At 45.2% G+C, this 472,754-nt stretch overlaps 1 protein-coding gene across 2 annotated transcripts; it reads right to left on the reverse strand.

Annotated features, from left to right (window-relative positions):
* Positions 1-79,530: 79,530 nt before the first annotated feature.
* AXDND1 (axonemal dynein light chain domain containing 1) lies at positions 79,531-421,574 on the reverse strand. Of its 2 annotated transcripts, none has more exons than XM_069232100.1 (26): positions 421,260-421,348; positions 385,816-385,998; positions 358,962-359,152; positions 343,071-343,171; positions 341,254-341,350; positions 331,193-331,278; positions 328,542-328,598; positions 319,849-319,957; positions 307,248-307,369; positions 306,091-306,231; positions 296,345-296,449; positions 271,879-271,999; positions 269,899-270,000; positions 257,983-258,149; positions 234,385-234,460; positions 220,207-220,441; positions 206,899-207,115; positions 202,037-202,130; positions 188,886-189,100; positions 177,942-178,038; positions 177,396-177,497; positions 151,446-151,529; positions 127,407-127,586; positions 111,444-111,535; positions 109,011-109,156; positions 79,531-82,472 (listed from the first exon to the last, which is right to left on the reverse strand). In XM_069232100.1, the coding sequence occupies exons 2-26, from the start codon at positions 385,916-385,918 to the stop codon at positions 82,363-82,365; spliced, it is 3,150 nt and encodes a 1,049-aa protein (XP_069088201.1). In that variant the 5' UTR covers positions 385,919-385,998; positions 421,260-421,348; the 3' UTR covers positions 79,531-82,362. The 2 variants fall into 2 exon arrangements, with proteins under 2 accessions (XP_069088201.1, XP_069088202.1); XM_069232101.1 differs by having other exon boundaries at positions 82,287-82,472; positions 358,974-359,152; positions 421,260-421,574.
* Between the last annotated feature and the right edge of the window lie 51,180 nt (positions 421,575-472,754).

Raw genomic sequence — 472,754 nt, forward strand, 5'->3', positions numbered from 1 at the left:
CCATGAGCAAAGTGACACCAATTCCATTATTTCAAAATAATCCCTGTCCTGCCCGTAACAGTGGCCGCATTAAGATGCTCCCTAGTAGTATCATTTTGGTGAGAGCTCGAGCAATGGGCGTGTATTTTATTGAAAACAAAGGCATATGAATGTTCATACTGATGCAACTTGAGGGAGCATATTTGTACCACAAAAGCCACACTGATTCGATATCACCAATAGAATAAAGGAATGGTATTAATAATAATATGGTTGTATAAGGGAATTACAGTGACTATAAACTTAATAATGGAAAGATGAGGTTCCTTTTCAAGAAACAGTCATGAATAGGTGCAAGAGGAGTGGCAGTTAGATCAACTCGTTTTCCAGTGGTTTTTCGGAACACAAATTAGGAGCCCAAGCCAACTTCAGAAATGAACTAAGTGACCCCTGGAAATGAAATATGCATGTTTTATTTTGATGGTAAGGCAATGAATTTATAGGCGCTAAATTATAGAGTTAAATTATGATTAAAATTAGATTTGAAGTGATCTCCACAAATTCTATTCTTTTAATTACTAGATCTTGGCAGAGGGAAATTTGTGGTCTACAAAACAAACTGATTAAGGAAGATTAAGCGTCCTTGTTATATGAATTGGGGTAGATATTGAAATAAGAAAAGGGGGAAAAAAAGCCCTTTGGTCGGCATGGGAAGATTCCTGTCTGTTACTTTCCAATCGGAAAGGTAAACCATGGTAAAATATGGATACTTACTGGTGGGAGTAACAGTTGTGGGACTATCCCAATAAATGAAAATTCTTTATTTAAATAAGCATTATTTCCCTTCTCCCTCCAGAGTAACTACACAGTGTTGACGTTTGTGAATAATAAATAGAGAAGAGCTACTCAAGGCACTTTCTTTGAAAATAAAAGACCGGATATCGCAGTCCTCTATCTCACCCTGCATAGTGTGAAAGGGTCTTCTGCGAGAATAAAAGGCAAGCTTGGCAATGGGAGCAGCATAACTCTGCTGAGAATTGTATGGTGCCCCTGTGATCAGGTGTCTGATTACTTGCAGTGCGGAATTTTGCACTCTTGCGGGCAACTTGAGGTTGACTTTATTATGTACACATAGGTACAGAAGTATGGTTGTGATGGAACGGTGTAAAATGCTGCCCCTAAAAAAAACAAATCGTAATGATGTGATATGATTGGAGGGTGGTAATTCCCAAGCAATTTGCAACAAATGAGGGGCGATCTGGGAGTGTGATTTATGTATCACTGAGATATTGTTTGCACTCAGACTTTTATATTATTAGAAATGTACAGTGGAGTAATTATTACTCTTTTATGCAGGTTTTTCATTTTTCTTGCTGTGAATTTCTGTGGAAGATTGTGCATTTTTCATTTTTTGTCCTGAAAGTGGTAACACTTCCCAAGATCCATAGAAACTCTTTGACCTATCTTATTCATGCAGGATCCGCTAAATATTGTAATATGGTAGATGATTATTTCACAGAAACACAACATATTACTCTTTAGGATTATAGCAGGCCAGCAGCCCTGGAATAGATTTATGTGAAACGTCTTGTGTTTTCTCCCTTTCTAAATGTATTTGTGTTTTTGAACAAGATTTGTATTTTTTTAAATAACTTTTGCATTGCATTGCTAGGAGGGTGTAGTCTCATGAATAATTGATATTCTGGATTGTGAAGTCTCCTTTATAACATTATATTATTTCAATGTGGGAATATCACTGTGCAACGATGGATAAGAGCATCTTGTTATAACGGATCGTAGTATGCTACTTTTTATATGATTAAAGCTCTGTGCAAACTTTATGTGGCTGTGGTACTGATTCATGATTGCAAATATTTGGGTCACAAGAGAAAAGCGTTGTCTCTTGAGCTAAAGATCTATATATGTTTAATTGTTTTTTCCAAGGAGAGAAATGTAGAAAGATGTAGATATAGAAGATATAGAGATATAAGAAGTATAACAATATAAGAAATATAAGGGTATTGCATACAAGATCATGTACATGTGTTGCACAAGACGCTGCATAACCGGCTAACTTGTTAATCCAAATATAAGATTGGACCTGGTCAACATGGGTAATTTGAAATTGGGGGTGCCAATATATGTTCCAATGTTTGACATAGAGGGACAGCTGTAAAGCTTATGTCACTAAACTTTACTTTTAAGCATTGTCTTAAAACTTGAATTACTGTCCTGTACCTAATGTCCAGAAGTCACTCCATGGTCTGAGAGATGCATAGCTTCAAAAGGTTATCCTCTAAGCGCTAAGGGAAGTAACTAGGGGTTGATGGTTGTATTTACCATTTAGACTAGCGTTAGAAAAGATTCTCATTTAGAAAATAGTTAAAGTGTTTTAAAATGTTGATGGTGAATGTGTGTGTGTGTTTGCGTGTGAAAGTAATGTGGCCACAGAGTAAGTTGATGTGTAATGTTGTTGCATAACGTTGCATAATGTTATTGTAATGTGTAAAGTTGATAATATGATTGACAAGAAAGGGTGGAGTAATATTTGACCAGACACACAAAAGTTAAACTGTGGAAATGTTAAAAATACAAGAAATTAAAGAGACACCTTTAGAGCACATGCAAAAAACCTTTCCAATCGATCAGAGAAAATTACAAAAATATTACCAGGAGTTGTTTAAAATCACTCACAAATATAAGCATCCCTAGCCAAAAGAAGGGCTAAAATATTGGAGCAAATTGTTATGCATCTTGGAAGTAAATATACAGGAGCCAAACTGCAGAAGCGAAAAGCCACCTTAGCCTTATGGCAAATCTTTGGTAAGAAATCTAAGAACTCCTCAAAGGTTGATACCCCTAATACCCAATCTGCTCTCCCAACCCCATATGATCCTATGCGTACTTCTCTCAAGGTACATGGCATTTATCCACTGATGCAGCTACAGGATGCCACAGTGAGATTTGAGAATCCTGAAGTTGAGACCCCTTCATAATCCCTAAAAGTAATTCCTAATGTTCCCCCACAGATGTCCAACCAAAGCACACGAGCACTCCCAGACAGCAAGTCAGGGTGCTTGACTCTCAGTTTTCAGAACAACTAGAAGCGCAGTTTACACTGAATTTAGATTCATCCTTTTCTCAGGAGGATAAAGATGAGGACCAAGGTCCAGGAGATAGTGATGACCAGTCCCATGTTTCATCAGCAACATCGCATGTGGTGCAGCGAAGAGACACAACAGGAAAGGTAGTTAGGGGGCGAAAGTCTACTTCGCAGCAAAGACATGTAGATGATGTTAGATGGAGTGACTATGTGGACAGGGCTGATAGCATGATATGATAGCCAATATCCCAAGAAAAAAATAGGACTGCAGATAATCTACCACCTAGGCCGAAGGAGAAGGGGAACGTAATATTTTCACCAGAAAGAGTTCATGAATGGCTATCACAAAGCAAGGGTAGGAGAGATGCAAGAGAAAGGAGAGACGGATATTGTGACAACCTTTCAGGACAGATTCAGGAAAGTTTTGGGAAAATGGCAAATAGAATAGAGTCCATACATAGACGTATAGATAACATGAGTGAAATATTTTAACCCCCAAAGCCAAGGCACTCCAATCATGAAATTACCCCTCAAGAAAGACCCCTTATCAATTTGGATCACACAATGAGGTGCAATGGGATTGCCTAATCGTACTAACACTAGAGAAAGAGATCAGGATATGTTCTCTAGAGTTAGAGAACCACAAGCTACACAGCTTGAATGGTTGCAGTTTCAAAAAACACATGGCCAGCCAGACCCCAACATGGGATCTTGTGAGGCTATGGAAGGATTGATACTTGGTTCTTTGATCCACACAATATGGTGAGTGCTGATGATTGCATTCTTTACTCAAGGGACCTGGGGCGTCCCATTATGTCCCTTGGTCAGGAGAATCTCAAGAAAATGTTACTGCCACTTACAGAGGGAACAGGGAAATGGATTAGAGTTTTTGAAAAGCAAACTTTAGGCATCACCTTGGCAGTAGGAGAAATATGAGTCTGCTTAGCTCTGTCATAGGAGATGAAACAAACGCTGTTTTTCAAAAACCTGGAGTGAGAAATGCTACCCTCTTTGGACTGGATATATTGGATCCCCCTTTAACTTGGTTAGGACAGAAGTTTGGGATCAGCTGAGAAAAATGTATCCTGACAGGCAAGACATTGGATCCCTCAAGGCTCAATCAATTCAGCCAAGTGAGAACCCCACTCAGTTTCTTAGTAAAATGAAGGGAAAATGGACCCAAGAACTAGGTCAGGGTTGGGAAGTATAGGAGGAAATACAGTGTTATTTTACAATATAGTAAAGAAAAAGTTACACTCTGATGTGCAGGATAATCTTGATAACATACTGGCATTAAACGCCTAGTCCTGGACAGCGAAACAGTCACATATAATCTATATTTGTAAGAAAAAGCAGGAGAAAGAAAGAAGCAAACAGAAGGTGACTGAGAAAGCAGCAGCCCAGTTAGTGCAGCAAAAGTTGGAAAAGAAAGAAGCAGTGGAAGGAGCTGTGGTAGCAGCCACCAGCCAGATGACTGCAGTGTCTGTGGGATCGGTCCTAGTGACCACTCAACAACAGTACCCAAAGCGACAGGATAATGTAATGGGACAGGAAAGTAGTAGAGGAGGACAAGGAGGAATGTGAAGAGGTAGGATAGGTCCCTAAAGGATGGCTCAAGTATGTCATTATTGTCAGATAAGTGGACATTTTATTAGAGACTAGAACTATGGGATGGGATGAGTGAAATGGAAGGACAAGAATCTACAATCAGCCAGGAAACACAGAAGTAGAGCCACAGTCAAACCTGCAAATAATATATGTACATCAGATGGCACCACACAATGTGCAGTAATTGGCATTGCCTCAGGTGCAACAGGTGATGCCACAGCAAAATTACCCAGCACCCCCAATAGTGGCTCCACTTCAAGTTGGACAGGGAAGTGAAATTATGAGAGGAGGAAATTCCTTCCATGTGAATTTTGTGGGAGGATGTACACAATGAGGGTGAGTATATCTATGAGTCCAGTATTGTCAGAAACGCACAGGTCAGATGAGGAACCCACTGTGATGGCAGCTATCAATAATAAGTATGTATTCCTCATAGATATGGGATCAACCTGATCTTGTATAAGGGAGAGGGATAACTTTCAATTTCTAATAGATCAATGGACACACGAGGATTCTCTGGAGCAGTAAGGATTATGATAGATGATAGAGTGTGGGTCAGACACTAAAACAATGTACACAAAATGCATATCACCACAGTAAGTCTTCATGACAAACAGAATATTGCTCTGCTGAAAACACCAGGATCAGATTTCCCATCCCAAGAGAATACTACCATCCACAGTGGTATCACTATTAGACATCAACATAATAGAGACATCAGCACAGGTATCAGAACCCCTTAAGGGCTGAATAGGAACTTTTGAAAAGATCTCTGTGGTATCTTCAAGTCTGGTATCATTGTTTTGATTTTGATAAAGTAACTGTAAACATTGACTGAGCTAGGCAAATGTGTCAACTGTCAGTGAGGGATCAATCACAGCAGATCCCAGGATTAATTATCCATCTTTATAGCAATGAGATTGCCACCCTCTCCAATGGCACTGACCCCAGCATAGCACCAATACCAGCATTATCTAATAATGCATTAATGGGTGAAATCCTTGAACACCCAGGTATTGACTGTACACTACCTTTAGGTCTCTGGACAATATACATCAACATACCTGCATCCCCTCAGGATTGGGGGCTAGAAGAATTAATACCTCAAAGCACATAGATAGAGGAAGAATTATTGGATAGTATAAGTAGGGATATAGACAACAATTTTGAGGGTGATTTTGAGCAGAACTGTGATGCGCCTAGGAGAGTGGAGTTCTTAAAACTGACAACTAAATGTAATTTTGATACCACTAGAGTAAAGGACATTGTTGCGAATTCTACAAAACCTTTTGCAGTTGTCTGACCAATGGTGAGGTATCCCCCAGAGGAGCCAGTGGATTAGTAATAGTGAGGAAGGATAAATATGTGTTCATTGATCCACCCACCCATTTGCCACCCAGACCTGGAACAGTGACCATCCTGACCACTAAGAAATTGTAGAAAGGACATTAAAGGGAACATTGTTCACTATAACAGTATTGATATGGCTACTTTTCAATAATTGTGTATGGTGACCTCTTGTTGAAAGGGTGGATATAATTGGATTTAAGGCACTCAAGAACAATTTATTGGGGTCCCAAATTTCTCCTATTGACAAAAGTATTTCTGACTCTTACCTGCAAGGACACACATGGGCTACTATGGTGGACATCAGATCATGTAACCAGCTTTCACTCGGGGTCTATATATATATATATATACATATATATATATATATATATATATATATATATATATATATATATATATATATATATATATATATATATATATATATCTTTGCAAATTTCTCTAATATATATATATATATATATTGTTTGTGTCCGACTTCCTGCTGGGTAAGCGCTAAGACAACACACCTTTGAGTTTCATGAACAAAGAGGTGAACATTTTTAGTAATTTTAGAAATTTGTATATATATATATATATATATATATATATATATATATATATATATATATCTTTGCAAATTTCTCTAATGCCTTAGAATCAAGTATTAAAAATGCCTTTGGAAATGAAGCACAACAGGCGCATACAGTACAGCCCTTTTTTTTGAGCTAATGGTTGCTAAATTATTTCCTAAATATGTGTTTTGGAGAAAGGTACCTAACAATGACCTGACCAGGAGGTCCACCCCATGACAATTAGCCAACAAGTGTATATTTGTAGCTATGTCCTTAAAAGGTCCCAAGTTCGACTAACCTTCTTTGTGAACAATGACTGCTCCTACAAGCAGTCAAAATCAACAGCAAGAAACCCTGATTCCACCTTATCAATGTCCGTCTGAATTCACCTCATGCCAAACATCATAGACAATGTAAATAGATCAAGAGGGGTAAAAAGATTGTCATCATACAAATACTCCCCTCAATGTCTGCCTTTGGACAATTTTTGGGAAAAACAGTATGTTATGTATTTTTGGTGCTGTGTTCTCTTTTTTGTTTTCCCTTAATGCTATCTTTTCTATTCTTGCTATTCTATAACAGTGTGTCTTTTAGTTCTAACATCATACACCTGTGAAGAGAACTTTCTATTCATGTCAATGTATCTTATAATATTCATACCAGATTATTAGATAATATATGGTATCAACAGATGTCAGACATAGCCTTAGAGAGTACCAAAGAATCTTTTTTCATTTGCTCTCTAATTCCTCATGCCACAGGATTAGACAGGCTAACTGAAAAAGTACCCCCAAGTGCAGCTTTGAGTCTTGTGAATCTCTACTTGTGTTGGATTGAGGCCCAAATACAATTAACACAGGTAAGGGTAGCACGTTTTTAGTACCACAAAATATTACTCCTCACCAGATGTTTTATATATCCTTACAGATAGACGGGATATTAAGGATGAGACAATACGATTGAGGAAGACAGGCCGTCCTACTACAGCAGAATGGGTTCAGATGGTCTTACAATTATTATTTTGTATAATTAAAAGCCCGCCATCTGGCCGGATTGTGTTCGTAGGCCTGTATTTAGAGTCACTGGACCAGTTTTTGCGCATGAGCAATAGCATTCTGATATTGAATTTTTCCTGTAGGGTCATGTCTTTATGAAATGGCACTGATGTTAGGATGCAGTAAGGAAGTGTGCACATATCTGTAAGCTACTGTAAGCGCAGTTACAATTAAACTGAGTAGGCCACTGTTCAGACGTCACCTTGCACGCTGCCGTTTTGGTAATTCCAGGAATTAACATCTCAGTTTTACATGAGCACACCATGAGCTGTCCAACAACTTTGTTACATCATCATCGAAGGAAAAGAACTGCAGAGTTTTGTGGTACCAATACTTGGAATGACATTCCCCAGGAGTATTGGTTGTTAAATGATGCACAGTTGTCTTTTGGAAGCATTCTAAAGTTTGTTCAGGCTAAAGCAACTACTCGATTCAAAAAAGTGGTGAGGTCCCACTGTGTAGATGCAGTTATTTTTTCTCAGGATCAGAATGTCTAGGGACATGTGGTGTTCATCAGCAAAGCTATAGTCAAATCCAATGTTGCTCCAATTTCAATTTTATTTTTGAAAGGCATTCAATTCGCAGTAGAAACGCAGACACTCAAGGGTAAATGAGTTAGGCCAACCAACACGTGTTTCGCCCCACAGGCGCGTAGGCCAGGGCTTTCTCAAGGCATTTTAAGTAGTTAGATGTTCAGGTAGCCAAAAAGCAGTCAATAATATGAGTAATAATACAGCAGTTTAGCCCGTTTATGTTTCAAAAGCGGTCGATAATATGAGTAATAATACAGCAGTTTAGCCTAAATATATGCATGTAACATCTTGTGACTGATATAATTAGGTTGAGCATAAGTAAACAATCAAAGAAAAAAGCCTTTTCGGCTGAGTTATGTCTAATATTATTAAAGATATATATAAAGAGTCATGATATATGTTGTAATAGAGAGTACAACACCATGAAGATTGCAATCTAGACTCAGGAGAAAAATGAAAGAAGGAAGAAAGGGGGAAAAAGAAAGAAAGAGGCAAAAGAATCAGAGTTTAAAAAGTTGTCAAAGATAAATAGAAAAAAGATAAGTACCAAAAGTTTTGCCCGGAGGAGACGAGAATAATGAGAAGCCACCCGTTTAAAATCCGCAGTAAATTCCAGAACTAAGGAAATACTGTTTACGTCAGAAAGGTAAACATCTGTTGGGTCGTTAAGTGAAAAGTACCACCCGTTTTCTCATAATGAAAGACCCTTGCGGCAGAGACTCACCCGTTTATGTTTCTAATACCGCATATTTATGTCCGGCGCCTGGAAAGTATCTCGAAAAACGGCAGCGCGACGATTTCAGCTCGTGTCTTTATACGCGACCGGTATGATGTATTGAATTGTCCTACCTCGATATAGACTATCGGGTGTGGACAAAAAAAGGGACTACAATTATACCGCCACTCGTGTAGTCGGCAGCGCCATCTTGGTAGTAACCAAGGGCGGCGCCATCTTTGCACAGGCAATAGATGTGTATTATGTCAAAAGAAAAAGACAGGGAAAGTTGAATTGCTATAGCCTAATGAGTCTGTTTGATTAATTATTGATCTAATTTTGTGACTAAAAAGATTAGAGAATAAAGAGAAGAAGAGAGAGAAGAAAATGAATACTAGTAAAATAAAATTAATGTTGATACTGTGAATTATGGTATTGCCCTAACACCCTAAGGAAGGTGAGACATGAGAGATAAGAACAGAATAGATATGGTAACCATGTAAGAAGTCAAATGTACGTCAACAGAAATAAAGAAAAAACATTACACAAATTTTTAAGCAAACTTGGTGCATTGTTACAAGGCACTCCAGATGACAATGTTACTGGGTATCTCAGTTTTACAATAACCAATAGTGCCACTCAAAGTTTTTATTAAGTCCATAATTAACTGTATCGTATTGGATTATTGGATTATAAGTCTGCTTTCCTCCTTGCGCAGGCGTAATGGAGTGTTACCACCTCTGGGGGTTGATCTGATTCGTCGAAGCCCACAGAATGTAAAATTGCGTTCATGGAAATGAAATTCGGTGAAATGTTCAACAAGTGGTGCTTTCATGTCCAGTTTTTGAATATTGCGGTAATGTTCTTATTCTATTCTTATTATATAGAGAACATTCGAGCTTTCACAGTTTATGAAGTCATTGATATGGAAACATTGGTCATTGATAGTAATTGTTGTGGTTTTTGAGAGACCCCACTTACAGATTGAACATTTGCTGCATGTGTAAAAGCCCTTTGGTTTTGGAGGTAAAAAATATGTTGGAGACTGATTTTGGAAGAATGATGAACAGAATTGTGAAATTCAGTAATAAACCGAATAGCAGGCTTCGTATTGACTGTATGGGATTTGTTGAGTAACTTGTTGCGGTCCATGTCACGTAGTTTGTCCTTAGTAGCGTTAAGTTATTGGCGATTGTACCCCCTGGCAGTTAGTCTCTCAGTCATTTGGGTGGAGATGTTGTCATAATCTGTTTTGGTAGTGCAATTCAATCTGGCTCTTTTGTATTCACCCTGAGGAATATTCCGGATGGTGCTTGAGGGGTGACAGCTGGTAGCATGGAGAATTTAATTTGCTGCTGTTGTTTTCCAAAATAATTTTGTCTGTAGCTTATCATCTTTTATAAAGATCAGAAGGTCCAGGTATTCTACTGATGAGTTAGAGATTTGATAAGTAATGTCAATGCCCCATTTGTTGGGCACTAATGACTGTAAGAATTGATTAAGAAGACCCTTTTGACCTTGCCAAATTAACAAGATGTCATCAATGTAACAACCCCAAAAAATTATATGTTGAGAAAAATGTTCAGTTAGATCATTCCATAGCCAGTGGTTTTCTACTGCTCCCATCAGAATGCAGGCATATGGTGGTGCAAATTTTGCCCCCATCGCAGTCCCTTGAAGTTGTAAATAGAACTTGCCGTCACATAGAAAATAATTATTTTCTAGACAAAATTGCAAAATTTCCATAATCATCAAATTACGTTCCAGATACTTTACTAATTTGGTAGAGAGGCATCTTCTAACAGCTTTTAGGCCGTCACTATGTTTTATAGAAGTATAGAGGCTGACAACGTCAATGGTAACCAGAAAGTAGTCAGATTGCCAATCGATGTTTTGTAACTTTTGTAAGATATCTTTGGTATCTCTAACAAAAGAGGTTAAATTTGTCATAAAAGGCTGCAGTTCCTTATCGATTAGGGTGCCCAATTGTGAACAGATAGAGTTGATGCCTGATATTATTGGTCGACCTTTGGGTGGGTGACCTTTTTTGTGTATTTTTGGTAAAAGATATAGGGTAGGGATAGTGGGAAATTGTAAGTATAAGGCACTTTTTTCTTTACTAGAAAGAATATGGAGAGACTACCACTGCTCCAAAAGATCAGATAGCCTATGTTGAATTTCAGCTGTTGGGTTGTGTGAGAGAGGTTTGTAGCATTTCTTATCCTGAAGATGCCGATAGGCTTCCTGCAGATAGTCATGGGTGTTAAGGACAACTATATTTCCACCCTTGTCAGCCTCTTTAATGATGATTTGATTATTTTTACTCAGTAATTTGAGGGCTTGTGCTTGGTTTTTGGTAATCTTGGGACTACTCGATAACTGCAGATAACTCAATAGGTGTTGCTGAAGTGCATCTATACAACAAAGGATGGACTTAATACTATAAAGGAAGAGTTGTTGGGGAAGCGCGTCAAGAGGTGTGTCCAGGGGCAGGAGCCCTTTAAACTCTAGCAGCGCTCCCGCCGTCGCGGGAAGCGCGTCAAGAGGTGTGTCCAGGGGCAGGAGCCCTTCAAATTTCAACAGCGCTCCCGCCGTCGCGGGAAGCGCGTCAAGAGGTGTGTCCAGGGGCAGGAGCCCTTTAAACTCTAGCAGCGCTCCCGCCGTCGCGGGAAGCGCGTCAAGAGGTGTGTCCAGGGGCAGGAGCCCTTCAAATTTCAACAGCGCTCCCGCCGTCGCGGGAAGCGCGTCAAGAGGTGTGTCCAGGGGCAGGAGCCCTTTAAACTCTAGCAGCGCTCCCGCCGTCGCGGGAAGCGCGTCAAGAGGTGTGTCCAGGGGCAGGAGCCCTTTAAACTCTAGCAGCGCTCCCGCCGTCGCGGGAAGCGCGTCAAGAGGTGTGTCCAGGGGCAGGAGCCCTTCAAATTTCAACAGCGCTCCCGCCGTCGCGGGAAGCGCGTCAAGAGGTGTGTCCAGGGGCAGGAGCCCTTTAAACTCTAGCAGCGCTCCCGCCGTCGCGGGACGCGCGCGGGCGGCGCCCGGGCGAAGGGCGGGCCCGTCCCTGCCCGTCATTGCCAGGAAGAGGCAGGGCAGGGCCACCCCCCTAACTTTCACATCAAAACACTCGGCTTAGGTAGCTCATAAGTAGCTGGCCGCCTGAAGGTACTGTGCCAAAAAGGTCCTTTTTATAGAGGGTCTTAGGACGGAAGCCACCCTCTCCCAGCAAAGTGCTTTTCTTATTATTACCTGCTAGATTTGAAGTGGGTCCGGGCCGGGTCGCTGTCTCTCTACTGTATTACAAGAAATTTACTTGTAATTCTGAGTGTTAAACCTTTACTTAAATACCTGTCATATTCATTGTCAGTATTTATCATTTAGGCTTACCCCCACTAGACCTACTTCTACTCTTGTCCATAAATACATATTTGTCCTCGGGTTTCATTAGAGCCGAAGTATCATATAGGTGGCTCAAAGCATGGGAAAACGTAAGGCATCAGAACCCCCAAGGGGAAAAGAGAAATCTACAAAAAAACTCAGGAATGCGGGCGAGAATTGCACCATAGACGAAATTGATGATCTTATTGAGGAGGTAGAGTCATTATTATGTAGTAGGGCCACTGTCCGGGAGGGACCTGATAAAAAGATTACCTCTTACTACACAAAGAAAGTTGAACTAAAGGAAGATATAGTGATAGACACTATTAGTCACCTAGAGGGGGAGGAATCACCCGATATTAGGTCTGGTAGCCCTAAGGATGCTACAACTCGATCCAGACATCCATGCTCCATAGATAGTACTAGGAAGAAGGGCCACATACAGGAGTGTGAAGTTGTTTGTTCTAATAAATATGCAGTCTTGGCAGAACTTGATAGTAATAAAGAACAGAATACACAAGAGGGAGAATTGCTGAACGAGTTATACCCAACTATTCCAATTGTACAGGTACTTAGAGAGAGGATCTCTCCATGCAACTTAGAACCAGTGAATCCCCCAAAACATAAAACAAGAACTATAGCAGACCTCTATGACCTACTCTCTGGATTAATACAGGAAGTTAAGGACCTGAAACTTGAAGTAAAAACCCTATCAGATATTGTGGAAAAGGGGGGGGGTAGGGGTACCCACAAAGCTCAGTGCGAAAAGGAGACCCCTCCTATATCACTTCAGCCACAAGGTAGACCCACACGTTCCCATAATTTGACTACTAACCCCAACCCTACCCCAGCTATAGCCAAGATTTTTCAGCAACCGCAGGGATATACGAGAGGGGTAAACGGGGAAAATACTGGCCCACGCAATTACCCTAGAAGTAATGCTAGTGATCTATGCCAAAAAATAGGGAATCCACGTAGAGAATCCTGTTTGGTAAAAGGGCCCCAAAAGGGGAATGTGGAGCTTACCCAGATCACCCATCCCCAAGCATCTCATGACCGTAACTATTATACTACATGGAATCGGTATTCTGTGGGGGATAGGTTTCCTATTAGGACCAATGTTGTATATCTATTAAATGTCCCAAAATTGGCCATAGATAGTAGTGAAGACGAAGATTCCTTAAAGAATAAGCTTACACATTGGATTAGGACCAAAAGACACTGTCTATCCATAATTCATTCAGATATTAAGAGGGCAGAAAGAATCTCAGGGGGGATGGGGCAACATGATGTTATTGCATTAACACTTAAGGATGGAAGCTTATCCAGAGGCCTGATCGACATGGAACAGAGAACCGCCGCCCCCACGATCAATGCCATGAGGTTCAGTTCGGAACCTTACATTACCAAACCCCTAATCCCGAGGCCTAAGTATAATGACATGGAGGGACTGCAAAATAGAAACTCCGATTCCAATCTTGAAAGAGTAGATTGACTACTCCAGATTGATCAGGCACAAGTGGGACTAATTGGGGACCCAATAGTAGGTGAGCCCCTCATAGGGTTTGATCCTCATGTAACAGGGGCAGGGAATATAGTGGAGTCTCTGCCCCGTAGGAAAGATTCGACAGCATATTTGAGCCCTACTTCTAATGCTATCACCCCAATCGGGAGGGGTCCTATCACTATGATCTCCTGGAATGTAGCAGGCTTAAAAAATAAGCTTACAGACCCGGAATGGCAGGACTATATTGATCAATATCATGTTTGTCTCTTTCAAGAAACTTGGCTTAAAGACCCACCGTATAAGCTAGGATATAAAACCTACTTTATTAGTGCAATTTCAGCTGCCAGAGGGAGACCGTCGGGGGGACTGGTTGTCTGGGTGAAAATCTCACTAAATGTTGAGATACGTATGCAAGACACAGAGTCAGATGACATTTTATGGTTGGTAATGGGGGGAAAAAATAAGATAATATCCCACTTATTCAATGTATATATAAGACCTAGAAGGACAAACTTGGAGTCGCCTGAAATAACTTTATTAGACGATCTGCTTAAAATGATCCCAGGAGGAGAGACAATTATGATAGGGGGTGACCTTAACTGTAATTATGAACCCATAACTGGATTTGAACATCTAGCAGAAGAAGAGGATAGAGCCAGAGCAATTCCTTATTTAACAATAGAAAAAACTGTCCCAGGCACAGTGGCTGCATTGCAACTTATGGGCCTTACATTAAAACATGGACTGAGGGCATGTAATGGTAGAGTGGGTGAAGGAGGCCTTAATTTGGATACCTTCCAGAGAGGCAACTCTACCTCGAAAATAGATTATATTTTACATAGTATAAGTACATGGGGAAGATTAGTGACTTTGAAAATAGATAAAAGAAGGGAAAGTGACCACTTTCCGTTAATAATTGAACTTAGCGCCCACCTCCTAGATTTGGATTTGGAATATGCAGAACATAATAAGGTGGAGTTACAACCCTCCCTCAGTAACAACAAACGGGATATAAAATGGCCTGCAATAATAGGCAATCTGGAGACTATGACAAATATTTACCATACATATTCTAATCTCCTAGAGCCTTATGTTGAAAATGAACTTACTGATATCCCCATCACGGCCATCCACCAATCAATGAGTATTGCACTAGGACCCTTCCTGACCAAACAGCCACGGTACAAGCCCAAAAAGGAGAAGGTGCAGATCACCCCAAGCAGCCCATGGTACACTATTAAATGTAGGGAGAGGAAAAAAGAGCTGATAGAGGCTCTAAAGCAAAAGAACCAATTGGCCATACAACAGGCAAGGGCCAGCTACAAGAAAACACTGGCAACTGCCCAAAGCAACTGGGAGGATCAAAAATGGCAAGATCTCCTGGAAGCAGCAAAAACCAGTGACGCTAGGAACTTCTGGAAAATAGTTACCCATGGTAGTAAAGAGGGGATAATTTCTACTGATCATCATATAGATCCCAATACATGGGTTAACCATTTTACACACCTTTATTCTGACCCCCCCAGCCTTGATTTCTATCCCTCAAGACATATAACACTAGCTACTCAGGGCATCTTACCCGAGTTACAATTTAGCCTGGAGGAGACGGTGAACGCCATTGAAGCAATCAAGCTGGGGAAAGCCCCCGGTTTGGACAAAATCCCGGGGGACCTGTTCAAACATAGTTTAGAAATTTGGGCACCCTATCTAAATCTTTTAAGTAACGCTATAGCAAGGGGAGGTCTTGTCCCCGAGACATGGAAAGGGGCAGAAATAATCCCAGTCTTCAAAAAAGGTTCCAGGGATGAACCAGGGAATTATAGACCAATTAGCCTCTTAGATGTCACGCAAAAAGTATATGCTAGACAGCTGCTGAATAGGATTAACAGCTGGATAGATGGAAACAGCATACTGACCATATACCAAGCCGGCTTTAGACACCAGACGAGCACAGTCGATCAGGCCTTTAGGCTATCGACGATAATGTGGAAATATACTAGAGTAACGAAAGGCCATCTCTATATCGCATTTGTGGATCTGCGCGCAGCCTTTGATCTACTGCCAAGGGACTCCTTATGGGCTGCGTTAGGGAAACAGGGTATGCCAGGGAACCTCTTGAGCCAGCTAGAGAGACTACATGAGAATACATTTGCAAAGGTTTGGTGGGGGCCAAAGGGAGAGTTGACAGACCCAATACCTATTAAGAGGGGGGTGAGACAGGGTTGTGTTCTTGCCCCAACCCTCTTCTCATTATACATTAATGATCTGGTTCATTTTCTGAAACAAAGCAACCATGACTCACCAAGATTGAACGGTGATCCTGTCCCCGCCCTCCTCTTTGCAGATGATACTATCCTATTATCTCAAACTCCCATGGGCTTGCAAACTCTATTAGATAAATTTAGCGATTACTGCAGCCTGAAGGGATTAGAAATTAACACAAACAAGACCAAATACCTGACTGTTAACCCTCATAAAGCACTCAAGAGAAACATTCGGATTAGAGGGCAGGCATTGGAACAAGTAACAAATTTCAATTATCTAGGGATACTCCTTGATGCCAAATTGTCATGGACACCGCATGTTAATAAAGCTGCTATTTCCTTAGCGCATAGTTCCATGGCAATTAGCAAAAATTACAAATGCTCAAGGTCTAGTATTGTTTCACCAGTATTTGAGATTTATAGGTGCAAAGCACAGGTTGCTGCTCTATATGGTGCTGAACTCTGGGGATTCATAAATCTAACCCCATTGGTTACCCTGGAAAATAATTTTATGAGGGGGGTACTCGGTCTCCCTCCATCTACTCCACTGATTCCTTTAACCTATGATATTAACATGAAACAAATAGGTAAATTGGCAGCCTTGAGGCCCTTGCTTTACTGGTGTAGACTTTGGTCTACCCCTGAATTAATCCATTATAGGCAAGCGCTAATTGAGATTATAGACTTGGACAAGGCAATTTCCCTCCCGTGGCTCCATTATATAAGACAATGCTTTTACACTCTTGGCCTAAAATTTTACTGGGAAGAACCATACGCACTAACAAAACAATCTAAGATTCAACTAAAACAAGTATTTTGGGACTTTACCCTAAACAGCCCTCTCTACAGCAAGGATCTAGGTAGACTCACTTTAAGTTTCCTGGATATGAAACCATTACCGTATGCTGAGGAATGGATAGATACTATCCAACCTAGGCGAGCAAAAGTTTTATTTATGAAGCTTCGATATGGGACTCTCCAGGTTAAGGCTTTTACTTCTAAATGGGGCCCCTTCAATGGGAGAACACAAGAGGTGATTTGTGGGCTGTGCAATATGGAGACTCCTGAAACGACGGACCATGTCCTTTTAAACTGCAATGCCTATGATAAACCAAGGAGGAAATGGCTTCGACCTATCTGCAGGAACGTTGGAATCAGGAACTATAATGAAGCAGCAAGATTCTTGAGATCTAGTACGATACCATATGTTGTTTTTGGTTTAAGCCGGTTCTTACTAGCAATTTCATTTATTAGAGACAAGGCGGGCCTAAGGTTCTAGGATTCAGTTATTCAGTTATTTATTCACTTTATTTAAATAGTCCTCCCCTACCAAAGCAAAATAAGTGCCTGATGGCACTGGAGGCAAATTCTAAGGGTTTTATAAAAATGTAATACTGTAATTGATTCGTATTTATAGCTTTTAAGATTAATATTCCCTTTTATCCAGACAGTCGGTTTTTAGTAGCTAAATGATTGTTAATTGCTAATGGAATAATGTGTCTTTTGTAATACTTGATTGTTTGCCTTTTATGGCTTTCAGCCGAATATAGGCATGTATGGGAAAAGAAATCGTTGGGCATTAGGGATTCCCACTCAGCTCTTAAAAACTAGTAAAACAAGACCACATGCGATGGTGGAAGGCACATTGCCAAGATTCTTAGAGGCACTTTGGTATGCTAAGGACAAATGTCCTACAAAAGTAGCACGAAATTCTATTCTTACAATGGTCATTATTTGTGCTTACTTATAGTCCTAGAGACCAAGTGAACTTTCTTGCCAGTATACAGCCATAGCTATTAACAGTCAGATATCAATCCCATTTGCTCTGTGCACACATATTCTATTTATGACCACTCTATAATATTCTTGGTGATTTGTAAAGTGATGTGTACTGTGTATTTTTATAATGTTTTAATCGATCAATTACTTATTCTTTTTCTTTTATCTAACTGTACTGTATGACCCAGGGGGAGTCCTGGATTTTATTTTTTCTTATAATCTTATGATGGGTCTGGTTTTACTGTTTTTACCAAACTGCTTTTGTTTTCTTTTAGAAATGTATGAATTGTGTTGGCATGCTTTTATGGTATTGTTTTACCGAAATAAAGCTGAATTGAAATTGATAAAGGAAGAGTTGTGTGCTATAAGGATGATGATAATGTAACAAAGCTATGTACATGACCTTATGACAGCCATGGAAGGAAGGGTATGTGCCAAAATTGGAACTGCCTGCTGTATTTATGTCCCAGCAAACAATGCGGACAATGGAACTTTGTCAGAGGCTGTACAGACTTTACGCAGTTTACAAAAGAAGATGAAAAATGAAGGGTGGCTGTTATTGCTGCCGTCCTGGATGTCAGGATTGTTGGGACCGTTGCTGCCAACTATTTTGGCAATAATAACATTTTATTGTGTCATATGATTAATCCTAGCATTTTGTAGAAGGACAGATACAAAGGCAGGAGGGATTTTTACAGTTAGGATACCAACACAAGTAGTAGATTCTAAGGACACTATGGCCCTCATTACAACCCTGGCGGTTGGTGGTAAAGCGGCGGTAAAATCGCCAACAGGCCGGCGGTAAAAAAAATTGAATTATGACCATGGCAGAAACCGGCAACATATACAGCCACTTTAACACTCCGACCGCCACGGCGGTACAAACAAACAGCATGGCGGTCACCGCCAACAGACAGGCAGAAGACAATGTACCGCCCCCACTATTATGACAGGCCAATCCGCCACCTTTTCCGGGGTGGATTCAACGCGAACAAAAACACAGCGGAAACAGGACTCGGAAGGGAAAATACTCACCTCTACACAACCCACGAGGAACCAGGACGCCATGGAGCCTGAACTCCTCCCTGCAATAGTCTTCCTGCTCCTCTACCAGGAGCACAAACGACGGCGGCAACGACCATGGTGAGTACTGCACCTACAACACAGGGGAGGGGGGAGGGAAAAGAGAGTGACACACACATGCAACACGCAACACCCCCACCCCCACACTCACCCACAACAACATACACACAAATACATGCTGCAACATTACATTTACACCCCTCAAGCCCCTGTGGAAGAACGCAATGACAAAAGGAAATGATTGTAACCATTGTAATCAAGAATAATCCATTAGTCAAAGATTTATATACACTATAAACAATTATGTACATCAAGAATTCAAGTCCAGGTACTGCACCTATATAGTCCGTGGACCACTGGGCCCAAAATGCATGGGCGAGGCCCACACATGATACCCGATCGAAACGGAGAGAACACTGCAGGGGCGTCAGATCGAAATAAAACAGGCATCTCAGGGGGAAGGGAAGGGGGGCACCTCAGTGCAGTGCACGACGCCAGCTCCACGAGGGGGCTCCATTCCCATTGATGTATCCTGGGGAGTGCAAAGCCACAGTCTCTCAAGTCTCTCCAGTGGGTGGTTTGCCCACTGCTGCATCCTGGGGAGTGCAAAGCCACAGTCTCTCAAGACCCTCCAGTGGGTGATTTGCCCACTGCTGCATCCTGGGGAGTGCAAAGCCACAGTCTCCCAAGTCTCTCCAGTGGGTGGTTTGCCCACTGCTTTATCCTGGGAATGCAAAGCCACAGTCTCTCGTCTCACAAGTGGGTGGGTTACCAACTGCTTTATCCTGAGGAGTGCAAAGCCACAGTCTCTCAAGTCTCTCCAGTGGGTGGTTTGCCCACTGCTTTATCCTGGGGAGTGCAAAGCCACAGTCTCTCAAGTCTCTCCAGTGGGTGGTTTGCCCACTGCTTTAACCTGGGGAGTGCAAAGCCACAGTCTCTCAAGTCTCTCCAGTGGGTGGTTTGTCCACTGCTTTATCCTGGGGAGTGCAAAGCCACAGTCTCCCAAGTGGATAACAGTCTCCACTGGTTCTGGAGGGGGCTTTGTGCCCAGAGTGCTTCATCCTGCCAAGGACAGAGGTAGTGGATGTCTTTCTCCACTGGTTCTGGAGGGGTCTTTGTGCCCAGAGTGCTTCATCCTGCCAAGGACAGAGGTAGTGAATGTCATTCTCCACTGGTTCTGCAGGGGGCTTTGTGCCCAGAGTGCTTCATCCTGCCAAGGACTGAGGTAGTGGATGTGACATTCCACTGACGGTGGTGCAACATGCAAGCTGCCCAGGCCCCTGGAACTGACCACCAGCCTCGTAAGAATGATCACTGGGGATGGCAGCCATGTCTGCGGTGGTGCCACTGGCTCAGGATGTCACGGGCCGCTGGCGATGCTGGCAGCGGGGTCAGTAGCGGCGGTGCTTGCGGCGGTCATTGTGGCGGCGGTGCTGGTGGCGGCCTCACTGACTGCGGTGCAGGCGGCTGGCTCACTGACTGCCGTGCTGGTGGCTGGCTCACTGACCGCGGTGCTGGCGGCGGTGTCAGTAGCGGCGGTGTGTCAGTAGCGGCGGTGCTGGTAGCAGGCTCACTGACTGCGGTGCTGCTGAAGGGCACAGTGTCTGTGGTGCTGGTGAACGGCTCAGTATCTGGGGTGCTGGACGCGGTGTCCGTGGCAGCGGTGCTGGTGGCAGTGCCGGTGGCGGTCTTGTCCGCTGTGCAGGTTGGCGGCAACATTGACTTGCCTTTCATTTTCAGGCCCTTCCCCACCTTGGATGGTGGCGCAGCTGTCTTGCCACTTCCAACAATTGTCTTGCCTGAACCCTTGGTCGCAGGTGTTTTGGCCTCCTCGTACCGGGATGTGGGCAACTTTTTCTGTTTTGGAGGTGGGGGAATGTCCTTGGCCTCGCTCCTTGGGACACTCGCCCTCCGTCCCACTGGTGACTTCAGACTCCGTTGTCTCGCCCTCCAGGGCCATGTGGGATGCAGCCCACTCCTACTCGGCTGGCACAGCTTCTCCGCCTGATGATGCTAATGCACACAAGAAAAGGGAGACCACAAAAAGGGGGGGTAGAAAGAAGAAAAGACATGTTCAGTGCATGCAATACCGCTACCGTTGGCGGACACTACAGACACAGCAGCCCTCTGCACTACGCCATGCACTTAGAGTTCCCTCATTAAGCACAGGGACATGGGGTACATGGCCTATGCCCGATTGCTGCACATATGGAAGTCCCAGGAGTCTGACTAGGTGTAGATGGCTCTTACCACTGGTAGGGTTGGGGTGCCTCTTAGCCTGCCACACAAAGGGTCCTTGCCGACAAAGCTCACCCTAGCCTAGGGGAACTCACTGCCCACCTCCCCCACCCAGACACCTCCAATGCACGCAGAGTCAGATCGATGTGATGGTACTCACCCCCTTGTGGTTGCTGTGATGCCCTCAAGCGCCCATCCAACTCCGGATACGCCACCGCTAGGATCCGGAACATCAGGGGGATCATGGTGCGAGGGGCACCCCTCCCACGTTGGGAGGCCTTCCCCAGCTGAGCCTCCGCTGTCTTCTTGCTCCAGCGGCGAATGTCCTCCCATCTTTTATGGCAGTGGGTGCTCCGTCGGTGGTGGACCCCCAGGGTCCGGACGTCCTTGGCGATGGCACTCCAAATATCCTTCTTCTGGTGAGCGCTGACCTACAGGAATAGTACAGGGGAAAAGGAAAAACTTTAATCGTCCGGACCGTCACAGTCATTGTCCCACGTTCCCACCCTCGCCCTGACGCACATACACTCACCGTCCAATCATGCAGACCTCATCCCTCCCGTATCTTACGTCGACAGAAATAAAGAAAAAACATTACACAAATTTTAAAGCAAACTTGGTGCATTGTTACAAGGCACTCCAGATGACAATGTTACTGGGTATCTCAGTTTTACAATAACCAATAGTGCCACTCATAGTTTTTATGAGCCACAGTCTCTCAAGTCTCTCCAGTGGGTGGTTTGCCCACTTCTTTAACCTGGGGAGTGCAAAGCCACAGTCTCTCAAGTCTCTCCAGTGGGTGGTTTGTCCACTGCTTTATCCTGGGGAGTGCAAAGCCACAGTCTCTCAAGTGGATAACAGTCTCCACTGGTTCTGGAGGGGGCTTGGTGCCCAGAGTGCTTCATCCTGCCAAGGACAGAGGTAGTGGATGTCTTTCTCCACTGGTTCTGGAGGGGTCTTTGTGCCCGGAGTGCTTCATCCTGCCAAGGACAGAGGTAGTGAATGTCATTCTCCACTGGTTCTGCAGGGGGCTTTGTGCCCAGAGTGCTTCATCCTGCCAAGGACTGAGGTAGTGGATGTGACACTCCACTGACGGTGGTGCAACATGCAAGCTGCCCAAGCCCCTGGAACTGACCACCGGCTTCGTAAGAATGATCACTGGGGATGGCAGCCATGTCTGCGGTGGTGCCACTGGCTCAGGATGTCGCGGGCCGCTGGAGGTGCTGGCAGCGGGGTCAGTAGCGGCGGTGCTTGCGGCGGTCATCGTGGCGGCGGAGCTGGTGGCGGCCTCACTGACTGCTGTGCAGGCGGCTGGCTCACTGACTGCCGTGCTGGTGGCTGGCTCACTGACCGCGGTGCTGGCGGCGGTGTCAGTACCGGCGGTGTGTCAGTAGCGGCGGTGCTGGTAGCGGGCTCACTGACTGCGGTGCTGCTGTAGGGCACAGTGTCTGCGGTACTGGTGAAGGGCTCAGTATCTGGGGTGCTGGACGCGGTGTCCGTGGCGGCAGTGCTGGTGGCAGTGCCGGTAGCGGTCTTGTCCGCTGTGCAGGTTGACGGCAACTTTGACTTGCCTTTCATTTTCTGGCCCTTCCCCACCTTGGATGGTGGCGCAGCTGTCTTGCCACTTCCAACAATTGTCTTGCCTGAACCCTTGGTCGCAGGTGTTTTGGCCTCCTCGTACCGGGATGTGGGCAACTTTTTCTGTTTTGGAGGTGGGGGAATGTCCTTGGCCTCGCTCCTTGGGACACTCGCCCTCCGTCCCACTGGTGACTTCAGACTCCGTTGTCTCGACCTCCAGGGCCATGTGGGATGCAGCCACCCTCCTGCTCCGTTGGCACAGCTTCTCCGCCTGATGATGCTAATGCACACAAGAACAGGGAGACCACAAAAAGGGGGGGGTAGAAAGAAGAAAGACATGTTCAGTGCATGCAATACTGCTACCATTGGCGGACACTACAGACACAGCAGCCCTCTGCACTACGCCATGCACTTAGAGTTCCCTCATTAATCACAGGGACATGGGGTACATGGCCTATGCCCGATTGCTGCACATATGGAAGTCCCAGAAGCCTGACTAGGTGTAGATGGCTCTTACCACTGGTGGGGTTGGGGTGCCTCTTAGCCTGCCTCACAAAGGGTCCTTGCCTACAAAGCTCGCCCTAGCCTAGGGGAACTCACTGCCCACCTCCCCCACCCAGACACCTCCAATGCACGCAGAGTCAGATCGATGTGACGGTACTCACCCCCTTGTGGTTGCTGTGATGCCCTCAAGCGCCCATCCAACTCCGGATACGCCACCGCCAGGATCCGGAACATCAGGGGGGTCATGGTGCGAGGGGCACCCCTCCCACGTTGGGAGGCCATCCCCAGCTGGGCCTCCGCTGTCTTCTTGCTCCAGCGGCGAATGTCCTCCCATCTTTTATGGCAGTGGGTGCTCCGTCTGTGGTGGACCCCCAGGGTCCAGACGTCCTTGGCGATGGCACGCCAAATATCCTTCTTCTGGTGGGCGCTGACCTACAGGAATAGTACAGGGGAAAAGGAAAAACTTTAACCGTCTGGACCGTCACAGTCATTGTCCCACGTTCCCACCCTTGCCCTGACGCACATACACTCACCGTCCAATCATGCAGGCCTCATCCCCTCGTATCTTACATCCACACCACTCCAAACAGGCATTGCACATACAGCATGCTCACAGTGTATTCACCTGTTTGTCTGGAGGACCGTAGAGTAGCGTGTACTGGGGAGGACCACATCTACTAGTTTATCCATTTACTCCGATGTGAAGGCAGGGGCCCTTTCCCCAGACACATGAGCCATTGTCGCTTCCAGACTGAGGTTACAGCAGCACTTGCAGTGTAGGTCCTCTCCTGTCGAAGATCAGGTATCAAGTGAGTGAACAAACAGAAATTGGCAGTCACGTCCGAGGCGGTGTGTCTCGTCACCGCCAGCGTACATCGTCATTGGCTCCTGGGACCCATAGGGCCCAATGTCAACCAATGCAGGATTGCGCTGCGGTCTTCGACCGCCTACCGCGACGGTGTACAACGCCAGCGCAGTTACCTCATATCCCCTTGTCCCATATCACAGGTCAGGCAGCCGCCATTTCAGGGGGCCACATGGCATTACTTTTAAATGTGTCACACATATCTAGGCCTTGCATACACACAAAGGCAGGCACATAGCGGATTGACAAATGTGTGCAATAAAATTGTTTTTTTACTACCTCAGTGTTGGCTGACTCTGTGCTTACTGTTCTCATCCATAGGGCACGTCCGCTGGGGCAGGTGAGGAGATGGCAGCATCCTCCGGTGTACAGACCGCTGTTGGACCTGTCGACAATGGAAGAGAGACATGTAATAGTCACCTACAGATTTGATTGTGCCATAATGCGGGAACTGTGTGCCCAATTGGTGCCAGACCTGATGTCAGCTATCCGCCATCCCAAAGGAATCCCCCCTCTAGTGCAGGTCCTGTCAGTACTCCATTTCCTGGCAAGTGGGTCTTTTCAAACAACAATGGCCATAGCATCAGGGATGTCCCAGCCTATGTTCTCAAACGTGTTGTCCAGATTGGTGTCTGCCCTGCTTAAACACATGCGCAGCTACATCGTGTTCCCAAAGGTGGAGGATTTGCCTACAGTGAAAGGTGACTTCTATGCCCTGGGACATATCCCCAACATCATAGGTGCCATTGATGGGACACATGTGGCCTTGGTCCCCCCCTGCAGGAGTGAACAGGTGTACAGAAACCGGAAGAGCTACCATTCAAGGAATGTGCAGATGGTGTGTTTGGCCGACCGGTACATCTCCCATGTGAACGCCACGTTTCCTGGCTCAGTGCATGACGCTTACATTCTGAGGAATAGCAGCATCCCTTATGTGATGGGGCAAGTCCAGAGTCACCGTGTGTGGCTAATAGGTGAGGACAAGGACCCTATACCCTGTGAATAGTTTTCTGGGTCTGGGGTTGTCCCTAAGGGTTATTGTGTGTCTAACAGTTGTCCCTCGACATTTGCAGGTGACTCTGGTTACCCAAACCTGTCATGGCTACTGACTCCAATGAGAAATACCAGGACAAGGGCAGAGGAACGCTACAACGAGGCACATGGGCGAACTAGGAGAGTGATAGAAAGGACCTTCGGCCTCCTGAAGGCCAGGTTCCGGTGCCTCCATATGACAGGTGGTTCTCTGTACTACTCACCAAAGAAGGTGTGCCAGATCATCGTGGCCTACTGTATGCTGCACAACTTGGCTTTGCGACAACAGGTGCCTTTTCTGCAGGAGGATGGCCCAGAAGGAGGTCTTGTGGCAGCTGTGTAGCCTGTGGACAGTGAAGAAGAGGATATCGACAACAGAAACAACGTGATCCAGCAATACTTCCAGTGAGACACAGGTAAGAAGACATCACTGCCTCCTACATCTGATAAAATTGTTAGATGTATCACATGTCTGTCACTTTCACCCAGTGTATGGACCCTGACCTGTCACTTTGCCTTTCCATTTCACAGATGTGGGTCCCACTGTGTGACCTCTGCTATGTTACCACATGGACTAGAGCTGTGTGACATAGGTATGTTGACAATACAATGGACATTGCTATTTTCCTCAGTTATTGCAACGAAACATTTGTGAAAGCACAGACTGACTCCAAATTGTTATGTGATTCAAGGGTGTTTATTTAAGTGCAAAATAGTGGAGGGGGTTGTAAAATGGTCAGGGCTGATGGCGGAGGAATGTCCATGACAGAGTCCAGTTATTTGTCTCACAGGTGCATTGTCCAAACGGACATAGGAAGTGGAGCTAGGGCAGTTTAAGGATGGACAGGGTGACAAAGTGGGACATTCAGGGTGGTCTCATTTCTTGGCGGGGGGTCTTGGCATTGTTCTCTGTCTTTGTCCTGGATCTCAGGGACCGTTTGCAGGGTGGTTCTCCATCTGCAGGGGGTGGGGTGCTGGTGTCGTGGTCCTGTGGAGGTGCCTCCTGTCCTCTAGCGCCGGCGGAGATGGTGGGCAGTTCATCGTCCAGGCTAGTGTCAGGGGCCCCTTGTTGTGCCACAGTGTCCCTCCTGGTGTTCACAAGGTCCTTCAGCACCCCTACAATGGTGACCAGGGTGGTGTTGATGGACTTGAGTTCCTTCCTCCCTGAACCCCAAATACTGTTCCTCCTGCAGCCGCTGGGTCTCCTGAAACTTGGCCAGTACCGTTGCCATTGTCTCCTGGGAATGATGGTATGCTCCCATGATGTTGGAGAGGGCCTCGTGGAGAGTGGGTTCCCTGGGCCTGTCCTCCCCCTGTCGCACAGCAGACCTTCCAGTTCCCTGGTTTTCCTGTGCCTCTGTCCCCTGAACCGTGTGCCCACTGCCACTGCCCCCAGGTCCCTGCTGTTCTTGGGTTGGTGGGTTTGCCTGGGTTCCCTGTAGTGGTGGACACACTGCTGCTTGACGTGTCCTGGGGACAGAGGTATGGGCCCGCTGGGTGGGTGCTGTGCCGGTGTTTCTTGAGGAGGGAGGCTCTGTGGTGGCTTGTGACTGTGTCAGGGGAACCGACTGTCCCGAGGTCCCAGAGGGGCCGGGCTGGTCATCTAGATCCAGTTGGACAGAGCAGCTGTCATCACTGTGGGCCTCTTCTGTGGGGGGGTGGACATGTCTGGAACCTCCTATCCGGTGACGTTGGGTAGGGGTCCTGCAGGGGTGTAAAGGCATGATTATTGCATCTGTGTGTGCCATTGTGTGTAATGGGTGGGTGACCCTGTACCCCAGTGCTTACATTCTTGTCTAGGACCTTGTGTGATAATTGTTTTGGGGTCTGTGTGGGTATCTGTAGTGGAAATGCTTTGGTGATGGGTGTCCATGCCTTGTTGTTGCATGCAGGGCCTGGTGTTGGGATGGGTGGTTTGTGATAGTGGGACATATGTGAGGTGTTGGAGTGATGGGGTGAGGGTGAGGGTGGGGGTATGTGATAGCATGCAGGTAGGGTGGGGGATATGGTAGTTAAGATTTGACTTACCAGAGTCCATTCCTCCAGCTACTCCAGCAAGGCCCTCAGGATGCAGTAAAGCCAAGACCTGCTCCTCCCATGTTGTTAGTTGTGGGGGAGGAGGTGGGGGTCCGCCACCAATCCTCGGATCTGCAGTCTGGTGTCTTGAGACCAGGGAACGCACCTTCCCCCGTAGGTCGTTCCACCTCTTCCTGATGTCATCCCGTGTTCTTGGATGCTGTCCCACTGCGTTGACCCTGTCCACGATTCTGCGCCATAGCTCCATCTTCCTAGCTATGGAGGTGTGCTGCACCTGTGATCCAAATAGCTGTGGCGCTACCCGGATCATTTCCTCCACCATGACCCTGAGCTCCTCCTCAGAAAGCCTGGGGTGTCTTTGCGGTGCCATGGGGTGGTGTGGGTGATGTGTGAGGTGGTGTGTGTTGTGATGTGTGAGGGGATGTGTTTGTGTGTGTTGTGTGAGGTGCGTGGAAGTTGTGTGAGTGATGGTGTTGAGTGCCTGTGGATGCTAGTTTGTAGATGGTGCTGTCTCTCTCTGGCCTTCTGTCGCAATTTTGGTCGTCAGGGTTTGTGGGTGATGTGGGTGTGTATTTTATATTGTATTGGGGGGGTGGGAGTGGTGTGTGTATGTGTATCAGGTGTGTGGATTTGGAATTGTCCAATGTGGTTGTGTTTTGTAAGTGTGTGTGTATTTTGAGCGTGGTGGTGTGTACCGCCAATGAAATACTGCGGTTGAAAGACTGCTGCGTGGATTTGTGGGTCGTGATAGTGTGGGTGTATTCCTGTAGGCGTGACGGTGGAGGTTTTGTTATCGCCAGTTTATCACTGACCTTTGGTGTGGCGGACTTATGTGGGTGTCTGGATTTTGGCGGATTCCGAGCTGTGAGTCGTAATAGCTGTAGCGGAATTCTGCAGCCGCAGCGGTGTGTTGGCGGTCTTCTGCACGGCGGTGAGTGGCATTTACAGCCAATGTTGTAATGAGGGCCTATATACCCTTTAGTGCCTAGTGTGGACCAAGGTTTAGGTCTGGTAGTTGAAATATCAACTAGTGGGGGGAATGTTATGGGAAATTTGAAATATTAAAATATGGCACAACAGTAGACAAAAGTAGAGAGTGTCACACAGCTAAAAATAGTGAAAGAACAGTGAAGGCCACAACCTGTGTTAAAAAAAGAGAAAGGTGAAGTGTTCACTAGGAAGTAGAATGCATGATTTACAAGAGTATAGTTAAAGGAAAACCCATGTGTGGCAAGCTTGAAAGAATTTATGGCCCTAGCACATAGGCACATATTCTGTTATCCTATTTAAACAAGAATGTGATTGAAGGTGATTGAAGAATAGGAGCAGGAAATTGAATTAGACAAACAATACAGAAAATATGGTAAAAAGGTTTTGGGAGCAGCATGACAAAGCACATTTACAAATACATAAGTATTCATGCATAAAGAATTGTTAATTAGTTAAGCATTGTTAGACCTGCAATAAGGGATGTATATTATCTTAGGTTACATTTTAGGGTCATAGGGTCACAGATGGCATGATGTTTTTCCACAACTAATGTATGAAGTGATTCATTGTTTGACGTTTTGTAATAAAGTATTGTCTGACTCTATAAAAAAAGCTGCCTGTGAAGCAGCAATTGAGACCGGCTGTTAACTGTTGTGGACTTGCCACTCTCCATGTCACAACAGTAAAGAGCTGTTTTTACGCTGCCAAGAGGAGTTTGTTTTTCTTTTCATTTTTTTAAGTTACCCTACAACAACATTGTTATCAGCCAAGGGACTGTCATCCAGTCCAACACTGCAACCTATTCTGGCCTCATCTCAGCCATAGTTATCTGTGTCTCATTTGCCTCCTCGGAAGACCTACCAGCACTACAACCAGTATCTCCAGCATCAAGAGACATAAAAGAAGTAGAAGACTTATTGGACAATATCAAGATTCAGACCAAGGAAAGGAGGAAGGCAAGGTTTCAGATGAACATGTGAATGATCACTAGTATGAGGAAAACTATAAGGAATCCACCCAGGAAGGAGACAAGACCACCCCCAACTAGAATCTCCACCAGACGACATTGCCTAGTTCCATGCATTTGCATCTGTTGAACATCAGTGTTTCTGTACGACTTTAAAGAATAACCTCAAAAGATGACAAAATCCATCCCTATTCTGGATTCTGTCTGCAAAGAAGCATTAAAACTTATAACTACATCTACCACAGTTCAAGCAGGGGTGCCAAGTCTGGAGGAAAAAATACAGGACATCTGACTCAGCTACAGCATGCTTAACCAGTCATCCTAAACCAAGTTATAGTAGCAGCAAAGCAAAGGCATTCCAAAAATTCTGTCACATAAATAACCTCTCCCCCTGACAGGAATGGCACACCTATTGACAAATTGGGTCATAGGGTCTGCTACATGGCACCAACATCCATTGAAGTATGAATGCTTTGTTTATTCTTGGCTGTTGTAACCAGCAGATGTGGTATGACATTTCAACTTTGATAGGCTCAATTCCACAAGATAGGAAGAATAGAGCTGCTGTAAATGAAGAAGCTAACATTTCAACTTTCAACATTGATGCAGCATTGGATGTCTCCAGTGCAGGATTTCAGCAGCTAGCAGATACTGCAGTCTTCAGGAAGCCGGTGTGTCACTTTTTGTGACACATTGGTGGTGCATGGTCAGGCCCATAGCTACAGGCTATACAAAGCCACTTTGCGTGGCTTTTCATTGCCTTGTAGATATAGTGTAAGGAGCATTGCAGTGGGTGTTCCCACACAATATCCATGGATATTTATGCATTCCCAGATTTACAAGAATCTGTTAAGCTGGGAATGTGTCAAACCTCTCTAAGGCAGGCACAATGAGGAGAAATATCTTTATTGTTTCCTTTGTTGTTTCCTCTTTTTATGTGTGCTGCACCTTGCAGCACACATAGAGAGAGGAAATGCATCCCAGGATTGTTTTTGTGCAGGAAGGAGCCCCTTCCTACACCAAAACAATCTCCCTTACAATGTAGACACCCTTGCATCATTGTGCAAGAGTGCTTATGTTGTTGCTAGGTAGCAATTTGTGTGCCCGCGCAGGGAGAAAGGACAGAAATGCACTGTATCTTGCAAATACGGTGCATTTCTGGCCTTTCCCTGTGACACAGGGTAGAGCAGTAAGATGACTTGCTGAGCTGCCCTGCGCAACAGGGCTTGTAAATATGCCTCATAGTATCTACCAGATAAGGCGTTACTGAAGGTAAGTAACTTGTTCATCTGATAGAGACCTCTAGCTATAGATTCCTTACTTTAGAATAGATACCCAAGCAATACCATCCCCGGTGGTGGGTCTGCAGACCATATTCAAACAAGGAAGTCCTGCTGGACCGAATGGGGAAAGGGCCCATACCTATGGACCTGACTTTCCAGGCAGTAGTGGGTTGCAGCACCTCTGTCAAGACATTAGTCTTGATTGCCACAGAGGGCACCTGAAGGTCAAGGACCTCAGCGCCCTCCGTACCACCACCCAATGACGCTCACTCCCCCTTATCCATGATAAGGGGAGAAAGCATACAAGTATCTGGAGAAGTATCCAGTCCATTGGCTTCACCCAGTTCCTCAAACCAGTCCATGTTAGGGTTTTCATAGGGTTGGTATTCCTCAGGGTCCAGTGATCCCTCCCATTCCTCCCCCAGTCCTAGTCCACTGGAATAGAGCTCAGGCTCCAGCCTGGAAGACATGGTTCCAGAAGGCACCAAGAACAGACTCGAGTGTCACACCCCCGTTTTCGTGTCAAGGGGATCTGAATGGGGGAGGTGCTGCCAGTGGGCGCCGGTGGCATTGGCCTAACGCCGATCCAAGCAAAAATCCTCAGGGCCCAACTGGAGCTGGGACCAGAGCTCCTGGCAAGGAACCAGAAGGGGGCCCAGCTGACCCCTTGGAGCCCAAATTGGGGAGGTGTGGAGTGGCCCACGACTTGAAGTGTGACGATGATCTCAGACTCCATGACCGCTCTGGGGACCTTCTTCTGGAACAGGACTTCGCACATTGTGGCATTGCATGCCGAGCCACCAGGAGCTTCAAGGATCACTCCCTCAAGGTCTTTGGGTTCATGGCACAGCAGTCGGAGCACAACCTGGGTTTGTGGTCGCGCTTGAGGCACCAAAGGCAAACAAGATGCAGGTCCATCACCGACACTAGTTGAAGACAGGCACCACAGGGCTTGAAGCTATCCTTCTTGGATGACATCCCTGCCACACCAGGAGGAAAACCACAAGACGTCGCTAACAGGTCAAACAAAAAATTAACTGACGGGGTAGCTCTTCTCCAGATCTGAACTGGCTGAAACGAAAATAAAAGAACTGATGTCAGCCTCTTGGTTGTGCCTATGTAGGTGCCACGGACGTCACTGCTGGCATGGACAATGCCAGTGATACATGTGGAACTGAACAACACCGCCTACTCGCGTGCATGGGTACTGCTCATGAAAAATCTTCCAGATCCAGTCTGACTCCTGGGGAAATTCTGTGGTAATTAATCTGTTGCCAGAAGTCTCTATCCGATAGCTCCTTCAGAAAAGCATACCCACATATCCACAATGGCTTGTATTAACGTCTTTCACTGATTAAATACTATGAAATCCTCCATCTATCCTATGGCTAGAATTCAGTTCCTGGGAGCAATTCTGGATAGGTATCTTGGCAAAGCAGAAAAATACAAATAAAATGGTTGCTTTTGCACTCACGCTGTGCGACTTACGGTTTCTCTAGTATCCTTAACACGGATTAAGGTGTCAAGTATGGGTCAGCCTGGCCTGATATTAAAATCATCTAGGGTGTGTAATCTAATGGGACCTCGCGCATATATGGGATATTTTCATATGGTGAACTACTGTTTCACGAGACACATTTCATGGTATATTGGCTGTACAAAATAAGAACGCTCTGAAGTTCACAGTGGTAAACGAAACGTGTTGGCTGTGTTGTTTTGCTGTTACACTTGGATCTATATGTCTACTGTACAAGCAGAATAAAGAAGATACGGAACATTCTACATTTGGATTTGGATTCTCTCACATTATTATTTACTATATGTATTTTTCTGTATGTGGCCCCAGGTCGCACTCTTGGGCAGCGGGTGCTTATAATTAGTGTACAATGCTTCTTTGGAAATAACTTACTGTGGGACAAAGGGGAGGTGCTGTTCATTGGGCTCGCTACTCATTGTGTATTTTTGTGACATATCTTGGCAAAGTATTTGGATCTGTGGATTACGTGGCATTGCTCCAGGTGTTAGCAACACTCAATTGTTGCAGAGCCCCAGTCCAGATAAGGACGTAGAAATGGCTACTGAGCCTAATGTCATCTTGCAGAGGGCGTATTCCCTTCTCTAGGAATGGGACTTGTTCAGCAAGAACTACATGAGCAGTGGCAGCAGCTAATGGGGTCAGGTGATAGGATGACACAGTGACAGTCTTCAGACATCTAAAAAAACTCTGCCATGGAGGATGTATCTGGACAACCTCATTACAGGCTTTCAGTAAAGAAGATGATTATGACAAGGATGCTTCAATGGATGGTCAAGTAGCCAACATCATGATCCCTTCTTGCACCCTTTGTACAGTGGGTCTGGCACACAAGGCTCATGTTGTAATTCCCGTGGGGCACTTCATGGCATCCTGTGGCACTAGGATAAACACCCCTTGGCACTCCCCTTCCTGGAGCACATGAACCCATTAGAACATTCTGGTACCATTGTTTAATTAGTTTTTCGTTTTGCACAGTTGTGAGGAATAGAAACTTGTTTCCTGTTTATTGGTTCCAACTGCCATGACCTATTGACTCCACCTGCTAATGTTAATTGATTCCACCTGCTACTATTTATTGGTCCAACTGCCATGACTCATTGATTCCACCTGCTAACGTTAATTGATGGCATCTGCTTTCATTAAAGGTCAAAACCATTAGGATGACAGGTGTTCTCTCCCAGGGCCCATTGGTACCTTTCTGTCTCCTGTGTGAGCCAGATGCCTTTTAGGTGTCAGCTACACCCATAGAGTATTTAAACTGCACCTGAAACTCGAGTCAGTGCTTCACATTGTTCTTGTCCTGAGCAAGCAATTTCCCTGCACTCATCTCCTGAGTAGACCAGATTCCTCCAGTGCTCTAGACGTCCTCAACCCAAGCCTCCCTTCAGCTTCTGTGATCCTGGAGCCATCAACGCCTCTGTCGTCTTCACTTCCAGTGTGGCAATTACTTTTCCTCTTTGGCTCCCTGAGCTATAGCACAAAGCCTTCTTCCAGACTCCAGTTTTACGTAGGAGAGACAGGTTAGGTTCTTGATCACAGGTTAGTACACACTAATCCTTATAGTAGGCCTAGGACTATCTATAAGACTAAGGCCCATATTTATACTTTTATAGTGCCGCATTTGCGTAAAAATACAATTATATTTTGTAAGTTTGTGCTGCTTTTGCGTCAAAAAATGACACAAATGCGGCACTTAAAAAGTATAGATATAGGCCTAAGTTCTGAATAAAAAAACGTGCTTTCCAGAAATCGGATACTACCTTAGTTTCAATAGTGCTCTGAACTCCTTTACAGAGTAGGTGCTCTGGACTTGAATTATATCAAAACTGAAATCTGCCCACGAGTAATTCTTGACAAACGTTTTTAATAAAAACTAGAGTACTTATTAGACCGCACTCTATTAGTATACAAACTTGTACAGAGAACTGAATGTAAAATGATTCTTGGGAGTGCCAGAAACTCCAGACTTAAATCTTGATTTGTACCTGCTCTCATGCAGGTAAAAGCCTGTAAGTGTACAATAATGTGAATACCTACATAATCTTTGTATGCTGAGACTGGTGGTAAACTATTCTTCTAGTTATTTCCAGTGCACTACATACACACCAACACAAAACATCCATGGAGTGCAGTACTTCTTACGCAGTGTCCCAAGGCAGAAGAGCAGGACCAGTGCTGCAAGCCTATCTTTTCTTATTTTGTTCCAACCCCCCCTTCTGCTCAAGGGCATTATATGATTAAAGGGTTCAGGGTTCTTTCATCGTGGGCTGCCCTCCATGGGGATAAGAGGTCCAGCCTTGTCTCCACGGTCGGAACCACCTGAGTGCATGACAGCCCACTTTGCGTGGCTTTTAGTGGCTCCAAAAATATGGAGTAATGCAACACAGCACAAATCGATGTGTTGCATTACTCTGCGCAAGGTAGGCATTCCATGCGCATTGAGTGGGTGTTCCCACACAACCTCCATGGTTTTTGACGCATTTCCAGATTTACCAAACCTAATAATCCTGCTTATCTGCTAAAAAAGATACGCCTCCCCAGGAGGATCCTCTTCCTAGGTGCTACAGTCTGTAGCACACATAGATAGAGGACTATGCCTCTAGGGATTGTTTTTGTGCAGGAAGGTGTCTTTTCCTGCACAAAAACAATCCTGACTATAGTGAAGGCCCCCTTTCATCATGGTGCAAGGGTGCCCGCATTGGAGCTAGGTAGCCAGGAAGCCCATTGTGTATCAGTGCAGGAGGAAAGGACAGGAATGTGTTGTATACCTTAAATATGTCCCATTCCTGCCCTTCCCCAGCGACACAGTGCAGCACAGCAATGTGAATTGTTGCGCTGTACTGCACCACTTTCCCATAAATATGAGCCTAGGTCTTGATCTCTTTTGGAGGAGTCACACATACTAGAGGGCTCAGACACCTCAAACAAGGTGGACATCTCTGTGAAGCAACAACCAGAGGTCCAGAACAGTTAGGTGGACCCTATCATCCATGTCCTGTTGGATTGCCATGAGTGGAAGCTCCATCAAGATCAGCTTCATCATGTCTTCGGTAGGTGGGGCCATCTGAATCTGGATCTTTTTGCCACAGTGAAGAACAAGAAATTCCCCAGTGTGGGTGCAGAAATTCTGGTACACCAGCCTCATGACTGTCCAAATGGCCACCAATTCAACCGAAGAACTATCCCAGATTGTCTGCATGAAATAGGCCTTTAAGACACCTGCTTACACCTTGCAATCACAAAGACGCATAAGACTTTCTTGAGGTTTGTAGAGCATGTTTATTCTTAGTACAACTCATTCTGAAGGCAGGCAAGGCCTTTTTCCAATTACATGGCAGTGGTCATCACACATTTCAGTAGGAAGAGGATATTCAACTATGTGTTCTTGGGTGACTGGCTCATTAAGGCATCAGCTTTTCAAGAGTCTGCCCTCCTTAAGACTTTCAAAGACCCACTAGAGGTAATATCATACTGCCATTATCTATGCTTGGGATGGACTATAAGATCCTAAGCAAAATCATTGCGGTGATGCTCCTTGAACATCTTCCACACCTGGTTCACCCAGACCAGAATGGCTTCATCCCCAGCAGGTCCACCACACTTAACATCCATAGGCTTTACAGGGTGATAGAGCTGGCCCCTATTTGCTGGCCTCGTGTGGCCTTCATAGTATTAGACCTGGAGAAGACCTTTGATACAGTGGACTGGGAATACATGTTTGCAACACTGACATCGGTAGACATAACTGGCCACCTCCACAGACTCATCAGACTCTTTTACACAGAGCCCATTGCCTGTTTAAAAACCGGACAATTCCTTTCCTCTCCATTTCCAATGAGTAGAGGGATGAGAAAGGGCTGCCCCTTGTCTCCACTCCTTTCCTTAGCGATGGAACCACTGGCACAGTGGCTTCACCAACAGGATCCAACATGGGGCATACCTTTAAGAAGTGAGACACATAGGGGGTCATTACGACCCTGGCGGAACAAGTCCGCCAGGGCCGTGGGACGCGGTGGCACCGCCGACAGGCCGGCGGTGCCCCGCGGGGCATTCTGACCGCGGCGGCTCAGCCGCGGTCAGAGAAGGGAAACCGGCGGTCTCCCGCCGGTTTCCCGCTGCCCCAAAGGAATCCTCCAAGCCGGCGCAGCATGCTGCGCCGGCATGGGGATTCCGACTCCCCCTCCCGCCATCCAGTTCCTGGCGGTTCTCCCGCCGGGAACCGGATGGCGGGAGGGGGAGTCGCGGGGCCCCTGGGGGCCCCTGCCGTGCCCATGCCTATGGCATGGGCACGGCAGGGGCCCCCGTAAGAGGGCCCCTAAAAGTATTTCAGTGTCTGCAAAGCAGACACTGAAATACGCGACGGGTGCAACTGCACCCGTCGCACCTTCCCACTCCGCCGGCTCTATTACGAGCCGGCGTCATCGTGGGAAGGGAGTTTTCCCCTGGGCTGGCGGGCGGTCTTGTGAAGACCGCCCGCCAGCCCAGGGGAAAACTCGGAATACCCTCCGCGGTCTTACGACCGCGGAGCGGTATTTCGGAGGGGGGAAGCCTGGCGGGCGGCCTCCGCCGCCCGCCAGGCTCGGAATGAGGGCCATATTGTCTCCCTGTATGCCGATTATATTTTGATATATGTTTGTTATATCCAAGAGAACTTATTGAAGAACAAAGACATCCTAATCATGTTCCAAGCTGCCTCCGGCCTGGGAGTGAACTGGGCCAATCAATCAATCAAACATTTATAAAGTGCAGCAAATCATTCATGAGGGTCTCTAGGCGCAGGAGGTGCTGGCTGCTGTGTGGTGATTCGTTCATTCAAACATCCGGGTCCTGAGTCCTTTCCTGAATTGGTGGACCGATGGGGTGGCCCGGAGGTGCAGGGGTAGGTTGTTCCAAATCTTAGCCACTAGGTGCGAGAAGGAGCATCCCCTGCTGTTGATTTATCCGAGGGGTGTCAGTGTGGAAGAGGAAAGCAGATCGCAGGTATCTGGTCGGTTGATGGAAGGTCAGGCATTAGTTGATGTATGCTGGTCCTTCATTGTGCAGGGTTTTGTATGTGGGTCAGAATCTTAAACAGGCATCTCTTCTGGATTAGGAGCCAGTTTAGTTTCCTGAGGTGGGGTGTGATGTGGGTCCTTCTGGAGAGGTCGAGGATGAGTCTTGCTACTGAGTTTTGTACTGTCTGTAGTCTTTTCAGGAGGCGTGCAGTGATTCCTAAGTAGAGTGTGTTTCCGTAGTCCAGGCTGCTTGTGACGAGGGCCTAAGTGACAGTCCTTCTGTTGTTGACTGGGAGCCACCTGAAGATCTTGCAGAGCATATGTAGGGTGTGGAAGCAGGCAGATGAGACTGCATTACACTAGTTCTCCATGGATAGCCTGCTCTCCAGGATGATGCTGAGGTTGTGGGTGTGATCCGAGTTCCGCAGGCCACCATGCTTCATTCCATGGTGTTGTGTTGTTGCCAAAGATGAGGATTTCTGTCTTGTCCATGTTGAGTCAGCGACGTCCATCATACGTCTGTGGAAGTTCCCTCTGCTGGTGGATGGATCTTCTGACAGCAAGAGGATGAGCTCGGTGTCGTCAGCGTAGGAGATGATGATCTAATGGTGTTGGCCAGGGGTGTCATGTAGCTGTTGAAGGTGGGGCTGAGGGATGATCCTTGGGGGATGCCGCAGATGACCTTCTTGGGCACCAAGGTGAATAGTGGGAGACAGATTCTCTGAGTTCTTCTGGTGAGGTATGATGTGATCCATTTTGGGGGCATCTCCCTGGGTTCCGATGTGGTGGAGTCTGTTGATCAGGATGTGATGGGAGTTGGCGTCAAAGGGGGCTGACAGGTCCAGGAGGATAACAGCTGTCATTTTGCTGCAGTCCAGAAGGGTCCTGATTTTTTGTAAACAAAGTTTATTGCAATTTCGATCAACCAGTGAGCAGGTAAACATAGTATAAGAGAACATACAGTAATCTACACAGACTCTGAGGGCTATAGCTTTTTCAATCTATACATCTCTGCACTAACAGCAATCTAATGTTGCAACATCTACCCTACCCCCATCCCACCACCTCCCCAACAGTGCCCCTCCCCCCAGTGATGATGCTGGTAGCATATCTGGACAGGTGTATTGTATGTAGGTGTGTTATGAAGGAGTCAACCCTCGCTCACTATGTGAGAGTGTTTCCCCCGTCTAATCCAACCATAGGATCCTGCCCCGGGGTCATCTGTAATGGCACCAATGGATTGGGTCTATAGGTAACTTCACAAAACATCTAATCATCATTCAATCAGGGGTCTGGACCCAATCGACATTCCTCCTTAAAGGAGTCTAATATCGCATCCCAACCTTGCGCCGCCTCCAGGGGCCGCCAACCCCTTCTGGCCTCACCATGCAGAACCGCACTCTCGCACCCAGCCCACCTAGTTAATTCTCTGGTCCATTGGGACAGTCTCGGTCCAACTGGATTCTTCCAGGACATCGCTATTTCCCTCTTGGCCAGCACGTAGGCCAAGTCCCGGAACCTGTTGGTTATTTTGTACTTAGCCGTGCGTGGAAACCAGCCAAGCAGACATTGACCTATTGTGCAGAGGACCTCCCTTCCTATCGCTCCAGCCACCAGACGGCACACCTCCGTCCAATACACCTCTGCCGTAGGGCAGCTCCAGAACATATGCCTAAATTCCGCTTTCTCTAGCCCGCACCTCGGGCAATGTACTCCTTCCACTCCAATATACCTGTTGATTCGTTCAGGGGTGAGGTATGCCCTATGTAGTACATAAAAATTAATCAGCTTAAATCTGGCATTGCGAGTCATTTTGGGGAAGCCCCCCAGAATACGCTCCCAGTCCACTTCGGATATAGTTGTGCCTAGGTCTACTTCCCAGGACGATTTGAGCTGAGTCAAAGGTATGGTCCTATCGGCCTGAACCCTGCTGTAGAGATTAGAAACTGCCTTAAAGGTGCTAGACGAAGTCGCCAAATAAGTACAGGTTGTTTGTGCAGTGAGCTCTCCTGTCCGTCTCAGCCAATGTTTCCTGATACTAGCCACTACTGAGCCATATAGTAAGAAGTGCCCTCCCTGTAGACCGAATTGTGTCAGAAGGACTTCAAACGGCATCAGCGTTCCCTCCTTAAATAGTGCTCCTACCGTCTGTATCCCGGCCTCCACCCAGGACTGGAGTCCACCCCAGTCACCTCGGTGGGGCAAAGCTCTTAGGGACAAGAGGGGTAGGTCAGGGGAGTAAGAAGCCTTTTCTTTAAGTTTACGCAAAAAGCTCCTCCAACAGTGCGCAAGGACTTTAAATTCAAGGGAATCATGTTTCCCAGTACTCGGACACCCCAACAATAGTTTGTATAATCTAGTCTCTGGGGGAGTAAATGCCTTTACCCCCAACCCTGTCGCTGCTCTGTTGGCTATCCATTGCGCCAACCACTGGAGCTGCGCTGCCAAGTAGTAAGCCTCAAAGTCTGGAACTGCTAGGCCTCCGTCTGGGGATCGCCTCTGAAGTTTGGCCAGAGCCACTCGCTTCCGTCCACCCCCCCCAGATAAAGGCTATGACCATGGATTCCAGTTCTGCAAATATGGCCTTAGGAATCCATATTGGCAGGACTGTGAAGTGATACAGGAGGCGAGGCAACACCACCATTTTAAGGATGGCTACCCTCCCCGCTACAGATAGAGGTAAGGTTTGCCAGAAAGCCATGTTGGAATGGAGGGAACGCATTGAGCCTCCAATATTGCTGTCTATTATATCCTGTGGGTCATGGAAAATCCTGACCCCCAAGTATGAGAGGCATCTTGGAACCCACTGGACATTTCCCAACTCCAATGGTGGGGTTACATTAGCGTTCAAAGAAAACAGGCCGGTCTTGCCCCAATTCACCCGAAGTCCAGAAAGCTCGCCAAATTGCGAAAGCATCTTTTGGGTTCGGGGAAGGTCTCTGTGTACATCGTCTAAGAAGATCAACAGGTCATCCGCATATAACGCTATCTGATGTTTCTTGCCCCCGCCACTATGCCGGGACCCCCACCACCACAGCGGGCTGCGGCTGCCAGTGGCTCCATAGCCAGTGCAAACAGTAGCGGTGATAGAGGACACCCCTGTCTGGTACCCCGCTCAACGGCATAAGGTCTGGATATAGTCCGTCCTGTCCGTACCCTAGCAGTGGGCTCGGTATACAACAATCTGACCCAGGCAATGTATTCAGGTCCGAAACGAAGGTAGGACATCACTGTGTAAAGGAAAGCCCACTCCAAGCTATCAAAGGCCTTTTCTATATCGACTGCGAGCACTCCAGGGGCTGGGCTAGTCGAATTCTGATCGTTCATGACTGCTATAAATCTGCGTATGTTATCCGCTGTGTTGCGCCCCGGGATGAACCCTGCCTGGTCAGTATGTATTAGTGTTGTCATGTGGGGGAGCAGCCTAGAGGCCAGTACCTTGCTGAGGATCTTGTAATCCAGGTTCAGCATGGATAAAGGTCTGTATGCCCCGGCTTCCGCAGGATTTTTCCCAGGTTTAAGCAAGGGCACTATTACCGCCTCCCTCGCTGTTGCTGGCAAAATTCCTCGGTCTCTGGCGGATTGAAATAGAATCTCGAGCCTAGGAGCTAACAAATCTATATGCATGGCATAGAATTCAATAGGGAGACCATCTGTCCCCGGAGTCTTTCCCCTTGATAGTTCACTAATGGCCCTCCGAATCTCTGGTTGCGTAATGGCGCCCTCAAATTGTGACGCAGTGTCCGGTGTTAGTGCCTGTAACTGCAGTCTTGATACATAACTATCAATGGAGTTACCGTCAGGACAAAGAGTGCTTTTATATAATCGTTCGTAAAAGGTCATGAGGTGAGAGTTAATTTGCACCTGCCCGTGAAGGGGATTCCCCCCCTCCGATATCATTTCCAGGATAGGTGATGTCTTATGCGCTTGCGATACTACCCATGCTAACATCCGACCCGCTTTGTCTCTCTCCCCGTGTGCTCGTGTGATATAGTTTTGGTAGTCGAAGCAACGAAGGCGATCTACACAGTCAGCGACCGTTGCTCTAAGCTCTAGGATAGTAGGTTGAAGGAGCGGATTTTCAGGTCTTTTTTTCACCACCTCTCGCAGCTCACTCTCCGCTTGTTCAGTGTCCCTGAGTAGAGTCCTTCGGACCCCCACCGCTCCCGCAATACAGCGCCCACGCATTACCACTTTAAAAGCGTCCCATTCAATCAAGGGGTTATTGGTCGAAGCCTTGTTATCTACAAAGTAGTGGGTAATATGTTGTCTCAGCTCCTCCCGAAAGGGTGCGTCTTCTAGGGACTCAGTCTTCAGCCGCCAGGTGGGGATGCGGGAAGGGGGTGAACCCCAGTGTAACTCTAATAATAGAGGGTTATGATCAGAGATTGTGCGGGTCAGGTATTCAACATTATGCACCTGAGGGAAAATGTCTGGGGAGCAGAAAAACACATCTAAGCGGACATGGAGCTCGTGCCAGGGAGAGAAGTAGGAATAGTCTCTGGTCTCAGGGTGTAGCCGTCTCCAGACATCCACCAGCCCCCAGCTCGCCTGCCAGGAGGAGAATAGCCTTGCTACTCTCAACAGAGGGGAATCATGTAACGGAGGGTGGGAGCGATCCCTGGAGGGATCGGCCACACAATTAAAGTCGCCCCCCATCACTAGAGGGAACTGCAAATAGGTGGCCAGGAGGCCCGATAAGCGTGTAAAGAACTCACCCTGGTCCCAGTTCGGGGCATAGACATTGATCAACGCTAAATCCCTTCCCTCCAGTCGACCCCGGATTGCTACAAAACGTCCCTCAGGGTCTATGAGCTTGTCCAATAACTGGAATGGAACCCCGGCTTTGATCCATATCAAGGCACCCCTGGCGAATGCGGAATAAGAGGTATAGTATGCCTTGCCCCTCCACCGTTTCTGCAGTGCTTGCCCTTCAGCCTGAGTTAAATGTGTTTCTTGGAGCAACGCAATCTGAATCCCTCTCCGCTGTAAATGTGAGAATACCGTATATCTCTTGGACATTGTGTGCATGCCCCGTACATTCCAAGAGAGAAATTTATAAGTGCCTAATGTCGCCATAACTGTATTTCAGTCCCCATCTGTGACATGCCCCAAGCAAGGCTAGCAGATACCACGAAGATCCCTACTCTCACATTATACAACACCAGCAGCCCAATGTTAAACATCCACCACTCATCACTCCCCCTAAACAAGCCCCAACAATTAACATCCCAACTCCCCTTCCCCAGGACAAAAGTTTGAACGTCTCTCATCCAAACTTCGAGAAATGTCAACTAGTTTATCGAAAGTGGGGGAACTCCTAGATCACAAAAGGAGTGGGCCATCGCCCGATCCCCACTACCGGATTGCAAAATATAGTAGTACTTGTGGACCCATATCTCATCCATCTGGTGGGTACGACTGCCATAGTGACAGCTAGTGTGCCCCCCTCATCAGCTACTACGGTGTCTGCCAGAGGAGTCTCTCATTACCAGGGCAACTGGCGCAAGTGTAGATCGATGGGAGGACTCTCATATGATACAGTCAGAGGTGCCCGGTGTTATGGCCGGGCCCGATCCGTCGGACACGCAGGAGGTCTCGGATTCATGGTCCGAATCAGATGGTTCATCGTCTGCAGCGGTCTGTACTTGGGATCCCCGATCAGAGCCGCTCAATGAAGCTGCTGCCTCCATGGCTTTTCGTCTCTCAGTTTGCATCTCCACAGGGGAAGGACTATTTACTATACGGGTCGTGTTGCTTTTAGCCCCTCTCCTCCGTTCATGTTCAGGGTTCTGTGTCGGAGGACCATTCCCCTCATGTGTCAGCAAATCAAGCCATTGCCATACCTCCTCCGCCGTAGTGAAAAACTGTGTACTGTCTTTGGCCACTACCCTAAGCTTCGCCGGGAACAGCATGCCATAATGTAGACCTAATTGGCGCAGTTTCTGTTTTGCATCCCTGAAGGAGGTTCGTTGTTTCTGTACTTCCCGGGAGAAGTCTGGGAAGATACGTACCGTGTGATTGTCCATTGTGCGATCTCCTTTGGTCCTGCTCTGATGCAACAGGTAATCCCTATCTCGGTAATGAAGAAGTCTGGCTATTATAGGTCGCAGGGGGGCTCCCGGGGGGGGGGGTGGAGGACGCGTCGGAACTCTATGTGCCCTCTCAATCGCAAAAAAGGAAGAAAGTCCATCGTTCGCTAAGTCCTCTCGGAGCCACTGCTCGAGGAACTCCGCCAGGCCAGTTTGTGGAACACTTTCAGGCATACCGATCACTCGTATGTTATTGCGTCGTGATCTATTTTCCGCATCTTCGGCCCTTAATTCCAGGGCCCTGATCCGGTTCTCCAGCTGCTTTGTAGACTTAGTGGCATCCTTCACCTCCGGAAGAAGCTCTTTAAGTTGCTTGTCGGTGGTGGACACTTTTTCGGCCAGGCGACGGTGATCATCTCGCAGTACTGTGAGATCCGAGGCCAAAGCGCCGATTTTCCCCTCCAGTGCTACACGGGAAGCCGTTATAGCTTGTAGGACATCTTGAAGTGTGGGGTCATCGCGTCCCTCTCTTGAAACGTCATTCCTGGGGTCAGGCGGGTCTGCTTGTGCCTCGGCTGAGTACCCACTTTTTTGTTCCATGTCCCTCCGGCGACCGACTTTATCCATTTTCTGGGGCATGGCTCCAACTCCGTCTGGTCGGTGGCCTCTGGACATCAACTTTCCCACCTCAGCGCTGTATGCTTCACTGCCAGAGAGATCGCCGAACTGTTATTAGAGAACTGCTGTTTCCGGTGTTCGGTACTCGTGTAAGAGGCTTATCGCCTTCCAGTGCCAGCCGCACTCCGCACTCTGGGCCGCCAAGAACCCCTGGGGACACCACACGTCAGGTAGCCAGGACTCCCTCTCTCCTCTCAGTCAGGGTGTGGACCTGTCGAGCCAAGTAGCCTCGCCGTTCGTGGAGGGCGCCCTCAAGCATTCATGTCTCTCATCCAGTGTCTGGGGGCCCCCTGCACTCTCCTGTAGGTAGCACTGCGCATCTAGAGGGACCCCTGTAAAGGGGGGCCGTATGCACCGCGCCTCAGTGCAGGCCAGGTTCGCCCTATCAAGCCACCGACTTCGTCCCCCTCGTTCCAGCTCACCTCAGGAAGTCCATGGAGTCAAGCCTCCCCAGGAGTACCCCCCGGCGCTGCCGTGCAGACTGCGATCAGTCGTCCTCAGAGGGGAGCTGCCAACGGAGCTCCGGGGGAACCCCGGAATTATCGCCACTAACCGTGAACCATTGGATCCTTCCCTCGGGTGCTGGCCGCCATGTTGTGTGTTCTCCGTAGACCTCAGCCGGGCGCTGTCGCAGTGCTGGGCCCCACTGTTCACCGGCGTGGGTCCCCAGAGGGAACCGCCAGGTCCCCTTGTAATTCTTGTCTCACAAAGGGGTGAGCTGGATAGGATCAGGGAGTTGCTGTAGTGGGTCGTCTGCCGCCGGGAGCGCCGGAGAGATCGCGGCCGCCATCTTTTTTTTTCTTCGCGCCACTCCGTCGCCCGCAAATTCGGCCCCGAAACTCTCTTTCCTTCGGGATCGGGCCCCTCAAAATGAACCTAGGGACCCCTTCGCACTCTCAGCCAGTCAATGGGGCGGGTAGGGGGTCCACTGCATTTCAGGCTGGACCGGAGTGGGGATCACTAGCAGGAGCGTCACGGAGAGGCTTCCTCTGCCATCGGTGTCAGGCCACGCCCCCCCCAGAAGGGTCCTGATGTCATCTGTGGCTGTGATCAGGGCTGTCTCTGTGCTGTGGTTGGCTCTGTTTTGGGAGTGGTACTGGAGGTTGTTGTGTTCCAATCATTTGGTGAGTTGCTGGTTGATAGTTTTCTGGAGAACCTTTGCTGGAAAGGGGAGCAGAGAGATGGGCCACAAGATCTTCGGTTCTGCTGGATGGGGGGATGTTTTTTTCAGGTCGGGCCTCACTTTAGTGTGATTCCAGTCCTCAGGGAAGGAGGCCGAGGTTATGGAGGTGTTCAGGACTTTTCTGAGCTTGTTGCCAATTGTCTTGCTACCGAGGTTGAAAACATGGTGGGGACAGGGGTTAGTGGGTGCTCCTGAGTGCATGGAGTTCATGATGGAGATTGTGGCTTGAGTGGTGAGAAAGTCCCAGTGGGTGAGCAGGTATTCAGTGTTTGTGTTCGTGGGTGTGAGCAGGTTGATACTGTCTGTGGCAGGAAGTTGGGGTTTAAGCTTTTCTTAGATGACTGAGATCTTGTTGTGGAAGAAGTCCACCAGGGTGTTGCACAGTTCTTGGGAGGGCGTAATGTCATTCTTGGCCACAGCAGGACTGGAGAACTCTTTCATGATGGCAAAGAGTTCCTTGCTGTGGTTTGTGCTGGCTTCACTGCGGTCTACTAGGTCATTCTTCGTTGTTTCTTTCAGCAAATGGTGGTGCTGTCTTGAAGACGGTTTGGTCTTCAGACATTTTTCTGATGCGCCACTTCCTATTAGTTGCTGGCAGTTGCACTTGGTAGTTTCAGCTCCTCGGTGAACCAGCTGGCCCTTTTTGAAGGTCCTTTGAATTTGGTTAGCTTGTCAGGGGGGAAGTTGTTGGCACACTCTGTAATACACTGAGAGAAGTTTTTTACTACCTGTTCTTGTTTGCATGTTGGGTCTTAGAGGTGGAAGCTGAGAGTGTTGTTCCACTGGACTTCTGATATCTTTTTCCAGTCTTTGCGCGTGGAACTTGAGGGCACAGTACTGGAGTTGGTAGGTCCTGAGATGGTGAAGTGGACGCGGTAGTGGTGGGTCCAGGCGAGCTGTGTGACGTGATTGTACTTGACTCTGTCCCTGGAGGTGAAAATGGGGTCAGACTTGTGTCTTGTGATGTGAGTAGGGTCAGTGACAAGTTGCTTGAGGCCAATGTTGTGTTGGAATTGCTGGGGTCATCAAGGTTAAAGTTAAGGTCCCCAAGAAAGTTGTAGTGCTTGGAATCAGGGTGATGAGGTCAGGAAGAGTGTTGCAGAACCTGGGGAGTGTCCTGGTAGTCTATACGTGAGGATGCTTCTGATGGTGCTTTTTCTGTCTATGTGGAGTTGGAATTTGAGATGTTCCATTATTGGGTTGTGCAGCAGATGGGGTCTTTGTAGGTGATGGCAATTCCACCTCCCTGTTTGTTGGTTCGATCCCAGTGTGTTATCTTGCAGCCTTCAGGAATGGTGACGGCGATGTCTGGTGTGGAGGGGGGTTCAGCCAGGTCTCTGTGAGGAAGATTACATCCAGGGTGAGGGATGAGATTGTGTCCTAAATCTCTGTGGCATGTATGCTGAATGATCGTGTTGGTCATGGTCGACGTGGCGGATGCAGTGGAGTTTGCGGTGTCTCTGGTGTTGTTGGTTGCTTCGGTGCTGCAGGAGAAGCTGTAGTGCTGGCAGGAGAAAGGTCCTCTGGTTGTGATTAGGGATGTGCGGCAGCAGTGGTTGTCGATGTGTCTGGGAGCCAGGGTTCAGAGGTCGGTAGCGGTGTAGCTGCATGGGGTGGAAGAGCCAGGGTTCCTGGTGCTGGGCGCAGTCCAGGCACAGACGGGTGCAGACAGGCTTGCCTTTGGCATGCTGGGAGGTGCAAGGGGCTGGCAGGAATGTGGGAGGGCAGGGAGCAGGAAAACAGCAGGATCGGGCAGCAACAGAAAGATGAATGCAACAATTACAATGGGAAAGACAACAGAAAACAACAGATTCAAAAGACAGTGCAGGAAATATGAGGTACAATACAGGAAGAGAACATAATCACCCAAACAGCAGGTTCGAACAAGAGGGCTCGAGGACTGTGGCAGAGTCACAGTGCAGTGAGCTATGACAACAGCAGAGGAGCACGCTTGACGCTAGAGCTCATGGGCTACTCACAGGAGCCGCGCAACAGCCTCCATAAGTAGTCCTGGGAGGGCCACATCATGTCTGCTCCTGATTCACCCGGATTGCCCGCTACAGTGCACGTAGGTAGACTTGCATCCCCTCCTCTGAATGCCCCACTTCTTACGGTATTTAGGTATCGACATTTACCAACCCACACAGGACCTCATAGATGGCAACCTCACTAGGGCCATTGCATCCTTTCACCCTCAAATAGTGTTCTTGAGCATGCACCCACTCACTATACAAGAGAGGGTATCCCTATCCAAAATGCTGATGCTCCCACATCTACTCTACTTCTTCCATAATCTTGAAGTACATTCCGCACCCTGCACACTATGTTAGGGAGTTTTATGTAGAATAAAGGCAGGCGCAGAGTTGCTTTGCATTAACTACAGCTATCATTCCACAAAAGAGGCCCCCAATTGCAATGGCCAACTCGCTGGCTAGCAAGGTGACAACTGGATGAGTTGGGTCAGCCCACCACTGACTCCCCATGTCACATGGTGCGCAAGGCCCTATTACCATTTGCGAAGATCCCCTGAGATGCCCACAATTTGTCACGGGTAGCACACACCAGCCTTCGCAGGTGCTTGCATCTGCTGCCACCCATCCCACAATATTTCTCCAAGCAGCCACTGGTTCACGTACTTCACACTATTGGGGACGGTCGCCGACTCCTCACCCGGCTCACGTAGCCCTAGCCTATCCCGCACAGGACCCCTTACTGCCAACCGTGGGAGTTGGGAGAGAGACATATGTTGTGAGCTGACACAGATGGAATGGGCTAGGATCCTTTTATGTCCATGTAGGCTCTCCAGTAAAGCTAAGTTTAAAAAACATCCAAAACAACTTATACATATAGCCTACCTCACTCTAGCGAGCTTACACAGGTTTTTTTTGATATGCGTCAAGTTGCCCCAGTGTTGCCCTAGGTGCCAGGCACCAGATGCCGATAGGGCCCATATGTTCTAGGGGTGCCTTGCAGCAGCAGCTTTGTGGCGGGAGGTCACAGATGCATTGTCGGAGATCCCAGGCGCATAGGCCTATACATCAGGGAGAGCGTAGGCCAGGGCCTGTTTAAACGCAAGAAAACAGGGGACACAACAAACCGCTTTATAGAAATGGTGCTACTTATGACCTGCAGGTACATAGACAAGCACTGGAAGGTGAGTATATTAGCTGGATTAAAGTACTGGTGTGCAGCGACCCTTAACCCCTTGAGGGCTACGGACGTAATGGTAACGTCCTTGGCTGCGCCTCTCGGGCGCCACGGACATAACCATTACATCCGAATACCGGCCCTCGGGGGGAGCGCTAGGGCTGCCCCCCCAGGTCAGGGCTGGAAGGTGAATCGCTTTCCCTCCCATCCCCAACCCCCCCGACCGCCCCAGTGACGTCTGATGACGTCAGCACTCTAGAGCGTGCTGACCTCATCAGAGGTCACCTCCCATCGCGCTGGAAGAATGCTTTCACCGCGATTGCGGAAGAGAAATGCTCTGCATTTCTCTTCCGCTCGGGAGGAGGGGGCCAGCAGAGGCATGAAAGGAAAGGAAAGGCCTTTCCTTTTATGTCTCTGCAACCATTTCTGCTGCCCGATCGCAGAAATGCCCACTAGACACCAGGGAATTTTTTTTCTTCTTTGAAATGGACATGAGGGGAACGGCCCCTTGGGCAAGGGCCGCTCCCCAGGGGGGCAAATAATTTTTAGGCCATTTCTGCCCCACTGGGGGCAGAAAACCACTAGACACCAGGGATCATTTTTTTTTATCATTTATGTGTGGGGAGCGACCCCTTAGGCAAGGGTAGCTCCCTGGGGGGCCAAATTGTTTTTAGGCCATTTCTGCCCCCCGGGGGCAGAAACCACTAGACACCAGCGAGGTTTTTTGTTTATTATCCTTACGCATAAGGGGAGTGGCCCCTTGGGCAAGGGCCAGGGCCACTCCCCGGGTGGGCAAAATATTTTTAGCCCATTTATGCCCCCCTTGGGGGCAGATCAGCCCTATTTTTGTTAGGCCAATCTGCCCCAAAGGGGGGCAGAAACCACTAGACACCAGGGATTGGTGTGTGTGTATGTGTGTGTTTTGTTTGGGGGGGCTGCCCCTAGGCCAAGGGTCACTCCCCATGAGGGCACATTACTGTTGGCCACATCTGATCGGCTATTTTTGGAAGGCCCATCTGCCCTCAAGGGGGGCAGAAAGCCCACCAGAGACCAGAGAAGATTTTTTTTCAAAATAAGAGGGTGGGGCTATGGCCATACCCCCACCCCAAATAAATGGGTCCAAAGTTGTTCTGCCCACCAGTGGGCAGATGGGGCAATTACCCCCGATCCACACCCCGGGGGGTAGAAAGTCTACTAGATGGCATGGAATTAAAAAAAAAAAAAAAAATAGTGGGGTGGTGGCTACCAGCGAGTACGGGCCTGGTTATGCCCCTGTTATGCCATTAATTGTGTTTGACCACTGACTTTGTGTTTCCCCACAGCGCATATTAGTTGTTCAATGTTCACCAGTAGCACATTACATGTTGTATTCAGTTTAGCTGCCTATTGGCTTTAACATGGCATTAGACATTACACTGTGTATTTAGGTTAACTGCCTATCGGCTTTATCGCGGCGTTAGACATTGCAGTTGAGACATTGCAGATGAGCTGCGTTTTTCCACATGGTAGACCAAGCTGTGTTTTTGGTATTGTGTTCACACCAAACCCTAGTGTGATAAGAGAGCATATGTTTTGTGTTTTCATCTCTACGCAGCCTTGGGAAGAAGCGAGGATTAGGAGATCTGGCCAATCTCCAATGGCTTGTTTTCTTCCCAACTCTGCTTGTTTTGATTATTAGAGGAAAAGGCCTGTTAGCAGGCTTTTTGATTATAAAACGGTGTCCCTGGGCAGCAGCAAGGGGGAATTTTCCAAGACTTCAGTCAGGAGTGGACGTCAGCTGTCTGACCTCCCGTTTGGGTGGAAAATCTCTTTCTCGCAGTTGAACAGGAGTCATCAACTTGCAGACATAAGAAAGATGAAGAGGAGTGATAGGCCCTATGGTGATTAATTTTGACTTTTATTCTTTGCTTTGAAGTTATGCTATAATATAATCACATGTATTTGCTGTGTACATTGCAATTGAGAAGTACTTTGATATATTTTCCTTTCATTGCTGTGACTACTTTTAAACGTGTGCTTCCAACCTACTAATCTCGTCTCTAGAGGTATCGATGGTCTGCCATGTGGCTATACAAGAAGATCCTTACAACGCTTCGAAACAGATGGCTTCTCTGGTGCTGGCGTTTAAAGAACCTCTTGTTCCTTTTCATCAGCATATTCCTAGTCAGGCACTATTGATATACGCTTCTACTAAAATAGGATGCGCAAATGGAGTACTTTAAAAGGACATGGTCTAAGAAGAAAAGGCTGTGCTGCATAATCCTCCTCTAGTTAGGAGCACTTCATTTGGCTTTGAAGTCATTACACTTATCCTTCAAATCAATCTCTTTGCTAGGGCAAACCCGCAACAGTATAATATTTAAACAAGCATGGAGGGCCACAGACCAGAGCTTTGTTTCTCAAATCTTCAAATCACTATTGTTCATTTTCTGAGAATGCTAACAGCAGAGCACACTCACTGCAGTTATTCAAGAAAGTGGAGTTTAAGGGCCAAAGTACTACGGCCCTGATATATAAAAAGTTAGCACCGCTTTTACGTCATTTTTTCACGCAAAAGCGGCGCAAACTTACAAAATTTAGGCCCATATTTATACTCGGTTTGCGCTGAATTAACGTTTTTTTTTTTTTTTTCGCGAATTCAGCGCAAACCTAACTCGATATTTATATTTTGGCGCTAGACACGTCTAGCGCCAAAGTTATGGAGTTTAAGGTCATTTTCTGGACTTGCGTCAATGAGATGCAAGGTAGGCATTCCTGTCCAGAAAAGGAGGATATGGCCTTTGCGCCATATTTATCCCCCCGTGCTAAAATCCAGCACGGGGATGGGGGCCTTAAATAATGGCACTAAGCTTGCTTAGTGCCATTATTGAACGCCTGGGTATGGGCAGGCGTTAAGGGACCTGTAGGCATACTTCCATGGTCAGAGACCATGGAAAGTGCCCACAGCTGCCCTTCCCTGGCCCAAGGGACACCCCCACCCACCCTCACCCACACTAGAGGGACACCACAGGATGGGGGGCCCATCCCAGGTAAGTCCCAGTAAGTATATATATTTTTTTCTATTACGCCGCTCGGGGGCCCTGACTTGGGGCCCCCTGCATGGCGCTGGCCCCAATGGCAATGCCCAGGGGACATTTGTCCCCTGGGCATGGCCATTGTGGTGGTGGGCATGGCTCCTGTCTTTACTAAGACAGAAGCCATGTCCATGGGAGTTGTGTGCCAGAAAATGGTGCTACACTGTGTAGCCCCATAATTCGGCGAACAAGTCCCGGTTTCCCCTACGCCTCCCCCGTCCTGTTAGCGTCCTTTCCAAGGACACTAACAGGGCATTAGTGCTGGCTAACTCCATTACATAATTATGGCACCCAGCCAGCGTCTTGGAATGGCACTAGCCCGCGCTATACTTTTTAAAAAAAAGTATAAATCTGACCCATAATTATATTTTGTGAGTTTGTGCCGCTTTTGCGTAACAAAAATGACGCAAAGGCGGCGCTAACTTTTCATAAATCAGGCCCCACATGAGATCTTTTGCGAGTTGAGGCTCATTCAAATAGCCCTGTGTGCAAAGACAGAGAATACAAATTGCTAAGATTATGCTTCCATGTTTTACTTACCAGAGATGAAAGGAAAAGCTGTCTGGTCAAGACGTTTGTATATGCTCTTCCACCCATGCTAATAATTCTAGAAATTGCCATCAAAGTAATGTACTCTGTTAAGAAAGATACGCTTCAAAGAAAATATGATTTATCTTTCTTTATTACATCCACCCAACAGCACAGTCTGCTTCCAGCTTCTCCTCAAGCCAACTGAGAACCACAGTCCCAGGCCATTTCAAGGTTCTGAATGAAGTCAGCAAAGCTCCAGGATAAATCACAGATCCGTACACAACAAGCTTAGGTAAATCCAAGAATATAACATACTCCAAGGCCCGAATGATTTTGATAGCCATGAACTGGCCAAGCCAACGGTAGTTCACTGATTTCTCTGATCACCTTTGCCTTTAAGAGAAAACACAGAAGAGACTGCCGTAGGGCAGATCTTCTCTTCAAGTTTGGGACAAAATTTTGAACTTCACCTTTCTATCATTGAACTTGCAGACTCGCCCCTAAACTCATAGGGTACAGGCTCCTCAATCTTCCCCAAGGGGCAGTCTAACAGCAGCTAAGTGTCCACGAACAGATTATTCTACACCTGTAAGTGGAAGAGGATCTGTAGTTGATGTATTTAGAGAGGCTGTTCTTCCTCACCTTTTCCACTTAGCAAGGCCAGGGCTAAATGATTTTTTGGTTAAGGTAAACCTTGCAGGTATTTCTGCATATAGAAAAGGTCATTCACAAACCTCTTTTTTTCTCTAAGTGATCATGCGCAGTAGTTTACTAGAGGTTATTAGGAAGATCTTTGCACTAGTTGGAAGCCCTTCTCCTTCACAGGAGCTTCACATTGTCTTCTGAAAGCTCATGTATCCAATGTCTAAACTAATAAATAAGGAACAAGGGCCTAATTTAGGAGGCCCTAGCGGCACACTGCGCCACTGCAGTGTCATTTTTTTTAATACTCCGGTAGTGCAATGTGCCAGCCCATATTTACAAGGCCACGCAAAAGGCCTTGTGTGTCTTTTTAAGGCCTTGTAAATATGGACCCCTTTCACACGTAACACTGTGTGAAACGGGGTTCCATGGGTATTGCTGTGGGTGTTCCCATGCAAAACCCATGGAACCTGAAGAAATCTGATGCATTCTCAGATTTACAAATCTGGGAATGTGTCAGATTCCTACACCACCTCAGGGGTGGCATAAGAATGACGCAACAGGGAGAAATAACTTAATTTCTCCCCATTCTTTCCTCTTTCTATGTGTGCTGCAGGATGCAGCACACATAGAAATACGAAAACTCCACTTGCGATTTTTTTTATACATGAAGGTGTCCCTCCTGCACAAAAACAATCAACCCCACAACGCAGACACCCTTGCACATTGTTGGCACTAGGCAGCATTTTTGTGCATCAGCGAAAGGGAAGAGGACAGAAATGCTCTGGGGCATATTTATTCTCCGTTTGCGCCGAATTTGCGTTGTTTTTTTCGACGCAAATTCGGCGCAAAACTAACGCCATATTTATACTTTGGCGTTAGACGCGTCTAGCGCCAAAGTATGAGGAATGAGCGTCATTTTTTTGCGTGAACGCCTTCCTTGCGTTAATTATATGCAAGGTAGGCGTTTCCGTCTAAAAAAATGACTGCGACGCAAATGCGTCGTATTTATACTCCCGGGCAAAAATCACGCCCAGGAGTGGGCGGGGCAAAAAACCCCGCATTTGCGCCTCTTTTTAACGCCTGGGTCAGGGCAGGCGTTAAGGGACCTGTGGGCTCAAAATGAGCCCACAGCTGCCCTCCCATGCCCCCAGGGCCCCCCCCTGCCACCCTTGCCCACCCCAGGAGGACACCCAAGGATGGAAGGACCCATCCCATGGAAGTAAAGGTAAGTTCAGGTAAGTATATATATATTTTTTTGTATTTATTTTTTTGGCATAGGGGGGCCTGATTTGTGCCCCCCTACATGCCACAATGCCCAATGACCATGCCCAGGGGACATAAGTCCCCTGGGCATGGCCATTGGGCAAGGGGGCATGACTCCTGTCTTTACTAAGACAGGAGTCATGTAAATGGCGTCTGGGCGTCGTTAAAAATGGTGCAAATCGGGTGGAGGCGATTTTTTTGCCTCTACCTGACTTGCCCCATTTTAAGACGCCCTAACGCCATTTTCCCCAACGCCGGCGCTGCCTGGTGTACGTGTTTTTTTTCCACGCACACCAGGCGGCGCCGGTCTGATAGCGCCGGCTAACGCCATTCAATAAATACGGCGCCCGCATGGCGCTTCAGAATGGCGTTAGCCGGCGCTAATTTTTTTGACGCAAAACTGCGATAGCGCAGTTTTGCGTCAAAAAGTATAAATATGGCCCTCTGTATCTTGTAGATATGGTGCATTTCTGCCCTTTCCTGGTGGCACAGGGTTGCGCAGTAAGGCACTTGCTGTGCCGCCCTAGGCCATGAGCCTCAGAAATGAGGGCCCAAGTTACTTACCTTTGGCATCACTCATTCAGGTGGATAGTCTATATAACCGCAGATCAATCGCCTTTAGAATATCCCCAGACACCAGATTGTATCAGGAAGATTTGAAACGCATCGTTCCCACACGCCGGTAGCTGGTGCCAAACAGCTCTGCGTTGACCTTGTACCACCTAAGACAATGGAGGTGCATATAATCGTCAACTATCTGAGTTGATATCAGTTTCTTTCTTGACTATGTCCACACTCTTGGGCATGGAGCCCAGCAATAAACAGAGGTGTGGGTCTCTAATCTAGGAACTTTTTCAATGAAAAAGAGACCATTCCTCAGAACTGGGAGGAGGGGGGCAGTCAACCAGGAAGAGCGAACACCCAAAGTAAGTATCTTGTTTTTCTGGTGAATACTTCTAATGACAGATTCCTCACCTTTAGAATATATCTCAAATTACTACCCCCCAAAGTTGTAGGCCTGTGGAATGGCTCCAATTAAAAAGTCTGGCATAAATGACTGGTGTGAGAAATTTGGTTGTTGGTTGACTGGGGTGTGAGCCCTGGTCAATCAACAGCCCCAATCCCTTGCAGGGTGAACCACAAAAGGCACTAATTTAACCTCTGCATAACCCTTAGTAGCTTGGGCCAAAAAGCAGTCAGACTAAACTTGGAGGCAATGAGATGCAGTACACAAACAGCAACACAGTGACAACATAACTCAATAACAATCTCAAACACATTTAGAAACATAGAATACATTTTAATACATTAATTGACACCAAAACCATGAAAGTCCAATTAGTAGAACCAGAGTTATGGATTTTTAAATTTTGAGGCTAAAAATAGCAAGTCCTCATTATTTTAAAATGGCCACCTGTTTTGCTTTACTGCTAACTGAGCCAAAATACACACACTGAGAGGAGTCGAAGAGATTCTCTGGAATGCACCTCTAAATCTAAAGACTATGGGGCATATTTATACTCCGTTTGCGCCGAATTTGCGTCGTTTTTTTCGACGCAAATTCGGCGCAAAACTAACGCCATATTTATACTTTGGCGTTAGACGCGTCTAGCGCCAAAGTATGAGGAAAGAGCGTAATTGTTTTGCGTGAACGCCTTCCTTGCGTTAATGAGATGCAAGGTAGGCGTTCCCGTCTAAAAAAATGACTGCGACACAAATGCGTTGTATTTATACTCCCGGGCAAAAATCACGCCCGGGAGTGGGCGGGGCAAAAAACCCTGCATTTGCGCCGGATTTTAGCGCCTGGGTCAGGGCAGCCGTTAAGGGACCTGTGGGCTCAAAATGAGCCCACAGCTGCCCTCCCATGCCCCCAGGGACCCCCCCTGCCACCCTTGCCCACCCCAGGAGGACACCCAAGGATGGAGGGACCCATCCCAGGGACATTCAGGTAAGTTCAGGTAAGTATAATTTTTTATTTTTTTTATATTTTTTTTTGGCATAGAGGGGCCTGATTTGTGCCCCCCTACATGCCTCAATGCCCAATGACCATGCCCAGGGGACATAAGTCCCCTGGGCATGGCCATTGGGCAAGGGGGCATGACTCCTGTCTTTACTAAGACAGGAGTCATGTAAATGGCGTCTGGGCGTCGTTAAAAATGGCGCAAATCGGGTGGAGGCGATTTTTTGGCGTCAATCTGACTTGCACCATTTTAAGACGCCCTAACGCCATTTTCCCCAACGCCGGCACTGCCTGGTGTACGTGGTTTTTTTCCACGCACACCAGGCAGCGCCGGTCTGCTAGCGCCGGCTAACGCCATTCAATAAATACGGCACCCGCATGGCGCTTCAGAATGGCGTTAGCCGGCGCAAAACTTTTTGACGCTAAACTGCGTTAGCGCAGTTTAGCGTCAAAAAGTATAAATATGGCCCTATATTTATTATATCTTTTTGCAAGGCTCGTGAAGTAAGGCCTTTATAACCATAGGTCTACTTTTAAAAAGTGCAACACTTAAGTAAGATCATGTACAAAGAATCTTCAATCTATAAACAGAAAATATATACATGCAAAAATACAAACACCTACATTGATATATAGACATATATACATACACAATGCAAAGCAAATAATTAATAAAAATGCATCACCGTAGGGCCTGTCTGGTGCTTCAGCTTTCTCCTGCCAGCAAGTTGTTGAACCTGGTTCGAACACAACAAGAAAGAGAGATCTCTACCCTCACGGGAAATATATCAGGCATTTGGGCCCATATTTATACTTTTTGAGGCTAAACTGCGCTAACGCAGTTTAGCGTCAAAAAGTTTTGCGCCGTCTAACGCCATTCTGAAGCGCCATGCGGGCGCCGTATTTATGGAATGGCGTTAGACGGCGCAATCAGACCGGCGCTGCCTGGTTTGCGTGGGAAAAAACCACGTAGACCAGACAGCGCCGGCGTAGGGGGAAAATGGCGCATGGGCGTCTTAAAATGGGGCAAGTCAGGTTACGTCGAAAAAATCGTCTTAACCCGACTTGCGCCATTTTTTAACGACGCCCATCCCCCATCAACATGACTCCTATCATTGTAAAGATAGGAGTCATGCCCCCTTGCCCAATGGCCATGCCCAGGGGACTTCTGTCCCCTGGGCATGGTCATTGGGCATAGTGGCATGTAGGGGGGCACAAATAAGGCCCCCCTATGCCACCATAAAAAAATATAAAAAATAAAAAATTATACTTACCTGAACTTACCTGAATGTCCCTGGGGTGGGTCCCTCCATCCTTGGGGGTCCTCCTGGGGTGGGCAAGGGTGGCAGGGGGGGTCCCTGGGGGCATGGGAGGGCACCTGTGGGCTCATTTTGAGCCCACAGGCCCCTTAACGCCTGCCCTGAGCAGGCGTTAAAAAGTGGCGCAAATGCGCCGTTTTTAGCCACGCCAACTCCCGGGCGTCTCTTTTGCCCGGGAGTATAAATCCCACGTAAAGGCCTGGGAGTCATTTTTTAGACGGGAACGCCTCCCTTGCATATCATTAACGCAAGGAAGGGGTTCACGCTAAAAAATGACGCACATTCCGGGAACTTTGGCGCTATTCGCCTCTAACGCCATAGTATAAATATGGCGTTAGTTGGCGTTAGTTTTGCGTCGAAATTGCGTCAAAAAAAACGACGCAATTTCGGCGCAAACGGAGTATAAATATGGCCCTTGATGTCTAAATCCTGATTGCGGTCTTTGAATCTCCCACTGTCGACCTGGGTCTCTTGTATACCCTAAATCAACCAAGGAAAGAGCTTTCTGGAAAAAACCCTCCCGCTCTGTAAGAAGTATTAAAAAATGTTTGCTATTTTAGGTGAGGGTTGAAAGAAACACATTGGAACTTGGCCAATATCCCAAGGTGTCTCTGCCAAGCCAAAGCCGTTCCCTGCTGTACCATAAACATCATTCTAGTATATCCTTATATTGCTGACTGACTACTCCACGTTATGTCCTAGCCCTTCAGCGAGAAAAAAACACACAGAATAGAATACACATTGCATAACATGTTTGGTACGGAAAATGACTTGCACCTTTAACGTGGCGGTGAAGCTAAGGCTAAGCTGAATACAAAATGGAGTCTGTAACTGGTGACCACTAATGTGACGATGGACAGCTAATCCAAGTGCAAAGTGGTGCGGCACGAAGACTGTGGTCAAAACACAAATATCAATCCACCACCTGGACACCTTTAGCACTACAACCAAGGGTCCAGGAGTAGATGGAGACCTCTTGGGGGTTCAAAACTCACAAAACTCACTCAGGCTGGGTCCAGGTGTGAGTTCAAGATGGTGGGGGCCTGTTATGTCCTCGTGGCTCTGAACAGGGGGGCAGCAAAACTAGCCCTTGAGTCACTTCTGGAAGTCCTGGGTGCAGGTTAAGTTGCAGGACTCCACAGCAGGGCTGGCCTCTGAAGATTCAAGGCTTGCTCCATGCAGCAAATCAGTCCTTCCAGGTAGAGCAGCAGTCTGGCATAGTGCACAGCAGGTCACAGCAGCAGACAGTCCACTAAGAGTCCTTACACATGTCCAGTAGTGAACTGAGGAGAAGGTCCAAGAGCCCTATTTTTATACCCCGGTGCCCTGCTCCTAGACGTTGGAAGAAGTTTTCAAAAGGGTTCTCTGAAGTTCCAGGAGCTTCCTTCCTCTCCTGCCCTGGCTCCTAGCTTGCTGCACTGACAATACAGGGTTGTGAAGCCTATTATGTGGTGGCAGAGGAGCTGCAAGTGGGGCTGTGCTTAGCTCCACCCCCCATCATCAGTTAATGGCCAATTCAGGCTCTGCTAATCCCACTATTGTGTGACTGCCTGGGGTGAATTCACAAAGTGTCATCTGTCAGTTACACCGAGTAATGTGAAAAAGGCCGGCTTCAGGCACAGGGGGCTAAGGGAAGGAAAATACCAGCTTTCTAAAAGTGGCATTTTAAAACTCTCTATGATAAATCTAACTTTACCATTAAAGAGGGTTTATCATTACAAGTACATAGACACTAAACATGACACATCTACCACCTCTGGTTTAGTAATTACAGCTTAATATATATAATAAGGATTCCCCAATGTTATCCTATGAAAGGGGTTGGCCTCACAGTAGTGAAAAAACGAATTTGGGAGTTTTTCACTAGGACATGTAAATCTGAGAAGCACATATCCTATCTTTTAATCTTTTAAAAACAGCAACCTACCCTATGGGCTAACTAGGGACTACATAGGGTGTGACATATATGTAATAAAAGGGGAGTTTAAGGCTTGGCAAACAGTTTTAAATGCCAAGTGGACATGGAAGTGGGACACTGCCTTCAGGCTACAATGACAGGCCTGGGATATGTTATAAAGTGCTCCTTAAGTGGTTGGCAATATAAGTGCTGCAGTTCCATTTGTAGCATTTAATTTACAGGCCCTGGATATATGATATACCACTCTATAAGGGACTTACATGTGAATTAAATGAGCCACTCAGGTATATGCCAATCAAACCATGTTTAGGGGAATGAGGACAAGCACTTTAGCACTGGTTGGCAGTGGTAAAGTACACAAAGTTCTAAGGCCAACAAGCGAAAATCCAGCAAATGTAGGAGGAGGAAGGCAAAACGTTTGCAGGGACCCTGTAGAGAGGGCCGGTTCCAACAACCGGGCAAAACGCCCTTCCTGATGTATCTCGCTATCAGGCAGTAGAGCTTTGTGAACATGTGCAGTGAAGCCTACTTTACAGACTGACAGATTTCAAGAATAGGCACTCCTTGTGGCAATACAGTGTTAACAGTCTTGGCACTTGTACATGGGGCCTTGGGGAGGATGCCTCTTGGCCAGTGTGCAGCAGATCCTAAAGCAGAGTACTATACACTTTGATAAAAATCCTTTTCTGCACTGTCTTGCCTTTTGTTTGCCTGAGAGAACTCCAAAAAAAGCTGATCATCTTTGGTGCAGTCAAAGTAAAAGTTCAAAGCTCTCTTAGGGTCCAGCCAATGGAGTTGCTTTCTCTTTCGAGGGCTGAGGCAGAGAAAAAAAGCTTTGGGAGAGTAATGAATTGCCAACGTGAAAAGCAATCATGAACCTCAGCAGAAAGGCTGCCCTGGTCCTCAACACCGCTTTACCTGGGAAAAAGGTGGTGTAAGACAGCTGCAACGAGAGAGCCCGGAGTTCACTCACATGACAAGCTGAAGGTATTGTGACCAGGAATACAGTCTTCAGATTTAGGAGGCATAGTGGACAGCTGCACACTGGTTTGCAGAGAGTGCATATGAAGAAAGTGAGGATCAAACTGAGAACCCAGAGTAGCATCACAAAAGGGTTTCAAGGAAATGCATAAAATCTTTTAGAAATCGAAATCTTTTCACAACAGGCGATTTGATCAAGGATGGATGGACCGGTAAATGTCAGAAGGGCTGACAACCTTTAAAAGTGCCCTCTGCAAGTCCTTGCAAAACAAACAAGATGTCTAACAATTTGGCCTATAACAGGTTTGTATTGGCAGGTGAGGTGCCACACCATGCTATAAACTTGTCCCAGCACAAACAGACCTTGTAGAGGGAAGTATGGCAGCAAAGATGACATCCATATTTTCAGGAAGGCAGACTGAATGCAGTCAACTACTGCCGCTCAATGACCATGCATAGTGGTGCAGATTGCACAGCCTTTGGGGCATGGCCCTGCCCTGGTGCTGCGACAGGAGACCTACCCAAAGCAGTAGCCTGATCAAAGGACAGATCATCATGCCCAGAAGATCTGGATACCACTCTCTTCTGGCCCTTTCTGAAGCCACTGTGATGGCTTCAGTCCAGTTGTTTCTGATCTTCTTCAGACCTTTGCACAGCAGAGGCAGTGGTGGAAAGATGCACTGGAGCCTCATGCTCCACTTTGTCTAAAATGTGTCTCAGAGATAGCCTTCCTGAAATTACCAGCATACAAACGTTTTGACACTGCACGACCTCAGCAGTAGTGAAAAGACTTTCCCAGTGTACTCCCCATAGCTGGAAGATGCCTTGCGCTACCATGGAATGTAATCACATTTCGTGATTAGGCAGGTGCCAGTGGCTGAGTTCACGACCAGAGAAATGCCCTGATGCTCCACCCAGCCCCAGAAATGAAGTAACTCTTGGCACCGTACCCAGGACCCCACCTCACCCTGCTTGTTGCAGTTCCTCATGGTGGTGTTGTTTGTGAGAACCTGGATCAGCTTTCCTTTGAGGTAGGAAGGCTTTCATCCCCAGGCGAATTACCCACAAGTCAAACAGGCTGATATGGAGACAGATCTCCACCGGAGCCCAGAGTCCTCTTATCTCCACCACTCCCAGATGACCTACCTTCCCAGCAATGACGCATTGGTCACCACCATCAGTTCTGATTTGGGGCAGGGAGAGGAGTTTGCCCATTGGTTCAGTTGTGGCCCAGCAGCCTTCACTGCCGGTCTTTTTCATTCTCCTGCAAACCTTGATAGAATCTGACAGGTTGCAGTTCTGCTGTGCCCAGTGAGACTGTAGGTTCCACTGCAGAGTCCGTATATGCCACCTGGAATAATCAGTGAGCAGGATGCAGAAGGCCAAGAAGCCTCAGAGCCACTCTCACTAAGACCCAGGCTGAAGAATCAGGGTCATAGCCCAAATGCCCAGTGCTCTTTTTGATGGAGAGAAGGTCTGAAACTTCAACATTTCCAGGATGGTTGAAATGAAAGGGAGCCTTTGCCAAGGAGTCAGGTGTGATATTGAGCCACAACAGTGTCAGGAGGCTTGCCATTGTCAAATGGACAGTGTGAATGTTTGGTGCTGGATTAGAAGTCTGCTCTAAGTTGGAGCGGGATCTGGGATGGTTTCAGGAGGCACAGATGGAGTCAAGTGTGAACCTGCTGGCGGTAACCTTACTGAAAGCCTCCAGGGATCCGTGGGGTTGAAAAGTGTTCCACAGGGAGCCAGAAAAGTGCCAGGGATTTGAAACATGGACACTCTAAACGCCTCAAGCTGATGTGATCTCAACATCCTTACAACTTCTCTGACAGAGTTGAAGAACTTGTATGAATCCCGCTTGACATTCCTGTGCATCTGCTTTGACTTGCTGGAAGACTTGGACCGGGGCAAGGACTCTACTTGCAGGAGTCGTGCTCAAAACCCAAACACGAGAAGCACACCTCATGGGTGTCTGCCACAGATATTTGTTTGCAACAATGACTACAATGTTTAAACCCTGTAGTTTTAGGGGGGAACATAGTTCATGTGCTCACTGGAAAAAAAGCAACATTTTGAGAAAGAACCTTGTTGGAAGTGATCCCCGGATCCAGGCACAAAGTAGTGGAGAGGAGCTGATATCAAAGTGCAGGGTGGTGCTCATATGCAGCCCCATCATCACTTATAAGGTGGACTGAAGTCAAAACAAAGCCACACATACCACCTACTGGCAAAAAGGAGCAATGCAATGCTATTTAGAATATTCTCAGGTGCAAGAATGGATCCTGAAGATTTAAAGGTGAGGAATCTGCAGTTAGAAGTTTCCATCAGAATCATCTTTACAGCAATGACTTGGAAAGTTGCACTGCTCACAGCTATCACCTGAGCTCACAATATTAGTGAGATTGAAGCTCTTTGCTGCCATAGTACACAGTGTTACATAACAACATGGTGGTTATGTGGACTCATCCAAGTTTTCTACTCATGGTAGTGTTAGATTCCTTTGTAAACCAGACCATTTCATTATCAACCTACTTTCAGAACTCATCTTCTCCAGGAGAAACATCTCTGCACACCCTTGACGTTAAGAGGGTTTCCAAGTTTTATTTTCATAACACTAAAGACCTCAGGCAGTCAGAATGCCTATTGTCAATTGCGAGCATTTTTACAACGAAGCGCCCATTTCTAGTTGAATCACCTCTTTTGTTATCAGCGGGTGCACAAAACTCTTCAGAGGAGCCTAAAGTCCACTTTCTTAGAAGAAGAGTGAATACAATGGCCTTACTAAGAAATGTCCCACTTATTGAAATATGTACATCGGCCACTTGTAAATCTATCAACACGTTCAAAACAGTATTGTCTGAAATCATATTCCAGGGGTGATGCCAAAGTGGACCAGGCTTCATTAAGGATTATTTTTGTATAAGCTACGTTTTCCTTTGTTCTTTCCTATGTGTGTATAATGTATTTGCTTGCTATACTATTCAGTTCCAACAACTAATAATGAAGATCCCATGGAGAAGGAAATCTAACCTACCTGTAATCCTAGCTCTACAGCAATAGGTATTTTATACACTTACATGCTTGGATCTTTCCTTATCAGATAAGTGGGAATCTTTTGGTAACCTTCAAATAGCAATGTTCCTCAAACAAAGCCTGAAAGCACAAATCAATTATTCATGCTCCACATCTGAGGGTGCGGAAAGAGGCAAGCAAGAAACTGACATCAGCGCGCAGGGGTGACGCTTATATGCAGCTCACTTCTAGGTGGTACAGATTCAATTCGCAGCTGCATGGTGCCACATGGTGACATGCAGCTGCATTGTGGGGAAAACATTCCAGATCCAATCCGGCATCTGCAGAGTATTTAAAGGTGAGGAATCTCTAGTTAGAGTATCCAACAGAAAAAGCATTACTGTTCACAAGTAACTTATTATTTACTAACTTACACGTATCCCGAGATTTCCAAACCATATTAGCCCACACTACAGCTCATTGACTGATAAAACATACTTATCTAAAAGGAGTTTTGCTCTTAGTGTCAAATAAAAGGGCAATGCTCAGTGTCATCAGACCTATTGCAAAATCTGCCCTATTTATTACACCTGATGCAAAAGGGTTTTTGTCACTGCTCCGTTGCTTTCATCGAGCAGCCATCACGCGATTTCCCAGAACATCGAACCATTTCTATTCCCTAAGATATGCATTAAATTATAAATTGTTTAAGGAGTCTCTTCAGAGCTCTCCTTCCAGTTATACCAACATCATCTGCATGGAAACTCGGGGGGCGTGGCCTGACGCCGATGGCAGAGGAAGCCTCTCCGTGAGGCTCCTGCCAGCGATTCCCACTCCGGTCCAGCCTGAAAGGCAGTGGACCCCCAAACCGCTCCATTGCCCGGCTGAATATGCGCAGGGGTCCCGAGGCTCATTTTGAGGGGTCCGGTCCCGGAGTGAAGAGAGTTTCGGGGCCGAATTGGCGGCCGACGGAGTGCCGCGGAAAAAAAAAGATGGCGGCCGCGATCTGAACGGCGTCCCCGGTGGCAGAAGAGCCACTAAAGCAATTCCCTGCTCCTTTCCCGCTCACCCCTCTGGGAGACAGGAAGTACAAGGGGTCCTGGTGGTTCCCTCTGGGGTCCCACGCCGACGAACAGTGGGGCCCAGCGCGGCGTCTGTGCTCGGATAAGGACCGCGGAGCACACACAACATGGCGACCGACACCCGAGGGAAGGACCGAGGGGATCAAGGTGAGAGGCGATAATTCCGGGGTTCCCCCAGAGCTCCTTTGGCAGCTCCCCTCTGAGGACGTCTGATCGCAGTCTACACGACAGCGCCGGGGGGTACTTCTGGGAGGCTTGACCCCATGGACCGCCTCAGGTGAGCTGGAACGAGGAGGGCGAAGTCGGCGACTTGATGGGGCGAACCTGGCCTGCACTGGGACACGGTGCATGCGGCCCCCCTCTACGGGGGTCCCCCTAGATGCGCAGTGCTACATACAGGAGAGTGCAGGGGGCCCCCAGACACTGGATGGGAGTCATGCATGCTTGAAGGCACCCTCCACGAACGGCAAGGCTTTTTGGCTCGACGGGTCCACACCCTGACTGGGAGGAGAGAGAGTGTCCTATCTACCTGGCGTGTGGAGTACTTCAGGGGTTCTTAGCGGCCTAGAGTGCGGAGTGCGGCTGGCACTGGAAGGCGATAATCCTCTTACACGTGTACCGAGCGCCAGAAACAGCAAGTCTCTAATAAAAAGTTTGGCGATCCCTCTGGCAGTGCAGTGTACAGCGCGGTGGTGGGAGAGTAGGGGTCCAGAGCCCACCGATCAGACGGAGTTGGAGCCATACCCCAGAAAATGGGTAAAGTCGGTCGCCGGAGGGACATAGAACAAAAAGGTGGGTCCCCAGCTGAGGCACAGGCAGTCCCGCCTGAACCCAGGAATGACGCTTCAGGAGAGGGCCGTGACGACCCCACACTTCAAGATGTCCTACAAGCTATAACGGCTTCCCGTGTAGCACTGGAGGGGAAAATCAACGCTTTGGCCACAGATCTCACAGTACTGCGAGATGATCACCGCCGCCTAGCCGAAAAGGTGTCCACCACCGACAGACAACTTAAAGAGCTCCTTCCAGAGGTCAAAGATGCCACTAAGTCTACACAGCAGCTGGAGACCAGGATCAAGGCCCTGGAATTAAGGGCCGAAGACGCAGAAAATAGATCGCGTCGCAATAACATACGGGTGATAGGTATGCTTGAAAGTGTTCCACAAACTGGCCTGGCGGAGTTCCTCGAGCGGTGGCTCCGAGAGGACTTAGCGGGCGACGGACTTTCTCCTTTTTTTGCGATCGAGAGGGCACATAGAGTTCCGTCGCGTCCTCCCCCTCCGGGAGCCCCCCCGCGACCTATAATAGCCAGGCTTCTTCATTACCGGGATAGGGATTACCTGTTGCATCAAAGCAGGGCCAAAGGGGACCGCACAATGGACAATCACACGGTTCGTATCTTCCCAGACTTCTCCCGGGAAGTACAGAAACAACGGGCCACCTTCAGGGCTGCAAAACAGAAACTGCGTCAATTGGGTCTACAATATGGCATGCTGTTCCCGGCGAAGCTTAGGGTAGTGACCAAAGACAGTACACAGTTTTTCACTACGGCGGAGGAGGTATGGCAATGGATTGATCTGCTTCCACATGAGGGGAATGGTCCTCCGGCACAGGGCCCTGAGCATGGACGGAGGAGAGGGGCTAAACGCAACACGGCCCGTATAGTAAATAGTCCCTCACCTGTGGAGATGCAAACTGAGAGACGAAAAGCCATGGAGGCAGCAGCTTCATTGAGCGGCTCTGATCGCGGATCCCAAGTACAGACTGCTGCGGACTGTGAACCATCTGATTCGGACCATGAATCCGAGACTTCCCAAGTATCCGACAGATCGGGCCCGGCCATAACACCGGGCACTTCTGACTGTATCATATGAAAGTCTTCCCATCGAACTACACTTGAGCCAGTTGTCCTGGTAATGAGAGCCTCCCCTGGCAGGCACCATGGTGGCCGGTGAGGAGGGCGTACTAGCTGTCACTATGGCGGTCGTACCCACCAGATGGATGAGACCGGGGTCCACAAGTACTACTATATCTTGCAATCCGGTAGTGGGGATTAGGGCGATGGCTCACTCCTTTTGTGATCTAGGAGTTACCCCACTTTCGATAATCTAGTTGACATTTCGCGAAGTTTGGATGAGAGTAGTTCAAACTTTTGTCCCGGGGAAGGGGAGTTGGGATGTTAATTGTTGGGGATTGTTTAGGGGGAGTGATGAGTGGTGGATGTTTAACACTGGTCTGCTAATGTTATATAATGTGAGAGTAGGGATCTTCGTGGTATATGCTAGCCCTGCATGGGGTAAGTCACAGATGGGGATTGAAACACAGTTATGGCGTCGTTAGGCACTTATAAATTTCTCTCATGGAATGTACGGGGCATGCACACAATGTCTAAGAGATATAAGGTATTCTCACATTTACAGCGGAGGGGGATTCAGATTGCGTTGCTCCAAGAAACACATTTAACCCAGGCTGAAGGGCTAGCACTACAGAAAAGGTGGAGGGGCCAGGCATACTATACCTCTTATTCCGCATTCGCCAGGGGTGCCTTGATATGGATCAGAGCCGGGGTTCCATTCCAGTTATTAGACACGCTCATAGACCCAGAGGGACGTTTTGTAGCAATCCGGGGTCGATTGGAGGGAAGAGATCTAGCGTTGATCAATGTCTATGCCCCGAACTGGGGCCAGGGTGAGTTCTTTACACGCTTATCGGGCCTCCTAGCCACCTATTTGCAGTTCCCCCTAGTGATGGGGGGCGACTTTAATTGTGTGGCCGATCCCTCCAGGGATCGCTCCCACCCTCCGTTACATGATTCCCCTCTGATGAGAGTAGCAGGGCTATTCTCCTCCTGGCAGGCGAGTTGGGGGCTGGTGGATATCTGGAGACGAGTACACCCAGAGACCAGAGACTATTCCTTCTTCTCCCCCCGGCATGAGCTCCATGTCCGCTTGGATGTGTTTTTCTGCTCCCCAGACATTTTCCCTCAGGTGCATAATGTTGAATACCTGACCCGCACAATCTCTGATCATAACCCTCTATTACTAGAGTCACGCTGGGGTTCGCCCCCCTCTCGCATCCCCACCTGGCGGCTGAAGACTGAGTCCCTAGAAGACGCACCCTTTCGGGAGGAGCTAAGACAACATATTACCCACTACTTTGTAGATAACGAGGCTTCGACCAATAACCCCTTGATTGAATGGGACGCTTTTAAAGTGGTGGTGCGTGGGCGCTGTATTGCGGGAGCGGTAGGGGTCCGAAGGACTCTACTTAGGGACAATGAACAAGCGGAGAGTGAGCTGCGAGAGATGGAGAAAAAAAGGCCTGAAAGTCCGCTCCTTCAACCTACTATCTTAGAGCTTAGAGCAACGGTCGCTGACTGTGTGGAGCGTCTTCGATGCTTTGACTACCAAAACTATATTACACGAGCACACGGGGAGAGAGACAAAGCGGGTCGGATGTTAGCTTGGGTAATATCGCAAACGCATAAAACATCCCCTATCCTGGAAATGATATCGGAGAGTGGAAATCCCCTTCACGGGCAGGAGCAAATTAACTCTCACCTCATGTCCTTTTACGAACGATTATATAAAAGCACTCTTCGTCCTGTCGGTAACTCCACCGATAGTTATGTATCTAATCTGCAGTTGCAGACACTACCACCAGATGTTGCGACACAACTTGAGGGAGCCATTACACAACCAGAGATTCGGAGGGCCATTAGAGAACTATCGAGGGGAAAGACTCCGGGGACAGATGGTCTCCCTATCGAATTCTATGCCACGTATATAGATTTGTTAGCTCCTAGGCTTGAGATTCTATATCAATCCGCCAGAGACCGAGGAATTTTACCGGCAACAGCGAGGGAGGCGGTAATAGTGCCCTTGCTTAAACCTGGGAAAAATCCTGCGGAAGCTGGGGCATACAGACCTTTATCCATGCTGAACCTGGATTACAAGATCCTCAGCAAGGTTCTGGCCTCTAGGCTTCTCCCCCACATGGCAACACTAATACATACTGACCAGGCAGGGTTCATCCTGGGGCGCAACACAGCGGATAACATACGCAGATTTATAGCGGTCATGAACGATCGAAAATCGTCTAGCCCAGCCCCTGGAGTGCTCGCAGTCGATATAGAAAAGGCCTTTGATAGCTTGGAGTGGGCCTTCCTTTATACAGTGATGTCCCGCCTTCGTTTCGGACCTGAATACATTGCCTGGGTCAGATTGTTGTATACTGAGCCCACTGCTAGGGTACGGACAGGACGGATAATATCCAGACCTTATGTCGTTGAGCGGGGTACCAGACAGGGGTGTCCCCTATCGCCGCTGCTATTTGCACTGGCTATGGAGCCATTAGCGGCCGCAGCGCGCGGTGGTGGGGGGGGTCCCGGCATAGTGGCAGGGGGCAAGAGACATCAAATAGCGTTGTATGCGGATGATCTATTGATCTTCTTAGACGATGTACACAGAGACCTTTCCCGGACCCAGCAGTTACTTTCGCAGTTTGGTGAGCTTTCTGGTCTTCGGGTGAATTGGGGCAAGACCGGCCTGTTTCCGTTGAACGCTACTGTAGCCCCACCATTAGAGTTGGGAAATGTCCAGTGGGTTCCAAGATGCCTCTCATACTTGGGGGTCAAGATTTTCCATGACCCAAAGGATATAATAGACAGCAATATTGGAGGCTCATTGCGTTCCCTCCGTTCCAACATGGCTTTCTGGCAAACCTTACTTCTATCTGTAGCGGGGAGGGTAGCCATCCTTAAAATGGTGGTGTTGCCTCGCCTTCTGTATCACTTCACGGTCCTGCCGGTATGGATTCCTAAGGCCATATTTGCAGAACTAGAATCCATGGTCATAGCCTTTATCTGGGGGGGTGGACGGAAGCGAGTGGCTCTGGCCAAACTTCAGAGGCGGTCCACAGACGGAGGCCTAGCAGTCCCGGACTTTGAGGCTTACTACTTGGCAGCGCAATTCCAATGGTTGGCGCAATGGATAGCCAACAGAGCAGCAACAGGGTTGGGGGTAAAGGCATTTACTCCCCCAGAGACTAGATTATACGAACTGTTGTTGGGGTGTCCGGGTACTGGGCCGCATGATTCCCTTGAATTTAAAGTCCTTGCGCGCTGTTGGAGGAGCTTTTTGCGTAAACTTTAAGTAAAGGCCCCTTACTCCCCTGACCTACCCCTCTTGTCCCTAAGAGCTTTGCCCCATCGGGGTGACTGGGGAGGACTCCAGTCCTGGGTGGAGTCCGGGATACAGACGGTAGGAGCACTATTTAAGGAGGGGGCACTGATGCCGTTTGAAGTCCTTCGGACACAATTCGGTCTACAGGGAGGACACTTCTTATTGTATGGCTCAGTAGTGGCTAGTATCAGGAAACACTGGCTGACACGGACAGGAGAGCTCACTACACAAACAACCTGTACATATTTGGCGACTTCTTCTGGCACCTTTAAGGCAGTTTCTAATCTCTACAGCAGGGTTCAAGCGGATAGGAACATACCTTTGACTCAACTCAAATCGTCATGGGAAGTAGACCTGGGCACAACTATATCCGATGTGGACTGGGAGCGTATTCTGGGGGGCTTCCCCAAAATGACTCGCAATGCCAGATTTAAGCTGATTAATTTTTATGTACTTCATAGGGCATATCTCACCCCTGAGCGGATCAGCAGGTACTTTGAAGAGGAAGGAGTAAATTGCCCGAGGTGCGGACTAGAGAAGGCAGAATTTAGGCATATGTTCTGGAGCTGCCCTACGGCGGAGGTGTATTGGGCGGAGGTGAGCCGTCTGGTGGCTGGAGCGATAGGAAGAGAAGTCCCTTGCACAATAGGGCATTGTCTGCTTGGCTGGTTTCCACGCACGGCTAAGTACAAAATAACCAACAGGTTCCGGGACTTGGCCTATGTACTGGCCAAGAGGGAAATAGCGATGTCCTGGAAGAATCCAGTTGGGCCGAGACTGTCCCTATGGACCAGAGAATTAACTAGGTGGGCTGGGTGCGAGAGCGCTGTTTTACATAGCGAGGCCAGAAGGGGTTGGCGGCCCCTGGAGGTGGCGCAAGGTTGGGACGCGATATTAGACTCCTTTAAGGAGGAATGCCGATTAGGTCCAGTCCCCTGATTGAATGATGTTTGGATGTTTTGAGAAGTTACCAATAGTCCCAATCCATTGGTGCCAGTACAGATGACCCCGGGGCAGGATCCTACGGTTGGACTAGACGGGGTAAACACTCTCACACTGTGAGCGGAGGGTTGACTCCTTCATAGCACACCTACATACAATACAACTGTCCAGATAAGCTACCAGTACCATCACTGGGGGGTGGGGCACTGTTGGGGAGGTTGAGGGTAGTTGTTGCAACATCAGATTGCTGTTAGTGCAGAGATGTGTAGATTGAAAAAGCTCTTGATCTCAGAGTCTATGTAGGTCACTGTATATTTTCTTATACTATGTTTACCTAATCATTGGTTGATCGAAATTGCAATAAACTTTGTTTACAAAAAAAAAAAAAAATCATCTGCATGGAAACTCACGACAGTACTGACAACAGTTGATAAAGAGTCCATTTAAGATAATCCACACGGTTGAGATAAAGGGGCATATTTATTCTCTGTTTGCGCCGAATGTGCGTCAAAACTTTTGACGCACATTTGGCGCAAACCTAACACCATATTTATACTCTGACGCCCGATCCCGCGAACATCAAAATCCCTCCATAAGCATCATTTTCTGGATGCGGGAAACCGCCTTGCATTAATGACATGCAAGGTAGGCGTTCCCGTCCAAAAAATGACTTTAAGGCCTGTGCGCCTTATTTATAAGCCCGCATAATTTTGATGCACAGGAGGGGGCGGGCCTTAAAAACCGGTGCACAGCCTGATGTGCGACATTTTTTAATGCCTGGGTGAGGGCAGGTGTTAAGGGACCTATGGGCTCACTTCCATGGTCTCTGACCATGGAAGCAGTCCAGAGGTGCCCTTCCCTACCCCCATGGACACCCCCTGCCACCCTTGCCCACCCCTGGAGGACACCCATGGATGGGGGGACCCATCCCAGGTAAGTACAGGTAAGTATCATTTTTTTAAAGTGGCATAGGAGGTCCTAACTTGGGCCCCCCTACATGCCACTGTGCCCAATGACCATGCCCAGGCGACTTAAGTCCCCTGGGCATGGCCATTGGGCGAGGGGGCATGACTCCTGTCTTTGCTAAGATGGGGCTTGTGCGTTAAAAAATGGCGCAAGTCCGGTTTGAGCCATGATTTTTTACTCTAACCTGACTTGCACCATTTTTTGACGCACAACCCCCATCTTTCCCTATGCCGGCTAACGTCAATCCTTAAATAAGGCGCCCGCCTGGCGCGTAGGAATGGCGTTAGCCGGCGGTACATTTTTTTACGCAAACCAGTGGCGGCGACACACAACAAATTGCAAACCATAACAATGAGTATTTCTGTGATATCCCATTTCACTATATAATTACATATTAGAGAAGCCCAATGTCCACCCAGTTCCCAGAATGCAGAATATGGTAAGTAATGTCCACTGTTCTATTTAAAAGTGTACTTCACGGGGACAAAACTGATTCCTGGGCGTCTATAGTCAGCAGATAATCCTGCAGTGGCTGACAAATCTCTTTTGCTCTGGAGGTGGGTGGTTACAAAGTTACAAATAGCTCGCTCTTAGTATCACAATACATTAGACTTTTAATCCATGCTGCTATCATAGGAAGATGCTTGCTTCCTCAGTGTATAGCTATTTCTTATTCGGCTAGGAGTAATGCAATTGCAACGTATAGATGCAGTGCTTTGGGTACGTCTCGGACATAACCAATAGGGCTAACAGTGGAGTGGGTTTGAGCACAATGTGTGTCATCAGGGCCAGTTTATCGAACACCAGCCTCCAATATGGCACAACTGTGCTGCTTGTCGATGACATATGGTCACTGTTCGACATTTCGGGCATTGAGCTCGTTAAGTAGGGTTTATGTGAGCCTGAGTTGTGGGCGTGACATATGCTCTGCACAGGAATTTATAGTGTATAAGCTTATGGCGGCGCTTAAAGAAGATGAGACACCAGTGCACAGCAGGCACACGAAACCTTATCAGTCAAGGGGTGTCCCAGGTCAGTCTCTTTTTCACCTCGAAATCTAGTCTCGAGTAAATAGGAGGTCTAGACAGGTGTGATACAGTTTGGAGATCAGCCTATCTCCTCCACTGTAGGTGATTACCAGTGGCAGGTATGTGAACTCATCTGGGGCCAATGGGTGTGACAGGATCTGAGCCCTGGGCATTCTCTGGAGGCAGCAGGGTATAAAATGGTCTATGTGGGTGCCTTCTGAAATCCGTCATCTTCTGTGCGGGAAAACACACGCTTCAGGGAAGTAGAGCAATGGTGTGTAGAGCAAGTTTTGTCAGGGTGCATTGGACCTGTTTTTCCTGGGTGATGGGGAGCCAGGGGTTACTCGCTAGTGGAATTGCAGGGGAGTATAATGTCCATCCACCCAGCATCTCGGCCAACTGTTTCTAGGCCCAGCTGATTGTGGGGAGTGGTTGTATGTCCTTTGGGTCTAACGGTCGGCCGCTGGCACTAAAGCTTTCAGTGGAGTCGGACTGCCAAGTCCTTTTCAGGTTTGGAGTAGGGGATACGTACATCGGTATAACACCAATGTGAGACTGTGCGACCAGGTACTACAAATGGAGGTTGGGAAATCCAAAACCCCAAGTTCGTATGGATGTACCAGGATATTCCACCTTATTCGATGCTGTCTGCCTGGCCATATAAGTTATAGCTGTATGCCATGCAAGGTCACGAAGAACGTACTGGTGAGTGGGATGGGGATGTTTACAAAGAGGTACAAAAACTTGGGGGAGTACTATCATTTTTACATTAGCAATCCATCCCGCTATAGGTAATGGGAGGCGGATCCAGCGCTCCACCTGGGTAGTCAGCTGCTCTATTGCTGTGCCATAAATTAAACATATTACCTGTTGTCTGTCCCGGTGAATATGAATGCCTAAATATCGGACTGAGCCGTCATACCAAGTCAAGCGGAAGTCAGAGCGATCCTGGGTGTTGGCATCCATGAGTGGAAATAGCTAAGATTTGGTCCAGTTGATGTGGAGGCCAGACAGCACCCCGTATCTAATGATCCTGCAGAGTGTCGGGTGCACAATTTCAACAGGGTGTCGTTCGAAGAGTAAGATGTCATCTGCATATAGCGAAATCAGAAGCACGCCTGGCTTGAATTGCAGGGGCCTGTGGAGATGTTTTTCTTGCAAGCAACGTGCTAGTGCGTCCACAATTATTAACAAGCATTTGCAAGGCAATGGGTCTCGCAGTTGCTTGAGTTACAGCATTTGGTGTTGTAAATTCATAACTGGACTTTTCTTGTCATATAAATTGGTCTTTTCCTGCCATATAATTCTAGTAGCCCTGCATATAATTTAAGAACTTCTATTAACCTTCTTCTTCTATCTGCAGCCAAAAATGAAAATGTTGCCATTTAGCATCCTCATTTAAATCTGCTACCTTAATTCCAATAGAATACTATTTTCACCGCCCCACCATCAGAGTTGCTGGCTGGCTAACACAATTCCCAAAACAAGACAGCCACAGAGGAGAAATAAAATAAAAGGGTCACCCAAACATATCAAGAGTGTTCAAACACATAAGAATTCGAACATGTGTAAATGTACATTGCATGAGATGACGTAAACATTTAATAACACAGATTTTGCACATGCTAACTTTTTCCCACATGTAAAATATTAACCCCTGTGGGTGAATATTTTTTCCTACCTCCGCCACAAATATATTTTCTGCACTGGAACGTCACTTTCCACCCTTGGAAGCAGCTTTACACAACGCTGCCTTAATATTCTGTGCGATTAACTTAGATTTATGGACGCAAATTAAACTTTTATGAATTTTGAATTTGCGTGGAGTTAGAAGGCAAAAAACAATGCACCATGTTTACAAAGTGGCGCAATGCATGCATTGCACCACTTTGTAACCCTTTGCACTACATTATGCCTGCGCCAGATAATAATGTATGCAAAGGGGGCATCCCCCTGTTGGGGGTGGGGCAAAAAATGGCGCAAAGAAATCCGACAGATTTCTTTATGTAATTTTTTCTGGCACTTTTAACGCCTGCTCAGAGCAGGCATTAAAAGGAGGCTTCCATTGGTTTCAAGGGGCCTCTGGGTGCTTTGCAGGATTAGCGTCTACATTTTTGATGCTAAACCTTTAAAGCACGGGACTAGCATAAAAAAGTTCTGACCCTAGTCCCCTAACTACCGCCATGGTGTGCAGTATTTCAAATATGGCGCACACATGGTGGTGTTGGGGCGGTGCTAAGGGGTGCAAGAAAAGTGGCGGAGCACTGTGTGCAGTGCCACTTTTTTCAAATATGCTCCATAGGGCAGTGCTTAATTTGTAAATAAAAAGGTGCCGGTGCCCAAAGCCCTCCCCTTAAGCATGCTGCTGCTGCAATGAAATGTAAGAACACGTAATTCAGAGACAGCGTAATCCTGAAGCCATCTCGGCCCTCTTCAATCCATTTACAGGCACTCCCTGCCACTTCAGCTCACTCTGGCAAATTTCTGCTTTTTCCCCATTGTGACGCTTTTTTGTTTTTCTCTTCCTCCGTCTTTCCCATATGTGTCTTTTTCTCGCAGTAAATACTTGAGGCAGAAAAATAAGTGCGGCCCTAAAAAAAAAGTGCCAGTGCACCGCACCGGAAACAAGAAGCACAAATGAAGCACTGCCATAGGGGCATACTTAAGAGCCCCTACTGCCATTCTAATGCCACATTAGTGTCATTTTTTTACACTAACGTTGTGTTAAAAGGCCAAAAACGCTGCACCATATTTACAAAGAGGCGTAAGGCATGCATTGCGCCACTTTGTAACCCTTTCCGCTACATTATGCCTCACCAAGCATAATGAATGCAAAAGGGGCATCCTCCTGTTAGGGGGCCAAAAAATTACACAAAGAAATCTGTCAGATTTCTTTGCGTCATTTGTTCCCCGGCACTTTTAATGCCTGCTCAGAGCAGGCACTAAAAGGAGGCTTCCATTGGTTACAATGGGTCTCTGGGTGCTTTGCAAGATTAGCGTCAACATTTTTTATGCTAATCCTGCAAAGGGCTGGACTATCGTAAAAAATTCTGACGCTAGTCCCCTAACTACTGCCACTGTGCGCTGTATGTTAAATATGACGCACACATGGTGGTGTTAGGGGGGGCTCTAGGGGGCGCAAGAAAAGTGGCGCTGCAGCGCCACTTTTCTTAAATATGCCCCACAGTTCTGTTTTTTGCAGCAGGCATATTAACCCTCTATGCTACTTTATGTTGAGTCAAAGCTGCCACTAGGCAAAACTCCCATTTCTCTCTCTCTAGCAGGAACTTTAATCACAAGAGGTATCTTGACATTTTAATTATTTCTTGATGGCTATACGCAAAAGGAACTTTACAGCAGGTGCTTTTAAATCGCAAGTTTCAGAAGTTAATGCTAAACACAGCGCCCCCCTGAGGTCAGCGCCCCGTGCGGTCGCACCGCTCGCACCGCCCAAAAGCCAGCCCAGGTCGAGTTACCAGTAGTTTGGCCTGGATGCTATTGTCAAAATTCAGGAGTGACAGCGGTAGATAAGATTCGCATTGTTGGGGATCTTTACCCGGTCTCAGAAGCAGTGTAGTCACTGCTTCCCGTAGTGTGGATGGAAGCACATCTCTATCCAGGGCCTCTGAATACATAGCAAGGAGGTGTGGTGCTAATATATGCTTGTAGGCCTTGTATAGCATTGAGGCCAGGTGCCTTAGAGGGGTCCATTGAATCCATTGCCAATATGATGAGGAAAAAGGGTCACTTATGAACTGTTGGTGTGCAGCAGTGACCCAGACCAATGCCGCTTTAAGAAGTTAAGTTGCTCTCTCAATGGGATCATTCAGTGTTGTGGAGCAGAGATGAGTGTAATAGTTCCATAACTCGGTCTATACGCCCACGGTATCCGTTCCTCAAGGGCCGTCTAATTGTTGTAATTCTGATATATAGGATGTTTCCCTGGGTGGCCGCAGCAGCCTTGCCAGTTTGCTGTCTCTCTCCCTCAGGTAGAGACCTCTCGCACTGCTAAATCTTGGAACTCGGCTAGTAAAGTAGCTCGGCGGTGACAGTCTGAGTGAGTTAGCGGGCTGCTGTGCTATCTAAGTCCGTAAGAGTCACCTCGATGCGGGATAAATTCCCGAGCATACATCACACAGTACTCCAGAGTGCTTAGCCATACATATGTCTCTGGTGTAAGCCTTAAAACCTTCCCATAGTATTGCCTGAGATTGTACAGAAACTTTGGTAAGTTCAAAATATTCGACAATGGTAGCACGGAGTTCTGTGTGAAATGGCTGATCATGGAGTGTCATGGAGGGAAATCGCCACTGGCATTCAAGACCCCCGCAACCAGGATGCATAAAGACATTACCACTGGAGCGTGGTTGGAGAGTGTCCATGGGCGGTGTGCGATACAGTGAAGCCACGGCGTGAGCATGACCGATATCAGCCAGTAGTCAATTCGTGTCCATGTGTTGTGAGTGAAATGCATAGGCAGGTGCGGTAGTGTGTAGCAAATGTCAGGAGTCTTTGCGTAGGTATGTGTCACAGATATCTTGCAGTTCATGCAGTGAGCGCGGTTTCCCCACAGGTTCTGCGCTGTGGTGTCTAACAAAGGGTGCAGCAGTATATTAAAACCTTTCCCCACTATAATGTGGTCTGCATCCATGTGGCCGATTTGGGCCTGTAGCGCTTGAAAGAATTCCAGGTCACCGATGTTAGGGGTGATTAAGTTAACCAACAGTACAGAGTGCCCTGCTAAATGACCTGCTACCAATACATATCTGCCTCCCTCAAAAAATCGGTAAGGCTGGCACAAGGCTGAAAGGTCACATTTTTATGAATCAATATGCATACTCCCTGTTAGTGGAGCGGAGCTCCTACACCCCCACCCGTCAGCTACGCTCCACTAACCTCGCCCTCGCCGTCGTTCCCCGCATCCGAAGAAAGACCTCTGGCGGCAGATCCTTCTCATACCTCGCCACCAAAACTTGGCACACCCTCCCCACCAACCTACGACAGACCCAAGACCTACTCACCTTCAGAAGACTCCTCAAGACCTGGCTCTTCAATCAGTAACAGTACCCCCCCCAGCACCTTGAAACCCTCATGGGTACGTAGAGCGCTTTATAAATCCAGTGATTGATTGATTGATTGATTGTGAGTAAAAACTGTAGCTGGAGAAGATGCAGTCTGTGCCCCAGGCGTTTACAAACCTGTGGGAGGGCCTGGGGGAGAGATGGGTCTTTTATAAGGAGGCAATATTGATGCTAAGCCGATGCAAATATTGCTCTGCTTGTTTGCCCTTACAAGGGTTTGTTCTGGCCTCGGATATTCTAGGACATGAGGGTAGTATTTGCGAATGGGTGCATAACATTAAGCGTAAACATGATCTGAAATCGTAAATGGACTGAGGTGCATCTTGTATGGGATATAAGTGCTGTGGTGTATTAATGCAAACAAACAATAATGATCAAACGAACAACCCAATGAAGAGTAGCCCTCCTCCCCCAACCCACAACTGGCGGACTCATGCCAAGTGAATCCCAATAAAACTCAAAAATAAAACATTTCCCCCAATTCAAATGTGGTATAGAACCTCGGGGAAGTGGCAACGCCATGGCGGGTGGCCTTGCTGGTGGAGATAATCTGCACATCGATAGGATTACAGACGGGTTAATGCAGTCATACTGATGGAAGCATCTCTGGTGCAACTGCAACGGACATGTAAGGTAATGGGGAACCTAATCAGTCTTGCAATTAGTTTGCCCAACATCACAGGCACATGTTGGAGCTTCAACAATAACGAAGTTGCTTACACAAGTTTGGGAGCATCCAGAAATTTCCAGTACAGCTAAGAGAGTAGTACAGTCTTGTTTGATCTGCTTACAATACAATCCTGGAAAAGGGACACGTACTCCTGCAGGAGGGTTTGCTACACCAACTGCACCTTTTGAAGTTCTACAAATGGATTATATTCAGCTTGAACGCTGCAACAATTTAAAGTATGTCTTGGTGGTGGTTTGTGCCTTCAGTAAATGGATAGAGGCGTACCCCACAAAGGATAATACTGCCATTACCACAGCGAAGGTGCTTTTGAAAGAATTTTTCCCTAGGTTTGGTGTTTGCAGACTTTTATGGAGTGATAACGGACCTCATTTTGTTGGGGAAGTTATTAAGTATGTCCTGAAAGGATTAGGGATCAAACAGAAGTTCCATGCAGTTTTCCACCCACAATCAGCAGGGTTGGTGGAAAGGTATAATACTACATTGAAGCTGAAATTAGCGAAGATACAGGCTTCCACATCCTTAACTTGGTCGGATGCATTACCATTGGCATTATTGTCTATTAGGTCAGTGCCACACTCCCGACTTGGCCTTAGCCCCTATGAAGTAGTGTTTGGGAGACCAATGAATATTTGGGGAGTTCCTAAACCAAAATCTGTATATGATGTACCTTGTGTCCTGATGAATGATTATTTGGCACAGTTAACCGACAATTTGGTTTCTATTCATCAACAGGTTCGAGAAGCACTTCCTGACAGATCTATAGGTGAAGGCCATGAACTCCGACCTGGTGACCAGGTGATGATTAAGTCTTTTGAAAGATGAAGCAGCTTGGAACCAAGGTGGCGAGGCCCAGAACAGGTGCTCCTTGCGACAAGGACAGCAGTTCGAGTGACAAACCGAAAGAATTGGGTCCATAGTACTCACTGCAAGAGAGTGCTACCTACCTTGGTGGAACCTGCTGTGCTGACCGATCATCGAGAGATCTTGACTACGGAGAAAGGCCGTGCTATATCACCTGACGAATCTGCAGAGGACTTCCCGGACCATACGACTTCTGGAGTGTCACGATATAATTTGAGACCAAGGGAAGAATCTGAAAATTGTTTTGAAAAGACTGGTTGAGCTACCGCCCTGGGTTAGTGAAACGGAGAGCCAATGTGGCAAGGGGGGTGGATCAGCCGTGCATTAGAGTAGTGACACCCGTCTTGGCCCGTGGTGAAGAAATCAGCGGCTGCCCAGGGATAAGAGCTCCAACGATTGTTTTTAATTCATTTCTGAAAGGGTTGATTATCACTGTTGCTAAAATGAATAACAAATTGATCATTAGTATTATGGGGTTTGTTGTTGTTTTGGTGGTTACAGCAACAATCACCTGGTTTATTGAAAAGAAGTCTCCTGCTCGTGAGTTCTTTGTTGCCACTACTCCAGTACCAGAGGATCACTATTACTTTACGCTTCCCTATCAGGAGCAGAAGCACCGTCAATCGTACTTCAATAATACTTTCATTCAGATGTTGCATCATACTCATAATGCTACAAATACTACTAACTGTTGGGTATGTGGAATGATACCTGCGCATCAAAAGAAAGGAGGAACACCTTTCATTCCTCTTCCTTTTTCACACAATGGTTCTTGTCAAGCCTGGTACATGCTTTTGTTTGCATCTAGAAAACGTACGGAGGGCGGACTTCTTTTTCGCCTTAATAAAGTGTGCTACCAAGACAAAGATGGGTATCCCCAAGCTAAAGGAACTAAATGGGAATCGGAAGAGTATCAACCGGACAATGTTTCAATGTTTCTGACAAGAAAGAACTATTTGTGATTTCTATTACAAAAACTAAAGCAGATTTATGTATACGAAGCATTGGACGAATTCCAGTAGGGATAAGCGATTGTACCTTGATTTTAATTATTGAGGGTGTAAATAATAGTAGTTTCACAGCCTCACATAATACATATTTTGTTTGTGGTAACCATGGATATTACCAATTACCTGTTGGGTGGTCAGGTGTGTGTTATGTATCTTTTCTATTGCCCCCTGTGTTTTTGGCTCCTGCATCATATCACCGAGATTTAAAACTGTTCAATGACATCATTAACAATAGATATAAAAGGGAAATAAGTACAAATGAGGTAGACCAAACGGATACTAGCCTGCAACAATATGTTGATTTCAATTTAGGATTGTTCCCCTTTGTAGGTGTTGCATTAAACAGTAGGAAAGTGAGACAATTGACTAGGGTTGTGGAAGCTGTTACCAATCAGGCAGCTCTGGCACTTGGGAATATTACTGAGGAGCTCCAAGTTGCGAGGATTGTAGCGCTCCAAAATCGTATGGTACTAGATGTGATATTAGCTGATCGAGGTGGTGCATGTCGAATCATCGGTAGTAGTTGTTGTGTTTTTATCCCAGATCACTCACCTTCAGTATATGATGCAATATCTAAATTGCATAAAATTGCTGCAGAAATCCATACAGAGACTGGTACTTGGACTTTTTCTGGATGGTTTTGGGCTCTTGTTTCCGCCTGGGGCTGGAAACTACTGACTATCCTGTGTGTAATAATTGCAATATTTTTTACATGTTGTATCTGTATTCAATGTGGTCCAATGTTCTGCTCTATGTGTATTACTGCTTGTATGCCTACCAAAATAAATATTACAGAAATGAAGGCACAACATATGTTAGATAAGGAAATAGCTGAAATGATGAGCATAAATATACAGGATGAATATTTAGATTATCCCAGAAAGACGAATGTCTTCAGCTAATGCTGAAAGGGTCGTCTGTTGTAATTTAGCAGTGATTAGATTAAGCATTAGCAGAAGACATCTTGTCTTTAGTAACTATTATGAACATTTTGCGGAATCCATTTTGTATTCATGGTAGCCATTTTCTCTGCTACATGCTGCCATGTGCTCACCATGTGCTCTGTCCTACCTTTCTGTTAACTGCTCTTGAAATCTGCCTAGTGACAAGTTATATTTAGCATCTCTTACTTTCGCACATGCTCAGTAAGGTCTGCAGCTGTTAGTCCTTGGAAACTGTTAGCTCCTCCTACCTGTCGACTGTGCATTTTCCACATGACCTTACATGTATACAAGTCTTGTTTCCATAATTGTACCATCTCCTTTTAGCCCCTGCGTGGGTATAAAAGGACCATGCTCTCTCAGTTCAGTGTGCTACTTCAGACATTACCCTAGGGTGCTGTTTGAACTGTAGTACCACCTCATGAGGTTAATAAACTTTTGTCTTTTATTCCAGTTTCTGTGCCAACTTCTTCCTACATGGTCTGAGGACTTTGTGCAGAGAAAGGTGAACCCCTCGCACTAGTAGGCCTTGCTGAGGCTTACTTCAACACTAAGGCTATAGTGATAAAGGTTCACTTCTGGGATTTTGACGTTGCAGTTTACAACCACAGCTTCTATCTGGCAAACTATTTCGTGAGTGAGGAGGCATGGTGGCTGCAAGGGAAAGGAGTCTCAGGTTTGATGATGCAGTTATAGTAAAGTGCTAGGGGCAGTCATGTGAATTGGTACATTTGAAAGAGACATCTTGGGTTCACTCATCTCGTAACCTCAGAAAAGGAAAGTGAAAACAGTGGTACATGAAGTTACACATAGAATATACAGTCACCTAGAATATACAGTTCATGGGGGCAAACATACGCACAAGTATCTCATTTCTTTCCCTTTGGTTCTCTATGAATATTGCCTGTTGGGCACTGGTGATGACACATGACAGATAATACCCACTGGTTCACCCTGGTGCCACTCCACTTTCTCTGTGTTTTCAGCATTTAGGGCCACTTGATGGCAAATAATCTAATTCTTTGTAACTAGTCATCCAACATTCCAACGACATACCCATTGCTACTACACACAAATTAATGTTAATTCCACCAGCACTGCTAGCCTTTAACCTTCTAAAATAAATTGTATTATTTGCTGCTGAGCAGCCTCTTGGGCATAGGTGCGTAATGTAGGATGGAAGGACCAGGTCCATGTGAGATTTTCCGGGTATCCAGTGATAACAGTAATGAGTTTCATTTAGATTAATTGTATAAAATGTATTGTAATTGGATAGCCTGAGATTAATTTTTGTCAATGGATTCCAGCTTCTCCTGCCCTGTCCTTCATTTGAGAGGCTGGGGAGCAACACCATCTATCATATTATATTTTGGATTTGTCTCCTTAATGTTGGTTTTTTGAAGGAGTGGGAGACAATAGACAGTCTGAGGTTTAGAGTAGAGCAGTGGGTGCATGGCAAAGGAGCCAGTGTCTAGCATATTTTCCTTTCCAATAGTATTGGGTGAAAAGAGCCCAACATATACTAGGACTGTCGCTGACATTCATTTGGAAATGCGAGTGGATGGGAGAGCAGACTGTCCAGTGTACCATGCGAGGAAAGGGAAAAGAAACTAAGGGCAGGGATGGACCAGAGAGAATTCAGAAATGGTGAGAGAAGAAGTTTGAGGGTCAGGGCTAAGATGGAACTGTGGCTCATCTATGGAATAGGAGAGCGTGAATGGCTGGAGTAAGAGGCACTGGAAAAGACGGCAGAATGAGGAACATAGGAAGATGAAGGTAGCCCACATAAAATCCTGTAACAGCTCATAAACGTACTCATGCTATTCCATGTTCCACCAAACAGAGGACATATTTGGAAAAACTACAGAAATTACACACAGCTTCCTTGTGTAATCATTTTCATGTATTCAATGTTTGCTTTTGCCGCCTGACTTTATTCGCTTTCTCTGCCGAGGCGGCGACAGAAGCTGGTTACTGACATCTTCTCCTCTATCCGAATCCTCTATGAAGGGCTTTTCTGAAGAAAAAAAAAAGAAGCGTTATCTTTCGAGTCACCATAACAAATTCTCAGTGATCAAAATAACCCCACAAAATGTTATTTCAATGATGAGCTAGTGCTCTGTGACTCACACTTGTTATGTTAAGTTATGTTATGTGTATATGTACAGTATGTAGCTCGCCCGGTAGGGTATCCCGGCACTTATGGGCGAAGCAAGGGTTAGGGCTACAAGAAGTGCCAGATATTGATATTTTGGGGCATATTTAAGAAAAGTGGTACTGCACACAGTGCAGCGCCACTTTTCTTGCGCCACTTAGCACCCCCTAAGGCTACCATGTGTGCGTCATATTTAAAATACGGCGCACCATGGTGGTAATTAGGGGACTAGCATGAGAATATTTTATGCAAGTCCGGCACTTTGCAGGATTAGTGTAAAATATTCTGATGCTAATCTTGCAAAGCACCCAGAGGCCCATTGTAACCCATGGAAGCTTCCTTTTAACACCTGCTCTGACCAGGCGTTAAAAGTACCGAAACAAATGATGCAAAGAAACCTCTTAGATTTCTTTGCAACATTTTTTTGCCCCCCCCCAACTAATGGAGGGAACGCCTCCTTTCCATACACTATGCCTGGTGCAGGCATAATGTAGCGCAAAGGGTTACAAAGTGGCGCAATGCATGCATTGTGCCACTTTGTAAATATGGTTCAGTGTTTTTGGCCTTCTAAAGCCACATTAGCGTAAAAAAATGACGCTAATGAGGAGAAAGAATGGCACCAGGGGCTCTTAAATATGCCCCTCAGTTTCTTGTAGCATTCAAGAACTGAGAAGAGGGCTCTGACATGGAGGCAGGTCGCTCCAGCCTTTAGGAGCAAGGTAGGACAAGGCACGATTGCCGGATTTGGGTCTGCATATGCCAGGAATGCGTGCGAGGAGTGAGCGGAGGTGTCTGGTAAGTTTGTGGAAGCTTATGCGGTTGTTGAGGTACATTGGGCCAATGTTCTGTGAGGCTTTGTATGTGTGTGTGAGGAGTTTCAAGAGTGCCTGCTTGTAGTTTGGGAGCCAATGGGGCTCTTTGAGGTGCAGGGTGGGAACTTGAGGATAAGGCTGGACACTGAGGTTTATATGATATGGTGTCTTTTGGTCAGTTAAGCATTGATTTAAGCAGAGTTCTCCATGTAAATCTCCATGCATTGAATGCAGGTCAGGCCCCCTTTAGCTTCTAGCTGTGAATAAACGATCCTTGAAGAGGCACAAATATCTCCTCTAACACTCAAGGACAATTGGGACACCTCACCCAGAAAAATGAACAATAGATCTCTCAAAACACAAGAGAAAAATACATCTTCACAAGCCTAATCACAAGTGCTATTACAGAGAGAGATGAAGAGCAAAGTCCAGGAATAGGCAGGGCAGTTGCTGAATTTATTTACCGGGCAACGAGCTTTGATCAGAATGCTTTAGAAGCACCTATTTAATTTAGACATTTTCAAGTAGAGTAATGTTTCTATCAGTGTTTTCCCATTTGCAATAGATGTTTTATTTTCCTTGCTGTTTGTATTATGCCAGATGACAGTGCACACTGAAGTTCCTCCACTGCTTCTTCCCATCCCGTATAACAAATAACATACATGTCAGGGAAATTTTAAACACACTCTTGTAAATCATACATCTTTTGTAAGTGCAAGAGTCTCCCACACATGGCGTCCTGGTGGATCATTTGCCACAGCAGGGCATCTGTTGAGGCAGCTCTAGTAGGGGACGGCCTGATTTTGTCCACAGTACTACCGTGATTTCCTCCTAGTCTCCTTCTGTTTGTTTAGGGCTATCTTACATTCATGGTGTGTCCTCAGGCACAGTCTGTCACTTCCTATACATATTTACCATCTTATATCCACAGATGTGTTATCTGTTACCTTGCTGTCAATCGTCCTGTGCCTCCAGTAGCGAACAATCCATGGATCAACATGCCATTGCGATACTCCCAGGTGATCCTTTGTGTCTCTGGCTTAAGTCACCTGGGCCCATATTTATACTTTTTTAGTGCCGCATTTGTGTCACTTTTTGACGCAAAAACGGCACACACTTACAAAATACAATTGTATTTTGCAAGTTTGCGATGCTTTTGCGTAAAAAAATTACGCAAATGCGGCGCTAAAAAGTATAAATATGGGCCCTGGTGTCTAAGTGTCTGATTAATCATCTCCTCTAGGTGAGTCACTGTTTGCACTCAAAGGACCTGGATGTTGTGTTCTAGTTCCAGTCCCAGACCCGCTCTGGTGTTGTGAAGAACAGGGAATTTTGCCACTCACCACTCTTGATTTTGCCAGGAAAAATTGTGTATTTTTGTCTCCCTTTCTCTCAAGTTTCTTTTCACTGCATCAAAGATTTTTGTTTGTTTTAGTACTCGCTTCTTGTAATCTAGGAATTATGTTATCGTACCATGCTCATATTTCAGTGAGCCCTTGTGCCTTGTAGCTTGAAGAACAGCATTCCGGTCTTTGAAATATCAACAATTTGCACATTACACCCCTTGGTGGTGCTCCCAGTGGTTGCGGTGGGCCGGCCCTCAAAGCGCCTTCTAAATCGAGCATAACGTTGACTGACTTCTTGGCTTAATTTTAGCTTTATACAGTCTTCCCTGAACAATTCCATGTTATGATGATTGACTCTCTCCTCTAGGACCACAGATGTTGCTCCTTCTGTTTCATCCTTCTGCTTCTTCTACAATTCCATCCAGTCTTTTCATCATTGCTTGCAATTTCTTTACCACTTTATAAAAATGTGTGATGTCAGTGGAGTTTTTCCAGCATGGCAATTCCACATTTGCCACCTTTCTCAGTGACCCTCAGGCGTTTGGTTCTGACCAAGTTGAAGTCTAGCGTCACCACATCAACTCTTGCTTCTAAACAACTTCTCAGGCCCTTTATTCCTATCAGTATTTAAGATAGTGTAGTTTCTTGTTGTTCCTTCCTGGTTCCACATACTGACACTGCCTCATTTGTTCTGGTGTTTGCTGATTCTGGTCTTGTCAGAGGCACTTTAATATAGCTATTATATTGGATTGAGTACCTTCCCTATTTTGTTATTTGCCATTCAGTGACCAGGTAAGTGGGCACAATTTGTCCACACCTTTAGCCTTTCCAGTTATCCTGGCATGTGCTTTTGTTAAGTTTCCCTTGTGCCCCAATGATGCTTCTTCTTGCTTGGGTGACTGAGGGTTAATCCCTCAATTGCCTCTCTCTTTGCTCCTTTGTATTTGAGATATTTGCTTGGTTGACAACTATAGTGTGTCTAATGGGCACAGCCTCCCAATTTTGCATACTGAGTGCAATATGTGTCTATATGTGTATCTTCTTCAATGTGATCATTGTTGGTGATTTACAGTTTCACACTGCAAAGATACAACAGTTTGTTTCAGGATTTTCACAGTGTTTAAGTATTACATTTCTAGCCAGTGGTATCTCAAAATGTGGCCTATTTTTGAATATGCCAAGCAGTGTTTAACACACCATTTCCGTATGACCACTGATTGTGTTCTCTTTCTGCCCTGCTTGTCTAATTGCAGCAAGTGTCATTGCCACTGGTCAATGCATCAACATCATTCAGTTCAACAGTCTTCATCTGAGGGCATTCCAGAAAGTCCACAGTGCTCTATGCTCACGCTGGGCATTGGGCGGATCCATTTTCGCCACTGGAGCCAGTCACCAACTCACATCACTGTCCCATGGTCGCCACTTAATTCCTCGTTCCTCTCACAGGGAGGCATGGCTGGATCTCCCATTCACTGTAGGCCAAGGTCTTGCACCTCTGGCACTTTGCTGAAGGCTCCCTATCTTGCAATCACTGAGACCTTTTGTCTTTGCCAGCGATGGCTCCACCATTCTTCTGTCACTGTTAGGATGTCGTTCAGCTGCTAATGGCAATCCCATCACTCTCTGTCTTAATTATATGAGTTTTGCGGTGCTCAAGTCAGATGCAGGTTAATACAGGCAGTTGCTCATTACACCTTTAGACCTTTGCAGACACTGCTCCCCAAAACTCAACATATCAAAAGTTAGCTGCATATGCTAAGAGTCTGTGAAATTCCATGCAGGTCCATGAAACTATACCAGTTATTAGCAGATCTAAGATTTAGTGAGTGCCCTTTCCTTAACTTTTCCTATCACAAGCTTAACTTGTTAACAACCTGCCAAATTTAATTGATGTAATAGTACCTAGTTATTAGCAAATTACAACTTTTCAGTCCTCTAACTTTGTCCCCCGTGTTGATCAATATCCTAAAAACAGGACACAGAAATCTAAACATGTTATATGTTTTGACTCTGCCCCTTAACTGTTCCACCTCTTGACTGATCTGTATGGATTTGAAAATACCAAGAATAAGCTGAATATGTCAATTTGGCGATAAGGTTATAAACATCAGACCTTTTGAAAATTCAGGATTTTAACATTCTGAAGCCTGCCCAACAAACAAGCTACTTACCTTTGGTAACACTTATCTGGTAGAGACTGTCTAGGCGCAGACTCCTTACCTTAGAATATCCCCAGGCATCAGACTGGATATGGAAGATTTTCAGGTAGTAGCCCTACACGCCGGTAGGTGGCGTCATTCGTCACCGACGGAAGTGACATGAATTGTACCAGTACAGATGTCACGTTTGCATGCTTATGTCAGTTTGTTTCGCAACTTTCCACACCAGGAGCGAGGAGCCGCGTTGAGCACTGGCCACTGGTGTGACAATTTGGGACCTTAAGAGGGTGTTCCTTACTAAGGAAATGGCTCGTAGAGTGGAGAGAATGGCAGGATCGCTAAGGAATCTGAAGCTAGATAGAGGTGCATATTTATCAAGGTTTTGCGTCACCCTTGCACCACGTAAGGGAGTGCAAAGACAATGCAAAATCTAAGTGAGATTTGTCAAGCCACGCAAAGCCATCTTGCGAGGCCCTGCATGGCTTGATATTTCTAGATGTACTATTAATGGTAGATTTGGGAATGCGTCAAAGTGCTACGCCTCTCCAGGTTAGGTGTAAAGAGGAGAAATATCTTAATTTCTCCTTGCTTTTTCCTCTTTTAACGTGTTGAACACGTAGAACACGTAGAAAGAGGAAAATGTCTTGAAGGATTCTTTTTGTGCAGGAAGGTTCCCTTGTGCAGGTAACCTTACTCCACAAAAACAATCCTGCCTGCAATACAGAAACCCTTGCAACATGATACTCGGGTGCCTGTGTTGGCGTTAGGCAGACAAAAGTAAACCAGTGCTAGGAAAGGAGAGGAATGCACTATATAATGTTTAATATGGCGCATCCCTGCCCTTTCTCTTTCACGTAGTATAGCACTGCAAGGTGGCTTGCTCTCTTGAACTGCGTGAAAGATTGATAAATATGCCCCAGAATTTCTACCAGATAAGGCGTTCCGAAGCTAAGTAACTTGTTCATCTGACATAGACACCTAGCCCGCAGATTCCTTACTTTAGAATAGACACCCAAGCAATACCTCACAGGAGGTGGGACTGTGAAATTAATTATTTGAGAAAGTCCTTCAGGACTAAACAGGAGAAATGCCTATCACGACAGAACAGAATGTCCAGGCAGTAATGCTTGGTGAACGTATGCAGTGAGGCCCACGTTGCTGCCTGTCAGATGTCCAGGCCCGGGACGCCACACCCTAATGTAGTGGTCACAGCCTTGGCTCTGGTGGAGTGAGTCCGCAAGCGTAGAGGGGCTATTTCTTGGCCAATGCATAGCAGATCTTAATGAACCGGACAATCCATTGTGAGATGGTTCTCCTGTGTACAGCTTTACCTTTTGTGTGCCCACATAGCCTACAAAGACTTGGTCGCCCACCCAGAACGCTCCTGTGCTGTCAAGGTTGAATGACAATGCTCTTTTTGGGTCCAGGAGGTGGAGTCTCTCCTATTCTTTGGAGGGATGAGGTGTTGCAAAGAAAATAGGCAGGGTGATGTTTTTGCTTATATGGAATGGGGCCATGAGTTTAGGATGGAATGAGGCAAAAGTTTGAAGAACCAGCTTGCCTGAGTAAAAAGTGGGATAAGGAGGGTGTGTTGAGAGCAATTGCAGTGTGCTGACTTTCCTGGCCGATGTTATGGCCACTAAAAAGGCAGTTTTCATAGTTAAGAGCTTGAGAGGACAATTCAGAGGATTGAATGTTGCACCCAATACAGGGAGTGCAGAATTATTAGGCAAATGAGTATTTTGACCACATCATCCTCTTTATGCATGTTGTCTTACTCCAAGCTGTATAGGCTCGAAAGCCTACTACCAATTAAGCATATTAGGTGATGTGCATCTCTGTAATGAGAAGGGGTGTGGTCTAATGACATCAACACCCTATATCAGGTGTGCATAATTATTAGGCAACTTCCTTTCCTTTGACAAAATGGGTCAAAAGAAGGACTTGACAGGCTCAGAAAAGTCAAAAATAGTGAGATATCTTGCAGAGGGATGCAGCACTCTTAAAATTGCAAAGCTTCTGAAGCGTGATCATCGAACAATCAAGCGTTTCATTCAAAATAGTCAACAGGGTCGCAAGAAGCGTGTGGAAAAACCAAGGCGCAAAATAACTGCCCATGAACTGAGAAAAGTCAAGCGTGCAGCTGCCACGATGCCACTTGCCACCAGTTTGGCCATATTTCAGAGCTGCAACATCACTGGAGTGCCCAAAAGCACAAGGTGTGCAATACTCAGAGACATGGCCAAGGTAAGAAAGGCTGAAAGACGACCACCACTGAACAAGACACACAAGCTGAAACGTCAAGACTGGGTCAAGAAATATCTCAAGACTGATTTTTCTAAGGTTTTATGGACTGATGAAATGAGAGTGAGTCTTGATGGGCCAGATGGATGGGCCCGTGGCTGGATTGGTAAAGGGCAGAGAGCTCCAGTCCGACTCAGACGCCAGCAAGGTGGAGGTGGAGTACTGGTTTGGGCTGGTATCATCAAAGATGAGCTTGTGGGGCCTTTTCGGGTTGAGGATGGAGTCAAGCTCAACTCCCAGTCCTACTGCCAGTTCCTGGAAGACACCTTCTTTAAGCAGTGGTACAGGAAGAAGTCTGCATCCTTCAAGAAAAACATGATTTTCATGCAGGGCAATGCTCCATCACACGCGTCCAAGTACTCCACAGCGTGGCTGGCAAGAAAGGGTATAAAAGAAGGAAATCTAATGACATGGCCTCCTTGTTCACCTGATCTGAACCCCATTGAGAACCTGTGGTCCATCATCAAATGTGAGATTTACAAGGAGGGAAAACAGTACACCTCTCTGAACAGTGTCTGGGAGGCTGTGGTTGCTGCTGCACGCATTGTTGATGGTGAACAGATCAAAACACTGACAGAATCCACGGATGGCAGGCTTTTGAGTGTCCTTGCAAAGAAAGGTGGCTATATTGGTCACTGATTTGTTTTTGTTTTGTTTTTGAATGTCAGAAATGTATATTTGTGAATGTTGAGATGTTATATTGGTTTCACTGGTAATAATAAATAATTGAAATGGGTATATATTTTTTTTTTGTTAAGTTGCCTAATAATTATGCACAGTAATAGTCACCTGCACACACAGATATCCCCCTAACATAGCTAAAACTAAAAACAAACTAAAAACTACTTCCAAAAATATTCAGCTTTGATATTAATGAGTTTTTTGGGTTCATTGAGAACATGGTTGTTGTTCAATAATAAAATTAATCCTCAAAAATACAACTTGCCTAATAATTCTGCACTCCCTGTAGAAAGGTAAGGATCGGGTTGAGTCCCACTGAAGCACGATGATGGTATAGGTGGATAAGGATGTTGCAGGCCAATAAGGAGCTAAGGAGCTTAGGACCAGATGTAGGAAACAGTTTGCACGTCGCTAACAGCGATTTACGCTGTTTGCGACATGCAAACTGCACAATACAATGCACAAAACCCGTTTTGCGATTCGGTAACCTTGTTACCAAATCGCAAAACGGGTTTGCGAGTCGCAATTAGGAAGGGGACTCCCCTTCCTAGTTGCGAGTCACAGTGCAATGCTAGATTGCTTTTTGACCACGAATGCGGTCGCAAACCAATCACAGTTTGCACCCATTTGAAATGGGTGGTAACCCATTCTCAAAAGGAAGGGGTCCCCTTTGTGAATGGAGCTGCAAACATTTTTTCAGAGCAGGCAGTGGTCCTATGGACCACTGCCTGCTCTGAAAAAATTAAACAAAAACGTTTAATTTTTCGTTTTTGTAATGCATCTCATTTTCCTTTAAGGAAAACGGGCTACATTACAAAAAAAAAACTGCTTTATTAAAAAGCAGTCACAGACATGGTGGTCTGCTTACCCACTGGTAAGGGGGTCGCAAATTGCGACCCACCTCATGAATACTAATGAGGTGGGCCATTGCGACCCCCTTGTGAGTCGCAGATGGTGTCAGGGACACCATCCTACATTCCAATTTACGACTCGCAAATTACGAGTCGCTCCGACTCGCAATTTGCAATTCACAAAATGGAATCTTCCTACATCTGGCCCTTAGGCCCATATTTATACTTTTCGACGCAAACCTGCGTTAACTCAGGTTTGTGTAAAAAAGTATAGCGCCATTCCAGGATGCCAGCCGGCCGCCTTATTTAAGGAATGGCGCAAGCCAGCGCTAAGGCCTGGTTAGCGTCAAAATACATGAAGCTAACCAGGCAGGAGAGGCATAGGGAAAACTGGAGGTTGTGCGGGAAAGAATGGTGCTAGTCAAGTTAGAGTAAAAAAAATGAGTCTAACCCGACTAGCGTCATTTTTTTGATGCACAACCCCCATGGACATGACTCCTGTCTTAGTAAAGACAAGAGTCATGCCCCCAGCCCAATTGGGCACAGTGCCATGTAGGGGGGCCCAAATTAGGCCCCCCATATGGCACTTTGAATAAATATTTTAAAAACTGACCTGGACTTACCTGGGATGGGTCCCCCCATCTTTAGGTGTCCTCCAGGAGTGGGTGCGGGTGGGTGGGGGTGTCCCTGTGGGCAGGGAATGGCACCTGTGGGCTGTTTCCATGGTCTCTGACCATGGAAAAAGGCCCACAGGTCCCCTAACGCCTAGGCGTTAAATAATGGTGCTTAGGAGGCTTAGCACCATTATTTAAGGCTCTCCTCCTCCTGTGCATGATTTTTGCACGGGAGGATAAATAAGGCGCGAGGGCCTTTGAGTCATTTTTTTGCCCAGGAACGCCTACCTTGCATCTCATTGATGCAAGGTAGTTTTCTGCAGGCAACAAATGACTTTAACTCCAATATTTTGGAGCTAGACATGCTTAGCGCCAAAATATAAATATGGAGTTAAGTTTATGCCGGATTTGTGTAAAAAAAAAAATACGCACATCCGGCGCAGGGTATAAATATGGCCCTTAGCATCAATAGGTGAATTAAAGAGAGAAGGTTGGTACAGCAACTGCAAGAATGCCGAAATGGCAAAAAGGTAACCCTTAACTGTTCTCAAAGCTAAGCCCTGATGTGCTAAAGACAACGTGAACAAGAGGACTTGTCAACTGTCATAGCTTGATCTCCATGCATGAAGGTGGAGGGTGGGCATGTCCGGGTGCAGAACCTTCCCCTGCTGCTGTGACAGAAGATCCTATCGAAGAGGCAGCCTGAATGGAGGACCGATGGTCATGCACAACAGCTCGGGATACCAAACATTCTGTGCCCAATCTGGAGCCACAAGAATAATTTGGGCCTGGTCATTCCTGAGCCTCCTGAGAACTCTGGGCAAGAGTGATATTGGTGAAAAGGAATACAGGAGGCTGGAGCTCCACATGAGATGAAAAACGAGCAGGAGTCACCTTGGAAATTCCAGCATGCAAAATTGCTGACATTGCGCATTCTCTCTGGTGGCGAAAAGATCTACTCATGACTCTCCTCACTGCTGAAAGAGACCTTGCACCACCTCCGGATGGAAATGCCATTTGTGATCTGCGAGGCATCTGAGCGTGAGTCTGTCTGCTCTGGTGTTCAGAGAGCCCACTAGGTGTTGAACCACCAGAGAAATGCCCTGACATTCCAGCCACAACTTCACCCCAACTTGTTTGTTGCAATACCACATGGCGGTGGGATTATGAGTGAACAATTGCACCAGTCTTCCCTTGATCTAAGGAAGAAAGGCTTTCAGCACCAAGCGAATCAGTCGGAGCTCCAATAGGTTGATGTGAGCCTGGATTCCACTGGAGACTAGAGCCCTCTGATCGCCACCTCTCCCTGGTTGCCAACCTAGCCCAGGAGTGATGCATCTGTTACTACAGTCAGCTCCAGTTGGGGAAGGGAGGGGGTCTGCCACTGACCCAATCATGGTTAGTTAGCCACCTCTGCAGATCTTTTTCAGTTTCCTCTGAGATGTGAACCATGTTAGAGAGATTCCCCTGATGATGTGCCCACTAGGACTTCAGGTCCCACTACAGAGCCCGCCTATGCCATCGGGCATGACCAACCAGCAATTTGCATGAGGCCATGAGGCCCAACAGCCTCAGATTCAGTCTCACCAAAATCCAGGATGGAGGCTGAAACATCGGAATCATAGCCTGAATATCCTGGACTGGCCACTCAGGAGGATAGTCCCAAAACTGCACTGTGTCCAGAACGGCTCCAATGAAATGGAGCTTCTGAGAAGGAGTCAGGTGCGACCTTCATCATGTTGATAGTGAACCACAGCGAATACAGGAGGTTTGCCATAGTTTAAATGTCGGAGACAAGTGCCTTGGGATAGCCTGCCTTCTTCAGCCAAACGTCAAGGCAGGGGAAGACTGGAATCCTCAACATTCTCAGATGAGCTGCAACCACCACCATCACTTTCGTGAACACCTGAGGGGTGCTGGTAACATCAAAAGGGAGCACAGCAAACAAAGTGCTTTTGACCCACCGTGAACCCCAGGTAACATCTGTGGGCAAGCAGGGCAGGTGTGTGGAAATTTGCGTCCTGCAAATTCTACGCCACCATCAAGTCTCCCGGGTCAGGTGCAGACAAAGCTTAGGCAAACCTGAGCATTTTTAACTTATCTTTTTTTAAGAAGAGGTTTAGAAGGAGCAGGTCCAGGATAAGACGAAGTCCTTCATCCTTCTTTGGCACCAAAAAGTTGCGGGAATAGCAGCCATAACCAACTTCTGATGCAGGCACCATCTCTATGGCTCCTTTCGCCACGAGGACCTGCACTTCTTGAAGGAGTAAGGAGAGCTGGTCCTCTGTCAGCCAATCATAAGTGAGTGGCATGGGTGAGGGGGGGGTGTCTCAAAGGGGAGGGAGTTGCCCCTTTAAACTATCTGGAGTACCAAACGATCTGATGTTAGTGACCGTCAGTGGGGGAGGTGATGGTGTATCCTGCGGCCGCAGGACAGATTAAAGAGGTTTGGAGGCAGCAGCTGCAGGGGAGTAGGTGGTGGACTGACCAGATTGCTGGCCACCTGCCCCATGTGGTCTCTGTGACCTTTGCAAAAAAAAGGCTGAGAAACTTGCTGACTGTGGTGGCTGGGAGAGTATGAGTGCGGCTGAAGACCTCTTCTGTGGCCACGAAAGGGGTGGAAGGTGGCTAGGGACTGACGATGGGCCATCGACAAGCCCAAGGACCTGGTTGTAGCCCTGCTATCCTTTAAGCGCTCGAGCGCTGAATCTGCCTTGTCTCCAAAGAGGCAAGAGCCATCAAAGGGCATGTCCATGAGGGAAGTCTTGACAGCCCCTGAAAAGACAGATGCTCTCAGCCAGGCCTAGTGTTGTAAGGCCACCAGATGACGAAATTGCGCTGCCCAATGAGTCAGTCATGTCAAGCCCACATCGGATGTTGAACTTAGCTGGATCTCTCCCATCGGCAACAGCCTGAGAGAGTATAGACCGGGCCTCTTCTGGGATTATAGGCAGCTCTTGCGCAACTGAATCCCATAGTGTATAGGAATAATGGCCCAGTAGGCATGCAGTGTTCACATACTACAGTGCTAGCCTGGTGGAAGAGAACTTTCTCTAACAAAAGGTGTCCAGCCTCTTGGATCCCCTTTCTGGTGGAATGGTAGGGAACGCGACAGAGTGGATGTGAGATGAGGAGGCTTGGACTACCAAGCTCTCTTCAATGGGTTGCTCGGTAAGGAAACTGGCATTCCCAAGAGTGTGGCGATGGTGGCGGGCAATCTTCCTATTTACAGGACCCCCGAGCATGGATTGGACCAGGCTTCAAGTAGAACATCCATGAGAGCTTCTTTGAATGGGAGAAAGGGTTGGGTGGGGCTGACTCCCGGCAGAAGCACCTCCATCAATGCGTTAGTCTTTATTGTCACTGGGGGTAGGTTAAGGTCCAGGACCTCAGCCGCCCTACGTAGCATCATTACAAACAAGCCTCCCCATTCCTAGCCCCAGTAGGAGGGGAAACCAGGCCAGTGTCAGGTAAAGTACCTAACCCACTGACCTCCCCCAGTTCCCCATACCAGTTGTCCTCCTCAACTGGGGCTTCTACATAAAGGTCCACAGACCCCTCCCAAATGTCTCCCTCATCAGGCCTATCCATCAAATAAGGCACTGGCTCTGCCCTGGGAAGAATGTCCTTGATTGGCCTGGACACGGTGTCTAAATGTCACCAATCTGGCTCCGTGTTAGTGTTGTGAATAACAATGAAGACGGCGCCGCCTTGGGGCGTCACAGGTGTTGGCACAGGAGCGGGCGACAACCAAGGTCTTGGGCTCGCCCTGCTTCCAACAAGGGATCTTTGGAGCTCAACTGGTGCTGAAGGCGAACCCATCAGTGTGGGCTCAGTAAGGTCCCCTCCCATGCACGTGGGGCTCAAAGGCTCTCCAGAGGGACCGGGATGCTCAAAGATGAGGCATATTGCCTCATAAAATTCTTTGTTTTGGGCAGGGGTTACTTTGGTTCTGGAAAAGTCGGGGAAGCGAGGGGCGGACCCAGGATCAGGAAGTGCCAACACTTCCTCATCTCGTTGGATGTCTCGACAAACACGGAGAAGTCAAAGAGTACTTGGACTTCTGCGACTTCTTGTGCTTGTCGGACTTACCCAACTTCCTCTATGACTTTGTGCGATGAGGAACGTCGAGAGGGGCTCGGTGAACAGTCCTGGGACCACCCACACAAACAAGACCTTGAGCATCACAGAGTCGACTGACATCAGGCAGCTAGGAACTTGAGGGACCGCTCCCTTAGCATCTTGGGGCACATGGCGTGGTAGTCCTCACACACCATGTAGTTGTGTCCCGGCTGCTGGCACCACAAACAGGCTAAATGAGAGCCTATCACCGACATCTGCCTATGACAGGCTACACGTGATTCGAAAGCAGACAGTTTCATTTGTGACATCCTCACACTCATAAAAGGTCAACAAAAAGTTGAGAAAGCCTGTCAATAAGTGACTGAGGGGTAGCTTAATCCGAATCAGCGTTTTCTGGTGTAGAAAGGAAATAACTGACATACTTGCGCTGAGGTGGCAGCTATATAAGTATTGAGCACGTCAGTTCTGGAGCAGATGATGCCAATGATGCAATGCCGAACAATGTCACCTATCAGCTTGAAAATCTTCTGGATCCTAGACGATGGCTGGGGATATTCTAAAATAAGGAATCTGTAGCTAGAAGTCTCTATAAGATACCTTTTTCAAAACAAATACCTCAAAATGTACTTAATATATTTATACCAAACTTCAAAAATCATGCTTTTTGAGTGGAGTTCTACTTTCATGCCCAGACTGCTGCATAAACAACCACTGAGAGAATTTTGACCAGAGTGCAACATTTCAAACGGGTGCAAAAATGGAAAACACTTTTTAAACATATTTTCTACTTTTTTACTCTAGGGAGATTTGCACAAAACATAGACTGCCAAAACTTAGCTAGATGTGTTAGGCAAATACCACATTTCATTTATACTCCTCTAACAGCGCAATGTAACCAACCTGAAATGCACTTTTAATGGAAAATGCAACTGAATCTTAACTAGAGTTGCTAAAGCTTATGTTAATATATGCAGCCTGTCACCAAGCAGGTACTAGCTCAATATGATCAAATTCTTATGTTTTTTTATGTACTGTGGTGTTTCTGTGAGGTAACACCAAGACTGATTTGGATGTAGTTGTTTCCCTTCTGTGAAGACACACACACATGCTCAAAGGCAATGAAGGGATAAGTTACTTACCTGTAACTGTAGTTTTCCAGTATTGGAAGCTTTCATAGATTCACATGCTTGAATAATTCCCCGTCATCGAGATGGGAGTCCCGGTAGAATATATAACTTAGGCTGAAAATGTACATATACACTACATGGTCTAGGCCTCAAAAGAATAACCTATCATAGTTGTTTTGTAAAATAGACCCAAACTCAAATTTGAACCAATCAGATTGCCTCACCCCTTAGAACCTCCTGTGAGGAGCTGCCTTCCCTTAGATTTTCAGAGCATAAATGCTGTAATAATAAAGAACACTGAGAAACGAGAGAAAGTGAGCTTCCCCGGGGAGGTGGGTGGGCCGCATGTGAATCTATGAAAGCTTCCAATACTGGAGAACTACAGTTACAGGTAAGTAACTTATTTCTTACTCCAGTAATGGAACTTTCATAGATTCACATGCTTGAATAAGAGTAGCAAGCAGTAACCAACAATTTTTTTGTACTGACAAACACTGTTCATCTCACCATAAGATATCGTTCGCATTAGACAGGCAAATGCAAAGCAACAGAAGTTAACCTTCTGAAACATAAATGAATATGCATGAGAGGTATGTTAATACTGAACAGAAAATGTGATATTATATCAGAAGCGGATGGTGGGAAAACAAACAGCTCACCTTCTCAGAACAAATGTCTAAGGACTGCTTGACCCACTGCTGCATCTCAGAGCGCCTCAGCACCCAGACAGTAATGCTTCGTGAAGGGGTGTGTCGTTCTCCACGTGGCTGGTCGACAGATGTCCAGCAGTGACACCCCAGAGAAGAGCGCACAGGATGTAGAGAATGCCCTGGTAGAATGCAGGGGTCGACCAGCCCTTTGATGGCAAAAAGCTATTACGCTTGAGATCCATCTAGAAATAGTCTGTTTAGTAACAGGATGCCCTCTTCTGGGCGCACTAAATGCCACAAATAGTTGATTTGATTTCCGGATCGAGGATGTTCGCTGCAGATAGAATTTAAGGCATTGTTTGACGTCAAAGGAATGCAGCGATCTTTCTGCCCCAGTCTGAGGCCGTGGAAAGAAATTCCTTAGCACTACTGGCTCATTAATATGGAAGTCTGACGGCACTTTGGGGCTAAACTTAGGGTTTGTCCGCATGATGACCTTATTGTCCGCAAACCTCATGAAGGGTTCCTGGATGGTAAATGCTAGGATCGCGCTTACTCTACAAGCAGATGTTAAAGCCAAAAGGAGCGCTACCTTCCAGGTGACATACTTAATGTCTGACTTATGAATGGGCTCGAATGGTTCGTTCGTTAGTTGACCGAGGACTGTATTTAGCTGCCAAGCTGGAGGCGGTAATTTGACTGGAGGAAAATATCGGAACATCCCTTTCATGAATTGCTTGCTAAGCCATTGAGACCAGAGGGATGGTCCTTTAGAAAGTCATCTATATCTGGAGATAGCAGCTAGGTGAACTTTAACCGCTTCTGTGCCCTGAACGAGGTGGTCTCGTCCTCGGCACCGGTTGCCCGGTGCTGAGGGCGAGACCACCTCGTCCGGCTATGGGCCCCCGGGGGGACCGCTCCCCCCGATGGCCAAGCACCCCCATCTCCTGGGCAAAGATGGAAGGGGAATCGCTTCCCCTTTCACACCCCCCGAATGACCTCCCAGTGGCATCTGATGACGTCAGTGCGCTTTCGCGCGCTGATCTCATCAGAGGCCTTCCCCCGGTGCTCGAAGCTCAGCTTCCAGCGCCGATCGAAGGAGAAATGCAAAAGGAGGGGGCGGAGAGGCATGAAAGGAGAGGAAAGGCCTTTCCTCTCCGTTCATGTCTCTGAGCATTTGTGCTGCGATGCGATCGGGCAGCAGAAATGCTACTAGACACCAGGGATTTTTTTTTTGTTATTTCCAATAAGGGGGAGCGGCCCCTTAGGCAAGGACCGCTCTTCTGGGGGCAATTTATTTCTTGGCTATTTCTGCCCCCGGGGGGTCAGAAATCCACTAGACACCAGGGAAAATTTTATTTACTCCATTTTTGTTTTTTTTATGTTTGGGGAGGGACCCCTTGGGCAAGGGTCGCTCCCGGGGGGAGGGGGGGGCAAATTATTATTAGGCCATTTCTGCTCCCCCGGATCTGCCCCGGGGTTGCAGAAACCACTAGATACCATGTTTTTATTTTTTTTGTACTTGCGCATAAGGGGAGTGGCCCCTTGGGCAGGGGCCACTCCCAAGGGGGGCAAATGACTTTTATTAGGCTGATCTGCCCCCAGAGGGGCAGAAATCCACTAGACACCAAGGAAAATTGTATTTTTTGTTTTTTTATTTTTTTTATGCTTGGTGAGCGGCCCCTTGGGCAAGGGTCGCTCCGGGGGTGGGGGGGAGGTCTACTAGATGCCAGGGGATAAAAACAATAAAAGAAAATAGTGAGGTGGTGGCTACCAACCAGTGTGGGCCTGGGTATGCCCCCAACCGAACTGAAGGGGCTAACAATCATTCAGCTCTCCCCGCACACTAAAACATCTTATCCCATGGCAAGCAAGAGGACATTTGATTATTTTTGGTTTTAGTTTTACATTTGGGCCATGAGAGCTTGGTAACTCTCAAAATCGTCCCACTTGTAATGGTGAGGGCTGCACTTTTTTTTTACTTTGGGAAGCTGCCATGTAGAAAAATCCACAAGACCTAGACACATCTGAAAACTAAACATCTAGTTGATTCCAGGGTGGTGGGCTTCACATGCACCCCGCACCATTTCCTTACCCACAGTGTCCTGCAAACCTGCAACTTTGCTGGAAAGCACACATTTTGCCACATTTTTGTGATGGAACCTTCCGGAATTTGCAGGAATCCACAAAATTCCTATCACACAGCATTGTCTCATCTATACCGATAAAATATCTGCTGCATTTGTCAGCCTAAAAATGTTTTTTTTCAAACTGCCCTTTTGGACCCACTTTGGTTCCCCCTCAATTTCAACGTGTTTTTGGCTCTTCCCTGTCACAAACACTTGGCCCACCCACAAGTGAGGAACCATTTTTATCGGGAGACTTGGGGGAACACTGGGTGGAAGGAAATTTGTGGCTCCTCTCAGATTCCAGAACTTTCTGTCACTGAAATGTGAGGAAAAAGTGTTTTTTTAGCCACATTTTGAGCTTTGCAAAGGATTCTGGGTAACAGCCTGGTGGGAGCCCCACAAGTCACCCCATCTTGGATTCCCCTGAGTCTCTAGTTTTCAAAAATGCACAGTTTGGTAGGTTTCCCTAGGTGGCGGCTGAGCTAGAGGCCAAAACATTCACAGGTAGGCACTTTGCAAAAACACCTCTGTGTTCTTTGAGAAAATGTGATGTGTCCACTTTGTGTTTTCGAGCATTTCCTGTCGTGGTCACTAGGCCGACCTACACAAGTGAGGTACAATTTTTATCGGGAGACTTGGGGGAACGCTGGGTGGAAGGAAATTTGTGGCTCTTCTCAGATTCCAGAACTTTCTGTCACTGAAATGTGAGGAAAAAGTGTTTTATTTAGCCACATTTTGAGGTTTGCAAAGGATTCTGGGTAACAGAACCTGGTGAGAGCCCCACAAGTCAACCCGTCTTGGATTTCCCTAGGTCTCTAGTTTTCAAAAATGTACAGGTTTGGTAGGTTTCCGTAGGTGGCGGCTGAGCTAGAGGCCAAAATCCACAGGTAGGCACTTTGCAAAAAACACCTCTGTTTTCTTTGAAAAAATTTGATGGGTCCACTTTGTGTTTTGGAGCATTTCCTGTTGCGGGCACTAGGCCCACCCACACAAGTGAGGTACCATTTTTATCGGGAGATTTGGGGGAACATAGAATACCAAAACAAGTGTTATTGCCCCTTGTCTTTCTCTACAGTTTTTCCTTCCAAATATTAGACAGTGTGTAAAAAAGACGTCTATTTGAGAAATGCCCTGTAATTCACAAGCTAGTATGGGCACCCCAGAATTCAGAGATGTGCAAATAACCACTGCTCCTCAACACCTTATCTTGTGCCCATTTTGGAAATACAAAGGTTTTCTTGATACCTATTTTTGACTCTTTATATTTCAGCAAATAAATTGCTGTATAACCGGTATAGAAGAAAAACCCACTGCAAGGTGCAGCTCATTTATTGGCTCTGGGTACCTAGGGTTCTTGATGAACCTACAAGCCCTATATATCCCCGCAACCAGAAGGGTCCAGCAGACATAATGCTATATTGCTTTCAAAAATCTGACATTGCAGGAAAAAGTTACAGAGTAAAATGTAGAGAAAAATTGCTGTTTTTTTCACCTCAATTTCTATATTTTTTTATTTCAGTTGTTATTTTCTGTAGGAAACTCTTGTAGGATCTACACAAATTACCCATTGCTGAATTCAGAACTGTGTCTACTTTCCAGAAATGTTTAGGTTTCTGGGATCCAGCATTGGTTTCACACCCATTTCTGTCACTGACTGGAAGGAGGCTAAAATCACAAGAAATCGTAAAAATGGGGTATGTCCCAGTAAAATGCCAAAATTGTGTTGAAAAATTGGGTTTTCTGATTCAAGTGTGCCTGTTCCTGAAAGCTGGGAAGCTGGTGATTTTAGCACTGCAACCCCTTTGTTGATGCCAATTTCAGGGGAAAAAACACAAGCCTTCTTCTGCAGCCCTTTTTTTCATTTAAAAAAAAAAGAAAAAGAAAATTTCACTATATTTTGGCTAATTTCTTGGTCTCCCTCAGGGGAACCCACAAAGTCTGGGTACCTCTACAATCCCTAGGATGTTGGGAAAAAAGGACGAAAATTTGGCGTGGGTAGCTTATGTGGACAAAAAGTTATGAGGGCCTAAGCACGCCCTGCCCCAAATAGCCCAAAAAAGGCCCGGCACCTTAGGGGGAAAAGGCCTGGCAGCAAAGGGGTTAATGGATGCATGCGCGAGACCAGAGCGCTCCCGATGAAGAAGATACAGTAACACCTGCTGCGGATGAATGCCATTGGGGCACACCATAAACAAAACCGTTTCCATTTTAATTTGTACGTTTTAAGAGTGCTATCAGCACGTGCTTTAGCTAAAATGGTTTGGCAGTCAACAGGAATATTCAAATGGCCGAACTCATTGAACTCAGAAGCCATGCACATAATCTGAGAGACTTGGGATCCGGATGCCGCAGTTGGCCATGGCTGATGATTAGTAGCTCCGGTATAGGTGCTAACCTGATGGGAGGACACGGGGACAGCAACAGAAGTTCTGTGTACCACGGTTGACGTGGCCAGGCTGGAGCAATTAGGATTATATGGCGGGTTCCAATTTGATCTTCCTGATTACCCGCGGAAGAAGAGGTATCGGAGGAAAAGTGGAAGCATAAATCCCTGACCATGCTATCGAAAGGGCATTTCCCCATGACCCTGGTTGGTGATGCCAGCTTGCATAAAACTGGCATTTTGCATTCTGGGATGTCGCAAAGAGGTCCAGGTTTGGTTTTCCCCACCTGAGAAATATTGCGTCCAGCGTCCTCCGATTTAGCTCCCACTAGTGGGAAGATGTGCTGAGCCTGCTTAGTGAGTCTGCTGTGGTCATTCGGACAAGCACCGATGAGCCTTGGATTCTTGGCAGAAAAGCCTGCACTGCCAGGTACACAGCTCTGAGCACGAGCAGGTTGATGTGAAGAGTAGGATGAAAGGGGGGCCACCTGCCGCTCACTTGAAGATCCTGAAGGTCAACGGAGGGACCTGAGCTAAGAATCCTAAACCCTTGGAGATGTTTGTCGGTGTTGACCACCAATCGAGGGAGTCGATGATCCTTGCTGTTATCTGTATGATGTCCTCGAAGGAACCTTGCGTCTGTTTCCACTGTTTGTCGAGCTCTTCTTGAAGAGGGTACATCCAAAGGCGATAGTGGAGAACTAGATTGATACAGGAGGACATTATCCCCAGTAAAGATTTGAACTTTCGAACTGAAAGAAACGTTCTTTTTTTAATTGTATCTGCTAGGGTGATGAGTTTGAGTTGTCGTTCCTCCACTGGGAATGCCTTTACTTGAGTCGTGCCCAGTAAAGCTCCCAGGAAAACTATTCTTCTGATAGGCTGAAGATGGGACTTGTCTCTGTTGAGAGTGAGACCTAGTTGATGGAATCGGCGTAACGTGGTCTTGAGCGAGTGTCATAGAGTGAACATGTCTGGAGCCTTCAGTAACCAGTCATCCAGATATGGGAATATCTGGTGTTTGAAACGCCTCAGATATGCTGCAACAGGGGCTAAGCATTTTGTGAAAATCCGGGGAGTGGATTTGAGTTCGAAGGGTAGCACTTTGAATTGAAAGTGCCGGCCGGCTACCATGAATCTTAAGAATTTTCTGTGCTTGGGGTGAATGGGTATGTGGAAGTAGGCATCCTGCAGATCTAGGGAAGCCATGAAATTCCCTCTGTTGAGGAGTCGCAAAACATCATTCAATATCACCATGCGGAGGGCTTGCTTCTTTAGATATTTCTTGAGCTGCCTCAGATCCAGGATGGGTCTCCACAAATGAGACTTCTTCATGGCGAGGAAGAAGCAAGAATAAAAACCGCCTCCTTTTTGAGAAGAAGGGACTACCTCTATCGCCCCTTTTGATAACATGACATATATTTCCAGAAGGAGAAGATGCAGATGTTGTTGACGTTCCCGGGAAGGCAGAGTCTCGGGGGCATGCCAGTGAACTCTAGCAGATGACCATAAGTTATTATGTCCAGAACCCACTTGTCGTTTGTGATCTAATGCCAACGTTGCATGTTGTGTCAAAGAAGGAGAGGTAGCCGGCCCCTGGAGGCTGTCATTGCCTGCGGGAGGTGTCCTTATATTGTCTCCCCGACTTCCCTCTAGGAGGAGGTCTGTTGTATGCCGCTGCCGGAGGTTGTCTCTGGTGGTATTGGGGTCTGGAAGATTGGTATTGGTGCTAGGAGGAGGTTGGGTACCTAAAAGATTGGTTGCCACCTCGAAAGGAAGAGTGTCCTCTACCTCGGCTCCTCGAATGGGTGTGCGCTTATACTGCAGTGATCCTAAAGACCTGGCAGTATCCGTATCTGTTTTGATTGCTTGAAGAGCATCGTCCACATATTTACCAAACAAGTCTTGTCCATCGTAAGGGAGGTCAAGGATCTTGGTTTGGATATCTGGTCTAAAATTTGTGGCCTTGAGCTACTCTTGGCGCATTAGGACAGCTGAACCAGCCAGTAGCCGAAACCCCATAGCGGCAATGTCCAAAGCACTGTCAATAACCTCTGTAGACGTGCGTTGACCCTCCATGAGGATCTTTCTTGCTTCCGACCTGCTGGAGTCTGGAAGTCCGTCGACCGAGTGCAAAATGTCCGACCATAGCTGCCTGTCATATCTGCCCTGGAGCGCCAGGTAGTTTGTGGCACGGACCACAATGGCAGACATAAAAAAAATATTTTACCAATGTTGTTGAGGCGCCTACCATCCTTGTCTGGAGGTGCAGATAGAGAGGCTGAAGGGTTTCTGGAGCGTCGCTGGGCAGCCTGAGAAACCAATGAATCTGGTTTTGGATGACCCACCAGGCAAGCAGGGGTGTCCTCTGTAGCTTTATATTTCTTGTCCAGCTTTGGCAATACTGCTGGCACCATCGCTGGGTTCCGCATAATTTTAATCCCTGTTTCCATACATGATCTTTTATAGGGATTGCTCTGACTAATTTCCTATGCGGCTCCTTAAAGTCATATAAAATGCAATCCTGCTGTGTGGATGGCATTTGGAGCTCAAAATGCGCAGCTGCTTTTTCTAACTGATTGTGAAAAGAGCCAATACCCTCTGGAGGGGATTCAACTGCGATTGGCTCCGGTGAAGGGGGTGCTGGAAGTACATAGTCAAACCATTCATCCTGGTCTGAAAGAACTTCTTCTTCAGCCGCTTTGTCCGTAGAGGCTTGGACCTGGGGACTCTGTGGAGCTTGAGGAGGAATTTGTGGCGCAGCAGGAAGAACTGGCAAAGGTACTGGAGTACATGGTGCATTCACTACTGGTGTAGGATCTTTTGCCGACTGAGGATGGAAGCGCTCCCTATAATCTGCCAGCATGGCCTGTAGGTCGGAAATAAGACCAGAAGGCAAGCACACCATTCCTTGTTTTTGTGGTGGGACTGGATCATAATAATGCTGATCATAGTAGGAGTCATCACCAGAGTACTCCTGACATTTAACATGCAACTGGGAAGGACTCCTAGCTACTCCAAACAATGCGTCCTGATCTGATTCCTCATCATCGTCACCATCTAAAAACCTAGATGGCAAAAACCTTGACACCTTGCTTGGTGAAGTGACAGACGGTGCCAAATGAGTCTTGGAAAGTCTCTTGAGAGGGGTATGCTCCGCAGAGTGATACATGGCAATGTTGATGGTCTTTGCTGCTTTGTTTTCATAGTCGATGAGAAGAAACCTGTTGTCGTCGACGGGGGTGTCGACAATATCGTCGTCACTGGAAACATCGTTGATGGTGTGGTCGACGACAATAGTACCGTTGACAGGAGCGTCGTCGAAGGAGGCACCGTCGGTAGTGTCGTCGATGGAGGTGTCGTCGACGAGGGCATTGTAGAAGGAGGCACCGTCAATGGGAGCGTCATCCTGAGATCGATTGTCGACGGGAGTGTTGTCGACGAGAGTAGCATTGACGAAATAGGGCATCCCGTCACAAGGATCTTGCACCGGTGCCGTTGACACTGAAAGAGTAACTACGACCGGCGTCAGTGAAGAAATAGCCGTCGACAAGAGTACCGTCGACGATGGCGCAGTCGACGGTGCTGAACTTGGCTTTTTAATCTTGTGGAGAACCTTAGGAGGTAGAGTAGCCAGTTCAGAAGCAGTCTTTTTTAATGATTTTCTGAGGGTTTCTGTGCCTGCTTTCTTCCTCTGTGGAGAGCTACGACTTTTAGCAGATGTTCCTGTTGGTTTTTGTGCCATTTTCTTAGCTGGCTCTTGAATATCCAAGCCCTCCTGCTTTCTCTTCACAGGTGTTTCAGGAGCAGAAATAGAGGAGGAGGCACTGTCCTCATCAGAGGCTGAGTGTCCAGTCTTACCTCTCTGAAGCCACAACAGCAGGGGAACCTCTCTGTCTTTCAAAGTCTTTGTAGAGAATTTTCTACATCAGTGTTTCCCAACCTTTTGACACCCGAGGACCCCCACTGAATCACTACTGGAAGCCAGGGACCCCCAAGAAATTTGTACGATTTAAATTTCAAACATTAAAATAGTAATTCACAAAAAATACACAAACAAGTACACACCAAACAAATACTCAAATTAGTAAACATATCCTTATTTTATATTGGAAAAAATTGCAAAAATTTTAAAACTTTTATGGGAAGGTTGGTGCTTCATCTTGGCGACTAACTTTTCAATGTTTGGTTTTATTTAGGAAAACTGAATCCTCAAGTCACATTCTGCATTTCCCAAGCGATTTTTGTTTTTATTTTTTAGATACATAACTTTTTTATTTAATGTGTGGTGGGCAAAGGATGTAAAACCATAAAGGCCTCTCATCTCTCCATAGCCTCTCTGTCACATGTATTTAATTTGATTTATAGCACCTCTCATACAAGTGTAGGGTGTCAAAACACTTTACTGGGGACTACAAGGTGTAGGATTCACCTCATCCATACTGTTAGTCATTTTCTAAGAGCGCTTGGTCTGGAGAAACACAAACTCAGGATTCAGAACATACCACAATGGCTAGCCTTGACTTCAATAATAGCGTTCTCTTATGCAAGCAAACCTTTTTTTAGCAGTAATGAAAGAATTGGAAAAAATATAATTTTCTAATTTGTTCCATGTGGTTCTTTGTTGGCAGTTCATAACTCACTGTGTGAGATTATGATTGTGACTTATGAACTGCACAATAACAAAAGAATCTCTGTGACAAAAGAGGTACCACTGTGCTATGCACATAAAATGTGGTTCTTTGCATGATACATGTTCTTTGCATCTGGCATATTAACCATCTGCACTACATCCAATGAGTCAAATCTGCCACTAGACAAACTCCCATCTCTCCAGCAGGTACATTAATCACCAGAGTTATCTTGACACTTTTATTTTTGTCCCAAAGTTTACACTGAACATTGCAGTGCTTATAAAGCTGCTGCACAAATGAATAAACAGATAAAAAAGCAGGCCCAGCTGGAGAAATGCCTTAATGCCGGTCCAGGCCTGCGGGCCCCCCGGGAGTGTGTCACGGACCCCTGGGGGTCCGCGGACCACAGGTTGGGAAACTCTGTTCTACATATTTTGCAGTCCTTTGTTTTGTGGCTGGGATATAGACAGAAAATACATTAATCATGTGGATCATCCACATATAGGGGGTCATTCTGACCCCGGCGGTCATGGCCAACAAGCTGGCGGTGCCCCGCAGGGCATTCTGACCGCGGCGGTTCAGCCGCGGTCAGAAAGGGAAAACCGGCGGTCTCCCGCCGGTTTTCCGCTGCCCTGTAGAATCCTCCATGGCGGCGCAGCTCGCTGCGCCGCCATGGGGATTCTGACACCCCATACCGCGTATCGGGTGTCGTGGGGCCCCTGGGGGCCCCTGCAGTGCCCATGCCACTGCACCCGTCGCACCTTCCCACTCCGCCGGCTCAATTCTGAGCCGGCGTCCTAGTGGGAAGGCTGTTTTGCACTGGGCTGGCGGGCGGCCTTTTGGCGGTCGCCCGCCAGCCCAGTGCAAAACCCAAAATACCCTCAGCGGTCTTTCGACCGCGGAGCGGTATTTTGGAGGGGGGAACTCTGGCGGGCGGCCTCCGCCGCCCACCAGGGTGAGAATCACCCCCATAATCTTTTCTTCAAGCAAGAGGCACAGGATCTAAAAAGGCCTTTCCTTGGTGTCTCTGACATGGCAGCCAGTTTGAAGCACCAGAAAAAAAAGAAATGTCCTAGAACTGAAGTAGTAGATCTTCTGAGAGAAAATATTGAGCAGAGCTCAAAGAAGACTCCTCAGCACAACGTGCAGTAGAAAATCTGAGGAAAGGCAGCTCCTCACAGGAGGTTCTAAGGGGTGAGGCAATCTGATTGGTTCAAATTTGAGTTTGGGTCTATTTTACAAACAACTATGATAGGTTATTCTATTGAGGCCTAAACCATGTATTGTATATGTACATTTTCAGGCCTAACTTATATATTCCACCAGGGACTCCCATCTGAACGACGGGGAAGTATTCAAGCATGTGAATCTATGAAAGTTCCAATACTGTAGTAACTCAAATGATACAGATAGGAATTCTTTATAACATGGCAGCATTGGCTCAGGTCTTTCCATCCATCATCTTTATCCTGCTTTTTAAGGGGGAACTTTACTCCGTTATCATATCACAGACCAAGGCCCAAGTATTTATACTTTTTTTGCACCGCACTTGCAGCATTTTTTGAAGCAAAAGTGGCACAAACTTACAAAATGAAGGCCCATATTTATACTTTTTGGTGCTAAACTGCGCTAACGCAGTTCAGCGTCAAAAAGTTTACAGCAGGCTAGCGCCATACCAAGACACTGGCCGGGCGTCATATTTATGGTATGACGCTATCCGACGGTAAGGCCCAGATAGCATCATAGAAAAAGACGCTAGCCGGGTGGGGGAGGCGTAGGCAGAACAGGGGGTTTAGCGTCAGAGGGTGACGTTAGTATGGTCAGAGGCAACAAAAAATGCCTCTGCCCAGACTAGCGTCATTTTCTGATGTTAGAACCCCATGGACATGACTCCTGTCTCAGTCCCCTGGGCATGGCCATTGGGCCCAGTGCCATGTAGGGGGGCCCAAGTTAGGCGCAATGGCACTTTGAAAAAAACAAATACTTACCCATACCTACCTGTACCTACCTGAGATGGGGTCCCCCCCATCCTTAGGTATCTTCCTGGTGTTGGTGGGGGTGGGTGAGGGTGTCCCTGGGGCCAGGGACGGGCACCTGTGGGCTCTTTCCATGGTCTCTGATCATGGAAAAAGGCCCACAGGTCCCCTAATTCCTGCCCTGACCCAGGCGTTAAATAATGGCACTAAGCAAGCTTAGCTCCATTATTTAAGACCCCATCCTCCCCTGCTAGATTTTAGCACAGGGGCTAAATATGGCGCTAAGGCCATATCGTCGTTTTCTGCACGGGAACACTTACCTTGCATCTCATGGACGCAAGATAGGTTTCCACATCCAGAAAATGACGTGAACTCCATAACTTTGGCGCTAGACACATCTAGCGCCAAAGTCTAAATATGGAGTTAGGTTTGCGCTGAATTAGCGTAAAAAAACAACTTACGCTAATTCAGCGCAAACCGAGTATACATATGGTCCTACAAGTTTGCACTGCTTTTGCAGCAAAAAATGATGCAAATGGGGTGCAAAAAATTGTATAAATATGGGCCTAAGTGTACTGTAGATATGTTAGGGTCCGTGGGGCTTGATGTGCCCTACTGACCTAAAAGCAACGATTAAAGTGAAGAGCTCACCTTCTGATGTCACTTTGGGGACCACAGTTTTGCTCTCCGCCGGTGTTTGTCTCTCCAGTTCCTGGATTCTCTCTAGAGCATTTCTCAGTTTCTCGTCCAGACTTTCTGCAGTTTCCTCAGCTTTCTGAGCGCGTAATTCTGTCTGTCTGTGAATAAGAAAAGCCAAAGTAAGAACAGAGGCATTAATGAATAAAAACAATTATTTGGCACTTCGGCAGCAAATGGTAATCCTGGGGTCTACACATGCTGCTGTTTAGAAGAGTGCAATACCAGAGGCAATATGAGAAGCAGTGGGAAGCACTGGCACTGCAGTGTACTGTTTCATGGCTGTGCGGAGGGCAATGCGTTCACATTCTTACACCCACCCTACCTTTATGCAGTGGAGGATGTGAACATCTTGTCCTCCCACTAAATAGAGGGCATCACCCTGGCGCTCGCTCACTAGTGAAATCTGCCCGGTGCTCCCTTTTTAAGCTGCCCTTGCAGGTCGAAGTGTTTTTTTTCTCTTTTCCTTTTTTTATTGGTGAGCGGCAAAGCGCTCTGTCCCATGCTGTAATCTCTCTTTGGGCTTCTAACCACGTCCCATGTCACATCAGTCACTTTCACTAGTTCGTGGGCTTGCCTTTTAAAATCCGCTTGCTTTCATTTGTGAAAGGCATACATACGTCATGCCTTTTCCGGTGTTTAGCCCACCGACACAGCACTGGTAAACTACTGAAACCATTCGAGGCTTGATGTTTTCAGCATGGTTTCCGGACTACTTACTTTTTTATTTTCCACGCAGCGCGTTCGTGCTGGGGTTTACATAGCGCAATCGCGCTCGGTATTTCCGTTTTCAATTTCAACACGATTGCGCTGCATTTTACATAGCGCGATCGTGCTGTGTTTTTTTTCTTGCAATTTGTGTGGCAAGGAAAGTCCGCTTAGGAACTTACAACGCTAATAGTTCTAACTTGAGCAAATGCGAGACCTGTTGCATTGCAAATGCTTGTTTAGTTTTAGTGATGTGCTGTGCGCAATATGCCCTCATCTCAAATAAACTGAAACTGAACACAGCCAGAGCCAAAAGGCTTCAGTGTGATCAGTGCTTGGGGGTCATATCTAATGACCGTAGAGGTACCATCCGAAGTTTTGCACTTTTCCCCACTTTTCGAAAAAACATCAAGATTTTGCTTCATTTTGGCCATATTCTCAGTTCTCTTTTGGTGAAACAACAAATCTTAAGGACCCATGGAATGCAGAGGAATAAAAGAAAGAAATGCAGCGTAGATATCTAGGGGCATATTTACAAGAAAGTGGTGCATCGGTCCCGGTGCACCCCTTTTCTTGTGTCGCCCCGTCCCACCAAACGACACCATGGTTGTGCCATAGTTACAATACCGCGCACCATGGCCATCTTTAGGGTAATAGCATCACAATTCTTGACACTGTTGTGGCTCTTTGCTGCGCTAGCATCCAACATTGGGAAGCTAGTACAGCAAAGCACAGGGAGGCCCACTGATTAAAATGGGTGCTTCATTTTAATGCCTGCTCTGAGCAAGCTTTAAAAAATACGGGAAAAATGGCACCACAAAATGTAGTAAGTTTCACTGCGTTCTTTTTTTGGGCCTTCCTGTGTGGGGATGACCACCTTGCATACATTATGCCTGGCGCAGGTATAATGTAGAGCAAGGGTTTACAAAGTGGCACAATGCAAGCATTGAACCACTTTGTAAATATGGTGCGGAAGAAAGGTCACCTTAACACCGCCTTAGCGTCACAAAAAATACACTAGGGTGGTGCAAGATGGTGCTGGGTTCTTGTAGGTATGCCCCCTACTGTGGAAAAAGTTATGAATGCCTAACAGTGAACTGCCCCAATAATTAAAAAAGGGTGCAGCAAATAGGGATGGGGGGGGGGGGCTCAGCACTGAATGGATTATGCGGGGAAGACCACATTGTACACAGACAAAACTGTGATCAATGTGAGAGGAGCCAGTGGCTGAAGTGGGATCGCCCACTGCCCTATGCTGTTGCTGGTGGAAACAAAGAGTAAATGACAACTGAACAGCCAATGACTGGAAAGGGCTGAAAAAAGCCTCTATATTTATGTATAACACATCATATTTTTTTACTAACAATAGTCTCAAGCTATTTCGGAGGCACAGACCTAAAAATAAACTTAGGGTGTTGTTGCTGGTTGGTGGAAGCAGAGTTACTGCATGGGTACTAGCTGCAGCATCGATAAATGAGGCACCTCCATTCAGGGATTCTTTTTTTTCTTACCTTGTCCTTCAGGTCACCAAGAAATGGGTGTCATAAACTTCTGAGATCCTTCATGGAGATAGTGAATGAAGATGATTCGGGTTATCTATTTTTCTAACAATATTCTGATCAACAGAACTTCATATGTACCCAGCTTAAATGTGCAGGACACCAGAGAACGAATACTCACAAGAGTTGTTCATGCAGTTGCTCCAGAGTTGCCAGGGCTTCAAAAGCCAGCTGAGATTTTGGTGTCTGAGGCATGGCAGCGGTCATCAGTCCCTAGAGATAGAAAGGATAGGGGTAGCAGGTTGATGGGAAGAAGTAGGCATTACAGGGAGAGACACAAACATGAATAAGAGCTGTAAAGATAATCAAGGTAGTGAAAGAGAAATTAGGTTTTGCGGCACACCAGACCACACCCACAAATGTTTGGTTGGGCTGTGCCATATATGCCAAAACAAAATGGGGGTCATTCTAACCCTGGCGGTCCAAGACCGCCAGGGCTAAAATGACGGGGGCACCGCCGGTTTTCCGCTGCCCATTTGAATCCCCCATGGCGGCGCAGCTCGCTGCGCCGCCATGGGGGATTCTGACAGCCCATACCGCCATCCTGTTCCTGGCGGTTCGCCCGCCAGGAACAGGATGGCGGTATGGGTTGTCGTGGGGCCCCTGGTGGCCCCTGCAGTGCCCATGCCAGTGGCATGGGCACTGCAGGGGCCCCCATAAGAGGGCCCCACAAAGAATTTCACTGTCTGCATTGCAGACAGTGAAATTCGCGACGGGTGCCACTGCACCCGTCGCACCTTCCCACTCCGCCGGCTCCATTCGGAGCCGGCGTCCTCGTGGGAAGGTCGTTTTACACTGGGCTGACGGGCGGCCTTTTGGCGGTCGCCCGCCAGCCCAGTGTAAAACCCAGAATACCCGCAGCGGTCTAATGACCGCGGTGCGGTATTCTGGAGGGGGGAACTCTGGCGGGCGGCCTCCGCCGCCCGCCAGGGTGAGAATCACCCCCAATGTTCTGATCCAAGATCACTGATCCTTTTGTGAAATCCACTGTGACATATGAATGCTTCACGTCAGCATGATAAAAAAAATGCAATAAATGAAAACAGACTTAAGAAGAATTTTTGATTGCCCTTATTCTTTCATTACACTTCGCTGGTATTATATAACAACATTTTCTGTGTTTCTTTTAAAAATCCAACATAATATCTCAAACCGAAGGCCTGGCCATATCTTATACTAATTACATCCTGTGCATCTGCAAAGAGCATGTTCACCCCATGGTATTAACAGATGTTTGTTGTCAAGTTCAATGTCACACATGTTATTAATCTTAGAAGAATGAAAGGCTGCGTGAACTCAGCTAGATTCAGCAGGAGATCAAACACAGATTAGATAGTGAGCACTACAACCAGCCATGACTTGGAATCCTCCCCTCAGTCTCTGCAAGGACGGGGATTATCCACTTCCATTTTTTGTTTAAATCTGTTTTATTTTATAAAAAAAAATAATTAATAGTACATTTTATATAATTACTTTACAACAGCGGGTACGAGATGACGATGTAGGTTAGTCCGGTTAGCGTTCGGTTTGTGATAAGTTTGTCAGTTGGTAACTGTAAACAAGTGCACTGAAATGATCCTCTATAGAATGACACACCTCCTATGCAAGCAGTATCTAGAATAAAACTGAACTTGTATAACATTACATATTAACCATGAAAACAAAGAGATGCTGAGCAAGCTGCCATGTGATGTTGATACAGTTGGGGGATGCCGGTGTACGCAGAGTAATGGCTGGTGGTAACTGGCATGGGGTGGCATCAGTGCCCAGATCAGTGTGCTTAGCAGAGAAGGTTATCATGGCTCGCACTCCGTGTGATAGTTAGTCCTGCGTTGGCGCAGTGGAATGTGGTGGAGCATGTCAAGGGGTGTTTGGCCTAGTAACCTTGGTGAAATCCTAGGACGCTATCGGGTATTTTCAGAGCCCTAATATTTCTTCCCTGTGTAGTGCTACGCTTTCCGCCCAGGCCCATGTAAGTAAAGATGCGTGCCAGGCATTCAGCGCTGGGGGTTCTTGTGATTTCCGATGCCTCGTTATAAGGCGTTTGGCTACTATGAAACCCAGGTCCAAGGTATAAAGTCTGTTCATATTTAAACAGGAGGGGCATTCATGTGGCTATGCTACAGGAAACACACCTTACGGCTAGTGAAGGAGCTGCACTTCACAGACGTGGAGAGGACAGGCATATTATACCACTTTCTCTGCCTATGAGGTCCCCTTTCAACACATGGGGCATGTCATTGACCATAAAGGTAGATATGTAGTAGTGATGGGCCAATTGGAAATGCATGATATAGCCTTAATGAACATTTATGCACCTAACACAGAGCAGGGTTAATTCCTGGCGAATGTATCTAGGCTCTGTATCTACTACAGACCGCAGTGTTAGGGGGAGATTTTAATTGCATAGCAGACCCCCAACTAGACCACTCTCATCTACCACTTCGTGACTCACCGGTAATACGGGCAGCATGACCGTTTACAGCACAGCAAACACAATGGGGGCTTATAGATACAAGACTATCCCTTTTTTTCGAGCCTCCATGACTTGCACATGCCGCTAGATACATTTCTTAGCATTCCTGACACACACAGTTTAATACACAACATAGAATACCTGTCTCCCACGATTTCAGATCATAACCCTATACTACTCCACTTATAATGGTGGTGTATTAAAGCATGCATTCCTACATGGAAACTGAAACTTGAATTCCTTGAGGACCCACGATGTCTAGAGGTGGTGTGAACAAACATAGAACACTTTATCAGAGAACGACGGTACGGCTAGCAACCCACTGGTAGAATGGGACGCATTTAAGGCAGTGATCTGGTGGGAGATGCCTTGCTGAATCAGTGCAGTCACAGCAGCTGAGGAGACAATGAGACAGAAGAAAAACAGAGACTGGTACGCCCAGACCTGAAAAATAGATTACTGAAGACCAAGGACGCAGTAGCCGGTCACCTGGAAAAACTCCGCTGTTTTGTTTATAAAAGATACATGACTTGGGCTCATGCGGAGCGGGACAAGATTGGATCCTTATTAGCCTGGCTAGGAGACCCAACAAAGAGGGGCTCTATTACAGTGGAAATACAAACTGAGGGGAGAAAAAGACTCTATAGGCAGGATGATATAAACAGCCATTTCATGAATTCTTCAGTGCAGTTCTATAACAGCACTATATGCCATGATGTAGGAGCAGTTTGGACATTTTTGACACTGCTACGCCTTACAACTCTTACATGAGAAGAAGTGGAGACTCTGGGGGTGAAATTTCCGTTCAGGAAATATGTGGCGCAATTAAGGGGTTAGTGCGCGGAAAAACACCAGGGACAGATGGGTTCTCAGTCGAGTTCCATGCAGCATACGTGGATGCCCTGGCTCCTAAGCTTGTCAGTCTATATAAGGCGGTGAAAGAAGAGGGAATATTACCGCCTATGACAATGGAAACATTGGTGATGTCGTTGTTAAAACCTGGGAAACCAGCAAACGACTTCTGGGCTTATATACCCCTATCAAGGCTTAATTTAGATAGATACCCAGCAAGATACTGGCCACACGGCTTCTCCCGCTTATGCCCTGCTAGTCTACTCTTATCAAGCTGGGTTTATACCAGGTTGACATACTGCAATTTATATCTGCAGATTGCTTGAAGGGAAACATTGGTAGTGCCGTTGTTAAAACCTGGGAAACCAGCAAACGACTGTGGGGCTCATAGCCCCTATCAAGGCTTAATGTAGATAGATACTCAGAAAGATATTGGCCACATGGGCTCTCCCGCTTATGCCCCGCTGGTCTACTCTGATCAAGCTGGGTTTATACCAGGTCGAAATACCGCAATCAATATCGCAGATTGCTTGAAGTCCTAGATGACACCTCCTGAGATACAAATGGAGCAGCTATATTAGCAGTGGATATAGAGAAGGCATTAAATAGCTTAGAATGTAAGTTTCTATATGCCGTTATGCCTAAACTGGGAATAGGGAGGACTACATAGCTTGGGTCAAGCTAGTAAATACCACCTTCACAGCTAGGGTATGAACAGGCCAAGCAATATTGGGAAGTTACGCGGTGGAGAGAGGGACGTGGCAGGGTTGTTCTTTGTCGCCATTAATTTTTGCACTGGCCATGGAACCACTGGCAATTTTGGCCAGAGAAGGACACAGATACCGGGAAATACGAATAGGTGACCTGTTATCTTCGCATCACCTTATATGCTGATGATCTAGTGATATTTCTAAGCAATATGCATCACAACGTGGAGGGAGCCAAGACCATGTTAGCAGATGTTGGTACCCTGTCGGACCTCCAAGTAAGCTGTAAGACGTCTTGCCTCTTCCCGTTAAGGGCTCGCCAGAACACACAGACCTAGGTCCTCAATTATGGGAGCTGAGTTACCTATCATACCTGGGAACTAAAATCTACCATGACAGGCAGGACATACTGCATGGGAATGTGGGACAGGTGGGAGCTGAGTTACCTATCATACCTGGGAACTAAAATCTACCATGACAGGCAGGACATACTGCATGGGAATGTGGGACAGGTGATCCGTGCCACTAGATTGCCATGACTTTCTGGCAAACGATCCCCATGTGGGTGGCAGGGAGGTTTGCCATTCTTAAAATGATAGTCCTTCTATGCTTACTGCAGGTTTTCATGGTGCTTCTCATATGGCTGCCCCAGCTCATCTTTAAGGAACTAGATACCCTTATAATGACATTCCTTTGGCGGACGGGTCAGTCAACAGATGGAGGGCTAGCAGCGTCAGAGTTTGATTCTTATTATCTAGCTGCAAAGCTCCAGTGGTACGGTCAGTGGCTAGCAAGTTGGCAAGTCCATAACAGGTCAATACAACTTTTCAGCCCCTCACTGACAAGATTAATGGAAGTGCTGATGGGAGTGGGACAGATGCTGGAGGGCGACACACCTGAACTTGGAGTTATCCACAACTGCTGGGCAAGGAGCCTGCAGAAAACGAAGACTCACATCCTGTATTTTCCAGAGTTTCCCCCTGGCATGGTGGCAACTGGGAGGGGATAGCTATGTGGATAGCAGCAAGGGCGACAAGGATGGGAGACCAATTTAGGTCATTCAGTTTGAGGACATTTCGAGCTGAGTTTGGTCTGCCACACAGATGTTTCCTGTCCATGGAGCCATTACAGCAGCTTTATGTAAACATTGGAAGTCAGGCCTTGTTGAACCAAAGACACATGCCACTGGACAATAATTAGCCATGTCATCGGGTACATTTAAGGCAATCACGTGCCTTTGCAGGACGATAAGTAGGGACATGACCCAACCTTTGTCAATGTATAGTATAGTATAGTACAATATGGTATGGCATGGCCTGCCATTGTATAGTAAAGTATAGTTTGACATGGTTTGGTATGTCCTGTAGTGCATATACCTTTATAGTATTGTATAGTGTGTTATGATAAGGTATGGTTATAATATCATATGGTATGGCATGTGATCTGTAATATGGAATCAGCTGTCATTGTATTGTGTGGTATGGAGTAGTCTGTCAGTGTATGTTACGGTATCTGCCCCCATCACTGTATAATTTACAATGTATAGCTATAATATGATATAATATAATATAATATAATTGTACAATGGATTGTATGGTATGCTATGGCATGGTATGGCCTGTCACTGTATGGTAAGGCGTGGCTTGTCCTTGTATAGTATGGTATGGTATAGTATGGAATGTCATTGTATGGTATGGTCTGACATTGTAAAATGTGGTGATAGCAAGGCCTGACATTGTATAATGTGGTGTAGTAGGGTATTGCCTGCCATTGTATCGTATGGTATAGCCTGTAGTTGTAAAGAATTATATGGTACAGTATTGCCAATCATCATACAGTGTAGTATAGCATGACATGGCCTGCCATTGTATTGTAAGGTATGGTATGGTTTGTCATTGTATGGTTAGGTATGTTATGGTATAGCATGCTATGGTAAAGTTTGAAATGCCATTGTATGGTATGGAATGACAGTGTATAATATGTGGTGGTAGTGCATGGCCTGCCATGGTATGGAATGGTATAGCCTGCCATTGCAGAGAATGGTATGATACAGTATAGCCAGTGATTGTGCAATGTAGAATAGCATGATATGGCCTGCACTGTATTGTATGGGATGGCCTGTCATCGTATGGCATAGTATGGCCCGTCATTGTATAATATGGGACGGTACAGCCTGTCATGGTATAGTATGGTATGGCCTGTTATTGTATAGTATGGTACAGTATGATATGTATATTAAAGTATGGTATGACAAGTCATTGTATAGGATGGTATGGCAAGGCTTGACATTGTATAGTATGGTATGGTATAATCTGTCATTGTATAACATGGTGTGGTATGGTATGGAAGTGATTGTATAGTATGGTATCACTTGTCATTGTATTGTATGGTATGGTGTGCCCTGTCATTGTGTAGTATAGTAAGGAATAGTGGGACATTGGATGGTATGATATGATATGGCCTGTCATTGTATAATATGGTATGGTATGGCATGGGATGTCATTATATAGTATAGTATGGCATTGCCTGTCAGTGTATAGTATGGTGTAGTATGGTATGGTCTGACATTATATATTATATGGTATGGCCTTTCACAGTATAGTATAATATGATATGGTATAGTCTTTCATTGCATACTATGGTTTGGCCTGCCATTGTATAGTATGGTATGGACTGTCATTGTATAGTATGGTCTGGTATGGTATGACAGGTCATTGTATAGTACGGTATGGCATGTTTTATGGTATGGTATGCTATGGAATTGGTATTGCTTGTCACTGTGTAGTATGGTATGGCCTGTCATGGAAAAGTTTGGCATGATCTGTCATTGTATCATATGGTATGTATGTCCTGTCATTGTATAATGCAGTGCAGTACGGTATGGTCTGTCATTCTATAGTATTGTGTTGTATGGTATGACCTGTTATTGTATAGTACAGTATGGTGTAGTAAGAACTTTCATTGTACAGTAAAATATAGAATGATATATCAACACACCTGCAAAGGGGTGAGAGGAAAATCTCTTGTCCTACCTCCCAAAATATCAACCCCTTTCACAAAAGGGACAAGAAAAATATAAGAAAAACCCAACCCTACTTAAATGGACTGCTACTAGATTATGAACACAGCATAGTTGTTTGAAAACTGCCCTCACCCACTATTTGTGGCATGCTTCATCATTGGACATCTGCTAACACATTCATATGTGCACCCAGGTTGGATTGGAGCAGTAGGGGCGGGGAACATAAAACAATACACAACAAACCAAAAACAAATGTGGATCTAGGCACACAGATATACATTAAAACTGTCTCATGGGTGCCCACTCCTCTTGTTTATTAGGAGACCCCAAGGATAGGGTTAAAAATAGATTTTTTGGTGATGATATTTAGGGCACAATTACCCGTTCACCCCAGCCTCTGTTCTCCAGTCAACATGTTTCGGCCATTTCCATTGCCCATAAGGGTCAGTCGGCCTTCATCAGGACCTTTCGATCCCCTGTTCCTTTTTATCCCCTACCTGTCATTAGTCAGGACTTCTACCAGTATGCATATCCGGGCACACTTGACCCTTGTTCGTATACACACTCTGGATTATCTACAACGAAAAGGGTAGAGAAACAAACATGACACACATACAGTAATTTTTCATGGATGTGAATTCCTCAGATCCATTTCCTCTTTCTCACATCAGTCATACATATTTAAAGGGCAATGCGTACATTGGCTCCCCCATGACTCAGGGTTGTCTCCTTCACACGTTAAAAAATATATTGTTGTGAGACATCCCATCACCCGGCAGTGATTCCACCCAAGCCGTAAATCTCATCATCATATCTTGCACTTACCGAGATTTCATTAAATTGCTTTTAAACTGGAGCCCAATGGGAGCACCTCCCTGTAGTCAAACACTAGGTAAAACAAATAGTATGTTCAGATACGGAGCTCTCAGTGTAGCAGAATATGTTAAAATAGCGTTCTTTCACAGTCTGTAATCACGTGTTCTCACTCCTTTTATCAGGAGTTCTATAGTCATCGCATGGTCAAATGCGTGAGTTTTATTAAGTTCGGCGGTGCTCTTAATCATCCCCCCTTTCCTCTCTCCCATTGAAACGCTCAACCAGTTTACTCCTCACCTCATCAAGGGACCAGTGCCTCATCTCATACCATCTTCGTCTCCGTGTAGGACACCGAGCAGAGCCCTACCTTCAGCTGATATTTTTATCCTGTTCGGGATCGCGTCAGTCCGTTTACGTGATCGGTGTCGTACATCCTGATTTCCTCATCCTTCACACAATGTCCACCTTTGGCTGCCATTTTGGATGTCTATTCCCAAACCGTATTTTGTTGAGCGGACATATTTGGTATATGCTTTAAACTCTACATATGTAGCAGGGAAATAAACCAACTGCAAACCTCGCAAGTAATAAAATGTAATTCTCAAATTAACTACTTCACTTTGCTTCCCCAGGTCACCTATTTTAACGATACTAATTAGTGTGTGTCTAAACTGCAGATAGTAAGTTGTTTGCAAACCTATGAAGTTTTATACTTTATTAGATGCTAAATAACTTCTCTATTTCACAACTCTAAGTCAACTACTAATTAGCGTACCCCTAACCAGAGTGCCACTTGGGTGGAGGCAAAACTGGGTGGGATCGAATCACAGGAGGGCGAGGGGATAGATAATATCAATCAGTGAACAACCTCTCAGTTTTATTACATACTCTAGGGCACATATAGCTATATATATATATATATATATATATATATATATATATATACATATATATATATATAATTATATATATATATATATATATATATATATATATATATATATATATATATATATATATATAGTTGGCTCTCCATTCTCCAAACTCCTACTCATATCATAATAGGCCTTTCATTGACAATTCAGTTGATGTCAAGGTATATCATCATTTAGGCCCTGTACAAGGCTACAAATTCGATAAATCCACTGTTGTTCACGTCCGAAATAGAAATTATTTTATGTCTGTCACATATCAGTCACTGTCCAGATCAAATCATCTGCTTGATGGCCCATTTCAACAAAATGTGTCCTCATTCTTGTTGTTGTCCTTTTACATTTGATAATACTCCTGTGTTCCATGACTTGAACTTTCACTTTTCGAGTAGTCATGTATAGTATGATATAACCTGTCTGATTTGGCATGTCATTGCATAGTACTTTATGGCACAGTATGGTATGGCATATCACTGTGTTGTATGGTCATTGTAGTTTTGAATGGTGTGGCCTGTCGTATAGTATGGTACGGCCCAGTATGGCCTGTCATTGTTTAGTATAATATGGAATAGTTTGTCCTTTTACTGTGTGGTATGGCCTGTCATTGTATAGTACAGGATAGTATGATACAGCCTTCCATTTTATGGGATGGTAAGGTATAGTATGGTTTGGTATGGCCTGTATTGTATATTAGTTTATGGTACAATATAGTACGTTATGATATAGTATGGGATGTGATGTACAGTGGTATGGTATGATATGGCCTGTCACTGTATAACATAGTATGGTATGGCTTGTCCCTATACAGTATGATATGGCCTGTCATTTTATAGTATTGTATGATCTATCATTGCATGGTATGGTATGGCTTACCGTTGGACAGTATGGTATGGAATCGTATGACCTGTCATTGTTTAGGTTGGTATGGCCTGTCATTGTATAATTTGGTATGGTCTGTCATTGTATAGTGTGCTACGCCTTGACATTGGATGGTATGGCATTGCCTGGCATTTTATGGTACTGTATGGCCTATCATCGTATAGTATGGCATGGTATAGCCTGTCATTGTACGGTTTGGTATAGCTTGACATTGGATGGTACGGTATGGCCTATCATTGTATGGTATTGGGACATATGGGCTGCATTGAATAGTATGGTATGACCTGTCACTGTACAGTGTGGTATGGCCAGTCATTGTACACTATGGTATGGTATGGTTTGGTATGGTATTGTATGACTTGGCATTGCATACTATGGGTTGGAATGACTTGTCATTGTACAGTATAATATTGTGTGGTATGACCTGTCCATTATAGTATGGATTGTTTTGTTGTATAGCATTTTAGGTATGGTATGTCAAGTCACTGTATAATATGGTTTGATATTGTATGGTATGGCCTGCCTTTTTGTAGTATGGTATGGTTTCTCATTGTATAGTATGGTATGGCCTGCCATTATATAGTATGATATGGTATGGTATGGCCTATCATTGCATAGTAAGGTATTGCCTATCATTTTATGGTGTGGCATGGCTTGTCATTGTACAGTATGGTATGCTATAGTATAGCCTGTCATTGTTTAGTTTGGTATGGTCTGTCGTATGTTGCATTATGGTATTGTATAGTATTTATGGTACTGTCATGTTATGGCATGTGATGTATAGTATGATATTGTCTTTCATTGGATTGTATGGTACGGTATGGTATAGTCTATCATTTTATAGTATGGTATGGCCTGTCACTGTACAGTATGGTATACTATGTACAGTATGGTATACTATGGTATGGTATGGCCTGTCATTGTGTAGTACAGTATGAAATGGTAAGACCTATTATTGTACAGTATAGTATGTTATGATTTGGCCTGTCAATGTTCAGTATTGTATAGTATGGGCTAATGATGTACGGTATGGCCATTGAACAGCATGGTGCAGTACTGTATGGTATGGCCTGTCACTGTATAGTATGGTACGGTATGGTATGGTATGGCCTGTCATCGTATAATATAGTATGATATGGTATGTCCTAACATTTTATAGTATGGTAAAGTATGGTACGTTTGGTATGGCATGTATTGTATATTTTGATATGGTATTGTATAGTATGTTATAGTATGGTATTGCATGTAATATATACTATGGTATGGCCTCTAATTGTATAGTAATGCATGGCATGGCCTACCACTATATAGTATGATATGGTATGGTATGGCCTGTCATTTCATAGTATGGCATGGCCTGTCTTTGTATGGTATGGTGTGGCTTGTCAATGTACACTATGGTCTGTTATAGTAAGGTCTGTCATTGTGTAGGTCGGTATGACCTGTCACTGTATAGTATGTACTGTATGAACTGTCATGGTATAGTATGGTATGGTATGGTATGGTATGCTCTGCCACTGCGTAGTGTAGTATAGTATGAAATGGTATGGCATATTATGGCCTACCGTTGTATGGTATGGTGTGATGTGGTATGGTATGATTTGGCTTTTCATTGTGTGGTCTGATATGGTAGGGCCCAGCACTGTATTTGTGTGCTATGGCAAGGCCTGTCATCATACAGACAGTAGTCTATAGTTTGTCATTGTAGAATATAGAGTAGTATAAAATGGACTGTCGTACTGAATGGCATGTTGTGGCCTATTATTGTATGGTGGTATGGTATGGCCTCTCCTCTCCTTGAACAGTATGGTATGGCTTGACATTGGATGTTATGGTACGGTATGGCTTGTCAAATACTATGGTGTGGCATGTCATTGTATATTTTAGTGTGGTATGTGTGGCCAGTCACTGTAAAGTTTGGTATGGCCTGTCATTGTATCATGTGGCCTATTGTCTGTTATTGAATGCTATGTTATGGTATGGTATGGTATGGTTTGTCCTTTCAGTATATAGTATGGTACGGTGTGATATGATATGGCCTATTATTGTATAGTATGGTATAGTACGGCCTGTCATCATATGGTATGGTATTACTTGTCATTATATTGTATGGTATGATCTGGTATGTATTTTGTATTATGGCCTGTCATTGTAGTGTGTATCATCACCTGTCATTGTATACTACGGCATGGTACGGCCTGTCGTCTGGTGTGGTATGTCCCTTCAATACATAGTATGGTACAGGATGATATGGTATGGCCTGCTATTGTATAATAAGGTATGGTATGTCCTGTCATTGTATAGTATGGTATGGCCTGCCATTGTATAGTATACCATGGCCTCTTGTATAGTATGATATTGTATGGTCTGCCATTGTGTTGTTTGGTATTGCCTGTCACTTTATAGTATGGTCTGACCTGCCACTGTTTAGGACGGTATAGCATGTCATTGCATGATATGGTATGGCCTGGCATTGTACTGAATGATATGGTATGGTATAGTCTGCCATTGTAAAGTATGATGTACTACAACACAGTATTGTATGGCCTGCCATTGCATAGTATGGTGTGACTGTATGGTATGGTATGGTCTGTCATAGTAGGGTATGTCACTGCATAGAAAAGTATGGTATGGCCTGTCATTCTATGGCATGGTATGGCCTGTCATTGCATGGTATATTGTGGATTGGTATGGTATGGCATGTCATTGTGTGGCACGGTGTGGTCTGTCACTGTATTGTATGGTATGGTTTGTCATCAGAAGGGTATTGTATGGTATGGCATGGGATGGCCTGTCTTATGATATGGCCTGGTCTGTCGTAGCATATAGTATGGTGTGGTATGTCCTGCCATTGTATACTATGGTATGGTATTGCCTGCCACTGTATAGCATAATATGGGACGGTATGGCCTGTATACAAATACTATGGGGTGGTATGGCCTGTATACAAATACTATAGGGGGGTATGGTATGACCTTTCATTGTATAATATGGTATGGTCTGTCATTGTATAGTATAGTCTGGTATGACCTTTCATTGTAAAGTACTTTATGGTATGGAAAGACCTGTCATTGTACAGCAGAATACAGTAGGTTAGCCAGTTATTTTATAGTATGATTTGGCCTGTCATTGTGTAATACTTTATGGTACAGTATGGTATTGCCTATTACTGTATGGTATGGTAATTGTAAAGTATGGTAAAGTACTGTATGGTATGACCTGTGATTGTATAATATCCTGTATAGTATGGTATGGTTTAGCCTGTCATTTTATAGAATGGTATGGCTTGCCTGTCATTGTACAGTATGGTATGTTCTGTCATTGTACAATATGGTTTGGTAGTATAGCCTGTCATTGTATATTATGATATGACTTGACATTGTATAGTATAATATAGTATAGTGTGACCTGTCATTATATATTGTGGTATGGCTTGCCTGTCATTGTATGGTATGGTATGGCCTGTCATTGTATATTGTGGTATGGTAGTATAGCCTGTCATTGTATCGTATGGTATGGCTTGACATAGAAAGGTATGGTATAGCTTGTCATTGTATAGTATGGTGTAGTATAGAATGGCCTATCGTATAGCATGGTATGGTATGGCATGGGATGTCATTGTATAGTATGGCAGGGCTTGGCACAAGGTTTGGCACTGCCTGTCATTGCAAAGTATAGTATAATAAGTTGTGGCCTGCCGTTGTATAGTATTGTTTGGTCTGTCATTGTATAGGATTTTATGGCATGTTGTGTTGTGTAATATGGTATAGTATTGTATGGTATGGCCTGTCATTGTATAGCAGAGCATGGTATGGCCTGTCATTGTATTGTATGGCATGATGAGGCCTATCATTGTATAGTACAGTAAGGTATGGTGGTATGATATAGCCTGACATTGCATGGTATGGTATGGCATGCAATTTTATAGTATGGCCTGCTGTATGGTATGACCTATCATTGCATAGTATTGTACTGTACAGCCTGCCGTTATTTAGTATGGTAAGGTATGGCCTGTCATAGTATGATATGGCAAGGACTGCTATGGCCTATCATTGTATAGTATGGTAAAGTATAGTATGAACTGTCATTATGTACTATGGTGTGGTATGACCTGTCATTGTATAGCATGGTATGGTCTGTCATTGTATAATATGGTTTGGTACGGTATGACCTGTCATTGTCTAGTATGTCATGGTATGACCTGTCACTGTATAGAATAGTAAGGTATGGTGGTATGGTATGGCCTGTCATTGTGCAGTATGGTATGGTATAGTATGGCCTGTCATTATATGGTATGGTATAGTATGGCGTGGAACGTGTTATAATTCTATAGTATGATTTTGCCTGTCAATATATAGTATTTTATGGCACAGTATTGTCTATTACTTTATGATATGATATAGCCTTTCATTGTATAGCATGGTATGGCCTGTCACGTGGCATGGTATGGTATGGTATGGTATGGTATGGAGTGTCATTGTATAATATGGTATAGTACTGTTTGGTGTGGCATGTCTTTGTATAGTGTGATACGGTCCCCGGGGCCCTAAGAAGCTCAGAGAAGGGGACTGTACGCCTTACTCCCCCTTTGTTTTATATGGTGAGCCACATGGGATGGGGTCCTGGGACTGAAATAGGGTTGGGGAGGGGGCACCACACACGCCACACTCAATCATTTTATTTACTGACCCTCAGGCCCTGGCCCATCCTGGGTAATAATAGTTTAAAAAAAATACAATGAAGGCTGCCATTTTGTTTTTTTCCTGCGATCCAGCAGGCAAATTCTTTTTAACATTTTCGCTCCCCCACAAGGGTTAGGGTGGCAAGGTATCTCTACCAAGCCCGCTTATATAAATATGCTATCAAATTAATTTAGATTTTGGCTTTAACGGTCCTGCTGTCGACTTTTCAACTGTAAACCCGCCTGCTGCTGCAACTGTCCGCCCCCATATTTAGATGTTGGCAGTCCCATAGACAAAAGACCTAATTCGAACCGCTGTCTCCGCCAAGAAACATTGGTCGTGTCAATGACTGGAAAGGGAAAAGGGGATGCCAGCATGACCTGCTGAGCAGATATAGATGTCTTACCAAGGAAAAAGTGCCGGTCCTACCGACACTTCTTAGTTGGCGGTTTAGGGGGGGGGAAGGGGTGAAAACTCACTTTTTTACCACTTCCCTCATCTTTGAATGACCACAACTGGACAACACCTGTCGATTTCAGCCTCGGGGACTCCATCCTCTATGGCCCGGCTGACTGTGACAAAAGGGTAGGGGGCCATGCAGCCACCCCCTTCTTGGGCTGATTTTGGCCCCAAGGACCACATCCCCTGGGGCTTGGCCGATATACATAATAGGGGGAGGGGTCGTATGCTAACCCCACTCCTCCCGGCCGATTCCGGACTGTGTGACAATCCAAATATTTACAGTGGCTTTGGCCTTGGGTCTGTCCTTTGCTTACCATTGGTTGGCTTTCCTGTCAATTATATTTATTAGCATCTTGGGCAATGGTTTTTATTCCTCTGCTTGTTATCCCTTTGCCTAGACCATAGCTTCTTCACTTTACTTTTGATTGGATGACATGAATCCTTACACTGCTTACATTCAGAATTTTTTATTTTTTTTATTTCAGCACTCCAAGTGAGTGCATGTATATTTTTCCTCTGTCACTTCTGTGCTGCTTCTCCCCTCAAATCTCCATCCCCTGCTTTCCATGTTGTTCTCCTCCCCCCCACCACCTAGCTCATCTGTTGCTTCCCACATCCCTCCCAGTTTGTTTCCTAATTTTTTAAGATTCCCATAGCTCATCTCTTGCTGTCCAGCTCCTCGCTGCTCCCCAAAGCCCCCAGGTCCTCCTGTACTGGCATTCATCTCTCTTCCCCTCCATCACCTCCAGTGCTCCTCTGCCCCTCACGATAGCAATTTGTTTTAAAATGATTTTTGTTTTTGTAAGGCTCAGCTGCTCTAATTTGCTACTGGGTCTCTCCATTTTCTTTATTTTACTGCACCAAGATTGGTGTCTGCCATCTTGCAGAACAGCACGGCACAAAGCACTGAAAGTCAAAAGGTTGGGTAACCTCATTAGGAAGCTAGACATACTGATTTCACCAATGCTTGTTTATTGAATTTTGAATTCTAGCTTTTCTCTCAGAATGACCTACTGAAACACTGTTGTGTCTGCTTGGTAGTTGGGGTCTAAGCTCAGTATCCCAAAATATGTGCTGGTTCCCTTTGGGGGTGTATGTATATTGTCACTTTTATGTTGCAGGTCAAGGCTATGGGGTACATATAAAGAAGCTTTACAAACTCGCTGGGAAAAAAGGACTAGTAGGATTCTCAGGGTAATCATCTTGCACCGTTCAAAAGCACATATGTCACAAACCAGCTTGTCACAAAAGCTTACCTCAATGGAGACCAGCACTTCCTCTCCCTCTAAGGACTTTTTCTTGATGTTGGCATCGTGACCAATAATGTTCATAGTATCTGTAGTCTCTGGTTGGTCTCTAAAGGGATCTTGGGGCAATGGATCATGAAAGGTTTGTAGAAAAGAAGAAACTGGTTTGGCTTTTCCCTCTGTGCTAACCTGACGGAGGAGAGAAAAAAGCACAAGGAGTAACTAATCACAGAATGCCAGTACAAGCTAGAGCCCAGTAACAGAGCCTAAATACAACCCAGACAGCAGGCACAGGATCCCAGCAGATGTCACAGACTTAGTAAAGAAAAATCAAGGTAACATTGACTGATGCACCTTTTCATTATCAATACTGTACACAAACAAAAACATGAATAATACTCCATTGGTCAAATAGGGTGTGAATTTATTTTGACAAAATGGCTATACTCTCTATAAATAAATGATTACCCTTCCAATCCAAAGGCATCAAACCTAACAACCATGCTCTCTGGTAATCCCTAAAGTCTTAAGCAAACTATCAGGAGCATCACCATGTCATGCTGTTCCTAAAATCATTGAGAGCTGACAAGAAAACTGTCCCCTTTAACACAAAGAAAGATGCTATCCACAACAAAGTTCTACCTCCTTCTAAGCATTCATGTTTTTAATTTTTATTTTTGCCACCCCACGTTTCATCGGCAAACAATCCCATAAATGTGCAAACACATCAAACAACATTTCTATGCTACTGAGCCACCATCACTTTCCAAGTGGATTCACTTCCAGTAAAGTTTGTTTCTGCTCTTTTACCATTATCTAGCCCACTTCCTATACAGAAAACATATTCTAGCTCACATTCTTAAATAAGTAGTCTGATATTTCTTTGCATGGCCCCCTTCTAATTCTCAATCAATTGTGTATTTTATATAGGGTTTAGAGGCAACGGAATACTGATCCTGAATGCAGAGAAATCTCCCATCCATCCTATGACAAGACTGCAGTTCCTGGGGCTATCTTACATACTCAACTGGAAAAGGCATTTCCTTCAGAAGAACAAGTTAAAAACTTCAGGCCATGGCAAAGGCATTTTTCTCCAATAAAATAGCACCCATCAGGACATACAAATCCTTCTTAGGTCTCATGTAATCTTGCATTGGCCTGATTCCTATCTGCAGTCTCTGAATGAGGCATATTCAGCAGGAGTGAGATCACCACTGGGAGTAGGTGATGGGCTCATGGAGCGGCACAGTTAAAGTCATCATATAGGTCAGGCAAGCCCTGACGTGATGGAGGTAATTTGAGTAATGTCTTATGACTATCTAGATCATGCCTAAGTTCTATGCATTGGAAAACTGGCTTTTATGAAGAGCAAAACCAGTGAAAAGGATTTGATATGGTCAGTTGCCAAAACATCCCCAAGCTTAGAAATGCTGATGAAGTCCCATACTGGAACCCAGGTAACCTAGCAATCTGCTTAAGAAGTGTACCACACCACGAAGGGGCTCTGCGGTGACCCTGCCATGCCATCTAATATGTTTAACTGATGCCTTCCAACTCTCAAGTGGAACCCTTGTAACCTTGTGTAATGTTTGTGGGATTTATGTGCCATTTATGGAAGTGTATAGGTTGTGTGACCCTAGCAACTGAAGCCCCAGGTCTACAGCTGCTTTCAAAACTACATCTAAATAGCCAGTCATTCAGCAAGCTTGGACATCTAGTAGAAAAACTGAAGGTTTGAGGCTCGCCGCCCACCGTTGAGCATGGAGTGTGTGTATTTAGCTAATCTAACCTGCGGAGGGCATCCTGCCCATAGGAATCATGAGAGTGCATGCTGCAATGAAGGGAAGACTTGTAGGACTGGATAAGGATAGTTTTGTGTCATTTAAAGAATTATGGGGTAGGATCATCATTTTATGAATGGCGAATCAGCCTATAATATTAAGAGGGAGTCTAGCCCATTTTCCCATATTTTGCAGCACCGCACTTTGCAGTGGGACAATATTAATGTTCCACCTGAGAGCCAGGTCAGAGAAGATGCCCAAATATTTAAGGTGGGGAGGGGTTAGCTTTAATGTCAAAATGTGGATGTTTTGGGGGGGATTACCCACTAGGGGCATGTATGCTGATTTGCCACAATTATCCTGAAGGCCTGAGCAACCTGTAGATCTGAATTATATAAAATATTCTTGGGACAGAAAATGTGTGTCACTGCAAAAGAGGAGATGTTGTCAGTATAAAAGGCAATTCTATCCTCGAGACCTCTGTCCAACGAAACCCCGAGAGCTCAGCATCACATCTGATCCACTCTGCGAGTGGCTCAATAGCTAATTTGAACAAGAGTGGAGAGAGAGGGCAACCCTATACAGTAGTGTGATGTGACGTATCCGGAAAGGGGCAGGGAAGGCCTCATTAACACAAACTGGGACCCAAGGGGTAGAATGTAGAGCCTTCACAAACCCAAGAAGACGTTGGCCAAACCGAGCAATTCATCTCCACTGAGAACAAAAAATACCGACACTCTGCCAGCAGGTTCAATCTGCCAGGGTCTGAGGTCAATCCTTTTCAAAGACATGACAACGCTTCCTTCTTTACTTATGCATTTTGTCAAATTACTCTCATACCCAATGTGCTGAAAAAGGCAAAGCTTACAGTTCCTTGATTCGGATTGCTTTGGCATGGCCTCACCAGTTTTAGTGCCGCCACCAACTGAGGCTGTCCAAATACTCACAAATCAAGTCTGAAATTCTCAAGCACATCCTCAAGGTACTGTTATTGACCACCTGGTTCCTGACCACTTAGAATATGTCCATCTGAATATCCCTTCAGATTCCAGATACATGTTATTGCAGGCATGTGTGTCATCCACAATTAAGACCTATAATGATGAATGGAAAATATTCTGCCCACGGTGCAAAGATAAAGGTATTAACCCAATCTTCATACCGCCCCAACAGGTGTTGCCATACTTGCTAGAGCTAGCCATGAGTGGTCTCAAGTATTCACTTGGCCACAATTTCCAGATTCAAGAGGATGGAAGACTGTTCCTCATTTTTATTCTCAAGGAGAATTGTAAAACAGTTCATTAAAGGACTCTTCACGACCTTTCCTTCAGTGAGGCGTCCTCCATGAAAGCTAAATTCTTTGATGAGCCAATTAAAGTTGTCTCCTTATGAACCCATCAATAGAGTGCACCTGAGAATTCCATTTGCAAAATATCACACTATTACTCACTCTCATCTTAGCAAGGAGAGTCAAAGAATTAAAGCTGTTCACCATAAAGGTGCCTTATCTTCACTTCGTCAAAAGCAAGGTGATTTTACAGACCAAGCCAAGGTTCCCACCAAAAGTCCTTACAGACTTTTACTTAAAAGAACCTTCCTTAATCCATCACTTGTGTGGAAATATCCTCACTGGATTTTCGGCATGTGGATTAGGTTCTACTTTCACAAAACAGAAGACTTACGTTTTTCAATTATTTCTATCACTCAGCTTTCAAGGAAGTGAATGCTGGTTGTCCAACAAGACTGCATGTTGGCTGTATTCCTGCATAGCCTTCTGTAACAACAAAGGAAACATCTGCTCCAAGGTAGTGTGAAGGTGTACTCCACCAGAAACATGGCAACAACAGCTATGCTGTAAGCTGGAGTGCCTTTATTGGACATCTGCCATGCAGCCACATGGAAAGGCAGCCATACTTTCTCCAGACGTCACACGCTGGATATGAATGCAGCAGTCGGACAAGCAGTTATATGCAACCATGTAATGCTTACTATTCTGATTCAAGAATGCTGGAGAATTCAGTTACTTACCAATAACTCTCCAGTGTTGGTATCTTTCATATATTCACATGAGACCCTTCCTCCAGTCAGAGGCTCCAGCTATGATATGTAGTCTTCACACTTGTACAACAAAATCTGAACTATTTCGGTCTTTGGGGAAGTAGGAGAGCTCAGCACTTCCACCTAATTTCTTGAAAATTGGGTTGTTTCAAATAAGGAGAATGCTACTAAACAAACGTTTTTGAGGCCTATGGCTATCGGGAATTCCCAACCAGAAAACAGGGAAATATTCAATCATGTGAGTATATGAAAGATACCAGTGCTGGCCAACCAAAGTTACAGGTAAATCACACATTGTTGCAATTTGGCCTATAACAGTGTGGAGTCAATCTGCCAGCACAGCTATTGTAATGAATGGGACTATTATCATACAAAGACATTTTATGGAAAAGTCCCAATGAGGAAGAAACGTAACATTACAATCCATAGGGGAGGTTACAGACCTTGAAAACTCTTTCACCAGTCATTTAAAGTCTTTACATTGTTAAAGCCCAGACTAAAAAGAAATATGCTACTAACCCATAAGTCAGATTCTCCAGAATTGGTATTTTTATGGATTCACATGTTTGAATTTATTCCCCGTCGTAAGACTGGGAACTCCTGGTAACAATGCGCTGTACTCATACACTCAATAACTATCAAACTAGATTCAAACATTTCTTTTCTACCCACATCATTATACATGATCCAAATTGAAGCCAATAAGAACCCACACCACCCATCTGCTTCCCTGCCTAAGGCCTCCAACTGTCACATTTCTATAACATATATTCTACAACCAATAATAAAAATTATGACATTAGGCTTCATAACGAGAGGAGGAAGATTGGTTGCTTAACCTGTTCTGTGCACAGGACGTAATGGTTACGTCCTGAGGCACAGTGCTGCTGTGCCCAGGACGTAACCATTACGTCCTGGTCACAGAGCCCAGAGGGAGCGCTAGCGCTCCCTCTGTGGGGTTCCCCCCCACCCCCCCAAGTCATGGATGGAAGGGGAAGCCCTTCCCCTTCCACCCCTGCCCCCCCAACCCCCCGTGACGTCAGCGCACGAGCGTGCGCGCGCTGATTAGTCACAGGGTCTCCCCCATCGCGCTGGAAGCTCTGCTTCCAGCGAGATTGAAAGAGAAATGCAAAGCATTTCTCTTTCAATTCCATGGGGGGGTCCCGGAGGGGCTTCAAAGGGAAGGAAATGTATTTCCTTCCCTTTGAAGTCTCTCCCAGGGTTTCAAAAGCCGGATTGCTTGCAATCCGGCTTTTGAAACCCCACTAGACACCAGGGATTTTTTTTTTTTTACTGAAACTGACAAAAGGGAGCGACCCCTTGGGCAAGGGTCGCTCCCAGGGGGAGCATTTTTCTGGGAAGGCCTTTTCTGCCCCCAGGGGGGCAGACACCTCTAGGCACCAGGGATCATTTTTTTTTTTTTTTTAGGTGGGGAGCGTCCCCTTGGGCAAGGGTCGCTCCCCTAGGGGGCAAATATTATTTAGGCCATTTCTGCCCCCCGTGGGGGCAGATTGGCCTCTTTTGATGAGGCCAATCTGCCCCCAAGGGCGGCAGAAACCATTAGACACCAGGGAGTTTTTTTTGCGTGAATTTCACGCAAGGGGAGCGACCCCTTGGGCAAGGGTCGCTCCCAGGGGGGGCATTTTTTTGGGAAGGCCTTTTCTGCCCCCCCTGGGGGCAGAAACCTCTATGCACCAGGGATAATTTTTTTTTTTGTTTTTTTGTTATGTTTTCTTTTTTTTTTTAGGTGGGGAGCGACCCCTTAGGCAAGGGTCGCTCCCCTAGGGGGCAAATTATATTTCGGGCATTTCTGCCCACCTTGGGGGCAGAGTGGCCTATTTTGATGAGGGGGGCAGAAACCATTAGACACCAGGGAGTTGTTGTTTTTTGCGTGAATTTCACGCAAGGGGAGCGACCCCTTAGGCAAGGGTCGCTCCCTGGGGGGGGGGGGGGGGATTATTTTAGGCCATTTCTGCCCCCCTGGGGGGAGATCAGCCTATTTTGATTAGGCTGATCTGCCCCCAAGGGGGGCAGAAACCACTAGGCACCAGGGATTTTTTTGTTTTTTTTTGTTTTACAGATGGGGAGCGACCCCTTGGACAAGGGTCGCTCCCCTGGAGGGGCAAATTATATTTAGGCCATTCCTGCCCGCTTTGGGGGCAGATCGGCCGATTTTAGGTCAATCTGCCCCCAAGGGGGGCAGAAACCACTAGGCACCAGGGATCTTTTTTTTGCGCCGTCACGCAAGGGGAGCGACCTTGTAGGCAAGGGTCGCTCCCCGAGGGGGGTGGGGGGGCAAATTTATTTTAGGCCATTTCTGCCCCCCCTGGGGGCAGAACAGCCTATTGGTATTAGGCCGATCTGCCCCCAGGGGGGGCAGAAACCTCTAGGCGCCAGGGCAAATAGTTTTTTTGTCTTTTTTTTGTTTTTTTAGAGATGGGGAGCGACCCATTAGGCAAGGGTCGCTCCCCTGGGGGGCAAATTGTATTTAGACCATTTCTGCCTCCCTTGGGGGCAGATTGGCCGATTGTAGGTCAATCTGCCCCCAAGGGGGGCAGAAACCACTAGGCACCAGGGATCTTTTTTTTTGCGCCGTCACGCAAGGGGAGCGACCTTGTAGGCAACGGTTGCTCCCCGGAGGGGGGGGCAAATTTATTTTAGGCCATTTCTGCCCCCCCTGGGGGCAGATCGGCCTATTGCTATTAGGCCGATCTGCCCCCAGGGGGGGCAGAAACCTCTAGGCGCCAGGGCAAATAGTTTTCTGTGTTTTTTTTTTTGTTTGTTTGTTTTTTTAGAGATGGGGAGCGACCCATTAGGCAAGGGTCGCTCCCCTGGGGGACAAATTGTATTTAGACCATTTCTGCCCCCCTTGGGGGCAGATTGGCCGATTGTAGGTCAATCTGCCCCCAAGGGGGGCAGAAACCACTAGGCGCCAAGGATCTTTTTTTTGCGCTGTCACGCAAGGGGAGCGACCTTGTAGGCAAGGGTCGCTCCCCGAGGGGGGTGGGGGGACAAATTTATTTTAGGCCATTTCTGCCCCCCCTGGGGGCAGAACAGCCTTTTGGTATTAGGCCGATCTGCCCCCAGGGGGGGCAGAAACCTCTAGGCGCCAGGGCAAATAGTTTTTTTGTCTTTTTTTTGTTTTTTTAGAGATGGGGAGCGACCCATTAGGCAAGGGTCGCTCCCCTGGGGGGCAAATTGTTTTTAGACCATTTCTGCCTCCCTTAGGGGCAGATTGGCCGATTGTAGGTCAATCTGCCCCCAAGGGGGGCAGAAACCACTAGGCACCAGGGATCTTTTTTTTGCGCCGTCACGCAAGGGGAGCGACCTTGTAGGCAACGGTTGCTCCCCGGAGGGGGGGGCAAATTTGTTTTAGGCCATTTCTGCCCCCCCTATTGCTATTAGGCCGATCTGCCCCCAGGGGGGGCAGAAACCTCTAGGCGCCAGGGCAAATAGTTTTTCTGTGTTTTTTTTTTTGTTTGTTTGTTTTTTTAAAGATGGGGAGCGACCCATTAGGCAAGGGTCGCTCCCCTGGGGGACAAATTGTATTTAGACCATTTCTGCCCCCCTTGGGGGTAGATTGGCCGATTGTAGGTCAATCTGCCCCCAAGGGGGGCAGAAACCACTAGGCGCCAAGGATCTTTTTTTTGCGCTGTCACGCAAGGGGAGCGACCTTGTAGGCAAGGGTCGCTCCCGGGGGGGCAGGGGGTTGGGGACAAATTTATTTTAGGCCATTTCTGCCCCCCCTGGGGCCGGCTGAGCTAGAGGCCAAAATCCACAGGTAGGCACTGTTTTCTATGAAAAAATTTGATGTGTCCACGTTGTGTTTTGGGCCATTTCCTGTCGCGGGCGCTAGGCCTACCCACACAAGTGAGGTATCATTTTTATCGGGAGACTTGGGGGAACGCTGGGTGGAAAGAAAATTTGTGGCTCCTCTCAGATTCCAGAACTTTCTGTCACCGAAATGTGAGGAAAATGTGTTTTTTTAGCCAAATGTAGAGGTTGGCAAAGGATTCTGGGTAACAGAACCTGGTCAGAGCCCCACAAGTCACCCCATCTTGGATTCCCCAAGGTCTCTAGTTTTCAAAAATGCACAGGTTTGGTAGGTTTTCCTAGGTGCCGGCTGAGCTAGAGGCCAAAATCTACAGGTAGGCACTTTGCAAAAAACAGCTCTGTTTTCTGTGATGTGTCCACGTTGTGTTTTGGGGCATATCCTGTCGCGGGCGCTAGGCCTACCCACACAAGTGAGGTACAATTTTTATCGGGAGACTTGGGGGAACGCTGGGTGGAAGGAAATTTGTGGCTCCTCTCAGATTCCAGAACTTTCTGTCACCGAAATGTGAGGAAAATGTGTTTTTTTAGCCAAATTTTGAGGTTTGCAAAGGATTCTGGGTAACAGAACCTGGTCAGAGCCCCACAAGTCACCCCATCTTGGATTCCCCTAGGTCTCTAGTTTAAGAAAATGCACAGGTTTGGTAGGTTTCCCTAGGTGCCGGCTGAGCTAGAGGCCAAAATCTACAGGTAGGCACTTTGCAAAAAACAGCTCTGTTTTCTTTCAAAAAATGGGATGTGTCCATGTTGTGCTCTGGGGCGCCTCCTGTCGCGGCCGTTAGGCCTACCCACACAAGTGAGGTATCATTTTTATCGGGAGACTTGGGGGAACGCTGGGTGGAAGGAAATTTGTGGCTCCTCTCAGATTCCAGAACTTTCTGTCACCGAAATGTGAGGAAAATGTTTTCTTAGCCAAATTTTGAGGTTTGCAAAGGATTCTGGGTAACAGAACCTGGTCAGAGCCCCACAAGTCACCCCATCTTGGATTCCCCTAGGTCTCTAGTTTTCAAAAATGCACAGGTTTGGTAGGTTTCCCTAGGTGCCGGCTGAGCTAGAGGCCAAAATCTACAGGTAGGCACGTTGCAAAAAACAGCTCTGTTTTCTTTCAAAAAATGGGATGTGTCCACGTTGTGTTTTGGGCCATTTGGTGTCGCGGGTGCTAGGCCTACCCACACAAGTGAGGTATCATTTTTATCGGGAGACTTGGGGGAACGCTGGTTGGAAGGAAATTTGTGGCTCCTCTCAGATTCCAGAACTTTCTGTCACCGAAATGTGAGGACAATGTGTTTTTTTAGCCAAATTTTGAGGTTTGCAAAGGATTCTGGGTAACAGAACCTGGTCAGAGCCCCACAAGTCACCCCATCTTCGATTCCCCTAGGTCTCTAGTTTTAAAAAATGCACAGGTTTGGTAGGTTTCCCTAGGTGCCGGCTGAGCTAGAGGCCAAAATCTACAGGTAGACACTTTGCAAAAAACAGCTCTGATTTCTGTCAAAAAATGGGATGTGTCCACGTTGTGTTTTGGGGTGTCTCCTGTCGCGGCCGCTAGGCCTACCCACACAAGTGAGGTATCATTTTTATCGGGAGACTTGGGGGAACGCTGAGTGGAAGGAAATTTGTGGCTCCTCTCAGATTCCAGAACTTTCTGTCACCGAAATGTGAGGAAAATTTGTTTTTTTAGCCAAATTTTGAGGTTTGCAAAGGATTCTGGGTAACAGAACCTGGTCAGAGCCCCACAAGTCACCCCATCTTGGATTCCCCTAGGTCTCTAGTTTTAAAAAATGCACAGGTTTGGTAGGTTTCCCAAGGTGGCGGCTGAGCTAGAGCCCAAAATCCACAGGTAGGCACTTTGCAAAAAACACCTCTGTTTTCTTTGAGAAAATGGGATGTGTCCACTTTGTGTTTTGGGGCATTTCCTGTCGCAGGCACTAGGCCTACCCACACAAGTGAGGTACCATTTTTATCGGGTACTTGGGGGAACGCTGGGTGGAAGGAAATTTGTGGCTCCTCTCAGATTACAGAACTTTCTGTCACCGAAATGTGAGGAAAATGTGTTTTTTTAGCCAAATTTTGAGGTTTGCAAAGGATTCTGGGTAACAGAACCTGGTCAGAGCCCCACAAGTCACCCCATCTTCGATTCCCCTAGGTCTCTAGTTTTAAAAAATGCACAGGTTTGGTAGGTTTCCCTAGGTGCCGGCTGAGCTAGAGGCCAAAATCTACAGGTAGACACTTTGCAAAAAACAGCTCTGATTTCTGTCAAAAAATGGGATGTGTCCACGTTGTGTTTTGGGGTGTCTCCTGTCGCGGCCGCTAGGCCTACCCACACAAGTGAGGTATCATTTTTATCGGGAGACTTTGGGGAACGCTGAGTGGAAGGAAATTTGTGGCTCCTCTCAGATTCCAGAACTTTCTGTCACCGAAATGTGAGGAAAATTTGTTTTTTTAGCCAAATTTTGAGGTTTGCAAAGGATTCTGGGTAACAGAACCTGGTCAGAGCCCCACAAGTCACCCCATCTTGGATTCCCCTAGGTCTCTAGTTTTAAAAAATGCACAGGTTTGGTAGGTTTCCCAAGGTGGCGGCTGAGCTAGAGCCCAAAATCCACAGGTAGGCACTTTGCAAAAAACACCTCTGTTTTCTTTGAGAAAATGGGATGTGTCCACTTTGTGTTTTGGGGCATTTCCTGTCGCAGGCACTAGGCCTACCCACACAAGTGAGGTACCATTTTTATCGGGTACTTGGGGGAACGCTGGGTGGAAGGAAATTTGTGGCTCCTCTCAGATTACAGAACTTTCTGTCACCGAAATGTGAGGAAAATGTGTTTTTTTAGCCAAATTTTGAGGTTTGCAAAGGATTCTGGGTAACAGAACCTGGTCAGAGCCCCACAAGTCACCCCATCTTCGATTCCCCTAGGTCTCTAGTTTTAAAAAATCCACAGGTTTGGTAGGTTTCCCTAGGTGCCGGCTGAGCTAGAGGCCAAAATCTACAGGTAGACACTTTGCAAAAAACAGCTCTGATTTCTGTCAAAAAATGGGATGTGTCCACGTTGTGTTTTGGGGTGTCTCCTGTCGCGGCCGCTAGGCCTACCCACACAAGTGAGGTATCATTTTTATCGGGAGACTTTGGGGAACGCTGAGTGGAAGGAAATTTGTGGCTCCTCTCAGATTCCAGAACTTTCTGTCACCGAAATGTGAGGAAAATTTGTTTTTTTAGCCAAATTTTGAGGTTTGCAAAGGATTCTGGGTAACAGAACCTGGTCAGAGCCCCACAAGTCACCCCATCTTGGATTCCCCTAGGTCTCTAGTTTTAAAAAATGCACAGGTTTGGTAGGTTTCCCAAGGTGGCGGCTGAGCTAGAGCCCAAAATCCACAGGTAGGCACTTTGCAAAAAACACCTCTGTTTTCTTTGAGAAAATGGGATGTGTCCACTTTGTGTTTTGGGGCATTTCCTGTCGCAGGCACTAGGCCTACCCACACAAGTGAGGTACCATTTTTATCGGGTACTTGGGGGAACGCTGGGTGGAAGGAAATTTGTGGCTCCTCTCAGATTACAGAACTTTCTGTCACCGAAATGTGAGGAAAATGTGTTTTTTTAGCCAAATTTTGAGGTTTGCAAAGGATTCTGGGTAACAGAACCTGGTCAGAGCCCCACAAGTCACCCCATCTTGGATTCCCCTAGGTCTCTAGTTTTCAAAAATGCACAGGTTTGGTAGGTTTCCCTAGGTGCCGGCTGAGCTAGAGGCCAAAATCTACAGGTAGGCACTTTGCAAAAAACAGCTCTGATTTCTGTCAAAAAATGGGATGTGTCCACGTTGTGTTTTGGGGTGTTTCCTGTCGCGGCCGCTAGGCCTACCCACACAAGTGAGGTATCATTTTTATCGGGAGACTTGGGGGAACGCTGGGTGGAAGGAAATTTGTGGCTCCTCTCAGATTCCAGAACTTTCTGTCACCGAAATGTGAGGAAAATTTGTTTTTTTAGCCAAATTTTGAGGTTTGCAAAGGATTCTGGGTAACAGAACCTGGTCAGAGCCTCACAAGTCACCCCATCTTGGATTCCCCTAGGTCTCTAGTTTTAAAAAATGCACAGGTTTGGTAGGTTTCCCTAGGTGCCGGCTGAGCTAGAGGCCAAAATCTACAGGTAGGCACTTTGCAAAAAACAGCTCTGTTTTCTGTGATGTGTCCACGTTGTGTTTTGGGGCATATCCTGTCGCGGGCGCTAGGTCTACCCACACAAGTGAGGTATCATTTTTATCGGGAGACTTGGGGGAACATGGAATAGCAAAACAAGTGTTATTGCCCCTTTTCTTTCTCTACATGTTTCCCTTCCAAATGTAAGACAGTGTGTAAAAAAGACGTCTATTTGAGAAATGCCCTGTAATTCACATGCTAGTATGGGCACCCCGGAATTCAGAGATGTGCAAATAACCACTGCTTCTCAACACCTTATCTTGTGCCCATTTTGGAAATACAAAGGTTTTCTTGATAGCTATTTTTTACTCTTTATATTTCAGCAAATGAATTGCTGTATACCCGGTATAGAATGAAAACCCACTGCAGGGTGCAGGTCATTTATTGGCTCTGGGTACCTAGAGTTCTTGATGAACCTACAAGCCCTACATATCCCCGCAACCAGAAGAGTCCAGCAGACGTAACAGTATATTGCTTTCGAAAATCTGACATTGCAGGAAAAAGTTACAGAGTAAAACGTAGAGAAAAATTGATGTTTTTTTCACCTCAATTTCAATATTTTTCTTTTTCAGTTGTTATTTTCTATAGGAAACCCTTGTAGGATCTACACAAATTACCCCTTGCTGAATTCAGAATTTTGTTTACTTTCAGAAATGTTGCGGTTTCTGGGATCCAGCGTTGGTTTCATGCCCATTTCTGTCACTGACTGGAAGGAGGCTGAAAGCACAAAAAATCGTAAAAATGGGGTATGTCCCAGTAAAATGCCAAAATTGTGTTGAAAAATTGGGTTTTCTGATTCAAGTCTGCCTATTCCTGAAAGCTGGGAAGCTGGTGATTTTAGCACCGCAAATCCTTTGTTGATGCCCTTTTCAGGGAAAAAACCACAAGCCTTCTTCTGCAGCCCCTTTTTCCCATTTTTTTTTAAAAAAACGAAATTTTCACTGTAGTTTGGGTAATTTCTTGGCCTCCTTCTGGGGAACCCACAAAGTCTGGGTACCTCTAGAATCCCTAGGATGTTGGAAAAAAGGACGCAAATTTGGCTTGGCTAGCGTATGTGGACAAAATGTTATGAGGGCGTAAGCGCGAACTGCCCCAAATAGCCAAAAAAAGGCTCGGCACAGGAGGGGGAAAAGGCCTGGCAGCGAAGGGGTTAAGAATCTATGGAAGATACCAATGCTAGAACCTGAGGTATAGGTACGTAACCTTTTTCTTTCTCCAGAATCGCATGCTTGAATGTATATCATTAAAGAAATACCATATATTAAATCAAAAGAGAATAGTGAGAATGAGGCTTACCTAAGGTCTCTGAGCACAGCTTAACCTACCTCAGCCTCTTTGTTGGTCTGCACATCAATACAAAAATGCTTTGCAAAAGCATATGTTGTCCTCCATATTACTGTCTATCAAGACCTTTCCTGCACACGATGCAGTTGTGGTTGCCATTGCTCCTGTCGAATGCACTCTCAGTCACCATGATAACAGTTTTTTAATTGATACATGTGCTGTTGTAATACATGCCACAATCCACCTTGCATCAGTCTATTTAGTGACTATTTGCCTTTATTTTCTGAACCAAAGGGTACAAAGAGTTGATCTGTTCTACTAAAGACTCTTGTTGTAAATAAAGAAATAATCATCACTTTATGCCTAAATAATGTGGAGTTCTCTCTGCATTTGTAGTAGGATTTGCAAAAAAAAAGCCATAAATGTGATTTTCCGCTTCAAATGAAATGTCGTTGGTACCTTTGGAATGAATCTTGGATTAGCTACCAGAGTCTCTTCCTATTCATAATATCTCAGGTATGGTTCCATACAGCATAAAGCTTGCAGCTCACCAACTCTGTGAGGTGAGATATTGCCAATAAAAATGCAGTTTTCCACATCAAGGCCCGTATTTATACTTTTTGACGCTAAACTGCGCTAACGCAGTTTAGCGTCAAAAAGTTTAGCGCCGGCTAACGCCATTCTGAAGCGCCATGCGGGCGCCGTATTTATTGAATGGCGTTAGCCGGCGCTAGCAGACCGGCGCTGCCTGGTGTGCGTGGAAAAAAACCACGTACACCAGGCGGCGCCGGCGTTGGGGAAAATGGCGCTAGGGCATCTTAAAATGGGGCAAGTCAGGTTGAGGCAAAAAAATCGCCTCCACCCGATTTGCGCCATTTTTAACGACGCCCAGACGCCATTTACATGACTCCTGTCTTAGTAAAGACAGGAGTCATGCCCCCTTGCCCAATGGCCATGCCCAGGGGACTTATGTCCCCTGGGCATGGTCATTGGGCATTGTGGCATGTAGGGGGGCACAAATCAGGCCCCCCTATGCCAAAAAAAATATATATATATTTTTTTTTTATACTTACCTGAACTTACCTGAATGTCCCTGGGATGGGTCCCTCCATCCTTGGGTGTCCTCCTGGGGTGGGCAAGGGTGGCAGGGGTGGTCCCTGGGGGCATGGGAGGGCAGCTGCGGGCTCATTTTGAGCCCACAGGTCCCTTAATGCCTGACCCAGGCGTTAAAAAGAGGCGCAAATGCGGGGTTTTTTGCCCCGCCCACTCCCGGGCGTGATTTTTGCCCGGGAGTATAAATACGACGCATTTGCGTCGCAGTCATTTTTTTAGACGGGAACGCCTACCTTGCATCTCATTAACGCAAGGAAGGCGTTCACGCAAAAAATGACGCTCATTCCTCATACTTTGGCGCTAGATGCGTCTAACGCCAAAGTATAAATAAGGCGTTAGTTTTGCGCCGAATTTGCGTCGAAAAAAACGACGCAAATTCGGCGCAAACGGAGTATAAATATGCCCCCAAATGTTTAGCAGATACCTTATGAATAGACTCAAAAGGTGCCTTAATTAACGCCATCAACATAGTGTTTAGCTCCCATTCTGGTGCCAACTTCTGTGCAGGTGGAAATTTTCTTAATAAACCCTTCATATATTCTTTATTTACTCTTTGCAAATACATAGGGGGTTATTCCAACTTTGGAGGAAGTGGTAATCCGTCCCAAAAGTGACGGTAAAGTGACGGATATACCACCAGCCGTATTACGAGTCCATTATATCCTATGGAACTCGTAATACGGCTGGTGGTAAATCCGTCACATTTGGGACGGATTACCACCTCCTCCAAAGTTGGAATAACCCCCATAGTCTTTTGATTTGAAGATCTTAAGAATGTTGAAATTGTGGCCAAGTGTACCGTCACCAACGTAAAAGGCAATATTGATTCCAGAGGATGCAATACATAGGGCAAAAATTCATGTAGCACCATCTTTAGTGGGTCTAATTTCTTTGATTGTGTCCACATGGCAAATTGCCTGCATTTTAGATTATGTTTTGATTTTTCAAGATGCCCTAGCTTCTTTTAGTTCTTCTCTACAGTGCTCAATAACATTGAGATGACCAAATTCTATGTCCGGATGAGCCATGCTGTTAGGTGAAGGATCTTGGGTTGTGGTGGAGAATTGGTGCCTTGCTCTTCCAGAGTAAATTGATATCCAGCAAGAACTGCAGAGGTTTGTCTATGCTCAACTCCCATAGATCAGCATACATATGTTGACATGGCCACACATGTGCCACCAAAATCACCCTGCAACTATCTTTTGTCATCTTGCATATCACTCACAAGATAATGACAGTGGTGAGAATGCATTCACAAACCTCCCTGTCCAGTCTAGTCTAGAGGCATTCCCTCAAGTGCCCGAGCAAAATCTGCTTACAAACCTCTTGCACCTGCAATCTGTAGTACACATGTCCTGCTCTGGTTTTCCCTACCTTTGAAATATCAACTTCAACTGATTGTCATCAATTTTCCACTTGTGGGTGTCTGTATAATGCCTACCCAAACAAATTGCTAAATGGTTGTGCATTCCTGGAATATGCTCTGCCAAGAGAAAAAAATTGTTGCAAACTGCACATTTTCGCATACTCTGAGCTTCCTTCCAAAGCTGCATTGATTTTGTCCCACCTTGCTTCTGAATATAATAGATTGTTGTTGTATTATCAGTCATCACCATGACATGTCGATTGCTCACTATGAGAAAAAAGCTTTTACCGCACTTAACTCTAATAGATTATGTGTCAATTTTCTTCCTCTTTTGTGCACATCATTCATGTGAATCTTGTCCAAATGTGCGCTCCATCCTGCTACAGAAGCATCTGTTGTCAGCCAGAGATACATGAGTTCCTTCTGGTTGCAACCCCGGAACCTAGAAGATGTTCTCTTCCATTATCAACCATCTCAAAGCTTTATTCATGACTGGTGTAATTTGGACAACATTGTCCCATCCTCCATGCATTTGCTGCCATGGTTCAACCAAATGCTCCTGAATCAGCCTCAACAGTAGGTGACAATGTGGTATCAATTGAATGCAGGAGGACATTATTCCCATCATTGCTTTGAGCATTCTCACTGATCCATTTTGGCTTTTTGACTAGACATCTGTTTCTTTTGCTTGCTGCTTCTTTCCAGCGAAGGGTACACCACTCATCCTTGTCATTATCCCTCCACAGAAACACTAGTGCCTAGATTTACCAAGCCTTTGCATCACCATTACGTTGCACAAGGCGATGCAGGGCAATGCAAAGGCTTATTTGGAATTTACAAAGTCATGCAATGCCCGATTTGCATGGCCTTGTGTGGCTTTATAAAGAAATGTAACACAACTGAGCTGCTTGCACTGTGTTATGTCACATTTCAACTACTGAGGAGGTCCATGGGTGGAGCATGGGCGTTCCCATGCAATAACCCATGGATTTTGGCACATCCCCAGCTTTACTAAAGCTACTAAGCGTAGGAATGCATCAAAATGCTATGTCTTCCCCCGTGTGGCGTAATGAGGGGAAGGAGCTTTATTTCTCCTTGTTATTTTCTCTTTCTATGTGTGCTGCATTCTGTGGCACACATAGAAAAAGGAAATGCCTCTAAGGATTGTTTTTATGCTGGAAGGTGGAACGGTGTCTGCATTGGCTGTAGGTAGCACACAGTGCACCAGCGCAACGAGAGAGCAGAAATGCTCCATATCTTTGTAAATATGGAGCATTTCTGCTCTCTACTTTTCACAAAATGCAGCACTGCAACTTTGCTTGCTGCCCTGCATTGCATGAAAGATGAATAATATGCCCCTAGAGCCCTGCTTGGCTGCAAATTTGATTTCTTCTTGTTGATGGCTAACGCTAGCCTCAGAAGTACTTTCATCATGAAATAGGTCATACTCTGCTTTCTGATAGTTGTCCACTTTCATGAGCCATTTTTTTTAGGTATGGGTACAGCATACCTTGTCTTTTTAGGTATGCTGCTATCGGGGCCATATGCTTTGTGAAGACATGAGGAGCTGACCTGAGGCCAAATGGAAGGGCTTTGAACTGGTAATTCTGTTCATCTACCAGTACTTTCTGTGTTTTTGGGGGTACGCATCCTGAAATATACTCATGACAAGAAATCTCTCTTCATTAACAGCAGAATCTCTTGAAATATTACTATCCAGAAAACCTGTTTTCCTATGAACTTGTTAAACACTCAGCTTCGATATTTGCCGCCAATCTCCTGATTTCTTTAATGTGAGAAAGAACTTTGAGTATAAGCCCATGTTCCTCTGCTCTAACATCACTCGCCCCATATCCTCCATCTTCATTAGCTTTAATATGTCTTGTTTTAATTCTTGCAAATGTTTGTGTCTTTGTGGAACTGGTTGTAGGGACAGTGGTTCCTACAGAAGTTTTAATGTATGACATTATTCCACAATATCTAGGATCCATCTCTCCACTGTTATTTGCTGTCATCCTTCTAAAACACATTGCCTGAAGTTTAGAGGGCTGTCTGCATCTCCGTCGCCTGTTCTGTCTATAACTCTGACTTCCCTGTTGTCTCCGCTGCCTCTTCTCACCATATGCTCTATTAAACCTATAGGGTCAAAATAAATCCTTGTTGATTCTGACCTTGTCTTTGATATTCCCTTCTGAAACCTTGTATTGTTTTCTAATTTGAAGCATCCTTAATGATTGGGCAGCCTCCATGCGTGCTTTTATTGCTTGTAGTGCTTCATCTACCTTCTTTCCAAATACATTAATGCCATCAAATGGCATGCCCATCATATAAGATAGCACAGCCAGTCACACCTCCCCATTGCTATGGAATTCCCAATTTGTCCAAATGCACAGAAAGATACATTTATTGGCACATCCTTCAATGAAAATTAAGCTTGCCCACTGTCTGTTAATATTGCTCTTGCTTTCTTCCTATCTTCTTCAGGCAGGTTCTCTGTGAATTGTGATATGTCTGTCAAACCTTGCAACAACTGCGGGTGAATTTGCCAATTTAATAGCATCAGTATCCAATACATTACATTTCTTTCCCATCGAGTCCCAGTTCCTGCCATCTTTATCAGTAGGTTTGGCAGTTAAATATTTACAGGGTGGACCCAGTAACCCTCAGAATCTGGGTCTAATAAATATAAAATTTCACACTAATTCTGTTGGGAAGACGTATTACCACCAAAAAAAGACTTATAAAACCAACGTTTTGATAAGGGGTCAAAGATTCCCCCCTAAAGAGGTTATGTAGTGACAACACACTGTGACACTGATGAAAACTGTCATTTGATTGTTACTTGACTAAACTGGGAGTTGAAAATTTGCCCTATTTGATAAACTTTGTAAATAATTGTTCACCAGCTATTGACGTTATATATGTTGTACAGCTGTCTTTTGCTGTGACCTCACTTTCATTAGCACTGAACCAATCTCACCTTGTGGAACATCCTTAAATATAATGTTGTTGTCTTAGTATTCTTAAATATATCGTTTTGTCTTTGGCTGAGTAGTGTGTTGGTATAAGCCACTATATAACCTGTTTAAGGGGGATTCTTTACCCCTTATCAATAAGTTGGGTTCTGAATCCTTTTTGGTGTTAATACGCTTTCCCAACCGAATCATTCAGAAACTTTATAGTCTTTATCAGTAAGAGCTGCACAAGGAGCCGAAGGCTTTCTAGATCTGTTCTGTACAGCTGCTGATATTATGTAATTTGTCCTTACTTGACTCAAGAAGCAGCCTGCCGCAGTTTTTATTGCATTGTATTTCTTTTTGATCCTTGCCAAATTCACAGAAGCTGTGGCTGGTTTATGCATTATAGTTAAACCTTCTTCCCATAAATGACCCGACACAGGGATGAAACATGAATTCACTGAGGCTTCTCTTTGAAAGAAGCATAGCATAGCAAATTAAAAAAGCTCCTGTTCCACCTTGAAACACAAGAAACATCAGTTAGACTGCAGAAAAGGTGCATGAAAATAGGCATCCTGCAGGTCCAAAGACACCATCCAGTCACCTAGTGCCAGTGCAGATAGAACTGGGCCAACATGAGCATTTCAAATTTGTTTTTTTGAAGGAAGGCATTCAGAGGGTGAGGTCTAAAATAGGACGAAGACCTCCATCTTTCTTTGGAACAAGGTTGTGGCAGAAGTAACAGCCAGTTCCTCGTTCTTGGGCCCAAAAGCTCTCTTTGCTCTTTTGGCTAAAAGAGCTTTCACTTCTTGGAGCAAGATGCGCAGGAGCACCCCTGAAAGATAATCTGATGTGGGTGGAAGAAGCAGCTGGTCATAAAGAAATGGCATCTCATAGCCTCATTGGATAATTTGAAGGATCTACCTGTTGGATGTTATATTTCCCCCTGTGGAGGAAATGATTAAATCTGCTTCCCTCAGGGTGGTTTTGTGTTAGTAAGGGCAAACTAAAGTGGCTTGATGGCTGATTGTGCAGAGGTGGTGGACAGGGAACTTTACTGACCTGGTGACCTAGATGATATCTACTTGACCCCAGTCCCAAAAGGACCGGGGTGCCTGTTGCGGAGGTGGTGAGGCTTAGAGTTTCCAGTATGCCAACCCTCTGGAGCAACCTGAAAAGGGGCAAAATTGTTGAGTGTATTCACAAGGGTTTGAAAGGATTAAGGAACATCATATGTCTTGGCTTTCCTTGAAGCATTCCAATGCTAAAGGAGCCTTCTCAACAAACTGGCATAATCCGTCAATTGGTATATACATTTTAGAGGCCTGCAAGTCACCAGAGAAGCCTATGGAGCTCTTCCACGTTCGATATCAAACCACGTGCTGACCGGGCTGACTGCTGACTGTTCTGCCCAGACAGTCGGTAGTGTCCAGTTCAGAATGGAATGATATATTTGACCACATCCTGATCATCCTGATTAGGTGGAACCAGGTTGGTCCAAAATTCCTCAGGCAAGATCTTGCCAACCATGTCCCATAAAACATGCCATCTCTCCAGCAAAAAGCTGGCACTACCTGACTGGAGAGCTAGGCTTGCTGGGGAAAACATTTGTTTCCTGAATGCTGTGAATCTTTTGGACTATGTCTGTGGGAGTCATACGGAATGAATTGGGGTTCACCCTGCCCAAGTAGGCACTCTTTTTGGTGTAGGGTGCTGTGTCAAGATGTCAGGGTCACCTGGCGCCAGTCTGTGGCACCTGGCTAATTGCCTGTTCACCAGCTGACAAAAACAAGGCGTGGAACAGGTGCCCATTAGAGTGTCAGTCAGGGCTTTATTGAATGGCTGTAAAGAGGAGATGTGTCCTGGTTGAAAAACTTCTGTTAATACATTAGTTTTGACTTCCATAGTTGGCAACTGTCAATCTGATACCACCACTGCTCGTCCCATCACCACAGCAAAGGAGGCACACTCTTCTGTTGACAGTTCAAGGAGAGATCACAACCCTATGTCCAAGGAAGTGTCCAACCGGCTGGCCTCCTACAAGTTCATATACAAACTGTCTTCATCATAGTGTGTGGGAACATAATCCCCATCAACTCCACTGTACTCTGCCAAGGCTGACTGACTCTGAGAAGTCAGAAATTAAATGTTGTTGGATTCCTGAGGTGCAACTGAGGAAGAAGCTTGGTTCTGTCGGAGTCAAATCTGGCTGGGAACGAGTGTATCTGTACATCGTTGGGACACAACCTCATTCAGGGCTGATTATGAACTCGGCTCAGAGTCAGGTAAGACTGTGGGGACAGTGTCTTCTTCCAGCGCAAGCGTCATGTGTACCAGAGTTGATGTCAACAGGGCCTTTGTGGATTTTGGTTCCAGACTGGAAGTCAGCTACAGTGTTGGTGCAGAACCCAAGGTGGGTTCAGGAGGCACAAACAGTGCAGAGGGCAGACCATCTGGCGTTAAACTGACTAGAGGCCTCTGTGGTTGCTTGGTCCCTGAAGGTGTGCCAGAAAGAGACAGAAAAGTGCCAAAAATTTGCAACATGTCTAATTTAAAGTCCTCAAAAAGTTGCACTGTCGCCAATGGCCATGAAAGGTTGGGGTGCATCAGGATCAATTGCAGAAACTGCTCCTCAGAGGAGAACCAGGAGGAAGACCGAGAGACACTCTGAAGTCTTCGCAACTTCTCAGGCTGAGAGTGGCAGGACTTAAGACAATCCTGCTTGGCATTCTTGTATGTCCACTTTGGCTTTTACTTACCAGAAGACTAGAACCGCAGTGAGCACCTTCCTGGAGCAGAGCAATGCAAGGAAGCGATTTGCGCTGCCTTGCATTACTCCAGATTCATTACGCCATGCAGGGCCACGAAAGGTGGCCTTGCGTGGCTTGATAAATCTCACTTAGGTTTTGCGTCGCCATTGTGCCCCCTTGCGTAGTGAAGGACAACTCAAAAACTTAATAAATCTGGCCTTAACTGTCTTGCCACCTTCTACCTCCCTTAGCCATAGGAGCTGTGCAAGGCATCGATGGGTTCCTTGATCTACATGTTTCTGGCACTGAAACCACTGCATCTGTGTTAATTTGGTTTAAGAGAAACAAAAAAGCTGCATCATTAACTTTTATATTTCTTATATATTCTTGAGAAATTTACAGCAGCCCTGATAGAATTTTGCACCATGAGTAGGACCTCTTCCCTAACATGATCCAAAATGGAAATTAATCTTGCACTCCTGTTGCGATTTTTCTTTAAAGTCAAACAGGAGACAAGACTTCTAAACTAAAGATATGGGGAGACCGAAGCACTCTGAGTCCTTCTCTATTAATGAGTGGAATCTCCCTCTATCATCCGTCTGAAAGGTAATTTTTTGGTGCCAGCTCTGAACTGGCATGATCTGGAACTATCAATTGATTCCATTTAGAGTTATCACTAAGTGAATAAGTATGGTCCTGTTTAGATGCAATGTCATCATTGTCAGTAAAAGGTGGTGATCCTCCTCCACTTGATGATCATCAATATCATCATTGGAATAGTCGCCATCATTTCCTGCATCGCTATGAACTTCTTAGGAGAAAGGTGAGTTTGTAGGGGGTGGTCCTTGTGCAGCAAGTAAATCGTCACACGCTTGTATGGGTTGTGAGTCCAGTGGTACTGGAAGAAAGGCTGGTGGTTGTGGATTGGAAACTGCTTTAGACTGGGTTGTACTGTAAGCGGTTGCCTTTTGATATACACATTGAATCATGTTATGTAACTAATTTTATGTATAAATAGGGAACTTTTACATGAGTTACGAAAGTGGCACTGAGCGTTGAGACAAGTTAGGTGACTGAAAGCTTATGCTCCCTAGGTGAAGAAAACAGCTTTATTATTTTCTTCCTCAGAATCCACATATTGGATATTTAATTATTTAGGAGGAGTCACTCTTTTTCCCTCTTCCAGTTATTTTTCATCACTGAAGAATGCTTCTAAACGTCCAGACCTGAATCTGCATGCCTCTTATGATTCTCCTGTCCTGAAGAGGCATATTGTACGAGTTGTCTTGGTAGTTGCAGAGGAACTGGTGACACTATCAATGTCTGAAGTGGCAAAATGGCAGTGGTGAAGTGGCCGAGTTAGACAACACTTGTGACACTAAAGGTTGACTTGCAGGCTCCACAGCTGATTGTGTAGCTATACTTGAATTTGTGTTTTCAAAGTTTCTGCTGTTGCAATAGATGATCCATCCATCATCAAATGAAGCTCAGACAATGTGAGGTGATGAAGTAATGTCCTTGTCATCAATGGGGTCCTTTTAGATAGCATAAAAACAGGCATCAGTGTCATCCTCAAGTACTTGGATGATGGTGAAGTCAAGACCACCGATGGCCTTATCGTTAAGGAAGCTACCTGCATCATTGACGGTAATTCGGTTGGCATATGACCCATCACTGGAGTGACTGACAAAGATGCCTGTTTCCTAGATGGTTTCCAAATTGTCATTGGGTATCCTAAACAAACTGTGTTCTGATTCTCAGGTACCTTTAGACTTGTTTACTTCCTCCTCGGACAGGATTGTCCTTTCTGATTTTTGTTCATGTTTTTAGGCACATCACTCTTTTTGCTTAGAAGCAAGAGGACAGCGGCTGACCAAGTGCCTGACCCATAGCGGCAGGATCATAGGGTCAGATAGCCTACTTGAAAGTCTTGTAACCGAACGTCTCTGATGAAGATTTGGTATGCTTACCTTGGTGTTCTGAAGATGTAGCCTCCAATATCTCTTCTAAAATAGTAAACGTCTGTCTTCAGCCATGATCTTTCAAAAGTTTGGCTGAAAAGGTCTTACAAATATCAAAGTCCTGAAGTTTGTGATTGGGAGGTAGGCAATATCAATATTTTGTCTGTGGCTTATCAGTATAAATCATCTTTTTCCCACAGGCCTTGCATGATTTATACAGAGATTTCTTCTGTACAGTTTCAGCCATGCTGAAACCAAGAGGTGCTCTTGAGAAAAATTATTTAGGAAAGAACTCCACAGAATGTGCAGTAGAAAATCTGACAGTTGGAAGCCTCTTTTAGGGGAAGAGTAGAGGGTGTTGGCCTAGGATTGGCTGGGGTTTGGATAATTTCTAACAATGTGAATAGGATGTAAACGTTTAGCGTTAAGTTCAATGTCATTGAGTGTAAATGTACACTGCTGTGTTAACATTGTTACCATGAATTCCCAGTCTGACAACAGGAAATAATTCAAGCCTATGAATCTATGATATATCCAATCCTTGAGAATCCTCTCAGCAGCCTCAATTATATGAAAGAGATCCACCAATTGCAAGCCATTTGTGATGTCACCCTACAGCAGAGCACAATTCTAATAGCATACTACGAATGATGCCTTTCAGCAGAATAATCTCTTTTCCAAACCCTATGAAGCTACAATCACTTCAGAACAGGGTGCCCTTTGTACATATGACAGCTTTCATGCAGGAGTGAAACGTTCACTTGCCTCCATAGGTGGAACTCCAGAAGGCTCAGTATCTTTAAATCTGTGACTTGCTGGTTGTTTGGGTTTGGATTTAACAGAGAGTTCCTGAAAAAGTAGAGATCAAAGAAGAGCAATCACTATGCATGTAAAGTCTATAGATTAATAGTAGTCTCCTATATAGATTATTAGTAGTCTCCTCTTACATTGTTATTATCTGGGCTACATTTCTTCTGATCAAAAGACTCTTTTCTTTCCTGAACATTCAAATACCATCTCCTTTGGATAGAATCGCCTTTCCCTTTCCTAAAAATTAAGCTACAGCTTACGTGAGACTCTGTCCCTCTAAGCTTGTCTAGCATGAAATATAACTCTAAGCTTGTCTAGCTCGAAGTCCAAATAACCATCCATCATATCAATAAACCACATAGAGTAAACGAAATGCTGCAGAGCAGCACCACTGAGCAATGGCCACAATGGTCGTCTGAATCTTGAAAAGGGCACCAAAACATTATTCCCTTTTCTGTTTCCTGGCGGCAGATGACAGAAGCCATGTCCTGATTCCGGGACTCTAGATGAAGCCACTGGTTGTGCCGAAGGAGACGATGACCATAGTAGAATGTTATGAGGCCCGTTGCTTTCATCCAATTTGGAACAGCTCAGCAACATATCTATTTTAAGTAAACTAGGTTTATTTTGGTTACATCATTTAGCATTTGCTTATCAAGGTTATGATGATCATCATTGTAAGTGATACTTGACCCCCCCCCCCCCCCAAAAAAAAAAACTAAGCACAAGGGTCTAAAGTTTTTGTAGGAGCATACAACTAGCACTGCTGAATGCAGGGTTACTGAATACAAAGGTTGCCTAGTTTTGATTCCATCTCACGCTGTTTTCATCCATTACTCTACACTTCTTGTCTGTTTTAATCACTTTTTCAGGTTCTGTATCATCTCTGCTATCACCCCACTAGTGTGTTCCTTTATCTCTCTTCATCCTTCCTGTTCTTCTTTCCTTTCTCTCTCTCTCTCTTCCTCTCCCTCTCTCTCTCTCTTAATCTGGGTCAAAATCTGATGATGAAAAATAAGCCCCAGTCTCTCATCTGCAACCACCAGTACAAATCAAGCATTCAGTGTATCAATAAACTTGTCCTGGAAATGCCATCCTGCTCCTGACCCTTAAACAAAAAGCAGCAATTACATTGCAACTCTAGCATAGTGTGAACATTCTGTTCTTACTCATATACATAAACCACCTGACACTATATCCGTGTACCCAAACTCAACGTGACTCATATTGGAGCATTCTCAGGTAGAAGTACAGTGATGAGGCGGAAATATGGGTAAGTAATAAGCTCCTGCTATTACAGCTGTAGAGGGAGAAAGTTCCACAGTTTGAGTGCACAGAATGAGACGTCACACATATGGTAGTGATTTTGTTAATATGTGAGTGAGATTGCTTTCAGGCCCTTATTACACGATGGAAGGAGAATTGGATGGAGCAGTATCTCTGGGTGTGATGCCGCTCTACCCAATTGTAAGAGGAAATGTATTTCAAGACCCTGATTTCCTGGGTGCGCAAACAAGGATTCCATTTTACCAGCTGGAAAATCTAGCAAGTAAAATTGCTTTTGGTTTGGGCTAAAGTAGAGCTTGGCCCCATTTGCTGGCCCCTTGTATGTCACCCTTCTAGGGCACAGGTCATACTTCCCGCTCTCAGGCCACGTCCTCTCCCTCCCTCTCCAATCACCCCAACTGTCGCCCTATGCACCGTCCCCATTCACATTTACCACTTGGTCAGAGCGAGGGGTAAATGTGAGCATTAATCTCCCAGTAATTGTGAATTTCATGTGAATTTTGCCCAGAAAAAAAAATCTGCATGACTCCTAATGAGGGCATTGAAAGATGAAAAGACACTTGAGCTTGTGAATACAGCCATTTTTTACAAATGTTTTTACTGTTTTCAGAACATATAGGCCATATCATTCCAACATTAGTTCAGTTGACCATGTTACTTACCTTTGTTAACACTCTTTCTCGTTGACTCTACCTAACTGCAGATTCCTCACTTTTTAAATATTCCCCAGGTGTCAGACTGGATCTGGAAACCTTTCCAGCAGTACCTCTGCGTGCCGGTAGATGGCACCATGCATCTCCGCACTGACACCGTTCTCTCCTGAAATAATGTGTGCAGCTTAGGCGCCACTCCCGTACGCTAACGTCAGTTGCTTTCGAGTCTGCCCACAATCCCAGATGAAGAGGGAATAGCAAAATGGTTGTGACCAGTGTGCCGATTCCTAGATACGGAATCTCAATAATGGATAGAGTCAAATAACAAAATGGGGAGGATCGGGGAGGAATATGAGGTCACAGAAAGAGCATTACCAAAGGTAAGCAAATTGTTCTTCTGATAGAAACTTCTAACCATAGATTGTTCCCCGTTTGAACAGGTACCAAGGTAGTATCTATTTCGAGGTCGGTCTCTGAATGGACTCAACCAGGGAGTTCTGTAGGGCCACGCGGGCAAAACGCCCTTCTTGTCTTTCCTTCCTGTCCAGATAAATAGTGCTTATCAAACATATGCAGGGTCGCCCACAGAGGTGCCTGGCAGATGTCCAGGATAGGAACTCTGCATGCCTATGTAGTGGTAGCAGTTTTAGCTCTGGGATAATGATCTCACAGTCCTTCTAGAGCCTGTTTGACTAATGAATAGCAGATACAGTGGGGGGTGGTCCTTTTCGTCATGGCCTTGCCTTTTTTCAGTGAGCCCCACGAAGAAGTGATCATCCACTTTTTATTCTCTGGTACGATCAATGTAAAAGCTCAGTGCTCTTTTGTAGTCCAATAGGTAGAGTCTCTCCACCCCTTTAGAGGGGTGAGACGGAGGAAAGAATGCCAGTGAAGTGATATGTTGACTGATGTTGAACGGCGTCATAATAATCGGCAAGAAGGATGCTCTCCTCCTGCAGAACTAGACTCTGCAAAGAAGGTGGAGTATGGTGGGTTGACACAAAGAGGTTGAAGCTTCATCACTCGCCATGCCAGTGTTATGGTGACAAGGAACACTGTCTTGAGGGTGAGAATCTACAAAGGACATCTGTGAAGCAGCTCAAAGGGAGTGCACATCAAATATGTGAGGACCAAGTTAAGATCCCACTGTGTCATGACAAAGGAAGTGGGAGGAAATAGATGTTTTAGGTCTTTCAAAAAATTTATCACAACAGGAGATTTAAATAAAGAGGGCTGGTTCGGGAAACATAAAAAGGCCAAAAGAGCTGAAAGGTACCTTTTAATTGTGCCCAGAGCAAAGCCATTGCTGGGTGGGAGACAAAACAAACAATAAAATATCAGATAACTTTATGTGGAGGGGGACTATGCTGTGTGCCTCACCAAGCCACACATTGCCCCCACGACAGGTGTATACTGTCTTTGTTGAGGGGCAGCAGCTGCGTAGATGACAAAAATCATCCCTGGAGGAGGGTTGAAGGTATTGAGCTGTCACCATTCGATCTCCAAGCATGTAGGTGGACATTGCAAAGGCGCAGGTGCACAACCCTACCCCCTTGTAACGAAAAGAAGATCCTCCCGAAGGGGCAACCTGAACGAAGGACAGGCGATTTGGATATCATACTCTCCATGGCCAAACTGGGGCTACTAGGGTGACTTGGGCTTGGTCGTGGCTATCTTCTTCAGAACTCAAGCAAGGCAGAATAGGTATTGGCAGGAAGACAGTACTGACCCTAGGTGAAATGCATCACCTAGTGAGAGACGCCTTAGAAACTCCAACGAGCAGAACGGGTGACATTACACATTTTCGATGGTGACAAATAGATTGAGCCAAACTTCTCCCTGTCAACAAAAGAGACCTTGTGCCCCTTATGGGGTGTAACTGCCGCCCGTCATTCACTAGGTGCAGACAGCTGAGCTCATCCATTCAGGCATTCAAAGACACTATCAGGTGATTCACCACTAGGAAAATTCACTGATGGTCGACCTATTACTAAAGGAGCAGTGTCTAGGGTCTATAACACCACTCCATCCTGTTTGTTGCAATAATACGTGGCAGTGATGTTGTCCGTAAACACCTTAACCAGCTGCCCCTTGATGGATGGAAGAAAGGCTTTAAATGTCAAGCAAATTGTCTTCAGCGCCAGATAGTGAAAATAGAGCTGGGATTCCGCTAGAGACCAGAAGCTACTTATCACCACCTCTTGCATGCCAGGTGGCTGCCCATACCAAGAAGTGACACATCAGTCACCACTATCAACTCTGGTTGGGGTAGGGGAAGGTGCCACTCACCCAATTGTGGTCCTCTAGCCACTGCTGCGGTTCTTTTGCAGGCTCTGCCAAAATCTGAATGTATCAGACAGGTTCCCTTGATGTTGGGCTCACAAAGACTTCAGATCCCTTTGCAGAGTCTGTATAATGACACCTGGAGTGCTTGACCTGCAGTATGCAGAAGGCCATCAATCCTAGCAGCCTTGGATTCCACCTCACTGACATCCAGGACAGAGGCTCAGAGATCGTGATCATAGCCTGAATGCCCTGGCCGCTCCTTTTCAGGGGCATAGCGCAAAACCAAACTGTGTCCAGAATGGCTCTGATGAAGGGGAGTGTCTGAGAAGTCATGTGCATCTACGGCATTTTGACAGAAAGTCCACGGATGACTGGAGGTTTGACCTAGCCTGTAGGTAGTTCATGACTGCCTGTGGTGAGCCTGCATTCAACAGCCATTTGTCGAGGTGGGGGAAAGACTGGGACCCTTAACCACTAATGGTGTGCTGCTACACCACCACCATTTCATGAACACCCAAGGGGCAGTGATGAGACCAAAGGGGAGCACAGTGAACTGCTAATGTTCCTGTCCCACCAGGAACCATAGGTAGCGTTGATGCCTGCAAGGTAGTGTATGGAAATATGCGTCCTTAAGATCCAATGCCTCCATCCAGTCTCCATGGTCATGGACAAACAAGACCTGGGCTAGGGTGAGATTTTGAATTTGTCCTTCCAGAGGAAGGCGTTGAGAGAGTGTAGGTGTAGAATAAGACGAAGGCCTCCGTCCTCCTTTGGCACCAGAACGTAGTGAGAATAACAACCATGACCCACTTCTGGCACAACCTGTTCCCATAGGTCTCCAGTGTCTTGGACTCCATATCGGGGAGAGTAGTGAGGAAAGTATTTTAATTTTCAGGTTGGTCTGACTGGTGGAAGCCTGCACCACCAAGCTCTCATGAGATGGGTACTGAGACAAAAAGACGAGCTCACAGTGGCAGGTTGTTGGTGCCTCACAATCTGACGACTGATCAGGGGGCCAGAGCAAAGTATGGCCAGAAGCCTATCAGTGAGTGCCTTGTTAAAAAGTAGTAGAGGCTCAGTAGTTGTTTGCCCCAGCAGGAGTACTTCGGTGAGGACATTGTTTTGACTTCTAAAGTGGTGACGCGCCAACAGAGACCTGCTGAGGGGTGGGAGCCAAAGGCCCCTTTAAATTTGGGACGCACACCCGCTTCCGTGGGACGCGCCAACAAAGACCTATTGAGGGGCGGGAGCCAAAGGCCCCTTTAAATTTGGGACGCACGCCCGCTTCGTGGGACGCGCCTGGGCAAAGCCCGGGCCAAGGGCAGGCCCGTCCTGCGCCCGTCATCGCCAGGAAGAGGCTGGGCCACCCCCTTAACATTTACTCTACGATTGTGTTGTTGCGACACTAATCTATCTGTCGGTAGAAGGTACCCTTTTTAATAATTCAATTCTACTAAGTGCGCTCCAATTTGTATAGTTAGTTTATGTTCAATTCTGGTTGACAAAGGTTCGTGGAAATCTTTTCCTTGTCTGGGGCAGTTGGGGACGGGTATAAGCCCCCCAAGAACTGGTTCTGTGCTCTGGTCACACAGGAAAAGCGTGGCGCTTTGACTGTGGTAGCTGGGGGTGGCCCAAGCCCCTATAAATTAGACATTTTGCTTGTTCATTTAAAAGTGTTGACTTTGCTCTCCATTTCAGCCAGGATGGGGAAAAGGAAAGCTAGCAGCAACCTTGCAGGGCAGGGCGGGGGGCGAAGAAAGTCCCTCGCCACGCTGCTGAAAATTGTACTCTATTCCAAATTGACGACTTAATTGAAGAAGTTGAGAGTATGCTTGCGACTAAACTGTCTAAACACCCCAAAGGAAGACCTGATGCTGTGACCAAAGATATAAAATCCTTCTTTACTCCTGTGACTCCTGTGAACAATAAGCCTTTGTTTGTACCATCCCGGGGGTCCCAACCAGATCACATCATCCCAGCCACTTTGAGTAATTACATAGAGAACTCGAATCTGAATGTTGCTAACCAGCAGGACAGTGTACCTTCTTATACAAGCTGTTCTATTCGTTTTTTACCCTTGGCTTCACTGGCAACCCCCAGCCCCGAGAAAGATGTTTCAAGGAATGCCGAGGAGTCAATAATACATCTAGCTACCCAGACAGATCAGCCTATAGAGGCACAGTGAGTACAAATAAGATCCGAAATAACAAGCTTAAAAGAGTACCTCATTTCCTTTAGTCACATGGTCCACATGAAGCTTGATGGCTTAACAGCTGCGATCGGGGATATTAAGAAATCTTCGCTTAACCGCAAACTTAACTCTTCCCTCACACAAGCACAGCAAATTGACATATCCATGAAGGGAACGCATAGGGGAAAGGATGCAGGAGCGACCTCACTACCCTGTCTACAGAAAGTGGGTGTAGCTCCTGTAGTGGCTAATTCACAAAACCACGACATTAAATTGCCTAGAGGGACTAAATAAGAGAAGCACAGTGTTAAGTCCTTAGACAATGTCAATAAAGCCACCCAGCCAAGTTCCCTGCCTAGCAAGTCGCCGCACGGTCAGTGTGACATCTATATGACAAATATACCTAAGTTGAGTCATGGTTCAAGGGAACTAGAGGCTTCACTGAAGAATAAAGTAATTCACTGGATAAGGGGCGTGAAAAAATGTAGGTCCGTTATACGGGACGATTTAATAACCGCCCAGAGATTCACAAGTGATACCTCAGAAACGGACCTCGTAGGGTTACAGCTGAGCAGTCAGAGTTTAGAAAAGGGCCTCTTAGCTCTTGAACTAAGATCAAGACCTGACACTTTTTCTCAAGTATCTCTTGTCCAGTCGATCCCCCTTCCAATGGCTAACTGGTTCTTCAGTGATAGACCTAATTTAAGATCTTCTCCCAAATCATGTTTTACACAAGACGGGGACTTATGAGTAGTCCAACTTCAACCTTAGATTGACGTAAAGCCCCATCAGTAGAGGTAGGGAAGGATGACACTTTTGCTACAAAGCCCTTAGAATTATGCGATCCAGATACCCTACCACTGGGCACTGTGGGACTAGAGTCAGGAGCACGCTACAGCATCCATGCAGAAGGGAGGTACAGCGGAACTACTCCCCACAAAAAGCGAATAGTGAGTTTGTCCAATACTGGGGTCAGCAATTAATCTTCAATTAATCTTTTATCATGGAACGTGGCGGGTGTGTCATCTAAGATAACTAACCCAGAGTGGTGTAGTTTTATGGATCAACAACACATTATCTTTTTACAGGAGACATGGGCCCCCTCCTTAATTCACCGAGCAGGATACTGGTCCAGGCAGCACTTCCATCTCCATCTGGCAGAGCATCGGGGGGCTTATTAATTTGGCTTAAACATGATCTGTTCACCAAGGCAAAGGAGTTGCCCTCCCCTCGAGGGATATATTAGCAGTGGAGGTCGTGTTCAGCGGCCCAAGGGGGCCAGTTCGCATAGTTCTCATAAATATATATATTAGGCCTGGCCCGCAAAAGTCCCAGACCGTCCAGGTAAAAATGCTAATAGACTTTTTGAACTACTCGTCTGGGGGGCAGGGCTTAGTTGTCGCAGGAGATTTTAATATGCAGTTGAACTGTGAGGTTGACTTTCTGCAAAAAATAATTCAGTTTACCCACTCATGGGACAGATCAGGTCCGGTTCAAGTTGTAATAGAACCATCAGGAGGAGCAATAGATCTAGTGGAGGACCTGACAAAAGCAATGGGACATAGAATAGTCAATGGGAACACGAAATCACATCCCCTGTGTCGTTTACGTATAGGAAAGGCTCATACAAGAGCCGCCTAGACTACGTTTTAGTTGACGATTTCCTTTGGAATTCTCTCACTGACATGGCAGTTCTTCTACGGGATGACAGCGATCACTTAGCTCTCTGTACATCTTTTACAATTTCCCCATTTAAATGTAGTTTACTTTCCAAGTGGGTGATGGGTAGCGCACTAGCTGCGACAAATGATTATAAACATGTAAGGAGGGAAATGGTGGCCGATGATGTGCACTTCCAGGCCTCAATATATAAAGTGGTGAAAACAACGCTTTACCCTATGAAGCATATCGACTTGGTACCGGTTGACTTAATCAATTTACATAACATTATGGTCAACCAGCTAAGGCCCCTCTTTCAGGTAACCAGGAGGCGGGTAGAAACTAGGGCCGGACCTTTGGAGTGGTATACTAGCTCTTGTCGATTGGCTAAATCACAGCTTTTGGAAGCACTGAAGGCAGGGATTTCCGGTGCGATAAGAGCCTCCAGGTCTGCATATAAAGCAGAACTGAAACACGCAAAAAGAGAGTGGGAATCCAATCAATGGAAGGTTCTGGTAGATGCTTTACAAACAAAAGACTCAAAATTGTTCTGGAAGTTGGTGGCAGACAAAGGTCACTCTGACAACATGGAGACATACCCAGTAATTCAACCAGCACTTTGGGTATCATATTTTGGAGCTGTATATAGTGTGGCTCAAAGTAGTAGTCTTACTGTCCTGTCACCCCTCGAGGGGCCCTTCCATCCCCCTTTTTCTGGGCCAGCTATTGCACCTAAATTCGATCTGGCTCCATTCTCCTTAAAAGAAACAATGTTGGCACACCAAACGCTACGCAAAGGGAAGGCCCCAGGATTAGATGGTATCCCAGGTGATTTGTATCTGTCCCGACCTAGAACCTGCTCCCTATATTTAAACACACTCAGTAATGAGATTCTGAGAGGCGGTGGGCTTCCTTCCACATGGCAAAGAGCTATTATAGTTCCCATTTTTAAAAAGGGCGCAAGGGAACTTCCTTCCAACTACAGGCCAATAAGTTTAATTGATATCAGCCACAAAGCTTTTTGCAAGCAAATTTTGGCTAGACTGCAGGTGTGGATTGAGGACTCATTTATCCTCTCTGGCCTCCAGGCAGGTTTTAGGAAGGGCGTGAGTACTATCGACCAGGCATTCAGGTTCAACCTTCTTTGTTGGAATCACTTGACATTAAACAAGGGCCACCTGTACGTGGCCTTCATTGACCTAAAAGCTGCGTTTGATATGGTCCCAAGGGATTTACTGTGGAACGCCCTTGAGTCCTATAAGTTAGACAGCGAGATGTTGAAATTGATTAGGTATTTCCATGAGGGCACTTACGCCCAGGTACGCTGGTCCCAAGGTGGAGATTTTACAGAAACTATACCAACAGACAGGGGTGTGTTCTGGCCCCCACGCTGTTCAATCTCTATATCAATGATGTGGTTGACCAGCTGATGTACTGCAATCATGACGCCCCAAAGTTAGCAGGAACTTCTGTCCCTATTTTAATGTTCGCAGGTGATACCTTACTGATTTCACGAACTCCAATGGGCCTCCAAAACAAACTCAGTGCCTTTTTTAAATTTTGTGTAAAGAAGGGCCTAGAGATACATTTTTCTAAGACTAAATTTATGGCTTTTAATCCTCATAAGTCTTTTAGGGGGAAAATGACTCTAGCAGGCCAACCGATAGAAGAGTTAAGCAATTTGACTATTTGGGGATTAGGATATCTGATGACCAACGGTGGTAGGCACAGATTGAGAAGAGTGTGTCCACTCTACGACAAAGGTCGACTGTGATATTTCACCTGCTATCACAGTATATAAGGCAGCGGCTGTGGCTGCTTCAATCTATGGCGCAGAATTATGGGGGCACTGCAATTCCAGCTGCTTGACGAAGGTGGAAAATCGCATTATGCGTAATTTTCTGCACTTACTGACAAGTACCCCACTTACACCACCAAAGACTGGACCTAACCCTAAATGAGATTCACAATGAGACTGCCTTAAGACCACTTATGTACAGGGTCCGCCTTTGGACATCCGAATACTTGTCCCCCTATCAAACAGCAGTTGCTGAACTCTTAGCGGACCGCAGTGTGGTAAAAATTCCCTGGTTTAAATACATCAGAGATATGTGTCAACTCATTAAAATGGATGAGGTGTGGAAAGACCCCCATAGTTTGACGAAGGAAGTAAAGGCACGGATAAAGCGGTGTTACTGGGAGTTCATTCTGACACAACTTTGGTCCAAAAAGGACCATGGTATTAGGACGGTGCAGTTTTTGGTCCACAAGTGCAGTCCCAAGTTTGAGGCTTTTATGGACAATATTAACCCCCCCATGCCAAATCGCTATTTATTAAATTCAGACTAGGGGTATTGCCTCTTAACACATTTACTGTAAGATGGTGCAAGGAGGTTCAAAAATCGAGATTCTGCCACTTCTGTCTTGAGCAATCTGAGACATTGGCCCATTTTATGTTTTTTTGTCCTAGATATTTGGCGCCCAGGAAGAAATGTATAATCCCCTTATGTAGATCAATGGGGATAAGGACATATTATGTATCCTTGCGAATTCTTGCTAGTGACACAAGAGACAAGGTGGTCTTTGCCGTTGCTAAGTACCTACAAAATGCTTGGGCTATAAGAATCAGAGAATACACCGTTGACCGATTGGATTAGCTATAATTACCCTAGGCCGCAGTTGTCTATCATGGTGCATGAAACTACGAAGGCTTGGTTGTTAAAGAAAAAGGAAATTTGGCCTTAGTTTTGCATTGTTGCTATAACTATGTGTATCAGCAGCTCATTTTTTTGCACAATCTATTGTAGGAAGAAATAGACTATTTTATGGAATTAATTTTAGTCAGGTTTCCAGGTTTATAAAACAAGATAGTTGTCCCGTATTGTTTTAACTAATGAGTTTTTAAATTTTAATTCAGCATAACTATTTGTTTCTCTTTTTTAATGTCCTTGTGGAATCTGTGTTTTTTTTCATCTATAATCTTATTGTATGGTATTGTCTGTTATTTATTGGATACTTTTATGGCTTTCAGCCGAAATAAAGTTATTTATTGGTATTGGACTTCTAAATTGGAGAGCTGCAGGTCAAGAACTTTGCCTCCCCTCCACATGACCAATGGGAAGGAAGCACTTTCTTCAGTGGCAGGGCATAGGGGTAAGAGAAGGCCTGACGCAAGAGAGATACCAAGACCACTGGCATCCTTGAGTTCATCATACCAGTTTTCTTTGTGGTAGGGTATGGTAGGTTAGAGTTGGTCAATTTCATCTCCTGCAACATAATCATTATCAGAATCCGTCCCAAACAAGAAATGCAATGTATGGGTTCTGCCTTGTGGAGGTGGGGTGTTAAGAGGGTCAGGCAATGGATCAATGGTAGCTGAGCATGACTTCGGTTGAAGTTGTAGTTGGAGCAGTGCTGAGTCAGAAAGCACCTCCGGTGTTGATGGTGTCAGCATTGTTGGTGCTCCAAGAACCAGTGTGGGTAGTAAAGCCAGAGGTGGAGTCATTAGAGGAGTCGGGAGAAGCCCAGTAGTGGATTTGGAGGGTCCAACTGGCGCAAAGGGCAAACCCAGTTGCAGTATTCCATATGGAAGCGCTCTCGGCTCACTGGCGGTCCACAGGCACACCTGAAAAAGCCAGAAGGGATCTGAGGAGTCAGAGCAGGGCCTTGCAGAATTCCTGAATCTGCCTTGTTGTTGCAAACGGCCCTGGAAACTGAGGTTGTGCTGGAACAAGTTAAAGGATTCGCTCAGACGTCCACTAACTTTGAGAGCTAGATCAAGAGGCATAGTGATGCCCTTGCTCCTTCGCAGGAATACAGGAGTGGTGGTAAGTGGCTGAGACTTGCTTGGATTTTTTTGTTTTTTTCTTACCCAATGAGTTGGAACACGACAACAATCATTCTTGGAATTGACTCCTGCAACTTCTAAACTGGGAATGGGACCAAAACTGACCTTTGAACATAAAGTCTTCCAGTGCTTGGGGTCCTGTGTGGTCTTTGAGTTCATTGACAGGCAGTCCCTGCAGGCCTCAGAGTCATGACTCAACCCCAGACATCACTGGCAAACATGATGCAAATCTGTCGCAAACATTTGCTTATGACAGTCCCAACAATGCTTACAATCTGTTATTTTGGACAGAGCAATTTTCCTTGCACACTGTAAATTTTGAGCTTAAAAAGGGACTTAAAGAGACAAGATGTCGCTCTGGATCCAGGTATGGTGGTACAGAAAGAAATGAACCGACATTTGCACGTGGGAATGGTGCATTTATTGGGTCCACACATGATTTTCAGAGCAGAACAGTGTAAGTGCAAAGCCGCAAGGCACCACATACTGCAGCGCAGAGGTACTGCAAAAACATTTTAGGATCTAGTCTGAAGCCTGAGGAATATTCAAAAGGTGAGGTATCTGCACTTTAAAGTCTCTATCAGAAATAACAGGCATGCATTACTTGACCAATGTTGGCACAATCATTGCACAATACATCTCTAAAGAACACAAAGAATTTAAACTCTAGCACACTTCAGCCACCCACACCAATGCCCCCAGCACTTCTCTCCATTAATGCTTACCATCACAATACCTCACATGACATGCAAGCTTATGGTGTTTACCGTGAAAGTAAATGTTACACCCTCCTGTTTATCCACAAATATGTGATCAAACCATCAGGTATCACAGAAGCTGGACAGAAGCAATTATGATCGCCAACTATACCCCATAACTCGTAGTCAACAGATTGTACATACATACAACTCCTTTCAATTTAGGGGCATAATTACAAGCCCCGTGGCGCAGTGCAGCACAGTGACCTTGCTGCGCGGCCCTACGCCACATGGAAAAGGCAGAAATGCACCGTTATCTACAAGATAGAGTGCATTTCTGCCCTTTCCACTTGTGCTGGCAAACAAATTCCTGCCTAGCGCCAACACAGGCACCCTTGCACAATGGTGCAAGGGTGTCTGAGTTGTCAGCAGGACTGTTTTTGTGCAAGAAGGGGTACCTTCCTGCACAAAAACAATCCTGGGAGGCCTTTTCCACTTTCTATTTGTGCTGCAGAATGCAGCACACATAGAAAGAGGGAAAAACAAGGAGAAATGAAGATATTTCTACTCGTGCCTGCCCTGGGAGGTGTACAGTTTTGAGGCATTCCCAGGTTTACAGATTCTTGTAAATCTGGGAATGTGTCAAAACCCATGGGTATTGCGTGGGAAAACAAAAATAGAGCTCCTTTAAGTAAAGTAAGAAGATGACACCTTACTTGCTGAAGAAATCCTCTTTTCTGAAGAAAGAATAGTAGAAATAAACTTCTCTGGAGATTTGATTGAGCAGAGCTCAATGGAGACTCCCTGGCACGACGTGCGGTAGAAAATCTGAGGGAAGGGAGCTCCTCTAACGAGGGTTCTAGAGGGAGGGGAAGCCTGATTGGCTGGGCCTTGCTTTGGTCCTTTTTGCTCATAGAGATAAGGATAGGATAGTAAAGTGAAAGCCTTTGGGCCTTTTTTCATTGCAGTAGCTTATATGTATAGCTGTTTTGATGTACCGGGGGCTCCCATCTCGATGACGGGGAAGGATTCAAGCATGTGAATCTATGAAAGACTCCAATACTGGAGAACTACAGTTACAGTTAACTACCTTATTTTCATATGCACCTTATTTTTTTATCTCATCATAAAAAAAGGTTGGCCCATGTCAAACCACCACTATTAACGATCATTAGTCTCCTCAGACAGAGTGACCAGGGCTCACAGTGGCCTGCCACCTGGAGGGTGATTGAGCAATCTAATCATTTCTGCCCACATCATGAGGTTTATATTAATTTAACATTCTGCCGATTTTGCTTCATTACCAGTTCCTCCGTTGTGGTCCATTCCAACACGCCCTGTGTCCATTTATCAACTTTTGGCAGCAGACCACAAAGCTAGTGCATAGCTATTCTCCTCTTTGCAAGTAATTGAAATTTTCTAGCCATCTTCACGTTTTTCTTTTTGGGTAAAAGACTCAGAAGGCAGTCTCGAATCGTAGGTTGCACTACTCATCTGTACTATGTGCAAGCTTAGGCAGTACCTCTGACCAGAAATTCTCCACCTCCCAGCATTTCCAGGTAAGGAGCGCAAAGTTAGTGACTTCTTCCGGACAGCGCGGACAACAGGAAGAGCACCCCAAGTAGATCCTACTTGCTGTGCGGGGTCAAATGGAGAGATCAGGAATGCATCTTATTTGGGGGCGTGGTCAAAATGGCAGCTGCGGCGGTCGCTTGAAATCAGGCTCCACTTCGGGCCCATATAAATATTCTGTTTGCGCGTCCGCGGCACCAGCCACATGACAAAAACGGTGGCGCTAGTGCTCTGGAGGTGCCTGGAGTGGTTGGTGCCGTGCAGGGCGTGCGGTGTTGGTGCCGCCGAGGTGGGCGAAGCCTTCCCCGGGGCCAGGGCCTTAAGATTGAAAGACGCGGGCGTGGCAGGATGGTGAGGCGAGCCGCGCTGGAGATGGGCTGCGTGTGGGAGCGACGCTGGAGGAGGACCGGCGCTGAAGAGGCGTAGCGAAGTGGGGTTGCGGCTCTCCGTGTGCTTTTTCGCCTCTCGGGCGCTGCAGTACATGCGCGGCTAAAGACGTAGGACGCATGCGCCAGGGTGTGCGCCTTGCGAGCACGGGGATCACTGAGTGCACTGATGCTTTGATCGCGGAGCCGGCTCCCCTCCCCCCGTTTGCCCCCAGACCCTTGCCCTACAGTATTGGTGTGTTGGCTGGACACAGGAGTTTATCTTTCAGGCATTTTGCGCCCAGGAAGTAAAGGGCGATACCAAACGAAGGATCAGGGACCTGCGAACAAAGACTGCACGTGGCTGGGGCGGATTAGAGGCAGTAGAGACAACTACAGAGGAGGTACAGTCGCTGGAAAGCCCAGGGGCGTTGTGCAAAGTGAAGCAAATGCTACCGGTTATCTGAAAGGGGGACCTGAACGCTACAAAAAGTGTGAATAAAAAGCGTAATACACGATACTAACGACACACTAAACAGGCCTGCGCCTGATTGTTGCCTGCTCGAGTGGTTGCAGCTCCTGGACCAGGTGATGGCACTGGTTTCCCAGGGTGTTCATGTTAACCTGAAGCTACTTACATTATTACCAAGAGGATATTATTTTATCTGCCAGAGATGAGTCGAGTGGTCCCCTTGATGGGGTGGTGGAGAGGCAGTTCACCTTGCAGGAGAGACAGTTTGTGCGGATAGAATGATGGGGAAATCTAAGACACCCAAGCCCTAGGAGCAATCTAGCCCAATGGCTCTTCCCGAGGCACCACTTGAGGTGCTGAGTTTGCGCTCTTTAGTAAGTACGTTGCAGTCCCACTCGGGTCAATTCGAGAAGATCCTGCAAGCGATCATGGACACTAAACTGTTTCTTGAAAACAAAATAGACACGGTTTCCCAGGACCTTAATTTACTCAGAGTGGATCACCGCAGCCTGGTGGAGAGGGTTGAGGTGACGGAGACCCCTGTAGGTGTTATGAATCCCATGGTGTCTGAAAACCAGAGGCAAATTCAACGATTGGATCTGGAAGTGAAAGCCCTCCAGAGACGCGCGGAGGACGCTGAAGGTAGATCTTGTCAAAATAATGTTCGTTTTTGGGGGTTTCCCAGCGAGTGGAGGAATTGTTCCTGGAGCAAAGGCTAATTAAAGAGGTGCTGAATGGCACACTGCCAAAGTTTTTCTCTGTGGAAAGGGCACACAGAATTCCGGGTAAATAGCCAGCCCGGGACTGCCACCCCACTCGCTAATTGTGCGTTTTTTCAACTACAGAGATTGCGATGCGATATTGCAATATTTACGAAACAAAGGCTCGATACAACATGAGGGGGCTTCCATCATGACCTATCCAGACTTCATGGCAGAGGTGCAGCGCCAGCGCTACTCCTACATGAAGATAAAACAGCGTCTCCGTGAACATAATATCAAATATGCCCTGATGTTCCCTGCTAAGCTCCGGGTAATCATGGAGGACCGCACTCATGTTTTCACCACGCCAGCTGATGCCTGGACGTGGATGCATGCCAAAGGTATTGCCCAACCATTGGAGGAAGATGGGGAACATGGAGAATGGCTGACCTCGCCGGCTCGCAGGAGACCCAGGAGAAGATCAAAAGCGCAACCCACAAAAACACAAGCAGCTGCAGAAAGGGCAAAGGTGCTGAGAGATGCGTCGTTGCACACTCATAATTCTTTCCCTATGCTCTGGTCTGCCTCACGTGACCACACGGACTTGGACTCTGGTGGATCTGACTCGACCATCACGGACGTGTTGAAGGGACCGGTGATTACACCCAGGACTGCAGATGAGTTATGATACCTGAATAGTCGCCTCCCTACCTGGTGGTGATTTACTATGGGATTCTGACTATCTTTGTGGTGTGATGCTATGGGCTCGGGGTCATTTGGCAAAGAGACTTGTGGATGGGAACGCCATGGATCGGTTGGCCGTTGGATGGAGTCCCTGGTACTGCAATGGCTTTGGCTACATGTACTGGTGAGGGTCCCTTTTTGTTCCATGGAGTCAGAGAGTCCTCATGGCAGTGTGGCTGTGGCTACTGGAAGCGCTACTATGAACATCTTTTATCGGGCACTAGGGGCCCTAAAAGGGGCTTCCACAGACAGCTACCATGCTCCCCCGGATGATATCCAAATGGACAAAGTTTTTTGGTAATCGATGTATGTTTTATTTTTTGTTCTTATTGGTGGTGCTCAGAGAGGCGTATATACGTCACAATTTTTGGGTGTTGTGGGGGGGGGGTAGTGGGTTATGTTCAAAATGTTCAACTGGATCACAATACATTTTCTTACAATGGCTAGACGGATGCTTTCTCCAAGGCTGTAGCTGCATATCCTCATTGGGGGTTAGTCCCAGATACGTAGCGCTAGAAGGGCAGCTCGATTGTAGACCATTCACTATAGTGGGGGTCTATGCCCCCAATAGCTTGTTAATTGAATTCCTTCAAATGCTGACCCCTGCACTGTTAACTGACCCCGCTATGCCTGCCATTTGGGGCGGGGACTTTAATTGTGTCCCAGATGTACTGATGGACCGTCGGCATTGCCCTTGCAGGGTGCAGCGAGCAGACGCAATTCTAATTTATTGGCAGCCTGGGCTGACGACATTGGGGTGTATGACATGTGGCGCACTGGTCACCCGACACATAGGGAGTATTCATTCTACTCCTCACTACACAAAATACACACTAGAATAGATTTGCTGTGGGGAACTTCGGTTGTATGCTCCTTGATTAAAGACTCGGGGTACCTGGCTAGGACATTGTCTGATCACTCCCCACTTCTGCTGACTTTAAAGTGGGGCAGAAAGCGTTCCACAATGCCCACCTGGCATCTACAGAGGGAGGCGTTGCTGGATCATCCCTTTAGAGAGGAATCAAACACCTTTATTAAGCAATATTGGGACTTAAACACTGGGTCCACGGAATCGAGGGCTATAGAATGGGACGCACACAAAGTCATGGTGAGGGGACATTGTCTTTCGGCCTCCTGGGGGGGTGCGTTGATCGCTGCACATTGAGGTTGTCACCTTGGAAAAAGATATGCGGGCCTTGGAGGTGGCAGTTGCACAAAATAAGGTGTCATTCGAATCCCTTCATGCTAAACAAGAGTTGTATGAGAAGGTGGATCAACGCCTTCGTCGTCATGATTATAACTACCACCTCATGCGATTATAGGTGGAGGGTGACTGCTCGGGGAGATTGCTGGCTTGGCGGCTGCGGGAGGACCAGCAACACACCCCGATTGGGACTATACGTCTAAATGACGCAACTCTGGCCACCTCGCAGGAAGCAATTAATAATGCTTTCAAGGAATACTATATGGGTATGTACGTGGGCAGGGGACCTGCGACAATCGGCAATTAGAGGCCTTCCTTGCGGAGCACCTTTTCCGCAGTTATCAGCAATGGATATGGCAGCACTGGATGAACCCCTCAAAATAGAGGAAATTGGTGTAGCCATAGCACAAATAGCCCGCAATAAGACCCTGGGGGTGGATGGCTTGCCGAGTACTATGCCACCTATGCGCAGCACTTGTCGCAGCACTTGTTAGCAGTGTTCAAGGAAGCGTGGACCACGCTGCCTGCAGTGATGTCCCTGTTGGATGCATATGGAGAGATTTTGGGGTTGAGGGTTAACTGGTCTAAATCTTGTTTGTTCCCTTTGGTTGACCTGGCTGCCAGGGTGAGAGATACATCTCCTGTGTGAAGGCTAAAGTGGTGCTATGACACATTTAAATACCTGGGAGTGCATATATACACCATAAACCTGAGGACCTAAGGGACAGTAATTTGGGATGCACGCTTTGTTCTATGAAGGGCTTGCTTCGGTTCTGGTGTTCGCTCCCTCTGTCTCCCCTGGGCAGGGTGGCAGTAGCAAATATGCTGGCGCTCCCACAATTACTTTATTATTTTGCTGCATTGCCCATAGCTGTGCCCAGGAGCTTTTTCCGTGAGCTGAATAGATTACTGTTGGGACTTATATGGGGGAGCAACAGACCAAGAGTGGCGCTTGCCACTCTGCAGCGGACGCTGCGGGAGGGGAGTCTGGGCGCCCCGAACTTCGAACATTACTATGCTGCAGCACAGCTACAATGGCCTCTATACTGGATACACAGGCCTGAGTCGTCGGAGGCAGTGTGGGTACGTACGCAGCTGCAGGGTGTTCCTATCTACACGTGGCTAACGGATCGCACAGTGAAACCTAACACTGGTAACTCTTTGCTGATAGCAGCCCATGCCTGTTGGAGACGATATGTACAGAAGGGAGGAACTGGTTCCCCATACTCACCCCTCATCCCTCTGGGCCAGATACCGGGAGGTGCACAATTGCTTAAGGCTCACTCTCTAGCCCCATGGGCGGAAGCAGGGATAGAGACAGTGAGCGATTGCTTTGATGATGGTGTTTTGATGTTGTTTGAGGCTATTAGGGGGCCTTACCTCGGTGGGATCGGGACAATTTATGTTGTTTTATTCCATATGTCATTTGACTAAAAAAGCATGGGCGGAGGGAGATCAGGAGCCTATAACTTCTCCCACACTACACTTTTTGCTCTCAGATAATGGCCTCTCAAAAGTGATTACAAATTTGTATAAAGCCCTAAATGAAGTGGATGGCAATAGACGTGAGGTTGCGAGGCAGAGATGGAATGCAGTTCTTCGGGTGCCCTTGACCCCCGAGACTTGGTTGGTGGCCCTTCCGCAGGTACAGAATACAGAGTATCACAAAACCCCAGGTTCCGATATACCTAGTTTAAATTTGTGCACCAGACATACCTATCCTCATCCTGTATTCAACTTATGTACCATACATCTAACCCGGCATGCCCCTGATGTGGGTCTCCAGCAGCTCACTTCTATCATATGGCGTGGGAGTGTAGGCCCCTTCAGAAAGTTTGGTATGATATAGTGACAGATATCACTGACATTACGGAACATGTGTTCCCATTTGAACCAAAATCTTGTATCTTGGGGATACGAACTAAAGTTAAGCAGCATGCCTATATTCATAGGTTTGCCGACTTGGCATACATCCTGTATAAGCGATTGATTGCCATGAACTGGAAGGTGCCCAGGGCACTGGAGCTCCACAAGTGGCGTGCTATGACACTGCGTTGGGCACGGACGAAGTCGCGAGTGTTACGAGCTTTGCGAGATAAGGGACAGGCGCACACAGGGTATGACACTTGGGAAACACTTGTTAAAAATTATGAGCGCCTGACGTGAATTAAGGAAATATGGTAGCCACACCCGTAAGGTATTAAGCTTGGAGTTTTCATGTAAGTCGGGAGGACACCGGGAGGCTGGGAGGTGCTTTTGTTCACGAGAATGTCAACAAAAGATTGATTTTACCCAATTGTTCGAACCTCCGTTTGTGACCAGCAGTGAATTGGATCAGATGTACTGGACTTCATGCTTGTAATGTGATGTAAAACCAAACCATTGGGTGTGATGTGAAACAGAATAGATGGATACAAAGCATGCAAGCAGTCAGAGGTGACACATGACACATGATATTGTCATGTACCATGCAGCTATTTCGTGAGCATATCGCTTGTTGTCCTTTGATAGATCTGTATTATGAATCAGCAAACAGCTGCTATGTTGACCTTTGGAGTACGGTATGCATTGATCCAGTTTTCGATATCTGAATTTGTCACTGACTATATGTGTTGGAAATAATAAAATAGATATATAAAAAAAAGGAATTCATCTTATTTACTAACATATGGCACATTCCTTGTCTCTATCTGCATCGGCATACTCTCAACCTTCGTCCCATATTTAGCTTATAATTCTCGTCATGTGAACTGCGTATCCCCAAATATCTAAAGTGTAATTTGACCCAATCATCACCCACCACCACCAGCTGTTGAACCCTCAGACCCTTAAATCTTCCCAGCAAACATAATTTTGATTTCAAGCAATGGATGCACAGTCCTGATACCTTCCCAGATTCTTCCAAGGGGTGTAAAATGTTTGGGACCAAGTCAACTGTTGAACACAGGTTGTAGCATTGTACATGTATATGGACATCACTTGAGTGGTCCCTCCCACCTGCTAACCCAGGTTTGCCAGCAAATTAGTGGCTCCAATAACAAGGCACTCAATAAGGTGAAGAGGGGGGACCACTGCAGTTTCAACCACTCCAGTGCAAACCAAATTGAGACCACTCAAACCTTGCACACCCTCGCAAAAGGGTCTGTGTATAACGACTTAACTCATCTGATTTAATTGTGCCCACCTCCCGACTGAGCCAGCACCCCTCATATATACTCCCAGGTTACGGCGTCAAAGGCTTGCTCAATCTAAAGTAGGGCCAAAGCTAACCTACCTCCCAGCTGAGGTGTATGTTTGACTTGGTACATCCTAGCTAGATTATAAATCGTGTTACTTATCAGGATCAACTCAAACTGATCCTCGTACACCAGCCCAGGAATAACCTCAACCAGCCTGGTCACTAATGCTTTGCTAAGCACATTCCCATCAATATTTAAAAGCATTAAGAACAATTTACTTACCTGCGGTAATACCTTTTCCAGTACAGACTCTATGTAACTGCATCCTCAAATCCATTGGGCCCGGAGGCTCTCCTGTGGTACTCGGTGGGGTACCAATACCAAGAATGGAGATTGGGGTCTCTTTCAGGCACTGGAATTCGTCCACCGTGACTGCCTGCTCAGTGGGAAAGAGGTCGTGTGGCAGGGGTATATAGGCACGCTCCACGGAGACATGGAGGCCTAGAGGAACCTGGGGTGTCACTTGTCTCCAAGTAGGGTGTGTGGCAGGGCATCGGTTAACTGTGCGGGGATTTCTTCTTTTGTAGGAATGTTCAGACCTACTTGAACTCCTGGACCTCGGGGAACAGCAGCTTTGAGATCAGTCCCGTGAGTGAGAACATATCCATGTCTTATAGGAGTGAGGGCTTTTCCATGCCTTCAACCAACACAGCATCCTTAACTTCTTGGAGCTCTGAGACGGCAAGCTCGCCTTTATGGTCCCAAAATGCTTTCAGGTCCATCAAGGAACAGTACAAACACAACTTTGTGTCATGATTGCCTTGACATAAATATCAAACAATTTATCCACTAAGCGCCCTGCATTGGCCTGGTAATCTATTACGGACAATCCATCCGCCCTGAGGGTTTGCCATGGGCATAGCATGTCTGGCTGCTACAATTTCTTCTTTTATAGGTGCAGAATTGAGCATGTCCTGCTGCTCAGTATACTGATGCAGAGAGAGAGAGAGAGAGAGTGGCGACAAATGAGCACCTATCCACTGCAAATCATTTTTCAGGGGCTGGCTGTATATCTGTCTGAGATGTGCAACAAATGTGTCATTTATACCCATCTGTTACAAAACCTCAGATACAGCCTTGTTCTGTCCAATATTTCTGAACAATGCCATGTGTGTTTATATGTATCAGGGTGAGATTATGATGAAGTTTTCTAGCGACCCTTGTCATTCTCTGGGGATTAGGATGATGCACTATATTGTTTTTGCACTCATCTGAATTTTAGCAGCAGGCATTTTGCATCCTTGTCTAAACAAATGTGTCAGTGAGTCCAATATATGATCTATTTAGTCATTAAGTTTTGCTCCTATTTTAGCTCGAGGTACATTTCCCTGCTTGCTGGGACACAAAATAAGACACACTCAAATACAAAAGCTAACATTTTCACCTTTTAGAGACCCCTGAGTTAAATTGATTCTCCAAAAAATCACATCTTATATGCTGGTTGTACTCAGGAACTCCACAGGTACTGGAGAGTAACACGAAAAATAGTTTTCCTATGGTTATCTGCAAATCCACAAATAGAGAGCTGAACTTTAGGGAAGGTAATTGCCAAATCAAGACAATCTCTACATTATACTAGGATCGCTAATCAAACCATTCTGCAATGGAGGCAATCATTCTATGACCAAGTAGACTTCCACTGTTTGATGTGTCAAACCCTTACACAGAAAAAACAGCTTTTGTCTCTTGTGAACTCCACCAATGTCTCAGGAGGGCAGTTGAATCTTCACAACCTCACTTGTCCATCAGGCTAAAAGTCTCACTAGTGCATGAAAAGCATACTTATGACCCAAAAAAGGCTGCTCGCCAAACTCCAGTGGTCAGGTTACCGCCTATGCGGCAGCCCTCCTGCAGCCCCTATTATGAGTTTCCCACTGGGTCAGCGGGCGGCTGGCCCAGCAGGAAACGCACAAGATTGACGGCGGCTCATAATAGAGCCGGTGGCAATGCTATTGTGCGTCGGGTGCACCAGCGCCCGTCACGCAAATCACTGTCTGCCAAGCAGACAGTGATTGGCACGCTGGGGCTGGCCAGTGGGGCCCCCGGCACCCCATCTCTGCTAGCCCTTACATGGAGGTGAAATCACCATGTAAACACCGTGGAGAAAGGGGTCGTAATCCCTATGGCAGCGCTGCTTGCAGTGCAGCCCTTGCAGATTGGGATCGCCGGCACCGCCAGGCTGTCGGGCAGGAAAAAGTGGCGGTGCCAGCGGTCTGACCGAGTAGGTAACACCATGGTCGTAACGTTGCAGTTGGACCACCTCTTTGGCGGTCGTCCGTCATGAGGCTGGCAGCCTGAAGACCGTCAGGCTCATGATGAGGGCCATAGTCTGGGAAGGGCAGCACAATACCTTATTCTTCCCTTTGCAAATTGGCAACTGTCTCTTTAATGCAAACTTTTCTTTTCTCATTCGTGGAAACTCAGTGACCGCCTCCAGAGATTTGCATCTCATCTCCTCTCCACTATTATCTGAGAGGTGAGTGGTAGTCTTTATTGGGGAATGCACCCTCCTCTCTACTTAATGAATATTAACTCTCTCAGCATAGAAACACAATCTCTTATCCCTCCCATTGAAAAGTGACCTTTTTCCTCACCAGAGCAGTTATTTACTCTTTCCTATTATTCTGTTTCTTTAGAATAGTTCAATATAGTTTGCCTTTGCTAATGAGACCACAATGTTGCCCGCTGTTTCTTCAGAGTGGCATGTTTTCCATTCTTCACATCTCTTGAGACCAGTGCTAGGATTTCTATGGAAGATAAGCTCCCTACTGCCTCATTGTAATTCAGACCACTTATCTTGGACTACGGCACCTATTCCCCATCATTTACCTTTGAGTGATACACATTATACCCAGGGTGACTAGTTCTCTACTATCTCCTCTCCTTGGTTATTGGGCCCCACTTTCTATGGGTTAACAGTATCTCCTTGTAATTCTCTGTTGGAATACAATTGTAACCTGTTTATGACATTGCCTGATTGCTCCTCTGTTCCACTAAAAGTATTGGTAAAAAGGTTTATAACATTTCTAAATGTTTACTGCTCATTGTCATGCACTTTGTGTTTGGTCTTGGGCTGCAACATTTGGGCTCTGACTGAAGAGCAAGTTGGAACAGCACAACTACTTTGAGAACCTCAACAATGGGGGCTCAACAGGTCCTTTGAAAGAGCTGTGAAAGAGGAACTGAGAGTGTTGGGGAAGTGGAAATGTTCTCAAGAGAGGGCCTGCATTCAACCTCCTGCTCCCCACCACCTTCTCTGCCTTCCTTCCTTCTCATGCAGCTGTTTTCAGCTTTCAGTCAAAGCACTCAAGCAGTGCTGCAATGACAGGCTCTGAGAAAGTGCTCTGTCTGCCTGCTCTGGAAGGCCTTCATTGACGCAGCAACAGCATTGACGCAGCAACAGTGGGTAAAGAGTTTTGTCTTAAACTGTTGCAACATCATAGCAGTGAGTTATCAGAATTAGAATCTGGTGTAAACAGTTGAGGCTTCCTATGTAAGCCATGCATACTGTAAGTAATTGAAGATCGGAAACAGTGAATTATGAGGATGTTGTTCACTGGGGGGTTCAGAGTGACATTAAATAGACAACAAGAGTGAAGCAAGAGTTGTTTATGTCACTTAGAAACCTGAGGTGAAAAATATCCCTATAATTCACTTTTTACCCATACACAGCTTTATTTGATATATGCCCGCCCCAAATCATATAACCCTGCTTTCAACTCAACAGCTATGCAGGGGCAGTAATGGGGGAGGCATACATAACATGGCCTTCCCTCCCTGTCCCAGAATAAAAAAACATACCTGACCTCCTGCCACCCACTCCTACCCACTCTCTGTGCCTTGCCTTCCCTCTCCTTCAGAAGCTGTGCTCCCTGCATTCCAGCACTGCTCTGACAGGCTCTCGCAGAGCCCCCGCGGAGCAGCCTGGAATTGCCTTCTGACATAGCACGAGCTATGAAATCTATAGCTCACCGTTGCTACTCCTCAGCAGTGGGTTATCACATTTAGAATGTGATATTCATGCTAGTAGCACAAAAACAATAATTTGCTAAAGCATGTTCCTTTCCAATGTCATGCCTCCAATCAACCTGGCTTTAAAAACATTGATGGGGCTGTCAGCATTACACTAAACAGAGCCATTCTAGTTAGAACTTCCTTTCATCCTTCTTTGTTGTCATGTATTCTCTATTGTGCTAAAATGAAACAGAGTCCATGGTAGTGCTGACAGAACACATGCATTTGTTATGTACGGCTTTCACGGAGAGCCTCTATCATGTATTTTAGTCTCTGAAACTCATAACCCATTGCTATGACATAGCAGCAGTTGATAAGAAAACTGGTTACCCACTCTTGTGATGTCATAAAGGACTTCCAGGCCAGGCTGAAGGGCTGTCTGAGAGCCTGTTGGGGCAGCCCTGCTTGTCTTTGACTGAAAGTAGAAAGCACAGCTGCAGGAAGGGGAAGGAAGGCATGGAACTTGCTGGAAGTTGCTCAAGGATGGCAGGTAAGGTCTACGTTTTTTATCTTTGGGACAGGGATACATAACAGAAGCCAGATTATGTATGGCTTCCCCATTACTACTCTACCACTACATAGCAGTTGAAAGCAGGGGCAGATGGTCTTGGGGCTATACATAACATAAAATCATACATGGGTAAAAAGTGAATTACGGGGATGTTTTTCATATCGGGGTTGTGAGTGTCATCATAGGCAGCTCAAACTTCACTCTCATTGTCTAACTGATGTCACTCAGAACCACTTAGTGAAAAACATCTGCGTAATTCACTGTGTCTTTTAAGCCAAGGTCACAAGTCTATGAAAAGCATTAGGTGGAAATAATCATTAGTCATGCTGGATAATAATCTTCACTAGCTGCCAGTCAAGAAAGTCTCTTTGAATCACCTTTGGTACAGCAATTTACAGGTACTGGTGTCTGTCCATCCCACCCTCTTCCCATGGCACTCTGAGAGTTAGGTGGTTATGGTACCTCAATGCTCTCCTGGTGTTCAGTAGCCATCAAGGACACTGGTAGGCCTGTAAGTTCAGACAGAAGCAATTGACAGGTTTCAATCCACTCATTGCACTCCATCTGGTGATAAAAACAAAGTGACAGATAAAGAAATATGAGGCCAAATCTTAGACACTTCAGTGCCGTCATCTCAGGACCCTATGTTCATAGATCCTTGCAAGCTAGTCAGGCAATGTATCAGAGCTTGATAACTTTGATCTGTCTCCCCTAGTTCCTTCCCCTGTGTCTATGTCAAACACACTGGATTGTGTTTCTTTTAACAAACACATAGCATTGTCATTGCAGGGATGCTATCTATCATCCCACACATGATCTTGCAAGGTATACACAACACAGATGAATTGCTCAAGTACAAGAGTATTTCACTATATAATCACAGCCACAACTACTGCCATAGTCAATGCTTGTTAAGTGATACTTATCTATAGTCCTCCAAAGAATAAGGCAAAAACAACTAGAAAGTGGTAAGGTTGACAGGTATTGAATGAAAAAGAGAAACTTCACTTTGACAATCTCCAATTCCTTGAGTTCATAGGTGGGATCAGCATTGAACGAATCTCCTTTGTCTTGAGAAATCTTGTCCACCATTTCCATGCAGGATCTGCAAAGACAGAAGGGTGATATGAAAGGGGAGGAAAGAAATGTAAAAGACAGAGCAAAAAAACAACATAGTTTAACAGGAATGTTAATATCTGCAGACAACAGGATGACAGAAAAAACTCTGGATAGGCTACATGGACCCTGCTGTGCTCCCGGGAAAATGTATGGAATGGTCAGTTTGCAAGATGGGTGAATGTGTATATATTGCATTTAAGAACACAAGTGGTGTGTACATTTGTAAACTTTCTTAGTGTGCCTGAGTGTGCATATGTGTAGGAAAGCGTGTGGTTGTTTCTGGGGCAAGTTATCCTCTCATGGAAACTGACATCCAGTGGAATTTATTTTGGGGATGGGAAATGTTGTTGAAATACTTGAGACCGAGATTTGGCACCAGAGATTTTGTCAGCTCACAAGAACGCTTCAAGTGATAGGCTGAATCTAAGCTGTTACTGGCCAATTACCTTGATAGATTCTTCTGTTAAAATTCGAGGCAGGATAATTATGTTTTGTTTATTGTGTAATTCACAAGGTAACAGTTGTCTGTCTCGGTTTCTTTCATGTCAACATATTTAAGCAATGGCTCATTCTGAGTCAAATTGGAGTTAATTGGATGCTCAACTTTTTTTTCCGCAAAATGTATTTATTCACATTTTTTCAAATATTGTGGCATATGCAATTGTGAAAAAATGTGAACTGTCACGGCAAAGGCCTGACATCAAACAACAAAGAAGTACACAAACAAATCTCAGCGTGGTAATGTCTTGTCTACACCGAGGGGGAGCTAGTCCAATGTTTTCCAGCTGAAACAGGGGATGGGAGAGGGAATGGGGTGGGGTGAGAGCAAGGGTGGGAGTCAGATCATTCCACATGGGGGCGGGGAGAGGAGGAGGACAGGCAGGAAATACAGGGAGGTAACGCACAACTGCACACCTGTGGGTTCACATACATTAGTGATAGACCATCCACCTAGGCACAAATGGGGTCAGTGCGGGGGGCGTGGAAAAATGAGTCATAAGCTGTAGAAGGTGTGACACCGACCTTCGTGGGTCCATTGCATAAATCAGGGTATCGTCCACTTACACTGACACAACATGTGTGACGTTGCCTACACGCAACCCAGTCTCCCAATTCTACCCTCTGGTGTATGGCTAATGGCTCCACAGTGAGCGCTTAAAGTAGCGGGGACAGTGGGCATCCCTGTCTAGTACCTCTCTCAAAACTGAAGGCATCAGGCACAATTTGCCCGACGAGCACACTCGCTCTGGTTGCATGATACAAAAGACGGACCCATTTCAAGAAGCCCCTACCTGTTCCCATCCACCGAAATACCTCCCATAAATAGTCCCAGGATAGGGTACCAGAAGCCTTCTTGATATCCAAGGCAACCTACGCTGCCTCAATCCCCTTGCCGCGGGTCTTGTGCATTTACGTGGGAGAGCCTTCTTAGATTCATGTTGGTGCCTATTCCAGTCGTAAAGATGCATTGATCTCTATTTAGCAGGAGTGTAACCACGCCACCGAACCGTAGAGCTAGTACTTTCACAAGGAGCTTGACACCCACATTATGCATGGACAGCAGCCTATACGAGCTGGTGTCTGCGAGGTCCTTTCCAGGTTTCAAGCACATAATTATCAAGGCCTCCCGCATGTGGGTCGGTAAGGCACCATTGGTTTGGCCTCACAAAGTGTCTCCAGTAAGGCAGGAAACAGAGAGGCAGAGTATGCTTGGAAATATAAATCAAATAAATGCTTGGAAATATTCAACCGGGAGACTGTCAGATTCGATGCTAAACTTAATAGTTATTTCCTTCTGTCCAATATGGAGCAGAAAAACAATGTACAAAACCTTTTAACTCTATCAGAGAAGTAAGGAAGGGGGTGCTTTATCCTAATGTTCTTTTCTTCGCATAAATCGTCTTGATGCATATCAGAAAATCGGCTTCAAAATCAAATAAATGTCTATGAAACAATTATGGATTTAATGGATTTAACAACTAAAGTAAATTCTATGTTATGAAGTCCCTCAGAGCATGAACACTGAAATTATGAGATTCCAATGCCCCCCTATAAAGAGTGTTAATTTACCCACTTAGGTGTGAATTTTGATGCAGCTTTGAAATGGGCCCAACACGTAGAACAGAGGTGGGGATATTTCAAGCATGCACAGGAGGCAATTTTCACCTGTACCTATACATTTGGGACCAAACTAATTTTGCTGGTGATTATAATCTATAACGTTTAAAGCAAAGCATTGTGATTTACAGAGAAGACATTTGGGGCTTCACAAATATAATTTATCTGAAAGCAGTAGAAAATATGTTCTTGAGACCTCTCCTTGACTTCCCAATGTCAAGATCTGCATACATAATGCACCTCTGTCTATTTATATGACTATATGGCTAAAACGGCAGGCATCATTTGCTCTCAGTACTGTTTGATCCTACAAATGCAGGATCTACAGAATATTTCTGGATATTCTGGCCAGTACTATGGTACTTATAGTCCTAGCCCCAAACACTGTGATACCCTAATACAAAATAGGTTACAAAAATGATTTTGGAATGTAGAACGACACAGTACAAAATGCATCAGGTTATGAAACCTTAACTCACAGCATAATTTCCTTTTATAATCTCCCCTGGCTCAAAATAACTCTGGAAAATATATTAGAAAACCTTTCAAACAAGTACAGAATTAGCTTGATGTGGTATACACTGCATTTCCCTTTGAGTTAGGAGAGGAATTAACAGGACTGGCAGACCTTTTACCCTTGTCTTCATTTTATATTGCTCTGTAAACTTTAAGATGTAGCCACAGGTAAATACATATGGCCTATAGGTAGTTCACTGCGGTTCAGACAGTACTTAATTTGCCAAAAAATGAGTGCACAAGATGCTTCTCAGAAGCCCACTGCTGGTGCTAATAAACGTTGGCGCTGCGAATGCCAAGGCTGCGTAGTCCTGAAGCAACCTCAGGCCTTAGTAATCCACTACCAGACACTTCCTGCTGCAGGTCCCTGCTTTCTCCTTCGATGATAGATTTTCCGTTTTTCTCTTCCTTCTCCTTCCACGTTTGCCTTTTTGCCCCTTTCTTGTTCTTAGGAAATGTCTGATGAGGAAAAATAAATCCTAGTCCTAAAAAATGAGTGTGGGAGCCCCCACTGGCAACCACCAGCTCAAATTAAGCACTGGGTCCAGATCGTGTAGTCAGAATTAATGTACATTACGATGCAACAGACTAAATTAACTTGCCACAGGATAGTGAACATCTTAATGGAAGCTCATAAGCAGAAAACAAAATCAATAAGTAGCATTTTTAAGATAACATTTTCAATTAACTATGAATGATTTGTAAAGTGCTTTGTAAATACTGAGATTATTTTTGTAAATAATACATTTTACTTGATGTTTTTAATATTTTTTGTGGATGTTTCTATGGCTCTCTTGAAAGCAGAAACAAACGTGTTTGACTGAATTACTGCTTTGGGTGGTATGGCCACTCTTCAAATGCAGTTGTAGGTTTCAGACAGCCTAGTCTTGTTTCACTCTCAATGATGCAACAAGGGAGGCAAATGTATTATATAACGGATGCTCAAATGTGTACCATACTTTCTAATCTTACAGTCCCATAGAAGGGTTTTGATGACAAAATAATAAAGACAACTGATGTGCATATGGCTTATAAATGACACAATAACACAGAACTGACATTTTTAGACCAAAATGCACATTACCGATTGAATACTTTTTGCTATCAAGTCTATAAAATGCTAGATTCCCACTGGGGGAAATCCAGAATTCATGAGTTTCAGCCATTTTCGTAAATTATATTTTTTAAGCTATCAATTTCTATGTAACAAAATGTGTTCAAATAACCATATTAACATGGCACAATAGGGCACCATAGTAGAGTAGTGGTGTGCTAAAGCTAAAATATTAGTATAATGCCATACTGTTAGACCTGCCAGCTTCAGGGTGGTCTTCCCCTAAACATTTTGTGCCTGGTTGCCTCACATTTTTGCAGTGTTCCTTTTATTGGCCTTAGGACTCTGCACACTTTACCACTGCTGACTACTGCTAAAGTGCATGTGCTTCTCTCCTAAACATGGCAACACTGGTGCATTTACAATTGGCATATTTAATTTACTTGTAAGCCCCTTGTTAAGTTGTATACCATATACCCAGGGCCTGTAAATTAAATACTACTAGTGGGCCTGCAGCACTGATTGTGCCACCCACTTTAGTAGCCCTTTAAACATGTCTCAGGCCTACCACTGCAGAACCTGTGTGTGCTTTGACTTGGATTTTGAAACTTTGGAAAAGTCTTAAATTACCCTTTTATTACATATAGTTTACCTCTAAGGTAGGCCTTATGTAGCCCATCAGACAGGGTGCTATGTAAGTAAAAGTCAGGGCATGTACTTTTGAGGTTTACTTCTCCTGGTAGTGAAAAACTCCCAAAATCGTTTTTCACTACTGTGAGGCCTACTCCACTCATAGGCCAGCATTGGGAATTCCTTAATATACTTTTAAGCTGTGATTCCTGATCAGAAAGGAGTAGCTGCATCGTGTTCCATAACATTGGAATGGTAATGATAAATTCTCTTTAATGGTAAAGTCGGTTTTAACATTACTATTTTAGAAATGCCACTTTTAGAAAGTGGGCATTTCTCTGTTCTTACTGTTCTGTGTGCCTTGCAGCCTGTCTCTAATACAGGTTTGGGATAGGTGACAGCTGCACTTAGTGCATTTCCATCTAGACAGGCACAAACACAAGAAGGTCAGGTGTGCCTCAGCACTCATTTGCATTTTGATGGGCCTTCTTGTGCAGGAATGGTGGAGGGGAGCTGACACTTACACTTGAATAGGGTAGTGCCTGTCCCCACATAAAAGGCTGATTACCCCTTACTGGTTGTCTAGAGCCAGGGCTAGGAAGAACGGATTTATGTGCACTTCAAAGACACTTCTTTGAAGTCATCCCAACTTCAACTGCACATTTGGCTATAAGAACTGGGTCTATGACCCCACCAAATAGGTACACTACTGGACCTGGGAAGAACTCTGCATGGAGTAAGGACTGCTGTGCTGCAAGGAGTGCCACACTGCTGGACAGCTTTCCAAGAAGGACTGCTCTCAGCCTTGTTGATTTACCCTGCTGCCTGATGATCTCTGCCCAGTTGAGGAAGGACTGGACCCTCTCATCTGACCCACAGTGACTCAAAGGGCTTGCTGGCTTCCACTCTGTTCTTCTGCAGTCTCAGGGACATCAAAGACTGCCTGCAACTCTGCTTTTGCTGCTGGACTCTGCCATCTGTGAGTCCTACACTTGCTTGCGGTGCCCCCTCCAGTGCTTCAGAAGTAGGTTCAGCAGCTGTTTTGCTACAAAAACGACGCATTTTCACCTTTGCGTTGATTGAAACCGATGCATTGCCCTTCGATGCTGACTCAGAGGCTATTCGAGGACAGCAGTTCTACAGCATGCGCAGCAAGATGACAACGTTCTGCATGACTCGACAACCACTCATTGCCTTGATTTCAACAGAGTTCGACGTGGGACCTGATTGCGAGGCTCGAACCCGACACATCGCCCTTCACATTGCTCCTCGACATCAACGCTCTGCTCCATCCAAGGTACTCTTTTGGCGGGCTCTGCATGAGTCCTATTGCTGGCATACCCTCCATCGAGGTCAGGCTGAACTTTGGATTTATCCTGGTCTAGCGCAACCTAAAAAAAACTTTAAGCGCTATTGATTCTAACAAATATTTAGAGTAGAATTCATAGTGATATAGTACTATAGTGACGCAGTATATCATACTGATATAGGGTGTATGCTAGAAATATTGAGTTCCAAATATCAACAGGACAGAATATCATTACAATATTGAGGGAAAAATATGGAAAAGGAAGTTTGGATACATTTTCTACACCTAAATGCAGAAATAAATAACTTTGAGTTCTATAAATGTGGAGTTAAGAATAGTAATTCCTAACCTCTCTTTGTGCACTTACCTTTCACTATTTTGTCTATTTATATTGTTGTAACAATATTCTGTCCCCTCAATATTCAGGATCCAATATTCAATACTACAAACTGATATAGTAGTCATATTACAATAGTAGAGTAGAATATTATTGTAATATTGTAGAAATAAAAGTGATATGTGTGTTGTGCTATTGCATACATATAGTATTATTTATAGTAATGTATTTTGGTAATGCTAGTATAACACCTGTAAATCAAATTGCCATATAGTGAATTGAGAATTTACTTAGGTCTTAATATTATCGGCCTGCTCGTTCATCTTATGTATGCTGAAATGTGATTTCACAAGTAAATACTGAAATATTCTAATGTATACATTATTTAACCTCATTTTGCATTGCAGAACATAAAGATAACTGCATTGTGTGTCACAGTACCTCTTGTGCTGACATATTTCTATTTTAAGTATGCAATTTAGATGGGAGAAACAATAGGTATGTGCATTCACATTGTACTTCTATGGCACTAGTAGTAAGTCTGGAGTAAAGGAAGGCTAAAAAAAGGCCTCTATCTAGCATCTCTACTTCAGTGTCCCAGATGAAGTAACAATATAGGTCGAACTGATCTTGTCACAATAACTCAGCAATTCTGTCTAAGGAGAGATCTGAGGGAGCAAAATGGTTTGCCAAAGTAAAGGGCAGATTTGCACAGCTGTACTACATACCTCAGACACATTTTCTCCTACTTCTTAGTGGGAGGTTAAATCACTCCATAATGGTACCAGAAACACAACAGTGGCACTCTATCCTGTTGGAAGACTTTCTATCTCTGAAGAGAGAGGGAGGGAGGGAGACAATTGCTGAGTTGCATTGTCAGAAATGTATGAGCTAAGTAGCCCTTAAGGCCATCTACTACTTAGGAACAAAATGATATAACTCAAGTGATAAATCAGTCCATGGGGACATCTCTCTGAGGTTTGAAAGTATTTCAACAACTTTCTGAAATGACTTACAATTTAACCACATTAACCAAGCAAACCTACTGCAGTGGTTTGAACACTTGGCATGTCACAACCATGCCGTACTCTAAAAAATAGTGATGTAGATTGAATTTATTTTCCCAGTGAACTGGTGCTAAGCTAAATACATTTTTACAAGCATGCCAAGCACATTTTTAAAGCTGAAGGAGGAGAGTTGCCATCAGCATTAGAAACATTTTTAACTTAAACCCTGCTTTATATAATGACAATATTTATCTGCGCCTCAAATCAGAAGCTGATTCTGAACCAAATAAACACTGGACTACAAAGATTTGATCAGCTAAGAAGCAACACAGGTTTTTGAATCTCTAACATCTTTGTCATTGATCTAGGAAATAACAAATGATATACATTTGAGAAGTTGTTGAACACCAAGGTAATAGCATCTTGGTGAAACCAAACTAGACACAAATGACCTGATTACGAGTCAGCCGTGTATTCAGACCAGTGCCTAAACACATGTATATGTACGGGTTGGAATTATGTCTTGGAACGTGTTTAATGTATCCGATAATTATCAGATGTGTTAGTTTATCTACACCTTTGTTAGATTTCGGCAGGTCAAATCTTGAAAAACATAACAGGGGAAAACCGTATCGTATTTACTGTGTCATGCAGATTGTAGTGTTTTGAACACCAAAATCTGCATGCTATTTTCTACAAACTTGTAACAGGTGTAATTTATTGCACCTGATAAATAACATACCCTGTGGTATTATTTAAGAACTGTGATAAATGGCACCTATACCTATAACCAGTGCCAACTAATTTTAAATTGCTTAATTGAACAAACCTTAAGGATTGTCATTTATTAGGGTTAGTTTGTTTAGTATAGAAGGTAATAGCAAAAACAATAGCCTGCTGCCGTGGATACTATAGATCATCATGCATGATTAGAATACTTAAATGTTGAGAACTCCAATGAAGACATTTAAAACGGCTGGTATAAGCCTTTTGCTCCAACATTCCAATATTTGTCTTCCTTTTCCTACCTTTCTGATTTAGCACATTCTACCCTCAGCGGGTGGAATGTTCTAATAGCCATACCCTTCTGGCTCAGGATATACTGGTTGTTAAAGGCCCTCTCCCTCGTTATAGGCCCTTGCAGCAGGCTACTGCAAATAAACATTTATTCTTTTATTAAATGTATTTATCAAACAGCTATACTTTTCAAAGTTGTATTTCTCTCTCTATCTAGTAGAAATATCTCTGCATAATCCAAGGGGTTTTAGGTGGAGGAGAGGAACTATTCTAAGTCACATTTATTATGGGTAATGATTGCTGATATTTATGTGTTTTGAAAAGCTCCCTTTATACTTGGTATTACCGTCTACAAGAATTCAGGTTGTGAAGCAAAAAAAGTGAGGCCACGTCAACTGTTATTTTCTCTCTGCCAGCCCGCATGACTCTGCCACCCCGACAGTATCATTGCTAAGACCGGAGAGAAAGGGTACAAAGCGGTTACATTTTATAAAAAAATGTAGCAAAACAGCTGCAGTACTAGCAATATATAATACTAAAATTCCATTGCATCATTTAATTATAGGCTTGTATTAATAGCAATATGTCAACAAAATGCTGTTGGCAAGTGGTTCTCAACCTTTTGGCTTCTGTGGACTCCCACCAGTGACCCCCACTCGGTCACTGGCACCTGGGTATAAGAAATTTTGATGATTTGAACCACAAAACGATGAACAAAAATACAGAAACAAGCAAAGACAAATGTAAAAAACATTTTTTTTTTAATTGGAAGGTTGGGGATTTTCTACCTTCAACTGAGGCAATCCATCATCCATTCTACATGCTGTTTGATGCACTTGCACTGCTCTCATAAGTCAATCCAAGGATACCAACTTAATTTTTAGCCTTCAATTTTAAAGTCCTTCACATTTACAGAACTTTTTACCATTTTAATTTTACATTTTGCTTCTTTATTGCTATACACTTTATTAATTTGTGAATATTATTTACTTTTCTAAGCAGTTGTGGACATCCTGATTAAGCTTCAGGATAGGCTAAGAACAATTGCTTTAGTGATTTATTAGTTTTAACAGTAGTATATTAGTACAGAATTATACTGTGTTACCTGTTGTGCCATGTGAACACAACATTATAGTATATTACAAGGATAGAGTAGGACTAATGAAATATATGGGATAAATTACCCGCTGCCAAACATTATAAGCATAATGCATCTCACCAAGTAATTCTATGCCCATATAGAGAAACAAGGCCAAAGGCTGAGTTCCTGATAAAGTTGTGGAACTCCGAGGTGACGTGCAATATCCTTTTAATATACCACAGATAATATTTTATTCCTTATAATACATGGTCACACCATTACCCTTTCAATAAACTGTTTTGATCCTTTGCGCCTTGCTCATTCATGTTCATTGCAGACAAGAAGAATAAAATACAAATCTGTTCTGAGAAACTGAACAAACCAACAATGCAATTAATATTTTTGTGAAAAAATCTCAGAATCAGTTTAATGTTAGTCAGGTTAACAATGCTGTGGCTTAGACTGTGTTGAAACATGCTGAGGTTGTTTTGTTCCTGCAATGAGCTATAGTGTAGAAAAATATAGGAACATATTTACAAGAAAGTGGTGCATCATAGATAATGGGCCACTTTTCTTCCGCCCCTCTTTAGGGACCTAACAACACCATGGTTGCGATGTTTTTACAATACAGGGCACCATGGTGGTCGTTAGCACAATAGCATCATCATTTTTGATGCTATTGTGGCACTTTGCTACACTAGCATCAAAAATTTTAACATTAGTACAGCAAAGCACAGGGAGGCCCATTGACAAAATGGGTGCATCATTTTAACGCCTGCTCAGAGCAGGTGTTAAAAATGACACAAAAAATGGCGTCGTGAAATCTTGTAAATTTCACTGTGCTATTTTTTTGGGCCTCCCAGTGCCGGAACACCTCTTTGTATATATTATGCCTGTCGCAGGCATAATGTGGCGCAAGGGGTTACAAAGTGGTGCAATGCCACTTTGTAAATATGGCGCGTTGGAAATGCCTACCTAACGCCACATTAGCGTTTTAAAAAATGACGCTAATGTGGCACAGGGGGCTTGTAAATATGCTCACAAATATGTTGTATAAATATCTCCTTTCTGCTGATCGCTTTATCTTTCTGGAGAAAAATATCAGAAGAACAAGTCAGTTCTAATTTCCCTTGTTTATACTACGGCTGTAATTATGCTCCATGACTTGGTTTTCACCTTGGCTGCTGGCTCTGCCAGCAGGCACTGTGACGTGAGAACACAACTGTAATAACTAATACAGTTGAGCAGCTATGTTATTTCTTTAGTACAGGTGGCTGGACACGTCACAACTTGCCTATAATAAGGAAATTAGAGGCTGATTTTCACACCCAGGATTGGCAACTCTATTTATTATATAATTATACCAGTATGGCAGGCAGCCGGGCTTTCAAGGAGGGGAACAATTACTGCCATTGAAGAATTCTCTAGCCACTGCTTTGGAGTGAAACACCAGGTTCTATAGTCTTTAATGATATTCAGTCAATTGTCATCTGATTAGACTTTGTTCCCACCGGCCCTATTCAAACTCTGAATGTGCAACCAAAGAGCATATTCTCCCTAATTAATTAACAGAGATTTCACAACACTAAAGGAGATTTAATTGAATTTGGCATTCTAAAAAAGGATGGCTGTACACTTAAGCCAGCATACAGTTCCTTTCACTTGAGGGGTCGAGGGAGAATTCTACGTCCAAACAAGGAGTTCATGAAAGAGGAACAATGCTTTTCTTCAGGGGAGAAGATGAGTCAACAGAGATTTCAATACCTGACTATGTACGATGAGAACCGTTTCAGCTTCTGTGACAGCGAACAAGCGTCTTTGACCAGCTCTTCCACACTTGCTCCATGTGTAGCCATGTCTTCTTCAGGAAACTCTGTGGCAGTCAGTGGTACGGATGTATCATGCGAAGGATAGTTTGGAACCAGGAAGATGAGCAAATTCACCATCCATCGGACCATCGCTGTGTGAAGGCTGGTAACCTGGGTATCAAAAAGGTACCATTAGATGATGGCGGTAGGATTTTCATGTCAGAGAGAATGATCAGCAGTATTATACTAATGCATATGCCTAATGCTCAGTCAGATTACACACATTTGGTCAGGTAATGTAAAATGTTACTTGTGGATTATCGATGTGTTTTATTGTGCATACTCTTCAATTCAAAAGGGAATATCCCAAAGGTCTATGATTTCTTTCAGAAGTAGCCCTTGTTGTAAAGTTTTTCTTGAATTCTTAAACAAAGAGTGACTTGCTGCTTATTGATTTAGTTATGTTTGTCTCCAACTCATCTGGTTATTTGAACACTTGGAAATGTTTTCGACCCCGTTTTAATGGTGTTTTTAGGTGTCCTTGCCTCTTGATCATGTTGATGAATTTGATCATTGGGGTTGAAACGTTGACATCTTTCAAAAACCTAGTGATGTTTGAAAATGATTAAAGTCATATATATTTTGAGCTGCTTTAACAAAATGATTGTGTTGATTTACAATTGTATATATTTTATCACGGTTTCTCAAAATGCACTTCACTGTCTGCAGTTTCACGCTGCACTAATTTTTAAAAATATGTTTTAAGGATTACCACCATTGTTATGAAGGTTTTCTAGGTGGACTACTGACTACAAATCAATCTGCAATATTTGCATGCACATAAATAATAATGTAGGAATTCATTTATATACCATAATTTTGTTAACATTAATTGTACTTATATCTGCTGCTGTTACTCAGTAATTCTCAATGCTTTAAAAACGTGTTAAATTTTCTCCAGGTGGAAAATAGTCTCCTTTATCATTGACAACCAGTTTCCACGTGGAATATCAGGTTCCTTTTTCTTCTGAAGGTGATCTCTAACAGAATTGAAACACTATCCACACTTTAGTTTCTGAACAGGGGAACCCTTCCTGTGAGTGGCCAATTCAACTTAGAGGACATGACTAACTCTCAGCAAGACAAAAAACACCTTTCCTGTGTGACATAACGAGAAGTTGTAAAGCCACTCAGGAAGCATGGCATCACCAATCTGTGCACTTGTAGCATTGTAGTAAATATCTGAGTATTCAATATTATAATAATAATTATATAATAATAAAAAATATATACGCTACCCATCTGATGATCATCGAACAAGTAAAACTCTGTGCCACTTACTCCTACAGAGGCATAACTAACCTTTGCATGCCGCAAAATGTGCGAAAACACAGAGGTGAAAACGGAACTGGAAATTTGACAATAAATAGAAATAATTGTTGTTTTGTAAATAGGTAAACTTCACATATTTTTTCTTCATAATCAGACTAATGTATGACTATGGAAGCACTAATTGGCTGGTTGGTTAAAACTCATGATGACCTTGAGAGTGGGCCAATGTCAATTAAGTGATACAAGACATGTTACAAGGTATTATAATGTATTAAATATCCTGATCTGTTAATATTTGTATTACTTTGTAATGCATTAGAACGGCTAGAATTTACTCTAAATTTTAAATTTAAGGATCCAATATAAGTAACTCAAGATTAAAGATGTTTAATCACCTTTAATAAAACATATTTAAAAAAACAATTCTAAAATTATTTCTATGGAAACAGAGGTTTAGGTAGTTTAGCAACCTGGAGAGCCACTCAGTTGTCACAGTATGGATACATGGCATCATTTCCCTTGAATTGCATTTGGTTGTGAGAGTTTGGGGAGTTGAGACATTGGAGAGCGGGAACAATTGCACATTCGCAGCTGCTTTTTTTGCAGAGGTGGTGGGGTTTGTGGTCATTCCTAGTTAATCAGTTTGTGATGGAAACTGCTGTGTAGTAGAAGCGTTTCCTTACTAGCTTCTTTGACCTTTCCATGTCTTGTGACATAATAATCACAGAGTCTTTTTTCCTGTGCTCTTACAGTACCCTAGAGACAACCAATGCTGAGCATCTCATCTTTTAGGGCTGAAATAGCCAAGACTGGGATGGATCAAGGCTATGAATGGCTCCCTGCTTGGGGATGATGTTGAATGAATACAGTGGTTCTCAGAAACGTTTATGGCTAGGTCAAGAAATGTAACCCACCCAAAGACATTGGTATATCTGTAGTCACATGACCAAATATGGTCCGTCTGTCCTTAACTGTTTTAAGGTTCCTGTGTCTCAGGGATCTAGTGAATGCAAGGTACAATCCCTTTACAGATTTTTTCTGTCTTTGTTTTTCTGTGACTGCCAGCAAAATGTTCAATTTCTACTTTAGCACAATTCTCCCTATGGCCTGATATTCTACAGCAGGGTTGTCCAAAGTAGGCCAGGGAGAGCCAGACCCATCCTAGATAGTCATTTTTTCCACATAAGAAACTTCACATTCAATTAATCTAAATGGAAATAAATCTGGCATTGATCCAACCCTCCTGGATGGACACTGAACATTCCTGTTCACAAGTAACATTTATGAGCACATTCCAGCCAGATGTCACTGATACTCTAAAAAAAGAGACATTCAAAAGAAGCAGTTGCATTGATTGATCCTGATGTATTTAATATACTGTCTTTGATAGTAACAACTTCAGAACAATGGCCTCATTTAGAGGTTGGCAAAGGGTGTCGTTCAAATACTGATCAATCTTTTAGCCTCTTGGTTTCCTTACCTCATTTTTAGCAGAGAGAAACTCTGCGTTCCCAGTGGCAGAGCCACCACTAGTTCTGCTGTCAGAGACAATATTCCCGCTGGGCAACCCAAACTCCCGGTGGCTGATATGGTTTTAGAAGGCTTGCCTTTTTTGGCATGGTGGTCCTGGTAATGAAGAACATGCTACTCATCTTTGGTAATGCTACTTCTGGTGGGTACTCTCACCACAGATTCCTCACCTTGCGAATATTCCCAGGCAGTGTACTAGATCCAGAAACTCAAACACCAGTGCTCCTGCATAGCAGTAGATGGTGTTGTGTTGCTCTGCTTCACCTTAATTTCACTCTGGAAGTGCCGAATAGAGCCACGTATAAACAAAACCCATGCACGCTGCTGTCAGTTTATTTCACAGGTCTGTCCAGGACCTCAGTCATGGAGCCCATCAACAAATTGGAAGGACGAGATTGGGTTCTTTTTAGATGGACAAAGAGACCATTCCACTGAACGGAAAGTTGGGAAGGCGCTGGGTAACCTGTGGTTAGACAGAATATTCACCAGAAAGAGAGTTACCAAAGGTAAGTAACTTGTTCTTCTGATGGTTATTTCTAACCACATAGTAAAAGTATCCATCAGAATAGATACTGAAGTAGTACCTTCCAAGGAGGTGGGTCTGTGGAATGGTTCACATGAAAAATGTCTGCAGGACCAAACAGGTAAATGCCCAATCTGATGGACCTGACCGTCAAGGCAATATTGCTTCATGAACATGTGCATTGATGCCCACTAAGCAGCCTGACAGATATTGAGCACAGGCACCCTATATAACAACTCATTAGGAGCAACCTTGGCTCTGATGGAATGAGCCCTCAGACCTTTTGAAGGCTGCTTCTTAGTCAATGCGTTACAGATTTTAATTTATAGGAATTCTGTAAGAAATTGGTCTATTAATTGAGAGCATGAGTACCCATCTCAAGTAATAGTTACAACTCTTGCCAGGGTGATCCCCTAAAGCGACTAAATTAACCTGACCTCAACTTGCTGGTAGCTATGACACAGCGTTACTCAATGGAGCACAGGTTGCATAAAGAAACCAGGTTCAGCTCGATCAGAAGTTTTACCACCTGACATAGCCTTTAAATGTAAAAAAGTCAAAAATTGTCAGTATGGCAAGGCAGCAGGCTGTGGCCAAAGAGAGCTCCATGTCATCAGCCACTGGACAATGTTTCAATGAAGCCATTGACTTTTGGCAGGAAAGCTCAAAGTGGGAGAATTTTCAATTTTGTGCCCAGAGCAGGCCAGATACTTTACACAACTTTGCCCGATTAGGAGTTCTATCTTAGTTCTCAATCACTTTTTTAGAGCTCGGATTCCTTCAGAGGGCTGAGGTTGCAGGCTGTAGACCAAGAGGGCTCCATGAGACTGGGTTCTTTCTCTGCAAGGTCCAACTGAAAATGGATTGCTGAGAAAACCTCAGACTGGTAGCAACCTGAATCTTTGGCCCAGCAGCAAAATACCTTGGTCAGATTAGCTTTCCAGGCTCGTCCCGATCCCCTTTAGGTCTTTGGAGCCAAAAGTGTAAAAGTACCAATTTTAAAGAATTGTTAGGAGGAACACACTTGGACTCTGACCAAGATTCCGCGACTTTGGGGACAGCACTTGGGGAACTCACTCCAGCAGAGGCCATCAGCAGTTACCAGGGCAGGTCCAATTGGAACTGGTCAGCCATGCAGTTGCAGAAAAGGCCTTTTGTAGCTTGTTAAGTCTGTGTAGCTGGAAGGGGGTCAGCCTTCTTTGTCATGGATAGAAGAGGGAGAGCAGGTCCAGCTTTCATATCTCTTCTCATGTCACAGATAGCAAGTCCAGTCCTTTTCAATTATTCCACAGGTCCAGAAAGTGTTTTGAGGAGGGAACTGGGAATGTCACATGTATGCCTGCCACCAGCCTGTGGATAGAGGATACTCCTGCCATTCCTTGACCAATGGGGTAAAACTTCCTAAGGGTAACCCTACCCACTGTTGCAGCATTTTCTGTGTGCACCACTGTAGACAATCTCACAGTGTCCATTTCTACCCTCCCTCTGGGATTGCCTGGTGTGGGGGGCGCAAAGGAAAGGGGCAGGCCTGGTGTCAGCTAAAATCTACCTATTAGAGTGGAAGCCTGTTTGACGTTAATTGGTCATTCCCAAAAGCCATACAATCAAAAGGGCGGAACACCTCCCCATACTCAAGGCTCTTGTCCCTGCTCTAGGAGCAGGTTGTTACTCATCAAGGGGGGTATTCAGCTGCCAGGTGACAGTTCAAGCTTATGCAGGCATGAGACAGGGAAAACTTACCTTTCTCCTATTCCAAAATATTTATTATACATTTGAATTAACCACTGAATTGGGCTTGTAATAAATAGACAACCACATGTGAGGGAACCTCTATTTTAACTTTTATAACATCATGCACCTAATACTTCAGGGGTTCACCAATCTTTGTGCACTCGGATTCCCATGTTATCAAGGATCCCACTGACAGCTCTAATTATTAAGAGAAACACGCAACTTGACCCGATGAACCTTGGTGGCCATTTTATAACAAACTCAAAAGGAGACTTATGGGGCCTTCATGCAACTATGGATGCCAGCAAGGACTTAATAAATAAGGCAATTAAACCACATGTATCAAGGTGATTACCTTATACTGGCCTTTAAGGAAATCTATGTGCAATAAGGGATTTTTTAAAGATTATTTTAACTACATCTAAGTACTTAGAAAGCCCTGTATGACAGCAGGGTCACACTGTCTTAGCTCATTGTCACATTGGCCTCTTGGATGCCACCCGGGATCCTAATTCATTAATGGAATTGCACGATCAAAGCCGATGCATTTAGGGGATTGCTCTTTAGGAATTTCCAATTATATTAAGCACTTTGAAGCCTTGTACGGCAGCGAGGTCATGATTTTTAACTTATGTAATTATTTTAATTATTCAACCATAAACTTAATTATTATCATTATTTCCACAATATTTATTACAAATTCGAATTCACCACTGAATTAGGCTTGTAATAAGTAGTTCAAAATGTCCAATAATTAACTTTGTACCTGTTTCCCAGCCAGCAATAATATTATTAAATGTAATACTGTATTCCAATGCTTTCCTATGGAACAACCACCCCTGCTACAGTAAAAATAGCTTTTAAGGCATTTCCTTTTTTTGACGAACAATTTTTATTGGTTTAAAAGCAGTAGATACAACCAATGAGTGTTGATACACTAATCACTTTATGGCTTCTATACAAATACATTTGGTGACAGAACCTTGATCTTGGGCAGACATACACAAAAGCAGTCCATTGGCACAGAGAGAGTATTTGCAAAGGCCCTTGTTAAAGTCATTTAAAACACTTCACGCAGCCACTTACTGCAGATTGAATTATATTTGCGAGGGCACCCCGTGCCTCGTAGACTGGCCTCTCCTGTCTGGCACACCAGAATTAGAACCTCATCAATAACACTGCTTTCTCTAGTGGGAGCAAGGATAAGGTCTATTCTAGATTGTATGTGATGGGCAGCTGATGTGAGGGTAAATTGTTGGGCCTGTGGATGCCACTTTCTCCATACATTGCTCAACCCCAAGGACGTGAGCCAATCTGTTAGGTGCTTTGCTGCTGCGCACTGAGAAGCTGATGGTGGTTCTGATGTATCTCTCTCTGGGTCGATGTCTGCATTGAAGTCAGCCCCATCACTGTCTGTCCGTAAGGAAGTTCTAACAACATCCTGGCCAGTTCCCTTACGCAGTTTTGCACCAAGTTTATTGGATGGTCCTCTATGGTACTCACGAGAGCGATAACTTGCCTAAGATGTCTCTGATCACTTTGTCGACCACTACTGGCAGGGAGCGCAGCAGCAAGTGTGCTACGCCCCTAGAGCCCCTATAAAAGCCAGAGTGATAGATTCTGGTGTGTCTTCTGCAGCATCATTATGTTTGGGTTATGGCGGTGAGCAAAGTTGAAGACCACAGAACGCTTTATTTTATAGAGAAGAACATTCACATTCCAAGACAAAATCTGAAACGGTTGCATCATCTCGGATGGGATGCTAAGGGACCCACCGTCAATCATAGGTGTGTGTGTGTGAAATTACGTGTCTGCCACGGTAGGTGTGTTGAACATATACTAGCACAAAAAACAATAAACTTCTACTGAACAACTTGCACTCCCACCCTTCTCCATACTTCCCCCACAGAAGCATCTGTCGTCCATATAAGCAAAACTCCATTGAACTCTAAAGGGAAGGAAAAAAGAAAATAAGATAAGCTATCAGATTGTGGGCGACCCATCCATATTACAGGATTCCTTTCATCAGCACTAGATCATCAAACATAATATAGTAGTTCATGGTCCATCAGTGCAAAACTACCCCTGAAAGGGGTCACCGAATTCGATATTAAATGATAGGGCTTTGTGACAAGTTTGTTAGGTTCATCAGAGGGTATCCTAGTCTGCAGGATCAGCGCTGCTGTCTCAGCAGCCCCACTGGACCAGTCTATAGGCGTTGGAGGGCCCAGGTGCTCCATTCATGCCTCCCACCTCCCAGAACGTTGACCTTTCCTTTGCAGCTTAGGTTTGTCCTCCGGACAGTGACGGGCAGCCCCGACCGATTCAACTGGGGGGTACGTCCTGAGTGGGACGGCAACCGCTCCTCAGTGGGCCATGTCCAGGCCAAAGATGGCAACTCAAAGAACCATGCTTTCCCATTGTAGGTTACTCTGAGCCAGGCTGGAAAGAGGAGACAATATGGCACCCCCATCGCCCTTAGTTTCTGCTTGACTTCCAAATAGGGCCTATGTTACTGCTGGACTTCAATGGTGTAATCGGAGAGCAGGAGGACCTTGTCATCTTTACACTGAAGATCCATTTGCATTCGGGCTTCTTGAAGGACTGCGTCTCTGTCTCTAAAGTTCAGGAACTGAGCTATCACTGGCTTAGGAGGGACTCCCGGTGGAGGTGAGGGGGGTTGGGCTTTCGGCCAGTGCACAGTGGGCCCCCTGGATGGCTAACCACTGGGATAAGACCGGGATCCAGTCTTCAAGGAATTCCACCATCTGGAGGTTCTCTCCATTTTCGGGGATGCCTATAACGCGAACATTGTTGCGTCTTGAGCGGTTCTCCGCATCCTCTGCTCAGTGATGCAGATCAGAAGTATGCACCATCCTAGTCATCACTTGAGTTTTAAGGGTTTTCACCTCATCTTTAACCTCAGAGAGACGAGATTCATCCTCTGTGATTCGGGCTGTGGCATTGCAAAGATCTTGGCGCAGCAGCACAACATCCACTCTGACTTCTCCAATTTTGTTCTCAACTGCCTCCTGTGATGCTTGACTCGATTGCAGAATTGTGGCTAGATCCCCAGGCAGCTGAGGGTTGGTTCCCGACTCCACCGGCTGGGGGATGGTGTAATGATCAATCTTCGGTTGGGCCACGGAAGAGTGGGTCGCTTTGTTCTTGCCCATGGTTGTTGTACACAGGGATATAGTTAACTTTGTGCGCCTCAAGATCGGTCCGGACCCTTGTTGCCCCAGGGGGGTGCCAGACGCAGAGACCCCTACAGTTGATGTCCGTCGAGAGCGGTGTTGAGGGAAGGCGCCTGGTCATCAACAGACAAGCACCTGGTCATCCACTCTATTTACTCCTGCTGGTCTCTCAGCTGCCCTCGGGCCCCAAGGGGGACCTTGGGAGTGGACCAGACCCAACAATCCAGGGGTGTGCCTGAATATGACCAATAAATTATGAGACTTCCAAGTGTCTAAGGATTGCAGTCTTTCGGTAATGTTGCTTGGGACGCCGGAGAACTGGTGGACCTATCCTATTGAGTTCCACATCTCCCTCTGAGCAGTGGCAAACGTCTAGCGGCAACTGTCTTTGACCTTGGGCCTTGGGTCATTCTGCGGCAAAAAATGGGGGATGGGGTAACATGCCCGGGGCATTCCCAAGGGCGTGATCTCCTACCATGGCCCCTGTGCTTCTATTAGCTCATGACCTGTAACTCCTCTCGCACCTTGGGCCCACGCAACTCTGCCTTCTGACCGGCACCCACCTGCGGGATCGGGGTATCGCAAGCCAACCGGAGGCCCAGGCCTCCCCACAACGGTCTGCTTGTCTAGGGTCTCGGGCACACGCAGGGCTGTGTTCTCCTCCGGTCCCCATCAGAGGCCAGCCTAGGACAGGAGAGGAGCCAACGCCCCCAGGAAGCGGGACCAAGGGCCTCAGTCCCATGCACCACCTGGCATCAATGTCGGGTCGCCGATGGGCTGGGAAAGTTGGGTGGAACAACCCCTGGATCTTCAGGTGCGGGTGCCTGGATCCCCAGATGGGCAATGTCTTCTCAGGCCGGGATGTCAAGCCCAGCGGCACCTTGGCCTCTGAGGCTGGTGTTTCTTTATTTGGTGGCACCTCCAGGGCCTCGGGGTATCAGGCAACCAGCAGGTCACCTGATATTGTAGATCTGGGCTGTTAAAGCAGATGAATGACAGAGGGGTTGGGAGCACTTCTAAAATGCGATCGCCATCTTGAAGTCTCAGCCACGCCCCGGCTTTTAAGGTACTTTCACTTTCAGGAAACACTAAACTTTTACATGTCCTACATGCACCCTGCATTATGAGTGCCATTAATATTTAAGAGAAAGGTTAAGGCCTTTCAAAACGGTTATTTGCAGTCTTAAAACTGCTCAGCCAGACCACAAATGGTAGGCCTGCAGCCAAGTCTGCATTGTCACTGCAGTGGGTGACACAATAGATACTGCAGCTCATTGGTGACATTTAACTTACAGGCACTGGGTACACTTTGTACTATATATTACAGACTTATAGGTAAGTAAAACATGCCAATTAGATATATGCCAATTTCATTATGTTGAAAGTATGAGCACAGACACCTTACTGCTGGTTACAAGGGGTAAAGTACACAGACTTCTACAGGCAGCAAATACTGTCAAGGAAAAAAACCTGGGGTGCACCGTGCAAAAGATGGTCATTTCCAACAACTATCCATCGTAATATAGTCTGCTTCTGCAATGCATTACCTTTGTATGCTCTAGAGAACCCCACAAGCAGCTGATCAGCTCCACCCAATGGAATGAACCATTTAAAGTTTAAGCACTCTTTTGGGGACAAGTGGTGGAGTCTTTCTTCCTCTTTCAGGAGATGATGTGGAGAAAATAACGCAGAAAAAGTGATAGCTCACTCTGGCAGGAAGGTAGCTCTGGTTCTTATAACCTGTTTGTTTCGACAAAAACGTGGTGTAAGGTAGCTGGGCTGAGAAGGCCTTAAGCTCGCTCATGTGGTGAGCTGATGTCATCACAACTAGAAAGACTATGTTCTAGGTCAAGAGACATAATAGACAACTGTTTATTGGCTCCAAAGGGGTACACATTACAAATGTGAGAACCAAATTTAAATCCCACTGCAGCATCAGAAAGGGTTTTGGTGGAAACATGTTGACCCATCCTAGACAATCAGTGACATCTAGGCCTGATCTGATGACAAAAATGGTCCAGCCATTCTTAATGGTTTGCGCTAAGGAGGCTTTTAAGTCTTTTGGGACTGCTGGTAAGATCTCACCAACCATGTCCCAGGATGCACGAGTGTAGCATCCCAGGAGGCAACTGGCGATGACCGACTTCAGGTCAAGGCTTGGCAATGAAAATATTTTCTTACCAAATGTTGAGTAAAAAAACAACTGAGTACTGGGTGAGGTCTCCAGTCCACAGGCATCCTCCATGTCCATATTCCAGTTTTCCTTATTATGCGATAGGGCAAACTTGTCTCCCCAGGGCCCACATTATTATCTCCATACTATGGTCAGAGTTTGAACCAAAAAGTTGGTGCAGTGCCCCCCTGAGCCAAAATTTTGGTGCAGTACCTGTGCACGACTGTGTAGTAATGGTATTATGTCTGAGTCTCAAGGACTGAGCAAAGGCTGCACTATGATAGGCTGTGGCTCCTCCTCTAATGGCACTGGCAACAGCATTGACGTCCAAAAGATTTGCACTGATTTTGGTGCTGGATTCAAAATCAGCTCTAATGGTGGTGCAGAACCTTAAGTGATTTTGAGGGGCTTTATTAGGCCTCCGACAGATGTGCAGATGACCAGACCGGAGACCCTTGTGAATACTTAGGGCCCAAAGGCACACCAGGGGGGGGGTTAAAAGTGTGCCAAATATGCACAGGATGGCCTCCTTAATGGCCTATGTCTGCTGCAACATTAACAACGGACCTGTGAAATTGGGGTGCAAAGTTACCAGGGTTGATATTGGCTCCTCAGGGGAATGGGAACGAGACTGAGAGGCACAGGGATGCTCTAATGCCCTCTCTGGTGATTGAGAGTGGCGGGAATGGGTTGAGCCATGCTTAGACTTCTTGCATTTTTTCTTTGATTCACCCAAAGACTTTGTGAAGATGTATGGTGGGAATGACTTCAGGAACAGGTCCGCACTCTCAACTTCGACTAGGAGCTGGACTTCTGTGTAGTTTTTCAGTGTTTTGCCACATACAGCGTCGCCCTGAATTCTTGGATGGCTTTTGGGTTCATTTGGGTGCAGTCATTGCAGGTCTTGGAGTAGAGTTCTGAACTCAAACATTACAGGCACACCTCATGGTTATCTGTCATAGACATCTGTTTGTATCAGTCCCTACAAAGTTTAAACCCTGTATTCTCAGGAGGCATCATGTTCCTTTGCACACTGGTAGCTCTGTGGAGAAATAATTGTCATGAAAACAAATCTATTCAGAGAGGAAGAAAAGGAGCTGAGCTCTAGATCCGCGTCTGAAGATGCAAAAAGAAATGGATTCATGGCAGCACACATGGGTGGTGCTTACTTGTGGCTCTGTTTGCTTACTTACAGAGTGGACTGTAGTTGGTGCAGGAGCCACAACGCACTACCTACCTGCACACAGGCGCATTGCTTTTTGGGTCAATATTGACATCACTGAAGAAACCTTTGCACTGGTATTCTCCACTAAGTTAGCAAGATGAGTGTGCTGCGTAATGAAAGAGGGAAGGTTAGATACCTTAAGATAGTGGATACAGTCAGCTCATGGTGCAATAACGTTGGAGGCTTTTGTATCTATCTTTGAAAGGTTTGATTTTAAACTCATGGATGGTGTGGCTTCTTTGGTGTTCTGTAAGCTTCGAAGGAGCATGTTTCTCACATCTGCTCCTGATTTAGAATAACAATGTTGCTAGCTAGCTTCAAGGAAAGTTTAGATACCAGTAATGATGCAGAGGAAAGGATTATCCATTACATCAATAAGCATTGGTGTCCTTTTAATGTGTGTAAAGTCCAATTTGTGCTATTTCAGGGGCTAAGCTTTTTAATGAAGTATACTGTATATGCTTAAAATAGATTTCCCCCGTTTTCTCAGCTGTCTGATAGTGAATGTTGCAGGGCTTGACAACAAAGAGGAATGATCGATGGGTCTACAGTATGGAAGTTGCAGGAAAGTTGCCTATGAAGCTTTAACTCTGGTAATTACTGGTGATTACTTACTTTTGCAGCACCCGCCATTTTTGTCTCTGATAATAGGACATTTTTCCCCACGTTTAGCTACTTTATGAAATGAGTAAATACCTGATGGGGATCTGAATGAAAATGAAACCTCCTTAGCCCCTCTTTTTCCCTCACCTGATCCTCCCAGCTCTCCACATTGGATTAGTCTTCCTTCCCAAATAGTATGTGCAATGCATAATGTACTGTGCATTATAAATTACAATGTGCATTTCATGGTTTGATCTTGCAGAATTTGCATAACCTGAGCATTAGCAACATAAAGATACACAGCTGGTGCAAGGGCTCTTGCTTCATGGGAAAGGTGCCATGCTTCAGTCCTGCATGATGTGACCCCTGGCATCACTCACCTTCTTTGCCCTAATAGCTAGAATAGGGGAGTAAAGAATATTCCTACAAACAATACGATCAAAGTTTCTGCAATGACATCCTTCTGTTGCTGGCAATGCAGAGTGGTGCCTACCTTGCTTAATGAATTTGACTCTTAGTGCTCCCAAGCATGCCTCCACTCTTTACTGGTTGATCTTTGGGGACTACGCTATTACCCCCACATCACCAGGGCTTCACAACTACCTGGATTATCAATGGGCACACTACCACCTCCTACCACTATGGCACCCATCCGCTATTCCATGAGTTATAGAGGACCTTGCATATGTGCATCATTATGTCACTATACAGAATGGAAGAGCAGAAAGGACTGGCTGACCCACAATGTTTGCCCATCTCTGCACATCCCTACAGTAGCACCAACTGCATGTACCTCCTGAGTTAGATGCAAATCATCCTTCTCTGCGCCGCTAGTCATTGCCAAATTCCAGTGCTGAAGCATCTTAAAGACGTCTGCGGGAACCACTCTGAAGAAAAAAAGGAAACCCATATGCTATGATAATAGAGCTAAATACATTGTAGATATCACTGAAAGAAGAGAAGTACCACAGAGACAAAACACACCACATAGAAACCTATGGAAGTCGTTATAGAGATATTACAGGCATCAGCTTAAATAAAATGAGACAGAAGTGGTAGAGGCAGGACAGGAAGCGCATCACAGGGAGAGAACCTCAAAGACCAAAGCTAAATCACAAACAGAACCAAAGGGTGATCACAAGCAGAACAGAGCACATATGACAGAGACATTGTAAACTCTCAATAAATGAGATCAGATATAGACGATACATGGCATCACAAAAATGTTGCATAAACCATTGAGAGTATTGGCCGGAACAAATAGAAGGGCATAACAAAAACCACAGGAACATCAAATAAACCACATATATTGCATAGGCAGAAGACAGCTGAATGGAGAAAATCACAGATCAACCGAAAAACACCCCTGAGACCATAGTGGGCACACCAGACGCCATACAGTCACAGAGATCAGAAAGAGAGCATAAGAGGTGTATTTATGTATGTATTGTAGCCTTAGCGATTCCCAATGGGTCACAAATTGCAATTGCTAAGTTAGCACATTTTAAGTGGAAGACCTGCAGGCAAAACCTTTTGAACTCAAAAAATATTTTTTGTACAATTAAGTGATGCATCTTCCATATTACAGAGGGCTGGAAATATATTACAGAACTACAAGTGTGGTGAATGATTCACGGCACATTCTAGATCGCAATGGGTATAACAGTAGATCAGTAATTGGAACTGAATCACAATTTCTCTCCTCAATGTGGTGAATCAGAACATGGATTAAGGAGAGGGTTTAAGAATCACTGCCTTTGTAGAGTTTGGATGACTCCTATGATCTACAGTAACTACACATTATTGTTCTGTTGTAACACTGTTAGTATTGGCTAAATGCTTACAATATATTCTACAGGTGAAAGTGGGGACACATAATAAAGGAAAGGGAAATTAAGGTTGTTCACAAGCAGCAGCAAGAGGAAAATGGGGCTCGTAGCACTAGTCCTAATCTCACCCTACAAACATATAAACAAGTCTGATATCCCCATCTGCTTATTCTGTTCGTGTCAGAGTCTTGAGTGAACTCAGATTGCAGTCTAACAACAGTAGCTCATACAGCATTCCAAAGAATGTGATTGGCTGAGTCCATATCACCATTCCACAGATTTCTAAATGAATACCATCCTTTTGTTTCAAGGCTTGTTCACAAATGCTAATTGTAGGCCAGGGAAATAAGATCAGGTTTCTTTCCTCGGTTCTCATTTAGGATCTTGGGTGGGATATTTACAACTTTCCTCTAATTCATCCACCAATCCCTCCTCATCTCTATCCCACGGACTGCTGCCTCATTTAAAAAAAAGAAACGTAAAGTTTCATTTTCTTTTTTGAAACGCATTCCGATTTCCTTTTAGGAAAGCGGATTGCATTTTTAAAAAAACTTTATTAAAAAGCAATCACACACCTGTGATGGCTGCAATTTCTACTGGGTTGCAAATTGCGATCAACGTCATTAATATTCATCAGGTAGGTCTATTTGCGAACCTATTAGGAATCGCTACTTTGGAAATTTTTAATTGTGTACATTAGGAAATCACAATTCCTATTTTCTCTACATACGGCCCTTAGAGACAGATATACGTAACTTTTTTGTGTTCGAAAATGGCCCAATTCACAGAATCAGGCTGTTTGCACTCAACAAAAAGCCTCACAAACCCCAGTTTGAGATTCTGTAACATATTACTGAATCACAAAATGGGTTTAGGATTTGGTATTAAGAAGGGGCGTCTTAAGGGGGATGTAAGAATGTTTTGCAACCGAAATGCGGCCACAGAACATTCGCAGTTTACCACGAACTCCATACCGTGTATATGGGTGCAAATTTTTTTTAAGAGCAGGCAGTTCCCCCACTGCCTGCTCTTAAAAAATGAAAAGAAAACTTTTAATTTTTGTTTTTTGAAACACATCCCGTTTTCCTTTAAGGAAAATGGGCTGCATTTAAAAAAAAAAAACTTTGCTTTATTTAAAAGCAAACAAAGACATGGTAGCCTGCTGTCCCCAGCAGGCTACCATCCATGTGTTTTTAGCGATTCCCAACAGGCCACAAATTGCAACCTACCTCATGAATATTAAATTAAAAGTTAGGCCTATTGCATACACTTGGAATCGCAAACAGTGTAAAACACACTGTTGTTCAAAGCTATTTGCGATTTCCTAATAGAGAATCACAAAAATTCGCTATTAGGCAACCGCAAACCCAAAGCAACATACATCTGGCCCTTAGTTTGCTATGGTTCTACATGTCATGTCTGCGTGTAGGTTCATGCAGGGGAAACACGCTAAGCATGGAAGTGGTGAAATAAGGAGGGTTTTTCCATCTTAACTCTGAAAAAATAAATTTTTCTCCAGCTGGAACAACTGAATGGGTTTATGCCAAATTTAGCATTGTGGAACATTACCAACAAAGTGTGTATTTATTCGTTTGGTGTAAATCCGTTCAGTATTTTTTTGAGATATTAGCATTTACAAAAGTTCCCAGCAGGGTTTAAAGTGTTACCACCTTTGTATATGTCTGATTGTCAATCACATTTTGAATATTTTCAAGAATTGTGAGTGATGTGAGAAGAGATCCGGACTCCAGACTCCGGAGTCTGTATTGAGTTGCTAGTTTTAGGCTGTGGGAAAAAAAAATCCACAATCGTGGCATGTACTATAAGAGGTGCCAACCATGGGGTAGAACCCTATGGAGCCCCTAGAAACTTTTTTTTTTATTTTGAAACACGAAAGAAAGGCAGGATTTTAGAAAATTGCAAGAATTCTCTACAAATAAAAAGGGCATTGCAGCGGCACACAGCTGAAAGCTGTGTGTAGCAGGTGTTGAGCACCCGTGGCACATTGGGCGTAGTGGATAACCCATCCTGCAAATTGCAGACAGCCCTGTGGCCAACCCTTGTTACGCTGGGCCAATGGCCATGTGCACTGGGGGTTGGTCACCCACCGCAGGTTATGTGCAGGGCCTTGCCGCACACAGTAGGCTGGCCAAAGGGCCAGGCTCCAGGCTAGGCTGTTTGTCCAGCCCCTGCTGCACCTGGCTAAAGGCCATGCCTAGGAGGGGTTGGCTGGCTACGGTGGGTTGGGCGCAGGGCATCCCTACAAATAAAGAAATCATTAAAAAACAAAATCCACTGACAAAAACACAGTTAAAAACTGAGTTATGGTTCTTGCTCAAATGGGTAAAAGCACTGAAATTCGCCAGTTATGGTTATCAATGCACATAACGCAACCCATAACTTGTGCTGCCTCCATGTTTGCATCAACATCAATTTGCCAACAGCAGACACAAACATATTTGTTAGCAAAACAGGAATTTCGCTGGCTGTTTTGCAATGTGTGATTGTAAAGGGGAAGGCACTGCAGAGGTCACCTAAGAATGCTGAAAAAGAGTTGTGTCTCAGTTGAAAGTGCTTAAAGGTTGGCACTACTAGAAGATACTACAAAACAAGTGGACTGGTAGGAAGTAAAATGGTTTTGTAGAAAACAAGGCTGATCACTGCAAAGTAAAGGGGTTTGAATGCAATTCTCGCTTTGCCAGGTAGCCAGGCTGTTGCCTGCTGGAGAGAGAAACCAGGTCATGGTGCACGAGTACAAAACTGATGTAGAGGGTAAGAGTATAGTTTACTGAGCAATAGTTTGCTGTGATTGTTGGACTCGGTTTCTACTTTTTAAGTCTGTTTATTCATCCTTAGAAGGCACTCAATGAACTATTCTGAATCTAGATTTATCACTTAGTGTGCTGAAGAAACATCTATTTATTTATTTATTTTTCCATTGCAAAACTTTGATTTGTTTTTCATCGTATTCGAAATGCCTATATTAATAACAAGTGTACATGTTTTAGGTTGATGTTACAGTTTTAAATGAAATTGTTTATGTGATCCAATATGTTATCTATATGTGTGAAAGTAACAATACATGCAGAGAATTACTTAAGTATAGTGTTTAGTACTGTTATTCTTGGGAGTTGATTACACGCTGGGGACTTGACCACTTACGGTAATTATTAAAGGAATAGATGAGGCACTAGCAGCTTTGTATACACACTATTATTCCTTATTGTTTTCAACAGGGGTTGTGAAATATTTGCATTTTACTGCAAAACTTTTACCACGGTGTCAGGGTAAACCCCATCCAACCATATCCCTCTACTTTTACAAAGGCAGCGCTAAATTCCAAACATGCTTCGAGTCTTACCGTGAATAGGGACCCAATTTTGCTAGAGTCTTTATAGACTGTACAACCACACTCACCTTAGAGGAGTCTAAAAGGGGAAATAGATATTTGTTCATCATCTAGCTATTTGGCAGTCTTACAACAGTGTGTGAACTAGCTTGGCACTCACGTAAAAGTGCATGGATGTGAGAAGGTGGACCAACGACAGAAAGAGTAAGGAGGGCTTGTTAAACACTTAGAATGAGACGCTTAGAAGTCATGTGGTACCTTACATTGGTCTGCACTCTTGTTTGATGCTGGATCTCACAGGTTAATTTGTCATGGAGGGATAGTTTTGTTTGAGGTGTTCCACTAAGCTGAAAAGTCTCTCTAAGAATGCTTTCGATTGTTGTACCTCTAGGTCTCTTACTTTTTTCGAGTGAAGGGATATCATTCAATGTTTTTGCCTTAAGGTCCGCTTTAGTGTCTCTGATAAAAGATTCTTACTGTTCACATGAAGTACCCTGTTGGATCTGCTCTTCAGACAGCGTTGTGCCGATCAGCTTCAATGTTCTATCCACTTTGTCCATCCAGTTTGGAAGCACATAATGAAATCTCTGCCATTCCGATTCTGATAGTCCATGTGGTCCGTCCCGGATAGCCTGGAGTTGGAAGGTCCAAGCCTCTAGGCTGCTGACAAATGATGTTAAACTTTTGGCAACCCCTGAAAAGATAGAACTAGCATTACTCTGCATAATGTTACTAAAGTGTCAACATACAGTGAGTAATATCACTACCTACATATTATCGCACTGCCTCGTCCACACAAACTCACATCATACATATAATGCCCTTGCTCAGTATCCGTTCCATGCTTCATAAGTTATTTCTTCCATGTTATAACTCTGCCCCTGTGATAGTAGCCTTGTCTGATCTATTGCATGTAATCAGCAGTTTATTATTTCTGTCTCTACCTCCTTCATCCATGCGTTTCCCTATTCATTTTCTTTAAGTCTCAAGGGCTATTCTTGTGGTACCCTCATGTGCTAAGTGAAATCTTGGAAATATGCACCCTCCTAGATATATCAGAAGGAATGGGAGAGGAGAATCTAGCTAGTGAATTGCCTTAGGTGCAGCTAGTTGAGGAGTGGTGCATAAGCGCGTGCTGTTGACTGGCTGAACACATGGGGACATCAGCTACTAACAGTATTCAAGGTAGGAAAGAATAGAGGATCTGGCCTGCGGTAGGCAAAGGCTGAATGCAGACAAGATGAAGAGAGGAGCAGTTCTGCTGTAAGGAGAACATAGCTTTGTGGATCAATGCACAGATCGGTTAGAGGAAGGGGCAATACAACCTTAAGGTTACTGACACATTTTTATTGAGCTTGCTGGATTATGCTCAGCACCTTGAACAGTTAATACACACACTCCGTGCTAAGGCGCAAGTTACGTTCTTAAAAAAGTGGAAGACTTGGGAAATTGTTATTCCTTTGCAAAGGTATACGCGTGCTTGACCCAGAAGGTTCCAGTATTCCAGACAGCTGCTTACTATGAAGTTGGAAGAACCAATGCTGTGCAGAATACTACATTGAAGAAACCACATAAATATACCTTTATCTTGTTTAAGGGCAGACTGATAGGGTCTTCAACCTACTGGCAATTCCCAGTCACCCAGATCAACTTCCACTGATTCTTTTTACATTATAGGCTGCTTCTTGCCACACTGCTGTTACTCTCTTCCTGGCCCATTTTCAGTACTTCATGACGCCAAAATAATAATTTTCAATTATCGTTCAGGAAGAACACTGGAATGATATATTCCAAACATCCCAGGGAGGAGACCCTCCGGGAGGCGTTTGGACAATTATAGAGTTGTAAATATTGGGAGACAGAAATATCGGAAAGAAAATATCATGATGCGTAAACATTGTGATGCAAGAATATTACTGACATGAATATCGTCTTGTGTGGTAAGTAATATTGTTTTAAATAATATTGATGTTTTAATATAATTGTTTGCAATACAGTGGTTACAAATATTGGTTCTCAATTTTGTAATATGTTGCAGTTGATATTTTATGTGTTGCCATTGGTTATGTAAATGTTATTTTTTTTTAAATATAGCATGTACATTTAAGTGATGTACAATTTTTTATTTATTTTGTAGTTTTAATTTATAGTGTTGTAGGGGGTTGCTGGGTTTGTAGGTATATATGGTGGGAAGTTATATAGGTATTATTTAATTATGAATTATTTCATACATTTTGTTTAATTACATGTCTGATACTTATTATGTAAAATATGTAATACTGATTATTTTTTATTAAATGTTATATGCAGGCTGTTAGGTTTGCAGGGGTATAGGGTGTGAAGGTAAATAAGTAATTATTAATTACTATTAATTAATTAATTGATTTTTCATTATGTCATTTATGGAATATCTATTTACTTATGTTTTAGTTGTGGGCTGCTAGGTATGTAGGGGTCAAAGGTGGGAAATCAATTAAAAACGAATTAATTAATAATGTATTATTCATTGTTAATTATTTAGTTGATTTTTAATTATATATAATATGGAATACTGATTTATTTTACTTATATTTTAATTGTGAGATGCTAGGTTTGTAGGTAGGAAGTGAATTAAGTAATATTTACTTAACTAATAACTAAAATGTGAAACTTAATTATTTAATTGAACTTTAAATATGTAAATCATGTAACAATTATTTATTTTAATTATGTTTTAGTTAAGAGATGCTAGCTTTGTAGGGGTGTTGGGTGGGAAGTTGATTCAGTAATAATTATTGGTGGATAAATATTGAATAGTAAATATGTAAACTGAATAATTGGTTTTAACTTTTTTAAATACATGAATTTACATGTTCATGTTAATTAATAATTTTTATTTTAAGAGTATTTTTTCCCACATTCATGGGGTTACTCGCATATGTAATATGCTTGAAGTGAATTACTTTCCCTACTCTTGCTTAGACTGCAGTAGGAATAGTAAAATTAATCCCACTGAAGTCCAACAATTTCCCTACTGTTGTGATGTTTGGAGTTGGAATAGTAAATGTAACTCTTCCTAAATCCAATGCTTTCCTTGCTGTTGGGTAGAATGGAGTAGACAAAGTAAATGTTACCTTTCCAAACTCCTACATTTTCCCTACTGTTGCGCTGTTTGGAGCAGGAATAGTAAAATTTAACACCTACAAAGTCCAACGATTTCCCTATTGTTGTTCAGACTGGAGTAGGACTAGTAAATTTCATCCCTACGAAGTCCAACGCTTTTTCTACTGTTGCTTTGACTGGAGTGGGAACAGTAAACTTAACTTCTCCTAAGTCCAAGACTTTCCCTAATATTGCAGTAACTTTAAGTAGGAATGATAAATGTAACCCCTCTGAAGTACAACACTTTCCCTACTGTTGCATAAACTAGGGTGGGAATAGTATAGTTAATAGTCTTAGACCCCAATAGTTTTCATAATATTTGGTAAATGGATTCTATAGCATTAATTGTTTGTTGCTTTCTATTTTCTATTGTTTGTTTTTATTTATAGCTGCTTCTGTGTGGAGGACGACTTTCAGCCATCCTCCGTCGCGGTGCTAGTGTGCGGAAGACGGCTCCCAGCTGTCCTTCCACACAATGCAGGAAATCATTCTGCCGCCCTAGGGGGCAGATAGGGCAAAAGCCCTGGATTTGCCCCTCTGCCCCAGGATAAAGAAAGCGAACCAGGCACCAGGATTTTAGTTTTTTATAAAAAAGCGGGGGGCTGCCCACATTGGGCATGGCCATGCCCCTACCCAAAACAAATGGGGCTAAAGTCTTTCTGCCCCCCCGCCCCCAGGGGGCAGATGGGGCAATAGCCCCTGATCTGCTCCCTTGGGGAGCAGAAAGCCGAATTGGCAACAGGGATTGGGCATGGCAATTTCCCCACCACCCCTAAAATGGGCACAGTCTCTCTGCACCCCCTGGATAACACCCCGATCTGCCCACAGGGGGGAAGAAAACCCACTAGACACCAGGAATATATATATTTTTTTTTAAAGAAGGGTGGAGGCTGCCCACCACCATGGGGATGGTTAAGCCCCCACCCCAACTGAAGGGGGAAACAGTCTTTCTGCTCCTCCTGTTGCATAAAGCATGCCATCTCAATGGCAAGCATGAGGACATTTTACTTTTTTGGGTGTTGATTTTACATATGGGCCAGGAGAGCTTGGCTAACTCCCAATTTCATCCCACTTGCAATTGTGAACTGATGCAGTTTTTGGGCTTGGGTAGGCTGCCGTCTGGAAAAACCCACCAGACCCAGACACTTCTGAAAAGTAGACATCTGGGGGAATCCAGGGTGGGGTGCTTCACATGCACTCCACACTATATTCTTACCCACAATGCCCTGTAAATCTCCAACTTTGCCTGAAGTCATGCATTTTCCCTACATTTCTGAGATAGAAACTTCCGGAATTTGCAGGAATCCATAAAATACCTACCAGCCAGCATTGAATAATTCTAGCTAAGGTACTTACATTTTATATTCTTATTTGTATTACGTTTTCTCCACCTATTGCCACTTAATGTAAGTGGTAATAGGTAGGGAAATATAATTATACGTTTCAATATATTTTTTTAAATATTACGTAGTAACTAGGTACTACCAAGGTACCACGTAGGTAGTACCATAGTACCTTAAAATAATATGTACAAAAATTGAAAAAACACTATAATACAAAATATTTCACAAATATAGTGCACTACAGTTTCTTTAGATTTTTTTACAAATGTAAATATGTCAAAACAATTCTAATGTATTACCATAGTAATACTTCAAACTTACTGCGTTACTTCACAAACATTACTTTAAAATTAGATTTTGGTAAAAAACACAGTACATTCTAGGTACTACCCCAGCACTGCGTAAAATAGTTAGATAAATATATAGACAATTATACAAACATTTCCATACCTATTTCCACTTTAAGAAATTGGTTATAGGTTGGGAACAAAATAAAAACTACTACCTACCTATGTTTAAGGCCCTCAGCCATAACAATCCAAAAGTAAATTAAAAGAATTATGGCTGACTTTTCAAAATTGTAAAGGTAGATATCGCCCAATTATACACTTCCTTTTTTATTGCTATGTACCACGGTATAACACTAGCTTACTGCAGTGTACCATGGCACAATATATCACTAGGGACAAATTTGGGATTCTATTGTGTTATCTTTGCATTAGGCATAGTGTTACAAGGGCTGTGCAATACTTATTAAATGAAACATTTACAAAACTACGCAAATCCACCATATGTTGCCCTGCTTTGGTTGGTACATGTGCAGAAATGCAATGTAGTGCAAGTCACTGCCTTGCATTACTTTGCAGACTATAACCTACAGTCCATCAAAATTTCAACTATATCCATACCCCACTACACTTTACAACCCTACACTAACACAACTCAACTTTAGGCTGATCCACTGTATGGCACTGCACTGTACACCACTTCACTGTACACAACTCCACTGTACGTGACTCCACTATATGCTGTTCCACTCTACAAAACTCCACGCTATGACACTCCATTCTATGCTATTTTACTGCATAGCACTCCAACGCACACTACTCCATTGTACACCACTCTACTGTACACCATTCCATTGTATGCCATTCTCTTAAAGAACACTCCATTCTATGACACTCAACGCTATTCCACTCTACCCCACTCAACTATACCCCTCTGCAGTACTTGCGACTCTCCTGTCCACGACTCCACCCTACACACTACAATGGATGCAATCCAGTTTATGCTACTTCACAGTACCCAAATCTACTGTACCCTGCTCGATTATATGCTATGCCACTGTACACCATTCCACTGTACAACACAGCACTCTATGCTATTACACTGTATGGCACTCCGCTGTGCACCACTCTAATGTATGCCAAACCACTGTATGACACTCCATTCTACGCTGTTCCATTGGACACATCTCTTTTGTACTCCACTCCACTATATGGAGTTTATCACACTGCATTGTATGCCACTCCAGTCTATGCCATGCCACTGTACGCCACTCCACTGTATGCTACTCCACTGTGCATAATCTACTGTACACCACTCTACTGTACTCCACTTTACTCTACTCCACTATACCACGGTACGAAATTCCAGTGTACGCGATTTGACTTTTCGCCAATCCGCTCTTCTACACACCACTGTACATTATTAGACTGTACAGTATTCCACTGAACACTATTGTACTCTAGTATACGGTAGTCCACATTATGCCACTACAGTGAATGCTACTGCACTCTACGCAGCTCCACTGTACCATACTCTGCTCCCCCCTCTAGAGCTGCAGTCTGTCTATAAAAGTATATTACACTTTTAGGCACTGTACACAACTTTACTTCACTCTATCCACATACACACACTGTCTAACTCCACAGTCCAATCTATAACCGTACACTCCATTGTACAACACTCTATTCCACTAAACAGCTCTTTTCAATAATGTACAATACAGCCCTCCACTCTACTGTTCACAACACCACTCCAGTTTATAAGAATTTACTCAACTATACGCAACTACACTATAATCCTCTTCATGCCGCTCTACTCTACGACACACTAATACACTGTATTATACTTTACTCCACACTATGTTACATAAACCCACTGAACTGTACTCTACTCTACTATGAGACTTTACCTCGCTCTACGCCACTGCCCAATCATCCTCTCTACACAGCGCCACTGTGCAACACACTATTGTACTCTATACAACTCCACTTTAAAAATCTCTACTACATTGTTTCCCACTGTACCCCACTATAGTCTACCACACTGCATTCAATTCCACTACACAATCCTCCACTCTATGGCACTTGACTGTACGACGCTCCAATAAATGATACCTTAATAAATAACACTCAATACTATGACGTAAAACACATTTTTATTAAAAACCGGAAAACCACTGAAATTCTATTTAAAAAAAACAAAAGTTACATATAGGTTATAGTTAGGAAAACTGTATTTATTCTTTACCTACAAACCATACTTAAACTACACAAACATTAGAAATTATGAAGTTATAGTTTTGACTTTAATTTACAATTTAAATCCCACCTTCACATTACTATAAGTCACCCACCTACGAACAATGTATTACATATAAATTACATTTTAACTTGACACACCACCGTGAAATTACTATACATTGCACAGCTTTGTACACAATGTTCTCACCACATATCCTACTACATAAACTACAACTCTTGGGAAATTATAAGGCCCAAGATGGATTCAAGTGCTACAGAATCTCAGGCAGCTCCTACAAAATTAGTATTCTAGCAATGCTAACAATTAATTAATACTTTTATCGCCCAGTATAATATCTGCATTTCTGTGGGCATTTGCTCTTTGTAAATGCTAACATGCAGATGGATCATTTACCATGACTTCGGCTAGCTTTGAAAGGTAGACCGCTTTTCATCTTCACTTCAGAGAGGACTCGTTGCTAGGACTGAATTGTTCTTAACCCTGTCTCTTTCTCTTCTCTTTGCCTTTTTCTTGAGTTTGGTATTGTGTCAGGGCAAAGGATAACCCTTAGCAGTTAGATGATGTGTATTACCTTGAAATGGTGAGTGTTAAGTGGAATCGCTTTCTTAACTATGCTACTATGTTTTTAAATTGGATTGTGATGATGTTCGTTTAAAGTCTTTATGGTGGTGCATCGCCCTGAACTGGTTAGTGTCTTGAGTGTGATCACTTTCTTAATTTTGCAACAATGTTTTAAATAGGACTGTGATGATGTTGAATTCGTTTTTTTTTCTTTGGTTCTGTTTGAATTCTCTGTCAGTCTGCTACAAGTTTGTTATGGTGCTAACTTGCAAAGGACGTACGCTGGGTGAAATAGGAACCTTTCGATGGCAGTGCCGTGCTGTGACTTAGACGAGGGAGCTTTCAGAATGGGACTGTTTTCTTTTTGCTAGAGCACAGTTTCTTTCCTCTACCTCTGGATGGCACCAAATGTTTTCTCTTTGGGGTGCACCTTAGGTTGCTATGAGGCTGGGAGGAGGTGAATTTAAGAATGATGGATGCTGGGTCTAATACATATGTTAGGAGAATCTTGCTAAGGACGTGTTATTTCAAATTGGGCTTTTTATAGTAAATGGCTAACCCTTTGGGGCTTTACTGTGATTCTCTTTAGCTCACTTAATTTCCACTCCAGTAGTTTATATTTTACTCTTTTATGATTGACAGACAAACCTATGGGCATGAAAAAATTCTGAAAGAATGAAACCTGATATCTCTGATGAGTAGATGTTGACAGAAAACCCCCTTCCAGGAAGTAAGGAGAGACAGCATTCTCTGAGGGACTCACTTTGGGTACTATTCAAAGGAGTTTTCATATTATGTTGACACCCACTTCCCGTTCCTTCATATCTTCATATCATTGTACTTTATAGATGTTTGTTGGAATGTAGGGATTAGCAATCAATCCATGAAACTTGGTGTATAGGTAAATATGAGAAAAACAGATACTTTTCATACTGATACATTTTTGCAGTAGTGTGGGAAGAGAGGATTACAATTATAAGGTGAGAAGTCCGTTATAGCTATTTGCCACAAAAGCACATGCTATGGATTATATTTTTTGAGGAACCAAGTAAGAATATGTAGTGTTATTAGATGGATTTTGAACTGCAGGTGGGTGGAAACTTGTATCACATTACAAGACAGTGACTAATACCACCCACATGTATGACTGCAATAAGGTATCTGGTATTGTAATCAATCTATATGTTATTTTTTTTGGCAAACAGGATAACCTTATGTGCATTTTGCTGAGAATCTGTTTAATCATATTTGTATATGTACCTGTAAGATTATAGGAAGTATTGTGAGATGGTAGGCAACAACATATATGTTTTTGTTACTAGGGAGGTGCCTGGTATTGTATGTAATTAAGCAAATCATCTATTTTCTATTTGAATAAATGTTATGTTTAATTCATTTCATTTCAGTTCTGAAGAGTAGCTAAGTTCGCTGCGAAACACTTGTTGGCTGAAGTTTGCTATGGATGAAGTTTGTACACATATACTGTATGGAATTATTGAGTTTGAATTGATTCTTTAGATCTTTGCATGTTTACAATTGCAAAACATATGAAAGTATGAATAAGGTTAATAATAAAAAATACTTTTTACTACAAAAATTTACTAGTGATGACTCATTATCTAGAGCCTGAAAAACATTATATTGCACTATGAAATTATAGGCAAGATTGGGCAACTGGTCAGGTACGGGGCGGCTTGTACAGGGTCATTTCTCTTATTGCTTAAATTTATAGATTAGCCCATTAGTAGGGGAGCATGATAACTGTGGTTCCTCTATGTGTATGTCATCTTCATGATATGACATTTTTAGAAAATGAAGGTTCAATAATGTAGTGAAACATCTGCACGATACGTTGCTCTTGTGTTCGATTATCCGAATCTTAATCTTACCCTTGCTAATGGTCATTCCCGCCCACAAGGACATGTGATTAAGAGGATTACTCCTTTGCTGTTTCAGTTAGTGAAAGCTGTTTACTTCTCTGGGGCAGTGAGTCCCAAATCTAGTTGTTTAGAAGGGATGGTGAATTTATACACATCACTTTTATAGCACAAAGAAACTGACCCGGTATGCTGGGAAAGGGCCAAAGTGGTTAGTGTACATCAGTGTGGGTATTCGTCCTAGGTCTAATACCTACTATGAGATTTCTGAGAATCTTCCACCTTCTAAAAACAAAAAGATGTGTGTCTAGTTCATTTTGTCCAGTTTCAAAATGTTCAATTTTCTTGTTATTGCTTTCTTGAGTTTATTACAAAACTGTATTGACAGAGACTAACTTGTTTGACTTTTTAGCTATGTCTCAAGGAGTGCCATTCTGTTGTTTTTCTTAGCCCTTTTTGGCTAAACTCAACAGCCTTTTGTTATAAGTTGTTATATGTTGGCCACTTTGCTTGGAGAGCAAATGTGTTAAGGTGGGTGCAATACCTTCTTTGATGAAGGAATTGGCCATCTTAGAGGTTATCTTTAGTGCCCTCAGATGGATACTGTTGTCTAGGAAGAGCAAGTTCCTATTGGTATGCCTTTTCCACAGTTAAAAAAAAAAAGATATTGAGTTTTTAATGTATAATAACAGTAATACATACAGCACTAACATTCACACATCAATGAATAGTATACATTGGCAGTATCCCCGATTCCAGCTCTCCAACGCAGCCGACCCCCCTCCATCACAGGGGACTACCTCTGCCACACCTTCAAATGGATGGTTCATCTAACATCACTGTTGTTGTCCTCACGTTGCGCTCCACCCAGACAACGCAAAGTGGCCTGCCTCTGCTGTAAAATATAGGTAGGCAATCAATAACAATTTATATATTAGTAGAACACAAGCCTTCGTCTCCCCCTTTTCAATACCCTTGCAAGCAGTGAGGGTGCGGCAGGTCATCCAGTCCCAGCTAAAGAGCCTAGTTCTTCAGGGCCTCCTACTCATGATCAAGAAGTACACCTCCCGTTCTACGCCCCAGGTCGAGTCGCACCAAGTAGGTCTGGAAGGGGCCCCAGGGGCGAATGCAACTGAGAAGGAGTTCACCATATGCATCCGACTGCAGACTGCAGTATGTCATATCTCTCTTATCCACTCCCCCAGCATTGGCGATGGGGCCCCTGTCCCAGCGCATAACCACTCGCCTCTTTGCCAAGAGAAGCCCCACAGCTATTAATCAACTAGTCACAGGTGGTAGTTGCCTGTCGTGGCCAAGCAGCACCAGCATAGGGTCCGGTTCCATCAGTACCTCAGTAATGCGGTTGCCATGAAAAGGCTGACGGAAGGGGGACTCGTAATCCCCTGGGCAGCGCTGCAAGCAGCGCTGCCCTAGAGGATTAAATCCGCCGGGACCACTGTGGGAGAAAACCGCCGGTCCCGGCAGTGCGACCGCGGCGCTTCCGCCGCAGTCGTAATACTAAAGATTGCACCGCTAGCCTGTTGGTGCTGCAATCGTCTAAACAGCCCTGGCGGTCTTTGAGGGCCATAATGTGCAAGCAGTTATCATGGTGAAAGCAGCTACGTTATGCAGCTAAATGGTATCTTGTCTATAATACTACATTTGCCTCTCCACTCCTGACACATATTCATTATGCTTTAGAAATATTAAGGTATTGGTTAGAAAAATTCCTTAACCAACAACAGGTTGGTAGAAGTAGATACACAGAGAACTAGAGAATCCTGATTCTGGGAACAAAACTACAACACTTGCCACAGAGGAGAAGGCGATTAGTGGACTAACTTATAGAGTTAACAGCAAGACTGACACAAACTATTGCAAAACATAAAAACCCACAGATTCACAAAGCAACAATAATCTTTTCTAACAAATGTTAAAAGCCTCTCAGGGAAATATAGCAGAGGCAAGAACTCAGAACTCAACAGCCAACCAACTGACACAATAACATATTGTCCAACCCAGCACTTATCTTATAAAGGTAACTACTTTAATCTCACAGCAAAATGAAATACTACAGTTCATTACAGGTTTCAGGTACAGACCTGTTATGTCATCTACGATGCTCAATGAGGCACTTCAGTGCCCTTTCCATGCTTTATGAATTTGCTAATACCTACAGTCCCTGGTATGGAATGGGTATAGACATTGATTTTGCACACTTGTGACTCACTCTGGATTACCCAACTGTCTAGAATAATAAAGGAATTCAATGGTTTTCGCTGATTTGAGGTTACCCAGGTAAGAGTCTCAAGTTCATATGCAGCTTTCTATGTACGCTCAGTCACTTGTTCCAATCACAGCTAGGCCCTGCTTTTAGTTGGTTGGTGGAGATGCACTCTGGTGGAGCCAGTGGGCATGTTCCGTGAGACCGCTCTTGTAGCTGTGGCTTTGTTGATGTGGGGATACAGTGGTGGCCTCTTTCACAACACGAGCCACTGCTAGGATTAGCATAATAGGCCTGAATTGTGGGTGCTCATCTTTGACACTTGTGGCCTCCATGGTCGGAAGCAGACAGATGCTTGGTGACAATAGTTGCAGCCCCAAGGCTGGGTCTTAAGCAGGTATGTGTCTTTGGCAGTGGCGTTCTCTGGACGTATAAGGTCTTTCACTTCAGTGGCTATGAAGGATCTTCAGCTCCACGTCATTCAGTGGCAGACCTAGTCTCTCAATCACACAGCTTGATGCCATGTGACAGGCTGATGCTCTTTGCTCTTGAAAGTATTGGTGAAGTTTACAATGGGAATTGTTTAAGAGACTAGGGGACCCCTCACAACACAGTTCACTTCTGGCTTTGCTCCTGAAAGTTTTGGAGCAGATGACAACAGAAATGGTTTGGGAGACCAAGATACATTTCACAACATGTGTCACTCCTGGCTTCTCTCTTGAAAGTCTTGGTGTTGTTCACAATAGGAACTGCTCCTGGGAAAAGGGGTGGTGGTGTCCTCACCACATGGTAGATTTCTCACCTCATTCCCTCTCAGCCAGCTTCTTGTGGGTGTTGCTCACATGAAGAACATACTGATCCTCTCCTCCTGGACAGCTTCACCTTCTGCAGGCACTATACTTGCCTCTCTAAGCATGCAGGCAGGCTTCTAGGTACCCGAAAAAATCCTCAGATCTTCCAGCATGAAGTGCAAACTTTAGATAATATTCCCTCACCTGCGAGAGACTAGCTATCTTGCAGACACTCTGGATGTAGATCCACTGTCTAAGCCTCTTCAACCAGTTTGAGTTGCTTTGTGTTCAAATGGCATTTTCTGTCTGTTTCCCAGATTCAGCCTTTATACAAGGTGATGACTCTCACAGCAGGCAGTAATGATGCTGGCTCCAAGCAAAAGTTTCCACAACTAAGGCACAATGAAGTGCGACCTCTCAGCACCTGCCTGTCATCAGCCTTTCTGAAATCAGTAGTCGGGAACAGGTAAAAGGGCAGGCCCTGCTTAGAAACTATACCACCTAAAACAAGAGACACTGAGTAAATAATCAGCAGCCATATGCTAACAAGGAAGACATTACATTTCTAATTGCAGAATTGTTTCGTCCTCAATCACTTCTGTGTTGTGGTCTCTCCACCTCCAGGAATGTAGAAAATACACTTACATTGTTTGGAGAAAATGTAGCCACCTTCCAAACCAGGGGCCATATGAAATGGATGCCACTGGCTGAGACTCTCACTACTCACAGGCTTAATACCACATATAGCTTACACACCCTCTTAGTGCAGAACATCAGTCAGGATATCAGTTTCACATACAATCGGGCAATCAGTGCATGGGCTACATGCCTGTTAATCATGTAGAGGGTATTCCCGATCCAACATAAACATAGAAGTTGTACGGTATTGGATTAAACTGTAGCAGCTTGTGCTCCAAAGAAATATGCACTTTCTCTCACAGGTTCAAAAGGAATGAAGCTGATAGGGGATCTCCTTCATACCTCAATCAGTATATTCTTCACATCCCCACATTCAGCATCAATCTATATCCAGGCCATTTTCACTGATCATTTGCCCCTTGCTTGTAAACCCTTATCTATTCACATTGCTCATATTGATACTCATGTCAGTTTAAGATCCAGCATGGCCTATTTGTCTTTCATTTGTCAAGTGTATTTTCACAGGTCCTTAAAACGCACTATGTTACCCCATTAGCTGTATTTATTCAATTGCTCTGCTCATGTTTGTGAAATGATTTCTACCCGGATGAGCACTCATGCAGTAAGTGACTACTGGAAACATTTCTTATGATGCCTACCATTCTCACCCTCCACTCGACAGGTATACTGTATGCAGAGATCCTGAACGCAGCGATTAAGATCCTCCATAACCTTGTGCTCTGGTGGAAGTTCATCATCCAGGCTGCAGTGTCGCTGTAGCACCTCTTGTCCCAGCTGTGTCCACTGCAGCTGGATCGACCTGGCCAATTTCAGTCTCTCTTGGTTGGACAGGAGCACATCTCCGCCAAATCGATCCAGGTCCTCGCTCATCATCTGAAAGGAAACAATCCAATACTTAATTAAGGGAAGGGTGAAGATCTATCACCATTAAGAGAAAAGACTCCCAAAAACGTTTCAGCAGCACTATGCCTTGATGGAAAATAAGTAATATCTTAAACTAAACACAGCTGGTGGGTCTGCCCCATGTAGCAAGTGCTCACAGAGAAATCCATTAACACACTTGAGGACAGATTTATGAAAGCTTTAAAAGTAACAAAAAGCTATCCAAACCAGTCTTAATTCTTGACAAACTATTATTAGCACATTTTTGGGGACTGGAAGGTTGTCTAAAAGTAATGGAAGTAACGCTTTGTGCTACCTTGTGTCAAGGGGGTGTTTCGTGATTGGTACATGAGGACTTCTATGAAACTACCAATGGTTTTTGATGCAAAGCCCTATCTTCTTATTTTTTGCACTACAAGGTCCTTCTCTGTTAGGCAAGCTCAAAATAGCAGTAAAGTATTTTTTCTAACTTTATATGTGCACTGCACAGTGCAGCACACATGAAAGTATGTCTGAGCTTAGTATTTTCTACTGGAAGGGTATCTTTCGAGTACAAAGCCTATGCATGTCACTTACACCTTTGAACCCTAGTGTAAAGGTGCGTGTGTGATGATGGACACAACCTTGAAATATGGTGCAATTTGTGCCTGGTGCAGGGCAGTCTAATTATGCCCCAGTACTTGGGAAGAGAGCAGAAGTGTCATAGCTTTAGTAATGGTGCTGTCTTGCTCTCTAATGGATCCCCCCACCCTGCTTAAAATATTAATAAATCTGGCCCGGAGTGCTCATTATAATCACCAAAACAATTCTCAATTTCTGATTTAGGAAACACATCATTTAGTGTGGAAATGGATTCAAAACTAGCATCAGAAAATAGGCCTCAGGTAGGGGATGCTAGAACAATTAAAGAACTGAGGCCCATATTTATACTTGGTTTGTGCCAAAATAGCGTCATTTCTTTTTACGCTAATTCAGCGCAAACCTAACTCCATATTTATACTTTGGCGCTAGACACGCCTAGTGCCAAGGTATGGCGTTTACGTCATTTTCTAGACGTGAAAACCTACCTTGCGTCAATGAGATGCAAGGTAGGCGTTCCTGTCCAGAAAATGATGATATGGCCTTAGCGCCATATTTATTCTCCCGTGCTAAAATCTAGCATGGGGGGATGGGGGCCTTAAATAATGGCGCTAAGCTTGCTTAGCACCATTATTTAATGCCCGGGTCAGGGTAGGCATCAGCTGACCTGTGGGCCTTTTCCCATGGTCAGAGACCATGGAAAGAGCCCACAGGTGCCCTTCCCTGTGAAGTGAAATGTGTGTTTTGACCACTGACTTCGTGTTGCACCACTTTGCACCTTGCTTAGCTGTCCAGTGTTCACCAGTTACAGACTCCATTTAGTATTCAGTTTAGCCTTAGCTTTATTCTGCCTATTGACTTTATCGTAGCATTAGACAATGCCGTGTCAAAGGCTGCCAGTGATTTTTCCACGTTGTCTGTCTGTTTTCGTGCTTTTTCTCACCAAGGGCTTTGGTTGATAAGAATGTACTCAGACAGCAGGGAACAGCCTTGCATTGACTTGACATCTTGGGATTGTGGTCAAATCCCAATGTGTTACTTTCAAAGCATACCTAAACTTGCCAGCATGTTTGAATACTTCTTGCACAACAGGAGGGATTCCATAAAGCTCCTTCTTTGGGTTTTTAAGATATAAAAGAGACCCAGTGCGACAGTGGGGGATTCAGAGACCTCAATCAGGATTCAGACGTCGGATACCTGATATAGATTTCCCGTGAGGGTAGAGATCTCTCTTTCTCTTTCGCAGTCGAACGCAGACATGGGCTTGCTGGAAGGAGAAAGATTAAGCACCTGACAGGCCCTACGGTGATGGATTTTTATTAATTATTTGCTTTACTTTACATTATGATACATATATTTGCTTTGTATATTGCAGTGCGAATAATTTGTGTATGTTTTCATTTCATTGTTGTGACTATTTTTAAATGTGTGCTTTCAACATGCTATTCTCCTTTTAGGAACCTTGCGTAGTGAAATAATAAATGTCTTCTTTGGACTAAGAAGTGCCTTCCAGAGATTTTTTGTCAGTGAATGAGTAGTTCAGGTCTGTCATTAGTGAAAAGCAAAACACCCTGGACCCAGGGCCACCCCCACCCACACCAGAGGGACACAACAGGATGGGTAACCCATCCCAGGTAAGTCCTGGTAAGTATAATTTGTTTTTCACCCGCTCGGGGGCCCTGACTTGAGGCCCCCTGCATGGCACTTGCCCTAACGGCCATGCCCAGGGGACATTCGTCACATCCAGGAATGGCACTAGCCGGCGCTATACTTTTACACGCAAAACTGCGCTAACGCAGTTTTACGTGTAAAAGTAGAAATATGGGCCTTAGGCTTTGATTTAGGGTTTGAAGGATGAAGTAAAGATAGACAGGGTGGCAAGGGACTTTACAACCACCACTCCTTCTTGACTCTGCCTGCCGTATGGAGAGACGTCTGCTGTCACCACTGACATCGCTTCTGTGTGCACGAACTACTGTCACAGTGGTTCCAGTCAGTGCTGTAAATGTTTTTATTTTTAAAAAACAAACTCCCAAAGCAAGTGAAATAATACAACTAATCGTTCAAAAAATGTGATTTCTTTCACCAAGGGTAGGGGTTATTATTTTGTATTTCCTGTCCCTCACCGCCAGTCTTTATCTACATAGGGCAGACAGTGTTATGCACTTCTTCCAACGGCCCCCACTCCATTGGGCAGGTGGAAGAAGGTTTAGGATTGACAGAGCAACTGTTACTCCCTTTGGGTAAATCTGGGGCTCTGCCTAACTCAAAATTGGGAAAGCAGACCAAAAGTTTTGCAGGGAGGATACTGCGTCGATATTCACCAAACTAAATTGGGCCCTTATTTATGACTAGCCTCAACCGCAGGCGGCACAAACACAAACATATGTAAACTGTCCAAATTTCCTTTGTCAAGCACTAACAGAAACATATTTCCCACAAAACAAATCAAAGGATCCACAGGGTGCATGTGGCTCTGGAGAGTGTTCCTATACTATAATTATTGTCATAAGCAAGGTACTGGACGTTCTTCAGCCAATAATTTCTATCACAGACACATGGTTTCAACAGATCATCAAACAGTATTCAAACTAAAATGCAAAGGCAGATACTTGCATCCTTTGAACAGTATACAAGTAGAAAGTGCAATCCAGAGTCCAAGCGAATTCCAGTATGGTTAATGTCACCTAGTTGTGCTACTCTCAGAAGCAGAACATACAGAATGAGTAATCTGCGATTCACCAGCAGTGTTTGCTGCAGGGAAGAATCACCAGTGAATACTTTCATTTGAGATTGTTGCAACCAGACAAACCTCGATTATCCATGGCTTTATCATCCACTGAGGACCATGATTTAATCCTGTTTTTGACTAATCATTGTACCTGAGTACTAAACCAGCTGTTCCATCTTCCAGAGAGCCCAGTTTATCCAGAGAGCAGGATAGTATTGTCCCCACAGGGCATATATCAGAAACTGGGTTTGGAATGCAAAAGGGTGACTGTTTTGTCTGTTTGCTATGAGTATCAAAACATCATAAAGCAAAAAACAAGTGTAAATTGGAGGACTCATTGTGTCAGCAAGGCAAACAGTAGCAGGTAAAATGTCATCAATTCTTCTGAACATTTGAATCTAAATTTTTTGTCGAGAACTGACTCCTGATTTCCTCCCGGAATTACATATAGGGTTATGGAAGGGTCGAGCACTGTCAGTATAAGAGTTTTGGCGCCTGGTCGTCAAGCTTAGCAATATCAGATTTGGGTGCTACATATTCTCACCTTCCTGTGGCAATAATTCCCTTCCTTCCGATAAGACTATGTGAAAAACTAGTAGTGGTGAATGGCGGCTCAGGTTGACCAGCTTGAGTTTCCTTCACTATTATTCAAACTTCTGACCCAGTGTTTTCGTATTGGCAAATATAAGTTAAATGAGCTGTTCGCAGCCTTAACTTTTTTATACTTTGGGGATGCACTACATTGAGGTTGATAGAGATTGCTGCATGGAGATCGCCAAAGATGACATCTGGGTTAATTTAAACTGATGAGAATGGCTGGTCTCATCAGATGATGGAAGCTTTGTGAAACCTGGTCGGTGAAACACTTTTGTAGTACCCTTGACAGTTTGGGTTAGCTATGTTCAGGGCATGTAGGCTTAAGTGGTTACGGTCAGATATTTAGTGATTAATGTGATCAACCAGAGATATTTGCATTATCTGGATTTGGAATTTGTATCTGAGGTGTTGACGCTGCATGTGAAAGTGGTATAACGATGAATGGGTGAGGTAGATCTCATCTTGGGGAGCCTAGAAACTCTACACTTTCGACAAACTCTGAAGCTTATTTGTTGCTTGAGATCTTTATCAGGAAGTTGAAATTGCCAAGGTGCAAGATTCTATGTGAAAAAACTTTGGTCAACAACTACTTTAAGTACAGCAGCTTTCTTCATTGGTTGTAGTTACCAGGATAAAGTAGTTGAAACTCCTACAATCCTTTTTATGTGAGCTATTCTTTTACGTTCTGCATATGTACGTCTCAATGGACACAACAGAGCAGAAGATCCTCACTGGCTAAAAATTACTCTCAGGAATTCTCAACTTCTGTTTCTGTCACCTTGAAGATGGAGAAAGAAAAGAATTGATGAAATATCAGTAACTTTGTTACAAATAGGATCATCCCAAAAGGCCAAGAATGATTGCTATTGTGCAGGAAGGTGTAGAAAAAAAGGCCATCAATGATTGTTTATGTACAGGAAGGTGGCGAGCAAAAGGCCATGAATGATTGTTTATGTGCAGGAAGGGACACCTTCTTGCACACAAACAATCAATCCCCTCAACTCGGACACCCTTGCACTATGGTGCAAGGATGTCTGTGTTTGTGCAAGCTAAATTTAGCGCTGGTGCAGGAGGAAGCACAGGGGTCAGTTTCAGTAAATACAGCGCGTCCATGCATTTCTACAGTGGCACAGCGTGGTGCTGCAACTTTTTAGTAGATCTAGCCCATAGTTTCTTGTCGGTTCATGAATATGATGCCAACATAATTCCCACAGACAACCTAAAGAGATGAAACTCATACATCAAGTCCTGACTCACGCCGACACTAAGGGCCTCATTCTGACCCTGGCGGTCCTAAATCGCCAGGGCCGCGGGCAACGAAAACACCGCCAACAGGCTGGCGGTGCTTCAGTGCCCATTCTGACCGCAGCAGTAGGGGATCCGGCGGTTTCCCGCCGGAATACCCCTGGCAGGGCTGAACCTCCATGGCGGCGCTGGGATTCCAACCCCCTTCCCGCCATCCTGTTTCTGGCGGTTTTTACCGCCAGGAACAGGATGGCGGGAACTGGTGTCGTGGGGCCCCTGGGGGCCTCTGCACTGCCCATGCCACTGGCATGGGCAGTGCAGGGGCCCCCTAACAGGGCCCCAGCATGATTTTCACTGTCTGCATAGCAGACAGTGAAAATCGCGACGGGTGCAACTGCACCCGTCGCACCCCTGCAACACCGCTGGCTCCATTCGGAGCCGGCCTCTGTGTTGCAGGGCCTTTCCCGCTGGGCCGGCGGGCGCTCCTTTGGCGGGCGCCCGCCGGCCCAGCGGGAAAGCCAGAATGGCCTCCGCGGTCCAAATGGCGGTGACCGCATGGCCGGTCAGAATGACCGCCTAAGTGTAATCCTGGTATGGTAGCTCTTTCTCATGAACCTCAAAATCATTTTATGTCAAGACTAAAAGGCTAGCATTTTGCAGAAATGTCCTTGGCTGTGACTTCTCTGCGGCACTAAAAGCCCTTTGAACCACACTTGAACAATCATTAAACTAGAAAGCTTCTGCTCCCATATATTGCATTGCACCTGTACACCAACATTCCTCATGCTGTATTTGCTGCTTGCGGTTTCAGCATTTAATGAACAGTGACTAGACTTTTGTGGAGGCTGCTTCAGGCAGCAGCAGAGCAGCAGCAGAGCTTCTGATTTCTGGAAGCAGTAGGTTGGACATTTCAAAAAAGTAGCTAGAAGTATTTTGAGTAGCAAGATGTAGGCCTTTCAATGGCTGTTAGGATTAATTGCATTCATTTGTAAAATGTTTTCTAAAATACATGTTTAACCAATACTTTATATAGTAATAGGCAGTCGGTGTGAGTGCAGGAGGTATGATTCTTGGTGAAATGGAGTGCGGTTCTGAGTAGCGGTTTGAGCAACTCAGCCTCAGCGGTGCAAACACATCATGTGATTAGATTGGATGCCCAGAGGCAGCACAGGCCACAATCACTTGAAAAAGCTGGCTCCAACTTGGTGGGTTCTTTACTAGCTATTCCATGTCAGTGAAATGTGGTGTAGTAGATTTCTTGGTACAATTGGGCACCATTCCCATTTGGCCCACAAAAGAACTTGCAGGCTAAGAGTTGAGGTTCAAGGGCTCCTTGAAGGTACGTCTATAGAAATTTCTCATGATGAGATTCAGGAGGAAGTATTTAGGAGAACTATTCAGAAAGAAAAACAGAATCTGGATCCTGAGTTAAATAACTTTTAGTTTAAAATGGGACACGGCCCTTAAAAATCTTAGAACTGTATTACTGCAAGGTAAGGATACATTGCTAGATGTTTGGGCCAAGTGGAATACCCATGTGGTCTAATTTATGCCAAAAAAAAGGAAAAGAAAAAAAAATGTTTCTTTGGGTACACTCTTTCTTTAAGTCACTGAACAAGACTGTCCGATCAGATAAGTAATCTTTAGTCATACTTTTTTCACAAATAAATTGTCCATAATGTTGATTATCCCATACTCTGCTCAGTTGGATATTCCTGTAATGCAGCAAACATTTGCCATCTGTGAGTTTGGTGTGTAGATAAGTGAGAAGAGTACCTTGATCTTCTGCTGACCAAATGTCCAGTGTATTGATTAGCTGTGTGTCTGACTTTTTTTGCCAGTCTGCATACTGGTGAGACACTGGGAAATGTAGACAGGGTCGAAATGCATCAACATTACGATCCAGGAAAGGTATGATGAAAACATGGAAACTTAACTTCTAGGCAAGGACTAACATTGAAATATAAGTTGATTGTCCTTTTTTGGTCCTGTGGAAAATCCCTGACACCTGTAACAACTGGGGGATTCCACAAACGAAAAAAATAATTTCCCTTTGCTTGTGAAGTAGACTGCCCATTGTATATTATATGAATGTTTTTCATATTGTCATTTTTTGTCATGTGCGCACCTTAATTGCATATTTGTGCATGAGAGAATGTATGTTGTTAAAAATTGGAAAGTAGAGATGTTTTATCCTTTTTTGATGGTAAAAGTCCTTCGGGCTTTTTCAAAAAGATAAATCTACACATGTAGAATTACTACAAGTTAATTTAATCTTGCACTTTTGAGTAAGGTTACTACTTTTGGCTATTCACCATTTATGACTGTAAAGTTACTCAATAGTGTAGACTTGCATGACTATACCAGCTGTAACAGGGGGTTGAAGTCAGTAAAACATCATATCAGACTGTTACGTTTCAGTTGCCAGTGATTATAAGACCGTATTTGACATGTTGCACACATGGTTGAGACCTTTGCAATGACGGCATAGATCTTCCTATATGAAAGTATAGGGAAAGTTCCAAAGTTTATTGCCTAAAAAAAAATAGAAAAATATTCTCATGTTAAATATTAATGTCAATTAAGTTAAAATATTTATTTTGAATGTAGAGCAATATAAACATGTTTCAGCATAAATAACAATTTACATTTTTTAAGTAATTACTTTGAGTCTAATGAATTAAGAGAATTTGACGTTTAGTAAAGAAAAAGTTTCTGTTACGTATTAAGAATGATTGAATTATTGAAAATGTTGGATAAAGTTAATTGAAGGTAATTTAATTATTTTTAATGAAAATTTTAAAAAGGTGAATATTTTAAATAGGGTAATAATTATGTTTTATTTATAGACTTTATTAACATTGAATACAACGTATATTTTTTAAAAATAGTTTAAATAATGTAATGTATTTTGCCATTATTTCCCATGGGGTTTCACTTTAAGTTAATACCTCCATCATTTCTATGGGAGGCATTGCAGTCCCAGTGGCTGGCCATGTATGAACTTACTTACTGTCTGATCTGGAGTACATTTATTACTGTTTTGGGTCCATACTGCTGTAGAAAATATAGAAGGGCAGTTTGTGAACACCAATGGGCTGACTCTTTTTTGTGGTTCGGTGCATGTCCTCTCTAAGCCCTTCCCTTAAACCCCCCTTACACCTCTCTTAACCTCTCCCATTTAGTAGTAAGTATTCTCCATTTTCCAGCCACTTTCCTGTCCTTTCAACATTTACTATCAAAACGTAAGCATACGTATGTGGCGATATGGTAAAATCTAATGAATGATAAATAGGAATAAAGGAAACCGACGTTTTATTAAACATCAACATAATACTGAATTTAGGAGTAGTCAGAATCTGTAGACATTTGAATTTGGGGTTACCCACTATATCATATAATTCAGAGGGAAATTTTCAAAATTCAATCACGACAATTCTGCACTTATGTGGCTCAGGTTAGCAACCCCGACACAACAGGTTCCAAAATGCAACATGGAGAGATTATTTGAGCATGGGCTCGGCCGCCAGCCACGGAAACTTACCAAAGCCAGGAAAACTTACCAAACCCAGACATTTTTGGTGACCAGATACCTCAGGAGACCAGGGCAGTGTGCCTTCTGTTGATCACACAAGGTTTCCTTACTCATATTGCCATGCAAGCCTCACACTTTGATTAAAGTCATGTATTTTCCTCACATTTCTATGAGGGAAAGTTCAAGAGCCTGGGCAGATCCATAAAATTCCTACCACCCAACATTTCTACACATCTGCTGATAGAAATGCTACCATACTTGAGTGGCTCAGCATAGCTATATCTTGGGATTCACGCAAAGCACACCACCCTGGAGTTCCCTGGATGTTTAGTTTTCAAAAATGTCTCGGTTTCCCATGTTTTTTGGGTTGCCAGTGAACCCCGTGCCTGAAGTGTACAGTTGTTCAGTATGGCATATGAGTGGAAACTGGGATTTAACTACAGTCTGCCAGCCCACATATAAAAACTATGCCCAAAATAATAAAAATGTCCTCTTGCTTCCCATTGGGATGAGGCTGTTTTAGTCCTCTGGCGGGCAGAAAGACTGTTGGGAGTTAGGGGTGTGGGTGCAGTCTGATTCAGTCTAAATTTGGAGGAGTCTGTGTTGATGCCATGCAGATGTTTTGGATTTTTAGGTTTCAAGGTAGACATGGTGAGGCTCTGTTGCAGTTAACAGATAAGAAGATGAGTATAATAAAAATAAAAATATGTCACTTGCGGAATCATGGTGTGGTTAGATCAAAATGTTTAGCTCGTATGATATGTTTCCTAGTCTCATCAATTCAAGCTGTCTTTCTAGGGTCACTGCACTGAAGGGCTTTACAGCAGGTAAAATCTACAGTTTTACAGAAAAGATTTTGATTTGATGACTGGTAAGGCACTTTTAATAAACTTTAACACAAACCAGGGAGGCAAATAGAGTTGCTGCGCTGTGTTGCGTGAAAGGGAAAGAGCTGAAATATTTACAAAGACACAAAGCATTATTGCTCTCTCCTTGAGCTGGCTCCCTGTGTGCAGCCTAGCACCAAAGGCAGGATTGTTTCTGTGCAGGAAGGTGTTCTTTAAGATATTTCTCCTCGCTACACCTCACTTGGGAAGGCGTAGCCTTTTGAGGCATTCATGGGCTTATAAGTCTTTGCAAATCTGCGAATGCACTAAAACCCCTGATTGGATGCATGGGAGCGCCCCTGCTTCACCCATGAAACACCTGTCAAGTTGAAATGCAACATAATGCAGAGCAAGCAGATGCCTTTCGTTACATTTCTTTACAAAGCCATGCAGGGCAACACTAGTCAGGCCTTGTGTGGCTTTGTGTTATTACTGAATCCTTTGCATTGTCCTTGTGTCACCTTGTGTGACAAAAGGACCACACAAAGGCTTCATAAATATGAGTCCCAGTGTCTGTGGACAAGAGCTGAAAGAGAAATTCATTAGGTGGTGGAGAATTTGGAGGCATGGAATGGCCAAGTGATTTTTGGAATAACTCTAACTTCTGTAGTGGAATCAGATGCAAATAATAGAAGGTTGAGAGGCAAGGTTGGGCCACCAAGAGATAACACAAATTGTTTGACAATGAAAGAAGGATTATTTGCCCTGGGGAGTTTCAAGGGTCAGTAGCCATCATTACAACCTTGGCGGTCGGCAGAGGCCGCCCGCCAAGGGTGAACCGCTGGGCGGCCGCCAATGCAGCCGCACTCCCGCGGGGTCTATTTTGAGATCCCCGCTGGGCCGCAACACAGGAGCCGGCTCCAAATGGAGCCGGCGGTGTTGCGGCTGTGCGATGGCTGCAGTTGCACCCGTCGCACTTTTCACAGCTGCATGGGGCCGTGGCAGGGGGCCCACGACTCCCCTTTCCACTAGCCCTTTCATGGCGGTTCAAACCGCCATGAAAAGGCTGGCGGGAGGGGGACTCGTAATCTCCTGGGCAGTGCTGCAAGCAGCGCTGCCCTGGGGGATTTAAACCGCTGCGGTCGTAATTCCCCTGGAAGCACCGCCAGCCTGTTGGCGGTGCTTCCTCCAAAACAGCCCTGGCGGTCAAAGACCGCCAGGGTTGTAATGACCCCCAGTATGTTTTGATAATAATGTACATAAACCAGCTGGGTGGAAGCATATAAAAAATGTTGACCGCAAAGGAGTTGTGACGGTTTGGTATGGAGCACAAAGTGACCTTCAGCATGGAGTATCTGCTTGGGAAGGAGAATGGAATGGTGGATTGAAACATGCTATTCAGCAGACTGAGGTGACTGAAAACTGAGTTGAAGTATTTCTTGAAGAAACAGAAAATGTGGGGATCTTTGAATTTGTTTGTGTTAAAGCTGACCTTTCAAAGACAGGATTATTACAAATGGATACTGGCTCTGGGGGCTTCAGTGGTGTATGTTTTCTAAAAGGACTTGGAGAAGATAAAAGATCATGCGTTTCCACCATTCATGATGATACTGAGGATGCTCTAATTGGTGAGGAGGCCCAGGTGTCAAGTGGTGTTGATCTCCTCGTAAATATCTTTGGCCCTCATTCTAACCCCGGCGGTCTCAGACCGCCGGGGCCAGGGTCGGCGGGAGCACCGCCGACAGACCGGCGGTGCCCCGCAGGGCATTCTGACCGCGGCGGTTTGGCCGCGGACAGAAAGGGTAAACCGGCGGTCTCCCGCCGGTTTACCGCTGCCCTTAGAATCCCCCATGGCGGCGCAGCTTGCTGCGCCGCCATGGGGGATTCTGACACCCCCTACCGCCATCCTGTTCCTGGCGGTTCGCCCGCCAGGAACAGGATGGCGGTAGGGGGTGCCGCGGGGCCCCTGGGGGCCCCTGCCATGCCCATGCCAATGGCATGGGCACGGCAGGGGCCCCCGTAAGAGGGCCCCACAAAGTATTTCAGTGTCTGCCTAGCAGACACTAAAATACGCGACGGGTGCAACTGCACCCGTCGCACCTTCCCACTCCGCCGGCTCAATTCTGAGCCGGCATCTTAGTGGGAAGGTTGATTTGCCCTGGGCTGGCGGGCGGCCTTTTGGCAGCCGCCCGCCAGCCCAGGGCAAATCCCAAAATACCCTAAGCGGTCTTTCAACCAATGAGCGGTATTTTGGTGGGGGAACTTCGGCGGGCGGCCTCCGCCGCCCGCCGAAGTTAGAATCACCCCCTTTATCTTAGTTTTCAGATGTGAGGGAGCTGGCTGGGAAGGATTAATTTTTAATAGTAGTGTTAAGAGGGTTACTAGTAGGTTTTGAAGGAGGAATGCATCCTAACTATGGGTTTGTTTAATTCGAAAGAGGAATGTATCCTAACTATAGGTTTGTTCAATCTTCTTGTCAGGAAAACATCAGGAGATATAGAAGTTACCAAGAACTTTCTGGAGAGAGGAACTCCGTGGGGAGTTGTGGACACCAGGGACAGGAAAGCGAGGAAGGCGCTTAAAAATGATTGAAGAGTATGTCACAATAGTGCATGAAAAGGCATATGCTTACCCTGAAGTCTAAAGAGTTCATGATAGCAATTTTTAGCATAGTTATATAAGAGGGGCTTGAGTTAACAGAACTGTTAACAGTTAGAGGTCAGCAATAGCTACAGGTCATTGTTTAATTGAAAGTAAGTCAGACAGGAAGAGTTTTTTGATATGTCAGATTATGACGAGAATGAGGCTGAGGGTACCTCCAAATGCAATCCATGTTTTTTGGGGGGGTATGAATTTGTTTTGTATAATGTTAAAGGACATTCTGGAACTTAGTTTGATGTTAGCAATGTTGATGTGTTTAGTTTCTTTTAGAAAGGTATCAAGAATTAAGACGTTAGAGAAAGCAACAGATATTTCTGGTGTGGGAAAGGATGAAGATGATATTCAGGCAGTTTGGCGTGGACTGTACACAACTGTTACTACAGGAGGAGGGTCAAGTATGATGTGCATAGAACTGACAGGGATGGCTCCTCCACAATGGCGGAGGAGTGTGGCCCCACTGGCTAAAAGCCAGCAGCAGAAAAATAAAACGATATTTGAATATTGTTTTATTTTTTCTGCTGCTGGCTGAGCCAGCAGGTGCAGGGAGGGGCAGGGCTTGGCCTCGAGAGGTGTGTGCAGTAAGTGCGCATGTGTGTCTGAACGGCCCAAGACGGCTGTCCAAACATACACGCGCACTTAGGTTTCTCCAGTCCGGCTGTGTACACAGGCAGACTGGAGGAAGTGCACAGGCCCCAGGGTTGTGTCTGAGCGGCAGTCACTGCCGCTCAGACCAATCCTGAAGCCGCTTACATGCTATGTCTATATATTTAGCGAATACTGGGATACCATAACAGGAAATGAGGACAACCGAGGTGCTGATGGCGATGGTGATGAACGGTAAGTTTTTTTTATTTATTCTCTCCACCCTGTCCCCATCGTTCCCATCGTCCCCCACCCCTCCCCTTGATATCTGCGGCAGCCGCCGCTGAGGACTGGTCCATGTGGAGTGGCATTCTCGGCATGAAACTGTGGATTGGAATGCAGCCCTGAGTAAATACCAGTGGCTGACACTATTTCAAGCATTCCACCCATTGCCTTTCTATTTTTCATTGTAGTGTCCAAGGTAAACACAGTGATACAAATCTCACTTAAACTTGGACCTCTGCAGAGACTAGAGGCTTCAAATATTATGAGACGGTACATTTACATAATTTAAAGTCTACAATGGACAATGAGCTGGCAAAGTTAGGTCTAGAAGTCAATGTATATGTATATACATATATTGATATATCAGGGTATGCGATTGGCATGAATATTTGGCTAAGATCAAAACAAATAGCATAAATCCAAACAAAATATTCCTAGGGCATTGCAGCGCAGGTGCACTCCCCACAATATGGCCTGTGGTTGGCTCATCCTGTTATCTATTTGAGTTGTTATGTTCTTACCATAAAGCTACCTGGCCACATCAAGTCACCAAGGACACATGTTCCAGCCCAGTGGTTTCATTTGAAAGTCTAATACATTTTTGGAGGAGTACTCCAGGTCCACGTCAGTTGATTCAATATAAAGTATTTGTTAAAGGGAAGCCCAAATGTGGATCACTGAATCTTTAGTGATACGGTCAACCTCACATCAAAACCAATGCACTGATACAGAGTTGGAATACTCCCGTGCTGTGTGTGCTTCTGGGTTAATGGATATATAACTGGGAAGCCTCTCCAAGGTCAAGCAATGTCTGTCTGGCTGCTAAAGTGCCCAGCAAGCAGTGTGTCCAGCAGCCAGTGAGTTTTGCAGGCAATAAACCTGCTGATCTTACCTTCTCCCAGCTCTTGAGGTCTTGCAGAACATTTTCCATCACTGAGGAAGGGACCCCTTGGAAGCCTTCATTCCCACTGGTAAAGAAATAGAGAGAACACATTTAAGAGACCATGGTGTTCACAGAGGGGAAAAAATATAGAAGGCTTGGGGGGGAGAGGAGGCCTGAGTAAGCAACATGGAAGGTGCAGCGAAAGATAAGAGGGTAGGAGGAAAAGAGAGCTTATATTTTGAATAGAAAAGAGTCTGCTCTAACCAACAATATGCTGAACAAGGCTTTTTGAGCAGCATATATATTACAACTGTAACCATATCTTACGCATATTTTGCACATTTGTATAACCCATATCTACGAAAGCTTTCTTGTAAAATTGCCAGCCTTTTATTGTTTTATCCGTATTGACCCATATGTACAATTAGAGGATGAAAATAAAAGCATTTGTAGCCACATGTACAAAAGTTTGAATTAGTGATTTCCTAATTGGAATTTCCTGGGAATCGCAATTAAGGAATCGCTGTTTCAAATGTATGAAACACCTGTGAGTTTCATCTGTGATTCATAGTGGGTTCCAAATCAACCTACCTCATGAATATTAATGAGGTAGGTAGCAATTTGCGACTTATTAGGAATCGCAGCCATCACAGAGATGGTGGCCTGCTGGAGTAAGCAGATCACTGGGTCTGTGATCGCTTTTAAATAAAGCAATATTTTTTTTTAAATGCAGTCCGTTTTCCTTAATGGTCCGTGGTCTGTGGGACCGCTGCCTGCTCTTAAAAAATATTTTCCCAACCATTCTCAAAGGCGGTAAAATGCATTTCGGTTGCAAAACATTTGCACATACCATTCCGATTTGGTATGAAGAAGGGGCACCCTCAATATGCCCTTCCTAATACCAAATCGCATAACACAAATTGCGATTCGGTAACGAGTTACCAAATCACAATTTGGGCTTTGTACATCCCAAAATGAATTTTCCTGACACAAGTGGCCCGATTCTGCGACTCGGGCTGTTTGGAAAATTCCATCGTACATGTGCTGCTTGGTCATTACATCTACACAGGCATACAGCTACATGGCCGCGAAGCTAGGGTGACAGCGCTTCGGAGAAACTACTGGCAGAAATGAGCTGCGTATAGTACAATTAGATGCTCACAATTACATTCAATAAGGAAACAAAAAACACTGACTGACTGTCTATAATTGTCCACTGCTGGAAAGTCATGCCATGGTCAGTGTTCACTGTGGTACTAAATGTCAGCTGACCCACGGCCAAGTCACAGCCCACTTATCAGTCTGATATAAAGAGATCAAGGTTCTAATAAACATTGATATCGATACAAGACCTTTAGCCATCCTCTGAAATAATCCTACCGAACAGTAAACTAGATGGTCTAGCACTTCGGTTTACAGAACTTGGGGGAGGGTGTTTCCTCCCGCCACACTCCCGACATGGAGACCGCCAGGGAACTGATGGTCTCTCCTCCGGTCCCATTACAACTTTCCAACTGGGCTGACCGCAGACCAGTGGGAAAGGTGCGGCAGCATTGTTCCTGTCTCATAACTGAGCCGGCGGCAATGCTGCCACAAGCAGGGTGCACCAGCACCCTTGAAATGCACACGGTCTGCACAGCAAACAGCGTGCATTTCAAGGGTGCTGGACAGGTGGACCCCTACACTGCCTATGTCATTCGCATGGTCAGTGCAGGAGCCCCCCTGTGGCCTGCACTTTTTCTCTGTCAGCCTTTTCATGGAAGTCAGAACGCCATGAACAGTCTGTCAGAGAGCAAGGTTGTAATTAGTATGGTGGCGCTGACTTCAGCGCCACCATGTCTGATTACAACCACAACCACCGTCATCCCATCAGGATCACTGATCCTGGTGGAGACGGTGGTCTTCTGACGTTTGACCGTCAAACTCTGAATTTGGCAATCAGACTGTCAAAGCTGCGGTGGATTGGACCGCCACCGCGTCTGGTGGTCTAGTGACAACCAGACTCGTAATTAGACCAATTGGGCCTAATTACGACCTTGGCAGAGGGGATTACCATGTTCCAAAGGTGACGGATATCCCGCCCGCCGTACTACAAGTTCCATTACAACCTATGGCACTTGTAACACAGCAGATGGGATATCCGCCACATTTATTGCGGCGTAATCCCCTCCGCCAAGGTCATAATCAGCTCCTTAGTCCGGTCAAGATCTATACCTATAATTCTACAAAACAATAAACCAGATGGTCTACCACACAAAATTACAGTACTTGGCCTGGTCAAGAGCTAGCGCTGTGCAAATCTGCTTTGTTATGTTGCGCACGGTACGCTTGGGCATGCACAAATCACATTAAATGAACCCTTCGGGAAAGTAAGACAGAAAGTGTGTGTGTGTGAGGGATGGGGCTTTCTCAGCTTTCCAGTGGTACCCTCTCCTGTTCTACAAAGTGCTAGGTGATTGCAGTGGGATGAAATTACTGTTTCTTCCACTAGACAGCAGGAATGACCTGGAAGATCATGTGGAGGGGAGCAATCAAAAAAAGGCATGACCTGTCCCCCCCAATATATTTGACAGCATTTCTGGCCACACCCTTTTCCCCAGAAATACGAAAATGCTTGGATTTCAGATCAATGCACTCTTTGTATTTCTGAAAAAAGGTGCGTATGTTTTTTTCCCCCTTTCTTTCGATGCAAAAACTGGGCAAGGGAACAAAAAAAGGTCCCCTTTAAAGGGGAAAAGGTAAGTTTGGAACTTTTAAAAGCCTGCTGTATAATTTTAAAAAAATGACACTCTGACCATGTGTAATGTAATCTTGAGCTCATGGGCCCCTTTAGCCTTGGGCCACGTTTGCGCCATAAAAAACGGTAAACAATTAATATAAAAATAATAATTATGGGCGACATCATGGATTTGTGTTTGCTGCAGGCAATGTTTGTGGTAAATGTCAGGTAAATCAACGGTAAAAAAATAAGACCACCAGACCACAAAACAACCATAAAAACAGCCTAAAAATGGGCCATACACTGACATGTCTGATCAGACAGTCTGCGGTCTGCCATTACCAGTTTATCATATAGCCGAGTCCAGCCCAGTTCCCTTCCATACCGCCTAAAAATAAGTCTTACAGACCCTAATTAATTTCATCCTAAATCCCTAAAGGCATTTGGTTTAGATTGTGCGCTTCAATGCTGTTTCATGGCGCATATGTTTAGCGAATACTGTGAACTGAGTTGCCTACAGAGTGTCAGGCTGTTAGTGAATTTTCATGATGGGGCGCAGAACTGAATTCTTTACTTAATCCTGCAATCCCAAAAAGTATTTTCTTTTTTCAACTGGTGTAGTTCAGTACTGTTTCTTTCCACATTTGTCCCTTGTATAGTCCATATTGTGAAGTAACTACCCCCATGTATTCATTATGGAGCACTAATTGAGAGTCCCTATATATATTTACAAATTTGGTTTTCATTTAATAACTATAAAACTACTTAACTGATTTACATCAAATCACAAAAAGGGCGTTTTCTGGACCAGAAGCTAGCTTTCTGCCAAATTTGGTGTAAATCCATTCAGTGGTTCGAGCTGTAGTCATGTTCAAAATCCTTATGGAACTTAACATAGGCAAAACGCATTTTGAGACTCTTCCCCCTTTTTCTCTGCCCTCGCTTGATGGATCACCCCGAAACTTTCCAGGCAGCAGATGGAGTGAGCATCAAATTAAAAAAAAAAAAAAATTGTGACGATTAATCAACTTCACTTCAAATGCATTGCTAATTACCCCACCAAATTACGGCACTCATGACATCTTGATAATAACAATGTAATATTTGCAGTAAAATGTTTGGTGAAAAAACTGTGCATGGCGGGGGCACGAGTTATAGATACCTTAGGGCACGAGTTATAGTTTCTTGAGACAACTCTAACTTAAACATGTGAATTTCTATGGTTTTGTACATTTAAAATGTGAGCCTACCTTTAATGTCCCTATAACCTTTGGTTTTTTTAAGTGAATTTCTATGTTTTTTTGTAAGCCCTTGCACTACAATATGCCTGCCCCAGGCATATTGTATGCAAAGGGGGCATTCACCTGTTGGGGTGGGGGGGGGGGAAATGGCGCAAAGAAATCTAAGACATTTCTTTGCATTATTTTTTTCGGCTCTTTTAACACCTGCTTAGAGCAGGTGTTAAAAGGGGGCACACCACCATTTACAATGGGCCCCTATGTACTGTTCAGAATAAGCGCCAACATTTTGGCACTAACCCTGAACAGTACATCAATAGCGTCAGAAATTCTGATGCTATTGCCCCCTACCCTGCGCCATGGTGCCCCCTATTTCAAATACGGCGCACACATGGTGGCAGTATGGGGGAGAATGGGGCCTTTTGTGTTGCTAAAGTTTCCCTGAGTGAGAAGGGTATGCCCAGATATGGGTCCCATGCTCAATGTGCCACTGGATTCAAGCTAGCCTGGCTGATGAAGGGTGATACTCTGAAACCAGTCCCAGGATGAATGTTCCTGGTCCAGGAAGGCCCTAGCCTGGAAGTTCGGGCTAGACTGTCCCTATGGGGAACAAGGTCAAGACTGATTTGATTATGGATGGGTCCAAACTAGGGTGGCATGTTGAGCAAAAGAACAATAGATTAAGCCTAGATCTGTGACTCAGTGTGAGTGTTTGAAAAGTTTTAGCAATCCCTCCATCATCCTTTTGTTGCTAATGTTTGATGGGCACCAATGGCTTTAGCCATGACAGTGTCCTTTTTTATTTTTTCCAGCATTTTGTCTACCTGTCCGCCAAATAGGTGTTCCTCATCAAAAGGTAAATTGAGTAAGTACTGCTTGTCATCAGGCTTAAAGCGTGATAATCTTAGGAAAGCTTGGCCTAATGATAATGCTGGTGTTGATTTCTTGTGCGCTAGTATCTACTTCATCTAAGGCACAATGAATTGTTGCATTGGATGTGACTCTCCCCTCATCCACTAATTCTGAACTTCTTTCCCCATCTCATCACACTGTGCCCTGTTCTACCTGGAGAGTAGGCCTACTGAATTGGTGATCCTAAGACGGTTGGCTGCCGGCGCGTCTACACACTTACTCGCAGACTCATACTTTTTGCTTTCCTTGTAAGTAGGAGGAGCATCTCCAGTACCTTGAGAGTTGGCCCGTTTTCTGGCGGTATGCACCACTAGGGAATCAGGAGGAACATGCCCTGTAATGTAAGCAGGATCATTTGGTGAAGGTATTTTTTTTCAACCCATGGTGTTAGTACCCTAGATTTTATGGGTTGTTTTAAAATCTTGATGGTGAGTTTAAGCGTGCCTTTGAGCATTGGCAAAAACTGGACTGTGCGTTGTGTTTTGGACAACGTTACAAAGAGGAAATCACCCTCATCGTCCAGAGAGTGCACGTCTACTTTATGATACTGCGCAGCACTTCATGGTAGGCAGTGGTGTCGTCAGGTGGGGACGGTTTGGAAGGGTACAGATCTGGGCCTGGGTCCCACTGTGGGGCTACGTCATAGTCCTCCCATGATTGATCTATATCATTGGGGTTGCCCTGTCAGGTCGGGAAAATGTGTGTCGTAGGGGTCAGTATGTTCCCCCACCATGCTCGCCTACCAAAGATATAGTGGGTGACCCTTGTGGGTGGCTATGAGGGGACAGTTGAGGTGAAAGTGGAAGGGCTGGAGGTGTAGCTGATATTGGCAGCATAGGAATGATAGACAGAGGAGGAGAGGGTACAGGCAGAGGTGGAGTAGGAGGAAGAGGAGGTGGGGGTTGTGAATTAAACCAGATAGGGCTGGCTTATCTATCCTTATTTTTTTACGTGGGGGCTTTTGTGGTTGAGGCCCCATAATTTCCTCCTCAAAAGTCTTTTTCCGCATTGGTAGTGTCTCTGTAGGTGGGAGAGGTGGTTTGGTGATCATCCTTCCTGGGTCTGGATTTATTTTGAGGATCTTTGTGTGGCATTTAGCTTTTCCTGTAATTTTGCCAGGACAGGCTGAATTGTGCAGTCCTTTGGTTCTGTGGCAGTCTTTGGTGATTTCGGAGCCAAGACTCTGGATGCCGAAGATATTTACTGCATCGACGTTGGCTTGGGATGGAGAGATGTTTAGGAGCTGAGGGTGTTTTCGGTTCCAAAGAAGCCCCTGGCCTTCGACTTCAAAGATTTTTCCAGTGTTGATGTTTGTGTGTTTGATGCTGGCTTTGACTTGGTAAAGGTCAGTGCCTTTGTACTTTTGGCAGAGGGATGACTGCCTGCTCATTTACCTTATGCTGTATACCTCCACAGCCCGAGGGCGGTGAGCCTGTGCATGTGTCATTGTGTGAGCTTGAGAGGATTTCGCCAGATTACTCATGTGCCCTGTCGAGGTGTCTGAGTCGTAGCATGAATCAGACCCTTCCCTACTGCTGACGAGAAAGATGGGGACATCTGTTGGCACGCCTTGAGCTTCTGCCACCTCTTCCACGTCGTCCTCAGCATGCAGGTCTTGCAGCTGGACCCCAAAGATATTGGGAGCATCTTCGGCTCGGAGGGCTTGTATTGTGCTGTGGACACAGTCCCACTCTCTTCACTGACGAAGTGTTTTCTTTGAACGGAAGGCCAAGCACGATTCACACAAGGTTTTGTTGTGTTCTGGATACAGGCTGAGGTTGCACACTGGATAGTGATCTTGCCTGGAATATTTTGTGTGGCACTAGGGCAAACGCTGAAGGGAGTCTTTTCCATTACTTTGCGTACGGTGAGTGAAAACAGTAGATGGCGGTGGAAAACTGGAAGCGGGAGTCGAAAACCATGGGCCGAGCCTGGGCAGGTGGAAAGAGGACTGTTGAAAACCAGTAGTTAGCTGTTTTTCAGTAATATCCGTTGAAGGGTGATGCATTGTCACTGAAAAAAGGTTGCTGTAGACCACGTTGAAGCTTCGATCCCAGAGCTCCGAGATAGACGTCCGTACCCAATGGCAGAGAAAAACAATCTAACAAAGGAGCCGATGACCATGTGCAAGGCAGACAACAGCAGGTACCTCGACTCAAAAGATGTTTTCGAAGAAAAACAAGTTGCAAATGTCTGAGCCTAACACTAGATGGCAGGAGCTCACTAAGCATATGTATCTGTGGCCAACACATGCTTCGAATAGCACGTTTGGTGGTGATAGCTTTCAGACACTTTGGAGAAAATTCACAAAAATAACTTACACTTGTGAGTAATATGCACATGTACTTTACTCTTACACTTTTGAGTAACTTTACTTCTTTTGGCTATTCACAAATTCGAGTGTAAAGTTACTCACAAGCGTAGACTTGCATGTCTCCATCCCCTGAAGAAAGGGATAGCGCCAAACATATGTGTCGGAAAGCAGGTTGAAAGGGAGTACCAGCATATGGAGAGGATCATATTGAGTGCAAAATGAGGAGTTTAAGGGCATGCTAGCATTGTATAGTATTTCACTGTGTTGTATTGAATCATGTGTGCTGCATTTATACCTCTGATGAGGGTGCAAAACGCTCTGATTTTCATTGGTTGCTCTACGCCTTTTTCAGAGGTGTGCAAATTGGAATGATAAGGATGAAGTATCAGCTATGTGGGAAAAGTTTGAGGTGCATGAGGTTCAAAGACATGCTCCAAATGTCGTGCAAATGATGCTGCATCGCATATGGGAGAAAGGTTCAGCAGGCTGAGTCTGTAGGGCCAGTATGTGGAGGTTTTACATATTGTGTGAAGCAGGTGGAATGTAGCAAGGAACTACCTGAGAAAGAAGGAATGGATACTCCAGCATAGCTAGTTTTAACTGCACCTTTTGTTTGGTAATTATCCATCCAGTCTAGTGGTATAGTGAGGTAGGAGCTCATACTGTGTAAACTTTTTGTGTAGCAGAATTGACTTTTTAAAATAGACAGAACACATAAGGGGAGGATTTGCAGAACATGTGACTGCATCTGGGAAGAAAACAACTGGAGATAAGGGGGTCTGTTACGGCTAGAAGTCAGATCGTTTCTTTCTCGGATGAGTTGCACATAAAGGATTGTCTTGCCTTGTTGCACGGCAGACAGAAAATCAGAAATCTGTCATTGAAGGAGAGGCTGGTGTAAATGTGATCTGTGAGCATTGGTGTAGTGTTGGCAAGGGCAATAGTATAACTACATAATTGGAAAGTTTCCAGGATTGATTCCCGAGGCAAGCCAACTGGTAAGGTGTTCAGAGGTTACAGTGATTAGAGAAGTGTATGTGGTATGTGTACAGCGCACACCTACCAAAAAAACAGCTGAGCGTTTCACAAGTGTTAAGAGATATATTATCACCAGTTCTAATAATGTGCCTGTGAGGCCTTGCAGGGCTGACTTTAGAGAAGTACGAATGGTGCAGCCGCACCTAGCGCTGACCTTGAGGGTGCCGTGTTTAGGAATAACTTATGTGGTGAAAAAGCCCCTGGTGTAAAGGTCCTTGTGTGTCCAGCAGTTTTCAATAACCCTAGTGATTCATGTTCCTGTTGGAGAGAGATGGAGTTTCGTCTAATAGCAGTTTGGCTCGTCTTAAAGCAGCTAAGACACTTAGGGGGTGATTCTAACTTCGGCGGGCGGCGGAGGCCGCCCGCCAAAGTTCCCCCACCAAAATACCGCTCCGCGGTCGAAAGACCGCTGAGGGTATTTTGGGATTTGCCCTGGGCTGGCGGGCGGCCGCCAAAAGGCCGCCCGCCAGCCCAGGGCAAATCAACCTTCCCACGAGGACACCGGCTCAGAATTGAGCCGGCGTAGTGGGAAGGTGCGACGGGTGCAGTGGCACCCGTCGCGTATTTCAGTGTCTGCACAGCAGACACTGAAATACTTTGTGGGGCCCTCTTACGGGGGCCCCTGCAGTGCCCATGCCATTGGCATGGGCACTGCAAGGGCCCCCAGGGGCCCCGCGGCACCCCCTACCGCCATCCTGTTCCTGGCGGGAGACCCGCCAGGAACAGGATGGCGGTAGGGGGTGTCAGAATCCCCATGGCGGCGGAGCGCGCTCTGCCGCCATGGAGGATTCTGCAGGGCAGCGGGAAACCGGCGGGAGACTGACGGTTTCCCGCATCTGACCGCGGCCGAACCGCCGCGGTCAGAATGCCCTGCGGGGCACCGCCGGTCTGTCGGCGGTGCTCCCGCCGACCCTGGCCCCGGCGGTCTCTGACCGCCGGGGTCAGAATGACCCCCTTAATATGCCTGCTGCAAATAACGTGTATGATGCACATCACATAACAGTATTTTTATGTGGAAAGCTCAGGGGTTACTGCTTTTGTCACAGAGATCTTTTTGTTACTTGCATTTCATAAGTTACAATTCTCATATAGCACAGTGCCCTATGCAAACTGCATGGTATAGGTTAGGATGTTATTGTTTCCCCCAGCCTTTCAGTATCATGATATTGCTAAAAAAAGAGTGTGTTTGGGTAGAAATACATTCTTATTTATAAAGCCAACCCCAACCTCTGTAGTACATTTTAAATCCTGAGTTTGTGCTTCTCCGGGCCAAACAAACTTAAAATATTCTGTCTACTAGTATAAATGATATGTGATTCCTACCCTTTGTAATCCTGAATGTCTTACGTTACATTACCTATAGTAGAGTGAACTACCCGCAAATGATTCATTGCCTCTGTATGATGTGTGAGTGATGTAAAATGCTCTGACACCCTACACTGGTATGAGTAGCTCTATAAAAGAAATAGATTGCATGTGAGAGAGGGATTACAGAGAGATGAGGGGCACTGTTGAAGGGTTGTAGTGAGCAAATCCAGAGAGAAGGTGGTCATGGGGAGGGCGCCAAAAAATAATTGCTGTGCTGGGGGCCACCAGTGCTAAAACTGGCCCTTTGGCCTTGGGAGGTAAGGATTGCGAGCAAGGTTGAATGAGCAAAAACTTGGCTAGGTGTTGTGACACTGATAAACACCATGGGATGAAAATACAACGACTTACACACAGACACACATGTCACACTAACAAAGTAACAAAAACAGAAGGCCTTCTGAATTTACACAAAAATGCTTGCTTATGATGATCACACTTTATTGGAAACTGGAGAACCAGCAGCCAACAGCCTGCATGCCAAGACCCCCAACAGCACCAAGATGGCATGTCAAATGTGGCCACTGTACTATATGTGACCCATGTAAGGGTAACAATTCTAACACGCACAGGAAAGTCACTGGCATAGCAGGTGTAATGCTAGTTCGCATTGTGGATCAGTGTTATTTGGTCAGTGAATTATTTAAGTAGTGATAAATCGTTTGCCCAGCAGGTGTCAGATTTCTCTGGGTTTTATGTTCGCCAGTATAGCAGCCATTTGTATTAATGCTGTTTTGCATTAGATTCCGGATTCAGTCCATGCCGAGCTCTTGAGATGCCATCAACAAAATGACAATGTTCAGGTGCACAGAAGGAGTTAGTTGGGATTAGCATATTTTAGAGAGAGATCCTTACGGAGCAAGCAGAAGAGGCAGAGGTCATGAGGTGTAGTTTATCACATGTAAAATGCATAGAAACCTTCACAGACAGGTGGCTGCCTTCCATAATATACAATATTTCCACCAGTCCAAACAGCCCATTGACTGATAGGCAACTATCTGATCCTGAAGACAAGTCTAGGGGTATATATCCAAATTCAGACAATGCCCAACAAAAGTGGACATCTATATACAGGGTTAGTTCACATATGTCTGTTGTGTGTTTACTCGTACACTTACAGGACTCTAACTAAAGCACCAGCACTAACCCAGGCTTTGGTGACCTAATGTTGGAGATGCTTTAAAACCTTATGATTACTGTAAATGTCACATGGTTAACACAATATCTAAAATATGGTCTGTTGGGATGGGAATGCCTCCTGCATAGCGTACAGTTGTGCCCCCTGCCACGAGTGCCCAACTATGAATATCTGGTATCCTGATTTTTTGGCCCTAATTTCATGCTAATTTAGAATGTGCGCAAAGGCCCAGTCCTGTCTCTCGACTTGAGTGCAGTCCTGGACCTGTCCTTGATACTCAGGGGTACACCAAGGGTGCTCTTTTTAGTGGTAGTGGACTACCATCACTGTCACAGGTTCTAGCCTGCGGAGCAGTGGTGGCAGCTCATTTTAATGTTTTTTTATTCGTAACCAGAGCTTTTTATCGTGTCACAGGAATAGTGGCCTACTGTTACCACTTGTAAAGTTCTGCTATTTTGAGCTAACCCAGATCCCTACCTTAACATTCCAGTGTAAGGTATCGAGTCTGAGTGATACATGTACAGTGTGGCCCAGAGTCACAAAGGCCTTGTGTTGCCATTGGGTGCAAGTGGGGCAAGGCAAAGCGAGAGCTTCAGTGAGATTTACTAAGCCATGCGATGCCACCTTGTGTGGCTTAGTAAATCTGGACTAAAGCAAGCCAATGTAAGTCGCTGCCTTGTGTTACTCTGTGTTGAGAAGGCGTTCCACGGATGGAGCGTGGGTGTTCCCATGCATCCCCCCATGTTTTTCGGAGCATACCCAGAATTACTAAGAGTAGGAAACATGGGAATGCATTAAAATGGTACGCCTTCCCAACAGGCATAACGAGAAGTAATATCTTTATTTCTCCTCGTTATTTCCTCTTTCCATGTGTGCTCCATTTTGCACCCGTAGAAAGAGAAAATGCCTTTGGGGACTGTTTTTGTGCAGGAAGGTGTCCCTTTCTAAACAAGAACAATCCTGCCTGTAACAAATGGTTGCCTGCCTTGGCGCTTGGCATCCACAAGTGCACCAGCACCATGAGAGAGATCAGAAATGTGCTACATCTTAGTAGATATGGTACATTCCTGCTCTCTCCATTTGACGCAGCGCAGCAAGTTGTTTTGCTGCGTTCCATCCAAAGTTAGAAAAACTGGGCATCGGTGTCTGATTTAACCAAAGTGTGTCCGGGATCCCGTTTTTGGAAGCCCTTGCCCTGTTCATGTGCACAATATGGAGGTGAGACTACTTTCCCAAAAAGTGTATTGCTGATATTCGTGAGATCGGACAGAGGAGACCTAGACACTGAAGTGCACGAAAAGGAGATAGAGCAAGACTTCAGTGCGGTTAGAAATTCAAGTAAGTCTTTTGGCTGCAGAGGGCTGCTGATTGGTCTCCCTTAGCACTACTGTATGGTAGATGGTGGGGTGAAGGGTGGGACTACAGTCTCTGTTGTTCACAGTGTGAAGGGTCCTTTAGAGAAGACTAACTTTTTGTCTCCCTTCTTGATCACTACTGGTGTGGCTGTTGATAAGCTGCAGGGGAGACATACAACAGGAATGCCAAATGCATCTTATTGTCCAATATTTACACATCATGAGACCCAGGGGACACTTGGCTGGCAAACTCCCTGCACACCCACATTGCAAAGCCACTTATATCTCTGTGTGTGCTCTGGGAAGCGGACCTAGGTCGCCCCTGTACCGACAAAGAATGGAATGCCATAATAGAAAGCCCTACTCATGTCCCACGCAAAGCCCGCTTTCCACCTCGTTCAACATTACATCCTTCACAGAGCGTACCTCACTGCACATAAGATTAACCTTTATTTTAACCGAGTGAATGCTGCATTCCCCCGTGGTAGATTACCTGATGCAGATTTTTTGCACATGTTCTGGATCTGCCAGTCCATCCAACTATACTAGCAGGGTATTATTATACATTTAATGACCTGCACTGGGCGCACCTCCCTGCACATAGGGGAAACATGCATATTTGGTTCACATCGCTGCAAAAAGAAACATAGAGCCGAGGGGGCGTGGCCAAGGCGTCAAGATGGCGATCGCACTTTCGTAGTGCTCCGGACCCCTCTGTCATCCGCCTCCTGTAGGGATCACCATCCGACTCCATCGACATTGTCGGACCCTCCTCGGGGTCCCACCACCCCACCCCGAAGTAAGCGGCAAGCTTTCCGACCTCTCAGCCTGATAATAACTGAACTCTGACCATGGCCGCCGACGTCCAAAATGGCGGCCTGGAGATGAGGCCGAAACACAGACCGTTGGGGACGGGGAAGCAGCGGTAGCCGAGAATGCCTGTGTCCCTGACTGCGGACCCTTGGTGGAGAGAAGGCGTGCTCTGCGGCCGGAGACACGCTGTGGCTGGGGTCGGCCCCGAGGGAGCCCGAGTACGCGCTACCCCCGGTCTCCCCTTATTCCCCCCGCCGCCGCCAAAGGGCAGAAGGGAAGGGTAGGGATACCTGCCCGGGCCGAGGCAGTGACACAAGCCGGGTGACGGCCCATTGACAGAGAGAACCCCGGAGCCGGACTCTGAAGAGGTGCCTCATCGCGGGAGGCCCGGAGTGATGTTGGACCGGGCGGGAGCCCGCTGAGCTGGGGGTTTACCCGTAAGGTGAGCCGCCGCTGGAGACCGAGGTGCGGTGCTGGAGTGGGAGGCGCTTGGGGCGCAGCGCCTTCCTGCAGCTGAGTGGTACGCCTGGGGCATACAGCAAGAGGGACTGGCCTGATGCGCTGGACCGCGGCCTCTCCTCCCTCGGGGCCCACGAATCCGAGGAAATAGAAAGAGGGAGATTCCTCCGGCTCGGGGCCCGGATACTGAAACATAGAGCGGCGGCTCGAATCGGCAGAGATCCTCGGCACCAAAACAATTAAACACCTTAGCACGGAACGCGGAATGCTGGGCCAGGAGAGGACTGACACGCTCCCGCTGGTCATCTGAGATGAGGAAAGGGCCAAACCACTTCTGGAATCCAGTTACTGGGCAACGAGGGACAAAGGTAGGCCGTGAGTGTTCTGGAACGACCACCTAGAGATTAAAACATAGAGACATAGCCACAAAGCAAGAGAAATATACACCCTCTCGATCTCCCCCTTTTGCTTCTCTCGCCAAAGTGACGACCTGGCCTCGAAGGATGCTGCACTGCGGATAGCGGGGACCAATCTTCTTCCTCTTTTCCTCCGGCTGGTCTCTTCTCCTCCCGACCCCCCACCACCCCCCCCCCCCTCCCTCGGCCGGACATGGAACTGACATAGGATCGCCTTGGGAAACAAGTTACAACACTGCAAGGACAAAGATGACCCCGGAATAAATGAACCAACTAACAAAAGAAAGATAAACCAGAAGCTGAAAGACTAGGACTCTCTCAATCTGTTTGACCCGTAATGTATTGAATGACACAGCAGAACTAAATCAGATCTCCAGAGGACCCCTGCCTGGTCCTAAACTAAGCCGAGACGACACTATCAAAATACGCGATCGATCAACCGCTGAAACCCTTGTGAGGCCGAAACTGTATCCAGACACCATGGGCAAAGACAAATCAGCCAAACAAATGGCGGAACAAACTTACATAGACCAGTTTACCACAGGTGCAACAGGCTCCCGGACAGAGGACCCGACCCCGAGTGGAGGCGGCGAGCCACGGACAACGTCCGGTGACCTGGCGGCAATCCTTCAGGCGATCCAGGCTTCCAAAATGGCTGTTGAATCCAAAATAGGTGAAGTTAGGGTGGATGTCGCCTTGGTCCGACAAGACCTTCGCAATGCAACTGCCAGAATTACAGAAGCCGAATCCAGAATCTCCGTAGCGGAAGATGAGATAACCGCCCTTAAAGTCCAAGTTTCAACACTGACCACGTATTCATCGGAGTTGCACAGGAGGGCAGAAGACGCCAAAAACAGATCTAGACGCAACAACCTCCACATGGTGGGTCTCCCTGAAGCCACTGCAGAATCAGCCCTGGCTGCATACCTTGAAGACTGGTTCAAGTCCTGGATGCCAGCGGACCACCTCACACGTGGTTCACAATCGAACGAGCCCGCAGGTCACTCCATGCGAAGCCCCCACACCCAGCTCCCCCCCTCCGGCCAGTGATAATCCGCCTCTTCAATTTCAAAGACAGAGACATGGTGCTACAGGAAGCACGCTCCAGAGGAGACCTTCTTTGCAATGGAGCGAAGGTCCTCCTCTTCCCAGATTACACATACGAAGTACAGCAAAAGCACCGTTCATTTATCGAGGTGAAACAAAAACTAAGATCAATGGACATCCAATACCGTCTCTTATTCCCAGCGAGACTCCGAGTGATCTACGGTAATAAGACTTACTTCTTCGAACAGCCGGCCGCGGCATGGACCTGGCTAACGGAAGAGATCCCGCTGGGCACGCACAAACCAAGACCGCAACCACAACCCAAGACAATGCTAACTCACCAAGAGGGGCAACAGTCCGACCGATGCCAACGCACCCGCTCCCGGCGGCGAAGAGAGAGACGTAGATCCCGTTCAGAATCCCCTCCGGAGACCCGCTGGTCGGAACCGCGAAACCCACAATCACTGGAGAACTCTGGAAACACTCCGGAAAACCAGAACCCACAAGATGCGGCCCATTCCCAACTAGAGACATTGGATGACACAGACTTTTCCCGCAGCCCGGTTCTGTGATCCCACATATGGAAAACTGTTCCGGGAAAGAAATAAACCACCGAAAAGAAGAACGCAATGCTTAATGTAATATCCTACCAACCACTGTATATCTATCTATGATCTGACAATATGGAGGGGTCCACCACCACTACCACAGCTCTACTAGTTGAAAAACCTTCTAGAAGTGAGGTATTATATATATGGGCGACAGATGCTTCTGGGGGGAAGTATGGGGAGGGGAGGGAGTTGGGGGGCAAGGGAGTTCAGGCCTAGTTTTAAAGGCCAACGTTAGGATCTTTATGCTAATGCACTGTTTATATTTGCCAGTTAATACACAAAGTAAGAGACTTAGAGATACGGTTGACACAACAGGGGCGAAGGTTCTGCAACAGAGAGGTCAAGAGGCATGCTCCCCAGAATCTCATGACTCAATGGTTCAAAGCTGGGCCATCCATTGTGAAATTCTATTCAAAACCACCCATCCCCCATGAATCAGGTGCAGATTATCTCATGGAATGTCAATGGTCTTCTTGACAAGATCAAACGTACTGCAGTGTTCACCTCCATACACAGATACCGACCAGAAGTCCTCATGTTACAGGAAACACATCTCCTAGCCCGCCGGGGATTCGAAAGGGTATATCATGCGGGGTTTACTCGCGGATCACTGGAGTAGCCATATTATTACACCGTACATTCCCCATGACACACATCCAGACATGGAGAGATAAACAGGGGCGTTATATAGCCATTACCGGCAAGATCGAAGGGGTCACAATCAATATAATCAGTGTCTACGCCCCCCCTCCTTGACCAATAAAACCCTCCAGGCACTCACCAAACTACTTTCAGATCTACCCCCTGGACGCACTATACTGGGTGGCGACTTTAATGCAACCCCAGATCCGACCTTAGATGTAGCCGGTCCACTCTCTGCGTACAGACACACATTAGCAGCGGAGATTAGTGGGTGGCTCTCTACGACAGGGCTCTGCTGGTCTCCCACCATCAGGCCTCCAGGATTGTCCACGAAATTTATGACACAAAAGAGAACCTTGTTACAGGGCACTCCGAAACTGCGAATGCCTTTGCCAATTACTACCGCACTCTATACCAAGCGTCGGCACGAATAGATCTACATCAGGCTCGTCAACTATTAGATAAGGTTCCCCTCCCCCAGTTACCCATGGTAGAAACACAGATCTTAGAAGAACCCATTAAGGCAGAGGAAATTGGGATGGCGATCTCAGCACTGAGTACAGGCAAGACTCCGGGTCCCGATGGGTTCCCCTCGGAATATTACAACACATATAGGGAAGACCTGACCCCACACCTGATGCCCCTTTTCGCAGAGGTAGAAAAAGATGGATCCTTCCCCCAAGAACTAGACACTGCCACGATTGTAGTGCTTCCTAAAACCCACACCCCCCCACAACACTGCGCGGACTCCAGACCAATATCACTGATTAATACTGAAATTAAAATCTTCGCCTCCATCCTCGCCTCTCGTCTCAAAAGGGACGCAGACTGCCCCGAAACCTAGCCCTTTTGCTTATCGACTTCGAAAAAGCCTTTGATTCAGTTGATTGGGGTTTTCTTCTCCTGGTGCTCCGGCGCGCAGGTTTGGGAATACAATTCTGTTGCCTTATCCAAGCGTTATACACTAACCCTATGGGTCGTGTGCAGGTCAATGGGACCTTGTCCTCCGCATTTGAGGCTCGCAGAGGCACACGGCAGGGATGCCCACTATGCCCCCTTCTATTCACCCTGGCCATTGAGCCTCTGGCTCAGACGACCAGGACAAACCCAATATACTGAGGATGGAAATGGGGTCCCTCCCGAGAAGACAGGATAGCACTATATGCGGATGACGTCCTGCTATATATAGAGGAACCTAGTATAACTGGTCCAAGAAGTCTCTACCTCTTACGGCAATATGAACAAATATCAGGACTCAAGAGGAACTCCACCAAATCAATTCTGATCCCACTAGCGAGCTTGCGTGACTGCTGTGACTGGCAAGATACCATACCCCTACGCAGACTTAGCTTTAAGTATTTGGGCATCTGGGTATCCCTTCTTCCTGAAATGACATGGGCCAAAAACCTATCTCCTTTACTAATACGAGTCAAAACAGATCTGCAGAGATGGCAAACCCTACCACTAAATGTGCTGGGCAGAGTGGCATTATATAAAATTATGATCCTACCGAGGCTCTTATATATATTTCAGAATGTCCCCCTCCCCATTCCTCGCTCATGGTTCAAAAACCTCAAAGGTATCACATGGCGATTTCTCTGGCGGGCGCCTGGCACCGAGTAGCGATACAACACAGCCGAAAAGGGGTATATGATGGGGACCTGGGGGCCTCAGACCCCTATTTATATTACATTGGCCACCCAACTAATTGTGATCCATGATTGGATGGGATGACCCGGCCTATCGGACGGAACTGGCAATCCTGGGTTTCCCACATATCCTTGACATACTATACGGATCACCACTTCCCTGTGATATGGAAGAAGTAACTAAGGTGGTATTCTTGGCATGGTGCGCCGCACTGCAGCACACCCACCGGAATGCCGCTGTCAACCTCCAAACTCCGTTATGGAGAGGGAGATGGCTAAACGCATGATGACACCCAAGTTACTGGCGGTGTCGGCTAGGCTCCGCGTAGTACAATTCTACTATCTGTACGGAGCGTATCTGATGCCGTCCAGACTATACAGACTGGGCACCCACCCCTCTGCCAAATGTCCAAGATGCCCAAGTGACCCAGCAGATTTCTTCCATATGGTATGGATCTGCCAAATAATACAGAAATATTGGGATGGGGTGATCCGGGAACTGGAAAAGGCCCTGGGACAAGAATTACAAAAATCTGCAAAATTAATCCTAATGGGAGTGATGGAAGAAATGGGAGGAACACGCGCAAAGCGCGCCCTAACGGCCACTGCGCTGTTGGTCGCCAAAAGAGATATTGCCGCTACCTGGAACTCCCCCGAAGGCCCATCACTCCGGAAGTGGAAAAAAGGGGTGGACTGGTGTGCAAACCAGGCGAAATTGGTATTTGAATCTAGGGGGTGCCCAGAATTGTTTTTAGAAGATATGGGGACGATGGCTAGAGCTATTGACACAATCCAGGAAGACCACACAGCTAATACTGTTGTAATGAGACATAAACTGTTACTAGAACTACTGCCAGCCTCACAACCAATATTGTTGTCGATTGTGACTATGGACGTTGAGATGATAACGGAACTTCATAAGATACATGTGTCTTTTGCTTTGTACTTTTCTCCCATTCCCCTTTTTCTTTTGAAAATAATAAAAATTGTTTATCAAAAAAAAGAAACATAGAGCCATATCCTGGGTCATTGATCTAGCCCTCCTGCTAGACAAACGGTTGCTTACCCATAAATGAAAGTCCCCCACCCCTCCCCTCCTTTTTGCCCGGGAGCAATCCCTTATAGTGTGGTCCAGGCGGAATACATAGCCTTAAGTAGAGAGGACACAATGGAACTTCGCAAGTACCTTCTCGCCACACACTGGGATGGCCTCCTAATGGCCTTCTGGACTTTTAGGCAGCAAACAATGGACTCCCCAAACGGTGCACCATTTGACACGGCAGACACAGGCCCCCTAGCAATGAGTGATTAGTGGTACAGTCCTCATGCCCTGCACTAACCACTTCACACGGGCTCTTTGACTAATTCCTTGGGCAAATGTCACAACTCGATATATATATCTCTTGCATGGGTGGTTTAAATCCCCTGTTCCTTTGTAATCTTGTTTGACACTGTTTCTAGGATAATAGATAACTGATATTTTCCAGATACAATACACGATGCTAATGCATCAATTCATGCTGTACCTTATGTGTTATATACCCAACAGAAACTGTAATATGATAAGCATTTGCCTCTTTTTACTGTACAACTACATTCATTGTCACTATGAATGGTACTGGACACTATAATAAATATGTTAATTTACATATATGTAATCTGGAATTGCATAAACTGAAATGTTCAATAAGAAGATTTAAACAAATAAATGGTGTGGCTGTTGATAGCTAGGTGCAGAATGTTAACATGTCTTTGTGCCTCGTTTGTGGTCACTTCAACAGGGAGACAACCCTGCTGTGAGGAACATCACTCTACATAAATCGGAGTCTTGACGTCTGCGAGAGAAGGACACCTGAAAGGAGAAACAATCCAAATTGTTTCTCAGACTGCAAAAAGGGAATACACATCTCCTGACAACTACTGTACCTGTATAAAAGTGGGATATGGTGACCCATTTGTTTTTCCAGTTCCATGTTCTATCTGATGAAGGGGGTGATGCGCCATAGATCACCCACAGGGCTACTGTGTCACCAAAGCTGGTGTCTGCCTGGCAGCCAGCTTCTCAGATCTGAAGTCTGATTTGAATAAACAACTGTCTCTCTGTCCTAGAATGACTGGAGGTACCCTACCTCAGGGAGGGGAGAAGGAGCGAGCTAGCCCTGCAGAAGGAGCTGACTACTAGCATAGACAAGAGTGGCTGACCGCAGAACTGAGGACCCATCTCCACCAGAGACTCCTGAGAGTAAGTCTGGTATGCATGTCACTCTTCCTGAACCATAGGGCCTGAGGCACTTATAGAAGGATCACCCCAGTGAAACCTGCTTCCTGCTGAGTGTGCCTGAATGGACCCCTGCCGTGGCAGCCTCCAGCACTTGCCCAAGTGTAGCCAAACTGACATTGAAGTGGTTATCTCGCAGCACTAGCATTAAGTGTACCTAGGCGGTGTATGCCACTGTAACCGAAGCTGCTACCTCAAGGCACTTGCCTACCATGTGCCTGAGTGAACTACATAATCATCATCGCAACCGTGAGTGCACCTTCCCTAGGTGTTAGCCAGAAGTGCACCCAACTGGACATTATTGTCGCAGCTGAAACTAAAGCAGCTAAAAGCTTCCCAACTGTTGCCATCTGAACCTTAGACACAAAGTGGACTGCATTGCTGCCTTATACCCATCCACCCCCACCCCCCCCCAAAAAACTGTCCTGGTTAGGACTGCCCAGCTGAGCTATTGAATCACCAAATAGCACTCTCTGAAGACAACCTGCACTCCTGCATACAGGTGCCTACTGACTTTGCCACATGGCCCCTCATCTGCTCTATGCACATGAGCAGAGGACTTGTGTTGAAAAGGCGACACCAATAAAACAGATGAAAGAATTTATTCCCACTTCTGCTCTACAACCTGCTCTTCTTACAACTAGAATCCTCACAACATTCTAAGGTACAATTCAGTGGAATGTTCTATTGGGTGCAGGAGTGGGATGGATAGACTGTACCAATAGGGAAATGGTTATAAGGAGCAATGGGCCAGATGTATCATTCTTTACAATAGCGATTACCAAATTGCATTTTTTATGCGAATCGCAATCATGTAATCGCTATTGGAATGTATGAAACTCTAGGAGTTTCATATAGCAATTCGCAAGGGCTCGCAAATGGATCTACAACATTAATATTCATGAGATAGGTCGCAATTTGCGACCAATTGCGAATGGCTACAATCATAGGGATGGTGGCCTGCTGGGCTCAGCAGGCCACCACGTTTGTGACTGCTTTTCAATAAAGCAATCTTTTTTTTCTTAATGCTGCCCATTTTCCTTAAAGGAAAACGGGATGCGTTTGAAAAAGAAAAATGAAAAGTTTTCTTTTCATTTTTTAAGAGAAGGCAGTGGTCCGTGGGACCACTTCCTGCTCCTAAAAAATGTTCTCGCATGCATTCACAAAGGGGACCCTTTCCCCTTTGTGAATGGATTAACTGCGATTGTTTTGCAACCGCATTCACGGCCACAAAACAATCATACAAACCTCTGAGATTCGGTATTGGGAAGGGACACCTTTGACTCGCCCCTTCCTATTATCAAATCAGTATGTAGTCGCAAATTGGACTTGTTACATACTAAAATGCATTTTTGCGATCGCAAACTGCCCAGCGATCGCAAAAATGTTTGATACTTCTGGACCCATATTAATTAAAGAGATTACAACACATCTTCCCCCAATAACGAGGAACAAAAAAACACGAAAATTCTCATATCATAGCCCTTGAGCCAATAGGGTGGTAGTCTTGGTCTCTTGTTGGCACTGGTTGCTCTGTTTACATCTCTTCTATGCTTTTCTGGCTTCTTTGCCCCACTTGTGGAGGAACTCTTTACAAGCCTATCCATACTCCACGATTGACCATTATCCATTGTAGCCACATTATGATTGATGTTTTTTTTTATAAACAATGTTATTGTTTTTAAAGAAATATAACAAGCCACATTAAAAACCATCAAGAAAACACATACGGTCATAGTCTGGCTCAGCCATGACCATACAGTGTAGTAGCCAGCAGATCTTACAATAAAATTATAGGTCCCCAAGATAGTCGCCTCATAGCATGTCTGATTCCACATTCCCAATCCATTTACTCCATACTTTATCATGCTTATCTGGACGGTCCCGTGCTTCATACACCAGTTTCTTCTGCTGTGCGCACCAATCAACACTATGCCTACACTGGGGCAGAGAGGGGGGCTTCGCAAGTGTCCATTAGGCTACAATGTCTCCTTTTGCAACCAGCAGTGTCATCCCCAGGAAAGCGTGATCTGCCCGGTTAAACCCCATGACCTCAAGGACCCCCAGCAGGATTGGTGGTGGAGCCACATCTATACCAATGCCCAGGGTGGTGGAAAGTTCAGCAAGAATCCTCTCCCAGTACCGCACTATATCGGGACAGGCCCACACCATATTTAAAAAAGTCAGCACAGGGTGCAGCCTGTCTGGGGTGAGATAAGCGCAGTGTAGGTAATAAGTATGGACAAGGCAAAGCCGCAATGACATGGTCAGAACACTTGGGGCCATGAGGGCATCCCACCAGTCCTTATGCTCTAGCTGCCCCAGCCAGTCCCCCATCGAGAGCTAAGGCTTGTCAGGGGATCTGTTGTGTTAATACTCAGGGTGCAATATATTTGAGACACACCTACTTTACTCAGCACTCCCATCATAACCTTTGCTCCTACCGGGCTGAATATGGGAAGCACTGTGCCGGCGAGATATGGGCCCTCAATGCGTGTCTTAGTTGTAAGTATTTATGGAATTGGGTGTTGAAGAGGGAGTACTGCTGTCTGAGGTCATGAAACAAAAGCATATATGATCCACTCCAGACGTCTCTCAGTAGTGTGATACCAATGGTATCCCATTTGCCAAATCCTCTAAAGCTGATATCTTCTCAAGCCACGTACCATGCCATGGGGGGGGGGGGTCTGTTGGGTAAGCTTGGACCACGAGCTCATGGAGTGCAACGTGGCCCTCCACCTGCTGAGCACTGTCCTGGTCACCTCAGGGATGCTGTTAGGAAGTGGGGCACCTAAGAGCAGCACCAGAAACCAAGGAAACCCTAAGGTAAGGAGCTCAAGTTGGTATGCCAGGTCTGACCACCCACCTCCAAGCCAGTCATTGACCACTAACAGCTGTGAGGCTAGGTAATAAAGATACAGGTTCGACATCCCCAGCTCCCCTTCGTAGGTGACAGGATGGCAGTTAGAAAAATCCAACTGGGTGTAGAAATTATGCCACAGAAATCGTTTCCCAGATCAAGGCTTCCTAACAGCAGAGCCAGTTGATGCTCCTCTGTCAGCCCAGTGGCTCCCAAACTCTGAATGAGGCAGGGGGACTGTGGGTGGAGCCTTTAGCCTTAAAAAGCCAAACTTCAGTTTACAGACGGGCAACCTACACCATGAAAGCCTTCCCTCTGTGTGCCCAATCCATCATTCTGCCAGCTGTACATGCTACATGAGGAAACCTGGGGTAAACATATCTCAACATTCTGCCCAAGCTAAGCGCAGACGTCCAAGAATTCTTTTCGAAAATACAAATTCCCCGACCTGTCCGAAAGGTTAAAGTCCTATCAAAACAAGATAAGCATACTAGAAATTGAAAATACTATCAAAACAAGAGGAGTATGATAGAATTTGCAAGAGCCGGTCAGCTTGCCACCAGGGTTGGCAAATGTATGTAGGAGAGTGAGGGAATGAAATTACGTGAAGCAGAGTGTGACACAAGGATACAGCGAGAGGGAGAGAGACAGAGAGGGATAAAAGACTTAAAATAAAGGCATCAATAAACTGACAAAAGGTGAAAGAGAAGAAAATCAGTAGAAGACACAGGAGGATAATAGAAAGCGACTCACAACACGTTCTCCTTGAAATGCTTGTGCCATTTCTCAAGGTCACCGCGGAGGAGCAGCAGCTTCTCCATGCTGGACTCCTCAGCACGCTCCGCCTCCTCTCCGAACCGGACCATTACTTCTCGCCAGTGCTCAGTCACCTGCTCAATCTGAGAAAGGTCCTGTGTGTCCTGTGGGCAAATAACAATCAACAGGTTAAACGAACCACCGACGACTACATAGAAAGCAGAGAATATATTTAACTGATCCAGGGAAGACACATGGAGAATATTTCTGGATGGGATTGAGTATATGCTGCAGATGTGGTTGGCAAACTACTCTCACCACTGACGTTCTTTATATTTAGCATTCTCTTTTTCATGCTTTTGCTCATAAAGTGTAGGTGTGCAAGTTATGGTTTGCCTGGGGAATCTGCAGTAACTTGGGAAATTTAGGGATTTTTCAGGTTATTTTATAGTAATAGCTTCACTTTAACAGAGGATTTTTAAGTACCTTTCAGAGGACCGTTTAAACATATATTAAGGTGTTATGGAAAAAGCTACCCATAACTTCAATTCAACTGTGTATTCATGGAATGTGGGCGTGAGAGTATTATACATAGTATATACATGTGTAGAGTAATACATTATTTATTATCATTGCTGAATCGCCTTGATTCACAGGAGGCAAGCCTTGAGTAGGTCATAATGCCCTCCGTTCTCCCAACAATGGTAATAAATAGCATACTACAGTCAGAGATGTGTGCATGTATGGTTCATTCCATGCTGTTATTTCATGCACAGTAATTATGAACAAAGAAAATTAACCATTCATAGAACACGAAGAGGTAAATCTGTGCAGCAAGATAAAATGACAACTACGAGGCTTTGTGAGTATGGTCCCAGATGTTGTCTTCTGTAATGGGATTCTACAATGTTTTCCCAATTCATGTTATTCTGATATGGTAATAAGAACTGTGTTCTGTGGCAACAAATGTCTGAGACCATATTTATTAGTACACTAGTTCCAAATAACTGGCATAGCATGTTTATATATATGTGAGGGGAGGGGAGGCGAAAACGATGACTCATGAGAGGCAAAGCTTTGTGTGGGTCATGATGCTTTTCCCCTCACTCAAGATTGGCAAGAAACAACATATAACACTCTGAGCATCTGCATACATGGTTTATTCCAAGCTATGTTTTCATGTTTATTCGTTTAAAAAACAGGTATTTAACAAAAACTGAATATAAGGAATTACGTTTGTGCAGTAAGATAAAACCACATCGAAGAGACCTGGTAACTATGAGAGTTGTTGCCTTATGTAAAGTAATTGCAGCATGCAATTGTTGAGGTAGAGTCGGCCTTGTGCATATTTATACTGTTCACTGAAAAGACAAAGGTTATAGGGATGTTATAGTTAGGTTCATGTTTTACCCACAAAACCCCAAAGAATTCAGCAGCTATATTTATACTTATGGTTATATTTATGTTGAGAAACTATAACTCGTGTCCCGAAGTTACTTAATGGCACAAGTTATAGTTTCTTCTGTGAATTTCTATGGGTATTTTAACGTAAAAGTGATATATAATTACTGTAAGTAATACAACCACCGCTGTGTACAGCATTTGGCCTAGGGATAGGCCGTGTGGCCAACCCCCCACATGCACCCAACTCAAAGTGGCTCACAGCCATCAGCCGTGTGCGGTTGGGATTTGATATGTGAGTGGGTGTATTTCTACAGATTTGCGGATCCTTCGTGAAGTTACACTGGGGGTCGCACTGAGTGTGTGGTGGATCCTTAGTTCAGCCCCAAAAAATATTTGGGCAATTTTGCCATGAAAGGTCCCACAGAGATCCCTCCATGTGTTCCATGGCGCGAGGATACCTCCATCCTGACCACTTACATGATTTTTTATTAATTTTTTCTCACCAGTGCCCAGCCGGGAAACAACTGGTGGCTGCAACTTTCCTGCCAGTTTGTGGCCAGTCAATCAGGGCCTCGCTTTTGGCCCAGATCCGCACCCCTAGAAATCTATATATCTTTTTCATTAACTGTGACCAAGACTGGCTTTCTGCCAAATTTCGTGGAAATCTGTTCAGCTGTTCGGGATCTAGCAATGTTTAAAAATTGTTAAATCCCAATAGACATTACATGGGGGAAAAAGTGTTTTGGGAACCCCCCACTTTTTTCCCAGCCCCTGCTTGAAGAATTAAACCGAAACTTTCAAGATAGCAGCTCAACTAACTGGAGTACTAGTTTTGAACATTTTGCTAAGATTTATCAATTGGTGCCAAAGTTATTAGCAAAACAAAAAGCACTTTGTTGATAGGAAAAGTTGGTCCTAACTATAAATACCCACTGGCCATCGCCAGTAGGGAAGATATTTATGTACAAGGCAAACTCCTCGCACTCCCTGCTACACTGCTGCTTTGTGCACTTCAAGGCGGCATAAAACCGTGTCCCAGGGGAACCGTCTGGGCTAAACTAAAAAAGTGGGGAATCCCGTCAAAGCTCCTGGAGTCCATAATCCAGGTGCACACCAATACTTGAATTCTTATCATGTTAGGGGATGGCTCTCACCTATCCAGGAAAATTCCCACATCACGGGGCATTTAACAGGGATGTGTGCTAGCCCCCCTGCTTTTTAATCCATTTATCACAGATTTTCCACAATCTCGTGAGTCTGTAGATTGCCACCCACCTTAGATTGGTGGTGCACAGATTAGTAACCTCCTGAATGCTGACAACCTTACCCTGTTCAGCTTTACAAGGATAGGTTTGCAACACTAGCTCAATCAGCTGCACATCTATACAAACATCAATAATCTGGAGGTTAACCTGAAAAAAACCAAGGTAGTCACATTCAGAAGGAAAAAGTACCAGGGTAGCGGCAGGTCTTACGACAGGCATCAGAAGGAAATCGAAACAAACACCTTGGCTCTTTAGGTGACTCTTTCCAAACTAACAAAATCGTTACTAGGGCCAAGCCTCTTCCGCTGTTCGAAGTTATGCAAGCAAAGATGACTCCCACATTAACATACAGCACCAAAATCCTCTTGGGCAAGGACACCAGCTTACTGAACAAGCTCATCACAAGTCAACCTGCACTGAAAATGGGCATCAAAAAATGTGTCCATCTCTGGTCCTATCATTCAGACAGAGCTAAACTAGCCGAGCGCAAGCATACACGGGCAGTCATCAACCCATACCAGCCCGCTTTCCCCTCCCCATACCTCGCCTATACATACTCCAATCACTTGAACTTAAGATTCATGGCCCTGAGGTTGGGGGTGTCGCGCCGCGGTCGCAAGCACGGGCCGCGGCGGCGTGGCACTTGGGAGACACGAGGCACTTGCCGCGCCCCCTTCCTTCGTCCGCCTCTTCCAGGACAGACGCGGCAGGGGAAGAGACTCCGAGTCGGGTCTCGAACCTGCCACGCATAGCGCATTCAGCACGCTTAACACTCTGGTGCATTACACATGTTTTGGAAACCCTCTTTGCCCTTACTTACCGGTCACACAGGCAAAAGCCGACTGCATGCACATGATTTCCTTTTATGCATGCTTTTCCCTTTCCCAGCATGCTGTTCACATCCTCTCTTCCCTGCATGCATTGCTTTTCTTTTCTAGGCACATGTTCTCTATCATTAATCATGACCTTTTCCCCAATCCAAGATGGTGGTATTTCTACTTCCTGTTTTTCACTTCCTGTCTAGGGGTATATAAGGGGAATTTAGCATTCTTTCTCATTGCGTTGCAACACTCCTGTGGTGGTAGTCACGCTCCGGCTGGTTTCCTCTTGAGAAGCCAGTTATTCTTGACCTGTCTTTCGTCTCCAGTACTCCTGAACTCCAGCATCTTCCGCCCTAACGTCCTTGTGTCCTCCTTCTGTTTCAGGGAGTTCCTGTTGGAGGTTTTTTACCCTTTTGGGGTTTTTCCTCTGGGACTCCTTCTGGAGGGCACGGACTGTAGTGGCTTACTATTGCCAAACAGCACCGTGGCTACCGGAAGGGGTCGCCCTACCTCGGCCAAAGCAGGACCTGCAGGAATCGGGGCCGTTCACCACCTCTCACCAACCTCGACGGTAAGCCCAGAGTGAATCGTGACAGGGGGAGTGGTTATTCCTGAAGCATCTACCTTGCTGGCGTTTTCCAATGGTGGCTATTAAATGGAGGTGTTGCAGGCAGTGTGACAAATCTTTCACGCATGCCTTGTGTCTCAGCCCAGCCCTCTTGGACGAGTGCAACTCTAGACTCTGGCATGAGTGGAACATTCTGTGAGTACGAACCTACAGGCAGCTCTCCTTCCTGACAACCCTACCTTAAAGATCCGGTTAACCAACTTTGTCACTCTTGCATTTGGAAGGTTTAGTGGCTCAAGGGGTTTATCAGGTGATTCTGTAGTACCTTCTACCATGCGTCCCAGATAACCGGCCCTTACTCAGCCCCTTGCTTATGCTCTGTACCAATACTTTGTGAGCTACTTCCTCCTTGCTACTATGCTGAAAGTTGTCATATGTGTATTTATGTTCTTGTTAAAGCTCCAGTGTGATGTTTTTTTGAAGGTACCGATATTAAATCAGTTTTAAAATCATGGTGCTTTACAATGTTAACGCTTCTTGTTTTAATGATCAAACAGCTGCTATCTTTATGCACCTGCACTTTGCTAAAGGCACCAGTTCTAATTAAGTTGTTGTCTCTGATTGGCGGTACTTTCTCATTCCTCCGTATTCGTGTGTTTATTATTTTTGTTATGTTTTTCCTATTACGTTCTGGAATGTTGCTTTGTTTTATAATCCCTCATTGTTTTAATGTTAGCAAATCTCGTAAAGATTTTAGTCAAATGTATACAATAAAAGAGTACATACATATATATATATATATATATGTTGAAAAAACACAAAGGTTACAGGGACATTATAGTTAGAAAACAGAATACAAAAAAACTTAGACATGCACTAAAAAAAAAACAAAGGTTACAGGGACGTTATGATGAGGTTCAGATTTTACACATATAAAACCATAGAAATTCAGCCGTTATAGTTATCTCAAGAAACTATAACTTGTGCCCTAAAGTAACTATAACTCATGACCCCGTCATGCACAGTTTTGCCATCACTAATTTTAAAACAAATGTTGTAGTAATATTATCAATGATGTGATAGAAGTCTCATGGCTGATATAATACGTGGGGTAATTAGGAGTGTATGGCGAGGGAGCGAGCTATAGTTACTTTAGTGCAGTGGTTCCCAACCTGTGGTCTGGGGATCCCTGGGGGTACGCGACTGCTTAGAAAATTAAATAATATTAACAGATTATGGCGGTCATTCTGACCGCGGCGGGCGGTGGTCGCCGCCCGCCATGCGGTTACCGCCGAATGACCGTCCCGCGGTCAAAAGACCGCGGCGGCCATTCCAACTTTCCCGCTGGGCCGGCGGGCGACCGCCCGCCGGCCCAGCGGGAAAGCCCCTGCAACGAGGAAGCCGGCTCCGAATGGAGCCGGCGGAGTTGCAGGGGTGCGACGGGTGCAGTGGCACCCGTCGCGATTTTCACTGTCTGCTAAGCAGACAGTGAAAATCTGTATGGGGCCCTGTGAGGGGGCCCCTGCACTGCCCATGCCAGTGGCATGGGCAGTGCAGGGGCCCCCAGGGGCCCCACGACACACGTTCCTGCCATCCTGGTTCTGGCGGTGAAGACCGCCAGAAACAGGCTGGCGGGAAGGGGGTCGGAATCCCCGTGGCGGCGCTGATTCTCTGGGCCAGGGGAAAACCGGCGGGAAACCGCCGGTTCCCCTTTTCTGACCGCGGCTTTACCGCCACGGTCAGAATAGCCCAGGAAGCACCGCCAGCCTGTTGGCGGTGCTTCCGCTGCCCTCTGCCAGGGTCGGAATGACCCCCTATGTCTCCAGCTTTCAGTAATGGTTCAGTGGGGGGTCCCCAGATTTCAATAATAATTCAGTGGGGGTCTCCGGGTTCCAGTAATGATAATGTGGGGGTCCACAGAAGTCAAAAGGTTAGGAAGCACTGCTTTAGGGCACCAATTATAGTCGTGCTCCAGACAAGTATTGTGCTCAAGACAAGTATGCAATGAAAGAGTAATTAGCAGTCCCTCTACTTTTCTGAGATGAGGGATAAAATATTTGTGTCACTGTAGGTACCTTTAGAAAAACTTGAGTTGTGTTTGTTATTGTTATTGTGGTTTTGCACTTTCAATTGATTTTTTTAAAATCACAGTCGAAATTCTCCAGGGACAGTGATGACCTGGATGTCATTATTTAAAAGAAAAGTCAGACATTGTGGATTGTACAATATATGGAGTACATGATTTTGTCATGAATTTAATAGATTTACACTGAATGAATAGCAGTTTATAGCCTCCTGAGGCACAACATGTGGGCAATGGATTCAAACGTTTTAAAGAAGGTTGTGCTCGATAGGCAGCAAATAATTTGAAAACAAAAAAGATAGTCAATTGGGGCAAGAATTGCACTTTGTTTATATTCACGAAATTGATGATTGCGCTCATTTGTGAACAAGGCTTTGGGGGTCCAGACGAAACACGTTGGATCTGCAGAGGTATGGGTAATCATAGGGTTTGGAGTTCGGTCATCCTAAATGTAGTTAAAATTAATGTTAGGGTTTGGTAGAGGTAAAGGAAGGTTAGGAGTAAATTAAAACTAGGGTCCCCCCAACCACAAAAGCAAAATAATTAAATATTAATTTTAGGGTTTAGGAGTGGGTGGTGGTAAAAGGAGGTGATAAAGGAAGATTAGGAGTACATTATAAAAATAAGTTTTTTTATTCCTGGAAAATTATCTCTTACTACAGGGCATCCCACCTAATTAGCATCAATGAAGGGTGGTTTGGGTCCGCCGATGATCCAGCGTACACATATGAACACCTACTCTATGATAGCAGCCCACCAGCCACCAGGGTAGTGATCCAGGTGTGGCAAGACACCTACCGGGCATTGGGATGATCAGGACGCCTCCCTAGAGAAACACCCCTGTGGCATGCATCCTCATTATGCCAAGTGGTGGCCCTACAGGTTTTCAATGGCTGGGAAGCCATCGGTAGACCTACACTAGGAGATATCATGCACGGAACAACGCTCAATTCCATCACAAATCAACAGGGGAAATATGGCATGCACAAGGGCCAACTGTTTACATATCTCCAACTCAGACATGCACTTACTCCATTTATAACCACGGATGTAATTTAGGGGACACCAGGCTTGCCCTTTGCGACCCCTGGCACTGCCTTTGCGACCCCTGGTCTCAGAAGTGGTAAATTCAGTGCCAGGAAAAAAGTCACCGTTCGTCCTTATGGAAGTCAGTTGGGGCTCTACTCTCTATATTTTCTGTTAATTTTTTATTACACTAATAGTGAATATAATATATTCTCCACTATTAGAGTAAAAAAAATGGAGTGCAATTAGCTGGAATATGCCCTTCCATGGCAGCTAAAGTAAGTAAAAATGCTTTTAAATGGATATTGTGTGTGTGCTTGAGGGTGATAGTATGTTTATGTGAGAGAGAGTGCATGTAAGTGTGAATTTGTGTGTATGTGTAAGTATGTGTGTGTGAGTGAAAGTGGAGGTCAATGGGTATGTTATGTCGCTTCCGCTACCCCAGGCATTTTGGTGAATTGATGTCCATGTATATAACCCCACCTAATGGAGTTACTGGACTATAACCCCTTAGAAGCCAAATTCCTAGTGGTAAAGCTGACCACTCAAAAGATCTCACAAGTCTACCAGGGCCTGGTGATCAACTCCAAAGGCAGATTCAATACTCTAAGTGTGGCCTGTGTGGAGGGTTTGGGTCCACTGACACATCACAATTGGAGGGAGGCACTCGCATCCCCTTGGGAGGCGGTGATACCCTCACAGTATAGGATGATCAAACTTAAACATCCCTCTAGAGTACGCTTCACCCAAGAAAGGCTGTGTAAAACCTCTGCTGACATGCCTGCGATGTGGCGGTGGACTGGGGAACTTTATTCACACGGTCTAGACATGTGAGTTTAACGCCTTTCTGGGATGGAGTGCTCGGCTGTTTGAGACAGGTAATGGAGTGGCTACTACCCAGAGATTTCAAATGTGCCCTGTTGCACACTACCTTCAATATGGACTATACAGACATCAGGTGACGATGATGTAGTTTGGACCGACAGTACACAAGAAGGACAAAGCCAGGATGTGGAAATGTGAGGCACCCCTGAGATTACAGTGATGGAATGCGGGCCTGGATAGATGCATGAGCGTGGAAATCCCCATCTACATAGTCAAAGGTTTCCCACAAAAACACTACAAAACCTTGGCTGCCTGGGTCTGATATAGACTGGAAAGGCGATAAGCCCATACTCTGTTACTAGAAGATGAAATTTTGAACTTTGGAGGTGTACACCAATTGTAGTGAAGAGGGGAGGCTGGTGGAGGCAATGAAAGATACACTGATTGAACAGTTACATTTTCCAATGATGTACACAGAGCTCTGTGGGTGCGGAGGGGTGAAGCTTACAGGCGAACATCTATCTTTGAAACAAGATGATTCATTGACAATGCCTGTGCCGATGCTAAATAAAGTGTGTTATAAAAAAAAGAGAGGGTTTGTGGGGACCCCGCCCAAAAAAAAGAAAGAAATGTTAATATTAAATTAAAAGGCATATGCACGGTAAAGGCATACGTAATAAAGACTGTGAAGAAAAGGCATGTATGGTAAAGGCATAAATTGTAATGTTCTACATTCAATACCAAAGGACATGAGTGTATCCGCCCAGTAGGCAGCTGGTGTTAACTGACCTCAATGCCTGACTTGTGGAGGAGAACTTGTTTTCCAGAAGTTTCAAGGCGCCTAGATTTCCTATCCAGAGGGGTGGTAGGGGTGACAGTAGCTTTGCCCCTGCTTGTGGATGCTTGCATCAATAAAATGTGGGGGGTCAAGTGCTGTGTTAGCAAACCTGGGACAGCAGGACGGTGGCACCTCTCACTCTGCATACTTACATGGCTTTGCCCATGTCCAGAGGAGGATATTCGTGAGGACCTCATTAAAAGGCAGGAGCGACTCAGTAGTGGTCTGTCTGGGTTGGCAGACTTCAGTGAGAAATTTGTTTTTGCAGCTCCAGAGAAGCAAAATTGGAGGTCATAGACCTCAAATTCCCTTCACATCACGACTGCAAAGGAATCACTTTCCTCATTAGCTGACCCAGGTGATAGAGACTAGCCAAGCTTCTGGAGGGGTATCGGGTCCCTTAACATCTTGTTACTCATCATATGAGTTTTCCTCAGTGCATAGTTGAGCAAACTGATCCCCTTCATCATAGAGGTCATTATGAAAGCCTGTGCAGAAAAGATAACGGATGATATGAGGCAAGGGTAAAGTGTCAGAGTTCGATGGGTTGCCGAAAGGCTGTGGGTCCAGTGGGCTCAGGGCGAGACCTTGACTGAAATCGAGGTAGAGTCAGCTCAGACTAGGAGCACACTATTGGTTATTCTTCATCGCCTGGCGTGGGTTGTGATGCTAAGACTGATGTCAGCATCAAAACCGGTGCAGGACACAAAATTGGTTCTGAGGTTCCACCTGGTGCTAAGGGTGGACATACCGGTGGAGTTCCAGTAGGAGGACTTCACAGGTCCTTCGGGTCTCAGGGTGCGCCAAAGGGAGCTGGTAGCATGCTGAAGAGACACAACATAGCTTTGTGAAACTCTTGGATTTCCTGCGGTGTCAGAAAAGGGCCCAATAGAAGAGCACGAGTCCCACTTGGACTTTTTGTGCTTATTTTTTTGCTTACTGTCTGTCTCCCCCTGCGACAAAGATTTGCCATGGGAACAACTTCTTGAACAAGAAAGGGACATTCCTGTCGACTTCGACCAGTCGCGGTGTGGAGACTTCCAGTGTTTAGTGACATACAGTTTCACCTCATCATTCTGGATGGCCTTCAGATGCATCAGGGAGCAGCTGCTGCAGGCCTTGGAGTTGTAATCTGACCCCAAACACCAAAGGCAAATCTGTGAAGTATATGTCATAGACAATTGCTTGCGACACAGTCACTACAAGGGTTGAACCATGTAGCTTTAGGGGGTTGATATTGTCCCTTCCACACTGGTATTAAATGTTAACTTGGGAATTTTGTCTCATGAAGAGACGAGGTATTGCTCCTGATCGGCAGCTGGTGGCCCAGAAAGAAAGGAAGTGATGTCAGCAACCCTGCATGGTGCTTATATGCAGCTCTGCACATCACTTCTTGAGTGGAACAACATTGATGCAAAGCAGCACAACATCACTATTCGGCATACAGGTGTACCCCTTGAAAATTTCCATATTCAGGCTGCTGCTTAGAAGAATATTAAAAAAGCGAAGAATCTCCGGTTAGAAGCATCCAATCTGAAAATATATGCAGATGTATAGAGCATAATATGCTATTTATTTATTGCAAGGTTCTTGTGACATCGTAAACCAAAAGGCTGACAGATGGTGGGGTGAAAATGTCGGGAGAACCTCTGGGATGTCAATATAGGAAGATAATAAAGACTGACTCCTTTATGTGCTTTATAATATATGTTTATTTCGAGTTTGGCAGAGAGGTTACTCCATTACAACTGCAAAGGAGTATCGTCTCCACTTAACCCTCGATCCTTCTGCCTGATTTACAGGTGGGAAGACCTTGAATATGTCACACAGCCCCCCCACCTGTGACGTAACTACTAAGTTAGATTTATCAAGCCACGCAAGGCCACCTTGTGTGACTGAGTGTGGCTTGATACATCTAGAGTAATGCAACGTGGCACAAATTGTTCTGTTGTGTTACTCTGCCCCAGGGAGTTGTCTATGGATGAAGCGTGGGTGTTCCCATGCACCTACCCAGGGATTTTGGAGCATTCCCAGATTTACCATTACTGGTAGACTTGAGAATGGATCAACATGCTACACTTCCCCAGGTAAGGTGCAATGAGGAGAAATAACTTTATTCTGCAGCACACACAGAAAGAGGAACATGCCTCAGAGGATTGTTTTTGTGGAGGAAGGTACACCTTCCTGCACCAAAACAGTGCTGTCTGAAACACAGGCACCCTTGCACCACGGCGCAAGGGTGACTGCATTGGCGCTAGGCAGTCAAAAGGGTGTCAGCGCAAGGAAAGGACAGGATTGCGCCATATTATGTTAAATGTGGCAAATACTGCACATTCCTGCATTTTCCCTTTCATGCAGTGCAGGGCAACGCAGCGTGAAATATTGATAAATGTAACCCCCCTGTTTTTACTGCCTTTTAGGCCAATCGGAATGCAAGATCTATTATGAAATCTGACTCCACAAATCAAATTGCCAGATATCTCTAGATGTTTTGACAATATTTCAAAAAAGTTGGGCAGTTTCTAAACCAATCACAAAAAAGCACTGAAAATATTTGGCCTGCGTACGCCACATTTTGTGGAATTCTTTCCAGCATTTTTTAGCTATATTCAGAAAACACTGCTACGTAAGTTTGAGCAAACAAGTACAACTATACAGTATCTTTCTCTCTCCTTGACCAATATGCATAGATTTCCCCAAATTCAAATGTGTATGAATTAAATTATTTTTAGGAAGGTTTTATACTGATTCGTCTAACAAAGGCTAAAGTTATTAATGATCTACCACAATGCTTTTCTTAAGGACTCATGGGCTCAAACAGAACTACAGAGTTGCTATCGCTGACTATGATATGTGACATTTGAGATGGGCAGATTTTGTTTGCTGCTGGTGTTTTAGATGTGCCTTGTGAGAAGATGTAGCTCTCCATTTGAAGACAGGGAACATTCCAGAGTTCCCTATTCTGGATTGCATTATTTATGCTGCACCCCAAGCACTTGTGCTTAAATGTGTGACTTTGAGATATATATTGATCGAAAGACAGAGACCACCTTGGATAACTTCGACCCAGATTCGAACAGTACCTTGGATGCTATGAAAACAGTGAAGTGTCTCATAGCTTTGGTCCAGGCTTTCTCGCTTATGTATAGTCTCTGAGCGAGGTGGAGCCTGTTCTCCTCAATCACCTGCAAAAAAGAGAAGAGAGTATCACAGCAAGAGCTGAAACATGTGTCAGACACTCCATGTCATTTAGAACAACACCAAAACATTAATGGTGAAGAAGGGTAGCTATGGAAAATATGACAGTGAATTTGGGCAGAGTGAGCGGTGGAGAAGGAGAATGTGAATGTAGTAGACAGAGGTGGGGAATACAGAAAGTGGAAGAAAGAGAGATGCAGGGTGATATGTAGTAAACTGTGCCAGAATGAAACACTAGGGGCATAGAAAAGTTAAACAGGCCAAATTGCAGGTTGTTCTATTTAAAGAACACATAAACAGTCACATACTGGACTTTTCTAAGAACAAAGCCAGAAGGCTTTTATGGTGCAATGCTTTGTTACTTCTAAAATAAAATACTCTAAATGCTACAAGAGATAACAATACCACTGTAGTCCACAATGTGGAACTCTTTTCACCAATTAGCAAACTATTTGGACATGGGAGAAAGAACTAGAAAACAGCTTGATTAAGCTTTTGTGAGGAACAAATCCTGTCCACCTCACCACACAAGTTCCCTAGTTGAAGAGCAAATGAATCAATGAGAGTTTACTACTGGGGATGACAAGTCACTTATCTGTCACTACAGATCTTCAGCATTGACAACTTTCATACATTAACAGAAGACCCACCCAACAACACCAGTTAGCTGCAATGTGTGGTATGCACACTTAGGTGCTTTTATGGTGGTTGGGGTTTAAGGTGCCTTTGAAGGCCTGGTGCTGGAGAAGAGTGGGTTCCCCTACACGAGTAAACAGCAGTGTGATATATTGGAGGAGGCACCCAAAAATGTCATGAACTGAATAGGTACTAGCATATTGTAGAAATATGGTTAGGTGTCAGGATCTATGCAGTGAGGAAGCAGCAGCTCCTAAATAGGTTACTACAAACACTGATGAAATAATCAAGAAAGAGAATAATGCATTTGTGACACACAAAAAAGTCTCAAACATGAGCTGCTATAACTGGAATTCTTCCCCAATAGAACATGGATGGAAGTATTCAGAGCCTTTCATCTAAGAGGATGTGGTTTGATATACCAGGAGTCCTTCCGTTGATATATGTTGGCTTTTATCATCATAATCCTTCATTTAGGTAGATGTGGGTGGTGTAACTGGAAACCTTCCCTGAAAGGAAATGTTTGCTTTATTACGAGTCTTTCATCTAGAGGTCATCAGTTGGTATATCAGTATCAGAAGGACCAATTCAACAATAATCCTTTATCTGGAAGGATTAAGATTTTGGTAGATTTAACAAGCACTTTATATGATAAGACATCCATGGAAATCACCAGAAGATACTTTCTCAGTGACAACAAAGATTGGTTACATAGGAGCTCTCTGGTCTCAGATTTCAAAGGTTCATTCAAAGAAGAACAGAATTTGGAAATTAGAGGATACCCTAACTGAGCAATATTTGAAGCTCTGTGTTTTGAGGAAGGCAGTTTGTATATAATGAGCACCATGCCCTGAAAGAGCAAACTTTGGAGTATCAGGGATTCTTTACTCTATGAGAGGAAACACTTTTGTGCCACAAGCTTTCTACTCAAGAGGGGAACACATTTGCATTCCACACACCTTGGCGTATCAGATGTTCCTTGAGCCAAAAGGACATAGGTTTGGGTATGTGAAGTTCTGTAGTGCGATGAAACACACTGGTCTATAAAGCACTCTGCACTGATGAATGTACTAAAAAGAATGCATCCTTTCTTAAAGCGAGGACACCACAGGTAAATGAAGGAGCACAGGAGGTGAAGAAGCATTAAACTGGGAAGTACTTGATGAATTTTTTGGAGCAGTTGGGTGAAAGAGCGGGCTACTTTTGGCTTGCATGTATACTGTGCTTACCTTTTGTGCCAGTCTGTATGTGGCTGAGCTCCAAAGGTCTCTCTCCTCAGTCAGCTGTGCCAGCCGGGTCTCTAGGCGCTGCCTCTGTAACTCATAGAGCTCCCGATATTCCTCTAACATACTGGGAGAAATAAACAATAATCTCTATCTGCTCTTATTACTTGATTATGACAGAGAACAAGTGATAGGCTCTCAAGTCAAACAGCATGTTAGTTGCATTCATAGGAGGGTATGCACAGCACAATTCATAAAATATGCAATCTTTGCTTAAGGTTTATTGTATTTAAAAAACCTATAAAGCACAGGCATCACCTCATTGGGCAGTGGAACGCTTCCCAAATATCAGAACTGACAAATGGGAGTTATTTCACTAAAAATAATAATGTGGTGAAGTTATTCTTGACAGACAGCAGTGACTTCAATTCACATCTTCTCCACAAAGAAATGTGGGTTTTGTTCTCACCTTCCTGGGCTTCTCTCCCTAGTTAATATACAAAATACAATTTCTCTTCATTTATCAAACAAACCAAAGCCTCTCAGCTTTACGTCCCTTGGTCTATAAGAATCGGATTTCCGATGACTAGGGGTGATTGGATGTGGTTAGATTCTTATGTGTTATGTTTTATTCATTCATTGTGATACAGTTCTGTCAGGATCCTGAGGAATGCGGAGCTAACCATGTAAAGGAGGTGAGGATCATTAGTAAACATTCAGCTTTGTCGGTTCTTTTTGCTGATTAGGTGTGCTCCTTTTTTGGGGACTAGACATAAATTAAGGACTTGGACATTTTTTTGTGTCTTTTGTCAAACTTGATTTTATTAGGTGGAATGTTGTACAGGCAGTACATGAGACAATTAACTTTGTGTGAACTGCCTGAGCACGGTTGCTACTTAGATACATATCATTGTACGAGACAGTATCATCATCAGTTTTTGTCATAACATGAAGTTCCAACCAGTTTCATTAATTAATAAGAAAAGAGGAGAGAAAGAAAATCCATATTACAATCCATAAACATAAATTGGAGTTGGGAGGTAACAATGCCACATTGTGAATTTTATAGTGCTAAGGCAGACAAGTGGTTATATATGTCCTCTTCAAGAGGAGAGGAGGGGGGCTTGGAGATGATTGTAGTTCATACTTCATGGGCATCTGGGCTGGAGGAGGGAAACCCCCGCTGCTCTAAATAAGTGCAGTACTCTAGTTCTAGTGGGGTAAACAATCAGCAGAGGCCTCTTGACAAATAAGATACTAATGGACCCCATTTATATTCAAAGTTTTTAAAGTCATCCGCAAAGATGTCCGCCATCCTTTCCATTGTCAGCGCTCTCCAAGGATGGGCATGCGACTGAGTGAGCGCTGGGGCTTCTTTCTTTTTCCAGGCTGCCGCTATCAACATTTTAGCAGCGCCTAGACAAAGCCACATAAAGGACCTGTCGGCTCCTGTTTGATACTGGAAAGTGTCATCTCTTAGTTCTAAGAGGGCGCAGTGGTCTGTGGTCGGTATGGGGTATCCCATTATATCTTTGATGTGAGCCAAAATTTCATTCCAAAAGGGGCGGATCGTGGAGCAATCCCATCATATATCTCTGAAATCACCTTGTATCCCACACCCTCTCCAGCACAGATCTGATGTGGGCGGAAATATTTTCTTCAGTTTCGTAGGGTAAAGGTACCAGTCGTACATAATCTTATAGGGTGATAGAGCGGTTGTATTTTCGTATATTCAATTGTGTGTTGAGAATGTCCTCCCCCACACACGCTCCCAGAAGTTGTGGTGGCGGGGTCTTGTCGGACTTCCTGTGGTGGATAAGTAGGGCATAGAGGTGGGAAATAGTCCCCTTAGGGGGGCATGACTGGCACATGAATTGTTCGAATAGTGTGCACTCTTTCATGGCTGCCTGTTGATTCTCAGCTTTTAGTGACGAGTGGCGCAGTTGACTGTAACAATAGAATTTGGTGTGTGGAAGATTAATTTCTCTTTTACAGTTCTCAAACGTCAGTATGTCAGTATTGTGGAACAATTCGGCTAGTACCAGGCATCCTCCCTCTCACAACTTATCAAATGGTCCTGGTTGTAGGGCAGGGAGAAATGCTGGATTATAATGTAGTGGTGTGTGTGGGAAGGGGCAGGTAGTCCAACCTCTTGTTTTTGATACCTCATCCCAGACCTTGAGCGTAGTTTTTATTGGTGTGCTAAGATATGTATTACGGGGGCATCCTGCCTTAGGTTTCCACAATACATCCCAGATTACCTTTCCCACTATAGCCCGGTCCAAGTGGAGCCAGTGTTTATCGGACTCTCTAAGGGCCCTTCCATGACTACTCTTAGTTGGGCAGCTTTATAATATAACTGGAAGTCTGGTAGACTCAGACCACCCATTTTCTTTGGAGTGCTTAACATTTTCTAAGAAAGCCTGGCTTGGCTTCCTTGCCATACAAACCGCACATTAAGGGTAGAGAGAGTTGAGAAAATGCGTGGTCAACTTCTAGTGGAAGGCTCTGAAATAGGTAGAGTATCATAGGCTAAAGATTAATTTTAATGGCATTAATCCTCCCCAACATGTGAGATAAGACGGGGCTCAATGCTTCAGAGTGTCTCATATGGTTGTCAGCAGTGGGGAATAGTATGCCTTGTAGAGGTCAGCTATATGTGGTGTGGTTTTAGTACCTATATAGGTTATTTATTTCTTTGACCACTGGAAAGGTGTAGAGACTGCCAGCAGTTTCATCTACGATGGGGGCATGGTCAGAATCATCATGTAGGACTTGGAAAGATTTACTTTAAATCCCCCCACCTCTTCGAAGAGACAAAGTTCCTCTTGCAAGGAAGAACTTGAGGAGGCAGGATCTGTCAATGTCAGAAGAACATCATCCATGAATAGCGATATTTTATGTTCTATCGTCCCAAAGTAGACACAATGAATGGTGAGCGATGCACGGATACGCACCGCTAAGGGCTCTATACTAAGAGCAAACAACAAGGGAGAGCGAGGACACCCCTGTCTCGTCCCCCTTGTCCACGGAAATGGTGCTGAACTAGTACAGTTTATCAAAACTCTGGAGTAGGGAGCTGCATTGTTGGCTTTAATCATCTTGAGAAATTTCTCACAGAACCCATAGGCCCTAAGAACCTGGATCATGAAGGCCCAGTCTACTCGATCAAATTCCTTTTCAGCATCTAAACTTAACGGAATGGCCAGGACCTTTTTCTTATGAGCTTTTTCAAATAGGTGTATCAGCCTACGAATGTTGTTGTGTGTCTGATGCCCCTTTACAAATCTCGATTGGTCCGGATGTACCAGATCAGCAAGTAGATCTTCGAGTAGAGAGTCGAGTCTTAGCATAGAGTTTTGTATCCAACTTCAGGAGAGCTAAAGGTCTATAGGAGCCACAGACTTGGAGGTCTTTCCCCGGTTTGGGAATGACTGAGAAAATAGCCTCACCCATTGTATTTGTGGTGGCTCCTGATGTACCTATGTAGTTAAATAAGATGGTCAGGTAGGGCTTTAGCTGTGAGCAATAGGTTTTATAGAATTGAGCAGTCAAACCATCTGGTCCTGGGGACTTGTGTGGTTTAAGGCTGTGTATCGCCATCTGTACCTCAGTCTCCTCAATGGGTGCCCTCAATTGATCGTTGTGTGATGCTGTGACTTTGGGAAGGTCAATATTTCCCAAATATTCCATTTGGGAGGTATCTGAGGTGGGTATCGCTGTGTATAGATCTCGGTAGAACCTACCAAATATGTCTGCCTTCTCTACATGAGTCAATTCATTAGTAGGTTGTTGTATATCTCCTATGTATTCCATTTCCCTTTTCGCCCATAACTATCTAGCTAGGTGTGAACCCACTTTGTTCCCCTTCTCATAAGACGTTCTCTGTAGACGTAGTAGTGTGAGATCTGCTCTATTCGCATATATAGCATTCAATTTGCCTCTTAAGGCATTCATCGAGTGCTGAAGGGGTAAGTTCGGGTGAGCTTTGCGTGCCTCTTAGGCTGCGCGTAGTTCCGCCTCTAATGCAAACATTTGTTTAGTGCTGCTGTTAGGAGATACATTTCCCTCGGAGCACTGCTTTAAACGCATCCCATGTTATGCTTAGATTGGTGCTTGCAAGCTTGTTGCGTGTAGAATATTCCCTGATGGTGCTGCGTATGTCTTTTCTAGAAGGCTTATCTCTTAAGACAAAGGGTGGGAAGTACCATTGCAGGGTTTTTGATCTGTTCCCTCTCCAGTCCATTGTGTGTTCCATTGGGGCGTGACCTGAGAGGGTGATGGAATGTATTGCTGCTTTAACCCCTTCAATGCCAGGCCTTGTCCACACAGTTGCCAAGCCTTTTTTGGCTATTTGGGGCAGTTCGGGCTTAGACCCTCATCACTTTTTGTCCACATAAGCTACCCACACCAAATTTTTGTTGTTTTTTTCCCAACATCCTGGGGATTCTAGATGTACCCAGAGTTTCTGAGTTCCCCTGGAGGAGACCAAGAAATTAGTCGAAATACAGATAAAATGGGAAAGAAGGGTTTTACTATTTTTTGTTCTTTCAGCCTCCTTCCAGTTAGTTACAGAAATGGGTGTGAAACCAGTGCTGGATCCTGGACAGCTAAACATTTCTGAAAAGTAGACAAAATTCTGAATTCAGCAAGGGGTCATTTGTGTAGATCCTGTAAGGTTTTCCTACAGAAAGTAACAGCTAAAAAAAAAAAAAATTACATTGAGCTGAAAAAAGGAGCTGTTTCTCCACGTTTTCTTCTATAACTTTTTGCAGCTATGCCATATTTTTGAAAGCAATATACTGTTACGTCTGCTGGTCTCTTCTGGTTGTTGGGATATATAGGGCTTGTAGGTTCATCAAGAACCCTAGGTACCCAGAGCTAATAACAGAGCTGCATCTTGCAATGGGTTTCAATTGTATACCGGTTATACAGCAATTCATTTGGGGAAATATGAAAAGTGAAAAATAGGTATCAAGGAAGCCTCTGTATTTCCAAAATGGGCACAAGATAAGGTGTTGAGAAGCAGTGGATATTTGCACAGCTCTGATTTCTGCGGTCCCCATACTGGCATGTGAATTACAGGGCATTTCTCGTCTTTTTTACACACTGTCTTACATTTGGAAGAAAAAATGTAGAGAAAGACAAAGGACAATAACACTTGTTCTTCTATTCTGTGTTCCCCCAAGTCTCCCGACATAAATGGTACCTCACTTGTATGGGTAGGTCTGATGCCCACGACAGGAAACGCAACATGGACACATCGCATTTTCCCAAAGAAAACTGACCTGTTTTTGCACAGTGCCTAGTAGTGGATTTTGGCCTCTAACTCTAGCAGTGCTGCAGCCGAGGGCGAGACCAGCTCGTCCTTGGCACCAAAGGGGTTAAGAAGCTCCTGGACCACCCCCTGACTAGCGAGTACATATTCAATCCTAGAGTATGCACGTTGAGTGTGAGAAAAAATGTGTAACCTCTATTGTTAGGGTGAAGTTTCCTCCAGGTGTCAACCAGCCCTACCTCTTTCATTGCCTGTTTCAGTGCTTAGAAAAAGTTTCCCATTGATGAGCGGCGAGGGTGTGTGCTATCGTGGTTTGCATTCCAAGTGAGGTTAAAGTCCACCATCATGAACACGTCCCCCCCGCAAATGTCCCCAGTGTCTCTAGGCACCCATGTAGGAATCATTCTTGGTTAGTGTTGGGTGTATATACTAAGGCGAAAGTGACTTGATGTTCGCGCATTTCCCCTTTTACCATAATGTAGTGCCCTTCTTTGTCTGTGTAGTGACCTGTGGGTTGGAATTCTAAAGCTTGATGAAACATGAGTGTTATTCCGTTGTGTTTCGTCATGGCTGACGATTTAAAAATTTGTGGGTATTGTTTATGTTTAAGCCTATGGTTTTCCTCCTGATCTTCTTTTCACTCCCTAACCCTCAACCCTGAGAGGAATTCTTCATGCAGCCTTGCGTTTTGATTAAGTCCTCCGCTCTGTCCTTCATTTTCCCTGTGGGTGTGCGTCGTCGTCCATCCCTCAAAAGCTCTTTCCACCAATCCTACTGCATCCACGTGGGGGGCTCTAGAAGAATCCTGGTGTGCCTGTTGTGCTCTGCGAATTAGTTAAGCTGAAGTGGGTATGGCCATTCCTCTTTGTGTAAAAGCGGTGATATCAGGGGCCAGTCTCATGCCTTTCCTCCCATCTGATGCTTCCAGGGCCTTCTCGTCCCATGCCAGCGTGTCTCATTGTTGCAGTGCGCTCGCCATTTTAAGGTCAGGCATCGTCGTGCCTGACCCCTCTCTCTGGATCTGGGCCCCTACTAATGCCACTCTGGTAGCTGCCAGTTCCTATTTAGTGTGGTGTGCTCCACAGGCGGTAGGTCTTCCCCCTTCGCCAGTCCACGCACCTTTTTTGCCAGCTTCAGTGTCTCAGTGCTCTGCCTTCACTTTCAGTGCGGCCTCTACCACGAGTTGCACTGTATGCTTCCTCCGATTTCGGTGTTTCTCCTGCTTCTGATGGGGGCCCGTCCGTCTCCCCCAAACTTCACATCCCTTCTGGCATTATTTACGCTTCGGTTGTCGTCCTCTTTGCCCACCTTTACTGCGGGCGACAGCGGAGCCGAGGGGAATCACATCCCGACGGCCAACTTGGCAAGCCCCACCCTCGACCTGGACATTTTTATTTAGTCCCTGCTCAGCAAATTTGACTGTATCGCTGTGATCTTCATAGGAGAGGGGAACCATTCAAGTAGAATGCTCTAGCATTACTGTGGTCAGGAGAGAGGAGAGAGGATGAGGGAAGTATAAAGGGGCATAATCATCACAAAGTAGTTTCGGAGTAATGACTCAACTACCATTATGGTAGACGATATAATGCAAAGGATTCCTTTGAGACTTGGAGCGAGAATAAAAGCCACATCTTGAAGGCCACGGTCAGCAGTGTGAGATTCTCCACCCTATACCCTAAGGTATGTGTATTATCTGTTCCTACAGTAATAGAGGGGGCTAAATTGCAAAACATTCTCTCTGATGGACAGTTCTGGCTGCATTCTGAACTTATGTTGGGAAACCGCAGGAACTGTGTGGAGTTCAACACTTCTGTAGAGGTTCCGTGTACCTTCAACTGAAGTTTCCTGTTGCCATCAAGGGTACAACTAGATATCTGGCAGCACTGTGCTAAGAGGACTGCAGACCACTGACTGCAGATTACCCACAGCGCGAATAATGAAGCTGTGTTTTTTTTTCTAGCCATCCTCAGAAACGCCCAAAAGAACTTGAAGTGGCTGCCACTAGTGTTACCCTTCGTAGCCCACACTGGGGGAGAAAGTGGTGAAAGAGGAAGTTCCCTGGTTCAGCCATGTGGCTGCTGGCAAAGAAACCCAAACTTCCCAAGGCACACTGCCTCTGAGCACTGTAGCTCCCTGACTATTATGAAGTGAACAGGATGCATTTATTTAAATAATGGGCAGATTCTCCATCACTGTACACCTAACCAAGGCCTTGGGGTAGTAATTAATGCCCCCAAGCCCAGCCCTTTGGCCAAGGAGCGGCTCAAACCTAGAGTCATTTGTCAATCTAAAACAGGTATTTTCAAACCCTTCCATCTCCCCAACATCCTCCCCTGTAGCAAACCCTATCTGATCCCTCTTATGCTCTGGCCTATCACAATCCAGCACCACTCCATCTTATGCACGCACTAACGCACAGAGACACACACACATTTGTGCAGGGACGTGAACAGTGCATGGCGGAGAACAGCTGGTTAAGATTGCAGATCTACCGTAACTATTGAGATTTTAGGGATTTATGAATTTAGGCTGTAACCTTAATGTAACCTCAGCGAAAGGCAATATGCATTTGGGACTTATTCCTGCTGCCTAGGTACAAGTGTATGTATACCAAAATGGATCCTATAACTATGATATCAGAGAATTTAGGTGGAACTGTGACACTTGAATACAAGTTGAATGTATTACATATAATATTCCACGATCTGAACGGACGCCTTGCAGCATGGATTACTCATCGACGGGACTTACCATGGCCATATCTGTATAACTCACACCGTTTTCAACCACTTTAATAACTTTGTCTCAACAATACGGATGTCATTGGCCCCAGATGGCTAAAAAAACCACTCCACTTTTGAACTGCTAATACGCACACCGTCTTGTCTTTAACCTCTGAACTTCAACCACGTCTTTTGAACAACGTTTCTCCCATTAGCCTTGATAAAGTCAATGTGACAAAACACGTGTCGGCTGTATCTGTGGATGAGACTTTTGTGGACAAGAATAAATTCTATCTTCATGAACTACGTGGGCTCGGACTTTCATTTACTTTCCACTTGGATCTACTTCATTGGACTACCTTTTTGGTGTGCCGTGGTGTAGGAGGCTGGACTGGCTTGTAGTGAGTACCAAGGGGTACTTGCACCTTGCACCAGGCCCAGTTATCCCTTATTAGTGTATAGGGTGTCTAGCAGCTTAGGCTGATAGATAATGGTAGCTTAGCAGAGCAGCTTAGGCTGAACTAGGAGACGTGTGAAGCTACTACAGTACCACTTAGTGTCATATGCACAATATCATAAGAAAACACAATACACAGTTATACTAAAAATAAAGGTACTTTATTTTTATGACAATATGCCAAAGTATCTTAGAGTGTACCCTCAGTGAGAGGATAGGAAATATACACAAGATATATATACACAATAGCAAAAATATGCAGTATAGTCTTAGAAAACAGTGCAAACAATGTATAGTTACAATAGGATGCAATGGGGAAACATAGGGATAGGGGCAACACAAACCATATACTCCAAAAGTGGAATGCGAACCACGAATGGACCCCAAACCTATGTGACCTTGTAGAGGGTCGCTGGGACTATTAGAAAATAGTGAGAGTTAGCAAAATAACCCTCCCCAAGACCCTGAAAAGTGAGTGCAAAGTGCACTAAAGTTCCCCTAAGGACAAAATAGTTGTGTTAGAGGAATAATGCAGGAAAGACACAAACCAGCAATTCAACACTGTGGATTTCCAATCTAGGGTACCTGTGGAACAAGGGGACCAAGTCCAAAAGTCACAAGCAAGTCGGAGATGGGCAGATGCCCAGGAAATGCCAGCTGCGGGTGCAAAGAAGCTTCGACTGGACAGAAGAAGCTGAGGTTTCTGCAGGAACGAAAAGGGCTAGAGACTTCCCCTTTGGTGGACGGATCCCTCTCGCCTTGGAGAGTCGTGCAGAAGTGTTTTCCCGCCGGAAGGACGCCAACAAGCCTTGCTACACGCAAATCGTGCGTTTGGCGTTTTTGGACGCTGCTGGGGCCCAGGAGGGACCAGGAGGTCGCAAATTGGACCTGCAGAGAGAGGGGACGTCGAGCAAGACAAAGAGCCCTCACTGAAGCAGGTAGCACCTGGAGAAGTGCCAGAAACAGGCACTACGAGGATGCGTGAAACGGTGCTCGCCGAAGTTGCACAAAGGAGTCCCACGTCGCCGGAGACCAACTTAGAAAGTCGTGCAATGCAGGTTAGAGTGCCGTGGACCCAGGCTTGGCTGTGCACGAAGGATTTCCGCCGGAAGTGCACAGGGGCCGGAGTAGCTGCAAAGTCGCGGTTCCCAGCAATGCAGCCCAGCGAGGTGAGGCAAGGACTTACCTCCACCAAACTTGGGCTGAAGAGTCACTGGACTGTGGGGGTCACTTGGACAGCGTCGCTGGATTCGAGGGACCTCGCTCGTCGTGCTGAGAGGAGACCCAAGGGACCGGTAATGCAGCTTTTTGGTGCCTGTGGTTGCAGGGGGAAGATTCCGTCGACCCACGGGAGATTTCTTCGGAGCTTCTGGTGCAGAGAGGAGGCAGACTACCCCCACAGCATGCACAAGCAGGAAAACAGTCGAGAAGGCGGCAGGATCAGCGTTACAGAGTTGCAGTAGTCGTCTTTGCTACTATGTTGCAGGTTTGCAGGCTTCCAGCGCGGTCAGCGGACGATTCCTTATCAGAAGGTGAAGAGGGAGATGCAGAGGAACTCGGATGAGCTCTTGCATTCGTTATCTAAAGTTTCCCCAGAGACAGAGACCCTAAATAGCCAGAAAAGAGGGTTTGGCTACCTAGGAGAGAGGAAAGGCTACTAACACCTGAAGGAGCCTATCAGCAGGAGTCTCTGACGTCACCTGGTGGCACTGGCCACTCAGAGCAGTCCAGTGTGCCAGCAGCACCTCTGTTTCCAAGATGGCAGAGGTCTGGAGCACACTGGAGGAGCTCTGGACACCTCCCAGGGGAGGTGCAGGTCAGGGGAGTGGTCACTCCCCTTTCCTTTGTCCAGTTTCGCGCCAGAGCAGGGGCTAAGGGGTCCCTGAACCGGTGTAGACTGGCTTATGCAGAATTGGGCACATCTGTGCCCAACAAAGCATTTCCAGAGGCTGGGGGAGGCTACTCCTCCCCTGCCTTCACACCATTTTCCAAAGGGAGAGGGTGTCACACCCTCTCTCAGAGGAAGTTCTTTGTTCTGCCATCCTGGGCCAGGCCTGGCTGGACCCCAGGAGGGCAGCTGCCTGTCTGAGGGGTTGGCAGCAGCAGCAGCTGCAGTGAAACCCCAGGAAGGGCAGTCTGGCAGTACCAGGGTCTGTGCTACAGACCACTGGGATCATGGAATTGTACCAACAATGTCAGGATGGCATAGAGGGGGCAATTCCATGATCATAGACATGTTACATGGCCATATTCGGAGTTACCATGGTGAAGCTACATATAGGTAGTGACCTATATGTAGTGCACGCGTGTAATGGTGTCCCCGCACTCACAAAGTTCAGTGAATTGGCTCTGAACAATGTGGGGGCACCTTGGCTAGTGCCAGGGTGCCCTCACACTAAGTAACTTTGCACCTAACCTTTACCAGGTAAAGGTTAGACATATAGGTGACTTATAAGTTACTTAAGTGCAGTGTAAAATGGCTGTGAAATAACGTGGACGTTATTTCACTCAGGCTGCAGTGGCAGGCCTGTGTAAGAATTGTCAGAGCTCCCTATGGGTGGCAAAAGAAATGCTGCAGCCCATAGGGATCTCCTGGAACCCCAATACCCTGGGTACCTCAGTACCATATACTAGGGAATTATAAGGGTGTTCCAGTAAGCCAATGTAAATTGGTAAAAATGGTCACTAGCCTGTCAGTGACAATTTGAAAGTAATGAGAGAGCATAACCACTGAGGTTCTGGTTAGCAGAGCCTCAGTGAGACAGTTAGGCACCACACAGGGAACATATACATGCACACCTATGAGCACTGGGGCCCTGTGTGACAGGGTCCCAGTGACACATAAATATAGGCCACAAACCTATGAGAACTGGGGTCCTGACCGGCAGGATCCCAGTGACACATAACAACCATACTGAAAACATGGTGTTTTCACTATGAGCACTGAGGCCTGGCTATCAGGATCCCAGTGAGACAGTGAAAACAGTGACAAACACCCTGACATACACTCACAAACAGGCCAAAAGTGGGGGTAACAAGGCTAGAAAGAGGCTACCTTCTCACACAACCCCCCCCCCAAACGAAGGACAATAAGGCTAACCTTGGCCAGTTGAGACTTTATTGTCTAAGTGGTGATAAGTAGAGAGTAGCTCTGCAATAGACTGGTTACTCCCTTTATCATCCACTATATGGTTACTTCCCTGTGGGGATGTAAACCACCCTGTTTGAAGTTTTTTAGCTAAGCAACAATGTGAAGATGTATTTTCAGAGTTTCTATCAGTAAGTTTTAGTTTAGAGCAGTGGGAATTGTCCACTGAACCTATTTGTAGTGATGGAAATGCCAGACAGGGATGCTGTCTCAGAAAAGCCATAGCTGGGCAAAAACTTTGTCCATCTGGCTGGAAGAGAGAACAGGGATGCTGTTTCTCTTGAGTTGGAGCAGGGCAGGGATGCTGTCCTATGAGCTCCACACTAGGGCAGGGATGCTGTCCTAAGTGTTGTGAGGTAGTGCAGGGTTTCTGCACTAAAGTTTCTCTGCGAGGGTTGGAGGGATGCTCCATGTTAACTAAAATGGTGCTGTTTTTCTCACCAATGTTAGTTATCCCACAGAGAGGTACTTCCACCTCAGGGAGTCCAGCTTTGCCAGCTGATGATTCCCTTGGAACAGGTGCCACCCCAGGAGAGGTTTCTCCCACCACAGGAATAGTATCCTGAATGGTAGGGTGGTTAGGGGATACTGTGATACCCTTTTTACCTGTTGATGGAGAGGGATCCTGAGTTTTCAGGCCTTCTCTCCTTTGCTTTTTCATTTCACTTGAAATGAGAGGGAACAATTCCTCAGGGATGCCCAGCATGGCTGCATGGGCATAAAACTCTACATCAGCCCAACCTGAGGCCTCTAGGTCATTACCTAAGAGACAGTCTACAGGTAAGCTAGGTGATACCACCACCTGCTTAGGGCCAGTAACTCCACCCCAACTAAACTGAATTATAGCTAAGGGAAGAAACTTAGTGGAGTTATGGACATCAATAATCTTATACTGTTGTCCAATGATGTGTTGTTCAGGAGGCACTAGGTTTTCAGTCACCAAAGTGAAACTGGCACCTGTGTCCCTGTAGGCCAAGGCCTCAACACCATTTATTGAAACTGTCTGCCTGTACTTATCCATTGTAAGGGGACAAGCAGCCAGTGTGGCAAGGCCAGTGCCACTAGGTGTGACAGAAACTGTCTTGGGACTGATTACATCAGTTTCCACTATGGACCCATAAGTGAACCCAACTACACCCTTTGCTTGACTGTTGCCAGCAGTCCCACCACTAGTACCACTACTGCTAGGGGCACTAGAGCTTGATGTATTAGTGGTGGTAGGCTCAGGGGGTTTACCTGGACAGGACTTATCCCCTGGCCTATGGCCTCTATTTTTACACACAAAGCACCAAGGCTTTTTAATGTGTGCAGGTTGGGAAGAAGAGGAAGAATTTGTTTTATCCCCACCCTCTGAAGAGTGTTTAAGATTTGAAGTGGGATCTTTGGTTTTACCCTTATCCCCATGCTTATCTTGAGATTTTTCACCATCTTTCTTCTTATTGCCATCTTTGTCACCCCCTGTATGAACTTTTCTGTTCACCCTTGTTCTGACCCATTTGTCTGCCTTCTTTCCCAATTCTTGGGGAGAGGTCAGATCAGAGTCTACCAGGTACTGGTGCAACAAATCAGACACACAATTATTAAGTATATGCTCTCTCAGGATTGTGTTATACAGGCTTTCATAATCAGTAACTTTACTGCCATGTAACCACCCCTCCAAGGCCTTCACTGAATGGTCAATGAAATCAACCCAGTCTTGTGAAGACTCCTTTTTGGTCTCTCTGAACTTTATCCTGTACTGTTCAGTGGTTAAGCCATAACCATCCAGGAGTGCATTCTTAAGAACTGTAAAATTATTGGCATCATTTTCTTTCACAGTAAGGAGCCTATCCCTACCTTTTCCACTAAATGATAGCCATAGGATAGCAGCCCACTGCTTTTGAGGGACATCCTGTACAGCACAGGCCCTCTCAAGTGCAGCAAACCACTTGTTAATGTCATCCCCCTCCTTATAAGGGGGAACTATCTTGTGCAGATTCCTGGAATCATGCTCTTTTGCAGGATGACTATGGGGAATACTGCTGCTGCCACCATGGGTATCTAAACCCAACTTCTGTCTTTCCTTCTCTAATTCTAAAGACTGTCTATCCAAATCCAGCTGTTGCTTCTTGAGCTTCAGTCTGGTTTGTTCCACTCTCAATCTATTGAGCTCCCTCTCTAACAATCTGTCATCAGGGTGGGTGGGAGGGACATTTCTAGATACAGAGGTATGATGGGAATGAACAGAAGGAGACCTGTCCCTTACAGAGGGCACCCTAACAGCTTGGCTACCAGCATAATGTGAGAGCACACCATCAGTATGGTGTGATTCAACTTCTGTACCAACTATGCTAGACTGTCTAGTAATGGGCAGGCTGAGAAGTTTCTTTCCTGAACCTTTTCCTGGAGGAGTCCCTGGATCAGATTGAGAACCATTAGCTACTTTTTCTACAGATTGGGCACTTATGGCCTTATCCTGTACTCTAAGCATATTAATTAACAGTTCTAAGGAAGGATTCTTCCCTACACTCAAACCTCTCTCTATGCAGAGACTCCTTGCTCCTTTCCAGCTAAGGTGATCATATGCAAGTTTGGACAGTTCAACATTTTTTCCTGTGCCAGACATTTTTTAGAGAGAGTTAAAGTGATAGAAAAAGAGAAAAAAAGTTTTCAGAACTTTTTGGAAAGACAGAAAAAACTTTTTAAACTTTTAAGAACTTTTTGAAAGTTTAGGAGTACTTTTCAGCACTTAGAAAAGAGTGAAAAGAGGAAATGCAAAACTTTTTGGCTATGTGTATATACACTGACCTTGTTTTGTATATTTTTCTCTTATGAAAAGTACAATGACAAGAGTGGTAAGTAGTCTCAAGCACTTATCCCACCACTGCACAACCAATGTAGGAGGCTGGACTGGCTTGTAGTGAGTACCAAGGGGTACTTGCACCTTGCACCAGGCCCAGTTATCCCTTATTAGTGTATAGGGTGTCTAGCAGCTTAGGCTGATAGATAATGGTAGCTTAGCAGAGCAGCTTAGGCTGAACTAGGAGACGTGTGAAGCTACTACAGTACCACTTAGTGTCATATGCACAATATCATAAGAAAACACAATACACAGTTATACTAAAAATAAAGGTACTTTATTTTTATGACAATATGCCAAAGTATCTTAGAGTGTACCCTCAGTGAGAGGATAGGAAATATACACAAGATATATATACACAATAGCAAAAATATGCAGTATAGTCTTAGAAAACAGTGCAAACAATGTATAGTTACAATAGGATGCAATGGGGAAACATAGGGATAGGGGCAACACAAACCATATACTCCAAAAGTGGAATGCGAACCACGAATGGACCCCAAACCTATGTGACCTTGTAGAGGGTCGCTGGGACTATTAGAAAATAGTGAGAGTTAGCAAAATAACCCTCCCCAAGACCGTCATCAACTCTTCTTTTTCTTCTGCTACCTTCCCCGAATGCTGGAAGCACGCTGAAGTCAACGCCCTACTAAAGAAACCTACGGCTGACCCAAGCGACCTGAAAAACTTCCGCCCCATCTCTCTTCTACCTTTCCCAGCCAAGGTAATAGAAAAGACCGTCAACAAACAGCTGACCACCTTCCTGGAAGACAACAACCTGCTCGACCCTTCACAAACCGGATTCCGAACCAACCACAGCACGGAAACCGCCCTCATCTCAGTCACAGACGACATCAGAACCCTGATGGACAACGGTGAAACAGTCGCCCTCATTCTCCTCGACCTCTCGGCTGCCTTTGACACCGTCTGTCACCGCACCCTAATCACCCGCCTACGCTCCACCGGGATCCAAGGCCAGGCCCTGGACTGGATCGCCTCCTTCCTCGCTAACCGCTCCCAAAGAGTTTACCTCCCTCCGTTTCGCTCAGAACCCACCAAGATCATCTGCGGCGTACCTCAAGGCTCATCGCTCAGCCCGACACTCTTCAATGTCTACATGAGCCCCCTCGCCGACATCGTACGCAAGCACGACATCATCATCACCTCCTACGCCGACGACACCCAACTTGTACTCTCCCTCACCAAGGACCCCGCTAGCGCCAAGACCAACCTACAAGAGGGTATGAAGGACGTCGCAGATTGGATGAGGCTCAGCCGCCTAAAGCTGAACTCTGAAAAAACGGAAGTCCTCATCCTCGGCAACACCCCGTCCGCCTGGGACGACTCCTGGTGGCCCACGGCCCTCGGCACCGCACCGACCCCCGCAGACCACGCCCGCAACCTCGGCTTCATCTTGGACCCTCTTCTCACCATGACCAAGCAAGTCAACGCCGTGTCCTCCGCCTGCTTCCTCACTCTCCGCATGCTCCGCAAGATCTTCCGCTGGATCCCCGCCGACACCAGAAAAACCGTGACCCACGCCCTTGTCACGAGTCGCCTGGACTACGGCAACACCCTCTACGCCGGGACCACCGCCAAACTCCAAAACCGCCTGCAACGCATCCAAAACGCCTCGGCCCGCCTCATCCTCGACGTACCCCGCAACAGCCACATCTCCGCACACCTGAGACACCTGCATTGGCTCCCAGTCAGCAAAAGGATCACCTTCCGTCTTCTCACCCACGCACACAAAGCCCTCCACAACAAGGGACCGGAATACCTCAACAGACGCCTCAGCTTCTACGTTCCCACCCGCCCCCTCCGCTGGCCTCGCACTTGCTGCCGTCCCTCGCACCCGCCGCTCCACGGCGGGTGGGAGATCTTTCTCCTTCCTGGCGGCCAAGACCTGGAACTCCCTCCCCACCAGCCTCAGGACCACCCAGGACCACTCCGCTTTCCGGAGACTCCTAAAGACTTGGCTGTTCGAGCAGCGATAACCCCGCCTTTCCCCCCTAGCGCCTTGAGACCCGCACGGGTGAGTAGCGCGCTTTATAAATGTTAATGATTTGATTTGATTTGATTTGATTTGAAAAGTGAGTGCAAAGTGCACTAAAGTTCCCCTAAGGACAAAATAGTTGTGTTAGAGGAATAATGCAGGAAAGACACAAACCAGCAATGCAACACTGTGGATTTCCAATCTAGGGTACCTGTGGAACAAGGGGACCAAGTCCAAAAGTCACAAGCAAGTCGGAGATGGGCAGATGCCCAGGAAATGCCAGCTGCGGGTGCAAAGAAGCTTCGACTGGACAGAAGAAGCTGAGGTTTCTGCAGGAACGAAAAGGGCTAGAGACTTCCCCTTTGGTGGACGGATCCCTCTCGCCTTGGAGAGTCGTGCAGAAGTGTTTTCCCGCCGGAAGGACGCCAACAAGCCTTGCTACACGCAAATCGTGCGTTTGGCGTTTTTGGACGCTGCTGGGGCCCAGGAGGGACCAGGAGGTCGCAAATTGGACCTGCAGAGAGAGGGGACGTCGAGCAAGACAAAGAGCCCTCACTGAAGCAGGTAGCACCTGGAGAAGTGCCAGAAACAGGCACTACGAGGATGCGTGAAACGGTGCTCGCCGAAGTTGCACAAAGGAGTCCCACGTCGCCGGAGACCAACTTAGAAAGTCGTGCAATGCAGGTTAGAGTGCCGTGGACCCAGGCTTGGCTGTGCACGAAGGATTTCCGCCGGAAGTGCACAGGGGCCGGAGTAGCTGCAAAGTCGCGGTTCCCAGCAATGCAGCCCAGCGAGGTGAGGCAAGGACTTACCTCCACCAAACTTGGGCTGAAGAGTCACTGGACTGTGGGGGTCACTTGGACAGCGTCGCTGGATTCGAGAGACCTCGCTCGTCGTGCTGAGAGGAGACCCAAGGGACCGGTAATGCAGCTTTTTGGTGCCTGCGGTTGCAGGGGGAAGATTCCGTCGACCCACTGGAGATTTCTTCGGAGCTTCTGGTGCAGAGAGGAGGCAGACTACCCCCACAGCATGCACAAGCAGGAAAACAGTCGAGAAGGCGGCAGGATCAGCGTTACAGAGTTGCAGTAGTCGTCTTTGCTACTATGTTGCAGGTTTGCAGGCTTCCAGCGCGGTCAGCGGTCGATTCCTTATCAGAAGGTGAAGAGGGAGATGCAGAGGAACTCGGATGAGCTCTTGCATTCATTATCTAAAGTTTCCCCAGAGACAGAGACCCTAAATAGCCAGAAAAGAGGGTTTGGCTACCTAGGAGAGAGGAAAGGCTACTAACACCTGAAGGAGCCTATCAGCAGGAGTCTCTGACGTCACCTGGTGGCACTGGCCACTCAGAGCAGTCCAGTGTGCCAGCAGCACCTCTGTTTCCAAGATGGCAGAGGTCTGGAGCACACTGGAGGAGCTCTGGACACCTCCCAGGGGAGGTGCAGGTCAGGGGAGTGGTCACTCCCCTTTCCTTTGTCCAGTTTCGCGCCAGAGCAGGGGCTAAGGGGTCCCTGAACCGGTGTAGACTGGCTTATGCAGAATTGGGCACATCTGTGCCCAACAAAGCATTTCCAGAGGCTGGGGGAGGCTACTCCTCCCCTGCCTTCACACCATTTTCCAAAGGGAGAGGGTGTCACACCCTCTCTCAGAGGAAGTTCTTTGTTCTGCCATCCTGGGCCAGGCCTGGCTGGACCCCAGGAGGGCAGCTGCCTGTCTGAGGGGTTGGCAGCAGCAGCAGCTGCAGTGAAACCCCAGGAAGGGCAGTCTGGCAGTACCAGGGTCTGTGCTACAGACCACTGGGATCATGGAATTGTACCAACAATGTCAGGATGGCATAGAGGGGGCAATTCCATGATCATAGACATGTTACATGGCCATATTCGGAGTTACCATGGTGAAGCTACATATAGGTAGTGACCTATATGTAGTGCACGCGTGTAATGGTGTCCCCGCACTCACAAAGTTCAGTGAATTGGCTCTGAACAATGTGGGGGCACCTTGGCTAGTGCCAGGGTGCCCTCACACTAAGTAACTTTGCACCTAACCTTTACCAGGTAAAGGTTAGACATATAGGTGACTTATAAGTTACTTAAGTGCAGTGTAAAATGGCTGTGAAATAACGTGGACGTTATTTCACTCAGGCTGCAGTGGCAGGCCTGTGTAAGAATTGTCAGAGCTCCCTATGGGTGGCAAAAGAAATGCTGCAGCCCATAGGGATCTCCTGGAACCCCAATACCCTGGGTACCTCAGTACCATATACTAGGGAATTATAAGGGTGTTCCAGTAAGCCAATGTAAATTGGTAAAAATGGTCACTAGCCTGTCAGTGACAATTTGAAAGTAATGAGAGAGCATAACCACTGAGGTTCTGGTTAGCAGAGCCTCAGTGAGACAGTTAGGCACCACACAGGGAACATATACATGCTCACCTATGAGCACTGGGGCCCTGTGTGACAGGGTCCCAGTGACACATACATATAGGCCACAAACCTATGAGCACTGGGGTCCTGACCAGCAGGATCCCAGTGACACATAACAACCATACTGAAAACATGGTGTTTTCACTATGAGCACTGAGCCCTGGCTATCAGGATCCCAGTGAGACAGTGAAAACAGTGACAAACACCCTGACATACACTCACAAACAGGCCAAAAGTGGAGGTAACAAGGCTAGAAAGAGGCTACCTTCTCACACGTGGTCCACACTAACAAGTTGAATGTATATCGCCATGTTTTAATGCTGAATTGGTGTTCATATGTGTTCATCGGTTTTTAATTAAACATGAATACAAACATGGATGAAACAGTGACAATTTGGAAAGAACCAACATTGAATAGATAATACTGACAACAAATATATTCTGCACATATGGATACTTTGTAGCATATGAAGATTTTGACAATGTGCGTCTCTTGAATAACTTATTTCAAACAAATGAGAGAAGTTGTACTGATGTGCTAATTTTTGTATTGTCCCAGTACAAGGAGCATTGCTGCCTTCCTTACTGAATACGTTTTGGATAACAGGTTATCTCTCTACTTACTGTTCTACTTATGTCACTGTGTTTGGCATTGAGTGTTTGGAACTGAAGAGATGTGCACTAACATTTTCCTAAGTCATCCATCCCTTTTATTTCAGTCAAGGTTTATTCTTTGTCTGGTAGTGGGTTAGCACACAGTATCCACTAGGTTATGCATTAGGAATATGCTTAGCTGTAGAGATAACCAGCATTCACTGTATAGGCACAACCAGATAATGGTCACTCGTTGTCTGATAAATGAGGGGAATCAGCTAGCTGCTGCAGTTTGCCTGTGTGTGACACTGATTCCTATGTATCAATGTGTGTGTGGTGTTTGCTTTTGGAGAGATGCCACAGGCTCTGACTGGCTCTCCGAGTGGGGAGACATACACTGGGCATCAAGCAATAAAGAACACATTGCATTGTGGTATTTCATAGGTCTGGGAAAGGTATGTGCTTAGTACTTTGGTTTGGGTACAGGATTGGGGAAAATAGTGGATTCATTATAGCGCAGACCTGGAAAAAAACATGTGATGTTTGAGGATCTGCATTAGTGCTTTAGTATGTATGTGTTTTGGCCCATAGTTCCCTATATTTTCTGATTATGTTAATATATGTTTCTGGCCAGTGCCGCCATATATTAACATGATTTGTGCGTTTGAGTGTGTTCTCTTATCATACATTTGCATTAGACATTAAAAAAGGGGCCTAAAATGAGTGTGTTTGTTTAACACGAGTTCTTGCTTTGTTTGTGCTGGTTGCAGAACACTATCACCTGACTCTTATGGAACAACCATTGTTTTCAGCTACTTGTGGTTGCTTGTTCAGCAGGGTTTTTCAATGACAGGTTCACCCACTAGCTCCACAGACATTTTATAGAGAAAAGGGTGTATAAGCAGTCCCTGATTAAGAAGAGAGAGAGAGAGAGAAACCAGATGCTCGGATATATAACACACACTAGGACAGAATACTGAAGGCCATCAGGTCTGCAGCAGGTATACAGGTGTATTAATTAGCTTGGCAAAAAGGCAGCATAATATCATGATTCTGCAGGGCAAAAGGAGGATTTTGATTACATAATCAGGCAAACACTAACTTTGAATGCACACAGCCCCCAAATTAAGAAAACTCCTACATTGTATCCAAGACATGGAACGATCTCCGTCTCACTTCTTGAGCTCACAGGAAGCTGAAGACCTGGTTCTTCATATAAGCACCTTGGGAACCACAAACCTACGCACCCACAAGCCTACTCAACAACCCAGGCGCCTTGAAACCCTCCTGGGTGATTAATGCGCTATACAAATCAATATCACATTACATTTAACATAACTTTTAAGGCAGCTAAAACCATCAATCCTTCCCTCAAACTTAACAGCCTCTGAAGAAGGACTATTGCTGTCTCTTCTCGATGACGGTAACGTGTTACTATTTGAACTACGAAAATAGACTACAGCTTCTCTCAAGACCATCCTGGATACAGCTGCTTGTCTTGCTAAAAGTGCCAAGAAATCAGATCACACCACACCCTTCCTGAAGACTTCCACTGGCTACCACTAGAAGTCAGAAGCCATTTCAAAATGGCATGCATTGTTTGTAAAGCCTATCATCTAGGTTTCTGCATCTGTCTGAAGGACAAACCACACTTCATTGGAGGACTAAAACCCCAGAAGTAATTCTAGCCTTCTGCTGGAAATGACAAAAGTGAAAAAATCTATTCAATGAATCAGGGTTCTGGAACATTCTGCCATTAGAACTAAGACTCAACCCTAATTGTTTTCTGTGCATACAAAAGACCCACCTATTCAAAATACACCTCAACTTCTAACTCTCCTTTTCCATCTCTATTTATCTACTCCTTGTAAGGCTCTTGTTGTTGTGTGTCTCAAAGGTAATGAACTTTCTGAACTTCATTGTTCTATGAAGCAATTGTTGTGTCTCCCCTCTTTTTCTCTCATCTCATCTGTGATATGTTTTGCTGTATTTTCTAGTTTGAAGTGAACAGTTTTGTTGCCCTTGTCACTCAGTTCACACTAAGCAATTACTATAAACAAACAAAAATAATAAATAACGTTTTTAATATTTTACTGAGATGAGGTTCCCTTTGGCCTTATGACGACAATTTCTCTGTTTTTAGCTGTGACGTCACTCTGAATGAGAAGTGCAGCTTCAGACACCTAAAAAGGAGCCTGAGCATTTTTGGGGGGACAGTTGCTGTTACTTGAGAAATACTTATGGAGAACATCTGTTTTCGTCTCAGAGTTAATTATTCCTTATTTCGGAGCACTATGAAACAGGCAGCGGGCTCTTTCCCTATTGTGAAAAGTTCAAACTGCGGTATTGACATTCTGAAGCAATGGAATTTAAACTTTGGGGTTAATGACATCTAGATTCCTTAGTCAGTGGAAGGTACACCAATGGTCATTTTAGGATTCTGGCCTGAATCTTCGTATTCTTATTAAAAAAAAGACAGTTCCCAATTTTACTCATTGCCAGAGCTGCGAAGCAGCTGTTTATTAGGGGGCACAAGAAAAGTTTGGTTTCATTTTGTCTGTAAGGCATCTGTCCTGCCATATAGACGTCATAATGCTATGTTGTTTACCAGGGGCTCAGAGGGAGTCTTTCACACTCTTTCGAAATATTTCTAAACTCATTAGACTTTAAAAAATATCTTTCCAGTGTGTTTAGGTCTTCGTGGGTACCATGGGAATCTGGGAGACCAACTTAGAGTTTTGATTATGTGTTATTCCTTCCAGGCAACGATATCTGGTGTTATTTGTAGCTTACTTTTCTAGGCTTCTATCATTGATGACATTTACACAGAATGTGGTCACGGCACCTGTGGGGGAGAGGTGTGGAGGAGAGATTATATTGATGTGGTGTGACGTGTTGTGAGAAGTGATTTGGGTGCCTTCCTGGAATTGATGAGCCATGAGAAGGGCAATCTTGAAGTGTTCTGGCCAGTTAAGATGTGAAAGAGGATGAGTCTGGAGTGAGTAGTGCTTGAAGAAGACTTGGTCAAGGAAGCATCCTGTTTCATGAGTGGGCATGCTGTATCTTGGGTGATCCTGGGAAACTGAAGGCCTGATTTAGAGTTCAACGGATTGGTTACACCATCAATAATATGATGGCTATCCCATGCCATTGGATAAAATGCACTTGTAATACTGCGGACGGGATATCCTTCACGATTGTGATGGAGTAACCCATCAGCTGAACTCCAACTCAGGCCCTAAGTACTGTGTTTCTGGTGCGAGCTGTTGTGTCAACTGTGAAATCAAACCTGACATTTAAGACTTCTATAGTGAAAGATGGACAGGAGTTAATTAGGCAGGACTTGTATAAACCACAAACAATTTGGGCACAGTCAGTAGTTTGGCCCGGCTTTAGTTGAACAAGAGCGACAATTAGGATGCCTGTGAATTAGGTTCAAGTGGTTAGCAGGGATTCGAAGAACGGTACCTGCTTTTCAATTTTTGGGTAAACCATCTCTTCACAAGCTGCTTGCTTCTCTACCATCTACACCAACACCATCAACAGTCTTTTCCTAATTTACCATTTCCTTATTTACAATTTTCTCTTATTTCTGTGGGTAAGCCTATTTCTAGTATATATCACCGCAATCACATAGTTTGTGCATTTACCTTGTGACTTTACCTCACCCTTTTTATGTACAATTTATTGTTAATTCCTTTGTTTCATTTTTTAATTATGTTGCTTTTACGAAACCCCTACATGTCTGTCACCCTTTAAATCCCTTACTCATTTCCACTAAATTCTTTACTCTTCATTCTTAAACCTGTCACTCTTAAACCTTTCAGCCTTAAATCCTTGTTTAATTTGTGTTTAAACATTTTATCACTGAACCCCTTCATCCCTAAATATTTCACATTTCAGCCTTTATCCATTTATTGGTCACACATAAACCCTTCAACCTTAAACCATTCACATATAAACACCTAATCCTTTACCCTTAATTAATTCACCCCTAACCTTTCCAATCTTAAACCACTCACCCTTAAGTCCTTCACCATTCACCCCAAAACCCTTTCTTTTTGAGCCCTCAGCTATTCACCCTTAAGCCCTCCACCCCTAAACCCTTTACCCTTCATCCATTCACATTCATACCCTTCAATCTCCATCCCTAAATACATCACCTTTCACTCCTAAACCATCATCCTTCAACCTTAAATCCTTCACCCCAAAACATTTAGCTCTTAAATCCTACACACCTAAATCCTAAATCCTTACTCTAACCCTATGTTAAAACATTTTCCATATATAACTACAATGTTTTTAATGTGTTACTTACAATGAAATGACAAACAATGAGATGGTATACAATTAAATTGTAGTCCACAAGGAATGCCCATGTGGAAAGTTTGACAATGTAATGGATTCAACACAATGGTGTGCTCCATATTTTTTAAGCACAAAATATGAAGTCATGGGCAGTTGTGCCATGATAAAGTTTATGTATAAAGCATGCTAATAAGATGTGTTCCTCTACAGCTCCGGTGCCAAAACCACCAACTGGGCCATGACGGAGGCAACAGACAATGACGTTGTCCCACAACCCAAATATGAGAAGTAACAGCTGTGGGTATGTATAATGCCCATTCATGAAGGCATAAAACCCTTGGGATGATAGCTGCAAGAGAACCTACCCACCCTTGCTCCTCACCCAAAGAGCTGTTTCCTCGGCAGTGGACCAAATTAATGAAGAACAAGAAAGTGAGAAAGGTAGCCTAAAATCAGTGAACTGGCAATGCTTGTGTTCAGCCCAGGACAGCACTGTGCCCTGAACATGCTATATTAAGTATATTACACAATATCTCTTAGTGACATGGCACCATGTTTGGAAAAATCACATAGTAACCAACCAAAGTGTTGCAACAGAATATTAGGAAAAGGTGCTAAGACAGCCTTTGCCCCCAGAAGATGATACATGATCTTCCTAAGAATGTATGTTGATTCTCCAGACATATTTTCCAAAAGCTTGGTGAAAAACTCACTTGACATTCCTCCTGGACTCTTCAAGAGAGAGTGCCAGTTGTTCTCGAGCATAATTTGCTTCTTTGCTAACCCGTAGATCATGTTCCCGAACCTGGCTCAGTTCACTAAAACAAATACACATGGATTATTATGTGAAACAGGAACAGACAGACAAATGTAGACACTTAGAAAGTGGTAGAAAACAAAGCACACCAGACCCACTTAGTCAGTAAATTGCCCTCTGTTGTAACTTTGCAGACTGTAGATAGCTCACCATTTGTTTGTATTACCAAAGTCACTCTACCACACTTGTCCCAGGCAATTTTAACTCTTTTGAAGCTGTTTCTTCAATATTCCTGCTGTAAGGTGGTTCACTTACTTACACACATACCACCATTTCCACTAAGAACATTCTTGTGCTCCATGCAAGCTTCTGTTTCCTTTCCTACCCATCAAGCCTGTCTTTTTAACCTGTTCTTTGGCATAGAACCTTGCTCCCTTCCCTCTTCCATTCTTCCATACTAAAATGGGGTAAGCTCTTGGCACTTCCTTCATGTGACATCTGAAGTAATCTTTACAAATGACACTAGTTCTCTTTTTCCAACCCTTTCTTTATCCTCTTGGAGATGTAGGGGGTCATTCTGACCCTGGCGGCCGGTGGCCGCCAGGGCCACTGACCACGGGAGCACCGCCAACAGGCTGGCGGTGCTCCCACGAGCATTCTGACCGCGGCGGTACAGCCGCGGTCAGAAGCGGAAAGTCGGCGGTCTCCCGCCGACTTTCCGCTACTCGGGGGAATCCTCCATGGCTGCGGAGCGCGCTCCGCAGCCATGGGGATTCTGACACCCCCTACCGCCATCCTGTTCCTGGCGGGTCTCCCGCCAGGAACAGGATGGCGGTAGGGGGTGCCGCGGGGCCCCCGTAAGAGGGCCCCGCAAAGTATTTCAGTGTCTGCCATGCAGACACTGAAATACGCGACGGGTGCAAACTGCACCCGTCGCACCCCTGCAACTACGCCGGCTCAATTCTGAGCCGGCGTCCTTGTTGCAGGGGCATTTCCTCTGGGCCGGCGGGCGCTCTTTTGGAGAGCGCCCGCCGGCCCAGAGGAAATGTTAGAATGGCCGCCGCGGTCTTGTGACCGCAGTGCGGTCATTTGGCGGCGGAACCTTAGCGGACGGCCTCCGCCGTCCGCCAAGGTTAAAATCAGGCCCGTGGTCTCCAGCATTTTAAACAATGTAAATAATTGTACATGGGTAAATACTGCAATAGAGTTGTTTGCAACCAGTGGTGTTCAGAGTGACATAATTGACAACGCAAAAAAAAAAGCCCATGCCCTTGTTTATACTTTGTCATGTACAGTTTGTCCTGCATATGTCCAATTTCCTGCTTTCTTTTTTCATGCACTACCAACTATGCTTATGGGCGTGCAAAAAGGTGTGAGGAAATACATCCTGGGGCACACTCATATAAAATGAGCAGGTTCCTGATGCTGCCACCCATAAACAGATATGGCTGATTTCCGGGCATCCTCACCACCTCCCTCGGCGTGGCAAACCCCACAGATTTTTATAAATAAATGCATAGCTTCATGTGACCATCCTCCACCTGCCGAGTGTCTCTTCTATATCCCCCTCCTCCTATGCAAACAAATGTAAGGGCTCCTGAAAACCTCCTTTTATGCTGTTGCTCTGCTTTTCTTTCCAGGCTGAGGTAATGTGGGAACATTTCTTATGCATCCCTTGGGTCTTAATGATCTGAGGGAGGCAGAGGAGGGATGGCAGAAGGGAGTGCAGCAGCACTTGCCTTTTCTTTCATTCCCTTGAGTTTGTGAAGACCTCTAGACAGGAAGGGAATGGTAGTAGTATGCAGTGCCACTGCAGTATCTCTAGCCTTATTTCTTTGGATCGCTGTAGAGCTGCAAGAAGCATTTGGAAGTGGTGCAACAGCATCAGCCTGAATAACTGCTTCCCACAGGCTTCTGAAGTTTTGTTAGGAGATCGGAGAATCCCTGGCAGCTAAATCCCCCCACCTTCCTTATAGTCTGTGGAAAATAAGTGAGGCAGGAGGATGCAGATACAGTGCATGACCTACCATGTCAGGTAAATTCAGACTGACAACTGTAATGATGTCACAGGACAGAAACTCTTTGTGTACAGTGGCTTCCAAAGTGAAGTATATACACTGTAGAAAAGTACACTTTTTGGCATGGTTACCCCCACTTTTTGCCTGCTGTCAGTGTGGTTTGACTGTGTTCACTGGGATCCTGCTAACCAGGACCCCAGTGACTGTGCTCTATCCCTCTAAATTTGGTTGCTTAGAACTTTGCACACCCCACAATTGGCATACTGATTCCCCCATATAAGTCCCTAGTATATGGTACTTAGGTACCCAGGACATTTGGGCACCAGGGGTTCCTCACGGGCTGCAGCACGTATTATGCCGCCCATGAGAGCCCATGAAAAATGTGTCTGCAGGCCTGCCATTGCAGCCTGCGTGAAAAGGTGCATGCACCCTCTCACTACAGGTCACTGCACCAGGTCACTGTAAGACACCCCTATGGTAGGCCCTCCTATTCCAGAGGGCAGGGTGCAGGTACCGGAGTGTGAAGGCACCCCGGCATGAGCATGCAAACTCCAGCTCCACTAGACAGTACCTGTGTCCAGCTACATAATGATAACTCAGAACCTGGGCATGTTTGGTATCAAACATGTCAGAATCATAACCCAATACTATTGCCAGCACTGGTTGAATGATTCCATGCACTCTTGGGGCTCCTCAGAGGACCCCCAGCATTGCACCTACCAGTCTTCTGGCGTTTTACAGGCAGCCTGTGCTGATGCCAACCCTCAGACAGCTTTCTTCCCTCCTGCTGCTTGACCAGCTCAGGCAGAGGAAGGCAGAACAAGAGATTTCCTGTGGGAGAGGGCGGTAACACTCTCTCCTTTGGAAACAGATGTTATATGGCTTGGGAGGGGTAGCCTCCCCAAACCACCGGTTTGCTTTGAAGGTCCTTGTATAAACTGGTTTGCACCAGTCCAGGGACCCCGGTCCCTGCTCTGGTGTGAAACTGGACAATGGAAAGGTAGTGACCTCTCCCCTGTCCATCACCACCCCAGGGGTGGTGCCCAGGGCCCCTCCAGGTGGCCACTGATTCTGCCATCTTGAATCCAAGATGGGCAGAGGCCCCTGAGGGCATCTGAGTGGCCAGGTCAGACAGGTGACGTCACAGCCCTCTCCTGATAGGTGGTCATCCTGCTACGTGACCAATCTCACATCCTGGGCTACTTAGGGTCTCCCTCTTGGCTGGGTCCTCAGATTCGACATGCAAGATTCCGGCAGGACTCCTCTACATCATTCACTTTATCTTCTGGCCACTGGGACTGCAACTGGAACGTCCAGGAACCAACAATCTGCAACTACAGCAAGGATTCCACTCTGCAACATTGTTTCTCTGGCTACTTCCAGCAACTGCAACATTTCACTAGCTGTGCATCCTCTGAGGGCAACGAGTCTTCAGCCTGCACAAGAAGTAAGAAGGAATCTCCCCTGGAGTAAAGGAGTCACTCCCCTCCATCTGCAGGCACCAACTGCAAGGACAAGCCCTAGAGCTGCGTGGATCCTGCATCACCGGTGGTGGTCTGGAGTGGTCCCCTTGGTCCTCTCTACAAGCTGTCCAAATTGGGAGACGGTAAGGCCCTGCTTCTCCTTGCAGGACAGTACCCCTGTGCATCGCGACTCTTGCAGCTACCCAGGCTTATTTGTTCCTCCTCCAAGGGATCGTCAGGCGCTCCGTGTAGCCCCGGGCCATAGCACTTCTTCCTGCAAAACACAGTCTCCTGTCTGCTGCTCCAGTGATGTGGGACACTCCTCCAGGTGTGCTGAGTGGACCTCACTGTGACTCCTGTGCCTGATGCCCAAGGGTTGCCTGTTGTGACTCTCCCAGTTGCTGAGGGTCACCACGGTCTCCCCTCCTTGAGTCGAGTCCCCTGGGCCTTGCTGGTCCTCTTCAGCCTTGCAAAACCTTCTTCTTCGACTCTTGCATTTGCCTAGGCTTGTTGGTGGTTTTCCAGCACCGCTGACCGACTGAATCATGACCGCCGAAGTGGGACATCACCTGCATCACTCTGGAACGCCTCTTCTGCTCCTGTGCTGCACTGCTGACGATCTTTGTCCACCATGGACCTGGTCCTGCATCCACAAAAGGGTGGGGTAGTGGCTCATGCCAAAACCGGACACTCCATTACAAACTGGACTTGGTCCCCTTTCTTTGCAGGTCCTCTTCTGTCAGGAGCCACCTATGGGTTCTTCCAGTCTTGTCCAGGTCTTGCACAATTCTAAAGTCCTCCTTTTGGTTTTGGGAAACCATGTACTTACCTCTGCTCTCCTGGTCACTGGGTGTCACTCTGGTATTCACCTCTTGGGGTTCCTAGTTCCTCTAGCTCCCCTCTACTGATTCCACTTCCTTGGGTGGGGGACTGCCTTTCACACTCCATTTTTTTACTATATGGTTTGGCCCTCCCCTAGGGTCCTTACTATTTACTATTACTTTTACCAATGCTCATTGCTTACTATGCTATTTACTGATTGCTAATGTGTATATAATAGTGTTTACTTACCTCCAGTTCGGGTATTGCCTATACAGTATTTTAGTATTTGTGTTACTATAATAAAGTATCTTTATTTTTTTAACACTGTGTGGTTCTTTCAAGTGTGTATGTGCTGTGTGACTGTAGTGGTATTGCATGTCTCCTAGATAAGTCTTGGCTGCTCATCCACAGCTACCTCCAGAGAGCTCTGGCTTCCTTGACACTGTCCACACCTCACTAATAGGGGATACCTGGAACTGGTATAAGGTGATAACACCATAGGTGCTCACCACACACTAGGCCAGCTTCCTACATACACAAAGAACAAGTAACTTATCTTTGGTAGCATTCTTTCTGATGGACACTCTATATAACCTCAGATTCCTCACCTTGTGAGTATTCCCGGGTGACAGACTGGATACAGAAAACTCAAGAGCAGTGCTCCTGTGCTCAGTGGGTGGCGCCATGCAACACCCCGCCAATAGCGTTCCACAATGGAAGTGATGAACAGAGCCACATATAAGTGCCACATGAGCAATGACGTCAATTTCTTTCATGGATTTGTCTACGTTTCAAATGTGGAGCCAATCTGCAAATTGGAAGAACCAGTGAGCATCTTCCCAAAATGGGATCTTTTTTGACGCAAGAGGCCCTACTACAAAATGGGGAGACAAGTGGGTGGTGATGAATCTGCAGTTAGATCATCCACCAGAAACCGTGTTAACACAATAGGTAACTTGTCTCCTACTGTACATTATTTACCTTATGAATAGATACAAAAGCAGTACCTCCCAATGTTGTGGGCTTGTGGAAAGGCTCAAACTAAAAAGTCCTGCAGGACCGAAAGGGCAAAATGACCATCTCTGCACACCTGACTACTGAGACAGTAGTGCTTTGTAAATGTGTGTACTGATGTCCATGTAGCTGCCTGACAGATATCCAGGGCAGGCGCTCCTACTGCCTAAGCAATATTGCAACCTAAGCCCTGACAGAATGAGCACTTAGACCTTCTGGATGCTGCCTCTTAAACAGTGCATAGCAGAGCTTAATGCAGAGGGCTGTCCATTAAGAGATGGTGTATTTCTATATTGTCTTGCCCTTCTTTACCCAGAGAACATCAGAAACCGCACAATCACTACATTAACTGAGTAGCCTTTTTGGGTCCAAACAATGGAGTCTCCCTTCCTTTTTTGAAGGATGAGGTGCAACAAAGAAGGTCGGAGGTGATGGCTTGTCCAGCTGAAAAGGTGACTCCAGTTTTGGTAGGAACGCAGCTCGAATCCTTAACACCAGTTTTCCTGGAAATGCTTGGTATAGGGAGGCAGGATTTAAATGACTAAAGCTTACTCACATGGCATGAGGATGTTATCACAACCAGGAAGACTGATTTTAAGGTGTGTAAATGCAATGGACAGTTCTGCATTGATTCAAAAGGGGTACACATCAGAAAAGTGTGGATGATATTTAAATCTTAAATCTCACTGTGGCATCACAAAGGGCTTAGGTGGAAACTTATGTTCTAAACATTTAGGAAACACATCACAAGGATGGTTAGTATGTCAAATGTATATAGGACAGTAGGGCTGACAGGTAACCTTTAAATGTCCCCATAGCAAGTCCTTGTTGGGCCAAAAACAATGCAAGCAAAAACATATCTGACAGTTTTGCCTGCAACAGGCCCAACTGACAGGTACAGCACCAAGCCAAAAACTTGTCCAAGTGCCCTCCATACACAGATTTTTGGGATGGTCACCTGTCTGCAAGGATGACATCAACAACGTTATTAGAAAGGTCAAAGGACATCAACTGCAGCCACTCTAGTGTCAATCTCTATGCACAGAGGTGCAGGTTGCACAGGCTTGTGTGCAAAACCCTGTCCTGTTGCTGCAATAGAAGGTCGGCCTGAAGGGGCAGCCTGATTGGAGAACAGATGCGCAAGCCCAAAATTTCTGGGTGCCACACTGTCTTAGCCCAGTCCGGAGCCACTCGAATGACTTGGGTCTGATCGTTCCCGATCTTCTTTAGACATCAGGGCAGGAGAGGTAGTGAGGGCAAGGTATACAGGAATGCCATGATCCATCCTATGCATAATTAATTTCCAAGAGTAAACCTTCTTGGGAACTTCAGCACACAAAAGTTGTGAGTTCTCTGCGGTGGTGAAGAGATTGAACCACAGTTTTCCCAATTATTGTAAAATGCCAGGTGTCACTTCTGGGTCCAACTTTCATACATGATCCGCTAAGCATCTTCAGCTTAGTTTGTCCACCATGGTGTTTAAAGATCCAGCCAGGTGGTGTACCACCAGGGAAATCCCCTGATTCAGCCATATTCAGAGGCACAGGGCCTCTTGGTACAGGATCAAGGACCCCACTGTGCCCTGTTTTTTGCAGTACCACATGGTGGTGGTGTTGTCAATGAGAATCTGCTCCAGCTGTTGCTTGATGGAGGGCATGAAGGCCTTCAATGCCAAGTGAATTGCTCACAACCCCGAGAAAACTGATGTGATGGTGGGTCACCACTGAAGACCAGGAGCTGTCAAAAGGCATATCTATTAAGGACACCTGGATGTCCCTGGAGAAGTCTGGGGATCTCATCCATGAGTAGCACTGCACTATGCTTGTTCCCATAGCCCTATCTAAACAATCTGTGATGTCCAGGCCAAAGCGGATGACGAATTTGGCCATCTAATTGGTTTGGGCTAATGAAGCATGTAAATCAACCAGAGCCACAGGTATGATCTCACCCACCATGTCCCAAAGTGCGTGGGTGCAGTGACTGAGCTAGTAGCTTGCATTAACCGACCTCAAGGCAAGGCTGCCAGAGAAGAGAATACTCTTATGAAGTGTATCCACACCTTCTGTTTACGTGTTAGAGGAAGTGGTTGGGACAGTGTTAGGGTTCACTCTACTGGCTGACAACTGTACCACCAAACTTTCAAAGTTAAGAAGTCTGAATTGCCTGGGGCAGGTCTATGGCAACAGGAGACTTGTCGGTTGATTGGTGTGCTGAAGCATGGTCCAGCCCAAATGTCAACAGTTTGTCAGCAAGAGGTTTATTGAAGGGTAAAAGAGGTTTGTTTGGTGTCTGGCCAAGCTGCAAGACCTCTTTCAGTATATGTTTTTAACTCCATAATGGGGTGGCGGAAGCCAAGGACCTCAATGGCCCTCCTGATCACAGTGATAAAAGATTGTACTTTATCTAATGCCGGCCCAGGGGGGAAATCAATTCAATGTCGGGTGAGAAGTTGTCAGCATCAAAGTTTGAGGCAAACTCTTTCCGTCTCCTTATGGCTGGCTCTGGTCAGAGCCAAGTCAAACAGCTGTTGAAATGTCTGTACGCAGCTGCACAGTAGTAAAACTGTGTCTGAATCTGATGCGTTTAGAATAGGCTGCGGGACATGAAGATCTGGTCTCAATCAAGGTTGAGAAGAGGCCGGCTCAAAGTAAAAAACCATGATCGATTGCAGCTCTTCCTTTGCCATCAGGGGCGTCAGTGTCTGAGTTGATGTTTGAGAATCTGGTGGATTTTGGTACCATGGTGTGGATTTTGGTACTAGGCATGAAGCTAGAATGGACTCTGGTACAGAACCCTAAGAAGGGGCCCATACAGCACAGAGGGCGAACCTGCAAGCTGTAATCTGACTGGGGTCCCTACGGATTCTTGGGGCCCAAAGGCAAGAGAGAAGCATGCCAAAGATGCACAGCATGGCTTTTCAAAAGGCTTCAACCTGCTGTAACATCGGACATGGACCTGGAAATTCACTGTGCATTGGGATCAAGGATGGGATCAGCTTTTGTAACAGGGGGGAGTCTTACAGGCCAGTGATGCATTCCCACCTTTATTTGGAGAACTAAAGCTATGGGAAGGGAAAGAGTCCCGCTTGGAATTTTTTTTTTTTTACTTACCACTAGACTTCATCCACAAGAAGATCTGCTCACGGACAACTTTGGGAGTGGGTCTACACTTTAGACTTTGACCTGGATCAGCGTAGAGCCTTCATGCTTTTTTCCATGTCAGTTTCACTTCACGTTCTCAGATGACTCTTGGATTCATCTGGGCACAGTTGTAGAAGGCTTTGGTGTTGTGGGTTGAACCCAAGCACCAGAGGCACACCTCATGGGGATCTTTCACATTATTCAGCTTGTGACAATCCTTACAAATTTTAAACCCTGCCATTTTAGCAGGTGCCATGTCCATTGCACACTGGACATCTTTGCAAGAAAATCTCTTTACAGAGTTAAGGCAGAAGGAGCAGTGCTCTGGTCCACACCTGAAAGAGTGGAAAGAGGAACTGATCAGCTCTGCTTACATGAGGCTCTGTTTGTCAGTTCTAGAGCGAACAGCATTGAAATGGAGTTGCGTGGCACCACCTACCGGACAGCAGGAGTTCTGCTTCTGAGTTCTCCGGTTCTACTTTGGTATTTGGGTATTGTCAAAATGTAAGAAATCTGCAGTTAGTAATATCCATCACAAACTCCAATTGATTCCACACCAATTATTCATAAAGTGAGAACCAATTTAGTTTTTTTCCGATGGTGTAATCTCTTCCTGTGTGGCCAGCAAGGCCCCAACACTACTACTGTGGAACACTACGACTTTGGAAATTTTTAAGTCACTGAGTAGAATATTTTCAAGGTCCCTCTTCTGTGTGATGATAGTCAATGGCACCCACAGCAACTTGTACTGGACCCAAGAGTTTCTGTGCATTTAATACATGACCAGAAGCCAGGCAAAGACCAGAAGGAAGTCAATGACCTGTACACATGCAATGACGAAGTACCAGGCAATGACCAGGCAGCAGGCAACAAGCAGAAACAAGATAGCCACATAGAATTAGGTAATAACCAGACCAGCAACTAGTCAGTCCTAATCAGACAACTAGGCAACAAAGGTAACCAAGGCAACTGGTGAGAACCTGGCAACCAATGGAAACTACACATCCACAAGGAATCAAGCAGCAACTGGAAACAATACTTCAAGAAGGATCCGGGCAGCAACAAAAAACTGGGTAATCTCTAGGAATCAGACCATAAATGACAACCACACATCAATTATGAACCAGGCAATGATCCTAAGTTGAGTAAATTGATCCTCCTACACTCACCCACCTAACATGCTACCCCTTCATCCTTTACATTATCCTTTTCTCAGAGTATGAAGTTTCAGAGACCCCTCCAGACCTGATCAGATCTCCAATGGCATTCTTGAAATGTACCACTTCCTCTGTGAGGCGTCGATCCACAGCTCGCTGAGCAAGCATGTCATTGTACAGACTCTGCACCTGCCGGGGAATCCGGTCCAAAAGATTCACATATCGTTGCCTGTGCAAAGAAAATAATGCATTTTATTTAAGATGCAAAAGTAGTGGGATAAGAGAAGTAGCCATTTGTGGACTGATGCAGTGAAAAGATAATTTAGGATAGTGAAGACAGAAAGACAGTTTTAGAAAAGGATGGAAGGTAAATGATACAAGGAAGAATATAGAGGAGTAATATGGGACAAGTCAGTGGGTAAATACGTGTTATGTAGCAGTGCAAAGAACAGTGCCAGGATCCATGAACAGATCCAAAATAATAAACAAAGCAAACAGCTAAAAATAAGTGCCCATTAAGGGGTGTTCATCCGAAGATTTCGACTTATTGGATATGAAATGCTCACAAATGTATCTGACTTTGTGTCTTCATTGAGAATGCAGTTTCCATTTATATGTTTTAGTTTTGCCTTTGACATTTCAATTGTTGGTATTGTGGCAATTTATGCCACCAGGACTAGTGTGTTAGGATCTTGAAATTATCATGCACACAAAAATGTTTTTTCATCTGTGATGATAATGGGTTTGTTATGACTTAGGATGCCCATGCTAGCTAGTGTCAATTTGAATGTACATTATATCATTGCCAAACCATTACAATTAATGTGAGGATATCAATTATAGGTTAGCACTTCCTCCCTTTACACTTATACACACACAATGCGACCTGCATCATGAAGGCTTTAATTTCTTTGCTAGTGCAGCACAGGCTATATAGAGAAATGTATTCCCATAAGACCAAGCTAGGAATAATCACTCAGTCCACTGGTGAGCAAGGTTTTCAAATTTTTACTCAGGATTTTCGAAATTCAATACACATCTCAATGCTTTCATCATTTATGGTTCAAGGAGTGATGCCTACAGATAGGGGAAATCTTCTAGATATACAGCAACCGTAATCTGTAATGACAAATGAATCCTCTGATCTGTCACTAAAGCTGTCCAGGACCTCTCTACTTCACATGTGCAGGCATACAGAGACCCCAATAGCAAGATTTGGGTCCCTGAGGAAGGGTCTATCCTCACCTGATCCTGGACAGGAGCTCTCCCCTCTCCACGCACTCCACGCTGACCTGACGAATCAATTCATGAAAGACGATGTTGTAGATGTTTTGTTCAGCCTTCAGAAGCTCTAGCAAGTTGTGCATCTGATGGAAGAAAATGCTCTTAATGGTGAATGTGTGGAAAGACTAAAGAAGGCCACAGATATTTGGGATTGAAGTTGGGCAGGAATAGACTATGGGAGACAGAAAAAAGCTCTGCTAGGCTAGGGACATCGTGCTAACCTCAGATGTGGATGGACTGAGGATCCTCAGAACATCCAGCAATTAAGGCACCCAGAGTGACAGGAATACAAAGTTCTTATAGGTTACAGGAGAAAAGTAATGTTGCATGGTAATGTATCTGTTTCTTGAAATAGTTCATGACCTTCTAATCAGAATAGTGTACAAAACCTTTTTTAGGCAATTATGTTTGGAGCGTTTTGCTATAAAATGAATTGTTTTGTCTCTTTTTCAAATATTTTCTGAGTGAGAGAAACCAAAACTCTGCTGCAGGGAGTCACACTTGCTCACTCTGTGCAGTGTGGACTGGGATGGTAGAAGATCTTGCAAACATTCTCCCTCCCTCCACATCTGCTGCTAATTGGGGGAATTAGCACAACCTGTTGATGGCATCCACCTAGAATGGGATTGTACATTTGTATGTAGTAGCTGGGGTGATTAAAGTACTTCTTCTTTATCAAAGTAAAAACACTGGCTGGACATTGATTTATTAAGTGTTATAATTGCATCGTCTGAGTTCCTAACCAACACCACTGCACTGAGTGAGCCTTGGACTACTCCGTTTCACCATACTGATAGTTAAATGTTTCTTACTGTTGTTCCATAAAGTAAGGATACCAGAGACATATGATCAAATGTCAAGACAAGTGGGTGTGGCCTCCACAGCAGTGGTGGTCCAAGCATGGAAGAAGGCGACCAAGGCGACCGGATGAGAGGGGAAAATTACCTTAGAAACGCGACTGTGAGATGTGACTACGCTGACAGACCTACAGCGTCTCGGAGGATTCCATTAGTGGGATTTTATTGGAATCTCTAAAGTTGGGGACTCATGGAGGGAGTCTGGGATGGTCTCCTTTGAGTACCTCTAAGAGCAATTTGAGCTGGCAGACTCCCACAGATTTTGATACCTGTAGATGAGGCATGCCCTTACCAATAGCATTAGGCACAGCAAAACAATAGAGGAAGAAACCCCTCTAGAATGTAGGCATCTGGCAGCCCGCTTTGATGCCATGCGGTGTACACCATCTACGCCACCTTAATTAGGAACTGCATGAAGCCATCTGAGAGGTTGAAGGATAGCTAGGAGATAGACTTGGGTATTATGGAGGATGCGGACTGGACTGAGGCGTGCATATACTCCACGGAAGTGGCATTTCGGGCTGGCTTCTGACTCATCTAGCTTAAGATCTTACACAGAGCATACTATACACAGACAAGACTTTATGAAATGGGCAGTCTCCCTCCCGACAGATGTCTGAGGGGCTGCAGACAGAGGGGTACCCTGGAACATACCATTTGGGATTGCCCGAGGCTGGAGGCATACTGGGGGAACTATTCAAGAGTATATGGAAGAGGTGGTGAGGGCTCTGGTTGTTTATCAGCACAAACTGCGTGCCTGGGCATCTGGGGGGAAAAGACATTGCAGCAGTACTCCCTTCCGTTTTGTAATATTGCATCAATGGTGGATAAGAGAGATATTGTTTAGGCTTGGGGTACAGTGAGGTCTCTAAGCTCAGCCAGTTACCCGCAGAACATGGACTGGTGTATGTTAGCAGAGCGGACGGTGTACCAGTTGCGAGGAAGTCCGAAGAAGTTTGAGAAAACGTTGGGTCCGTGGTTGGAATTGAGAGAACTGGGGGACTGACAGAAGGAACTTCCAGGAGCTACGTGGCTGCACACTTGGATAGTGGGGGGGGGGTGGATATGCAGGACATGTTGGGGGTGAGGGGGGCAGGCCAACATTGCGACTATTGCCTGCTATATGTGGGATAATTTGGTGAACCGGAGAACTTCCCAAAGATGCCATACCATACTGGTGTTGATTTATGTAATTTCTTGTGTGGTGTTCTTGCAAATACAAAAAAAAGGATACTAGAGATAAAAGACTCCAAGTATCACAACTGGAACCCAGTAAGCCCTCATGGCCATGAGACCTAAACCAGCTCCCACCACAGCTATATAGTGTGACAGGGAAAAGGGTTTTCTTTATTTTATGTAAGTAATCCAGCCCCTGGCAGTTAGTGAACTAGGCTATTGTTATTATGTTGTAATGAACAAAACAATATTTAATGTTTCCTAGGCCACTACCTGAAACTCAGGCTCTAGTTTCTGTAAACAGCAGCAATAGGATATACCGAGAGGAACACATCTCCTATATCCATAAACAAGATTCAGGATTTGACAAGATTCCTAGTTCATATGCAGGGTCAATGACAAAGGGAGAGCAGCTTGCCTCTTTGTGTCTGTCTTGTCGATGAAGGTGTCACCTGGGAGCCTAGCGCTCACTCTGTCCACTATGCAGGCGCCATTCATCCACTACACTCACCACCCTGTCATTTTACACATTCCTGTCTAAATGTTACAGGCAAATCCTAAGGTGAGCAGTCTACTGAAAAAGCTAGTAGTTCATCTGCATATCATGATTCCTGCTTCTACAAAGGAATGTTCTACTTTTTTTCCAAAACCAGGGAGACCTGAGGATTTGGGGTGAAGAATCTCATCATGAACTCACTCAGGAGTGAATGGGAACGTGTACTGCCAGAATTCTCAGACTTTTCTGATTACCTAACTTTTCTGCCCAGCTGGTGTGTGTCAGTAATCAGTGTGGTGGGTAGAACACATAGGCGGTCATAATTAGCATACTGGTGCCCCCTTATAAGTCCCTAGTATATGATACTTAGGAACCAAGGGTATTGGGGTTCCAGGGGATCGCCATGGGCTGCAGCATATTTTGTGCCACCCATAGGGCGCCCATGCAAAGGATTCAGCAGGACTGCCATTGCAGCCTACGTGAAAGGGTGCATGTGCCCTTTCACTGCCAATTACACTGCACCAGGTCACTTATAAGTGACCCCTATAGCAGGCCGTCCAGCCCTGAGGGCAGGGTGCAGAGTACCTGTGTGTGAGGGCACCCCTGCACTAGCAGAGGTGCCCCCACAACCTCCAGGACCATTTCCCTGGACTTCGTGAGTGCAGAGACGCCATTTTACGCGTGTACTGGACACAGGTCACTACCTATGTCCAGCTACATAACTCCGAACATAGGCATATTTGGTATCAAACATGTAGGAATCATACCCCCATGCTTTTGCAAGCATTGGTTGCATGATCCCATGCACTCAGGGGGCTCTTTTGAGGGCCCACTGTACTGCCATTACAGCCTTCTGAGGTTTTCCAGGCAGCCCCAGCTGCTGCCACCTCACAGACAGGTTTCTGCCCTCCTGTTGCTTGAGCAGCTCAAACCCAGGAAGGCAGAACAAAGGATTTACTTTGGGAGAGGGGTGCTACACCCTCACCCTTTGGAAATAGATGTTACAGGCTTAGGAGGGGTAGCCTCCCCAAGTCACTGGAAATGCTTTGAAGGACACATTTGGTGCCCTCCTTGCATAATCCAGTCTACAACACTTCAGGGACCCCCAGTCCCTGCTCTGGCGCGAAACTGGACAAAGGAAAGGGGAATGACCACTCCCCTGTCCATCACCACCCGAGGGGTGGTGCTCAGAGCTCCGCCAGAGGGTCCCTGGGTTTTGACCTCTCGGATTCCAAGTTGGCAAGGAACTCTGAGAGCAGCAGGTGACATCAAAGCCCTCCCCTGATAGGTGCTTACCTGTTTAGCTGACCAATCCCCCTTTCAGGGCTATTTAGGGTCTCTCCTTTGGGTGGTTCCTCAGATTCGGATTGCAAGACTCCAGCAGGAATCCTCTGCATCCTCCACTTCGACTACTCACCGAAGGAACTGCATCTGGACCCTCCAGGAACTCTACAAACTGCAACAAAGAAGCAAAGACGACTTCTGCAACATTGTATCTTCAGCTTCTGCCAGCAACTGCAACTATTTCCCGGTTGTGCATCCTCAGAGGACAGCCTGTCTTCAGCCTGCACCAGAAGACTGAAGGAATCTTCCTTAGATGTGAATGTATCACTCCCCTACTTCAGCAGACACCTACTGCCATGACGCCCGGCTGCGTGGATCCCCTCTTCTGCTGAGCTGCATGGATCCTGCATTACGGGTGGTGGACTGAAGTGGTCCCGACAGTCCTGACGTCCTACTGTCCAACTTTGGTGCTTGCATCCCCACAGAGGACAGTACCCCCGTGCACTGCGTGTTTTGAAGTTGCCAAGGCTTGTTGGCATCCTTCCACAAAGTTCTTCGTGCACTGTGCAGCTCTGGCCCCCAGCACTCTATCCTGCAACGCATTTCTTTCTGAGTGGTTCTCCGGTGGCGTGGGAGCCTTTGTCGTAGTGCTGCGTGGGCCTCCTTTTGCACCTATTTTGTCCCGTGCTGTGGGACTCCTGTGCACGCTGCCTGGTAAAGTCCACCTGGTCCTTCCTGGTCCCGGGCAGTGCCATTTTCTGCTAACTGCAAGCTTTTGGGTGTGCCAAGTTTTGTTGGCGGACTCCAGCGACGCAAACCAGACTGCAATTCTCCATTCGGCGCGGGGCATCATCTGCACCAACCTGGAACCCGAATCCGTCTTCTTGGGTGCAGTACTGACTGTTCTTCTTCACCGGTGGTTCTTCTTATGCACCTTCATCCGGGTTAGCAGGGGCTCCTGTTCTCCCTGGACTCTTCTGTGCTTCTTGGCCTTGGTCCCCTTCTTCCACAGGTGTTTAGGTCCAGGATTCTACTGTTGGTGTCTTGCAGGCTCTTCTGGTTCATGCATAATCTTCTTTCTCATGTTTCTGTGTGTTCTGGGGAAAGTTACTGTGATTTATTCCAGCTTTCCTGGGCTCTGGGGTGGGTTCTAGTACTTGCCTTTGGTGCTTTCTAGTGCTCCCAGCGATCCCCCACACACTACATTTGCCTAGGTTGGAACACGACTTTCGCATTCCACTTTCTTAGTATATGGTTTGTGTTCCCCCTAGGCCCATTTCTAACTATTGTGATTTTCACTAATCGTACTGTTTTCTAACTGTTTTATACTTATTTCAGCATACTAGTGTATACAATTTGTGTATTATTATTACTTACCTCCTATGGGAGTAATGTCTCTATGGTATTTTTAGTATTTGTGTCACCAAAATAAAGTACCTTTATTTTTGTAACACTGAGTATTTTCTTTCATCTGTGTGAGCACTGTGTGACTACAGTGGTATTGCAAGAGCTCTGCATGTCTCCAGGATAAGCCTTGGCTGCTCAGCTACAGCTACCTCTAAGGAGCCTGGCTTCTAGACACTGACTACATTTCACTAATAAGCGATAACTGGACCTGGTATAAGGTATAAGTACAGTAGGTACTACACTACAAACCAGGCCAGCCTCCTACAATAGATTTTGGGAAGGTAGAAAAAGAGGGTTGCTCCAAGCCTGCCCTGAATACCTGCGGAGCTCAAGACAACAGCACAACTTGTTTGGTCACCCAGACTAATGGCACAGGTACATCGGTTTGTACCCCAGATGTAGGCGTGATAGGAGTAGCTGGATTTGGAGTGGTGGCAATCAACTCCGTGTGGGCAGAGAAAGCTGGACCACACCGAATAAAAGCCTACTGTTCTGAGTTCTATTGAAGATGACATGTCAGCTGGGGCTCCAAAGCAGAGTCAGAATGTGGCTTGCTGGTGGATAACTGATAGCTGATTTGGGAAGAATGTAGGGAATTCATCTCACTTCACGTAGAACCTGAGGCACCTTGAAGGGCATAAACTTTGGTCCCTCTTTGATCTCCTGGGGACTTATGAAGACAGGGTGGTTCGCTCACTTCCAACCTTCTCACATCTGCCACATCCACCTTCCTGCAAAGAGACAGCAACAGTAGTGCGGAGCATCAAGAAGTGGACCACCCCCTGCTCTGTCACTGAGTTGATATTAAAGGTGCTGTACCCAGATAAGGCCTGGAAAATGGAACAACCGGCAGGTACACATAAGAGCCTCCTCTTCACTTTCTGAAGTCCACAAGAAGGTGAAGACTTGGCTTTGAGTAGTCCCACTAGGCCCTAGGTGTACCTAGGCTCACAACTGCTCAGCGTCAGGACACCCCTACAGTGTGATAGTCCACTCTACAAATCTGATTCACATAACAGATTATTCTGAAAAACCTGTATCATGCACTGATTAGCTGGTAATACCGACTTCATCCTCCCACAAAACTACAGTGGGACTCCCAGCATTTACAGAGCCTCACTGCACCCAGCATGAAGCATTAGAGAGCTCTATAATCCTCACTTCCTAGATGTTTCAGGCAATAACTGTAGTCTCCATGCGGAGACTAGCCATGCTATCATCTTTTAGTATAGTCATCTAATACACACCCACTCATCTAACCACAAAACAGGGTGTGGGGTCCTCTATCCTCAAACTGTCTTACACTTTCATCTTGCCCAAAAACGTAACGGTCGGACAAAGTGACTAAGCCCGTCCCATCTGAGTTTTAACCTGCCGCACACTATGTCTGAGTTGCATTTCCTACGCACTCCTATGTGGTAATACCGGCAATGGTGTAGGAAGCAGTTCTCTGTGCACGGTTTGACTTAAAATATGAGTGGCATATTTTAAACTGTATCCATTGAATAGTTCTCTCCTTCAGATTTTATTATCTGAATTTGCATCAACACCACATAATTCTGTTACATACAGTTTAGATTCAATTCATTTGAGGCGGATGCTTAGTGAGCATTATTGAAATTCTGTTATAGAAATCGATCAAGGACTCACTAGTTTGTGGCAGAACAAGGGAAATCATGAAGACATGTCAATCACATTTTATATTTGCACCGCATCTTAGTAAAAACATTTTAATAATTCTCTATGTATCTGACCACTGCTTAAAGTAGGACATACACCCCAAAAAGGGCTCTTGAGGCTCACTACATAACGTGACAGAAAAAGGAGTGACATTCCATCAACCCATAGTGGTGTCTGCAAAGGTGACACAGTGAGAAACTGATCTACATTGAACCTCCAGGTCTTAAATGCCTCCTAAAGTTCAAGTGCTTTTCTACTTCTCTCCAAAGGTAAGGGTTCCGAAGCAGAGCACGTTGCCCTTCAAAAGCATTCTAACTTCTGATATCTGGGGAAGTCGGTAACAGTTTTTGAAGCAGCAGTGAAGAAGTCTTCTGTTTAGGTTTTATTTGGACTTCTTTCTCAGACAAGAGCGCTTATTTTACAGTAAATCCAATGAATAATGCAGGCATATTTAAATGTAATCCTTGTTTGGGCTGGCAGCGAGTACAAGAGGTGCAATTTCGGGGAGACATATTCAATCTTCCTAGAAACAAAGATCGTTTGTGCTACTAAATTTTGGCCATCTTGACGTTTATTCATCATTTTGTTTATGAACAGGCAAAGGTAAACCAAATTACTAAAATTAGGACTTGATTGAACAAAAACATTTGTGACCATTTTGCTTTGACAAAATTAGGCAAAGGGAAAGATTCTTGTGTGGATTTTGAGGTGTAATTAACTTGCTTTAGCAGTGGCAGGAATCTGATGCTGAAGACAAAGGTGTGAATAAATAAATAAATGTAGGATTTGTTGAATTGTGGGCACAGGGAGATTAAATGATTTGCCCATGATCACAAGATAGAGAGCTGTCAACGCCGAGACTCGAGCCTGGTACCCTCAGCTGTGAAGTCAGCAGCTCAGGCATTGTCTCCCTATCTAGCGAAGTACCTAAAAGACTGAGAACCTGTTTGGGGATTGAGGATGTACTCTGCGACAAGGCCAAACGTTTAGCTTCCAGGGCATGCAAATGTTGCCTATTTCTGATTTGCATGGATTTAATTTTAAGAAATTATCTGTCATTCACCACATAACAGAATCCAGTGCCATGTTTGGCAGAGAGTTGTCATCAGAACATGTATCTCTAACAAATAATAAGGATATGCATGGCTTTAGTATATAGATTAAACATCAAGTCCAGAGAGTGAGGTAAATGGGGAAAGAGGTAACAGGCACAAATGATAAAGAAGAAGGAATAAAGAGGATCCCTACGGAACAGCCCAGTTAATTGGTTGGACCGAGATGTCTGTGGTCTCAATGTGGGTGTAATCTGATAAGAGAAATTCTAACCACAGCTGTAGCATTCTCCACACTGTCTCAGGAGAAGTGGATAGTAGGCAGGGCTGAAAGCAGCTTACACATCGAATAAAATCAAAGAACCAGCATAATTACCCAGTGTCTATCCAGTGTCATGGTCACTATCGTTTGGTTTCTATCAATGATCACCAGCCTTGTGGTGATTAGAGCAAGTAATTTTCCGCCACACAGTTCAATGGCTGTATTTTTACTCCTCTTCCAGCAAGTATGCATGATAAAGTGGCTGCGTGATTTGCCTGAATATTGCAGGATCACTTACGGCTAGGCTGAGGTAGGCTTTTTCAACTGCACGTCATATGGCCAATTTGAGTTCAAATGGAACAGGGCCAGGTGGGAAAGAGCCATTGATATCTTCTGTAATAAAGGGGTAAACTTTCTTTTAATAGTGAGGAGTGTTGTACAAGGACAGAAGTTACCAGGGAACCATAAGGATGTATCATCTGAAACAATTTTAACTTGAACTAGAATAAAGATATCGCACAATGGTGGCAGCGGCTGTGACACAGAATAAACTTGGAAATATCAACCTGGTCAATGAGAGGCAACTTTTTGAAATATGTTAGCAAATGGGTGCGGTTAGCGGAATAAGATCTACCTAGGCTCTCTGTATTAAGACTACTTTCGCTGTACGGAAATACCTTTTAAAGCTAGTACGTGCACCTTTTAGGACGCAGTGACATGCTCCCCCCAATTCATTGCAAGCTCTTGACTAAAAACACACTCTATTCAGAAGCACAACAGAAAGAAAGAAAGGAAAGAGGATATCCAAGACCAGGAAGTGGGAAATCCCCTTCAAGCATTATGTAGGCCTGGCCTGCTGAACCTCTCTCTTCGGAAGAGATGGGTTTTCAGCCTCCAAAGGTTAAAGGCTCAAGATTAAACTACAGGGATGACGAATTCATCAGCTCAGAGTTGAATACATTTTCAAGGGTTGGTTCTTGGGAATCAGAAACATAGTACTAAACATCTTTATGGCTCTTGACTCTCTTAGAGAGATCTTGGTCTGACACCTGTCAAAGAGCTTTGGTGGCAGCACTGTGCAAGGCATGGAACCGCCAGCATAATGATTGAGGCTAACACAGTTAAGGTAGGTACCAGGAGGAGCCTTTAATCCTGAACAACAAGTTCCTAAGTTAACTTTTTAGGTAATGTTTCAGATGTCATGCTTTAAGACATCTTGAACTCCATTAAAACAAACATATTATGATGCAGAAGGTGAGGCATTTGAGAAAAACAATTTGTCAGAAAAGGTTTTAAACGCAAAATACCAACACAAACTCTCTAAGCTAAATAAAGGAAAATAAACTCTGCAACATTATTTGGTGTCATTTCCGAGGAACTTTTTTGAATGTTGCTAAATGGTAGAATAGGGCTCTTTTGGACCACTGTGGGCATTACCGGATGGTATGTTCCACTGATGGAATGCTGTAGTGTTGGACATTCAACTATGGGTCACTAAAAACCCTTTAAAGTCTGTCACGTGTTCATCAACTGTATGGTTGAAAGAATGAAATTGGTTTTGTTTTAATGGAGTTACTGCCAACAAAATATGTATACAGTAAAATTAATAATAGGTCCTTCTCAACCTTAACAATGTCTAACAGATAATGGCTGGAATTGATATCAGTTGCTCAATGCATACAAAAAATGTGTAATGTTCCATGACATTAGTGCGGAGATATGAAGACTACAGAGAATGCAGCACCATGATTAGTCAAAATCCACCTAGTGAAATACCCTCTTATGAGGCTGCACTGTCAGTAAGCTGGTGCAGACTAGTCACTTGTGTCAAATCAACTGAGGACTCCCTCTAGCTCAACTGCCAAGGGTGTAATGTTTGGAGATGAAATTGTAAGGGGCACAGTCAGGGCTTGTCAGAATCTGTAGTAAAAAACTGAAATAAGGCGTATAGGGTAGAAGCCATGCAGTGGGGACATGACTAAGGGGCTCATTATGAACCCAGCGGTTCAGACCGCCATGCTGGCGACGGCGGAAAAGACCGCCACCGGCATGGCAGTCTGAACCACAATATTACCGACAGGCAGTCTGACGATGGCGGATTTCATTATCCGACAGGGATAATGAACCCTGTGTCCCCCAGCCTTTCCCTGGCGGGTTCTCCAGGGAAAGGCTGGTGGAAGGGGTGCTCCGGGGCCCCTGTGGGGGCCCCTCGTGCAGGTCACTGCCCGATTTATGGGCAGTGATCGGCGCGATGGGTGCTGCTGCACCCACTGCACTGAGGCATTGACGATGGCTCCATGTGGAGCCGTCTGCAATGTCCCGGCTCTGCATTTTGCAGATACGTGACAACCACGAGCTTCTAAACCTAATACAAATGGAAGCAAATCGGTTTAAAGAGGTTTGAGTGAAGTGGTGAATTGGATTATGATTTTACATTACTCACTCTCTATGACATTGAGTGTCACTAAAGGGTCACACAGATGTGGGAAGGTTAACTGGGTCTCTCTGGTCCGGCAGGAGGGGGTAAATAGGGGTTTTGGGCACATATTATGCAATGAATGGAAACAGACACTTCAAAGTATTGAAGATCAAAATGCTGGGAGAGGGGGAAGGATGTTCCAAAGCCATGAAGGCACAATTAGAAGCATGCCAGTATTCAGAAGAGAAACTGTAAATATTAAATGATGGAAAAATATAGGCCCATATTTATACTTTTTGACGCTAAACTGCGCTAACGCAGTTTAGCGTCAAAACGTTTTGCGCCGTCTAACGCCATTCTGAAGCGCCATGCGGGCGCCGTATTTATGGAATGGCGTTAGACGGCGCAATCAGACCGGCGCTGCCTGGTTTGCGTGGGAAAAAACCACGTAGACCAGACAGCGCCGGCGTAGGGGGAAAATGGCGCATGGGCGTCTTAAAATGGGGCAAGTCAGGTTACGTCGAAAAAATCGTCTTAACCCGACTTGCGCCATTTTTTAACGACGCCCATCCCCCATCAACATGACTCCTATCATTGTAAAGATAGGAGTCATGCCCCCTTGCCCAATGGCCATGCCCAGGGGACTTCTGTCCCCTGGGCATGGTCATTGGGCATAGTGGCATGTAGGGGGGCACAAATCAGGCCCCCCTATGCCACAAAATATTATTAAAAAAAAAAAAAAAAAAACTTACCTGAACTTACCTGAATGTCCCTGGGGTGGGTCCCTCCAGCCTTGGGTGTCCTCCTGGGGTGGGCAAGGGTGGCAGGGGGGGTCCCTGGGGGCAGGGGAGGGCACTGTGGGCTCATTTTGAGCCCACTTGTCCCTTAACGCCATGCCTGACCCAGGCGTTAAAAAGCGGCGCAAATGCGCCGTTTTTAGCCACGCCCACTCCCGGGCGTCGCTTTTGCCCGGGAGTATAAATACCACGTAAAGGCCTGGGAGTCATTTTTTAGACGGGAACGCCTCCCTTGCATATCATTAACGCAAGGAAGGGGTTCACGCTAAAAAATTACGCACATTCCGGGAACTTTGGCGCTATTCGCCTCTAACGCCATAGTATAAATATGGCGTTAGTTGGCGTTAGTTTTGCGTCGAAATTGCGTCAAAAAAAACGACGCAATTTCGGCGCAAACGGAGTATAAATATGGCCCATAGAGCGTCCAAAGATAAAACGGGTGATAAGACAGCCATATATGGCAGAGAAGAGACGTGTAATTCTTATGTGTGAGGAAGAATCTACAGGACTTCAAGAACTGTAGGATCAATCAGACAAATGAAACTGTAGTGACAGGCAGAGGATTTGGAAAAGCAGGAGGTGTCTATCATAGGAAGAATATGAGATTTGGCAGATCATCACATTATCTCCAGGAGGTGTACCTGTGATGAAGAGATACTGGAACAGTTTTCAAAGATGGATTACCAATATTTTACATTCAATACACACAAGCATGCTGAGGCCCAGCCTGTGTGAAAACAGATTTTGCTCTAGATTCAATAGGACTAACTGGTTAGCACAAATTAGGATTCTTTAATGTAGATTCTTGAGGGCAGAGACAGCTAGTCTCCCAAGTTTAACATCATTTCCCAAATAATGCAGTACTTACTCAGCGCCAGCCCCATTTTAGAGTGGGAATATAAATCCCCCATGCCAAGACAAAGTCTGTCCAGTGAGGCCATGCTCTGTTTGAGCTGCATGTACTCCGAAACCAGACTCTTGGCCCAATGTGCGCTCATATTATCCTTGTGACAAGCCTCCGAATGCCCATGGCATCTCCAATAAACACAGAAATCTGATGGGGAAACATACAGAAAAGAATCTTGATGTACCTGGGCACTGTTCTGCTCTTTCTGTGCGAGTGTTCACATACCTGAGTGGGACCACTTTCACCTAAGCCCTCCGCATCCACACCAGCCTTCTCCAGCATGGTGTCCATAACTTTCATCAGCTGCAAGACCTCAGCACGACTGTTTGGCTTCCTAGGAGGGAAATGAGAAGTTACAGCCTAGCACTTTTTAATAATAGGTGGAAAGAGATAGCGTCTCATGCAAGAATTGTAGGCCCTGTGAGAGGTATATCTTCAATGTAGCACATGCGTTAAATCACATGACAAAAATATTGTATCCTCTACATCAACTTAACTACTACTTGACAATGTTAGATTAGGTAAGTGGATGTGGAAGGATAGTAATTATATACCTACCTCGATGATCTAGTAGTAATCACTGCAGAAGATATGACATTATGAGTAAGTATTAACAGCCTCAATATAGGGCTCTTCAAACCTGTGAAAAACGTCTTATAAAACACACAACATCCATTCACCAGTGCAAGTGACTCCGGGAGCAATCTCAAGACCTACCACATGAACGGCACCTGGAGAGGCATGGAGTTGCATGGTGAGGGCCAAGTACTTCATGGCTTCCTCACGGATGTAGTTCACACATAACGCAGAGTCACTATTCCACTCCTGGCATCACAGGCATACCTGGTGAGGGTCCGTCACTGACAACTGTAGATGACAGGTGCCACAAGGTTTGAAACTGGTGGGTTTCTTTGGGGACATCTCATAAAAAAGATGTAAAATGGCACACTGGACTAATACAAGACATCAAAAGAAGTCAGTCAAAAAGTGACTTAGGGGAACTGAATCCAGAATCCAGATCTGAGCTGATGGAGTGGAAAAGAAGGAACTGAGGACAGCACGCTGGGGCAGCTCCTACTTAGGCACTGTGCACATCACTTCCAGTGCGGACAACACCAACGATGCCACACAGAGCCAAACAATGCCACCTACCTGCACACAAGGGGATTGCTAAAAAAATTACGGATCGCGTCTAACACCTGGGGAATACTCTAAAGTAATGAATCTGTGGCTAGAAGTCTCTGTCAGATAAGAATGGATTGCCTCATGTCATACAGCATTAATCATTCCAGGCTGTCTGTGAAGACTGAACTCCTCTATCACAACAGAGGTGTTATCTTCAGCAACAACTGCCAATGAATGAAAGGATCGAGAGCCTGAACTTCCTTCGCCTCAATGAAGGTATACCACACAGAGAAAACTGACTGTGTGGAAACAGAGGCAGAGCTCTTAGCTTTCTTACCCAAAAGGTGATTCCTTAGACTGTCAATGGGACACAATGGCAGAGGCTACACAACTCCTTACACTGTTGGGCATGCAGACTGTTCTCCAATCTTCTACAGCAGGCCTAGGTACATTAAAAGACAGTGGAGCTACTTACCATGAGTCTTAGGGGTACCTGACCATGCATCTCCTACAAGCAATAAGCTGCCCCATTGTAAGTTTCTGAGGGAACCATTTCCGAATGTGAATCAGGGAAATGAGGTGTTATCAGAGGATTCTGGTGTAGCATTCCTGGTCACCTGTTTGGTCCTCATTTCTCAGTGGAACCTCAATGTTCCATTCATAATCCTTGGTAACTTTACACCCCTGGATTTATTGGTATTCTCTTACCGATAAATCATGGGCTGAGTTAAGGGGACAAATCTAGGGCACCCGTACTGAAGTGCTAACTGTTATACTGAAACATTACAACACAAAGGTTAAAGAGCCAGGCACTGCACTTTGAAACTATCTAACATCCTAAGCAAGGCAACTGCAGTTTAGCATGTTTTTGGGGAGTCAGTAAGAGATTACCTCTTTCTAAGAAACACAGACCCACTTTGTGGACAAAGAGTTGACAATTAGAGACAGGTCTGAATCTCCCAGGACATACTGCAACAGTGGACACAATTCAAAATCCCCAACACACACCCTTTTTCTCTATCTCTTGTGGATTCCAATTTGCTAGAGATTCAGATTATTACTGAGCCAATAAATGTCCCAAAATGTCTGTGTGAACCCTACTTGTCATGACTTGATTGATTTTAAACAATCCCGGAATACCCTCTTGAAAGAAAAGTGCTCTTCATTCAATGCTCACTCCCATTTCTTTTCGATTGATGGTGTTGCTTTGTGCACTGGGACCCTACTAATCAGGCCCCTAACAACTTGTTGAATTGGGTAGCAACCCTAATTGACACATTATCTCTAAATCCCTAGCACAAGTTACCCACGGTCACTAGTGGACTGGGGCACAATGCATGGTATTTAAGAAGTAGGACATACCATGTGTATTTAGTTATACATGTCCTGGCTGTGAACACTCTCCAAGGTCATTTGCAGTGTGACAAGACTGGATCACCCATAGAAAAACACTGGGTTACATAATAATACCTTATAATGCATAACATCAGTTTGGGTATAGCTAGAACAATGATTCAAGGACTCAAATTCATACTAATTTAAAATCCATGTAAAAGGGGCTTCAAGGTGATTTTAAAGGGTGAGAAAAGATCCACAAAGATATGATATTTAGTGGTTTGGAACAAACAACCTCAATGAATCAGAAGAGCCCCTTTGAGGAGACAAGTCCAATTCAATTCACAACTTTCTCATTATTTGGAAAATGCTACTTTTATAAAGTTGGCACTTTTCTGTCCATGCTCAATGTGACCTGCTGCCAGGGTTCAGTGTCACATAACTGTTAATGCTCTCCTCTGATGAGAAATATATTGCTCCCACACAGTTGACAAAATGCTTGGTTACAGCAGATGCTTTTCCCCTGACAGGATGGCCATCTGGGCTGCCATCAAATGTTGCCTACCCTGTCACAAGCAGATGTAACTCACACCTAGGCCTACCCTTTAATTGTCCTGTTAGCCAACCAGGCACCAATCCCAGTGGAACAGGGGCTGTCCCCAGAACCAGTTGTGAGTGACCACAAGAAAAGGTCTGCTCATCATACTAGCCACACCTCTGAGATGCACAGGGAGCTCTGCACAAGGAAACAAAGTTTCTGCTATGCTGGTTTTAGGTACAGAGGAGCACTGTCTGAAAGTTTAAAGTAAAACACACAGGAAGTGCTGCAAAATATAGTAGGAGCAACTCTGGGAACTGTTACCTCATTGGTTAGCGAGTACCCTCTTCAGAACAAATATGGACCTTTGGTAGAGACAAAGGACTGCACCTGGTGTTGAACCTGTTGGGAGAAATCCCAACCTGTTTCCACTTGGACCCAGGACAGTAGAAGTGACTCTAAGGGCCAGCTGGCTGACTTCCTGTTTAAACTACTGGCATACAACAAGTTTTCAGAGGCCTTTCCTGCTTCCCAGCTGACTAGACCCAGCTAGATCTGATCTGGTCTCCTCTGCTGGCCCATGTGGGAGTGAGGCCTGACCCCCTAGTGCTGTCCTCTAGGTCGTGGAAACTTGGTGAAAGACAAAAAGCACTAATTGAAGTATTCACTGGATCTGACATAGAGCCACGCAGTTATACACTGTAGGCTTCACCAGATCTGATGCCAAGCGATGCAGAGCTGAGAAAGATTTACCTTATCCAACATAGAGTGACACAGAACTCCGTAGAGCCAAGATGCACAGCTTCCAAAGCTTCACCAGATGTGATGCAGAGTGACACAGAACACAGCACAGCTGAGTCATGCAGCTTCTCTCCGAAAGCATTATCGGATGCGGCGCCGAGCAATGCAGAGCCGCACCGCGCAGTCCCCGTATCGAAGTCAGAAGATAAAACTTCCAGTGAGATGAACCTGGTCCTGTATCCGGCCCATACTCTATAATGGTTGGCCTAAACTTGTGACTTTGAACCAGTCCCGCCTGACCAGATATCTGCAGTTGGAGCTTCACACGTTTTGCCGCTATTTTTATTTAAACTTGTTTTAAAAAAATGATATCTTCTGTTTCCTGCATTCGATTTTTTTGGTCGTTTCGGTGCCTGTTTGTTCATTAAAATGTTCTCTATTTTTATAAAGTGGAGTGTGATTTTTATTGTGTTGTGATTTTTACTTTGTAACTGTTTTAGTAATGATGAATGCTTTAAAGCTTTCTCCTAAACTAATGTGCTACAGCCACCAAGGGCTGAGCTTAGGTTTATATTATTTAATCCTAACTGGACCCACTACAGAATGTTAATATTACTTGATAAGGACTCAAAACCACTTTAAATATTAGTTAACTTTCTCACACCTCTGCGGAAAAAACCCTTCACTTTCTCATATCCTGCTAACTATATACCAATTACCGGGACCTCTTTTCTTATTCAGATGTTTGAAAAGATAGAAGTTAAACAATATCAGGCGAGTATGCAATCCAGATTTGAGCCAGACCGATACACTGAAATAGCCTATCTTGATGTAGACAGAAATTGCTGGAAATGGTGGGCAAGGGATCAACTGCATGCCTGGTGCTTTCTCTACAGCTTTTGATACTATTGAATACAGGTTCCTCCTGAACTGCTAGCAGCAGGCTGTTGTGATATCTGCCACCTTAATTACAAGGTTTGATGTATCGTTTTCAGCGATGAAATGCAAAATGAAAGAATTCCACTACAGAATGTTATGAGGGGTTCCTGGGATTCCGACATCTCACACATATTCATTAGCTGTGGGCTTAATGGGGCCCCCTCAAGGGTTGGGGGACTTGTGTTACACCCCTGATCGTGCTGGATAGAATATTGCAGGTTGTGAAGGATGGAGCGAGTGCACGGGCGGCTGTATTATATTGCAGAGAGCTCCAGGATTCTCCTCTGCCTCATGTTTTTGATAATGTGTATATAAAACCTAGGCATGTTTTGTTGGTTGCACAGGGGTAGGGTTTCACATCTATGCAGATTAAATGCAACAGGTGAGCCCCCTCAGTGGTGGGATCAAGATACCTAGGAGCACACCTGTCCTATTTTTTGGATGAAATCCAAAAGTGGATGCAGGTGCTTGGCATGCCAAAAGCACAGAAAAATAGAAACACTGCTATTTAAATCTATGGTTTCAGTAAAAAAACAAACACATGGTGTGTCTCCCATAAGGTCAGGAAGGTAAAAAATACAACAGCCAGACAAAGTGCAGTTCAAACCCCTGGGGTTGTGTTCGACGGGCTGTTCTCCATGGAATAACAGGCAAAAGCTTTATTCAAAATATGTGGCTTTTATGTTCATAATCTAGCTAAACCAAGATCCCTCAAAATAAAAAAGCAACTATAGCTCAAACGATTATGGAGTCATGGCTAGACTACATTTAATCAATCTTCGCTTCAGCATCCCATAATGTACTGGGCTGCAATCAAAAAATATAAAGCTCTGCTGCTAGCGCAGTCAATGGACTGAGTTGTTGGGAGGATACAGCCAGTTCCTGGAACAAGTCGTTGGGAGCATGTCAGCCCAACCATTCATAGGTTGTTTTTGATTAGGAGGCATGTAAGGTTTCATGCTCAAGTGATTATGTATAAAGCCATAAATCAAGAGAAGCTGGGACACTGGAGTTGTCCATGGCTGCAATGAGGCGTGTTTTGGTGCAGTGGTTCCTGGGCAACCCAGTTTGTGAGCTGCCCAGAAGAAAGTGGTGTTCCAGTTGTTTGGTGTGTTGCCTGGTGATTGCTTTCTCCATGACGTTGGCCAGGAAAGGTAGTAGTGAAATGGATCAATAATTATTGAGGTCACCTGGGTGGGGCAATGGTGTCTTTAGGATGGTGTTGATCTCTGTGTTCTTCCAGTTTTCTGGGAAGGTGGGCATAGAGATTGGGGAACTGATGATGTTTGTAAGTTTGAGGCTGATCTTGCATCGACCGAGGTTGAAGATGTGGTGGGGGCAGGGGCTGGCTGGGGCCCCTGAGTGAACTGTCATTATAATGGCAGATATTTCCTGGTGGGTGAGTTGGCTCCATTTGGTCAGCTGGGTATCTGGGGTGGTGGGGTGGGGGTGGTTGATGAAGTCAGTTGAGGCTTGAGGTTTCAGTACATATTGTCTATCTTGTCTTGGAAGAAGATAAGATTGCTAGCAAAGGGGTGACATTGTTTGCTGCTGCTGAGGGGTTGGAGAATCCCTTGATGATCGTAAAGAGTTCCTTGTTGTTTGTTGGGGCTGGTTTTGATTCTTGTGGTCCCTGTAGTTGCAGGTGGTAGTTTTGTAGGCGGTACTATCTGTGGTGTTTTTGCAGGTTTTCCATCTTTTCTCTAGTTGTTTGCAGTGGTGTTTAGAGTCCCTGAGGTCTTCGGTGTACCATCTTACTTGCTTGTTTGTTCTTCTGCATTTGGTGTACTTGACTGGTGCAAAGGTCTGTGATGTAGGTGTTGAAATTTCTGAAACTGACGTTCAGGCTGCTGGTGGGTTCTGGCTGGTTGGGTGTGAGTGCATTGATCCAGTCTGACTCTGTGACTTTGCTCCAGCAGTTGCAGCCTGGTTTGCTGGGTCTTCCTGGGGGTGTGGTCCTCTGAAGTGGTAATGCTGAAATGTACTGCTGAGTGGTGTGTCCAGATGAGCTGAGTAGTGAGGCTGTATGTGATTTTGTCGCTGGAAGTGAAAATGGGGTCAAGTGTGTGTCCAAAGAGGCAAGCATGGGGTTGTAGACAAGTTGGGTGAGTCCAATGTTGTCTAGGCAGTCACAGAGGTTTGTGGTGTTGGGGTTTGTGAGGTCATCTAGGTGGAAATTGAGGTCGCCTAGGAGCATGTGGATCGAGAAGGGGACGTGGACGTCTGCGTTGAGAATTATGAAGTTGGTTTGTGGTCCTGGTGGGAGGTACACGAGGGTGGTTGTTCTTTTGTTGATCTGAGTTTGAAAGTTAGGTGTTCTACAGCTATGGTGGTGTCGTCCGTGGAGGTGGTGCAGTGGATGGAGTCTCTGTGGATGATAGCACCTCCTCTTCCTGGTTTGTTGACACGGTTGAGGTGAGTTATCTTGTATCCTTCCGGCATGGCTGCAGAGATGTGGGGGGCAAATGAAGGATTGAGCTAGGTCTCCATGAGGAAGAGGATGTCCATTGCGAGCGAGTCAATGAGGTCCCAGAATTCAGCAGAATGTTTTGTGAGCAAACGCATGTTGAAGAGTGTGCACGTGATCTGCTGTTGTGTTGCTGGTGTAGTGTGTTGAATGGTCCGAGTGGGACTGGGGGGAGTGGGAGTCTGCATGGTGTGGCAGGTGAGAGGTCCTACAGGGAGAGAGGTGTGAAGTGTCCGCTATGATCATGCAATGATCATGGAAGCGTCGGGTGCAGAGCGCAACTTAGGTGTAGGTCCGGGGAGTGGATGGAGTATGGTTTTTGGCACTGATCATGGTCCAGACTCAGATGGGCTTGCTTTTGGTGCATCAGCGGCACAACCACCATTAAGTAGGTCCTGGGAGTGGGCGGGGGTCAGTGCGAGGCAGGAAGAGGAAAGAAGATGCATAGGAGAACAAGCAAGAGGATGGGGATCAGGTCACTGCCAGTGGGAGCAGCAAAAAGGGGTGAGGAAAAACAAAAAGGCAAAAGAGGCAAAAAGGGGTGAAAGGAGTCAAAAAGCTGGGAGAAAAGGGCTTGAGTGAACATGCCAAAGAGAGGCCCACCACAACAGAGAGAGGTGAAAGCTGAGGCGGGCCGGAGTGAGCGCAATGAAACACAAGTGAATGGAAGAAATGAGGCACACAGAGACAAAGAGAGGCAAACGATAGAGAGAGCAAGAGTGAGCACAATGAAAACACGAGTGAGTGTGAAAGAAGAGGCCTGGAGAGACAAAAAGATGCAAAATCTGGAAAGAGCAAGAGTGAGAGCAAAGAAAACCCGAGTAGAACGTCAAAAAGGGGCACAGAGAAACAAAGAGATGCTGAGGTAAAAAAAAGAGCAAGAGTGAAAGGGTGAGAGAGGGAGAATATGGAGATAAAGATAGAGGTCAGCAGTGGGGATGCAGATCTGGGGCCGAAAGGTGGTTGACTGGTCAGAGGGTCAGCGCACTAAGTGGGGAGCTGGGTCTGGCATGATTCGCCATCTGCATTAGGTGAGAGACCTTTGTGGAGAGTTTTCTTAGGACTTAGACTATGCCTTATTTATTTATTTATTTTGGTCAGGCATTCCTCTACAGTGAGTGTCTTGATCAGATGTGCTGACACTTGGATATCACAGTGTTTATGGCGCCTTACAAGTAGTTTAAATTGACTCCATGATTACCTGTGCATACATATTTTTATGACTGTTGCAAAACACATTTAAGGATGAATGATCTGCTCAATCAAGACATCGACAACTGACCTGCTCTATCAATCTATGGGCAACTGATCTGCTTTACAGATATCTTGACACTACTTTATTGATACCTGAGCAAAGGATGTGCTTTACCAATTTAAACTGGGCAATGGATCTGCTAAGTTAACAGCAGAGCAAAGGAATTACATAACTGTATCAGTGTAATGGGTCTTCTTATAGAAGAGGAACAGATCTGTTTCATCACTTAGGCAATAGATCTGCTTTATTGATCCATGGGCAATCGATCTGCTTCATCGGCTGAATGCTAACACTGATGTAATTTGAAAGTACACAGGTAAAAGGATAAACTGTGGTCTCCTTGGGGACCAACAACTGATTACTACAGATGAAACATCTTTCCTTTACTTCAGGCTGGATCTGCTTTCTGGATGCCTAGACATCAACAACGATGTGCTCAAAGATCTTCGACAAAGCAGTGCATTTCTACACAAATGAAATAATTAAAAGCAGTCCTCTGCACAACCAGTGTTACTCACATGGATGGGAAAACCATCAGCCGCTTTTCCGGGTCCTCGAGGAGCGTTGTGTATTTACTGCAGAGAAAAACCAAGCATCTTAGAATATATCACACACGTAGAAGGGACTGAGGCATGAGGAAAGCCTTACTGTAAAAAGATTGTGAGACCAACAAGTATGATACAAATGTGTGACTTTTGCATGAGTGAATATGACACGATGTATGAAAGATTCAACATGGATCCAAGAAAATAAACTTCAAATGAAAGACGTCATGAATGTGAGATTAACAAGCAGAACCCTATGTGTGTGAAATTTACATTTTGAACACTATGGGCCTGTTTCATAAACAGCACTTTTGAGAAAGTTTACACATTTGAGTGTATTTACCATTTTTAGATGCTCACAAACAGAAATTGTGTAGTAACTTATACTTTTGTAGTAAATTACACTTTTGTAGTAGCACTCCAGAAGGCCACCCAATAGTACTGCAACACCCTCCCATAGAAAATAACGAGGGTTGGGAATTAAAATAAAACCCCGTAAGAAATAATATTGAATTAAATTGAATTGTTTAAAATAATTGAAAATATAAACATATACAAATTATTGCTACAAATATACATAAAAAGAATGCATGTGTACTATTTAACTATAAAATATTTAATACATGTAAAACGTATGTAAATATAAATGCAATAACACATTTTTAATAAAAAAATTAAAACAATAATCTGAAATTAAAGCATGTTTTCTTGCATTTGTTGCATTTGTTTGGACTTTGCTACCAGCATCTTTTTGTTGGAGATAACCTGTCAGAGTATCTCACTGCTTTCCTGAAGTTGACCCTATTTCTCTAAATCAGTTAAAAAGATAAATGTGTGTGGCAACCCTTTCCCTACACATTTTGAAGTTTACAGTTGGACTCCAAAGGATCTCAAAGTTATTTATATGGGATGGAAAAGTGGCGGGCCCTTAAGCGGGTGTGGCTTGAGAAGCCTTTACATGAGCTGTGGCCTATGTCAATAATACGCAACATAGCCTCTGTTTGACAAATTCATAAATGGGATGCCACTGGACAAAGTATAATCAAAAACAGCACAATATTTTATTTAACAGTTTACATTGCACCCCTATCCAGTGCCAAAGACAATAGGAAAACCTGACAAGGTAAGTTTGTTAGTAAGTGGCCATACATTAGTTATTCAGTTGAAATAATACTTTATGGACAAGAACACCAATGTTAAAGAACAGTAGCTACTTGTCACAAGAGGAACTTCCTGTGACATTGAGTTGCAGCACTAGCATGTAACAGACAGAAAGGGGTGTTTTTCTTCTTAAGCCGGTAAATGATAGAAATAGAGGGCTCCCAGAGGTACCTCATTCAATATCCGTTTTATTGCTTTCGCTTTTTATGTCATTCGCCCACTTACGGCACTGGTTAGATGTCGATTTTGATCACATCACAGGTGCTATACACCACTATGATTATGAAATTCAAGTATACGACACATTGACAGTCAACTGACATACAGGACACCTCAAATATGTATTGTGGCTGTACAATATGCACTGCTTTCGTATATTGTTGATTTTCATAATATATGATGTCAGTATATACTTTTTTGATATATGACCTCTTGTTGACTCACTTGCAGCAATGCCAGAAGTGTCCTGAGATTACTTCCTTGGAGATATATGGTGGCCCATGTCAGGAGTAGTGGCTCTGAAATGCTAAGCGTCTATATACCTACAAATACAGACTTTGTGAAATATTTTTTGCATGGCCATAGTGTTTGATGTTGCAATTAGCTTTAATTACAGCCCTAAGTGTCCCACCCATGTATTTCTAGAGATGACATTTCTCAAAAAGGCTAGGGTAAGGACAGTCATGAGTAGGTTCCAATGGAACAGCACAAATGTTATAAGAGTGAGAGATGAAGGGCACGTGGGGAAGAGATCACAAAAGGCACCAGGGAAAGAAGCCAACAAGGGTACAAGGAAATTAGCTCACAAAAGATACGAGGATGAAAATCACAAAAGGTGCAAGGGAAGGAGAACATGAATGATACACGGGAAGGTGGTCGTAAAGGACACGTGGGAGAAAGTTGCAAAGGATGCAACGGAAGGAGATAATGAAGGGTGTAAGGGATGTGGATCACAAACAGCACATGGGTGCAAGGGAAGGGTCTCGTGAATGGTGCAATAATCATGAAGGAAGGACACAAATGGTTAAAGGGGAGAGAAGGAGATCACAACTGATACACAGGAATAATGTCTGGTAAAACAAAATTAAAGAAGAGGAATAGTAAAAAAGGAAGCACATCAGGAATCGTCCGAGGGGATGGGGATCACAATAGGTACAGGATAAAGAGTCCACACAATACATGAAGAAAGGAGATTAAACGGGGATTAGGGAAAACAATGACAAAGGAGGAGGAGGGAATGAACTTGAGTGGGTTGAAGTAAGGAGACTACAAGTGCTAAAAGGGATAGAAATCCTGTATGGGGATAAGGGCTAGCAACAACAAAGGATGTCATAGTAGATGAGTTAGAGGCTGTGAGAGTGGGACGGAAAACTATAGACTGTGACAGGGACTCAAAAGGCTCAAAACATGAACGGTGGAGAGAGGCTAACACTGAGGATGAGTGGGATAATAAGGGCACTCACTCTTCATAGTACTCCAATCCCAGAACTCCTTTGTTCTTTACAATGTGAAACTCCTGAGGAATGAGGCTGTCTCGAGAGCTGAGCACCTGTGGAGAACAAAGTTGACTATTAGGCAAGGGCGAGAGGAGAAGCACAAGTATTTGAAAGCACTAGACATCGCACCTTAGGAGAGGAATACTGATGTACATAAAGTACTAGATACCTCACTGTAGGAGAGGCATAATGTGGCACATAGAAGCTTTAGACATCCCGCTGGGGGAGTGGCATACGTTGACACAGAAGTATACTTGTACTAGGCAATACAAGGGGATGCCTAGTACTGGGCAAGTACTAGGCATCCCCTTGGCATCCCGTTGAGGGAGAGGCATACTGAGTCACAAAAAGTTCTGGATATCCCGCTGTAGAAGAGGCATAATGTGGTATATAGAAGTAGCAGATATCCTGCGGTAGGAGAGGCATACTGATGCGCATAAAATACTAGACATCTCGCAGTGGGAAAGGCATACTGAAGTATAAGGAAATACTAGACATCCCCTTGACATCCTGAGAGGCATACTGTAGCACATGAAGTACTAGACACCCCTCTGTGGGAGAGGCGTACTGTGGCACATGAAGTACTAAACACCCCGCTGTGGTAGAGGTATACTGTAGCACATGATGTACTAGACACCCCGCTGTGGGAGAGGCGTACTGTGGCACATGAAGTACTAAACACCCCGCTGTGGGAGAGGTATACTGTAGCACATGAAGTACTAGACACCCCGCTGTGGGAGAGGCATACGGTGGCATATGAAGTACTAGACACCCCTCTGTGGGAGAGGCGTACTGTAGCACATGATGTACTAGACACCCCGCTGTGGGAGAGGCATACTGTGGCACATGAAGTACTAAACACCCCGCTGTGGGAGAGGCGTACTGTAGCACATGAAGTACTAAACACCCCGCTGTGGGAGAGGTATACTGTAGCACATGAAGTACTAGACACCCCGCTGTGGGAGAGGCATACTGTGGCATATGAAGTACTAGACACCCCGCTGTGGGAGAGGCGTACTGTAGCACATGAAGTACTAAACACCCCGCTGTGGGAGAGGTATACTGTAGCACATGATGTACTAGACACCCCGCTGTGGGAGAGGCGTACTGTGGCACATGAAGTACTAAACACCCCGCTGTGGGAGAGGTATACTGTGGCATATGATGTACTAGACACCCCGCTGTGGGAGAGGCATACTGTGGGGCACATGAAGTACTAAACACCCCGCTGTGGGAGAGGTATACTGTAGCACATGAAGTACTAGACACCCCGCTGTGGGAGAGGCATACTGTGGCATATGATGTACTAGACACCCCGCTGTGGGAGAGGCATACTGTGGGGCACATGAAGTACTAAACACCCCGCTGTGGGAGAGGTATACTGTAGCACATGAAGTACTAGACACCCCGCTGTGGGAGAGGCATACTGTGGGGCACATGAAGTACTAGACACCCCGCTGTGGTAGAGGCATACTGTGGGGCACATGAAGTACTAGACACCCCGCTGTGGGAGAGGTATACTGTAGCACATGATGTACTAGACACCCCGCTGTGGGAGAGACATACTGTGGCACATGAAGTACTAAACACCCCGCTGTGGGAGAGGTATACTGTAGCACATGATGTACTAGACACCCCGCTGTGGGAGAGGTATACTGTAGCACATGATGTACTAGACACCCCGCTGTGGTAGAGGCATACTGTGGGGCACATGAAGTACTAAACACCCCGCTGTGGGAGAGGTATACTGTAGCACATGAAGTACTAGACACCCCGCTGTGGGAGAGGTATACTGTAGCACATGAAGTACTAGACACCCCGCTGTGGGAGAGGCATACTGTGGCATATGAAGTACTAGACATCCCGATGTAGGGGAGGCATTTTTTGACAAATCTTTTTATTTGGATTTTGAAACAAATGCAACAGCAGCGAGATGATGTAATCGTGCATCACAGACCATATGATTGCCATTTTCAAAGTATATGCATAAAGTAAGAAATTACACAACAAGAAGAATGGTATTATTAGTATGTTGCAGAAAGGAGGGTTGTAAGACATTGTGTAAGTGGTCAAGGAGAACTGTGCTATATCTGACTGCTGTGCAGTGAACTGGGGAGGGAAGAGCAACCAACGATGGAGGTGGGCTTATCACCGAGGGAAATACAAATGGTAGCCAAGAACTTAGAGAAAATAATAGGAATGCGAGACCGCATCAAAGAGAGGGAGGACATAATCTGAACAGGGAGTCTGAGGGCCAGGTTGTGAGGGTAGAGGGCGTCAGGGAGCGGGCCAGGAAGTGGAGGGGAACACAGGCCATGAGGGTGGGAATAGAGTAATGGGAGTCAATAGCTGCGTGGGTACGGGGAGTGATGTGTCAGTTGGGTAAAGCTCATGGAGGTAGGTCATCGTTTTGCACTTTTTGTTGGAATTGCAGTGGGAGGGTGAGCCATGGGACAGAGATGGGGTGCTTGCAAAGGCGTCTGGTCTGCTCATACCAGAGGTGTTCTTCCTCCGCTGTCCCCCACTTACTCATTGCCCCACACCAAGCCTCTAGCAGGGGTATCGGGGAGCACCAGTGAAGTGTGAGCATACGTTAGGGCTACGAAAAGAGTAGTACTCTGGGTCTCGTTTACCGCCTAAAGATGCCCTAAGCACACGCCTCCCAAGTGTGTAGGCCCATAAGTTCTGTGATCTCTTGTAATCTAGTGTTTATGATGCACCTGTAGTTGCAGAGTGATAGGCAGCACCATAAAAGTATTTAATGTCAGCGGTCAGGTTGTGGGGGCAACTAGCCTACGCATCTGGATATTAACTGTTTAGGTGGGCGGGTGTGAGGTATGCTCTATGCAGTACGAAGAACTGAATATTTTTTCAACAGGAATTCCGTGATACCTGCTGTGGGTGTTCTAAATCCTGTTCCCATACCTTATCTTGTAAGCCTGGCCCAGAGTCCTCCTCCTCTATTCCTTGTTACTGTGAGACAGATATCGAGATGTTCGTGGATTGCCTTTTAAAGCCAGGTGGTGAGGTGGCGGCCCGCACCCATCGTGAGTATAGAATGAAAGACCAGATGGGCGTTTGGTTCTGTGTCTGAGGTATTCCGAGAGTATGACAAGTGCTTCGGAGTTGTCAGTATGTAAGAAATTGACTCGGGGGATTGCATAATCTGCCATTAATTATTCAAAGGGAAGGAGTAGGCCCACGTTAAAGAGATCACCGATTGTAAAAAATGAGTGCTTCGCCCAAGCAAGCAGATCTGCCGGAGTCAACAAGTCAAGGAATCATGGGAGGCCGACCAGGGGAAGGTTGGGTGTGTAGGCCTGCCTGTTTTGCATGAGGCGATTGGGCTCCCAGCATGCAGCTCCTGCCACAGACACCTGCAAGGGCCATGGGGATGAGGGTAACACTCCAGGAAGGAGGAAATTGCTCCACAGGTGTCACTATTTTCACCCATGATTCGGCCTGCAGTCCATCGTGAGACCCACTGTAGCTGTGCAGCTAAAAAATAGGCTTCAAATGAGGGGGAACCGAGCCCGCCACATCCTACTGGTAGTTGCAAGATAAGTGTGCAAAGGAGGGAGTCCAGTTCGGTGAAATATGACCGTGGGGGGGATGTCAGGGATGTTGGCGAAATAATACAGTAGTCATGGTAAAATGACAGTCTTTGACTGGACTATTTTGCCAATGGGTGCAAGAGGGAGCGATTCCCAAAAAATCACCTGTGAGCGGATGCCCGCTAGGGCTCTGGGAATATTGCCATCATATAAATCCAAGGGGGCATGGAGTAGATTGACACCCAAATATCGGATTGCATCTTGACACCAACGGAGCTGTGTTCCACCCAGGTGCACCTCCAGTTAGTTGGGAGTGAGCAGGTAAACGGAAGATGTGGACCAGTTAACGCAGGGTACAGAGATTTTAGTGAAGGTAGATTGCATGGTGTGAAGGGAGGTGAGGTCTGATGTGACATCTTGGAGATATTTGAGCGGGTCATCAGTGTACACAAGACAATATGTGTTCGATCTGCGAGGGGGTGGAAGATGCATACTGTGGCATATTGAGGTACGAAATATCCTGCTGTGGGAGGGACATACTAAGGAACAAGGAAGACCTACACATCTTGTTGTGGGAGAGGCATACAATGGTACATGGAAGTACAAGACATCCCTCTGTAGGAGAGGCATACCCTGCACACTTCTGGACCAGACATCATGGAACTGAGAGACAAGTCATGGCACATGGAAGTACTAGACATCCTGATGTAGGAGAATCATACCATGGCACATTTCTGGACTACACATTATGGAACTGAGAGACAAACCATGACACATTAAAATACTAGACTTTCCTCAGTAGAAGCATGTGATGGTGCATGGAGTTGTCAGACATCCATGTGCTGGAAGGCATGATGTGGCACATGAAACTGTGTGATTATCTCCATGTGAGAGAAGCATGTTGGAGAACATAAAAACTCTGGACACTCTATAGTGTGAGAGAGGCAGATCGCCTGGATATGAAACCTGGAGATGAGTACTATTAGGGACATGAACTCAGATATGAGATCAGGGCCTAAGAGACCACCCCTGCATTCAACCTTTTTGATATTGATAGTGTGTCTCTGTATTTGCGATCTAAACTGTGATATAGGGCCACATGTACGAACACTTTTTCCCACAGACACAGAATGGGTAAAAATCTTTGCTACATCTGGCCCGTAGAGTCTAGAACACCTGGATTTACAGATATACATGGAGTTAAGAGTCACCCTAGTTAGAAGCATGAACTGGGCATCCAGACAAAGGACTCCCCATTTTTTAGAGACCTGCAGTGGGTTATAGAGCTGAGAGGACCTCTAGAGTTAGAGAAATGCACTTTGATAAGTTGCCAATGAGAACAGTGAAATATGGAGCTTGGATAGCATCTTCATGCCCTGTGTTGGAGGGATACGCTAGGGTAGAAAGCTTGCCGACCTTCATTGTAAGAGAACTGCTTTAAGGTATGGAGGTGAAGAAATCACCACTTTCAGATGCACACACACACAAATATGGAGTCCTGGAGACATGCACTGGGCCATGAAGTTGTGTCTCACTATTTCAAAGAAACACATGGACCCAGATCCGATTTATGTATGTATGTATGTATGTATGTATGTATGTATGTGCTATCTGTGTAGTGTGAACTTAGCTAAAAGGCAGAGAAGCTCTTTACAAGGTTAAAGGGAAAGGGAAAGATGAAGTCAGTGAGTGTCTGAGTACTGAGAGCAGAGTTAGACTGGTCCTGTGCCATGATGTGGTGTTCTTTGAAGATACATTTCTTTGTCTCTTTCCTTTATTGATGTGCAGTTGTCTCTTAAGTGAGCTAGTTTGAAGCTTTGTTTTTTAGTGGTGCTCTTCCCAAATTCACTGCATTTTCTTTTACTCTGCAATGTTCATGAGATAGCTTTTCTGCAGATATCAATACTGTGTTAATCCAGGATAGTTTTCTCCAGATATCAGATTCTTCTTTTGCTTCTAATTCCCCGGCTACCATAATCCTCCCTTAATTCTAGGATAGAGTTCCCCTTCACTATGGGAAACCTCTCTTAATTTCAATATCTACATATATTTTCCTCAACTGTCAGGTTATGTGATTACAAAGCAGATTTTCTCCAGCTATTGTATTCCAGGAAAGAGTTTACAGGTCCATAGCACGTCTTTGTTAATTACAGGATAGCTTTTCTCCAGCTAACAGTTTCCTTGGTTAAGCTCAGAATGGTTTCTACCAGTCTATTAGGTTCTGTTGCACTTTGCCATCCCTGCGAGGTCACCCCAAACCTTTTGCCTTCACCCCTCCTGTTATCTGAATTTTGTTTCTGTTGGTATTAGGACTCCGCACTTTACCACTGCTAACCAGTGCCAAAAGTGATTGTGCTCTATCCTTTAAACATAGTAAAATGGAACTACACCTTAGTGGCATGTTTAATTTACTTATATGTCCCTATTAAAGGGGTAATACTTACCCCGGGCTGTAAATTAAATGCTACTAATGCGCCTGTAGCACTTATTGGTCGACCCACTTAAGTAGCCCTTTAAAAACATGTCTCAGGACTGCCATTGTAATTTTAAACTGCCAATTCGACCCGGCAAAATAACCTTTTTGCCCAGCCTAAGCCTCCTTTTTTAATACATATAAGTCACCTCTACGTAAAGCATAGGGCATTGTGCATTGTATTTAAAAGGTAGGGCATGTGTTTTTATGTTTTACATGTCCTGGTAGTGAAAAACTCACAAAAGTTGTTTTTCACTGCTGTGAGGCCTACACCCTATAGGATAACACTGGCTCACCTTATTACATTTAATAAGTGCTACTGTTTGATTGGTAACAGATAGAAATGTCATGTTTTGTCTCAAAAGAATTGTAATTTAAAATCATCTTTAAAAGTAAAGTCAGATTTTAAGTCACAATCCTGCAAATGACACTTTTAGAAAGTTAGCAATACAAAAGGATGATGGACGGAGTGCTGAACAATGCAAATACTCACCCCCAGTAACAAATCTGGGTTTAATCCAACCCTCTTTTTGTTTACAATGCCACCCCTGTTTGGACCCAGCCAATTGCAAATCAGTCTTGACCCTGTTCCTTATGGGAACAGTCCAGCCCGAACTGCCAAGCCAGGTTCTCCCTGGACCGGAAACAAGCATCCTGGGACCGGTTTCAGGGTATCACCTTCATCAACGAGGCTAGCTTTAATCCAGTGGCACAGTGAGCACGGGACCCATTTCTGGGCATACCCTTCCCACTTAGGGCAACGTTAGCAACACAAAAGGATGATGGACGGAGTGCTGAACAATGAAAACACTTACAGTCACAGATCTGGGTTTAATCCATCATTTTTTTTGCTTGCCATGACATTCCAGTATGGACCCAGCCATATGCAAGGGGATTGTTGATTCTGAAAGTATCCGATTAATCTGTTAGTTCGGGCTAGTAACACTAGGTATAAGATTCCTTTGTTTGGACTGATAGTTTTCCACAGTGATCCAATTCATCTTTTTCCCCCACTTATCGAAATCCTTTGTTAACTCCATGACAGCTTTTACCAGCTATCAAATCCCTTTGTCATGACCATGCTTTTTCTCAACCTATTAAACTCATTCTTCTTCTACTTTCAGAGTATCTTGTTCCCATCCAAAAGATTTCTGTTTTTTCCAAGGTAGTTTTCCATTGACTAACAGATTCCCCTGTTAACTCATGGATAGTGTTCACCATCAGATTCCGCCTTTTACTCCAGGGTAGTTTTACCTGATATATCATATTATGCTGCTAAATACTGTGTTGTTTTTCCCCAGATACAGGATTCCTGCCCTATCTGATTCCTCTAGTCAGGGGCTAATTTTCTGCAGCTATCAAATTCCACTGTTAACTTCAGGATGTTTATCGAGCTATCTAGTTCCTTTGTTACCTCTGGGCTAGTGTTTTTCTAGCTATCAGACTGCTCTGTTCTAATAATTTACCTCAACTATACAAATCCTCCAATAATTATAGAACAGCTTTCCCCCCTATCAGATTTGTCTGTTTGCCCAGCTGTAAGACTTCTCTGTTAATTACAGGATAGCTTTCCCCTATCATTAGATGCCTATGAAGCCCAGAATCGTTTTCTATCAGCTATCAGATTCCTACGGTAATTCCACAATAGTTTGTCTAAAGTTCCTTAGTTTCTTTTTTTGACAGTTTTCCCCTGTTATCAGATTATTCTGTTACTTCTAGGGCAGCTTTTTCCTATTGTCTGTTTCCAGTTGTCTGCCAGTGTGGGAGATAGTCTTGCTGTTTCAATTACTTTCCACCATTCAGTCCCCTCTTATGCCACATGTATTCCTGTATCCTGCATCTAAAGCCTCTAATTTAGCAGTTACCAAGGAACATGCATCTGGCACTCATTGTTTTTAAATCTCTTCATTGTGATGTAACAGTATATATAAACGCATATGTTACAATAAGATTCTTTTGTCATAAAACATGACCAAACACAAAAAAGAGAAATGCTTAACAGCAAATATATTGTTGTGGACAACATACTCTCCCCCCCCCCCCCCCCTTGCAGCCCTCACATCAATTTTACTACATACTGAGGGCATTCTAAAATAACACTGTGTGCTTTAGGCATATATTTTGCTCCTCCAATCAAGGCCAGCCCATATTTCAGACGTATTTGTCTAGCCCAGGATATATTTATACATTCAGTACATTTCTGAGCTTACTCATATGACATTCCACAATACAGTTTTAAGTCACTTCAGATTGAATCTACCAACTCAATGACACACCTAAATCCCTGCGGATGTCAGAGTCTCATTCTCATAGCAGCTTCTCCTCAATTCATTTTTTCTGCCAGTCTACACTTGCTTCTTGACCTTACTAACTATATTTTCTTGTCTGTGACGTCTTCTGTATATACAAGGTCCCCAGCTACATATTGACAAGCATGCTATAGAAAGTCATTAATTTTGCAACATAGATATTGCATTACTAGGTCACAACCGAGCAATACTATGTGACTTTTAATCTCTGCTTGCTATACTTAGGTCATTGAGAAAACAATCTTTCTTTTATTCAAAGTCAGGTTCACTATGATGTTCTTCCTCTTCACACACATTTTCATCTCCAGCACTGCTTCTCCCTTCTTGTGCCTTTGTTAAAAATAGTAAACTTTAATTTGCAAAAGATTCAAGTATTATTTCAATGTCTATCCACTAATCCAGAGATGACCTCAGCCCACTGCAGCGCTAAACAATGTCATGCACTTGCCTCAAACTAGTCCACATGTACTGCCACATCCAACTCTAGCTGCCCAGCCCCTGTCTTACTGCCTCGTATGTACTGACCCTCATATGGTGTAGGCTACTTTTACAGTCCTCTCAATTTGCTGGCCACGAATAGGGTCAGGGCTCTGACTGATGGCCATCTCTCCTCAATTACAGCAATCTTTCCTGCCACAGAGATGGGATATGCACTAAAACATAAAACAGGGAGGTGCCCTAGTGTCAAAGTCAGGAAATGCAAATAGGAGCTAATAGTTTCCCCACATGCTGTAGATGTGAAGTGGGAAGTGAAGCTGGCAGGTCCCTTTGTGCTAAAGATACGTGAGATATGCACAGACATATTGACTTTTGAGGCTTCCCTAATACTGACTGGTAAAGAAATATGACAGGGTTGGGAAGTAAGCATTCCGGGAACCCCGGAATACAAAGCTAAAAGCACTGGGATTTGCCACTTGGAAATCCCTTTGTTTTAAGGACTTGGTAGAGACATGCCCCAGGATCTGGATTTGGTAGACCCCTGTGCTGCAGATATGAAGATTGAAATGGAGCCTAGAGACCATGCGCTGCCAAGTGGTCTTCCCAACCATGCGGTGAAGAGACCATATCATTTACAACCATGTGGTTATGAGAGGCCATATAATGTTAGGGATGTACCCTTCATTCTGGAGCAGATTAAAGCCTGCTGCTAGATATGCACTTAGATACAGGGCAGAGAGAGGCCTTTCCCCAGTGTCAGAGATATGTGCAGGTACATGAAACTGAGAGAACCAGTGAGTCAAAGACATGCACAGGTATATGGGACAGAGAAACCAGCTAATAGATTAAAACATCAATGGTATGTTTGTGAAGCTTAGAGAACGGCTAATGTCAGGGACATGCACTAGTGTATGGACTTAAGATACCACCAGTAGAAGAGACATAAACTGGCACCCTTCAGTGTTAGAGACATACTCTACGGTATACAACTGAGAGACACCATAGAGTTAGAGACGCACTATGAGAAGAGGAGGTTGGAGTCCCCTTGCATTAAAAGCATGCGCTATGGCATGGAGTTAACAGACCACACTGTGTGTTACAGACATCCAGAGAAAGTGCAGCCATGAGGCATCTATGTATTCTGTGCACACGTGTGGATTATTGGTTTGGCAATCCCTCCGGTGATAGAGACACACACAGGTGCAAGATATGAAAGAAAATTATTACGAATGGTCTAACATCTGTGCAACTCACTGTGCCACATTCTCCATCTCGCTGTGTTCCTGCGCAGGTAGAGTCACCTGAACTCCTCTCCGTGACTGTTAATGCATCGCACAGGAAGGAAATATCTCTGGGGGAACAGAACAAGGTCGACCATTGAATATTTTACGACAGATAGCTGTACAGCAGTGACTTTCTCTAGGAACAGACGTTCAAAATGCAAGGTTGGCACCTTCAAGCCTTGAACAGGATTGGGGGACACCTATATGTTCTCCTGACATTAATTTAAGACATGTGTACCCACTTCTGGGGGATCAGCAGGACACTTGCACTTAAATATTAGAGGAATTTCGACATGTATGACAACAGAAGGGAACTTCAGGACATCTGTACTCAAACAGGGATATTATGATTACTAGTCTAAGCCATTTGTTCACTTACTCCTTAGTCAGACTCAGCACACAACAGCCAAGCAAGCAGGCATAAGGGAGAACTGGGTGAGGTACTAGGTGAACCAACCACTATTATGAGATGAAGGACAGTAGCTTACTGAGGCCTGGCTAAGCCGTTTCTGAACTGGGGGTTTCGCTGAGCTTGTATTTTAGGTGAGGCCTGGTTGGGTCAGATGTGGAATAGATGTAATGCTTGGCTAGTCCTGTAACAGAGGGTAGGCTGGCTTAGTTGAAGCAATGGAAGTCATCGTAAATCAGTTGCACAATGGAGGTGTGGCTCAGCAAGCTGTGTAATGAGGCCAAGCTAACTAGTGGTGTAATGGCAGTCAGGGTAAGTTAGCAGTGAAATGCAGATTATTATGAGCTAGCAATGCAATTGAGGTTATCCTGAGGTATATGCTCAGAGGGTATCAGGCTGAGGGGGTGGTGCAATGGAGGTGAGGCTGAATAAACGTATAATGAAAGCCAGGTTGCAGCAGTGATGCAGCCTAGATTGGGTTACGACGATATCAGTGTAACAAAAGGAAGGCTTAACTAGTGATGTAATGATGGAGTGCATGAATGTTAGAGTTAGCGAAGTAAGTAAAGATGCTTACAAGCTAGCTGTGTAAGGAGGCCCAGTTGAACTAACTGTGTGGTAAGGCGAGAATGAGCTAGTTGTGGGATGGAGGTTAGGTCAGTTCAACAGTGTAATCCCAAATAGCCAGAACTACCGGTTTAACTGAGTTAAACTTGGGTAGGAGCTGTTTCTCAATGATATTGCATGTATGATGGGCGTTGTGGAGCTGTGTCGCTTTTTATTTTAACAACTGCATTGACCTTGTTTCATATTTAACTGGATGGGATTTAAGAAAACATTTCTAAAATAAATTTGATTGATGGGGTTCAGGCTCGTACTGCAGTACAGTGAGTTCAGGCCGAATTTATGGGGGAGTCTTAGGACAGTGGAATTCTGGGTTCCCTGGACGACCCTAGGCTAATGGAATGTGTGTGTAGTGTACAGTAGCAGAGAGAATCACAATGGGGACTGACACAGGGATACAATGCCTCTAGAACTGTATGGTAAAGGGTCTGGCACTGGATATAAGAGAGATTGCCTCTAGACTGGACGATCAGGGACTTACACATGGATACAGAGACTCTCATCTCTAGAACTGGGCAACTTAAGGTGTGGACAACACCACAATGCCATTTACACATGTAGCACAGGATGGGCTGAAGGAATCATTGCAACTGAACTACATCTTTGTCATTGTCGTTGTCCTCTGCCTCAAACCTTCACTGCAGACTCAGCCTCCACATGCACGTATCAACTCCCAACCCAGCCCCATCACACATTAATGCACACCTTTATTCCGTCACCCACGTAATTCCCATTGGAAGTCTTCTGGAACTTACCTTCCCGCCCCTGTCAGGCAGACAGGTTGCTCCGTCAGGTGTTTGAACCTTCCCCTACGGCCTGGATGATGCCAGAGCTGGTCTGGGTGTCGAACCCCCACCTTCAGCAGAAAAATAAATCTGAGTTATTGCATCTCGCTCATGGATCTAATGTAAGGCATCAAACAGCAAAGAGCACGTGGTTGGAAGCACAGGGTATTGAACAGTGGCTGGGGATTGATTGGACGAATCTCAGAAACTTGTCAACAAAGCAAATTTATTTTTGTCTAAAAATGTGATTATATTTGTCTTAGAGTTCGTGCACACTTTAATAGGATCCTAAGCGCAGTGGGGACCAAGGAGCCTCTCAGAAAGACCCTGCCATATATTTTAAAAATCGTGGTGGCAATGGCCAGTTGACTAGTGCTTAAGGTCTACCTTCTCTACTTTCCTTATGAGGAATGAGGAAACTGTTACAAGGGAGAGAGAAGACTTTACATGGCTCCTTAGCAAAAGGAAACAGACACAAGCCAATTCAGTTTTTGGATGGATGAAAAAGGTGGTAGTAGTTTTGTGAATGTACCAATAACCCGACAGGCACATGACATGGACTGTAAACGCATTGGAGACAGTTAAACTAAGATTTGTAGTTAGAAATATTGGTGGCCAAAGAAGCAATGTAAACTAGCTACTCCAATGTCTGTCATATACCCTCCCACTTTTTGCTTTTTTTAAATAACGCAATCAGCATAGCCTGCTTCTTTCTGAAGATGCATTTTTCTCTTTTTTGTTCTTTTCATTCCTCCTTTTTATCCTCGTTTGATTTCTGGATAGTTACTTAAAGGAAACGCAAAGAGTCCATAACATTAGAAATTTTCAACGGTCTTTTTATGGGCGAACGCAAAGCGCTACGTCCCATTCTGTAATCTCTCTTTGCGTTTCCAACCACGCCCATGTCACGTCAGTCACTTACATTGGATTGTGGGCTTGCCTTTTAAAATCCGCTTGCTTTCATTTGTGAAAGGCATGCATACGTCATGCCTTTTCCGGTGTTTAGCCCACCTACACAGCACCGGTAAACTACTAAAAACATACGAGGCTCGATGTTTTCAGCATGGTGTCCGGACTACTTTATCTGTTTATTTTCCACACAGCACAGTCGCACTGCATTTTACATAGTGCGATTGTGCTGCGTTTTTTTCTTTACATCGCTAATAGCTCTAACTCTAGCAAATGCGAGACCCGTTGCATTGAAAATGCTTGTTTATAATTACTGTTAGCCATGTGGTAATGGAGTTCTGCGTGGATAAATGAGACGCTGCTAGTTATTCATGTCTGATTAGAGGACCTTCATGCCTCAATGCCAATAGCATTTAAGTGGATATTTTCTGAGAGATACTAATGGCATATTTATTTGTCGGTGTTTTATATAGCTCTCTTATTGCCTCAAACAATACTTTTAGCTACATTCGGAGTTGCACTGAACTAGGGGCATGGTAACACTGCATGCGAGTCTACTGTGACCAGGCGGTAAATCTGCCCTAGGATTGTGAGTTAGCAAGTTACCCCTAAGGCATGGGAAAATCACCATATGGGACCGACATTACCAGTTGTAAAACCACAAGACATTTCCAATACCATACCAATACCAAATTTCGGGAGGTTTCTGATTTATGCAGACTGCTCGAAGGGTATGAGGTAAAGGAAGAGGGCTGTGGGGAGTAGGGGAAGGAAGGGGAAACGTTTTTTTCTGACAAAGGGAAGGATTGTATGCTCCCTCTGGCAGAAAAAAAACGAAGAATGAAGCTTGGCAAAATCTCAAGCAATTTTAAAGTGTTGAATTACTGCGTGGCAAAATCGGATCTAGTTTTCTCACACCCGGCAAAACTGGGTGTGGAAAATCCGACCCACTTGGAACCAGGTCTATTGGCTTTGCCCGTTCTTGTTATGGGGTATCACTTAAGTCTAATCAATAACATCCATTTTCCTATACTAGAATACTGTTGTCAGAATAGCATCTGCCATAAATATTGTGTCCTAACTATCATTTACCAAAAACACTGGCATTAATAATAGAATTTCTACATCTAAAGGTTTGATAAGTTTGCAGGTGGGAAAAATGTTTTTTCTGGTCTAAAAAAGTACATATTACCATGGTACGCCAGGCACAGAAGGGAACTACCTTTTGTGTGGATGTGCTCCTTGTGAAAGGGCAGCATGCCATAATTCATGGTAAAGTCAGTCACCAATTGAAGTGGGCTAATATTGGCCCTTGAGGCATGCTGGAGAGGGTGGAAGAAATATGTAACTGACACAATCATAGACTAATGGATGAAGCGTGTCTGAAACCCTCTAAAAGTAAATATGTTATACATACTTTTGTAAGATCTAAATATCTTGGCTAGAACAGACTGAAAAAAGCCATCGGTCTGGCATTAGCTGCTATCCTCCCCTTTGGAAAAGAAAACAAAGAAAAAAAGGGAAGTAAGAAAGCAAAGAAGGAAATAAGGAAGGGAGGAAGACAGACAAAGAAGAATGACAAGCAAAAGAAAAAGGGCATAAAAGGAAGGCAAAAAGGAAGGGAGGAAGGCAAAAAGGAAGAAATGGTAGAAGGTAAAAAGAAAGAAAAATAAAAATAAAAGAAGGCAAGAAAAGAAAGGAGCAAAGCAGGTAGAATGAAAGAAGGTAAGAAAGAAAAAAGAAAGAAGGAAAGAAAGAAAAAATGAAAGAAGGCAAAAAAGAAATAAGGAAAGGAGAAAAAGAAAACAAAGCAAATAGAACGACAGAAGGAAAGAGAAAAGGAAAGAAGACAAAAAGAAAGAAGGAAAAAAAAGAAGGCAGAACACAAAAAAAAAGAATGAAAGAAGACAAAATGAAATAACAAAGGACTGAAGGCAAACAGAACGAAAGGAAAGAAAAAAGGGAAAAATGAAGAAGGAAAGAAAGGAAAAAAGAAAAAAGGTAAAACGGGAAGCAGCAAAGAAAGAAGGAACAAAGAGAACTTAAGAAGGAAAGAATAAAGAAAAAAAAAATAAGGAAAGAAATAAAGATGTAAAAAAAAGAAGGGAGGCCTGAGACAGTGCATGAGCTTTTCTTTGCAAGACACTCTGCTTACATACAGGGACCTTAGAGCCTGACCATTGCTCACCACTGGTTGGATCCACATCACTCATTTCCTTGCCTCTCTTCAGTCAGTGCGTCACCAGCTTCACTTCCTCTTTGTGTGTTTGTCCCTCCCCTGGAGCGTGGCTGCAGTACTGCTTCCTTGCGCAGAATGTGTCCCTCCTCTGGTTGTGCTTTCAGAGGGACTTTTACTTTTACTTGCTCCCATCCCACCCTGGTCGTTGCTTGCCCTGTCCCTCCAACCCCCATGTTGTTGTAGCGTCCTCAAGGAGGGGACTGAATGACAAGTTACTTATCTTCTGTAATGCCTTATCTGGTGAAGACTCTATCTACCTGCACATTTCTTATCTGGGAATTATCCCCAGGCGTCAGACTAAATCCTGAAATCATTTTGTTAACAGTACCCCTACACGCCGGTAGGTGGTATCATTTGGCTCCAAGTGGCGTCGGGGCATAATCTGCACCGGGAGTGAAGTGCCTATATAGGCGCCATCCCAGCACGCGGACATCACTTTCTTTTCATGATTTGTCAAACCAGGAGCGCAAAGCCATGAAGAACACTGACCACTGGTTTGTGGAACTAGGTCCCTGAAAAGGGAGAGTCTTGACCCTAGATATCTGTTTGTATAGCAGGGAGGATAAATAGGTCAGTAAGGAATCTGCAAATAGACAGAGTCTCTACCAGGTAGGGTGTTACCAAAGATAATTAAATTGTTCACCTAATGGAAACTTGCAGCCGCAGATTCCTTACCTTAGGATAGGTGCCCAAGCAATACCTCACCGGAAAAGCGTCTGCAAACCCGATTTAAACTGGAAAGTCCTGCAGAACCGAACTGGCAAAGTGCCTGTCCTGAAGGACCTGACTGCCCAGGCAGTAGTATTTGATGAACATGTGCAGTGAGGCCCGTATTTCTGCCTGACAGATGTCCAGGACTGGAACTCTGAGTGCTAATGCCGTGATCGCAGCCTTTGCCCTGGTGTACTGACCATGCAGACCCACTGGCGGTTGCTTCGTGGCCAATGCTTAGCAGATCCTAATGCAGAGTACAATCCATCAGGAAATGGTTAGTTTCTGCACGGCCTTCCCTTTCTTGGCTCTGACATGCTCCACGAAGAGTTGATCATCCACCCGGAACGGTTTTGTGCGGTGTTAGACCTGACAGCCTTAGGTTGGTCACCCCTAACTTTTTGCCTGCCTCCCTCCACTTTTTAGATACTGTTCTTGCTGGTTTTAAGACTCTGCACACTTTACCACTGCCAACCAATGCTAAAGTGCATATGCTGTCTCCCTTTAAACATGGTAACATTGGATCATACCCAATTGGACTATTTAATTTACTTATAAGTCCCTAGTAGAGTGCACTATTTGTGCCCAGGGCCTGTAGATTAAATGCTACTAGTGGGCCTGAAGCACTGATTGTGCCACCCACTTAAGTAGCTCCTTAACCTTGTCTCAGACCTGCCATTGCAAGGCCTGTGTGTGCAGCTTCACTGCCAATTCGACTTGGCATTTAAAAGTACATACCAATCCTAAAACCCCCCTTTTTCTACATATAAGACGCCTCTAAGGTATGCCCTAGGTATCCCATAGGGCAGGGTGCTGTGTAGGCAATAGGTAGGCCATGTACCTGTGTAGTTTACATGTCGTGGAAGTGTTAAACTCCTAAATTCGTTTTTACACTACTGTGAGGCCTGCTCCCTTCATAGGCTAACATTGGGGCTGTCCTCATACATTGTTTGAGTGGTAGCTGCTGATCTGAAAGGAGTAGGAAGGGCATATTTAGTATGGCCAGAATGGTGATACAAAATCCTGCTGACTAGTGAAGTTGGATTTAATATTACTATTTTAGAAATGCCACTTTTAGAAAGTGAGCATTTCTCTGCACTTAAATGTTTCTGTGCCTTACAATCCACGTCAGGCTGGGTTTAGTTGACAACTCCTTGTGCATTCACTCAGACACACCCCAAACTCAGCCTCACTTGCATACATATGCATTTTGAATGGGTCTCCCTGGGCTGGGAGGGTGGAGGGCCTGACACGTGCATGTCAAAGGACAGTAGCCTGCCCTCACACAAAGGACTGCCACACCCCCTACTGGGACCCTGGCAGACAGGATTGAACTGAAAGGAGACATTGTGCACTTCTAAGCTACTCTTTGAAGTTTCCCCCACTTCAAAGGCACATTTGAGTATTCAAACAGGTCTCTGCCCCTACCAACCCAGACACTTCCTGGAGAAGAAACTTGAACCAGAACCTGCATCCTGCCAAGAAGAACTGCCTGGCTGCCCAAAGGACTCACCTGTCTGCTTTCTGTAAAGGACTGCTGCCTTGCTGCTCTCTGGTTGTGGCCAAGAATTGCTCTCCAAGGGCTTGGATAGAGCTTGTCTCCTGTTCCCTAAAGACTTCATCTCTACAAGGACTCCTTGTGCGGCAAAATTCGACGCACAGCCTGCCAGAAATGACACACAGCCTGCACCATGATGAAAAATTCACAGCACGCCGAACCGGAATGACGCAGCCTGACTTCTCATCGAGAAGATTGACGCAGCGCCGGCGTAACAACCGGAAATTCGACGCACGGCCCACTGGATCGACGCACGGCCCACTGGATTGACGCACGGCTGAGCTGGAACGACGCAGTCCGATCTCCAGAGAGAAATCGACGCAGCACCTGCCGAGCAGTAGAAAATTCTACGCAGTGCCCACCGAATCGATGCAGCTCCTGGGACTTTGTCCTGCCAGAGCAGGAAATCCACACATCGTCCCCAGGGCGTCCGAAAACCCTGCAACCCCTAGAGGATCCATGACCGAGCGCCGGAAATCGACGCACAGCCGTCCCTGCTTGAAAACAAAATGACGCATCGCCGTGTGCGGCCCAAGAAATCGACACGCACCCCCTTTGTTTCAACACATCTCCTCCTCTGCAGTTCTTTGCAGAGATTTTGCACGCGAACCAGGTACTTTGTGCTTCAAAGAGACTTTGCTTTTAAAAGACTTAAGACACTTTGGGGGTCATTCTGACCCTGGCGGTCATTGACCGCCAGGGTCAACGACCGCGGGAGCACCGCCAACAGGCTGGCGGTGCTCCCAAGGGCATTCTGACCGCGGCGGTTTGGCCGCGGTCAGAAAGGGAAAACCGGCGGTCTCCCACCGGTTTTCCGCTGCCCTAAGGAATCCTCCATGGCGGCGCAGCTTGCTGCGCCGCCATGGGGATTCCGACACCCCATACCGCCATCCTGTTCCTGGCGGTTCGGCCGCCAGGAACAGGATGGCGGTATGGGGTGTTGTGGGGCCCCTGGGGGCCCCACAAAGAATTTCAGTGTCTGCTTAGCAGACACTGAAATTCACGACGGGTGCAACTGCACCCGTCGCACCCTTCCCACTCCGCCGGCTCCATTCGGAGCCGGCTTCCTCGTGGGAAGGGGTTTCCCGCTGGGCTGGCGGGCGGCCTTCTGGCGGTTGCCCGCCAGCCCAGCGGGAAACACAAAATCACTGCGGCGGTCTTCTGACCGTGGAGCGGTGTTCTGGAGGGGGAACTCTGGCGGGCGGCCTCCGCCGCCCGCCAGAGTTAGAATGACCCCCTTTATATCACTTTTACGGTGATATCTGAACATATACTTATTGCATTTTTATCGTTTTGACCTGCATCTTATCAGATAAATATTATATATTTTATAAACACTGTGTGGTGTATTTTTGTGGTGCTATATGGTGTTATTGTATGATTTATTGCACAAATACTTTACACATTGCCTTCTAAGTTAAGCCTGACTGCTCAGTGCCAAGCTACTAGAGGGTGGGCACAGGATAATTTGGATTGTGTGTGACTTACCCTGACTAAAGTGAGGGTCCTTGCTTGGACAGGGGGTAACCTGACTGCCAACCAAAGACCCCATTTCTAACATGCGGTTAAGGTAGAACAAAAACACACTTTTTGAATCCAGCCGGTGGAGTCTCTCCACTTCATTGGAGGGATGATGCAAAGAATGAAAGGTAGGCAACGTGATGGACTGTTCTATGTGGAATGGAGTGACTACGTTTGGCAAGAAGGATGCTCGAGTCAGAAGGACTAGTTTGTCTGGGAAAACCGAGATGTACAGAGGCTGAGATGACAGTGTCTGCAGTTAATTGACCCTTTAGGCAAATATAATTGCCACCAGAAAGGCTGTCTTGATGGTGAGGAGCCTGAGAAAAACAGTTACCCATGCCCTCGTCACAAGCCGCCTGGACTACAGAAACACCCTATATGCAGGAACCACTGCAAAGCTCCAGAAACATCTTCAACGCCTCCGCACACCTCATCCTCGACATACCGCGCCACAGCCACATATCCGCCCACCTGAAACACCTGCACTGGCTCCCCATCAACAAAAGGATCACCTTCAGGCTCCTTACCCACGCACACAAAGCCCTCCACAACATGGGCCCCGAATACCTCAACGGACGCCTCTCGTTCTACAGGCCCACCTGTCAGCTTCGCTCAGCCAGCCTCGCCCTCGCCACCGTCCCGCGTATCCGCAGAACCACCGCTGGAGGTAAATCCTTCTCCTACCTGGCAGCCAAAACATGGAACTCCCTCCCCGTCCACCTAAGAACTACCCAGGACCACCTCGCCTTCAGGAAGCGCCTCAAGACATGGCTTTTTGAGCAGCAGTAACTCTCCCCCCCTCCCTAGCGCCTTGAGACCCTAACGGGTAAGTAGCGCGCTCTATAAATGCCTTGATTGATTGATTGAGAAGGCAAGAATGAAGCACCTCAAAGGGAGCACACTTTAAAAAAGTAAGAACCAAGTTAAGCTCCTACTGAGAAATAATGAAGGGAGTTGGAGGAAACATGTGGCAGACCTTTAAGGAGATGGTAGACAAATAACCTTTTTTCCAACAGCTGGTGTATACGGTCTTGGAGGAGGGATGCAGAGCTGCTAAGATAACATTACATGCTTTGGGCAAAAGGGCAAAAGCTGTCAACTGTTGCTGTTCGAAAACCCACGCAGGAAGGGGGGATGTTGACAGTTTCCGGTAAGGAAAACTCCTCTGCTACTGTGAGAGGATAGCCTAAAAAAGGGGCAGTTTAATCAGAGGACCAATAGACATGCTTTAAAGCTCGGGATACCAAACTCCCTGAACCCAGTCCAGAACCACAAAGATGACTTGGGTCCAGTTACTCCTGATCATATTGAGAACTCTGGGCAGGAGTGGTATTGGCGGAAAGGCGTACAAAAGGCCAGAGCGCCACTCAAGACAAAAAGCATCTCCTAGCGACAGCCACCATGGAAACTCTAGCGCAGAAGTGCAAACATTGACATTCTCTGCAGAGGTAAACAGATCTAACTAAGGCTCTCCCCACTGTTGAAAAATACCTTGCACCAAATCTGTGTGGAGATGCCATTGGTTACCCACTGGCCACCTTTGGCTGAGTTTGTCTGCTCTAGTGTTCAGAGAGGTGGCCAGGTATTAAATCACCAACACCTGACATTCGAGCCAGGAGACACAGGGCCTCTTGACAGAGGGTCCAGAACCCTACCCGCCCTGTTTGTTGCAGTGCTTCATGGCAGTGGTGTTCTCCATGAACACCCGCACTAGCCTTCCCTTGATGGATGCCAATCGGCTTGAATGGAGCTCCAACAGATTGATGTAGAGTCTGGATTCTGCCGGACCCCAGAGTCCTCTGATCTCCACCTCTCCCAGATGGCCACCCTATCCCAGGAGTGATACATCTGTCACTATCATCAGATCTGGTTGAGGAAGGGAGAGGAATCCGCTGCTGACCCAATCATGGTCCATCAGCCACTACTGCAGATCTTTTATAGCACGATCCAAGATATGGACCATGTTGGAGAGGTTCCGGTGATGCTACTTCCACTAGAACTTCTGGTCCCACTGCAGAGCATGGATATATCAAAAGGCATGCGTCATTAGCAGGATGCAGGAGGCCATGAGGCCCTATAGCCTCAGAGTCAGTCTAACCGGAAATTCAGGATTGAGATAGAAATATCTGTATCATTGACTGAATATCCTGGCCTCGCTGCTTGGGAGGATAAGGCTGAAACTGCACTGTGTCCGGAACAGCTTAGATGAAAGAGAGTGTTTAAGAAGGGGTCAAGTGTGACTTCAGCACGTTTATAGAGAACCCCAGAAAGTGCAGGAGGTTCGCCTTAGACTGGAGGTGGGAGATAACCACCTGGGTCGAGTTTGCCTTCAACAAACAGTGTTCGAGATAGGAGTAGACTGGTACCCCTGATGTCTGTAGATGAGTTGCAACCACCACCATCATCATGGTGAACACCCAAGGGGCACTGATAAGGTAAAGGGAAGCACAGCAAACTGAAAGTGCTTGTGGCCTACCGTGAACTGCAGGTAACGTCTGTGGGCAGGCAGGACAGGAATGTGGAAGTATGCGTCTTACGCTACCGTCCAGTCTTCCAGGTCCAAAGCAGGCAGGACTTGAACAAGCAAGATTATTCTGAATTTCTTCTTTTTCCAGAAGAAATTGAGGGGGTGCAGGTCTAGGATAGGACAAAGTCCTCTGTCCATCGTGGGAACCAGAAAGTAGCAGGAACAACAACCACAACCTACGTCCGATGTTGGCAACCCCTCTATGGCTCCCTTAGCCAAGATATCTGGCACTTCCTGGCAGAGTAATGAGACGTGGGTCTCGCTCAGCCTTTTGCAAGTGGGTGCCATGGGTCAAAGGGTAGTAACAAAGGGGATGGAGTAGCCTATTTGAATAATCTGGAGAACACAGCAGTCAGATGTTATTGATTTTGAGTGCTGCAGGTGATGGCGTATCCTTCCCGCACTGAATGCCCATGATTGTTGGAGGTCAAATCAAAGAGGCTTGTAAGCTGTGGCTGTCGGGAGGGAGGGTGGGCTGGGCCAACCTCTGGCTACAAGACCAGAAAGGTTTGTGGGTACCACTTCTGTGGCCACTCAAGGACTGGGTAGCTGAGCAGGTGGAGACCAAACTGGAAGTCCTTTCCATGGCCATAAAAGGAGCAAAAGGCAGACTGGGGTTGGCGAGGGGCCATGTAAAGGCCCAAGGACATGGCCATAGCCCTGATGTCTTTGGAAGCTTTCCAGAGGTGAGTCCGCCTTGTCTCCAAAGAGACAGGAGCCATCAAAGGGCATGTCCATGAGCTAGTCCTGGACATCCCCCGAAACGCTAGTCGTTATCAACCAGGAATAGTGCCTAAGGGCCACTGACGATGAAACCACTGTGCCTAATGAGTCATTCATATCTGGCTCACAGCATACTGCGAAGTTAGCTGCATCCCTCCAATCAACAATAGCTCAGGAGAGGGTGGCTCTGTCCTCCTCCAAGACCATAGGCAGCACCTGTGCAGCAGAGTCCCAGAGCAAATGGGGGTATTGGTTCAAAAAGTACATGGCCGCAGTGCCAGAGCGTAAGGAAACATATTCTTTCCTAAACTGTACTTATTGATTCCCTGTCCAATGGAATGGTAGGGAATGCACCAGGAGTTACTCTGGAGGCTTGGAAACCAAGGTCTCCGGAGTGGGGTGCTGGGTGAGGAAAGTGGGGTCCCCTGGGGTGAGGTGATGGCTGCAGGCAATTGTTCTATTCACAAGGCTTCAAGCAGGATGTCCGTGAGGGCTTTATTAAACAGGAGACAAGGTTCAGTATGGATAACTCTTGACTGAACGACTTCCATCAACACGTTCATCTTGACAGCCAATGAGGGCAGCTGAAGGTCCAGGACCTCGGCTGCCCTCTTCCCCATCATGGCAAGAGAGGCTCCCTCCTCCTTAGCCATGGTAGGAGGGGAAACCAAGCCAATATCTGCAGAGGTCTCCAGTCCACTTGCATCTGCCAAATCCTTACACCAGGTGTCCTTGTTCACATTTAGGGGCTGGTATTCATCAGGGCCCATCGGTCCTTCCCAGTCATCCCCAAGTCTCAGCCCATAGGAATAGGGCACAGGCTCCATCCTGGATGGAATGCCTCAAGTCGGCATCAGACGACACCCATCCGGCTCTGCATCAGAGTCAGGGATGAGTATGGGGACAGCATTGCCTGTGGCTGCCGGGGACGTCAGCAGTGGAGCCGGTGCAGGGGAAGGTCGAGGTGGCTGGACCGGCAGCGGTCCATATCATTCCATGGATGCAAACGGCCTGACTGGAGTTGAGGACTAACCCACCAGCAGAAGATCAGGAGGGGCCCCCTCCCGAGCCCGCATATGAGGTGCATGGCCTCATAAAATTCATTGAGTTGGGCGAGGGTCGCTCTGGCTCCTGGAAACTCAGGGAGGCACGGAGACAAACATAGGCGCAGGCTCACCTGCAGAGCCAGGCCTCGAATGTCAACACTCCCTTGTCTCGTCAGATTATTTCGACAGACAAAGCAAAGTCGAAGACCTCTCCATATCCTTGTTCTTTTTGCGCTTTTGGGGCTTACCCAAATGTCCAGATGACTCTGAGTGCAAACACAAGTGCTTGTAGTGGCTTCACAACCAATCCTGAGACCTTCTTCTCCACTGGGATTGAGAGCATCGCTGCATCGCACGTCGACCGCAACGGACTTGAGGGACCGCTCCATCAAGGCCTTGGGGTTCATGGCACGACAATTAACGCAAGTCTTGGTGTTGTGCTTGAGCTCGTGGCACCAGAGGTAGACGAGGTGTAGGTCTGTCACCAACATTTGCCAGTGACAGGTGCCACAGGGCCTACACCAGGAGAAAATGTCCTGAAAAATTGTCATCAAATGGCCAAAAAAAGTTCAGTAAAAAAATGACTGGGGGTAGCTCTTCTCCAGATCCATGCTGACAGATGCAGAATAAAAGAACCGAAATCAGGGTGCTGGGGTGGTGCCTATATAGGCACTGCGCACGTCACTTCGGGCGCGGATGATGCCACGAGGAGCCGAAGGACTTCACCCACTGGCTCTCAGGTGTACTGCTCATGAAAATTCTGAGGTATTGAATGTGCAGCTAGAAGTCTCTATCAGCTACTCAGTTCAACGGTGTAACAGGTCTTGGTGACACCAGTAAACACAGATGTTTGTGTATGTGCTTGGGGGCTCCAGGATCCATGTGGAAATTAATGAACATTCGGGGTCATTAATGAACCAGACCCCGATATTCAGGCAGGCTCATTAAAGAAGACAGACTGTCATGGGTCATTGGTGGAGACAGATGCCACCACCTAGGAATATTTGTTGCAGCAGTTTTACTAGTAGAACTCCCTCAGCATTATATAGGAAAACAGTGTGTCTTAAACAATGGCCTCAAAGACAACACTAGGGGAACTGCTAAAGCTATTATTTTGGAAAAGTGAAATACCCTAAATACTAGGACTTGCATGCTTCACAGACTGTCCCACACACCTCACATAGTAACAATCAAACACATGCAACTAACAGTCGCGCTCTAAAGGCAGCACTCCCAAATATTTGACAGTAGCAGTCTCACAGTACTTAAAAACCTGCCACAACCCTTACGGAATAGCAGTATCATACCAGGGACAGTGCCCTCCATCCCTCACAGACAATCAGTCCCACGCTTCTGGCAGCACTCTCATATCATTCACAGACTAGTGGTCAGACACTACCAGAAGCACTCTCACATCTGTCACATGGTACCAGCAAAGGTAATAGGTCTGGTAAGTAACTGAAAGCGTACCTTTATAGACTGTTGTGCTTGTGTATACGGTAGTTTGGATGGTTGAGTGGGTGAATGCAAGGAGTCGACGGGGGATGGAGGAACAGATGCATGAATGAGTGCAAGGATGAACGACTAAGTGCATGAACAATGAGTGATGGACGAAAGGATGTGTGACTGCATGGATGGAAGCAAGTAGACATTACTCAGTCTTATGCCAGACCTATTTGCTTTGTCATTGCTTGTTTGCAAGCCAAGCACCGTCTCATATCAAAGTGCTTTGGCATTACCTCTTGGACTTAGATGACAGAGAATACCAATGAGTGCAGAGTACCAACTGGATATGGGAGAATAGTATACTTCCTTGGGACGGGCGCCTAAAGGTAGTGGGAAGCATCGAGTATATAGGGGAGATAGGGGACAGAGTATACCTAAGGGTAAAGAAGAATACAAGGTGACCATGCAGTGTTAGGGGGGAATAGAGTACCTAATGATAACATGGAGGCTAAAGTACCTATCTGTACGGAGGATAGCATACTTATTGGTTATGAAAGGTGATGGGAACGATAGAGAACCTATGAAGGTTAGAGAGTACCAAATGGTAAAAAGAAGGACATAGGCCCTCATTACAACCTTGGTTGAACTGCCGGGCGGCCGCCAATGCAGCCGCACTCCTGCAGGGTCTATTTTGAGATCCCCGCTGGGCCGCAACACGGGAGCCGGCTCCAAATGTAGCCAGCGGTGTTGCGGCTGCGTGACAGGTGCAGTTGCACCCGTTGTGCTGAAAAGCTGCATGGGGCCGTGGCAGGGGGCCCGCGACTCCCCTTTCGGCCAGCCTTTTCATGGCGGTTCAAACCGCCATGAAAAGGCTGGCGGGAGGGGGACTCGTAATCCCCTGGGCAGCGCTGCAAGCAGCGCTGCCCTGGAGGATTTAAACCGCCGGGACTAAAGTGGCGGGAAACCGCTGGTCCCGGCGGTGCGACCACGGCGCTACCACCGCGGTCGTAATTCCCCAGGAAGCACCGCCAGCCTGTTGGCGGTGCTGACCGCCAGGGTTGTAATGACCCCCATAGTATCTATGAAGTACAGATAATGGAGAGGATAGAGTAATTTTGAGGGGTAGACAGAACTTAATGGTAATGGGAATGATAGCCTACTTTTAGGATGTAAGCAGATAGAGAGTATCTAAGGTAATAAGGGGGACAGAGAATGTTGTAAGATAATGGGAAGGGCAGAGTGCCAAGTAGGGTATAGGAAGGACAGAGATTGTAGAAGTATGACTGGGGGGATAGATTATCTATGGGGTATTGGGAGAGGACAGTATCTATGGCTAACAATTGCACAGAACAGGGACCCTGAGGAGTATGAAAGGCAGAGTAAAATCAAAGAGGACACAAAGTGTAGAGGAAAGGGATTGCGCCTGAGGGGCAACAGCGTAAGCACCCAGGAGGGAGAATGAAGGGAGGGGTGGGGTAAAGCTTTAAAAAGTAGATACAGGAATGGAATAGAGACAGGAGGAAGGGTCCATTCCTTCTGAAGTATTAGGATTGCTGGTGTTGTGAAATTACATTATTAGGATATGTTCCTGCCTCTGGTTATACTATGGTGTGGTGGCTATCCCTGTTCAAGGTTAAGGTTACAGCAATTCCTGCTGGATACTGCAGAGATAATGAAACATTATTGGTGATGTGATAATTCCTCTTCGAGGTGTAACATGATCATATGTCTTGGGGCAATATGATTCTTGACACTGGGGCAATTCACAGTGGAATAGACAAATCAGATTGTGTAATGTCCCCGGGATACCCATTTTCTTGTCCCAAGTTTTCTTTTATGAACTACTTTATTGAGTGAATTTCTAGCAGACCGGGAATGCAACTTCCGGAATCTAGTGGTAAGTGAATTTGAAGTCCAGGACTGTTAATATTATGTTCCGGTGACACACAGTAGATGTACTATGCAACACTACTTTATTCATTACTGCTAAAGGGAAGTCCTGCCATGAGTTGTGTGGACCCTGACTTTCAGACCATTCTTGGGTGACACATGCTGGTTTCCATGCAGATAATATGAGGACATTCAATGAGAAAACAGCTATACAATTAAAGCATTCTGCAAGTGCCACAACACCTATATGGCCTTATCTCGAAGACCATACTGCAACAGAGGAACAATTTGAGAAATGAGCATTATTTCATAAACATGAACACTTTCTTCTGCTCTCTTCAAAGCGTCACTTGTTAAGACATGGAGCTGTCAGGCATAGGACCAATGAAAACATGGGAACGTCACACTTACGCAAGCTGAAAACCTGGAATCTAAGCAGAGACCACGCCAATGGGAACTCTAGGTGACACAAAGCAACTGAGGAAGTAAAGACTTTACCAAAGGTAAACTATAGTATAATCAGCAACGTATGCTTTTATCAAGATTGACCAGTGAAACAAGCTAAATTCAAAGCAAAAATAGAATAAAGATGTTGTAAATAAACAGGGTAAAAAAGTCAAATGGCAAAGTATATATACAGACAGAACAGGAAGTAAGACACTATCTGACCGTAAAATATTAAGGTGGAAAAACATAAAGCAGAGACCGAAAACAGAAATGAGTAAGGACTTATCTGTGCGCTGAGCAGCGTAAAACAAGGAATGTCTGAGCTACATCAGCTTATATGTGTGATGCTTTCAGTTAATGACATCACTGTGCTTGTGAGGTCACAAACTGAATGCTTTCTGTTTGTGGAATGTCTGAATAAAGGTTCCATGGCAACACAAACAAAATAGTTTATAAAAAAGATGCACGCCTTTTATTTTCTAAGAGCTGGTTAACCCTGCAACTCACAATGGTCTGATAGTTTTATGGACCCAATGAAACACAGATATTTAAAATGTTATTAGCAGAGTGTGACTCCCACCATGCCACATATGATATGTATGCCTTGTCCAACTGGATAGACCAAACATGGCTTTGATTTTCTAAGGGTTTAGGGGAGGGGCTAAAATAAAAGACAGAAGCGAGCCTGTAATGGTTCCAAAAACAGGATGAACAGGAAGAACAGAACAAGTGATGAACCACACACTCTATACACAACAGGCATGTTGCCTTTTTAGAGGCAGAATACTGCAGACATTCAGAGTGAAGATCAATGCATCAATGTACCAGGACCCTGGCTCACCTGCTGACATACCTTCATGTCTTTCAAACTTTTGTTTTTCTTGGGTGGCCCCAGGAATTCAGGGTGCGGGGCAGCATTCGCTGTAGAGGTTAACACGGAGAGAATCTCCTCTGGAATGAAGTCACTTTGCAGGGATGTGGGCAGAGGCTGAGACCGGTCCAAGGCACTTGATTTCTTCAGTGAGGGCAGCACTAAGGTTAAAAAGAATAACGTCTTATTTTTGCACCTGGATTCTCAAGATTCAAAATATTCAAAGTAGCCACAAGAGAAGAGGCGGGATTAAGCCTTGTCCCTTGTTACATGTTACTGCTCAGCCTCCTTGTGTGATGATCAAATGGTGTGATGGTGAGTGTAAAATGTAAGCTGGAGGCTGAGCCTTCAACTCAACAGCAATCAAACGTATTTTGCTTGGAGCAAATGTGGAACCTGCCAAGCTGAAGAAGTACCCCATCCAAACTGGTGAGACCTGTGTACAAACTCAACTACGTACAATTAACTCACAGTTCTAGCGAAAATAAAACTATTTATGAAACTTTCCATAATGAGAAGACTTTATAATAAACAATGTACATTTCACAAAACACTGAAAGTACAGACAAAATATTCTCGGGAGTCTTAAGAGACTGAGGAGAAGGAATATGGTCAACTTTTGTTCACAAACGAAGGATAAACGCCAAATATTTAGGCTACACAGTAACTAGGTTAATGATTAACCTTTAAGGAATGTATGCAGATGTATATCATGGGTGCATCCTGAGACGGTAGGGCTATAGCCAAGGGATTGATGGATGCTCCACTTTGCTTCTTTTGGTTCTTTTGTCAGATGTCAAGATTTTCTTTTTATTACATTTCGCCCAGAGGTGGATTAAGGCGTCCCTACCATCTTATTGCTATGTAGGTGAAAAAAATGTCCAAAAGTGGGCCCCTCTGCCATAGGGCAAGCTCTGGTGAAGCTTCCGCCAAGTGTGGGAGCAAGTGAGCCCCCCACCACCCAAGCCCTACTGAAGGAACCCTTTCCTGTGTCCTACCACTGACACCCCTTCCGCCGCCTGAGGAACCTCTTTTGTTTGCAAGCAGATCACCCTGAGATAGCTGCTACCCACAAATATTAACTTGTGTTGGTGGTGGCATACAGCGGGCATCAGCACTCGTTTTTAGGGAGCGAGGTACATTTTTGATCAACAATCTCTGAGCAAGAGAGAGGGAGAAACAAGGTGAAAGAGACAAAGAGTGAGATGGAGACAGGCAATTGGTGTGAGGTATGAGGTGAAACAAGAGTGCATAGCCTTCGTATTCCCAACTGCAGCATTCAGTAGTGCCTGCAGCAGACTCCTGAAATAAACGTTGGCGCCCTACATGTATATATATTTTTAGCAAGCTTACCGCTGCTTTGTGTCAAATGAGAAAACAGAGTTGATTGGCATTCAAGTTTAATTTCCCAATAATAGGGAAAAAAATGATTGAATGTGTCGGCTGGGATGGCTAAGCACCACAAGGTTAATAGCAGAGGTAAGAAGCGTATGATGATATTTGAGCATGAAGAAATCATGGATGTCTTTCTTAAGCATTACTCTAAATATATAAGTGAAGGAGGACCATCCTGCCCCAACCATCTAGGGCAATTTCTTGGAGCTACTTTCCTTCCCTATCTTTCACCCGAGCGATAAAATCTTCCAAGTGAAGCATTGGGCCAGGAAACATTTTCCACTTCTTTACTCAAAATAATCAAGGAGGGTGAGCACTTGAAAGGAGGCAAATGTTGGTTCAGGTTTCAAACACAGAAAACCAAGTGGTAACTCCTGCGAGGTGATGGATGTCATTGACTTTATATTCGTTTACTTCATGGTGCTTGCAAACAAATTTCAAAGGACTAATTGCTTCAGCCAGCCCGGAAGGTAGTTTCTGTAAAATAAACTATCAATGTCACTGATGCCAAGGCACATTTGTAAAATGATTCAAATTTTTGTATCATTTAAGGCCAAAAGTTCCCAACAAAGTGCAGCTGCAGCAACACCAGCATTTTTTTCCTTGTCCCTAAATGTGCCTCTTTTTGTTTTCGAAAAACTTTGTGAAGCCCCTGATCCTACAGAACTTCTTAACTGTAAATTGGTAACTCTAACTTGTTTATCCAAGTTTAGCCTTTTAGTAAGCAAAGAGAGGACCCTAAATTGGTCTTCCACAATCTTTGGTCTCCAGGGTGGTACCCCTTCCTTCCCCAACCACAGTGGTGCTTACTGCACAAGTCCTGTGCAGTGGAAGCTGAATATTGTTTGGGGTTTTTGATGGCACTGGCAATTAGCCTTCTTATGCAAATTAAGACCGGCGGCTTGAGGCAGCAGATGGCTCCTCCATGCTGAATGAATGTAATATACGCAAACATTATGAACAGTCATCCCTGCTTTAATCCTTAGTACAAATGAACATGGTCTCAGTACTATGGGTACACCTGTTTTAAGAGTTATCCCAAGCTGATCACAAGCTAAAGTAAGAATGACATCTGCAATATGGAGGATAGAGGCTGTCCATGGAGGCCATCATCCCTCACTCCTTCTATGTCCCTCTTTGTTGGACAGCCTGTCTGGAGGGAATCCACAAAGTCGTTCACAAGGACAGCCCACTGAAAGCTATCCCTGGGAGGGCATTCCCATATTTCACTCTGAGGAGGGAAGCCATAACCCAGCCTATTTGGCTGGCCCTATAAAACTGTGAAATGCACAGGGCAGTGGCTTACAGTGAGCATCTGCACAGCTGCCTATGAATAAAACCTGGGTGGTTATTGTTTGGACTTGGACCTGCATGGACCTTGTTGCTGTTGTGCATCCTGAGTTTCCAGTTAGCGTGCCATCACTTCCTCTTGGCTAAGCCTAAACCTCAAGGCCCTACAGAAGCTTAGCAGAACTGTCCGCCTGCTGACCTTGCCCTTATTAAAGTCCTAAGTTAGAACAAGGAGACCTGAGATGATGATGAACGCCTTGAAGCACACACAGAGCCTCACTATGAGCCAGAATGCAAGCTGCTGAAGAAATGTCCTTGACTGCTGATGTTCAATAACATCTGCTTAGCTCTTCAAACCTCTCACCAGACTCAAAGTGAGGCTGTATGAGAGACTGAAGACTACAAGTACTACAGATGAGATAAGTGGTGACTGCCTGGAGAATCGTGCTCACAGCCTCAACTGTTGTTATTTTGGGGACTTGTAATCGACCCTGGTTAATACAGTGGTCAATCACCCAACTAGTCAGCAATGAGGATCAAGGAATCACACAGTATGCCCTTGGATTTGCACAACATAGCTCACTAATTCTCCTGGAGGTCGGTGCAACTCTCATGACACATAAACACAGGAAGTCTGAGACAATCTCTTGTCTCTTGCAGGTATTATGTGTACCAACACTTTAAACTGCTGTTGTTTTTGTATGTTCTTTGTGCTGTTTATACATCATATATCCAGAGGTCCTGTTTTCAATGCTATGTTCTTACAATATAGCATTTCACTAGGGATGACCACCTCCTTTGTTCGATTACCATTTCCAATCTGTGATTACCAGCCTTCTTTGCCTTTATCATATTACATTTGGGGATTGGGTTTTAGAACCACTGTTTGTAGTGTACGTGAATGATGAGTGGTGTATAAAACATAACTTTGGCTGGACAATTATACATTATTACAACTGTGATAAATTTGTTGTACTGCACCTAAATTCACCATAGACGCCTCCCTTGACCTATGCTAAGGATCATCCACACCTACTACAAGAAGGCTTAGTGAAGTCACCATTGTGCTGCAAATCTTGTTTTTTAGGACATTCTCAGCATTTTCACTGGGGAATTTACAGAGCCCCCGCATTAGCGTGTCTCAGAGACTGAAAGACCTGACAATCATCATATCTCCTCCATTCTTGTTAACCAACTATGGAGACTATTTTTTCTATTCAAAGTGTGACATCTACATGAAAATTCTAGCAATTTCTTTCAACAACATTAAGGTCACAACAAAAACGGTACATCTGAGACCTAGTTGGCATTTTCCAGTTCAAAAATAGGTAGGTGGAATAAAGAAACAATGGAAATCCTCTGTAAAGCTTACCTTGAGATAATTAGATTTTGGGATGTGAAAGGTTGAGGCAAAAGAAAAATTGTTTTATGTCAGATATGTACTTTGGGATGAACTGTGTCACACATGGACACACTTTTTAAACAAGCATTTGCAATGCAACAGGTCTCACATTTACTCTTGTTAAAGCTATTAGCTTTGTAAACTCCTAACCAGACTTTTCTTGCCACGTAAACTGAAAAGTAAAACAGTTTCACATAAGCGAGCCGATATCTGCCATGGGCGCAAAGCAATGAAACAAAAGAAAACAGACGTTCGCTCGCAGTGAAACGTACCGGCAAAAGTGCAAATATCCATGTAATTGGCAAAAGTGCATATATCCATGTGACAAAGTAGTCCAGAAACCAGGCTGAAAACACGGAGCCTCGTATGTTTTCAGTAGTTAGCCGGTGCGCTGGAGGAAGGCTAAACACTGGCAAAGGCATGACGTATGCATGCCTTTCACTAATGAAATGAAGCGAATTGTAAAAGGCAAGCCCACGAACCAACCAAAGTGATGGGCCTGACATGGGCATGGCTACAAGCCCGTAGAGGGATAACAACAGGGACAGAGCGCTCAACCCTAAAAAGGAGCAAGCTGAATTGGCAATCAGGGGCAGCCCTAGATATTGCACTATGGCTCTTCATATCACTGAAGAATGGAAGAATATGTTGCACTCTTCCGAGTCTCTGAAATGCCTGCACGGATGGAGTTTAGTACATGTGTGAAGTATTTATATGGCTAGGAGGCTGTTCTGTGCACTGGGGAGCTAGTAAGCATCTATATAAAATTCTATCAATTGTATCATCCGAATGCTGACAGGAAACTGTAGGTTCAAGAAACAACATATTTTTCCCAAATACTTAAAGAAGTTATACTTACACCATCAGTGTATTTATGGGCAATGGATATAGCTTGTCTTTACACCAAAATTGCCCACATTGAAGGACTTGACTGTATAAGGAAATCTATTACAAAATATAGTTGCAGGAGCAATAACTCGAAATAAAATTAACCCCAACTTACCCTCGTTTGAAAGACACATAGGGCCTGATTCTAACTTTGGAGGACGGTGTTAAACCGTCCCAAAAGTGGCGGATATACCACCTACCGTATTACGAGTCCATTATATCCTATGGAACTCGTAATACGGTAGGTGGTATATCCGCCACTTTTGGGACGGTTTAACACCGTCCTCCAAAGTTAGAATCAGGCCCATAATATCTGCCAACAAATGGGATCCGAGTGTATTCTAGGACAGCTCTGGCATTTACTATTTTATTCATTTGTTTCTATGAACAACTGAACAGACTTACTAAAGATTATCTAAAGATGAAGCTGCATACTGTTTACAAGCCTGTTCCAGTCATCCCCAGATAATGCATCATGGTAAATGCAGTACACGGCAGTCCATGCTCACAGTGTTTTGTCTTTGCTTAAGTCCTCAAGTCCAAAACATGTTACACAGCCCTTGCACCAGTGTTTAATCTCGTGGAGTCATCAGGATGGCAGAACATGACCTGTGCTCGGTACTGGAGGATTAGTGCCTAACAGCTTGTTGATGCTAACTGCAGGCCCCAGAAGCCAACCCCCAGCTTCTCCTAGGGGCCGGAGCTTGTATAAAAGGAGCTGCACACGATTCACAAGCTTATTCCAGTCCTCCCTAGCCAGTGCATCATGGTGAATAAAGTACAAGGCAGTCCGTATTCAAGTCATGTCTTTGTTCGGTTCGTAAAGTACATCCGATGTTGTACAGTCATAGACACCAGTATGTTGTGCTTGTGGGCTCATTTGAAAGGCAAAAGTAATTTTAGGGGAACATGGCCAGCTGCTCACTTAATGAGAACTAGTGGCGAACAGCTAACTCCATGCCCCAGCCATCAGCTCCTCTAAGGGACAGAACCTTTTATAACAGCATCTGAAGGTGGAGCTGCACATGATTCACAAGCCTCTTCCTGTCCTCCCAAGACAATCTGTCATGGTAAATGCAGTACAGTGTAGTTCACACTCACAATGTATTTGTTTTCGCTTACGTCTTCATGGTGCAGCCAGTCGTTAAAAAAGATTGCTCATTGAGAGTTTTCTTTACTGGGCGCTGAGATGTAAGTTGGCCAGGGGTCCTATACTGACAAATGTGCAGCTCCCTCGCCCCATTCAAGTGAGGAAATTGCTGATAATGTGCAGGTGGAGCCCCCACTGATGAATCCGACAGAAAATAGATTTTTCCCTGCCCTAAGCAAATTAAAAATCTCTCCGACTTGCAGGAAACATCATTCCAGGGTCATGTTTTTTTTAATTTCAGAAACAAATCCCTGCGATGGGGTTTGTTTTGAAATGGAAAAAAGCAGATTAGGCCACGTAAGCATATTCGTCTGCCTGGCATTAGTTTTGACGAAAGTGCTGCCGCCACACTGGGCGAAGCCGGGGGCCTTGTGGATTGCCTGCCAGAGGTTCAATGACGCTCTAGTTATTATTCTAAATACATATTCTAAACAAAGTTCCAACGTATGATGAGTGATGTACAAAAACTGGAAAGTAATTGAACAATCATTAGTCCTTTATTACAAGACATCATTTAAGTTGTCATTAATTTGACGTAAGTTTAGGGCTGAAAATACCTTTGTGAATTGGATCCAGAATGTGTTTCAGCTCAGATGTGCAGTCTTTCAATAAAGGTGACCTTACAAACCATGCAGTGTTTTGAGGTTCATGAGTACTAGGAGGAGGAGCCATTACAAAATCTTGAGGATGCTGATAATGGTGGTACTCCATGGAAGAAGGCCTTTGGGAGTGGGGATGTTAAGCATACCATCTAAGAGGCATGCAAGAAGGGTAGTAATCCATAAAGGTACAATTTGACAACAGCCTGCACTATGGAGTGGAAGGCACTGGTTGAGAACACAAGCCTTATCACATGTCAGATATTTGTCTACCATTTCTTCACCCTCCCAAATTGTGGGTACATTAAGTTTTAAATGTCCTTTGAGTTGTCTGTGGTCCTCCAGTAGGTCCTCCGGTAGGTAATCGCGATGCTGAAATACTACACTCATATGGCCTTACTATGGTAGCAAACTGAGTGAAATGGCTTTTAAAGAAAACTGTTATTTTCCTAAGTAGCAGGAAGAAATGTCTAATTTCCTGAAGAACAAAAATCAACTATTATCCAGTCTTTCAGATTCCCCATCTGTGTTTTTACCTTTATTTAGTACCAGCCTAGATACAACTTGAGCTGTCTTGTCAGCTTCATCTAATCAACAGAATTCATAAACAAAAAATACAGACATATATTCATACATAGAAGCACTTTGGATCAGGCTTCTTCATCCACTGGCAGACTCAAAGGCATCACTACTTAAACATTTGGAGGCGCGGAACGGTGGTGACTTGTTTTTGAGTTTAAAACAATTGGAACATTTGGGTCTGATTTTATGCCATCTTAAATGTTAGAAATTAGGTTTCTTGTTGGCAGAGGTATGCATCTTATCCAAGCAGGAACCACAATCCAGTCAGGGTAAGTCACAAACACACCCTAAATTAACCTGTGCTTGTCCCCTGGTAGCTTGGCAGAGAGCATGCAGGTTTAACTTAAGAGGCAATGTGTTCAGGATTTGTGCAACACTTCAAACAGTGAAAACACCACACAAAAAGATGCCATACCTGGTTAGACAAATAGAACTTGATATAATAAACAAAACAAAACCACAATGACAACAATCCAATAAGGAGACCAAAGTTTTGAATTTTTAAAGAATAAACCAAAATGTAATGCTTAAAAGCATAAGCGCCAGCTGGGGCGATCTGGGCACGCTAGACGGGATCAAATCTGAAAGCTCAGTCCGACCGCGATGGTGCACGGGTCAGATACAGGGACCAGCCTAGGCCAGCTGCAAAGTACCTTGTTTGCGTCGAAGAAGATGCGAGAGGCAGGATAGGCGATGCATTGTTCCTTGGGATGAAGGCGGTGCAACGGTTCCGAGCTGCTCAAAGTCGGAGATGCGTCAAAAAATGGAGACGATGTGCCGCACCGTCGGCATTGCAATGCTCTAGATCCTTGCAGGAGTGATGATATGTTGAAGGAAAGCCACTGGTTTCGAGCAGTGCATGGGGGGGATTCTTGCTGGAGCAGCACTTTATACCCACTTCCAAGGGCCCAGGACTGGATTGGCATGAGTTCGCAAGGCAAAACTCACACATGGCAGGTGCTGTAGCAGGTGAGTTAGAAGTCTTTTATGACTTCATAAAACAGGAGACCAGTCAGCTGGCCCTTGGAGTCACCCTGGGTATTGGATTTAAGTGGTGTGGGTCCAGTCCTTCTTGCAGAGGCAAGGAGAGCAGTAGGCAGGAGGTCAGCACAGCAAGAAAGCAGTTCTTCCACAGTAGCAGTCCAGCAGAGTAGCAGTCCTTCAACAGCACAGCAGTCCTTTCTGGCAGTGAATCTATTGGTCCAGAAGTGTACTGAGTTGGTAGGGTCAGAAGTCCAGTTGGTATAATCCAGTTCTGCCTTTGAAGTGGGAGAGACTTTAAAGAAGGAATTTGAAGTGCTCAGAGGTCCTCTCTTCCTGCCCTGGCTCCAGGTGCGCTACAGGGCATTAGGCAGTCTTTTGTGTGTGGACAGGACATAACTCATTCAGGTGTAAGTGTGAGGCTGTGTCCAGCTCCTCCCTACCATCCTGCCCAGGATGGCCCGTCTGGATGTGGATGTACCAATAGTCACACCTAAGTTCCCTTTATGGGTGGCTGTCTAGCAGGAATGCACACGGACCAGCTTCACCCATCTCAGACGTGAAGTGGAGACAGGCTGTAGGCCGACAGGGCTAAGAGCAGGAAAATACCAACTTTCTAAAAGTGGCTTTTCAAAGTATTAACAATAAATCCGCCTTTACCACTAAAGAGGATTTATTATAACAATTCCATAGTTATTAAACATAACATATCTACCCCTTCTCAATTAGGTATTACACCTTGTTAAATGTAATAAGGAATCCCTAATGTTATCTTATGAGAGGGGTAGGCCTCACAGTAGTGAAATATGATTTTGAGAGTTTTTAAAACCAGAACATGTAAAACTTTAAAGTATATATCCTGCCTTTCACTTACACAGCACCCTGCGCTATGGGCTACCTAGGGCCTACCTCAGGGGTGACCTTTGTGTAATAAAACAGCAGTTCAGGGCTTAGCAAGGGGCATTAAATGCCAAGTCCACAGGGCAGTGTATCACTGCCTTCATGCTGCAATGGCAGGCCTGGGACATGTTTTAAAGTGCTACTTAAGTGGGTGGCACAAGCAGTGCTACATGCCCACTAGCGGCATTTAATTTGCAGGCCTTGGTCACATGTAGTACGCTTTACTATGGACATATAAATAAATTAGATATGCCATTTAGGTATATATCAATCAAACCATGTTTTAGGGAGAGAGAACAAGCACTTTAGCACTGGTTAGCAGTGGTAACTTGCACACTGTTATAATGCCAAAAAAACACCAAATTCATGAAAATTGAAGGCAAGCAGGCAAAAGTCTTGGGGAACAGCGCCCAAGGCTGTCAGGTTTAACAGATGAGGAGAACGATAGTGGAGCAATTGGGAGAGAATCCTGAAGGCATCTATCACTTTAACAAAGAGGATACCCGGTGACAGTACACAACTTGTCTGTCCCTGCAGGTATGAATTTGTTCTGCTCCCAGTAGCACATGCTGCACTTTTACAGAGATGCCACATTGGCACTCAACACTCCAGGTCTCACTTGCCATAGCTACAACAACCTTCGTATGTGCATGCACTCATGCCATACATGACATGACCGTCTGTTCAACTGCCTTAGACCCAACTTTTTGCCCCTTGAGTTCCGCACTGCACCTTAGCTTTTCCTGTTTGTAATAAGAACACACTTTTGCTGGTCTCCCTATTACCAAGGGACCTTTAGCAGATAGCATACCAGACCTCTCCGTCTACCTGACAACCCAGTGCTACCCAATCCTCATTTCATACGGCTGCACTTTACTGCTGACTGTTACTTTTTCTAATCAAATTCATAATGAAATGTTTAGAGACTCTGACAAACAGCGTTGGGAACTAGTACTCACAGGTTAGCTTCGTGGGATCTGAGGCCTCCCTCTATGTGTAATTATCGTGGTTAATTTCCTTTTTCTCCTGTTTAAATTGAATTAGCTTTACAACAATTGCGTGATGGTTTATTTGATAGTTTTTTTCAAAAATGTTATCTTAGAGACACTTTGAAATGTATTCAATCCATTATCCCAGTTAAGGCTACATCCAGAATTGCACTGAGCACAGGGGCTAACCTCTGTATTTTCCAATTGTACCTAATGAAATTAACCCAAAATCTTTCACAACTCAACATTCTACCCCATAGTTAAATACGTCAGTATTCCTTTCAATGCATCTCTATCAGCTGTCTCCTTTTAATACACGGTCTAGTTTATTTACTTGAGGACCAATACAACCTCAAACGAATTTTCTGTAAAATTATTGTCAGGGGGTTATTTACACAGTGACGGACAGTTCACAGGTCCCTCAGGGGGTGGAGTAAGGTCTATCCTACTTGGAGATTCCTGCCTGCCTCACAAGAATCTTTGTGCTGTGAGGGTGCCACTGTTGCAGCTGTTCTTTCACAGGACTTCATATTTTCCAGCCAGATTCATGCTAAAGGCACCTACTTGGCAATCCTTTTCATATAGAAATAACGAGCTTCCAAAGCAAGAGTTTATTTTCTGTAAACAAAGAACAAATGGCCCAGACATGATGGGAGTTTTCTCCCTGCGTTAGAGCAATTCTTCATTTTCTCTGCCATGTCCACCGTACATCACAGGGCGGAGATGAGCAGGGTCAATCAATGATGTTCACCCTGCTTGCAAAAGACCGGGTGACTGACACTGTGAACTGGTGGCTCATTGTCCGGCAGTAGTTAACAGTGGCAGAGCCAACTAAGGCTCAGTCAGTGTGAACACGGCACGTCCACCAACTGTAAATACAATGGGGAACCATAAGCTTACATCAGGAGCACCACTGATTTATGCCAGTGCGCCAGCACACCCAAACTCTAAACGAGGCCCTCTGCCTTACATCAGGCTCTTGAGGCTTTCTTTAAATGAAGAGCGGTTAATAGGCAAGAGGATATTTGGTGGAAGGGGTTACTGGCAGTCTTGTTCAGTGGTTCTGACCACATTCTGCGCTGCAAATGTATGCCTGTATAGAGACAGACTGAAAAGCCTTGTGAGTGTGCATGCACCCTGAAAAGGTATTAGACTTGATCATATAGAAGCCAAAGGTACAAGACTTATGTACTGCCCATTATAGTCATTGGAATGTAGGGCAACAACGAAGGACCTCCACTTTTGTTTGTCTTGGGCACATTTCTGTATGGTGCCCCAGCTTTGGTTCAGGATCTTAATTTCTGTTTCTACAGTTCACCCTCCAGCAGTTTTTTTGGCCTGTCATGCTTCTGTTTGCCTTCTCAGGTGCAGTGGGGAGCTGTTCTTTTCATGGAGTCTTGTTCTCTTCGGATGGTGTGTCCTATCCATTGCAATTGTTTTCTCATAATGATGGTGACCATGCTCTCTTGCTCGCATCTGGGAGCAGTTACTGGCTGGAGAAGGTTTGCAGCTGGAAAAAGCACAAGATTCTTTTCTGGTTACTGGTGTGGTAGGCTGGCAGTTCAGTGATGTTGCTTTTCGTCATTCACCAGCATTCTGATTCATACAAAAGTGTGGACAGAATTTCGTTCTGGGAAAGCCTCAGCTTAGTGTTGGTGCTGTACTAAGTTAATTTCCGCATATTGTTCAGCATTCTGAAAACATTCCTGGCCTTCTTCAGTTTGCCCTTGATGTCACTGCCTGCCCCTCCATCTTGCTTAGGTAGGTGAACTCTTCAGTCATGGCTAGGTTCTCTCCATCCACCTTCATTGGAGAAGGGTTTGGGATGTTGAATGGCATGACTTTGAATTTCGAGTTGTTGATCTTCAGGTCCACTTGCTGATTATAGATGGTGAGGTGAGACATCTTTTCCTGCATATGCTGGTTGTAAGGAAATGCCTCCTTGGCATGGTTACCCCCTAACCTTTTGCCTTTGCTGATGCTTTGAAAGTGTGCTGGGACCCTGCTAACCAGGCCCCAGCACCAGTGTTCTTTTCCTAAACTGTACCTTTGTCTCCACAATTGGCATAACCCTGGCACTCAGGTAAGTACCTTGTAACTGGTACCAAGGGCCCTGATGCCAGGGAAGGTCTCTAAGGGCTGCAGCATGTCTTATGCCATCCTGGGGACCCCTCACTCAGCACATGCACACTGCCTCTCAGCTTGTGTGTGCTGGTGGGGAGAAAATGACTAAGTCGACATGGCACTCCCCTCAGAGTGCCATGCCAACCTCACACTGCCTGTGGCATAGGTAAGTCACCCCTCTAGCAGGCCTTACAGTCCTAAGGCAGGGTGCATTATACCACAGGTGAGGGCATATGTGCATGAGCACTATGCCCCTACAGTGTGTAAGCAAAACCTTAGACATTGTAAGTGCAGGTTAGCCATAAGAGTATATGGTCTGGGAGTTTGTCAAACACAATCTCCACAGTTCCATAATGGCTACACTGAAAACTGGCAAGTTTGGTATCACATTTCTCAGCACAATAAATGCACACTGATGCCAGTGTGCAATTTATTGTAACATACACCCAGAGGGCGTCTTAGAAATGCCCCCTGAATACCCACCCGACTTCTAGTGTAGGCTGACCAGTTTCTGCCAGCCTGCCACACACCAGACATGTTGCTGGCAACATGGGGAGAGTGCCTTTGTCACTCTGAGGCCAGGAACAAAGCCTGTACTGGGTGGAGGTGCTTCCCACCTCCCCCTGCAGGAACTGTAACACCTCAAAGGCTCACCCCTTTTGTTACTGCGCCCCAGGGCATCCCAGCTAATGGAGATGCCCGCCCCTCCGGCCACTGCCCCCACTTTTGGCGGCAAGGCTGGAGGAGATCATGAGAAAAACAAGGAGGAGTCATCCACCAGTCAGGACAGCCCCTAAGGTGTCCTGAGCTAAGGTGACCCCTGCCTTGAGAAATCCTCCATCTTGAGTTTGGAGGATTCCCCCAATAGGATTAAGGATGTGGCCCCCTCCCCACAGGGAGGAGGCACAAAGAGGGTGTAGCCACCCTCAAGGACAGTAGCCATTGGCTACTGCCCTCCCAGACCTAAACACACCCCTAAATTCAGCATTTAGGGGCTCCCCAGATCCCAGGAAATCAGATTCCTGCAACCTGAAGAAACAAGAAGAACTGCTGACCTACAAACCTGCAGAGAAGGAGGATGACGACAACTGCTTTGGCCTCAGCCCTACCAGCCTGTCTCCAACTTCGAAAACCTGCTCCAGCAACGCATCCGACAGGGAACAGCGACCTCTGAAGCCTCAGAGGACTGCCCTGGACTAAAGGACCAAGAAACTCCTGTGAACAGCGGCCCTGTTCAAAACCAGCTACTTCTTTGCAACAAAGAAGCAACTTTCAAAGACTGCATGTTTCCTGCCGGAAGCGTGAGACTTCACACTCTGCATCCGACGCCCCCGGCTCGACATCCAGAGAACAAACACCTCAGGGAGGACTCCCCGGCGACTGCGAGCCCGTGAGTAACCAAAGACGACCCCCCTGAGCCTCCACAGCGACACCTGCAGAGAGAATCCAGAGGCTCGCCCTGACCACGACTGCCTGTAACAAGGGACCCGACGCCTGGAACCAACACTGCACCCGCAGCCCTCAGGACCTGAAGGAACCGAACTTCAACGCAGGAGTGACCCCCAGGCAACCCTCTGCCCTGCCCAGGTGGTGGCTGTCCCGAGAAGCCCCCCCTGTGCCTGCCTGCAACGCTAGAGTGACCCCCGGGTCCCTCCATTGTTTCCTACCTGAAACCCGACGCCTGCTTTGCACACTGCACCCGGCCACCCCTGTGCCGCTGAGGGTGTGTTTTGTGTGTCTACTTGTGTCCCTCCAGTGCTCTACAAAACCCCCCTGGTCTGCCCCCTGAGGACGCAGGTACTTACCTGCTGGCAGACTGGAACCAGAGCACCCCTGTTCTCTATAGGCGCCTATGTGTTTTGGGCACCTCTTTGACCTCTGCACCTGACCGGCCCTGAGCTGCTGGTGTGGTAACTTTGGGGTTGCCTTGAACCTCCAACGGTGGGCTGACTATGCCCCAGAACTGAGACTTGTAAGTGTTTTACTTACCTCACAATCTAACCTTTACTTGCCTCCCACAGGAACTGTTGATTTTTTCACTGTGTCCACTTTGAAAATACCTTATTGTCATTTTTACAAAGACTGTATACAATATTGCTTTTATTCAAAGTTCCTAAAGTATCTAAGTGAAGTACCTTACATTTAAAGTGTTTAATGTAAATCTTGAACCTGTGGTTCTTAAAATAAACTAAGAAAATATATGTTTCTATATAAAAAACCTATTGGCCTGGAGTAAGTCTTTGAGTGTGTGTTCCTCATTTATTGCCTGTGTGTGTACAACAAATGCTTAACACTACCCTCTGATAAGCCTACTGCTCGACCACACTACCACAAAATAGAGCTACTTTTGCCACTAGCTTACCTCTAAGGGGAACCCTTGGACTCTGTGCACACTATTTCTCACTTTGAAATAGTATATACAGAGCCAACTTCCTACACTGGTGCTTTTGAGAAGGCAAAGCTACCTGATCTGCATAGGTAAGTTCCTGCAGTGTATGGAATGAGGTCCATCTGATGCCTCTGACTTAGCCTTCTGTTGTGCGTCACATCACCCAGTCGATGATTAGGATGAAGAGCAATGCTGACTTTACTCATCCATGTCATACCGGTCTTGACTTCAAAGATAATCACTATCGCCCACTTTGCAGGTACAATTATCAAAGAAGATCTTAATGAGGAGAACTGTCTGCTGAATATGTCATAGGTTCTAAGCATATACTAGAGGCTGTCAAGGTAGGTACCCTCAAAGACTTTTTCAGAACCAATGAAGTTGATGAATAGGTGTCTCTGCTACTCTGTGTACTGCTCTTTGATCTTGTATAGAGGAAAGATCTAATCAACACACCATCTGCCCTTGCGGAACCAAGCCTCTTCCTTTCTTAACTGCTTGCCCATGGCTTCAGAAATGTACTGTTTAATGGTTTTTGCCAGGATTTTACCCAGGATTGACATAAGGGTGATTCAACACCAGTTGTTACAGCTGGTTAACACTGCCTTCTTTTGAACCTTAATGATGATGCCTTTGTTTGTTTCATCTTGTACTTTTTTCCCCTTCCATATCGATATAAACAGTAGTTGGAGGATCTTGGCCTGCCATGAAATTTCGGCATTCAGATTGTCTCGGCCACAAGCTTTTCCGTTCTTGAGAGATCAGATGGCAGTGACAATTTCTTCTTTTTGTGGTGCAGCAGTATTCACAACCATGTCTGTCTTTTGCTTCTTGGATGTACACTTCACTTGTTGGTACTGGTATGTTTAAAACTTCTCTGAAGTGGTCAGCCAAATGTGCTTCCTGGTCTTTCTCTATTGTAAGTAGTTTGCCTTGCTTGTACATGGTATGGGTGATGAATGTTGCACACCATTTTCTATATTTGTGATCTTTGATGCCTTTCCCTGTTCTCCTCTACTAGCTGCCTCCTCTGCTCGGCTAATGCAAAAAGAACAGATGATGTACAGAATGCTGGGCAAATAAAACATTCACCCCAGTCACAGATCCGAGTTAAATAGCTAAATTCGTCATTTGTTTTTGCTTGCCATGCCATTCCTGTTTGGACCCAGCCATATGGGAATCAGTCTTTATCCTGCTCCCCATTAGAACAGTCCAGCCTGAACTGCCAGGTCAGGTCCTCCCTGACTTAGAAACAAGCATCCTGGGACCGGTTAGAGAGCATCACCTCTCATCAGTCAGCCTAGCTTGAATCTAGTGGCATAGCGAACACGGAACCCACATCTGGGCATACCATTCCCTTAGGGCGTCAGATGCAAACAGAACAGATGATGGACAGTATGCTGAACAAAAGGATGGTGGTGAGGGAGCAGCAAGCATGACTCACTGCTGACGTGCTCACGGGCCTACCACCCTCGCGAGACAACATACTACAAAAGTAAAAGTTGCTGGTTTGCTGAAGGGGATAAAAAACAGCCCAATAAGAGGAGTATGCAGCGGATGCATCTGAGTGGAGCAGGTGCTCAAGTTACGGATACCATACCATTCAACCAAAAAGCCAAAAGACGCGCTGCGCAATCACGCATCACTGCAGCACAAAGAGACAAGAAATTCTCACACAGAGGCAATTCATCTGCTAGTACTATTGAGTCAATGTCCTCAGTGTTCCTGGCCACTTTAGACGATACCGTAATATTTACAACTGGGGCTTGAAATACAAGTACCTCTGCTGGCGACTCTGACATCCCTCAGCTAGATATTAGAGTAGGGAATGGTGCAGATATTAAACTGAACTCTATAAAAGGCTGCCACGAAGAAATAGGAAATGTGAAGAATGCCAATAAAGGGTCTAAAGATTATCCCCTGTTCTTGAACGATTGTAAGACTTGAGTAGAAATCGTAACTACCGGGTCAGATGGGTCTGATTTAGATAAATGAATGACAGGGCCAGTCCCAGCGCCTTCAGTTAAGTCAGTCCAGAAAGACACTCAGCCTCTGCTATACTGAGTGCAAGATGCAACAGGTCCTTTTTAAATCCCACTCAGAAGACAATCTGCAAACAGTCAGGACAGGAGGTAAATAGTATATGTGTGCTAGCACAAACTGAGAGAAACTCAAGCACTCCCCTGGACCAAGTGTCATCGCAAGACAAAGCCCCAGCCGACCTGAGTTTTTCTACAATGCACCAATTTCAGCACCTTCTGGAAACCATCCTCACCGAAATTCGAGCCTGTAAAGTCGCACAGGTGCAAGAAATAGCATCAGTCCGTCACAGATTGGATAAAATAGAGGAGATGATGCAACAAATTCCAGAGCACATTAAGGAAGTCGAACAGAGAGTTTCCGATCTAGAGAACTGCTCTCTTAGCTAAGACAAAGCTAAAGATGTTCTTCACAAAATAATACAGGCTTCCCAACTTAAGATAGGCGATATGAAAAACTATGTCAGAAAATCAAACCTGCGTTTCTTGGGGATTCCAGAGGGGGTGGAAATAATCAAAGGTCATGAGAATATACTGCAGTACAATGAGACAATGATCAAAGAACATATTTTGGAGAACGCCCCTGCCGATCTCACTATAATGCGGGCTCACAGAGTTCTCAAACATCAAATATCCTCAAACAATGATTGTGAACTTTGCAGACTTTCGCAATAAGGAGGCTATTCTATCTAAAGCCATCCCAAATAAATCCTTTTTGCTACCAGATAGGCCACAGGTTAGTGTATTTTTGGATATGTCAACATTGGTGGCTTGCAGACGAAGGGATTTTCTAGGGCTAATTGGTCAATTTAAGAATGTTGGAGCACAGGCTTCAATAGTCCAGCAATCTAAGATGAAAATCTTGTTTAAAGGCCAATTCTACTTTTGAGCTACCCTAGAAGAGGTTTTGCAGAAAGTCTCAAAATAGGAAAGCAGTCACGAGTTCATTCAGAGATAGATGTTTAGCGCCCAGTTTATAGCACTTTATTGGTTTTGGGGCTAGGTTTTTGGTCTGAATACTTTAATTATATTTTATGTTTAGATAATTAATTGCTCTATTTCTATTTTGCACTAGTAGAATTTGTATTTGGGTGTCAAAGATGCTCTATTTTAGCCCATGACAAAATAGCAACGTGGATGGGTTTAGTATCAGCTTAGTCGGTCATCCCTGGGGAGAAACTCCATGAGAGCATGGTAGGGTGCTATGTGAGGGTACCACAGTCTCCGAGGGAGAGTTTCATGGGCATTCCTAGCCCTCAGTTGGGGTGCGGTTGGATTTGGGTGAGAGGGGGACAGTGTGGAACATCAGCAGAAAAAATTAGCAGTCACATAACCAAGGGGTTTATTGTTCCTATTTATGTTTTTGTTGAGGATTCAGTGAGCTCTATCTACATAGGTAAACATTCTGGGGGTTCATACCCAGCATCTACCACTTTGACATTAATCCCTGTCACCTATGTGTCCTGTGATGCCAAAAGTTGATATTATTTCATGTAATGCTAATGGGTTACTCAATAAGTGAAAAGTGCATGCTATGTTAAATTGGTTGACCATATTCAAACCTTTTCCTTCAAGAAACCCACCTTAAAGACAAGCTTTCTAAACCTTTTGTTCCTAAAATATATTCACATTCTTTCTACGCCTCAACAGGGGCTGCCATAGGAGGGGTGGCTATTCTTCTAGCCCAGTGGTTCCCAACCTTTTGATTTCTGTGGACCCCCACTTTAACATTAATGGAACCCAGGGACCCCCACTGAATCATCATGGGAATCCGGGGACCCCCACCTGAGTCATTACTGGAAGCTGGGGACCTAATTTGTCAATATTTGTTAATATTTTTTAATTTTCTAGACTCTCGCGGACCCCCTGAGAAGGCTTCGCGGACCCCCAGGGGTCCCCGGACCACAGGTTGGGAACCACTGTTCTAGCCAATATAAACGACTGGCACATTTGCAATGTATTTAGTGTTGACAAAGAACGGTGGCTATAGGTCAAAGTGAAAATTAAAAGAATATATTAAATTTAGTTAACTATTACAGCCCCGTCACTGATGATATCAAGACACTAGTTCAACTACATAATCTTGCGATGACGGCAGGTGGTCTAATAATCTGGGGGAATTTTAATATCATACAAGACTGTAGCCTAGATACATCAAATAGGTAAAAAAAAACAATTAAAACCCTGCACCCCCAGGATTCTTAACACATTAAAACACGATTTTGGGTTAATAGATCCATGGCGTATGGAGTATCCACTGCACAAAGAATATGTGTGTTACTTACATCAGTTTTCCTCAGTGTCTCGCATAGATTTCTTTCTCATAACTGGGTCACAAGAAAAGTGGTGCATCATAGCTGATGCGCCACTTTCTTGTAAATCGGCCCCTTAGTGGGGAGCAGATCATTAGCTTCTTCGCTTCAGCCTATGGTATTTTGAGCCTAGAGACATATGTGTTGATGCACCTGTATATAAAAGCCATTTAATGGGCTTGGGAAATTAGTATAGGGCTATACGGAACAACACTAAGAATGTTGTGGTTGATTGATTTTTTAGCAAAATCAAGCATAATACCTGTTGTTCAATTACCAAAGGAGAATGGCAGTATATTTCAGACATCAGCAATAAGTCTCTGAGGGCCACAAATGTTCAAAGAATGGCATTCTTGTCAAGGTGGTTAGCTTACTACACTCCCCATAGATTGCACCAGATGAATGCTATAGGTTTAGATCAGTGCTTTCAATGTAAGCTAAATAGAGCAGGAGACGGGTTACATATTTGTTTTACAAGTTTCCACATTGGTGACCCCAATGACAACAAAACTGGACACCTCCTCAACAATATAAGCAACCTCTGATTGACCCAGATCGTCCACAACCCTACACACACTGCAGGACACATGCTGGACCCCATTTTCACCTCCAGCAACCGCGTTAAATAAAGCCATGTCACAGAACTCACATGGACCGACCACTCCATCATCCACTTCAGCATCTCCAGCCCCCGCACCTCCACCTCCAAGATGGGCAGCGCCCCCCACGGGCGGTGGAACAAAATATGCTGAGCTGATGCCTCGAACCCTACTACTGCCAACAACCTCGAACAGAGAATGAAAAACCTCAATGCCTGGATTACCAAATGGGCTGACAGCATCGTCCCCATCAAGAGCAACATCCAGAGAGAATCCTCCAAAAAGGCCATCTGCTACACCCAAGAACTCAGAAACCAGACAACTAACAGCTGGAGAGAAAATGGAGTGCCAGCAAGGGCACCGCCAACAGAGCAACCTCAAGACCTCCCTCAACCTCTATCACTGCCTGCTGAGGACAACAAAGAAGACAGCCTTTGCTGCACGCATCGAAACCAGCACCAACAACATCAAGAAACTTTTCAACACTGTTAAGGAACTCTCCAACCCAGGATGGCAGCAAAAACAACATCACACCCTCACAGGAGCTGTGCGACAACCTTATTGTCGCACAGCTCTTGTGAGGGTGTGATGTTGTTTTCGCTGCCACAACAAGATTGCAACCATATACAGAAACTTCAAAGCCCAACACACATCTATGGACTTCCTTGTCAAATATGCCAGTACCGTAACCGACATGAACCACACACTGATCGCCTGGAACATCTGCTCCACTCAGAACATCTCCTCCGCCATGAAATCCAACCACTTGGGAGCTCCTGCAGACCAATGCCTGCACCACATCTTCAACCTTGGAAACCAAAGGATCAGCCAGGAACTCACCACCCTGCTCAACACCTCTATCACCACCGCAACGCATCCAGATGCCTGGAAGCATGCCAAAATCAGACCACTACTCAAAAAACTCTCTGCCGACCACAGCAAACCGAAAAACTACTGGCCAATCTCCCTGCTTCCATTCCCAGCGAAGGTACTGGAAAAGATCATCAACAAGCAACTTATGACATACCTAGAGCAGAACCAGCTACTCTTGGCCTCCCAATCTGGCTTCTGCAGCAATCACAGCACCAAAACTGCCCTGATCTCAGCCACCGATGACATCCAAACCCTCCTCGGTCCTCTAACGAGGACAGACGAGAAACTGCAGCTTTGAATCTCCTCAACCTCTTGGCAGCCTTTGACACCGTATCCCACCACATGCTGATCGAAAAACTCCACCACATCGGCATCCAAGGAGACCCACTCAAATAGATCACTTCCTTCCTCCCAGGAAGAACACAGAGGATCCACCTCCCAATCTTTCACTTCAGAACCCAAGGAGATCACATGCGGTGTCCCCCGGGGCTCATCCCTCAGCCCACGTTCTTCAAAGCATATATGACCCTGCTGGCCAACATCGTCAGATCCTATGGTCTCAACATAATTTCCTATGCAGACGACACCCAACTCAGCCTCTCACTCACCGACGACCCCTCCACCACCAGAAACAACTTCCACAGATGCATGACCAGGGTCACGGACTGGATGACGATCAACTGCCTGCTGCTGAACGCAGTCAAAACAGAAGTACTGATCTTTGGCAACAGCAGAAACACATGGAAGAACTCCTGGTGGCCATCAGACCTAGGACCTGCACCCACTCCCTGCGACCATGGTCGAAACCTGGGAATCATCAGTGACAACAAGCTCACCATGAAATCACAAATCAACGGTGCTTCCTCTGCCTGCTTTCTCACTTTGGGCATGCTACGTAAGATCTTTAAGTGGCTACCCCTACACAGGAGACGCACAGTGACACAGCCCCTTATCACCAGTTGAGTGGACTACGGCAACGCCCTCTACGTAGGAATCGTCGCACACCTCCTACGGAGACTTTAGACCATACAGAATGCAGCAGTCAGACTCATCCTCGGCCTTCCCGATGAAACGACATCACACCCCACCTCAGGCAACTCCACAGGCTCCCCGTACAGAAGAGATGCCAATTCAAGCTGCTGACCCACGCACACAAGGTTCTACACAATGTAGGACTCTCATACATTAGCTTGTGCTCCAGTCTAAGATCTATATCTGCACAGGGTGTCACTAGACTGCTGGCCTAGTTCCTACGTTCTTTATTTAGTTGGGGGTGGCTTTGTTTGGGGAGGGGTTTGGGCTATAGAGGTGATACACATCACATGCTAGCCTGGACGGCTAGGTCCCTAGTTGTACCAAGACAGGTACTTCCAGTGCACAAAGTATGTGAGAGGGAGTCGTGGGCAGAGGGAGAGATTTGAGAGTTTTGTATCTGTTTCCTTTTCAGGTGATCGCATTAACCATGGGTGCGTATCAAACGCATGTAATTCTGAGACACAGCACTCAGACACTCTTAACATATGGCAGACCTCATCCCCCAGGGAGCCTGCAGGGGGGTACCGCTGCTTTGAACACACTTAAAGTCCTGCCATGTGAACAGGATGCTGGGCAAGGTCAAAAGAGGGGTGGTCCTTAAGGCGGCCTCAAGAATGGATGCAGACATACTCATGCTCCAGGAAACTCACCTCCTGGACAATAAGTGTCCCTTTCTGGCTGGCAGGGGTATTCCAAGATGTACCATGTCAGATTCCACCAAGACTCCAGAGGTACGGCCATTTTAATTAGGAAACACACACCATTGTCTTTTTTCAAGGTAATTATGGCCTGAGTTGCTATATAGTGGTATTGAGTACCCTGCATGGCCTGCATCTATCCTTAGTTTGCGTGTATGCCCCACCTCCCCTTACGTCTGGTTTCTTACCTAAACTGGAAGACCTGGTGAGGAAGCTCCCGGAGGCACCATGGCTTCTAGATGGTGACCTCAATGGGGTGTGTGATACGAGTCTCGACTGATCCTCAGCTACTCCCCGGGCTGGTTGTGGACCAATGATCCTTGCAAACTTTGCGCACAACTTAAACCTGACTGAAATATGGAGAGCACACCACCCGGAGGAGAGGGGGCAGACATTTTATTCAGGGGGGACAAAGTTCTTTCTCCCGACTAGACTACTTTTTCATGCATAGACGTGAGAACCATCGATAGCGGTGGATTTGGCTTCAGGCACCAGGAGAGTGGCGACGAGTTGAAACCATAATCGCTGGCACTTCCACCAAGAAGAATTTCAAGAAATGTGCATCCAAAATTTCAACAATTCCTCACTGACAATAAGGGATCTGTGTCTTCCCCAGGTACAATGTGGGAGGCCCAGAAAACCACAATTAGAGGCCACATTCTTAGTTATTCCAAATGTCATAAGGAAAAGGACAGGAAGATGATCAAAGGACTCAAGGTTCACATAATCAACCTGGAGGGCCACCTGGCGATATCAAGGCAGGATTCTCTGAGGGACTTGCAGCATGCACAGTCCCCTCTTTGGCAAGAGCTCACACAAGAAGCGATGGAGGCTTAGATGGCTAATCGCAGTTATGATTTACCCATGTGGTGATAAGGCCAGTAGATTATGCATTGGCTTTGCACCCCGAGGGAGACGGGGGGCACCAGTGGCCTACTTGTTGACAGGGGATGGGTCTTGAGTGACTGGGGGGGAGCCCACTGCCCAAACCTTCGCAGTCACTACCAGGAGCTGTACAGTGTTGACCCACAGAGCCCCCGAGCCGACTTGCATCAATTTGTACTGGATCTGCTGATGCCTCACCTGTCTCCAGAAGAACGCGAATCCCTGCAGACTAATGTTACCTGCGAGAAGCTGCATGTAGCTCTGGCTCAGCTGAAATCTGACAAAGCGCTGAGCCCTAACAGTTTTCTGACAGAGTTTTGGCACCTACTATGACCCCAGATCGTCCCTTTGCTACTAGAAACATTCCAGGAGGCTCTAGAGATAGGTGAGCTGCCTCCAGGTCTTACAGTTGCAGAAATTGTGGTGGTACCAAAGCAGAGTACAGAAGGCATGCACTTCGGGGACTTCAGGCCAAAATCACTTTGGAATTCAGAGGTGAAAATATGGGTCAAAATGTTGGTTACCGGCCTAGCAGGAGTTATTAATCACATTGTCGATCTGAAACAGTCGAGGTTTATGCCCAACTGGGCCACTCGACATAACCTACGATGAATACACAACGCAATTACCCTAAGCAATACCTTTACTGGACATAGAGTCCTCCTATCTGCAGATTTTTGGAAGGCCTTCAACCAGGTGGACTGTGCATACTTGTTTGCCCTTCTTGTCCAGTGTGGGGTTTGGTCAGAGGTTTATAGGATATGTGCGCCTCTTATGCACTAATCTTAAGGCCAGAGTGCGCGTTAGAGGAGCGACCTTGGGATGGTTCCCTGGGCACTTGACAGGGTTGTCCGCTCTCGCCATTGCTGTTTGCACTGGTGAGTGAGCCCCTTGAGGCCTGGGTGAGAGTCAACGTGCTATTCAGGACCTTACAGACAAGGTGTGCGATGAGATTTCGCTCTACGGCAATGATGTCCTTTTGTTTCTGGACGAGCTGGGCTCATCCGGACCTCATCCGGACCTAGGGCACTTCAAATTTTACACATTTTTTCCAGTCTTCTCATAAACCCTCAAAAATCAGCAGTCTATCCCATCGCCCCATGTCTGGTGGATATGCCTTGGGCAACAGGGATACTGGTTCTTCCCTCCGGGTTCAAGTATTTGGGGGCCTAGATCACAGAAGACGAATTGCACTCCTATGAGATGCCACACATGGAAGGCTTGGTGAGTGACATTAAATTTTGGACAACCCTCTCTCTGTCCCTGCTGGGAGGCTCCACCATTTTCAGGATGGTTTCTTTGCTGTCCCTCCTCTATCAACTGCAAAACCATCCCTCTGTGATAGTTAAGTCTGGTATAATTAGTTGAAATACACAGAAAACAAGGTGGGGTAAGAAGCCTTATTTATTCAGTCTTCCACTCACCTCTACTGCCGCTTCACCAACTGACATTGTACCTCAACATTCTAACCCGGGCTTCACTTGTAATGTTCTATTTGACAACCACAAACAGGGGAAGAGGAACATTCCAATAGGAAGAGGAAATATGTATACATCTATATAACGGTGAACGTGCAAATTAGAACACTGCTCTGGGGGGGGAGGACTGCCCCCCACTGCCCTGGGGAAACGCTGTCAACTGGTCTATGGGGGCAGAATAGCCATCACAGATATACTTCTGTATTATTGGGTGGCACACCTAGTCATTGTAAACAAATGGGGATTTGGGGGATTTGAGGATCTGGTATATGCAGGTGAGGGATGGGTCATCAAAACCTTCCACACCTGGTCTATGGAGGCGCTGCACATACGACTCTCCCACCTGCACATGAGTGGTGCTGGGGGCTTGGATCACAGCCTTGAAGGTCGTTAGGGTGTCCAAAAAGTTGACTCTGGAGACCCCCTATGGCTGGCTACTCAACTTCAGCAAGTTGCAGCTTTACGCAGCTTCTCTACTTGGGACATCATTGGCATCTCGACAATTGGGGATGTATTCCGCAGTGGGACGTTGAAGTCCTTTCAGGAACTGCACATAGAATACAACATGCATCATATTCAGTTCCTTTGAAATTTGCAGCTTCACTACATCCTTCTACATGTTTTACAGACAGAAGAGGACATCTCTGAATTCTCCCCACTCAAGGCCAAAATTCCCCTTACGAACATTAAGGAGCACAAATTGTGCAAGATCTACAAAATGCTATTGCAGAACCTACCAGATCCAACGGTGGCACTGAGGAGGGCGTGCAAAGGGGAACTCGGTCAGCTAGATGATGATGATTGGAGGGAGGCATTGGAGGTCCCCAGGGAGGCAGTAATAGCCTCTCAGTTTAGACTTATAAAACTGAAGTTGCTCCACCGCACCTATTTCACTGGAGTTTGGCTGCATTGCATGGGCCCGACCCCCACCGAGAATTGTTTGAAGTGTGAGGACCCACAGGGAGACTTGTCCCACATTTCTGGCATTGCCCTGCATGTTCCCACTTCTGGAGCTCCGTTTTGGGGTGACTGGAGGTTGTGCAGGGCTGGAAGATCCCTCGGGACCCCAGGCTTATTCTCCTCCATGTAATGGATGACCTGCAGGGCACAAGATATCAGAGGGTGCTTCTCTGGCTGGGCTTGATTCTGCCAAACGAGACATCGCTAGGGCCTGGAAGGATGCCCCATCCCCCCACCAAACCCCCATTGAAACATGGGCCAAGGGCATGGACTGTTGTATGGGTTGGGAACACCCAATATTTGTGGCGAGATGATGCCCTCAGAAATACTATATTATTTGGACAAATTGTGCAGGGGTCAGGGGCATACAACTGGAACCCTGTGCAGACAAAAGCCCATGGTCCAATATGGGAGACATACGCCAATGCAACAGTGATGCATCCAACACACTGGTGGTAGGGGAGGCGTAGGCCCTGGTTTGACGCCTATTGCTGTTCTGCCACATTACATGATATTGTTGCTTTAATGCTGCTTTGTACTACTGCTCATGGTGCTGTGCCTTGTGCATATGTTGTGCAGAGGATTCCGATTTTCACCTTGGTTGTAAAATCAATAAAAACATATATTTTTTTTTAAAGAGTGGATGCAATGGGACTTAGCAACTGCACTCTTTTAATGTAGATGTGCATTATGGTCAGGAAGAGTGAATAAAGGAGGAGATTTAGTTTTGTGGGGTCCATAAATTGGTCTGAATGTAGTGGAAAAGGTAGCAGTATCAAAATAGAAGATTTGGGCCTCACTCACGGAGTCAAATGATGCAAAGATGGTTACGCCTGCAGCAAACTATGAGTTACTAAATCTTACTTCTTTAAAAATACTTTTATTTTTCTTCCTATGTCTCACAGTTAAACATTAACAGACAGAACCTTTAATCATGTAATAAGGAAGGCGTAGACAGTGACCTATACAAGACAACATTGTTGGCTCTGCAAGGACATTGGAATCACTTATTATAGACCGGTACTTTGTGTGAACAAATGTGAGATGTCACAAGGATCAAGGGGTTGTTACCAGGAAATGATGCAACCTTACCCTTGCAAGCATCCTCAGTATCAGAACTCAGTGCCTGACCACTTCTTCCTAAACTGTCATAATATGTATGCTCCAGTGTGAAACTATTCCTAGTTTTTGCTTTCAAGTGCTACAAAGCAGATTCTTGGTGATAAATATAGACTGAGACAATGTTGAGGACTTACCGGCATTCTCCTCTCCAATGGTCATTAAAGACAATGAACCTTTCATGCTCCTACCCTCCGGTTTTGGCACACCGGGTGGCACTGGCACTTCATGTACAGACATGATGAGGGAGAGTTGGGACCAACGTCGTCAACCGTTCCAGAAACAGAGGATGTTTAACAAACACTGTTTAAAGAGAAGGCCTGTGGAGGGAAACATACACTAAGTTGGTAGACAGAAGACTTGTGCAACAGACACAAAAATCGCTACGGGGACAGGAAGCAAAATGATAAGTGTGTAGAAGAGCTGCAAAACAAGAGCCACAGAAACAGGATTTTGTCAAGAGATTACAGGTTATTGCAGGAGTAAACCACAGAGATGCAGAGGCCAGAGTTTATTGACTGCCAGTAAGAGTGCACCAAATAGCAACACTGACAGCACTAAACAATGACAGGAGAGCACAGAATTAGGACAGAACTAGAAAGAAGAGCAGCAGGATTGGGAGTGCACAGTAGAAAACCAGAGGATGGAAAGAGCAGTAGGGGCAGTACTTTGAGACAACAGTAACAGGGTAAAAGTCTTGTGTCTTAAGACTCTGGATCTCAATTGTTTTCCTTTCTCAAGTTGAAAATAAGACTGACAGCTACTTCAATACAGTGTAGTGAATGAATTGTGCAAGATGAGAATATAACTATAATCATTGACAATTTCTACAGCCTTTCTCTGAAAACTAGAAAACAGCTAATCATTTTGCAGCAATGAACCTGATGTGGCAGAGGATGCTGGTGGTAAAACGGAAACAGAAGAGCCTTCATTAATCTTAGTGTTTGCCTTCCATGTCATATACTACCAAATTCCTATTCCCAAGCATGTCTTCAGCCCTACCTCAGTAGCAGAAAGACATACATCTAATTGAGTTCTATGGACTCTGCCTTTATGCGCAAACTCAAAGCTAAAGTCATCTCCAAACATGGATGATGAATATGTGAACAACTTTAAGAACACACCTTGATCAGTAGGACTATCATCCTCATTGTATTAAGATCATGAGCACTCAATCTTGATGCTAACGTGGAGCACAAAGAATTAATCTTTAGTTACTTATCTGTCATTCAATAAGTTTCAAAATACATTCCCATGGGCTATGTAGATCTTTCACGTCGTCTCCCACTGAGCACAAAGACCCTGCTCATCCATTAGAGGATCACACAGCCTTCCCTAAGCCTTCAATTCACTTGTCAGCGTATTCAAACTCACCACTGACAGAAAGAGGGTATAGTACTATACATCTGTTTTTGCCTCATACACAAAGCTTGGGAGGCCCCATCCCTCTTCAAGTGCTACTTTTAAGCTAGACACCAGATGGAGTCAAACATTATGCAATTCCCTAGTACCTTTTACCAGTAAATGCTAAGAGGTTGAAGGCTTTACTAAGCTCACTGAGTTGCCTGGCAATGTTTCTCTTCTGCTTGCTACGCCACAGACCTTTTGTGTGTGGGCACATTTGTCTCCTGCAGGTACCCAGTTAGCATTGTGGGCTGGTTTTACACACATGACAGTTTTCTTTACCCCTTTGCGAATTCACATGAACTTGATATGGCCAAGCAGATCAGATGGTTGTTCGATCAGTGACCCTCCGGGCCTCCCCCCTTGATTTCTCCCCCCCCAGCGCCTTGAGACCCTCACGGGTGAGTAGCGCGCTCTACAAATATTTTGATTCATTGATTGATTGATTTGTAATGTTTATGGACTGGCAATCAACGGCAGACATTTTGTTCCGTTATTACTCACATTGCAGAATAACACTGCTTTTTTCCTTTCAGTTGTTTACCAGTTAGATACACATCTTAGCTCCCATTTTTGTTTCCTTGGGCCTCTGGCAATCTTTCTCCATAGTTTTGTTAGGACCATATTATACTTTTGTTTCATGGAAGATTTTTAACTCTTAGTGGACTGTCAAGTGGTCTATCATTATACATTTATTTATGTATTTGACTATTAAGCATTTTTAACACAGGTCCTTTCTCAAGTTAAATTTAGACAGATCTTTTTTACATAAGAAAGAGGGTATGATGATCTTTAAAGAATGGGCAGTGGGTGAATGTGCAGTCTGAACTGAGGAGTAAACTCTTAAACCACTTCTGACCCTGCATGTTGTGAAGAAACACATTTTAAAACAACACCTTCTAAAAGCATGAACTCTTCTGGTTTGTGGGAGATGTAGAGAATAGGGGAGAAAGGTGGGGTTTCTGGTTTAAAAACAATTCATGATAGCAACCACTAGGTAAAGTTTTGTAAGGTCTTGAAAAAAGGTTAGGTGGATCTGCTACACAGGTTGCAAGAAAGAGCCATTTCAAAGGACAGGTGAAATGCCAGAAATGTGGGCAGAAATAAAGTATTTTGTTTGGTGCAGGGCAGCACAAGTGCGGAAGCTGAAATCAATATCTGCATTTTGACATCAAAGAACACAGCTGTCTGATTAGTTCCTCTTATGATGATGACTCAGGCCTGCAGCCTGCGGATATCCAGAAGCAGACCAATAAGGGGTCAAAGCAGCTGGCAATTCAGGACCCAGAGCGTTAACTTTCTTTTTTAATCCTTGATGGTCACCAACATCCAAACACCGCAGGAATAGCTTTTCTTGGAAACTAAGCTCCTTACACCCATCTCAAGGTAAATTTGAAAGTCGAATGATCAGATCTTCTCAACTTTAGAATGGCAATGACACTGAAATTGCTATCTGGGTAATTGCTTTCCTGGTTCAGCAGGAGGGCAGAGATTCTAGAAAAGGGATTACCCACAAACTCAACAAAGGCTTCTTGTCCTAAAAAAGGGCCACAACCAATGTCTTCAATATGGCAAGAAACACCAGAATAGTAGTTAATGTTGCAGACTTTAGCAATGTGACTTACTTCTAGCTTTTACGCATTGGTGGTGTGTTCTTCTTAAAACTGACTCAAACTTTGTAGAGCTGGCTTTCAAAAAATGTAGCTGTTAAGGTAGGCAGTCTGCTGATTGGTCATTAGTCCCTCTCATCCATCCCTCTTCTCCCTCATCCATTAGTCTACATGGATGTAGATATCTACAGGGAAAGCAGTTCCTAGCAAAACTGATAGCAGGGGTTTGTGTGCTTATCCAGCAGTGAATTTCACAATTAACTCCCTAATCTTTTGGAATCCAGAAGAGATAAAACCTTCAAGCAGTCTACCAACATCTTTCTGAAAAGTTAAAATGCCTCTACAGCGCACTGCAGAACAGCTCAAACCACACTGAAGTTTAATAGCAGTAGGCAATATACGTTTGAATAATCACCCTGACGACCAGGGCTGCACACACTTTGCAAGACGGGACAGGAACAGGCTCCAGATTATGCAGATCCTTTGATGCAAAGTGGTGCAAAGGGATACCAAAGAGAGTTTTATGTTTTATAAGTTCTATTGCCCCAAAAACAACCATACAATTTTAAAGACAATGGCTTAATAGTCAGAAGTTCACACACTAGGAAAAGTCGACCACTTTATAGTTTTCCAATACAACTACGTATTTTTAAACTATTGCATTCATGCTGGAAAGGAGTACAATTGTGGCATGCTGCTGGTACATAAACTACACCACATAAATAGGTGCATTATTTACAGCTATTGCAAAACAGAGGGCATTAATGTTCTTGGGAAGAATTTAAGAAGGGGCTGGGTGGTACGTAGGGGCATATATTTACAAAAAAAAGAAATTGGCATTTTCAGTTCAATAACTTCATACATTATCAAATTAGCAGGGGATATTGTGATTCAATTTAGGGGCATATTTATGAGAGCTTTACATCATGCTTGTACCACGCAATGTGGTACATGTGTGACACAATCCTCTAAGTCCGATTTTTGAAGCCATACCAAGCCACTTTGCGCAAATCGCTGCATTGCATTACTCTGTGCATGGGAAGCATTCTATGAGCGTTGCATGGGTGTTTCCATGCAACTTCCATGGCTTTTGACGCATTCCCGGATTTACCAAACCAGATAAGCCTGGGAATGTGCCAAAATGCTATGCATCCCCAGGAGCGCTGTAATGACGATAAATATATGTATTTCTCCTTGTTACTTCCTCTATCAATGTGTGCTGCATTCTGCAGCAAACAAGGATAGAGGAATATCTCTGCAAGGATTGTTTTGGTGCAGGTAGGTGCCTTTTAATGCACAAAAACAATCTTGCATACATTGCAGGCACCCTTGAACCATGGTGCAAGGATGCCTGTGTTGGTGCTATATACAGCCCATTGTGAGCCAGTGTAAGGTGAAAGGGCAGGAATGCACTGTATGCCTTAAATCTGGCACATTCCTGCCCTTTTCCAGTGATGCAGTGCAGCACAGCAAGTTTACTTGCTGCGCTACACTGCACCACTTTCCCATAAATATGGGCCTTAGACTTTATGTGAAAACACATACTGTCCTCTTTTGTGGGAAAGGGAAAGAAAAGGAGAGTGACTTGCCTTTCCTCTGTTTTTGGTTTTCTCTGTCCCTTGGTGCTTTACCTGTGGCCAGCTCAAGATCAAGATACACAATGTGAATGATTATTCTTGGCACCAGAGTACCCAGGGCAAATGATACACTTTAAATTTATGTAAAACAACACAATACAAAAATAGATTGTAAAACTATACAATTAAAAAAGTGATGGCTATCAAGTATAAACTGCGAATTATACACACAACTACATTCCCCTTTCCCTAACCTGTTTCCCACCCCCTTACCCTACCTCTAACCTTTTTTACACTATACTATAATGGCTCTGCTATTTTATGGGGCATACCTATCTACGCCACCCATTTTCTGTGCCACTCTTCTCTGCATCGTCGTCTTACATCACCAGTTACACTTTCCATTACTCTAACCCTAACACAAACCCTAAAGTTCATCAAACTTTAACCCAATAATGTGTTCCATGCCTAACTCTCACTTCAATCCTTACCCCATCCTTAACCAATACACCTTATCTTACATCATCACTCAAACCACACCTTGAGCCTAACTCTAATATACGAATACAACTTAAACCCAAACCTGAACTTCTCCCTCACCCTAATCCATGCATCATTTTGACTTTTCTCTTTTTTGAACTTTCTACTTTTGTAGTCTAATATTCTATTTTTCTGTCTTTTTGCTCTACTTTTTTGCTTAGCTACCTTTTTTATTTTGGACTTCTGTTGCAAACCACGTTTTATGCAATCCTAAATACAAACATACAGTTTTCCTACTTCAGAGGTTAAGGTTTATAGGGGATTTTAAGAAATGTAATTTACTCCCATCTTAAAGTAAACATTTTCCGAGTTTCATAGTGGAAACCATGGAGGCTGTCCTGGGTTTGACCAGAGAGAAGCTGAAACTGATAAGGACCAAATGTGCATTGATTCGGGAAAGGCTATTGGCTATTGAGGGTTGTAGCTCCGTCAAGGGAAATGCTGTCAGATCTCATTTTCCTGATACAATTACTGAGTCCTTCAGAGTTTCAACGAACACCACTTTTAGATGCATCAACAGTATTCACAGTTTCTTCAAAATGATAAAGAATGCTCAAGATGAATGCCTTCTCCGACACACATGCAGACTTGGAACAGGAAGTCCATATTTGGACACCAAATAGGAACCAGTCAACTATGTTTAGATGCTTGTCTTGGTAAGACTGTGATGGGTTCGGAGTGAAGTGAATGCATGAGCTGAATAACCTTTATATCAATTATTTTAAGCTACTGACATGCTTGTTCTCCTTAAGCAGCCTATTTAGAAACAATCAGACAACTGAAGTCTCTTGAGGATAGAAAAGGTGCCTATAATAAGGTACATAAGGGCCCTGGTGGCTTGAGTTGATGGATTTCACTGGAGATTTTGCCCATTATGGCATTATTGCATACACAATAACATTATCTTCAAGTGGAGCACCCTACAGGTTCGTTCAATATAGTGGTGCAGTGCACTGTCACTCAAAGAATGTAAGCAACTGGATGTGGGACAGGGATGGTTTTCTTACAGACCCAAGATGTTTGGGGTGCCTTAAGAATGTTGTCTTTGTGAGTCGCTCCCATAGAGAGGTTCCGTAGTATTTTAGCACACAATAGGACACAGAGGTAACTAGATGCTTGCTTTCTACCAAGATTAGTTAGGCCTACGTCCTTAAATATTCTCTCCGAGATGATAAATGCATTTTAGAGAGGCCTTCAGAGTACTCTCTACTGCATGCTGTTTTCTCATTCATTCTGTAAGTTTTAATTGGTTACTGCTTTATTTAATGCCATCAAGGTCCCTGGTGGTCTGAAAGATTACTGAGAACCTGGTTTTGCCAGGGTTCCAGGAGATATGTCAGTCAACATTAAGAAGTTTAGTTTCAGACGTCTTCATCATTCTACACTTGAGAGCAGCAATTACAATGGTTTCTGCTCAGTTTCTAAATATATAGACTTGTTAATGCTTTCTGCTTAGTAGTTGATTGATTGATCTTTGTTTCCTAACTTTCAGCAGAAAAGGACAGTAAGAAAAAAACTGTACAGTATTTGCCTCAATGTATTTAAGAAAAGAGTGATTTCCTTGCATGACTCAAATGTTCAACATCGCTATTCCTTATGTGTGTTTGGTACACTAGATGTGATATTTCTAATCACACTGCCTGGATCATATTACCTCAATATTGTATACTCAAACATTTTTAACCATGTTTGGTCTATACGTGATGTAAAGTTTAATCTTTCAATTTATTATAAACTATTTACACTTCAAGCAACTCGACAATTTATTCCAATTAAAGTTGAACTTGATTTCCAGGTGGATCGCAGGTGCCCCCAAAGAAATATGTGTCCTTGGTATCTCATGGGCTTTCTCTTAGAAGCACAGAACACTCCTAGGACTAGAAAGAGAAGGTCAGAGTGAAACAGACAAAGAGGAGCATTACTAGTTGGCTAAGAAGGACGTCAGGTAGAAGATCCTTACATAAAACGATTTTGTAAAACAAAATGTAGTCAAAATGTCCAGTTTCCAATCCAGTAACTAAGGCCCTGCATATGGCTTGCTGCCAAAAGATCACATCACTAGAAACTGGCATTACAATGCATCCTGGGAGAAGATATGCCTGTTCTGCCATGCATCTTCTCTGTGGGGAGACATCTGTCCAAACATGACTTGTTACATTTTCAAACTGTGAAGATGCATCTTAACTGATTGGAAGTTGGCTGCTGCCCAACAAAACAAAAAAACATAAGCTGGACCCTACTCTAGCAATTTGAAGTGCTTTACTAAGACACATCTGCGAGGACACTGCAAAGATGGTTTCTAAACATGAGACACATTTTATTAAGGCTATGGCACATAGTGATCTCCTGTTGAAGTTTTGTCTGCCTGAAATGCTGCTGCTGACCTTGTCTCTGTGGAAGTCCAAGCAAATTAAAAGTGTGCCAACACATGGAGCCACAAGCCATGTCTAGCTTTCCCCAAAGACTAGAGAAAGGTTGTGCAACAACAAACAAGTTTGAGGAAGGTGAGTGGTGATTCCAAAAAGCACACAACCTATCTGTGCATACATTTACTGACTTCAACTTTGTGGTGCTCCACTTCCAAATACTATAGACTCCATGTGCCAAACAGCCTCCATCTGTGATACCACTAACCACACGCCCAGGACCACGTGTGACCTGGGTGCTGGAAAAAGCATACCAACCTACGACTGTGAATTCCAGGAACCGTACTGGTTGTGCGATGTCCAGGAAAGTACTGGCTTGCATACTACCTTGATTTATACAATGAAGAATGTAAAGCTTGAATCTTGTGTACCCCAAATGCATTGGTGAGCTCACAACATCAATTTTTCCTTACAGTCAGTACTATGCATGACCCACTCCACTACTAGGACCTGCTCTTCCATGATGTGGACTCCCAGACTCACAGCTGCTTGCTCAGCTGGGAGACATCAAACCTAAGTAGTGTGAAAACCCAAACCCTAGATCAGAAGAGAAACTAGGATCTCTGGAGGCAAACAGAAATACTGGGAATGCAGAGATTGAGGAGCTAATGTCTTGCCGAAGGTGGTCACAGGTTTCCTTTATTATATTGTGATTTTGATCCTCAGTTTAGATCACAATTAGTTATCGCAAACACTGTTTTTAGTTGAGGAAGAATATGATAAACATCACAAGGAAGTTGACAATTTGACTCAACGAATAGAAGAAGCAAATTGGGGAGAAATTACTACAAAAAATTACACTATTCTTAACAGTATTTTAGACAGATATGAGGAAGACATAATACAGAGGAAGAATAGGAAGTTTCGTAGAGACTTATATGACTATCAACACGGGAGAGTGTATACGTTCAGTAAGAAATATGATAATTTAAAGGACCTGAACCCTTCTGTGGATCCAATAATCAGTCATGATACTCCTTCTTCATCTGAGGTTGAATCAACAGATGATTCCTTAAACTGCACTTTGAACAGGCCACAAGTGAATTTTTTAGAGGAGGCAAGACGCCATCGCCTGGGAACCTTGCAAGACTCAAGAGGGAAACCACCAGATATTACTCAAGCAATCCCAAGTACCTCAGGCATACAAACCCGAGCTCGGAGCAAAACAACCCTACATTGACTACAGAAAATCTGACTGTGAATTTATCTGCGTATGAACTAACTACCACTGATCAATCTATTCTAAATCGGGGACTGTCCTTCTGTCCAACCCACTCCTGGGATATTACTCAAACCAAAATTGACATGTTTAAATTTATTCGACAACTTAAGCTTAAATCCCTTTTTGCTTCTCTACCTAAACCCACTAGTTCACTACCTTCTACATATTCCTCTCATGACATTACAGTTCAGGACTTATCTGATATCTCGCTCCTTTGTAATCTTTCAAACAGTACTGAATCAGATGCTACACCATCTGTCATTGCCCAAGAACTTGACTTAAATATCAGTCAATATGTTTCTTCTGATCTCCGTACTAAATCTACATTTACTCCTGTTCTCCCGGCGGGCAATTCTATTGATTTGTTTTCAAAAGCAGTACTATGTGACTTAGATCGTGAGTTCAAATGATATAGTGCTCGTCGGAGATACTTACCAACTAATATCCAAAACAAACAGACTCAAGCACTTAAACAGTTAAGAACTAATAATAATATCATCATAAAAGAGGCAGACAAAGGTGGAAATATTGTGATTCTCAATACTGAAGATTACCTTAATGAAGCTTACCGTCAACTCCATGACACAACATGCTATAAAAAGCTCACACATAACCCAACAACAGAAACCCAACAGAAACTGTTTGATCTATTAGAACACTGCCATTCTCATCAGATGTTATCCAGCTCCGAAAAAAACTCTCTCTTTCTTCAATTCCCAACTATTCCGACCTTGTATTTACTTCCGAAAGTTCACAAAACAGGACACCCACCAAAGGGTAGACTAATTATCTCAGGAGTAAATTCCATTTGTTCCAGATTGGGTTCTCTGATTGACAGAGAGCTTCAACCCTTTATGACAAATCTCTTTTCATATGTCAGAGACACCAAAGATATTTTGCAAAAACTTCAAGATATAGAATGGCAACCAGATTTTTTTCTTGCAACTATTGATGTTGTGAGTCTTTACACGTCTATCAAACACAATGATGGCCTTGAAGCTGTGAACAAATGCTTATCTACCAGATCAGTGCAATTATTGACACAGAACACCATGATCCTGGATTTTCTCAAATTCAGCCTTGAAAATAACTATTTTCTCTTTGATGGCAATTTCTATTTACAGCTCAAAGGTACTGCGATGGGGGCAAAATTTGCTCCACCCTACGCATGCATCCTGATGGGAGCTGTGGAAAACTATTGGCTTTGGTCAGATCGCTCCGAACGTTTTATCAAACATGTTATATTTTGGGGGCGATATATAGACGATATTTTGCTTATTTGGCAAGGTTCAGAATTACTTCTTCAACAATTTATTCAGTCCCTCAAACCAAATCCCTGGGATATTGATGTAACTTACCATATCTCCAACTCCTCAATTGAGTACCTTGATCTTTTGATTTATGTTGAGGATAATAAACTTCAGACAAAGTTTTTCCGCAAAACGACATCAGCTAATTCAATTCTCCATGCCACTAGCTGCCACTCCTTTAGTACCATTAGAAACATACCGAAAGGAGAATTCAGACGAGCAAGGCTCAATTGTACAAATATTTCTGACTATGATTACACCTCCTCTGAAATGACCACAAGATTAACACTAAGGGGGTATAATGAGGCCTCTTTAGATACTATTAGAAACGAAGTAAGAAATATGGACCGGAATACACTGCTGAAAACACCCAAAAAAAACAATAAGAACAACTTGATTCGTTTCATTACTACCTTCCATAATGGTCATAAATATATACGCAAATCACTCAGGAAATTCTGGTTTTTACTTTCAAACAACACTTCAATTAACCAAAATATTACTAACTATCCCCAAATTGGTTTCAGGAGGGCACCTAACCTTCGGAATAGACTTTGCCCCTCTTTTCTCCAACCAAGAACTTCTACGACTTTCCTACCCTCTAAACCAAAAGGCTTCTTCATTTGCAGCAAATGTTCTGTATGCAAATTGGGTCGTTCCAAATCCACAACAGTTAATATCAACAATCACATTCATCAGATCGCTGACTTTATTAACTGTGCTAGCACTTATGTTATTTATGCCATCTGGTGTCCTTGCAATCTAACCTACATTGGCAGTACGATTCGGCCACTCAAAACTCGAATCCAGGACATTCAAGCACCACTGGTTGAACACTTTAATAACTGTCATTCACAACAATGTACCTTTACTTTTAGTGGTCTACTACGTATTTCACTCTCCCCGCAAGGCGGTAATAGGGCATTACGACTCCGTCAAGAAGAAAGTCGCCTTATTATTAAATACGATACAGTTAACAAAGGCCTCAACAAAGACTATGAATGGCACTTCTGGCTACTGTAGAAAAATGGCTGCTTCTTGGTTTCACATTTTTTTTATATTGTTTCATTTTAGTTCCTTGCTAAAACTATCAGTATTTGCACTTGTTAGGCAAATGTCTTCTAGTGTTAATATATGAGATAATACTGTTCCAGACAAAATGCTCTTCTTTTCACTGTTATTATCTTTATAAACCACGTTTCTTTCATATCTATATTATTAGTCCCTATTTAGACTCTCTTATATAAGAATCTGATTGAGTTTTTGAACCAGTCCGATTTTCTTTCCTTTTTCCTTGTCTTACATTTCTCTTTTCGTTCTCTAATTTTGTTTTAATTTTCTTACTTTTATGTATCTTCAGGTATGCCTGTTATATATGTTGACATAATAATGATGAGCAAACTCTTAGTTTTTATATTAAGTATTTTTATAACTGTTTCGTTTGACCATATGCAAAGTGTCAAAATGGCGGCCATTTTCTTCCCCTTTTCTTCTAATGCTTATAATAACAACGAGTCCGTCGTCTGTTTCCATCCGGAAACAGAACGACGCTAGGATTCTCCTAGTCGATATAATCCCTGCTTACCGGGAGCGCGACGCTTAACGCGCCGGTCCCGGCTATTGTATGGTTTCTCGCCGAAGAGAATTGGCGTTTTTGACAAAGATAAAAATAGAATCTTCAAGGTAAGGAGCGGTCTCCTTTACATACGGAGACTCCGTTTCTTAGTTTTAGTTCTAGTGGATTTCTTCAATTAACTAACTTACCGCAATGTTAATGAGGTAGTATTTGCGACAAATGAACTCTAAAGAATATCGTGATGAACTTTATGGCTTAAACTCAACCTGTATGTTTAATTAATTACATTATCATGATTAATAAGAGCAATATGACAAAAAAATTATATAAAAATTAAAAAAAAAAATAATAATTGACTATGCTCTAACAACTGCCATACAGTAGCTATATAATGTAACTAATTCATATAATTTATGTATGACTTTTTTTAAGATTCATTTTTGTCTAATTTAAGTGTATTACTAAATGTTTTCACTGGCATTATGCTTTCATGCTCTGGTTCCTTTCTTTTCCTTTTCCTTTTCTTCCTCCTTCTATTTTCTCTTTGGGATTTTAGGTACCTGATATCTCACTATTATCAAAGTGATTTTAGAAATTTCTCATAAACGTCCTTATATCGGTTTTATCTATCGCACAACATAGGTGACTTTTTTCGTAGAAAATTCTGCCGTTTTATTCACACTTCGGTGATTTTAGAACTTCTATCGGTATTTTTCACCATTAGTTTTTCACCAACACTATTAATAGGCTTTTCCTTTGTCTTCTAGCCTTGAGAAACCCCAGTCTTATAATGCCAGAGGGGGCGAAACACATGTTGGCTACTTCTTTTCCTTTCCTCTTGAGCCATTATTTTGGATCTTACTTTTACTGAAGGATACAAAAGTGACTTTTTTTCTTGAACGTTTGGAAGCGTAAAAACAATGCAATAAACTTTGATTTGGATTACTCAAAGAATCTCGAGTGGGGCTTTACCTCTCTTTGATACTGTTTTTAGTTGGATAACATTGGCGTTTGTTTTCTTTAAGAGGATGGTAATCAAACACTTGATTATGAACAGCAGAGTGACCATAAACATAATAGGACAACAATTTGGGTATTGAGTGGTGCTGATTTGCACTGATTGTTAATAATCTGGGAGTGTATTGAAATCTGTGATTTTTTCACTGATTCATTCACATTGTACTGTGTATATATTTCATGTGGTTGTTAAAATCTAATTCATTTAACTGAGAACCAGGACTGTCTGAAAGTCCCTCTCTATCCTATTGGTTAAAACTGCATTATACTTTATTTAGTTTCAATACTCGCACCACTTTCATTGAGCTAGGCCTTGACTGCTCGTCCAAGATACCATAATGAGTTCAAAGGATTTAGAGGTTCTCTTTGTGTCTGTCTTACAATAAGTACCAAGCATTCTATTCAGCAGGGAACAATTGAAATCTCACTCTGGTATTGCTAAGTGTTAGAAATGGGGTATTTGGTTGGTAGTCCGGTTACCCCCTGTCCAAGCAAGGACCCTCACTCTAGTCAGGGTAAAGGAGAATCACCCTCAGCTAACCTCCACTAACCCCCTTGGTAGCTTGGCACGAGCACACAGGCTAAACTTCAGAGTGCTAGGTGTAAAGTATTTGTACCAACACACACGGTAATTCAAGGAAAACACTATAACATGACACAACACAGGTTTAGAAAAATAGAAAATATTTATCTAAACAAAACATGACCAAAACGAAAAAAATCCACAATACACAAGTACAGTTATCAATAAAAATGCAAAAAGAGTCTTCATGTAATTTTAAACACAACACTAATGGTGTTAGTGTGAAAATGTACCTGGGTGCGTCAAAAATAACCCTGCACAGGTGAGTGTGTGTTAAAAAGGGCTTGCAATGCATCAATATCACTCACGAGCGAGACCGTGCATCGTTTCTCCTTCAGTTGAGTCAGCATGCGTCATTTCTTCTCTCCACAGGAGAGAAATGCGTCGATTCGAACCGCATTCTCGGGTCCAGGCAGGCCTTGCGTCGTTTTTGCACGCCCAGTGATGTTTGCATCAGAAATCCTGCCGCACAATGATCCGAAAACCACGCAGCGCGGGTTGAGAATTCACCAGCCTCCGTCAGCGATGCTGCGCATCGTTTCCCCAACCGCGGGCGTCGATATTCCGGTCGTATTGCAGGCGAGTGTCGATTTTCAGCCGCGAAGCTGGCGGTGCGTGATTTTTCAGCCACAGATCGGAGTCGAGTCTATCGTTTCCCCACACAGCGGTTAGTGCGTGGATTTCTCACTCTTGGGCTGCCAGCTTCTCCTTTCAGGGTCCCAGGAACTGCATGGGCACCACTTGGCAGAGTAGGAGTCCCAGCAGAGGCTCCAGGTGCTGGCAGAGAGAAGTCAAGGAAGGCAACACAAAGTCCAGTCTTTGTCCTCTAGCACAGGCAGAAGCAGCAACTGCAGGATAGCTCCACAAAGCATAGTCAGAGGCAGTCAGCTCTTCTAAAGGCAGAAGTTCCTCTTGTTTTCCAGAAGTGTTCTAAAGTCTGTGGTTTTTAGGTGCCCTTCTTATACCCATTTTGCCCTTTGAAGTGGGCTTACTTCAAAGAAAAGTATCTTGTGTTTGTGAAATCCTGCCTTGCCCAGGTCAGGCCCCAGACACACACCAGGGGGTTGGAGGCTGCATTGTGTGAGGGCAGGTACAGCCCTTTCAGGTGTGAGCGACCACTCCTTCCCTCCCTCCTAGCACAGATGGCTCATCAGGAAATGCAGACTACACCGCAGCTCCCTTTGTGTCACTGTCTAGTGAGAGGTGCAACCAGCCCAACTGTCCAACTGACCCAGACAAGGAATCCACAAACAGGCAGAGTCACAGAAATGGTTTAAGCAAAACAATGCTCACTTTCTAAAAGTGGCATTTTCAAACACACAATCTTAAAATCAACTTTACTAAAAGATGTATTTTTAAATTGTGAGCTTAGAGACCCCAAACTCCACATGTCTATCCGCTCCCAAAGGGAATCTACACTTTAATCAGATTTAAAGGTAGCCCCCATGTTAACCTATGAGAGGGAGAGGCCTCGCAACAGTGAAAAACGAACTTGGCAGTATTTCACTGTCAGGGCAAATAAAACACATTAGTATATGTCCTACCTTAATCATACACTGCACTCTGCCCTTGGGACTACCTAGGGTCTACCTTAGGGGTGCCTTACATGTAGGAAAAGGGAAAGTTTAGGCCTGACAAGTGGGTACACTTGCCAAGTCGAATTTAAAGTTTAATACTGCACACACAGACACTGCAGTGGCAGGTATGAGCCATGTTTACAGAGCTGCTAAGGTGGGTGGCACAACCAGTGCTGCAGGCCCACTAGTAGCATTTGATTTACAGGCCCTGGGCACCTCTAGTGCACTGTACTAGGGACTTACTAGTAAATCAAATATGCCAATCAAGGATGAACCAATTACATACACATTTTGTATAGGAGCACTTGCACTTTAGCACTGGTTAGCAGTGGTAAAGTGCCCAGAGTAACAAAAACAGCAAAAACAGAGTCCAGCACACATAAACAACCTGGGAAACAGCGGCAAAAAGTTAACGGAGACCACGCCAAGGATGAAAAGTCTAACACTAAGTGATCCGTACAACTTCATGAATTTAGGAAAAGCTTGATAAGTTGTCACACAGCATGTAATCCCCTTCACACGGTAATAAAACTTCCCAGCACGTGCAAAAGCGACTCCGACCTGTGCATTATTTGACACAGTAGAATTTAGTAGGTTTGAGCTACAAATAATTTTGTAATTTGAAAATTAAAAAAAATACAGCAAATATTGACTATTTATCAAATGCAGTAAATGGTTAATTATGTGGAAAACACCTAAGAATTAAAATAATTCCAGATACTAGTTAGCCACTACATGGCAAGATGAGTAGTTCTGGAGTTAAGAACAGTAAATGCATACATACTTTGGCTATATAGTGGTAGGCATTGTAGTGAATCAAATACTTTTGTAGGTCGCCATTTCCTACCTCATCACCAATATATTGATCTACAACCTGAAGTAAATGTTGCCCAAGCAGTAAGTCAAACAGACATATGACTGGAGCTCAACAGATGCCTTACAGTTGGGCTGCGCCTACTAAGGTATCAATTAATGGAAGGGGCTGAATCCTTGCTGTAAGCGGACAAGATAAGGACTGAGTCAGCGTTTCAAGCAGGAGGAAAAGGCTGTGAGGAGGAATAAAGGTGGCTGGATACCCTGACGACCGGAAGACCATTGTCAGGAAGGCTGACACAGTTAGAAACAAATGTTAGGCTCCACTTAATACCCTGCGAGCGAAATCACCGAAACCCCCTTTCATTGGTAATCTCTTTCCAGCATCCACCTTCTGTCATTCTTAGAAGGTGGGCCAGAAATTTGAGTAATAAGTGCTACACACACTATTCCTGTTGATCATTACCACTTGTTTTTGCAGCTGCCAAAATCCAGCAGACAGATCTTCGGTAATTACCAGGAAGTGCAAAGTGTTTTCCTTTCTCCTAGTAGTAATGTTGGATCTCCTGGTAAAGATCAGAGATACTGGCAATGGTGCAGAGAGGAAATATGTTTGGTAACCAGATGACCAGACTTTTTTTTTTGCTCTGCATGGTTAGCGGTAACAGAGGTAAAACTGAAACATTCAAGAGTTTCTAATGGACACTTGAAGTAGGGGAAAGGACGAAAGGGAGTAATGTTATTTATCTCATAGCTGCAAGAGAGATTCAAATGATAGGGCAAGGAAGGTGAGTGAGGCATAGAAGAAAGTAGTGTATTGTTGAGGTGTGAAGGATTATGCCTGTTTTAGACCATGTAAGGATAGGGTGACCTGATGTCGCTATGTCACAGCCCAATGTCGCTATGTCACTGTGACACCATGTCTCCAGTCATTAACATCCCATCTACAAATCAATGTAACCAGATGCACTACTTCAGTTGTTTCCATTCAAGCAAAGAAAGACCTCAACTTTCAGACTGCACAGATATCTGAAATGACAACAAACAACATGAAATGTGGCATCGCCTGGAGTAATCTGGCCATCTCATTAAGGAGAAGAAAGTACTTATTTTACTTATTACTTTATCCTTGCCCTTGCCTCTTCATCGTCCTCTTCTCTTCTTGACTTTTCCTCTCCCCACTTTATGTTGCTTCTTCCTTACTTCTATTGTCCCCTTCATCTCGCTACATGGATTTTGGGCTTCTTTCCAATGTTATTCTTTTGATTTCTATAAAAGATTAACCAGTTACTTAACTTCTGTAATGCACTCTAGCTGCAGAATCTCCACTTTTTTATATTTCCATGCACCAGATTGGATCCAGAAACTTTTCAGCAGGACCTATATGCGCCAGAGTGTGGTGGTGCCTTGCAGCTCTGCACTGAAGCTGTTCCGCCCCATAAATGACGTACGTGGCCAATGTAGGTTCCATTTCGCAAGCTGACATCAGCTCCTTTTTTCCCACCTCCAGTCTCTGATCTGGAACTTCTTCTTGTCTCTCGTAAACATGTTACCTTGATATTCAAAACTTGTGACACAGTGTGCAAGGGATGCCATCCCTTAAAATGACAGGTTCCAAGCCCTGCAGGGACTGTTGCAAATAGCTGTCGGTGATGGATCCCCATAAGGTGTGGCTGTAGTGTATGTGTTTGAGCCTCAACTCCAAGACCTGCAGAGACTGCGTATAGCAGAACCTGAAATCCATGAAGCAACCCAAGGTGAAAATTTATGTTGACAAGTAAAAGAAAACTCAGCACTGGGACCCCTCCAAGTCCTCCAAGTCCTGTTGTGCGTTGATGATTCCCTCCTGATCCCGGAGTCGATGAAGCCCCTCCAGAGGCTGGCCTCGCTCCAAGTCTTCCAGTGAACATAAGAAGTCAAAGTGGAGTTCTGCTGAGCAAATGCGCGGGCAAGTCAACAGTCTTGATCACACTCTCAAAGTCGGTTGACTTCGATTCTGCAGTTCGCTCCGGCACAACCCAAATTTTTAGGGCCTTCAAACACGCTGCATCAGTTTGAACAGTTACGCACATCTATTCTCCAGCTCTTTGGTTCCTTACCGACTTCCTCTAGCACATCTTCGGGCCCCAAGGAGCAGAGAGACTTTCCACCTGCCCTCGGCGCCTGTTGGACCTTTTGAGCCTCTCTTGCCTCCAGCTCCTGTCCGACTGCATTTCCAGTGCCAAAAACAATGCCAGGACTAGGTATGTCAGTGTCATTGCTGTTTTTTCCATCCACGGTGGTGGCCCTGATTGTCCTTTAAGAAGTCGCACCCGAATCCAACTGAGGCACCCATTTCTGCTCTCCACTCCACAAGACAGGCAATATTTTTGCATTCCCTTTTTGGCACAGACTGTGATAACGATTGTGACATAATTAATAAGTTTGCTCAGGATGATAACTGGTATGAGGACTTGTAGGAGACCAGTGGATTAGGCACTTCCCCAGAGACAGCTGTTTTGACTGTCCTCCTGGGCAGACAGGCCACGGACGTATCTGTATCCTGTGCCATGGTCACACTCAGGTGTGGTTGATGTCCTTGATCTCCATCCCCTCCACCCTCAATGTAAAAACTAATGTTCTGATCAGGTCCTGCAGCTGGGCCAGACTTCTTCCAAGCCCCTACTGCCCTTCAATGAGCCTCTGACAGACACCCTTTTGGGAGCCTGAGCCAGTGCAAATTGCCAGTTAATAAACAAATTTCCCAGTGCCACCATCCTGTTCCAGGTGATCTGGCTTTCATGTCCCAGCACCCTTCTCTAGAAAGTCTAGTGATGCAGGCTTTCAGCATGCGTTCCAATCCAAACAATGTTCCTACATCTCTATCGATAGGGAATCAAAACAAGTGGAGACATTCAGTAAGCTCCCTTTTATGTCCACTAGATCAGCCCTGTGCTTTATTAACACTTCCTGTATGTTGGGCTGTTATATTCATTCCCTTTGGGATTCTGTGGCACAAGTCCACCCTGGTGTGATGTAAGATCCTCTTACTGTCCTTTTTCAGGCAATTCAAGATGGTCGTGATGCGGCCAAGTTCACGATTCGTTGTAACTTGGACACCAACAATTCCATCAGTGTACAACTGGCACCAGTGTTGCCATCCACTGCCATGTGTAGCTGTGCTCAACTAGGTTCTCTGGTGTTGTCCAGTCCTCTTTGATGAACATGCCCTTTGATGTGACTTACCTGTTTGGAGACAAGGCTGACTCTGCCCTCAAATGTTTTAAAGAGAGTAAGGTCACCGCTCTCTCTCTCTATGCCTTTCAGCCTGCTTCACCAATCACACTATTTCCAATGCTCCCCTCGTGCCTTTGGCACAGGTATCCCATACTGCCAGCTTGTCCAATCCTCTCAGAAAACTCACAAGTTTTGGGTAAGAGACAGAGGTGCCCACTGCCCCAGTGGCCAAGGTAAGTGTGCCACCTCCCACAGCCCCACATGCTTAAACTATTTAGTATGCCCTTACGGGGTCACAGCTATCCGGTGCAAGGCCAATTCCTCCGATTCCATCCCGGTTGCCAAGTAATCACATCGGACAGGTGGGTCCTACAAATTGTTCACAAAAGTTACCATCCACCCAACGACTGACAGAGGACCATCTCTTCATTTTGTGGGTGGAAGTGGAAGTTCTTTTGGCCAAAGGGGGTGTTGAGAGGCTGCCAACAGTAGGGCATGGTTGTTAATTCCTGCTACTTTGTGGGGACAAAGAAAGGAGGAGGCCTCTGGCCTATTCTTGATCTGTGCCCCCTCATCGCCTTCCATCAGAAGGAGAAATTCAAGAGGCTCGCCCTGAGCCAGATCTTGTCTCCCCTCAGCCCTCGAGACTGGATGGTGGAGTTGGACATGCAGAATGCCTATTTTCACATACCTCTCCTGCCGACCCATTGGTGCTAATTGTCATTTGTAGTGGGAGAGGAGTATTTCCAGTAGCTGTGTTCCACTTAGGTCTCACCAGCGTTCCTTGGGAAAGAGAGTCCAGGACATTCAGACTATGATTCTGATCTTTTAGCTTCAATCCAGGATATCAGTGAAGTTGCTGCTGATGCTGATGACCTCCCCCTCATCTAGCACACCAGGAGGTGAGGAATATGAAATGTGAGGAATCTGCTGCTAGAAGTCTCTAACAGAAGATTAAGCTACTTACCTTAATAAGATCCTAAATCTAGGAATCTGCAATCTGTATACTGATTTGCTTTTGGGGCTCTGGGTCTGGGTGTGGGGGGCAGACAATCTCAAAAGCAAAAGGAAAGTATTTCACTCCCAGGCAGGACAACTCCCACCATACGTAGAGATCTTTACCTGCCTGACAAGGATCTCTCTGCTCTGAAGGTAGTCACTGCTGTGGCAGTTTACTTCACAGTAGTGAGGTTGCCAAGTGAACGCCATGTTCAAATCGCCCCCCTCTGCAAACTTTTTTGTTTAGAGAAAAAAGCCCTCTAATTCTAGAGTTTGTTTTCCCTAAACCAAAATTATATGACCTTTGGGTGGACAGCTAGGGTCACACGGGAGACCCCATCATGGGTGGAGACATACATAGAGGAACTGGGGAAATTCTGTGGCTCGAAAATCAGGGATTTAATTGGTATCTCCAAATTGGATGACCTTATTGAAACCGGAGATCTTATCTCCTTCCAAACTCTCTCGAGAGATTTCCAGCTCAATGACTCGCAGAACTTCAAATACTTGCAACTAAGACATGTATGGAGAGTGGAAGGTATAGACCTGGATCTCCCAGAATATGCACCACAAGAGGGTAAGCTCTAGGGTCCAGATGTAGCAAGCCGTTTGCATGGCGCAAACTGCGAAAAACGCAGTTTGCGCCATGCAAACGGCCTCACGCGATGCTCATTCCCAAATTGCGAGTCGGTACCTACTCGCAATTTGGGAATGCGACTCGCAAATAGGAAGGGGTGTTCCCTTCCTATTTGCGACTCGCATCGCAATTTAGACTTGCTTTGTGACCGCGAATGCGGTCGCAAAGCAACTCGCAGTTACCACCAGTGTCACACTGGTGGTAACTCATTCGCAAAAGGGAATGGGTCCCCATGGGACCCCTTCCCCTTTGTGAATGTCGAAAAAAATATTTTTTCAGAGCAGGCAGTGGTCCTATGGACCACTGCCTACTCTGAAAAAAACGAAACCAAATGGTTTCGGTATTTATTTCCTTTTGCAACTCGTTTTCCTTTAAGGAAAACGGGCTGCAAAATGAAAAAAAAACTGCTTTATTTAAAAAGCAGTCACAGACATGGAGGTCTGTTGACTACAGCAGGCCACCATCCCTGTGAGTGCAGGGACTCGCTATGGGGTCGCAAAATGCGACCCACCTCATGAATATTGATGAGGTGGGTCTTTGCGACCTCATAGCGAGTCGCAGAAGGTGTCTGAGACACAATTCTGCATCCAATTTTGCGACTTGCAAATTGCGAGTCGCTCAGACTCGCAATTTGCAAGTCGCAAAATCGGATTTTGCTACATCTGGCCCTTAATGAGGTAAGTGATGGAAAAGGCAGTTTCCCCAGTATACAAAGCCATTAATAACATTGCACCAGATACCCTTAAAAAAACTGCGAACTAAGGGCGTGATGCATTTTTTTACGCAAAAGCGGCACAAATTTACAGAATCTAATTACATTTTGTAGGTTTGCGCCGCTTTTGCGTCAATAAATGATGTAAAGGCGGCGCTAACTTTTCATAAATCAAGACCTAAGTGGGAATTGAAATTGGGGGAGCTGGAGGACCTTGATTGGGAGGCAGCCTTAATGCACCCGAAAGAAGTGGAAATCAAATCCAGACTAAAGCTCATTCAACTCAAAATTCTATATCAGGTCTACTTTGACCAGGTGAGACTCCACAAAATCGGAAGGGCAGAGTCCCCAGATTGCCTGAGGTGTAGAGGGACAAGGAGAGCCTTCTTCCATATCCTGTGAACCTGTCTGATCATACACGCCTACTGGAGAGAGTTATACAAGAGTTGGGCAGGGTTGTGGGGGCGACAGTCCCCCGGGATCCAAAAAATGTACTGCTGGGTATACCTAATTGTAGGAAGTTGGCTCTGTATATACTATTTCAAAGTAAGAAATAGTGTGCAGAGAGTCCAAGTGTTCCCCTTAGTGGTAAGATAGTGGCAAAAGTAGATAATTCTAATGCTCTATTTTGTGGTAGTGTGGTCGAGCAGTAGGCTTATCAGAGGGTAGTGTTAAGCATTTGTTGTACACACACAAGCAATAAATGAGGAACACAAACTCAAAGACTTACTCCAGGCCAATAGGTTTTTATATTGAAAAATATATTTTCTTAGTTTATTTTAAGAACCACAGGTTCAAGATTTACAGGTAATACTTTAAATGTAAGGTACTTCACTTAGATACTTTAGGAACTTTGAATGAAAACAATATCATGTACAGTCTTTGTAAAAATGGCAATAAGCTATTTTCAAAGTGGACACTGTGCAAAAATCAACAGTTCCTGGGGGAGGTAAGTAAAGGTTAGTTTTGAAGGTAAGTAAAACACTTACAAGTCTCAAGTTTGGGGCATAGGCAGCCCACCGTTGGGGGTTCAAGGCAAACCCGAAGTTACCACACCAGCAGCTCAGGGCTGGTCAGGTGCAGAGGTCACACATAGACGCCTATGGGGAACAGGTGTGCTCCGGTTCCAGTCTGCCAGCAGGTAAGTACTTACGTCCTCAGGGGGCAGACCAAGGGGGTTTTGTAAAGCACCGGGGGGGACACGAGAAGGCACACAAAGTACACCCTCAGCAGCACAGGGGCGGCTGGGTGCAGTGAGCAAAGCAAGCGTCGGGTTTTAGGTTGAAAACAATGAAGAGACCTGGGGGTCACTCTAGCGTTGCAGGCAGGCACCGGGGGGGCTTCTCGGGACAGCCACCACCTGGGCTAGGCAGAGGGTCGTCTGGGGGTCGCTCTTGCACAGAAGTTCAGTTCCTTCAGGTCCTGGGGTCTGCAGGTGCAGTGTTGGTTCCAGACGTCGGGTTCCTTGTTACAGGCAGTCGCGGTCAGGGTGAGCCTCTGGATTCTCTCTGCAGGCGTCACTGTGGGGGCTTAGGGAGTCGTGTCTGGTTACTCACGGGCTCGCAGTCGCCAGGGAGTCCTCCCTGAGGTGTTTGTTTTCTGCAGGTCGAGCCGGGGGCGTCGGGTGCAGAGTGTGAAGTCTCACGCTTCCGGCACGAAACGTGCAGTCTTTGAAAGTTGCTTCTTTGTTGCCAAGAAGTTGCAGGTTTTGAAGAGGGCCGCTGTTCACTGGAGTTTCTTGGTCCTGTAGTCCAGGGCTGTCCTCTGAGGCTTCAGAGGTCGCTGGTCCCTGTCAGATGCGTCGCTGGAGCAGGTTTTCGAAGTAGCAGACAGGCCGGTAGGGCTGGGACCAAATCAGTTGTCGTCTTCCTCCTTCTCTGCAGGCTTGTAGGTCAGCAGTCCTTCTTTCTTCAGGTTGCAGGAATCCTGATTTCCTGGGATCTGGGGAGCCCCTAAATACTGAATTTAGGGGTGTGTTTAGGTCTGGGAGGGAAGTAGCCAATGGCTACTGTCCTTAAGGGTTGCTACACCCTCTCTGTGCCTCCTCCCTGTGGGGAGGGGGGCACATCCCTAATCCTATTGGGGAAATCCTCCAAAGTCAAGATGAGGATTTCTCAAGGCAGGGGTCACCTCAGCTCAGGACACCTTAGGGGCTGTCCTGACTGGTGGGTGAATCCTCCTTATTTTTCTCATTATCTCCTCCAGCCTTGCCGCCAAAAGTGGGGGCAGTGGCCGGAGGGGCGGGCATCTCCACTAGCTGGGATGCCCTGGGGTGCTGTAACAAAAGGGGTGAGCCTTTGAGGCTCACCGCCAGGTGTTACAGTTCCTGCAGGGGGAGGTGAGAAGCACCTCCACCCAGTACAGGCTTTGTTCCTGGCCACAGAGTGACAAAGGCACTCTCCCCATGTAGCCAGCAACATGTCTGGTGTGTGGCAGGCTGGCAGGAACTGGTCAGCCTACACTAGAAGTCGGGTATGTTTTCAGGGGGCATCTCTAAGATGCCCTCTGGGTGTATTTTACAATAAATTGCATCAGTGTGCATTTATTGTGCTGAGAAGTTTGATACCAACTTTCCCAGTTTTCAGGGTACACATTATGGAACTGTGGAGTTCGTGCTTGACAAACTCCCAGACCATATACTCTTATGGCTACCCTGCACTTACAATGTCTAAGGTTTTGCTTAGACACTGTAGGGGCATAGTGCTCATGCACATATGCCCTCACCTGTGGTATAGTGCATCCTGCCGTAGGGCTGTAAGGCCTGCTAGAGGGGTGACTTACCTATGCCACAGGCATTGTGAGGTTGGCATGGTGCTCTGAGGGGAGTGCCATGTCAACTTAGTCATTTTCTCCCCACCAGCACACACAAGCTGGCAAGCAGTGTGCATGTGCTGAGTGAGGGGCCCCTGGGGTGGCATAAGACATGCTGCTTAGAGACCTTCCCTGGCATCAGGGGCCTTGGTACCATGGGTACCAGTTACAAGGGACTTACCTGAGTGCCAGGGTTGTGCCAATTGTGGAGACAAAGGTACAGTTTAGGGAAAGAACACTGGTGCTGGGGCCTGGTTAGCAGGGTCCCAGCACACTTTCAAATCATAACTTAGCATCAGCAAAGGCAAAAGGTTAGGGGGTAACCATGCCAATGAGGCATTTCCTTACACTAATGAAGTGGACATCCCCCGGAAACAAGCTATTTTTCTGTAATCTGGGTCTAGTGGTAGCAAAGAGAGATGTGGAAAAGCACTGGGAAGCCCCTAAGCCACTGACTATATTGGAGTGGAAAAAGGGAATGGACTTGTATATAGCCGCAGAGAATGCCGCTTACAAAACTAGGTGGTACCCACATAAGTTCTGTGAGATCTGAGGCAGGTGGATCAGATACCATCACCTTGACATTGACAAATATTTTACAAAAGAAGAGTATATGACCTCAACACCATGTTTTCCATGCACATGGGGGCCACCTAACATTTTCCCTGCCAGTTTCTGCTATTGTTTGCATTTGTGACGCAAAAAACTCACGACCTTGCCTCTGCCCTTGCTGTGCTTTGCTTCTGATGTCACAAGACCTGCTACAGCTAATTGCCAAGCTAGGTGAGTCAAATACTTTGGTTAACTTAATAGAGCAGGCTTTTAAAAATGACACGGCAAGATGTGTATATATAATGCTCCTCCTGACAATTGGATTTTGAATTCTCTAAAAACAAACCAGCTTTAGCACCAGAACCAGTCCTTTATAATACAAGGTAAGACTGCTACTATAAGGCACCACCGCAAAAAAGTAACAAGCATTTACAATGTAATGGGTCTCATGTTTGCTCGAGCCCAGAGGTGCCCTCCCATGCCCCCAGGGACCCCCCCCCTGTCACCCTTGCCCACCCCAGGAGGACGCCTAAGGATGGAGGGACCCATCCCAGGGAACTTAAGGTAAGTTCAGGTAAGTAATTTTTTTTTTTTTTTTTGTGGCATAGGGGGGCCTGATTTGTGCCCCCCTACATGCCACTATGCCCAATGAGCATGCCCAGGGGACAGAAGTCCCCTGGGCATGGCCATTTGCTAAGACAGGAGTCATTTCAATGGGGGTTGGGAGTAAAAAAAAAATGGCGCAAATCGGGTTGAGGCGAAAATTTTGCCTCAGCCTGACTTGCCCCATTTTTTGGCGCCCAAGCTCCATATTCCCCTACGCCGGCGCTGCCTGGTGTACGTCATTTTTTTTCACGCACACCAGGCAGCTCCGCCGGCTAACGTCATTGAATAAATACGGTGCCCGCATGGCGCTTCAGAATGGTGTTAGCCGGCGTTAGATTTTTTGACGCACAACTGCGTTGGCGCAGTTGTGCGTCGAAAAGTATAAATATGGCCCTAAGTGTTTTCTTACGCTCCCAGCGACCCTCTACACACTACACTAGGCCTGTGGCCCCTTCGTGGTTCGCATTCCACTTTTGGAGTATATGGTTTGTGTTGCCTCTAGGCCTATTTTCTCCTATTGCATTCTATTGTGTTCTACAGTGTTGGCACTACTTTTCTAACTGTTTACTTACCTGATTTTGGTTTGTGTGTATATTTTGTGTATATTACTTACCTCCTAAGGGAGTATATCCTCTGAGATACTTTTGGCATATTGCCAGTAAAATAAAGTACCATTTTTAGTAACTCTGAGTATTGTGTTTCTTATGATATAGTGCTAAGTGATATATGTGGTATAGTAGGAGCTTTGCATGTCTCCTAGTTCAGCCTAAGCTGCTCTGCTATAGCTACCTCTATCAGCCTATGCTGCTAGAAAACTACTGATCTACTAATAAGGGATAACTGGGCCTAGCACAAGGTGTAAGTACCACAAGGTACCCACTGTAGGCCAGGCCAGGCCAGGCCAGCCTCCTACAGTATTTTATTATTTAATCATTTAGGATTTTTTAATGTGCTCTGTTTAACCTTTTGGTTAGTTCAGAACGCAGAAAGGAGTAGGACAACATACATTTTCAAGGGAAAGGCAATGTAGGGGGCAAAACATCCAATCAGGAAGGGTAGGTGTCTATAGCTGATGTTCTGCAAAGGTGGCTCCTAGGAGCTGGAAAATATATTTAAAATGCAAATCTAAATAATTCAGTCTTAGGTTTTTCCTGAAGGGCATAGAAATTGAACCGGTCACAGCAAGCTGAGGGCATTAGGTAGTCTTGAAGTAAGTTGGTCTCTGAAGGTATCTGTCTGTAAAGTGCCACACGGTACAGTACCCAATCTACCTAAAGTTTAGATCAGGCCCTTCACAATGACTGAAAGTTGGCTGGTGAAAAGGAAGGAGTTTATACCTGTGATTGCATAACCTGTTGAGACTCCCAGGCACATACTATTTCTCTGCCTTCATTATTTTATCTTGAGAAACAGTTAAATAACAGCAATTTTTAGTAAGCAAGCAGACATTGATTTGACTACTTCTCTGCTTTTCAGCAAAATAACTCTTATGCTTTGTGCAATATACTGTGACAATTTGTATTCAAAGAAACATATGCAGAGGCAATCCAAGTTTTTAGAAAACTTAGAACATTTCTGCAGGAAAATGCGGTCAATTCTGAAGGTGGATCCTATGAAATCGGCAGAAATTACCGTGAAAGATCATATTGCCTATATCAATGACAATAACAATAGAGAAATGACATCAAACTGTACTCAATCTACTGTTTTTTAAGAGTCATCAATGATGAGAAATGGAATGTTACTGTCAGTAATGCTTTTCTTGGTGGATACTCTACTTTAGAATAAGCAGGGAGGAATCTGGGGACATATAGAGCATCCACCAGAAAGAGCTTTAACAAAGCTATCATCTCACGGATACTTCTGACAGCAGATCCTTCACCTTTAGAATAGATACCAAAGCAGTACCTCCAAAGGTGGAGAGTTTGTGAGATGGGATCTGACCAAAATGTCATGCAGGACTAATGGGCAAAATGCCCCGCCCCGTCAAGTTTATAAAGGTAGTAGTGCTTTGTGATCTTGTGCACGGACACCCATGTTTCAGACTGACAAATGCCCAGAAGAGGCACTCACTGTGCCAACACAAGTAGCATCCTTGGCCCTGGTGGAATGACCCCACAATCCTTCTGGGGACCGCTTCTTGACCAAAGTGTAGCAGCTCTTAATGGAGAGGACTATCCACACAGATAAAGTCCTTTCTGCACCACCTTGCCTTTCTTTGCCCCAGAGAACCTCACAAAGAGCTGATGGTCTACCTGATGGTCTTTGGTGCAATCAATCTAAAAGATCAATGCTCATTTAGGCTGAGCTGATATAGTCTCTCCTTCAGTGCTGAAGTGGAACAAAGAGCATTGGGAATGTGATGGATTGCCCAACGGCAAAAAAGTTGCTCTGGTCCTCATTACCAGTTTGTCTGGAAAAAGGGTGTTTGCACCTAGAGGGCCTGCAGCACTCCACAGGGCATGATGCAGTAACCCCTAATAGGAAAACAGTCAGGAGACTCAATAAGCAACTGTGTATTGGCTTGAACTGAGTGCACATGAACAATGTCAGAACCAAACTAAGATCCAACTGTGGCATCAAAAAGCACTTTGGATAAAACATATGTAGCAAACCTTACAAAAACTACATCACAACAGGGGAATTAACTTCATACTCTGCCATGGTGGGCGTGTGGTGAGGACGGCTCCTAGCTGTCCTTGCACTCACCAGTGTTGGGAGTGCTGGTGCTCCCCACTCGCCCCCACACAACTTTTAGGGATGTCAGCAGAAGCGCTAGAGCTGCCACCTCCAAACCCCCTCGACGATGCAACGTGCTGGAAGACATTTGCTTCCAGCGCATCAGGGGAGAGGAGCTCCTGAGGGCAAGTCCTTCTCTGGAGGTGGGGAGATTAGAAAACAGACACAGGGGGAAAAGAACAAGTTTTTTCTTTCACCCTGTGCCTGTTTGGAGTGGATTCCAGCTCCAGGATAGTGGGTGGGACCACAATCGTGGGCTGGTGTCTAACCACTGGACCACCACAGGCAAGTGTTAGTCCTTGCTGCACCTGCCACTTTTTGCAGGTTTATCCCCAATCTTTTTGCCTCCTTCCTCCTAATTTTTCTGACCATTGTTTTTTTGGCTTTAGGTCTCTGGGCACTTTACCACTGCTAAACAGTGCTAAAGTGCATAAGATCTCTGTGTAAATTGTACTGTTAATTGGTTTTTCCATAATTGGCATATTTGATTTACTGGCAAGTCCCTGATAAAGTGCACCAGAGGTCAAGGGCCTGTAAATCAAATGCTACTAGTGGGCCTGCAGCACTGGTTGTGCCACCCACATTAGTAGCCTTGTAAACCTGGCTCAGACCTGATACTGCAGTGTCTGTGTGTGCAGTTTTAAACTGCCAATTCGACTTGGCAAATGTACCCACTTGCCAGGCCTAAACCTTTCCTTCAACTACATGTAAGGCACCCCTTAGGTAGGCCTTTGGTAGCCCCATGGGCAGTGTGCAGTGTATGTTTAAGGTAGGACATGTATACTAGTGTGTTTTATATGTCCTAACATTGAAATACTGCCAAATGTGTGTTTTATATGTCCTAACAGTGAAATACTGCCAAATTCGGTTTTCACTGTGCAAGGCCTATCTCTCTCATAGGTTAACATGGGGGCTGCCTTTAAATATCCTTTAAGCGCAGATTCACCTTGAGAGCAGTTAAAAATGTGGAGTTTAGGGTTTCTGAACTCACAATTTAAAAATACATCTTTTATTGAAGTTGTTTTTTTAAATTGTCTGTTTGAAAATGGCACTTTTAGAAAGTAGGCATTTTCTTGCTTAAACCATTCTGTGACTCTGCCTGTTTGTGGATTGTATGTCTGGGCCTGTTTGACAGTTGGGTTGTTTTGCATCTCTCTAGACAGTGACACAAAGGGGTCGGGTTTAGCCTGCATATCCTGATGAGCCATCTGAGCTAAAGGGGAGGGAGGAGTTGTCATTCACACTTGTAATGGTGTCCCCGCACTCACAAAGGACTGTGCCTGCCCTCACACAATACAGTCTCTGACTCCCTGGTATGTGTCTGGGGCCTGGTCTGGACAAGGAAGGATCTGTCAAACACTTGAGACTTTGCTTTGAAGTTTGCCAACTTCAAAGGCAGAAAGGGGTATACAAGGAAGACCCAAAACCCTAGACTTTTGGAATCTTTCTGGAATCTAGAGGAACCTCTGTCAAGGAGAAGAGCTGAAGGAGGAGTACTGTCCCTTTGCTGTGTTGCTTTGCTGGACTGGCCTGCAGTTGCTGCTTCTACCTGAGAGGAGTGCAAAGGGTGAACTTTGCTGTGTGTCCTGCTTGAGAAAGTTCACCAAGGTCTTGGAGTAAAGCTTGCCTCCTATTGGAAGTTTCAGGGTCACCAAAGACTTCAGTTTCCTTGACCTGCAGCACTGGGAACTGTGTGTTTTTGCTGTTCAAGAGGAAAAACCACGCCAATGCCGCTGGCCTGCACCATGACCTGCCGACGCTGCACGAAGTCGCATTGCCCCGTTTCACACCGCGAACCTGGTCTCACCGACGCCATCATCGGACAACTTCACCGAGCCGCTGCTCGCACCGCGACCTGTGGGCTCAGACTCCGGCATTGCCTACTCACACCGCAGCTTGGGCATCACGAATCTGCTCCATCTGGTGGTCTCTTTTTTGTCATGTCTCCTTTTGAAGGATTATCATTGTCTTTTGATTCATATTTTTTTGTAATTTTCAAACGTATTTTCTTTTTTATTGTAGAGCCAATTGTTTCCTTTGTTTTGTTGGCTAATCCTGTTTCTGGGTACAGCACTGGCAGATCTGTAGTTTGTGGAATTGTGGTTGGTAAACAACTAATTTTGTAATCTTTTCATCTAATGTTTATGCTTGGCCTGTACGTATAATTATTTTGACTGCTGAGCTAATGCTTGAATCTTTAGCTTTTTGTGAGATTGTCTTTCAAAGTAATGTATTGATTGTACACATTCTATACTGCCTTGTGATATGTGGAATGTGCTTCTTTGTTTTTTCCTTTCTAGTTGGACTTTTTTGGTGCTTGCTGTGTCAGTGGAGAGTAGGTGCAGTTAAACCTCGGTCTTTGCTCTCTCTAGCAAGAGTGAGCTGTATTGTTTATGAGTATACAGGTCTTTGAGTGCTTTGTATTGATTAGCTTTCCCTTCCAGATTACTATATGCCAGTAGTTTTACTTTCTGTTTGCTAAAACCACTGCTTACTTATTTTACACAGTGTTGGTTATTGTGGACTTATTTGTTGTGTTAGTTTTATTAGTAAGGATTACGGCTAACCGCAGGATTACAGCTCAGCAGGTTGCTGGTTTGCCTTTAGAATCTTCCTCTGACCATGGTTCTGAGACTGACTGCATCTGAAGAAGAGGAGGTAGTCCAAGATTCTGGAAGTGAATTTTCTGTCCGAGAGGAATAATCTGATGATGAAACCACTCTCTGCGCAGAGGAAGTACATTTTATAGAAGAGAACACTGATATACTGATAATGCAGCAAGAGGAATCTGGATTGCAGCCTGGGGCTGAAAGACTTCCCATTGGAAGTGCTGAATTCTGGGTTGCCCCAACATGGTGCAGCCTGGGTTGCCTGCTTTTAGTTCTGTTGCAGGGTGAAGAGTCAATACTGAAAACTTTTTGCCTATAAACTGTTGTTTATGGGTGATGTATTTTTTAATGAAATTTTTGACCAGACTAATCTGTATGCTGAACAGTATTTGAGGGACAACAGTGCCAGACTTAAGCCCCACTCTAGAGCTAGCAGGTGGACTCCCACAAATTTTAATGAGTTGAAGTTATTGAATTAAACGTTTTTGATGGGCTTGATAAGGAAGCTGTCACTGTCTTCATATTGGAATACTAGTTCCTTGACTTCTGCTACATTTCCTGCAACCATGAGTCATGACTGGTACTTGTATCTGCTTCGGGTGCTGCAATTTGTTAATAATGCTTCAGCATTGCCATAGAATCACCCTCATTTAGACCGTCTCTTGAAGATTCGGCCTTTCTCTGATAACTTTGTAGATTGCTCTTCAGAGACCCAGGCTCCAGGGAATAAAATAGCTGTGGATGAGTCTTTGGTCCTGTTCAAGGGTCTTTTGGTTTTTAGGTAGCACATTCCTAGCAGAAGGCACGTTATAAAATTAAAAGGTATATGTTGTCAGAGTAGTATTGGATAGGTCTATAATTTTAGGGTGTACACTGGTAGGGATTTTTCTATTGACCTCGCCCTCCCCCTATAGTTGTCCGTCCACTTCTGGAGTCAGTGAGAAAATTTTGTGTGGATTTGGTAGAGGACTTTTTCATAAAGGTCACCATTTATATGGAGATAACTTCTACACTGGTGTACAATTGTTCAAGGTATTGTTTAAAGTGGACACTGTTGCTTGTGGCACAATTCACCCTAACTGTAACGATTATCCTTCCAAGCTTGAATGTTAAAAAAAAAAAAACTCCTCCATTTGGTTGGTGTTTTCTTTTTTGTTTAAAAAGAAAATGTGATGACAGAGAGTGTGGACTGGCGCTTGGCAAGCTGTGTGCGTGAGCTGGTGTGTGTGTAGTGACTTGTGGCTGGTCAGTACGCACACACTGCTAGCCAAACGACAGTCCACACACTGATGAGTGTTCTAATGTGCTAGCGCCGCAGCTGACGCTGGAAATGGTTTTGTGTGTGTCTCGCATAAAAGCTGTGTAAAGGTCTGTAAAGCGGTTGGTGCCTTGCCGTGGCTTTACAGCTCACAAGCTGTGAGTCACAGGATCAGTTAACTTTCAATTACTAACAGTATATTTCATTTTTTAAACCCTCTTGCTAATAAAATTTACCCTTTGAACATTTTACTCACCATTGTGCCAAATCCAACCAGTATGTGTCAACACTTGAGGAATATATGGTTGTGCAATATTATATGCCTTTTCTGTCTTTCTCTGCCAGGGTGTGCATTGTTGCTGGGGTAAATTACCAGGGGACTCCAAGGTGGCTTGTGTGGATTCCTCAAAGTACAGGAATCTGCTGGGAGCCTTACACTTCCTGCCACCCAGAATTCCCAGATATCTCCTGACAAAAAAATGGTACCTCACCTGTGTGGGTGGGTCTGGTGCCCACAAAAGTGCAGGGTCCAAGATGCAAAGTGGTAACATCAACAAGAGGGGTAGCTGCAGCTTTTGAGCCTGTGTTCGGTGGCCACCCAGGAAAACCTATCAAACCGACGAATTGCTGAAACATGAACACCCAGGAGAGTACAGGGTGGTGTGCTTCTTATGGATCTCAAAGTTTTCATACCCACAATCCCCTTGAAACCTCGAAATCTGACTAAAATCACATATTTTCCTTGCATTTCTGTGCCATTTTTTCTCAGAATCAGAAGGAATCTACAAAATTCCTACCACCCAACATCTCAACACTTGTCCCAATAAAAATGATGCCCCACTTATGTGTCTGGGCCTAGTACTTAAAACAGGAAAGGATCAAACTTCAATGAGAGTCATCACAAAGAGACACTCCTTGAACTTGGTTTGATTTGTTTAATCGTGTGCACTAGGCCCAGCCACACAAGAGAGGTACTATTTTCATCAGAAGACTTAGGAGAAAGCTGGGAGGAAGGATGTTTGTGGCTCTCTGCAGAGTCAGGAACTTTCTATCACAGAAATATGAGATAAATGTGTTTGTTTGGTATAATTTGAGGTTTGCAAGGGATTCTGGGCAACGCAGCCTGGTGTGAGCCATGCATGTCACACCATCCTGGATTCTCCTAGGGAATTTTAAAAAATGTACAAGTTTGCTATGTTTCCCCTAGATGCAGGCTGAGCTAGGTCTCAAAATCAACAGCTAGGCACATAGCAAAAAGGGCCAGTTGCAGTGGAAAATGTGATGTGTTCATGTTGCATTTTGGGCTGTTTCTGTTGCAGGCACTAGACCTACCCACACAAGTGAGGTACAATTTTTATCATAAGACTTAGGGGAATGCTGGGTAGAAGGAGGTTTGTGGCTCCCAACAGATTCCAGCATTTTCCATCACAGACATGTGAGGATAATGTGTTGTTCTAGTCAAAGTTGGAGGTTTGAAAAGGATTCTGGGTAACACAACCTGGTGAAAGCCACGCAAGTCACCCCATCCTGGATTCCCCAGTGTCTAGTTTTCAAAAATGTACAGGTTTTCTAAGTTTCCCTCGGTGCTGGCTAACCTAGGGCCCAAAATCCACAGCAAGGCACATTACAAAAAAGGGCCAATTTTCAATAGAAAAATATAATATGAGACCATGTTGCATTTTGGGCCCTTTCTTAATGCAGGCACTAGGCCTACCCACACAAGTGTGGTACCATTTATATCCAGAGACTGAGGGGAACACATAATAATAGAACAAGTGTTTTTACCAATTGTATTACTCTGCATTTATGCCTCCCAAATTTAGAACAATGTGTAAGAAAGTAGACATTTTGAGAAATGCTCTCTAATTCACATGCTAGTATAGGTACCCACAAATTAAGAGATGTGCAAATAACCATTGCTTCTAAACACAAAATCTTGTGCCCATTTTGGAAATACATAGATTTCCTGAATACCTATTTTTCACTCTTTGTCTTTTTACTATTTTACCATATAAATTGCTCTTTACCAGATACATAATGAAAAACCATCACAATGTGCAGCTCAGTTATTGGCTCTAGGTACCTCGAGTTTCCTTAAAAACCCACAAATGCTATATATCCGTGCAACCAGAAGAGTCTAGCAAATGTAATGGTATATTGCTTTTGTAAATCGGCCATCATGATGAGAAGTTACAAATGAAAACTGTGACAAATTGCCATTTTATCCTTCTAATTGTCACTATTTATTTTATTTCAACATTTATTTGGGAAAACATTGAAGGATCTACACAAATGACCCCATACTGAATTCCGATTATTTTCTAGTTTTGAGAAATGTATAGCTTTCCGGGATCCACTTTTGGTTTCACACCTGTTTCCAACACAAACTGGAAGGAGGTTGAAAGACCAAAAATATGAAAAATTGGTAATTAACCAGTAAAATGACAAAAATGTGTTAATAAATCGTTTTCTGAATCAAATCTGCCTGTCCCTGAAAGCTGGTGATTTTAGCACTGCAAACCTTTGACTGATGCCATTTGCAGGAAAAAATAGACACTTTCTTCTGCAGCATTTTGTTTTTCAATTTTTCCCCAAACAAAACAAAAATTAGCTATACTTTGGATAATTCCAGGGGAATCCACAAACCCTGGGTACATTTATAATCACCCAGGATGTTGAAAGTAAGGACCCAAATTGGGTGTCGATACCTTATGTGGACAAAAAGTTATGGAGGCCAAAGCACAGACTACGCCCAAAATAGCCAAAAAAGACAGGTTTAGAAGTGGGGGGGCATATAATCGAAAGGGTTATTAAACAAGAATGGCTGTTCACGTAAACACAATAAGGTCAAAAGGGCCAACATATAACCTTTAATGGTACTGATGGCAATCTTTGCTGGGACAATCAAAAAACGGGTGTCTTATTTTAAATTAAATAAAAATGTAGATTATTTTATTACTGCCCTTATGATCTCCAAATATGTTCGCAAAACTGTTTATCTGTTGTAAATACTTCAGATCTAATAAAAAATATTATATCCACACACAAATATGGAGGTTGTCCTTGCTATCAACATACAGGGTGCTCTGCATACTGACAGCTTGTACCCGAAAAGCTTTATTCTCCAGTCCTTCTTCACCCCTTCCACGGGACAATTGCGTGAACGCAGTGAGTGGCGACTGCAATTAAGAAGTGACGAATCACAATTACGGAACACAGAAATATTTGCTTGTCATTAACTAATGTGCAATGGACGTGCAATTTAATTTACGGTGCAAAAATACAGTTTTCCTCAAGTGGGAATCGCAGGCATGCCAGGAGTTAATGACAGTGGGTTTCGAGGAAAAGTTACGAAGTTTCAGTCATGTCTTTAGAGGGTGAAATACTGGCGATGTTTGTAGGAAAGTGAGCGATCCTCAAAGCTCAGCAGTTAGCAGCGCGGAATCTGAACACATGTTCTTTCTAAGGAACACGATCTGTGCGTGGTGTTTTCAAACTGTATTTGTTCAAATCCTGTATTTTCTGCAAACGCTGTTATTTCTACTATTTCCACCACCGAAGGTCCAGACAGACGGCAGTCTCAAACAGTCGCAGTTTTACTTCACTACTTTATCACCATGCCACTCACTCCCTCCCCTTCCCACAAACACACCAATTTACGCCCCGGATTCACCTCCTCTTACAGGACCCCCTGAATCTCTGACTTGAAAATCTCGCGTTCTCTACGTGATCGCTCCTCTGTCAATCTCAGTCCTGCCTCCCCTGCACAATTCTGTCTCTCACTCACCTGTCACACTCCCTCCCTGTCGCAGGAGAGCCTCCTCCGCCCCTCACAAGTCTCACCCCTGCCTTCACCGTGCCTTGTGGACCGTGGACTCCGGTTTGACAAAGAACCATGGCAACCGTACACAATGCCTGCCAGTCTGCGCGCCATGGCAACGTTGGGGCTGCCCCGCAGCCGCAGCTAACCTGGGCACCACTCCCTGCCTGGGTACAGTCCATGGAACCAAAGCAGCACGCACCCTTGCGCCCCTCCACTACTAGTCGGAATGAAATTCACAGCATCATCGCAGCTTCAAATCCCTGCTGGATCCTGTGCACTACTTCCTGCCCTTTCCTGCAATTCTACACTACTACACAAGGTGGCGACACAGCACACAGCGACCTCACTCATAACCCGTGAGAGCTTGATTCTAAGAAACGCGAAGGTAATTTCGGCAATATTTCTAATTCCGGTTTGGGTGTTTTGCAAGAATGACACTTGTATTAGAAAGAACCTGGGAACATTTAACATTTTTAATAATAACAAACGAAGAGGCTACTATAAACAAAACACAAATTGCCAGAATATGTGAACGGGAATTTTGTTTTACCTAAGGACAAATAATTGTGCTAATTTGAAGAAATGATGGCGGAGTTTAGTAACAGAGTTGATGGAATGAACTTTATGTCTTTGGAAAAGCAGTCACTACACTGTAAATGAATCTGATGCAGGACGCTCAGATTTCTTTATATTTCTGAGGGTTCTTTGTTCAAAGGTTTTTTTATTAGGTTGTTTTATAGCAAACATTGTTATATAGAGTCAAACATCCAAGGTACATAATTAACGTACAGCAATACATTCGTTGATTCACAAAAAGCAGATGTGCCAGTCTCTATGTACATGTTACACCAATAAATGATTTGCTAAGTAGCTGGAGCTTTAATACAGATGGACATATTAGATCTGGGTCCTGTCCTTATGTGGCTAGTGTAACCTCCTGGAGCATTAGACCACACAACCAATATCTTCGTGTATCACCGATAACTAGAACATACGGTGGGAGGGAGTAACAAGCAGTTGGTGGGGGCAGAGAAAGGGGAGATGGAGGGGTTGCAGTTGGAAATGTAATGGACATGAGGATTAAGCCCTAAAGGAGTGGAGGTGTACACGGAGTGTCTGTTTGGGTGGGAGCATTCTCATCATATTCTATAAATTGGTCTAAAGAGTTCCAAATTGTATTTGAGATCCTGGATGTGCAATGTGTAGTTTGTGTGCACCTCTAAGATACGTCACCCATGCCCACCATGTGTGATAGAATACATGATCGAAAGACTTCCACTCTGAAAGGATAACTGTTAGACCTGGCATCCTTGCCGTGGTCTCCCCTAAATTTTTGCCTCTGCTTCCCAGGTTGTTGCTGTGTGCTGGACTCTGTTTTTGTTACTCTGGGCATGTTACCACTGCTGACCAGTGCTAAAGTTCAAGTGTGCCCTATGTGAAATTGTATGTATAATTGGCTTTTCCATAATTTGCATATTTGATTTACTATTAAGTCTCTAGTAAATTGCACTAGCGGTGCCTAACAGCTGTAAATCAAATTCTACTAGTGAGGCTTGCAGCACTGATTGCGCCACCCACATAAGTAGCCCTCTAAACATGGCTCAGACCTGCCACTGCAGTGCCTGTGTGTGCAGTTTTAAACTGACAATTTGACTTGGCAAGTGTACGCACTTGCCAAGCCCAAACCTTGACTTTTTATACATGTAAAGTATCCCTAAGGTAGGCCCTAGGTAGCCCCATGGGCAGGGTGCAGTGTCTGTTAAAGGTGGGACAAGTACTGATGTGTTTTACATGTCCTAACAGTTAAATACTGCCAAATATGTTTTTCACTATTGCAAGGCCTATCCCTCTCCTAGGTTAACATGGGGGCTGTCTTTAAATATCCTTAAAGTGCAGTTTCTGTTTGAGAGCAGATAGAAATTTGGAATTTGAGATCTCTGAACTCACAATTTAAAAATACATCTTTTAGTGAAGTTGGTTTTTCGATAGTTAGTTTGAAAATGGCACTTTTAGAAAGTAGGCATTTTCTTGCTGTAACCATTCTGTGACACTGTTTGTTTGTGGATTCCCTGTCTGGGTCAGACTGACAGTTGGGCCGTTTGTGCATCTCCTCTAGACAGTGACACAAAAGGAGCTGGGGTGTAGCCTGCATATCCTGATAAGCCATCTGGGCTAGAGTGGTCACTTACACCTGAATCGGCTGTACCTGCCCTCACACAATGCAGTCTCCAAACCCTTGGTGTGCGTCTGGGGCCAGGCCTGGGCAAGGCAGGATCCTGTAAACAACATTGACGTTTCTTTGAAGTTGGGCAACTTCAAAGGCAGAAAGGGGTATAAGTATTGGACCCAAAACCCCAGACTTTAGATTACTTCAAAATCACTTCAAGGATTCAAGAGGAACCTCTGACAGGAGAAGAGCTGAAGGAGAAGTGATGCCCCTGCCTATGACTGTGCTTTGCTGGGCTATCCTGCAGTTGCTGCTTCTGCCTGAGCAAGGGGACAAAGACTGGACTTTATGGTATATTCCTGCTTGAGAGGTATCTCCAAGGTCTTGGTCTGAGCTTGGCCCCTATTCTGACGTCTCAGGGCCATCAAAGACATCCTCTGCCAGCACCTGGACTCTCTGCTGAGACTCCTGCCCTTCCAAGTGGTGCCCTATCCAGTACCTGGGCCCTTGAAGAAGAAGCTGGTGGAAAATCCAGACAAACCCAAGTGTACTGACTTCGGACAACCCCGGACTGACGCCTTTGCTGGATTTTACGCCGCCGCCTGCAACTGAAGCTGTGGTCCTCGCTCGAGTGTAACGACCCCGCAGGCCCGATGTCGCAGCAGCCTCGCCGAAGTCCGCAACTCTGTGAGTCTTGAAGTGCTGTGTCACCGACATCCGTGACACCCGACTTCGCCACACCACGCCATGACTGCCTCATATTGGCTCCACTGGAAGTGCACGGATCTAATGCTTTGCACTGGCGCATGCCTCACCGCCACCACTCTGCAGCAAGGACCTGATGCGTCTGCTCCTCAGCACCGGAACCGACGCCACATCGGTCTCAGTGACGCCGGGATCCCCAACTCCGCGCACCGGCTTGTTTCCTCATTTACACAAGGTACTGTACCTGGGGTCCGTGTGACTCCGTGACCGGCACCATTAGTGTCAGATTGTTGGGAACGACTCAGTCACCACGCTGTGATATCACCAATTCGAAGCATTTGTGTTTTAAGCGCTATACTGAAGTTCAATCTTTTAAAAATTCATAACTTGACTTGTGTATGTTGGATTTTTGTCATTTTGGTCTTGTTTTGTTCAAATAAATATTGGCTATTTTTCTAACCTGGCATTGAGTCATTTTGTAGTGTTTTCCCTGTATTACTGTATGTGTGTACAAATACTTTACACATTGTCTCTGGGTTAAGCCTTTCTGCTCGTATCAAGCTACCAAGGGGGTGAGCAGGGGTTAACCAGGTGTGTTTCTCCTTTGCCCTGACTAGAGTGAGGGTCCTTGCTTGGTCAGGGGGCAACCCGACTGCCAACCAAAGACCCCATTTCAAACAATAACTTTGATCGCAAATGATAGAAGATCAAGTAGTGCCATGTCATTATTGTTAAGCTTAAATATATCTGGATTGCTCCATGGCCCTACCACTACCAACTGGAAGCTTAAGGTAAATGTTATCCCAAACAAGAATTTAAGTTGGTTCTGAATGGAGGACCAGAAAGGGGTCAGAACGGGGCAACGAAATAGCATATGTTCATATTAGCCAGGAGCTGAGTTGGAATCCTGGCATTTATCATTGTCTCTTAGGCTCATCTTGTGTGGTTTAGCTGGGGTCCAGTGTAGAGGTTTATTGAAAAGAATTTGGACTGAATCAGTGTAGGTGCGTTTTTATTACCAAAAGTGTATTTACCTATCATTAATCAGTCATCTTTTAAGATATAGGACAGGCCCTTCGAGCCAAGCTGGTTAATCCATTTAATACTTAGGAGCGAGTTTGGTCATGTCAAGGGGGAAGCTAATGCCTTAAAAGTTTGGAGCTGAGATGGCCTGAGGTTTACCATGGTTTCTGCCAGGGAACGAATGATGTGTCTTTTGGTATGTAACTCTGGCTAGTTTTGACTTTAAGTTTTAGGACGCTATAAAAGTCGATGTTGGGGAGATTGTGTTTGGCTGCCAGAGCTGCAAAGGAGAGTGTTTCTTTATTTTAATAACATAGGTCTCAAATTTTATGAATACCTTTTGCAGCCCAAGAGCGAGCCATGTTATCAGAGAAGTCTATTTTGAGCTTGGGGTTATTCCAGAGTGATGACGCTAGGGACTTGTGGATAATAACTTGTAGTTGTTTATCTAAGGTCTTGAGAGCAGAGGCAGTGTCAGCAAGTATCATATGGAGTTTTCAATATCAAGCCAATGAGGAGGGTCATTTTGAGCTGGAAGTAGGCAGCATGCACCTTGTGGTGTGAGGAAAGCTAGATGGTACAGAGCCCAGTTTGGGAGTTTTCATCCCCCCCTCTGACAAGTTCTATCTTAGAGCTTCTTATGAGATTCTAGCTCTCCTCCCAGTCCATAGGAAGGTTGGTGTCAGTTTATCCATAATATGGAAAAAGGAGTAGGAAAGCTTCAGTGGCAGCATGGGGGTGGTGAAATTTATGATTGCGGTAATCATTTTTAGGGTTTGGAGTCTGCCCCACCAGGAGATATGTTTGGCTGACTAAGAAAATAACAAGTTATTGAGCTTATTAAGGGTTTTGGATTTGTAAGTCTCCAATAAGTCATTAGCAAACCAGATACCTAGATATTTAAGCTGTTTTGGTTGCCGTTTGAGCCCAGAGTTCCCAAGATGTGCAGCAAAATAGAGAGGGTTGAGAGGGGAATACTTCTGTTTTACCTTTATTAAGGGTGTAGCCTGAGATTGTGAGAAATCCTCTATTATGCTAGTTAATGCAGGGATCATTTGTTCTGTTTCTTCAGAGAAGACAAGTATGGCATCAGCATATGCTGAAGTCCTATAAGTTTGGAACCAAATTGGAGAGTCTCGTTTTCCCTTTAGTGGGTGTAATTTGAATAGACATGGTAATTGCAGCAGAATCAAATATCAAAATGGGGTGAATTCTAGACATAGACGTGAATTGAAGAAGTTCAGAGACCAGGAGATAGTCAATGCAGAAGAAACTAGTGTGTGGAGGTGAGAAAAAGGTAAAATCATTACTTGTGGATCCCTAAGGCAATGTGGGTTACAGAGATTAATCATTTGTTTGTGATTTGGGGGTCCTGAAGTGAAATGCGGAGGTAAAATCAAAAATGGGATCCACTGGAAGACTAAAGTCTCCTCCTACAATCAATTTGGAGTTTAATTGGTATTTCTGTTAATTTTTTATTAATATAGGCCCACAATACAGCATTAGGGGCATACATGTTTACTAAATAGAAATCCTGGATACCATCACTCAGCCTAGTGAGTAGTCACCTACCCAGGGTATTGTGTTCAGAGGAAATCATTGACAAGCCGGAGTTCCTCAAGATAAGAGTGGGCACCCCATTTTTCTTTCTGAAAGCTTCTGAGCAAACCACATCCGCTACCCACCCTCTGCTCATAGATGATGCTCTATAGGCAATTTTTCTTTCCTGAGGAACCACGATGTCTCCTTCCAGGCTCTTACAATGGTCCAATATCTTTGTTCTTTTCACAGGATGGTTTAGCCCTTTAGTATTTAAGGATATCACATTAATGGATGCCATGAGTATATGTTGTTGTGGTTGGTAGTGGGCCTGGACTGGATCTTTTGAGGAGGGATGGAGTCAACCCATAGAGCATGTGAGGATACCACTGAGTGCATTTCTCCACCACAGGAGATTGGGCTGTAGGGATGTGGGAAATAGGCAAGGGATAACAGGGTCAAACAAAAATTAAGACAACAGGCGGGTTTTGGTGCCATATGGGCTGCTGTTGAGTCCCTTCCCACCAAGGGGAGTCTGTAGGAGATGTGTTGTGAGGGGAAAGGAAATGAGGAGGAACACAGCATGGAGCCCTGTTTGCATGAAACCCATCTTATGAAGTAGGAAGATGTTCCTGCAGGGTTTTGGTTGGGGCGGGACAGTAGAGAACAGTAGCTAAGCCTCATCAATAAGGTGTGGAGCAAGAACAAGAAGACCCTTGGTTAGAAGTGAAGCTCTGGGTCTAGTAGAGGACTCTTGGGACTCCCCAGTGTTATGTGTGAGCATTATGCCTAAGTCGTGATAACGTAAATGTAGGTGATAAGAGCACAATAGCCTAAGTGTGGAAACTTACATGCTGTGCAGAGATACCTATGAGATCAGACTCAATTGAACTATGCACAGTGTAGTGGAGAGCCCTAGAAGTGAGGTTAATGAGAGAACGCTGGTATAGTGTCGTCCCTCTAGTATTCCAAAACTGCTCAAGCCCTTGCAGTAATTAGGAGTAGCAGAAAGCATTGTCACAGTACATATAACAAAACCTTACTTTTGTTTCTTAATATCAGGATGCAGAGCACTGTGAGTGACCTGCAAACGACTCAGCATCCATTCATGCCTCAAATTTGTTGTTGAGAAATGCAGCAAGGTCCACCGGATCTGAGAAAAGTTTGGTCTGGCCTCTGAAAGTGATGCAAAATTTGGATGGTCCAGCGAAAGCGAATGGGATTTCCATCATCATGAGTCATTTCCTCAGCGCTAAAAAGCTTTTTTGGCAAATTACTGTTTCTTTTGCATAGTCTTGTGAGATAGAGATTTTCTGGTTCTGCCACATGACCATCTTGATCTTCCTCATTTGTGCCACGATTTGTTCCATTATGCTGATGTCTTAGCAGTTTAAAGATTTGAGCTCTTGGTGTTGCTGTGTTGCTTGATTTGTATGTCGGGACCCTATGTGCCCTTTCGATTTAAAATTCTTTGTAAAGCATATGGGATCAAAGAGATTAGAAAGACAGCAACTGATTTGTGAGCGGATTCAGTTCCTTCGGGAATTCCAAAAATACAGAGATTACTTATTCGGTTCCGAAGTTTGTGTTCTGTTAGTTGTAGTTACAGAGCAGTTAATGATTTTGCCAAACCAGAGACTCTACTGGATTGACCATTGTTAAAGTCTTTAACCGCACTAATCCTTGATTCAGCAGCAGTAATCCTTATTTTTAGGTATTTTAGGTCACTGCGTATTCCCGCCACCTCCACCTGGAATAAGTCAGGGTCCGTTTTGGTGCTTTATGCTACATAATACACTGCGTTTATTTTGCGCAAAATAGCATTGAGTGTGGATGATGAGTCTGAATTTTCTTTAACCAGAGACTCCAGGATAGGGGGCGATTGTTTCATGCATTTTAGGTTAGCTTTGGGTTCTCTCTCCTTTGTGGTAGTTTCTCTGGTTTCAGCCATTTTGGAGTTTCAATTGTGTTTTCCCTAGGAGTCGCACAGTATTTGATGCTTAGTGTGAGTTTTGCTGGATGAGCTGTGTTAATAAACAGCTACAGGTCCTTGGTAGTCTCTGCACACAGTTGTGAGATCAGGCATGCAGGTTGTGCACTAATATTTGTGAATTTAGGAGCAGGATGCACCACAATACAGAGGAAAGTCCATAGGTAAAGTGTCACAGGTAGGGTTCCATATCTGAGAACTACTAGATTACTCTGGTCTGCACCAGAGATGTGTGCACAGAGTGTGTGTAGATGGCAACTCATCAGTTTTTCAGCATTGGGACAGACCCATATATGTAATGAATAATCCTTGTGGTCTTACAATATAGATCTATGCTGACATCAGGGACACAGCACTATGAGTATCCTCAGATCTTATGCGGAAATATCAGGCCTAGGGGGTCAGGATCAGTTGTGGCTTCCAGACATGCTCAAGTGTATTAATCTAGCCAGGCATTATCAGCCAGTCACAGAGAGGTTGGTTTTGGCCTAGTCACACCTTTCTAAGTCATTCTGGAAGGCTCAGAGCGGTTCCAAGAATTTAGGGAGTCACTGCTTGGGATATGGGAGCATGTCTTGGGCCTGGTTTCCAGCATGCTGCTTCTTCGTTGTGCTATAATTGCACTTACAGTTCAGCTATGATGTCGCTGGTGAGGCAGGGGATCGGCGGTGTGCTTAGTTGATGAGTTGAATCTGCTGGTTTCAGTTCGGAGGTGTGTGTTTCAGCAGGCCCCAGCCCGATGTGTAACTAGGCCCGTGGTATGCGAGGGGGAGCGAACGGTGTCTACCCTCACTCTAGACCAGTGGCTTTCAAACTTTTTAATGCCGCACCCCCCTCCCCTCCCCCCGGGAAAAAAATTATCAGAGGGCCCTCAGAATTCTTCACAATTATTCTGGCAATGTTTAAGTGTCTAGACGTACATTGCAGTCATGTTGCGTTTTAAAAATGAAATCAAATACATGATTCCCAAACATATTAATCTGGTCAGGCAGGCCTTACTAAGGTGTTGAAGTATCCACATTGTGATTATTAGAAATGGGGGTGGGGGTTTTGAAGAATATTTGGTGTCCCTTCCCTTTTGACACATACTCCCAGGTAGGATATAAATGACAAAAAATGTTAATGATGACTCGTTACAGAGGGGCCTTCTGCCGCTCATGTTTTTCCGTTTACAAAAGGGTTGTTATCATCATAATGCTTCTTTTAGCCAGAGCCTGGTGCCCCTTCTAGGATCATTTGAAGCCTCACTAGGAGGTCCCGCCCCCCCCCCCCCCCCCCCCCGGGTTGAAGACCCCTGCTCTAGACTGTGGGCACTCACAAACATTTCCCAGGGGCCAAAATGTTGGGTCTCTGATGTGATTGAGGGCCGCAGTGATGCCAATATGGTGGCGGGGGCTTTTTGGTGGGACTTGGCAGTAAGGTCAGTGTAGGAAAAGCGAAGCATATTCATCTAGTGTCTGAACTGCACAATGTGAAACCAGAAAGCCTGGGATTAATCCCTGCTTCCCTACTTTAATAAACTGTGTGATCCTAGGCAATTGTTTTATTTCAGTTCCTCTCCTTTTTCTTCACATATGAAAGGACCTCGAAATACATGGCTTCAAGATGTGTGCTTTAGAAAACTTTCACCTGTGTTTAATTTAATAGACGATAATGGTGTTCATGTAGAATAGGAATCCAGGCACCCACAGAGTGCACATAGGAACTAACTCGTCTACTAGTTCACTATTGGCATTGACATCAGGGAGGGAAAAATAATGTATGTTTCTCAATTCAAGTTTGAAAACTTTCACTTTTAGAAAAATATTTCTCAATGCTCCAAGATAATCTGATGTACAGTTCTGAATGTTAATGAAATACACTTTTTTAATTCTGAAGAGCCTTTATCATACTTTTACATGTTTGCTGCAAGCCTTATTTAACAATGAAGGTGTTTCTAAAGTTCAATGTTGCAGGGTACTCTAGTTCGTTTCCTTTCTCAGAGTTCAATTTACCTAAAGTTAACCTTTGAATAAATGCTTGCCTGTTTAGATAATATGGGGCATATTTGTGAGAAAGTGGTGCATCGTTCCCGATGCACCACTTCTCTTGAGTCGCCCTTGCCCCACCTAACAACACCATAGTTGCGCCGTATTTACAATACAGCGCACCATGGTGGTCATTACCACAACAGCATCAGAATTTTTGACAGTTGTGGCTCTTTGCTGCACTAGCGTCAACATTTTTAGTGCAGCAAAGCACAGCGAGGCCCATTGATTTTACTGGATGCGTCAATTTAACACTTGACTTGAGCAGGAATTAAAAATAATGGAAAAAATGGTGCAGTGAAATCTAGTAAATTTCACTACGTCACTTTTTGGGCCTCCCTGTATCAGAATGCCCCCTTGCATACATTATGCCTCGCGCAGGCTGTACTTTGAGTATCGGTGCTCTAAGAAGTACTGGTTGATACTTGCTCCTCTACTGCCAAGGGCGAGTGAGGATTTTCTCTTTCTTGTTCACTCAGGTCCGCCGAGCTATGTTCTGTTCGGGTCTGCCATCTTAGACTGGCTCGAGATCTGCAGTGTAGCTCATGTAGGGAATCTGAGAGTCCAAGGTTGGTCTATTTCAAGCATCCCCTTAAGCGGAGGTATATTGTTGCATATTGTGGAATTGTGCATGAACGATAGTCACATGTTATTCTGGTCTCACGTGGTGGGCTTACCAGAGCTCAAGAGCGAGCCACCATCTTGCTGTGCGCCAAGTCAAACCCCCCTATATTTTTGAGTTTATATTAAAAATATTTTGATTGCTTATTTTATTACTTTAGATAAATTAAGTACAAGAGTCTACCTCACAGAATGGGCTGAGCAGGGGAAGCAATGTTAAGCAGACCTACATTTGCTGTGATGTGGCTGTAGGCTGCCAGGTGCCTCCATGCCGATGCCAGCCTTTTAACCAACGCCATTTTGCATACTAGCATTTTTTTTGCAATGGGTCTCCCCCAGTACTTCGGCCTGTGGGACAATCCAGGATCCTTTGGGAACACTAGATTGGCCAAATTGTATTAATAGGCAGGGTGCGGGTGACAGGTGAGTTGTGGTCATGGGTCACCTTAGGCGCATTGTGGTCCTGGTAGGCAGGCGGGTCTTTTGTCCCTCCTGTCCTCCCCATTTTTCTCTTGATAGTGGCCATCTCTCTGTTGTTCGTTCCGGAGGTCCCTAGTAGTTTTTGAGCATTAATTTTCTGGTTGATTTGTTGGAAATTATATAGGTTTGTTTTTCAGCAACTGTAACTTGAACTTCTTTCGTCAAACAATTAGGGTAGGTGGCAGAAGGTCACAGGGCTCATGCGCTGAGCCTGAAGGGTTCGATCCTTGCTTGGGGATGGGGCCTTCTTACAGGGAGCGCATAGAAGTGAGCTGGGGTCACATGTGGAAGGATGGGGAGTGAGAGGAACGGGGTAGTGCAGAATGTTAGAATTGTTTTAGTTTGGGGGTTCAAGTTGGAGGGGATGTTTAAGGATGGTAGGTGATAGGGTGGTCAAAGTATTAGTGAGGTGGGGATTTCTATATTGTATAAAGAGGTTCAACAACATGCCTGTCCTAATAAAGCAGACATTTATTCTACCTGGAGTCCTGGTTTCTCTCATATTGGCCGATGCTAAAAGTGAAACTATAAGTCTCCAAATCATTCCTGGGAACCTGTTGGCTTTGGAATGAAGGGAGGACTTTTCAGAGGTGATCTCAGAATGAAAGGAGAAAAAACAATTTTGAAGAGTGATGCCAGTTAGCAAAGGGAATGAGTGACGGAAGGTGTTACAGGAGAGTTAGCTTTCATCAGAGCAGCAGGTGCAGTAGCACCAGGGCCCAGAGGCCTGAGCAGCTTAACCCCGATTATTGCTGCATTTTATAATTCAAACAGCAACCTAGGACATTTCCTTCCTTGCATTGGGTCCCATGGCACACTGGCTACGCTACTGTCCATGGGCCACTTCACAGCTATGGACGAAGGCCTTTTCTATATAAATAAATGTAAATCCACATCCCTGATCTTATGCTCCGCCCAAAAAAAGCTGATGAAGGGAATGAAGCCTAGACTTGCCCAGACTGTGCAGCTCTTGCTAAACTTTGGGAGTCTCCTGATGACTCGCCAAAAATCATCAGTCTGATTTTGAGAAATCAGGGGCATGCTTTGAAAAAACTAAGATGTTGTTGATCACACATGAAATTATGGCCTACCCTAAGAAACGCATACCAGCGTCTATATATGATATTTATAATTATGGGAAGATGAGTAGGCTCAGCGTGGAGGAGTCTTCTGCACACCTTGCATTCTGGGCACTGATGGGAATAAGGGCGGTTGGAGCAGTGGTCTGGCAGTTTTCGTTCCTGATAGAGAGCTACGGGCACTTTGTGGAATATCTGCAGGTTTTGTTTTATAAAAGAACTGCAACCGCTATATAAGCTTGAAGAGCAACAAGTGTTTAGTGGGAGAACCTACATGAAAGGTCCTGAATACTCTTTGAAGTAGACGAAGAAAATTGGGAACCACAAAGAATGATGCTTGGTCCCTTGAAAGATGACCAAACAATATACATGAGTTTTATGTAATTGTGTTGTAGTGTATGGGAGACTATTTGTTGTCCTGAGGAAGGTGGTCAAATTTAGATTCCTTGACGTTCTTGTTGTAACTTTTGATACAATAAGTGTTAAATATGCTAACACATCATGTATTGGATAGAATATGTTGAGTGTTATCAACTAAATAAACAAGTGTTTGTGGTCTTATGTTTCTCCCTTTTGGGTTTTTAGTGTGGGGAATGTTTTGATTAAATATGCTGTGCGCTATATTTTAATGTATCTTTATGTGATGATGTTTTTAAACATTCTATGGTGATACTGAAGAAAATAATACCTCCTACCTATGAAAATTAGTGCAACACACTCAGCCTTACAGACCAATTAGAACAATTAATGCAAACAAACTTATAAAGTCATTTTACATTGCACCCGTTTTCAGCAGATCAAACTACTCCTAAGAAAGGCAAGTTATGCTAAAACCTTGCTAGAAATATAATTCTCCAACACCCGTGATTTTTTTTTTGTTTCACCTTAGAGCACTGATAATCATTCTAGAACTAAATTTCCTTACCTCAAGTTCTTGATTCATCTAACTGTGAGCACATGGAGCGGCATAGCTTGCACGGATCCACCATAGCCACTCATTGGTGGCTCTGGGTTCCAGGACCATGCTGTGGTATAGCATGCTGCTACATAGACGGTGGTTCAGATGTCCAAGCTTTTCCAGTTCTGAGTTTAATCTCAGACCATTCTGTTCTCCTCTATCCAAACTCTGCCCACTCTTACATTGTAAGCCATATGGTGTGAGGGCAAACCCTACCCTCCATTGTTTTCTCAGAGCTTGGTAAAAGAAAAGGCTTAATGGATAGGTTTTCCAAATGCCTCACAAACTACTGTGATGTAGTGCTCTGCACGAATCCTAGTCTGGCCTTGTGCCCCAAAAGTTGCTCTGTGCTTCCCTTCCACTGCAGTCATGCTGATCTCACTTTTTTCCCTCTGCTATTACCTCTCCAGTGGTCCTGGAGACGTACAGCATACCCCCCTGCCAGTTGGGGATTTTATGCAGACTTGTGAGTGACTTGTGTGCAAGTGTCAGGGTTCCAGGTGACTTGTGTGCAAGAGCCAGGGCTTACTTTGTACAGGTTCTTGGGAACTTGGACTTATTTTTCATGATTAGACTTTGATCTACAACAAAAGAGGGAGAACAACTAAAAACAACAAACAAGAATAAGATGAAGAGCCAGGAGGATTAGAGTGATGGTTAAAAAGAAAAGAGGTATTAGATGGAATCAAAACTAGGCAGGTCTCAGTATTTATCAATACTGGCGTTCAGCTGCAACAGCAGTAAGCAAAGAAAATCTTTAGGACCTTATAATTTTGTTCTACAAAAGAAGCAATGGTGTAGGTGGAGCAGTTTTTTTCATTGTGACTATGCTGGATTCATGCATCCTCCTTTGGTGTTAAGGATCCCATGCTGATGTTTGGTCTACTTCCTGCGCTAGTTATGTGCTGCAGTGAGCATGTTACACACATTGGTGAGTTGTACTGGATCCCCAATTCACCCCCTGCTATGCACATGTTGGAGATCTGGAGCCCTAGCCAGTGGGCCTTCCTTTGCTACTTTTTCCCTGTGACCAAATGTTGCCATGATTCATGTGGACTCACAATTTGGTCAGGAGGGGTTTGTTCCCTCCTTGAAAACTGATTTTAAGCATTCTAGAAAATCTTTTTTTTTTAATACTTAAAACATCTATATTATATCATCAGTTATTTAATACGGGGGAATGTGGCCAGGATACCGTGGTGAGCGGATATGGATCTGTGAGCTCCATCCCGGGGAGCCCCCATCCACCGGATCCTTATTACCCGACTACTCCCAAAGGCCCCAAAACCAACCCCCATGGGGGGAGGGGACAAGGACGTATGGAGTCTCCGATGCTCTATGCTAACAACCTGGAGCTGTACAATCGCCGCATGACTCACCGCTGGTCGGGGTAGCTCGCTCTCTGTCTGTTAACTAAGTTGACTACTGTCATGTTGTCTACGTGGAAAACCACTGTCCTGTTTGCTAACTCATGCCCCCACACCGCCAAGCCCACCAAGAGGGGAAAAAACTCAAGGAACGCAATGCTCCTCCCTTGCTGCAGCCACCGTAATGGCCATGTTTCAGCACACCATCTCCCGTCCCAGAAAAGCCCGAAACCTGCAGCTCCTGCTGCATTTGAAAAAATCTGCACTTGCCAAACTGTATTAGCTTTGCAGAAAAACATGGGCACACCATTGAAATCTGCCAAAAAAGTTTCCCACACCTTGATATCCTCCCTCATACCTACCAAAACAGATATCCTATGGTGTGGCAGCACCGCTCCCGACATGGCTAAACCTAAACGCCTACAGAAAGTCCTGCCTCCCCGTACATCCCTGCAAGCGAAATTTAGATAGCCTAACAGCTTGTGAGCTGACCGCAGACCAATCTTGCGGAGTACTCTCACTGTGCCCGAGAATTCCAGCATCTCTTTCACCTTAGGTCCCGGCAATCTAGCCACCATGGTGTTTGCGTCCAGTTCTATGCCTAAAAAGGTTAAGACTGACTGTGGCCCTTCCGTCTTTTCTGGAGCCAAAGGTGCCCCAAAACTCTGAGCTAAATCCAGAAACAACGTCAGCGCCCTTCTGCAGTCTCCAGAAGAGGCTTTCCCTATGAAAAGGAAATCATCCAAGTAGTGTGTCACCGTCCGATGACCACACCGTTTGACACTGGAGGAAGGTACTGAAAGCTTTGAAAAGTGCACATGAAATGGCGCAACCCATAGGAAGCACCCTGTCAGCATAAATAGCCCCATCAAATTGCATACCTAGCAGATCAAAATCATCCGGGTGTATTGGCTGCAGCCTGAAAGCCGATTGAATGTCACACTTTGCCAACTCGGCATGCTTGCCGCAACCCCTGACCAGCTTGATGGCATCATCTACAGATGCGTAAACCACCCTACTGTCCTCGGGTGCAATGAAGTCATTAACAGAGGTACCCTCCGGCCAGGACAAATGATGAATCAAGAAAAATTCCCCAGGGGCCTTTTTAGGCACTACCCCCAAATGTGATATCATTAAACACGCACTTGGCCAATCATAGTGAGGCCCCGCAATTCTGCCCAGCGACACCTCTTTGTCTACTTTTGCCCGCACCACTTGTGGCATTTCCCTGGCGGACCGTAGGTTGTCCGTCCATCTCCTTATTCGTGGACCCTGGTAACCAACCTGAAAACCCTCCCTAAAACCCCACTCCAACTTGCAAGCTGTGTCACTATCCGGATAGCTATGTAACCAGGGCAGAAGGGTCCTCAACCTAATTGGCGTAGGAGCCTTTTGGCGCAGGAGTGCCCTGCATGCCTCGCCCTTTGGACGCTCTCCATTGTTCAGCTGGGCTGGAGAGAGTAAAACATTGTGTGACTGGATGACAACCCCAGCACTTGGAGCAGTCATGTTTAAATATGCAGGGCTGTCTGGAACAGAAACCTTTATTAAAGTTCCAACATGCTCCTATTGTGGACACCGGAGTCCGTTGTCCCCCACCCGCCCCTCCTTGGGCGGGACGTGCCTGAAAAGGCTTGTAAACTACAGGCATTCCACTTGCGGTGTGCGTAATTGCCGTGGACTGCGCTGACGCCATCCACTGCATCCACAATTCTGGGTCTACGTCCCCCCAGAGTTTATCAGGATTGACGCTCACCCTAGCCCTTAATTCTTGGTCGTAGCTCAGCCAAGCGAACCCCACAAAATGCATCTGGGCTTCCCTTATAATGTCCATATACTTAAAAAGCGCTATGGCCCTGTCCGGGAACTTCTCACAATATATGCTAGCGAAAATCTAAAAGGCTGATGTCCAGTTATCCATCGTGATCGGCACCCTAGGTCTGCGCGCTAACTCCCATTCCTCCTCCTTGGACCCCTCTTTAGCCTGTATGTCTCTATGTAACAGATTAAAAACGTTCACGTATTCATGTTTCCAAATCCTGGCTTTGGTTTTTTCCGCTATGTGCGACCCCAAGGGCATGGCCAGACCCATGTACGGGAGCTGCTTCTTGTGCCCCCCCATCCTTGTCTTCCGACCCAGTGACCTCCCCTGCCGTCTGATTACCTGTGTCAGTTGTTGCTGTTATAAGAGTTCCTTTAGCCTGTCCCGCTTCGCCCCGTGTATCACTACTTCCGTAGCTGGTTTGTGCACTGAAAAATCTCCTACCCCTATGGACTTGCATGTGCATGTCCCACTAGGACCAGACTTATCTCCCCAAACTGACCACCATTGCCCCTTACCTCTGCCCTGCCAGGGGCCGTGCCACTTTCTTTGCCCCTCAACCTCGTGCCGGGCCATGCCACACCTCCAGCAGCCCGCAAACGGACATAGGATCCTGCAAAACAAAAGCAGAAGGGGTTGTGCCGCACTTGCGCCCCTGCCCCCTCCCCTTTACACTGCTCACCTCCGCTTCACGGATCTCTCCGTCTTCCCATTCATCCACTTCTACCACATAATCGAGGTCAAACACCTCCTCTTCAATCATCTCACCCACGTTGCCCGCACTTCCCTTCATTCGCATCTTATTTGCCAAGGCTTCCTCCTGGCCCTCATGGCGCATACCATCTCTGCATGCCCCTCGCTCCAGCGGTGTAGAGAAGGCCGCCGAAGACCCCTCTAGTGCTTCGGACCAACGTGCTGGGGCCGTGTTGCGCCCTGTTGGCATCACCTTCTTTCTGCCAGCCTTTGCCGCTGGCATTGAATGTCCTTGCCCAATGTGACCGTGCGCGCCACTGGGACTTTCCGCGCCGGAACGCCCTCCGGCCGCACAAGCCTCCTGACCCCTCCCTTCCTCTACCTGAGGCACCCAGACCAAACTACCGGGCCCCATACCTGTAGGTGGGTGGCCCATCCCTTCCATGCCTTCAGCTGCCCTCTTACACTGCCTACCTCGTGTCCCTGCCTCCTCCCTATCTCTGCACAATTGGGCCCACCTTTCCTCTGTCTCTGCCACAACGCGGCACTGCTCCTTGATCCTAGCCTCTAAATCATCCACTCGATCTGGTCCCATCTACCCTGCCTGGCCCCTCCCCTTTGCCCCTGCCAGCCCTTGCCTGACCCCAACTTTAACCCTCTTGGCCTGCCTACCCCCAATTTTTGCCTTACTCAGCCCACCTTTCACCCTGCCTGTAACCTTGCCCCCTTTTTTAATTGGGGGCCCGGGGCCCATACTGTGTGTTGCCCCCCTTTCTGGCAAGAACGGTCCAAAGGGGCCCAGTCATGACTGGGCCCAGGCAGTATCTGTTCCCCCCATGTCAAGGGCCATAACAGGCCCATCCATATTCAAAAACTCCTGGGGGTCCCCAGGGGCCTGCTCCCCCAGATCCACTGTTCCTGTCCTTACTGCTGCCCCTTCACCTGCCTGGTCCTTGCTTTCCTCCTTTGCCCTGGGACGGGCTGGACGCCCTCCCGCCGTTTTAAAAATTTTTTGGGGGCTCCCCCACCCCCATCTCCGGTGATGTCCCTGGTGAAGTACATGCGGCCACTACTGCTGCTACCCGGCTCGACGCCACGCGCGTCTGCCGCACCATGCCGACCCAGGCCTGGTCGAGTACACCAGGCCTGAGGAGATCGGCACGGCTGGCTTTGCCGAGAAGGCGAAGCGCGGCCTTGACAGCCTCAGCGCCATGGCGCTGACGCGATAGCGGTATAAAATCACGGAATCTCCTTGTAAAACAAAAATGGCCTGCAAGACACACTTGCAAAACGCTCCCTTACCGCCACGCACAGTCTAAATCACCCCCTCAGCCAAATTCTGTACCGATACTTGTTCAGCGCGGAAAGAGACCGATCCCTCCCCCACACCCCTTTTATATCCTAAACTTAGACCCTCCCCCGCTTACCTCCGTCCAGTCCTGGCTCCCTGAGTCACTTCCCCGTCCCGAATATGCCCGCGGAGACTAGAGCGCGTCTCATCTCCGCAGGCCCCTCTATCGTGGGGGGGGGGGGAAAGAGGAGAAGAGCAATCGAGGAACTTCAGATGCCGATTCCCCCTCCCACCCATCAGCAGCCGACAGAGAGGAGACAGGTCGGAGAGAAGGGACGAGTGCACTGCCCGACCAGTGATGGTTGAGCGCTATCGAGCAACGGAGACAATATTAACAGCACTTGCGAAGACACTGACAAGCTCATGCACAGGTTGGTGGGTGGGTTGCCTGGCCTGCAAAATAACCCCCAAGGCACAATAGCTCCCACCCTCCACTGGCGGCATACAGGGGCAGGAAAATCCATGGGAAACCCTAGATGAAAATTGCACTCCATGCCCCAAGCGTGAAGGAGGCTGAGTGAATCTTGGAGTGCACTGTCAACACACTCATGCACTAGAGAGGGGACCTCCTGCCCTGGCTCCTATACTAATGCACAGCATTTCCACCAGGCCTGGCGCATGACCTACTGCAAGGAGAAAGTGGGAACAGGGAGGAAATGGACTGCCCCGCATAATCCTAAATAGAGGGTGCCATAGGCAAAATGGACTCCGGTGCTCAGTGAGAGTTGCTATTGCCTACAGCACAAAAGATCCACTACTTACGTCTAGAGACATAAGAAGCAGCAGGAACACTTTCCCACCTTTCCTGGCCATTACTTCCAGCAGCAGCCTGACATTATGCACCACTCTGGGAATAATCCAACTAGTCTCCTCTAGGTCCAGAGGGAGTGTCTGCTGAAAATGGCAGTGGACCCTCCTTGTAAGCGGCCAAAACCACCCTCCTGCCCTGGCTGCCTGAATGGGAAAAGACATCAGGTAGAAATATATGGACATGGGCACCAGACAGCTAGGGGAGCAACCACTAGGGGGCTCGGCCGAGATGATAGACGGATACCCTAACAGGGCACACAGCCTAATCTAGTGCTGCAGGACATCCTACAGGCCATAACTGCTTCCAGAGAGGCACTGGAGGCCAAAATTGACATGCTGGGGACAGATCGGAGCCTGTTTAGGGATGATCACTGGCGCATTTCAGAGAGTCACTACGACAGAGCGCATAGTTGAAGAGCTCCCCAATGATATCACTGGCATGCAGACCTGCATCACAAAACTTGAATCCAAGCTTTGGCCCCTCAAGATTAGAGCTGAAGACAGGGAAAATACATAAAAATGAAATAATCTATGAATCATAGGCATACCAGAAAATAATGGTGTCGGACATGGTGATTTTCTTGTAACGCTGGCTCTGCGAAGAAGTAGCAGCAACGGGGTTATCCCCATTTTTTTCTCTGGAAAGAGCACACACAGCCCCAGCTCAGCTGACCCTGCCGGGGGTCCGCCACGTCCAATAGTGGCCAGTCTGTTACACTACTGTGACAGAGACCATTTCCTTGCCCAAGCCAGAACTAAAGGCGTGATGCAAATGGACAATAGAGTAATGCTTTTCCCGGACTTCACACGTGAAGTACAGAGGCAGCATGCATCCTTCTTAGCAGTTAAGAAACAACTCCGTGAACAGGCTCTAAAATATGCAATGCTATTCCTAGCATGGTTGAGAGTCAGTACACCAGACAGAACGCAATTCTTCACTACTACAAAACAAGTATGGGATTGCTTGTGTTGAAGCCTCCTTCAGAGAAGGAACAAAACTAGAGACCAGCCAGCCCTAAGGGTATAAAGAAAGACAATGTAAAACCTGCATGGGAACTGATGGCTTGAGAGGCCAAGTCCAAGCAGTCCGAATTGCAGAACTCCAATACAATCTTTAATGCATGAAGACCACAAAAATTTGAAAATACATCATCCAATCAGAACAACAGAGAGGTAATTTTTTCATCAAGTACATGGTGTGATGTTGATCAGGTGATGTAAGGTGATACACATATATTAGGCATCTATCCAATCAAAGTAGAACAACATTTTATGATAGCAGCGTGATACAAGATGACCACAAGCGTGACCTGCACATTTCTCAGACGGTTGGGACTTTCCAAGGCATCATCAAACCAGTTTCTTCATAACCTTTCCTCAGACCTTTGTGGACAATCACATGTCTGTCTGTTGCTGGGTGAATAAAGCAATGCATTTTGCGTGAGGTGTCTCTTTGAAGCAAGCATTGCATTACAAGCTGTCTGTCAGGGTTAATTTAGTAAAGGTGATCCAACCTTTTGCATAAGGTTTTCAGCCCGGTTCAGCATTGAGTATCACAGGATGAAGTCAGGCCTGGAGAAATAATAAAATGGACTCATTAGCCAGTTTCCACAGTTGGAAGCACACCCAGAAGCCAGCCCCAGTACAGCCCCCAGAGAAAAAAGAACACAAAGGGGTCCACGTAAGAGGACATGGCACAGCTCCAGCGCTCCTTCTGATGAAGAGATTCAAAGAGGTTGGCGAAGAGCAGTGGAGGAAGTGGCAGCATTAGGTTAAAGATAATCAACCCATGCCATCCCCAAGCACAGAAGCAGCAGGCAACACAGAAGCCTCACAAGATATTAGTATGGAGGACTCCGACTCAGAAATGCCATGTCACCCCTAGAAAGGCAGACGATTTAATCTAACACGCTGCTGACACATAATGGAGTAGACTAACTTATCCCCCTCTTTAGGGGACCATGAACACAGAGCTTGGATCCTCTTTAAGGGGAAGAAATTTGTGGGCCTACTCCAGGGGCTTACCTATTAATGTGCTGTGCCAAATTGGGTGGGGTGCGGGGCCTAGAGCTGGAGTCCTTCTGACAATACGTTGGAACGCTAGCCTTGGGCACGTGCCCACAGTTGAATGCTTGTTTCCGGTACAGGGGGGACCTGGCTTGGCAGTTCGGGCTGGACTGTTCCCATGAGGAACAGGGTCAAGACTGATTTGCATATGGCTATGTCCAAACTGGGATGGCTTGGTGAGCAAAACAACAATGGATTAAACCCAGATCTGTGACTGGGGGTGAGTGTGTACATTGTTCAGCACTCCATCCATCATCCTTTTGTGTTGCTTAATTTGGATCAGAGCAAGAGTACCCTTTCAGTGCACTAGCCAGACAATAGATTCACAGGGTAGATATGTAATCATCGCAGAGAAGTTGGACAGTTGAGACATCACTATAGGGAGTATATACAGTCCCAATGCCAACCAGGCTGGGCTCCTCTCCGCACTCTATGGAATTCTTGCTCCATATATGACTCAACCTATCTTATTAGGAGGGGACTTTAATTGAATTTCAGATCTGACCAAGGACCGTCCCCACCCACCACTCCAGGATTCTCCAATCAATAGTGGTGCTAGAGCGTTTTCAGCCTGGCAAAGCGAATGGGGAGTCATAGACACATGACGTTCCCAACATGGAGCAGAACACAACTACTCGTATTATTCTCCTACCCATGACTTGCACATACGGCTAGACAGTTCTATGTTCCCCGGACATCCATGATACAGTAACATTCACGCAATACCTAACACAAACGGTTTCAGACCACACCACCCATACCAACCTGGTGATTAAGCTGCAAAGACCTGAAGGACCCAGTATTCAGTGAAGTCCTGCACACCACCATAGGCTCTTATTTCCATGAAAACACCAGAACTTCCTTGTCCTTACTCAGAATAGGAGGCATTTAAGTCCGTGGTAAGAGGCCGTTGCATAGCAGAGGTAACTGGAGTATGGAGAACTTTATTTCAGTACACAGAGATCACAGAAAAACACCTAAGTGACCTAGAGCTACAACACACAGGTCACCCAGGTGGCGGAAGAGGTGGAATGCCTCCGATGCTTTGATTATAAAAAAAATATGACACAGGCACACAGAGAACAGGGGCACTCCTTGCGTGGATAGACAACCCTGTTAAGAGGGGTTCAGTTATTGTTGAACTGATGGCATCCTCTGGGAACAGATTATACAGCCAGACTAATAGCAATGAGGAGTTCAGGGCATATTATGCACTGTTATATAGCCACACATCCGTTGGCGGAGCAGATGCTCTGTGGGCATTCCGGGCGACAGCAGAGTTCCCAAGCTTGCCCCACCAGGCAGCTGAAGACCTAAGGGGAGACAACTCTCCCAGGGATTAAAACATTGATAAAACAGCTGGCGGGGGGAAGACTCTTGGCAACAACAGTCTACCCTTAGAGTTTTACTCCGGTTACATAGAGTGCTTGGCCCCTGAATTACTCGCCATGTACCAGGTGGCTAAACAAGAGTGTTCTCTCCCTCGCTCCACTAGGGAAGAGCTCATCATGCCACTCTTAAAACCAGGGAAGGACGGCACGGATATGAAGGCCTGCTACCCCTTGTCTGTGTTTAACGTTGACTACAAAATACTCAGCAGAATTCTAGCCACCAGATTAATGCAACATATGACTGCTCTAATACACAAAGATAAAAATGGCTTTATTCCGGGTAGGAACACGGAGCTGAATGTCAGGCACCTGCTCTCGGTGATGGAAGGGGAGACTTATGACGCAACAATGGTGACAATCTTAGCTGCTGGTATAGTAAAAGCATTCAACAGCCTGGAGTGGACATATCTACAAGAAGTCTTGCGTGACTTCGGGTTCGGTAGCAAGTTTGTGGAATGGACAAAACTCCTATATATAGACGCTCGGGTATGGGTCTGCACAGGTGGCATTATTTTGGAGGAATACAGAGTGGAGCACAGCACGAGACAGGGGTGCCCTCTGTCACCCCTGCTCTTTGCGCTTGCGATAGAACCCCTAGCATGCCACACCACAGAGGTGAGGCGTATGGAGGCCTGCGACCAGGTGAACAGGAGAAGTATATTGAGCTTAATGCTGATGATCTCATCCTCTTTCTCTGAGCCACGGTGGAGGCCTTCATGGGCACTCTTGGAACGATTCAAAAACTTGATGAGCTTACAAGTAAACTAGCAAAAATCATACTTATTCCCTGCAAAATCCCCACGAGTCCCAATGCCTGAGTTGGGACACTCACGATGGAAAGCCCAGTGCCTTCCAAATCTGGGGCAAAAATATATCACAAACAGGACGCTATATTAAAGGGAAACCTGGGGAAAGTAATACGAGGGCTGAGAATCAATTTGACATTTTGGAGTACACTCTCCCTTTCGGTGGCAGGCAGAGGGGTGCTTTTAAAAATGGTGGGGTTGCCACACCTCCTTTATTATTTTGTGGTTCTACTCTTATAGATTCCGCTGTCCTGGTTTGCTGAGCTCAACTCAATAACGGGACTTCGATGGAGGCTCAGGCCACTGGATTAGCTCTTGCAAAGCTACAGAGGCTGGCTACAGAAGGGAGTTTGGCCATTCCACATTTCGAAGCATACTACCTGGCAGGCCAGCTACAGTGGCTGACCCAGTGGATGGCTGCACGATTGTCTCCAGAGGGAGAGACCACCAAGGGAACCCCAAATTTGCGGGAGCTGGTGAGGGTCCTCCTTCAGCCAAGATCCCGGATTACTAAAGAGCACTTTATGGGGCAGACACTCTCCTACCATCCACAGACTTACAGGAAAGTTACTCCTTGAATCCGGGGCACTTCCTCCTATATCAAGTAGTGACAACTACTATACGCTGAAACTGGCAGCAAGGCTTGGCAGAGCTGATCCCACCAGAGGTATGCCAATATTTGGTCATTGCGACAGGGAAGTTCAAGGTGGTAACATGTCTTTATAGACAACAGAGGCAGCAGCTCAACCTACCATTGATGACTCTGAAGGCGAAGTTGGAAGGGGATTTAGACCATCCCACAGAAGATAGGGACTGGGAGCGCATCCTAGAGCAGATACCCAGGGTGTCCCACAATGCTCCCTTTAAATTAATTAATTAACCTATATGTACTCCACAGAGCCTACCGTACACCAGGCAAGATCAGCTGGTATTTCGGGATTACGGAAACAAAGTGTCCCTGATGTGGGGAGGCACAAGTGGAACTTTTACATATGTTTTGGGACTGCCCCCAGCTTGCAGGCTATTGGGAAGTGATCATTATAACAATGGCCTCGATTATGGATGGAGGTCCCAGACACCCCAGCCCATTGCCTTCTTCATTGGTGTCCCAATAACCCCAAAAACTAAAATCACAAGTCAATTTCAAGACTTGGCATACATATTGGCAAAAAGAGAAATCACTAGACTATGGAAGAGTCCCTCGGCACCAACCTATGGGAGCTGGAGACGAGAGATGCTGAAGTGGGTGGGATATGAAGGAGTGATTACAATGCAGGAGGCTCGCAGGGGACAGGAATTCTATGTCAGGACCGGAGGCTTCGGATTATGCTTTCTCTTTACTTTACTGACAAACACAGCAGCCAATAAGAGTATAACAATTTCAAAACTACAACTCCCATGAGCCCCAGTCCACCAATCATGGCTCTACTCTGTCCATAAATAGCCTGAATGCTACAGTCCTTCCTCTTTCTTTGCTGCTCCAGCAGCCAGTTAAGTGATGCGTCGCTTTTAATGAAGTGTATTGTGTCTATATTTAGAATGTGACAGTTCTATGTTCCCCAGACATCCATGAGACAGTAACATTCATGGAATACCTAACACGAACGGTTTCAGACCACACCACCCATACCAACCTGGTGATTAAGCCGCAAAGACCTGAAGGACCCAGTATTCAGTGAAGTCCTGCACACCACCATACGCTCTTATTTCCATGAAAACACCAGAACTTCCTTGTCCTTACTCAGAATGGGAGGCATTTAAGTCCGTGGTAAGAGGCCGCTGCATAGCAGAGGTAACTGGAGTGTGGAGAACTTTATTTCAGTACACAGAGATCACAGAAAAACACCTAAGTGACCTAGAGCTACAACACACAGGTCACCCAGAGATCCACTCTGATCTCTTGGAAGCTAAAGAGGAGGTGGCGGAAGAGGTGGAATGCCTCCGATGCTTTGATTATAAAAAATATGACACAGGCACACAGAGAACAGGGGCACTCCTTGCGTGGATAGACAACCCTGTTAAGAGGGGTTCAGTTATTGTTGAACTGATGGCATCCTCTGGGAACAGATTATACAGCCAGACTGATATCAATGAGGAGTTCAGGGCATATTATGCTCTGTTATATAGCCACACATCCATTGGCGGAGCAGATGCTCTGTGGGCATTCCGGGCGACTGCAGAGTTCCCAAGCTTGCCCCACCAGGCAGCTGAAGACCTAAGGGGAGACAACTCTCCCAGGGATTAAAACATCGATAAAACAGCTGGCGGGGGGGAAGACTCTTGGCAACAACAGTCTACCCTTAGAGTTTTGCTCCGGTTACATAGAGTGCTTGGCCCCTGAATTACTCGCCATGTACCAGGTGGCTAAACAAGAGTGTTCTCTCCCTCGCTCCACTAGGGAAGAGCTCATCATGCCACTCTTAAAACCAGGGAAGGACGGCACGGACATGAAGGCCTGCTACCCCTTGTCTGTGTTAAACGTTGACTACAAAATACTCAGCAGAATTCTAGCCACCAGATTAATGCAACATATGACTGCTCTAATACACAAAGATAAAAATGGCTATATTCCTGGTAGGAACACGGAGCTGAATGTCAGGCACCTGCTCTCGGTGATGGAAGGGGAGACTTATGACGCAACAATGGTGACAATCTTAGCTGCTGGTATAGTAAAAGCATTCAACAGCCTGGAGTGGACATATCTACAAGAAGTCTTGCGTGACTTCGGGTTCGGTAGCAAGTTTGTGGAATGGACAAAACTCCTATTTATAGACGCTAGGACATGGGTCTGCACAGGTGGCATTATTTTGGAGGAATACAGAGTGGAGCACAGCACGAGACAGGGGTGCCCTCTGTCACCCCTGCTCTTTGTGCTTGCGATAGAACCCCTAGCATGCCACACCACAGAGGTGAGGCGTATGGAGGCCTGCGATCAGGTGAGCAGGAGAAGTATATTGAGCTTTATGCTGATGATCTCATCCTCTTTCTCTGAGCCACGGAGGAGGCCTTCATGGGCACTCTTGGAACGATTCAGAAACTTGATGAGCTTACAAGTAAACTAGCAAAAATCATACTTATTCCCTGCAAAATCCCCACGAGTCCCAATGCCTGAGTTGGGACACTCACGATGGAAAGCCAAATGCCTCCCAAATCTGGGGCAAAAATATATCACAAACAGGACGCTATATTAAAGGGAAACCTGGGGAAAGTAATACGAGGGCTGAGAATCAATTTGACATTTTGGAGTACACTCTCCCTTTCGGTGGCAGGCAGAGGGGTGCTTTTAAAAATGGTGGGGTTGCCACACCTCCTTTATTATTTTGTGGTTCTACTCTAATAGATTCCGCTGTCCTGGTTTGCTGAGCTCAACTCAATAACGGGACTCCGGTGGAGGCGCAGGCCGCTGGATTAGCTCTTGCAAAGCTACAGAGGCTGGCTACAGAAGGGAGTTTGGCCATTCCACATTTCGAAGCATACTACCTGGCCGGCAAGCTATAGTGGCTGACCCAGTGGATAGCTGCACAATTGTCTCCAGGGGGAGAGACCACCAGGGGAACCCTAAATTTGCAGGAGCTGGTGAGGGTCCTCCTTCAGCCAAGATCCCGGATTACTAAAGAGCACTTTATGGGGCAGACACTCTCCTACCATCCACAGATTTACAGGAAAGTTACTCCTTGAATCCGGGGCACTTCCTCCTATATCAAGTAGTGACAACTACTATACGCTGAAACTGGCAGCAAGGCTTAGCAGAGCTGATCCCACCAGAGGTATGCCAATATTTGGTCATTGCGACAGGGAAGTTCAAGGTGGTAACATGTCTTTATAGACAACAGAGGCAGCAGCTCAACCTACCATTGATGACTCTGAAGGCGAAGTTGGAAGGGGATTTAGACCATCCCACAGAAGATAGGGACTGGGAGCGCATCCTAGAGCAGATACCCAGGGTGTCCCACAATGCTCGTTTTAAATTAATTAATTAACCTATATGTACTCCACAGAGCCTACCTTACACCAGGCAAGATCAGCCGGTATTTCGGGATTACGGAAGCAAAGTGTCCCTGATGTGGGGAGGCACAAGTGGAACTTTTACATATGTTTTGGGACTGCCCCCAGCTTGCAGACTATTGGGAAGTGATCATTATAACAATGGCCTCGATTATGGATGGAGGTCCCAGACACCCCAGCCCATTGCCTTTTTCATTGGTGTCCCAATACCCCAAAAACTAAAATCACAAGTCAATTTCAAGACTTGGCATACATATTGGCAAAAAGAGAAATCACCAGACTATGGAAGAGTCCCTCGGCACCAACCTATGGGAGCTGGAGACGAGAGATGCTAAAGTGGGTGGGATATGAAGGAGTGATTACAATGCAGGAGGCTCGCAGAGGACAGGGATTCTATGTCAGGACCGGAGGCTTCGGATTATGCTTTCTCTTTACTTTACTGACAAACACAGCAGCCAATCAGAGTATAACAATTTCAAAAATACAACTCCCATGAGCCCCAGTCCACCAATCATGGCTCTACTCTGTCCATAAATAGCCTGAACGCTACAGTCCTTCCTCTTTCTTTGCTGCTCCAGCTGCCAGTTAAGTGATGCGTCGCTTTTACTGAAGTGTATTGTGTCTATATTTAGAATGTGAGCGCGCACTCTTTGTAATAATTGCAGCGCTTATTTGCGATTTATTTGCGATTTATTCCTTTTCGTTAGGTGTATCTAATTTTCGTGTGGTACCGGCGTGGAGTGGGAGTGGCCGTAATACAAGCATTCGCTCGTATCGAGGAGGACGCAGTCCTCTCTCTTTGTTGTTGTCCGCGCATGCGCGTTGAGCCGCATTGGAGCTTCCGATCGGCCTAAAGCGCGCGTGCAAGGCAGAGCAAACAGGAATATCACACGGCTGCATTTTCGCCCGACGGGGCTGTAAGAATACGAGCGGGCACTGCCCTGGGGAACTCCATATATATATATATTTGTATACCAATAGCAGGTGGCTCCCTCCACTATCAAATTGCCGGTTTAACAGCCTTAAAGCAGTTTTTCTTTAGCTCTTTCACCTGCATCAGGGGTTTTCCCCCTGCCAACTCCTCCAGTCATTAAATCTCACTATGGCGTACTACGCCGGTGGAGATGAGCAGTATCAAGAACTGCAGGAAATACCAATTGAGCAACAAATGGAGGAACGTCTTGTGGAGGCACTGGGCTACCATGTGCAAGACTCCGTTAACTTGGCATTGATTCAGGCTTTAAAGCCTTTTACGAAGCCTTTGATTAATTTTGGGAGCAGAGAGTTCTTAGGCGAAGGCAGCCAACAACGTCGCGCGCATGCTGGTGACTCTGGAGGGTCTTCGGGCCTCTCTCTTCAACGCGCCGGAGGTTCCTCCTCCGCAGAAATATTGGCGCAGATGGCAGCCTCAGTGCTGCGCGATCACGAATATAGGGCTTCCCCCCCCCTCAAGATGCTTCTTTCCACTCGACCCAGGCAGGCTTTAAGGTATCTTCATCTTCCAAGTCAGAGTCTGAAGACTCGCAAGCGGAGTCCCTTCCGCGTAAGAAGCTACGGAAATCACGTCATTCCACGTCTGACATAAGTGCCCCTTCTGGGAAAAATCTCTTATTCTCCCCGGAAGACATTATACACCCACGTTCCACTGACTGGGTTCTTTCAGAAGAGGTGGGCCTCTACGTTCAAGATAGATTGCGCAAGAGTTTTGAGAAGGACGTTCGCAACACTCTCAGGTCAGAATGCCCACGTCCTTCCCTGTCTGGGAAAGTGGCCGAGACGCCAGAGCTGGATCCCAGCATGGCTACCTTTTTACGTAAATTTGCCAAAGACCCCAAGAAAGGTCTGGAACGCGCCTGGCGAGGCTGTCAGGACAAACTATTGGACGTATCTGGCCCCTTAACAAAAATTCTAGACCTTGCAGTTCAATCTAAGGAGACTAACGCCCCATTAGACCAGGAGGTGGTGCTACAATGGACACAGAGAGTGATTTGCATTTTAGGCAACGCAAACTGCGCCATGTCTACTGAACGTAGACAGTCTTTTCTTATCCGGCTGGACCCTAAGCTGGCTGAATTGGCAACGAATGAGGCAGGTCCATCGGCCAATGGATTGCTTTTTGGCGACAAATTCATAAACAATTTGGGCAAGTATGTCGCTACCTTCATTGCTTTGGACAAAGCCCAGTCCAACATCAAGAAGGTATTTAACAAAACTCTTTTTACACGGGCCGGGCGCTTCAGAGGTCGAGCTCCAGGCCGTGTTCACCAGGCCTCCAGATTCTCCTATCAGAAAAACCAGGGTGGTGCCACAGACCATCAAAATTTCTACCCCAACCGGTATAGAGGCCATGGTCGATCCTCCAGAGGCTATTGTGGAGGTGGTTCCAATCAAGAAACCTCCGACTCAGGTGAGAATTATCTCTCTTTCAGAGGTAATCTTGGGGGGCAGACTGCAATATTTTCTCCCAGCTTGGCAGAATATCACTCAGGACCCTTGGGTTCTTCAAACGGTCCAGGGTTTCCGGTTGGAGTTCTACGCCCCCTCGAAACAAGGGACTCTTCCCTCTCCTCTCCTTTTTTCCCTCATAGATCGAGAGTTCATCACAAAATAAATTTCATTCAAAAAGGGGCAATAGTGCAGTCCAAACCACCCCCTCAAGGGTTCGTCAGCACAATCTTTTTAGTGCAAAAGAAAGGCGGCGGCTCCAGGTTGGTCTTAAATCTCAAATCCTTCAACTCTTGGATGGTTTATTGCCACTTCAAGATGGAGGGTATACATCTTCTCCGAGATCTGTTAAGAGACGGAGACTGGATGACATGCTTGGACCTCAAAGACGCCTTTCTTTCGGTTCCAATCTTCACACTGCTCAGACGTTTTCTTCAATTCCAGGGGGGTTCTCAATGGTTCGAATTCAACATCCTTCCCTTCGGACCGTCATCAGCCCCTTGGTGTTTCACCAAGCTCCTACATCCAGTAGTCCAATTTCTAAGAGAACGGGGGGTAAGGATGATCATATACCTGGACGACATCCTTATTATGGCACAGGACAAAGAGCTGGTACTAGTGCACCTCAACTGGACAATCCAGCTGCTCCAGGATCTCGGTTTTGTTATCAATTCCGAAAAGTCCAGTTTGACTCGGCCCAGAATATGGAATTCTTAGGTTTTCAAATAGACTCAACGAAAGCCTTATTACTACTTCCGTTAAGCAAGCGGATTTTGATTAAGAAAGAGTTGAGGAGAGCCCTTGCCTCTCCGAATATATCATTGAGGACGTTGGTTTGTCTAGTCGGCCTTCTAGCGTCATCAATCCAGGCGATTTCTCCGGGCCCATTGCATTACAGGGCCTTGCAGAGGTTGAAGATTCGGCATCTCCAAAAGGGTCTGCAGTATTCAGAGATTATTCCTCTCTCAGAGGAGGCCAAGATGGAGATATCTTGGTGGCTCTCTCACATGGATGCTTGGAATGGCAGGGCAATTTTTTCTTCCAGCCCGGATGTGGTGATAGAACCGGATGCCAGCTGTTGGGGCTGGAGAGCCCGTTGCGGCTCGGTGGAAACAGGGGGGGGGGGGGGGGGGGGGGGGCGCTGGCCCCCGGGGGTATTGAAGTATCACATCAGTTGCCTGGAACTCCTAGCGGGAGCTTTCGCAATCAAGTCCCTTTCCCTGTGCAGGGCTCATTGCTGCATCCTCCTTCGGATGGACAATGTCTCTGCGGTCAGATACATCAATTGTTTGGGGGGGGGACACAAAATCACGACTCCTAGTGGAGATTGCGAAGGAATTGTGGCATTATTGCCTTCAACAGAAGATTTCGGTCATAGCAGAATACATTCCAGGTCGTACCAACACGACTGCGGATTGGAATTCTCGCTTCCTTTCGGGATGGCAGCGACTGGAAACTCAATTCACACGTTTTCCAAACCCTTCAAGTTCGGTGGGGGATTTGTCAGGTAGACCTGTTTGCCTCCAGATTGAATCATCAGGTTCAAAACGTCTTCAGCTGGAGGCCGTATCCTCAAGCGATGGGGACAGATGTCTTCCTGCACAAGTGGCCGGATGAACTTCTTTATGCATTTCCTCCTTTCGCGATGATTCCGCGCGTCCTGCCCCAAGTTCAGAGAGAACGTTCGGAAGTCATATTGATAACTCCTCTTTGGAGGGCTCAGCCCTGGTTTCCAACTGCGATGCAAATGTCGTGCGATTTTCCAGTGATGTTTCCTGTGAGAGTGGACCTTCTCACAGATCCGATGGGCAGCTTTCACCCTCTGCTCCTACAGGGGTTGCTGCGTCTAATGGCCTGGCGTCTTTCAGGCGCCGATGGCAAGTGCCTGGAGTTTCGGACTCAGCACTGTTTTTCCTATCCCAGTCTTGGGCTCCCTCCACTCATAAAAGATATGAGCAAGCCTGGAGGAAGTGGTTATGTTGGTGAGATTCAATGAGTCTGGATACCATGGGGTCAGAAATTAATGTAATAGCCAATTTCTTATCCGACCTGGCTTCTCAAGGTTTGGCATATCGGACAATAAATAATTGCCGGTCCGCCCTATCAGCCGGTCATCCTCACATTCAGTGTAAACCGGTTGGGGAGCATCCCTTGATTTGCAAACTGCTTAGAGGTATTCGGATGGTAAAACCTCCTCAACCAAAATATTCATCCTTATGGGATGTTAATTTGGTTCTTCGTTTTCTAAAAAACTGGCCTGACAACAAAGGTTTATATTGTAAACAATTATCAGCCAAATTGACTATTCTGTTATGGTTACTGTCTTGTAGACGTGTCTCAGATGTGAAAGCCTTGGATTTATCAGGTAGAGTATTTACTCCTGAAGGTGTATCTTTTTCTATTACTAGACGTACAAAAACCTCTTCAAAGTGTATTTCATTTCCTTCTTTTCCACACAATAAAAAGCTTTGTGTTGTTCAATGCTTAAAATCCTATGAGGATTGTACTCGACAACTCAGACAACAAGATTTTGGTCAATTGTTAATTTCTTTACAGAAACCTTTCCGACCAAGCACGACTGCTAACTTAGCTCGCTGGGTCAGATGGTTGTTAGGATAAGCAGGTATTGACATAGGTATTTTTGGGGCTCATTCAGTGCGGGGAGCCATGGCTTCTAAAGCTTTTTCAACTGGAGCCCGTTTGGAAGACATAATGGCTGCAGCGGATTGGCCAAATGATTCTACTTTCAAGGTTTTCTACCATAAACCTATTGTTGATGTGGTATCTAATGTGGTAAATAGACTTTAAACTAGCATAATCCGAAGCCTCCGGTCCTGACATAGAATTAAAAAATGTCTAGCTATTGCGTCAAGAATTTTAGATTCTATTAAGGACACGGAGGCGAGGATTATCCCACCCGTTATGCACATTTTATTGCAATGGTGTTTTAAACATTAGATTGAATTGTTATTGCATAAAATGTGTATTTAATACCCTCCCAAGGTATATCTCGATATTATTATTATTTTTTGTCTCACTCAGGAGCATCTAACACGAATTCGTGAATTCTTCCGGTGGTTCACCCCATGTTCAATTCAAGTCTCCAACGTCAGTGGGATCGATTCCAGAAGACCAGGAGAGAATTCGTTGTCAAGTTCTGCAAGTTTTAATGCATTTAAGAGTTGGTTTCGCAAAGAAAGAGGAAGGACTGTAGCGTTCAGGCTATTTATGGACAGAGTAGAGCCATGATTGGTGGACTGGGGCTCATGGGAGTTGTAGTTTTGAAAGTGTTATACTCTTATTGGCTGCTGTGTTTGTCAGTAAAGTAAAGAGAAAGCATAATCCTCGCTTCCGTGTCCTTAATAGAATCTAAAATTCTTGACGCATTAGCTAGAAAAAATTTAATCCACGGACACTGCCGCAGCCTGGGAAGCGCTAGTCACTGCACTGAGCCTCCAAGACGAGCTACCCCTGGACGACGACTCTACCTCACCCTAGTCCACCCTCTGAACACTAGAGTGCAGTGATAATTATACACTAGGACAAGGGTGACAGCCAGTAGAAGGCCACTTAGTAGGGCCACCAGTGAGATCCTGAGCCATGACAGGGACAACCTTCCCATAGTTACACCAATGAGACAAACATGTAAGGGGGGTCGAATGAAGCGCAGTGCTGGGGGAGGAGGGGAAACTAGGTAAGATTTGCAGGGTGTTAGAAAGAAAGTTGTATTTGAGTTGGGAAGGGAAGGGATAAATATAATATTACAAAGACCTGCTTTACACTATGAATCCCATGGCAGAAGATTGTATATGATCTGTCGAGTGTTGATGCCTAGAAATGGTTTCTTTGTTAAAAATATTTTTTTTAAATCAATAAAATATGTTTAAAAATTCAGTTATTTAATAGCAGGCATTACTTAAATTGTTTTTTTTCTGTTTAACATACTCCAAAAAAAAAAAAAAAAACGTTCTGCATGTTTTAGTGTTTTCCTCATTTATTAAATGTGTATATGAAAGAGAACTGCCATAAGTACAAATCAAAATGTATTCAAGTAAAAAAAAAAAAAAAAAAAAAACACCATTTCTAAATGAAATGACTAAGTAATGAATGAGTGACTGTTCTTCAATTTATAAAAACATTTACAATAAGCACAAGATTAAAACACAAAGTAAAACTTTTACACAAATATAAAATTATACATAGTCAATAAAAAGCATTTACATGCCAAGTAGAATAATAGTGATACGAAGATGAACGTCCATGAAAATTAAGGGCAAGTTTATAATAGTGCCATTTTTTTCTAAGTTCCTCATGGCAATGCACACAGAACTTACAAACTTGTCAAATGTGTTAACTTCATCAGTTAAAAAGTCTGGGTAGCAGCAAAGATGATGCAGCATAGATTCTCTTTTAAAGACACAGAAGCTGCATGCAATTGGAGCTGGATTATTTAGCCAGTTGAATCCATGCTTGTGTATTGGCAAGACCATTAATCTGGTGCATAGTACCAGATCCCTAACTTCCGTTTAAGTTTTTTTTAAAGTAGGACTGTTTCTTTAATGTTGCATAAGAGGTTCTAGCGTATTGAACCTAAGGGGCACTCAATATCGTTTTGTATTTCCTAGGCAGGACTTGCACCTGTTTGCCATTTTGCTATCCTGGTGTGCGTTAGTTGCTATTAGCATGTCTAGGTCTATGTTCAGATCATTAGCTGCAGTTAAATATGTTGACCACAGATTATTTGGTGCCCTAAAACATAAAAAAAACATCAAAGTGGGCTTCTTTTAAAGTTCAGTGATTAGCTAGGGCCAGTGAGAGACAATAGTTTATGAATAATGCCCTACATTCCCGGATTGGTCCATTCAGACTGAGCTCTAACCACAATAATCACTGCTGCATATGGTTTGGCAAGTTAGAAATTCTTAAAAAGTTTGCATTGAAGTTTGTCAACAGTGGTGGAGAATGTCCCTAGGTAGACGTGATGTCCATGTTATAATAAATGGCAGTAGCTTTGTTTGCCCAATTTAAGATCCCTTCAGCTGTAGGGCTTTTCAGGCAGTTATTGAGTTCATATAGTGCAAATATAACTGCTGATGGTCTCTTAGTAAATATATATGCTGCTGATGCATTTGCATCTTCACCTTGCCATTTTCAGCAAACCATAATCTTAAATTGTTGTAATTTGAGTTGTGTCTGATTCTTAGTTAGCCAAGTCCCCATGTCTGCTGGGGTATATTTTTATATTTGTAGAAGACTATGACCTTGGTTTTCTTGTCATTTGCCATCAGTTTGTTGTTTTATTTGTAAAGGTTTAACTGGCCCAGCACCTGCTGTATACCTATTTTGGTGTGATCTAAAATGATCAGGTTGTCTGCGTACTCAAGTACTGATAGTCCATGATATCCAATCCTTGGAGGAACTGATTTGGCTTTAGATATCGCTACGCCAAAGTCCTCTGTATACGTGCTGAAGAAAATGGGGATCAGCTTGTTAGAGCCCTTGAGTTGTATGTATTTGTGAGATCAACCCGTTTCGGTTTCCTAACATGCACCCAGGTGTTTGAGTAAAGGGAGATAATCGCTTTTAAGAGGGTGTCGGGGACATTCCAGTTTACAAGGTTTGATCACAATATAGTGCAATCCACACCATCAAATCGAGTGTAGTAATCGATAAGGCAAGCAAATAGTGGTCGGCTGAAAGCTTGGGTGGTGCGATGGACATGATAAGATAGAGCAATAGTGTCGTTTATAATGGATGATTTGTGCATAAGTCTGGTTTGGTAAAACGGGATGAAGTTTTCTTTCACTCATGTCTCTAGCTCACGCAGGAGGTGTTTAGCACAGGCTTTTGCTTTTATGTATAGCAGCGCAACAAGTCAGTAGTTTGCTGGGTCCTAGCTTGGGTCTTTTTTTATGTACGGAGTGCAGTATGGTTTCACCCCAACAGTGCTGCACTTGACCAGACTGAAGTATAAGTGAGAATAGAAGATGGATAGGTGCAGTATGAAAATAAGTTACTTACCTGTAACTATAGTTCTCCAGTATTGGAATCTTTCATAGATTCACATTTTTTAATCATTCTCCGTCGTCGAGATGGGAGTCCCCGGTACCATAGAAAAGATAATGCCTCCATAGACATAACAATAGAGGCCTAGGGCCTTACTCTTAAGTAATCTATCCAAGTCATTATGTAAATAAATACAAAAATAGGACTACCCTCTAGAACCCTCCTGAGAGAAGCTCCAGTCCCTCAGATTTTACAAGCACTAGTGCGTATTATTAAAAATTATTGAGAGGAGTATGGTGAGCTTCTCCGGGAATGCGGGTTGATCGCATGTGAATTTATGAAAGATTCCAGTATTGGAGAACTATAGCTACAGGTAAATAGCTTCTTTTCTTACTCCAGTATTGGAACGTTCATAGAAGCACATGCTTGAGACTCTAAAGCAGTATTCATGGCACACTGCATTGTCAGTGAGTTGTGAGAATAGTTGAATGATACCTATTTCATATGATAGAGTACTTAACTATTCCAACGTGTAGAATGCTCTCACCTATAAATATATCTGTACAATTATTTATCTCTTTATACAATTATACATAGCTTTTAGAAACATATCTATAAAAACATGAAGGAAAAATGAAATGTGCAGTAGCAGAAAGCAAGGATGGTGGGAAGTCAGAGTTAGTTCACCTTTACTGGAAAAGATGCTGCATGACTGCCTGGCCTACAGCCACATCATCTTGAGGTATCGCATCCAGACAGTAGTGTCTTGTAAAAGTATGCGTACTCTTCCAGGTAGCCACTCTGCAAATGTCTTGTAGAGGTACACCTGCGAATAATACCATCAATGTTGAGACAGATCTTGTCAAATGGGCACCTACTGAAGTTTGTAAAGGTCTGCCAGCTGCCTGGTGACAAAATGTTACAGCATCTATCCACCTTGCTATGCTTTGTTTAAAAACGGGTTGACCTTTTCGAGGAGCGCTATAAACAACAAATAATTGTTTCAACTTGTAAAAGTCTGGTTTTCGCCAAATAAAACTTAATGTGTCAATTTACATCCAACGAGTAAAGATCTCTCTCTGCTGATGATGATAGACTCGGGAAGAAAGTCTTTAAGATCAAAGGCTCCTTAATGTGAAAGTCCAATGGTACTTTGGGAACAAACTTCGAGTTTGTGTGAAGGATTACCCTGTCCTCTTTAAATTGAAGGAAAGGCTCTTTAACTATAAGGGCTTGGATCTCACTGATGCACCTAGCAGAAGCGCCACCAGAAGAGCAACTTTCCACAGTAAGCATTTTAATTCCACTTTGTGAATGAGTTCAAATGGATGTCTCATGAGTTGAGATAGTACCGTGTGGAGTTGCCAGGAAGGCAGAGGAGGTCTTACTGGCAAGAAAGCTCTTAACAGTCAGTTGAGAAATTGTTTTATTAACCTGGAGGACCATAAAGAGGGACGTTGAAGAATGTCTGAAATGAGATATGGCCGCCAGGTGCACTCTAATGGATGCATGAGCTAATCCTGATGATGCCAGATGTAGGAGATAGGGCAATATCTCTTGTGGTGCTGACAAAAGTGGGTGTATCTGTTCTTTGTGGCACCACCCCACAGACAAAACCTCTTCCATTTAAAAAAGTAAGTCTTGTTTGTGCTATCAGCCCTGGCCTTTGAGAGTATTTCTCTACATTCTGGGTAAATATTCAAGTGTCCAAACTCATTGTGTTCAGGAGCCAAGCTGATAATTTCAGTGACTTGGATTCCGGGTGTAGGACTTGACCCTCTTTCATTGTTAGAAGATTTGGTGAGATCTTCAGTGGAATGTGATGTCTCTCTGAGAGTAGGAGCAATTCCGAGAACCAATGCTGGCAAGGCCAATATGGGGCTTTCAGGATTAATCTGCAATGTTGTCTCTTGATTTGTGTGAGAACTCTTGAAATCGGAGGAATGGGTGGAAAAGTGTTGGTAAATACCCTGCACCATGCCATCGAAAAGTCATTTCCCCCACGACCATGGATGGTGATCCCAGCTTTGAAAGAAGCGGCATTTGGAGTTCTGCGTGGTCGCAAAGAGATCTAGGTTGGGTTTGACCCATTTTTCAAAGACTTGGTTGGGTGCTTCTTGAGTCAATTCCCACTCGTGGCAGGATGATGTTAATCTGCTGAGGGTGTCTGCTGTCTCGTTCTGTTTTCCTGGTAGGTGTTCTGCTCTTAAACTCACCCCATTTTGAATAGCCCAATTCCAAATATTTTGAGATACGAGAAGAGACCATGTTCCTCCCTGTTTGTTCAAGTAATGCATTGTTGTTATATTGTCCGTCCTTATTAGAACAGCAGATTATTTTATTCTGGGGAGGAAAGCTTGTAAAGCCAGATATACTGCTTTGTGCTCTAAGAAATTGATGCAACACTTTTGAAGAGAGCTCTTCCACCCCCCACTGACCTGTAGGTCTTGTATATATGCCCCCACCCTTCTAAAGAGGTGTCTGTGATAATGACCAGCGGGGATTGTTGAAGTAGAAAAGAAAGGCCTATCGCAATGTTTGATTGTTTTCTCCACCAGTGGAGTGGTTCGATCATGCATGGAGTCACTGTGACAATGTTGAATGAACCTGTCTTTTGAAGCCACTGAAGGTCTAATTTCTCCTGAAGGGGATGCGTTTTTAAGTGGCAAAATGGAATTAGCTAAAGGCAAGATTACATCATCCCCATTAGAGACTTGTAACGGCGTACTGAAAGAAACTTTTGTCATTGAACCAGGGTTGTTAAGGATATAAGTTTGGTTTGACTATCCAATGGGGGAAAAGCCTTGTCCTTTATCTTGTCTATTGTCGCTCTCAAGAATGTGGTTACTCTTCCTGGCAAAATCTTTGATTTGTTCCAATTTAGAGTGAGACCGAGCTTGTTGAATAATTCCATGCAAGCTTTTATTGAGTTGTGAGCTGCCTGACTTGATTGTGTTTTTATGAGCCAATCGTCTAAAACGGAAATATTTGGTGCTTTTGCTTCCTTAACCAAGCTGCTACTAGAGTTAGACTCTTTGTGAATATTCTAGGGACAGATTTCAGGCCAAAAGGAAGAACCCTGAACTGGAAGTGGCTGCCGGCTACCGTAAACCCCAGGAATTTTATGTGGGCAGGCAAGATTGGGATATAAAAATACACATCTTGTAGATCCAGGGTTGCCATAAAGTTTCAGTGGTTCATACAAAGGAGAATATCCTGCAAAATAACCATGTGGAAGGTTTGACATGAGAGGTATTTGTTGAGATTTCTGAGGTCGAGGATGGGACGCCATTCTTTCCAGTTCTGGTGTATAAAAAAAAAAAAAAGGGGAGTATAATCCTCTCCCTTTTTCTGAAGAAGAGACTCTTTCTATTTCTCCCTTCCTTGGCATGGTCTTGACCTCCAACTTGAGCTGCTTGAGATGTTTTTGAATGGAGGTATGTGGAGGGTGTGAAGGTGGAATCTGGGTGAACTCTGATGAATTAAACTATTTTTAATACCCAGTGATCCAATGTTATTTCCTGCCATTTTTTTTTTTTTTTTTTTTTTTTTAAAGAAGTGGGATATTGTGCACAAAAATGCTGAATTTACGCTGGGTAGGAGGGGTAGCGAAGGTGTTGAAAGCCCCCTCCGTAAGATGATACCCCTCGTCCTCTGGAGCAATGAAAAGGCAACTTTTTAAACTGAAGGGTACCCAGTGATCTGGCTGTGTCAGTTGTAATCGCTTGAAGGGCTTCATCTGTGTTTTCCAAAGAGCCTCACCATCAAATGGAAGATCCAATATCTTATTCCGCACCTCTGGTCTAAATGTGGAAGCCTTAAGCCAGCATTGCCTACGAAGGACCGCCACACCTGCCAGTTGTCTACAAGCAGTGGCAGCAATATCCATCACGCAGTTGATTATCTCCGCTGAGGTGCTCTCTCCTAACAAGATCTTTTTTGCTTCCGCCTTTGAGTCTTGCTGAAGCTGGTCCACACATGGAGCGATATCCCTCTAATTCTCGGTTATATCTACCCAAGGCAGCTAAGGAGTTTCCTGCCCAAACCGTAAGCCCAGACATGGAGGAAAATCTTTTTCCAATGTTCTCTAATCTTCCTTCCTTGTCTTGAGGTGCCATAATTGGTATTGATGGATTCTTTGAACGCCTATGTGCCGCCTGTGTTATCACTGAATACGGTTTTGGGTGGCCAACTAGACATGCTGGGGCGTCTTCTGGGGCTTTATACTTCTTGTCTAGTCTTGGTAAGTTGGAAGTTAGTGTGGCCGGGTTCTTCATAACCTTTAAACCTTCTTCCCAGATGCAACTTACTATGGGCACGGATCGTACACTCTTTTGAAAGGACTCCTTAAAATCATAGAGGAAACAATCCATTAGTTTTGTTGACATGGGGAGCGTAAATCTCTTTGCAGCTCTTTCAAATAAATTGTGGAAACCCCCAATGTCTCCTGGGGGCGAGTGCACAGGAGTAGGTGATGGAGATGATGGAGTTGAGAGTAGGTAGTTATCCCATTCAGATTGTGTGTCTTGAAGTTCTCCTTCCTCCCTCTCCTCATCAGAGGTATCTGTGCTCTGCAGAAATGTTCTCTACGGGGTACTCCTCACCGATGTGGGGCGAAGATGTAGGTCTTGGTGCTGGAGTGAAAGGATGAGGTAAGTAAGGTAGAGGTTCTGTCTAAATATTTTCCGACTGTGCTGTTGTTGACAGAAACCTCTTTTTGTAGTCCGACAACATAAGTGGGAGGTCAGTAATGATGGCGCTTGGAAGACACACCATCTCCTCTTGTACAGGTTGTTGGTATTGCTGAGGAGTATAATATTGTCAGTCATACTCTTGGTCATATTCCTCTTCTTCTTCCTGATATTTGATGAGGAGCTGAGAAGGACTATGAGCCACCTCAAATGGCCTCTCTTCATCCAAATCTTCTTCTGAAAGATGGGCTAGAACTAAGGGTGTGATCTTACTTGGAGACGTGCTGTGTGGTGTTAATTCATCACTCGTGTTTGAAGTCAGATTTTTTTCTTCTCATCGATGGTGCTGTCGAAGAAGTCAGTCATCGACAATGTCGTTGCTGCGTGCAAGGGTCCGACATTGGTCGTCATCGGTGTCATTGACGATGTAGTCATCACTGGGATGATCGTCAACAACAGTGTCGCCAGTGCGGTTGTCAACAATTTTATCTTCAACGTCAAGGGTCTTGTTTTGGATGCCCTTCGACTTAGACGTCCTCGACCTGCAAGAGGAAAAGAGGAAACTGATGACAAGCTGGAGATGGGGGATGTCGTTGATGAAGCCCCCGTTTATGTCTTAGTTGACCGTGTCGACAACGACGACCTTGTCATTGGTGGGATTCTTGTCGACGGTCTGTCAGCTGGAGGAGCTGAAGACGGCTTCTTAAATATATGAATTAGCTTCGGTGGAGGTGTCGATGGTTCAGAAGAAGACTTAGAAACCTTCTTTGAAGTAGAAGGCAGGTCTTTTCTTCTCTTTTTTTGAAGAGGAGGATTTACCTTCATGAGGTGATGTTGAAAGGCTGCGGCCTTCACCAGACCCATGAGTGGTCTTTTTGAAAGCTTTAGAGGGCTGTTCTGAATCCTTATCAGAATGTGGTGATCTTTCCCTCTTTTGAGATCTTTTGGAAGACCAAGAAGACTTCTCACTGTCTGAATCTGAGACAGGGTGTTTCCTGGTTTTATATTAGTAGTCTTCCCTCTCTATCCTTCAGTGCTTTAGTTGAAAAGGTATGACATACCTCACATTCTTTAGCAGAATGTAAAAGATAGAGGCAGTATATGCAGTCTCTATGTGGGTCTTCAGAGTGAAGTCTTTTCTTTCCACAAGTACTGCAGACATTAGGAAAATAAGGTCAGTCCAGAGGTGTTCGGAGTGAAAAAACACTCTAGGACAATTGAGAATATATAGATCTGTAGTGGAAAAACTATACAAACAGGAAAAAAGTGAGCAGGGCTCAGAGGAGATTCTCTAGCACGACGTGCAGTAGAAAATCTGAGGGAGTGGAGCTTCTCAAAGGAGGGTTCTAGAGGGTGGGGTCATCTGATTGGTGGACTCAATAAAGTTGAGTTCTTTGGATAGATTACTAAAGAGTAAGGTCATAGGCCTCTATTGTTATGTCTATGGAGACATTATCTTTTCTAAGGTACCGGGGACTCCCATCTCAGCGACGGGGAATGATTCAAGCCTGTGAATCTATGACCGTTCCAATACTGGAGTAAAAATGTAATAGATTTTAAAACCTATTCCAGTGCTAGTATTGGTTGTTAGTGGACCAAAACACTGATTCCATGGGTTCCAATTCTTGCTGTGGTGGGCAAGGAAGATCAGCGGCTGGTAAAACACCTTGGAGCCCTAAAGCAGCAGTTGGTATGCTGGCATGCAGCAGGCGTGAGTGTATGTCAGCATGCACAAGAGTGTCTTAGTACTGAGAAATAGTAGGTATGAGAAAGGGGAGCAAGGAACGTGAAAGCAAGTGATGGGGCTAGGAGCCAGTGAAGGTAGTGGAAGCAAGAAAAGTGGAAGAGAACAAAGTGAGTCTTTTTTTTCTTTTAACTTTTATTTTATTGGCATTTCAGTTGAAGTTTGAGCAGATATAATAGAATATCTTATTCGTTTCATGACAGACTTCTTGGCATTTGTACAACTTACCTTTTTAGGTTTTACAGACATAGTGAACTTTCTGCAGTACATAGCAGTTCCGTTTTGTCGCTAAAGTTCTCACCCCTCTGTTAGGATACAAGTAGCACTCGGCTGTTCAGTGGTTCCTATCAGTAACCTAGAGCAGTGGGGGAACCGGGGTATAGATAATCATGTCACATAAGGCCGCTGTCTAGCATCCTCATCAACATGTACTCATGCCATCTAGGGATTACCAATCAACTTTGTTATCTGCAAAACTTATAAAGTGAGATATCTAGAAATTAAGCCAACAATATAACAAAGCTAAAAGAAACAAGAACTCCCGTGGTCCTCATATGTATACAAGCAGGCTGTGTGGCGACAGTAGATATGGAAATCATTTGTGTACTATCTTGGAGTCTGTGCGTGGGGATGATTCTCCAATGGGATGGGTGTGCAGGGAAGGTAACAACCTGCTCATGTGCCATTTCCCCGGGGGTTCTGGAGTTAATACAAGGGCACTCTCCCTACATCTCTCTCCTAGAAACTCGTTGTAGTGCTTCCTGTTTCGCTTTCAGGGTCTGTGTCTATTCCCACAGCACTGTTTTCCCAGCTATCCATAACCTCTGTCCACAGTGGGGCCAATGGCCTACGCCTCATCCCTTTGCTTTCTTCCCTCTTCAGGGCTCTCTCCTCCGCCCTATCCCATCTAGTGTTCAAGTCTGCAGGCTAGGACCTTGAGCATGTTTCCATGCCATCGATAATCGTAATTTAGCCAATACCAGAGCCAGATCAACTAATCTGTTGCCCACTTTTTTGGGGCGTGGCCTAGTAAATAACCCCAAGAGGCATGTCTCCATCGTAATCTCTAGTCGCCTATGGAGTGCATGGTTAATTTTATGGATGACCCCCCCCCCCTCCAAAATTCTTGCAGCTGTGGACATTCCCATGTCATGTGCCCGAATCCCACATCCAGTAATCTGCACTGTGGGAAACACATCCCAGTCCCCCCATATATGAGTGTCAGCTGACATGGGGTTAGGTAAGTCCTATGTGTGTAGTTATACTGTATATATTTTAGTCTGGTGTTTTGGGAGACCGAAGGGGCATATGCAAGAATTCTGTTTCATTCCCCGTCGGTGAGATGTCTATCTAGGTCCCCCTCCCACTAAGCCTGTAGAGTATCTAGTGGGTTATGTACCATTGCCAACCGTGCCCTATAAAGCCAGGAGACCAAGTGTGAGCCCCCCCCCCACCAATGGACAACATAGTCTGTAAGACTGTGTGTGTGGCAGGTTCACCTTCTATTCCTCTCCAGAGGGTCTGAATAGTCCCTACAATTGCCTCATACGTCAGAAACTGCCCACGAGGCAAACCAGTCTGGTCCGCAAGATCCTCAAATGGGATCAGCATTCCCTGACTATACAGTGCACCTAGCATATGCAGGTCTATGGTTGTCCAGCAGTGTAGTTGTCGTGTTGTAAAACAAGAGAGGGGGTTGCCATGGGGTATTCCCACTAGTGGTATATCTGGCGCATAAGGCACCTCCGTGTGTGTTCTTCTAAGGACTCTCCGCCAACTGGCCAGAGCTGTTGTCAGTAATACCTCCCTCCTAGTGCCACGTACGGTAGGCAAAAGCAGCCCATCCACCAGTCGGTCGCTACTGAGATCCCCCCATCTGCTGTAAGTTCCGTAAGTCCCAATCCACTGAGCCACTGCGCAAGCTACTGCATCTGAGCTGCTAGAAAATAAAACTCAAAGTCGGACTCCAAGCCCTCCAGCATCTGGGGGCAGTCGCAGAGTGGCCAGTGCCACTCGCTGCCGTCCACCATCCCAAATCAGTTTCCTAATCAGCATGCCCAGTAGTCGAAACCAAGAGGGCGGCAGGGTGACAGGCAAATTAGTAAAATAATAGAGCAGTCTGGGAAGCACAACCATCTTAATTAGGGATACGCAGGTCATAATCGGCAAACGGAGGGAGTGCCAAAAGGAAACACTGGACCGCAATGCCCGAGTCGCCGGCCCCAAGTTACCTTCTCTGAGGTCCTGTGTCTCATGGTAAATCTGGAATCACCCAGATAGCGGAAGGTATGTGGTGCCAAGGATACCTCCTCCGGGTATAAAGACAGACGGCTCATTGCACGAACCGCCAGGAAAATATAAGTCTTCCTTTTATTTAGTCGGAGACCAGAACAGACCCCGAATTCCTCTAGCAGTTGGAACACCTGGGGTAACGTTTCTGGACCACTGCGAAGGTAGATAAGCAGGCCATCTGCGCACAAGGAGACTACATGGAAACGTCCACGTCGACATATGTCCCATTCCTAGGCCTTACCTCAGAGTCTCGCCGCCAAGTGCTCTATGGCAATGGTGAATAGCAAGGGGGACAGAGGACATCCTTGTCGGGTTCCTCTATGTATGTCATAGCTACAGGAAATAGTTCGTCCCGTTTTGACTCGACCTGTAAGCTGCATGTACAGCAACTTAACCCACTCACCCCAGGCCTTGCCCAAGCCCAACCGCATCATAGGGGCGTCCAGAAGTTCCCAGCTCACCGTGTCAAAGGCTTTTTCAAGATCCACCGACACAACCATTGCTGCCGGGATAGGGGGATGTATATCATCGTAAAGCAGGGAGTATAGCCTACGGAGGTTATTTGAGGTGTTGAGGATTGGAATGAACCCACTCTGGTCCTCATGGATGAGGGTATTCTTATTGGGGGGCAGTCTTGCGGCAAGCACTTTACTAAGGATTTTAAAATCAGTGTTGAGCATGGACAGAGGCCTAAAGTGGGTAACCCTCCTGTCGGCATGTTTAGATTTGGGTAATGGGATCCCTATGGCCTCTCTGGTTGTAGCTGGTAACAGTTTGGTCTCATAGGCTTCAACATACATCTGTGCCAGTTTAGGAGCCAGGACATCGCAGCCCAATCTATAGAACTCCGAGGGCAGGCCATCGGCACCCGGGGTCTTACCCACGACTAGCGTTTTAATGGCTGCCTTAATCTCCCCCACCGATACCTGCACACCCAACTGCTCCCTGTCCTCATCAGTCAGGACATCCCGCAGCAGTGCAGACAAGAAGCTCTCTCTCACGGTAGATGAGTCCACGTGGAGAGAACCATACAAGGATTTATAGTAAGCTGTGAACTTAGCACTGATCTGAATAAGTGTATAAATAATATTCCCCCTCTCCTCGTCATTAGGCAAGTGATCGGCGTCCCCCCAGTCTCTGGACGGATCAGCCATGCCAATCGCCTCCCCGCTTTCCCTTCCTCATCATGCACTTTGGCCATATAAGTCTTATAGTCATGACACCTAAGGCGTTTTAGCGCCGATGAGTATTTCTCTCTGAACTACAGCAGTTTGGCCTGTGCTTCTGGTGAGCCATCTAGGTCACTGTCACAGCTATGTAAGTAGTCTTCTAAGTGCGAAATGTCCCGCTCAAGGTCCCGTCGTATGCCCACTGTCTTCCAAGGCAATGACCCCGCACCACCACTTTTAAGGCCTCCCATTCAATGCCTCTACTGGATGCTGACCCCTGGTTCAGCGTCGAGTATTCCGTCAACCTTTGTAGGAGTGCTGTGCGATATACGTCATCTTCCAATGCTGCTGAGTGCAAGTGCCACGTCGGGACAGGTTGGCGAGCCTCCAGTGTGGTTAGATGGATCAACAACAGAGTATGATCAGATACAGTCCCCGGCCCAAGTATTCAGAGTGTGTGGCCGACCCGATGAGAGGCTGAGCAGAGCATTCTATCTATTCTAGTGTGCACACAATAGAGGTGGGAATAGTATGAGTAATCTCTACCAAGAGGGTTCTGAAGGCGCCAGATATCCACCAGGTCCCAGTGGGAGATCCAGGTCAACATGCCCTTGGCCACTCTAATGGCAGCTGCCCCCTGCAGCGGAGCGGTCTAGATCAGGGTCCATTACCCCATTGAAGTCTCCCCCAAGTAAGCATGGAACATTAGTAAAATGTGCTAGCCGGGCAGACAATGTGTGTAGAAACTGAAGCTGGTCCTGATTCAGGGCGTAGATGCTACCCAGTACCAACAAAGAGTGAGTCTTAGCAATAGGATTGGGAGTGACTGGAATGACAGTGAGACGTGAAAAATCAGAGTGTGAAAGCAGCACAAGTATGTGTGAGCGAGGGAAGTGAGTGTGTGTGCAAGTCTGATTGAGTAGCTGTTTATTCATACCAGTAACAGAAAACATATGCTCTCTGCCCAGCTCAGATAGAAGGGCTGCAGCCCCAGCAACACTTTCTGGTTGGCTGGAGCCCATTGGGAAAGACTAATGTGGGCTGCCACCCAATGTCGTAGGTTGTATGACACTGCCTGATCGCCTTGGACTGGACCACACACAAAGAAACATACTTGGATTTGGTTTGTGTTCACAAATATACACGAATAATTAAAATCCTAAGTGATTGGTTGGCCTGCTAACAAGTGTAGTAACGTTAAAATGTCAACAGGTCCATCAAGCCAGCATACAAGTCGACTTTTGGCTTCTAGGATGCTCTATGTAAACACTAAGGCCCTCATTTGGACCTCAGCGGTCTTTTTCCAAGACCGCTGAGGTACCGCCGGGCCGAAGACCGCTAGTGCAGGCGGTCTTCCGCCCAGGGTATTATGACTGCTGGCAGCCTTCTGCCCTTTTTGGGACAGAAAGCCGCAAGCAGCCATACTGGCGGTGAAGTGCCCCTCCGCCACGTCATCAGAACACTGCCCACCGAATCACAACCCAGGACGTGGAGCTGGCGGCGGAGCAGCCCCCATGGATCCCGTTGACTTCCAAGTGGCCACCCTGCAGATGTCCTGGATGGGCACTCCTGCAAAAAGCACCGTGGATGCGGCCACCTTCCTTGTTGAGTGTGCGTGAGCTGGCTTCTGCAAAGGTTTTCCTGCTGCCGTATGAGGATAGTTAAGCGCAGAGGCTATCCACCTTGCAATCCCCTGCTCAGACAACGATTGGCCTTTACGAGGAGCACTAAATGCTACAAAAAGTTGGTTTGATTTTCTAAATTGCTTAGTTCTCTCGAGATAAAACTTCAGGCACCTCTGAAAGTCCAATGAATGCAGTGCGGTGTTGATGGATTTGGGAAATACAACTTTAGTACCACCGGCTGGTTAATATGGAAATCCGAAGGGTCTTTAGGTATAAACTTTGGGTTCGTTTGTAAGATTACCCTGTCTCTCTTGAACTGCAAGAAAGGGTCTTGGATAGTGAATGCTTGAATCTCGCTCACACTTCTGGCTGAGGTAAGAGCGAGAAGGAGAGCGACCTTCAAGGATAGATATTTTAAATCTGCCTTGTGAATTGGCTCAAACAGTGGCTTCATTAATTGGGAGAAGACCATGTTAAGTTGCCACAATGGAGGAGGAGGTCGGACTGGAGGGAAAGACCGGAACAGCCCCTTAAGAAACCACAAAGGAGCTATGTTATCTGTTCGCCTATAGCAGGAAATTGCTGCTAAGTGGACTCTAATTGAAGAGATAGCCAAACCAGATCTGGCCAGATGGAGAAGATATTTGCTCCAGCGATGAAGAGAAAAGAAACACCTGAGCTTGTGTACATCATGAGCAAAACCTTTTCCACTTCAAATGATAACATTTGCTGGTACTCTCAGCTGCAGCTCTGGCGAGGATGGTTCTACAATCCGAAGGAATTTCTAGGTGCGCAAACTCATAGTGTCAAGGAGCCATGTTGTCAAGTGAAGTGAAGCCGGAGCCGGGTGGTGAATTTGACCCTCGCTCTCTGTTAGCAGGGACGGCATCACTGGTAGAGGGATGCTGCGGCTCTCTGAGAGAAGGAGCTCTGTATACCAATACTAGCGAGGCCATGCAGGAGCAATCAGAAAAAGCTTGCAGCATTAGTTCTTGATCTTCGCCAGAACTCTCGGTTTATCGCCTGTCTGATAAACCATTTCCAAATGCGCTGAGATTCTCTCGATAAGAGCAGAGATCTGGTCCCTACCTGTTTGTTGATATAATACATTGTTGTAGTGTTGTCCGTCCGAATGAGGACTGATGAGCCTCTTATCTTTGGAAGAAAATCGCAAAGCGCTAAAGTACTGCCTTCCATTCAAGGTAATGGATGTGAAAAAACTTCTGATGTGACTTCCATTTGCCCCTGACTTGTAAATGCTGAAGGAAGGCTCCCCAACCTTCGAGAGAAGCGTCAATAGTGATCACCCAAGGAGCTGGCTGGGGGAGAAAAGAAAGTCCCCTCCATAATTGAGACTCCTGAGTCCACCAAGTCAGAGGTGATGATATGGGTTTCGTTATTCGGATGACATTGTCGAAAGACCCCTTGGACTCTTGTCCACTGAAGGTCTAGCTGTTCCTGGAGGGGTCTCATTCTGAGACGACAGAATGGTACCAGTGGAATGCAGGAGGACATCATTCCCAACAGGGACTTGAAGAGGCGAACTGAAACATACTTTCTTTTTCGCAGGCTCCCCGTGAGGGATATGAGCTTTTCCGTCTCTCTTCTGTAGGAGATGCCATGTTGGCGGAAGTGGCCAATATAGCCCCTAGAAATGTTCTCCTTCTTAAGGGCTGAAAGGCTGACTTGTCGCAATGGACTGTTAGGCCGAGATTTGTGAACAGTTCCACGCAGACACATGTGGACTTTAGTGCCTAAGATCTGGACTTGGCCTTGACCAGCCAATCGTCCAAATGGTCCATGATGGTTGTGCCTTCTGAGGAAAGCTGTGACTGGAGCTAAGCATTTGGTAAAAATTCTCGGGTCGATTTCAGACCGAAAGGTAGTACTTTGAACTGGAAATGGTCTCCGGCTACTACAAATCTGAGATATTTCCTGTGGGAAGGGTGTATAGGGATATGGAAATAAGCGTCCTGCAAATCGAGGGTGGACATATAATCTCCCGGGTAGAGAAGGGATAGGATGTCTGTTAGGGTGATCATACGAAAAGACTGTTTCTTGAGATAAGTAGTGAGATCCCTGAGGTCTAGGATTGGGCGCCAACTCTTCCACTTCTTTAGAACCAGGAAGAACCAAGAGTAGAATCCCCTTCTTTTGTCTTGATGTGGGACTCTCTCTATAGCCCCCTTGAAGAGCATTGATTCGACTTCCTGTTTGAGCAAATGTAAGTGCTTCACCCTTCAAGGGAGAGGAGGTCTTGTAGGAGGGCACTGCAAGAATTCCAAAGTATGGCCAAATTGAATCAGACTTAAGACCCATTGGTCTTATGTTAGCTTTTGCCAATTGCGAAAGTAGTGGGAAATCCTTCCCCCTAGTTTTGTATCGAAGGAAAGGTTCGTAGCCGGAGGACACCAGAAAGTCATTGTCTGCGTCCGGTGTCCTCCGCTTGTTTTCCTGCTTTTCCTCTTTGCGATGGTCTCGAATATGCTGCTTGCGGGGGCAGTCTCTGCTGGTACTGGGAACGAAAGGACTAAGAAGCTGCGGAAACAGAGGAGTATCTATATTGTTGGAATCCTCCTCTCTAAGAAGAAAATACCCGACCTCTAGCCCCCCCGAAAGGGCTGTCTTTTAAACTGCAGCGTGTCAAGGGACTCGGCTGTATCGGTATCCGTCTTTATGGACTGAAGTGCGTCAATGTGCTTTCCGAATAGGGCTTTCCCATCAAAAGGTAGGTCCAGAATCTTGTTTTGCACCTCGAGCCTAAATGAAGTTGCCCGGAGCCAACCCTGCCTTCTTAGAACAGCCGCCCCTGCCATTTGTCAGAAAGCTGTGGTAGCGATATCCATCTCACAGTCTATCACTTCTGCAGAAGACCTCTCACCCTCCTGCAAGAGTTTCCTCCTTTCTATCTTCGAGTCCTCTGGCAGCTGATCTAGGAAGGGAGCAATGTCTGCCCATAGTTGCCTGTCATATCTGCCTATGATTGCCAAAGAGTTAGAAGCTCTTATCATAAGCAAAGCCATCAAGAGAAACGCTTCCCAATATTATCGAGCCTTCTATCCTCCTTGTCTGGTGGAGTGGATATTGGCGCTGAAGGGTTTCTGGATCGACGTTGTGCAGCCTGGGTAATGACTGAGTCCGGTTTGGGGTGCCCCGTGAGGAAGGCCGGAGAGTCTTCCAGAGCCTTATACTTCTTGTCAAGACGAGGCAAAACAGGGGTGACAGTCGCCGGGTTTTTCATTACCTTGATGCCCTCATCCCGTATGTAGTCCACTATTTGCTTCATTTTTATACTTTTTTAGAAAGACCCTTTAAAATCATAAAGGAAACAGTCCATCTGCTTCATGGGCATGGGCAGCTCAAATCTCTTTGCAGTTCTTTCCAACAAATTGTGAAAACCCCCGATGTCACCTGGAGGGGAAATTATTGGAACCGGAGAGGGTGAGGACGGGGTAGGAATCTGATAATCATTCTATTTGTTTATAGCATCCGGCAATTCTCCTTCTTCCCTGTCATCGGCAGATGAAGACAGTTCTTGGGTTGGAACCGAGCCTGGCGCCTGTGGTGGAAACCGCCTTCTATAGTCGTCCAACATGAGCTGTAAGTCAGCTATGAGTGATCCCGGTAAAGAGACCATCTGTTGCAAATAAAATGAGTGGGGATCATGCTGAATGTCCTCCTCCAGATCTTGGCACTTCACATGCAGTTCTGATGGGCTATGCGCAACCCCAAATGAGCCCTCGTCCTCAGAATCCTCTTCTTCCAAAAGATGTGTAGGTACCAATGCTGAAACCCTACTTGGTGACGTAATCAATGGTGGAAGCAGATCAGACTTCTTATGTCTTTTAACCATCGTTGACGGAACCAGCACTGACGGAGAAAGTCTCGTCGACGGGGCGGACGACGTCGGTAACACCGCTGTCGACAGTCTCACCAACAGTTTCGTCGACGGAGAAGCAATGGGTACACTGATCGTCGAGGAAGTGACCACAAAAGCCGTTGACGAGGACGTCGTCGAGATGAGCATCATTGAACAGGAAGCAGCTGTAGAGACAGTGGACGTTGTTGTAGTCAACAACGAGGCTGTAAACACTCCTTTCGACGCTGCCGTTGTCAACGGTGTCGTCGTCTTTCCAGACGGTTTTTTGAAGACGTGTTACCACAGGAGGTAGTGTTGGAGGCTCAGAAAAGGCTCTTTTGCTGTGTTCTGAGGAAACAGAACGTTCCTTAGAGTGCCTTTTGGATGAAACAGAAGTCCTGTGTGGAGAACTGGAAGGGCTGCAAGATTTAGAAGACACCTGTTTTGTCTTTTGGGTGGATCCTCAGAATGGTGAGCCGGAGATCTGCCTCTTTTTTGGTACTTTCTTGATGAGGAGGAGGATTCCTCATTGTCAGAACCAGACACAGGGTTTGATCTGAACTTCAATTTCTGCAGCCAAATTAGTAGCCTACCCTCCCTGTCCTTGAGGGTTTTGTTAGAAAAAGTTCTGCATACCTTGCAGTCCTTGGCTACATGGTCAGGATAGAGACAATAAATATTATTGTTTCCTTGTAATGCATAGCCCTGAAAAGTCACAGCATGCAAA

Source organism: Pleurodeles waltl, chromosome 4_2 (assembly GCF_031143425.1).
Source record: "Pleurodeles waltl isolate 20211129_DDA chromosome 4_2, aPleWal1.hap1.20221129, whole genome shotgun sequence".
Lineage (NCBI taxonomy): Eukaryota > Metazoa > Chordata > Amphibia > Caudata > Salamandridae > Pleurodeles > Pleurodeles waltl.

What these genes read in the sequence shown, in the direction of transcription:
- AXDND1 (XM_069232100.1), bottom strand. Translation starts at nt 385,918, where the DNA reads ATGTCTGTACATGAAGTGCCAGTGCCACCCGGTGTGCCAAAACCGGAG. An exon ending in TCGAGTGGAGGGTGAGAATG is followed by an intron (nt 207,116 to 220,206) that starts GTAGGCATCATA and finishes CTATCTTTTCAG; the next exon opens with GGGTTGCCAAAAGTTTAACA. An exon ending in CCCCAAAGTGACATCAGAAG is followed by an intron (nt 82,473 to 109,010) that starts GTGAGCTCTTCA and finishes TTTTTTCTTCAG; the next exon opens with AAAAGCCCTTCATAGAGGAT.